Below are 463,754 nucleotides of genomic sequence, written 5' to 3'. Positions count from 1 at the left end.
ATTCACATTAGAAATAAGAAATTACTTACACAAATAATATGACACAGCAAACAGACAAAACCCAAGAGTGTAAAAAAAATGTCCCTAAAGTCCTAATTAGCAGTGGCCTACCATGATACCCAGTGCGTCTGCTCTTTATCTCAGAGAAAGCGCTGAGGTTATTGAAAGATAATGAAAAAGCGTCCACCAAGGTATTATCTCGGTGACCTTTTGTGGACACTGTATCCTGCTGCTTAATGCATTATGGCCAATTAAACAGCTCTATGCTTTTTCTTTGTTCCACACATCTCTATTGTGGATTGTGCATTTAAAGTTGATTTTAGTGTATAGAAGGCATTATGATTAAATTACTTTTTGATTTGTTTTAATTATTTAAATTGTTAAAAATAAAATAAGAAAAAAATAGTTCACCAAGACCACTGACTGGAATATTATTTTGTCTCCAAAGATAGTATTTAATGTTCTTGCTTTGGGAAATTAAGACATCTATCCCCAAGTATTTATTTATTTTTGATTTTTTTAATCATTCATTTAATCATGAGTTTTTTTTATTTTTGTAATTCTTCAGATGTACCAACCAGAATGTAAATCTGACAATTGCTTCTCATAGCTGGAAAAGAACAATTGAGAACAAATTGAACTGTAATCTCATGACTGAAAAGCATTAAACAGGTAGAAAATGGGTTTCAGGCAAAGTCCCATTCATCAATCCCTGTTTAAGTGGAAGCAGTAAATTTAACTTCAGGTTCTTTTTATGCTCTAATACCTCCTACTTCCCAGCACACTCACATCTCTGTGATTTATTGCGTAGGTCTAAATTACACAGCAGCCTAAGATTACAGGCCCCAGTTTAGTCATTTACCTTCAGTTTACAGGGTATGTATGGGAGGTTAGGTCAAAGTTTTACTCAAAAGTGGCTGAGGGTCTGATTGAATGAATCACATACCAGTGAGTCACACTTTCCAAGTCATGTAGCGATCAGCACTGCACATTTCCAAATTCATACATATGTAAATATGCGGTTTTAAGAAATGTCTGACCAAATAAAACAATTGTTGCTCACCAGGTACGACATTAAACTAAAATTAAATTACATTCACAATGCAGTGCTGACACACTTAATTTAAAATGAGTCTGTTACTGTTTGCTTCGATCACTTCACCAAGAATGTCAGGTCCTCCTGGACAATTCTCCATTTCATTTTCATCTCCTTATGGGAGTGCATAAATACTCCTGTTATTCTAATCTTCGAGCTGTGTGCCACTGTTTGATTGGCTGACGGCTGATGACTCATTTCAACAGGCTGGTGTGGGGCTGGCAAGAAGAGGGATGGGTAGGCGGTTGTGAAAAGGGGGAGCAGAAGGTGGGAGTGAAGCTCCCTCCACTCCCCCCAACATACGCCTGCATGAGCACTGGTGCGCAGTGTTGCTGATGGAGCACGCTGTTTCTCACATCACAATTCACAACATAAAAACCTGCAACTTAATATATAAAACCACTTCTAAAATCCCCCCATCCCTAATACTTTATTCCCTCAGCTATTGTTGTCTTTAGGCATACTTGGGGAGAGATACTGCCTACAGGAAAGGGAGGAAGAGAGACTGATCAGAGAATCTGCAGCCCCCCAACCTTTCCTTCTTTCCTTCCTTCACTCTGCTGCTGCTCCACAGTCTGTGTGAAAGGCAAAGGGAGGGAGAGGCAGCGGAGGAAGAGCTGCTGTTTGTCTCTGAGGCGCGGAGGGAAGAGGAGTGAACTGCGAGGTGCAGAGCAGAAACCAGTCAGTCTTCTGGTTCATGCCGGTGTGACCAACTCAGCCTAGTCTCTGCGCACTTCTGCCACTGTCTGAGCAGCCTCTGTCTCTCACACACACTCTCACACACCACCAGGAGTCTGACATCAGCATCACAAGCAGGTAAGTCGGGATGAAATCAGGTTTAAACAATGAGCTGCTTCAGGCAATGATTCATTATTATTGTTTATATATTTTCTGATGATTTAACTGTTTGCAACAAATTCCACGATTGATTGCTGACACTTGCTATGAGATGAGGTGTATCTACCTTTGTTGTGCGCGTTGATGTGAGAGGTGTGGGTGTTTTTTTCTTTCTTTCTTTTTATTTTATTTTTTTTACATGTGCATGATTGCTCAGACTTGAAGGGAAGTGTTGCACCTTCCTGAGTTGGAATTATCATATTTCAGCCCTATTTTTACTATGAGTGAATCCATGTGTGTGACTAGGTTTACAGGGAACATGTTCTGGCTCCCATACTGATCTCTCACCGGTTCTTAGAAGCAGACAAACACGAGAAAACACAATGTAAACAGTGGCGTCTCAGCTGCCGCGCTTAAGGCAGACTATAGTATCTGCTGGAATGCAGATTGAGCAGCCCGCAGTGGGTCTGCGTGGAGTTTAGCGACAACTGTCAGGAGGAGCCACAGGCTTTTGTGTTTTTCACTGTTTTTCCTGAGCTTAGTGAGAGCTTTTGGCACAAACTGCGCAAGAGATTTTCCGCAGTCATTCTTAACTGGTGTGTGGCTTTGACACAGTCAGAAGACAAGGTGGTACAAGACTAAAATCATTGCTGAGGCTATTATGTAATAACTATTAAATAACTAATTTAAACAAAAGATAGTTTTTGTACATATGTCAAAAAGTAAAATTTCTATGTGTCATAGTACTCGTTGTTTGCACGCATGATAAAAACCTGTGCTCTGATTTAGCACCTTTTCCTCCATGTTGTTTGCTGCGTAATCTCAGTGGGTTTAATGGCAGCTCTGTGTTTACTTCAGAATCCTGTGACCTACCACTTGTTGAGTCCACTTTTGTTAGAAATCTAAAAGTAAGTCCCATGCTGCCGTTATTTATAGCACTTCAAAATTTCTTCAAAATGAAGATTTTAAAAAGGAGTGAATTGCTGTTTGAGATTAAACAGAAAGACATTTAACCGCCTGAGCCATGGCCACGGCCTGAGCTGCCTTTGACAGGGAAAAATAAATCCCTGAGGTGTTTGTGTCTTTCACTGAATGCTGCTGTTGTTTGCCTTTGACTGTCAATCTGTCACAGATTGTGATGCTGAGGACTCGACCCTAGCTCCCCACTGGTCCCCCACCCTTCAATTTAACACCCCACCACCTCCACGCCATCAGTCCATCCACTCCTCCATGTTTCTCCCACCAGGTTTTCAAATGTTTGTCTTCTCGATCTCGCCGCGCGCCTCCCTCCACCTCTCTCCGCTTCGGTCGCCACAGAAACGGCTGATTCAGGAAGGGTGGGCGGGTGTCTCTGAGCTCTTGCTGCTTGCTCTGCCCCATGCGGTGCTTTCACAGTACATTTTTGCTCCTGAGCTGCTTTTATGGTCCTGATATGTTGACAGTTCAGGTGGCTCAGTCAGATGTTACACAACTCCCATCAACAACACAAAACCCGCTTGTTCAGTTACCTCAGAGTAAGTACGTCACACAGTTTTTTTTATTATTATTTTACATTTATGGAACTGTCCTCCAACAATTTCTGAAAAGTTTGGTTTATTTTTATGATTCTGACTAATTTGGAGTACTCATACATACTGTGCTGTGAAAAGTATTTGCTTCCTTTTGCTTTTGTCACTCAGATATTTCAGATCATTAAAGGTAACTGGGGTAAATACAAAATACATTATTCAAATTATGTTTTAATGTTTAAAAAAGCTGTCCAAAGAAACCTTTATACGTGCGAAAAAGTAACTTAACATAATAACTGGTTGTGCCAGTATTGGCAGCAATAAATACCATCAATCGTCTGTGATAATTAAAGACAATGAAGCTTTTAGATCCATGAGGAGGAATCCACCATTGGGAGGTTTCAAGTATTAGAAGTATCTTTATTGGATGTAGCTTGGAACTTTAACTAGACCACTCCAAAACCTCAATTTGGTTTTGTTAGAGCCTTCAAAAGTGCACCTGCACATGTACTTTGAATCAGTGAATAATGATGAAGGTGCTATTGAATTTATGGTCAAAAACCTAAGGTCAGATATTCCCTTTGCGGATTTGTTTATGAGATAGCAGAATGGCTTCATCAATCATGAGTTGTCTATGTCATCATCAGGCCATCACACTACCACCACTATGTTTGACTGTGACCTGTGTTAGTTTTACTGGGTACACCTTCCAAAAAGTTCCACTTTTTTTTTTTTCTTTGTCAACAGAATTATTTTCCTAAAAACAAGACATTAAGATCTTTTTTGTTTTGTTTTTTAGGAAATGTTAGAGAAGCTATTGTAGACAGTAGTGATTTTGGTCTCAAATCCACCTATTGCCAAGATTTTCTTTTTGTTGAAACTTGAACAACTAAGGCAATCAACTAACGCAAGTGCTGATCTGGACTCTTGTGATAAGTCATTAATGTTGTCTTAGATGTTGGTAAGCTTAAAAAGGTTCATTACTGCTCCATGTTTTCTCCGTTCATGGAAAATAGCTCACTAGCTGCATTTCCATTACAAATGTGCGCAAAACGTTGTCAATATTACACTGTCAAAAAAACCAACTTATTTTACAATTGCAAAATTAATTAAATAAGAAATTAAATCACACATGAATTAGTTTGTTCACATGGCATGTCATTAAAAACATGACATGCCATGATCCTTCAAGTACTTCCTGTTGTTTTGTTCTTTGTGGTTTGTGCCACTGGCAACATCTGGTTGCTGATCATGTGACTCGTGTAATGAGAAAAAAGTGTTTCCATCGCAATTTTGTGAGATAAACTGACTTTGGTATGGCCCAAAAAACATCTTATTGATAGGTGTCGATAGGGGTTTATCAAAAAACAGGTTTTTTTATAATTGTTGTTTCCATTAAGCAAATTTATTTTCAAAATGTCAAATTGCACAATTATATGATCAATAGAAACACAACTAGTGGAATTCGTTGAAGTGCAAAAGCCCCAGCAATAAGTTTATATCTCTCTCCAGACAGATGAACATTATTGATTTGTATCTGATCTGCTGTTGAGTTTCTTTTGATTGTGGCCAGTTCAGCATTTAGCTAAACTAGTCGTCCAGCTAAATGCTTTTAGAAATCTGTTGGCCTACTTCTTGTAGTCAGACAGATTTTGTTTCAGTGATTTCTTAATTTAACAGGAATCTGGCCTGTATGTGACAAGTGAGTTTGAACTAATCGTTCCATAAAAACTACTAATGACAGGTAATTCAAGATTGAACACATGGTGGAATACCTTTCACATAAAGCCTAGTTGGTTTGGATTACTTCTTTGTCTAAAACAAAGTATCTTTTGAAAACTGCTTGTTGTATTTACTTACATCGTTTTTGTTGGCTATTGCCATTTGTTTTACAATTGAAAACAAAATTTACAAAAATGGTAACAAAAGCAATAAACGAAAAAATATAAATTTTGGGTGGGGGTTCTACAATACTGTACATGACAGCTGGGTCAGTGACACAGAGGGTGTTTTCAGAAGCAGTTCTGAGCTGATCAATAATGTAATATACCCAGCCAAGTCATTTAATAATAGATATGCTGACCTTTCTTGTGGATGAGGTTGCTAAAACAGAGTAAATGTGATGGAGTGCCGTATTGCAGTAAAAAGATGGAAACTTTGTTAGTTCAAAAAATAACCATTTGCCTTTGTGATCACATATGAATTGATCAGAAGTGGCCTTCTTGTTTTGTGTCGTATTGTTGGTTTTGAGATATTTTTATGAAGCGCTCCGGTTGCCTTGGTGATAGTTTGTACAGTAGCTTCAAGCGCTGCCTTTTAGAGATGTTGGTGAGTGGGAAAATGAAACCTGTGTGGCACTGCAGTCAATTCCAAACAGGACGCCGAGAATTTGTCCTGCTGTGCCTTTTTAAAATTAAAATGGGAGACTTATGCTCTGGGGAGATAATAACAAGGACAGCCTTCATTTACTCAGTCGTGCTACATGGAAATTGAGCTTTTGATGTTTATATCTTCAATTTACAAGCAGTTTGTTGATCACGTAGTCACAGTCTTTCCAGTTCATTTCTATTGCAGGATTACTTAACATAAACACTTCCTTCAGATATTACACTCACAATGTTCTATTAAAGCCGTCACAAGAAGAGTATAATAACCATTATAAATCTGTGCATCTGAAAGTATTTCATTCAGTATTCCATCTGTGTAAGAATGTTCTTTGTAATTTTTGAGAACAAAAGGTACAAGTCGAATGCTGTAGTTTTTCCTCCCTGCAGTGTTCTGCCATTACAGTCAGCGGTGACGCAGCTCCAGACTCATCCAGCACACTGCAGACCCGTCACAAGACAGAGCTAGAACAAAGAACACACACTGTCATCTAAGAGAAGAACTCAACTCACAGGCCCCCTTCACATAACACATCAAATAGAAAGGCTGCCATCAAGTGTGATGCTGTACCTGATTTGCTCATAAGTAAGGAAGATCCTCTGAAAATCTCTGATGGAAGATGTTTTAGTCACTTCTGGCACGTTAAAATTATGCAGTGATTTAAACATATTAAATACATGTAATCCAAATAAAACTTAAAGAAGTACTGCGACTGTAGAGTGTGATTCAATACCCGTATCTGTCTACAAACTAGTCCAGCTAAATGTTATACAGAGGAAGGAGAAATATCTACCTTGGACAAAGTGGCTTCTTCTGGGGGTATTTTTAGTTTTTGGTTTAGTTCTGTATGTCTTCTGATGACTTTAAAGTAAAATCAAATTTTCTGTAAGTAAGGCTATTGGGAGCCTCTTTTGATTATTACAACATGCCTTAGGTTAGCGACATTTAATCTGGTGCCCTTAAATAAAATTCAAGTTGCTTTCTTATGTTATATATGAAGTTATATAACTCAAAGCTGTATTATGTCTTCCTTTTAAAAAAACATCTGTACTGTGAGCATTAGTAAATTTAAAACACAAAATAGAAATATTATTCTACATATCATTAATTGCTAAGAAGATTAGCAAATTAGAATCTTGGTTAAAGTATCCTGGTTAGTAGTAGATGGGTAATAATGATATTATAAAACTTCAGAAACTTTTGCGGGTGACCTATGTGTTAACCTTGGCAGATAAAAATGAGCCACATAACTCGTAGAAATAAACAGACTGCAAGGAAATTAGTTGAATCATGTTCTGTTAAATGTCAGAGGTTCAGACGACCTGATTTGATTCCCATGTGGAGTGAAAGGTGAAATACATTTATCCTGCAACCACTTGTTACCACAATCAAGCTCCCTTTGAAGTGGATGTAGGATTGCTCCCCATGGCTCTTTCCTGTCTGATGACTAATGTCCTCCCAAGTGCTAAACTAAAGCCTCCAAACTGGTAAGAATAAACCAATCATTAGCTTGCTCATTACCGCTTATTGTAGTGCTGAGATTTCAGCACTGTGATTTGATCTTACCAAACTCCTGTAATTGTCCCTAAAGCTACTCCTTGGCCTTGTTTGTGACATTATTCAGGACTTATTAACATCAACATCCTGACTTACTTTGGTTCTTTAAATACTGATTGACTATAAATATTCCATAGTTATTGTCATATAAATTTACTTTGCAGTCATCTAGATGCAGTTTTACTTTAATCTACTTTTTGGCTCTGTTATTCTAGGTATGAGCAACCTCACTGATTGATGCTGTTTCAACTTATTTGACAATTTATAATTTGAGACAATAATAATTTGAGTAGATGCAAGAGTAGTTTTCAACCCCTATGTGAAAATACCATTGTATTTTGACGTTTTGACTATGACGTTACCACCTGAATTTCAATCTATTGCCTTCTGCAACCAGTTTTAAAGCTTCTTTTCAGAGAAAATTCAAAAAATCAGAGGATTAATCCGCACATCCACCATAAAGTCAGTACCAATGCTGTGCCCAAACAAAACAAATACAGGAAAAATGACCTAATTTCAAATACTTAATTAAAAAGCCCTAGAGGAAATTATAAGTCAACTAAGCTCCAGTTCCTGCTGTCTGGATGTCCTACCCACACATTTTTTTAAGAAAGTCCTGCCTGTTATTGCTAATGATCTGATCCAAAAAGTAAACTCATCGCTCTCATCAGGCGTTTTCCCCTAGGCTTTGAAAACAGCAGTAATCAAACCACTTATAAAAAAGAACAATCTGGACAAATCACTAATGCAGAATTACAGGCCGATCTCCAACCTCCCATTCATCAGCAAAGTTATTGAAAAAGCTGTGTGTAAACAATTCAATAGCGTCCTAATGATAACCAACCACTTTGACTCCTTCCAGTCTGGTTTTCGTGCTCACCACAGCACAGAGACCACCCTCATAAAAGTGTTCAATGACATCCATATAAATACGGACTGTGGGAGAACCACAGTGCTGGTTCTGTGGGACCTCAGTGCAGCTTTTGACACTGTTGACCATGACATATTACTGAATCGATTGGAGAGTTGGGTCGGACCAGTTCCGGTCCAGTTAAGCACTGGACCGGAGATGCAGATGACAACTATGCAGATGACACACAGCTCTACATTGGAGGCCTTAGACCCGCGGACGTCGCGGGTTCGACTCCCGGTCCCGATGACCTCTGCCGCATGTCCTCCTTCCTGAAATAATTTCCCTGCTGGGATGAATAAAGTAAAAATTATTATTATTATTATTATTATTATTATTACTATTGGGCTGCACAGTGGCGCAGTTGGTAGCACTGTTGCCTTGCAGCAAGAAGGTCCTGGGTTCGATTCCCGGCCGGGGTCTTTCTGCATGGAGTTTGCATGTTCTCCCCGTGCATGCGTGGGTTCTCTCCGGGTTCTCCGGCTTCCTCCCACAGTCCAAAAACATGACTGTCAGGTCAATTGGTTTCTCTAAATTCTCCCTAGGTGTGAGTGTGTGTGTGAATGGTTGTTTGTCCTGTATGTCTCTGTGTTGCCCTGCGACAGACTGGCGACCTGTCCGGGGTGTACCCCGCCTCTCGCCCGGAACGTAGCTGGAGATAGGCACCAGCAACCCTCCCGACCCCATTAGGGACAAGGGTGACCAGAAAATGGATGGATGGATTATTACTATTATTACGATGTCACCAGGAGACTCAGAGCCCATCCAATCACTGAACAGATAAATGTGTGGATGTGCCAAAACTTTCTCCAGCTGAACAAAAACAAAACTGAAGTTATTATTTTTGGACCTAAAGAGGAACGATCTAGAGTCAATGCACAGCTTCAGTTATTACAACTGAAAACCAGCGATCAGGCCCAAGACCTGGGAGTAGTGATGGACTCTGACCTGAACCTCCAGAGCCACATAAAGACAGTTACAAAGTCGGCCTTCTATCACCTGAAGAACATTTCCAGGATTGAAGGACTAATGTCTCAGCCAGATCTAGAGAAACTCATCCATGCGTTCATCTTCAGTTGCATTGATTATTGCAACAGCGTCTTCACAGGTCTGTCCAACAAATCAATCAAACAGCTGCAGCTGATCCAGAATGCTGCTGCTCGCGTTCTCACTAAAACCAGGAAGATAGAGCACATAACACCAGTTTTAAAGTCCCTACACTGGCTCCCTGTAGCTCAAAGAATAGATTTTAAAATACTGTTGTTAGTTTACAAATCACTGAACGGCTTAGCATCACAATACATTAAAGATCTGCTTTTATTGTATCAACCTTCCAGACCTCTCAGGTCTTCCGGTTCTGGTCTGCTCTGCACCCCAGAACCAGAACCAGAATCAAATGAGGAGAAGCAGCTTTTAGCATCTATGCACCACAAATTTGGAACAAACTTCCAGAAAACTGTAAAACAGCTGAAACACTGACTTCCTTTAAATCTCGACTTAAAACCCACCTGGTTAGAATTGTATTTGAAACGTAATCAATTACAAATTTAATGATGGAGCTTTACTTAATGTCGTGTTTTGATTATTGATTCTATGTTGCATTGTGTTTCTGTGTTTGACATGATGTAAAGCACTTTGAAATGCCTTGCTGCTGAAATGTGCTATACAAATAAAATTTGATTTGATATTTTCATGGTAAATTATTAATTATGATTAACCCCAAATTTGGCTTAGTTTCATAAGTGTCATAAGAGCCTAATTACCCCCAGATTTGAAGAATGAAGAACCTAGAATCTGCTAGCCCATCTAACATTTTCCAAAAACACTTGATAATCGCAAAGAGTTTTGGAAGAATATTTTATGGACTGTCAAGACAAAATCAGAGCTCTCTGGAAGATGCCTGTCCCATTATATATGTTGTAAAACTAGAAAAGCATTTGAGGGAAAAAAACAAAACAAAACATCATACAGTTTAACATGGCAGTGGTAGTGTTATGTTAGCTACTATGCTATTAAGGAGACTGTCAAGCTAAAGAGGCTTTATGCAGTTTATGCTGCAGGATAATTATCCAAAGTCTTGTCAAAGTCTTATCTAATCCAACTGAATTACAGTGACATGACCTTTAACAGGTCATTCATACTTAAAGGGATCTTCTGCTGTTGCTGAATTGAAAATAATTCTACAAAATATATTGAGCCAATTTCCTTCACAGCGTGGTAAAAGACTCCTTGCCAGTTGTCACAAATGCTGAATGGCAGCGGCTGCCTGCAAAGGGTTTCACAACCAGTTATTAGGATTAGGGGGGCAATTACTTTATAACAAAGGGCTGGTTTGAGCAACTTTTTTTTTTCCTGTAAAATGAAATCATAATTTCAAAAATGACTTTCCCTTTAACCAGGTTATTGTCTTATTTTGAAATTTGCTTGATTTTCTGACCACAAAAACTGAAACAGAAGAAATCTGTCAAATGCTTATTCACAGTACTGTACATACATTGCTGAAAGAAAAATAAGAAACCGCGATTAAATCACGAGGACACAGGAATACCGATTTGTTCAGACTGGGGTTTTAGCTTGATTTACAGCAGCACGTCCCTTCAGTGCCATGGCAGCAGTTTCTAGCCAATCTTTCTGTCTCCCACAAAGTGCTGACTAGCTTACAACAGGGATCAGTGAGGGAAAATATCCTCAATTTACGCTTAGTCAGAGAAAGATTGTTTCGCTGAAATTACTGGCCTCAGAGAGATCCAGGTACAAATGGAGGCTGCCGTCATTTTGCAGGTGCATGGATTAATGCCAGGGGGACAGAGACAGCATGATGTAAATGCCATGCTGCTTCTGCTGGTGGCGTGGTTGGTGTTGGCTGTGGTGTTGGGTTGGCCTCTCTGGGTGATGGATATGAGGAAAGTGAACTCAAGGGGAATCATCTGCTGTGCGCCTGAGCCCCGAGGTTCAACACTCACTCCATCTTCACTCTAATGGCATGATTACGGGAGCCTCTGAGTAAAGGATTTTCAGACTCTCAAATGCTTGCAAAAAGCGGCATGCTTTACATTTAAAATCTCCAAGATGGATGTGAACATATTAGATCAGTCATGCATGAATGCATTTTTTATTATAAGAGCCTAGAGGAATTGAAAATAGAAGAAAATTGTGTTTTACTCCATTAGCATTACAATAGCTATAACAAATTAATATGGTAACTCTGTAAACTGTAAGAAATATGATCCCTGTTGTCCAGTAAGAGGGAATGTCAAAGGATAGAAATCTTTGATGATATTTTATTTACATTTCTGAACAGAAATAATCAAATTCTTAACGTGATTATTGAAATTCTTTTTTTTTTTCATTTTCTTAATTGCTATTGCAGATATAAACCTAAAAGAAACATTTATTTTGCATGTGAATCATTCATGGGATAACTCAAATTGGCAGTTTATTTTGTTGCTGTTCTTCCTTAGAAGCAAAACTAATTTGATGAGTTTATGATGCTGCACTTTATGCCTGGATATGAATGTAAAGTAAAATTCCTGAAGAATGGCTTAAAGAAGAAAAAATGAGCCATTTTTTTGTAACATTATGTGTTAGAGAACACCTCCCAAAAGTAAAAATACAATTGAACATTTTACATTTAGTCATGTTAAAACCACACATTTTCTTGTATTATAGACTCAAATTCATGTTGAGAAAACATTATAAAGGCTTGGCCAGGGTTTAGTGGACTCATTTTCATGGCATATTAACTTGTGGCCAGAACTTAATTAGCTTATGCTTTATCATGTGATCACAAACCAGCAATAATAGTGTGGTTCCATACCACAGAGATCATCATGAGCACAATAAAAATACATTGTTTCTCATCCAGACCCCCATTAGAGTAAAAAGCTATGAAACGGTTTTACAGTCATTGAGATTACAATAAAGAATACGAGCATACACCTACAATTTCTGATTTAATCTATTTTTTTAGATTTTTCCATGCTTTCCATGGAAGCAATGTGTTTGCCATCAAAAGAGGTCAACTTTGGCCACTTGACAACAATAGTATTAACATAGCTAAACTTTAATTTAAAAAAGTTTTTAAAACATTTTTAAAAAACGCTCTAAAAAACGTATATAATTTCGGGATTTAGCCAATTTAAATAATTTGAAGTCATTCAAACTTATTGTGACAATGTATGTTTATCTGTCTGGATCAGCTCTATGTATCTGAGATTGGTGATCAAAATATATTCAGGGTACAAAACAGATAACTTGGACATAGGTCTTACAAGTGTGATCATTAGAGGTTTGAATGCATGTAGTTTATGGATTTCAGCCTTGATTAGGTTGGTCAAACAATGTTTTTGTTAGGAAAACAGTAAAAGCCTCTTTATCAGGCAGGATTTATTAGCACTTATTAAGTGAGACAAAGTATATTTGTCTCACTACACAAGCTTCCTGCTGCAGGCCTCACTTTATTCATCTCTTTCTCACTCTCAAAATTCCTGCTTTGCTTATTGTTTCTACCCAGCCTGTGCATATTTGCTCTGCATTTGCACAGTATTCACTTTTTTTGCCTAAAAAAATCAGTCATTGGACAACTATTCAAATAAAACTAATTGGTTTGGCACATGAATTACTACTACTGAACTAGAAACTTATTTCTACTATATTCTGGTTTACTATAAAACATCTAATTTTAGAGTTAAAAAATAGATGTTTTATTCTAGTTTTTCTGCCTGTTTTTTGTTTTGATCTGTGATTGTTTACTTTGACCATTCCCTTCCAGGTTCCTTTTCTGAGGATTTGTTGTTTTGTTGCTGGCACCTTCAGTTTCTGTCACATTTTGGTCATAAAAGCGCCGGAGAATAAGGAATTAGACTGGTCATCAGTTTGGGAATGAGGGGAGAGCTATGAACGTAATTGAATTTAAGTTTAAAGATAATGGTTTTCTAACTGAAAAAGGTCTCTCCCATGCTAAGAATGTCCAGAGTCTCGCATGGCCTCAGCAGCGTGTCGCTCACACTAGATGTGTCATCCACTAATAGCTATAGAGACTCTACAGTAAGTACTTCCTACACTTTAACAGGCAGGATTTAATAGCACTTATTAATGCCACGGCATATACACAGCTTGCCATTTTATGTTGAATTACAGGCTTCGCTGAACAGATGTTAGACTAGATTTACTGCCTCTGGACAAGAACAACATGGTTAAAAAGCAATTAAGAGCTGCAGTGTGTCAGGTAAGGACTCTTAACATATTGTTAGATGAGTCAATTGGTAAAATTTAGTTTAAGAAAATACATAGATAAAAAACATGTCAGGTAGTGATATGTGCTGCAGTAGAAATCATTTTATCCTCACTGTTTTGCAATAAACCAAGCTAATCTTTTGCAGTTTTAATTCAGTTAGGATTACCCAAATTATTTGTTTTGGTTTTTTTGCAAAATACCAGACATTTTTGTTAATGATTACATTTAGTTGTACTTTATTGAAATTCAGAAGTTAACGTTCACTAAGATGGCTATGTGCAAACTATTTGGGAAAGAGCAGATGATGACATGGATTTGCAAGCGCGAAAAGATTTGAGTTAAATGGATGCACAGCCGTGAATATAGTGTATAGAATATAGACAACACCAGACTCAAACACGTCACTTCCTTTTGTTGTGACATCATGCAAAAGTAAAAACAAGTTCAGGCAAGGTATGTGGAAGAGGATTGTGGATGTTCACAACTCTGGTTTGCTAAAGGCATCACATTCATTTGTTCAAACAATTATACATTAACAGAAACAACATAGGAATGTTCATCCATCAAAGGGTTTAGGAAGGAGACAGCTTCTGTATCCCAGTGAGAACTTTTGTTTTGGTCAGACATTTTGACTCAACACTAGCACAAAAGCAAAACACCTTGTAAGGTTGACGCTGTAACAACCTGGCCTGAAAGGCCACTCAGGGAAGTAGACACCATTACACCAAAAGCAGCAAGAAGGCAAGATTATATTTTGCAAATTTATTCATGGACAAAGACAGTCATAATTTTGGTGACATTTGCTTTGATGACACTAAAATTGGAAAAATTGGTCATAATTACATTCTGAGGAAAATATGGAAGCTTGTGAAGTAGATGTTGTTTTGGACCGGTATACTTCACAAAATAAATCACACCATAGAGAAAGAACGTCCTGAACTCAGTTCTGCTGAAATTTTGTGAGCGCAGCTTAAAATGGGCCTGACTAAAAGACATCAGTTCTGTCAGGAAGAATTCCTGGAAGTAAAAAGCTTATGGAAGGATACCCAAACCATTTCAACAAGTCATATGCAATTCTACCAAATACAGAGGAAAGGTATGTAAACATTTGACAGAATGAAAAATAATAGAAACAAAATCAATCTCTTTTTGATTACTGCAGCTAATATAAATAAATTCGGTGAAGACAATTCAACTAAAACAGAAAAAGTGCCTGATGTTCAACATTAGTAATTATTCTTTTGTGTAAATATCTGATTTCATTATATTGTTTCATTATACACATATATGTGAAGATTTAAGCTTTTTTTTTTTATCTCTGGTACATCTTTTATCCTAGACAGACTGACAGCCGAGGAGCTGCTCTTACATTGCAGACCTTTGAGAGTGAAGGTTGATTAATGTTGACTTGTAGTGCAGGGAGGAAGTGGGACATCTTTCCTTAGACCCTTTCTCTCATCAACTTTTTTTTTTATCCTTTTATCTTTTGAGTGATTTTTTCCCTATAATCTCTTTCTTTATATCTTGTCTTTTACTAAGTCCTTCTCTGTTATCTACAATCTATTAAGCTGCCTGATGACTCCATTTTTCCTTCAAGCATGGAAGCGAACTGTATAGCAAAATAACTGGGTTTCGTCATTTTCTTTTCCTGATATTCAGCTGCATCTCAGACCACCCCTCCAACACCCCCCTCCCCCACGTGCTCACACACACACACACACACACACACACACCCACGCACTCAGCCCTGCTGTTCTGTAACCCATTTAGGTGCGACATCTTGTCGTTGCCCTTCAGCTGCAGAAGCTCAGCTCTAATGGCCTCCAAGTTTTTCTCATTAACTAATTATGTTTTGCGATAATGTCTACAGCTCGAGCTATTCACTATATTAGCTTTTAGGCTCATGGAAGCTAATATATTCTCTTTTCAACCTGAAAAGGGCATTTTTTTTCATGTTTTTGCACCTTTTATTGGGATTATTATGGCCTTGTACTGAGTTTATTATAGCGCTCAGTCTTTTGGAAAAGACAGTGTTTGTCTTGATGAACCCAAGTGAACTTTTCTTACATCACACTGCAGTTTTACTGAAGTCACAGAAGAATTTAAAAGATATAAATGTACTCGAAGTTACATCATCTGTACAGCAGAGTTCATGAAGAAATCTAACTTCTCGTGAAAAAGTATATGAAAATTGCCATGCAATGGCCAACAATCTGACATCCTTACCCATAAATTGCTGCAATTAACTGTTATAGTGACAGTTATATGAACACTTTTGCCTTGGACAAGAACTTTTAAACCACACATTTTTAACAGGGAAATAACTTGGGGAAAAACAAGAAAAATAAACATCTGTAAAAATAGCTATTTTCAAGTCTGCATCATCAATAATAAACAATTAGACATGTAACTATAAAATATCAGATCATGAAGTTCATTTTAACACACAACATGAATAAATTGTTATAATTAGGAATGGGCCAGTATCAGAGTGCCATGTTGTGATAACATTGATTAAAAATATCATGGCTTTAATGTATTTCCATCAAATTTATGATCTTAACACTGGCAAATTGCTTTCTACTAAAACTGATACTAAAAAGGCAATAATTGTTTATATTGCTGCTAAAATATTATTACAGTCATAATAATTTTGTGAATAGCATTTGTTTATTTTTATGTTGACATTGATAAATAGGCAGTCAAACATATAGCATAAACACAAGCTAAATTTGGCAGTAGTATTGAATATTTCACATTTTTCCTGTTTTGATCCTTGTAGGGTAGAAGTTCAACAAGCTGATATTAGCTCGTTAGCTAAGGGTTTGATTAGCTAGCCTGCAGTCGACTACTGAACAAACATGTCACATTTAGTTTGTCTTCCAATACCCAACCACATAGAAACACTTATCCAGCCAGAAATTGTTTGAGGAAGCTAAAGATTGGGGTTATTGCATAGCAGTTTTCTAACCTCAAGATTGATGACAGTGGAAACATTCATAAAGGAGGTGTTCACAACCAATACAGGTTTTTCCCTCCATTTCTGAAATGGGTGAAAATTATTTACTTTAAAAATTCAAACTACTTTTAGATTGTCTTATTATCTTCAGAGAGATACCAGTTTCATTTAATTAGAAAAAAACTTCTTGGTAGAATAAAAATAAATCTACCAGAAGTATGAATATTTTTGGGCCTACCTATATATGTAAGTATTTTAATAGAGGACTCAATATGTTTATTTATGATAAAGATTTGTGGGGGGTTTTATGTGTGGAATATTCAGATGCTTGAAATGTATCATAAAAGTCCAGTTTACCAGTTGCAGAGATGCAGTTAACCTGCTGCAGCGTCGTACTAAAACTGATTTGTTCCTTTTCAGAATCTTTAGCTTCGACTTGTCAAAGGAGATCTGATCGATACGTCCAATCTCATTGTCTGCTCACTTTGTACCGTCACTGTCAGTTGCTATGCCTTTGTTTGCTTCTGAAACAACTCTGTCATGAGTCATTACAGGTCTATTGTTGATTCTTGTCGCCTGCCTTCACAAAAGGACTGGTTTTTGATGACAGAGTGTGTCAAATGAATCATGTCTTCAGTGGCGACTCTCTTCACTTTTTTGAACGTGGGTTGTTCTATAAACCCCAGAGTTCAGTGCCAGACAGAGAGCTTATCCAGTTCACGCAAAAACACACATTCCTCCTCTTTTTCTTGTTTTAATCTCAGCGCATGTACAGAATATGAGGAATCAGCATTTCAAGCAACACAAGTTTCTTCATAAGCCCTCTTGTCCAATTCATCCCAGGCACACAGATAATCTTTTTTTTTTAAGTTTAGAAGGCTATTCTGTTGTCAGTAAGGAAAGATTATAAAAAATATTGTGAGATATTGAGATTTCTGTATAAGGGAGTGAATCTGTGAAATTCACACTGTGCTGCCAAGTAATCAGCAGTCAAATACGTCAGAGCAGAAAAATCCTCTCAAACTTGCCACAGAAATAAATGACCTCTTTTTTTTATTTCATCACATTAGCAGTGAATGGATGCTGCTCTTTGTATGTGAGCTTCTGTCAGAGCTAGATGAAACTTACAGACCTCCAAAAGCTTTTCTGGGCCACTTTAAACAGACTGACATATTAGCACCCTTTTCATATTATCTAGTACTTATTTTCAGAACGCCATATTATTATCCTAACTTTATACAAGTTATTACAATGCCTAAATAATTGAAGTACAAAAATAATGGTCCAAGAAGAGAGACAAACTTAAGTTTGACTTAAGCTGTGATTTTTTTTTTGCTTTCAGCCTTACTTTGAAGCTCTTTTGAGATTGCTTAAGTACATATTAACAAATTAACAGAGCAAATATTTTCCTTGAATTGTATTTTATTGAAGGTTCTCAGTTTCTAAAAGAATAAAACCTTTGAAAGTGACTATATTACAGTTTTAAATTAGAATATTTTCTTTCACTTCTGCCTTGCAACAATAGTAAAACCGTGTTTAGGAGTAGATAGCTTTAATGAAATGTTTGCCATATTAGAGAACACAGAACAAGAAAAAAGAAAATGAATGTGGCTACAACAAGTTTGCAAATGCAACATGACCCAATTAATTTTCGCAACAGCAATTTTATTTCTATATTTAAAAATACATTTGGTGATGATGTGAATCCATCTGAATTTTTTCAGGCTTTCATCTAGTTTTGTTCATTTTAAATTTGCACAGCAGTGGTTGAGTTAGATCTCTACATGAATACTAATATTAATAAAACAATTTAATAATTCCTTTTATATGTTATCAAATCACTACAAAAATTTAGATTGTGTTTTTTTGTAAAATGAATGTCTAAAATAGGAGGAGCAATGACAAAGAGCTCTGTAAAAAAAAATATAAAAAGATTCAGTTGTTTAACTTGACTTCTGAAATTGTATACATCCTTGAACTCAACCACAAAACATCACAATTGTTCGTTTATGATTAATGTCAGCCTTATAAAAAAGAGCTATGTGAATTATTAGAACTCCACTGTAAGAATGATAGAAACTATATAAAAAGATTATTTTTAATGATTTAAAAAAATATGATAAATACTTTTATGTTCCTGGTTGATCGTGTTTGGCAATAGATGTGGTCCAGTCTGGAATGGCTGTCAGTCCATCATTCATGTACATACCTACAGGGGATTTAATGTTAGCATGTTACCATTTAAACTAACATTCATATTTTTGAACTGAAGGAGGAAGCTAAATTGTTATTTCATGCAAATTAAAGCAGCAAAGATCTAGCTCTGAGGCAAAAGTGCTAATCAGTGCACCAACTTTGAGGTAGAGGACGGTAGGAATAAAATTTGCCTCTACTTTAGTGCTATTTTAGTAATACAACCTTTTACTTGCTTGTTTAAAATGTACAATCAGAATTAACTGAGAAGTTTGTTTGACTGCAGGGAAAAACAAATGTGCTTCCCCACATTTAAAATGGAGGAGCAGGTGTTTTGTTTGCTACATTGTTCAAGCACCTGTGGGTAGGAATATGCGACTTTGTGTGTTGCACAGAAACCTACAGAGGAAGTCTTCCAAGTAATTGCTACAACAATGACACATTTCTGTAAGAAGGTTTCTACAAAATATAAGAAATAAAACAATGAATTTTTGGTTAGGAGGAAGTTTTAGATCAGCTTCAGGAGGGTTGTTATTTTCCTAAATAATGACTTCAGGAAAATCAAAAGGATTATTAAAACTTAGACCACTCTAGACAGAAATATGATGTCACTGTGTGTGAATGTTTTTATTATTATTCTTGCTTTCTCCTAATTCAATAGGATTTTGGGCAGGGTTTTTATTTGAAGTATGTTGTCATGGAAACTCAAGATGCCAACATCTTGACCCTGTGTGGGTGCTCTTTTATGTTTGAGCAACAATAAAGTGCCCGGAAAACAATAGGGAACACATTCAGAGTAACGTTCCATACAGGGTAGTGGTGGCAATGCAGTCTATGCACCAAATTACCTTTCATTTATTTCTATGGCAGGCACTAATTAAATTAAATCAAACCAAGTCATAAAAGCACTCCCACAAACTTATAATGAATGCAAAGTGCCTGGACATGGACAAATTATGAATTCAGTCACTCTATTTCAAAACAGTCCCTAAAACCTGCTTGAACAGCAAAACATAAATGACACTTTTATAAAGACTCATACATCATTTTCACATAGTGAAAAAAAAAGGTTAAATACATTTCAGTCAAATCATTGCATAATTCACAAGTTACATAATAATCCATATAACATGACTCTTGAGCACAGGTGAAATTGGAAGACAACATACGGCTCTGATACAACAGTAAACCACACTGATGTCTTTCCGCAGCCCCGTATAGCCCTGCAATCCATCAAAGTAATTGAGCCGTATGCCAAAATAAGAAGCAATAAAGGGGTTCAAGCCCTTTTTTTCTCTCACTGAATCAAGGCAGCTCTGAAATGTGCCCGACCTCTTAATATTCTACTCAAGCTTCCACCGCATCAAAAATGAAATTAAAAAATAAAACAAAACAAATTTATGTGTTCAACTCTTCTCTGCCTCGATGTTTCATGTGACGAGACCAGTGGGAGGACGTCTAAAAATGCATAGCAACAGACTCTTTCTCTCCTGTTCCCTCTCTACCTCTCACATTCTCACACATGCACATTACCACAAACACACGTCTTCCGAAACAAATAAATACGCACAGAAATAGCACACATGTACCCTGCTCTCCAGCAGCCAGCTCTCCGGAATAATGAGAGCCCCAGTAGTGAAGAGTAAACTACCAGGCAAGTGTTAAAAATGGCCTCATGCAACAGGAATTGGCCTGAGTTTGTGGTTCAGGATAAGTAGAGGGAGAATGTAAAGTCCAGCTGGAAGGCACTGGTCCAGTCTGGGGACTGCTCCTCCATGTTAGCATTTAGTGTTGTATTACCTGATCTTGCACCAAGCAGAGCATTAGGTAAAATAACTGTTCTTACAAAACCAATCATCCACTTCCTTCCTCGAGCTTGCAGGATGGTGCCTGCATGTGCAGCAGAGTGGAGTGCGCTTTGCTTGTTGAAACCCTGCAATTCTATTTCAGGCCATCCCACACACAGTGGGAGAGGAGCAGAAATGTGTCACCCTTTAATTGTAGCTTTTCAGGTCCTTGTGAAAATTTGTGCATCTGTAGGTAAGAGAATCCCACTTTGGATTTCAGGAACACACCTCCAGCAATTAGCAGATCAGGGATATGAATAGTAGTGTATGTGCGCGTGCAGGCGTGCGTGAGAGAGAGAAGATGAGTTTGATGAGACTGTTTGTGGATTATTTGGTTTAAGATTTTCATTTGGTTGGATGTACATTCCAGATCAGCACATGGAAATTATGTCCTTGCAGCTTTTCGATGAGTAATGCAGACGACCAGTTCGACTGTTATGTTCTAACTCATATCACCAGCACTGCCACTTACTCCAAGCTTTTTCCTCAGTCTGTTCTGCCAGCTGAACTGCAGAGCTTTATTCCTATAGGGTCAAACCCTTTTCAATTAATTTCTTGTTAGTCCTGATCCAAATAAGCTGCGGTAAGAATTTAATCCTCATAACTGGATTATGAGCTGATTGGTGCTACAAGAGAGCTGTTTGTTACTGAAACGAAGAGTTGTGTAACTTGGGATTGATGGTGAAATTGACAGCCAATCAGTGCCGCTAAGTTAATGAGCAGTTGTGTTGTTAGAATCTCTAACTCGCCTTCAGCGCAGCGGCTGCTTTCATGAGTGTCCTTGATAATAATTTTTCCAAAGAGCCAACTGATCAACACCTCCTCTTCTCTGCATGTTTGGGTTAACAAACAAGATGGAGAGGAGCAGGAAGAGAATTTGCTTGAAAAGCCTCCTTTCATAAGGTTCATCCTGTGGAGTAATGGTTTCCAAACTGTGGTACAAGTACCACTGATCCTATGTAGGCTGTCTTTTCATGGCAAATGGGCTGAACTTATGTGGCAGTTTTTAGTCGTGCCAGCCACTTAAAGAGCTTTTATGTTAGCCGCACACATTCATACACAAATCATTAAGCAACTTGGCATTAAGCGCCAACGTGAGGTGGGGGAGGAAACTGGAAGACGAGTATTCCTCCCTGTGATCCACTGAAGCTTGTTGATGGAAGTGGATCGGACAAGCAGTCGGAAGATATTTGCACATTATTGTTTGCATTGTCATAGTGTACAGTAAGGAGATACTGTATATCTTCAGTCTACCAAGGAATCAGTCTACCTAGTACCACAAATGTTGGCAGAACAAAGTAAGATAGAGGAGGGAGAAGATTGTTACTAACCAGTCCAACAAACAGTTTGTGAAACAACTCCAAACACAACAAATTATACCACTGCTAAAAATGGGGCAGCATGGCACAGTATATCTAATGAAACATTAGTACTGTGTTGTATTGATTTAATGAGATACAAATCAGAAGTATGAGTAAACCGTTTTCTGTGCTTAGAGAGTCTCTGAGTTTAATATGTAAAGAAGCCGTTTTTGATTTTTGGGTTGGCTAAAAAAATCTCTTTATGGTATGTTTTCCTACTTTAACTGCTAGATAAAAACAGAACATATACAACAATTACAGTATAATCTTCAATTAATTGCAAAGGGTGAATGGATATGTTTTTTTGATGTATAGTTTTTTCTCACTATGACATAACATAATAAGCAGAAGAAGTCAAAACACTGCCGTACCACTGTTGTAAAAAGACCTTAGAGATGGAGATTGTTGGAAAAACGTGGTATTTACAGAGCTGGTGCTTGTTGGCTGGATGACAGCCAAACTGACAAATTTAAGCACATGTACAGTTCACTATATTGTGTTTAGTGTTGCTATATACATAGAACACACACACACTTTTTTGCCGCTTCCTCCTGCTGAAGTTATATTTGTTTACTCTGCTGTAAATAAGGATTCCTGTTTCAGTGCATGAATCTCAATGACTATTTGAAAGCTGTGGTATTTGCTCAACTAGGACGACTCCAATATATCCAACACTCGTGCCATTATGTGATGTAGAAGCTTAAGACACTCTGTCACAGTGGTTTCTTTCTGTGTGGAATAATGTCATCCATCTCTGGGAGAAACAGGGTAAAAAACAAAACAAAAAACTAAAAACAACTGAGTATGTGTTCAGGTAATGCTTGCATATTTGTATGTATCTATTTCTCTGTATAATTAATCAGGGATAACTGCGAGGTCAGCAGGGGAGGGGAAAGAGGCCAAGGGTTGACATTTCGGGCTGCTGTTGGTCCAGCAGTGAGGCTGGCACACCACCATCAGTGGAGCAGTGGGTTACTGTTTGGGTCCTGTCAACACTGCTTTATTCTGTCACCATCAGTAAGTGCAAATGCTGATAGTAAGCATTAGGTAAAGAACATGCCATTGTATTTCAACAGGAAAATTACAGACATGAAGGGTTGGAGGAATCAAGCTGGACATACCCTCCCCGCAGTCTACAGTCTTTTTATTGAAATGATGGAGAAAGTGCCTGAGGTTTCCTCTAGCCGTATGTAGCAAAGAGTAATGTAGCACTGCTGCTCCCCTGCCTGCTACTACAATTTTTCTTCATGTACAAAAAAGATAATTTAGGTTGTTTGAAAATATTTCTGGACAGGAAAACTTAAATGAGAATCACCCATCACTCTTGTTAGGCTACAGCTGGTTGAAAAAAAAACCCAACTGTTTTATAGTTTCATACATCCAACTGGTGCATGATGTAATGAAGATATTTATTACCCATATACTTAAAGTGTTGCATGTTGGTTTGCTTTCTTTGTATTCTTATAATTATTGAGATAAGAAATCATACAATGGCTTAAATCTCATGTATAAAACAGTATAACTGCACCCACCTTACTCCGAATGGTTCTGCTTTCTAAGAGTTCGGTAAAATTATTTTCATTTTTTGTCTGTCACAAAAATAACACACTTTCTAAGATGTCCTTTCAAAGCTTGACCATGAAAAAACATGCATATTTGTTATGCTGTTTGGGACTCCACTGCTAATCTCACAAAGATTAACCTGTGACTTCAGTTTATGAGCGCTAAAGATGGATTATTCCTGCAATCAGTGGATTATTTTCCACAGACGAGAAAACAAGATAAAAGTGGCTGAAGAATCTAAATTTAACATGACCACCAAGACCCCTGCAGGTGCGCTTTGAAAATCCTTGCATCACTGCTAGGAAAATGAAACAGATTAAAATGATTAATAGCAATGCTAAGAGAAGATATCAGGTTTGGTTTTAGGTTTCAGAAATAAGTAATACAGTATACTGTAGTTATGTCATTTTATAATTGGAAATAATTTATTAGTGATTTACATTGTGGTGTTTCACTCACTTACCACTTTCTCAACCCACAAATGAGAATGACTCCCTTAAAATAGACAAATGTACCACTAATGTTCTCTCTGTGATCTAAAGGCCTATAAATTACAATAAATGAGTAAATTAAGGAATTAATTAAGTTTCATCTTTAGCTCTGATCTTGTCTGTATTAGTGTAGTTAAAAGATAAATTATGCTGCCATGAATAAACAATCCTTCTAATCTTTGACAGATGAAGGGTGAATATTACCCATTTCAGATATTAAGGTTGTTGTTCTAACATGTTCTTTTTTAATATTGGCTTTTTGTTTATACATGTGGAAATTGCTGTCCTTTGAGCCAAATGAATTTGCTCACTGTATTATGTTATATAGGAATAAGTAATTTTGTGAAAATTTGATAAAAACCCCCTTTTTTTAATTTATTCTGCTTCTGGATCCTATTCGTCCCAATAAATCTTCTGAAAAATGACGGATCAAACCAATCTGAACTATCTCCTGCTTGAAAGTTATATTTATTGGAGTCATAAAATCACATTTCCTTAAAGAACATTAAGGGCAGATAACAGAAAATTACTTTACATAATCAGTCAGCAAAGTGGTTATAAACATACTGTGGTTAGTTACAAAATGATGTCTAACTTTTTGTTAAATAGCCCACAACAGTTAAGTTAATTTGTACCTTTGGGTACAACACAACCAAAACTGCAAGAGTAGGAAATTAGAATGAGGAAAAATAACTGGTATCCATCAAAATAACAATAAAGAGTGAATAGCAGTGATAGGAGTTTCATTTGTGGAATAAATAATATCAATTGGGACATTTTTTTTCATGTGGTACCATAAAACTGCTTTATTTTGATTGAACGTTATGCCATCAGAATCTCACACCAACCTATTTCTTGTTGTGTTTTGCTTGTTGCTGGGAGTGTTATCAAACGCTTGCCCCTGCAGAACACTAAGGCAAACTGTCCTCGCTGACTCAATTGCATCAGAAGACCGGCCGAGGTGAAAAAGGATGATACCAGATTTCATCCGTCTGCGGTCCTGTAAAATTGATTACATCAGTCGATTATGTAAGCGAGGGAATGAGATGATGAGCCATCAGATTAGTTCCAGTGTAGCTCCGGGTGCCAGCATGAAGGGTGCCAGTGTTGGCTGATGAAAGCAATATTTAAAAAAGGGTGGCAAAGCGAATTAGTTTAATTAGTAAAAGCAAAACTATAATCTAAATCCTGCCTCACTGCCACAGCTCCATTTTTCTAGACATGAAAGGGCACATGGCACAGATTAGAAGTGCTCTGAGGGTGAGTTGGATATGTATGAACGTTTTCTAAATCTTGCATGTTGAACGAGAAGAAAGAAGCATTTCTAAGCTAACAAAAAAACCTTAGCAATTAAAGAGCTGCTTCACTTGTATACTGCAGGCAAATTTGCTCAAGTTAAACAGATTTCCAAATGCAAAACATAGATTTGATGTTGGTTTTGTGTATTTTTTTTAATTTTTTTATCTCAGATTCATATTTTGACTCTGATTGTTTCATGATTGTGTTGGCAAAGCTTTATTTATACTCTCTTCTGGAGGCAAACATCTGTGCGCTGGGGTTTTACATGCTGGATATAAACTGCATGATTATGTCCCGAATATTTCACATATTATTGTCGTAAACGATTTTGGAAATGAAATTCACAAGTTTTGCTTTTTCATAAGAGTTAGACTTAGAGTTAGTATCATTTTAAACTATAGCAGATACACCTGTTCAACTACTTGTTGACATAAATAGTGTAATAACTAAGCACATTGCAGCAACACAATGGAGAAGAAAGGGGATTGAAGTGACTTCAACTTTGAATAATTGTTGCCAAATTTAACACAAGATCATCCCTCTCGTTTACAGAGAGTGGTCCAGAGAGGAGACAATTTTCAGTGAGCAGCTCTTGGTGGACAAAAAAAGCCTTGTTGATCTCAGAGATCAGAGTATAATAGACAAACTGGTGTGAGATGATAGAAAAGAAAAAAAATGAGTTGATTCTACACAGTCACCAGATTTCAGTCCAGTAGAGCACCTTTAGGATGTTGTAAAACAGGATATTGAAGTCATAGACACACATCTGACAAATATGCAGCAGCTGCATGATGCTTTGATGTCAATATTGACCCAGAAAATGTTTCTGGGACTTTGCTGAATCTGTAGCATGAAGGATAAAGGCAGTTCTGATGGCAAAAAAGAAGGGTCTATCTTGGTAACTAGCAAGATGTATCTAATAAAGTGGCCTTAGAGTAAATACTTGGCCAAAATTGGATTGACTAAAGCAGTACTTTTTTGAAGTGGCTTTTGTTAAAATGGGTAACCTAAACCATCCTGTGGCTCTTGGAAGATGTGTCAAACACTGACAGATATAGAAACTGTTTTAGCTGAAACCTTTAGACCTCCTACTGTACTACTGGACGTTCTGGTTCGTTGCGGGAGCGAGGCTGTCGAAATTTGTGAAGAGCTTCCATTATCTCCAGAGGAGTGAATGAGAGGAACACGTTGCATCTGCTCTCAGCTTCCTTGTGTGGAATGATAAATGATCCGACAGCCTTCACAATCGCAGGAAAAGCAAAGCTGGCGAAAAATCCTGCTGCTGAGTCTGTAAAAGGCGTTGGCTGATTAATGACTGTATGTTGGACTAATAACTTCACTCAGTGTTTGTTTACTGTTACATAATTGCCTACATACAGCATTGACAGTGGCTGACAACTCCGAACCTGCAGAGACAATTAGAGTTCTCCTTTTGTTTGGCATTTGTGTGTAAAGGGAGTTAATTTCAGACCTCCAGTGTCTTAGATTGCAGCTGTCTAATTACATAAATAATATTCCAGAGTAATCTCCATCTCCCTGTTGTTTTAAAGGGAGATTGTATGGGAAGGGACTTTTTCAGTGAGTAAAAAATTTAAAAACTAAAGACACACTCTATAGAGGAAACATACTGTGCCTCCAGAAAATATTCACACTCTTTTACATTTCCTTACATCATAATCTCATTCTAAAATAAATTTGAGGAGTTTCTTTTTCTCTCAGAGATCTACATAATGATAAAGCTAAAACATGCTTTAGACATACAATATATCCACATTTGTTAGTATCTTGTTTTCTAAATAGTCAAATCCCTGACTTCATATTTTGTTGAACCACTTTTGACAACAAATGCAACCTCTGGTATTCCTGCTTTTCTGTCTGTAGGCTTTATTTGGTATTTTCTCCATTTTCTTGTCTGTGGATCCCCTCAAACTCAGCCAGCTTGAATGAGCAGTGCTGCTTTCACCCATTTAGAGGACGTCTCAGAGATGTTCAAATGAATTTGAGTAATCTCTGACTGGACCACCAAAGGAAATTCACAGACTGCTTTGAAGTCACTCCTTTCTTATTTTGGCTCTGTTCATTGGGTCAACGTTAGGCTTAAAGATGTTGGACTGGCTAGATGGACGGACGGACTGACGGAAAGACAGACAGACAGACAGATAGATTGATTTTTTAAAATAAAAACCAGGGAACATTTCTTCTAATCATCTTATCTAAAATTTCTTTTGGTAAAATTCAAGAAAGGGACCATTAGAGTTCTGCCTGTACATACCCTGAAAAGACAAACTATACCCTATGGTTCTTCTTAAAGTAACAGAACACCACATTTTAACAACACATATTAACAAGTCTTTTACTTCTGCTTAAGTACTTTTTGATTAACTCATACCTATTTCACCTCCCACCATAAGACTTGGGAATTATCATATCTTACTTTAAGATATTGATTTACATACATTAAATTTGTTAACCTTGTCATTTTTAAAACAACAATAACACACATTTTTTGGAACCCAGAGGGTTACACCCTCCCCGGGTTAAATGTCTGGATGTCCCCATCAGACAACTCTCTATGTGTTAAAAGAGTTGACAAACTCTCCTAGCTGGGAACCCAACAGGTTACACCTGCCAGAAAGAATTATGTTCTTATTCTGGCAGCCATGGAGGAAAGAAAACATTTTAATGTTTTTGCTGAGAATATACAGTATATTGGCCTTAATGGACCATTCTGTTCTCACTTTACTCAGTTTGGTCAGATTCCAAAAGGATCCTTGTGGTTCCAAGCGTCAGTTTGTGAATAATGGTGACTGCAAACCCTTTCTAGATTTGTTTCTTTCCCAAACATAATTTGGCCTCAAAATTTCCTTTATTGCTATGAGACCTTATGTAGACTAATGTGCTTCATTTCAAATCAGTTCATTCAAATGAATTTACAACAGCTGCACGCCGGTCAAGATGCAGAAACATCTTACAGCTGATCAGTGGAGGTCAGATACACCTGGACTCTGTTTTGAGCGTCAAAACAAGAGGTCTGATCACATATGTATCTATTACATTTAAATCTTTGTATTGTTTAAAGACAAACAAAACCTGTGGTCATATTGTCATTATTGCCTGGTTATTGTAGAATTCTTAAAAAGATAACAAAACCCAACCATATTCAGAAGAAGAAAAGAAGTGTGAATACTAATTGTGCTGCACAAAGAGAATAAATATTAGTTTGGCATTACTTTTTCATAGCGTTTACTGGTTGCGTTCCGCATGTTAAGAGTTAATAAAGCCTCGGTCCAGCTCTGTGCTTCAGCTGAGCACCTTCTCTCATGTCAGCTTTTACATAAATAAGAGCTTTTCTCTCCATCATTCGCTCTCCTTCTCTTTCTCTTATGCACACCCACACAGAGCCTGTCAGAGGCACATGAGGATGGGTGGAGGAAGGAGAGAGGTGGGTGAAGCATGACACGTGAAAAAAGGAGCAGCGTTCCTCTTAACACTGAATCCGCAGCCCTTTATCTGTTGTTTCACAGTATTTCTTGTTCTGTCCCTCTCTCTCACAGAAACCATATGTTTCCAAGTGTATTCCCTCTCCAAGGAATTCTAGCTATTGTGAATTTTTCTCCTCTCTTTGCTCTGAAAATTACATTATACTTGTGAATATCTGCCCTCTCCTGGATTTTGAATAATCTCATTTAATTTGTGTGCAAATGAAGGCTCCGCTAATTGGTCTGAATGGAAGGAGATCAAAGTGATGGTAAAAAATATCAGGTTCAGTAACAATTTGGGCTCTTGAGCCATAAAAAAAGGTTACAGCAGGTTACATTATGCTTTGTTTAACCCTGTCCTTGTACATGCGAGGAGAAAAGCTCAGAAGAAAATTCCCCTCAGTAGAGATGATGGCTAGAAATAAGAGCTATTACTTTCAGGTTTGTTTCGTTGCTTGTACGTTTGTGTTACATCAATAAAGTCACACATTTCTGCAGATACTCGTGGATGACTGTTGTTCAAGACTTTGCACACCAATCATCGGTTGCCATGGTAGCTCACAGGGTATTTTTTTTTCTTCAACTGACCCACAGTTAGATGGTTAGATGGCTGCTGCCTCACTTAGATCACTTCAGATGAGCTGTCTCCTCTTCCATGTACAAGTCACTGCACCTGACTGAAATTGCTTTCATCAGTGTCAGATATAAGGAAACAAAATTGGATTTTTCTCAAATTGAATGCATCTTTAAAGGTATCAGGCACTTTTTGTAAAGTGGCCAAAAAGAGATTTCTTTTTAATTTCTAATTTTAACAATGAGAGGCTTTACTGAAACTGGTTCTTTCCTTTGTAATATAAGTACAAAGTAAATTTTAAGTCACATAATTATGATGCATAGTCAAGGAATCCAGGAACCTCAAGTCTAGATTATTACAAACATACTCACAGCCCTTCAACTTCTTCATATTTTATACAATCACAATTATAATATTTTTCATTAGATTTTATGATAGCCAACACCCAGTAGTGCATAATTATGAAATAAAAGGAACATGATAAAACATTTTTATGTACGATGTTCTTGCATAAATCTGTCAAGAATTGAGACACGCAAAATGACAAAGTAAACAAAAAAGTAAGATTGCATAAAAAGTGTAGTATATACTTTATAATATAAAGTATAATTGCTCTATGTGCAGTAGAGAAATTCAAAAACAGGGCTTATGCAATTTATAAATTATGAGGCATAAGAGTTAGTGTTTATATGTATATTTGAGTATGTTTCCTACACCTTTTAATGTAGCACCATTAATTTGTGAGAGATGGGCCCTTTAAAACATTGAGACTTGATCCCAACATACTATTCATTCTACAATAAAATGCATGTACTGTATAAAAGAAAGAGGTTCTAGTATTAGTTTTCTTGATTATTATGCTAATGTTAAACTAGACTGCTCAGGTAGGATATTTTAGTACCTTTAACAATCTATTTTTTCTGCTATCATCCTCTCTAATATGAGCCCTATAGGCAACATTTATTAAAAGATTATGTTTTTTAAGACCTCTAGTTTATGTTTTAATTTGCCTGACAAACCACTAAACCAGGACGAAGAGTCAAAATTACGCTATATTAGCGCAAACACAAACAGCTTTTTGATCTTGATATGATTAACAATGTTATAGTTTTGCAAGATAAAAGCTTTAATTTATCAGCAATCTTTACCTTCTGACTGCTTCAAGAATTGGTTAGGTTCTTCTGAGAAGAGCCTCCTTCTTCCAAATGTCAAGAACTTGTTTAACTGTTTATAGATTTTCCAAAGCTGAGCTGTGGTTCTCTACAACTAACCCAAAATTACCCCAGACTTTTATGCTAGACAGAATTCATCATACAGCATTTAACTAAAGGACAGCTTGTCCTGTTTTTGATCTTTCAAGAAGAGCAGTTATGGGAGGATACCCATATTTGCTATACAGGAGAGCAGAAGCATGTTGCCCCAACACTTCATCAATCGCAACACAAATGTCAAACATGAACACTTCAGGGTATTGAGATGTTTCTTTTTTTTCCTGGATCTTCCTTGCAGTGGTATGGCACCTGTCCTATGGCTGTTTACACTGCAGTATTTTCAAGGAAGCTCCTTATAAACAAAATAACTTTCAACATTTTCAATAATTATCCTCTGAGCTTAGAGGGAAACAAGTTTAGTTGTTTGCATTCTACAATTTGGCCACTAGATGTCACTTAATCCCACATGTTCCTCCTTTCACAAACAAGTGTCAGTTTTACATTTTTTCTTTTCCTGCTTCATTGTCTCTTCTGCTTTCTGTTTCGCCTGATACCTTGATTTTAATATGAGTGCAACACCTTAAAAATGGCTTAGTTAGAGAAGAGGAGAGGGGTGAATGAAGACCCACTGTGTTGAAATCTTCTTGGCAGCTGTAACATATAAAAAGGCCGTGACGCATCATTTCATGCTTTAAATGAAATTAAAAGTACATAAATAAGTTGTCACCATTAGCGTTACTGCACATCTGACAGATCATAAAATACGGCAGTAGGCTGGCAATGCAGCTGTGCCACTTGTCAGGTCTATTTGATGTTGTCTCATTTTGTTAAATGCCTGCTGTTGCTTTTTATGAGCTCTCTTCATGCATCTTCTTGCCTTCTTACACCCCTACTAAGGAGGATGACAGAAGAGGAGGTGACAGTAAAAGATCATTTCATGGTCAGCGTGCAAATCCAAATTAAACACGACTGATTTTGTGCACTAAGCCAATAAACATGAACAGAAACATAGAGCCTGACACTAACTTCTAAATTCTATCAAAGTTTACTTTAGTCCTTTGAGGGTGCATTGCTGTATCGATTTAGTCGCTCATCGTGTTCATAGAGGTTTGACGTTGAGTAAAATCTGTGGGGGATGGTGTGCTATAGTTGTAAGTTACAAGATGTGTGAAGCATTCAGGTTTTATGCACCACAAATCTGGAACAAACTTTGGCAAAGATCCTGAGGCACTAAGTTCCTTTAGATCAAAACTAAAACCTCATTGCTTTTGAGCTTCCTTTGATTAATAATGACTGGAACATTGATTCATTTTAGTCTTCAGTCAATGTTTGATAATCATTACTCTTGATATGATGATGGTATTTAACATCTGCCTTGTTGCTGAAATGTGTTATACAAACAACTTTGACTTGACCTAGCTATACACTTCGACAATGTAAAGTAAACTCTGTCCAGGGAAAAGTGGTAAAGTCTAGGTTCAGTCAGATAAATAAAGACAAGATCATCAACAATATAACTGTAGCTAATGACTCTGTTGCAACGATTACACTTTCTAACTTATGTAGTCACTCCAAATATGTACAGCAAGGTGTAAGTTTATTAAACTTTATTATGAACTTCACTGAGGCAGACTTTTGTCTTTACTTTTTTTAAATAGAGACAACAGGTCACAGTTTTCTACATTCTTGACTCTAAGCTGAAATGTATGCCTTACATGAAAAAATGCCTTTAATAACTGGTTCCACTTTGCAGATAAGTTAAAATTGCTTCAGACTGACCGGAAATTAGTATCATTCAGAGATATGTAAAAATTAAAGACTGAGATGTGTTTTAAGGAAACAACATTGTAACCATGCAGCTGCTTTACTAGTTTGTTTCATTCACACTGTAGATCTATTAAATGTGTTTTTAATCAATTGGAAAAAAACATTGCAAATATTATCAATAGTATATTATCAACTTACATCGTTAGACTTATTATCTCCCATTTTACAGATTTTGAAATCAGAAGTCCAAACTTCACACACATCATTTAATTAAAGTTTCTAGTATGGATAATTCATTTGATTTTTTTTTTTTTTTGAAAGAAAACACTGGAAACTGCTGATTTTGAACATGAGTGGCTGGATTTAAACATTTAGTGGGGGAAAAATGAGGAGTTTATGCACAGGGGTGGCTGAATCAAAATATTAGGAATATTCCATGAGGAAAAAAACCAATCAATACCTTTCCATCACAGGACTTCATCCTTGGTTCAGGATCCTCTCAGAAAGTACTCCTTCTCTAGTGGGGCAGCCTCTGGGGTAACTTTCAACCCTTGTTATCTGATTTGCCTTTGGTTCCTCCTGTGGAAGCAACAAAGGGAGAAAGTCCCAGAAAAAAAACAGAATCCTGCAAAAGGTTACTCAATTGAACAAAAAATCCTAAAGTCTAAAGCTTTTCATTTCATTAGATCTCATAAAGTGATTTTATTAACTTGTGTGAGCTAATGTAAAACTGTACTGATAAGTCATGAAATCACTGGATGCTGTCCAGCTTTGTCAGTTTCTGTATACGGCAATAAACCTTTAATTTCCTAAAATATAAAACCTGTAGTTACTTTCATACACTCAACTAAAGCAAACAAGAAACCAAACAACATCTCACTCCAGCTCCATGAACAACACCATAAATAAACCTTTACAAGTGCAATATTGTTCTTTTCCCCTCAGCGTTATAATCCATCTGTCAAAAAGAATTTCCCAAAATTAGCCCCCTCCAGGAAGTAGAAATTCACAACTTGCCTCCCTCTGCGTGAGTTGCTGGGTAAGAACAGAGGAGTGTGTTTGTGACAAACCGGTCGTGCTTGTGAGTGTGTATTACGTCAAAAAGTCACACTCATCAGTGGCCTTCTGTACAATGTGACTGTTCAGTCAAAAGTTTGAGTGTGAGGATGACACGTTGCTTTGGAGCTGCCGGGCACGGAAGCTGTCTCTGTTTAACAATGCACAGCGGAGACTTACAGTACATCTTAATAGGCGGAATGCAAGGGGACCATTAATTTGAGCACTGGTGCAAACAGTGATGCTGTCATCTCCTCAAAGTGTTTGCGGAGAACATGCCACAGCCTTCTCTGTGAATTTTCTATGGCTATGCAATAGAGAAAGAGGATGAACATTGCATTCATTTCAATCCATTAACCTCTCTACACTTGGATTGTGTTTGGAGTTTCATTAAATTCAGATTAATGGAAGCATTAAAGTGTTTTGCTGGTGGCACACATTGCTAGTGTAAACCATGTCACAAAGTATAACTCCTCTTTTTATTATTCCAGACTTTGGTTGGCTTGGGCAGTATGTGCTAAAGACAGTCTTTGTGATTTGAAGTTAGAGTGAGATGATCATTTCTGAAGTTCAAAGCACAATTGTGAGATCTTAATTGTAGCTCAATTGTAGCTTCGCAACCCAGCTGAGTTCCTCTGTAAACAAAATTTAAAATCTCACCCAAAATATTGAATAAACCTTGCTTCACAATTCCTTCAAGGCAACATATTTTTCTACCACCTTTTTTCCTTTCATTTAACATTCATTAATAGGTTTGGAGATGTATACTCCATCAACAACCAGTTTTTGCTAAGCCTGCAGTCACTGTCTGTTGAATGTCAGCATTTTCTCCATGATCATGTTGGCCATAACCAACCATTTCTCCAATAACGATTGTTTGTAGTTATGCAATGTTTCCAGAAACAGAACTGTGCGTATTTATTAGATGTAATTTATCAATCTACCCATCCATTCATTCATCCATTTCTACAAGCATATAATCAGATGAAATCAATACAACTCAGACAGATCTAAATTCTGTTATATTTAATTGAATTCAGTCCTACTTCAATGCAGTCAAAGTTATATTTAAATGTAGTTTTCTTAAAATTATAATAATAAAATAAGTCCAGCAGATTGAATGAGATAATTTACTTAGCAGTAATTTTCTTCCCTAGAAAGCATGTGGAGGCAGTGGAAAGAAACAACCTCTTCTTAACAGGAAGCAAGAATTTATAAAGGAAAATTAGTTTGAATATCCAATTTAATAATCCCATTTGTGCGATCAGTTTTTGTCAATTAGAGTTTGTTATTTTCCAATGATAGTTTTTTTTTTCTTCTGGTAGTGATAAGTAATACAATATATGTAGATAAATATCATTTCTAAGAGCTCAGATAATAAAATAGGTGAAAGACTGCTGTAGTGGCAAGTTACCTTCATGCTTCTTGTTTAACTAGATGAGCTTGTGATAAAGATAAAGAGAAAAGGGGCTGAGAATCTGTTGGCCTCAGAAGCACACCATAATGCAAAACAAATGGCATTTTCACCCTGATATTGTCAGTGCCAGAGTGTAGTTAGTACTTGCTTTCAGGCTTTCCAGTATTTTACCCCTGATCTCATTCCATGCCATCACAGTAAGTCATGCTTGAACTGATGTCTACTCACTCAGTCTCTGTGCACTAATGACAAAGAGCCTCAGGCCAGGCTAGACGCTCAAGGTTACTCTCCTGTGATCCATCTTCACAAAGAAATCAGCAACCCTCATCTTAGAGAAATAAAGAAAATCTAGATCTGCTGGGATAGAGGCTGACTCACTGACTCAGTCTGTTCAGATGTCTTCTGTTTCTTGGCCACAGCTTAAGCCGCTACCCCCTACAAGCCCCCACTCTGATTTCTAATCTTTAGGAAATAGTGTTATTGCCTGAAACTATAACAGAGAGGAGCTGTCTGCTAGTTTTGAGAGAAATCCTTTTGATTCGCGGATGTCAGGCCCTGTTCACAGTTTCTCACCTGCCATCATCTGCTGTTGTTTCAGTCAGTGAACTGCAAAGACCTCGATACGTGACCCGCAGACATAACAAAGGCCTCGTCTGCTGCTGGGTTTTCTGCACTGACATGTCTGATCGCGCTCTCCGATGACATTCAACAACCTGAAGTTAAACGATCTCTTTCAAATGTTAAGTCATGCATAATACTGATGATGCTACGTTTTCATTCCAATGATCTTCTAATATCTATTCACTCAGCGGCTATTAAATTAACAACCAACAAGAGGTAAACACGACTCAATCTCGTGTTCGATCTTGGTTCACTAAATATTCCTGTTGCCTGGAAAATGAGTTGCATGTCATTTTCATACTTTGGTGGTGGAGGCAATGCCTACTCCTGTTAATTATTCATAAGTCAGTAATGTGTGCATCTGTTCTCCTCAGACAGAAAGAAGGAGGAGGAGAAAAGCAAACTGATCATCTAAAGATAAATTAGATTGTGCTGCAAGCTTTAGGGTTATATTTCGGGGTGATATCACACGTCTTTTTTGTGGGAACTCAATGGAAACCAGGGAAATGTTACTCCTTATCTATGTTGGAAAGCTTAAAATATATTTCCAAATAAGAATCCAGATTGAATCATGCCCTTTTTGACTGGATGTGTTTATATCTGGGACCTGCCATTGTGATTCTGATGCCCAGGGTGCAGAGAGAAGCATTTTTAAGGTAATATTTTCAACCTAAAGAGCTTTGAGCTGAAAAGGTGTCTTTATTTGAATCTAGAGAAATCACTATGGTAACACATTGTGAACACCTAATCTGTTTCAGCTGAGAAAAAGAAATCTGCAACCTTTCCACTGATTCTTTTCGTGATGATATCCATGTATTCATTCTCGCTGAATATATTATGTCTGCAGGTTAATTATGGCACCAATTGAAGCCGACTTACAGGCTATAACACAATCAGAATGTCTCATGTTGCCACGGAATCACAAGTTGTGCACATTTAGTGAGGGAGGCAGAAATTGCGTAGTGAATGACAAGGCTTTTTTCATTTGATCCTCTTCAGCATAGAAGAGTATTTTTACCACAGTCTGCAACATCTTAACCAAAAATCAATATTCACAGCATTACAGTCCTCGAGTCTGGCGTTTATACAAGAGTGACAAGGAAAATTGCCATTGTTGAAAAAAGTCCTGTCAGCAAATTGCCAGAACCTTTATTTGTCGTACATGGAAAACCCTACATATGTTAGAAAATTAACCCTGCAACTCATCCTGAACACTCTATTTCATCCCTGAAATATGGAGGGGAAACATGATAATGTACTGATGCTTCGGCACAGACAGGAGGATCGGTCAGAGTTGATGGGTAGACAGAAGGAGCTAGACACAGCGTAATAACAGAAGAAAAACTAATAAATGTTAAACAAGACATGAGACTGGGATAAAGGTTCTCCTTCAAGCAGGAGAAAGACTCTAAACAAACAACCAGAGTTATGTGGTGGTTTAGATTACAGCATATTTATTTGTTCAAATAACTCAGTTAGAGTTGAGAGCTAAATACAACAATATGTGGCATGACTTATAAATTGCTGGTCAGAAATGCAAAGATGAATGGAATAATCTCTCAGTTTCTTGTATGCAAAGTTGGTAGAAATTTACTATAAACAACCAGGGGTCAGAATACAAATGCATTTCCAGATTTTGAATTGTAAATCCTTTTGAAAATCTTTCATTTCATAGTTACCAATTTTGCTTTTGTTTGTAGTATAAAACCCTTAAATAAGACTTAAACGTATGAAATTGTTACATTACAGGAAAGAATTAAAGGGGTCTAAATACTTTTGATGATAAACCAAAAAAAAAAGAAAACATCAGAATAAATATACCTATAGTAAACTAAGTTATTTTCTAAATTTAGATTTTCAACTTTACATTTCACAATTATGTCCCCACCACCACAGATACTAGCAGAAGAAATAAAGGCAGTCACAAAAGAAGAGAGAAGTCAAGTTAGGAGCCTTTTTCTGAAAGGAAACATTTTAGAGCCATCACTTTAAAACAGCTCATGTAAATTATTTATTTTCTTTTTAATAAGGTAAAATACCAGTTTTACATGATGAAAAGGGTTTCCCAAGGAGCTGTTGGGATCTTTGTGAGGAGGTGTCCTCTCCTCCTGATCCTCCTGCAGGAGTAATTTATGTTCTGAGATTAGACGGTGAAGGAGTTATGTGATCACTGACGGGAGAATAGATGAAACAATGAGGCACAAATAAGACCAGTCATCTGTCATCATAACATCAACAGAAAGATTTCTCAGTGAGGAGAGCAGAAACGCTTTAGATCCTCCACCTTATTTCTCACTCTGATGCATTTATTTTGTAATTTTTGAGTGACACGCTCCTGTCTATTGCCTCCACAGGAATACCTGTGTCCACTAAACGGTTGTGTGTGAAAGAGCATGTTGTGACAGCCATGTCTCTGGAGATGGAAAAGACCATCACCAAGCTGATGTATGACTTCCAGAGGAACTCCACCTCCGACGATGACTCCGGTTGTGCTCTGGAAGAGTACGCCTGGGTTCCCCCAGGCCTCAACCCTGAGCAGGTAGGAGCTCCATGATATTCAAGCTGCATTTTACGCTTAATGCTTCATTAGTTATTGCTGTTTTTCATTCTGAACACACAGACCATATGAATTAAGCCAAAGCAATGAAAATTATTTATTAATCTGGTTTATCTAATTTGCAACACTTTCCTCATAATCTGAAGCTGTAAACAGAATTGTTTGACCAAAAGAGAAAAAAACACATCCTGGTTGTTTTATTTCACCTTGTGTGTATTATATCTTCTTTAGGTTAGAATAGGAAGAAGAGAAAGGGCCGGGATGACATCCAGGACAATCACTGGGACTGAAATATCAGACATTTTATTGAAAAATAATTGAAGGGACATTTTTCAGCTAACAAGTTTAAAACCAAATTTATATGTAGGAAAATTTTGTGCCAGACAGAGTAATAGTCTGAAGGGGAAAATGTGGATAAAATGGGCCATTTCACACATTGTTAAGAACAGTGAACTATGATTAAAAAATTATTTAAGAGGGGGGAAATGATAGGCACCTCAGTGAAAATGATCTACAATGTTTTATAATGGAAACCAAACCAGAAAGAGGTGGAGGAAAATGGAAAAGCACTACAATGGATCAAAGGATAGCCTGAAATGGCAAAAACTCTGTAATGGTCAAAAAAGCTCCATTGCCAGTTTTGTAATATAGGCAACTCTTTGAGAAGCCAAGCGATCTGCAATAAGTGCCCACAAAGTTCCATTGTTGGAAAAATCACTTCCTCAAGATGTTCCAGATTGTCAAAGAACACACTCAGTGGCCAAGGGAGAAATAGCTAAACATAGAAATAACTATATTGTCATATGCTCAGAAAAAGAAAATATGGCAATGAAATTTGTACTCCACAGGCTCCCTTCAACATCAGTTTTAAAAGTTACTTAAACTAAGAATAAGAAATCACAAATAAGTAATTATTAAGAATAATAAGTCTAGGTTGAGGGACAGAAACTGAGTTGAAGCCACAGTTCAATGTAAAGCTGTACTGATCAGGCATCGTGCTTTGAGGACTTTTATCAACCTGTCCTTCCATCCATCCATTTATCCATTGTCCTCTGATTATGTGAGATCCAATCAACATTTTCCAGCTCTGATCAATTTTATTGTCTGAACACGGCTGTAGGAATGAAACAAGTATTAGTGATGTTTCATTAGTGGGTAAATTTTAATTATGCTTTTGCTAGCCAGAGCTCAGTCTGTCCTTTATTTTAGTGAAATGAAAGTAATTGGAGTCAGTGAATGTTGGTTTGAATCTTATTGGATTCAATTTGGTTTATCTGAGCTTGCACACTTTAAAGCTCCCTATTTGTATCTATTTGCATCTTAACAGTCTTTTAAAGCCATGCCTGACCAAGGTAATTGAATTAGTAGAAACTATCTCTACATCTTTAGTTTGTTTTTATTTTTGTCTGTAGTTTTTGTCTTTTTCCTTTGTGTGACATTAACATGCATACATGTCTTCAACAGTTTCAGCTATAAACCATGTTGTCTTTGTTCCGTAAGAGAAAGACACAAATACAACAGGCCACCTAGGGCTCTGTTAACAGTTGACAGGAAGCCTGATAACAGTGATTTTCTCTAGTCAGCCATCTTTTGACAGGATGCTGAAAGAGGCTGCAGCCTCTGTCATCCAGCAGGAGGTGGAGGCAATTGAAGCTGCCTGTTTCTCTTTTAATGCACTTGAATGTAATGATTTTTAAGCCTGTCACTTCTGGTGTCTCTCCATACAATGCCATTAAAAAAGGAAATAATCATGTGCTAAGGCTCATTGAGCTGTCAGGAATCAAAATCCCCAAATTTGTCTACACTGAATCTATCATTAGGATTCAGCTGTGTTCCGATTGTCTTTCTAAAAGATTTTGTTTCCTAAGTTTGGACTTTTGCTCAAGCATAACTTTTAGGTTAATAATAATTTGATTACTAAAAGACACAGTAGCTTGCATGAGATGACTTAGATTTATTAAGTTTCATAAAGCAATCTATCTCAGTCTGTCAAAAATCTATCATTTTTGGCATTCTCTAAAATCAATCCATCTTAAGATTGTTTCTTGACCTTTGCATTAAGTGATATTTATCAAACATTTAAGGAAGAACCAGGGGTTGTTTTATTTTTATAAAACACTTTGTGCAGTTTTCAGGCTTAAGATTTATTTATTAAGAATAATAATGATTCAACAAAAGTTATTAAAACAAATCTACATGAAGTAGTAAAGAATCCATCCATCCATCCACCCATCCATCCATTCATTTATCCATCATCCTACTAGAGCTGTAAGAAGCTGGTGCTTCTCTTCAGCAAACAATTTTATTATGATACTAAACCATACTAAAATCTGTTAAGGAGTGATTTCACTAAACAGAAGGCATAAAAACATTTTTTTCTGAGTTACTATTCTATTATTGATAAGTTCAGTTCAAGTTCCTCAAGATCTATGCTCCTATGATCCAAAGCTACAGTCTTTTATTCATTTCTTTCTGATTCTCCAGAAACCACTGCCACAGTTTAATTACTTCTTAGTTTAGTTTGCTATACATCCTTTTGTCCTGTCTGCTATGTTCTTGAGCCCTTATATTTCCACTGTGTGTAAGCGTCACCGCTTCATTTCAAGAAAGATTTTGAAACATGATTTTGCCTTTATCCTGCTTGTGTTTGGGTCTTTCATCACCAGCATTGTTTTTTCAGTCAAAGAACAGACCGGACTTGCTCTCAGGTCAGCTTTATAACAGCTGTTGATTCACTTTGTGACTCACAGATTAGTTCTTATCCAGGCCATTGGATGTCTTAGTGCTTCCTCATTTTAGCTTCAGGATTGCTCCTAAATAAAGGTACTGAGTGACGTGGCACACACGTCTGAGGTGGGTGGAGGGAATGTGGTTTCTTTAACAGCTTTGCACCAAAGTAGTCACATGCTGTACAGCATGAAATCCAAACAAAGGCTCCTTGGTGGATTGTTTTTTCTCTGACGGAATCAGAACTCATTTGCTTTTGGATGAGTAGACATCAGGAAGAGCTGATTAGCCAATCAGGAGTCAAGTTGGGGTAATGTAAGCCCAACATCTTGGTACAAAGTCAATAAATTGGAGAACTATGTTGTTCTAAACTACATTATTTTATTCTAAAACAAAAGTCAACAATTACTGTTGTCAAAAAAAAATCTCAAAATTGAGTCTGTATTCTCACATTTTAAATGTTAATATTTAATATTGTAACTGATGCAGTATTTCTAAATTTTTAAATAATATTTTAAAATATCACTCATATTCTGACCAACACTTTAAAGTCAGCCTTAAATGACCTGGACATTTAGTGACCTTTCACAGTTAGTGCATGTGAAAGGTCAACCTGAGATGTCCACTACAATTTTTTAATAAAAAAGGCATTCTTATTTTTCATGATTTTTAGCTCAAAAAACATCTACAAATCATATTCTGGGCTTGAAGATGATTTGATTCATATTCAAATCATTCAGCTAAGATTTGAAGATAAATCCAGAGAAAAAAAATAGCAGATCCTCTGAAAGTTTGTTCTAACACAAAAAGAATAAATTTTTCCTGATCCGTGTTTTAGTGCACTAAATCAAATTATTCTCTGTGCTCTGTGTCACAAGCAAACAGATCAGAACTGAAATGAACACGATTCATTATAACTATAGCATTATTTATAAACATTAAATTAGGGAGATCAAACATGCTCTGCTAGGAGAATAAATTAAGCTAATTTAGAATTGATTTTGCTAAGGAAAATACATGAGGCATTTTTACGATGATAAATTATTTATAAAATTAATCACTAATGATGCACAAGAGAAAGATTTAATTTAGTTATTTATGTGTATCACCTGTTCTCCAGCATGAGAACGGAGGTTATGCAGAAAAAAATTAACCATTACCTTTTAAACCTTACTTTTTCATTATAGTACAGTATAGTATAGTTTACTATAATATAGCATAGTAGGGTATAGTATAGCACAGCATAGTGTAGTACAGTATAGCATAGTTTAGTGTAGTACAGTATAGCACAGCATTGCATGGCGTAGTATAGTATAGTATAGTATAGTATAGTATAGTATAGTATAGTATTAGTGCCTTTTTGCTCCTTGCAGGGGAAAAAAGGCCCTTTCATTTTACAGTAATTTTCCACCAAATTGATTATGTAAACTTAATCTGAAAAACTTGACTGAGTACAAACAATTTTGATTCAGAGGCCAGTTTGCTTAAAATCAGACAAGCGCCAAGATTGCTTTCCATCCCAAAAGTGTTTACCTCTTTAGTACCAATCAGCGTTTTCTGTATTTCACCAACTAACATGCAAATACAAGGGGGGTTCAGGACAAGGACACCGAGTCCTGCTTGATGAATTCAAACTGCAACGGATATGCTGAGGGTATGGGTATGCTGAGATTTCCTTTAAGCAACGTGAATATTAGCTGTTAAAAGTTTAAAGAAGCTCATTATATTCTAGGTTGAGTCTGCAGCTGCAGGAGCACAGAGCTCATTGCGCAATCACATTTAACTCGAGACGCTGACCTCCGAGGAAAACAGTCATTGAGGGAGAAACATAAACGGGTGCTGTTGGCATGAAGGGCATACTAAATTCATTTAAATGTAATTTCAGATTAATGTAAATGAGTTTGTTGCATGAATTAATGAAATAAAGCAGAACATGTAAACTACTTTGCATTCAATTCAAAGCAATGGAACCGCACACAACATATTCAGAGCCCTTGAACTTCAATGTCCTTTATGGAGGGTTTGTATGATAGACCATTGATAAAAGGTAGATAATTGTGAAGTAGAAGGAAAAGGATTTCATTTTCTATAAATACAATTTTATTATTATACAATTTATTATTTTTAAGTTTTGCTATAGATTCTCAATTAGACTTCAGCCAGTACTTTGATGTATATATATGAACTATCCCATTGTTGCTCTGGCTGTGTGTTCTGCTGAAAGGTGAACTCTCATCCCAGCCTCAGAGTTTTTGCAGCAGCTAACAGATCTTCATCCAGGATTGTTTTGTCTTTACCTCCACTCATCTTCCCATCAAGTCTGACCAGCTTCCCTGTATCTGTTGAGGAAAATTATTGTAACTTGACAATATTGCCTACACTATGTTTCTAAAACTGTCTTAATGTTGAGACAATTCATCCTTCCCCTTCAAAATAATGTACCGCTGTGTTAGTCTGCCAGATAAAATCCCATTAAAATACATTAAAGTTCATGCTATTAATGTGGGAAAATGTAAAAAATTTCAAAATCCTTTTGCATACCATTGTATGCTAAGAATAGTTAGCATACATTAAGCTTCTTTTTCTGTGATACCTATTATGATTCGAAATACTTAAAATTTCCACTCTATTAGAAAATTATGTAAATTGGCCACTATGGAGTGTCCTTCAGTCACAGTTCTGTCTCTGTCCTGCAGCTCAGTTTTTCTCTTCTGTTATCCATGAGCCTCCTAGCTAATATATAACTTATGCTATGAGAGATACTCAAGCACAGAGGAAAGGAGGATAACTTGGACTCTGACTTCATTGGGAGTTCAAGGATAAAACTAAAAATTGTAGCAAATATTGCTTTGTATCAGTGGACAGACATCTTACAAAATGGTTAAACATAATAGGTATCAGTCTTGTCTTTCAGACAAGATTGAATTGGGAATTTAAATGGTTTTGCTTTGTCTGTTTTAGGTGCACCAGTATTATAATTCTTTACCAGAGGAGAAAGTGCCATACATAAACAGCCCAGGAGAGAAGTACCGCATCAAGCAGCTGCTTCACCAGTTGCCCCCACATGACAATGAGGTGAAATACACTTTCAGCCATCAAATGACAGATTTTCTGTTTTAATGTGTGTACGCTGAAGATGTCTGGTATTTGCAGTTTTTATGTTGCCTGATGATGATGAGCTGTGATGTTTCAGGTACGTTACTGCAACGCACTGGACGAGGAAGAGAAACGAGAGCTTAAGATCTTCAGCAACCAGCGGAAAAAAGACAACTTAGGCAGAGGGAACGTCCGTCCATTCCCCCTCACCGTGACCGGGATGGTCTGTGAGAAGGTAAACAGAAGAACTCGCCTTCATTTTGACTTTTAAATCAAAAAAGTCACGAGACTTTCATTATTTTTACCTACATATATATTTTTGAGACAACTTCATGATTTCTCTTTTCCTCCTCTTACCATCTCCCCCTTTTTTCTACCTGTTGCACTCTCTTCATCCTCTTCCTCGCCAACAGTGTGGAGGTCAGATAAATGGAGGGGAAATTGTAGTTTTTGCTGCCAGGGCGGGACATGGAAAATGTTGGCACCCTGCTTGCTTCGTCTGCTGCACATGTGAGGAGCTGCTGGTGGATCTCATCTACTTCCTTCAGGATGGGAAGATCTACTGCGGCCGACACCACTCTGAGAGGCTTAAACCCCGCTGCTGTGCCTGTGATGAGGTGCGCCTGTCTGGGCCTAAAGCCCTTTGGGGTTGGAAAGCCTAAACTACACAGAATCTAAAAGGTTTTGAACCAGTCTACAGAGAAAAGATGGCTCTGTTAAATATGCCAAATAGGGATGTAGTTTCCCCTAGCCAAAGTCTGTTGAAGTCCTCTTCTGTTAATTATCTGAACATATTGTGACCCAGATGATTTATTAAGAGGACAGCATTTGTAGTTTTCATAGCAAAGATTTGTTTTCAAATATGTTGTTTAAAAAAATCTGTAGGACAGAAAGCAGGCTACAGTTGAGTGGTGTTGCATTGCAGCAAGTAGGTCTCTTGTTAAATCCTGGCATGGGTTCTTTCTGAGTGGAGTTTGCATGTTGTACCCTGTGCAATAGTGGGTTCTCTCTTGATACTTCAGCTCCCTCCAGATCTCATATAGAATCTTACAACAAAGTGCTCTTTAGTACTTTTGGTGTTGTTTGTTTACTTAAGTTCTCTAACAATCTGAAGCCTATATAGAACAGCCGAGTTTATCATACTTATTAATTACAGACATATGAACTATTTATACTAAAAATATAATTGGTATTTGGTTTATTTTATTTAGGGGGACCCAAATAAAATATAATTTATTTCTAAATCTAAAGAAATTCTAAATCATCATTTGTGCTGTCCTGTGTTGGTCTACACCAGTGGTTCCCAACCCTGGTTCTCAAAACCCCTCACATTGAGGCTGCACAACTGACTGAATTAACTGGGTGATTAACAGGCTTTAGCAGCATTAAATGCCATGCAGAGGAGGTCATGCAGTCATGACCTCCTCTGCAGAAGCTGGAAAAGAGGCACATCTGCAACAAGTAGGGTTTAAAAACCAGGGTTGGGAGACACTGGTCAATAAAATACTTAAAAATTCAAGGGGTGTGAATACCTTTGCAAGGTAATATATCAAATCTAAGCATTTTAGATGAAGAGTAATACAAGTGCAGTCAATGTATATGGTTTCGCCTGTTATGTTTCTTATACATATATACATGAGCAGATGGGCATTCTCAGTCTTCAGATAGTAGACCATCTGGCCATTGATTCGGTTGCAGTGAGCACAAGACACAACACACAACAGTCCTTTATGCTTTTTAGCTCTTTAAACTTCTTGACCTTGTTAATTCTCTTTTTCACTCTGATTGAATGATATTAGTCATCATAATTTTTCAGAACAGACAGGATCCCTGTTTTTTAACAGTCCCACCCACAGATGGTATGTCATTTTTTTTCATTTAAAAGAAAAGCCTGTTAAAATACATCTGATCACCATGACTTATTTTTTTTACATAAGAAGTGTTCAAGTGTGTATGAGGTGTTTTTCTTAAACCCTCACAAAAGAAAAATGCAGATAAAAATGTAGACAAGAGATTATTGTACAACACAGTTTACAGGTACTTGTCCCTCACACATTATTTTTATCACACTGAAATGTTTCAGATAGTTTTCTTATCAAATAAAGAAAGCATAAGTAGTTTATGTCACAAACTTGAGACAGGCCATCATCTTCTTTTTGGTCAGCTGAGTTTTTAATTATTATTATTTACCTTAGAAGTCTCCCAAGAATGCAAATTTGCTAATTTCTTTCTAATTGTTTGATGCTGAAGGCTGACTCTGTCTACAGTGCTTTTTATTTTGTTTTGGGCTCTTAGTGACCTTCTGGATAAGTTGTTGATGTGCACAACCTATTTCCACAAATAGGCAGAGACTGCACACTTGAAGCTGCAGTCTACAGCCAAGTTTCCTCCTCACAGAGCATCCATCCCTTGTGCCTTCCCCGCTCAGCTCCTCCAGATTAACTACAAAAATTAAACTATGTGCCTGGAAAATACATAATACCACATCTTTAATAAAGACAATATTTATCTTAATTCAGCTTTTTGTAGCCTAGAGAGGTGTTCTTCTGGGTACCATAATTTAACCATGGAACAAGGAAATGTGTGACTTGTTAGCCTAAAACCTAATCCTGCGTTTTCTATTTCCACAAGTTACCTTTGTTTGTTTGATGGTCCGAACCATATTAGTGTGACAAAGAGTACAAAGAGTAAAAAGACTATTTAGAGATGCCTTCATAGATGAAGTACCGAACAAAAACAACAGCGTGTTGGTTAAATCCTAGATTACCCCAAACATGGGCCTAGCTCTCAATGGGATTTTAGGCAATATTAGCATCTGTTCTGACCAAGTTTTTTTTTTAGTGTTCTTACCGCATGTGTTTGCTGACTATTGTAATATCTGAACCACACAGTTAATCTTTGCTGATGAATGCACTGAGGCAGAGGGAAGGCACTGGCACATGAAGCACTTCTGCTGCTACGAATGCGAGACCACCCTCGGGGGCCAGCGCTACATCATGAAGGATGGACGGCCACACTGCTGCAACTGCTTCGAGTCTCTTTATGCAGAGTACTGCGATGCCTGTGGAGAACACATAGGTACAGCACAGCTACAATAACACATATGTACAGTTGACAAAACACACGGACATGTTTTACTTTCTACACTGTAACACAGCAGCTCAAACAGCCTCATAATGAATGTATGTGTGGCTGGTATCAGCTCCGAGCCTCTTGGGTCACAGCTGCAGAGAGGCGGATCCAGTGCGGTGAGATGTGGATGGTTATTATCATCCCCGGATAACAGTTAAGGAGTGGGTTTCAGAGAGTGCCCCCAAACTGTAACCAGATGGGAGCTGTGAAGGATGATTAGTTCCTCCAGTCTGAGAGCAACGCTTGTGAAATTTATTCGTGCTATCTTAGAAATCAAGCAATCATGTAAGGGCACAGAATCACAAATGTTTGACTCCAGGAAATAAAAATAAGAAATAAGAGATTAATCTGCTGGTGAAATTGGAATCGTTGAGCATACTCATTCACCAACATTGTAGTTCTGCTTATTTCTGGAATGTGGTCAAAAGGATTTTTTTCCCCTATGTGATTAAAGGAATTGACCAAGGCCAGATGACATATGATGGGCAGCACTGGCATGCCACTGAGGAATGTTTTTGCTGCGCTCGCTGTAAGCGTTCCCTGCTGGGACGCCCATTCCTCCCAAAGCAGGGGCAGATCTTCTGCTCACGGTCCTGCAGTGCTGGACAGGTATGAAAAACTGAAAGCAACTACAATTTGATTAAATACATTCCTTTAAGCATTTTTATAATCAAACAAATCTGGTTTCTTTCCATGTATCAGGATCCAGAGGAGTCTGACTCCTCTGACTCTGCTTTCCAAAGTGCTCGTTCTCGAGAATCCCGCCACAGCACCAAGATTGGCAAGAAGGAGCGCAGGAATGCTGAGCAGGATCGCCGGAGCACAGAGCCCCGCCAGTCAGCTCCTCCACCCATGCCCGACCGCCTGTCTGCTGAAATTGATCCCCTTTCTGTTCCAATGGACCGACTAAGCCTTTCATCCAGTCAGACTCCGAGCAGGACACCTAACCGTACACCGAGCCGCACTCCCAGCCGAGCCCCAAGCCTTAACCAAGTGTGGATGAGCAGGGACGAACCCTACATCCCAGCTTCATATGAGGGCCCTAAACGGGATCCCTCCCCAACCCCTGCATCTATACACCTGCTGGGTCAGTGTAATGCCAGGCAGGGATACAATCCCAACACAAACGCTCATCCACCTGCCCAGAGTCCTGCCAACCCAGGCAAGAGGCCTGATTCCTGGGGGAAGGAGCAGGGCAATGCCAAGAGGACCCCTATGGCTGCCCTTAGGGGCCACTCATTCAATGAGAACTGGATCCATCACAGCCAGGATGAGTTCAGACCCAACAAGCTCCGTACCCAGATGAGCTTCAATGAGATGTCCAGCCAGAATCAGGGTTTCTCTGACAAGAGGAGTACCAGTCTTCATGGATTCCAGAGAGATGGCAGACCCCCGCTGACAAGGAGAAACCACATCACTGCCATGAGCTTCAACGAGCCCCTCACTCCACTAGAACAGACGCCTCGTGGATCCATGGACTCAATTACTATGTCCAATACTGCAGGTAATGGATTATACAATGTGGCTTAGTCCTATGTAGCATCACAGTACAATAAAACATCGCTGACAATGCAATTTAATTAACAGCATTGAAAAGTGAACTCTTATCACATAGTTTTGTTGCATAGACAGAAAAGCACATTTCACGTGTTTATTGCTCAAAACTAATAATTACTTAGAATTTAGCTTCTCTGAAAAATTTAATATTACATAAGAATAATAAAAATGTATTTATCATTATCCATCTATAATAAGGGTAAGTAAAAACTGGTAAAGGAGAAGCTTGTAAATGTAGTGCTCTACACTTAAGCAAAATTATGGAAACGTTTGTGAAAGAAAAAGAAGTGGTGGAATATATTGCAGATAAGATAACTGCAGCTTTGGCAGGATTGTAAAATAAATCCTATTGAAGAGTTTGGATGAGATTCACAAGGCAATGACTGTGTCTGAAGTCATCTACATTCCTTTATTTTAAGCCATTGTCATTTGTCAGAAACAGCTTCCGGAGGTTTGGAGAAAGAGGACTGGACTGTCCCTCAGTAGTCCAAAGTTCTATTTGAAGTTTAAAGTAAATTTAGCATTGTATTTGGTCAGAGTCAGGAGGTCCAGTGGGGAGCCTCAGAATCCAGGTAATGCAGATTAGGGATAAGTTGTTGTTTAAACAACCTTTGCTTCCTTAATGCCTCAGCAGAGTTACAGGCTGATCACGTCCGTGCCATGCTACACCGACACTTCGATTCAATAGGAGCCTCAAACCAAGTACTGAAAATATATCCTGTAAAGAACAAGGGCAAATTTTTCAGTTGCCTGAAATCTTTTGTAATAGAAAATAGTCTTACATAAGACAAATTTATTAGTCTTATGTAATATAATAATTTTATAAGCAACTAAAAATATATAATCTGATCAAAATGACAGAAATAAATACTTGATCTTTGTCACTCTATGTAATGACACTATATGATATATGAATTTCACTTTTGCTCAAAAATGAATGAACCTTTTGATATTGCTCTTTGTTATTGAAATGTACTGTATCTTCCTATTGTGACTGAAAAATATGATGTTTGATGTCCTGTCCCAACAGGTAACTCTCTAGATGGGGCCACTAAGCGCCAGGAGCATCTGTCCAGGTTCTCCATGCCTGACCTGAGTAAGGATTCAGGCGTAAATGTGTCGGAGAAGAGCAACATGGGTACCCTCAGCTCCTCAGTCCAATTCCATAGTACAGAGTCGCTGTCCTCTTCTCGCCCTTATAACAACAACATGTACACTCCCCTGAGAGTCGGGTACCCACTTCAGTACTGGGAGGGCCCGCAAGACATTGGCTGTGATGGCAAAGGTCGTGTTGGATTGATGGGCAGCAGTGGGAACCTGCGGATGGCTCCCATGAGTGACAGGATGCCACGCCGCCGCATAAATGCCCAGGAGTCAATTTCACAGCAACAGCAGCCACAACCGAGACCCCACAAACACCATCGTGGGACTAATGGTCACCACCGCAGTGGTCGCCATCACAAACGCTCCCGCCGCTCGCGCTCTGACAATGCCTTGCACCTAGTGGCAGACCGCCCCACTCAAATGGTGGAGCTTCCCTATCGTCGCGTACAAGAGGATTACGACCGCTTCCCCTCCGGTCAAGCTGCTCGGGAGTTGTATGGTGTGGACTCAAGCGGGCACAGGCAGATGCCCCACCGGCCTTGCCCACGCACCACTTCTGACCTTACTCTGCAAAATGCTGGCTGGCAACCAGTGGGACTGGGTGGGCCATGCTGGAATGATGGCTACATGGAGGCTGCTGACCCCTGGTGCTCCAGCTGCTCCTCTTCTTCTGAATCTGAAGCTGATGAGGGGTATTACCTGAGCGATCCAATCCCTCGGCCTGTGCAGCTCTGCTACATCAACAATGAGGAGCTGCGCCACCGCTACAGCCCATCTGGGATCGGGGCCCATCACGGGCCTCTGCATGGACCGATTCATGGCCAGCTCCACAGCCGCCAGAGGAGGAAGAGCAAAAACTGTATAATTTCCTAGATGTAGAGCAAGGAAATGAGAAGGGAAGGGAAGAAGAGCGAAGGGAATTAGAAAGGTAAGAAGACAGAAGAAAGTGCTTGAGAGGAGGAACAGAATGAGTGGGAAGGTGAGAGTAAGACAGCTGAGAGTGTGTTCAGGGTGTGTGTGTGTTTCTGTGTTTGGCAGGGTTTGAGGGATAAAAAAGCCAATTTCTTTGGGCTTGTGAGCTTACACAACTCTACACTGGGTTATGGTTGTGTACACCTACACAGAATGATCTAATCATAAGAGGAAGCTCAGCTGGCTTACACAACAAGAATGTTTACAGTGACTGAGACCAACTCAACGATGGCACCAGGAAGCACTAATGAATTGGACTGCTTAATATGCCGTGGTCAAGGTATATAACATGGTGTACGTGCGTGTCTGTCTGTGAGTGTATTCATGTTACAGAGAATCTGAACAATTTCTTTAGTCTGAAACGGAAAGTAAAGCTGCAGCGATCTGCAAGCTCAGAGAACCGAGCCCTGAGCAGCCGACGTCTTCTACACGGACCGACAAGAAATTGTGCTGGGATAGTGAAAGCTATGTGCTAGATTCCAAGCTACGTCATTGTTTACCTCTGTGGAATCAAAATGCTGCTGGAATATAGTGTTGGCTTCCTAGCCCTGTTATCAGCTTGTACAAAAAAAAATAAAAGTCTATTGAAACTTGTGCTCTACATAGCCAGCTCTCCATGCTTTACCAAGGACAGAGCGCCGGGCAGCCTCTGCTCCTTGCCCATTCAGGCACAGTAACGTCAGGTATGGTCCTGTTTTCCTTTCTGCAACATGCTTTGTTTTACTTACAGATGGTTAAGAATAATTAAATAGTAGTATTAATAATAATGATATTAACAATAATAATACTAATGCAAACAATAATTATAATGATATTACAAAAAATACCTGCTAAATGTATATATAGTAATACACTTTAATAATAGATGAAGTACTGTAAATGTCTTGTACATATTGTCTTAAATATTTATATATTTTGTAACAAAAGAATCATTATTTGTATATCATAGAAATGGGGAGGCTTGCATGTGAATTTTGTTGTTGTTGTCTCATACTGAAAATAAACTGTACTTTAACCAGGAAACTCTTAACGTGAGTTGTACTGTACTATTTTGCTCAAAGCAAGGTTTCTGTTTGTGCTTCAGTGTGATGGGGTGACAAAAATCATCAGCACTTTGCATGGAAACAGATATTTTGACATGAAATGTCAAAGCAAGTGAAAGCAACTGCAATGTCTATGATTGTTCCAAACAGAGTACTGCAGGTCTACCAGCCTGAAGTGGTTTTGTTTTATTTAATTTTTTCCTAATGTTTAGCTACTCATCCCATAGAACTGAACTGCTCACAAGAAGGAAAGTCCCAATCAATGTCTTTGTCCTCGATACTGATCCAAGTCATTTAAGAGGTGTCTACCGAACACCAATATACTATTGAAATTTGAAAAAAAGATCATTGCCATGTATATACTTGAATACATAGTTTCTTCAGTATTATATGGTCTACCCACTCCTGATGAGTCTGTTTTTCTAAACTTTAGATTTAGCACCAACACAACATTAATTTGGTAACACAAAGATTGAACTCTTTGGTATGAATGCCAGACGTTATGTTAGGATGAAACCAGGCACAGCCCATCACCCGATCAATACCATCACTTCAGTGAAGCATGGTAGTGGCAGCATCATAGTATGGGGATATTCTGCAGCAACAAGAACTGATAAGCTAGTCAGGATAGAGGGAAAGATGTACAGGGACATTCTGAATAAAAACCTGCTGTGGTGTGTTCTTGATCTCAGGCTGGGGTAACATTTTTCAGCAGGACAATGACCATAAACACATGACCAAGATCTCAAAAAAGTGGCTTCAGAACCACTTTGTGAATGTTCTGCAGAGGCCAAGCCAGAGTCCAGACTTGTAGCTGATTAAACCTTTCTGGGAAGAAATGGAAATGGCTTCACCGACAGCTTCTATCCAAACTGATGGATGAAGTACTGAAGAGCATGGGCTAAACTGCCTAAAAATATGTGTACTAAACTTGTGGTATCATATTTTAAAAAAAACCTTGATGCTGTAATTGCTGCCAAATGTGGATGAACAAATCCTTAAGTAAAAGATGTGATTACTTATGTAAATGTGATTAATTGGTTTTCTATTTTTATAAAATTTAGATAAATCTGAAACTTTTTTCTACATTGTCATAATGGGGAATCTGTGTGAAATTTTGAGGAAAGAGAATAACTTAATGCAATTTGGAATAAGGCTGTAACATGGCAAAATGTGGTAAAGTGAAGCGTTGTGAATACTTCCCGGATGCACTGTACCTTATCTAAGAGCTGCATGTATGCTGGTCACCATTTGGCCCATTTGCCTTCTTTTACATATGACCTACAAAGTTTCTAAAAATATTTGACCCTATGCAACAGTTTAAATGCTGCACAGAAACTATGAAAGTATAATGAAAATAGAGAAGTGAGAATAAACTACATCAGATGTTAAAACACAGTTCTCTAGTTTTAATGAATTTCAAGCGAAATGACCAGTGTAGTTATTTTAAAATGGTCAGCATTAAATCTTAATTTTCCAATAGAATTAGACTATAAACAGTTTAAAATATATCAGGCAACATTTAAGAAACTGTCAGAACATTACTCATAAAAAAAAAAAATCAAAAATTAAAAGAGATGTACTCCGTCAGACAAAATGTCAAAAAACGTGAATCTCACTGAGAATCTCTGTTGCTAAAGGACACATAAATCTGGGTGTGTGATTAGTGCAAAAGTTTCCTGGAGTCATAGTCCTCAATAAATTTCTCCATGGCATCCACACAGCGTTTGCCAATGTCCCGAAGGTTCTCCTGCAGCGACGACTGGATGGGACGCTCCAGGGATGGATCCTTTGCAATTAGCATCTTTGCTACAAGGCCGAACATTTCACTCTCCTGGTAGTAAACCTGAAAGGCAAAAATATTCAATGCTTTAGGGCAAAGGAACCAGTGTTAGAGGACAAACAGAAACAGAGAGGAGAAAAAAAACTAATTAAATTATTTTGCCAAAAAAAACTTTCTTCTTCATGTATTATTACTGAAAGTATAATCCTGCAGACTGTTCACAAGAATAGTCTTTGCAGCAACTATTGTGGACATTTTTGCATCAGCATCCATCGCCAGCCTCACATTTTATCGCTGCAGTGCTTCTATATCCCTGCAACCATGGAGATATGAAAAAAAGGAGCCAAAGCATCTTCTCCATCAAGTGGGTGGAAACACAAGTACAGTCTCTGACATAAACAGAGAGCTGATGAGCACAGCCTCATGTGATGTCTGTCACATTGAAGGCAACATTAAAGCACGTGCGGAGTCTCTTGTGAGACAGGTGAGCCTGTCATGCTTCTATTTGATCGATTCGGAAACAAAGAGCATGAAAGAAAAACACTCTCAGTCATGTTAAACTGTGAACAAGGCCTTCGTTGCCAGGCTTGGCAAAGAAAAAAAAAAAAAAAGCCAGTAATGACACTTCTGTTGCCTCGGGCTCGGCACTACAAAATTAATGTTTATACTAATGCAAACAAATCTTTCGTTGCCTGTCTCATGTCTCCCAGCGCTTCCTAAGATCTGCACTCTGACATTCTTCCTCTAATCCCCGCTTCTCTTATCTTTGCTCTTTCTCGATCACTTTATAACCATTCCTCTCCCAAGACATGTGGGTGAATTGTTTGTGTAATTACACTCTCCCCCCACCTCATCTATTTCTCTCCTCTTCTGTTGGATGGCTCTGTCTCGTGCTGCCGTCTGGCTCGCAGTTAAAGGGAGCTCCCCATCTCTGCTTCGCTCTCTGTGATCTCTCTCTCTGCTTTGGTTTCGCTCGTTTTGAAAAACCTGCAAAGAAAGAGGCCAAACAGGACCAAAGCTTTAGGTATTTCACTGTTAGCCAAAATCGTGCTGTAAACACGGCTTATGATTGATGTACTAATGAGCATCCTGAAACGTTGCAGCAAAATAAAGTGCAGGTTTCACCTGACATAATGTAAATTACAAAGGTTTTCACACCCCTTAACGCATTTTGTCTCAGTACAAACATTTGTGTATTTTGTTGAGATTTTCATTACCCTCTGTACTTTGATACCTTAAAATTCAGTGCAGCCAGTTACCTTCAAAAGTCATCTGATTCCTAAATGCAGTCAATCTATGTGTAATTTAGTCTCAATATAAATCCAGGTCATCTGGGAAGGTTTCAGAGTATTGTTAGAAAACATTACTGAATAAACAATGTCACAGGACATAAAGGAACAATGCAGACATGTCTGAGGTAAAACTGTGGAGAAGTTTAGGGCAGGTTAGTCTTTAAGAGAATGCCCTAGGGTCAGAATATCTCATGGAGCATATTCAGTCCATCTTCTGAAAATAGAACAACTGCAAACCTACCAAGACCTGGCTAAAAACAGGGTACACTGGAAGAAGATTTGTTTAAGGTTTGAGACTGGCATGGTTCACTCAACTACCATGGAATATTTTAGATCTTAGTTTAGAGTCGTATATGAGAACCGTCCAGTCAAACTCCAGACCTAAAATCAACAGCAATCTGTTGCAAAATCAAATCATGTTCCCCTTTTCTTTCAATTCACCATTTTCAACAACTTTGTTTTGATGTTTATCTTAAAATCCTAACAAACGCAGATTTTTCTGGTTGTAATGCATCACAGGGAAACCAATATTTCTTCAAGGCTTAGACGCAACAAAGTGATACAGTATAGTGTAGTATTTATTGGGATTGTCAAGAAACGTACAGAGATAATTAGCCATTATGCTGGGGCGTATGGTTGTGGTTTTAGCAGCTGGAATTCTGATATTTTAACACAACCAGAACCTCAACTACACGCATTAATGCACATTTTGCCGCTCGCCTTTGCAAGGTGGTCTTAGATTGGTGTGAAGTTAGCTGGATGTTTCCATAACTTTCAAGTAAATCAAACAACCTGTTAATCCAGATGAGTGTAATCCAGTGTGCCAAATCCAGTGTGTAATGAGTCACACTGACTTTTTCAACTTCCAAATAAGCATCAGGTTGGTAGTTGTCTCCCCCAATTACAGAAAAAAACATATATAACAAACAATAATTAAACATTTATAGCTATAATAGTGTTGCAAAGATTGGCAACAAAGGAACAGAGCTTCATAACACACAAATGTATTTGTTGACTTGTTCTTTGAGGCAATAAAATAACTTTTAGGACAGTATTAAGACAGGGAGGTAATATTTTGCAATTATTTATGTAATTATGCTTTTGTGCACGAGAGCAATGGATTTTTAAATTAGGCAATCAGCTTAAGTGTAGTATCTGACAGAAATACTGAGGAAAACATATTTGCTTTACATAATGCCTCAATTTTTATGCATTCCAGACTAATTGGATAAACTAAAATAATTGTAAAAACTGTTTTGTTTTTTTTTATGATTTGGATACAAATCCTGTACAGTCACTAAAAGTTGATTGGCAGCTAACGGTGGTTCAACAATGAGACACTCTCCCCCAGCCTCCATCTTCCTCTTTTCCTAATTCCTCTAAACACTGCAGACATTCAGCCTCTTTGCTGTGCCTCTCATTCAAAATCGATGATTATTGTTTCTGTTTTGCATCTCGCCTCACTCTAAAAATCAAATTAAAACTGAGAACACAGGCCACCTCGACAGGATGCGCTAAAAGATCCACCTGCAGATTGATGTTCTAGCATCAATATCCACATATGATTCTGTTTTACATTTAAACCTGCACAATTATCCAAATTGGGCTTGATGGGAGATGTAAACCAACCTCTTAGTTTTGCACCACATTCCTGAATCTGAGCTGAAAATAAATTCTGATGCTTTTCCTAACAGATAAATCATCTGTAAATACAGATCATCTAACTCCACTGTCAGCTCTTTCAAGTCCCAAGCATTTCTCAGTCTTCACCAGGCTAAACAGATGATGTACTATATCCTTGGATCGGAATCTCTCGTTTCAGTCCTCCTTACTGTTCGTCTCAGATGGTTCTGGTCCAGGTTTCATCTTGGATCCATCTGTCCAGAGAATCTTGTTCCAGTACTGTACACCATATTCATAAAGGCCTGCTTTGATTGCAGACCTTTATAAAACGCCTCCTCATGAATGTTGAGATAGCATGATGCTTCAAAGCAGATTTCTTTTACCAAGAAAGTAGTTCATTTGTGTTCTTCATGCAAAAATTACAAGACTAATTTATCAACATATACTCATATTCACAAAGTTACAGACCATAAAAGGAAATGCAATATGCAAATTCAATATCCAGAATCTTGATCTTATTAATTTGTTGTGAATAGCAACAGAAAAGACTCAAGAGAACAAGATTATCTTGGGTGTACAAGAGAAAAGAGGAAAATGTGAAATGATGAAAAATAAACCAATAAATCACCCACTGATCAAAATGGGATGCTCTTGTCAGTGATCAGCATGTACATGTAGTAAATTATCCAATTTCTTAAATAATATTAATATTTAATTAAGTTAAAGTTAAGTAAATACACTAAATCCCATTCTTCCAGTGTGCAACTCTACCAACAAACTGCATGTTCTTTAATATATTTGCAGGGACACTATCTCAGTCTAAACCGAGATAGACTTGTGTTTACTTAGTCTCATGTTAGATTCTAAACTACTATAGCGTTGTGAAAAATGGGGTGCACCAATAAAGCAGTCAGCAAATATTCTTGCTACGTTTCATTGTCAGTCAAAATCTGACCCATTTTAGATGGGTAATCGGCGATCGACCAGAAAACCGTAATCAGCTGAGTTATATTTATTTAACTTAAATCTGCAAAAGCAATTAAAAGCCTAATCAGTGCATCACTGGATTTCTAAATGCAACTTTGATAAAGACCTTATTTTTAAACCAAAGCTCTATATTTTAACCACGTTTGAGAATGTAATTCAAAATGAACTGTGACAGCAGATTGAATCATCTGCATCAATAACAGGCAAAATGAATCCAGATGAACAGTAACAAATGTAGGAGCAAACATAAGCACAATGCAGTAAGTAAAAAAAAAAAGAAAAAGCTAGGCAATAAAAAAGAAAATCACAATAATAAATATAAAACTAGGAAACATATTCTCCAACTAGAAGTAGCATTTGTTACATCTAAATTTTAATTTCTCATTAAAATCTTCCTAGTAAGAATGTCACATCTTGATTGTGAAAACAGAAAAAAATCTAATTATTTGAGGACTTCTAACCACCACACCAATGAGCACTTGATTACAGATGCCTTTCAAGATCTGCATGTTTAATTGAATCAGTCAGATGTTATGTGTATAATTCCAATCCTGATTTGCCAGTAAAGCAATCTCATTGACTTCTTCGCCAGGGGACCGTTAGCCATCCCTGCTCGTGTGCATTTTCTCTAAAACGAGACATTTTAGAAAAAGAGAAACAATATCTTCAAAAATATACATTATCAAATATTTTCGTAGTTTAAAAAAAGCCTTGGCTCTCATCATTTCAGCCTCACTACAGCAGCAACCAGCTGCAGTTTATCACGTGCAGCTGCGCTCCACGCTGTGCTCACATCAGCAAAGATAACCATGCAATCCTTTGATTTCAGCCACCTGAGCCGCTTCAATTAAAGCTAAAAAAAAAAACCCTCTGTGATCTACACTCTTGTCTGGAGAACAAAAAATAAAAATCTGTTAATGCTGTATGGATGCATAAATTAACAACCATATCAAAGGATAAATATTTAACAATTACAAAATGTAAAGACATTTTAGCTTAAAGAAAAGGGAATTTCTCAGAGCAGGCTGATGATGATGACAACAATCAACAATCATATTTATCAGTTAATGACTGTTTCAAAATATTCAGTTTTAACATTTGCTGATCATGGTGTTTAACCTCCAATCAATTTTCTTGGTTAAAAAAGGAAGAATCTCTTTTATATTTCCGATCTGATAAAGTAAAATCAAAATAAAGATAAAACCCTTAACACGCATAAACCTAAGAATACTTTATAACCAAGAGTGAGTATATTTATGAAAATCATGTAATCAAACTGGCAAAATGTGCCACATTTAATGGCCAGCAGGAAACAGTAACATTACTTTTAAGGATGTTCACTGACAGTTTAATATCAATTTTAAGGATATGTTCTACTGGGAGATATCAGTGAATGTTCTCTGAAGGTGTAAAATCTTTAGAGAACATTCATTCAATACTTACAAGTCTTCTAATCTTTGGAGAACTTTCAGTGAATGTTGTTTCTAGGTGTTGTTCCAAATTACAAAGAAGAATCTTGTGGAAACTATTAGGCAGGGATGGCTGGTATAAGTGGGCTAGTAGGGCTAAGCCCTCCCTGACGTTTACAATAAAGTTGTTAAAATAAACTACTTAAAAATAACTACCTAAAAATAAATACATTTTATAAATAATGTATCACATTTTGTTAAATTTTCAACAAACCTGGTGTCAAACCGCTTGGGGAAAATCCAGGGGTCTTTCCAAAGGGCTAACTTCTGACAGCCCCATTCAGAGTCACTGTCTGTCACAGCTTAAAATGATTGAAAGGAGTCTAGCCACGCCCCCTCGGTTTGCAGCACATTGGGGCTAATTTTAGTCAGCCCAGGGCCAGCCCATGGCCACAGGATTCATCCAGTCAGGATGGCCTTTCCTCGAGCTCGAGTGTCTGTGGGCGTGGTTTGACGTAGACCGAGAAGGAGCGATGGTGAGTAATATTAGCATAAATGAGGTGGATTATTTCACCTTTTTGCATCCCATAAAAGCCGTTAGAGTGAGTTTCTCTTTAAATAAGGTAGGCCTCATTTAAAAACATATTGTATCTTGTTTCATTTTATCAGTGTGATTGTGTCCAGTGTTGGGGAATTAATGCAGGGGAATTAACTGCAGAGGCTCTATGCAATTGGTCTTTGGTATGTTTCCATGGTTGCTTTTTTATGGTTGTCTGTAGCAGGTTTTCTCCTTATTTTTCCAACTTGGATGGGTCTCTCATATATATGTATATATATTTATATATAAACACATTTTTGAATCTGCATTGTGGGGTGTAACACACAGACTTCATATTAGCCCACCCTTCAAATATCACCACCAGCCGCCTCTGCTTTTAGGGAATGTCCACCAAATACTTTTTAAAGGTTATGTTATAAAAAACTTTCACTAACCTTGACAGAAGCTTTATGGACTCGTCTCTAAATGTTTCTAAAGATGATCTGTAAGTTCCAAAATGAAACTCTTTGCGAAGCCTTACTTTTTAGTTCTGTGTAACTTTTAAGAAACTTTTTCTGCTGTAATTTTTAACTGTTTTTACCACAAAGACTTAATTTAGTGAACATAATAAAGGTTACGGTACTTAAAAGTTTACTGAACATCCTGTGAAGTGTTTTTTCATGATACTGTTCCAAGGACCAGAGGATAAAACTATCCATTACGAGAATGTTTGCTGAAAACATTCATAGTCACAGATCTTCTAATGTTCACTCTTTACGCTTCAGTTTTTATGCTTTTAATTTACCGTTTTTGTATCAGTATGAAATTAGTGGAAGTTCTAACAAATAAATCAACAACTGTGGTAAAAAAAAAAAAATTATTTAGATAAACATCTAGCAGAGAAAAAAAATGACAATAATTAAAGATAGGTCTCTAAAGGTTTTAATATCAATTTTTAAGTGAATGTGTAGAAATGGAGCATATTTTTTGCCTGTGAACTTACAGTGATCTGTATGTCCTTGTCTCTGCTGGAAGTGGACCTTGGTAAGACAGGCCTAGAAGCTGGAAGACATACAAACCACAAGGTCAGCTCAGCAGCACAGCGAGAGATTTCACCACACTAAACAAGATAAAACACCTTGCATATTTACAAGTATTTTTTTATTGAACCGATGTTCCACCTCTTGTTAATTTTTTCCACCGTTCAGATCTGAGATCAATACAGATTTTTACATGACCTGCCAGCCTTTGCAGTGCTGGAATGCAGTATTCCCATGTAAAGCCGTAGCTTTGTTATGGTTCATTATGTTCTGCGGGTAAATCTCTCCCTCTCTTCATCTTTCACACTCTCATATACACACAAATCAGCGATGAGTCACCATCATCGCACCATCACTCAGGAACACAAAAAAAACCTGCTCCACACTCACACATGCACAAACACACACCTCCACAGTGCTGCAGTATGCGCACAAATAAAATGGCTGTGTGCAAGGGAAGATAAAGATACTCAGCACCAGTTTATACTAGCAAAAATCTGATACGTGGATTTTCAGTGTTACAACCATAGAAACATACCACCTTTTTACTGATAAATTGTGAACTCCTACCACTAACAGACCACAAAGATATTGTTAAGAATCTAACAGATGTGTCTCGGAAAAAAAAGCAGCACCACACTGTTCAAAGGGGGGGAAACAAGCTGGCCTGCAAACAGCTCAGTGATGACATGATCCATACACTGAGAGCAGGATCAGCTTTATGTAACTCTGGTTTGCTGCTACTAGAGTTTCTACCTACCTATCAGCAGATACAACATGCAACTGCCTCCAAATGTTTGTTGCGCAAAGAGCTCAAGAAAACAAGATAAGTTCCTTAACTTGAATACACTTCCATCTAGTGGCATCCTATCATACTGCAATTAGTCACATTGGCCTGTTTTTGTGAACAATGTTTTTTCATCCAATGCAAGTCACCAAATAATGGTTTGTAAAACAGGCCAAGAGTACCACAATTTAATACATTGCAATTGCTATAATATGTCTTATTATAGCATTTGATGATAGGACATATATTTCAGCTATATTATAAATATATATGCATATGGTGCCTATCTCCAGCAAATGTTTCAGGTGAGAGGCGGAGTACACCCTGGACAGGTCGCCAGTCCATCACAGGGCAACACAGACACAGACAGGATAAACAACCATGCACACGCACACACTCACACTCACTCACTAAGGAGAATTTAGAGAAACCAATTAACCTGACAGTCATGTTTTTGGACTGTGGGAAGAAGATGGAGTACCCAGAGAGAGAACCCATGCATGCACAGGGAGAAATTCAAATTCAGACCCCATGCAGAAAGACCCCAGGCGGGGAATTGGACCCAGGACCTTCTTGGTGCAAGGCAACAGCAGTTGGCCTCTCTTTCTATCAACTGCGACACCAATTTTATTATTACTTTGTTATTTTTAGAATTAACGTGATTAACATAAATTATTAACCGTAAATGACAGCTTCTTCATGTATTTGCTGCAAAATAAGAAAACTTACAATAACTATGAAGTTTAAACATTTCTAAAATGTCTATGACAGTGGAAGATAAAACACAGAAGCCATTCTGCAACATATTCAGCCTTCCTGTTATTTGCTGACATCTTCTTTCTACTTTAGTTAGCTGGCAGCCTGAGTGAACAACTGAGATGTCTTTGTAGAAAACACAATTTCATTTCAGAAGAGCCTTGTCATGTATGGCGCACTCACTGATGCTAAAAAGGTAACGGTAAAATAAGATCATTAGAATCACTGGGAAATTTGTTTGTGAATCTCTTGTATGAACTAATGAATGGGCCTATTATGGGCTGTTTTATAAACAGATTCATACATTTGGTTTTGTAGTGATATATAATGTATGAGATGTGTGTGACTTTGGTTTTTTCTACTACAAACATAAACCTACTGTTTTGTTTTGAAGGTGAACTTCTCTCAGCGCTCTCTCTCTGCTCGTGATGCTGCTTTTCTCTCTCTTTCTCCTTCGGCCTCTCTTTCTCCCTCTGCTTCTGCTTCTCCTTTTCCTTTTCCTTCATTGCGAGCAACCAAGGTTTAGGTGGAGGGTAATCCTTGCGATGGACGTAAGCCTGATACTTCAGGTAGTAATGGTGTTGACTGTGGAAACCAGTTTTGTGAAATGAATGGTGGTCTCCTGGAAAACTGCATTATGGAAGACATTTAAATGAAATTAGGTTGAATTAGTTACAAATATATACTTTATAGATTATATAATAGTTTAATAAGTATATTTTGAGCCTCACCGAGGTTTGTAGACATGCCCTCCAAACTTTGGTTTGTAAGACCTGGATAGCCATGCTCTTGGTGCAGATGGACTTCTCACTCTTCTGATTGGCCTCTTTTTAATCTGTATTGAGACGTAAAATAATTCCTCACACATACTAAAATTACAGAATCGTTTAAAGTAAAAAGGTCATTTTGAGTCAACGGGCTGTACCTCGGTGGGAGAAGCAGAGCTGCCAGTCAGCTTCTTGTCAGCCTGCGGAGGTAGAAGATGATATCATTAGAACTGGTAGGAAACATTTTGATAGGAAATGGATTAAAATATTTTCACATTTAAACTTCTTTAACATTCAACTTTAAAGATTAAAAACTTTTCATTTTGTTTACTGACACTAAGATAACATTCGTAGTTCAATAAAAAAGTAACGAGGTACATAAATCATTCCATTTTTGTAGATGAAGAACTGGGTAAACAATCCTGTGAGAAAACACTGGATTAAAAAACATAAATAAATAGTTTAAAAATAAATCAATACATTTTCTGGGATCTCAAAATGATTTAATAAATAAATAAATAAATAAATAGATTAATATTATATAGTTTTTTTTTTTCTTTCAACTACGAAGCAAAAAATCCAACAATTGTGCAATGACACTAATTTAAAATAAATATCTCGTCCTATTATGTTATAAACTATATGTTAAAAGCAGTACCAAATAACAAAATACCTTTCATTTATGTGAATTCTGTCTGCGACTTCAAATGCAGTCTATTTCTACAAATGCGTTTAATCACGAAATCACCCTACCTTTATTAATTAATGTGTATGAAGCTCGTTGGCGCCCTCTGGTGATCCTTATTACACTAAACTTACTATCAATACTCCATTAGAGTTGTTGACGTCCTGGCCTGACAGAGCCATTAACCACCGTGTTTGATATTACTTTAAAGAGGAAAGGCAGGCCCACAACCTTAAACGCTTCATCACTGTGTACATCCAACAAAGCTAAGCGTTAAATGCGTGCCCGTCACTGTATTTATGTATTCATTTAGTTACCTTGCTTTCCTGTGTTTCCGGCGCTCGTGCATGGTCCATTTCTGCACCCTCGCGGCTCATTACTCTTAAGTCCAGCTTATTGATTTGTTTTTTCTCCTGGAGTCGAGCCGAGCAGGAAGAACGAGTGACCTGTCATATTAATCCATCGGCAAAGTGAAACTTATCTATCTCTGCCTTCCACTTGCCATAAAATAACCAAAGGAGGGCATTTCTTTCACCTGAACAATTTTAAAAATAAAAAAAAAAGTGCCCCTTCGTGTCCCGTACCTCGCTTTTTCTATGGTTTTATATGCAGGAAAATAACTCGACGCTCGTTACTTCCTTTTTCACCTCTTGCCCAATCAGAGCCAGGCTTCGGTGATACAAGCTTATCAAAAGCGAAACAAGAAGTGAGGAACTGTGCAGAGGGCACGCCACTATGTCCACTATGATCAGCATGTCGTTTGACTTGATTAATGTGTTTTTGTTCCGTTGTCACAGCGTGACCGTGAGGTTGAGAATGAGGGTTTTAAAAGCTGCGGGTGGTGTAGTTGGCTTCCTGAATGTTGTTGGACCTGCTTGTGTTTCTGGAAAGGAGCTCCCAACACCGCAGCTATTTTTCATGTACCACGAGCATTTCCAGGAAGCACGTGTCTACAGAATAATTAAAAGTGTATTTGATCGGCAGTAAAAACTTTAAAAACGTTTGCCAATACTACAGTATTGCGTAATGTACTCAAATCTTTTGGTTGATTTGCATAACGTCAAGACCAAACCTGTCGAACTCCTGTGAAGTGGGAGTGCCCAGGTGTCAGGTGTTGACTGGGAATTGTCGGGCTCAGTGTTCCGGGTATTTTTAAGCAGAACCCGTGACCTTAATGTAGGAAGTAGCCTTCAGATTTGGCTTAGGTCTATGCATTTTGTATTTTGGTTTATGCTATACAACAGTACCCCATTTCACAAACATCCACAAAGTACACCACTGGCTTACAAGTGTGCATATTTGTTGCTTAAGTTATTTTTGATGTAACTAAATTTTGTTTACTTGACTATTAAAACTGATGTATCCCTTCTTTTTTTTTTTTTTTTTTTTGTCATGACCTTACAGGTCAGGATGTGAAACTGAAAATTAGCTAACAACTCACTCTGCTGCATATTCTTGCCTTCATCAAGAAGAAAAGACAAGAATTTGTCTTCTTGATGAAGACAAATTCTCACTGATTTTTGCTTTTTAGGCTTCCCATACTGACCCTGATCCTTTGTCAAAAATCTGATAACCGGTTGTAGCATCCTTGGAGCAGAATTTGGAATCAAATTAAACTAAATACACCACCAAATTACAGAATATATATATATATATATATATATATAACGTCTCGAATTGCGTAGTCAGGCATGGTGATGGCAGCATCATGATGAGGATACCTTTTACTGTGAATTGTTCTAATATGGTGCAGGAAAATATTCTCTATATCTGCAATGATTCATTTTACTGCAACATGTTTCTTTTTTTAACATTGGTGATGTTTCTATTCTTAAATTCATCACACATCTTCCATACAAATTGTCCAGAACAAAGGCAGCTGATGTCTAGGGATTTCCTAGAACTGACGAGAACCCTTCATTAGACAGAAAGGATTGACTTTACCTGTGTAAATAAGAGCCAAAGCTTTTACAAACCTCCTTCCCTCCCCTGATGTTTTGTGCTCCTCTCTCCGCCCACCATCCCCACCCATGTTTCGTTTAGTCGTGCCTCAGACAGCATTACCACCACCTGGGAGCTTTGAGACAGCCTGGGAAGAGCGGCGGACTCAGATCGCGGTCCTCTCCTTGTGAATGACTGTTTTGGGGGCCCGTTGACTGACGCAAACCTGATGCAGGCACACCACACTCAAGCTGCTCAGCTGGTTGATGTCTGGGGTTAAGAACTTGATCAAGCAGGTTTTCTTTCTTGTCAGGTGAGTAGTCAGCTAATTGTTCTCTGTGAATGTTTGGTTTTGCTCCACCTGCACAAAAGCTTTTTATCAAAATGAAGCGGAGGAGAGGAGAGTATTACCTTGGACTAGATTATTCATTTTAACATAGAAAAATAATGTTTTATTATCTGGTGTACTTCTGATTAGTGGCTAAATGACTGATAATTGGAAATATAATCCGTTTTTACCCTTTTCATTTCAAATTTTGGGATTTTTCACAGCACTGACGACATATCCAGAGCTTTAAACTCTCCCCACTGAGTTTATACTTAAAGGACAGGACTGTGTTCAGGAAAAGACATGAGGTAAGCTTGACAACAATCTTACTAGGGTTCCGTTTTCTTAAAATGTTAGGTTTGGGGTATTTATTTTTGTATTACTAATAACAGTAAAGTGTAAAAATTCCATTTTAAACAAAATCATGTTAGCACTGTGGTTTAGTCATAAATATGGTGCAGATGTGGCAGCAGTAGGGAATTTAAGCAGGTTTAAGAACAGAAAAGAACAAAATAAAGCACTCAGGGGAAAAGATGTTCAGTATAATAAAAATAAATGATGTATGAATTTTATTTTTCATCCTTAAGTCTGATTGGAGGAAATATTGCCAGACTTAATTGAATTCAATAAAATTGTTTTTTGAAGGATGGAGACTTTCTCAAGATCACAGATTCTACAGGACTTTAATTTCCAATGCAGCAAACTGGCGTCCAATAACAACCGAGGCTTTAAACAGGCCTTTAGGGTAACTACTACAAAGATAACCGACACTTACATCAGAGTTATGTTTTATAAAGTGTGCATTAACTGCTTCTATGGTGCTGACTCTCAGCAGGAGCTGAATGATGTTGGGAAAGATCTCCCCAGTAGAGCCGGCAGCTCGGAGGCCAACAGAGAAAAAAACAGATACCATTGCATTTTGCCATGTGAGTGGACAGCATCTGACGTTACTTCGAATTACGATAAGCGTGTCTGTAAATATTTGACATGTTTTTTTTTTTGTTCCATCTTATTGCAGATGATCACTGTCGGGTGAGGCTTTCAGTTCAAAACCAGAACCCAAATTCTGATTACATCAATGCAAATTTTGTCCCTGTAAGAGCTCTCTCTCTCTCTTTCTCATTCTTTGTTTTAGTTTGTGTCACTTTTCCCACATCTTCATCTTCACTGGGGTCCCATCATCACTTTATGTATCTGTTTGTCTGCATTTAGGGTGGTGGATCAGAAAGGGATTTCATCTGCACCCAAGGTCCAATATCCAACACTTTAGCCGACTTCTGGAGGATGGTCTGGGAGCAAAACGTCAGGATAATCATCATGGTGACCGCTCTCAGAGAAAAGAACACAGTGAGATGCTTGTTTGCTTCTACCTCAGGGACATGTTAACTGGTTAACTTAGCCATGCCCAAATTCAAAAACATAAGCAAAACCCCAGTTTGTTTGTCAAAAACAAAAAAGAAATCAACAAAAACATGGTCTTAGTTATTTTAGCAGAAACTCAAACTTGAAACAGTCTGTTGGGGGAAGCAATTATGTATCAGGACAAACAAGGAGGGTCTGATAAGTTTCTTTTAGCAGCAGCATCACTTCAGGAAACACTCGCTTGTGTTTTCTGATTGCCTGCCTCTATCCTAACTCAATCCACCCATTCACATTAGGCTAACAAGTTGAATCATCATCATAATTGCAAATCCTGCATGTATGAAGGAGCAAAAGAAAGACCCAGACAAAAAAAATCTGTGATCCACATTATTTGTTTTAGGCTTTTTATAAATCTGAATAAATGTATTCAATTTTGACCATCCTAGGCAAAAAAAGGAACACTGTTTGCACCTTAAAAATATTACAAATCAGTTCATAACAACACTGTTTGTGCTCCTCAAATTACCTAAATCTCATTTAAACCAAACATGTACTGTACTCTGTTAATGACTAAATAAAGGCAAAATTCAAAGGCTGTGTTAAAAACTGTCCCTTAATGCAATAGCCTGTGCACCAATGACCTGAAATTGGTGTTTTATTTAAGACATATTAAGTCTCAGTCTTTCTCATCTTGATGCTGTACTATTTTAGTCATTCTGGTGTAGATTTGCTGCCGTCTTTGAAATGATTGTCAGTTTGAGGAAAGCTCTAGTTATCAGTTAGATTTGACTCTACCACATATTTGGCATACAGAGGAGATCATGGCCAACTCAAAGCACCCAGCCCACGCCTGTGGGTACAAAACAAGACCAAATCATCACCCCTCACGTGTGCGTTCCCGGTTTAAGCTGTACTTTTATACTAGGCTTAGTTTTAAACTTGAGCCAAATTCATTTTTACATGGAAGAGTTTTCCTCTTGGCAACTGTTCTAAGCAAGCCATACTTGTCTGTTTCCAATTTTATCTTTATTAACATTAACATGTAGCACGGAAACTGAAGCACTAGTCTGCAACCTGCAACTCTGAAGTTGTGTGTGGATCTTAATCAATAAGAATAAGAAATGTAATTAATAATTTTGGGCAAAAGAACTGAATGTTTTAAAATGTAAATGTAATTTTAAAAAAATGCTTCCCAGACATTTCATGCAATACATAACATTTCCATAAACAATGACACATAGTAAGGAATGTTTAAGTTTTTTTTGCTTTTTATTTTTTGCAAACTGTACTTTTCTAACTTAAGTTTCTTTAAAAACTGAATCTCTGAAGAAAAATGTTTTAAACCTAAAGACTAAAGTAAACTTGTTATTCTAAACTTGTTAACTGAATAATCTACTTGGTTCATTGAGTTATGTTCCTTTTTTTGGCTCTAAAATTTCCTTCCTGATGCAAAAGACCATTGAACCTTTAAAAGGGTGCACATAATTTTTGCTCCAACTGTGCTACATGATTGACTGCGCCTCCTGTGTGTGTACAGGTACTGTGTGAAAAGTACTGGTCTCTGGAAGAAGGGACAGTTTATCATGGGCTCTTCCAAATAACAACAGTGACTCGGAAACAGGGTCCAGATTATTTCGTTACTACCATTAACCTGCGACAGGTAAGAAAAAAATATCTGCTCTTCCTTTTCACACTTCTTTTTACTTTATAAGCAGAACAAATGTTTGTTTTTCAGAGGGACCTGCCAAATGACAGGATAATCACACATTACTACTACCCGTCCTGGCCGGACCAGAAAGTCCCAAACCCATTTTCTCTGTGTGTATTCACTGAGCATGTGCGGCAACATTTGGAGGCTCTACCCTGTCTGGGGCCAGCTGTGGTGCACTGCAGGTGTGATTTCTGGATTTAACATCTTCTACTTCAAAAAAATATAAGGTCCAGACCTTATATTTTTTTCAATTATGTACTCAATTATGTTTCACTCTGACAGTTTTGTTGCTCGGCTTCTGTGGTTTAGTGCAGGCATTGGCCGGTCAGGGACGTTTGTGACTTTGTTGTGGCTGATGCAGCTGAGCATGAGAGGGATCCCACCTGACATCAAAGGTGCTGTGAGGGACCTGCGACTGCATCGCATGTCGATGGTCCAGACACTTGTAAGTCTACATTGTACATCACTTAAATACACAGCTATAAGGATATTTTAAAGCGATAACAACTCAGTTTATCTATATGGCACCAATTCACAACAAATATCCTGCCTAGACACTTTAAAAGGCCAGCAGGTCTGATTTATATCCAGTTAAACAGATTCTAGTTAGGTCCAAACTCACAAAGATATCCAAGGAAACCAAGGCAATTGAGTCAAACTGGTGCCTTAGCAACAGACCCTAATCTTAGCAAGCAAGAGGCGACTGTCAAGAGAAACCTCTGGCTGAATAGTAAACATGTCAAAATCTTAAGTAATACCATAGAATACATTCTATAAATATTGGGAACAAACTTTTAATATAAGGTGTTCAGCAAATAGAAAGTATGATTCAGATTAGGCTTTGACCGAGCCCTGCAACACCTTTATTACTCACTTACCAGCTATTCCGCTGAAGATGTGCCTGATGTAGTAACTACAACCTTGAACAGACTGTGATGCAAATCCCATTAAAGAGTGAGCTTCACGAGGCATCACACAGATTATGTCCGAGACATAAATCGATACTTTTGCATTTCTTGTGTTAAATAAATCCTGAGCCAAAGACAATGAAAGATAGGTCTTACCTGGTCTTAGGAGATAAAGAATTGGACAGTTTAGAGGAAGAGCAGAGAGAGACAGAACCCAAGATGCTTTGGGTACATCGCAAAATTTCCAAAGTTGGTGAATATTTAGGGAGCTACGTGACATGAAATGCAATCACCTCCCACAAACCTTTAGAAGGAATGCCTCTCTGCAGACAAGTTTTATGGATATCGATTTTATTTTCCAGCAGGACTTCATATCTGCCCCCAACTGCCAAAGACCATGTGCTCAATTGGCCAGTTTTTCTTTTCTTACTTGAATCCCACAGTGAATCTGTCGAGTATTGTCAAGAAGAGAAACACTTGACCAAACAACGCAGACAGGCTGAAGGCTAGAACCTTGACTTATTTACGACCTCAGCAATGCCACAGGCTGAGTCCATGCCACACTTCACTGATCCAGCAATTTATGCAAACAGTGCCCCGATTAAGTACTATGCATAAACCTTGTTGTATGTAGATTTACTTTTTGGTAGGCAGACATCTATGCATCGAAAATGTGTTTTTATTGATTTATGTCCTATTCAAGTTGTTAGAGACCAACTATTTAATTAACTATAAGTTCTAATCATCAAAATTACTAAATAACCACCAGAAATATGGTTTATACTCTATAATCAATATAGAGTTTAAAACAAACATTTTGATGACTAACCTTACTGGGAGGTATAATTGAACTACTTATTATAGACTGAGTACTTAACTGACTCATGCCATCCAAACAAAACAAAGTCATTCCTTTGTGTGTATTCAGGACCAGTACATATTTATTCATCACTGTCTGCTACATTGGCTCAGTGGAGGAGCATCAGCAAGGTAGGGATGCAGAAATAAGTTCCCACTGCACGCAGATGACAGTATTATGAGGCAACCCATGAAGACAGAATGAAACATCTCCTCTTTCTCAGCAGGCAACAGATGCAGGTACCAGATTTGAATTCTAACCAACACAAGAAGGATCAACCTCCGAGCTCACGGAGGAGGAGGCAGCGACACAGCTCTCAACATAAACCTCCGGCAGACCAACCCCAGAACACACTGCAACAGATTTTTAAACCTGGGAACCTACTGAGGAGGTTAATACCCTCCTTATCGCAGATGAATCCGAACTCACAAAACGCCTGAAGATATTCTCTGAAAAAGGCATGGAAGAACTGATAACCATCTCATTGGATGTAAAAGGGGAAGGGGAGTGGGGGGGCTTCTAGATGCTGCTTTATACAAGTGTAGGAAATGACTAAAGCTGCAACGCTGTGCATGCAGCGCGAGGAGACGGCCCAGAGGCACAGAACTGCCCTGACAACATGCAGATAAATGCCTTTAACAAAGACACAGCAGTTTGTGCTGTAACCAGGAGGAAGAACTAAGGGAATAATTCATCAGGTTAAACCTGTTATTCTGCAAATCACTTCTGATTCCTGAGAAAAGGAGACTGCATGAAGTAAAAATACTGCAGGCAGAGGCTTTTTATCAGGTCACCAACAAAAAACCTTTTATGATGAGCAAAGATTCCAGGTGGGAGCAGCTAGAGAGCTAATTATTTACCTTAATTGGTGACAAAGACTGCTGAGATGTATTTTATTAACAACTGTTGGAAAAACATTTCCACTGTGCATTTCTTTCATGATACACAATCAAGTCTATCAATCAGGGTGCAGAGGTGACAACAGAAAGGCAGACACACGGTGTAGTGGCTGTACAAAAACGGTCATGTTTGAAAAACACACAGGCACTGGCATTCTCCTTAAATGACTGAATCCCATTACAGTTCATGGAGAAACTACTGGTACTATACATTATAGAACATGTAGGGCTGACCCACTTTAAGTCTTTTATGGAGTACAGTAGACATGATACATTAGATCCCTCTTTAGTCTTTGTGTTTAATGTCCTCAAGAGATAAAGGATTCAGCAGACGTCAGCGTCCAAGTCCTGCCTTTGCCACACCTTCACCCTGTGGCAAGTGCTATTAGCTGCAGATTAGGCGGTGCCAGCCTGTTGCAATCAAATCCATGGAGGATTTAAGTACTAATGTGATTTAATACCACCAAGATCCAACAGAGGGTGCTCTTAAGCAGGCAACCTCAAAAGCTCAGCATCTCCAAATAAGTAGGCTCAACACAAACAAAATGATATCAGAAAAGAAAATGTATATAACTTAAAAGACTTTTCCCATACCTAGTTTGTCTTTTTTTAATTCAGATATTCACTGTGAGACTCAACAGCGACCAAGGCAGACAAAGGAATAAAACAACAAATAGGAAAAGGAAAAGCAGCATAGTGTAGGCCAACCATGGTGACAATTGGAAATATATTACAGATTAAAACAGGTAAGAAAATTAACATTTATATCAGACTGTTGGTGAAGTGAACCAACAGATAAAATAACTTTTAAATTAGCGTTTAGGTCCACTAAAAGATTATTAGACTCTACATCCTTTGGCCATAACGAAGACAAAAAAGGGGACTGTCTCGATGAGACAAATCTCCCTATATATTGATTTTTTAAGTGTATTTACAGTTCATGTCCAAGGTAGGCCGGCATGTGATATAAACAGATACATGCCACCCCAAAAGAAAATAAAATGAGGAGAGTGAGAAGAGCAAACTACTCATGACGAGCTATCAAAGGCTGGCTGATGAAAACAGGAGGAGTCCCTTCTGTTTTTACTTCTCTTTCAAGTCCTAGTTCACGCTCTCCGACATGTTAAGCACTTCCTGGATTTCACGGACAACAAGGATTCGGGCGAGCATCTGCTCCAGGTGCTCCCGGGGGATTGGTTGTGTTGAGTACCAAATGGGGCTGTTTGGAGCCACCACCGGCTCCGGGGTCAGGTAGAAGGTGTCGTTACGGCCTTTAGCACTCTGAGGACTGTACAAACACACAACGGAAACAAGAGTGAGGATATTTTATGGGTGTACTTATTAGATTAAAGGTTATAGTTATTTATACTTTAGAGCATAAATAGAGATATCCTTGTAACCCATTCACTTTCTGTTGTTACAAAATCAGAACCTCATTACTGGCTATTACTCAAGCATAATTTCCATAAAATAAAAAACATGGTACTGGTCACGATCTGTAACAGCCAGGGAAAGTTTGATTGGTGGATCTCTTGTTAAGTCATTTAGGCCGAGGTTCTCCAACCCCGGCCCTGAGTTACTGTCAAAGTAAGTCTTTAAGTTACTGTAAGGTATGTAATTAGGTACATAACCATTATAGACAATGAGTCTTAGCCACCTACTAAAATCCATGATTTCAAATTACACAATTTGAACTGACGTTTGAAGACACTTTTGCATGATGGAGGTGCTGGAAATGAAAATAAAAAATGCGACATCATTTTAATTGACTACAATTAAGATGTATGCTAGTCAGGTTAAGGAGCAACATTTTCAGGAAATTTGAATGGACAGCTGATATCTAGGGATGCACTGAATTCCACTGAATGAAGAGCAACTGAGCTTATTCATATAAGCTCTCATTTATTGCTTTCATTCGTCTTGGTATATGTAGCTTTGGAACAACATAAAAAACCCAAATCATTCAGCAAGAGCAACAACTCAGAGATGAAGGTAAAATATGTTTCTCAAAACAACATGTTAGAAGTTGAAGGAAACAATTAATGATTGAACATAAAAGTGGACGGTGTATCGGCATGAACTGATGTTGACCACTTGACATATTGGAAATGTCAATTTTCCCAGTGTTTTAACATTAGTAAAAAGCATGTAATCTCAAATATCGATTATCCTCTAAAACAACTACATTACTATCAGATATCAACATTAGCCCCAATTTTTCCCATTGCTGCATTCCTGATAGAACATGCAAACTTAAGACATAAACTTGAGTTTGTATTTCAGACTTTTTACGACATAGAATTACCAAATAAGGTTCAGGTCTTTAGGGTTCAATAAATATTTATTTTTAAAAGATGGAGAAGCTAGATTATTCAGCATCAATGTTTTTTTTTTCCAGATTCTCAACAGCAATAATCTTGCAAATTAAGACACTTCAGCGCAGAGTGCAGCATCTTCACACCCTTTCAATTACACCAACCAGTAATTTTACTTAATCATAGCAGCTCCTCTAAGAGAAACTAAATCTTATTAAGAAGTCGCTTCCTATTTACCATTTGAAGAGGTAGAAATCATAGAGCTTGATAGGGCAGCGCAGTGGGTTCTCAGGGTCCTCCAGCTGTTCCGAGTACATGTCATCTGTCACTGAACGAGAAGTAAAGACAGTCATCGTTACTCTCAATGGAGAACTGCAACTCGTCATTTTGGATTTTGTCAGAAAGCAGCTTTTTGAGGTTCTACCGCAGCAAAAGAGACCATGTAAAAAAAAAAAAAAAACTGGTCATAAACAATCAACAGTTGTGGGCGATGATGTTTGTGTGAAAGCATAAAAAAAATCTAACAAAATTCACAAATAATAGATCTATCCTTTGGGTTTAGAGCTCACATGTGTTTGATTACACGTGTGAACTCTATACACATGTTTATCACAGAAGTTATTGCGATAAACGATAATATTGTTTTGAGACCATTTTCAAGTGATATAATGTTAAAGGTATTATAATGCATGAATACATTCTTAAAGATAAATACACTTTCATTTCTAATGAACATTTAACACTACAACTTGAAGATATTTCATATAACCAAAATAAACAAAACAGCAACAAAAAAATTTGAAATATGAAGTCTCTAAACAAAATTGTCCTTTAAAAAAAGTTGAGTCCAAAGCACCAAACTGAAGACTTTTTGGATTTAATCAGAAAGCACAAGTACAAGTTTTTCTACCAAAAACAACTTATACCAGAAAGAGAAAACGATAAATCATGCAAATGGAAATTATTGAGCTTGCTTTAATTTATCATGCATTTTATAATTGAGCTATTCCTTATTGTGACAGGCCTACTGATTACCTCATACATGAGTAAACATAATAAACAGGATTTTTACGCAGTCTACAAGAGAGTAGACTGTGTAAACTACTGCACTTTTAAAAAGAGTGAAAATCGCACTAACATTTTTTTTTAAGGCCACTGGTCAATAGTTTGAATTGAATCATATTATGCAATTATAAAAGGACTTTAACATCTGTTTATCCTCTTACCTTTCTGTCCTATGAACCTCTCCGCTGACTTTAGGTACCGTATGCTGGTGCTCTTGTCTTTGGGATTGTTGGGACTCTTCCTGGTGTGTCTCAACACCTTTGAAAAAGCCAATTTTAGATGCTGATCCACTGTTTTTAGGTGGAAATATCTGGAAAACAGAGCAACATCAAAAATGAGGCAGTACTACTAAAGATATACAGTAGATGAATGCAGACCGATCGACATTTGATTATACATCATTAAATGAATAAAACCCTTTTTGTTAATTAAATATCTGCAGAACCATCAGAATACTGGAGGGCTTTGAAACTCACTTTGTGTTGAAGAACATGAGAGTTGTGAGCAGTGTTGATGGAGAATGAGCTCCCAGCTGTTTACACTCCCACAGCATCTCCTCTGTTACATGACTGGGAATAACATACCCTGGGGAAAGAAGTAAAGAGCAGAATATCAAGAGCTGGTAGGTTTAGAAAACTGTTGCACATGCAGCTGGAACTTAGGGAATTTATGCAGAGCAAATTCAAAAAATAAAAAATAAATAAATATATGAGTGTACCTAGAGGATGAACTGACGGCCTCCAGGGGTCCAAGATTAGATGAAGACAATGAGCGAAACGTGTATAGTACTGATCTGAGAAAATGTCGTCAACTCGACCGTTATCAAACAGATACTGCAGGGAAGAAGAGAGAGAAGCAGATCATCAGTGGTGCCATTAACTTCTAGTCTATTGGATGCAGAGATGCTTAGCAGGACAAATAAAACAAGCCCTAGAGTTCTATCAAAATGTCAAAATCCACTTAAGAAACTTTCATTTAGTTCCTGTTTGGAAGGCAGTAAAATTTAGTTTTAAGATTATTGGAACAAAATAATTATTTTTCCAACTTCAATTGTAAACTATACAAATTAAAAGCCCTGAATTTCTTTTCTGTGTTAACTAAAATCTGCTACAGATCAACAGAGTTTTGGGGATGAATGAGTGTAACTAACCTTTTGTATGCAGAGAAATACATAATAAAGAACATCCGCCTCGTATGATTCTCCTTCAAGCCCCCGAGCCTCTGCTGTCATCAGAGACAGACCCATGCAGAGCTCAGCCACGGCACACGACACCAGATCCTCCTGGAAACGGAGCGCCTGGCGTCCTGAAGCACCACATAAGAAAAAATGCCAATTGAGAAATGAACAGAAAATCCTTTACCATCCCACAATGGGGAAAGTTGTTCATACCAATTATTGTTTGTCACTTTAACTCTAAGTAAAATGCATGGTCTCTCACGGCCTATTGGAGCAAGTTTGTTCTGATCCGATTTGTCCAGCTCTGCATTTTTCCTCTGAGCCCAGAGCCGCCACACGTCCAGCCCCTCCTCTGGCTTCAGGGTCGCGGGCAGCAGCAGCTCCTGCACCTGCACTTGCTGCTGACCTTGACCATCTACTTCTGCGACCACCGTCTGACCCTGACAACAACCAACCAAAACAAAAATTAAAAACCTTCACTGAGCTGAAATGAAACACCTGCAGGATGAAAGGATGCTGTGTTATTACCTGTAGCGGCTGTCCATCCTGCCCTGTCAGTCCCTGTGTGTGCAGCACTTGCTGCTGGGGGTCCCAGATAATGGATTGTGTGGCGTTGGAGTAGCCCTGCACAGCCACGGGAATGTGGATGTTTCCGTTCATCAGCTGGGCGGGAAAGAGCGTGTTTGCGGCCAGCGTGTGAACCACTTCCTCTTGGTTGCTCATCCCAGTGGAGCTCGTTATGCTGGAAACCGCCTGCACAGTCTGACTTTGACTAGTAGGGCTTTTTAGCTTATCGCTTTCGATGGTGACCTGGGTCGGCATTGTGGTCAATGTTGTAGTGTTTGTCCCTGCCACCTGCACCGTCCCGTAAGCTTCCTGGGGGATGGCAATGTGTGTGACCTGCTCACGGCCCCCAGACCCAGCAGGAGCCGAGTACACAGGAATGGTCCAGGTTTCACCTGTGGGACTGGTGATCGTACCAGTAGCGCTGTAAAGGTGGGAACTGTCTACAGTTAGGAGGTCTGGCCGCAGTGACACGTAGCTCTGCTGCTGCCCCTGACCCTGTGGGATTGCCAACACTGTGGCTACCTGCTGACCAGGCAGGGCATACGACACAGTGATGGGCATGTCCACCTTACGCTTTTTAGCTGGCTGCAGGACCCCTGGTGCTTGGGATGTAGTAACCGCGGTTCCCATCACCCTCCGCTCCACACCGTCCTGCTGCTGAGTGGGGGACAGGGCCCCCACCGTCTGGATCTGGATCTGCTGCCCACCTGCCACAGCTGCCACCAGCTGGGCTTGCAGCTGAAACACACAAGGTCAGAAGTAATAATGAGTAAAGTAAAGTAAAATAAAATAATTCTTGTACACTACTGTGTTTCACACAGATGTGCTATTACAATATCTCATTGCAATAGCTCCAGCCATTATGTAAAGAAAAAAACCCACTAATACTCAAATTTCATTAAAAAAAAAATTGTTTTTTTAAACTTCGAATTGAGAATCAAGACTTGCTGTGTGAATGAAGTCCCAACCTGTTTACTGCCTCATCTTGCTATAAACTCCAGTACCAATAGTATATGGACAAACCTGTTGCTGCTGTTCCTCTGTCAGTTCCCCAGGCTGAATCAGCTGTGCAGTGGTAATGCCCTGCAGCTGCTGATGGGAACCAGCGGGCACCTGGAGTACCTGGCCAAGCATCTGACCCTGTTGCTGGCCTTGAATTTGCACCTGTGCATTATTATAAGCAGGACATTAAGCGGAAACATGATATTGTCAAACTGGATAAGATGACAATATGTTTTTCTTAAAATTCTGATTCTGACCTGCACAATCTGTTGTTCTGCATTCTGTTGGACAGTCTGTTGTGATGCACAGTCCTGCATCTGCTGCTGCTGTGGCTGGACCTGCACCTGAACCTGCAACAGAGGATAAGGTTTTCATTTTTAAAAGAAGCACTCTCAAAACAAAATTACATATGTATATATTGCAGTCATTTTGGTTAAGGTTGTATTCCACATTAGAAATCAGAGTGAACATAAACTGAGCCAGGTGACTGCTTCAACACACCTGAATCAAATACAAATGTCATTAGCAGAAATCTGTATAAACTACATAGCATGAAATTGCAGAAGTTTTTCAGCTATTTAATTCAGGTGTGCTGGACTACAAAGGCATCTAAAAGTTTAAAATAACTTGTCCTTCATCTGAAAACCCTGAGCTAAACAAATAAAGTTGTAGAGAATTTCTGCACTGCAATAATTAAACAACAAACACCACTAAAATACTTCAAAGGAAGAAGCGATCAGGAATAACTAATTAAATTGCAAAGTCAGGAGCACACACACAAAACATAATTCACTAGTAGAGACGAAAATAAAATTCACATAAAACAGATACTGTATAAAACAATGCAGAAGCAACATCAAACTCCACCTGAGTCAAAAGGAGTTTTTTAATATTTCTGAACTGAAATGGAAAAAGCAACTGCACACACACAATTACCTCTACTTAGATTAGAGCTCCAAACATTTAAAAGCATCTTATTTTTCAAGGTGTATCCTTTCTTGATTAGACTTGGTAAAAGACCTCCAAGATCAGACAAGGTGAGACTTAAACACTTCAAAACCCCAAAATAAAATCTAACAATCAGTCCTTTAGTAGCTAGGAAGTCAGGTATCTTGCAGGGTATAATCTGTGTCAAGTGTGTGCATCTATTGCCATGAAGCCAAGCATGCAACCAAGCATGCTTGTGTACTCATAATGAATGCACTCTGAATTCACGACACTATATAACATGCAGCATATGCTGACCAGATTCTTGTTAAAATGCAATATATGTATATATTGTACACACAAATATCATAATGAAAATACATAGTTGATGCACTAACCTAAATAATCTGGTCTGAAGTTTAATCATGTGCATTCTTTATGTGCTTGCAATAAAGAATGCACAGACCAAAGGTTTGGACACACCTTCTAATTCAATGGGTTTTCTTTATTTTCATGACTATTTATAAGGCAAGAAATCCCACTTATTAACCTGACAGGGCACACCTATGAAGTGAAAACCATTTCAGGTGACTACCTCTTGAAGCTCATCAAGAAAATGCAGAGCAAAGCAGCAATCACAGCAAAAGGTTGCTACTTTGAAGAAACTAGAATATAAGGGGTATTTTCAGTTGTTTTACACTTTTTTGTTTAGTACGTATTTCCACATGTGTTATTCATAGTTTTGATGCATTCAGTGTGAATCTACAATGTCAATAGTCATGAAAATAAAGGAAACTCATTGAATTATATATATATATATAAACACATTTTTGAATCTGCATTGGGGGGTGTAACACACAAACTTCATTTACCGGACATGCCAGCTCCAACAGCGACCCAGCCACTTCTGTACTGTCTGTATAGATGCAGTTGGTCTCTTGTTGGTAAACCATAGTGGTAGTGGTGGTTGTAGTGTCTCCACTTTGTTGGCTGAACTCCTGCAAAGCATCAGGACCTTTACTGGCCAAGGACTCCAGGAATTCCTTCATACGATGTTGAGGAATGCTCCGAGCTTTCTGTCTCACTAGCTCCTCATATGAGCTGCTGCTATCCATGGCATTATTCATAGCTGCAGAGTGTTATCCCTTAGATGAGATGGAAACCTGGGGGAAAAGATATAAAGCGAAATTTTGAATTTCAATTAAAACTATAATAAATAAAATAATAATAAAAAAAGATGACTACATTAAAATCATCCAACACCGGCTTCAGTCGGACGCAGTCAGAGCTAAATGACTGGTGATAGCACAGAGAGAGATTGTAATAGGAAAGGGTTAATTCCGGCTGAGTGTAAACGAGCTGGGACAAAAGCGCGGTCACTTTCCAAATCGAATGCAGCAGACTTGGGTTGGTAACATATTCAGGATGAAACGGGCACGCTTGAAACTGGATTTATGTTACTGTAATGTTTACGGCTACATGTCTGAACAGACCCCAACCAAGCTGTTGATTACACAACGCGCTAGGTTAGCCAGGTGCATTGCTAACTAGCCGCGTGTTGTTTGCAAAATAAAGCCAATCACGGTGTCGTTGGAAACAAGCGTCAAATCCAACAATTCAGGTGGCAACTGTCGCTTCGCAATAGATTAAAGGTGTGTTCAAACCATCGGTTCCTGACAAACCATCATACGTCAGTTGCGCTTTACTGTTTTTTCTCTGATTACCTTAAAGCTAATAGGCTAGTATTAGCATGGATATTGGCTACCTGTCTCTAACAGCTCGAAGTTTAAGTCGTCCACAACGGTTTTCCTCCAATAAACTGGACAGCGCAATATTGTCGGTGTTTTTAGCAGCTACCTAATGGGTTGTTTTTTTTCCGTTAGCTGTAGTTTTTCCTTTTTTTCCCACCCGACTCATATTCCGCTGGGCGCCATCTTACAACAGCGTCCTCAAACCAATAGGCTACCGATTTGTAACTCTGGGGTGCTATCGCGATATTTCTGACAGGTAAAATCGCGAGGATCTTCAGTTGCTTTGTAATCTGTTAAAGGCGACTGGTACAATCAGAAAAGCAGAGCTGACGGCGCAGATATCGTTCCACCTTAAAACACAGTTCTTCCAGAGACACGCTCCTAGTGGCTCACTGGCATCTAAATCTTTTAAGGTGGTGCCAGAGAGATGCACCGAATATTTAGTAGGGACTTCCGAAGCTCTGGGCAGGTGGGAGTTAATTCCCATGCACTTCAGTCTGGCGTGGTGTTATCCCACGTTGTTTAATGTTTATGGTTTAAAGTGCTCTTATTGTGGTCAAAAGTATTCCTGTCCATACAACTGTTATTCTGATGCCATATGTGATGAATCAGTTTACATCAGTAGTAGTTATACTATAATGCGATTTTATGTACTGCTATAATGAGAATGAAGGTCGAAAAAGTGGTAAACTAGCTACATTTATCTATCCAAGAGTACAGAGTTTATGAGCTGCCTGAACAAGTCTTGAGTTAAAAGTATTATCCTGATTCAGATAAGCTTGGAAAAAGTGGTGATGTAAAGCAGGTGTCTTCATGCTTTACTTTAGCATTGATTTTTGTTGCCAATATACAGTAGACTACAGAGTTAAACATTGTAGCTGTATTGTATTGTTAAACTCAGAACATCACAGTTAAAACTTTAGGTGCACTTAAGAAAAAATGTCAAGCACACCGGTACAAGTTACTCTACAGCCCTAAATGACATAATCATCTGGGTTTTCCCTCATTGCTTATTCTAGTAATCACTTCTGATTTTGAAGACATGACTAAATTAATCACTGGCATAATAATGTCATTTGTGCTGCAGCAGCCAAAATTCTTACTCATTTACTGGAACTGTTCTTCATAATGTTTCTAGGTCTGACTCCACCCTCAAAAAGCTTTTTCTTTAAAGAATTTATAAGTTCACTGTCTGAAGTTTACTTTTATTGTGAAAAAAGGTTCAGCCTACCTTGGTATTAGTAAACAATCTCTCCCTTTGTACCTTGAGCAATAGTGTGAAAAGGTAGCCCACTTTTTCATGAACATTTGGTTTACAAACCATTGAGCAATCTTTTGGTAAGTATAAATATTCAAGAACCATCAGTGCATTACTGGCCGTTTACATGGATATGGAAACATGCTCACTATATCATAAACGCAGACAGTTTTATCATATTAATTTTATTTTTTGCTGTACAAAGGACCCATGTGAGTCTGAAAAACCACAAGATGGGATGGTACCACCTCAGTAAGAAAATCAAATATGGCATTTGAGAGCATCCCCTTAACGTAAAACATCAGTCATAATAAAATTTGCTCAGGAAGCCCCTTTTTTTTAATCAAAGTTGCTTACAGGTACCCACATAACAGATAGTCACTGCTGCAGCAAAAACACACACAAATCTTGAAGGGGCTCTTAACACTGACTGGTAAAGCCGTAAGACAAACCAAAGAGCAGCCTCAAAGTTTGCTGCTTCCCTTATGAACCAGTCAAACGAGACATACATGAGAAGAGCTGATTAGAAATGTTTCAGGCAACAAGAAAAGGCATATAATTTAAAGCAGTCTCAGTCAGATCTGTCTGTGTCCTTGCTGACATTCCAACATAAGTGATACAAACACAGTGGTCAAGTATCTGAAGGCTCTGGGGAATAAGCACAGCTTCTTTTTTTTTTAATCAATCAGATCTTTCCTGGGTCTTCTTTGAGTGTGACAGTTCTGTTAAAAACAAGCTGAAATGGAAAAAAAAAACCACATTACAGCATGTCTTACCATTAGAGTGTGTATGTATTTAATATAGATCTAAAAGACGTTTATAAATAGCTGCTAGCGATAAAAATGAAGCATTTCAATATTGATTTGAGTTTTATTGTACCTTATCAGCTGAGCTGTCAGGGTCCAGAGAGAAGTAACCAACTCTCTCAAACTGGAATTTATCCAAAACTTTTGCATCCTTCACTGAGGTATCCACTAAGGCACTGCTGACCACCTGCAGGGAGTTCTAGAGAAGACAATATGAGAAGATAAGACAGAAAACCCCCTGAAACTCGTAAAAGTATTCATATCCCTTGAACTACTACAAATATCATCTTGTCACATGCACAACATTTACTGAATTTCAGTAGGATTTTATGTGAAAGACCAACACAAAGTAGCATATTTGTGAAGCAGAAAGACAATTATACATGGTTTGGAATAAATCTAAAAAGTGCCCAGTGTATTTCCTAAATCAAAGCTTAACCACTGAATGATGAAGATACATTTTTAACTCTTGCCAAAGACTTACAGGGTTGATGTCATTCAGGAAGCCACCTGGCACTTCCGACGGATCCTCTGGGTGCTTGTGCAGGAAGCTACAAAGCGGGCGAGACTTCTCACTTAGTTGAGTTTTTAATCACAGGTTGTTAGTTGTGGATGGCAGTCGCTTTTGACTTACAGTCTTTCATAGAGACGCACTTCACACACCAGCGGCTGGCTGACCCAGTGGATGAAAGCCTTTGGTTTCTCTGCAGTCTCTGAGCTGCAGCAGGTCACTTCCAGCTCCGCCACGTTACCCTGAGAGTCCTGAGAAGCAGAAAGGAATCAGATGACTTATTGAGTAATAACTTGATTGCCATGTGGTGATTTAACAGTTTATCCAAAACTGTTCAGTGCAAAACTAATGTTTGCACTGAACATTGGAAGCTAAAAATACTTGTAAAAATCAGAAATACTGTACAGACCAAAAGTTTGGACACAACTGTACTGTATGTGTAGATATATTATATATATTTATTATATTTGCTTATTTCTACTTTTTAATTTTACACTTAATGATTTCATGTTAAACTTAATGCATACTTAATTGAGACAAATTGTGCCTTAAATCTAATTATTCCACATGATTTGTAACATAGGTAAAGATAGCTTATCTTAAAAAAATGCATTGAAAAACATGCACTAATGCAGTTTAAATATGTAGCTGAGGCACCACGGTCCAAGCAGCACCCGGTGGCTGGTTTATCATAAATGGATTCACCTCGTTCTTACAAATTTAACTCCCTAAAAATAGTTTTGACTCAATGGTTCTTGGATTTCTTGTATTACAGTTAAATGAAATAACTTAGACATTTACCTTGATGACTTTCTGGACAGAGATGACATACCCAGCATGTCTCAAGCCAACCGGCTGTTCTGGAGTCAGACGCTTGTAACCTTTCTCCATTACCTGCAAAAAAAAAAATTGAAATCAATAAGTCCACAATGAAAGGCTTCCACAAAAATATTGTTGGAGCGCTTTGTTTATCATCCTTCTAACCTCTCTGAAGTCGCTCTGTTCGATGAATATTGTGCATGTAAAAGGAACGGTGTGGGTGCCTTTGGCCTCATTGGCAGGAAAGTCTGGTACCCTTACATCCATCTGTGAGTGAAGACAACAGCAGTCTGATTACTTAATGAGGTTAAACTTCCACCCATCCATTTTCTGACACCCTTATCCCTAGAGGGATCAGGAGGGGTGCTGGTGCCTATCTCTAGCGAACGTTTTGGGCGAGAGGCGGGGTACACCCTGGACAGGTCGCCAGTCCATCGCAGTGAGGTTAAACTTAATAATATATAAATCTTTATCACATGTATTTTTTATTTGAAAGTAATTTAACAAACCTTTGTGTCCTTGGGGAGGTTTGTTATGGTGACCTTGAGGGGTTCCAGCACTGCCATGGCACGAGGAGCGGTGTCATTCAGGACGTCTCTCACACACGACTCCAGCAGATGAGGTTCTGTCGTCGTCTGGGAAACGGTTACACCAACCTGAAACAGAGGTAGTTACAATTACACAACAACATATTCCTTTACATTTAAATCATTGTTGATCTGTGCAGCAGATCAAAATCCCTCCACTCTACATACGCGTGCACAGAAGTTATTGATGGCCTCAGGGGGGAAACCTCTTCTCCTCAAAGCAGTCAGAGTGAAGAGTCTGGGGTCGTCCCAGTCTCTAGATAAGGAAAAAAAAATAAGATCAACAAGGTGTATGTGGGACAAAAATCAAACACAAGCCTATAAGTGTAATGCAAAGTTTGCTGCATTAGTCCAGAATATAATAGTTTGAAGTGATTTATACTCATAACTTTCAATAACGTAAGCCTCGAGTCTTAAATAATTCAACAAATTAAACACTCAGCAGATTTTTATTGAGAAGGATGCCTGTTGATATTTTGTTATGTACAGTTATTATAAATAATGAAGAGTAACTTTTTGTAACTTTCAGGAAAGACCAATGGATTTTCTAAAGGCAGGTGGTTTTAGAACCCATCTGCTATTTTGTCTTTTGTTCAAAGACAACTTGTGTAAAAGCTTCTCTTTTCTGCTAAATATTTTATTAAATGTCTGTAAGCCATGCAGTTTTTTTTCTATAAAAACCTGCCTTGCCTTCTTTCACAATAAGTTTGCAATTTTAACTGATATTGTTTTTATCCCTGTGACTATACACAAAAAAAACCCAAAGGTGTATGAGCAAATGTATTGTGAAAGGACACAAAGAAAAAAAATCCCTTTTTGTCCCCTAATGGGCTCGGTAAGAACCAGAGTGAAAAAAACCCATAAATTTAATCTCAACATAAATAAAGATTTGTTTTGTCACCTGACCACACCAGTCTCAACAAGTTTGATAATTTTCCTCTTCGACACAACGGTGTAGGTGAGGTTCAAGCGGCCATATTCCCACTGAACGGGGCAGTACAAATCCAGAGCGTTACACAGCCAGTAATACGAGGAACGCCTAAAAATGTTTGGCAAAAAGCAGAAAAACTTGGTCAAACCAATGCCTTCAAACCAAAGCCAAGAGCAGTTACATACAGATCAAACACTTTGATATACCTGGCTTGAAACTCTTTGGTACACAGAGAATGGGTGATGTTTTCAATAGAGTCACACAGACAGTGTGTGTAGTCATAGGTAGGGTAAATACACCTGAAAAGGAAGATAAACCAAAAAGTTAATTGATTGAAACTACAGTAAAGTAATGAAAACTAAAACGTGTTTCCTTACCATTCGTCTCCTGTTCGGTGATGAGGCGTGTACTTGATTCGATATGCCACAGGATCCATCTTCCCATCCTCCATGACCATCTTCATCCGCAGCGTGGCCTCTCCCTCGGCGAACATGCCCTTCTTCATCCTCTCAAACAGCACCAGAGACTCTTCGACAGGTCGGTCCCTCCATGGAGATGGGGGAACGTTGTGGCCTTTCAGCTCCTCACCCTTCTGATGGCACACATACGCATGGCCCCTGATGACAGACAGGATGATCAGAAATTCAGCCGTCCGTCAAAATAAACTCCTACGAACGTCCTCAACCCCCGCTTACCTGCGGATCAGATCAACGGCAAGGTCGTAGAGTTTCTGGAAGTTGTCAGACGCGTGCGTGACATCATACGGTGTGTAACCTGTGAGGCACAGCTGCACTGATTAGGAGCCGGTTTATAATACAAGGATCGCACATAATATTCATTTAAAAATCTCCTGCTTTTCCAGGTCTCAACTACACATGGTCTGAGTCACTTTTAGCAATTAAAAAATACAAAATATAAAGATGACTGTGGTCAGGGCTTTAAGTATGGAACATGGAAAAAACATGGAGTGATGAACAGGAGGAGGGGCAAAGAAGCAAGGCCTACAAACAAGGATGAAAGGAAGGGTTCACACAACACACAACAAAGAGTTGTGTGAACTCTAAGATAGGGAATAAAGGCTAGAAAGTCTAAAATTTTTCCATACACTGATTTTCTTTTATCATATTTATTTAGACCTGGAAAATACGTAAATCACATTTCAGACTTTTTAGGATGGTGGAGGAATCCTGATACATGCATCATTGCTTACTCTATAATCAGATAAAACATCAATTAAACCCACCCAGCCATTCCACCATGTCCTTGATGGCAGTGAAGTATTTCTCCTCCTCCTTCTCAGGATTGGTGTCATCATACCTTAGGAAACAAATCCCACTGTTTGCCTGCAGAAAGAGTTCAGATTCAGAGAAAACTTCTTCACAAAAAATAGCAAACTGATTTTAAATTAGGCAAATGTACCTTGGCGTAACCAAAGTTGAAATTAATGGCTTTAGCATGTCCAATATGAAGAATACCGTTGGGCTCAGGTGGAAAACGGGTACGGATCTAAAGCAGTAAAAGCAGGCAAAACTCAGTCACTCAGATCATTTAATATGAACACTTTTCATTTTATGTTGATATTTGAACTTTTTTAGCATCTGTACCTGTCCATCTGTGAACTCGATGTGTTTCTGAAGGAGATCCATTGTTTTTGGAGTCACAACATAACCCTCGGTTTTGTAGTTTTCTCCTGAAAACAACAAAAGTAAAAGTCAGACTATAAATAAATTACCCTGTGTTACATCGTCTAATGTTACCAATATGCAGAAAAAACCTTAATGCACCAGAGAGAGATTTAACTGGTTTCTAAGAAATATAATCTGTGAATGTGTAAGATGTGACTTTTCTTTGCAGATGATCAATTATTATCAATCAAAGAACATAAAATAGTTTATTCAATCTCAATCTGGTGCAGTTTGTTGTATTGCAGTGTGTCCAAGGCCTACAGTACTACAGTACAGTAATACAGTCATAGTCATACAGAGACATGCTAATGCTAATGTTGACAACAAGAACAACAATAGACAAAAAGATGCTACTTCATCTAAATGCTAAGAGTTTTCTTCTCACCCGGTTTATGAAACTTCAGTGCTTCTCCTCTCAGCTGCTCCATTAGAGATCTTCCTTCCACAAAATCTCCATCACCTTAATAAACAACCAAAAAAAAAAGACACACGCTCAATAAGAAACAGTTCAATGCACTTTTGTCTGCTTTGCTGCAGCTCACCATTCAATGTCACCTCCTCTTTCCTCGCCTTCACGTCATTCTCTGCCACCTTTGCTTTCTGTGCCTGCATAACAAAGCATGAAGGATGCAGCGGTTACACAGAGCCAGAAAACATAGCAGGAAGCAGCTCAGGTGAGAGCAGTATAAACTTTCCTTCACATATGTAATAGCTCTCTTACCTTGGGTTTCTTCTCTAGATCCGCCTCCGTCTTGGGTCCGAGCAGGTGCAGAACCTTTAAAACCAAAGGTAATGTGTAACGTCACCTGTTCGTATTTAATTAAAGCAAACCCACTCCTCCTCCATGTATACCTGCACATCCACCTCGTTTTTGATCACCTTCCCGTCGGCCCACTTTAGAGCTGAGCGTGCTTCTCCTACAACAAATAAAAAGACATTCTGTTTGTCTGTTCTGCTGTAATGGTTGTGATAATATTCAAAACAAATGTGAGATCATACCCATTAGCAATCCCATGTTGAAGCGATACCTCTCCATTAGCAGCTGCTCCTTGTGCTTCTTGATGACAGACTCAACCTGCACAACATTCCACTGTCACTCAACACACCACGGCTGGTGCACATAGTGAGAGGTTTATACCACTTTGCAATAGTAATGCATACATCTCTGTGTTTTTCACATTTTGTTACATTACAATCACAAATTATAGTGCATTTAGTGGGAGTTTATGTGATCAACCAACTCAAACTTCTGTGTTTGTAAATTGTTTACCATGTAAATCTAAAGTTCAAGTATTGAGACCGTTTTCAAATGTTTTTGCAAGTAAAAATATTAAGAGTGTTGCATGCATTTTTATTTAGTTCTCAGTCACAAAACTTTGTAAAAATCACTTTTGCTCAAGTTATAGCTTTGAGTTTTCCCAAGTTGTGTCTCTTCCAGCTTCACACAGCTAGAGATGAAAGTTTTAGACCTTTTCTCTTTGTGAATCAGCTCGGGCTCAGTGAGGCTGGATGGAAAGTATCTAAGCCAAGGGTGTCAAACTCCAGTCCTCAAGGGCCGGTGTCGTGCAACTTTTAGATTTGCCTCTGCTGCACCACACCTGAATAGAATAATTAGGTCATCAGCAAGGCTCTGGAGAATTTATCTACACAAGGAGGAGGTAATCAAGCCATTTCATTCCAGTGTTTTGTACCTGTGGCACATCTAAAAACTGCAGAAGAGCAGCAGTTTTTAGAGCTGACTGGAGTTTGACACCTGTGATCTAAGCATTACGTTTCCTACCACAGAGTATCAGTTGGACTTTAACTAGGACATTCTAATAAATGCAATAAAACTATTACAATAGTCTATTGAGGAACAGGAAATGACAACGGCAGGCTTAGGAAGTCAATAACACAATAAATGTGGCCTGTAAACAGCGTGTGTTGCCACTACGATTTAATCAATTTTACGAGACGGATCAGAGATTGCGATTATATTGCTAGGTAAGGATGTGCATTTTTTATTAGCTTACTTATAAGACATCATGTACAAACTATGCTTCTGAGAATTGTGTGTTTAATTTTAGTTTCTAAATGCTATCTTAGAAACTGGAATGGTAATTTCTAAACTATATTGTGATAATTAATTTAAATAATGTTTTTTGTTTTTCTTGTCCAGACAGTCAGGACTACTTGCTTTAAATCACTAAAATTCTTTTAGTGACTCTCTGGCTGTATGTTTAGGGTTTTTGTAATGCTGCAAGATTAAACTTCACCAATGTGTCACTTGATTAAAAAAACACATGGATGGACTATGTTTTCTAATTAAAATGACTCTGAGGTAATTGATCCTGTGAATGTATTTAGAAGTATTGGTAAATGAGGCTCAACGTCCACTTCTAGGCAATGGTTTGTGTTGGGTGTAATGTGATAATATGTCAAAAAAGCTAAGAGTGCGTGACTGTATTTGTTAGGCATTTTGCTTCAGAGTAGTGGGAGATTATACACTTACAGCATCCTCAATCTGCTCCGGTGTTATGACTACACCAACACCACATGTTTCATCAAACTCCTTCTGACTGATGGGATCCTCAGGATGACTTTTGACAAAGTCTAAAGCAGCTGCAAAATATATAGATAACATAAGTGAGAAAGCAGTCAACATCAACCTAAGGTTTATTATTCAGTTTTGCTTTCATTGTACATATCAAATGTTGTAAGAAATTACCTGCCAGCTGTAGTTCTGTACAGATTTTCCTCTGAGCGATGCAGTCTGACAGAAATACCAGGCGTTTGTTGTCTTTAAGACGGGAGGCCATACTGTACAGCAAAGTGCCCATGGCTTTGTCCACTCCAGATGCCCCATTGACACGCTGAGCCTGTCAAAAACAGTTTTTAAAAATTGATCAAATTTGTTGCCTTTTCTCCAGCTCTGTTACAGTTAAAAATAGCTGTCGACATAAGAGAAAGTACTCATACCAAATTAAATAATGTGAAAAATATAAGTTTAACATTTAAAGCAAAAGTGGTATTTAAGCTTGATGTTTATTGCTTAGTTAGTTTCAAAATGAGTTAAGTTAATATGCGGAGCAGCGACATATCCCAGCTGCACCAGTGAGCTACTACCTGAATAATCCCTTCCTTTAGTGCCAAACTCAAAGCTTCATTTTTCAGCGTCTCCTTCGCTTTCTGCTCGCTGAGCCCAATCGAGGTGAAAAGTGTCAAAGTATCAGCCATTAGTCCACTTTAGAAATCGGTACAACCACAGACACAACGCCGCCGCACACTTTCCGTCTCCTCAGAGGAAGAGCGAAAGAGAGACTTCCTGTCTAACGCAAACCAAAAATATTACGCTAGAAAATTATTAGCCAATAGGGCACAAACCCCACACATAGAATTGACCAATTACGAATGAGCTTTGATTACAGTGTAAGTCTATTAACCAATCAACTGTTTGTTGACATCAGCGAGGGAGGGACTTCCAGAATTAGAGTAACGTTGCATCAGATTGATAGTTCAGTCACTATTTAGCAAAAGTTTGTAACATAATCAAATTTTATTTACGTGAGAGATCATTTTAAAAACAGAAAAGCGCTCTTTTTTTATTTTATTTTTTACATGTGTGAATATTTCCATCGCAGTGTAACTTATTTTCTGTCCGTCATTTTCTGTGTTAACTCTGTGAAAGTTTTGATGGCTCCTTCAGCTGGCTCCGCTCCATTTATCAGCCGGCGAGGAAACCGGCGGCACTCAATCTAAGCAAACTCAGGGCTGTGAAAAATCTGGTCCAAACTGCATGCAAAATATCTGTGCACCACATGTGCCCAGAATTCATAATGTTCATCATATTCACTTTGTTCAATTACTGACTGTAGATAACCTTATAGTTTTGCTGCTAGCATTTTAGTGCCATATATCACATCCAACTTTGAAAGATCTAGGGGAGTACATGTCACAGCAGGGCAAAAGAGGAAACAAATAATTATTAAGTCAACTGGTGGTAATTGTGTGCCTTTTTATCTTCTTGCCTAATCGGTGTGTGGTCTTCAAATATTTAGGGTGAGCCCATCTTCCACCTGCTTCCACCTCTATCTACTATAGAAACTCCTCCCTCGCAACTAGTCACCCGGAGATTTTGCCGGTTGACGGGTAAAGAGTGAATCCACCATATAACTATCTGTACAGTCGCTTTTCATTTCTCTGCAGGTCGCATGCCGACAAATCAATGCGTTTTTACTACAGATCGTTTATCGGTCAGTAAAGGCATCTTTTAGCTCCAAACAAGTATGGCCAAACATGCGGTGTTGTCTTCAGGGGCCAAATTGTGGCGATCTTTGCCATGCGCAAAGTCGGAGCTGCGACTGGAGCTCACCCTTGCTTGTGGACAAACTTTCCGGTGAGTGTTTACAGATCAATCATAGTATTAAATGAACCGGAAGTTGCGCGTATTCCTGTGTTTTTCCATTTAATCATCATTTAAGTAATTCACAGCTGGAGAGAAACCGCAGAGGGGCACTGGACTGGAGTCATAGGGGGGCGTGTTTGGACCCTGACTCAAACAGAAGACACTCTTTGGTACTATGTGTACACACACCAGAGTGGAGCTGGTGGAGAAAACAGCTCAGAAGACTCTCTGAGGGCAGAGTCTGTCAGTGCCTCGCACCACTCTGAGGTGGAAGCAGAGATGCTGAGAGACTACTTCCAGTTGCATGTGAAGCTGGGGGATCTATACAAGGAGTGGGGTGCAGCAGACTCTCACTTCAAGAAGATTTCTGACATCTTTACAGGTTAGTGTGTTTGTTCATGTATGCATGTTACTGTTTCACAGTGAATTGAACCCGATCTAAAATGCACTGCTTGGTGTTTTTGCAGGTGTGCGGATGTTGCGTCAGGACCCCATAGAATGCCTTTTTTCCTTCATTTGCACTTCCAACAACCACATCTCGCGTATTCAGGGCATGGTGGAGAGATTGTGTCAGACTCTGGGGAGCCCTCTCTGTCAGCTGGATCAAACCTCCTACCATGACTTTCCCACACTGTCCGCACTGGCAGGTGCATGAAACTTTGCATTAGGATTTGCACGCCCTTTACAGGATTGACCAAGTCTCTCTACACCCGTACAAATAATATTATTTTCAAACACTTATCATTTTGCAGATAAAACAGAAAAAAGTCTATGTTTCATTAAAGTGGAACTTGTTCATGTTAATCACAAATTTCAAGGTATCAAATGAAAGGAAAATTGTATGATTTCAATTTTTTTTCTTCCCAAAAAGAAATTAGGGTTAGGTTTAGGTGTTGTGTAAAAGTAACTAATTTTTCAAGTCACTGTTGAACTACGGCATATTTTACTTTTCATGAGGGGCTATTGTTGGTTCTTTTATTGTGGTGCTTTTTGTCTGATGTACCCACATTTAGTACTTCATAATGTCCTTTTCAACAGCTTTTTCTTTTTCACAGAAAAATAAAAGTTTATTATTTCATATATGCTGCTCTTGTGATCTGCAGACAGCGGTGTAGAGGAGCGTCTCAGGGATCTGGGCTTTGGCTACAGAGCTCGGTTCCTTCAGCAGAGTGCTAAGCAGATCCTGGACACACACGGGCCCCAGTGGCTTGTTGGTTTACGAAACGTCCCATATCTGGAGGCCCGTGATTCTCTCCGAACCCTCCCTGGAGTTGGCACCAAAGTGAGACAGAACGCAAACATGTTAGATCCTTACATTTTATTGATATTAATTTTAGAGCGATATTAAGACATGAAGTAATAATTAGTATTTGTTGTAGGTGGCAGACTGTGTTTGTCTGATGTGTCTGGATAAGTGTGAGGCCGTTCCTGTGGACACACATGTTTGGCAGATCGCTAAGCGGGACTATAAGTATACTTCTGATAACGGACAAAAGACCCTCACAGAAAAAGTTCACAGAGATATAGGTTGGCTTTTCCACACATTGTTGAAGTTCTCCTCCTACAAAAACAAAATATCTAATGAACTTTTTCTCTGCAGGGGATTTTTTCAGAAAGCTGTGGGGGCCATATGCAGGTTGGGCCCATTCGGTACGTATCATCATCCACTATGTTTCCATCTCTTTCACTGTGGATCTGCTGCTACCACTTATTTGCCTCTTTTAGGTTTTATTCTGTGGTGACCTCAAGAAGTTTCAGAACCTCAAGGAAATGACAGGTTTAAAGCAGCCAAAAAACGAAGAAGAGCATGAACGAGAGTGCAAGGGACTAAAAATAAAGAGAGAGTTTGATTTGCATCAAAAAAAGAAGAAACCCAAGTCGGAACGTCAGAAGAAGGCAAAGATGTCCGTCAAGACAGAAGAGGTGTGAAACCATAGATCTTTGATCAGATCAGACAAACATGCACTGATATTATTGTTTACAAACGTCATGGAAATTGGTTCATGGTTATATAATCTCTTTTTTTAAAATCTGAGGATACTATAAAATAACTTTCATGATGCTCTTTTATGACTTTAGAACTATAAAACGGAGAGTACAGTGTGGATTGTTTTACAATATGGTTATTAAAAAAATTATGAGCCTGTAAATTTTAATATTGATTGTCTTTTTCATTTAAAGTAAGCAGAATAAAGGGATTTAAGACCTATTGGTTTAATATAATATTTGGACCACAAATGTTGGATTTTCATTAGCTTTATCATAATTAACTGGAATAAAGACTCGAGAACATCAGTCTGTGTGTAATTAAGCTACACAATGTGTTTCACTTATTGAATTGAGTTACTCAAAAAATTAACTTTTCAGTGATATTGGAGTTAATTGAATGGATCTGTATATATTGAACCACTTGTCTCTTCCACTGTAAATGTATTTGAACAGAAACGCTTGAAAATCATTGATCGAAAATAGATTTTTAGAAGTTTAAATTTCTAATATAGTTTGTGTTTCCAGCCTTTCTTACTGTGTAAAGTGCTGAATCAGTCTTGTCTGTTTTGTTGTTGTTTCTTTGTTTGTTCTCTGCGAGTTCTGCTTCGGCTGTTCTTAACGCCCAGTCAGTCATTGGACATAATTTCCTGTGAAGCAGGTTGTTTCTGTCCACTGTTACAATTTGCTTACTCAGTGAGGAGGAGTGGCTCTAAAGTCTTTCACAGTATTGTATTATAACTAGCATTGAAATGGAATGTATTCCACTATATTTGAATGTGTCTGTATGGTTGGGTTAAATTAAATTCATATTTCTATGCATTTAGACATGAACTGGATGCTTTGAGATGGAAAGTGCCTTAGATTATTATTATTTTCTATAAAGAGGATCTGTATAAATAAACAGAATTGAATTTAATGAAATGTTCTCAACTCAAATGTTCAAAAAGTTCTTGAAACATGCTTTAAAGAGAATTGAATCATTTCTAAATGTGGCCAATTTTAAATGTGCTAAAATTGGCCTCTAGATGGCAGCACAGATTGATCTCTATTACTACAGAGTCCATGTGGTTTATTCAGCTTTTTGACACTTTCATTGGATGAATTGTTTCTGCCAGCTTCCTTGACTAATCGCTTTAAGAACAATCTATGGTGTTTGAAGGGATGGTGGAGATGCCCACAGGATGCCACAGCAGTGGGTGTTTCTTCAGAACATTCCCTGGATCAGAATAGTATTTTCCTGGATCAAAGTAGTGTGTTAGCTCAAAAAAATTATCCTCGCTGAGTGTTTTGATGTCCATATGTTTATCTATAGGCACTTTCAGACTGTGTCAGCTGATCTTTTTATAGCAGAGGTTGCAGTTATCTGCTGTCAGTGCTCAGGGCTGCTGTGACTCTCTGGTGACAGCATGACCGTCTAGGAGGTTTGATGTCCATGTAAAGGAATGACAGAGCTACTTTTTAGTTTCCTTCTTCTAAGGTCTCTTTTTAGATCTGCACGGCCATCAGGCTCTAATGTGATAAATGTTTTTTGACGTGTCTATGAGCAAGCGGAGGCCTATGTGTGCGGCTGTTTCATCTGTGGATGTGCGTGTTGTACATGCATAGGACTGTTTTATTTTTGTGGAGCAGAGTGCAGCCATGCGAGTTAATGAGAATGTGACTCAGCTTTCATCCTCGCTCCACTTCAGCTGGGCAGAAGCTGCGTCTCTGCTTCAGGCAGAGTCACTGTGAAGATAAAAATAAAAAAAAGAGAAGGGGGATAGGTCAGTGTGTGCAGAAGGTAGGGACAGTGATGTTGGTGAGGGCACAAAGGACAGCAAAACAACAGTGGCCTGTGCATTATGTAAGACGTGTGTCTTGACTTTTGTTGTACCCTCAGGGGTGATTCAGTTAAAAAGACATCTTACTGTGCCTACTTTCTCTAGCTTGAGTGTATGGGACCTTTACCCACACACTGTTCAGAGGGAAGTTCTCTTGAAAGTGGGTCATCTGCAAAAATGGACCTTTCAAAATAATTATTTTTAGATTTATTTTGGTTAGCAGTATGCATAAAGGTTAGGCTTCCGTGAAAATATACTTTAGCTTGGTGAACAATAAAAGTGTTTAAGTTTTAAATAGATTTTTTTTTTTAAAAATCATTTTGTTGCATCTTTCCTAACACTAGAGATATTTTAGCATTAATATCAAATGTTTGTTTAGTGTTTATGTTTTAGTTATTCTAAATACATCAAAAAATTTCTGATATGACATTATTATTATTATTATTATTATTATTATTATTATTATTATAGCTAAAACAGTATTTTAAGTTAAATGTAAAATTGTGTGGGAAGAAGTTTAAACTTATTAAATTATGTTCTGCCTAATTTGTTTTTCGCTAAGGTTAATATTAAGACGTATTATCAGTCCTCAAGATGTTAAAATACTCTGTTCACAACATAAATGTTACATTCAAGTGCAAATGAAAGATTTTTTTTCTTTAAGGAAAGCTAATCTTTATTTTTTTTTAGCCTGACACAGTAGTTTTCAATAAGATGGGGAAAAAAAGTCACAATTAATGATTTGTGAGTAATCTAACTGTGATCTCACTCTACCAATAAAAGGACCAGTCTCTGTTTTCTGTCGTCTGTTTACACAGCAGTGCCAGATGTTTTCATATGACAGTAAGACAGACAAAAACCTTAAGAGTGATGTCAGTTCATCTTAGATGTGGTGAAATTTAACACTTCCACAGGCAGCTGTGATGAAGTCCAACAGAACAGGGAGGTGGTCCCCACATGGAGGTCTCATTGGGGCCCAAAGATGGGGTGCTTTGTTCCGTAGGATGAAGGGAAACCACAAAGTGAAAGACTGAGAGCACAGAGCTGCCAAGGATCTTTCAGATCTCATACTGTTCTGACTCTGAAGTGTGTAGATGGTCGCTAGCAAAGCTGTTCTTAATAAAAGCGGCTTATTTTGTCAAAAAATAAATAAAAAATACGCCACCTGAAGGGGCCCTCGCTTTTCAGCTAAGGATTAAGACTCAATAGCTCATATTTTTAAGGAGGACGGTTGCGTTTGAACCAGCTAAAATTCAGTTCAAATTGACTCTTTGAGCCCAAAAAATAAAGGGGCCTCAGGCCTACCCACAGCAGACAGAATGACTAAAGAGTTGTAACAAAAAAGGTGTAAAATGATTTGAAACAGGATAAACTGTGGGACAATAATATTACTGAGACCAAAATCTGAAATATAGTTGTTACAGACATCCTGCAGGCTCAATAATCTCACTGACTGTTAGATGAAGAAACATACAAATTTATAAACTTGAAATCAAAACTTGAACCCACAATAAAAGATTAGACAACAATTTTATTAGCATTTTATTAGTCATGATTAAAGGTTTGTGCCAAAGCAAATGGAGGCATTAAACAAAGCATGTCTTTAAATAAACCATTTTTTGGTATTTCATATATCTAGGACTTTATTTTTCTTAGAATATAACACCTGCTTTATTTTGTAACAGGGTGATTATTCCTCAAGTTATACATTTCAAAATGTAATTTTTAAAATAAATGTTTCTTAATGGCATTGAAAATCATTAAAAATCTCCTGCAAGTAAGCTCTTGTAAACAATTTCCTTCTTATTAGAACCAGCCCCCTCTTTAACACCCTACTACTCTAATCTTGTTACAGCTGTCAACACTCCTCTCATGTTACAGTCTCTCTTAAAGAAAAAGCGAAACATAAAGGTCTTTCGCATTTTTTCACTTAACAGTCATTTTTGGCATTAAATCTATTGCCAGCGTGTTGTTAATCAAGAGGCTATAATGTTAGTCATAATCTATGGACAATAATGTGATTACCATTCAAAAGTGCTCCTGTTCCACCTGTTCAAAGCCTCCGGTGACCCCTGCTGGCTCAGTAGTAATTTAATGGCCTTAAGACAATCCTCTGAGCCACCCAGGTTATTTTAGGAATCAGCTCGATGGTCCAGTCGGTTTGATGAAAGTGAAGAATACGAGAGAGAACTTTAGGAATCATTTGGGAATGATCCCTGTTTGTAGTCTGGTTCTGAATCTACGCCCACGGCCATTGTCAGATGGTGTCTATGTTTAGGCTTAATCAGAGCAAAGCTGCTGCCTTCAGCGTGTCCAGACAAGAAAATGTAGAAGTTATTGTAAAAACAGAAATGCTCAGACGAAGCATGACAGAGTGGCTCTGAGCCAAGGTGCAGCATGAGGAAACTCTATCAGTATTGGCTCAAGGTGGCTTGTTCTCGCTCTACACACCCAGAATGGGGTGTAGCACAGCAGAGTGAGAGTATTGTTTCATGCACAGCTCTGGACTCATCTTACTGTCCTTGTGGCTGTGGCACAAACAATTCCTCATTCAATGTACTTTCCAGACTTTTCAGTTAAATCAATCAAAATTTAACTATATGCCAATGTAAGTCTTTTTATTTGCTTTGATATTTCATAGTACATCTTCACAACAACAACAATTACAACAATAATAATAATAATAATAATAATAATCATCATCATCATCATCATCATCATCATCATTGTGATAGTGAAACATGTAATACAAATACATGGACTATAACAAAATTGGGTGCCTTTCCTAACAAACATTAATTCACACAACACCATCACACATCACCATGGCATTAGAATTAAGGCTAGGTCTACTGGATATAAATTGTTCTTATTTAGTCATGACAAAAGCTTCCAACCAAAAAATAAGCTGTCACATTTACACACCCCTGGTGACATTTACATGCCCCTGGTGACATTTACATGTGGCAAATGAATAGAGTTCATTTGAGTCCATTGTTTTCTCATCTTTAGTGGTAACAGCATGTTTGAGCTGAAAATACTGCATGGATTTCAAGTTAGTTTGGTAACAATAAAGTCCTTTTCGGTGGTTTGAGAAGGGAATTACGGCAGTCTGGAACTGTCATAATTTAATTTTCAAAGATCTTCAGTCATGTTGAGACAATTGTCTTGTTTCATTGAACTTTTAATTTGTATTTTGTTTTATTCTGTTTGTTCTATTTGTATTTTAGATTCTAAAGTTTGATGTTTGGTTATTTTCCTCTGTTCAGTTATTCTGCCCTGTAGGCCTTTTTCCTCAGCTCCTCTGACCACATAGCCACTACACATTTAACTATTTAGGCCTACTTGCTCTTTATCCACACTCGGCATGCTCTGTATTTATACTGCTACTTCTTTTCAGTCATTTGCTGGGATTTGTTTGTTCCCTTCTGACATCTTGCAAGTTTTCCATCAATGCTTCTTCCTCTTGATCACCCACAGTTCTCAATTTCTCTTTTTCCCAGTTATTCACATCAAATCATCTCGCCTGCCTCCTGCCTGCACTTGGATGCTCAACAATTTAATTTAATTAAATGCATATTTGGAATCCCAGAAATGGTGCAACTGGCCAATTAATATGTATCAGTTGTTGCCTTTGCCAAACTTTGGATAAGTCCTGATAAAGCATGAATATGCAGAGAAAACTTGACTCAAGCCATGCACAGTTTTGTCAGAAAATCCTCAATAAAGCATGTTCGAAAGGGATCATTGGGTGCTGCACCTTGGACTCTTGACTGCTTACCACTGGAGTGGGGTGCTTGATAAAAAATAAAGGCTGTATATTTTTTGACACACTACCATCACTCATGTGCATTGCATTTTTGAGTGACCAATATGCCAACATACACGTTTTTCTTTTTTATTTCTTTTTTTTTTTTTTGACAAAGTTGGATGCACAGGGAGAACCATGCAAACTCCATGCAAAAAAGCCCTGGGCAGGATTTGAACCCAAGACCTTTATGTTCCAGTGTCACAATTAGTGTAGCAGAAGTGATATATGACTAGATTATAGGGGTCTTGTGAGTGGGCTGCACAGTGGTGCAGTTGGTAGCACTGTTGCCTTGCAGCAAGAAGGTCCAGGGTTTTCTGCTTTGAGTTTGCATGTTCTCCCTGTGCATACATGGGTTCAGTCCAAAAACTTGACTCTTAGGTTAAATGGTCTGTATAAATTCTCCTTAGGTGTAAGTGTGGGTGTGCATGGTTGTTTGTCCTGTGTTGCCCTGTGATGGACTGTACTCCGCCTCTCGCCCGTTGACAGCTGGAGATAGGCAACAGCACCTCTCCTGACCCCAATGGGATAAGGGTGTAAGAAAATGGACGAATGAGAAATTTGAGCCTTTTATGATTATCCAACCATGTGAGTTGTTAAAATATCTAAATATCAAGAGAAATCAATTATAACACGACGGTTAATTGCATTGGCACAAAATTTCTTGTGCACTAACAGCATGAAATGGCAAGGTGTGGCCACAAAATGGGTACAAACTGGCAAGATTTAAAGTGAACTGCAGCAACTTTGTTGAACCTCTGATGATGTCAAGGACCCAATTACAAAGAGAGATGAATCTGCCCTTTTCTTTATTGTATTTTTTTTTTAATCACCATGTTCTTTTCTAAAGTGTTATTTTTTTTTAATTCGTTTGTTGTCAGAGCATATTTTTACTTGAGGAGCGGGGCAATATCTATATCTATAAAGTATCTCCATCTACTTAGGCAGGTTTAATACTCATAAAAGGAGTTTAATTTAGATTCCAAGAAACACAGCTAAGAATCTGGACTGTGGTTTCTATGCTCAGTTTGATGATGACAATCATATGTACCCTCGGTTCTACTGTATGCTGTATGAACAGGTAGATATGAAATGACAGTCAAATAGTATCCGCCCGCTGTTGCGTAAGAGCCGTGTCAGGCGACCGGTTGGTAGGTAAAGCAGTCGTGTTTATCCGCTTGTGAGGAAAAACAGTGAGAGGGAGGGAGCGATGTGGAGAGAGATTAAGAGGACGGAGGGGGCGTATATCCCTTCAGTTGCTCGTGGTTAGAGGAAGAGGCATCGATAGTAGAAGATAGCTGGACATAGAGGAAGCTCTGGTGGTTATATTCTTCGGATAAAACGAGGAAGACTACATTTTTCTGCCATTATCACAGAATGCCCTAGTCCCCCCAGCCTGCCGCAACAGACGCCATCTGAAAGGATCCGGACAGAGCTGCAGGTACGTCTTCCAGGCACCGACAGTTGCGTAGCAGCCGCTATGCGGGAATTCATTGCGCATTGATACTGTAGTGACGCTGCCTTTACCTGTGCCGGGCCGACTCACCGTTCAGGTTCAGGTTCCCACGCTACTAACCTGGGTTTCATTCAGTGGTGGTTGATAAAGACTTCAGCTTTTTATTGTTATTATGATTTCCTGATCAGTAGTCGCACAATCTCCATCCTAAAGGGCGCCAGGGAAAGGCTGGACAAGACACATTTCGTCCGGTGTTGTGCAGCAAAAAGCGCCCCCACCGATGTTAGGACAGTAACGGCGTTGCTACTCTCATTAATAGTTAACAACGGCACCCCGATAGTACTTTGTTACCCGCAGAGTGTAATAAAAGCTGCAAAGTCCCGAAGAACAAAGTTTGTTGGTCTCATTTATAGGTTACACGAAGTTAGTGTTTATTTTTAGCTACACTGGCTTGGAATTTATTGGCTAATAAAACTGAGCAGTGGAAGATTATGCAGGATCAAAAGTGTCACAATTCAATAAATGAATAAATCATTGCATATCTACTTATATATAGCATAAAGTACACACATCCGCCAATTAATAGAAAATCGGCAAATAGTTTCCTAATTAAATTATTTCAATGCAGAGTTTAGTCTGTCAATATCACCAAACAAAGTCAGTAGGACCAATATTAGTAATATTATGGTAGTTCAGATCAAATGAACTGATTTGAAGCACACTATTAGGTCAGATACATAGGGCCTATTTACCAGTTACTGTGGCCGAAAAGGTCTGAAACCTTTTTGGCCATTTCTGAATTTGACTTATTACAATAAAGGAATGAAATCACAAGCATGCTCAATAAACTTGAATTTGAAAAATGAATCAGATCACAGAAATATAGCCATATCAAAACACAATTGAAACACAGCAAAGCTATGGACAAATATTTCCCATTTGAAACATGTAATTTGAATGCTTTCCTTCATTAACAATAACCCAAAATAAACACAAGGAAAATGTATGTGCCCATCTCTTCTCAGATGAAAAGGGTATAAGTTCAAGGAACTCCCTTTCAGATGCGTGAAGGATTAAACTAAGTGATTGTGCATTGCCAAACAGAAACCATGAAATAAATAACTGAATTGTGCTTGTCATTTATCATTGCACTTGCAGATAAATAAAAAGAAATGTTGGCACATTTCTTAATTTTTTTATTTGATGAGTTTGTTTATAATTCTTTTCTTGGAATTGTGAAAAAAATAAATATTTTTTTAATATTCTTGTTGAATTGTGAGGCTATTAATATTTGATAGATGCCTACAGTAATTTTATTGTCAATTTAAATTTTACAGACTACCGGAATCTAGGAGAGTTCTGACAGATTACCTTAATTTTAAAGAAAACCACCACACCCCAAACTTGACAGTCAAATTTTTAGAAGAGCTTAAGTAAGATTTTACAGCTGTTTTGGTAAAGTCATAATGAGGAAATCAACTCAAGAAGTACCGAAAAGGGAGTAAAACAACAAAAGATGACTTATGTCTATGGCTCTGGCATCAAATAAATGATTAATTTCACTGTCTTCCAATGTTTATAAGGCTTTTATTCTGTCAAGATGAACAGAAAGTACTTTTCGTCGCAGGAACAAACTCTCTAAAAATGAAAACCTAAAGTTGATAGTGGAAAATAAAAGAATTGAATAGAAATATCCTTTATTTCAAGTTCTATTATGTCTGATATATTTTAAAGTTGCTCATCACTTCTCTTTATCAGCCAACAGTTCATTTACTGACAAGTTGTTTGGAACCTCAACATAATTTTATTGCATCCAGCTGCAACAACATGACAGTCTTGGGTTCAAGCAGAGCTGTGGTTAACTCTCTGTAGTCTGCAAGGTTTATGACTTGTGATGCCTGTAATTTATTTTCCTGAAAGTGTCTTTGTGGCTTAGTGGGATTCAAAAGCCGTCTCAAAAAGTCAGCAGACTTGCTATCTTTCAGGGTGTGTTTCTGGCAATGCTCAGGCGCTAATTAAAACATCAGAGTCCTAACAAGGTTGAAAAGATTGTAAAATTTCTGCTGAACTTTCTTTCCATGGTTCTCCAGTCACGTGATTTCACTGACAACTTTAATATATAAAACAGAAATAAATTTTCTGCAGGTCTCCTGTTTGAGGGAAGACAATTTGTTAAACAGAAAATTCATTGCAAGATTACCCCCTTTATGCATTGAAGCAGTTAACCGTCATTTAATTTTTATTAAAGTACAAATTAAGTACAAGTAAAGTACTATTAAAGTGAAGTGTTTGGATGATAACCTGATAATGGTGGAAGTCATATCCAATAATGGCAGGTCAAGGGAAAATTGGCTGATTCTGGTCTTTGGTTGATCAATGGGTGCATCTGTAATACCCTGGTTGCAGTCGCAGCCTTTGATCAGTGGCTCACTTCCCCGATAAGTTTTAGAGATATTCTGGGGTTCATCACCTTTAACTGGAACATCCTCTCCATCAATGATCAAAGACATCCGGAACTGTTTCTGGAGCCTCTTTTCAACATCTCCTGTGTGGTCGATTTCTGACGTTTTGATTCCCCCACCTTCACTACACACATACATGCACACTGGGAGGCCTTCTTAACAACCTTTCTTGTCTGGGGGTAGATGGATCAGTTTGGTCTGACACTTATATTCTGTGACCTCACCTGGAAAACTTTCTGGGAAATCAATTTTACGGGTTAGGAGCTCAAATATCTCGAGATCTAACAGTGAAACTTGAACAAAATAGTGAAGGGGGTGGTTTTTATTTTATTTTACTGGTAGTAAGGTGATACAGTGTGAGCTATTTGGAAACCGTGTGTTATTTCAAGGTGTGGAATTTTGTAACAGTTAATGGAAGGACCTCCCCCGTGGCTCACATTCCAACACAACCACACATGCTCCTTCTTTCCTTTTTCTTCCTGTCTCTCACATACTCACGTATTCACATACATTCACTTCCTAACACACCCACATTTCCACAGTCAGGATGAAGTACAAACAAGTTATACATCTGCACAGCTAGCTGATGGCTGAGCAGGAATGCTTTACGGTTATACACCACGGAGGACAGTGACCCTTTACATTTAGCTCCATATATGTTTATGTCTTTGTATTCCCAACATAGTTATTTACATCTTTTACAGCCCTTTCAACTTCTGCCTATCTGCCCCGTTTCTGCAGAAAGTCTTCTTTCTGTAGCCTGACTCTCACCGCTTCTTTTGTCATATTTATATATGCTCTTTGGACACTTTCTCCTTTAATTAACGTTGCAAATTTTCCTCCTTATTAAGGAGGAAAATTAATAAGCTCCTTATTACGCTTGTTAGAACCACCTTTACAACAAATAAGAAAACTAGTCCAAGTAATAATAGCTGTGCTTCAAGTTATTTAACTAAAAGGTTAGAATTCCTTAATTTTCTGTTTTATATAAAATCAAAATCTTCAAATCAAGAACCAGTAACTTTTATTTTACTCTTTATTTCTTTTTGGTGTATCCTGCTAAATCCCAGCTGGCACCTAAAAGAATACCAGAAATCAGCATCAGCCAAGACTAGCACATCTCTATTCTTCACTGATGAGTGAGACCATTAAACTAACAGAACTATTGGAAAATTACCTACTTATGAAAATTGCATATTTGGGCTTGCCTTTTTTAATGTTTATATTTGCATTTCTTTTGTACTTTCTTGCACTCCACATGTTTCTGACAGTTTAGATTAAAAAAATAAATTATATTTCAATAAACCCAAGACACATGTTTTTATTTTAAAAGGTTCCAATGTACCCAATTTCACTAGCAGAACCAAAACACTGCTGGTCTTTGACACATAAAATCAAGTCTGAACCTTTAATAGAAGGAGACAGAAAGTCGTATAGGTCTAAGTACCAGCAGCTGTGCAAGGCAATTACCAAATTTTGTCTGCAATTGGCAAAATTGTGATTTTAATCAGGAGCCATCCAATCAATTACTACGTAAACAAGATTCCAGCCATGACTTGGCTTTCTGTCTTTCGTGTTGGTACTTCATGCACTCTGTGCTAAGAAAGCTGTGTTGTCCTCAAACCTTCACTAAAAATCAAATTGTTGATGAGAAGCATTTGGATTGGTCTTAGTTAAGAGGGCTGATCCTAGACTGGCCACAGACAGAATCACTCAAGCCAATGGAAACTTCACACTCTGTCATCCTGTCTGAAATCTGGTAAAAAGAAAATGAATGTTTGCAAGTAGGAGGGAGTCTCTGCAGAAGCAAGACTGTGTGTGCCCCACCCACATCCACACACAGACACACGCCTCCCAGGTTTCTTATGGAAAGTTTGTGCATTCACTCGTCATATTATAACATGAGTGTGTAGACATGACATCAGTGCTGCGACGATTAACTGATTAGTAGCAGCTGCTGCAGCACTTACTCATGTGGTTGTATAACAGCCAGGATATACCGTGGGCTAGGAGTTTATAGTAATCTCCAGATTGCTGCTTGCTACTGTACAGTTGGATTTTATCCATGGGCATTTCCTGCATCAAACAAGGCATGCATTGTGCAAGTAAGAGGGACGACATGCTCACCATGTTGCATTTTAAATTCAGAGTGAAGTGTCTCAGAGAACCCCTTGGGCTTTGCAAAGATAAAAATACTCAGGCCGTTCACCCATCTGCTGTCCCCCCCTGTGAACAGTCTCAGAGGAACGTAATTTCTATTTGTGAGCCTGTGTGTGCATATTTTAGTCACTGTTTGAGGGATTCTGGCTGCAGTATGCACAGATGTGTCAGGGTCAAGAGAATGAATGACGTTTGCTCAACAGCGTACTGAAGCAGACAGCAGAAAGGCTGATTAGTTGTGTTTGACTGAAAAGATTTGTCTTTTTTTCCCCTAAATTCAAACTGTTTGGATGAGCTGAAGCTAAATTCACTCTTTTTTTGTATTGGTCCAGTGGACCAGAACATTCTGCTCTGTTTTTGGTTTCTGGAAAAGAGATTGATTAATTGTGACAACATTTCAAAAATAGCAACAAAGAGTTTTTCTGAATAATCTCTGCTTTGTTTCAGCATATTCTCGTATTTCTGACCATAGGCTTACACTCAAATCCTTTTTATCTAGGTAGAAATAGTGTAACATACTCCATTAACAAAGAAGTAAGTAAGAGAATGCACACCTGCATGTGGAACTGTGTCACAGTTTCTCTCTTTTTGCATAACTTCCTGGACTGATTGCCACATTTGATCAAACCAGTTCACCCTGCTGCATAGTTTTCATGTGTCCATGTCTTACTTTTATGAAATATAATCTGCCTTTGTTTCTGTCACTTTGTTTTAACGAGCTTCTCTGACTCCCCTATCATCTGTTCTATATTTGCATCCCTCCATACTTCTCTCAGTCTTAATTTTATTGCCGGTCTCCTCACTTTCATCAGCTTGCCTCATTGTGCTATCAGCCACATCAAGCCTCTTTCACCTTCTGTGCTTCTCTATCTGTATTTTCTCCTCTCTTTTCAAAATACCACTTCCACATGGAAGAATCAGCAGATTCTGGTATTGCATTCAAGTTACTTTGCTTCTGCCTCTATCATTTGGATATTATCTATCATACAAAGCTATGCAGCTGAAAAACGAGGTAGAAGAAGAGAGAGGAAGAGAGTGACATTATTTTTGAAAATGGAGAGACAGAAGATGAGGTAGCTGAAAGAGGAAAAAAATAAACATTGAGGGTACTGTGAGTGGGTGGAGAGTGAGATGTTCTAACAGTTGTATTCCTGTACACACTGGTGTTTACAGGGATACATACTGTATGCACCACTGTACAGACTCGCTAAACACAAGATTTAGATTTCCTGAGCATGTGTTGAGAATTTCAAACTGGATTTTTTTGCATGTATAACCTGCATGCTCACTTGCACATTCCCAGACATATTTTCCATATACTCACACAGATTACCTTAAGCATATTTGCAAGCCCAGAACACACGAGCAAACTCTTGTGTGTTACTACAATAACTTTTCTGAGGTCTAATCATCATGGATGTGAATGGATGCAGGGTGACTCATTCGCAGCAAAATAAAATCTCCCATAGCCACTGATTTCTATTTTCTGAGCTTCCCCTTCCCTTTCAGCTGAAGTTTTACTTTGTGGCAACACTGTTCCCAGAGGTTATCTCCCACTCTGAGTCATAGGTAGAAACTGATGTGAAAGAGAAAGATTTATGCAAGTTGGAGAACAAGAAGGGTGTTGCGGGATTTTACTGGCAGTTGTTTGGTTCGATCACTTGTAAGAATGCACAGTCCTCAAGGGCCTGGGGGAGTTGCATGTCACCTCTCTGAAATACGACAGTCAGCCTCACAACCTCTGGCATCATGACTCAGATAGCTTGTAAATAAGCCCTCCTACTTAGAAGCAACCACAGAGTAGACATGTGGAGGAAATAATCTTGATATTTTCCCGAAGAACCTTTTAAGGCACAGATAGGAGAAAAAGGTTATTGTACCCATCTGTCACTGACTGAAACCGTCTGTGACTCCCTTCATTTTGATTTGGTCTGTCATTTTGATTTACTACAGAAAGTTGAAACCAGATATCCACAAACACGAAAGATACATGACCTTATTTTTTGCTCCTGGTCTGACCAGTTTGGTCTTTTCCCGTTTTAAGTCAGAAAGAATTGGTGAAGATGGTAAGTAAGATTATCAACACTCCGGATCTACCTTCTCCATAGCACCTGAATGGAGGTGCTATGGACCTCCATTCAGGTCCATAGCACCTTCCATTCAGGTGAAGGTACATAGCACCTTCACCTGAATGGAGGTGCTATGGACCATAGGTTTACACTCAAATCCTTTTTATTTGAAAAATAAAAAGGCTACCGTCAGGCAAGCTCAGAACATCTTGTCTGATGGGTCACATGTGCTCGCATCAGAATATGTTCTTATGAACTCTGGGAGAAGGTTCAGGGTTCCCCTGTGCAAATATAACCATCTGAAACATTAATTTGTACCACTCTCCATTAACCTGATAAATGGCAGAGTAGCAGGGCCTGGACAGAATAACTGGAGGTCCAGACAATGACCAAGAGTAGTATGTAGAGGATGCATTGTATGTGAATAGAAATGGTTATAGGGATGTACTGCCTATCTGACATTTATGCTTTTATGTATTTTTTTATTTTTATGTATTTATTCATGGTTACTGTCCTTTTGGATGGGCTTTCATTGTTGTATTGCAGTTTTGCCCCTGCTTCCAAGATAAATTTATCCTATGGGAGACTAATAAAATTATCATATCTTATTATATCTTAATTACCAAGATTTTTTCCTGTCTTTTTAAATATCAGAATAACGAGAGAGAATTTTAAGAATTGCATTCAAACCTTGTGGATGTATTTTGAAGCAACACCCCAAACACTATGCTTTTTTTTTTTGGAAATAAGAGCAATCAGGAACAGATAAAGAAAAACGTTTTGGACCTTCACAAGACTGTTTCATTCTTGAGTACAAGTTTCAGTGGAGGTGCCACTTCACCTGTTCAAACAAACTTACACAAGTATAAAACCATGGAAATGTCTGGCCTTTACAGCTTTCAGTAAAGAGACGTGTTGTGTATCCCAACATGTTTTAGCGCAAAATGTTTGCGTCAGCCCAAGAACCAAAACCCCTTAGGAAGAGCTTGGCTGATGCTTTGTCGTTCATAATAAAATGAATTCTGTCCCAACATGGCCTGAAAGGAAACTCAGTAAGGAGGAACCTTCACTCCTAAAGCAACATAAAAAAACATGTTACAATTTGCAAATGCTCTCAGAAACAAAGAACAGAATTATGTTTGGCCAAAATGACCAGTCATATTTAAAGGAAGTTAAAGGAGAAACTGACAGGAACAAATAAGGAACATAGTTAGCACTGCAAAACGGGGCTGGCATCCTGCTTGTTTTTGTTCTCGCCCTGGTTTAGTTCGCAGCTGGATCCAATGATGGCTCATTAGAAGGCCTAAGAAGAATATTGACATGCTGAAAAGGTTGTTACTACCACCAGGGAGAGAACTAAAACATGCAGGATGCCGGCCCTTGAGGACCGACTTTGGACACCACTGCTCTAGAGAATGTACGTTTTTATCTTAACTCCAAAAGGCTACCAACATATCCAAATCCATTATGTACCATGAAAGAGTAAAAGCTCAAAAATATAAAACAGAGTGACATTACTGTCCTTTCTTCAGCCTTCCTGGCACCTACTGAAAATTATGCCCTCTCTCACATCAGAAAAAGTTCTGTTGTCTTTTAAACAACTGATCATCAATCGCGACTTATCGTACTGAATTCACCCAATTTTACTCGCAGGACAATTTCTTTGTGCGCATTTCCAAGGCTAAGATTACTCTAACAAATTAAAAATGGATCAGTTTTTTTATACCTAATTCTGTAATTATTTCTGTTTAGTTATTATGTATTTTCTCCTTTTCCCCAACAGTGGAAGAATGGTGTGACAAATAAGCCCCAGTTCCCTGAAGGTCCACTTCGCTTCCTTGCTGAATATGGCTCTCAAGCTGCTCCTGTTCCATACTTTGAACCTATTCTTCTTCCATTTATCCGGTGCACAGACCATCATTGGTTCCTCCTCTTCCTTCACCACCCTGAACTTGCCTAGCAACCCACCTTCACCTACCAAGCAGACAATTAGATTCTGGCCTTCTTTGCCTCCCAGAGGACGCACCGATCTTCCCATCAGAGTAACGATCCGGGAAAGGTATACAGCTTTGAATGCAGTGGAGCAGGGGCATCGGATGATTCATCCAACGACACAGCTCAACCCATCTTTAATTTTTACGCAATCGCCACAGAATTTTACCAGGAGGCAAATTGCAACCCAACCAACTGTCTCAGAACCCAGGACTGACACAGCTAGTTTAACATTCATCAAGGCTTTAAAAAGGGAAGAAGCTGCCAAAACTCCACTTTTTCCCTCTTTGGCATCCCATTTAAGTCTTGCAGAAGAGAGATCAATCGAAGGCTCAGAGGATGTTGAATCCCAAGGGTTGGGATCAGGCAGAGCTCTGGCAGAGGAGAAATCAACTGGTCATCAGCCAACAGTTGCTGAGGAGATGGCTCAGTATCGACCACAGGCGCAGACCATGACCTCCAAAGTTACGGACGAAGAAACATCATTGGATTATCAAAATGATGAGACTCACCTGTTTTGGTTGACAACAATCAGTGCAACATCTACAATAACACAACCAACGCCTAAGGCTGCGGAATTAACAGGTAAGTTATGAAGCATATCTTTATGATCACCTGTCTAATGATTGTCCCCCATTTGCTGCTAAAACATATCTGACCTGTTGAGGTATCAAATCCACAAAATCCTTTAAGGTCAGATGTGGCGCTTAGATGTTAGCAAGGGATCCTTTAGGTCCTTCAAGCTGCGAGGTGGGAGTTCCATCAATCAGACTTGTTTGCCCACCTCATGATGGATTGGATTAAATTGGGATTTGGGGAATTTCAACATATCAACACCTTACTGATTAGTAGCAGAGGTCTGAGTCATTATAGAAGACTAATTTCACCCCAACTGGTTTGTGGGGTGGAACTGCAATATCACATGAAACAAAATGTGATGCACAGTGTATTCTGACACTTTTCTCTACCAGAATTTGCATCTCAGCAATTTAAGCTATAGCAGTGCTGGCTAACATTAACTCAGCATAAGTGAGCTTTGGCTGCCCATACTGCAGACTAGGTAAACACCTGAAGATCTTCAATTAAAGACATAATTTTTTACTTCACCTTTCACTAGTCATAATGTTATGTGCTATCACCGTATGCATGTAACAGTTTCATAGCTTTTTGAAGTTGGTATTAAATATCGCTTGAATGTCTCAAAATATATTATCTTCCATTTTTAGGTACACGTGGAGCAAATCACCCTTCCAGTGACAGACTTCAGCCAACGCAGGGCTCCTCTGCTGTGACATCTCCCAAACCCACGTCAAGCTCCGCTGATAAACAGCCACAGACTGCAGGACAACCTGTCACAAACAGAAGCCCAGCTGGTCCGAATCCAAACAGTTCAACAGAACAAGAAACCCACACATCTACAACTGGTCTTAGGACAGTTACAACTCAAAGTGTCAAAACAGCAGAAATAGAAAGAAATACATCGAGAACTACTGTGCCACCGAGAGGTAAGAAACAAGAATCTATGTGTTCTGCAGTTACAACCACTTTCAGAGTTTCCTTTGTCCTCTGATCATTCAGAAAATAATTATTTATACAGCTGGAACCTTTTTTTACTGGAAAAGGCTTCAAAGGAAGGGAAAAAGGAGACAAGCTTTTCCATGGAAAGGGGGGCTGTAGTTGGGGTCAACAAAGTGAGAGACTAAAGTATGAGCAGGAGGTGAGAGGAAGTGGGTGGGTAGGACTGAAGGAAAAGGGCAAGAGGGAAGCAAATAAAGTCTGAGAGGAAGTAATGCAACAGAGAAAGTAGACAGAGAGGGGGAAGGTGTGGGAGAAGAAAGGTATATGGAGAACTGAGAATGGGGATGAAAGCCAAATGCAGAGAGAAAAAGATGAAGGCAGGCGAAACAGTGAAAAATAAATAAAGGAACATTACACATGGAGCTCAAGAGACAGTCACAGCACATTTAAAGGGAGGCATTACTGGTAACAGAACCAGGCTTTTCTTAGACGATAATTTTTACAGCTGGTTTTTTGCTTGAAGTTCAGTTCAGTCAAAGTCAGTGTCTCCCTTTCAAACCCATATTAGGAAGTAAGAGCAGCAGTGCTTAGAGTGAAAAGAACAACACACCGGTTAGTCCAAGGCACTCGGGGTTGTCTGATGTGCATGAAATGGCTAAAAAGTATACGAGATTTATTTATCTTTACTTGGTAACCACAATACACGGGTGATAAACAGTACAATGCAGTAACTCTGACGATCCACGTTTTTGATCCAAAAAGGAATTTCAAGTGTCTTTTATGAGTAATCAAAGGCAACAGAAGCCTACGCTATAACAGGCCGGCTTTTCAAACCTCGAAAAAGAGATGGACAGCTGAAGAGCATGCCCTCAGCTGTTTACTTCAGGGCAGTTTTTCCAAAACGTTTCAGCTTCCGACTCCCCAAGTACCAGTGAAAGGGCTTTGTGATCAAAACTAACCAGTTAAAGATGGTTATAATAGCAACACAAACAATATCAACTACCAGTGAATTTAATTTTGCTGCAAGAATTTTTAACAATACATTATTTTTAGATTGATAAATTTATAGCATTAAAAAATTCCAAAATTATTTATTTATCCGAAAGGAGAACTGAATGTTATTGGAACTCATGTATTTTCAAAAACTTGCTGTGATTATGAATCTCCAGAAGCAGTCAGTCTTGCAACAAATTTGAATAGGCCTCTGACTGAGGACTGTTACTGTAAAATGATTTCATCACTGTCATGACAGCGATAACTGTGTCTGGGCAGCAGAGACTGTATTCCACAGTAACATGTCCTGGATGACATAATCAGTTCTTGAGAGTCCAGATCATGTGTTTTTCTGCTTCTTAACAGGCATGCTTGCCAACTGGAAATTTTAAGGAGCTGTGATGGGTGACACTCCTTTAGTTTTCACACAATGAGTATCTGTGTTTTTTTCTGAATAAGAATGTGAAGTTGGGAGAGGGGCACTGCTGTGTTAGTTTTATTTCATTTAAAGGACTGTAAATGGGTGGAACAATTAAACTTCATCTCTAACTTTGTACATTCCTTACTTCTAATGTACATTCTCAACACCTGCATGCATAAAAATATATTTCTCCATTTAAAATATATCACACTTACCACCATAACAGTTTAATGCACATAATTGTATGTTGCTCAAAAATATATAACCACAAGCCAGTGTAATGTCTAGTTCCGTGTATTTGGATGCTTTACATGTGGTAGAATGTTTGCTTCTCATTGATTAGCACGGCAATTGCATAAAAAGTAAATATGATAATGTCTGCTACAGGATAAATAACTGATGTATACAGTCATATTAAGTCCTATATGATTTAACATACCAATAAATAATGTAAACTTAATTTCCACCCTACTGAAGGACTGTACTATTTTTCAGTGGAATATTTTAACCACTTCTGGAATTAACCCTTCTAACCTCTAACCTGGGATATGAGGTCAGAAGAGCTTACGCTAATGTGACTTATATCAATACCAATGCTTTATTATGCTTTGGTATGATAACATAGTATTGGTTTTTTAACAGGGTCATTTGATATTTTATTTCTTTCCTGACATATGATGAAGTGCCAGTTTTAAAGAGAAAACAAAAGGGTTGAGGTAAGCCTAAGTGTGCCCAGCTGTGCAATGCGATTGGCACATCTGGAATGTGTCTGGATTTCATCCCAGTTTGGGGAAAACATGTTGAAGGAAGTAAAACATACCTTTATGTAAATAAAGAAGCATGTCTGAGATGTGTATACAAAGCGCTTTTACTTTGTGAGGGCCAGGAGTGCGTCAATGGAAGGAGGGAGGGAACAAAAGGGTGAAACCTATGTGGGAAGGAGTCATTTATCACTCTGTCAGTTTTATGGAGGTCTTCTGGCGGGCAAAGAGTACTTCAAGTGACTAGATGTTTGAAAGTTTTACCATTGATCATCTTATCGTTAAAAATGGGTGAAGATGATTTACAATAAAGCCATCAAGACGGGTATCCTATTGCTTAAAGTTCAGAAGATCAACTTTCTCATGGCTACATTTTCTCATGGTGTTTTTCCTTAAAATGAAAACTAGAAGAAATCTTATCACTGAATGTGATCATAATACAACTGGGTGTTTCCAGGTTCTTCCAGTTGGATAAAGTTATGAGCTCTGTGCAAACAGAGCCTGAGTCATAATGAGCAAATTATAAACAGAGAGATGCAAATTTGTCCCATGTGGGATTCTGGTAATCTCTGAATGTGTGCAGAGCTTGCCTGATATAAATTTATTGTGACACTGTGCTGTGCTGCATAATAAAGATGTTCTTGTTAATTATATAATCTCAATTAAGCCACACAGTTACTCTGAATTTCAGATGTGTTTATTATTGCTATTCTTACTAGCAAGAATGACCAAATGAATTCTGAAAGAAATTTAATTCATCAGTGATTCCAGCTGCCCACCTTGGTGGTTGTTTTTAATGCATCGTACAAGCCCTAAAGATTATTTGCTCAGAATGACAACCTGTGGTCTAGGTTTGGAATTTTCTTATTTGACCAAATATAGTTTTCTGATATAAACACCATATTCACCAACAAGGACGAAAATATTAGCTGGTGCAAATTAATTTAAATTTATTTAGAAATGGTTTTTACAGTATAATGATGGTTTGTCTTTCTTTACAGACCTCTCAGAACATACTTCTTAAGCTTTTGTGGTATTACAACTCCAACCTATCAAAATAATGGTCAATTAAATTAGTAATCAATTAACCATTAAGTGGAGGATAGACTTTAAAAAGCCAATTAGCTGAAAGAACATACTGAGAGCAGTAATTAAGCCAAAACTGTACAAAACATTTATGCATTTCACTATTAATTTAAAAAAATAAAATCTTCATCTGTAAATATATACTACCCAAAACTCCAAAGTTTGTCCAAAGGGCCAAAGTTTTGCCTTCACCTTGTTCAATTTCTGTAAAAAAAAAAGTGCATTTCTAATATTGTATAAAAAAGGCTTAAAGAAAAATCAGCAAAATATGGCAATTTTTAAAATCCGATTAAGCAATTAACCATCTGAATAATCGATAAAATAATTACTTAAACAATCATTATTTACAGTCCTACTTCTATGCATTTAGTTCAACTTGTCCCACAGGATTAAATTTTTTTTTACCTGTTCAGTGTGTTTCTTGGTCTTCATAATACTGTTTGGTCATTAATGTTCTCTAAAGAAAAAACTCCAAGGCCTACATATAACAGCTGACTGGATTTATTCTACGATTAAATTACCCACATCTACAGTATTTACTAGATGGATTCTTCAGCTAGTAGCTTGCACTGGGGAGCATTTATGGATATTATAATAGCATGCATGTTTTAGCCCCATTCAGAGTTTTAACTAATTTAAAAAAAAAATCCTGTTGCTTTTGTTTTTTATTACTTTGGTCTTTCACATGAAAATTTTAAAACACACTGAAGTTTGTGGTTGGAATGAGACAAAATGTAAAAACTAATGGATATGAATACTTTCTGAAAGCACTGCATTGCAGACCTTTAGCAGTGCATCTAAGTTTCTATTCTCTAAAAAGCTCTTGCAGATGTACAGTATTATTCTATGATGGTGAGCTGCACCCCTCTAGTGGATCTCAGTGGTACTTCATGCTCTTTCACTGATTTCTTCTACTTTAAGATAGTTGAATATCTCTTTGTTGTGATTAAAAAAATACTAACCAAAGGCATGTTCTACCTTTTAGGGGACTCTTCACGTCTTACAACCAGTGTTGTTCCTGTGATCCGACCCAAATTTGGCCCCACGTATCAGGAGGAGAGGAACCGCTCTATTCTGTTGGGATATCCACAGCAAGCTCCACACTCTACTTTTAATCCAGCCCCATCTCCAAGTGCCATTCCCTCTACGAATGGCACACTTCTTTATTGGGGTGATTTGAGTCACAAGTTGGCTTTTGCCTGGGAACTGCATGTCTACGGCACAGCAAGCCTCTTCCTGCTCCTGTTTGCTGGAGCTGCCCTTGGCCTGACTCTGTCCCCCGGAGCGAACTGTCCTCATCGCGGGGCTCTTGGACTTGCCAACGCTCTGTTGTTTCTAGCTGGAGGCCTCAGGGCAGTTCTGTTTTTCATCGACCCTTATGGGACACGAGGTATCTTCCCTCGCACAGCAGTTACGGCCCTCTACAACCTACCTCTTCATCTCTTGGTGTGGGCCCAGGCGTCAGTAGTACTTCTTGCACTGAGGGTGGCAGGAGTCAGTGTGTTACCTCCAACCTTAGAGCACCCCCCTCTGGTGGCTGTGCTTACTGTGTTGCAGTGTACACTACTGTTAGCTGCTGATCTGTTGTCTCCAGCTCTGTCTCCTGTAGTACCAGTAACCCTCCAGGTCCTGTCCTTATGTTGGGGCCTGGGTATCTGTTTGGGCTATCTTTGCTATGTATTTCCACGTATACGCTGCCCTGCTCTTCCCCATCACAGTGTTCCTGTTGAGGCCAGGAGGAAGACTTGGACTAGGAGCCAAAAAACAGCAGTGATTCTGGGAAGAGTGCTGGCAGTCTGTGCAGTTCTTGGAGCATTATGCTGCGGCTTGCATGTCCACGCTACCTTGTGGCTCTATGGACTCTTAGGAGACTGGACGCGTTTTAACTGGGGATGGTGGTTGATGCATTTCTGGGCTCGGCTGCTGGAACTAACCTGGGGTTTTTTCCTACTACTAATGGGATCCTGGGTGTTCTGGAGGCCTGTCACATGCCGGGCAAGGGAGGAAGGAAGGCAAGATGGCAGCACAGTGGATCTCCCAACTCCTGGTCAGTCTGTTGGTTCCCCTCAAAGACATACATGCTGGTCTAAGATAGTCCAAAGTCTGAGAGGTAAACCCTGCAGGAAGTCTGAAAGTAATGGTGTGGGAGGCGGAACAGGAGGAGCAGGAGGACCAGGAGAGGTGCCGAACAACTGGGCTGGACAAGAGCGACCTGGAGCTGATATCAGCAAGAGTCTTATTAGGAACCAGAGCCATGAGCAGAATATGGCCCAGCCACGCTTGGTCAAAGACAGTAACTATGGACGTAACCACGGGGGCCACCCCGAGGACCGAGGCATATCTGAGGATTCCACTAGCTCCCTGCTGAGACTGCAGACTCTGGGTCAACCTCCTCATCGCTCAGTGAGTGGCAGCCTGGATCAGGACAGAGATACATCTCTGTCTTTCTATGAATTTGACCTGCGGCCACCCTCCCCTATTGACCTGACTCGCAGCATTGATGAGGCTCTGCACAGAGAACATTTGGTCACAGGAGGGAGTCTGTTTCATCCAGTAATCCAGACTCCTTCTCCGGGCTCTGGGATCAGCCAGGAGCATTGGCTTCGCAGGAACAGTGATCCTCAGCTGCTTTCTGAGAGCAGCGAAGCCCCAACAGAGTCCTCCATGCCTCTGGGGGGTAGCGTTCTCAGCAGCGTACCCAGCAGGCAGGTGACTGCTCCACCCACTCCATCCCACCAGGGTCACAGGTGGGCTGGGAATGGTATGGTCAACGTTCCCTCATCAGTTTCTTGCCCAGTGTCGCTTCGCCCCTCCAGAACATCTACAGGGAATTTGGGTGAGGATGGCGTGGATGACACTCGGCCGTTTATCACCCCAGATTCTGAAAGGGCTCGAGCAAGAGCTGGGAGACCCGTTGGTTCACGCAGTTACCTGGAAGTGAGTCGACATGATGATTCTGCCAGTGTCAGCAGTGAAATTATAGACCTTTGAACCACGCAATGGACCATAAAGACCAGTTACTGCACTTCAGATATTCACACATTTGTTTCAGATTAATGCAGGGGAGATCTGATCAGATGTCCTGAAGTTGGCTTAGAAATAGGAACCAATGTAAAAGAAACTTTAGGTGATTTATATTAAGCTCATCACCTTTATCTTTAAAGTCCTTTTGTTTCAAGGATTTACCAGGTGAATGGATTTTACTGTAACTGGGAGATACAACATTTTTAACACACCACCGACACAGCTTTTTCCATTTTTTTCACTCACATAATTTTATCATACGCTGTGTTTCCACTGTAAGAACCTTTTCCAGGAACCAGGACAGTTTGTTTTTTACCCCCATCATTTCCACTGCAAGAGCCAGAGCATTATCAGCAGCGTACAAAAGTAGAAATAAATCTTCTGGTAAATAAAAAAAAAAAAAGATAAATAATAACTCAGTGAGTATCTCAGTGTTTTGTAGTGCTTATATTGAAATACAATAATGGAATCACCCAATCTTAATGGAAAGATAAATTAGATGACTTCTACTAAATGCTGACTGCATTTGTTCATCTGTAAAGACAAAGCTGGTTTGAGACAAACACTTGAATCTGTGATGTGTGTTTTACAAATTAATTTTAAGTTACATAGAAATCAGGCATGCTATTGCTGTTAAGCATGTGTCATTCTTACTCCTTCAATGATTTAGGTTTTTGAAAATATGGACTGCAATCTTTAATTTTAAATTATTTTTCTTTGTCTTTTGTTAGTGTAGCCACTGTGAAATAACGACATAGAACCCCGGGCTGTATACCAGCGTTCCAGCTGACTCTGAAGCTGGAACTCGGAGCAGGAAATCATAGCTTTCTAGTTGCAAGTTGGACAACAAAAGTTAAGTATTTATTTTGGTGCCATCTACCACTATCAAAGCAAGCTGATAATATATTTCTATTTTATGCACTCAAACACAATACTAACATTTTAAAAAGTAGATAAGTTAAAGCACTTACTGTTCCACTGGTTTAATAAAATCTATACATCAAGAAGTGCTTAGTTCAAAGTTTATACCAGTAACTTTCTCTACAATGTGGATGCACACAGCAGGTTTGCTCTTTGCCTTACAACTTGCAGTGTTGGAATTCTGACTTTAGGAGACATTCTTGTTATTCTGTCTCACCTTGAAATTCCAATTTCCAAATACAGCTTGGTTTCCTCTCATGGTCGGATCCAAATATGGGTTAAATTTGAGTAGACGAAACTTGTTTAGTTTGACACCATTGCACTTTTTGACAAAGTTTAGAGCAGCTTTCATGAGTTATAAATTGTAGTGGCTGTGACAACATGTATTGCAGAAAATTCCAGCTTTTTGTTTGTGACCTAAGTCTCTCTCCCAAATACTGGATGAAAAAGATTTCAGTCAGTGTTATTTCATTGATCCTGTCAACATAATAAACAACAAGGTTTCACACGCTGCGGTAGAAACAGACGCAACACACATACTGAGTAAAACAGGAGGGTCTGTCAAAATAGGATCTGGGTTGCAAAGTGGAAACACACTTGCACATAATTCTGAGTTTAATTTTTGTGGGACCAGACGTATATTAGACGAGGAAACATTTTAGCAGCTATGCGATGTGCTCAAGATTAGTGATGAAGGTGGTAATTCTCCTTTTATTGTATGAAATTAATAAAATGATTTAAAATGATCACCTTCCTGTAATGTGACTAAGTGTTAAAGGTCCCATTTGTTTCCATGAAAGAATTCCTAAGCATATCATTGGTTGTAAATTTGTTTAAGAGGGTTTTTTTTCTATGTGCTTTTGTTATGTAAAGATGTGCCATACATAATCATTACTGGTTGCTGTGCTGTTCTCTCTCTAGGGTCTTAGCATTTGTATCATGGTGACTCAGCAGCAGATTATTTGTAAGCTCTTATTTTGCTGTCACTGTTGTACTTGTTTGTTTTGTCTTATAAGTTAAAGCTGGTTACATAAAGATACAGGCAGTCAACAACAACCAGAGAAACCTCCCATGCTGCTGAGGATAGTAGCTGTTTAAGATACCATATTGAATTCCCATGAGTTTGATGCATTTTATTATTTTAGGTCGCTGCAGAACAATGCTTGTGGGATAACACCCATTAATTACCAATGCCTTTTAGTGCATTTTTGCAAAATCTGAATCAGATTTTTAAACAGATCAGTATTGAATTAATTATATGCTGCACAGTTTTGCAGGGCTGCAACACACAGGACTGGCTTGGCTTGAACTTCAAAACACTTATTATACCTGAGTCAGTGACAAAGCACTTACCTGTTTAGACTGAAGTATTTTACTACTATCTTTTAGAGATAACATGTACAAGTCACAATGTAAATACTGTCCTTTCTAGTGTCCATGAATAAAGTTGTGTTTGAAACATAGTTGTTACTGTGAAGGACAATCTTAAGTGGTATTTCTAAAAGCTCAGGTTGGAGTTGATCAGATTTTTGGTTGTTAAATTTAGTTCGTAGGTATCGGCAAAATAAATTTTAGTCAAATAAATTTGCCTTAAAAATAATACTTTTTCAAGTTTAGAAAAAATTCTGGATAGATAGAAAGTATTTATGTTTCATAATTGTCAATTCTGAGCCTGTTTTAACCCCCAAACTGATTGTCGGAGTCGGAGATTTGGATTTGCCTTCAACTCTTCCTCATATGCAAGAATAATGTAAAAGAAAAACACACACACACACATTGACAATAAATGGTTATCTTTTTAATTATATTGAATTTCTAATTTATTTAAATTAGTAGAAGTTCACTCAAGTTAGGCAATAAACTTGTTAGTCATCAGTAATCTTTCTGCCTCATGTAAACCCAGGAATTTATTTATAGAGGACCATTTCCCATCAAAGGTCATAAAAAGGATTTCCAATTCCTATCCAAGTATATTAAGTCAAGTTTATTCCAGTTTATATTCAGATCAGTGCATTACCATATGTAAACAAGTTTTAAAAGTAGCTTCAGATGCAATTCCTTACAGACCAATTCAATCTGGATTACTATAAAACACAGCCAAGTTTAGTTGATTATATAATACCAGATAGCAAAGTTATCTATGGAGAATTTTGTCATTTATGCAAGTGAAGTGTACTAAAAACATGTTACACAGTCTAAACCTGAAAATGTGTGTTGCTTTTAATGCACCCCTGTTCTGTGATCGGGTTGCAAATGTCTAGTCACATTTGGGGTACAAATAACACCAGATTTAGAAATTAAAAGTTTAATTTTGGCTCACAATTGTACATTTATGGACTTAATGTTCTTAACTTTGTGAACAAAACATCTTTTGTATACAAATTATTTTCTTCAGCATCAATTTTAGTGTCTTGAACTAAACTTACAGGGTAAAAGAGTTTGATTTATACATTCAAGCTATGTGAACTTGAACTAACAAGACTCCAACCTGAGTGCAGATATTGCTCATGAGCTGTGCAGATGATTTTACCTGTTGAGATGAACGGGAAGTTGTGAAGTGATACTTAATATAGAAAGGACTATTATTGCAAGTTTTATAAAGTGTCTAGATAATCTAAATTTGTTGGATGTTGATTTTTGCTTTGTTTCTGTCCATACAAGACATGTTTATTGAGACATTTGGAGCCTGTTTATTCTTTTGAATCTGTTTTTTGCTCTCCTTGCAATTTGAGTATGTATTGTTAGACAAATAAGAATTTAGAGATATTGTCATTAAGTCTAGTTACTGATGCCTTTTTCCTCTTTGCAGATGGTCCATCACTCGTTTTCTGATTATTTTTGTCTGACCTGCAGTACCTCCTATTGATGTGAGATGCTTGTTGAGTTTTTTTTTTACAGTGCGGTGCGTCTTTTTTGTTGCTGTCGACATTCCAATGAGCCGGTATTATTTCACTGTATGAGGACTTGTTGTCTAAATGGCCACTGTGGTTCCTCCAGCTCCCTCAGGGTTGTTCCGTGAAGCAGTATGTGCCATAGAAAATGCATATAATGTTCCCTGTGCAGTCTGTTTACTTTGCTCATTGAACTCTTTGTTCATGTATTTCCTGCTGCTTTTCACATATGAACTTAAATAAAAACCTAAAACACTTAAGCTCTTATGATTGTTTTTATTTGTGCTCAGTGGTAATACTGTTACTGGGCGGTTACAGAACTGTTCGAAAGCTTAGATCAATATTTCTCATCTTCCTTTGATAGTCTTCATCAAACTGCTCATTCTGGTTAACAGTGAAATGATTCTTCCAGTCACCAACCTTTCCTAAAAAGAAAAATGGAGAAATAATGATTATCGTATTAATCTCTACGTCACTGATTACTTTTATACTGCAAGCAGTGGGCATCAAACGCCCCCGTTATGTCACGTTTAATATTAATTTACCAAATAAGGAGAACATGATAATTTCATAACACTTATCCTATACAAAAACTAAAAATGAGTTTACATAATTTGGTTTTATTTGGTGCAGGTCCTTAAATTATTTTTGCTGCAATACATTCTGGTTCAGCAGTAGCCCTCAGTTTTTTATCAGTTAAAACAAATCCGACTTACATGAAGCAAAGTTCAGGTAATAACATAACAGGTTCACATTTGGCAAAAACCATAATCTCATTATTTTCCTGTTCTTGCCATATTCCATTCTGCTCCCTTCCTTTGCCCTTCCCTCTCCTGCTGGCTGATGATATTTCCACCTTTTCATCAGCTTCTACAAACTCCTGCTTCGTACTCAGTGTGAGATCTTCTCTCATCAACCTTGTCACAGACATCAAGCGTCCTTTTCCCATGATTGGGCACCTGACCACATTCCTACCTGTTTAGAATTCTCTTCTCTATGCAGTCCTGTTGGCAAAATTATCCTTGGTAAAAGAACACACTGAAAATCCTGAACAGTTACAACCCCGAGGAGACAAGATTGAGTTTCAAAAGAGAACGTCTAGGGAAACCATCTCTGCCAGGATCTTTACCACTTCCTGTTTCTGCAAAACGTCCAGTTTGTTCTGCTGATCATTCACTTTAACCATCTTTTTGAGAGTCTGACCTAAAATCTGAACCTGCGAAAAAGTTACTGACCATCTTGCACATTTTCTTTTCTGCTAATAAAGCTCATTGAACTTTCACTTGGTGGGAGTCTGTGTTCTGGCTAAAGTTCTCAAAGACTTTGTTGAGGAACATGCAATAGTCTGAAAAATCCAAACAAAATGATTGGCTAAGAACATTTGAATCACCAAATGAACTGCCTAAAAATTACAAAGCGTTCCAAATACTCAGCAGTTCAACCCCATAGAATTAAAAAGGGTCAGGAGGAAAATACAGCTGACCTTTGCGCATGAAAGGTGAGATCTTGAAATCCAAGACTTCATCAGCTGAGCCGTTGGCCATCTTGTTGTGTTTCATGTTGTTGAAGAGAGATTTTTCTGTTACTTCTTTCTTTAGGTCCGTGCTGGGTGACAGTTCCAGAAAGGAGCAGATCCGGCTGACTTCTCGTTCAGTATCCTACCAGAGAAAGCCCCTCTTATGCTGTGATTGCATTTACAGAATGACAAAATGAAATATAGACACCACCCACCTCAATGAGATCCTCATAGAACAAGTACAGGATGTTAGATCTGGTCTTTGTCTTCTCCCACCAGCCTCCCACATGGTCATTCCAGGAACCAAAGACCACTGAAAGGAGTCAGAAAGTCATGTCACAAGCAGTAAAATTATCTTTGTGTTTTCAGTTATTCCTCCCATTAGTTTGTTACTCACTTTTTCCATCCACAAATCTCTGCAGAAAACTGTTCCAGTCTCCAGGCTCTGGCTGGGCCTTATTCATGCGGTCAAAATGAAAATAAGATACAACTGTGTCCTTTGCATTGCGGGCTACATAGATGATCTGCAATCAGACAAACATTATGGAGAATTTCTTTTAAAAAAGTTCAGACTTAAGAGAGATTATATGCAGGGGAATCTGGCAATACATTTAGATTGTAGTAGCATAATATCACTAAAAATCACTGAAGCTTTTTTTTGAAGGTACTTTAATGCGAGTACATTTAAGCAGGAAGCAGTATAAAACTCACTGCAGCATTGAGTAGCACCTGGGGTAACCAAATCTAAATAACATCATTAAATGCTGTGTGCATACCTACTGATTGTTTGGCAAGTGTGGAAGGAAAAACCCATTTTCAGTTCAGCTATCAAAATGTAAGATAATTTCTAATCTCTGCTGGGACTGTAGAATTGTTTGTTTTCGTTAGCTGAACTTTCTTTGAACTTTTAAGCAACAAGCAGTCCTTGCATGATAGTAAATATCATTAGGGAGAAGTACCAATTTGTTGGCAGCAGCAGAAGTACTAACATGTTGCCCTATGTGGGTCCTATCGCCTTCTGACCAGTTAAAATGAGAAAATGAGATTCTGTGTTATGTTAAAGTGCAGTTCTGCCCCTCAAAATTTTCGGCAACAAGCAGGGAGAGTCTATACTCAAAAAATAGGAACACTATCCCCTTAATTAACGGCAGAACATTTGTTCTGGCAAATCTAGCAAGTTTTATTTTTGATCTTCTTCTATTGGGTTTCCCCTTTATGATGCCACTTTGGGAAACTACCCATAAGCCCATTCTAACAAAAATGTGATTAGTTGGGGAACCTGTGATGTTTCTCTTCCAATAGCATTGTGAACCTTATTAGATGCATCAAGAATTATTTTAAATATCCAATATCATTTATTTTTATGAAAAATAAAACTATCACAAAGGCCAAATTAACTCAGAAAAGATACTCAGTACCCAAACAAGTCATAGAAAAAAAAAAGCTCTGGCTGTGATTAACAGAAGCTAGAATAGGAGAGGACTCAGGACTTTGGACGATATGAAAGAGATTGCGCAAAGCGAAATGGTCAAAGATCCTTCTTTCTGTTTGCTCCAATCTTGTGAAATGGTAAGTGAAAAGACTAAGTGCTCTTTTTTTTCCAGAAGATAATTATGAAGGGTTCTGTATTTGGAATAAACAAACCTTGGAATTTTGTTCCCAAAAGGACTGGGGAAGAAACTGGACTGGTAGGTGTGTCTTGATAATGCGTGGAAAGCTGTTTATTGAATTCAGTTCATCCACTCCTGGTAAAGGAATGCATTTTTTTTAAACCAAATAAGTTAGAATTTCATTTATCTATTAAGTCATTTTTTAGAGAAATATACCAGAGGGAAACCCTGGTATGCTGATCTCCAGAAATGGCACTCTTTTATGAAGTGGCACTGAGTTCTGTCTGTCAGGTGATGTTTGACTGAAGTACAAAAGGTCCAGGATGTAGGAGACCCATGTGTTCCCTTAGAGCCATAAAACACATAACATTAAGATAAATTGTTGCAAACTTAGGCACAAAAGCAAAGAGACTTTGAAACAAAGATAAACTATTTTTAAAACCTACCTGCTTTTGGATAGCTCACCAACACAATATCATCTGGCCTTCCTTTGAAACTCTGTATGTTAACCCAGTTGTCAGTGAAGTATTTGGTCATGGAGACTCCATTGAAGTCGAACAGCGTAGGTCGAAGAGGTAACTCCATCTGCTGGGTGTGTCTTAAACCTTTTAGGAACAAACAAACTTTGTTCTAGCACTGGAAAAGATCAGACCAAGCCCTGAAAACAGAAAAAAAAAATGCTATAAGACATTTGCTTCACCAGGTGAAGTAAGAGGCTGGAAAACTGCTTTTAATGAAATGCTTCACAACTTGTGAAATAAAGTATATTGGATTACAATATGACCAGTTTCAGTTTCATAAATTCACGATGAGTTTTAAAAGATGCAGTACATGTTCTATAATATAAATACAAATGAAGTCCATACAAATTGATTGTTTTGAACGAACATGAACCTGCAAAGCCGTTGTTGCTCCTACAGAAGACAAAAAGAGCCTAAGTAAAGCTTTTCGCAAGTTTTGAATATCTAAAAGTGTCCAGTCACATTCCTGCTTACATTTCTTCTAAGAAAATAAGATGTTGAAAGAAAATAGGCTAAGAAAAATTATACTAGAACATTATGCAAAAAACTAAATTATAAAAATGACAGTAGAAAAAAACCCTGTTTTGCTTCCTGCCCTGTCCTGCTTTAAGTGGAGGACTTTGGAAGAGATAAAGCAAAAGTATAATAAAGTAATAAAAATATTTTGACCAGAACGGTTCTGCATCAATAAGCAGTGCCAGAAACATGAGGTTTCATGGAAATTGATTTAGGTTATATACACAACACTTCTGACATTATGGCAGTTAAGACTATACATTAACACGTTCCAGCAGCAGCAAATTGTGACCATCAAATTACATATACATTACTAAAAAAAAGTGCAATAACCTGGTAGTGCTTACAAAGCATCTCAACTCCTTTAAAAATGCATTATAAATTTGTTAGCTCACCTGAATGTAAGCACTGCTAAGCAGAGCAAAGTTAGGTCCTTATCTAGAACCGGTCCTTTTGAGTTCAGGTGGTTGTAAAAGACTATTTTTATCAGTTTTCAACCAAGCTTTTGCAATAGGAGAAGACACAGCAAACCGCTTCTACAAGCTGCTCACCGGGCGTTCTGAAAAACTTCAGTTAGAGCTTGTCTTTTATTAGCAGGGAAGGGAGTGGGAGAAAAGGAAAAGCAAGTTTTTTCTTTGCAGCTTGTTCATCTAGTTCACAAGGGCGGGGGAAGATATAACATCCTGTTAGAGAGAGCCATTCTACAGAGACATTCTTGTAAGTGTGGAAGACACAAGTTTCAGCCTAGTATCAGCTCTCACACACACACACAGTAGAAAGCTAAAATCTAGAAATGAAAAACAAACTAGTAATGTAAGAATAATAACAACACATAATTCTAACAATCACTGTCCAAAGGTATCCTGCCTGCCTTCAATAATATTTTACCATAAAAATGTCAAAGATTTGACACAAGTATCTATTTTTCAGTGATTGACAAAGATTAACCTTTTACATTCCAAACTGTGTTAAATATGAACACACTTTTTTTTTTAAGTGTGACACTTTTTATTTCTCGGTGGTACAACTCATTTTACCCATAAGGAAGCATAATCTAAAAGGTAATCAGATATTCACAATAAGCAAATAAAGAGTTAATGTGCAAGTCTATTGTCAAAATGGTTAATTTTTTTATTATTAAAGTAATAAAAACAAATAGAGACTAAGAATCACGGGTAACTTTTGTGCTAAGAGTTGAAACTTAAATGTCAAATTAATGTGCAGCAATGTGGGTATTCACGTCAGACTGAGGGATTTTTGTAACATTAAATTCTGTGAGACATTGTATGAAAACGTCTCCAGTTTATCGGATATCTATTTGGCTCAAAGGCGAAATGGGGCAAGAATTTAAATTCTCTTCCACATTCATTTTACTCAGTTCTAAAGTGCAACAACAGACTCATCATGTGCAAAAAAAAAAACAAAGCATGTACATTAAGAAAAAGTGAAAACTTCACAGGATTTTCTTCCTGTGCTAACAATATGAGGCTTAAGACAAGGTCCTTAAATTTCATTGCGAAAGACAAGAGCAGAGTTCTTCATTTTGTTCTGATAGTCTTCTTCAAACTGTTCATTCTGGGAGACGGTGAAATGGTTCTTCCAGTCTCCTACTCTTCCTGGAAATAGAGAGTTAAGTCAATGATAAAACTAATGAAAATGTCTGATCTTCAACAAACCGCATACAGACCTTTCCTCATGAAAGGAGATATACTTTGATTCATCATTGGGACAGTGGAGAAGTTGGTTATTTTGTTTTGTTTCATATTGTCAAACGTCACTTTAGTTTGGACAAGTTCCCTTTGCTCAGCTGTTGGAGACAAGCCCAGAAAACAACAAAGTCTGCTGATTTCCTGTCCAGAGTCCTAAAAAGGATTAAAGATGACATGTTAAAAATAAGAAACTGAAGCCAAGATTACGCAGGAATTGTGTGTAGGACAATTCATGAATTACATTAGAAAAAAAAAAGTTACAAAAACATTTTTAATAATACGTTTTGCCCCTAGTCCAACACACCAGGATCAAAAGGCTGAGTTAACTCGTCAGCATGAAGTCCAGCTGTTCTTTCAAAAATGGAAAGGAGGGCATTTCAAACTGTAGGCCTAGTTGTCGTTTTAAGCACAACTCCCCTTACCTCAATCAAGTCTTCATAGAACATGTAGTGAAGATTAGAATAAGTCTGCTTCTGGTCCCACCAGGTATTCACATGCTCATACCACGATCCAAACACCACTGGAAGCACAGAATATGTTTGCTAAGAACATGGCGGATGGAAATTATGCATTCTACTGTGGCTCTCTAACATTGTACCTACTCTTTCCCTGCATGAAGTTCTGCAGAAAGCAGCTCCAGTCCCCTGGTTCTGGCTGAACACGGTTCATACGTCCAAAATGGAAATAGGAAACCGCACTGTCTTTTGCATTACGTGCCACATATACAACCTGTTAAGGCATGAACAACAATTTAGATTTGTTCTGTTGGTTTCCTGAATTGTGCATGTGTGTTGCATGCCGTTTTACCCTGCTGCGTTGCTCCCAGAAGGATTTGGGCACAAACTGAACTGGTAGATGGGTTTTAATGAGACGAGGAGCAGTAGGGAGCTGGTCTGCCAAATCTTTACCTTGGGAGACGGATACGATTGCAGTTGATAACATACACAACTTGATATGTTTAGATTCAGCAGCTTAGCCTGGCTCATTTATTCAATTGGATTATAATGCAAATAGATGTGCAAATGTGTGTGTCATCTAGGATTAAACCTTTAGGTCGAGAAGGTACACTGATCTCCAGGAAAGGCACTCTTTCTTGCAGAGGAACAGAAGAACGACAGTCTGTTTCCCCAAAGTAGAGAAGATCCAGGATGTAGGAAACCCATGTGGTTCCTGGAAACATTTTAAATTACAATACATAATAAATTGAAATCAAAGTAATTATTGTACATACTTGAGCTCACCTGCTTTAGGGTAAGTAGCTATTAGAATATCATCTGGTCTAGCCTTGAAGCTCTGAATATTCTCCCAGTTGTCAGTGAAGTATTTGGTCATGGAGACTCCATGGAAGTCAAACAAAGTTGGACGAGGCGGCAACTCCATCTATGAATATCAATAAAGCTGTATTTTATTCTCATTATGTCTTAAATAAATAGTGACTTTACAGTCCATAGTCAGTAGTGAAAGATCATCCTCAAAAAGTAGAACTTCAAAATTACTACACACAAGTAACAGTTTCAGATGATCACATATTAAGATTAGACAAAAAATAATCTGTTACCAAAATATACAGTTTGAAAATATGATTTTATTAACTATAAAAAACTTTTCGAACTAACATGATCCTTTGTGAAATAACAATTGTTCCCTAAACTTAACAACTGGTTGCGCCAATCATGGAAGCTGCAAGCATCTGCAATATCTGGCACGAGTGTGTGTTCAACATCATGTCATAACATTACAGCCTTATGTAAGTCCAGACTTAGTCTTAGTCAATCTGAAACCTCCGTTTTTTTTAATTTTGAGTCATTCAGATGTTGACTTGCTGTTGTGCTTTGGATTATTTCTCTTCTGCACAAACAGATGGAGGTGCATCATCCATAATGTAGAGAGCAGCACTCATAGTTATATGAGTTTTGCTCACCCTTTGTGGTCCTGCAGTAAAGCAGCCCCAGACCATCACACTGCCACTGCCATGTTTGTTGGTCAGTAACGGTATCCATCTTCCAAGAAGTTCCACTTCCACTGCTTTAGCATTTGTTATGTGACTTTGTTTCCTTTGTGGGTCTGTACAGATTTTGGCCTCAAAGCTGCAGTATGAATGCCATTTAGATGTTATTCAGGGATTTTTGTGACTTCCTGAATAAGTTGTAGATACACTTCTTGAGTAATTTTGGTAGGGCAGCCACTTCTGAGAACATCTGTTTGTACACAATTATTCTCATTAGTGGTCTCAGAAGTCCCAAAGTCTGTCTGTGTGTCTACTCTGGACTCAAGGCACTTTATAAACTTTATGTATATGATCACCTTGTCACCTGTATTGTGTCTTTAATCGCACTTTCTTTGTCTTTCAAGACTCAGTACTATGTTATGAAAACAAATGTCCTCCCAGAGATAAAGAAGCCTAAAATCTAAAGTCTAAATGTTCTCATTTAGACTATTTCTAAACCACACTCATTTAATTTAAACAGTTGAACGTGGATATTGAAACATAAAACCTAATTAAAATTTGCTCTGTCTTCTGAGCATTTTGCATTATGTTGCTGGCAATGTTTGGTTATTCTCATTCCCAAACAGTCTCCAGATGGTCAATTAAATGTGTGACCCAAGCTTTCGGATTTTTATCTCTGTGAGCACACAGGTGGTTTACAAAACTGTCAGTCGATGTTCCTGTTCATCAGTTCATTTACACCATGACATTAGATGTTCATCTTTAAGTAGAATAAAGCCAAACTTACCTTGTTAAAACGACATTTTCTCACTGTGTAGTCGTGTGAGGATCTTCTGAACTAAAATGATTAGTTTGTTGTGTAATATTCAGGGTGACATCTTGCACAACTTCCTCAGTTTCAATGGAGCATTTGTTGACTTGGTGACTCAAACAAGGTCTGATGTTCTTGCATAAGAAACACTTCTGCCATGAATCTTCAGACTTTTATTCATGTGGTGATTTTGTATTATTCCTTCATTAATTTATTTTGGTTTTTGCTTTTTGTTTCTTTGCAGATTACAGTTTATTTTGACAATTTGCCTTCCCCTTTCCTTGATTTGCTTCTCATTTTCCTGTCATTCTCTTTTCTGAGGTTCATTGTCATCTTTTTGTTCACTGTTTGACCCATTCTTCAACCCTGTCATGCTCTTTGTAGTTACTGTTCTCTCATATTTACTTGTTGGCATTTATCCACCTTTCTTTCATGTTTAGATTTCTAAATGTGGTCTCTCTAGCTTCTTGTTTCTCCCAAAGTAGCGGTATTTAAACCTTTCATCATCAGTTTCCTTACTTAGCATTCCATGAGGGGGGTTTTCTCTTTGTAAATGAACTCAATAAACAGTCACAGCACTTCCTACTGCAGCCAAGTTCATCCAATTACACTCACAGACCCTACACATCCATATGCCAAGACTCAGATCAGTAGTCAACTTAGGGTACTGTGATGAGAGGAAGAACTGACCATTGAGGATCCTGTTTTTGGTTGAATTCATACTGTTAATTTACTAAACCAATAATTGTCCGTATTGGTCCCAACTACTTCCTGAATGTGGGTAACTAAACATGATAACTTCATGTTGCACAAGTTGTTTTTCTTTAGAGGTTTTGATAAGTTCAATAAACAGCTACTTTGTCAGATTATAATACAGAACTGTTTCATCCAATTATTGTTTTATTAAAACTTTCATCCGATTATTGTTTTACTAAAACTGAATTTGAGTTTTGTTGTCTTTCAAACTTCACAAATCTCTCTTTATATAAAAACATGACACTTTTAACATTTTTAATTTCATATTCTAGATCAGAGGGTCTTCAACTTGTGGCTCCCAAGGCAGAAGTGGCTTTTAGGTAAAATGATCAAGAGCCGAGTAGTATTTTGAAAAACAGACATAATAAGAACTACAGGTTTTACTTTTTTTTTTTGATGGAATAATTGTACATAATTTCCAGAACAGCATGACAATCAGAGTCCCAGTGAAAGTTATAAGATCTGTTTGAAGTTAATTACAAATATTAACATCACATAGAAAAAAAATTTTGCCATCATCTCTTTGGAAAAGATCATATTTTTATTCATTATGAAATCTAAAAGATTAAATGTGACGGTTGTTATTTAAATATTACAAAAGAATTTGCATATTGTTTAAAATTAGTACAAAATAGACTTATGTCCATTTTTTCTTTACATTTTCAAGTTATAGTACTATTCCTCTTTGATAATAAAAGTCCCATTTTTCATTGCAGTCGTGTTTGTCATCTATTTTCTTCAGAGTTCACAGCGGAAATGCAGGGTAGGGTCCTTCATCTTTCTCTTGTAGTCTTCATCAAACTCTTCATTCTGTGCCACAGTGAAGTAATTCTTCCAGTCACCAACTTTTCCTGCAGAAATACAGGCATAAGTTGACTGCACTGGTGTTTGGAAGTTGATTTTGACATCTCTTGCAACATGAACTTATTCATCAAACCTTTTCTCATGAAGGGAGACACCTGGAAATCCATGACTGGCAGTGTGGAATAGTTGGTCATCTTGTTCTTTTTCATGTTGTCAAACTGCACTCCAGTTTTGATCATTTCCTTCTCCTCAGCAGAGGGAGACAAACCAATAAAGGAGCAAAGTTTCTCTATTTCCCGTCCAGTGTCCTGTAAACATGATCAGAAGTCATCTGTGCTTCATCACCACTTAGGCGTAAAATAAGGAGAAATCTGTGAAAGATTAAAACAAATTACCTCAATCATGTCTTCATAGAACATGTAGTGGATGTTTGAATGGGTTTGCTTCTTCTTCCACCAACCGTTCACATGGTCATACCAGGGGCCAAACACCACTGAACGGTAGATTAACAGAAGAAGAAATGTTAATGGTGAAGGAATTGTGTATATCATCCAGAAGAAAATGCACCTTCTTTAAATTAAAGTCTTTACAATCTTATAAAAATCATCTTAAAGTAAGAAAAATGTTAGTTATTTATTGAACACAAATAAGCCAAATACAGGCAAAACCTGTGGAAAGAATTTATAGAATAACAAGAAAATAGTCACCTGTATGCTGGATGCCAATTATCTTAGATTAATACCCAAACTTTTCAACCAACCCAAGATATTGATATTTTATTTTTAACAATGTTTGGTGTCTCTTTTGTAGGTACATAGAATACATGGACAGAAGGCTTGCAATATGGACGTCATTACTGTATGAACACATAGAAGCCGATGATTTCATACATACTGTCTCCCTCCATGAATCTCTGGAAATAGCTGTTCCAGTCTCCAGCTACAGGTTGGGCATTGTTCATGAGGTCGAAGTGGTAATAAGACACCATGTTGTCTTTTGCATTGCGGGCTACATAGATCATCTACCAAAGAAACAGACGTCAGTAAAAAGTTTACCGTTGGTACCGTTCAGTAGTTCAACTTGTTCTGATCATGTTAAGGAAATGCAAACAGAGAAGGGTCGTTACCCGACAGTTCTGCTCCCAAAATGACTTTGGCACAAATTGCACAGGAAAATGGGTTTTGATGAGTCGAGGGGTGGTAGGAAGCTTATCTGCCTGGTCTTTTCCTGTATAAGCATACAAACAAAAATGCATAAATGAAGATGTCATTTTCTGCTACTTTGCCTTTTACACTAATTTCTCAGTGTGTCCTGCTCAAACCCTTCTGCCAAGTTTATATTGTGAAGTACCAAATCAGGAGGGGGTAAAACAAAAACAAAAGCCTATTCAATAAGAACAAGAGTCCATGTATAAAAATATAATCTGATCAGGGGGGTAAAAGAATAAAATCTGTGCATACCAGATTGATCTGATAGTACTGGCAAAACCAGAAGGGCTACTTATAATGGGGAGAATATTACTCGTATTAGATCGTAGGTCAATGACCTAAAATAGGAAGACATTGCAAAGGAACACCTGGGAAACAACTAATGAACGCAGCAAAACATCGGTATAAATAAAAGCATCACTAAATAGGAAGGACAACTAAGCTAATAAAAAAGACATACAAAAATCATCAAACTGAAGTGACAAACAAACACAAGTCCTACCGATTACGATGTTTTATGATCTGCAGCTGGAAGTCTATTGAAATTTAAAGTGAGGCTATTATAAATGAAGAATGCATCTTTTCTTTGACCTGACACCAAGTTTGGGATGGTCATCTCCAAAAAAGGCACTCTCTCATAGATAGGAAGTGAAGTCAGACGCTCCGGAGACGTCTTGCCAAAATACAGCAAGTCAAGGATTTGGGAGACCCAGGTGGTCCCTGAGGAGATGAAGAGAGGCGGATATGATTAACGATCTCAGCTGTTAAATTCGTCTCACACACACATACATGAACACGCCTAAGCACACAGAGAGAGAGATCTGTGATCAATAAAACACATGCAAAGATTATGTAGAGTTACCTGCTTTTGGATATGTTGCTATTACTATGTCATCTGGTCTGGCCTGAAAATTTTGGACATTTTCCCAGTTCGCTGTGAAAATAGGAATCATTCCAACTCCATGGAAATCAAACAGCTGTGGCCGGGAAGACAGATCCAACTTTGATAAAGGAAAGAAAAAACTGATATCAAACCGTAAAAGTTAAAGATGAGGAAGAGTCAGATTTGCATTATCAGCTGGAAACTCATAGGCTAAAGATTTTATTAAAAAAAGAACAGACACACGCACTTTTAAGGAAGCAATTGGAACAAATGTTAATATTCAGTGAGAAAGCCTGAGGCTATATAATTTAGTGAAAGCTCTAGAGGCACTGAGAACACAATGGAGTGGGATTTGCAACTCTTTGCTGAAACCATTGAACCCACTCACATTCCTGTGTGCGTTTAAAGCAACATTCTCAAATAAGCATTCTTTTCACTTGAGCACCAAGAGCTTAAAAGAGTTGAACTCCATAAGATTGCAATGTTCAAAGAGGAAGTTGCAGAAGGAAAAACTAAGAAAACGAGCAAGAAATCACATACCTTGCTGAAATCGAGAGACATGCTGCAGCTGGAGTTAATCTGCCTTTCCTTCCTGGAGTTTCCTGTTTGCGCTGGAGAGCTGCTCTGTTCTCTGCTTTTCAAATTACATAACTCTTCACTGTTAACAAAGCCCCTCTTCCTGAGTAGGTTTCAACTTCCAGCCACTCCTTTAGGTTTTTGTTGTTTTTATTATTAAAGTCGTCAATTCACCATATTACTTTCAAGCTCTTACTTACATTTTGGGCCTTCTTCAACAACACAACCCGAATAATTTAAAAATCAAATAATTGGATTATATTATTCTATTAATATTGTTTTTACATATTTTAAATATTTTACATTTAAAATATTGATATTTTTCAGTGTAGAAGGTTTGTTGTTTACAACAACAAAAAACATTACGATAATCGTGAAATCTAAGCAGCATTAATTTATGAATAGTGAAGTGTAAGTAAAGCAGGGTGTACGTTTGGCAAAGATCTAATGTAAAAAAAAAATAAAGAAACGTAATTTATTTACAATGTTCTGCTTTTCTAATTCGAAGAATTATACATTACATTATTTGAGAAAATGTGCCAAATAGAAAAACAATTAACAAGAAATCCGGAAGTGATGAAGCAGAAGTGACGCAACAGGAACTTCAAAAACGTACACAACAAACATGGCGTCTCCCAGCGAGGCAGATGCGAATGTTTCACACGTGGAAAAAAAGAAAAAGGTATGAATTAATTTTATTATTTGAGGGGTTTTTTAAATTAAACCCCATAATAGCTGCAAATTACCCCCTGTCAGTCCTGTTTCAGTGTTGAAATTAATGATTTAAACTGTATGTCGTTTTAAGCTAATGCTGTTAAACTGCCGCTCTTTGGTCATTTCCATCAGCCTCCAGTTCGTTACTGGCAGGAGACACGAGGTAAAACGAAAGATGACAACAAAGCTGAAGGACAACTTGAGCAGCAGAAGGAGCAACAGACTCAGAGAGAAAAGAAAAGGAAGCGAGATGAACAGCCGGGCGGTGAAACGAAAGTCATATCGGGGGTAAGAGCATGAAAAACTGACTGAGATCCAGCCCATATAAGATCCTTTTATCATCAACGTGTGCAAAAATGCTTCAAATAAATAGTTTTTGTTGTTACAGAAGGTGACATTATTAATAGTTGATGAAGAAGGATAACATTGTAACCAGTAGGCCCAGAATTGTTTGTACCTCCTGTCCTGTGGTTTTTTTGTACTAAAATGTTGGCAACATATCCTGTAGACTGTGAAGTAAGTAAGTCAAAGCTTTTTGTCTAGTACATCCCAAAAATGCTGGACAAGATCGCGATCTGGGAAATTTGGTGGATAGGACAATTTCTCAAACCCAATGTTTCTCTCTTCCAAACTGTTACACTACAATGTTTGCACTGCTCAAGGAGTGCTGTCTCTCTGAGAGGATGTCTGGTCTGCAACAGCGCTCAAGTTGGTGGCATAACATTTACTGCAGGACTCAAGGTTTTCCATCACAACATTGTTCAAAGTATTACACTGCCTCTGGTAATCTGGTATTATTTTCGTTAAATTGAATGGATGCGTGAAGGTGTTGCTTTTATTTCGACAATCATTTTCAAACTTAACCCAACAAACGGATATTATTGAATTATTGAATTATTGAATAAGAAACTTTTTTTTCTTAGACTGAAGATCAAGTTAACCAGGCTTGAATAAAACTGCTAAATTATTTCTGTTACCTGGACATGGTTAGTTATTTTAGCCAAAAAGTCAACACTTAATTTTTGTTTGTGAGACACATTTGCTGCTTCAACGTTGGATCATTTGACCAGATGTTTACATGGTTTTGTGCCTTTTGTTGAAAATACAGTAAAGTTTATGCAAAGTGGTTTTATTAACAGTGTCTTCTTTTCTTAATCAATCCTGTCTTGTTCTATCCTGTCATAAAGGTGTCCTAGCTTCTGGGCTAAACTCTGTCTGTTGATAATCCCTTTTTACTTGATCAGTACTTTGAATTTGTCTGGTTTGTTTGATTTACTCTATTGGCTTTTTGAGTAGTTTCCTGACTGTTCTCTTATTACCTGAGCTGCTTCATTTTCATCCTTAACGTGTGACATGCAGCTCCATCGTGTTTGAGAAAAATTTTATACTAACTTGTTCCTGGATATTTGGCAAAATTTGTCTTAGAACATGTTCAAGATGGGCATTACACTGGACATCCGCCTTTGCTTCTCCAGACAAGCCTTTTCCTAGATGCCCCCAAACAATCTGAAGGGGATTCATTGGAGAAAAATGTCTCTTCGTGGTCTTCTGCATTTCAATTCTGGTTCTTCCTGCAGAATATAAGTTAGTATTTAATATTTTCCTAGAATGAAGTGGCTTCTTTATGTCACTGGAGAACGAGTAACATTTCCAAGCACCATTCCTTTCTGGAGGAAACATTCTGCTTTTCTAATCAAATCAGACTAACATGATAGATGGCTGAAATGATGACTGCAGATAATTTTTAACAGGGCTAAAATCTATTGCATATTAGGTTCATTTTTTTAAGTTAGCCTTCATTAACTTCACAACTAATTGCCTGTCATGTGATGTCTCTTTCTAGCAACTTAGAATAAATGCAAACCATAACAACCAAATCTCTAAAGTTTCCTTAAAAAAAAACAGTCAACAATCTCTGCTGGTCCTACTCTATATGTTGTTTATCCATATTTGTTATTTATTTATTGGTTTAATGGGCTTCCGTTGAAGGACAAAAACAGTTTAAAATGGTTTTTACAAATCTGCTTCTGGATTATTTAAGATGAGAGATTTAGTAACATTTCTATCTCAACAACAAGGTTTTATTAAGTTGCTTCTAGCCGATGTCTGCTGTAGTTTCTTAATGATTTGACCACTTTATCATCTCTTGTCTTTTATGTCACATTAAACAAGTGTATACTGCAGACATAGACTGTCTGAGTGTATGGAATTTAGGTAATTAGCTAATACTTACCCAGGCAATTTTTTTGCAATTTGCATAATGCATACAATAATATTACAGTAACAATTAATTTGCAATATACTGTGCAGCCGTAGTATGTGGAAAGTAGCTAAGTAATTTATTATAATCTTGTTACTGACTGGCTGTTGTTATCAGTTTATTACGCAACTGTCCCATAAATATCATGGGATATTTATGGCACTGGAAAAGCTACCAGTGATTTAAATTTACAATAAAGATTATGCCTAGCTGAACATCCTGAAACGTTGTTGTAGCAAAATGGCTCTTGCGTACAATATTTGTACCCCCCATTTTGACTTAATTTATAAAGACATAATTTTATAACTTTGTAATTTATTGTCTTTCAGAAATCTGACCCTTTCCCCGGGCCTGCTCCTATCCCGAAAGACAAGCTTGAGAAATTCAAGAGAAAAGGCAAAATTCAGAAGGTAAGCACCTTTGTGCACAAACTGATTCCTCTTTGTACAGCTGGCTGTCCTTGTACCTCATCTCTGTACTTCTCTGGTGTTGTTTCAGCCTCATCAGCACCATTACAAGCTGAAGGACATCATCACTCGCTCAGAGGAAGCTTCAGAAATGGCCCAGAAACAAGCTGCTCGATTTGACTTCCTGCTGCCAGAAGACGCAGGGTAACTTTCTCTGAAAAAAAATGCACTATTTTGGAAAGAACTGCTGTATGAAGCCATTTCACTTTAAACCACTTCTCTGTCTGATGTCAGCTTTTTAGAAGGAGATGAAGATGAGGATACGTGCATGATCTCACAGGAGGATATTGCTGATGCTGTGGACATTACATCTGGAGCAAAGGTACAAAGGCTTTACACGAGCTATTACTCTGATAAAAACTCAATGCAGAAGTAAAGTTCTTTTTTACATATAGAAGTTTGTAATAGATAACCATAATTAGTTTTTATACCATAACTCATCAAACCATTATGCTTGTTACTAAAAGACAATTTAACTTTATTCAATGAGAGGAAATGATTTAATAATTGTGTAAAATATAAGTAAAAATTTTAAATCATAAATAGCCATCATGCCAAAATATACTGTATAAATTTAATCTGAGGATCACTTGTATTAGAAGTCTAAAAATCTAAAAGAATAAATAATTTTTTTATTATAGATAGTTTGATTCTTTGTTTCTAACTGTTGTTTCGGTGTAAGAGTCACTAGGGGGCACTGGAGAGCTGGAAACTTTAATGGCAAAGAGACTTTTTGCACACAAACTAAACACCTACAAAACAATACACTGACTATCTGGTTTTAGTCACACAGTTAAAAACCAGATATTTGCATATTCTGCATAAAAAAGCACAACCTTTTTATCTCACAGTCTGATATTAAATTAGCCTAAATGTTTCCTGTTTTAGGTCAGTTCTGATTAACATTAATTCTGTTTGTTAAATGTCAAAAAGACAAGTGAGTAATTTCTACTTTCTTCACATCCAGAAATGAACATGATTTAAGATTGCAATGCATTTAAAGAATTAAATGTAGCCATATGAGAATATAATTACTTTTTATGTTTCTTCACAACTTTCATGCTAATTAGAGGTACACGTGTGGTTTCCAATATTCTTAAAGAAGCAAGTGTTCCTTGCACTTGTGGTTGAAAGAAACAGAAATTAAAGTAGTTGGTCCTAATGAGCATCATTAAATTTGGAGGAGAAAGTTAAAAGCTTGCAAGTCCAAAAAGCGTGTTCGCCACAAGAAGGGATGGTGAACTTCACAACATAAATGGCATCATGAGAGAAGGACATCAGTGGAAATGCTAATGCACCATCTCATGTTAACCAGTAAGTTGGACACCGACTCAAAGTGTAGTCCCAAAATGTGTTAAAAAGTAGCTTGTGGTTGACACAGTCAGTGTTCGGGAGCAGTCGACCAAAACCCCTGACTTCTGACTCGTAAAAATTCTGTCAAGAGAGCTGAAAAAGTGTGTGAGCAAGGTGACCTACAAATTTGTTTCACCAGTGCTGACATACAGCAGTGAGAAATACGTGGACGGACACCCAACATGTCTAGGTTGCTTTCTGGAGATCTACCTAAATATCTGAATTTGAAGAAAGATTGAAATAATGTGAGCAATCTTAACTGACCTAAAACTATGAGAAAGCAAGCCATTTTCAGTTTATTTTTTACATTTATTTCTTTTCTTTAGTTTAATCAAACTGTTTCAATGCCATTTGCATTGTACAATACATTTTATTGCACCAAACCACATTTGGATAAAGGATGGTTCTCATTACATTTTTCCCAGTCCTGCTAACTCTATTTTTTTTTAACTCTCTTTACAGTATTTTAATCTAAAACTGTGTCAGTTTGGTCCATATCGCCTGGATTACAGCAGAACAGGACGGTGAGTATCGACATGCATACTCGATGTTGGGCTTATGGTTTATGAGACATGATTTATGTTGCATGAACAGGGACAATAACAACAGAGCTGCTGGTAACATTTTAATTGTCAGCCTGGAGGTATTTATGATTCATATACACTTTTTTTCTTACAGTCACCACCATGATATTTTAAACTAAACAACTCGGCATCTTTTTAGGTCAGTGTTGACGCCTGCTTTAAAAGCTCAAGCATGTTCAACTTTGAAATTTTGTTTGTCGTATTTATCACCTCAAAGCTCTTACAAGAGTAACAAATGTAATTTATATTCGGGAAAATGCAATTTTTTGCATATAAAATTATGATTGGACTACCTGTCCAATGTTGTGGAAATTCTTTTATAAAGGCTAGAGAAAACTGTTCAGAAATGTCCTTTATTCGAAGACAGAAGCAGATGAGCTGCAAATGAGAAGCAGGGCCCTGAAAGGGAAGTTGGACACAACCTTTATATAGTACTTCACAGTTAACCACATCCTGTCTTTACACACACACACAGATGAGTAAAAACTTTCCCCAGGAACAGAAAAAACAACTTGATGCATAGAAACACTGTACAAACTGATGTCTGCTTGAACTCTTCTTGCTCTTTGTGGCTTTCACCCATGTTGTCTGTCCTTTCAGGTGCATGTGCTTCTTGCACTATGTGCCATCATTTGCCCATAGCACATTCTGCTATGTGCAAAAATTTACAAAGGAAATAAAACAGATATGTCTATATATACAGTATGTCTTATGTTACGGCCCGGCTTGGATGGCTGCAACAAAAAAAATTATTTAAAAAAAAAAAAAAAAAATCAAATTTAGGATCCGTTTTTTTTTTGTTTGTTTTCCAGAAAGCTTTTTGGGGATTTTGAAAGTCATAATGCTCCCTTCGTCCTGATCAATGTTCATGATGTCATGTTGTTTTTGCTTCAGCCATCTGCTGCTGGGTGGAAGGAGAGGCCATGTAGCTTGTGTAGACTGGCAGTCCAAACAGCTCATGTGTGAGCTAAACGTCATGGAGTCTGTCAATGATGTCAAGTAAGTTTAAAGAAAAAAACAAAAACATTTGCACTGTGCACAAATATTCACATTGTGTGTTGCCGAGTCTTACAGAGTTTGGTCTCTGTTTCTTTAGGTGGCTCCACACTGAACACATGTTTGCTGTCGCTCAGAAGAAGTGGCTCTACATCTACGACTCCAATGGGATAGAGCTGCACTGCATTCGTAAGTTTAACGACGTCTTACGAATGCAGTTCCTCCCGTACCACTTTCTCCTAGCTACAGCGGTGAGTTTAACCTCTTGCCCATCATTTATTCAAGCTTTATATATTGGTTCTTGTCTGGATCAGTGTAGATTTTTTTTTCCCTTTTTCTATTTTCTAAAGAAAAAATCTAATAAAGCTTAATAAATGTAGTGGATTTATGTTGGTTTATATTACATTCACCTACTTTATTTTTAATTTGCCAGAACAAACTTTTATCTTATAGGTGACCTATTTTCCTTCCTCCAACAGGTTATGAATTGTCTATAGGCTATACAAAACATGTATGTAAATTTTTTTGCACAAAATCATTCTTGGATAATGAGATTTTAGCCTGGTTAGTACTGCCTATTTTGAGCCCCATTCAGAATGAGCTGTTTTAGGGCCTCTTGTCACTTTAAATCCAACTGTGCTGCTGCTGGCCACGTCCCCCAACTCAACATTTAAACTTGCAAATGAAAATGGCTTCAAGCAGATGCACAATTAAACAAACTTACAATGTTTGAAAAGCAGAAGTTGAGCCTCCTATATAAACAACAAAAATGCAGCTAGTGGTTTGTGGATGATGGTCAACAACCCTCCTTCATCCATTGTACAGCACACACAGCGGTAAAATCGGCTGACCAAACCTACTGTGGTGGGGGGTTTTTTAAAGCACTTGGGCTGTGTCTAGAAGCAGTGGAGATCCAACTGGAAGTAAAAACAAACATGCAAAATGTGGATTTTGTATTATATCCACTCTAAATATTTACCTATTAGGATTCATTTTATCACTAAAATAAAGACACCAAAGTTAACCAAATGTGCTTTAAAGTGTAACTAACACTCCTCTGAAAGATAAGTCCTGACCCTGGCAAATTTTGGAAAATTCCAGCAAAGTGGGCAGAGCGAAGAAACATGGCTGAGTTGATGACTGAGCAGAGGATATGAGTGATAGGTATTTTTGTTTACCTAAATACCAAGAAAGAACCACAGACAACGTTTATGAGTTTTCAACCAAGCTTCTGCAGAAGGAGGAAGCATAGCAAACCACTTCTCCAAGGTGTTTACCATGCGTTCTGATTTCCTATAGCAGAGCCCATCTTTTTATTAAGAAAGGAGAAAGAAAGGGAGTCAGAATGGAATGTGGGAGAGTTATAAATCAAGGGGTGGCTATTCTGAAACAAGGAAGAACTACATTCTACACACAAGCAGTTCAAGGAATATCCCAAGATAAGAAGCAGCTGCAGCTTCAAGGTTTAGGGAAAAGCAAAGTTTTGTCTTTCACACGGTTTAACAAATTCCTCCTCTCTGGGGTGTGAATACTAAACCTTTAAATGAAAAACAAACTGGTAACTACTTATGTAAGAATGATAACAAAACATAATTATTCTAACAATGAGTGTAGCTGTGATCAGGACGAAAGAAGCACTGTTTTTTACTTATCCATGTTGTCGCTATATTTATGACTTTTTCAGTTTCCTCTTTCTCAAAAACATTTAGTGATAAGGCTATGCACACTAGAATGCTTAGAATAAAAAAAATCAGCCTGGAAATGTATGGAGTTTTGTTATAGAAAATGTGTAGGAACATCCACTTCATTCCATTAAGACAGTTTCCCAATCACGGTCTAAACAAAGCCAGAGTTCTGAATCGTAAAAACGTAATCAGAGTCCTCGAATATTGACCGAAGAGTTTCATTAACTCAAAGCAGCATTTGTGGTCAGAAGCCTCCTTCTGGCTTTTGAGTGTGTACTTCATATGTTCATCCACGTGTTCTTTATGGATTAAGCTGATTGGTTCTACCACTAAATGGTGTGGTTGAAGTTGAACCACCATTTTTACATCTTTTATCCATCTTGAGGGTAGTTACAGAGCCACATAAACCATGAAAGGACAGCAGAGAAATGGGATTACAGAACAAGTGTAGTGACGTAGTGATACAGTATAAAACAAAGACCTTATCAGTAAAATGACAGTAAAAGGATGAATGGTTGCCTTGAAATTTTCTATCTCTTTAGGAACATCCTACCGTTTTCTTACACTAGCCTTTCAGCACGTCATCACCACAATATTCCCCATAATGCTGTACATCCTTTAGGGGGATTATAGTTTGTATAGGCTCAACAAACACGCTGTTCCACCAGGTGCTTGCAAATTGCTGCTGACAGTAGTCTGGTGGCGCTATGTGGGGGAGGGCTGCTCTGTGGAGCTGGAGGTCTGATGAGGACTGAGAATAAGTGCTTCCTATCCATAAGCGTTTAGGCACACCCGAATGGCTGCCATGGGAGGTTCAAGGCTTTATCAAACATGCATGAATGATTCAAAGCAACACTCTTGGTATGTTTTTGATGATGCAATAACATTATGTAGCACTATTTGATGTTTATAATGTAGCAGTACTTAATGCACTGAAGGACTAGATAGCTTCTGACATCAGAAAACTAAATTCGTCTGCTGGAGCTGTCGTCAGAAATCAATAAAACAATACGAGAGTAACCGTTTTCAATACTATGTATTTTTTTAAAGAAGAAAATTAAATAAACAATACAAAACATACATGGAAACCAAAATACAATAAATATATACACAATACTGCAGTTGATGTTCTAATGTGCACAGAGTCCTTCACTTTTCCCCGCTTGGTCAACACAGTGTCTGACCGACACACATTTAAAAGTCCATAGTTTGTTTATCCAGAAACTTTAAGGGAAAATGTCCAAGCGCAATTCAGCTCTGATGAAAAGGGTGAATAATGGGTAGTGTGTCTGTGTAATGAGAAGGAGGGGAAAGTTCATGGACCATCAAACTCCTACCAGACCAGTATGGAGTGAAATTCGGTTCTCCTGGCTCCAGCCAGATCTTAGAAGCTCGCCATCCTTTAACCCCAAAAAGGGGAAATCACCTGGCCTGTATTAAAATAAACAGGACCAGTCAATTACCAGCCTGCTAGTTAACTAGACTCGTTTCCGTTGTACACATAAATAAATGCAATTATACATAAATAAATGCAATTATATCTACAATCAATTATTTAAGATAAAGATATTTAACATTTATCACATCATCTTAAACACATATGTTGCATTTAAAAGTTAGATTGTGTGTTTGATGATTACACAATTTGGCTATCACCATCAATATGTCAACCAAACAAAACATTCATGTTCACTACTCACCAATTCCTTTTAAAGATCAGTGCATGGCAGCTTCATGGCTCCAAGCTCACTGGATATTCAGATCTACATGGTTTATATTGTGAGTTTTTTAAACAAAGTGCATACATACAAACAAAGAAAGAACCAATTGTTTGACAGCACAAACCTGCAACTCCTTTGTCTCCAGCTCTCCCTCTCACAGCTGATTGGGAAAGCTGGAGCAGGCCTGAAAAACCTACTTCAGGTGCAGTGATTGGCTGATTGCACTGTGTGACTGACTGTCACTCTAACCAATGAAGTAGCAAGGGTGGGACTAAGGCAGTTTTTACCCTGGGTTACAATTACAACATGAAGCTTAAAAAAGTTGATTTTGCATAATACCCCTCCCCCTCCTTACAAGTGCAGTACGTAGTTTTTACAAAATATGGTTTTTTCATATTTAATAAAACTGCCACAATGTCATGACAGTATGGTATGAGACAGATAATCTGTGAAAAAAAATCTATCTCCTCCCACTGCTACTATTGTAGTCTACAAAAAAAAGCACCCGGTCAAAAACAATCAATCACAGCCAGGAGGAGTGTGTTAGTTTTGTCAATCAACTTCGTGTACCCGCTTCTAAATTTGCTAATGGTGGAGACACAACTTACCTTTACAGAAGAAAAACTTTTTTCCGCTGTCATCGGTGGCCTTGCTAGGTAGCCTTAGCTTTTGTGGCTGGCTAAATTGTGGTGAACCAGCTTTAGCATAAGCAAAGAGTAACTTTTATTAAAAATATGTTTTGACATATTTGCTAAAACTGTCATTATGTCGTGACAGTATCATATAAAACAGATAATCTGTGAAAAAATCTAGCTCTTCTGGCATCTCCCAGTGATAACTGCAGAAGTGCAACACTTGATCAGAAACAACCAATCAGCCAGGAGGAGGGTCTTAGCCTCTGTCAATCATGCTTGTCTATGCACTCTGATAGCCAGAGTTTGCAGCAGCTCAAAAATGTAATTGTGGCGTTGCTGTGTCCGGGGCTGTGTCTGACCAGATGTTTGGCCAGATGCTTTTCCAAATATCCTGTCCCAAGTGTAGGGAGAAATATTTTCTGTGAACATGCAGCATGTTTATTCATGCGCTGTGGAGCTTCCCTGCAGTAGATTACTCATACTTGACATTACTTATCGTCCCAAATGTGCAACATATTGTAAGCCTATTCATGTCCTCTTCAACTTTCTCACATTCAGCTTAGAAACGTGTTGTTGCGCTAAATCACAACAAACGTCATGCTTAGAACTTGTAAAGTGGCGTCAAATTACGAAGTCAAATTTCTTTTAAGTCATACTTGATCAATCAATCAATCACTTTTATAAAATTAACGTAGTTATTTGATTGTGCTGTAAAATGGCACAATATGTCTGGAAAATACATAATACCTTGCCTTTAAGGTGATTCTTCAGATTAATTTTCTCTTGTGTAGGGGATGCATGATGACACATTATGCATCCCCTATTATACCAGAATTGGTCTCTAATGGATGTTTTTATTGGTTAGAACCCATTTATCCCCAAATTATTCTAGTTTGCTCATTCTTGCCTGCAGAGTGCAACGGGCTTCCTCCAGTACTTGGATGTGTCCGTTGGAAAGGAGGTGGCAGCCATCTGTACCAAGACCGGCCGGCTTGATGTGATGTGCCAGAACCCTCACAACGCTGTCATCCACCTCGGCCACTCCAACGGCACAGTTACGCTTTGGTCACCCAATCAGAAAGAAGCCCTGGTCAAAATGCTCTGTCATCAGGGTGGCGTCCGTTCAGTTACTGTGGACAAAACTGGCACGTGAGTCACATGCAAGTTGCTAGATTTCTTATCGAAAAAATTTTGAATTAAAAGTTTGTAAATGCTTGTAACAATAGCTGCAGTAGAAATGGCATTTAGTGCCTTCTTTTTGTGTTTAATACTTGTCGTGTTTATTCCTTCGTCATTTATATTTGACAGCTCTCTTTACAGAAAAATAAGTATTTTGCTTTGCCTTTATTGCCTCCAACAATTTGATGTGAAAATTGTTCAGCAAAAACACAAAAAACTGAGATGACAGTCAACACACCATCAGCATGTTAATCTGCATTGTAATTTGGCAACTGTTCAGAAAGCAACCTTTCATGATGACTTTCAGGGCTTTTTTTTGTGTCTTCCGGCAGATACATGATTACATCTGGAATGGATAAAAAAATGAAAGTCTTTGACATCAGAGCTTTCAAGCCCCTCAGGTCTTACTTCCTTCCTACTGGAGCTTCATGTTTGTCTCTGAGCCAGAGAGGACTGCTGTCTGCAGCCACAGGGGACATTGTTCAGGTGACTGTTTGCAAATCACCTACCGCAGAGATAGCGATCTGATTGCAAGGAAATGGGCCTTCACTATCTTGATGTGGGTCGGAAACTGCGGCGTTTTAAGAAGTGGTCTGTGAAAGCTGCAGTGTGTAATTTTTATAAGAGATATGCTTTCAAATATTTGTCAAAACCGCCACCGTCACTGTGTTGTGACAGCATAGAATGAGACAGATGATCTGTGAATAAATGACGCTCCTTTGCCTCCTCCAAGTACTCCTACTGCCATCCGCAGAAATACATTGCAGATGGCAACCACACAACCAATAAAAGCCAAGAGGAGGGTTCTTTTTTTCTTTATTGATGCCTTGTAAATGTTTTTACAGAATTAAAATCTTTTTTTCTAAACTGCTACAATAATTTCTTAAAACAAGAATTTGGTGTACAAGTTTTAATTTTTGTATGGCTTTTCTTTCTGTTCCAGACCTGGTTAATATTATACATACCTCCTCTTGGTTTATTTATCTCTTTACATGTTGCAGGACAACTGCACTGTTATAGTAATCATTAATCTCCTGGGATAATTTTTGCTAGATATCTGAGGATTCCTCTTATCACAGTTGGTGGAGTTGATTTAAATATTTCTGTTTCCTGCTAGAGGAGCAGGATTATTTAGCAGGATGTTTTCAGAACTTGAATTTTCTTTTGTTTTAGAAAGTAATCTATAGATCCTTTCAGTGAATGTTGGTAACTTTTTTAGTCTCTCCCTCCAGGTTTACAGGGATGTGTGGAGCACACCAGTCACTAAACCCTACATGGCTCACCGGGTGCGAGGATCAGTTTGGGGACTTGGCTTTTGCCCCTTTGAGGATGTCCTTGGAGTTGGACATGGCGAGGGTTTCACCAGCATGCTCGTACCAGGTCAGCTCGTCTTTGTAGCTTTCAGTTAAACATAACCTCTGCGGTGTTTGAGCTTTTATGCACAAATGCTCTGAAGGCCTCAGGAAGCATTAAAACTTTTGAATCCTAAAATCTGTTTTTGGAAGGGTATTGGTAGCATTGCAATGGGGTTTTGCATAATCTCTGTGATCAAATGACAAAAACATTATTGCCCATGCTTCTACGTTCTTGTGAGCAAGGATGCATGTTTCATCCTAGAAAAATATATAGTTTTCTAGTATATCCTTCAGTTTTTTCTAGTATAAAGTTTCAATGTCAATAAGAAAATGTAAAGACCAAACTTTGCACTAGTTTCTTTGATTATTTGGTCTGTTGCAGCACAAAATTACTCTATAATGTTTTACCAATAGCATTGTAGTTAATTTACTTTGGATATAAATAGAAATATTGTTCTATTTTATTTTAAAAACTTTCCTAAAGTTGTTTGTTTACTGTGCTTTTGCCCTTCTTACGATCACAGGGGCTGGGGAGCCTAACTTTGACGGCCTGGATGCAAATCCATACCGCAGTGCAAAGCAGAGACAGGAGTGGGAGGTCAAGGCTCTGCTGGAGAAGATTCAGCCTGAACTCATTACGCTGGACCCCTCAGAGCTGGGTCATGTTGATCGTGCTACCTTTGAGCAGAGGCATCAAGACAGAGTCGAAGCTCTGGTCAGTTGGTAGACTTTTTTTTAGATGCAACTCTTGATATGATTTACTGCACTGAAGGTGTATAATGTGCAGTTTGTTAAAGCATAAGCCTTTTCTTTCAGGGCTTTGATCCTCTTGGCAAAGAGAAATTTGTTCCGAAACATAAGAAAAAAGGTCGCAGTTCTGCTGCTGGTATTGAAAGGCGGAAGAGGCAAGTTGGCCATGAGGACCAGAGGGTAAGCAGTTCCTTAAAGTTGACCCTGTAACATTTCCTCATTTTTCACAGTTATCAGTTGTTCATTATATTGTTCCATTGTTTGTTGTCTCTCTCCTCCCTTTACAGTTACTGATATTTTATACTTTTAACATCAACCTATGTACATAAATCGTCAAACAGTGGAAAACAGAGTCTGAAACAACGTGGAAAGTTTTTATTGAGACTTTCCCAGAATAGCTAGATTTAAATGACCTGCAAGTCAACTTCTAACTGCAGCTGGTTGCACCTACTTTTAATTGTGGGGTGTAGGAGTAAAGGGGGAGAATACAAATGCATGCCACATGTTTCAGATTTTTATATACCACTTCACAATTATGCACTACTTTGTGTTGATCACAGTGAAAGACATTAAAATTTGTGATTGTAATTCAACAAATGTAGAAAAACTTTAAGAGGTGGGTATATTTTTAAAGCTGCTGTATCTAGATGTGTCCCAAGTCCTTTTTTACTGTGTTACATTGTGTTAAAGAAAGGCCTCACATCTGTTTCTTTGTCAACAACCTTAGATATGGGAGCTGAGGTATGGGAATTTTAGTCTGATTAAAAGGTTTATTCCTCTTAATCTAACCAGACCCTTCAACAATATTACATTTCTGATTCATTATCAAAGGATAATTTTTGTGATCACCTTTTTTTGTAGATGTTGTTCATGTCATTAAAACCACCTCCAGAGTGTGTATAATCCTTTATGCTTGCTGGCTGTTGCAGGACGTTATCAGAAAAACTGTGGAGGACAGAATGAAACTGGAGGAAGATCGAAACAGGATGAAGGAGAAGAAAGCAGCACTGTCTGGAAAAAGATCTGCTCTGGACAGATTCAAAAAATAGAAAAGGACTCTTTGTGCAACTCAAACGCAGTGACGTTCAGTGGGCGGGATCTTTGACCTTCATGTTGAAACTTTTTTTTTAGGACTCAGTGGTCTGCTGGGACATCGAAAGCAGAAGTTCTTGTTGTGGACAGCTACAGGGTGGAACATCCTGCCTGGGTTCTGAGGGGAAACAGTTCATAAAATCAATGTTGAGAGCACCGGTTGGTCTGTTCCACTTATTGACTGTAGCCTGAAGCAGATCCTGTTTGTGATCATGTAGTGGATAACAGCAGTCACCCATATTCTTCTTTTAGTACTAATAAAAACTTTCCCTGCATGTTTGACCTTGTCAATTCTTTTGCTGAGATAATTTGTTTCATATTTTTATAGAAAAAAAATGAGCATACTGTTGTGCAGTGTTACGTCACAACAATTTAAAAGGATAAATGCAAGAAAATAACGACGTTCAAGGAAATGATACTGTAAATCCATTTAAATTCACAAATGTCTTTTGGATTCTGTTTAAATATTATAAAACAGGCACCTAAAACTACCTTTAGATTTTTGACAGAAAATTATCAAATTGTAAGCTTCTTCAGTTAAGTCCAACATGATTCAAACTTCTGGAAGATTTAGAAGAACTTTGTATCTGTTAGGAAATGAGACAGGCATGTTAAAAGACTTTAAACTTCTGAAGTAGGCAGTATCAAAATAGCATAGCTGTTTTTATTCAAATTGTGCTAAAAAAAAATAAATTTGCATGTCAAAAAAACATTTCTACCCTCATCAGTGACAAATTGAAAACGTTTTTTGTCTTTAGTAATCAAAACCTTATAACGGCTGACATGTTTTTTGCATGTCTATGTTGGTATGTTGAACTTCTGCCCATAGTGATGAATTCCAAGTCTTCTTAGTTTGGAAGGTCTCCCTTCCATAACGCTAATTTTAAGCTCCCTCCACAGATTCTCCATCAGATATGATTTCTATCTGGGCCACTCGAAAATGTTAATACTGCCAGTGAGAAGAATTAAATTATGAGGACTTTAACCTAAACCTGCCAGGGGTGTGAATAACCCTGGGCAAGTTACTTTGGTTGCTTTCATTACTGAAGCATCTCTGACAGGTAAATGAACATGTTTCACCACCTTGCTCAAATGCTTTGAAAGCAAAAGTTGTACAGTTGTCTGCTTGATCAGTGAAAATGAATAAATGTTTGTTGTCTGACTCAGTCATAAGTTTTGCATGTTGTATTTTCATGTACAGTTCTGAACCAGAACCACACCTGCCTGTTCATAGAAAGGAAACCTTTCAAACTTATGTTGTATAAATTGTAGTTTCTCATAATCTCTGCCCTTTTAGAGAGTTGCTGATTTTTTTTTATTTTTTTTTTTTATAAAATGCTTCCTCTCATTGAAACCTACAAGTATGTCCTGGTAAACCACATGACAGTTTCAACATAGTGGGGAATTGAAGGCGGAAGAAACTCTTAAAATAACATTGTCTGTCTGGCACTTGTGACACATTTAATCATTGACATATATATACTGTATATATATATATACAGTATCTCTCTCTCTCTCTCTCTCTCTCTCTCTCTCTCTCTATATATATATATATATATATATATATATATATATATATATATATATATATATATACAGTATAGACCAAAAGTTTGGACACACCTTCTAATTCAATGGGTTTTCTTTATTTTCATGACTATTTATAAGTCAAGAAATCCCACTTATTAACCTGACAGGGCACACCTATGAAGTGAAAACAATTTCAGGTGACTACCTCTTGAAGCTCATCAAGAAAATGCAGAGCAAAGCAGTAATCACAGCAAAAGGTTGCTACTTTGAAGAAACTAGAATATAAGGGGTATTTTCAGTTGTTTTACACTTTTTTGTTTAGTGCATATTTCCACATGTGTTATTCATAGTTTTGATGGCTTCAGTGTGAATCTACAATGTCAATAGTCATGAAAATAAAGGAAACTCATTGAATTAAAAGGTGTGTCCAAACTTTTGGTCTGTACTGTATATATATATATATATACTGTATATATGTGTGTGTTTAGTGTTTATCTGTCTCTTTTCATATTCCATGTACCCTACAGTGCAATAAGAGAAAGTGAATGATTATCACAGGGTAATGCTGTGATAGCATTACACCAGCATGCTTGGCAGTAGGCTCCATGTTAAGTTTTATAGCCCCGCTTTCTCTCAAAAACATGCCTGGAAATATACAGAGCTAAGAAAAGCTTTCTTCAGATTTTACATGTTTATTCTGTTTATTCTCTGAAGTGGTTTGAATGATAAAATAAACTTTGAAATCCGAGAGATATAACTTGTGTACATGCAAGGAAGAAAACTTTCTTTCTTTCTTTCATTTCAGTGGAGAAAAGCTATCCAAATCAACCTGGGTCTATGTGGAAAAAATAAGTAATCCAAGAAAAAGAAGCAGAGGAAATAGATCAGTAAAAGCCCAAACTGATATTTATCTATTTATATAACTTTTGACCAAAACTGCATGAAAGACGCGAAATGAATAAAAAGTTAGTAGAGCTAACTTCACCACAACAAAATGTTTGATAAAGAACTGTTTATTCTGAGCACAAAGAAGCATTTATAGCTAATTATTTACAAAAGGGTTAATGCCTTTGGTTAATCATGGGATTATGCAGCCTGAAGCAATATTTCTAAGCTTGACTGATGCCATCCATACTCTGGTCATGGTTAAGTTGTGTTAACTGGAGCTTGATTTTCAGAATCACTCAGGATTCTTTGATCTTGTTGATTTGTAGAAACTGAAAGGAAAATACGCAGACCAGTTTCATCTCACATGTGATCCTTTATTGGTGCCAGAATTTGATTCATACATTTCCTGAGTGAGAAAAAGAAGACAGAAAAACACTCAGGAATTGTATACATCCTGTTCATAATACAGTTCATAATAAACATTTATTTTTATTAACAAGGCACGCCAAAATTGTAGCACATCCTTAGTGAAATTATTTCACCGTTAACAGTATAGTGCTGCTCTTCATTTGTGAGACAGCTATCAGATGAATCACTTTCAGTCACAGAAACTGATCATTTAAACCTCACTTTTTATCAGTCTGCTAAGTGCCACCATTTAAGTGTCATACAGACAATAAGGGTTATAAATTAAACTTCTATTTTGCAGTATTTTTCCAGTGAACTTCATTTGTGTTGTTTGATGGAACTGAATCTAATGGTATTATTTTTGCAATACATGCATTTAGGCTTTTAGACTAAGTTCTAAATTAAAGCAGCTTGTAACAGACTGCTTGTCTTGGCGTTTTGATATCAGACTCAGATGTCGGAGTCTGAAAGCAGTTCTCCTATTGTTAGAGATTTTTTGGTATTATCATTTTATTCTTACTTTAGTTCACATTAAGTCTATAGATCTTTGTGATTTTCTGTTTAAAGTGTTCTCTTCTTTAAATGACCTGGAGGTCACTACTGTCTGTTCAACTTTACGAGAAATAGATAACACTAAGTTTCTCAGACCTTAAATCCTTTTACAAGAACACCTCCTAATTTAGTAACTACCTGTGAGCAGTCGTATTTTGTTTTCTTGACAGTACTGACCGAGATTTGAACCGGGCTCAGACCTTTGATCAGATATCACATCTGGAACTGGGTTGTTAGATGTTTGGGTTAGAAGCTTTACGACCTCTGTTGTTTTCCTGACTGCCCCCTTGCCAGTTCTTCTTTGACAATAAAAACAGAAGTTTTTGTCAGAGCAGATCAGAACGCTCTGTAGAACTGCTCGGAGGAGAAGTTCGATAGAGCCTTCTCCTTTTGCAAAAGCTCTACATAAAATTCATATACGTTGTCTGTGGTTCTTTCTTTTATTTAGGTTCGAAAAGAAAATACCTATCACCTATGTGCATTCATCATGAGCAGTTGTATATGCATGCAAAATGACAATAAAGTCAGTCTAAGTCTAAGTCTAAGCAGCATGCTTAAATTTGTTTCTCAGCTGCATGTTGTCAAAGCTAGATGCTGTGAGACAAAGACTTAGAAAACCTGAAATTATCCTGTTTTCTGAGGGGGGGGGAAAAATGAATAAATAAATTGACGTTCTTATAAAAATAAAGCTCTAATGATGACAATTAGCCTAAATGCTATCAGTGCAGGTAGATTCACAGCTTGTAGAACAGTTGTGCGAGGCAGAGCGCCAGTGAGTCCTATAACCTCCTAATAGCAGTCACGGTCATTTCTCCAGGCCCAGGGCTGAGCCCAGCATCGCCCTGACTTTGCACATCCCCAGAGAAGCTCGCTGATTCAGCCAAGAGCAGGTGGGGGATGAATGGACATCTTTCCAGTAGTCCAGCATCTCCTTGGGTGTGATTTGGTGGACGGACACCATAGCTTGATAGCAGCAGCGTCCGTATGGCACAGGTGGACCCCCGGCGAAGAGAGGGCAATGTGAGGGCCGCACCCCAGCAGCGTAGGCGCAGAGGCCGACAAACACATCCTCGGGGGGTAAAGGAGTGGACAGAGGCGATGCTGATGCTGCAAGGGCAACTTTGAGCAATGCAGAGCGAGAAAAGACGTAGGCTGTACCACTGCAATAGTCAGGGAACACAGACAACGGGTAGGCCCCTGATGGGAGGTAGTGCTTGCTGTCTGGGTCGCGGTTTGGGGCCACATGGAGATGGACTCTACCCAGGTACAAGTCCCCTTGCTCGTAAGGGTTCTGGCTTTTGTTTAGGAAATGCAGAAGAACGCTGGGATTGAAGAAGACGTCATCATCCACTTTGGCCATGAAGTGAGCTTGAGGGCAGAACCTACGGGCCCAGCCCAGCATGGCCAGGGTCTTCAGGGTAAGGTTGGTGTAGGAGTCCAAGAACCGGCCCTGAATCAGATCCCCTTTCTCCCTGGCTTCTTCTATCAGCAGCTTTCCCAGGCCGGGGTCAGAGGCCACGCCCACCATGAAGAGGGTCATGACCCGCAGGCCCCGTACCTCCATCTGTCCGCCCCAGGTGTCTCTGATGGCCTGACGAGCCCGCTGATTGGCAGGTGCTGAGGTCACTATGGTGATGAGGTAAGGCTTGGCGCGCTGGCACACAAGCGGGCTGGGCATGAGCAGAAACTCCTCAGGTCTGGAGGGGGGTAGGCTCTGGGGCGAGACGATGGCGACATGCGGCTCCACCGCCCTGCTCATGCCCATCGAGGTGACCCACGTCTCAATGATGTCCAGGAAGAGCAGCGCGAGCACCGCGGCGCACGCCAGGATCCCGCACAGGGACGGAAAGATCCCCGTCCTGTTTCCGCGCTTTCCTAACCTGGGCTTGCAACATCCCCTTCCGACCATGATCACCATCATCATCTCCTTGTCTGCTGCTTCTAGTGATGCAAGCAACAACAAAAGAAATATCCCTGTCTTCTCGCTGCTTCCCCCCCCCCTCTACTCCTATCGTTGCTTCACGTGAAGACGCATCCCTCTGGGTCCGCTGCACTCTTCTCCACCTTTCTATGCGGCAGCTCCGGCAGCTTTTCGTTTCTGCTGCAGCCTTCTGTCTTTGATTTGGAGGGATGTGCAGTTGCGCAAATGGAGCGGTCGATCTGACAGCGGCTCGCAGCAGGTTATACTGCTTTTTTTTTTTTTTTTTTATTGCTGCGAAGAGGTCAGGCCCCGGTCCTCTGATTTAACGGCTTCAGAAATCCACAAATTGATGGGACGTCCGATATCCTGCTGAGGCGTACCAACCCAGTTTTTGATATTTTTTTAATATCCATCCGATCATCTACTGAAGGTTCAGAAAACGTCCATTCAACGTTTACTGAATATCCGCAGCGAGCGTTTGCTGGTCGTTGTTGGAGTCCAGTAAAAACAACACTTAAAATTAAGCGGATCAAACAGCGACGATAAGATGAAAAAAAAATGGATTGATGAAAACGTATGCGGATATTATTCATAAAGAGTTAAGTGGCTGAAGCTCCGTACGCCTATTGTCATCCTTACACCTGAACTTTGTGCGACACCTACTGGCTATTTTTGAGTATGATAAATAGAGATTGGTTGTCTGTTTTTCTTGTTTCAAAACATCCTTCAAGGTCAACCTTGATTACACGTCCATTCCAATAAATTATTAAAGTTGATTTTTTTTAAAAACTCGTTAAGGATCCATTGCACACAGTGCGATACATCCCATGTGGTTATTTCTATTAATTAATGGCAGCCAAGCAGTTAAAAACCATAAACTAACCTTTGTGTGGTGTTTATATTTTGGGGACTCAGCCATTGTAGCTTTGTTGGACCCACTGCATTGTATTGTTTGAAATTCAACACAAACAAAATATTTTTACATTATAAGACAAAAAAGATGTTCACTTAAATTGCATTGGTAAAAACTGCATACACGGTTGATTTCTAACTCTGAAAGAAAACATTTTATGAAAAAAAAGTACTGAATCATGTTTGCTGTATGACACAAACATGTAAATTTAAATTTCTATTCAATAAGTAAGCATTTATGTTTATCTTTAAATCTGCCTGTAAGGCTTTATAGCTTACTTCTTATCTTTTCTTTTTAACTTTCACTACACACGTAAACAACACACGTTGAATGTTAATGTAACCATGTCACCCTAAAAATGGGTTGATGTCAGCTGTGTCACATCTGACACATAAAACAAATAAATACAGACTTTATACCTAACCTACACATTTTCCCAAACTTTAAGTCAAGTCCTAAATCTTAAACATTATGCACACCATACCTCTCTAAACCTTACTGGTAGAGCTAAGTACAATTGAAAAAAAGTAAATAAATAAAAAATGACGACCAGGAAATGTCCTCATTTTCCACAAATGACCTCCCCGTTGCTTGTGAAAATTGTTGTAGTGGTCCCCTACAAGAACATACAGTAACACACAGTCATATCCTGGACAGATGTGTGCAGGATATGGGCTGTCTCTGTTGCATTCTTTATTTTAAGCCAGTTAGATGATGATCAGCAGTGTTTCACTGGCGCCTTGGAGAAATGGGACTGAATCGGTGCTCAGTGGTCCAAACATTGCTTTGGCTGTAGCAAGAGTGGAGAGGTTCAGAATCCATGCTGGTTGAGGTCTATGAAGTTTCTGGTCTGTTAATTTGAGGAGTCATGTGATCTGCTGGTTTTAAGCCACTGTGTTTATGCAGTCCAAAGTTAGAACAGCCTAGTAAACTAGTTGACAATTTTGGTGTCTACTGAGAAGCTTTGTAGAAATGCAATTTTCATTTTCCAGCAGAACTTGACACCTGCCCAGACTTTATAAAGTACCGTTATTTCCAGCAACATCACCTGATCAAACTCCCATAGAAAATATATGGAGCATTGTTAAGAGGAAGATCAGAGACACCAGATTCAGCAATGCAGATGGGCTAAAAGCCATTAACAAAGTAACCTGAGCTTCCTTAACACTTCAGCAGAACCACAGAGTGTTTGCTTCCATTCTGTGATGCATTTCACAAAGCTATGCAAAAAGGAACCCCAAGTAAGTATGTACATACTTACTGATCTTACTGATGTATATACTTACTGAACTTCTTACTGATCTGGTGTAATATTTAAATCATTTGGGAAGCTGAAGTCAAAATTATAAGAAAAAAACCCCCTGAGTAGATTTGATCATGATGAATGCAGTTAAAATCCATATAAAGATACACATTTTGAAGTTAAATGAGAACAAATTCCTCTGGTTTTAGGTTGTTTAGAATTACCATTAATCATTTCTATTTGCTAAATGCCAGCTAGAAAACCTAGCAGGAACATTTTGTAGAGATTGTTTTGTAACCCTTCTTCAAATCTGGTTAGTACCAGTGATTGTCTTCTAAACTGGATGACTTGGGTCAAACCTTTCAGGTTTTCTTCCACAAACTTCTCACACTTTGCTGAAGTTCTGGCGCATTCCTCCTGACAGAGCTGGTGTAACTCAGTTACCTTTATAGGCCGCCTTAGTCCCACACACCTTTTTAGATCTACCAACAACATCTCCACTGGAATAACATCAGGGCTTTGTGATGGCCATTGTCCTTAAACCCTTAAGGGAACACGGATTGAGTTTTAAAGCGTGCAAAACAATACAGAAATTATAATTAGCTATAACTCAGGTAATCATAATTTATCAGAACCAGAAAACATGACAGGGTGAAATACACAAATTTTACAGAAAACAAATTAAGTGTCATTAGATTTATATGGCACTTATCAAGACACTCAGAGACACTTTACAATGAAATCAGTCATTACTATTCACGCACACAATGACACGCAGAAACCTATGAAGAAAGCTAAATAATACCTAAACTGAAATTGTTTTTATCTCGTTATTTTTTTAATACGCATAATTTGACAAGTCCCCAGACTTTATGACGTCAACGCTGTCTGGCTCGCGCAAGGCTTGGAGTGGGGGGGTTGAGGCACGCGGACAGAGAGGGAGGAGGAAGAAGAAGAAGGGGGAAAAAAACACCATCATCATCATCATCATCATCAATGCGCTGTTGGTGCGGGGGTCACGAACTATGACCTTTAACAGAAGAAAATAACAATTATTATTTTTTATGGAACAACCGAGCGCCTTAAAGCTGAGAGCGGCGTCCCTCTGAGGTGAGTGTCAGTCCTGGACTGGAAGCATTAAAGCCCTATGAAGAAGCAGCTCTGGGTCACAAAACAGCGGCTAGCTGCTTAGCTTCCTGTCCGGCTGCGGGTGCTTTACCTCCGGGGATGAACAGAAACAGACTGCGCGCAGTCTGGCAGTCGGCACAGACACATTGGCTGATTATTAACTACATGACAACGCTGTTGATTTGTTGTGCTCCCTGCATTGTGAATCTTAGAGGCAGACCCCGCTAGCTGTTGCTCCATAGCCTACCATAGGTTTATTTGCGTCTAGCTAGCAGCGACAGCTAACACCGGATGAACTCGACCCTTTTACCTTTGCCGTCCAGCTGACACGAGTGGATAGAAATGTCTGTGTCAGAGATTTATTTGGAAAAGCTTTTTTTTTTTTTGCATCTCCAGTCAGAATATTAGATGTCACCCACTCCACTGCCTATTAAGAAAATTGTTTCATTATACCAATTATCATAACCGTCTGCGGTTATGTTGGCCAAACGCCAGATTCTCCATTTTGTTCTGTTTTGTGTTTGGAGTGAAGTTACTGATAGACAAACTGTTCAGCCAATCTGTAAACAACATGAAGCCTCACGCTCCTCCCTGTGGACTACTGAAGGTACCTTAATCAGCTGCAGCTGGGGTCTTTGTTAAAGTAACACTGACTAATAAAGGTTATGTAAAGGTGTAAAAATGAAAATATGTGATTACAGAAAAGCGCAAATGAACATTTATTAAGATGTGCATTTCCAGATCTTGTTAAGATGTGAACCTTACATTGATTTTTGAGGATTAAGTAAAACTAGTCTTCAGTAAATATTTCCACCTCTATGGCTTTTCCTTTACTTGCACTCTGCTCTCTCTGCAGATCATGTCATCTGCAAACATTTGTAAGATGTTCTCTGTAATAATAACTATATGAGTATTTATTCTAGGTGACATGCATCCTATGCAGGTTTCCCCCCCAACTTTGAGGTTGTGATGTGACCAAATGAGGATAAATTAAAACGGGTATGAAAATGAATTACACAAAGATATTCTTTGAGTTTTTTTTCCATTGGCCCCTGATATTAAAAGGCAGTGTCAGGAATGCTTGCAAAGGCAGTAGTGGTTACTTTGTTACTCTGTATTTTCATCACTTTATACCAAGACCTATGAGGGTAAAAAAATAAAACAAAATGTCTGTCATCGGTCTCTTGATGCAGAGGGATATTGCTGTAGATTCATGATCCTATAGAATCAAACCTGGCCACCTTGAGCTTTAGTACTGAATGTGTTCAGAATAGCCACAAAGCAGGGCAGTATCTTTAAAAATACACCTGCAGTTTCACATTTGACCTTTTTTAGGGGAACTCATAGCTGGTGTAATTTAGTCTAAGTGATTTCTCAGAAACAAGTTCAAAACAAAACTATTATCAGTCATTATGAAAGAAAACACCCATATGTCACACCCCAGTTTAGTTTGGTATATATAAAATAAACCTGTTGATGAATAAAGTCTCTTGCATTCCTCCGCAGACCTCACTAATGACTCTACATGATCATGGCGACCAACCTGAACCTGCTCTCTCAGCAGAAATCAGACTCTGAGCATGATGCAGAGGTCAGTGTGCAGAGAAAGGCTTTCTTCCTGTTTTGTTTCACATCACACTGTCAAATTCTTTTAACGGATTCATAAAGTATTATGAATCCATAATACTTTTTATAATACTTCCATAGAAATAATGTTTCTATGGATTCCAGATTTAAGAGCTATTTTTGTGTTTGCTTGCTGACAAAAATTATTTGTGCTTAACTGGGTTAGGGGTCATGCTCTCCATCAGATCCATCAGGTCCAGTGATGGGTGAGTCTCCCCAGCGCTTTCGGGTCATCTCTGCAGAGCCTGCCACAACACCACAGCGAATACAGGTAATCGAATCAACAATCAACCAGGCAGATTCTGCATGTAACATATCTCTGTGCTTTTATTACTTATTTACATTAATAATCACACATGTTTTTTGTCTCCCTCTTTTCTAACTGGACTATTCAGATTGTAACCGACCAGCAGACAGGTCAGAAGATCCAGATTGTGACAGCGATGAACCCGTCCAGTGCTTCAAAGCAGCAGTTCATCCTGACAACGGCTGACAGCTCAGGGGCGAGCAAAGTTATCCTGGCCTCACCGGAGACTCGCAACTCGAAGCAGGTCATCTTCACAGCTGCAGACAGCCTGATGCCAGGAAGGATACAGGTACATTTGTCCCAATATATACCCTTCTGCTCCATAATGTTTAGAAATCTGCTTAATATTTTTTACTGTTTTTTAAATCTATCCTTGACGTTATGTAGACCATTTAAAGGGGAAACTTGTAAAATATGAGTTTGCTTTTGCCTTTTCCTTTCAGATCGTCACAGATCCAGTGTCAATGGAGCGTTTGTTGGGACAGTCAGGAGATCTAAGTCGATCTCAGCCAGTGGAATATTGCGTGGTGTGTGGCGACAAAGCTTCAGGTACTCTACCTTCACTCTACCAGCTTCACTCTATTGGCAAAAGGACTCAAACACTTTTGTGTGCTTTCAGGGCGTCACTATGGAGCTGTCACCTGTGAGGGATGCAAAGGTTTCTTCAAGAGGAGTGTGAGGAAAAATCTCACCTACAGTTGTCGCAGTAAGCAGGACTGTGTCATCAACAAACATCACCGCAACCGCTGCCAGTTCTGCCGGCTGAGAAAATGCCTTAACATGGGGATGAAAACTGATTGTGAGTTTGCATCCAAATTGATTCCTTAAATATCATTTCAGTTAAACAAATGTAATTAGTTGGATTAAGGAAGCCTGAACAACAATGTTTTCCTCTGACTTATACTTTCTTAGAGAGTGGTTCTGAAACTGTACAAGTATTGCCCTAATAAATGCCTTGTTGTGAAGGTACGGCCAGGACATTTTAAAGCAGGAGCCCATCAGGTCTTTTTGCCATTTTGCCAATAAAAGCACTAACTTTCTTTTTTGTTGGCACTAAATGACAAATTTTTTGTGCGTTTTATTTTGATCTAAAAATTGAAATTTCCAATTTCAAAGTTGGAAAAAAATGCTTGAAATGTTTTGTCTGCCCTTTTTTTGGAGACAGTTCTGGTTAAACAAGAGGCACTGATCTTTTCAAATTATTTATAATATATGTGCCACAATCATTTCTCAGTACTACTAAACATTAAGCCAGGTACCAGTAGTGATGCAGTGGCTGATACTGATGTTGATCTTAACATATTGTGAAACCATCAGTACCAACTTGAAGCTGGCCTTGTGTCTTGAAGCCTCTGGTATTTGGTTCTCTGGCTAAATATCTATACTACAACAACCAAAAGCTGTGAAACTGTTCCCTCATCTTTAATTGTCTTCACTTTATTTATGCCTTGAAAATACCAATTTCTTCTCGACTTTTTATGTGTTATTATTATTATTATTAGAAGTAGTAGTTGTTATATTACTCCAAAATAATAGTAACAACATTCTGCCTGTTGTAATTGTTTAGCTGTCCAGAGTGAGAGGAAACCCATCGACGTTGTTCCCCGAGAAAGACACTCCAACTGTGCTGCCTCCACCCAGAAGATCTACATCCGCAAGGATCTCAACAGCCCACTCATCGCTACACCAACCTTTATCTCTGATACAGATACAGATGGTTCCAGGTCAGTAGAAATGAGACCTGTTCATGTATAGCGCAGTAAACAAGTATTTTGTTAATTATCAATGTCTCTTTTTTATGTCTTGTTTGAACAATAAGTAATTCCAGGCAAGGATAACCTAAGAGATAATTCTATTTTTATGGAAACAAAAGCTATCCAAATCCTCCATGCAATTACTTTTTTACATAAAGCCACGTTGGTTTGGATATTCTTAGCGATTCTTTGTAATAAATGCAGTCATAATGTGAAAAATGCTTTTTGTATTTACTCAGTTTATTATTGTATTATTGTACAGATCCAGCCTGCTGGACCAGGGAATGCTGGTTAATATCCAGCAGCCGGTTATTCAGGCTGATGGGACGTTGCTGTTGGCAACAGACTCCAAGGTACATCTGATCATAAAGACACACCGTGCTCTGCTGCCTCACTCTGTTCTCTGCTTCTTTGAATAACTTCTAGCATCAATATCTTTGGCTGAAGTTGATGCCATAATGTGAGAATTATGTGTTTGCTTTAGATGGATTCTGAGCACGGAAACCTGGGGACGCTTGCCAATGTTGTGACATCACTTGCCAACCTGAGTGATTCCCTGAAAGAAAGCCTGAACAACGGTGATACCTCAGACAGCCAGCAGGAGGAGCAGTCTGCAAGCGAGATAACACGGTCAGTTGGTCATATTGAAAGTATTTCAGCTACACGTTCATCTCAGGTCCTTCAGGAAATATTTGTATGGTTTTGTTGTAATTAGATTTAGTAGTTTAAAAATGAGGGAAATCTTTTATTTTTTATTTGTTGCTATAGGTTATGCTTTTAATTGAGTTAAAAATGTGTGTGTGGGGGGTGCGTGGGGGTGTGTGTGCGGGCTGGCGGGCGTGCGTGTGTGTGTGTGTTTGTATGTACTTCAATGCAGTGCCTTTGACACTCTGGCCAAAGTCTTCAACCCACCTGAAGCAGGGGGAGAACAGAACCTGGCTGAGAAGTCGCATTGTGTCAGTGGGACTACCATCCAGCTGATTGGACGGGACCAAGAGACGCCCATCATTGAGGTGGAGGGACCGCTGCTCACCGACAGCCATGTTGGTTTCAAGGTGAGTGGAGGGAGTCTTCTAAAGCCACTGAGATAGAAAAGAGGATGGATGCAAATCTTTAATAAACTCTGAGATTATATCAAATGTGTTCTTCTGTGGGCTGGCAATGTTGTGTTTTTTTTTTTTTTGCTGATATAGACACCTGGCAAGAGTCAAACCATATACATGGTTTTTGAAGTGATTCTTATTGGTTAATTGTTCATATCAGAAAAAAACTGATTTTTTCGCTTTTTAGTAGGACTGAAGTGATCAGTCGCAATGAATTGATTACTGAGATAATCATTAACTAATTTAGTAATCAATTAAATGTTAACTGTAATGTAAAGACGTCGAAAAAATCTTTTGCTGAAAGAACAACATATTCAGTGCAGGATTTAAGTCAAAACTGTACAAAAAATATATAAATTTTGCCCTTATAATAATAGACCCTTCTTTGTCTGTAAATATTTTTACGATAATCTTTTAACATATTACAAATGTCATAAAAAAGGCTTAAGTGGTTAATGAAAAATCTGCAGAATGTGGCAATTTTTAAAAATATGATTAATCAATTGATCGTCAAAATAATCAACAGAATAACTGATTGCAAAAATAATCAAGCAGCCATACTTTTTATGTTATTTTAATATAACTCCGGTTGTAATGTTCTTGTTCCTGTTTCTGTTGGCTCCAGCTGACCATGCCCAGCCCCATGCCCGAGTATCTGAATGTACACTACATCTGTGAGTCGGCGTCCAGGCTCCTCTTCCTCTCCATGCACTGGGCACGCTCCATTCCTGCCTTCTCAGTACTTGGGTGGGGGAGAAAAAGAAATCGGCACAACAAAAGTTTCATGTTGCAATGCTGCCTTTTCCTGTTTGTTTGTGGTATGTCTTACATGTTTATGTATTTCCCAGTCAGGAGGCAAACACAAGCTTGGTGCGAGCTTGCTGGAACGAGCTGTTCATCCTGGGTCTTGCTCAGTGCGCTCACGTGATGAACCTGTCAACCATCCTGACTGCCATCATTAACCATCTGCAAAGCAGCGTCCCGGACGGTATGGACCAAAGACCCCGTCATCATCTCACAGTAGGACACAAACATGAAAACAGGAGCAAAGAAATGTCATTTTTATTAGCTTGTAGCTGTTGTTGCTTGCACTAAATGCTAACATATTGCATGTCTTAGCCTCTGAGTTGTGTGGTGTGCCCCATTCCCCAGGTATGAACATGACGGTGTGTGCCCCTGATTATCAGCCAGCTTAAAACATTAATATTTAGGGAAGTTTGTCTGTGATGACAAGCCTGAAAGATGCAATATTTTCTGTAATTGCTCTCCAACCCAGGTCCCGCTGTCCTGCATGTTATAGATGTTTCCCTGCTGCTGCACGCCTTATTTAAATGCATTTGTCAATAGCAGGGGTCTTTTTAAGTTGATACTATGCTGAAGAGATAATGCAATCATTTCTACCAGATGTGTGTGGACCAAAGGACTGTATAGGACATTCAGTCCACATTTTTTAGGTTCTTGTGAAGATGCATAAGTTTTGCATCTCTCTGTTTATTTTTTATTTTGGTGACCATTTCCAGATGAAAGCAGGAAGCCCCAGAAACCCATTTCTGTAAATATTTGACAGCTTGTTTATACTTGGGAAGTTTAAAAAAAAAAGTAAAATTTATCTGAATATTAAAGTATAAAATCAAGTCATTTAGACCTTCTATTTCTGTAAAATCTACATAATTGTCCAACTTAACATGGCTTCATACAAAAAGCTTAGCTGTGTATCTCATTTTTTGCTCATCAAAAGTCTTACATTATAAGATTAAATCTAGAAATCCTAGCCCAGGAGCCTGCTGAACTCCATGACTAAATTTGTTTCATGGGATCTATACAGAAATGTTAGCAGTTTCTTTTTTTTTTTTCAGACAAACTTTCTGGAGAGAGGGTGAAGCAGGTGATGGAGCACATCTGGAAGTTCCAGGAGTTTTGTAACAGCATGACACGGTTGGAGACTGACAGCTATGAGTACGCCTACCTAAAGGCTATTGTGTTGTTCAGTCCTGGTGAGAATTATCTTTAATGCAAGAAACTTATTCTAAATCATATTTTTACATTCAATATGAAAACCTACCCAATCAGGTTAGTTTTTATAAATTTCAGTTGGGTTTTTTTTGTGTTGTTTTTCCTGATGATCAGATCACCCAGGTGTGGAGAGCAGCGGCCAGGTTGAGAAGTTCCAAGAGAAAGCCCTCATGGAGCTGCAAGACTATGTGCAAAAAACATATCCTGAAGACACATACAGGTCAGTTAATGTTATTAATTCATGGCATGAATTCTTTCAAGGGTAAACAAACTAAAAGTGAATCTGGTCACTCAGAACAAACAAGAATCATTCATCAGAACCAGACCGGCTTCTTCATACCATAACTTTCAAATAAATAAATAAATAAAATATAGAACTATGACAAAAAAAGCCTCACTACAGTCATTGCTATTGCTCCCATTTTAAAATAAGAGAGTCAACATGAGGGAATAAATAATGTTACCTCAGACATGGTTTCAGGTGTAGTGTATGTATGCTTGTGTATGGTTCTGACCTAAACTTTCATGAATATAAGCAGAAATTGTTCAGGTATTTTTGACTGAAATAAATCATCAGGGATGATTTTGGACAAAATCTGACAAAAATAATCTTTTTCCCTCAGACTAACACGCATCCTGACACGTCTGCCTGCCCTTCGTCTAATGAACTCAAGTATCACAGAGGAACTTTTCTTCACTGGTTTGATAGGCAACGTCTCTATTGACAGCATCATTCCCTACATACTCAAGATGGAGACAGCGGAGTACAACAGTCAGGACTCGGACTCGACAGAATGACAACACACCAAGGACCTAAAAAGTGTCAGTTAAGTTTGTAAATCTCATTTTCAGGTACATGGTCTCTAGAGGGCTGTAGTTGAACTACAAATCTTTGTTTTCTAACATTACTTGCCGGATTTGGCGTAACATGGCATTGGAAAACCAGGATGACCAGGAATGTTTTCTGCACTTCATGCTGTGAGTCGCTCTTAAGTACATGGGGGAAAAATATTCAGTCAGCTGTAACTTCTCAACTATCTCTTTTAATATTTTCTTCACATTTCATTGCGCACTTTGACCCTCATTGTCAAATAGTCTGAAGTTTAAATAAGCCTTACGTTCTGTGATGTTAATCAAATACATGTAATTTTGAGTACTAGCCTTTGATCCAAAAATGTCAAATAAAATACCAAACACAGCCTGAATTGTAAACATCAGATTATGTAAACCTACAGGAGGATCATATTGTTTTGGTTTCTTCTGCTCCCAGCACTTCTGCAGTCGGTACGTTTCATGTTTGGGGCAAAAGTTTCAGACTCAAACACGGACGTCTCTAATAGCCAAGAAATTTAATATCACTTTCACATCAGAATATATATAAACTGGCTTTGTATGTTTTTTTTTTTTCCCTTTGATGTTTTTGTCCAAGTATTTTAACAAAAGCCAATTAACAAGCCTCACAATTATTACGTATAATCTAAATGGAGGCCTTTAACTTATTTTGTTTATTTTACGACACTTACAGCCAGATCATCCATGTCCATAACGTTGGCCTGAACTATGGTTTAACAAGGTAAATTTAGTTTCAGGTTCAGTTTACGATGAAGCTGATTCACTTCTTACCTTGATCTATCACCATGGGAACTCATAGAAGAAACTCGGGCAGCATAATATTAGAAAAACAGTAAACAAAGCAATATTATTGCTGAATACTGAGAAAATTACAATTATTTCTTTAATTGGTCTGATTCTTTTTCCATCATTGTTGTATAAGCAAAATTATGCTTTGATCATTTGAATATGAGATTGAAATGAACACTAATCTTCACATTCCCAGCAATTGTTTTGGGATTTTTTTAGGTACTATTATTGGTATGTGCCAACATTAGGAATTTGATCAGCATTGATCCGATTAAAAAAAAAAAAAAATGGCAGCAAGATGAAAATAAATCTTGTTGCCATTTATTTCTGGAGGAGGGGAGGAACTTTGTCATGTGACAGTGATGGCGATGCAGCGCAGGATTGTGATGAGTTTACCTGTAGCAGAGAAGCTATGGTGAAGTCAGCGGTGTGGTCATTTTTTTCAAGGTGTCGAAAGGATAGTGAAATATATTTATTTAATGTATGTAATATCTACAAATATATGAGTTATTAGCCATAACAGCTATATTAAGATGGGATTTCGATATTAGCTCAAATGTTCAAATCAGAACATCCCTAGTTGTTTTTTTTGCCAGCTTCTTTCCTTCCTTTCTCCATCTTCTTCTTCTTCTTCTTCTTCTTCTTCTTCTTTAATTACAGCTCCATCTGTTTTATATTAACACTCTTGTTTCCTGGGTCACTCAGGCTTGCTGAGTTGGTAATAAGCTTCCTAGTCACAGAGATGTAATCTTCAAATCTATTTTTAGTTAAACTGGTCCTCTAAAAGAAAATGTGTTTGAACCTGCTTCTTAGCAGAAGGCCTTCGTCTGAGCAGTACTGTTGTTTTTTATTACCATAAAGGACATTTCTTGGTGTATTTTAATGTGGATGCATTTATTGAGGTACACTTAGGCTTTTAAAATCTGTGCAATCACCTCCTCCACTTTTTTTCCTTATTGACAATCAGTTATGTTTTGTTCTTCTGTCCCATCAGTGTTACAGCTCTGTAGACCTACAGTCTTTCTTTGTCTTCAATCAATTTAGAATGTTGTAAAGACAATTATTTAAAAGCTTTGGGTTTAAAACTCGTTCTAATGTGTAGCTATGCTACACTTTATGTTTGCATTGGTATTTTGTTGCACATTAATCAGCTCCTGTGATGTTCCACTGCATTTAGGCTGACTAAAACTGTATATTTTGTATGTTTTTTGAAAACATTCGTTTGTTTTGAGCAAATTTGCTTGTTGCATACTAAGTGTACTTAAAGTACTTTTGGGCAGGTATCCCTGATTGAAAAACAATGAGATTCTGTGTAAAGCCAGCCTTGAATGCATTCATGTCTTGAGGACAGCATTGAGATATGCATTGGCTTTACCCTCTTGTATATATGTTTAAATAAACATCCACAGCAACATGAATGGTAACGGGGATGTACATAAGTCAGCTAGGTTTGTGTCTCATGAACATCAAATGTAATATTTTGGTTTTAAACCTGAAAAGACTCTTTCTAAAAAGGCACTGGTGATGAAATGGCATTTGTACATGTAACGGACATTAAAATGAGCGCATGTTGTTTTTAAACAGGGTTTTATAATCTTTCTGTGAGCCCTAATAAGGAGCATTGTTGTCATTTTTATAGTGCATTGCCATGCATGAAGAAATTGCTTAAGCACATTTTAATAAATGCAGTATGTGAAATATTGATTTAAATGTTGTAGCTTTAGCTGCTATTCCAGGCGCATACATCATCCTCTTTTGTGGTATCATTTGGGTAACATTTTTTGATACTATGTGAATCTACTCTGTTCTTTTTTCTGCCTTCGGAAGTTTGAATTATGAATTTTAAACATTTATTTCCCAAGATGGTTACAACCCTACATTTCTACCTCACTGATATAAATCAAATGTATTAACAACTGAACTCTTGTTTCTGCATTCCAGTAGGAGGCTAGCTTCTCTGAAGCAATGCGCCTTATTTCAACTAAAATAAACATCTATTCATTTAATGTAACAGGTCTGATGTTGTTCATGATCCAGATGAGAATTAGCTGAAATGTCTGAAAAGCTCGACTGAAACAAGGTAGGAAACAAAATTACTTATAAATTTTGTTGGGGAAAAAATAACATGACTCTTGCCACCTTTATTGTGGTATAATAGTTTGATAAGTTGCAAGCCTTTGTATGCGCACCCTCATATCTGCATGAGTTGCAGATTGCTGGTGTGTATTTCCAGCTGTCATTTGCTAAAGTCAGGGAACACCCTGGACAGGACATCACTGGACAGCACAAAGGCACACAGGACAAACAACTACACACACACGCACACACACAGACACAAATAAGAGCAATTTAGAGACCATTCAGCCTAACATAAATATTTTTGGGCTATGAGAGGAAGCTGGAGTACCACTGGGAAAATCCTTGCATGCAGAAAGAACCCAGGTTGGGATACAAAGACATACAACAAAGCAGTCTGTGTAAGCTTTCTGCATATTTTTAAGTTGGTATAAAGTTTGATATTCTAATGTGGTGCAAAATTAAAGTAATATTTTACATTTTAAGGACTAAGCATTTAATCAGGTCTAGTTGAAAATGTAAAACGTTTAAATGGTTAAACATGAACTAGATTTTTTTACTTTGAGAAAAGATTCTATGAAGAAGTTTGAGATTTATGGTATTTTTTTTATCTGTTTTTTTTTTTCATTCCGGATTTTCAAGATGCTTTTTTTTTGTCACAGTGACAAAAACATCTACACCTTCTATTTTAGATGGACAAAAGTATTAAAGCCACAATATATAAATTGAGCTAATCTAGACTGACTGGGTGTTTCCAATTTTTTTTTACATTTTTTCAAAAGGAGATTGTAGCTGTGGAAGTTATATGTAGTAAAAATAGCTATATATATATATATATATATATATATATATATATATATATTAAAAAAAGAGTAAGTATAAACAGTCTTACATCGGGTTTTATTTAGAGATATAAGAGTAAAGGGGTTTTTGTCAGGATTTTGTGTAAAAAAAAAAACAACCCTTAAATCCACACATTTATTTTGTGTTTGGCAGCCACAGAAAATGGCAGTTGCTATGTTGAAGTTTGCAGCAAAATATATTAATTGAAAGTTCCAGAAATATGAATAATTTGGCAAAAGTGTCCATAAGCCAGAAGTCTGCAACTTAAGTCATATGCCACCATCCTGCAACCTTTAGATTCTTGCCTTTTCAAATACACTTGTGCAAAACCTGCTGATATGCTAAGGAGGCAATTTAGCATTTTGATTCGAGTGCGTTGGAACAGTGATGCAAAATAGGTGACAATCAGGAGAAAGGGGAGAAAATAAGTGATGTAAATAACGTAACTGCGAATTTATTAAAACTACAAGTACCGTCAAGCTGGTGGTGTTTACCTGACGTAGCGAAACGTCATCAAATTGCGTCACGCACCGCGTATGTGCACTTGTGTGACTTCCAAGTAAGATTGATTTGTAAATAGGTAAACATGCCTATGAAAGGGAGGTATCCGATCAGAAGGACGCTGGAGTATCTCCAGAAGGGCGACATCATTTTTAAGACGAGGGTGAAGATCATGACGGTGAATTACAACACGCATGGAGAGCTGAGCGAAGGAGCAAGGTCAGAGCTAACGGCTTAGCAACACACAAGCACTAGGTTTACAGCCACGTTACACTGCAGCGGTCACGTATAGTTAAATCCATCAAGAGTATTACAGTTTATATCAGTTCCTGCATAGTTTTAAGATGTTTGTTTTTTTTAATTTTATATCTTCCAGGAAGTTTGTGTTCTTCAACATCCCGCAGATTCAGTACAAGAACCCTTGGGTCCAAATAATGATGTTCAAGAATATGACGCCATCGCCCTTCCTGAAGTTTTACCTGGGTGTGTGTGTGATTTCTCACACAATCCTCGGCGAAGGATTGCTTTAGATGCTGTCTTAACTTTGAGGTTGTCTCCGTCTCTGTTTAGATGATGGTGAACAAGTCCTGGTGGACGTGGAGGGAAAGGACTACAAGCTAATTTCACAGCATGTTAAGAAGATTCTGGGTAAATCAGAGTAAGTATGGATGGTGTTTTATGGCACTCAAAGGTGTTCATGCAATTGCTATGAGTTTGTATTTATTTACAGATGTGGACAAACGCTGAAGATGAGATGAAAGGCTTCATATAAATGTATATTTTATTATAGTAGCCTAATATTAAAGGGAAGATTTAAGATGGCTCACGTGAGAGCTTTGGAGAAGTGGGTGATAATCTTATGTTTGTCTTTACTTTTTAAGATGGGAAAGACAAGAGCACATGTCACTCAATTTATCAGCCTTGATAAAAGCTAATATTCAGCTGACATGACAAAAAAGCCAACTCATATTGAGGCAGGCTGTTAATGCAGCTGTTCTGCTCTCTTCTCTCTAGTGAAGTGCTGCATGCGGAAGCTCAAGCCAAGATGCAGGCGTCCCACCCTGCCAACTTCGGCCCAAAGAAGTACTGTCTGAGGGAGTGCATATGTGAGGTGGAGGGCCAAGTGCCGTGTCCCAGCACTACTCCGCTGCCAAAGGAGATGACAGGCAAATACAGAGCCAAGATGGCAGAGACACAGGACTGAGAGGCTGAGCAGCTCACTTTTCCATCTCCTCTTGACATTTATCTGGCTGTGATGGCTATATTAAAGGACATATGCTCCAGCCAGAAGCTGCAGGATCGCACTGACACATGATGGTCTGCTCCACCATTTTCACCCAGACTTTCAACATTCATCAATGCAGATGTTAACATCCAACTCTCAATGTCTCATCTATGTGAAATTCATGTATGCTTGAGTTACAGCTGGGATAAAGTTTTACACTCAAAAATTCTCAGTGTCGTGCATGTAAGTGATGGTGTAAAACATGCATAATCCATATTGACTTATCCTGCCAAAATGATACCATTCCTCGAAACAAAGAAACCCCCATTTGCTATTCTGTTGTACTAATTGATGTCAGTTATTTTTCCACTGCTCTAAGAGAACTCCTTCAATCTAATCTAATCTAGTCATAATGTGGGTGGCACAAGTGCATCTTTGTAAATTAGGATAATATAAGATAATTTATTTCGTTAATTCAAATAAGTTCGCTACACGCTGATATAGTTTGTGTCAAATTACAGTATTGGCCTTCAGCTGGTCTGCATTGTTGGTTCTGGTGTTTCTAAACGTTCCTGCAGAGTCTCCATAAAGCTCGTCAGCAGAGGGAAGCACGAAGCTTTGCAATATTTCCTGGTACCTTCTAGTTTTTGGACTAGAAAAAGCACAAAGGACCAACGTGATTCTGAAATCATCACCAAGTTTGGAAATTTCACACTGAACCTCAGGCCTCTCCATCTGTTCTCTAGACTTTGATTTTTAATTTAAGTTTAAAGAGGAGTTTGTACCACTCTCAGTCTTCTCAATTTCTCTGGTACAGATGTGACTTCACAAAGACAGATGTACCTCTGACTCTGACTCCAGCTGAACTTCACACCTTTCCAATCTCCCCAACTCTTGAATTTCCTTTACATCACAATTCTCTCAAGGCTTTAATTATTCCTGTGTAAGTTCTTCTGCTACACTTTTACCTTCCACCCAACTTTCCAGCAACGTGGAGGACGTCTATTTTCTGAATGCTCATTTCAACTGGAATCCCCATGGTTGGGTTAGCTTTAATATTTCTCTATTTTTATTGCTTGTAAGCAATTTATGTTTTAAGAGAATGAATCTTGTGTTATTGCAGGTCAAAATTGGCAGGAGTGTTTAAAACACACAGGTTGGGTTGTGTGTGTGGGTCTATTCCAGTTTCATGTTGAAACCTATTTTAAAACTAAAACTACATATGTAATTCCAATTAATTACATATGTAAATTTTTTTTAACCTGCCAGGAGATTAGAAACAAAGTTAGGAACAAAAAACATCACAAAATATTGTTACAGATGAATTTATTTGTGTTGAAGAAACTTCCTCTTATTAAAGTGATGGCTGTGAATCATTGTGCAGTTCCTTGTTTTAATGCAGGGATGTTGCAATTACCTCAAAACTAAAATCAACTGCTAACATACATGTAAGGAATTCACAACGTCACAAAAAATATCTCTGCCTCAGTTTCCTGACTATCTGCAGATGTTACAGATTAGCAGATAAACTCGAAGAAAATGGAAACAATGACGGAAAGCACAACAACAAATTCAAGTTGGAGCAAACATAGCAGCTCTGGATCATAATACTGCTGGCATTCATGTAGTGTTAGCATAACACTAACAAGTGTCTTTAAGTTTTCTATAATCATCATTTCTAGATGCACAGATTTGAGCATCCTACGCTTCATTAACGGCTGTCTACAGTGTTCCTTGCTAAACAGTGTTGTGTTAAGTTCACACAGGACGAGTGAGCTGTTCAGATAAACTCTGGATCGAAGATTGAAAGCGATAATAACATGCACCAGGAGAACGGGAAGACGAGTCCAGCCACGAGGTCAACATCAAAGAGCCACACGAGGCTCACCGTAAACAAAACAAAACAACACCTCACCCTGTCGGTCACAGTAGCACATGAATTTTTTTTGTCTGTTGGCTTTTGGTGGAATCACAAATGATTTTTTTTTTTTTTCTCAAAGTGAAGTGCATAAAAAACAGTTTATCTAATTCATTTGATCAAAACTTTCAGACAAAGTTGGAGTTTAGATTAACAGAAAAAAATCATTAGTGCATTAATGTCCAAGTATTTCTGTCACTGTTATTGTAGGGAAAAAAAAACAGTTCTAAGCTTAAATTTCTTAGCATGTACATGTAAAAATGACTTTATTATGTAATGCACCTTTAACTCTTTATACAAACCTATAGTTTTACATCAACAATTAGTTAATTTGCTGCTATAGAAGTTATTTTAATTTTAAGATGTTTACAGTTGCAGACCTAAAAGTTAACCCTCCACTCCCAGTGTTGTTCTTTGCCCTGATAGAAATGCACAGAGCAGAGTTAAAACTTTTGGACTTTGTTCACACCTTCAACTGAAGAACTAAACCACATCATCCAATTCATTCAAATAACATTCTCCTGTCTTCCTTTGTTCGTTTTTGCAATGTTACAACTTCGTAAGTGTGCCTGTACAAATTAATTTTTACTCTGTGCTTTAAGCTCATGCATGGGTTTGAGCTCAGCCCTATGCAACTTTAAATGATCTAAGAAGATGTTAGAAAATTAAGGACTGTAAATCTAGGTACACATTCAATTAATGTGTGATGGATCAGACTTCATCCAAACTGCAGTAACCTGGGTTGACCATACCTAAGGTGTGTGAGCCTAGCACAACTTGGTAAATAGCAGGTGATTGGAGCCAGAGTGTGTTAGTGCCTCTTCTTCTTCTGCTCCTGCAGAGTGTGCTGTAGCTCTTTGAGATTCTCCGACAAAAGCTCAACCTCGTCGAGCCGCCCGCTGAGTTTGGCATCGAAGATGTACGCCCTAATGTTGTCAATCTGCTGGAGCAGAAGCTCTTCCTCTATCATGTCCACATCGGGCAGAGCTTCGTTGTCGACGTCCCTGTCAAATGGGTTGGTGGAGACCTCGGGTGAGTTCCCAGCAGCGTCCATAAAGGGGTTACCTGCGTTGTCCCCCTCGAACGGGTTGCTTGATGCAGTTTCAGCCTGTTGGTCCTCTCTGTCTGCATCTTCATCAAAGGGGTTGTATTCCTTCTTCCCGTTGGAAACTTCCTTCTTGATGTCCTCGAAGAAGGGATTGGATGGATCCTCCTCAATGGGAGTGGAGTCCTCCTCTTCGAAAGGGTTAAGGGAGGTGCTGCTCTGTCCTTCACCACTAGGCGGGGTTATGTGCCCCCCTAAACTCCTTAGTCTTGGAGGAGAATCCTCTAGAGGTGTGAGCGAGGAGAGGGCTCTGACGGCTGATGGACTGGCCTCGACTTTCAGAGTCGGGATCTCTGCCGTAGTTTCCACCCCCGACTCCACCTGGTGATCTCCTGCTGGGTTGATATCCAGAGACGGCTCCCAGGTGATGGACGGCTGCGTAGAGACAAAAGTGGAGCCCCACTGCTCCCTTCCCTCCCTTTCCCGAGCCTCCAGGCGCTGCAGCTCCCCTTGCTGCAAGCTCTCCTCCTGCGCCAATTTTTGGGAGAGAGCGATGGCCATGCTGGTTTGCTGCTGGTCGTATTCATCCTGCAGCTGACGCAGGTTCTCCTCCAACATGGCGACCTCATCTGTCCGTTGAGCTTCATGCGCCTGACGGAGGAATGACTGAATGTTTTCAATCTGCTGCAAGAGGGGATCTTCCAGCTCGCTGCGAGCGAGGGCAGAGTCAGCAGAGGGCAGCCACCCGCCAGCCTTGGTCATGCGGGGGGCTCTGGAGGCCTGTGGCAGCTCTCCATTGGCCGGTGGGCGGTTTTTCTCATACTCCTGCCTCCTTTTCAGACTCTCCTGGGCCGCCTGTTGTCCAGGGAGATATTTAATATTTAGCGACTTGTTATCCCAGAGAAAGAAAATAAAGGTGTGGATGGACAATCTTACCTGTCTCTCTTGTTGGAGTCGTCTCTCTTGGTCCTGTTTCCTCTTCTCTTTCAGCTCTTCATATTTGTCCTTAGTGGGTAAAGACATCAGCCCCAAAAGCTTCTCCTGGAAAAATAACAACCAAAAAATAAAATGAAAATGAATGAATGTTTTCAATTCATAAAGAGTCTTCACTATGGCGATAGTCTGGTAGACTGTTTAATTAGGGACCAAAACAAACCAAAAGCTTTGAAAAATCTGTCCCCCCCTCTTGCCTTTGGTGGCTCTGCACCAAAAAACACTGAAGGAAACCTCTAAAGAAAGTGAAGCAAGAACTTCCTTCTTCACGAAATGTAAACAAAAATTGAGCTTTTAGGATTTCTCTTTTGTCATCGGTAAAACCACAAGCCAATTCTCCCGCTAAAGCAAGACACACAAGTTTATTTAGGTTACATTTACCCAGAATGCCCTGTACTGTACTTTGCTTCCTGCTTTTCCATTTGGAAAAGGTTCCATTTGGCATTCGCATATGCATCTGAACCGCACCAGAGTTCACTTCAACCGAAGAGAGACCTATGTTTGTAGGCGCATCAGAGTTCAACTGTGCATTCCCATGTTCTAGGTAAACATGTATGAATGCACATGTTTACTAAACAGCTGGTGTGAATCCACCCTAGATCACCTGGACAAACAGCGTGGCTGTGTAGCGTATCATCTTCTGTAGCTGGAGTGCCTTCGGGTGTGGCTGCGGCTCACTTTTCACCCCCAGTGTTAAAATCTTCTTACTGAGAAGAAAATAATTTCATTTGATCTCTCAGTTCCTTCACCTGTAAAACCTTCTGTCATAAACAGCACGGACCTTAGAGCATCAATGAGTTCGTAGTATTTCTGCACTTCCAGCCTCAGTCCTCCAGCAGTGTCCAGATTGTATGTGGTTTCTCCGGCGCTTTGAAATAAGGAAGTAGATCATCGTCATTTCAGAATGAAATTAAGCCACAAATGTATGGAAGAAAAAGTAAATGGTACAGAATGTTTATCCTGTGCCATAATTTGTGATTTTTTTGTACTTTAAACTTACCAGAAACAATTTAGTTTGCAGATATTCACCATCAAAAACTTGACTTCAAATGCTGTGGGTTTTAGTGACTCAAGCCAAAACAATCAGTCCAGCTGCTTTTATCCAATTAAATTACCGTATGCTACTTTGATTATGTGACAAACAGGCAGCTGGTTACTGTAGCTATTACGAGTTGCACCTCTGACTGAGACAAATTTGATAATTAATTTTAACAAATTTCCGCAGGCGACATTTTTGCCAGAAAATTTAAAGTAAAAGAAAAAATACACAAATAATTGCATAGGGTGAGAATTCAGTGAGACTACATTTCTTTCATATACATTTATTTTATTAATGCTTACTTGAGGGATTCAGCCATTCGAATATACTCCGGAGCCTTTTCCTCCACCTTCTCCATGCACATTCTCAGCCTCTGACGGGAAAACAAGGCTTGAGAGCAGGAAGCCTCGAAGGAAAACAATGAATGACAGGAAGGAACTCAAAAGAGAATCAGTCGTTCCACCTACCTCATAAAGTTTCACTATATCTGGAATGTGATCCTTCTCCTCTAACTTCTGCTGCCTCTTCAGCAGAGTGTCCATGCAGTGGTGACAGCAGCGGATCTTCTCATCATCCTTTTCTTCCAAAATGGACGCTACGCTGCTCAAGCTGGTGATGCTGCCCCTCCTGGAGCCCATCCCACTGCCTCCGCCCACTGCTGGTGGAGACTGGGACTGACTGGGGCTTCCAGGCACACACAGAGCTTCTCGAGTGCCATTAATGAGCTTCTCTGTTTAAATGTGTAAAGAAAATTAGCAAAATCAAAGAATCAAGACATGACTTCAGATTTTCAAAGTATTGCTACGTACGGGCCAAAGGTAGGGGAACGAACTCCATGCACCTCCTGCACATGATGGATCCACAGAGCCGACAATGGTGGCGTCTGTTTCGGATGTTGAACTTGTTTCCACAATCGGGACAGAAGGGGACATCGGAGTCACTCACCCAGGACACCACGGACTTCTCAATGGCTGCAGAAGGGGAGGAAAATCCTTTGTTTGCTATACAAGTTCAGACTGACAGAAAGCCCAAAGCATTTTGGAGGATTAAAAAAAACAAACCTCTAATTTTAGCAGCATCTGCGTTGGCTCGGTCAAACGCCGTCAACTGAAACATAATTTTGTATGGTTAATAGTTGCATTATTAAATTGAAAAGAGCAAAAAGAAAAATATGCAATTTGCAATATTAATTGGGTAAACCTTTTCCAGTCTAATGATGAGCTTATTGACTTCAATAACATAATGATCAATGCGCGCTGCCCGGTGTTTCTTAAACAGGTCCAGGTGACTTCTAGTTGCTCCTGTGTGGGAAAATATAAGCAGGAAAACTTGATAAATATAACAAATTGAAGCAATTGTGTATTGTTCCTTTATTTTTCGCTTTACTTGCACTTTTATATATTAAATATTACAGAAGTAGAGTATTACCCAGTTCCTGAGGTTCCCACATGTAAGGGTCGACCCCACCGTAGTAGAAGGACTCATAACTGCCTGTGTCTGGTCGGTCGTCTCCATCCCTCTTCAACAGTTTGTCTTTGGCTTTCTTTGCCTTCTGAACCAGATCTAAATAGATAACAATAAAAAAGGAGAAAAAATCTATCTGAATGGGACAGAAATGATCATATTTCAGCATTTTTACCTCCTCGTCGTATAGAAAACAGCAAAGAAAGAACAAAAATAAAGACAAAACAACTGAAATTATTCTAGACTCAAAAGCATCGCTGTCAGAGAAAAATAGAGCAAGATCAGTATAAATGAAATTCAAACTGACCCAAAACTATAATGAAATGACAGCGCAGGCTGATTATTATAGAAATCTTACTGTGAATAAAAACACGTGAATTGCTCTTTGTTTTCACAGATCTTTCTGTATAATTAGGATTAGATTAGCATTTCTAAAGTACTTAAGCTGTTACAAAAATAAATCTTTTCTACAGGTGTATTCTTCTAATGATATTACGCCAGTCTTTCCAGAGTGATTCCTTTTTCTGAAAAATCATATAGAACCAATAGCTGTGCTTTTATATAACAACTACTTTGCTTCAATAAATTACATTTTCATTCATATAGCCTGTCTGAAGGTAAACTGGTTCTGATAATTCACAATTATATGGAATCTAAATTGATCCAAATTCAACTTAAAACAATTCAAACCATTCACTGATACAATTCCACTAGGAGGATTTTCTGCTACTGTACATACTCTTGAGCTGTCCTCGAACATGCCGATCGTCTCCTGAATGCTCCTCCTCATAGTGGCCCTGGAGTTGGTAGAAAGACTGGAGGTCCTTCAGGCACAGAGGGCAGAGAAAGCCCTCCTTTACTTCACCTGTGCCCTCAAACGGCGGTGCAAAGCTGGAGGCCATGACGACAGTAGGAGCTTGTGACGTTTAGGAGGAGGTCCGAGGTGCCATGATCCTGCTTGGGCCAACATGTCACAGGGTGTGTACTCTACCTTCAGTTAGCTCCATAACACCTGAAGCAGGAGAACGACATTAGCGGAGAAAATCCAGAAGCTGCAGAGAAACAAAGCAAACTGAGGCGCCAAACAGAAATACCTACAGGTGAAAAATATTAGGTGTTGACTTCCTGAAAAGTTCAGTCTGAGATTTTGAGAAAATAGGCAGCGCTTTGCGAGGGCAAGTGTTTTTAGGCACCCCAAATGAGATTCAGGGATTCCTCAAACATGCATGAAAGAATCAAAGCAACACTCCAGGAATGTTTTTGATGAAGGAATAATATCATAGCATGTAAAAAGTCAATTTTACATAATATCCCCCCCCCCTTTAAAAGACCAGAATTTTATAATTCTTGTCTGTCTGATGACATAATGTTTAAATATGAAATCAGATGTTCTGATCAGATACTCAGTACTTACGTAACCTTTTTACAGAACACTTTTTTTACTCTTACTTGAGTAATTTCTTGAATAACTTTTTACTTTTACTTGAGTAAAAATATAATGAAGTAGTGCTATTCTTACATTTCTGTAAGTATTGGTACTCTGTTCTTCTCTGCTGTTTATGTTTGCTTGAGCTCAGCAGATATAAAAAATATACAGTATGTACTTTTGTATCTTATTGAACGTGTCAAGTTACAATTAAACTTCTTTTTCCAAAAAGTTTATCAAGTAAACGTAGCTAATTACCCACCTCTGCTAAATAAAAGTACAATAAAATGTCCAGATTTAAAACTGTCTCAAATGTAACATAATTAAAGTCTCCTGATAAGTATAACCGTAAAATCATGTAGTAGCAGCTTCATGAATGATGTTTAAGAGTTTAAATGAACTTCTATTCAAAATGACACCAATTTAAAAAGGCATACATGTATTTAAGACAGAAGTTTTTATTGTATTTTCATCTATCAGCTAGCTAAATGTAGCTCTATCTCCCCATCACTATTCATCCCTCACGATAACAGTATCTTTTAGCGTGTACTAATGCAACATAATACCTGGGTATCTCAGTCACTTTTAAAACAACCCATTTGTCCCTTTTCAATCTGGCGTTGCGTCTAACTTTAATGTTCATCATCATATAAAGACAGCAGTAAAATGTTAGCATAATAGGGCTAATATTCCTTTGCTTTGCTTTTGTTTCTTCCACAGCGCAGCTGGAGGCACGAAAGCGAACAACTTCAACTCGCACATAAACACGTACTAACCCGTTAGTCACCGGGGGAGATCATTGATGATCACAAATGTGTCCGAGAATGAACGTGTTGTTGACAGGTTGAATTTTTCTTCACAGCTCGACTCCAACAGCCTCGGCAGCCCCACCTGATCATGTGATTAGCCTTCCGTTGCTAAGGGAAGAGAAGAAGGACAAACGATCCGGAACGCGAAAATCGATTTCAGTAGTTGAGCTTAATCTAACGCAAAAGAAAAAAAAAGAGAAAAGTGTGTTTTAGTACTACTTTCGGATGGGGGCAACAAAGAGGGATTCATTTGAATAAACTGATATCATACTTCAACTTGTAGAAGAATCAGAATCAGCTTTATCAGCAGGAATTTGACTTGGCTCTGAATTAGGATAGTTAAAATATAAACACACACACATATATATTAAATCTCCTTTTGCTTAAATTTGTTTTGTGTATTTATTGTTTTGTTTGTTGAAGCATTTGTGATTTTTATTTTGAGAGGTGCTAAAGTTTTAGTAACTTACTGAAAAGTCTATAAATGCATTATGTTCAGGATGAGTGGAGTCTGCAGAAATTTAAGACCCAGAGGACGCTTTCAAGGGAAGTCCATTTTGGAGGGAATGCTTCTGATCTGCTTTAACCCTCTCATGCATGAATTATGACCCTTTGTGTCAGAATTTTTTTCCCATTTTTAAAAATTCTTTTCTTAAGGCATAAAAAAGGTAGGAATTTTTTTTTGTAAAAATAATTTTTTATTTTTTTTTTTATTTTTATGTGATCAATTGTAATTTTGTCCAAATACAAAGTTGTTATTTGAAAAATACATCAGTAGTATTTTTCCTTAGGGGTTATCTGATGTCACAATATTTTTTTTACTTGCAAGAGTCGTCTACAGTAGACAGAGGGACCGGGTCGGTTCTCATGCTTTTTTGTCTGTCGGCCATATTGTATTTAACAAAAATAATTCCTTGCATTTGCAGCTGATGGCCAGTAGTTGATGGTATATTTTATGATGCATTAGTGTCCACTTCAGTGGTCTGTGTGCATTTATAACATAAAAATCCACAGGAAGCACAAGAAAATGGCTTTTAGATAGCTGTCCACTGTAGTGACCACTATGCATGAAAGGGTTAATTCTATGCAGAATTTATAGTGTTGATTTGGTGATTTGATGTATTTCATTCAACAATAACATCTAAAAACTAAATATTTGAGTTGGTTTGCTTCATTTTCTTTTTGATGAACTGAGCAAATAAAATACAACAATTTACTCCAGACAGAAAAATGTTTTTAATTCATTTAATGTTTTCAACACACAGTAAGCATTGAAAAGGAAACAGTGGGAGTGGACCTCATCATGGGCAAGTTGTCACTAACTAATGAAATTATTATATTTATTAGGTTAGGGTAACCTTCAGATGTGCTGAAGATTAATCAACAAAACAGATTTACTTATGAAAACATTGAATATTCTTTTGTTATTGAAGACGGAAAATTCAGGGCGAACTATTTTCAAGGCTGTGAAGCTTGATCAGAGTTTCGACCCAAGATGAGACACAAACAAATACAGGCGACTCTTTCCACTGATTGTATTATCAGTGTGGATTATGAAGACTGGGGATCCAGGAGGCCTGTGTGCTTCAGTCTGTTCTGCTTTAGCTATATGAGATGTCCTGGGTCTCTACCACTTTGATGAGAATCGGCCCTGACCTCCGCCGCTGGTGATTAGCTGCCAGGAAAGAGGATGTTGAAACAGGTGAAACACACATAACTTACTGCTGCTGCTTTGAGGGACTTTGGGTTTATTTATTTATTTATTTTTTCAGAAAGTTTTCAGAGGTCAAAAATGGTCAAAAAGTACAGCAATATTATGATGCCCTCACACTCACTTTTAATGGGTTCTGAGCTCACATGTCTGATGGGTGCTGAGCGGACATTAATAACAGTCTTCTGTCCAAATCTGGTGATGAAAAAGCAGATAGGTATGCAATTGATGGGCATTAAAGATTAAATGCATTTTTACTCATCCTGTTCTAAATCAGCTGATATTTGCCAATATTCATGAATTCACCATACGTCAATCGGAACTGCAACCTTTAACTGGTTCAGAGGGAAATGACTTGCTCCAGCAAGTGCTTTTGTGCTACCCAGTTTTCTTACATTTGTTCACACATAAACATGTTTATGTGTATTGTGTAGGATTTTGTATTATTTTTAATTATGATAACGATTATTAAAAAAAAAAGATAATACATCATTGATGACATTTCCCAAATTTCCCCACGAAGTAACATAATTTGACATGCCAACGTGCTATGATCTTTGCCACAAGAGGGCAGCATTACATCACACTTTAATCTAAGGCAAAAACTGGAAGTACAGTATGTTGTTTCTGACATTCATGTTTTTATGAGAATAATTTCTTAAATAATAAGTTAAGCAAAAAAAATATATTTTTTTTTTCTGGCTTAACTATTATTTTGTGCAAAGAAAACCTACGTAAAAATAGTTCCAAAATTAAATGAAAGATAAATAACTGATGTGAATCATAAATGGATAGATTTTTAGCAGCTCTCACCTGTCCTCCTCTCCTTCCATCAATTTCATATAAGTGGAAATCTCGATATCCAGGGCCATCTTGATGTTCATAAGTTCCTGGTATTCCCTGATCTGTTTAGCCATGACATGTTTTGCGTCCATCAAAGATTTTTCCAAGTCCTTGATGCGGCCTTTAGCATTAAACACAGCTTGTTCCCCATTTGATTCCACCTCAGTAATGCTGTTCTGAATGCTGTCACACTGTACAAGATAGAAAAGTGGTGTAAACATGTGTTTTTCAGACTCTATTGTTAGTCATTTTAATAGTAGCAAACGACATGTTGTTCTTTTATATGTGCTTCCGAAGGATTAATATTAAACAAAGAAGTGTGATACTGTGATATATGGTGCTTAAAAGCTCTGACAGACAGCGTTTGGTTTTGCAGTCTTTTTAAATTAGTTAGATCCTTAAATTTAAGACAGAGAGCAATCCTCTCTTCCTCACCTGTGGTTTTATAACATCAATTTCATGCGTCAGGCGACTGATCACTCGGTTCATTTCTGCTATTTCCACCTTGGTGGAACGCAGGTCAGCACCATACTGGTTTGCTTGGGTTGTCATCAGGTCAAACTGGTATCCGTGGGTTGTAGATTGAAGAGAAGGAAACAGTAATTATCATATCAGATGAGTAGCACTAGTGGAAAAAGATCTATCTAATAAACTTTACCAAAGTTTGGGATTTTTAAGGACTAAAGAGAAAAATATTCATACAAACAAATAACATTTTTATAAAGTAATAAATTAAGGCAGTTTTCAAAATTATTTTATTTTTGATTAAAAAAAACATATTAATCTACTAAAGTAAGTAATGTGTATGTATGTTAGAACAGGGCAAAGTACTTTCAGAGAAAAATATATAGTGTTAACTGTGCCTATTTGACCTTCACATATCTCTGTAGGCTCAGCAGATAGAAACTAATGTCAGAGCACAAAACTTATGTGTGTTGAAACACACTTTAACAGACTGTCTGGTGCATTTTTGGCTACATCACATTTGTTCTTCATTTAGTGAAGCTGCTCACAGTGTGTGGAGTGCTGAAAATGCTGCAACCACAAGTTTATTTTAAAGAGCTTGCTAGGAGTGTGTGCGATGGACTGGTGACATGTCCAGGGTGTACCCCGCCTCTCGCCTGAAATGTCTCGCTGGAGATGGGCACCAGCACCCCTCATGACCCCACTGGGGACAAGGGTGTAAGAAATGAATGGATGTCAGGGGTGTCAATAATTGTGGTGGATTTTGTTAAAAGCAAATAGTTCCAAACTAATTTAGAAATTATGCCACACTGAATTTTTTTTAACTGAAGTTAAAGATAGTTTTTATTCCCCATACCCCCTTCTATTTTCAATGGTACAAATCCTGACATTTTTTATGGTACAAATTCTGAAATTATCCTAATTATTATTATTATTTTTTAATATTTACCAGTAAATCCTAGAAGAAAAAAAGTGTCTTTGTCACCTTTGTCCTGTACCAACGTTCTGTTTCTTCGCGGCTCTGGGCAGCAATTTCCTCATAGTGAGCCTTAACATCAGATACAATCTGATCCATGTTAAGACTGCGGGAGTTGTCCATCTCCACTACCACGGAGGTGTCCTTCAGGCTGCCCTGTAGCTCTCTCATCTCCTTTTATTTAAAAAAAGACAAACAAACAAATACAATAAAATCCCAGTAAAAATCACATCCCTATAAAATTCACTTGTTAAGAGGTGAGGTTACGCACAGCATCATGAACAGCTTTGAGGAAGTTGAATTTGTCAGTAAGACTGGACAACATGGTTTCTAGATCCACCTTAGCGTTGAATCCTGCATCCGTATCCTGGTGACCCAAGAAACATTGACTTTTTAGTCAGTAATATGTATTTTAAATGTTTTGTAATTTCCAAAAATGTTATAATTTTTACAAATATAAAAATGAAAAATGTCATATTTTTTTCACGTGCATGATTTTTACCTTTTTGAGTGCTACAAAGTAAATCTCTGACTCATTCTTCTTGCTGGTCTCTTCTTCATACCTGAAACAACCACAAATATCTTGTGAGTCGTGCTGATCTTACCTCTCTTCAAATGAAATCTGTTTCACAGACAAAAGTTTCCCACTTTGATTTGTAATTGTCCAGCAGACCATTCCAGGAACTTTTTTCCGCCTCAAGACGTTTGCCATCGTTGTGGATGCCTTCCAGCTGTTTTTGCAGGTTGGCGATGTAAGCTTTATACATGAGCTCAGTACTGGAGGAAGAGGCAGCCTGACTCTGCAAGAGCTGCCACTTGGTTTCCAGCATCTTGTTCTGTTGCTCCAACAGTTGGACCTGGAACAGAAGTACGAAGCAGATCCATCCAGTCAGGAAGATTGTTCTTGAACTCAGAAATATCCGCTATGAGGTTAATAATATAAATTTTTCACACATCCTTCACCCACAACAGTGTCTACTGGTGATTTTTGGAGAACTCATTCTTTCTTCCATCCTCCTCACTGCATAATTCCAAGTCAAATCTCCAGTTTTCATTGTTTCTATTAGATTTGCTTTAAACTTTTAGATAATGATCTGACTGTATGTTTGGAGACTATAAAATAATGCACACAACTGCATTACTTCAGCACATGCAGTGAAGTTTCTGAAAGGGAAATGTGACTCACCACTCATGGCCTCCTTCTCTCAGGCTATGAAACCTTTAAGCATTTTAATGGTTTTGGCATCAGGGGAACTTTATATTAAGAGCTGCATAAAAAAACACCATCAAAGACTAGTTACACTGGGGCTAAGTTATTCTTACAGATTTGTAAACATGAATAACAGGGCTACTTATTTTTATAATTAATTGCAACCATCACTGATGGCATGTTCTCTCATCTTTCCCATTTTGAAGAGTAGCTAAAAGAAATGAGCCTCATGGTCATACCCCCAAGGGAACAGTCATTGATTGCAGATTTGTTTTTTTAGGGTGAAACCGATTTTTTAAAATCTGTAAACAGGTTTTGATAGGAGACTTTTTTTTAGCAGAATTTCCCTCTTACCTTTTTGATGTGTGATGCAAAGCGGTTATTCAGACCTTTAATTTGCTCCTTCTCCTGAGTACGCAGAGCCTGGACTTCAGGATCGATGTGGGTCTTCAGAGGAGTAAGGAGGCTCTTGTTTATGGTGACAGGTTTAATGGGAACCACGTTGTTTGTGGTGCTGGATTTGCGAACTGGGTTGGATCCCATGGACTTGCTGGTGAAGCCTTCAGAGGGGAAACAAATTCCAGATCGCCTGTTCTTCTTTATCCTCACACTCATGATGGGGTTTGTGCAATGAGGTTTCTGCTAGAAGTTGTGCTGAGTTCAGGTGATACTGGAGCTCTCTTGTGAACATTTATCTGTTTTCACAAGTTTATACAGCAAAGACCTGGGTGTGGTGTGATTGTGAAGTTGTATGAATGCAGATTTACCAGTCAGACATCTGCCACTTGTTTTGCTCCCACCTACCCCAGCTGTAAAATTTTTTTTCCTTCTAATTGTTCCTCTGTAATCTAATCCTGCTTATCAGCTCTGGTTTTGAATCTTAAATGCATTCGAAGTGTATTTTGGATGCAAGAACTGGGTGTGTTAAGATTTATAAAGATAAGAAAAATATGAAAGCATCTGTTGGAAGAAAAAAAGATTAAGAAGGCTATGTTATTATATACATCAGGTGGTAAACAGAAAACTGCATAAACAGTGGAAGTATGATTAAATAATATTATTATGAATCATCTAACATCTTTCTTTTGAAAAAAAGGGAATTTGATAGCAGGTCGTGTTTCTTTTCTTGACGTATCCGTTTCAACAAATCCAGTTATGGTTCAAAGATAAAAGACACAGAGCCACGACATCTTTCAGACACACCTTTCAGTTTTGACGGCTTAAATGAGACAAAGCAAAGCCCTAACGCACGCCACCCAAAACCTGTTAGGAATTTTGGTATCTTAACATCTTCAAGCTTTTTCTCTTCACTGTGGATTTGTTTGTTGTTTTCTTTACAAAATACTTAGTTATAATATCGAATCTGAATATACGTCAGATACATTTTCTGTTGTTTATTTTGATACCCCTAAATAAAATCCACTGACTTAGAGAGTCCTGGAGGCAGAACTCTCCAAGTTCATAATTAGAATTACTTATCATTTTTACTTAGTGTGAATCTTAACGTCAGCATACATGCACCTGTGAATAAAGGCCTCAGAGGTTAGTTGGAGAACTTTGCTGAAAAACAGCTTCATGAGGACAAAAGTACACAGCAAATGGATGAAATTGTGGAGAAAACTAAAGCAGGGGTAAGTAATTAAAGATAATCTCAAATTTTGCAGAGGATTGGACAACAATTTCAGTTTCTAGATGAGGAAAGTTGATAGACTGACATGTCAAAAGACTTGCAGATACCCTACTAAAAGTGGTTCTACAAAGTATTGACAAAATGCAGGCACCACTTTAAGAATAATAGTATAAACAAGTTTTAAAACTATATTGTATTTTCCTTGCACTTCATATGCACTACTTTATGTTGATTTTGCACACAATTCTTCCCAAAATGTGGTGGCGTTTATGGTTTTGACCTGTTTTGTGAAACAGTTCATTGTAGATCTTTGTTCTTGTTACAGTTTGTGTTTGTTTTTCTCAGCAGGTTTTGCTTCCTGCTCTCCTCCCCCCTGCTCTCAGGTACTTATTATCGCACATCGTGTTATTATCTCCCTCACTATACATCCATATTTTTTGCTGCACTGTGTCGGATCCCCTTTGTTTATGTGTTCCTGCCATGGCAGTCGGGCAGCATTTTTTGTTTTTGCTCAGTTCTTATACTTCCACTTGTTTATCTTTCAAAATAAAAGTATTTAGCTCCACTATGTGGCTGTTGAGCGCAGGATTTAAATCTTTTTTTCACATGGATTATGGGTGAATAGAATGTGGCCTTGGGAGGATTTTCCACACCACCATAGTCTAGAATTTGAAGGCAAGGTGTTGTTTTAAGTAATTTGACTGGTTTATATGTAAGGTTCCAGTTTGTTTGTGCGTACTAGTACACACATATAAACTTGTATATTACATACATGTAAGGTGCAAGGAAAAACAGACGGCAAACTACCTCAAAAATATGGAAAGAATCATTGCAATTCAGAAACAAGGAGCAAATCATCAGTTGTCCGCAGCAGTAATTAGATGCATTCATGAGGTTGCAGATGTGACAGCTACTGTGATTTCTTTTGTCACAATCCATTGGTTGGTTGGCTGAATGTGCTCACCACTGTTTGGTGTTTCTCTATGGTTTGGCTCTCATTATGGTTCAATGAAACTCCAAAGCTTTAGAAGTAACTTTGTAATCCTCTCCAGACTGAAGGATCTCAACATCTTTACTTCTCATCTGTTTTTTGTTTTTTTTAATTCAGGACATAAAGTGGTTGGTTTTGAGATCTGGTTAGAGCTCTTCAAATAATGTCTTACTTCTCTTTAGTAAAAATCAATCAGACATGTGGTCAATCAAAGGAAATTTATTATTTAACAAACAGCTATTCGATTTTTACAAAGGTTGATCTAGATAGCTTTTTAAAAACAAAATAAATAAATAAAAACCATCACTCCAAAACCAACTTTTGTAGTTACTTGGGTTATCTACGTGTAATTTTAAAAATATATTTGATAATCTGAAACATTTAAGTGAAATGGAAAAGAAAAGAAAAACTAAATAAATATGTAAAGGGACAAAGGCTGTTTGACAGCACTGTATGTTGTCAAAAATAAAAAGCTGTAGTGCAACTTTACGTAGGAAGTCGTAACCAAGTAATATCAGTCAAATGCAGCTGATTAAATTAGCAAAAGGAAGGATGAGCACCTTTGTAAAAACTGAGGTTTTGTCAGTTTTCTATATGGCACACAGATTGGGTTAATGTCAGACCAGTGAGGAAGCATGGTGGTGAATGGGTGATGATTTGGTCAAAATACTCTAATGTCAATAGTGAAGTTGTGTGAACTGACATTTGCTGTCTTGTCTAGACTTAGTTTAATAGCACTGAGAAAATTTTAAGATGGAAGGTGAGGTTATTTTCTTTTTTAACATTTCTTCTTTGCACAGTAACTTTGAAGTTAACCAGCCTTAATCACCATCAGCTGAACAATAGAACCTGTCAGGCCACTTGCTGTCAAAATGTACTAGCTCTCTACAAATGATCCATCTTGTCCTCGTGATGGCGACAAACCAATCATCTGTCTACCTTTGAAAAAAAAAAAACCCCGGTAGAGACAAGTTTCTCATAGAACTGGATACAAATTAATGCTGAAGACCAGTACTGCCTGCTGCTGAGGAGAAGACATTTATACAGTGTGTGTACATTACCAGAGGTAATTCAAGTTAGGGATTCAAAAAGTATAATTTTAAATATATGTTTTAGGAAACTGTTTTCCCTTCTCTTGTCAGGCATGAAGATCGCTTCATTCAACGCAGAGAGGTTTGGAGAGACTAAAGTTTCAGACCCAGATGTCCTGTCAACTCTTGTTAAGGTAAAAAAATCAGACATGGCTGCTTTCAGAAGCCCCATGTGTTTTATCGGGCAGCAGAGACCCTGTGATCAACTCATCACGTCATCACAACTATATTTACAAAGGGCCTTTTAAATCTAGTCACTGCTGTATTTTTGGAGAGCAGCCAGGAGTAGTTTTAAATCTGAAAATGAAAATCCTTCAAACTAATTAAGTGATAACAGTTCAATGCTTTATGAAGACCTTCAAAGAAAGAAATAGAAACCATCAATGTCACGCATTAGTTAGAACCCGGGTAGGTTTTATTCCACAGTAGATCCTGTATTGTAACAGAAGCCTTTGCCTTTTATAGATTGTGTCTCAATATGACATTATAGTTGTTCTGGAGGTGGTGGGTGTGAGTGGGGCCTCCATCAAGCTGTTTCTGACAGAACAGATGACTGTATGTTTTTATTTTTGCACTTTAAGCCAAACTGAAAAAAATATCACTGCCTTTGTGAGTAGAAAAATAACATTGAGGGTGTTTCAGGGTGAACACGTCCCACCACTATGCCCTGCAGCTCAGCGCCCGTCTGGGAAGGACCAGATACAAGGAGCAGTTTATGTTTCTCTACAGGTAAATGCCATCGCTGTCTCGACTGTTTCAGCGCTGCAATACAGAGCTGTTTAAACAAAACATTTTCATTCAATTTTCAGGGATGACATGGTGGATCTGATTGACTCCTATCAATATGAAGACAATCAGGAGAACGACGTGGATGCATTTTTAAGGGAGCCTTACATTCTCTACTTCAAACCTCACAACACGGGTCAGCTTCTGCAGCTCATCTTTTAACACAAACAGGAGGCGCTGTGTGTCAGGGTTTCAAGATTTAATGCTCTTGGTGTGGTGTCTGCTGTTTGTCTGAGTCATGTCTGCATGACCGTGTCTGTTTCTCCTGTGTGAATAAAGGAGATTTATTTTGACATGTTAGTAGATGGAAGAAATAGCAGGTTCGTCAGGTTTGTGCGCTCTCCTGCCACACACATACAGTTTCGTGCATGTTACATATTTGTTGCAGTGCTGAAGGATTTGGTGCTGATCCAAGTTTGTGCCAGGACTCAGAGAAAGAACTGGATGAGCTGTATGATGTCTTCCTAATGGCCAGAGACAAATGGAAAACTGATGTAAGAATATGAGCTCATTTGACACAAACTCTGCCACATCAAGGTGTTATCAGTGCTAACTGATGTAAGATTTACCTCACATCAGTGAACCACAAACATTTTGGGAACTCTATGATGTAATAATACAAGACAAAGTAGCAAAAGCTCTGAAACTCAAGAAAAATGTAACTTAAAAAAAAAGAATAAATAAATTAGAAAAGTGTAGTGTGTATTTGAGCTACATTTCCTTTCATACCCTCCAATGAACCCAACTGCCATCAGGAATCACCTAATCAGAATCCACATGTAATTTAACCTCAGTACAAATTAGTTAACTAAGAGTATAATGAAGACAAAGTCATGCAGCAGACAAGTCAAAGATAAAGTAAAGTGAGGTTATAACATCATAACCCCTTCCACAAATTCTCTGAAGTCGTCAGAGCAGTGGTGGTTGATCACCATCGCAATCCACACTTTTCATCTTTGAGTTGCATGTCTCACTTTTCTTCCACTTCACAATGCACTACTTTGGATTGATCTATCTCGAAAAACAACCAATAAGCACACTGAAATTTGTGTTTGTAATATGATAAAATGTAAATTTCAGAGGGCATCAATAATTCATAGAGCTCTGCAATAAATGGTTTAATTTGCTTTTATTACCCTTTCTTTCTAGAATGTAATAATCCTGGGGGACTTCAGAGCAGATGGTGCCTCTGTCACCGACAAACAAATGCAAAACATTCGAATACGCAGTGATAGAAATTTCCACTGGCTAATTGGTGATGATGTGGATACAACTTCAGCGACAACAAATAATCACACCTACGACAGGCAAGGTTTATTTTTAGAGAGCTTACGACAGACATTGTGCCTTTAGTCCACAAGCTAAAAACCACAAGTTTAAATAAGAAACCTTGTTTCTTATGCAGAATTGTTGTGTATGGAGATGACCTGCTGGCAACCATCGTGCCAAACTCTGCCAAGGCCTTCAATTTCCAGAAAGAGTTTAACCTGACAAATAAAATGGTGAGATGTCATGCTAAGCTTAAGACTTTTCCTTTTAAATATTTCCCTGACTTAATGCAAACATGCTCCAATAGGAGCTCAAAGTCAGCGATCATTATCCAGTTGAGGACTAATTAATCAGTGCATCTCCTTTCTGGCTGGCAAGATGTGGAATCGCTACAGCATCAGTTAGCAGAGCTGCAACAGGTAATAATTCAATTGTAATTTATTCCATCTGCAAAGTGTTAAAAGGAAGTTAAATGAATATTTACTTAATAATTGCTTCCTCTGAACTTCTGCAGTTGTGCTTGAGGGTGAGGCTGCAGTTCAAATATGCATGGAATTTGGGAGCGTCTCTTACCTTGGAAAATGTTTATATTTGTGATGTGTTCAGTTAAAAGCTGCTGTTGCATTAATGAATTTGAGGATTGACATAGATCATTGTAAACCAAAAGTATTTATTAAAGGAAATGCTTTTGCCTTACTTAACTTAAAGACTACAGAGAAAATGAGAGGGCAATAAAAACACATTATGTGCTATAAACTCAAAGCTACAGCTTGAACTTCTTGAAGAAGACACCCTCAATGAAGCAGAGTATTGGAAGATAAAAAAATAGTTTCGATTGGGTCCATGTTTGAATGATTTCAGTCAAAGAAACATGATTTATCAAAAAATTGAAAGTCTTAGGGAATGACCTACTCAAAGCTCAGACCTTGTCTTGTTTGAAAACCTTTCATAAAAGAAACAGATTATTTTGGGTGCAAAATGTTGTAAAGAAAATAAAAGTTGAGCAGAACAGGACATTGCTCATAATAAGAACTATTGTTAGTCTGTCAAAAAACTTGTAATTTTTTGCACTGCAGTAAAAATCTGCATATTGTTTATTTCTGCTCTGTATGTTTTCTGTGCTGAAATGGGACCTTTCATACCAGGCTCTTATGTCTGCTGATTGATTCAGCTTGTTGTGAAAATGGTGTAGTTGTCAATCAAGTTGCTGCCGCAGGTTATTACATAGAAATGAAAAAAGAAAACGAATTGGAAATGTGATGTGTTTTTTTTTACATTCCTGGAAGACTGCCAGTCCTTCCACGCAGCCTTTCCACGAACTAAATGAACTGCCTAACAGGCTTCTATTTCTTTGTAGTGCTACAGCATGCCTTTGTGTTCAGTCAGATCTGGCAGAACTTCACTGTCTCTATACTGATCACATTTTTCATATTTTCTGATCATGACTAACCCAGAAGTTAAAATAAATAAAACTGATTATACAGTTGGTAACTTTGACTTATTAGTATAACTGATAATAAAAGCCAATAAAAAATAGTAAATGCATTTGAACTTAAAAGGGAAATTAAAAACACAATTTTCTAGTCGCAGATGTTTTACCCGTACAATGAATTTCCCTGTATTTTTGTTCTCAGGGAGTTAGAAGGATGAAGTGATGAGCTTGCAGAAAGAAATCTTGCTGCTGCAGCGAGAAAAGTTTCAGCTTCAGATCTCCTATTTGAAAAAGAAACTTGCCTCAGTTGAATGAATGAAGTGACTAGTAGATTTCAAATACCACTGTTTTATTTATTATGTAGTATTCATCCATCCATCCATCCATCCATCCATCCATGTATGTAGTATGTAGTAAAAAATATCCCTTAAAGCAAAAGTATTTATTAAAGGAAATACTTTTGCCTTACTTAAATTAAAAGCTGCAGTGTGGACTAATTTGATTATTTTAAAACCTTAAACTTTCCCACACACTCAAACTCTCCAATGTCCATGAATTATTTTAAACATGCTCCTTTACTGTAAGTAAAACATATAAATAATTTATTTTTTTGCTGGGACATCTATATTGAGCACATGAAACATGCTGAAGTTAACACTTTTGCTGTAAGTCACCAAGCAAAATGCTGAGCATAATGTTCTGATCACGTTCAGTTGTAATTGTTTACAAGACAGCAAGAAAAATAAAGATAAAAACGGAAAATACATTTAAACAATAAATAGCCAATATTTTATACCTATATCTTTTTGTCTTTGTACAATTGTGTTTTTAAATCTTGTTTTGAGGACGATTGAACGCATTGACATGTGCTGCATTCAAGCTACACAAGTTAGCTCGAATATTCCCAAATTATAGAGAAAAAAAAACTCGGTCAGTTAAATTAACTCTTGTAAAAAATATTCTTTTAGTATCTAAATAAAAAGATACAAAAATTTCGAAATCATTTGTAACATTACCGTAGAATTTACAACGTATCTCACATTTGTTCTTGTCTCGGCCTGTCGGGTTATGACATTTCCGTAAGTCAACTGAAGTAACCTTGGTAGTCACGTGACCGGCCCCTTTAACGAAAACACAGAGGCTTCGAAGAGGCTGCAGCGGCGATTTTCAACAAGGTGTGAGACAGTCAACTTTCTGTTCGTCCTTCGAGCTCCACCTGCAGCCACACCAAACCATCACCCACCTGTCCGGCAGACAGGCCGTCTCAATGCATTTCAGAGGACCGAGAACTCCGAGGCGGCCATGGATGTGTACGACTTGTTTAGTAGTTGCAGAAAGGGCGACATTTGTAGAGTCAGGTAACCAGCGGCTCTGTTAACGTCGTTTTGGTTTGCAGAAACACTGTTTCACAAGCATCTGCTTCATCAGGCTGACACCTGGCATAGATGTGCGATAAAGCAGACGAAAATAATAATTAGCCCTGTCCTGTCCCGTTAACTGCTGTTAAACGATGTTTTGCTCAGAAGCAGAAGCGGAAGATTGCTAACATTAGCGCCGATGACCCAGCTTGTCAGGCTAACGTTTGTAGGTCAGAGTTTGTGTGTGCAATATTTAACATTAAAGTCTTTAATATTGCTATTGCTGTATTTTCCAGCGATATATAGCATCAAGCCTTTTTCTATAAGATACATTTTCGGGTTTTGTCTTAAAACATTTATTTGCTGAAGCATTTTGCATGTTCTACTCTAATTTAACTATCTTAATTTGTCTATTTCAACTGTGTGTAACGTATCGATTTTTGATAGTGTGTATGTACAGCACTTTCTGGACCTTCGGTTATTTTAAGGTGCTTTATAAATAACTGGAAAGACATTTTCACCCATCAGATAAATACTAACAACGTGCACAGCTAAGTCGCTGTTAATGCATTTTTTTATGTAGACATTTTTATTAAAATACATTTTAAAATATTGCCATTTTATTCAGTATGTAATTTTACTTTATGGGTAAATTAAGTGTTAAATATGGACTTAGTACTACTTTACTGCCAAGTGTTGTTTGGAAAAGACTTTATTTTTGACCATGTTAAAAGAATCCAGACAAAATAAACAAAATGGCCTACAACTGAATAACGAACCCGTCTCCTGATAAAATTAGTCCATACTGTTAAACACATATCATTAAAAAATAATCGATGTGACCATTACCCGTAGTAGTAGTAATAATAATGATGATGATGGTGATGATAATAATAATAATTATACAGAAATTGCATTTATAGAAATGAATTTCAGAGTAGTGGTACAAATGAAAATAGACATTTCAAACAAAATACTTAGATTTTTTTGTCCTTGCAAAGAAACATTACTTTGTTGCATTTATTGTTTTGTTTTGTTTGTCTCAGATTCATTTTTTTCATAAATTCTTTTGTTTTATTGCCTGTAAATTAAACCTCCCTCCTTCCCTTTTAAGGTCATTATCCTCCTTAAAAGGGAAGGTAAGGACTGTTGGTAAACTGAATATGCTCACAGATCAGACCTTATGGTTCTCTTTAAGGTACCTTGTTGAACAAAGGGATGTGGACCTCAATGTGAGAGATAAATGGGACAGCACACCTTTGTAAGTATATTGTTTGCAGACCTGCAGTTATTCTAATGCTATTCACTACAAAGCATTATCATAAAAGTATCCTAAAAAAAAGAGCTGTTTTTCCCTACAGGTATTATGCGTGCCTCTGTGGCCATGAGGAGCTAGTCCAGTACCTGTTGGCTAGTGGTAAAATTGAATTTTCACTGGATAAAGTGAGATTTTCATAATAAAAGGATGTTTGCTGAAGGATTCTACATTTTGATTCTGTTTTTTTTTTTAATGTGGATTCACTTCCAGGGGCCAAGTGTGAAGCCAACACATTCGATGGTGAAAGATGTGTGTATGGCTCCCTGAATGACTCAATCCGACGCCTGCTCAAAGATTACAAGTGTGTCAGCGTCCGTGCCATGCAGCGCAATGATTTTAACTATTTCCTACACATGTAAGTGTGAAGATTTTCTTTTTTTAGGGTATTAACTTAGGAAAAAAAGCAGTAATATATTGTTAAAGCTTGCGAAGGTAAAACAGTTTAGTATAAAACATACCCCTGCTGTTTCCCTTCAGGTTGTTAGAGCAGGGTCAGCACAGTGATGTCAACTTCCTGGTTCATGGACAAATGTTTGCTGCTCACCGATGTGTTCTCAGCGCACGTTCAGAGTACTTCACCGAAATGTTTGAGACAAAATGGAAAGGAAAGAACCTTATAACCCTCAAACATCCTTTGGTAATTTAGAATTTTACTTAAATAAATAAATTTGTCTCATTCAAGTTTAGTGGAATAAATTTTATGTTATTGGAACAAAAACTATTTTGATTTTAGATCAATCCTGCTGCCTTTGGAGCAATTCTTCAATATTTTTATACTGGTGAGTATTTTTTTTTATGCTATATTTTGATGCAAAAGAAAATAGAAACTGAAATACATAAAAAAAACAACCTAATTAACTCTAATTAGACTAATTTAAAAAATTCGTAACAAAAAAGTGTGAACTTTATTAGTTTCATAATGTTACAGGACGAATGGATATTGATATAAGTCTGGTGGAAGACTGCAGGCGACTCGCTAAGCAGTGCAAGATGGCAGACCTTATGGAAGAACTGGAGAATAAATGTAAACAGGTCTATGAATTTGGTAAGACTGCTAGTTAATATATTGTGTAGTTCATAATTAATATTGCTAATTTATCTATTTTTCTCCTCTGGAGCTTTGATTCACCATGAATTATAATCTGAAATGATCTCTTTTTTTTCTCCTGTCATTTTGAAGTGTCCAACAAACCTGGAACTTGTGTCAAAGTTCTTAGCCTTGAGCCTCGCACCTGTCAGCTCCAAGAGGAGATGGCCCAGTTAGCAGACTGTGCACTTCCCACTGAACTAAGAGTGAGACGCTAAACCCAGTGAAATTCGGATGGTAAACACAGAACAACTGCTACTACATACTCGTTCTTTCTTTCCCCAGGTTGGATTTGGTGAACTTCCCTTTAACAGGGTTGATCTGTTCCCTACTTACCCTGATATCTGTTTCAGAGTAGAGGGTTTTGATTTCTTATGTCACAAGGTAGGAATTTCAAAGCCCACAAACATGAATCCAAACCCTACAATTATTATTCTGTTAATGTCAGATTTTAATAATGTGTGCTTTCAGGCTTTTTTCTGTGGGCGCAGTGATTATTTTAAGGCCTTACTGGAGGACCACTTCAGTGAGGGCGAGCAGCTGCAGTCGCAGCCCAGTACCCCGGTGATAACGTTGCACAACATCTCCCATGAAGTCTTTATTCACGTCATGTATTACATCTACACTGATGACACAGAGGTGTGTGTGAACACTGTCAAAAGCTTTTAAAGTGCTGTGAAAAAGTACGATCCTTTTATTCTGGTTTAAATGTTTTAAATCATCAACCCAATTTTGTTATCAGACAAATTTAAGTGTAAGTAATGCCATTTTCTACATAGGATTTTATTTTTCAGGAAATTTATTTCTTTGTTTTAGTACATTAATATAATATTAAAAAGTTTAAAAATCATTTATTAAATTACCACCAAAATAAATAATAAAACATTAGGAGCTTATTGAGTTTTTACTCAAAACAACAGTGATGTTTTGTATTCAGTGGGATTGTCAACACTTTTTTTTAATGCGCTCATCTTGAACGCTGATCGGTTCTTCTTCCCCATCCAGCTGACGATGGACAGCGTGTTTGATGTGCTCTGCGTGGCTGACATGTACCTGCTCTCAGGGCTGAAGCGTCTCTGTGGGAAGACGCTCGCCAAGGCGATTTGTGAGGACAACGTCCTGCACATGTGGAAGACGGCCAAGCTCTTCCGTCTTTCTCGGCTGGAGGATCAGTGCACAGAGTTCATGGCAAAGATCATTGAACGGGTAAGTGTGTGTGACCCTCATCTTGGCTCGATTACCTGTGATTTCAAACCTGGTTGTTACTGACTGTGGTTTTACTCCTCATTTAGCGACTCAAGTAGCTGACGGTCATTTTTTTCCCCCTCTCCATTTTGTACCTTTGTAGTTTTGGTTGTGTTGCATTCAACCTTTTTGGGTATGAAAGCTTTAGGAAGTTTCATGTCTGTTTTGAATGGAATGAACAGAGACAAATTCTCCAAAATATTCAGGAGTTTTACAATCAACAAACGTTCTATGCTAGCAACACACAACTATAGGAAATGAGAAAAACATAAAATGATGATGAATCTAAAATTACTTAAGGTAAAACAGTAAAATATAAAAATAGAACCACGATGCTGTTATGGTGCAGTTCTAGATGATCAGGTCAGACACATCCAGTTCCTCCTCCAGATGCATTCACACCTGTGTACCTGCCACCTCTGTCCACAGCTGGTGGAGCAGGACGAGTTTGCCGAGATGATAAAGGAGGACGCCGCGTCGCTGGAGGAGCGACAGGAGACGGACTCTGTCCCTCTGGTGGACGACATCCGCTTCCACATCGCCAGCAACGTGCAGACGTATAGCGCCATCGAGGAGGCCAATCAGAAGCTGGAGGCTCTGGAGGAGCTGCTCTCTAGCATCAATATTGACTGCTGAGCGGAGTCATCAGATTCCTCTATCTAGTGCAGAAATGTTAAGATCATGTTTGGAGGGAATCTTTAGTGAGGTGAGAAGAAAAACATATGCATCTTTATGTTTACAGGTTCTATTTTATTTACAGCGTATGGCACAGATTATACCATATGTGAACGGAGATGGTTGTTGGGGAGTTTAACTCATTTAATAGGAAGTCCATACCAAACAAGAGGAAAGTGATCTGGTTTGTACTGATATTAATCTCTGAGATTGGTTGTGAAGAAGAAGAAGGATGACATATTAATAACAGAATACTTTTGCATTATTCATGAATGAAATTAAAATGATCTACAGCAGCTAGATATAATTTAACGTTTTTCATGTGTATCATGTAAAACTTCAATAAATTTTATTTTAGTGCTTTAAAAAGGCAATATAGAGAGGATGTAATGCTCTAATTCTCACATTTCAGAACAATGTGATTAAAAAAATATCTTTCCTCCCTTTACTAGTTCAGATAACATCCTGTTAGTCTTCGGTTTTATTAAATTGTGTTTTGTGGTTACTTGAAAGTATTTTGTGGCTCTCCTTTACCTCACTGCTTGAACTGTGGGATTCTCTCTTCACACATATCACCCTCTAATCCACTCTTGCACTTTGCTTCAGCTGAACATGGAGCTTATTTATCCAGCAAACCCATTTTGCCTTATGTGTGTAGCAAATAAAAAAAATAAAAATTGTTAACAGTGCTGTCAATTTCTTTTATCTCCTGTTGTAAATATATTTTCTCAAGGTCTTGCATTAGAACTTGCGTTACACACATAAGTATTATTTGGCTTCATAAATGACTAAATCACATTTTTTAGTAGTCTCTTAGACATTCATCTTACTATACTGGTTAGAAGTTTATTTACAATTGTCAGCATGACTGTCATATTAAATTTAAGCTTTTAATTATTTTTACTGTTCTTTCAGGGAAGAATTATGCAATAAACCTAATCAGTTTTAAAAACAAGAACTAGATGCTAAAGTTGCAATTTATTTGCATTTGCATTTCTTTGCAGAGTCAAAATAATACATGTGGATCAAATATTTACATACAGCCCTACTTTAATTAATGACCTATACCCTTATTATGAGAAATAACAGTGCTCTTTTAAATTAGTTTTTAGAGCATATTTCCACAGTTGCTCTAGACATTTTGCCACATGAGCTAAAACCACCAGTTACAAAAAAAATTAAATAAATATGACAAAGAAAATGTATATTATAATGAACTAACTTAGTAGTTAGTAAATTCTTATGGGCACCATAGAAAAAAGCAATAAGAGATTTGGGCTACTGATGATTTAAAAATCACATAGCAGTTCCTTCTGTGCTAAGATTTGTAAAGCTGAACTTTATTCACACTGAAAGCCTGTCCCAAATTTGTTTGGTTGATTTGAGTTTTAAGACTAGATTTGTCTGATGGTGCATAAACAATTTAAGTTATTCTGATTCAAAGAAAACCAAAATGTTGAGTTCTGTGCATAATAATAAGAGATTTGATGCACCGTATTGCCTTATGTAACCTTCAGGGAAGAGTTCCATAGACAGCCTGAAGATGGCAGCATTTCTTATTTTATCTCCAAGCTCAGTCTTTCAAAGCTTGTAGGCTTCCTCTCAGTAGAGTGGCTGCATTATAGACTTCACCATGTTCTGTGAACCAGGGTTGTCTCCAGCCAGGACTCTGAACTCATAGGAATGTTGTCTGAAAGGAGTTGTTTCACAGTCATTCAATCTTCACAAGTTCCCTGCACATGAAGGATAGGATGTAAATAAGTCACACTGCATGCATGTCTTTGCATGTCGCTCAGATCTGTATGGATACTGGCCTGTGTATTTGCTCTAGATTTTGTCTCTTGCAGCCATGTAGTCTCCATCAGGCTCATTCCAAAGACTCTAGGAGGCAATAACAAAGCTGTACATCGGCTTAAGGGAGCCCCCTGTGTTATGAGCTCAAATCACAGCAGTGCAGCGGAGCAGCTGTTAGGACAAATTACGGTGAAGTTCAAAACTGTCGCCATCCTTTAGAAAACAAAACTGCTGGCTTCCAGCCTGGCCCGCTGAATGCTTACAAGAAATAAACAATCCAATTAGTTTTCACTCAGAGATTCCTCCCCAAATGTTTTACAAGTTGTTGCTAAGCCACTCGCTTTGTTTTTACTCTTGGATGGGAAAATCTGGACTGTTGCATCCTGCTTCAGACAAACAGACATTATGCTTTAGATGTTGTTCAGTTTCCCTTGGAGAATCTGTTTTTAAATCAATGTTGAAAGACTTAACAACTTCAAAAGAAACCACAAGGCTGAGAGAAACCAAGCGAGTTGTGAAAACTAATTGCGGACAGAATCATTTTAGTGGTTTTAGACATGAACTGTGACCTTTATCACTGTAAGTGATAAAAAAAAAAAATAGTAATACATTTGTTCTGCACATTATGTGTTTGATTCACACACATATAAAGGTGAATGACTTCCCATTCTTAATCCATGGGCTTTAAAACAATGTCACTTAAACCTTCGTAGCTATAACTGCTGCACCTCTTCTAAGAAGGCTTTCCACAAAGCTTAGGAGTGTTTATAGGAATATCTGAGCTTTCTTTCATAAATGCATTCGTGAGATCAGACACTGATCCTGGACAAGAGGAGCTGACTTACTGTCTCCAGTTCAACTCATCCCAGAGATGTTTTATAGAGTTGAAAGTAGGATAATGTGCAGGCCTGTTCTCCCACACCAAACTCTCTCATACTGGACATTGCTCTGTGCACTGGTTGAAAACTTCATACGGTTCACAGAAAATTACCCACTGTTCTTGAGCCAATGTGACAATGCATAGTGCTGGTTGGCCCTTGCATTCATTGACCACACTCTGTAATTTTACACAGAGACCAGAATTGTACCATTTGATGGCTGACCCAATACTTTTGGTATTTTCTTTTGGCATTTACTCATTTTGAATTTAGTTCTCTTATTTATTTGTCTTTTCCTCTCTGTATTAAGGCACTGCGAAGAAAGGTAAACTTGCGCTTCATACTGGTATCTCTCTGACCTAAGTTTTGTTTTGTATTTGCTTGCTGCAGATGTGGACATATTCCAGTGCATCTGGTATTGTTATCAACAATAACCCTGGTTTGAACTGTCTTTGCCTGGGATATTCACCACACACTTTCTACATCATGTACAGCATTCTCTGTACTCTTCCCAGATGTTCCAGTTTCCAGCTGTGAGACCACATTTTCAGCACCATATCACCTGCTGGTAAGTGCATGTGTGAACAGCAGCTGCAGAAATAGTACAGAACGAAGTGTCATATTCTGCTAAGGATCTGTAATGATCCTATGTAAAAATTATTTGAACAGGATGATGTTTTAAAGTTTATTTTGTGTGTGAATTTTTAACAACCATTAGCATCCAAAGTATGTCATAGAAGGTGTTATTTTCTCTCATAGGGACTAGTGCACCTTCAATGCAACAGCATTCAAACCTCAGCAAACGATGGTCTTATGTTCTGCTTCCCCAAGAACAATTTCACATTGAACATTTTTGCTGCAGTGCCATTATTATTCTTCTCAATCTACATGGTGGCAAAACAAACTTGATCTAAATGTATTCCTTCATAAATATTTGTAGTCAGAGCCTGTGTACCTGGATTTTATACACTCACAATTCATCTGGAAAGTTTTCACAACGCTTCACTTCACTTTGTCCACAGCCTTATTCCAAATTGTATTAATCTCTTTCCTTTAAGTTCTTCAAACAAATACCCAGTTAAATGATGTTTTTGCAAATTAATTAAAAGTAGAAAACAAAGAAACCACATTTATGTAATGACTCACAGAATTTGCCATGAAGCTTAAAATTGAGGTGTTTCCACTGATCATCGTCAAGATGTTCTACACCTTTAATGCAGCCAGAATGCACCTATATTCAATTACTGAATATTCATTATATACTTTACAGGTAAAACTATACACACCTGTCCAGTAAAATCAGGTGCTTCAACACATACGTAGTTAAATATTCTATAGTTTTCTAAGTAGCAGGCCAGGCATCAATTGTTCCAAAATGATAAAACTGATAGCGTAAGATGTAGTGATGAGACTATGTTTTTGTCATGATTTATGGATTTGATGTTAAATTCCTGGAGGTAATCACAGGATATTACCTTCAGAAATATCCTGTGATTACCTTCAGGAGTCACAAGTTATTTACCACTGCTTATTCACTCTAGAAGAAGCAGTGGCCCTAATGAAGAGCATTTGAGTGTTGGATGAACGGCGGACTCCTCTCAACCCTAATTAATATAATCCTTATGACTTTACTGGTATTTGAAGCTTAACCTCTAACCCTGTCATCAGCTCATCTTTACGTAAGGTCAAATGCCCTGCAGTAATATTTAGCTGGGTTGTCTTGATTAACATATAGCATTACTAATATGCTAAACTGAGACTGAGCTGAAGGCAGGGCTGTACATATGAGCCGTGCTCTGGGGTAGTCTGTTTTTTCTTTCTTTTACCAGCTCATTCAGATGACACTATGCTTTCCATTAACATGACTCTGATCCCATAGTCAGCACAGCACCAATACCGGTACTCTGACAGGCGTTTAGTCAAATTCTCCTTTTTGCCCTTTATAATTGTATTATCCACAACACAGTGATGTGTAAAGGTTTAACTTCACAGACAATTTAAAACAGTAATGATGGTATGTGTATCCTCTCACCATAGACAAAAGAAGATGTGTTCTTAATGGCCCGTTGTGATTGAAATACAATGTTAATCCAAGCATTAATTTTCCTTTTAAATACCCTTTCTTCATGGAGAACAATGGCCTGTATTTATCTCTCCTGTAATGCATCTAATGCATCACCTTAAGAAGAAAACAAGGGGAATGATCTCTTGGCTTTGAGTCATAACCCTGTGACTGACAACAGTAAACTTCAGAGGGAAGAGTACTAGAGTTAAAGATAGAAAAGGTCATATTCTTAATACGAAAAGTAAGGATTTAGGTTTGTATTTGTTCCATTATTTCTTTTTGTAACAATGTTTCAAGGCAATAAATCTTACACAATTGGAAATTCTGATTCCTCTGAAATAGGGCAGCAGTTGCAAGGAAAATACGTGTTTACTGTGGGTTATGCAGCAGAGTTGAGGATGTGGGTTTTATCTGTGGAAAACTTTCCAAATCCCCCTAATATCTCACTGGAAAAACAAGGCTTGTCATTACTGGAGGGAATGTCAATACAGAGTTGCACCAAGATGAGATGCTTCAACCTTTTAAGAATATAATGACTCCATACTTAAAAACTCCCAAAGAGGTGAACACTTGCTCCTCGCAGACAGAGGTCTTATCAGAGGCTACCTGCAGAATTCAGTGATGGAAACAATGAAATAACCTGCTTGTTGTCCTGACCTCAACCTTACTAATCACCTGAATGATCAGCTTGGGCATCCTGCTTGATGAAGAGTAAGCAGCACAACGATGTACCAACCAACGAGTTGTTAAACTGCCAATATGCTTTGTTTCTTTAATCATCCGGTCCACTAAACAAAACCAAACCAGAGCTAATAGCACAATTAATTATTTGGAATTGTCCGAGAATGGAGCAAACACATATTTTCTTACTTGCTAAGTTTATATGCTCTTTTCATTTTAGTTTCTATCTAGGAGAGGTTTTTCTTTCCATTGATTTTTTTTCTATAGGTTTCTTCCGTCTCACTTGATTTTAGTCTCCCTACCACATATAGTACCCTGATGACGTGCACACATCATGCAGAGTTGTGTCATTCACACCATCTGTTCTCCTGCACAACATGTTCATCTCAGTGACCCTCTACATGCAGCTCACATGTAGTGTTCATAAGACACCAGAGCAGATGGAAATGACTACATGAGGCCAGACAGAAAGTTGATAACATGAGCTCTGTTGCAACAGTACAGTGGATGTATGTACACATATATTGGATCCCAATTTTTTTTGTTCATCTTCAGGTGCTTCATGATATTTACTTTTCAGTTTTTCAAATGTAACTATTTTTGTTTTTCCCAATAGTTATTGGGGGCCATGAGTTAAGAAAATACTAATTTCTCAATAAAAAATAGTTCTAAAAATCTGAAAAGCGTGTTGATGTGTGAGAATTATTTGAGCTCTATAACCATAGGTGTAGCATTAATATTTGTTGATTTAATGTATGTAGAATTAAATTATAAATTTATGTTATTTGTGCCAAAAAATTGAATCCATGTAAGTATACTGTATTGTGCAAGAAAAATGTAATATAAATATAAAATATCACTTTTGGAGAGAATTGCTGCAAATAATGTCATCTTGGCATCATGACTATTGTTTAAATAAATATATATATTTAAAAATCCTGTTTAAAAATTGTGATTTTATTCGGGTGATGCACAACTTAGAAGAACATATTTTGTTTTGTAAACTATACTTTCATTTCATTTCACCTAATTTTTTAAGTTGAAGTTTAATAATAATCATAATCAATATCAATGATACAGCAACTCACAAATTCTACCTGATAAGATTAAATTCAATACTAACATCCACGGAAACGTTATAGTGTATGTTTTTCACCTCGTAAGGATATGTATTTTAAAAAGAGAGGGTTCCGTCATGTTACTGCCACATCGTTTAAGCACCAGAACCCTGTGAGATTTCTTTAACCATGACTCAAGCTCATGTTTATTAAGCTGGTATGCTGTTTATCTCTCTGCTTTCCTCTTGGTTCTGCTTTGGAAGTGTCACTGTCAGTGCCTTGCACTTAACATAGCCACAGTAATATGGGATTAAGCCTTACATGCTCTCTTGAGCATTAGCAGCCAGGGCAAAGACGAGCAAGCGAGCAGTGGTCGCATTAGTCAGCTTTGTCCAAGACAGTTGGTTCTGTGACAAAGCTTAGTAAATATAACCTACATTACGTCACAGAAACACGACATTCCGGGATCTTCCGGATGCTTTAAAAGTTGTGTCCATCAGATGCAGATCTGATACATTTTTACTTCATCAACCACCCCTTTTTTCCTCCTTCATTGTTTGTGGATGGTTTGATATCAGGCTTACCAGCATGTTTGGCATTGAACATTGTCAGCTCTGAAGAGATAACAACGGCGTCGGCATGTGAGACAGGATTACAGAGTCACCATGTGACTGTTCTGCCCTTAGACAGACCTCTAAGAACAGACTAGCTAAATCTGTCCAAGTCAACCTCTGGTCTCGAACTCTTCAGATGTAAACAAAAAGGTAGACTGCTGAAAAATCTACAGATACATCCTTTAACTTGATTTGCTGAGGATAAAAGGTACAATGTTAACTTTGGCCTGATTTTGGTGCACTAAAACTTTATACCATTGAACCAATGTCTATTTGCAAGACTTTTGGAAAAGATTTACATGAATTACATTTACACATCATATACTCACCACAAAGATTCATTTAAAGGAATAATTGAGTTGATGAAACTCAGTCAAAAGTTTCCAGTAAAAATCTTGTTGAGACACATACAGAGTGACTCAGAGTACATGGGATTCGGCGAGTTACACTAAGACCTTCTTTAATAGGCTCAGACTCTAAGTAGACTCCTAACACTTTCTTTAATTTTAGTTCATAAACTTCCATTCTAATGTTTGCCTAATAATCAAAGCCTTTGTATCTCTGAGACATTCTGTCTGGTTTCAGACATAATGGACTCGTTATAAGTGGACTGTTTGGATTTGGATTTTCTCTTTATAATATTGTTTAAACAAACAGAACTGGGGATAAACTTAAAGTAATCCCTTAGATTGTTTTGTTTATGTGAAGACATTAACATGAATCAGTGCTTTAGTCCCTATAGGGCAGGTGTCAGCTTTAGTAAATTGTAAATCTCTACTTTTTTGTTGCAATAAACATAAATAAAGTTTCTTGCTGTTGAACAATGTCCACAATGTTGTATATGTCTGCTTGATAACCGAAGACCTGGGTCCTGGTAAATCTACCATTGGTTGAGAAATAAGTTGAGAAATAAGGGTAAATAATATCCTTGTATATTTCTGTTTCTTTTACAATTTATTGTACAAAATTAAAGAAGGTCATCAAAACATCAGAATTCAGGAAGAAGGGTAACCCTGGATCCTTCCTGCATCAAGTGAAAAGTTTTGTCCTAGTCACACGACTTGAAGCATCAACAGTACTCGACTTTGCAGGAGCGTTCACTGTCCTTGGATCTTTGTTTATGTTAAAACCCACCAATGTTCAGGATGAAGTAGGATATTGGTTTTTAATCCTATTAAGGTTTTATTCAATTTTATTCCTGATCTGTCTGGTGTCGCACTGAAAGAAAAATCATACAGAGGTTGACTAACTAGTAATGAGGTGATTTAAGAAGTTAACTTACCCAAAGAGAAGCGATTTATGCCTACAATACTGCTGACATTACTGCAAACATTCACTCCCAAATGGATACAATAGATGTTTCTGTTAAGTTCAGAAAGAAATCTAACATAGTTGCTGAATTTAAAGTAGGTTTTAGAAAATGCGAAGTCAAAGTACTCTTAGCAGGCATCGATCCTAGGTCAAAGATTACTCAGTGTCTCCTATGTCCTAGAAGCTCTCAAGGTGGCATATGCAGGAAATACCATGTTGTTATGTTTCCACAACACAAAATCACCTGTAGTCATGAACCAGTGAGCCGTGTGAAAGTGATTCACAAACTTTGATGGCTTGATGAATGTCTGTTTTATGTCACAACATAAAACACTGAATCATTTTTATGATGCTTGAATGTTTCAATTGGGATTTGTGTCAAATTTTAGGGTGAGTAACAAAAACTTCCTTTTGTAAAAAAATAAATAAAATAAAATACTTTGCTGAAGTTATGTAGCTTTGTGAAGCAGAGGCTAAGTGGACCTCACATTTGTCTTTGGAAATTAATATAAATTTCCTCATCATGTAAGGTTTTTTGTTGATCTACCTGCTATTCTAACTTGTTGTAAGTTAAATACACTCTCATGCATTGCCCAGCTACTTTAGATTCAAGATTTGTTGCACAAACAAGCCCAGTGTGCTCGAACCTGCATTTTTTACCTCCCAGTCACTTTCCTGTTTCCCCCTAACGTCAGAAGGCAGTTGTCGTGCTGACAGGTCTTTTGTTCTCTGTGGGTGAAACCACTGAAACTCCAGGCCATTGGCTGGCCGCTTTATAAAAACACTGTTTACAGTGTTAAAATGCACAATGCAGGTTTACATTGTAAGAAAGGCAGAACATGATTGTGGATCTGAAGAGTGTGGGATGCCTTCACTTCAAAATTAATATGAAAGTTTATGTGTCACCTTGTGTGTCTGAATGATTTTAATTTGACTAATTTTAATAAATATTGCATGTATTTTCTCCTTATATTTGTGCTCTTTGATTCTTGTCCTGTCTCATATGCAAACTATGAAACATCATATGAACAGTGAGGTATAATTTAAATATGAAAAATAACTATAAAAATTGCTTAACGTTTTAAAATATCTTTGAACCATTGCTGTGTGACATTCCAACCGGATCTGTACATTGCTGTGGCTGCAGGCGGATATGCGTTTAGTACTTATATCAACAGTTGTGTTGACTTTTACTGGACCCTTATTTTCATTTCTGTCAGACTTCCGCTGAACAACTAACATGTTTTAACCTTTCAGTAAGCCCAGTTTAAGTAAACTTTTTGGCATTAAAAAAAAGAAAGCCAAAAAAACCCCGCCGGTTTGGCCTTTGAACCAGGCTTCTCTGTGTTTATACCTGATAAGATAGCAGTCCTTGAATTTGTTTGATCCTTTTGAAATATCTGCTGTGAGTGTGTTCAGACTTCAGACCATGATGTAGAGGAAATACACAAATAGTATGTATTTATGTACATACTATAAATACGTACATATTTATAGTTTCACATCTGGAAGTTGTGAAACTTCCAGATGTAGTTTCACAAGCAAAAGCGATAAATACAGAGATAAATGTTTGTTTTGTTCACTTTAGGGAAGTAGGTCTGATGAAGTAAGACATTTACCGGCTTATATGTGATGATGAGTGGTGGACGCTTAACCTACTTCTTTGGCCCCTGTTTGGTCTCATGTGTTCATTGTATGATTGACAGGCAGGTAACCCAAATCCGCTCCCCCAGCAGGTAAACCCCTCAAGGCTTGTTGGATTTTTTTCAGCTGGAGGTGTGTAACAAATAGTCCCCAGCATCCAGCCTATGAAGCTTGAGTCTTTGAGAAGAATTATAATTTTAATGTTTCGAAATTATTTAATTTGTTAAAGGAATAAATGTATTCAAACTAACCTGGTTCTGTATGGAGAAGCAATAGTCCCATAAACCTTGGTGGAAGCAGTTCTGTGCCAAGTTTACTTCGTTTGTAGATAATGTCTGTCGCTGTGGTTCACTGCCTTAAAAATGGCCTTGTAACCCTCTCCAGATTGATAAATGTCAAGGACTATTTTTTTTTTCCATCTGTTCTTGGATTTCATATAGCTCCTCATATGATGTGTTACATCTTAAGATCTTCATCCTCTTTCATGGTGTAAGACAAGTTCTGCTTAACAGGAATTTCACTGCTGCAAGTTTGAAAACATTCAGGCCTGGATTGACTTTTCCTGAGCTTTCCAAAACAATCTACTAAATCACAAAGAAATTTAAACAAGTGTTTTGTTCTTGTTGTTGCTAAATAGTCAAATCATAATTTGAAAACCACATCTTGTGTTTACTCGTGTTTTCTGATTTTAATCTTGCTTGATCATCTGAAACACTAAAGAGAAAAAAACGGAAAAGCTCAAAGGCGGTAAACACTTTTCCACTAAAATGTATCACAATGACTTGGGCACATACTGTTTTAGAGGTGTTTAAGCTTTAATTTCTGCTGATTTTTTGCCGCCTGCTTAACCTTGCCTGCAGAGGAATCTTTCAGTTGTTAACTGACTGCTACATGCCAGCAAACTGTAGCCAGTCATTGTGAACTCTCTGAGCAGTAACCACGGACAAACAGAGAGGACACATTACCGTATTAGGTTTTGTTATAAGCTGATACAGTCTTTGTTTATATTTCCTAGATAACACATGTTGCAAGAGCACGGATAAAGAAGAAAAAAAACTGGCATTGCTATAACTGTGCCTCGTAAAGGAAGGGTTTAATATGAAAGTTTAGTGTTTAGTGTTTCTGTTTCTGTTTGTTAGAATGTGCAGGAAAGATCCAAACTCTCAGGGCATCCTTTTTTTTTTTTTTTACAGCAGATCATAAATCAAAGCCCACCCACAGTAAAGGAGTAGCTCGACCCTTCTTTTCCTCTGAAATGTCCTCTGTCTTCAACATGAATAAGAAGTGTGTGTGTGTGTCTGTTTGTGAGACATTCACTCACCCAGCCTCCACACCACCACTCTGCACTGTGTGTATGGGTGTGTGTATATGTTTGAGGGTAGAGAGTAGTGGAAATTTACAGTCTCCTACGTTGGTACCTGGGTTGACTGTCACACTACGGCTGCATCCAATCTCTACTTTGGATTTAATTGTCTTTAGCCAAGGGGCGGGCTGTGCTGTCAGCTCCACTTCTTGTGACCCGTGTGTGCATAAAGGCATTCAGTACAGAGGAATGGTGACAGCTGAGAGAGAGGATCACTATACATAGTCGCAGCCATGAAGGAAATGTAAGTTTTTCATTTTTATTGAGTTTGCTTGTGCTCATTTTCCTATTTGTATAAGTTAAAAATAGCCTAAATTAAAAGCAGTTCAATTATATTTTTGATGCTGCTTTCTAAATGCTTAGTTTGTCTTTATAATGTTTTTCTGTTGGTACAGTCAAAAAAAAAAAAAAAAAATCAGCTTCTGAATCAAATCTGAGTTGAGTCACAGAGATGGCCTGTACCAAGTCTTCTCTGACAGCCTCCAAATGGCAAGCAGGCAGGTGGAGGCGTACACAGTGAGCAGGCGAGTGGAAATGGAGAGAAAGGGATAAGGAGGAAAGCAAACAGGATGAGAAACAGAGTCTGTGCAAGAACTGATCCAGTTACGCAAGCAGGTTTGAGAATGCAAAGCGGTTCGAGTTGACTTGTCATGTGCAACAAAAAGGGAGAAATCCCTGAAAATGACGGGACACGGAGCACATCGCAGTGCCAATTAACCAAGGAGGCACAGGGATCCCAGTGGGAATGTGAGAGCTGGCTTTCTGGTCAAAGTGTCCATTCATGAGAGGGGGATAATTGCTTTTTGACTGAATGATTATTTTTTGTGCTATTTGTAGAAATGCAGTTTCAAGTTATCATTAGTTTATGGTTGGATCATCTCCTTGTTTGCTTTTCTTTTCTGAATGTGCTCCTTTGTCTGAGTTTCCGGAGTTGACATTCATTTGGTGGTAAACATTGAGTTAAGAGGAAGCTCTTAGTGTTGCTCTGCTGACTTCTGTATTTGTGACAAAAGAGAAGGAAGTCTCCCTTGCTTTGTTTTTCTCTGAAGAAACCTCGAATATAACCTTTGCATCCCTTTTTTACTCCTTAATCAAGCTGAGAACTTTGGTTATTTTCAGTCTTGACTTTTCTTGTTGAGGTTTCTTTCCCTCGTCAGGATCATGTGGGGAAATCCGACACCCTAGTCAGGAATAACGAAGCTCTTCTTTCTTGGAAAGGCAGTATAAAGTGTAAACACTAAGGTGAACTTAAGCTGTAGTAGCTTCCTGAAAGCAATCACTGCTTTGGGGATGTGGGAGGAATATTTTACAGCTTAAAATTGGCCTAAGTCATTGCGAGCAGGAGATATTTTCCCCTCCTGTTCAGGCCAGGTACTAAAAGCTTATCTATTTCCCCCTCATTCACAGTGTCATGACTTGAATACCTTAAATAATGTTCTAGAAAATATTTTGGATCAGTTTCACTGTGAGATGGTGTTATTTGTGAGGGATGGCCAAATAATACTCTGCTGATTCACTTTTGTTCTTTCTCAAACATCCCAATGTTCCAAATGAATGACCTTCATACATTGGTTTCTCAGATTAGAGAGATTACCAGCATTGCTCTGCATCTCATGTGCTCACACAGCATGCTGCAAGGCATTCAGGGAACAGTATTATCTGTGTTAATGCAGCTTCCTGTCTGCTGTTATCCCTCTCACCTCTGAGTCTCCTTGTCTAGCATGTTCTCCTTTTGTTTTCCCCAGCATGGCATCAAAAGAGAAGCTCCAATGCCTAAAGGATTTCCATAAGGACACCCTCAAACCTTCACCCGGGAAGAGCCCAGGCACCCGACCTGAGGATGAGGCAGAAGGAAAGGTTCCTCAGAGGGAGAAGTGGGCCAGTAAGCTCGACTTTGTCCTGTCCGTGGCCGGAGGCTTTGTTGGATTAGGAAACGTGTGGCGATTTCCTTATCTTTGTTATAAAAATGGTGGAGGTAGGTTCAGATACAAATTGCACTTTATAGGGTTTCATCGGAAGTAGTGAAGTAGATGGCTTACTTTGACATTATTCCCCTGTTTTTTTCCAAGGTGCATTCCTCATCCCCTACTTCATCTTCCTTTTCGGAGGTGGGCTGCCTGTGTTTTTCTTGGAGGTGGCGCTCGGTCAGTACACCTCTGAGGGGGGGATAACCTGCTGGGCCAAGCTCTGCCCCATCTTTACTGGTTGGTCCAAATACACAAACAAACACATCCACACCTACAGAAAACTCAGTCATGTGCATATGTCCCTTTAGCTGGCTATCTGACGTGTATTCAAAAAATTGGTTCAGAACATCCATTATCCATATAGTTTCAACCTTTTACCTGACTTGAGGCCACAATATAACATGTGGATAATCTCATCTTGCGCTCATTCATCATCCTTTTTCTCATGCTGGTCCATATTAATGTTCAAAGCATAGCTTAAATTCAGTTCGTTGAACATGAAGCATCTTGTTTATAGTTACCTTAGAAATGAACTGTGAGCAAAATGAATCGCAACACTTCTTTGCGGTGCTGGGCTCAGTTTGCCTTGTTTCTCTTTGCATCCTTGAGCAATCCTTTGTGTTTGTGTTATACAGACACAAGACGACATTGTTTTCTGTCTGGTTGTGAAATTAAGGTGGAGAGATGGACAGTCAGGTTAGATAAGGACAAAGAGAGACTGATCAATCCTTAAATAACCAAAAGAACAAGAAGTCAATGGAGTTTCAGTGAGTAGAGACAGTTATGGGAAATCATAAATACTGCATGTTCTGAAACGCAGCTGAAATTGTTAATCAAATTATTCGTCAAGTAATGAATAGAATAATCAATTACTAAAAACAATAATATTAATATTAACAAAATAATAATTTGTTGCAGCCCTTTTCTGAAGTGGTTGTTAGTTGTGTCAAAGTAAATCAAATATTTTACAGGTAATGGTTTCACATTGCTTCTAAGGCTTAAACTTCTTTTAATGTCAGAAAAGGGCAATTTTATCCAGCAGCCCCTCTCCCACCTGCTGTTAAGTCAGCTGGCTGAAAGAAGACTTTGATTTCAAGGGGTGAAAATTGAAGGAACACTGTTTTAAAATGACTATTCACTAACTAACAGCAACCTGCCTGTTAAGCAGCTGAATGCAGGTCAGCTACATGAGAAGATAACCCAACTAATTAAGCAGTCACTGTCAGATTGTTTTACTTGAGTTTCACTACAAAGATCACAAACACAAAATGGTATATTGCAGTATTTTTAAAACGGATGTCACACTGTGAGAATTTCACACAGGCATGCGCCTTGTGCACACTGTTTGTCCTCTTGCTGCATTTATGGGGCCCCTTTTAACTTTGAGGGACAGCTGTAGAGAAGCAGTAGCACACCACGCCCCATTAGCTGGTGTGACACAGTTAGTCATGTCCACATGAGAGACATTGCATAAAAAGACAAAAAAAAAACTTCACAGCACTGTGTCTTACGGATGCAGAAAGACTGAAGCAAGCAATCAGATGTTTCCTGTTTTTATTGTTCATAGCACACAGGGAATCCAGGATTTTCCCCACAGCTCCTCTACACAAAGTCAAGTGCAGGCACACCTGCCAAGGCACAGACTTATTCATCAGTTTGAAATCGGTATGCGGGAATGACGAGGTGGGTGTGGGGGTGACGGAGAAGATAAGTTTAAAAATACTCCAGAGTGGTGGATGAGTACAGACAGGGTGGGGTGTTGGTTGGGGAGTTCAGTGTTCAGGTTTGAAGCAAAGTCATCTAAAAATAACAGAAATACACCAAGGACTCTACAGTTGAAAATCCATTCAAGCTGAGGACATTTACCTCTGTTTTTAGTCAGCTATTACAGCCAGCTGCTGGAGTTCAAACTCTTGATATCACAGATCGTTGTTTAGAGAAGTGTTCAGTCTTTGGATCAGCATTATAAATAAATGCTCTCCAGCAACATTCCAGAAGTTGTGAAGTTGGCTTTAGATTAAAAAAAAAGACATGCAGGTAACTTCTTGGAAAGGACAGCTCCTTCTTAGAGAATGATGCTCCTTTTTCTAAGTATTTGCTTTATTTTATGGCCAACAAAGCACGTGATAAATGACAGTCTGTCAATGGTTCATGGTGAGAAACCTGAAGTTGTTTATTTCATTGGAAGTTTGTGACCAAAGTTATTATTTCCTATCTTCGCTGAAATATGGTCTGAAGTAACTGTATCTATATTTATTTCACACTTTTCACATTTTCGATGCCAATGTCAACGTACTTAAAAAGCTGCTTTAAAACATAGATTTATCCTGTGACATTTTTTCCAGCAGATTTTTTTAATAAGGAAATGCTTCTTTGAAAATCCTGCAGGTATCGGCTACGCTTCTATCGTGATCGTCTCTCTTCTGAACATCTACTACATCGTGATCTTGGCCTGGGGACTCTACTACCTCTTTCAGTGCTTTCAGCCCGAGCTTCCTTGGGCGAAATGCAAGCAGCCGTGGAACACAGAACACTGTGTGGAGGACACGATCCGCAAGAACAAGACCCTTTGGCTGGCGGCCAATATTACTAACTTTACTTCCCCAGTCACCGAGTTCTGGGAGTGAGTATTCACTGACAGAGTGGCCAGCTTGCGCAGGCACACACACGCACGCACACATGCATATGCACGTGAATAAACTGAAGTAATACTGCCTCTGTATCTTTGTTGCGTAAACATGTTTGACCAGGCTCATTTCTTGCACAACATAGTTCTGCAATGTTGTCGGTTTTCAGCCATGTGTTGTCATAATGAAGCTACAAGCTGCAACAAGTTACACTAAATTCCCACCATGAAATATGATTTTGTATTTCCTTTCTCACACCTCTAAATATGATAGGAGCTTCAGCTTCAAAGGCTTTTACACTCCGTTGTTTCCTATGCTAGAGCTGCTGAACAACACAGGAAGGCCAGGGCATGCGCCTGTTTCAAATCCTTTCCTCTACTTTTAATTAGCTTCTCGTGATATCCCTCTAACTCTAACCTACATACTTGAGTGTTTATTAAAAATAACACCTGCTGTGTCACATCTCCTGCATTGCTGCTAACCTGTCCTGCACCCTTATTTCCTCTACAGACGCAACGTCCTCAGTCTCTCCACCGGCATTGAGGACATTGGGCCCCTTAAGTGGGACTTAGCCCTGTGTCTCCTGGCAGTGTGGGTTATCTGCTTCTTCTGTATCTGGAAAGGGGTCAAGTCCACTGGGAAAGTAAGTGCTGAAGCAAGTGGACGCACATCCTGTAGTTAGTGTGTTGCCTGGATGCTGTTTGGTCTTTGTTTTTTGTACCCTTTCCAGCAAGAAAACACTGTTGCTTAGAAAAAGGAAAAAGACCACATGCTGGGGAACAAGATCAATCAGATAATCAGACACCAAAGCTTAGGTGGTCCTGAAAGCTACTTCTTCATCAGTCAGGCTGCAGTGTAAACAGATGTGTGTTACTGATTTGTCCAGTTTTTTTATTGTCTGGATGAAAGAAATACATTTATGGTGGAAAGGAAGAAAATGATTAACTTAAGAGCTGTTTGCACCTCTAAATCCTCTAATAGATTGCACAGCCATAAAATTGTTTAACAAAACACCAGTTGAGGAAGTGTAGAGTTTCATATGAACTAATTACAGGGCACAGAGGCATAGGTAAAAGAAAAAAGAGGTAAAACAGTGGACCAGGGAACTTGAAATGAGATATGTGAATGGTCTATGCCCCTGTTTGCTAAAAATTGTTTACCAGACTGTCTTTTGGAGAGACTTTTCAGCAAAAAATGTCTCTGTCCTGTGCAGGTGGTGTACGTCACAGCAACTTTCCCGTTTGTGATGCTAATCATCCTGCTTGTGCGTGGAGTGACCCTACCTGGAGCAGCTGAGGGCATAAAGTTTTATCTTTACCCAGACCTGACTCGTCTCCAGGATCCAGAGGCAGGTTCCAAACACATCCCATTATAATCAGAGATGGATATTAATGCAACCTTTTTTACATTTGTACATCATTTTACACTTTTTTTCACAGTCCCTCTTACATCCTAGCAGAAAAACTGGAAACAAATAGAAATATATTGCAACAAAATTATCAGACATGTTCTACTCTGACTTGTCCTCAGAGGTACGCATATCTTTTCTTAGGGCTAATCTACCAATTCAGATTTGATCAGCAGCTTATTTTTCCATGGACAATGACAAATTAAGGAAAAAATAGAAAATAAAAAATATATATATTTATTGATCAAAACTCTAAGCTCCATTTGATTTTCATTAAACTCAAAAAGTGCATCACAGTGCATGTTGTAAGTCAGTGTTTATCAACCAATATGCAGGAAGTTTTCAGTTTTTTTGTATTTAAAAAATGAAAAATAATTATTCTGATAGCTAATCAAGGGAAGAGAGTTATTTAAGGGAAGATTCTGATTTCTGGACAATTTACTGGTGCATTTCTTGGTTTAATGCACCGTTTGATTCCTCTTTGAAGTTCTGATATTGGATGACATCATACCCGAGTAGAGTTGGTGCTGATTATGTAAACAGTTTACTCCTGCAGTGATCAGTGTTTTATGCACAGCAGCTGTATTCAATCTGAACTAGAGGTTGGCGAGGGCGCAACCACTTTCTATGTTGAAATTCTGTCTTTTTTTTTGTGGATTGGATCTCGGAAATTTAATATTCAGGGAAGTGCCAGTGCCCATGGCGGCATTAACAAGAGCAGCGCACATGCACCACTTAATTAGCTGTCAGCAGTCACAATAGACATAGACATAGGCACAGCTGACTACACTGCGATTATGAAACTTATGAAAAGAAACACACAAACAAGCAAAGACTTCAAACAAAGTCCAAATAAACCAATGTTCATAATGTGTTACAGGTTTTCAGCACCCATTTTTCTGACAAAACAGCATAGAAAAGAAACAATGCAGGGGCAAATTCTTTGTTGAACAAAAATTTTTGATAAGGCGTAAACAAGTATAAGAAAACCAGCTGGAAAAAAGCAGGAAGTGAAAGTAACAGAATAACAAACAGTACTGTGCTAAAATATTTTCTTTGGATTATCCATTAAAGGAGCCATAATCTCTTATAAGTTCCAAGGCTTTCTAAAGCTCATCAAGTTTTCTTTGATCTGTGCTATTTTATGTAAGCCTGGTACCTAATCACAACTGCCTATTTTGTGCCAAGCGTGTTTAAAAATGACCAAAGTGGAGGACAAAAAGTAAAAGTGTAAGGTTTGATAAACTTTATACTGTAGGAGAACAGTATCAGAAAGTTTGTTTTTTTTTAAGATGCAGAAAAAATAAATCTATTAAATACCGGACACAGGAGATGCATCATCATTTTGTTGATTATACTGGCTTGAAATATAACAACAATACTCCTAAAATCGCAATTCTGACTCTGAGGCATAGGTATCCAGTGTGCGATGGGCCATTTGAAATGATTTTGTGTGACCTCCAACTGCAATTCAAGAAGCACAAATGATTGATGCAGATTGACAATTGCACTAGACTAAGTTTATTATGGCTAAGATTTTCACCGACAAATTAAGATCTTCTCTGAATAGAAAATTTTACTCTGAAAAAGACAACAGATACTATGAAAGAGCATTTTAAAATCACCAAATTGGCTGCTTAGGAGCAGAGCGTGGCACACAAGTTTATATTAAAATCTTCTAGAGGAATCATATCTCGATAAACAAGAGAACTTCATTATACTCTCCCATCGCATTAATAACGTGCATCTCTTCTGTCCCATCAGGTGTGGATTGATGCGGGAACCCAGATCTTTTTCTCCTACGCCATATGCCTGGGTGCCATGACGTCCCTGGGAAGCTACAACAAGTACAGATACAACTGCTACAGGTGAGCTGGGTTTCTGCTAGGAGGAGCAGGACTGTAATAGTGACACCGACGCTCTGTCAGAGTCGGTTGCGTGAAAAGAAAATGGGAACTTCGGTTCCACCTGTGTTCATTAACAACCTCCATGACATATGTGTGACATAGGGACTGTTTGCTGCTGGGAGGCCTCAACAGCGGTACCAGTTTTGTGTCTGGCTTCGCAATATTTTCCGTCCTGGGCTTCATGGCACAAGAGCAAGGGGTGGACATTGCCGATGTGGCAGAGTCAGGTACGAGGGTCCAGTGTGATGGCAGCAGTGATGGTGGGCACTGCTGCCGAAAGCAAAACAATTAGACAATTGGAAATGTAAAATTCTTTGACGAATTTAAGAGAGAGAAAAAGAGAGAGTCATCCGTAGTGTTTTGTCACAGTTTCGGACACAATGACGCTAGAAAGTACAGGTATCGGCAATTGCACACTCCTTGAATAAAACGCTCAAAGATAAAATGGCTCGTCCCCCATTTACTGAGGACAAACAACATCGCATTGGTCAATTGCTGTGTTTAAGCTACACAATGAACTTCTGCAATAAGGAGCGCCATCATCAGCTTGTCCCACAATAATCCTGCTTGTGCAGTTTAGTAACTCCATATCCTTCTGACCAGTGGACACTGCTAAGAAGATTGGCTCTGTACTGAATGAATCTGGCTGTTCATGGGAACTTGCATCCTGAGGTTGATATTTTGGACCAGCAGCACTGCTACGTAAAGCTATTTCTTTCGTTGTGCTTTGGATCTACTGAGGTGGATGCCACTGGATCTGTTGCTGTCTTCCTGTATTTTCTACAGTGCCTCGCAAAACCGTCCAAACAGTTTGAACTTTTTCACAATTTGTGGCTTTACAACAATGAATGTTTACATGTTTTATTGGTATTTTATGTGACAGACCAACACAAAATAGAGCTTAACTGTGAAGTGGAAGGAAAAGGATACATGGTTTTTAAAATTTTTACAAACTTGAAGAGCGGCCTGCATCATTATTATGTACATTTTAGTGCGATACACCTAAATACAATCTGGTGGAATCAACGCAGTACAGTCTCAAATTGATACTCACTGATGCTCTTCCTGCAACCTGATTGATCTTGAGCTATTTCACAAAGTTTCAGTTTCAATACGTGCAAAACTTAAAGTTCCACAAAGTATTGACCCTTCTCACATTTTCATGACAAAACATGCATCCTTCCAATTTAATTTGTACATTAATTACCAATAAAATACTTTGAAGTTTGTGATGGTAATGAGACAAAATGTGAAGAATTCAAGTTGTCTACGTACTTTTGCAGGGCACAGTACATGAGATGTAAAGGTAATGTGCTAAAGTATGCTTGATGTTGTTTACGTACACTGGCTTTGAGATTCAACCAAATTTTGCCAGTGATATGATATAATAATTTTGTGATTTCACTGTAATCTACACATCAAAGCACATAAACAAAATTATTGATGAAAGCAAACATATGTGCTTTTTGCTTGTCTGTTCAAATGAGGTTCAATTGCTGACTCTGTATCTGATGGTTTAAATACAATATGCTGTGGAAGTGGTATATTTAAGTTGTGCCTTATCAGATTCTTCTCATTCCCATTGCTCACAGTAAGTACCAGCATGCAGCATAGAAAAGGACAAATGTCAAATGCAATAAAGGTGAACTAATGTTCAGACTGAATAGCAGTGAAGTCACCCTGAAGGAGAGACCATGACTCATAGAATGTTGCATAGAAAGTCATAAATGTCTTATGTGCTAGATAATGAGAAGAGGTTAAAAATAAGCATGCATTAGATACTTGTTGCATAATATCAGTGTTGAAAATTATGCAGAATGTAAGAAATAAAACACAAAACTGACTTGTGTTGCTAATGTACATTAACATGTCGGGGACACTTTAACATGAAGAGCCCCTGCAAGCACAGTCTTATTTTGCATATAATTTTTTCTTAATTATTGATTAATAATACTTCTAGAAGGAGGCCATATTTTTTATGCTTTTGGTCAAAGAAAATGCATATTTCCAGAGAGAAATATCATCATTTAATTAGTCCAGCCTGTAATCAGATAGAAGTGTTAATCCTGTCCTTTGCCCCCTTCTCCCCGTCCCCACTCTGTTCTCCTTCCAGGTCCTGGCTTGGCCTTCATTGCCTACCCTAAGGCTGTGTCCATGATGCCACTGCCAACCCTGTGGGCCATCCTGTTCTTCATCATGCTGCTGCTGCTGGGCCTCGATAGCCAGGTCAGAGTGTTTACAATCATTGAGACAGTAAGCAGGATAATGATGTTAACTGGTTTGATGCCCAGAGTTTAATGCCTGCCCCTCTGAGGTCCTGTAGTTTGTTTCATCCTGGACCGAAGTGTAAATCGCATACAGTGTTTCTCTGATTCATATCTAACATGCTAAGGTTTCAGATATCTGATCCTCCAACAAATGTACTTTACTGCCCTGCTTAACTTCACCATGGAAGGATTAAAACAGCTTTAATGCGCTGATGTGATCGCATAAAAACTGAATATATATGCCCAGTTGACAAACCTTTTCCACAGGCATATTGTTTGTAAAGCTTCTCCCAATGGCAAGCAGGCAAGCATCTGAATCTTCCACATTTGATGCAAAGGCAGAGCTTTGATTAGGACAAGATAATCCAAGTTGACAAAACACAAATGCATGCCCGAGGGCTTCTCAAACTGTATCACATTTCCTGCCTCCAAGTGCAATTCTACCCCTGTACTAAGTCAGTCCCACACATGGTCAGCCAAGAGCGAGATCAGACCGACGCTCTAAATTTGAGTACATGTAAATGCTCATGCAAGTGCAGCTATTTTCATAGGAGAATTGGAGCCAGTGTGTGTTTGTGTGTGACTGTCTGTGGGTGGATGTCATTCAGATTTGCAGTTCTGAATGCTACATATTGTGTTTTAATGCCACTGTTGCAAACAAGGTTTTGTTTGGTATTTTACACCGAAATAATGTTTTTCTGTGCATCAAGACCCTCTGGGAATTTTTGTTTAGATAATAAGTAGTTTGGAACTCATTGGAGCAGAAATGTCAGCAGTCAAGTGGTCTGAGACACTGATCCATTGTTCTTATCTGCTGACATGCTTGTAGCAAACCATGTTTGCAGGGGGGAGTTTGTTTAAACTGTCATTACAGCTCAACAACAACAGCTTTGTTTCTCTAATCTGTGTGTTTACTGAAAACTTCATAGCAGTCTTTGTCCCAACAGTTTGTTGAAGTGGAAGGACAGATCACATCCATCGTGGATCTCTATCCATCCGTTCTTAGAAAAGGTTACCGCAGAGAAATCTTCATCGCAGGGATGTGTCTCATAAGCTATCTCCTTGGACTCGCAATGGTAACGAAAGTAAGTGTCATCCCAAAGACTGTGACCCGAGTTTCAGACTTGGAGTTGAACGGCATTGTGGTCCTAAAATCCAAAACTTCAGACTTGACTTAAGCTTGTGGTGAACGGTCTCAAAACTCAGATTCATGCTGAGTTTTCAAGTCTTACTTAGACTCGCAGTGAGTCTTGTTCACAAATATTTTACTCTTGTAATCAGGAGTAGAGGAAAGTTGCAGTGTTTTTTTCAGTGACATAAGCAGACTGTGGTCTGTTATTGATTTCCTGAAAAATTCTGTTTAAGTTTGCTGTAGCATGATAATATTGACCACACAGAACACTGAACAAGGTAAAAAATGACTTGGGGTCATTTCAGAACAAAAACTGAATTTATACCTGACATCTTACTGCCTCACTGCTAAGATACTTGTGTTGCCGCAAAAAACTTATCTGTTTGTTTCAGCTTATCAGAATAAAAGCAGTTCCTGCTCTGTTCATTCAGACATGAAATTGTCTTTCACTTACGACCCTCGCTCACTGTGTTGTATTTTATGTAAAATAGAACATGTTTACTGGATAGACTTTACAAGAAAGATTTCACATTTATTATGAGAAGATTATTTTGTAAAGATTTTTAAAGTGAAGGAGTGTATAATAAATAAATCGTAGTTAAGTAATTAAGACAAAATAAAAGGCACACTTTTTGATTCATACAGAAATGTAACATTACAGCAAATTGTATTTCTACTGGCAGACCAGATGAGACGATCTTTATTTCAGCCTTATGATCGGACTTGAACTTTAGGTTCCTCATTTTAGTAACTTGTCATGTACAGAATATGTGTATCTCAATCGTTGCTTATTCACTGCATCGTTGCAGCCAAATATGGCCTCCCACTATGTTGATGATTCACAAACTTCATGGGTGAATGGAAAAATTTGGAGGGCAGTTTTCCCCTTACTGGTTTACGGGCTTCAATGACATCCCAGCACCTGTTGAACTCTCCCTCTATTGATTAGGTGCCAAAGTGCACATGTCCTACTTTCAACACCACCTCCTCCCTTCTCTCTCAATATGGTTTTACATCCCTTTTTATCTGTGTGACTTTTTGCCCCATTACATATATCAAAGAGGTAATTAAAGCTGCTTTTTGTCTGTTCCAGGGTGGCATGTATGTGTTTCAGCTCTTTGACTACTATGCAGCCAGTGGTGTGTGCCTTTTGTGGGTTGCATTTTTTGAATGCATTGCTGTAGCCTGGGTTTATGGTAAGTGGAAGTGACTGTATCAGCATCATTTAATGTAATGATTTACAGGAGCTGGATAAGAATCCCGGAAGGAGCTCCATAATGGCTAACAAAGGTTGAGGGAGTTTTACATGTCTGCAATAAATAAGATTAACTGCAGGACTAGGGAAATGAGAATAAAGAGGCTGGAGCTAGCACCTCAGAGTTTCCTCTCTGTTAACAAAAACAAAATTTCACAAACATTGTCACTAAGCTCTGCACTAGGTATAGAAAAATCATTAAATAAATCAAAGAACATGATAACAAAAAACGTTTGTATGATATCCAAAAAATGCATGAAATATCAAAATACAAAAATGTCCATTGGGATTTAAATATAAAGAATTTCTAATGCCAAATTAAACAAACAAATGCCAAACTAAATAAATTGCCAGTAACATTGGAGGAAAGATTATGGTTCTTTTTTTCAAAGTTATCTGCTTCCAACTTCCGAGGTTGAACACTCAAATTCCAACTTCACCAATCACATTTCAATTCACCTCTTAAAATGTCTACTATTCAAAGATAAGTTGCTTTAATCTTTACTTTTACAAACAAAAAAGACTATTTACATTGAACAAACATAGAGACAAACAAATAGTTATAAAGAAAGGAACGACTGATTAATTTATGGTTCAGATGCTCCTCAGTTATAAGAATCAGCCTAACTGGCAATGTGCTCTATGTTTTATTAACTTACAAAATATGCTATGTTTTATTAACCAAATGCTTTTGAAGTAATTGTTGTGTTTTGGTGTATTTGTTCACTTACTGGACATTATGATAATGTCAGCCTTTTTTGCTTTGTCTAACAAAATGGGTTCAATTATGAAATTTAGAGTTATTTATTTGATGATATTTAATAGTAAGTCTTATGCAAAGATACACAAATGTAATAAAATTAGCAAATGAAAAAAATAAAAATTTTACCAAACAAAATTTAAACACAACCAAGCACATTTAGCTCACTGGTAAATAACAGTAAGTTCATTCCAGGTGACTTCATCACTTCATTATAAGTTCACCCAGCGAAGATAACTGATAACCTCCTGAGACAAGCCTGTGACTGTTTGTAGCCTACATATTAAAACATGACCTAGTGGAAAACTTATGCTGCAGTGTATAGTAAACAGCAGAGATAAGGGTCCATAAATGTGCTAATCGCTGCATGTGGATATGAAGGTCACTTTGTGATCAGAAACAATGCACAGAAATGTCAGATGCTGTTTTGTTATTTAGCAGAAACATACAGCATGTTCATGGCTTATTACATTTTCTTTGCACCTTTTAGGAGCTGATAATTTCTACGATGCAGTCGAAGACATGATTGGCTACAGACCAAACCCGTGGATGAAATGGAGCTGGACCATCATCACTCCTGTCCTCTGCATGGTGAGACAGACAAATATTACTTTATTAGAACCATATGGATTCATCTACAGATGTTGACAGGCTACAGAGCTTCTGCTTAAGGCAGCATGTTTTTGTTTTTTTTTCTTTTAGGGTTGCTTTGTTTTCTCCCTTGTAAAGTACAAACCACTGACCTACAACAAGGTGTATGAGTATCCCGAGTGGGCCATTGGCCTGGGCTGGTGTTTGGCTTTGGCCTCTATGATCTGCATCCCAATGGTGATGGTCATCAAGATCTTGCAGTCAGAGGGACCTCTCATAGAGGTGAGCTGATTGAGTTTCTAAGCGACACTTTAAAGAAATAGGATAAAATCTGTCATTTTAAATTTCTCATAAGACAATCACTGTAGCTTCTGTTAAGTTTATTTTAAAATATTTTCAGTTTCTAAACATTGGCCCCAGCACATTTTATAGTAATAATTAGAATATAAAGCAATGTTTTGATTCCTAACTGGAAATTTCCATGACGAATTTTGAAATGTTTAACCTACATTATGAGTAGCCAGTCAGCATGAGTCAACAGGCGATAAACAGGCCTGAACAGGCAGTTTATATGCTATGTAGCAATTTGCCGTTATCCTTTCACAACATTACAGATGTTGCCGCTGAAAAAGCATTGGTCTGTTTAATTTTGGTCACTAGCAGACTTCAGGCTTTCCATGGAGATTCTTCTGCCCAATCATAGAATATTGATTCACCTTATTTTAAGATCCACTTATTGCAGGTCCTGACCTCAACATATGTTGTCTTGATATTTTTCTTCTGACGACATATTAAAGGAAATATATATATATATATATATATATATATATATATATATAAAATTTCTTTTCTTTTCAAGCAATACTTTGCGAAGTTATGAGCACTGAAATTTCTCTTAATTTATGCAGAAAGATGTCACCTAGAAGTAGAAAGTGGAAAATTCTCCAGGGTGGTGAAAGGCTAACAGCTAATCAGTTGGACACTCCACAGTTTAGCTGATTTCAATAATTTAAAACTGTTAATTACTGTTCACAGTGATATATTATCATCCATAGAATGCAACTCTATATTAACAGATATTAACCATTTGCTTTTTTGTAAGAGATATTATAGGACAAGAGTCTGTCAGATTAGCTGTCACTCATTAGTCTGCTTGAATAATTTCCAAACAACTCCTATACAGTATCTGCAAAAAACAGCAACATGTCATCTGTAGTGGTTTTGAACAGATTCCAAAATTCAAAAGTTTCCTCAACTCAATGGAAAACTAATAGAAAGCTTAGTGGAATGAAAGCCCATTTCAGAATCTGGGTATAAAATGTTTGAACTGGAATCCAAACAGACAACAAAAATGGTGGTCTAGTATTGACTTAAAAAATGTTAAATGGCAACAAAACAAATCCAAAATGTACTGGTACACAATTTAGACACAGAAGGAAAATAAAAGTCAGGCAACAAGGAATCATGGACAGCAAAGTTTTAAAAAAAAAGGCATGGAGAGGAAATGGAAGGATCTTGCAAAGAGAGGCACCAAAACTGACTGGCTTTTAACTGCTGGGAAGGTGACTGAGTGACAAGAGAATCAGGTTCAACTAATTAGTAGCATGTAGTGCAGTTGGGTACATGACCTGAACAAAGGAAGGTGGAGAAATGACTAATAATCAGATAAATTAACACAAAGAGTTTGAAACAAGACAGAAAAAAGTTCTAACACAGCTAAAAGCTAAACAGAGAGTCAAATATGGAAGGCTGTAAGTGGCAGAATCCCAAAGTAATCACAAACCCCAAAATGTTCAAAAAGCAAAATCAAACAAATAAAATAAAAAAGTAAAATACTAAGACTTCTTTTATATATTGTGATGACTGAAAGAAAGAGTTGAGAATCACTACCAACTAAAAACAGACCTATTTTCACACCCTTTTCAGAATTAAGTGACCAAATTGGAAGAAAAAAAATGTAGTCATATCTTAGGGAACAAATGATTGTGTTTTCTTTTTTTGAAACATTCTAAATAAACTTCTTATCAAAAATTAAAATATATTACATTCTAGACTGATTGATTGGCTTCAATAGTTAATCAATCATAGTTACGCATATCATTTTAAAGTGTTTTAACCAACATGTTTTGCATCTCTGGCTCTTTGGTTTTGGAAGAGAATCAATCAAATATTAATAGGCCTGAAGTCACATTCTGTTGTTAGATGTTCATCTCAAACAGACCTTTTTAGACATATCCATCGTTGTCTGGGTAAAATTAAAATGCCTTGATCAGTGTTGTACTAAGAAGTCTTTAATTTCCAAAAACATTTGACATCTCAAATTCAGTAGCTGTCTTTTTGTGCCTTGAAGGAGCCCTTGTTTCTGATGATCATTAGCCTAATGTCTCGTTTCCTTCCCTCTCCCAGAGGATCAAGGCAGTGGCGGCCCCGGCAAAGTCAGGCGTGAGCTCTCGCCCGAAAGAGTACAATTTGAAGAGCAGCGAGCTGACACAGCCTCTGGACCCAAATGGGAACAATGGCTTGATCAAGCCCACCCACACCATTGTAGAAACAATGATGTGAGCGCTCTCTGTGAGAGGAATAAGATTGATGTGCTTATTGTGTTATTATATTTTGCTAACTTTGATATGGGTAGGTTTACATTGTCCAATATATTCGTTTTAGAGATACCATGGTTTGATTTCTATTAAGAGATATATTTTATTGTTATAATTATTTTTCTCTTGTAATTTTTTTTTTACTCTACTGACATTGTTGATGTTACAAATGTTGTTGCTGTAGTTCGCACTGATCTCAGTTAAAGCAGTATTTTTAAATAGAACCTGTTCAATGTTTACTACTTTTCTGTTGATTCCGAGGAGATGAGGAATTCGAAGAAGGCACAGGAAATACTATAACTCACTACTCATGAATTCAAGTAACAAAGTGGGCAATTAGAGGAAAAATGACTGAAAATATCTAAATTATTCACGTGATTGTGATTTCTTATACGAAATGCTCTCAGACTTCATTTGTTCAGATCACAATAGAGACAATATGGGACATAAACTCCTTCAGTTACATGATAAACAAGGCCTTGGCTAGACCAAACAAAGATCCAGCCTAAAAAAAAAGTCAAATATTTTTTAAAAGAAAGAGAAAAAGAGTTGAGAAAGAAAAAGCGAAGAGAAAAGTGAAGAGGCGTTTTTAGAGTATGTGTATCCTGCCTCTGTGACTTCTTAGTCAGCCCCAGTGCATTTATTGAAACCTCTCTTTGCACTTTATGTCGTATCACCTTTAATGTAGAATTTGCTCTTATTTAAGAGGAAATGTTTTTAGCTTTTAACTTTTTGATATTAACTTTGACACAGAGCATCTAGTTTTCTGCCCGCTAAAAATAATGACAGGATGGAGTAGGACTATCTCAAATACTCAGATTTTTAAAATCATTAGCGGGCTCTGTGAAGACGTCGATTTGTCATGTTACTTTTATTCTGAAATACCTGACAGTTATCTCCATTTTGCTGATTTCAGTAGCAGGTTTGCTCTACAGGACATCTAGACTGTAGCCTGCAATGCTAAACTGTGTTTGTGTTTTAGAATTGAAACTGTTAAAAATTCACATATGCCTTTTTCTGACAATTTTTCACTGTGCATCACCTGAACATCATCACAGAATCTACTGAAATGTGTTTCTCCAGGATAGACTATCTAGAATCTTTACTGCACCTCTTCAGTGTGCGACAATGACATATAAATTGCATCCTTTGCCCATTGAAAATACATGATAATTATGACTGATTGGCTGATGCAACTGGATACAAAGTTTAAGAAAAATTGTTTTCCTCAAACGTGTGCAAGAGCCACTGGATTATCTTGCTGCTTTTGCTACTTGGAAACTCTGATGTACCAAAGCATTTCTTTTTGTCTCAAAGTTATCCCCTTCAAGATGCATATTGCATCATGTCTATATAAATAAAATAAACATATTTTCCTTGGATTGTTTGTGTGCAGTTTTCTTTACTCTGTATTACATATTGTTTGAAAAGTAGACATTGTTACCTTTAGAGCTATACAATCGATCATCTCAAGCAGACTACAGCGTCTAAAACTTCTGTGTTGGTATTTCTGGAGTTCAGAAATACAGTTGGCCATGATGTTCTGATTGACAGACTGGAAAAGGGGATGAGGTTGTTGATTATTCTCTTAAATTTGTTCTGATTCTACTTGATAAACCAAGACTGTTTTAAATCTGAGTAAACAAAGATCACATGTGGGGTTCTTCAAAGCTCCAGCTTTGGACCACTTTTATTCAACATCTATACATGCTCACCCTTGTTCTGATGATCAAATATTGCAACATTTCTTCCTATACACAAACTAACACAACTGTATTTTTTTAGTATTATTACAGCTACAGTCAATTACAGTAAAAATGTGTATCCATAATTTTAAGAAGCTGGTAAGTCAGACTTGTCCCTGTTTTAAAGCAGAAAAGGCAAGAGGTTTGCTTCTCCCTTTTCTACTTTAAAACAAGATCTCGATATCAGTACTTGAATGGCGTTAATGAGGGTGAACAAACAAGCAGCATTCGTTTCTGAATCCATCTCAGACAGTACATCAGTATACTAATATCAAAAACACCACCAGAGCACAGGTTTATGGTGTGTTCACCTTCATTATTATTAAATTATATTATTGTGTCTCAAATGGTTTCTGCAAATAAAAATAAAAAAATTCCTTCCAGAACCTGCTGCTCATCCAAATGCTGCTACCAGAGTCCTAACCACCACTAGATTAATGGGTCATGTTACAACAGTGTCACTGCATTTAGACATCTGTTCTCAACATAAACCTGCTTAGTGTTTCTATGACAAGAAAAAGCGATAAGACAGTCTTTAGTTTCTATACTCTTCGGGTCTGATTCAAATCCCCAAATACCTGAGCTGTGCAGAAACCTTTTTGTCTCATTTAACAGTTTACTAGTAGCAGTTTTACTATGAGGGTTAAAGATTTTCTTAGTTCACTTCCATTATGCCATAACTGTTTGTATGAAATTTGCATTTGTTTTGTGTGTGATTATTAAATCCTAAATTCCTTCAGTGTATTTGTTGTCTTTGTTTTTACTTTTTTTTCCCTTTAGTCTCCTGAAAGATACTTTGAAGAGTTGTGGTGCTAGGCAAATGAATCACTCCTGTTCATTCAAATTTACTGTGAACATTAATCTTAATGTATTGGAGTCATCCTGCATGCTTCATCTTGCCCCATAACACCAGTACAAGAACAAATTTAAAGCTTTTATATTTAAAGTTCACCACCTATACAACTAAATTCACAGTTGTAAAAACTATGAACGAGTCATTTTAGATTCAAGCGTATATTCATTACTTAATCTGAGATATGTGGCTGAAATATACAAGTGAAATAAGGATTTGGTAACTGGTATTAAATTAACAGACTTATGACTGGATGATTACAATTTCATCTGAATCCCAACAGTGGTTATGCTATATTATGCATTTGGTTTTAACTGGGTTACATTTGTTATAAAGCCAATACAGTTGTCTTGTAATTGGCCAACTGAAGGATATTTCTTGTAAAACTGTTTCCATATAGATAAACATAACTGAATCATGAACAAAGATCATTACATTCATTTTTGGCTAAAAAAGAAAAACTGATTTGTTTCAGCTCTGCAGAATAATTGGGCTACAGAGAACACTTTCTAAAAGTTGGACACTTATATTACAGTTTTACAACTTTATTACAATAAAAAAAGCTGGACTGCTTGCTAAATTAAAATCCAATAAATATTAGTGGTCATTTTGACCAAAACATACAAATTCACAGAAGATTTGGAATTAAAAAACTAAAAGTACAGAAACACATTCAGGTTAGCTTGCACAAAGATCCCGAAACATTACAGGCCTTCACTAGAAAGAAAAAAAAGAACACTGCACTCCGTAATGCATTTTACAGTTTACAAAAAAGTTGCAATAATAAGAGAAGACCTTTAAAACGGGCCTTGACATTGAATGAAATTTCATGAGAAGTCTGAAACAAGCTGACCCAACTATAAATTTGCCTCTGAGGCTGCTACAAATGGGACACTAACATCATATTCACACCAGCCACCACATGACTTAACGTAATCTTTCAGATCAGTGCGTTCGTTTTATTACGAAAAGAATGAATTACCACATCCTACTTCTAAACTAAAAAAGTGCACTCACAAAGTTCCCTGTAAGAACATAGAAAATGTTAAGGATTTGCATACAGCTTGCATCCTTAGAGTTTCGTGTTAGAAAGAGCAGATTGTGCAGAAAAGTTGTGAAAATTGAATTTGAACCCTTAAAAAAACACAAAAAAAACAAAAGTAAACATGAAGAAACAGTGTCTGGACATGTGCAAAATGAACATGACCCACATCTTTTTATATGTGACAGAAGCAAATATTGTAGGGAAAAAAAAAAGTGGACATTAAAAGAAATCATTTGTGCACACAAACATCTCTCTGGAACGATTCAGAGCATAATCATAATTCAAGTGTCATAAACAGGTTCGATTGACCTCAAGTGATTTTGTGGCATTAAAATATAAAGTCGTTGGCAGGTATCAGGGAGTGCTCAGGACTATTCGAGGGCTCATCCGCTTTTTAGGGCAGCCAGTGCTGGGCAGAGGCCAGAAACCAAGGCAGTGAGCCAACTCATGGCTGAAATAACTCAAATAAGTGCAATGTTCCTTGATCTCACCAACACCTGGTGTCTCTATGTTAGTGCTTTCCATGCACATAAACCAATGCATTCCTTGTGGAAAATAAAACCAGTGGCAACAGGAACATTAAAATATATTAGATCTTTAGCTGTGAGTGTGCACATTATGCGATCCTGCAGAGTGAAGACATGTGCGTTGACGTCCTGGCCCCCGTCAGAAGCAATGACTCTTCTGTTATATAACCCTCCATGTGGCTGCGCCTCTAGCGAGGAGGGAGGGTGCGGGGGGTGTAGGAGGGAGGGAGTGATAGGGGACTCTGTTCTGAAGCCTCAGTCTCCAAAGAACTAAATTATCTGAACACAGCAGTGACCAAAAGCAACAGTCGTGTAATGTTGAGTGAGAGAGAGATGCTCTGAGGCAGAGTGTGGTTGTTCCTGTGTGCAGAACACGAGCGTAAAGGTCCATCAGAGAGCTACAATGTGACAAACTGAACCACGTGTGTTGCATGTGTGAGGCCCCAGCGCTGCCGTGTTCCACTTTCATCCCCGTGTTCACAGGGCAATGCTGTTGGTCCTGTAGTTGGCGAAGCAGAGAAGCGAGCTTGAGGGGTCGTCACAGTTGTTGGGCAGCTCCGTGTAAACGCCTGCCAGTGGATTCCTGCTAATGACCAGATCCAGGCAGTCTCCGGCCTCCATAATTAGAGGCACAGTGAGACAACAGTCCAAGTCCCTGGTCCTGACACGGTTCACCTGGAAGACCACAACCACCAATTAACATTCAACTTTGCATTTGTTTAACCCATTAATTAAACCTGAGGTGAAGTTTTCTTGCTACTTGTTTCTTTGGGGTTAAAAGCTCAGAGCAGTCCTCAAATCTTTTTAAACTATAGTGGCACATTTTCAGAGTGCAAAAAACAGTTTCACATCAGGAGTTTGATTTTTTTCAGTTTGTTGTCAATTTGATTATGTATTTAAAGATATATATGTAAAACACTTAGGTTTGTGGCAGAAGCAAACTACATAAAACATGTGGGGCAATGATCCCTAAAGATCAGAATTGAGAACCTCTGCTTTCGGTTTGACAGGGCTTGTTGACGATGTGGATGGAAATACAAACAGTAAATGGTGCCGAGTTAATATGTGCCATGCATGCTGACAGGCATATTACTGAAGATGACAGAATGCTGAAAGAGAGTGTAACTGTATCTCAGTATAGTTTAAAATGCACCCACTCATGCAATCAGGTTGTAGCAGTTTTTGGTGTTTTTTTCCTTCTGTGTTTTTTTTTTGTGGTTTTTTTTTCCACTCAAGCTGTATGGACTCCATGAACGTTCATGAGGTAAAAGATGTGAAATTATCAAAATCTCAGGTCTTGCTAAAGCATGGTATTTTAAAAGGGCAGCGTTTACTTTTAAAAGTAACATGATTTAATGTCGCCAGAGCATGCCGATTATTCTAATGAGCTCTGCAACAAGTTATTTCAGCTTTAACCTGTTCAAAGAGAAACAGTACCTGAAGTATCCGGTCATAAGGTTTCAGACCAGCTTGTTCAGCTGGGCCGTCTGGCCTAATCATGTTGACATAAACTCCTTTTTCCAGGAGCCCATCTGATACACTGAAACCAAAGTCATGGCTCTCAGGATCCTTCCTTAGAGAAACCTGCAAACAAAAAACAATTGCAGTTGCACACATGCATATGAAGCAGTATGGAATATTTAAATTTAACAAACTTGACAGTGTACTCCCGGTCATCGGAAACTGGGCTAAATGGTAACTCCGCACTGACACTAACACTTTGTTTCCTTTAGCCTATGTGGAAACACTAAACAGTTGGAGCCTCCAAATTATATGTTTCGTTTTGGAAGAACAGCAGATTTATCCATAACCAAACAACAGCTTTAAGGTGGCGTTCAGATGACTTTCCATGACATGAGAAAAGTTGTATCAACTCCAAATACGATTATTACTCAGTGGAGGACAGTCATGCGTTTCTTTATTGCCAGTCAAACATAAACTGAGGCAGGGAACATCAGGTGTGTCAGAGAGAATTGCTGATACATCGCGTGTAGTTTCAGGTGAAGCTGCCAGATCTTTTTTTAACTGTATTAAAAGCAATTAGATTTTTAAAAAATAATAATAATAATAATAATGTGAACATTGTGTGTTTGAGCCGTTGCCTGGTGTAACATTCCCTGTTGTGTGTCTTGTGAATTTTGGCAGCGATGTTGAACACTGTTTTATATCATGAGGATGTGAAACTCTTCACATCCTCATGATATGAAGAGTTTCATATCTCTTCACATCCTCATGATGTATTAACATCATGAGGATGTGAAGAGAACGAATGTGTTCATGATGTGTTAATAAGAAAACAGGCTTTTTCTTTAATAATAAAGAAAAAGCCTGTTTTTCTTTATTATTATTAATTTGTACGATTGCTTCCCGTTTCACGTTTTTCCTTCCTAGCAACGTCTCAAACTAAATCATGGAACATGTTTTAATAATCATGACTCTTCTCTTGTGATACCAGTCTGTTTTCTTTGCTTCTATAATTTGTTGATTCTGATGATCCCTCCGTCCTGTCATTGGGAGGAGACAGGGCAGCAATTCACATAGTTCAGTTACTGTAAAAGAAGTAAAGGAGACAAGTCAATTCACCTTCTGCAGTGCCAGAGATGAAGGGGACAGAATGTCAGAGGGGTCCCCTTTGGCCCTGGATGAGCCATCTCTGGCTCCTGTCGACATGTTCAGGCTTTTGTTTTTAGACCCGCCGTGAATTCCTTCCATCTTTATTGGACTAATCTCAGAGAGCAACACCGAGTCTTCACTGGTCTTGGTCTCCTCCAGGTACAGACTGAGAGTGCTGCCTGTCATAGAGGCCTGGAAGAGTCGACATGGACAGGAATTATTTCAATATGATGTAGTAAACCAAAACAAACAAACAAAAAAAGTAAATAAAGGAAGCATGCATGTATTTTCTAATGTAGCCTAGTATGCAGATTAGCAGCTGAGGCGTTGTGCAAAACCATTCCTTAGTCAATCTGGCAGCAGGTGCCCGGCTTGTCTTGTCAGATTTAATAAGAGATTACTCACTGATGGTTATCATAATGCTTCATCAGGCATGTTCATTAAAGCTGGGATAAGCCCAAGGAATCAGAAGGACAAAGCAGAAGGAGGCCACCTACTTCTAGTTCCCTGAGAATCCCAGACTGGCCACAGGTCTCGAGGTCCTGTAGAGCCTGGGACCAGAAGGTGTCGTCCTTGTTCAATGTGCCATGGCAGCGAGGGGGGCTGACGAATCTATGACAGTGCAGGAACCATAACATAAGAGCAGCCCTGCAAAGTCTGGAGGGGACTGCTGCATAGAAAAGCAGCATGGGAAATGCAGTTTCTTTTGGCTGCTGCACTGGAGAGCCCCAAACATTAAAAGAAAAACAAAAAGTTTGATTTTTTTTTTTACTGTAAACCAGCTCAGGAAAGGACTGAAAGGAGTCCGACTAGATTTAGAAAAAAAAGCAGGAAAGAAACGTAACAAGTTCATAAGGGTCAAGCTTGAGGAGACATGAGGCAGATGTATCCTTAAGTCTTTTAGTTGCTTTCAGAGGGAAATGTTTTGCATTTTGTGTGGATAAGGGATGACAGGGCATCTGATTGTGACACCAGAGAGCTTGCGAACAGTTAATAAAGCAGATCAGAGATAGAATACCTAAGAAAGAAGAAAAAAAGGACAGATTGGAAAAGCACACAACGCGTATGCACACAACATGATAAAATAGGTGCAGAGAGCTTTCTCAACGAAAACAGCAACATGTTTAGACAAAAAATACAGCTCTGATCAGAGTTACCGTTCTCTGTTCCACATCAAAGCTGCCAGCAATTTAAAGTCATTATTTCAATTGGTGTATTTCATCTGATTGTAAAGATTTAGAGTGCATGTCAGTTAATGTTCACCCCTACAACCATTTAAAAATAGTTTTTTTCATGTCAAATTTAATTTGTGCAACTGGCTGTTTACTTTGGCTCATTTCAAACCTTTACTTTGAAATCAGAGAAAATTTCACTCGCCACTCAAGTCTTGAGTGACAGAAAATGCACTAATATGCAAATAAGTAGACAACTTGCAACCAAACGCCCCACCTCAATAAAGTGAGATAAATGAGACATGAGGTAGTAGTACTCAGACAACTTCACAACCACTACTCTACCAACTGAACCAACGTTAATTCAAAAGCTGAATTAACTAAAGACTACTCAAATCTGAAAGAAAGCATAAAGAGTTCAGTTGCACAAAAACAAATTTGAAAATGTTTTTAGATGGTTGTAGTAGTGAGCATCTTCGCAAATAGATGAAATAGTGTGTTTATTTCTGGAAGAACTGAAAACTTTGCATGAAATTTCTAGGTTTTTCTGATCTGACCAGAACTGTATCTTTTAAACAAAGGAAAATATATATATAAAATAATAATTTAAAAAAACAAAAAAAAACATGACTATCACCACCTAAAGATACAGTGACACAGATGTTGACAATGAGGGAACTTTAAAAGTCCTACAGACTGCCAGTGTAACATGCAGTACATTTATTCGATTTGATTCAACACAGCAATATCAGTGCATCTTATGATATTGCGATAACTCCAGCCTAAAGGTATAAACTTGCTCTCAGTTACTGCAGATGAAGCCAACATACTATTGCAGCTTAAATATCATACAACCCATTGCTAATGTCCACATTTTTCAAACTGTGATACAGAATTCAGAGCATTTTTTTTGTTTACAAATATTTATTCGTAGTTTGCAGTCCAGTTCTGAAAGCTTAGCAATATTTAGGATTTTCATTTCACTGCTACAATTCAGTGTTAGCAGTCACAACATCAACAAGAACAAACCTGAAATGCTTTTAGAAACAGCATATGAATGAATAAAAATAATTGGACCATTGTTGTTGAACAGGACATTTCTTCTCAGTTGCTTGGAAACATAACCTCAGCCCTCAGGACTCACCCAGGTATCTTGTCCCACTCATCCTCAGTGAATCCTCCATCGTACAGCCCTGCTTGCAGTCCCAAACCTCCAGAGCTGGAGGGTGTGTGGCTTCTGTGCTTCGGGCGCCTCCAGTCAAGTGGATTTAGGAGTAAATCGGACGTTTTATGCAGATATAGCCCTGAAAGGAAAATTGATTTTTTTTCCCCCTCCTTTTCCTTACAGATATTTTATATTTTTTCTCTTTTGTGCAAATAAATGTCTCAGATCAAACAAATGTTACTATCAAACAAACACAAAATCTTTTAGTCTGCTTCATGTTGCCAGACAGGTTCTGTTTAAGTAATTTGCTGATTCTACATGTCTAGAGGTGATCAGGCCTGGTTGCAACTGATGAAATTAATGTCTAAAATAAAATTAAAAAAATCACAGTTTATGACTCAATAATAAATTATTGAAGTCCTCTTTGTAAACTGTTGCTTTTTGTTTTTACTCAGATTATCTTTGACATTGAAATTCCTTTGATGACTTGAAATATGCGTGTGTGGCCTAGAATAATAAAAGCAGAAGAATTTAATATTGGGGTAAATATTTTTTCCACTGTCCTGTGCTCAAGCACCCACCTTGGCTAATGTAGCCTGCATCAAACGCTGCGCTGTCCCAGGAGCTCATGGCCGAGTCTATGCTGGGAACATTGGCTGAGTAGACCTCTGAGAGTTTGCTGGTTTTTTGGGAGTCTGTTAGTTCATCCTCTGGATCGCTTAGAAAGCCGCCTTCTCTGTCCGCCAACCGCCGACAGTCAGACTCTGGGAGTAAAAAGCAGAACAATTACTTAAAGATAATTTTCTTCTTTATAATTCTTTTGAACGTCCTAATTTTAAACAGTTTTGTTTGCTTTTGTTTCCATTCATGTTTGTTTGCTAACATCTTGGAGTGTTGGGTCATTTTTGAAAACCTGAGTTAACTTTGGAAATAAATTTTTGAAAAATAGAGACACGCAAGCAGAAATATAAGAGATGCCAAATAGGCCTCCATAAACACAGAATCAAAAGAATTTATATGCCAAGATACTGTATGTCTTAATTTTCCACAAAGCAAGTTATTTTTTGTTTTAAATCCTTTTAAATTACTTTTCAATTTAGTCATTTGAAAATTTTACAGTTTCCATCTAAGATCAATTGAAAAGCAAATAATTCAAAAGGGAGATATATACGGTCAGCTTGTTTTTTTATTTTGAGGGTGACGGACTCCCCAGCCATCTGCAGTAGATGGATGGCCTCGCTCAGAGGCTTCCCTTTAAGGCTGATCCCGTTGATGGCCAGAACTCGGTCTCCTATGTGGATGGCCCCGGTTCTGCAGGGACAGGAAGGCAGAGGAGAAAGAGTTACCAGATTATACCAGACAGCAACAACAGAGCCGGTTGGAGAATCCTGTCAGACTGCCAGCGATTGGACACAGATAGAAACAAAGAGGCTTCTTGTTGTTGAAAGAAACCAGCCAGCTATTGTTCAAGCATCTCATTTGTTTTCAAAAAGAGCAAAAAGAATCCATCAGTAACAGCAAACAAGCTTCACGTGTTCTTAAACCTGCTCTTTGCTCACCTTTCTGCCAGGCCTTTCTTGGTAAGGCCAGAAATGACGATGGGGTCGAAAGGTTCCTCTGTGCCAGATATTGTGATGCCCAGGGGTCCGTTAAACCTCTTCAGCTCGACTGTGTAGATTATGGAGCCTGACATCTCCAGCTCATCTACAGCAAAAAACACACAATACCTCAGGCGCATAAAATGTGTAATAAATTCCTTTAAGATGTATAATAAAACATAGACGCCCCTCAGTTAGAGCTTGAATGCTGGCTGAGGGATCCTTATCAAACGAGGCTTGTAAACCTTTATAGCCTGGCTATCATCCTTTACCAAATAGTTTAAAGTGTGTCAAGACCAAACGTGGGTGCTGAGAAAAGCTTGACATCTTGATTATACAGTATTTTGCTTAAGTATTCATTCCCCTTGAGCGGTTTCACATTTAGCTACATTGGGTCTTTAGTTGGGATTTTATGTGAGAGAGGACAAAGTAGATCATAGTTGATTTTTTTGGGGGAAAGACAAGGCTTAACGTTTATTACAAAATCAATCCACCTTTGCCACTATTTTCACATAAGCTCTGAACATCTTTCATCTAGGCAGATCATTCATACATTTCACAATCACACACTACGTTGCGTTGGTTATATAGTATCAACTAAATGATTGGTTTTAAACTATTGTTACATTATTCTTGCTCCACCAACATTTAGTCCAAATAGGGTTTTTTAAAGCCAGCAAGCTGCTCTACACTGTGTGTAGAAATATGAAGTCAAGACATTTTGCACAGCCATAGATCTTGTATCATGAACTGGAGGAATGCTCTTTTTGTTTATTTTGAACATTAATATTTTATGAGAGGGATCCTTGTACCAATGTTGTCCTCGTCCTTCTGGATCCGCAGTTTGACCATGTCTTCGGCCTGCTGCAGGACATGCATGGCGTCCTCCATAGTGTAGTTCTCCAGGCGTACAGTGTCGATGGCCAGCAACCGGTCCCCGGGCTCCAGAGTGCCTGTTCTAGCAGACACAACCAAGAGCAAGATGATCACAACCATTAACTTGGACCAGAGGAAGCATCTGCAGAATCCTCTTAGCCTCGGTGGGATCTGTGGGGGTGACCGTAACCTCACCCTCAACCTAATCGACCCCGACCCCGCCTGAAATGTAGCTGTCCTACTGATCTAGTTATGATGGCTCAATCCTATTAGGCCTCTGTTACACAGCAGACATATCTATCTGGTCCATGAGCGAGTCAGTGTAAACCTTGAGGAACATTGTCTCTGATGTGACCTGCAGTATCCAACTGTGGGAAATGTAAATATATGCATGATGGAACCCACCTGTGTGCTATGCTTCCTTTCCTGATGTCTGAGATGATGAGGGGCTTGCCAGGTTTCTTACTTGCTGGTAAAAATGGGGAAAAAATGTTTTATTTCATGTAGCAGCATAAAAGAACAGAGAAGATTCAGAAAAATCAATCATTTTGCATTTCTTTCTGTGGCACCTTTGCTTTCCCTTTTGTGTGTGTGTTTTTTGGGGGGTTTTCAGAGGTAATTGAAGCAGAAAAGCTAATGAAGGACACTGGTACACACCAGTATTATTCAGAGGTAATGAGCTATGTGCCTCAAAGTTTTAACAAGTGTCGGTTTTATGGATCAGGGAACTCAGACTCCACAACTTGAAAGTGATGTAGTGTGATTGACCAACACTGCCCCCTGCTGACAGTCCCTCAGACCTACCGCTGATGGTAATGCCCAGCTCCACTCCTCTCCGCTTCGGTAGTTTGACATGGAAAGTGCCACTGCTTGGAACAACAGACTCTAATTTGGATTCAAACAAAGAAAACAAACAAAAAAACAGAAAGGTGAAGCTTAACCAGACTTTAGGATTTGTAGTTAACATTTTTAAGTAGGTGATACCTGCGACATCAAACTCAACCTCCACTGTAACTTTGTTCGCCAGAGCAGAATCTCTGAGCAGCTGATGAGCTTCTTCCAGAGTGCCATCTTCAGTCGGGATCCCATTGATGGACAACACTCTGTCTCCAACTTGCAACAGTCCACACCTATGTACCAAAAAACATACAAATGAAATGTATGCATCTATTAAATCAAATGAAGGTTGTACAAGAAATGAAAAAAAATATGTTGAAGACAAAGCAGTAAAAAGCATATGTAGTAATAAAATAGAACATAATTAAATGAAAATATAAAGAGAAACTTCAATAAAAATAGATTAAACACAAAAATATTAAACTAAAACAATATAAATGGTAGTCAAGTAAACTATAAAATACATAGTAAATTTTGAGGAGAAATGAGGACAATGAGGAAATAAAAAAAACTACAAACAAACAATAAAAATACAGATAGGAAGATGGAAAATAAATTATTTAATAGCAGTATGTAAAAAGTGCAGTTATAAATATCAAAAACTGGTATATTTGTAAATAGGCAGAGATAATTTTCAATTCATAAAAAGATGAAATGCATAAATTATACATCATAGTGGCTTGAGGTCCACACTATTTAAAATCATTTAGTATGTTCTGAGATATCTAGTCAAATTAAACATGTTAGTTATATATGTCCCCTACCTAGATTTTGTCTTCCTCTTGTGGCAGCAAGAGTAACTACATGACCGCCTGTGCTTCTGGTGTTCTGCTGTTGACAAATAGACTCACTATTCTGAGTTTTTCCGATCAGTTTGTTAATCAAAAGGAATTGAATTTTTTTTTAAACTGCTAGGGTTTCGTTTACTCCGCCTAGAGCTCTGTAGTGGAGTCCTACCTTCCTCTTCTTCAGCTCTACCAACATAATCATGATCAAAGCAACAGGATAAGAATTTTACCAGCAGTAGCAGCAGATACAAAACTGTGGTGAAGATCAACTTATTGCAGACTAGATCTTGCAGCTCCAACTCTGCACATCAGAGCAGTTACTAAAAGCAGCATGCATGAAGTCAAATAGAGTCCCACAGAGTTAGCGTGAACGCCTTTCTGGTATCTTTACATCAGCTTCAAAGTGGTCTCACCAAGGAAGCACTGATGTCTGGAGGAGGTAGGAAGCATAAACAGAATGACACCATTAAAGAGACCACAAACTATGCAGGAAACGTTAAATGCTGTCAACTGAAATTAATTCACTGAAAACTGAAGCTCGTTGACCTTGCATTAGAGGCTGAGGCACTAAAATCACAGTGGGCTGCTGTACTTTAGTCACTCATGTCAAACTGCTTCTGGACTAATCATGTTACAGGACCCGGGGGACACGGCCCCGCGCTGCCGACACACACATCATTAGTCTTGTAGGACAGACTCTATAAACTGGCCTCATTTAAGATGTGTGCTAACTACACAGCACCGTGTACCGCTTCCTGAATTAATACACCTCATTCTGCCTTCGACCAGGAGGACGATGAAGACGAGACATCAGAACCCCTTTTGTGTTTAATGCATCACTGATTTATTCAGTGAACCATTTCTCCAGGCTTAAACAGTACCCAGTAAAGACGAGGGGAGTCAACCTGCATGACCACACTTCCTGACATTAACATGTACCACTGACCAACAGTGTTCACAGTGCGAAGCTGCTGGCAGCATAGCTGGAAAAATAAAACGTAGCAGATGTTTCCATGCCTTCAGCCATCTGTTGTCCTTTCAGATTTATTCTGTGACCCCTTCTCCCCTTTGGTGATCAGGAGATTTGAAATATATTCGATTTCTGGGATCACATATATTAAAAAATATATATATTAAAATTGTTGACAACGCAATTGTTTTTACCATAAATCATCCATTTAAAATAAATGCAACAAGCGCATTTCTAAACTTCATGTTTTTGGGGGGTTTTCTTTTCAATTTAAAATAGACAATAATGAATTAACTAATAATCTCTTAAAAACTGTTTAACAATATGTTGGCCTATATTAGAAAAGTGAACGCGAGTCACTATTAGGTTGATGAGAGTGATCCAAAACATTTGACTAAAGCCATGTAGAAAATGTCGAGGCAGACAATTAAACTTCTTCAATGGCCACCACTAATCCCAGAACGAAAATATTATCTTTAACTATAGTTTTTCAACTCATAACGATAAATATATTCAGTTTGTGTTTACACCGTCACTGTGACCAATGCTCCCTACAAGAAAAGACAAAAGCATAAACATTAGGATTTCAAATCCAAGCAAAGGTAATGAGATTACTGCATTCTTCAATACTCAGACAAGCTTAATGATTTTGCTTTCTGTAGGTCAATTTGAATATGAATTTGATACAGACACATTTTTCTTTAAAGATCTTTAAATGCAGATGTCCTCAGAGGAGCTCTGAAACACTTGAGGCACGCTGTGACATACAGGCATGAAGACAGCATGTTTGTTCAGTCACATAGAATACTTCTCTGCTTGATTTGGAAAACTTAAAGCTTGCTCTGGGCTTCAGTCTAACAGCAGGAGACACTTAGTGCTTACAAATGCCACAAAAGCCTTGAGAAAACACAATGAATCCAAAAACTAAAATGTCTTTTTGCTTCTAGTAACTTGACAAAAATAAATAAATAAAAAGAAATGTATGTCATTTAAATCACATTTTAGTTAGGACAAGAAACATCATGGGTTTTTTTTGTTGATAGAATCCGATTCTATTTCCCCAATTACACCTTTCTTATTCTACCAGTTTTCTCATATCACTGCATATAAAACCTCTGATAAAAGGAACCGCAAAATAAGAGTAAAGTGTTTATCAAGCTAATGACTCACATTGCAATTTTATTTTGCGCCAGAAAAACATTTCCAATTGCAGTATAATTGCGGCATACTTCAATGACTACAACTGGCTGTGACTAACCCAACTTTCCCTTGAGCTGCATTTACCATCAACATTCCCACCACTTTCCATGAGTTTAAGTGTTTTATTACAGGCAAGCCAAATCAGAGTTGGGCATCATGAATGGTGATGTTTAAGGCTGAGACAAAATTATTTGATGCAGTGCCTTTCATAAGTAATTATACCTCTTCAAGTTTTTCCAAACACTTTTTTGGAAGTGCTCGGAAAAACTTCAGAGATTTGTCAAGTACATTGAAAACCAGTGTTCAATTTTGACCTTTCCGCTGAATAAGTTTGCATAAACCATTATTAAAAGCCATTATTAAATGGTTTAATAAATAAAACATCTGCAAAATGCATGTAAGGTTGAGGTTTAAAACTGACAAAATGTGAACAAGTTGAATGAATATTTCCACAGGGAACTGTACATCAAAACTTTACATTTTGTTGGCAATAGTCACTGAATTATTTGAAATTTGTTACATTTATAAACATACTTGTGTTTGGGACAACTCCATCACTCCAGTTAGAGAGATTTCCTTTGAGCTGCATTCAATCAGTAATGATCGTCCACTAATGTACAATCTAAGGCAGGGATTCAATTTGTTGCATTTAAAATGACAGATCACTCTAGATACAAGACATCCAAGGTCCTAATTAAACGCCCGCAGCTGAACGTCTTTCAGTTACATAGTGAGTGAATTTCTTCCTTCATTAGGACTGAGACCCTTCAGATAAAGGTGACCGTGTTTGCTGCCTGATTTCTGGTTAGGTGTCTGATTGGGTTACCTCTCAGCGGGGCTGTCGGGCTCTATAAAGCGGATGACCGGGGGTGCAGACAGCGTTTCTGTGGCAAACACGCCGCCCTGCAGCTGGATCCCAAAACCAGTTAGTGGGTCCCCCCTCAGGAGGACTTCACTTGTTTCCACATGGAAAATCTGTCCCCCGGGACCAACAGAGCTGGAGGACAAGGACACTGAGGAAGAGGGGAGAAAGAGAGAGGACACGTCACACAGAGATACCACTGGAAATGTGGCAGAGAGATGGAGCAAAGGAAGGGACCTTTGGAGATGGTATGAGAGGGTGAGGAGAACATACTGGCTCAGTGGCATGGGAATAGGAAGTGAATGAGTCACAGTAACGCTTACGTCAACAATCAGTTGAGTCTATTCAAGTTGAGGCTCAGGTTACGCAGAAATCCATTTTCACACCTCGGTGTAAGCACTTCAAGGCTCTGAACTGCTAAATTTACTAATAAGACCTGACAGCAGACAGAATTTCACTCCATGCAGGACTATTTAATGAAACTACATCACTTTTAGCAGATGGTCTAAACTGACAGGGGAGTGTGTGCTGTAAAAGCAGGCCTGGATTTAAGCATGTTAGTCGATCTTTATGTGTTGAGAATGTTTAATACACAGAACACAAAGTGCTTCAAAAAAGATGAGAATGAATTCAAAGAGAGGGGAAAATTTAATTCATGAGAAAGAACAACTATCATTGACCCAAACAGATCACAAAGAGCCTTTTTTTACTATTTGCCAGAAGATCTAAGACTTTTGGAAAAACATTTTGCTCCACAAAAGTGGAACTTTTTGAACACAGACACAAAACTAACACAGAATTTTGGAAATAATATTATGCAGACAGTCAAACATTATGGTTGTGCTGTGGCAGTCAGAGACTGCTTTGCTACTTCAGGGCCAGTAGTAGTTTCCATAATTGATGGAATTAAGAATTCTGAACTTGACCAGAAAATTCTAAAGGAGAATATCTTGCCATCAGTTTTTAATCTTAACTTCAGCTGCATTTGATTTTTTTTTTGCAGGAAGATGATCGAAAGTTCAAGTTCACCAAGAAAAAATAAATGTGTTGAAAAAAGTTTTGGAGAGGCCTAGTTTATTTTCGATGTGGATGAACGAACAATTCTCTGAAAAAGACAGGGAAAAAATCCCTGTTATAGAAAAACACTTATTGGCCATTACTGCTGCTGAGGATGGCACAACCAGCTGATAGATTTAGAGAGATTACTTTTGACAAAGGACCAGGTTGGTTTAGTTTGGATACATTGAATCTTCATTGTATTTGGTTACCTTTGTCCAATATATAAAAAAAGAAGAAATCTGTAAAGAGGCATAAGTAGGGGGATGTTTTTTTCAAATCACTACATTTCATCAGGTTGAAAGCACAAAATCACAAGTTTTAAGTTCGCTTTAAAATAATTAGCAGTGTCTAATTGCAATACAAAAGGAGATAATTTATCATACATGAGCTCTTGTGGTCCTTCTTCCTGTTCCTTCTCCTCCCAGTGGCGCTGCGGGGGCTAGTGGGGGCAACGGGGGCAATGGGGCAGGGCAGAGTGTTGCTACCTTGGCTGCTGAAGCCGGAGGTGGCTGTGGATGAAGGGGAGAAGCCGGCGCTCACAGCTGCTAAAGCAAAACAGAGCAACACAAGGGCTGATACAGCAATAAGAAGAAAATAATACAAAAAAATCATCACAGCAGTAGAATGGAGCAAAAAAGTAAAAAGGTTGTGACTATTATTTGGGTAGTCATGGAGAGATGTTTTAATAATTGGGCTGTTAAAGAGCCAGAAAAACGGCCCTGCCAGCAGCAGAGCTGTCACAAGTGATAACTTACATTTGCAGTGGTCCTGCTGGTTGTGTGGGTGGCTCGGGCTGCTCCATGTCTTGCTGTGGCTGGCGTGTGGGGGATGGCAGTAGTTGCTGCTTTGGTCCCAGTGATGATGGTTGCTTTTCTGTACTTTAACTGCAGCAGCAAGAACAAAAATAAACACATGCATCATTAAAATAAGATGACTAATTTTAAAAATCAAGTCCACTGGAAACTGCCAGAATTTGCTTTTCATGTCTAAATTTAAATCTCCGCCTGGAGGATACGCCAGCAACAAGTAATGGATATTTAATGTGTTTTACCCAGCACTTTTGATTGAATCCTGGAGTTTAATGTATTTGCAGATCAATCAGACAGTTTTTTTTGGGAAAATTATAGAAATATTTTTAAACAAATCTTACTTCTACTGGCCAGGCTCCACAGAACCGATTTCAGACTGAAGATCATTTTGATCATTTCATTCTGTCAAAGGGAGCAAGACTGGTGAACACTGTCAGAAAGTCCTGCTGACTGACTGCTTAGAGGCATGCAATTGTCCTTGATTGAGTACAGCTGAAGGCCTGATTGGTATTACTGCAGAGTTTGTGTCTCTTCATCTGATTGGTGCTGCTAAAAGTGCTTTGTTTCAGTCTTTATTCCCCCGTGCAGATTAAATTCACATTTCTAGAGTCTGGTTCATGTTAAATGGTTTCATCTTACAAATGAAAACCTTAGCATTTAGTCAGGCTGCATTCATGAAGCGATCAAAGGAAAAACAGCTGACCAAGTGTCTGACACTCATCTCAATTATTACCGCCTCCTTCCAGATTCAGGCAGCTGTTATCAGTCATTCAGTTACAAATTTGACATTCATCCTTGCCGCCCCGTTTGGAAAAGACTAATCTCTGACAGCTTGCTTGCATGGATGAAGTATTTTATTGAGAGATTGCTGACTGGCGCCTGGCATGCATGCAATACTCGAGGACCCTGGTTAAATCCAATCATACGTATTCAGACTACATGCAGCACGACCTCTGGGCCTTTTCAAGAAACCAAGATCTACAGAGCTCAAATCAGCCTGAAAAGCCCTGACTCTGCCAGCTTAAATTAAGCTCACCTAGGGCCCTCTTTTCAAGATATTTTGCTTTCAGTCTTAGTGGGTGGAAAGATATGTCTTCTAATCTTTCAGTCAGCCTCATTAAATCCTCTGAGAAGATTAAACAAATTGCATTTTATAATCATGCCTCCTCCCAGAGAAAAGGAGTTGTGAAAATTGTTTCACGTCAAAAGCACACTTACTAAACGATGAGTTGTTACTGAAAGCGAATATCAGAAAACATGCCTAGATTGTTACAATACTGGTTATCAACAGAAGTACGTGAATCATTTATCTGATGTAATATCTACAGTGTTACATCCACCTAAACAAGTTCAAACTGACATTATCATCTCACATGGTCCAAGTGTTGTTAAGAGATCTTTTTAATCTGCATGCAATAATGAATGGGATGTTTCTCTCATTTAGTGACTCCTCTAGTAAAAATGTGTAAAACATAAAAAAAAAACAAAAAAACATTTTATTATAGAAAAATTTAACCTGTCATTTGACACAGAGGCCCAAAGCCTCACACACCCTCCACCATACCTAAAAGTGAGAATGAAGTACTTTTCTTTATGTGTGAGAATAGAATAGAAAGCCAGCATCAAAATTCATGTTTATGTTTGTGACGAAAGAACAGAAAAGGATATTCAAACGGGATATCTTCCAAACACATGTTTTCCATGTAAATAATGTGTAATAGTTTTTATTGAGACTTGGTGATCCCAAATACCCATTTTTACAGCGGTTTTCTAGCAACAAGTTGTGGTGATTCTTGTACCTCGTTGCTCATCCTAAACATGGAACTTTGTCTTGTTTGGTGGCCAGAAGTTAAGTCATCTTGTGTGTCATTATATAGAAAGTCGTGAGTCACTACTTAAAAGTTTGTGGAGACTTTGAACTTAATAATCAATACAGTCTGAATTTAAGAAGAAAAAAAAAAAAACTTTAGTTACATTTATTCTATAAAGTCTGTGTGACACTTTTGATTTGTTCCTATGTTTAGGAACAAATCAACATGGCAGCCTGATTCAATGAATATCTATGCCAGACTGCTGTTATTGTTGTCCTGTCGGATGTCCCTCTGCAGATAGGAATAATGAGCATTAAAAAATATAACAAACTGAACTGAGAAGGAAAAGTAATGTTGCTAGATGTCAAGTAAGAGAAAAGTTATTCTCCTAAGAATCTGTCACAGATTTTTTTAAACAAATTTGACCATATTTAAAACAAATTATTAAATTTCAGTTTTAATGTTTAAGCTGAAACATTGAAAGAAGTAGAATCTGGGAACATGTTCAACAGTTTTATTTCCTTCTTTTAGCTTTCTCCCCTAGTGTGATCCATCACATCGCAGGGCTATAAGTTCTTGTAGCTGCTGATTCAAATATAAAACTGCAGGAACATGATCTCTGACAGAGAAAGCTCATCTGTGTGTTGTTTGATAATATCCATGCAAGTGTGCAAGCAAAGCAAAGGGTCATAAGCATACCAAAGAAAAATGATGATTCAAAATTATTCAGAAAGCCTGAAAAAAGACAGCTAAACCCTTCATGGCTGCATGTTACGCTGCAAAGAACAGAGTGGTCACTATAAACATGGTGAGACAAGGGTTTGGGGGAAAACTTGCACATGACAAAACCAAAAAAATCATAAATCACTTAAAAGTAGGACAGATTTTACAAAACCGCCTTTTGTCTTTCTTAAATCTTTATACTTTAGAGCCAGAAGACATAAAACCCTTGAAAGTATGAAACATGTTTGGTTATTTCATTGATTTCCAAAGAGAATAGGTCGTTTTAAAATATGCTTTTCTACAAGAATGAAAAAAACTGTTACTGAAAACCTGACCACAGTAAAAAGGAAAAGTTGTAAAAGTAGCTGGAATACAGACATGAATTTGCTTATGTGAGTTTCACCTCGGGGTAGCCATACTCTTTTCAGAATGTTTTGACATTTTACACTCCAGATAAATTATTTATTAATACCATCAGTAAAAATAGAGGTAAAAAACAGAAGCTGCAGGCTCTTGCTTACATCTTATCTTTTTTCTTTTTTTTCTTCATTTTTTCTTTAAAAAACCCCAATAAACTAGAGTTTCTGTCACCCGCAGGGCATACCTGTGTCTTGTGGCCTGATGGGAAGTCTGCTCTGGTTGGCTGGAAGAATCTCAAGTTTGAGATTCTCTGAGGTGCTGGCCAGCAACTGCGTTGCCTCCATCAGGGAGCAGCGCTCAGTGTTTGTCCCATCTATGGACAGCAGGATGTCTCCCACATGAAGCGCTCCACATCTGAGAGTCAGACAAAGACAGAGGCTCCATTTTAATGTCTGCTTTGTCAAGAGACACTTTGCACTGAAGGAACATGCAGAAGATTTGCTTCACCTTTCTGCCACACTTGCTGGCTTTATCCTGTCGATAACGATGACTTGCTTGTTTCTGTATGTTGTGGTTGTGAGGCTGATCCCCAGGCTGGCAGAAGGACCTTTCACTATTTCCACCAGCAGAGGGCCCGAGGCCTGCTGCACTGCCTCTGGAACAGACAACACAAGCATGCAGAACATTACACAGATCTACTGAATCTAAATCAGCAAAAAAGAGAAAAAGTTGATTTAGATTCAGCGAAAAAAGGAAAATGGTTTACAATCTGAACTGTGATGTAAACAATGCTTGTGTTTTCATCACAGTTCAGAGCTTGTGTGGATTACAGTTATGGGTTATTAAGGCCCCTAACAATCCCAACCTGAACATAAGTTATCTGAGTAATATTTAGTGACTTCTAGGAAACTAGGGATCAAAATTTACTCAATTTTTGTCAATAGCTTTGACAAGCTTTTATTGACAAGCTTTGTCAATAAATGAAAACACATTATATCACAGAATAAAACATTAGGATGAATTTAAGATGTGTTACAGTTGTTGTTGGGTTTTTTAAATTTTTTTACAAAGACTGTGTTACAGTTGTTGTTGGGTTTTTTTAATTTTTTTACAAAGACTGTAATAAAGTGAACCAGAAAATGTGGGATCCCACATTTAACCTTCATGAAGAAGCATTCTCCAGCTTGTTGGAAAGCAGGTTCTGAAAGTTTGTTGAATCTAGGATTCAGGTGGAGCAATTCGGCTTTCATCCAAGCTATAAAACATTGGACCACTTCTTTACCCTGGAGTTGCTGAGGGGTCAAATACATGAGAAAATACTTTTCAACAAAATTCTCTTCTGCAGTTTTTTCTATTCTACTTCTTACAAATCAAAGGCATGTCCATCCATCCATCCATCCATTTTCTTACATCTTTGTCCCTTAGAGGGGTCGGGAGGGTTGCTGGTGCCTATCTCCAGCTAATGTTCCGGGCGAGAGGCCGGGTACACCCTGGACAGGTTGCCAGTCTGTCACAGGGCACAAAGGCATGTCATATTTTCTTTATAAGTAGTAATCTTTTGCAAGTAAATCACTGTTGTACTCAGTACAAAAAGGAATGATGATTGCTGGGAATTATTTCACGCTTTAATTAATCTGCCAGCAGAAGGTCTGAATTGTAAATTTTGTGCAAAGGGAGAATATATGTGCCAACTATCCTTAGTGACTTGTCCTAGTTTGCACAGACCAGAGCAAAGAGCGTGATCTTGAAAATTAGTCACCATGACCAAATGGAGGTTATAATTAGGCCTTTAGTCATGTTGTGAGCTCTAGTATTTGGTGGCACATTCTGCTGCTTAAGAGAATCGATTAAACTAGGGTCTCTCTTCGCTGATATACTGATTTAAACATATCTTTACTTACTTTCACAATAACAATTTTACCAAAACACATAGAAATAAAGAAACAAATTTAAGGTGTTACAAAGGCACATTACAGGTAAAATTATGTAGTACAGTAAAGCACACGCCATAAACTCTCCATATAATTTCTGCTTTTCAAACAGAACTCTGCTTTAGAAATATATAGTTCCTCCCACAAGCTTACTGGAAACAGCTAGCTCATCCATTTTTGTGTATGCTTACTTACAAACACATACAGACACAAACATCTTGCAGAAGATATCTTATCATGTTGCAAAATGATAATGATATGCAAAATGATATGCTTAAAAATTCTATTTTAAGCATACGGCATTGTCCAGAATAGCTGGAACTGGTAAGTAAAAACCTTTATAGTAAACTTTTCTTTATTTTTTCTGCAGCAATTCTCACACTAAAAGTATATTAGTATATCACCAAACGTAGAGAACTGCAGCAGAAAGTGAAGAGTTGGAATCACAAAGTCTCCATAGCAACCATGAGACACTGGACATGACAACCAGTTGTTTGGGGAGATTTGTGATGTCCTATCATCAGAAAAGTAAACATCAGGAGTTTGCTAAACACACCTGGGGCTTTAACTGGAACCATGTGATTTAGACAGATGAAACTGAGATTTATCTTTTCAGGAACAAACAGTCCAGGGTCAGTTATAAAATAAAGGACAATTATGTGCAAAAGCATATAATTATCCCATATTAAATAGGGTGGTGGATCTGTAATTCTGTGGGTCTGGTTCCTATCCAAATGCATTGAATAATGAATCGCCTGGGGTATTTTAACTAAGTATTAGTTGTTGTTGTTCTGTGGGTCATTGTGAATCTTGCAGCAGAATCAAAAACAAGTTGCCAACTCAATATAAGTCCCAGTGGGTTGACCTGAAGAGTAGAGAGCATGAGAGAAAACACAAGACTCTGGAAGATCAAACACAAATGATTTAAAGATCCTTCTCTCCATGTGCCCAAACCAGAATATACTAAACAAATAAAATAATTGTTAAAAAGAAGGAGTAACAATTTGCCTAAATCAGTCAAAAACACAAGAATAGAGAGCAGTGTGCTACAAGTCAGGGTCGCTCCAATCTGAGCTGCTGGGGCTGACCTTCTAAAACAACAATAGAGACTGGATGCTGTCTGAGTATTTATAAGGATAAAGTCGATGTTGAAACCTGACAGAAAAGGGCTACAGAATCAGCATTGGACATGTCAGAGGAAATCAAAGTTTCTGCGACAGATCAGAAACTAAACATTGCATAATATCAACCTCTGCAGACCATGTCCAAGACAAACCCTTCAAATATGAGGATATAACTGAAAGAGACGACTAGGAAAAATGGTTTCTGACTATACAGAGGTTATGCTATGGTCAAATAAAAACAACTTTAATTTGTTCAGCTCATATGTGGTTCAGCATTTTTGGAGTTCCAAGAAAATGGCTGAGGTAGTGTAACAATAAAGGGCTAAATAAGAGCAAGACATGCTGGAACAATGATTATTAGAGGCAGCCTAGTGAATGCCTGTACAAAAAATGTCAAGCTGAAACCCAGTCATCAGAAGTTTTGCAAAGGAAGAACATTTCAGCATAACTACCTTTTTTTATTTCAAAACTAAATACTTTTCCAGGCTCCAGTTACAATTAAAAAAAAAATGTTTTAGGCAATATAATTCAAAATATTTATTGAATTCTGTATCTTCCACAAATCATAAAATGACACATTTGTGGGTTTTCAATTTGACTATGTTAAAGGACTATATTACAACTTTTTGACATCTGGACCAACTTTATAAATTTCTGAATTTAAACTTGATTATTGTACAAAAAGTTGTAACATGTCTCTATTAAGTTTTCAAAGTTTTGAATAGTGGGCATTTATCTGTGAATTCTTACAAATGTTGTCCATATTGTTGAATTGTGAAAAGGCAAAAAAATTATTTATAAACGGCACACTCATAAAACTTATCATAAGAAACCCTTTAGTTCTCACAAATACACATTTTTTATGTTTTAAATAACATTGAAAAAAAATAAAGTTTGGAATTCAAATATTTTCAAATAAATGTTTTCATTCTTATCCAGACTTGAAAATTGACAGAATCAGATTCCATACATTTCCAAACCTTCAAGACTCATAGTAATGCAGAAAAATAGAAAACCTATTATGTGACCAATTATGTTTCCTGATTTTAAACAACAGAGCTTGCAGGTTTCATCCAATAAAAAGTTAAGTAATTTTATAGTATAATTAACAATAAAACAATAATTCAAGTGAAATAATAAACACTAATAAAACAAAAGATTAATTCTGACAGATTAATGACTTAATATACAAGAAACATGAAACAGAAATAAAATAGTATAAGATAACCATTTGTCATGTACATTTTACCCTTTTGCAAACATGGAATGAATCTATATCTCAATGTTTTGTGAGTCAGAAGATTTTCTTCTGATGGATAAGGAAATAAAACAGTCAAATAAAACCTGCAGTATAAAGAAGACAATTAGGAAAAAAAATCCACTTTGGAAAATCTTTAAAAGCTAAAATGATATATTTGCTTTCTAGGTCTGACGCGGTCCTTACCCTCCCCTCCCATTTCAGTGAGCTTTTATTTGGAAGTGTACCAACATCTGCATTCACAGATTTATACACTGCTTCCAGTGTTTCTCAAATTCCCTTTTGATTACTTTATCATCATCAAGAATTTATGATTATATTTAAAGTCCAACTGTGTCGTTAGTACCATTATGATCAATGTGCACTCAGGTTCATGTTGCTCCCCTGGTGCCGTCTCCAGCACCAACAATCATCCACGCACCCAAACGGCCCCATACCCTCAGAGAAACGCTGCCCTACCATGCCTCCACATGCTCTCCGCATTTGTGTATGTGTGTGCGCGTGTGTTGGCGGGTGTGTGTGTGTGTGTGGGTGTGTGTGTGTGTGTGTGATTACTCACCCATGACAGAAACGTCATACTCGATCAGGAACAGAGCTTCCTGGCCGCTCTGCATCAGCATGGTCAACGCATCAGCGTGCCTCTCTCTGTTCAAAGGCATCCCATCTATGCTTAAAACCCGGTCTCCGGCCTTTAGTGTGCCCTCTCTGGAAAAAAACCCAAAAAACAATAAAACCCTTCAAACATGAACAAGGAGAATAAAACCTACCAAACTGGGCCATGATCCTCACAGCAGAGTTTAAGCAGCAGTCACAGTGACTGACTTAGCAGTGAGGATCTCCTCGCAGGTGGGACAAAGGATAAACAAGATAAATGGCCATAAAGGCTTTGATGCAGCATTATGTTTGCTCCACTGTTTTGGTGCTCTCAGTTTTTCATAGAGAAAAGTGCAAGGCTACATTAGCCTCGGGATGAGCGCCGCCCTTTCTGTGTTAAAGATGCTCTTCATGTGTTGCAGCAACAATTTTGTGCAGCAAGAAAAACTGGGATTTTGCAACATAAATGCACAGCAGATTTTTAAACTCATGAAACAGAAATTATAATGATGATTATAATTAGCATTAATAATTAATGCTAGATTCCATGTGAAGAATATGGTGACGTTTGATTTAATGCATAAAAACAAGAAAATTAGTCAAATGGTCATTAGTTTGTATGCCTCTGTACACATGAATGCTTACATTCTTTAATTTTAATGGACTCATCCATGCAAACCTCCCAGATAATCTCACACACCAGAAACCAGGTGAAACACAACCAACCCCTATAAATAAACACATCAGGCACATCCTGACCTGTCGGCTGGACCCCCGGGCCGGACACCGGTAACCACCAAAGGACGAGACCTTCGCCAGTCTTCATGGAAACCTCCTTCAAAACAGATTTCAAGAAAGTATTATAATATGGAAGGAAAAATAAGTCTAAAAGTTATAAGTTGTATTGGACATTGTAAAGTTCCTAAAATAAGAAAAAGCAAACAACCACATCCAACTTACTTACCTCTCATGACAAAGCCAAAACTGTTTCCTTCCTTGTGTAAAAACACTTCTATGGTTTTAGTTATGACTCCCGACGGACTCTGGACTACAATAAAAGAGAAAATTAAGAATTACATAGAAGCGGAAAATGTCCACATCTGCAAACAGAATCGTGTGATTGGGTCTTGTTAGAGAGTGTGAATTATGTTATGCTTAGAAAATCATTTTATTTTGTTTGTGATAAATGTATCTATTCTTTTGTGGATACAAAAGAATAGATACAATGTACAATGTTCATGGTTTCTTAAAGGTTTTACCTGAGAAGAAGGAATTAAAAGCTGTCAATTTTATTCTGTGTGTTGGTTTGAAGAGTGTAATATTAACAACATGGCGTTGCTTCGGGAGAAAATAATTTATTTTATTTAAATGACTTCTCCATCTTCTTGTTCTTTTCTTTTTTTAAATTTCCAAGTTGAAATTAGGTTTTACAAAAGAAAAATATATATATTTGCTAATTATGATTATATATTTTTTACCTGCATTTTAACGGGGAAATAGTCGGATTTTTGTAGAATTGGGAAGTTATTGCAGACTCAAAACATTGAGAAGAATCTCTTTCTTTTAAACGAAAGGCATAGTTTCCTAGTTTGTTTAGTTTTCTTTTGTTGGTCTGAACAAAGATGGGACAAAGATGAGATGTTTATCTCATCTTTGCTCAGCAACAAAGATGGGATTTGGGTCACTCCTTTTGAAAGTGCTTGTCATATTTTGCTAAGTTTAATTAATACAGTACATACTGTAGGTTAATGTTTGTTTGTGCTCCTGCTTTCCATTTCAACAGATTTTACTTGTAAGTTCATAAAATTTTGGGAGAGGGATTTCATACTCCAGTTTTGCTTTTAAAAATAATATATAAACAAACTTTTTCCATTTCATTTATTTATTCATTCTGTTCTCACCATATGCAGGCAGCTCATACTCCACTTCCAGGACGACTCGCTCCCCAATGTTCTTCAGTAGGCTAATGATTTCATCGTGCCGGAGCTTTGACAGGTTGATGCCATTCACTGACTTGATGTAGTCGCCCACATTCAGCTGGTCGCTCCTGTTCAGAGCCACAACAGACTGTTAAGGCCATCTAGCTTTCCTTTACTCACTGGTGAAAGCAGAAAGCTGCACATCAAATTTACACAAACTCAAAAATGTCCACATCTGCACATTTGAACTGCATACCAGCAAATGTTTACCATCATTCCACCAAACCATCCCTCTGATTTAAAGACAATACAAAACACACCCAGCTTTTACTCCACAATGTAGGACATAAAGTAAGCCCTCCAAAGCTACTATTAACATATGTTTGGGTTTACCACCGACTTTAAAATCCCAAAGTGGCCAACAGCTGACCAAAACAGTCACATTAAATTAAAATTGGTTTGAATGTTTAGAAACAACTGGAAATCTTCAAGGAACCATTCTATCATTAACTCAAAGACGCTGAAACAACATCAGCCTTGGAGTCAATTTAAACCAGAATGGAATAAAAGGGTGCCAACCAAGAAAGAAGGCTCTGCTGCAATATCAGCATGGCTATGAGGCATTGAACCAAATCTTAAGCATGGTGCTGGCAGCATCATGCTTTGGATCTTGTTCTATTAGAATTGTGCGAGTGCATCACGCAAAGTAAGTGTAAGAATAAGGAAGGGCACTGGTTTCAAATTATTTAGGTTCAACTCAATAGAACAGTTGCATGGTTAAAACTTTGAGATGTTTTGGTATTTCAACAGGACAGTGATCCTAAATAAACACCTTAATTGGTTTTGGAACAGACTAATTAGACCAACATTAAGATTCTGGAATAGCCCCAATCTCAACCCGATTTAAAAACCAGCCAATTTAAATCAACTCTGTCATTTATAAGTATAAGAATCGGGACCAATCTAGCACAAATTATGCCAAAAATCAATAGATGCTTTTAAAATTAATATACTATTTGTGCTCATAGTGAGTCTATGTTAGCATATGACCAGAGTTGTAACTCTGTTATGTGATTTTTAACATCTCTGCAGGCAAACATAGAAGGACACCTGTGTAGAAAGCAAAACTGATTTGGAAGTAAGATGACTGACAGTCTCTCCCTCTTTGACACTGGCAGAGATGACTATATGGTGTCTCACATCTGACATTCTGAGTCAACGCGCCTCTCACTGGAGAGCTAATTAATCAAATAGATGTCCTGCCCTTCTTGCCCTTCTCACCCTTTGGGCTCCTGTCAATCAGCCGTGACAGCAGACAGAAGACTCCAAAGCTTAGCAGGGCTGAACGTCACGATGGTCCAGTCCCGTTACACACGTAGCCGTTCTGACCCAGCGTGTCTCCACCCATTAAATTAGCGGGTACTTTCACATAGGCATGAACTCAGCTGTGTGAAGACAAGCTGCTTGGCAGAATTAGCATAGTGTCCCTTAGACGTGACAAGAAATGACATATTTTGGCCAGGACATTTTCAAAGGATTGTGTCATTCTTGCTGAACTGAGGGTGTTTTTTTCACATCAGTGACATGCAGGATGACACACCATCCCTCACCCCACCCACAAACAAGGTAGAAGTAACAGGCTTTGAATAAAACATTTATTGTTTCCATGCTACTTAAGTGTATATACAGAAGGCTAGAACATTTTTGGATTAAGATTTCTGAGATAGATTTTAGTCGGTATTGTGGACTTACTAAAATTGAAAACTGTAAATGAGTAAATTTTATTTGTACAGCTAAAAATTACAACATCTTAAGTGCAAGATAAAATAGAAAAAGAAATCCAAAGTAAAAGGTAGTTTTAATGTGAATGTCTTCTCCACTTTCTAAATGAGCAACAATAATCAAATGAGTTTTCTATTGCTTTAAATTAAATGCTGTCAATGGAAAACGTGTGTTTAGTAGATGCCTCTGTGCAGGACTGCGCTCTGCATCACCTGTTTCTTAATACCAAATGCTTTTTGGTATTAACATCTGTCTCTTTTTCATGTTTCAGGTTTTTGGATGATGAAAGGTGTGCAGGTTTGCTCTACTGTGTGTTTAGGTTCTGTTAGGTTTGGTCCAGAATAGTTTGTTGGATGCGTCTGACTCCAAAGATTCATGTGTGATTTTTGCTGTAAGAAGAGCTAGTCTAAACATGACTTGTTGTAATCGATATAAATTTCAGGCATCAGGTCAAAACAAGAATATTTGTGAAAATACAAGACTTCAGTTCATGGAAGTACATGGCCGTATTGTTGGCCTTGATGACATTTGGAAAACATCAGATCTTAATATCTTTCTGTTTTGTGTTCACAGAAAACCAGTGGTTTATCTAGCTACTGGGGAAAAATATCTCATTACCATCTGAACAATAAGGTTTTATTTAAAAAGTTCCCTCTGGCTAACATCTGCTATTTTAGCATTGAAAGAACTTAGTTGTACTTTATTAATGATTTAACTACTTTGTAAAATGTCTTATGGTGTCATGGTACTTGACAAATGAATATCAGCTTTGTCTTAGTACATAACAAGGCGGCTAATAAAACATTCTGAATAACAACAATCTAGACACAACTATTAGCCTTTAAAACATTTGCGTGCAGAGCTGGATGCCTGACCAGTTTGCTGGCGTTGCCAGGCTCAGAGCACATCACAGAGCACAGATCTCACCTGGCAGCCAGCCCACCTGGCCGTAGGTTTGACACTCTGGGCTTGCCATCTTTATCAGAGCCTCCGGAGATGGTGAGGCCAAGGCTGCTGCCTTCCCTTTTCATCAGCTCCACCGTGGTCACTCCTCGATACTCCTCTGCTGACAGATATAGACGCAGGCACAAACCCACAGAAAGAATTAGCCTCTGCTTGACAGAGCTGCCCTGTCTGTGAGGCATGGAACGGCTTTTTTTTTTCTGAATCTTTCGGAAAATGTTTTCTAAGATACAACCACGGGGAACAGTTTCCAGCTACTTTCTCTTCTCTTTGTTTCTTCGCATCGCAAAGAGAATCTTTGTGTGGAAATCTGAAGGAAACTAGGGAGCTTAAGAAAATTTTAAAAGACACATAAATACAAAAGTAGGTGAACACTAACGTGACATGTATGTCCATAGTTCGTTAAGAAAAACACTTACTTGTAAAACTAATGTCTTGCTGATTTTGTTTGAATTTTGTTTGAATAATAATCACAAGGTGCTACTACCCAAGTACTCAGGATTGGTTTAACACACTGGGTGTGAGCAAAGCTGTAAAGCCAAAGGTTTTCATAGTTTGTTGATTTGGAGCAAACAGGATGTTTTAACACCACACCAAGAAAGGAAGAGCAATAATCTTACAGAAGTTATTGTGGTACCCATTTATGTAGAAAGTAGTGTGTCCATACATATCATATTCTCCATCCATCTATCTGTCAACTTTTACCAACTTCTTTGTCTACTGAAAAAACAGCAATCTCATAGCATGATGCTGCCACTATCATTTTCAGATGATGAATAAAACCACAGGTCGAGGTCGGTAACTCAAGAGCGGATGTCCTGCAATTTTTTAGATGTTTGCCTGCTTGGATGCACCTGGTCTAAATGACTGTATGATTGACAGTTCTGAAGAAACAATTCAATTACTAGAATCCATTACTGGACCAGGGGATCTTCTAAAACTGACAGGACACCAAGAGGTTTGAAGTTGCACTATGTTCTGTGAGTTGCAAAAAGCTCTGAATATTTTTTTTTTATTATCAGACTCTGTTACAAACATCATCACCATTTTATTTCAGTTCCAGACGTGTGTGAAGCATGTCACACTTTTCATATTTTTTCTTTGTGGAAAATATTTGAAACCAGGTATCATTTTTATTCCACTTCACAACTATGCTTTACTTTGCTTTGTTCTATTAAATAAAATCCCAATAAAATACATCATCAGTTATGGATTTAAAGTTAGAAAATGGTAAAATTTTAAACGGTATTAGTTCTTTTTTTTTGCAATCCACTATACAAGTAAAACTCCACATATAACATGTTAGATGTTAAGTTCATGTTAATACGAGTAGAGGATACTGAACAAGTATGACTTATTTGGAGAAGTTGCAGCAAAAACCCTTACTTTTTTACAAAACAGAATATAGCATAGTTTAATATGTAGTAGTATTTGAACAAACCAGATGATTTCATTGACAATGTTGTTTTCGTAAGAGAGACCGAGACAGATATTCCTGAACATAATGCTCTTTGTCACTTTGAGCTAAAAACAAAAGCCCTGCTATCAGGCTATGATGGAAAGATCAGGATTTGGTTTAGTTTTCAAGGAAAAGAAGAAAATTTCTTAAAGAGAAAGGATCCGAGGTATTGCAAAGTGTAAAATTCAGACACATTTAGACAAATCACCCATTATGGAACATACAGTATGTTACATCATAAATAAGAGACATACTTTAAATCATCGCATAAAACGTTTTCCTGAAAGCAGTACAATATTAAGCTCATTAGGATTTTACGTTCTGCTTCAATGTTTTGCCTTTAGTTTTTATGTATTGCAGCATGCTGTGTTTCAGCTTATGTTTTGGTTACCGTACTTAATTTTAGATCTCCAGGAGCTTGACAATTTATTTAACATTGACAGTTTATTAAGTAAACAGGGTTGACCTATTTTAGTAATGATTTAAAGTCAGTTTTAAAGCCCAATTTTATTATTACATTGATTTTAAAAAAAAGAAAGAAAAAGGAATACAATTGTAATTGATGTGTGTTTTCATTGTGTCACGAGAGAACTCATTCTGTCTTGAGGTCCACTTTGTGCTGTGCTGGTAAATCTCTGCTTTGTCCATCATGCCAACAGCAGTTTAGTACCATGACAGGTATGCCACAAGTGCATTTTTTTCAACTTATCTAAGCATTTATAGCATCAAAAGACAAAGCAAACCACTGGAGGCACATAATTCAAAATTCAACAAAGACTGCATGCAATTTTATCCTCTTGATAACCCAAGAGGGTTGTGACTCAGACAGCACATGAAACAAAGTAAGGTTTGACTGTAATGTACCTGAAAGGCTTCGCCCCCGGGAGGAATGCGATTGGTCAGTTGTCTCTTTGCTCCCCTTGGAGTATGGTCCTTCATCTGAGGAGACAGCAGAGAGGTGTATGAGGTTATGCAAAGACTGCAGCAGAAAGACAAATACGCATGACTGCCTATTCCTGACAGAAACCTACACCTTAGTGTTCTGAACTTTAACCTGAGTTAAAGTACTGCAGCAGTGATTCAGACCAAATAAAAGCCTTTAAAGGCATTCATTCAAAAAAAAGAATACATCTGCAGAAGAGCTGAAGTATGCAACCACTTGGGCATGGAAACAGCATGCAGTTAATGGACTGATTTTGGATGGGGAGAAAATGATCATTTGCATGTCATTTACAGCAGCTGCTACAGAAAGCAGCAAAATGTTCAATCTGTTCAGCAGAGAAACAGATTTTTGTTCACTTCTCACACATACTGGGGCCCATTTCTGACAAGGTTCACAAATTAGCAGAGTCAGTCCCCAGCCATCTGAGCCTGAACACAGAAATGAAACCATATTAGCAGTCACGCTGCTGAGGAAACTGACTTGGCGCTTTGTAATCCTGTCCACTATGGACGACATTTTCAGGTGTCCAGCATAGGGATTAAACATCACTCTGCACACCTGAAGAAAAGCCTAGACAGATTTTTATTTTAAAGAGGGAACAAATGACTGTAAGCACAAGTTACAATGCTGTCAAAGGTTTACAACACAACCTTTTTCATAACTTACAGTGTCTTGCTAAAGTCTTAATATCCCTATAAGCCTTTTCCAGATTTTGTCACATTTCATCCATTAACTGACACAAAGCTGTGCATAATTGTTCAATGAAAGGAAAAATATGTTGAAAATGGTATTCAACCTATTTTTACACTCAATTCAAGAATTTTGTGTTCATTTGTTTCTTATTCCCATTGATACCCCAGAAGAAAATCAAGAGGAAGCAACTAACATCAGAAATCCTCTAATTGTGTGTGATTTAATCTCAGTTTTTCTATGAAGTTCTCCTAGAAAAACCAAGGAACATAGAAGACAGGAATAAAGTTGTAGAAAAGGTTAAAGCAGGGTTAGGTTCTAATAGAAGAACCCGATCTTTAAACACTTCATCTGAAAATAGAAAGAGTATGGCACGATTGCAGACTGCATGTTACTCTAGAGAAGAAGCTATGAGGCTGACTGTAATTTTGGAGGAACTGCAGGGAACTACAGTTATTAGTATTGCACTCCACTAATCTGGCCCTTATAACTGCATGGCAAGAAAGTCATAAAAGGTCATTTTTTAAAGTTTGAACTATGTAGATGGCATGCCACAAACATGTGGAAAAATACTGCTCTTCTCAGAAGAGGCCAAAATTGATCAGTTGGCAAATGTGTAATATGGTTTATGTGGTAGAAAACTAACTGTGCACATAAACCCTTAACACACCATCTCCACTAAATAAAAAATTCAAAAACAAACAAAAAATAATAATAAAAACAGTGATGGCGCCAGTCTCACCCTGTGGGGGTGTTTTAATCCCGATGAGACAGGCATGATGCTCTGGGTTTATGTAAAGATGAGTTGAGCTAAATAGAAGAAAACCTGTTTGGCTGCAACAGACTGAGACCAGGGCAAAGGTTCACCTTCCAGCAGGATGACCAATTTTAACACATTGCCATAGATACAAAGGATGATTTAGCTCGGAGCGTGTGCTGGAGTCCCAACTAAAATCCAATTAAGAAACTGTGAAAAGATTTGAAATCTGATGGTCACGGACACTTTCCATTCAATCTGAACTTAAAACCTTTCTGATTTCTATCTTTCCTGCTTTTCGTACTTTACCTTTGACTTCAAAGCAATCGTTTTGCTTTGTTTTAGTTTTTAATGCAAAATTCTGTAAAAAAAGAAAAAAAAAAAAAAAAACATTCTGTCGTAGTTGTAATGTGATCCAGGGTGTGAATACCTTTGGAGGGCACTATTTCATGAGTAACATTCAAGGTTGAAGCACAGTCGCCTAACCAAGAGGTCAGAAACAACTCATTTTTTAAAGAATACACATTAAATCTGAGTTCATCAGTTTAAAAAGGTAAATGCCACATCAACTAAACTATGGGCGTTTCTAGCCCTTCTCTAGCTGTGGCTGTGTCCATCAGCCAAACCTGAATCCTAGGAAAGAGGGGCCAGAGGACATCAGGTCCACTCCTTTATCTCTGCCTAAAGTGACTGTCTGCATCTGTCCAGCTGAAGCTGAAACCTTCAGACAGCCGAGAGGTATGGATCCTTCATCATACCTTCAGTGATCTGAAGCCTTCGGGCAGCTGAGTGAGACTAGAAGTAGTGAAAAAAAAAAACGTTAGCCGCTGAAGCAGCTGCATGACTCAGCCCTCAATCACAAAAATATCTCCACTGCATTCACATTTCATGGTGATGTAGAGAACACACACATCCGTGATGGAATTTCACTTTTCCCACATCCTTTGTTCGAACAGTGCGCCCAGTTGATTTGAACACATGCACGCACAAAGTGAATGACACATCCCAAACACTTTAGGCAAGGCAAAAGCAGAGTAACCATGCAGGCTCCCTGGAGCCCTAACAGTCCAGCAGCTGTCCTCTCTGTCAAAAGGCAGCATTAGCTCTGGGTTGCACTGAGCCGATGGAGTTGCACGTGACCAAACGTTACTATACCATCAAGCTGTCGGCCAGCAATCCTCCTCCAGCTTAAAATAACCACCACTCACCCCAACAGCCAGGGTCGATTACACACAACCCCAACAACAATGCATAACGCACTGATCTGTCTGCCAGTCTGTAGCCGAACCGAGTTATGCTTATATAATTAGAGGCTGAGCAGAAGCATGACCCCTCCTTTATAAATAAATAGAGCTAATTAACTTCTCGTTTGAATAAGGGCACTGCGTGACATCCATCTCATATCTAACAGGAATGAGGCTTAAATATGAAGCCAGACATGACACCGAAATCATAATCCTTTTTTCAGATGTAAAACTTTATTTTTAAAAGTGGGCGGCCCCATATCTGGTTTATGTTGCTATTTCTGCCCTAATTACACATAGTAAGATGCTATGCCGAGCTGGTGGCCCCGTCCTCTCACATCTAAATCTGTTCCAGTCTATCAAAGTCACTGACCAGGCATTGTAGCGGGGCGGATGGACGCAGAGGAACACTCATTCACGAAACATAGATCAGTGACCTCCTACAGACCCTAAAGATCAAAGTGGGGTCCTCTTACCAATGCTGTTCTTGGTGTCCCTCCTCAGACCACACAGCATGGCTGCAGCTCCTCTGGAAGCTGATCTTCACCTTAGTGTGTAAACAGTCGAGGTTTCACCTGAGAGACCAGGTCTCAGGCGCTCACATGAGACACGGAATACATCTCTGCTTCTCCACTTCCAACATTTTCTTCAACCATGCTGCTTGTTAAAAGATAAGTTAATGCTGTCCCTCCAAACAGAGTCCCAGTCTCCTTCTTTTTAAACTTGCAGGATGAATCCTTTGCAGTCCTTACTAGTGGAACCTCTGAGATCAGCTGAGATCTTTGTGAAAAGCCATAGCAGGGAGAGGAATGACTTGTGCCCTATTCTTGGCATCTCGCTGTGGCCCCGTTTTTCCAGCTATTCTTACAAATGGTTCGTGGGTTTGGCAGAGATTTTTCTCATGCCCTGTTCACACACTCACATGAGCTCACACACATAACCCTTCTCTCTCTCTCCCTCTCTCTCTCTTGCTCAGCGGTTGCTCATCCTCTCTTCCTCTCTGCCAGAGGGGCTCAGTGAGGCAGCCACACACGATAGTCACTCCCCCCTTCCCCTTTCCTCCTCTGCACACAGGCACGCACAAACTCACACTTTATCCCACCAAGTCCTGAATTCCACCCTCTCACACATGCACAGTTCACACAATGAGATTAGACACGACACAGCGGCGCACACACCACAACACCGAACTGTCGGCACAATTAACACCACCTGCACATTCACAGTCAGACTCTGTGTCACGTTTTTCTCACATAGATCCTGTACCCACATTATAGAGCGTGCATCTTCACAGTCCTGGTGTGTGTCTCTCTCACCCTCTCTCTCTCACACACACATGCATATGCAAAATTCCTGTGCCGAACAGCTGCCTGCATGCCTTGCAGTAGAGACTGGTTTAAAGTACAGCGCAGCCGCCACACTGGTGATAGATTCACATTGCAGTCATGGGAAAATAAATAAATCATGTCTAACAGAGAAGAGATGCAACACTTGAACCTGAGCAACTTTGTAAAATTCAAAAGTATCCACATTGAAAGAAGGTTTAGATGACCTCTTCGTAAGTCTTGACCCAGTGATGCTTCTGAACCCAAACACAGATGGGATCGTTTGTCATGCACACATGTCCCAGCGCCTGCTGCTTCCTGACCCCCACAGGCGACCCCTCTGAATCTCCTCTGCCTCATTTTTTTGGTTCAGTGCAGATGAAGTGCTGTCCTTACCAAGATTTTAGATGAAAACACAAGATGCAACACCAACAAATTCAGATTGTGCGCTGAGGAAATACATCCTCACACTTTTTTCCCAGTTTTTTTTTTTCTTTAACAGATTTTGAAAGTGATCACAAAGAACTAGCAGCAGAATTCTCAGACGTTCCAGTGGACACAGAACACATCAGCGTAGACAATTTCCTTAGAGACTGTTGTCCTTAATACCCCATTTACAGTGGGTGTGAGTGTAGGCTTTTTGAGCAAAACTAATTAATTTTCTGCAGGATAATAAGAAATGTGAGATGAAACAGTGTTGGACAAAACAAAAGAAAAATCCTCCAGGAACAAAAAGCAATAATTCACAAAGAGGAAGATGATTAAACTTAATCATATAGTAGGAGAAAAACCTGACGTGAAAATATACTGTAGCATAATTTATCCCAAATTAGTCAACGTTTTTACTTTGAATTGATGCTCTAGTTAAGATTGATGCAATCTCTGGTTTCTCCTGATCAAACCAACCACACTGCCATCTTATGGTGGTCAGCTCCTGCTGCAGAAGGAAGCTGCAGGATAAAAAATGACCTGAAATTCAAAAACAACCTTCTAATATTTAAAGTTGTAAATTCCAGATTACAATCATGCAAAGAAATTTCACCCATTTTTGATTAATATCTATAAAGATACACACAATATCTAGTTAAATCTAAGTGGCAATTTAACAGCAATTTTCTACAGGTAAAGCTTTCCCATTTGTTTTACCTTTGGTTCTCCCTCTGATGATGCCCAGTCGACATCTGAGTGAAAAAGAAAACATCCTCCTCCTTCCTCCAGTACACCGGCTGCCTTTCCTCAGGGAATCTGTCTGAGGAAAGGCGAATAAAAGCTGTTTGGGGGTGAGGTGCCCTTTTCCAAACACTGCCCTTGCTGACATGTTCATTTTCTGACCCATCAAAACAAAAACAACAAAAACAGGATTTTGTCCTACTCCTCGGTTTGCAGCCTGTGCCTGCCCTGTTGCTCACGTGCTCTTCTTTCCTTTTCTGGAGAACATCCAGTCCAGTCAGGTGAGTCTTCCACAAACAGGTGCAGATTCTCAAACAGGGCAACGCTCTGTTTTTTTCCCCCCCTCCCAGCCTTTCCGAGTCTGTTTCTTCCTAACCTAAGCAGCTATAAGCCGACCTGCGGAATAAATGTTGTGTTTTTACATCTCTGGCAATGTCAGCTTTGCAGGAGCAGATGGCAGAGAGTTCACGGCTGTGGGGCACAGCTTGCCTGCCAGAATGCAATGGAAACCTTCTCTGCAGGGACTCGGCATTCTACCTTGTAAAACAATGCGCAGTCTGAGCGAGCAAATGCAGGGCAATGTCATCTAACGCTAAATTTCTGCAACACATCATCCAAGGACACACACAACCCTCAATCTTGGAGATATTCAGTGGACCTTTCCGGCCATTTGGCAATAACTTTTCTACCAAAGGACCTTCCGAGAGTCATACTGTTTATCCCTCTCTCCACCAAATGAGGAGTTTGAGATAGCGCAGAGAAAAAATACTTTGTTTTTAGGTTCCATTGTTTTGTATTGGGTAACATTTTCTTCTCCTAATAAAAGAAATTTGAAAAATGCCTTTTATATTTACCTGAGTTACATTTGGCTAAAATTGTATTTTCCTAGTCAAATGAGAGTAAAAGAATAAACAGATCAAAGTAGCAAACAGACATACATGGTGAATGGTTTTGATTTCCTCACCCTCCAAATGTACCGTCACTACTGCTTGTCTGACACTTTGGTGAACTAATGCTGACACAATGAAGCCTCTACTTCTAGCTTTAGGTTTGAAAATGAATCTTTAGATCAGCCTCTACTTCTAGCTTTAGGTTTGAAAATGAATCTTTGGATTATTTTGAAATTACTCGTCTCAGTCCCAGAAATTTCTCAGATCTGCTTTTATTTCACAAGCAATCCAAATCCCTCATGTCTTCTGATAAATAAGAGCTAAAATTCTCCTTGTTAGTATAGTGGTGCGTATCCCCGCCTATCACGCGGGAGACCGGAGTTCGATTCCCTGACGGGGAGTGAAGTTTGTTTCAGGTCCCTTTTGAAAATGAGATCTAGATCTCAACGGGATTTACCTGATTAAATAAAGAATTATTGTTATTAAAAACACCAGTGTATCTCTGAGATGAGACAACTAACCTTTTCTGAGACTATTGATGCTTTTAAAAGCAAAAATATCTTGGTTTTAATTGTAACACTTAACCAAATTTTACTTTTTTTAACCAGATTTTTCTTAAAAGAACATCACCCATGTATAATAATTACCCTTCCCGGCATGCTTCTTGTTTAGCTCAGTAGCTGTCATTTCTCACTGTTTTATTTGACTTAAAGCACTGTGTTGGCACTATTATGACAGTTGCCCTAAAAATAAAGATTGATACTAAAGGTTGTGTCAGGTGTCATTAGTGATTTCACACACTGCTAGGTTCAAAAAATTATATAAGGAAAAATATGTCCTACTATATAATTTTAAAAGGCATTGAGAGCACCAATTTATGATGGCCAATAATTGTAAAAAAATTAATATTAAGCTTCTTGACACTACACGGTACAGGGAAATCTATAAAAACTTAGTTAAAAAGTTGCAATGTTTGTCATACATTTCAGAAAGTATACCATCAAAATATTTAAAGTCTTTATTTCTTGTAATTTTGGTGACCATGCCTTTTAACAAAGAACATAAATGATTAAGAGACTTTCATTTTGATAAGCTAGAAGTCTTAAGCATGAAGTCCCTTTCTGTTTAAACCTGACTCACCCATTCACACTCTATGCCCCAAGTGTCAAAGCAAACCATTTTTAGCTTTAAAGCTTGTGCCACATACATATACAAAAAATACTTACTTTCTTACTATCTGCAAGAATAGTAAGAAAGTACTATTCTGTTTGCCATTATGTTCTTAGCTTTTACATTCACACAGAACTGGCTTGTGTTTGTCATCCAATGTTCAAAAATTCAGCGAGTCTGAGTGAGTTGAAAAAATTGCTTTTCAAAATGAATGTGTACAATTTAGTTTAAAACTTTGTTTGCCTTGCAAACCCACGAAACAGACCTGCAGTAGAAGAAATAAGGCAACAGATCCAGAAGCCAATTATTTTGATTTTAAAGAGTTTATTATGAACAACCAGTTTATTCGTTCTCCTCGCTCCTGAGCCTGGCATTGGGGTTGGTGATCTTGATTGCCAGCTGAGCTGCTCTCTCCACAATCAGCTTCCTGTTCTTGGAAGAGACGTTGTGGGCAATCTCAGCACAGTGAGTCCTACAGGAGCAAAAAACACACCACTGAGGATTACAGTGCAAGATAAGGACTAATATTTCAGCAAGATATACTGCTTTAGTACTAATGAGAAACTTTCAGCGAAGAACAAACTGGGGTAAAACTAAATGGCTAATATCAGGACAATATTTCAACACCGTGTTCTGATGTTGCTCCACAATAAGAGTTGCCATAAATTGAGACAAATCAGATATTTGTAGAACTTCCAAATAAACAGTGGTTATCAATGTTTTAATATCTGGCTTAGGGAACTACAACAATAAATAAGGAAATTATAAAAACAAAATTTTAAGAAGTACCTTATTACAGGACAATTATTAAATCATTTGCTTTCAACTAGTTTGGATACCTAGATGCAGCAATCATCAGTAGAAAGGTCAGCTATATGGTTTTTAATACTAGACTTATTTCTCAAATTGCGTATTACTTAAGTGAAATAAAGACAATGTGACTAAATTAGGGACTCAATCTTGAGCTGGACAATGCTTTCATTACAAACAATTAATAAACATTGCATTCGTATAGAATTAGGAACTCATGCTATATGAATGCAATGTATATAATCCAACATTGTCTATGCAGGTATGGGAACTAAATGAGGAAGTTGTACATCTGGATGAACCTTCTCAAGCAAACATCTGGATGAGTTCAGACACATGACTTGTTCTCGACTTTATCTTCTCATATATAAATGAAAATCTATTTTTACTCTCCCTGTTTCTCATAAGGAAACTGCTCAAAGTTTGTGGTCACTACAAACCTAACAGACAACTCCAATGTGAGAACACTTTAAAAAGTAAGACTTAAGCTAAGAATTTTTATTGTGTTTGAAGTAAACCTAGATTTGCTTATTTTTTTTGCTATTAATACAAGGTCTTGTTTCAATTAAGACAAACATTTCCAAAAATTTTATAGCACAAATACATTAGTACAGAACTGATTTAAACTTGTTGAAAAAAATATGAGACCATAAGAAAGAATAATAAAAGCACTGCAATAATAGAAATTACATTTCAGACATGATAATCTGAGTTTTGCTGTGACGGTGGGCCTTCCCTGCAATATATGCCTCTACCAAAATCATCACAACCATCTCATACCGCCTCAACTTACAAGAAATTCTTTAAAAAGCTGTCTCTTAGTAGAAAAGGCCCTAATAAAGTTTGTAAACAAACAGTAAAAACTTTAAGTTTATCTTAATATATTAGGAAACAAATTCCAGCACAACCTTTGCCATTTCTCAGCTAAGCTTGTAAACTGGATGAACTTACTTGTTATTCATCATCAGAACCTCCAGCTCCTTGACATTGTGCACCAGGAACTTCTTGAACCCAGATGGCAGCATGAACTTGGTTTTCTTGTTGCTACCATAACCAATGTTGGGCATCAGCATCTGACCCTTGAACCTCCTGCGAACCCTGTTGTCAATACCTCTGGGCTTGCGCCAGTTTTGCTGTTAACAGAAGTAAAATCAAATAACACATCTCACTAATTTGCCTTTACTAAGAGAGGTAATTGTAAATTGTGTAAAGATCTGCCTTCCACACTTACCGTAATCTTGACATATCTATCAGATTGATGGCGAATGAACTTCTTGGTTCTCTTCTTGACAATCTTGGGTTTTGTTAGGGGCCTGAGGGCTGCCATGATGACTGTGGACAAACAATTCAAAGCAAGGTTAGAATAAAACGTCAGATCAGGACAGGTGTTGGAGTATATTTATACAATCACCTATTAGCGTTAACTGTCCGGTGTGCTAACAACACACCGAAGAAGCACTAAGGATAAAATTATAATAAACGCAAAATGCTTTCAAACTACGAACCTACACGCGTTCACAATCACAGTGTGCGTTCCCAGCGGAGGGAAGAGTCAAATTAAACGTGTTGATTTACGTTAGCATGCTAGCTACTACGAAGGACTGCTCGGCTGTGTAGCAGGCCGCGCTGCTTTTCTTTAAAATTGGGTATACATGAGATGAACAGAAGAACAATAGTTAATCGACAGTGTTTAAATGTGGTGATATTGTTAGTGTTGTCTATAAACCATGCTACAAGTTGGCATTGGCTGGGTGCTAGCCGGACAGCCGCTTCAACGGAAACACTTCACTCCGTATGGGCAAATTCAACACAAAACCGATTATTCTACTGCTAATATGATACATCCTGTAAATTATGGAGGTCAATAACAAATTATCAACATCGAGTTAAAAAGATGATGGCAAATTTAATGAGGATTAAGTTAGATTCTCTCAACTCACCCGCCGGTCTAAATCCAAAAGGGACTTCGGCGACGGCGGAAAGAAAGAAAAGGACTTCCGCAAATCTGGCAATGCCTTATGGGTGATGTATTTTTCTGCGAGGAATAGTAAACTCTTTTCGGTACAAGTGAAATAGACGTTTCATTTTAAAATAATTTTTCAAACCATATGTAGGAAACTAAACTAAGGGTATGGCAGCAATTAGCAGCAAGGTATTTAGTAGTGCCTGTCATGTTTTTCTTCAGACATGACAATCAACATTCCGGTCAAACAGATATTGTGTGTTTCACCTCTGATAATTTTATATTTCTGGCTAATCTGCTAAAATCATCAGATTGTTCGGGTACATTATCATGGATTGGCTCATGTTTGATTGAGCCAGTCAGCACCTCAACTAGCTTTACATCACATTACTCTTTCTAGGAGAGGCAGTCCTCTGACGTGCTTTGATCCCGCTACCGTCAAACATCTGATCCAAAGCAGCTCACCAATACCTGGTAAAGTGATATCTGTGAGCCATCGGCGGTTAGACATTCAGCCAAGACTTTGAGATTGACAACAGTGACAATTGTCAATTTGTCAATTATAATTGTCAAATTATAAATTTCTCACTGATCATCATAATTAACACAATAATCTCAGTCTGGGTTGTGAAGGCAAACGTGTGAGTCATCCAGTGGACATTTTTTTAGTTCCTCTATAGCTCCTATCTGCAGGATGAACAACTGTAAGCCAGTGTTAGACCTGAAAGACTCAGAGGTGTTGATATAAAATCTGATTAGTTGTTTTTAAATAGATTCTTACTTTTATTTTTCGATTTATGTTTTTCTCTTTGACTTCTGTTTCATTCATTTTCATTTTGGCATTAACAGTCCATTAAAACTTCCCTGCAACACAATAAAAAATTCCCTTGTTCTTTCTCCACTTCTCTTTATTTGTGTCACCATAATGTCCAGCGTTTTGTATGTTCAATCCATTGCTCTTTTCTCAGGGGAACATAATGTCCTGTCTGGAGAACACTAATCAGAGCATTAAAATAAGAAATAGAAATCTCAATATTAAGTGAAATATTAATTGCAAATTAACATGCACACAACTGTCTATGTCAGTGCTATTTGCTTTGGTCAACAATGGCTGTAAGGTACGTAATTGGTGGGAACATTTGAGTATGTGAGGTATCAAGAAGGTTATATTTTGTAGATGCATGACTTTCAATTTTGCTAATTTTTATATTTTTATTTATTATTATTATTTTTAGCTTTGGAAGTGATGTTTCACTAGTGCACCACACAACTTAATGCAAAACCCAACCTCCTGACAAATCCTACAAAGTAAGAATATATGTATTTAATTTAGTGAAACTATGGATTTCAATAATATTTTTGACAACACTAAATATCAACTTTTCCACAGATCTCAAGGTATTATTTATAGTATTTGTTATTGAAAATGTTTTTTTGTGTCTGTTTTGACTAACAAAATTGTTTTAAACTGTGTGTTGTTTTTTTTAATCTCTGTTCAGTATACAATCCAGAATGTCTGAGCAGTCTAAACATGTAAGATTTTGAACCACAACTGGTCAAATGTTTTCCAGACTCCCTGAAGAATAACAAAACAAAAACTTTTAATTTAGGCAGAATCATAAATTTCAGATCAGATACCGATTTCGGCATCATAGGCAGACAACAGCCCCTTAGCATTCAGCAATATTACACAATGAATCATGCTAATGGGTCATGTAAAATTTGACTTGGTTGCAACTGACATACCTTTTCTAGTCTTCAGTTTACAGCTAAAAACTGATCGGTGGGTGAGCTCCAGCTCTTTCTGCTTCATTGTATGAAGATGTGGAGATTGCTTTGATTTTGTAACTTTTAATTTCCATGTGGTGTCCCACAGGCTAAACCACTGGACAAAAAAACCAAAAACCTCTGAGATACTACACTGAATTTAGCTGCTGCTGGAATTTCCTGTTGTCGAATTGTAAACCATATGTAGGAAACTAAACTAAGGGTAGGGCAGCAATTACCTACCTTTAGGTAGGTAATTGCCTACCTAATGTATGTATCCAATACATTTGGATATCAGGCCAAAGGTATTTGGCCTGATATCTTTTATCTACAAGAACAAACTGTTTGTTAATCATTGAGAGAAGGATTTCTTTAGGATGTATCTTTCTGTCTGCCACTTTCGTTAAACTGGTGCACACTTCCTGATCAGATGAGAAGGCTGGTAACTCTGTGTACCTTTTCACTTCACAGACTTCCTTAATAAAACTTCCACTTTTTGTATCAGACTTAAGGGGCGGTAGCTGTGGAAAACGGTCTTGTGGTGTGATTAAAGGTAAATCATTTTGTTGTCACATGACAATGAGTTGTCTGACATTTCCTCATCGGTAGTAGGTCACAGCTCTTAGGACGCGGTTTATTTTTTTCCTGTTTCAGCTGCGGGAAGAAGAACCGAAAGATGGAGTCTCAGCCTATAATGAGGCAAGTATTGTTTGTTTATTTTATTATTATTATTATTTTTACAGTACTCTGTTGCTTAAATTTTAGTTTCACTTTTCTCATTTCAGTGGTGGGCAGTACAAGAATTATGGCATCGCCAATCCCGGTTACGTGCCAGCCGCGGCAGGAGCAGCGGGTAGGCTATGAGCTACGAACTTAAATTTCAACTTCATTCGGTGTATTGTCTTTTTTAAATTAATTTCATAAGTCGCCGTAACTTTCGTTTCCGGTGACGTCACATCTGCTTTCGTCTGGCCAAGTTATTGCGTTGTTGAGAATTCAGCAATCTTCGGGCCGCTCACATAATGGTTCTGGCTGACAAAATTAACAGTTGCATCAAAATGTTTGTTTACAGCTCCGGCTCCGGGACGTATTACTGATAGATAAACCCGTGAAGCTTCATTTGGATCAAGTCAGTTAGATAAGGGCCAGTGTCCGTGTCGAACTGGTCGTGGCCCTCCCTGTACAGAATACATGGATGTAAGGGGTACGTGGGAGATGTCCCCCCCACACTTCCTCCATCTGTGCGCCTTACTTTTTTCAGTCGTTACAACTGTTTAATCTGTTGTTAACAAGCAGTATCATGTTTGTCTGAGACGTCTTCAAATACAGCATGAGCGTACATTTTTGCCACACCTGTTATTTTTGTGCACAACACCGGCTGGAAACGTGCAGCGCTGCACGGTGTGTCACAATCAAATGCAAAAAAGCTTTGTACACATTTTCTTTCAAACAAACGGTGCAAATCGAGTAATGCTATTACGTGCATAATGTTAGCTCATTAATGACTATAGTTAATTCATGCCAATATCATGTTAAGCTGGTAAATCGAGGGCTATGGGGGGCAATTCCCGCTCAAACGAATGTCTTGCCCCCCTCAAATCAAACCTCTCACAAATAATGGTACATCTCATTACCATTATTCGCAGCCTACAGGAGAAGGCTGCGATCTTCTCCTGTAGATCTGCAGCCGACGTACAGCTCTGACTCAGGCCCTCTACCGCTAGTAAACAGCCAATCAGCATTCAGTATGCAAATGAGCCTGCAAGTAGTAGCCTTGAAACGTAGCGATGCGCTCCGCAGCTCCCTGCTAGAGAGAGAAAAAACTGCTCGAGAACGACGACTACCACTGGTTTTATCTGACAAGTTGTCTAAATCTTAAATGTACGCTCATATATAAAAGAAAAAGGAACGCAGTGCTTTGAAGTGCTTTGTTAACACTACGACAACTAGAATACAAGGTCTAAAGGTTATCACATTTCACAGGTCAGTAAAAGGTTTTCATTTAAATATATATATATATATATATATATATATATATATATATATATATATATATATATATATATATATATATATATATATATAGCGAGGGAGAGGCCAGTAAGTCCGTTGTGTTAGCTTGACTTTAACATCCTTAACATATAGATGTTGTGGTGCAGTTGTGTTTGTTTCGGTTCAATTAAAATAACTTATTTTAAATAAAGCGACTCATACTAACTCTTCTCTTCTCACATAAAGAGACATTATAAATAGAAAAAGTCTGTTGGAGAAACCAGGGAGGCATCAAGACAGTTGTCACAGATATTTAAGAAATACTCTTATCATCTGCTATCAGGGATCTGCAAACTGCAGTTCTGGAGCCACAAGAGGCTCTTTGGCTCTGGTCTTCACTAAATTCGTTAAACAGCGTATTAAAGTATTACAGTACATTGATACAATGAAACAAACAATGTTTTGTTACTAAAAACACTAGCCAGAAAGGAGCCACGTGATTTCCAGAATCATTCTGGATGAATTCTGGATGATTCTGGAAATCATCCAGACAGATCCAACCATGTATTTCTATTTTGTAAAATAAATAACTTTTCCCCCCTCTGGACTCTGGTTAGAAAATGTATTAGAATATGAATTACATTGACTCGTCACAATACACAGAATGTACCGAATAATAAAAAGACCAGTTTTACTTTTTTTCTTCGCCTGTTATTTTGTATTTTATCACTTCAAACATGCGGATACGTACAAATATCCAACCTCTCATACGATTTTAACGATGCTTTTATTTTGAAATGAAACTCAATTTCTTTTTTATTCTCTGTCTCTTAAGAAAAAACCTAGTTGCCAAAGCATAAACAAACCCTTAAAAATAACTATATATTAGTAAAATAACTTTTTAAAAAAATCCCACCCAAAAATCTCCATCTCGCTTGAAGCTCCACTCAAAAAAAACAAACAAACTCCGGATCCTGGATTAAGGCGCTCGTTGCTAAACTTTCTCTGTATTGCGAAGCATCCGGACATCAGGTCCCGTCACTACCGCAGCAATAGTTAGAGGCGATTAAAGAAGGGGAACCAGCAAGCATACAGCGGCGTGAAACAGGAAAAGAAATCCAGAGAGAATAACGGTCAGAAATCCAGTTGTCACCGCGCTTTCGCAAAATGGATTATCAGCGTTTAACGAGGTGAGGGTCGCTTCATGCTTTCGATTTAGAGCAAAAGTTAAACCGTTGCTTAACTTGCCGTTTTACCGCTACGCGTTTCAGCCACGGCCAGCACCAAAATCACGGCATTGCCAACCCAGGTTACATACCAGCAGCAGCGTGGCCAGCAGGTATGACCTCCTACAAACCCGTATATCAACTACACCCTGAGCACAAGACGAGTTTTGAAGTTGTTGGGTTTTTTTTCTTTACGAGTGAGTTAACTTGGGTCTTTCGGTGACGTAACATCTGGAGATGGGCGGCGGCAACATGTTTTTGGAGTTGCTGAAATCTCAGAGCTTCGAGTTTCTCACTCATACTTACAGACATTTGACTGAAATATGGAGTCAGCAAATCCATATCTTTGGAGTTGCTGAAATTTCAGAGCTTGCAGTTTCTCACTCATATTTACAGACTGAGGGATTAAGATTAACCCGGAAGCTTCAAGTAAATCAGGCTTTGGGTTTCGGAAATCTGAATGAACAGCATGACGGAAGGGCACGGTAAGTCACAGCGTCTCAGTGCTGACATGAAGGAATATGTATTCATTTGAAAATCTCAAGTTCTATGACTCTTGCTGACTTGGGTTACATGGCCAGCAGACTCCCCTTTTGTTGTGTTGAATTGTATTACATTAAAAAATATATTGGAATAAACAACAACAATTTACATCGTATTTCAAAGTTTGCATCTGTTTCTGACTGGACTGGTTGTTGTTGTTTTTTTATTTAGCAATGTTTGCCCCACCTGTGGCGGAGCATGCAAGCCCCAGCGCTCCTCCGGCTGGTATGTTTGACAACATGCCTGGATATGAAGGGACGGTGGCCGGAGGAGGTACAGTAAGATATACAGACCCACTAAATCATTGTTCGTAATTCATAAACAAGCGTTTCAAAGTAAAAACAACAAGAGATGTACACAGTAACACAATATGTTTAATTACAGATGATTAAGATTTATGTTTTTTTAATTTGTGCCAGGTCAAAAGAAATTTAATGTCACTATACACTATGAGAACATCTACATCTGGTACAAATCTACCAATACCTTTCTTCAATTCCAAATTTTTCAGAGAGGAGTTCTGACATAAAAATACCTTATAATAATATAAGATAAAGACAGTAGCAACTGTTTGTAACTGTATGTACTCTGGAGGGAGCAGTCCAAACCTTTCTTGACGGATACCAGGGAGGAACTGAGGCTTATCCTGCCAATTTCACACATTAATAATTGCAACAAAAAAATATGTTACTGCTTTTTCTACTGTTTACCTTTTTGGTGGTGACTCATAAAAAATAAGCAATCTGCAGACAGTCTATGAAACTACAATGTGACCCGATTATTGAATTTACTGGCAATTAAATATATTCAGCAATAAAAGTCTTGGATATAACTTGGAGTGTTATATCCAACACTTGGAGTGTTGTTATACTCCAAGTGTATAACAAGTTATATCCAAGACAAAGAGTAATGGTTCCTGAGTTGCTTCACAATTATTTCACAATATTCATTTCTACTTCTTCACAAACGCTTTTGGAGATTTAGAAACAGTAATAGAATCTAGATAAAAACTGTTCCTTTAAAAGAGGTTTTGGACAATAACATCTGAGATCAAATATTCTTTTCCTGAATAAAGTAAGAAACCTCGCTGAAAGGACTTTTGACTTTTGTTACAGGTGGATTTCTTCCACCTCCCATGCCTGCTCAACCAGTCCCCCAGCCTTCACCTGGACCTGAACAACCACACTGGAAGTAATGCTGACCCCATGCCCCTTCTTTTAATACAATGGCTTAGGATATTTAAGACAGCTGTTAGTTAATTTGTAGATATTCCAGTATGTGTGACATGTTGCATATTATTGCTTCTTGCTTGCAGCATCCCATCTATAACTGAAGATAATGCCAGGGACGCCTTTAGCCTGTATGCTTCCAGCAAATGTTGCTACAGTTCTGCACCTGCAAAGGACGGTGTCATCATCAACATGGAGTCATTCAATACTTACAGGGTAAGAGGTTTTGTGATTTAGAAATGTTTTGCAAAAAGCTGTGAGAACTGAATAAAAGTGAACAGATGTGGCTCATTAGAGTTTTCCTTCCATTCACTACTTTTTTTTTTATTATTGCAGTATCGCCTAGAAACATTTACCGAGTCCAGGTCTACAGAGTGGAGCCATGAGCCGTACAACGGTGTGTTTCTGCTGCTAATGTCTTCAAAAAAATTAATAGGGTGACTGTGACAGTCGGACCAACGGCGTACACCTACACCACCACCACACAAACACAACACAAAAGTGGTTCATGTACACAGGAAACATGGAAAAAGCCTTTTTGCCAAACCACACTTGGTCAACCACAAGTTTCCATTTGAGCTGTGGTAAATGCATAGTGTAGATGCTTGTCATGGAGCAGTGAGAGATTATCACGGCATAATAACATGCAATAAAAACTAGATCTAGAATTTAAAAGCGTTAGTTTCAGTTAATTAGTCATAGAAAAAACATAACATGTTTCTCATGTCCAAAATGACCAACAATCTATTTTGACATAGTTTTTTTTTTTTTTGATAGCGATTGATGTTATAACATGTTTTTCAACTTGTAGTCAAATAGAAGTCTATCTCAGTGACTTTTTAGATCTTTAGGTAATCGTTTGGCCATTTGGCTTGATAGGAGGTTATTTGGACTGGAAGTGTAAAAAATATGGCAAACATTAAGTGCAATATGCTTCTTTATTTGTGGAATTGAAAGATTGCATGTGAAGTTATTATTTTTAAACATCAAAAAACAAGCGGCCACAATAACTGGTCTTCATAGCATGGCATATTTCTGCTATGGGTTCTTGCAGGTCACAATATGACATTCTCTCATGTTAGTTTAAAAAGTGCGAAAGTCTACAGATTATTAATTAAGTACTTAGTGCTGTTTATTATTATTATTTTTTTTTATTTTCTCACCCATATGACAATTTATATTGGTTAATATTGATCAGGCCAGCCAGTGGATGCGTATGTCCAGCACCCTCCAGGACCGTGGGACATTCCTGCCAAAGTACCCACTTTTTTTGTGGATAGCGAACAGAAAATGAAGGTTCCCTACACCTCGTCTATGAAGGTAAGCTATACAAATGATGCATGATGGGAAAAATAATTAGCTCTTGTGATTTTTGTTTTCTCTGTAAATGTCATTACACATGTATTTTTATGCAATTCTTTAAGTTTGGATTCTAGTCTTATGGCAACGAAGGTTTCAGGGAGGTTTTTTCTTCTTTAGCAAAACTTCTTTGAACTGGTTTTTGGCTCAGGGGAAAAACCCAGGCTTCTTTCTTTGTAAGAAGCCTGAGAAAAAGACTCGCTGAGATGTGGGAGCTGGATTGGAGGCGCTTTGTATGTGACTGAAGCAGATATTAAAGAGTATTGTATGTGTTAAGTTTAACTTCTTCCTCTCCTTCCTTCCCTACTTCTCTTTTTAGCCTGATCTCTGAGGATTTCGCCATTACTCTGATAGTCTAAATAAATATCTAAAAGACAAATGTGCATTTCTCTGATTGACTCAATGTTTCACTAATTATCAAAAGAATCAGGTGATTTTACTCTACCTGATGTATGTTTCTAAATGACAAATAAGTGTGTAATTTATTCTGTTGTTCTAGCCTTGCCATGATTGTTTAGGAAGCGGGAGGAAACCTTGCAAAGACTGTGCAGGCTGTGGTAATGTAAGTATTTTCTGCTCAGGAAATATTTGAAGTTCGTTGGTGTGATAAAATCAAGTGTCTTTCTTCCCTTTATTTTCGTCAACAGAAAGTATGTTGGGTGTGTAATGGATCTGGTTTTCGTCATGGAGGTGATCGTTGCCACCACTGCAACGGAAGAGGGAGGGAAAAGTATGTATTTTATTCCTAATGACAGTAAGACAATGAGAATATTTAAAAAACACTGCTGAATACTGTATTTGCATTTAGAAAGTTTATCTTTCGTTTCAGTTGTGCACACTGTCATGGGCAAGGATCAAAGCAATGCACCACATGTCATGGAAAACAGCAACTTTTGGTCTTCATCCTCCTCACTGTGAAATGGTAGAGTATTGTTAACCATGTGTGAAGGAAAAATTTAGTAACAATGTTTAAATAAATTTGAATGTACACTTTATAAAGTTTGGTCTTGAATTTTGTGCAACTTAACACATGTTTATCTACCAAAGCTCTTGATTTCCTGATCCATTTCTTTTCTAACCCTCACCTGTATTAAAGGAACAAGGATCAGAACCAAAAGCATGAGATTCTATGTAGAAGCATCTTTGTAAGGTGGCCAAGCTCAGCCATGGTGATGGGGCCCAACAGAAGGCTCCTCCATATTAAAAGGAGTTTTCTGAGGTGGTTCCAGTGTCTGAAGATGCTGTAAAATGATCAGTTGTGTTTTTGCTTGCAGGACAAACAACTCTGACAATTATGTCGTTGAACAATTGAGCGGTCTTCAGGTGTCAAACCTCAGTCAAGTGTCAGGCAAGGAGCTCTTCAGGGATTCTCAGTACTTGGTAAATTCTCCTTTTTATGTTGTTTTGGTAAAAAATATGGCTAAATTATATATTTAGGTCTTAGAAAGAGGTGAAATTGTTGCCTGGTTGTTATATAAATGAATCTTTTCATTGATGAATGTTGTTATAGTTCTATTAAAACGTATTAATAGTTAGTTTGTGCTTTCAAGATAAACTAACTTTCCCTCTATACCAGATTAGCTACCATTATTAGCATTTGTTTACTATCCATCCAGCCATCCATTTTCTGTTCACCCTTGTCCCTAATGGGGTCGGGAGGGTTGCTGGTGCCTATCTCCAGCTGCGTTCCGGGCGAGAGGCGGGGTACACCCTGGACAGGTTGCCAGTCTGTTGCAGGCATTTGTTTACTATAATTTTTTTAATTTATTTATTTATATATATATTTTATTTATTCCTGGAGGTCCCCTCTATTTCCCTTTTTATTTCTCTTTCCTCCTTACACGCATATGTACATAACTAACTCGATGGAAATGGCAATACTGACATGGTTAAGTTGAAAAGCATGTAGTGGTTAGTTTATCTTATATATATATATATATATATATATATATATATATATGCTTTTTTGATTTGATGTTACAGATCAACAAGTTAAATGGTATTTTTGAAAAAATATTAACTGACTAATTACAAAACATTACTTTTAAATTATTATCCATTTCATTGATGGAAAAAAATCTGTCAAAACCTACCTGACTATGTGAAATTACAACCAACCAACACAGGTTGTATTATGTTTAGACATAATACTTGGGGGTTACCTGGCTTCTTCTTCAGAACCTGGTCACTAGCAAAAAATCCTGAAGGAGAATGTTTTACTATCAGTTCATAATCTTAAGCTCAAGAGCATATTGGTAATAAAAGTGACCTAAACCATGCTGACAAATTTACCTCTGAATGGCTAAAAGAAAATTGATGTTTTAGAGTGGTCTAGTCAAAGTCCAGACTTATTTCCAATTGTTTCTGTGACATGACCTTACACAGACTGCTCATCCTCAAAAACCCTACAAACTGGCTAAATTAAAATTATTCTGCATTAATTGGTGCGTCAAAATGCCTTCACAGCAATGTAAAATAAACACAAATGCTTTGCAGCAGTTGTGCATTTTGTCTTTTTTTTTTTGGACTGATAACATTAGTTTGCTCTAAAACATGGAAGTCTGTTAACAGGCAAAAGCAGAAAAGACAGAGCAAATATGTTTTCACTATATACACCACAGTACACTATTTATTTTTATCGTAACCCTATGTCCATAGGGTAAGCTAACAAAATTTTAAATATTAGACGCATACTCTTTTAGAGATAAGGCCATGTAAGTCATGTATCTTTTGCATGCAGCAACTTGTCCCAAGACTGTGAAAAACAAGTTGTCAAACTGTTTCTCGCATCGAGATTGAGTGCGTCCTGTGTGACAGTGTTGGAAACCACTTGGTGGATAACGGAATGCATTTTCTTCACTTACATTGACAAATGTCTGTGTATGTCCCTTAAACAGTGACACCGCTTCAACAATATTTATTTAATACCTTCTACAGGTGTGTCCAGTCATGGGCTTCCCAGACCCTACGGTGGTGCAGGCTGCACAGCGACTTGTTGGGGATCATCAGGGCAAGTTCTTACGGACGTCACGTATTTTACAACAGGTATTTAAAGATGTTATCACATAATGGAGCTTTTGTTAGCATGCAAAATGTTCACAATTGTTTTTTGTTTTTTTTTTGTCTGCAGCGTCAAACCATTGAATTGATCCCCGTCACGAAGGTCACTTACACATGGAAAGGAAAAACATATGTTTACTTTGTGTACGGAAATGAGTTCAAAGTTCATACGAATGACTATCCTGCTACCTGCTGCTGCTCTGTAATGTAATTGAGATGAATGCACCATTCTGATTATATAAATAAATGTCAGAAATCAACTATTTGCAAAACCTTTTAAAACAAAGAAGAGACATTTTTGAAGGAGTTAAATTACTGTTGTCAACTAAATAATTTGGAAATTTGCATCAACAGAGGCAGCAGTTGTGAACCAGCTGCATCACCTCCTCAGAGTTTATCAAAGTTGAAATTAGGCAATCTGGAAAACTGTCTGGTAATTTACAAGTCCATAATTTTGTGTCTTTGTTAGAAATTGACAAAATATATTTGCTTCCAGTTTAAAGGGACCATTTTGTTATATGCACACCATGTAGAAGACAGTATTAATGTTGATTTCAGGCTAAGTTGATAGAAATGTGTGATGACACTATTACGCTTAATGATATCTACTAATTTAAAGGTTTTGAAACCACCTGCGCTGACATTACAAAGTAATTCAATTTAAGAAAAAGACCACTATGAAGTGCACTGGCACAATTTAAAAACTAAAGACTGGGAAAGCATCTGTCTTGTCTTTTTTTCCACCCCAGAAAAGTACAAATTCATGGGCATATTGCATGGTAATATTTATGTTGTCTGTGTTTTGTTGTTTGGATAGATTTAACAGATTATCTTCTAATTTTGTTTGTGGTGTTATTTGTTGTAAAATAAATAAAGGACACCACTTTATTGGAGATAAGATTTAATGTGCATTACTTTGCATTTATGAAATTTGATGGATCTTTATGAAATACTTCACATTTAATATCCATTTATATGTACTCTTAACAGTCACTGACACATGTATTCTGAATGCATTGATTTATTTCATTTAAACATTATGCAAATATATTTTACAACAATGTATTTCATGTAAAATGAAAATTCTATTTGTAAGAAAATGTTGTGACGCTTTATTAAAATTCTTGCATTAAAACAAAGGCTATTTTTGCAAAATTGTGTCGTCATTAGAGATGGGTCGGTCGCGAACGTTTCGGCTATGAGAGCCGGCTCCTCACTGAGAGCCCTTAGTCATTATAAATGGGGAGGGTCTACAAACACGGGAATGCAACGAGCAGCCCACCATATGAGAAGTGGAGAGAGAGAATGAAAAAGAAAGTAAGTTACTATTACGGGTCTGTTCGGTAGATATGTTTGCAATGCTTTGTTCATTTGTTTTTTGATTAAAATGTACAAAAGTAATGTGTACTTTTGTAGCAGAACAAATACATAATATTAAGAAAGTATAAGGCTTCATTGAATGTAAAAAGGATTTGCCATGCAAAACATCTCTATTTCCCAAGTTGTACTGAAATATGGGGCTGCAAATGATAATAAAGAGCCGTTTGGGAGCCGAATGACCCGGCTCTTCTTTGGGAGACGAGCCACAAGAGCCGGCTCTCTGCGAAGAGCAGAAATTCCCATCACTATTCGTCATTAACAGTGGACAGTCGCCAGTGATATGACGCGAAGAACGTGTTCGCTATAATGCTAACAAACCGTGCACTCAAAGCTACAATAAAAAGAAATAAAGCAGTACCTGAGAGACAGCTGTCGATGCGCTGAGACTCGGCAAACAATAACTAAGTTGGGGCTTGTGTCGGTGGATTTGCGTCTCGGTGTAACTTTGGCAAACCAAGCAAGAACTGAGAAGAAAAACGAGGTAAAGTTAGCATGCTGGCTAAATAGCCAGGTTTTTGCCAGTACCTTGTAATGCCGTGTATGTGCCATTGCAGGCAGATTTGACCGGTCCTCATATTCTCTAGATTCTGCGGAATAAGCTGTACGTTCCGAGGAGTCACAGAGTTGTGACGGAATACTAAAGTTGTGAAAGATAAAGTGTGGTTGTAACAATAATGAGGTTAGCTCTCTTGTTTAGCCACTTTTCAAGTAGCCAAACATCGCAGTAGTGAGCGGCGTTTCCAGCTGCCTGCTGCGTAGTAAAATAAACAATACCTCATTATGTATGAGGTATTGGCAAGTATTCGGACTGTTGTTTCATAATTATTGTATAGTATATTTCTTACTTAATTGATATTTTAAGAAAAGAGGCTAAATTTGACGGTTGTGTTCCCAAGAGAACAGCCGCACCTGCAGCAGAATAGCGGATCATCTGCGTCTGTTTTTGGTTTGCAAACATCAGCTGGTAGAACTTCCTGTGAGACCGTCAACATGCTCTGTTGTGTTTATATAACCTTTCTCGTTTTCAGCATCAAATTGAGTAGCGCTGAGTATAAACCTCCACCAAGATCACTGTTGGAGAACAGCAGAGGAACTTTAAGCAGGTTATGTCAAAACAGTAATGCCTCATAAGAAATATTCAGCTCTGGGACAACATGCATGACAAAAACAGGAAATGAGAGGAGATTTAAAAAAAAAAAAACATGCAAAAATGCAAGTGCAGAGACCTAGAGTGGAGAGTGTCTCAAGTGCTAAGTGGAAAAAGGGCATGTCCGTTGTTTATGGAAATTAAAGTAAGGGACAGTTTGCACGGGAGATGAGCTACTGTGAAAGAGTATTTCTTAAAAATGTGAAAAGTGCAGGAACCACAAGAAAGCTTGTCAAACATTTTCTGCTGGGTTACCTTTTCTGATTTTAATTTGCACGGATCATTGAGCTGGTTATCTTTGAACCTCCCAGCCACTCATTAACTAACCCATGTGTTTTCTTTATTTGTTCTATGTTAGATTTTTCCATTACAGTGGGAGTTATAAGTTAACTGGTTTTGAGGGCATCGGGTAGTAAGGAGAATCAACATTTTCATTGTAGCTCAAATTAGCTCAATATTTACATTTAACTATAGACTGAATTATCAGTTGTAGGGTAGATTGTTTCTAACAAGTTTCCATCAGTCCCTGGAATCTCAGTATGACCTGAAAACTTGGCCAAATGAACCAGCAAAGAGAATATAACATGGGAATAAAGTTCTTTCCTGTTCTCTGTTCTGCTGCAATGTACAATGAACTTTAATTTCTGGTATTTTACATGAACACATTTTATCCTTGCAGGTTGCGTCACCATGGCGTCAGCATCTGCCTCCGTGGACTCAAAGGCAGAGCTGACTGCTCTGCTGGAACAGTGGGAGAGGGAGCAGCAAGGCAACACACAGGAGCTGGTCAACATCCTCACAAAGTAAGTAGGAGGCTTGTGTCTGATGTATGTGATGAGCTGTAATACTGTTAGAGTGAATTAAAGGGTCTTTAAGAGTGTTTAATGTGGACTTCTATTGACTTTTAGAATCTCTGAGCTTGTTGAAAAGGAGACAGAAGAGTACCACAAAGCGGACCCTGACCCTTTTGATGATCGGCATCCTGGTATGAAAAAGAGAAAAACAGATTTTGTAACTGCAAGTCTTCCACGGATTTAAATATTCTGCATGTTTTTGACATACCTCTCTTGGCCACTAGGGAGAGCTGATCCAGAAGGCATGTTGGGGCATCTTCTGAAGATCTTGTTCAAAAATGATGAATTCATGAATACAGTAAGCCTTAATCAGTAGTTTTGAGTTGCCTTGGTGAGCCATATTTAACTGCATTTAATATCTTGGTTAGAAATTAATTTTAAACAAAGCAAATGTTTCCTTTAATAGTTGGTGAACAGCTATGTGATGACCAGCAGAGAATTCTCTCTAAATGCAGCAGCTTGTCGCCTGCTGCAGAACATCATGCCTGGGCTGGAGACAGCTGTGGTCTTTCAAGAAAAAGTAAAGTACATCTACCCTCATTGTGTCTGTCTGTGTGCGTGCGTGTTTTGTGGTGTATTTTCTTCATATTTTGTTGAACTTTCAAACATTTCAGATTTCTAAAACTAAAAATAAGTCTTTTTAATTGTGTTATTGCTCTATCAAACTGACAGTTGGAAACAGGAAGTAGCATAATAATGTGGCAGCTGTTATAATTAGTTCATGATTGCGTCACTGACACTTCTTATTTCAGCTATCCACAGAATGTAAAACTTCATGAAAAGCAATCCTGTAGTTAATTTTTATACTGTTTTCAGTATTTTTGAATGTTTTTTAGATGGTGAAGTTGGGAGGAATCAAAGTTAATAAATTTTATAAATAAGTTTTAGTATTGGCCCTTCTGAGCTCCACTACATGTTCCGGATCAGTTTGATTCTTTTAATTCATACTCCCATAGTTGAATTCCAGGATTGGCCAGACCCCAGGGTAATGTATTTTACTGCCTCTAATTTGCTTGAAAAGTAGCATTTTGTAAAATTGTGACTGTTAAACCATTGCATTTCATTTTCCTTTTAACTTATTACCTCAACGAGTTAGGAAAATAAATTGAAATAGAAGTCTTAAAAGCAGACATATAAAATAATTTTGCTGTATATTAGTTTCTGAAAACTTTGCATTACCTCTTATTCAATTTATTGTGATTGGATTATTGTCTAGATTTGTGAATTTCTATGATTATATTCTTTAGATCAAAGCAACCTCTTAATGCTAGTTCAGTTTATTAGAGACCTAGTCAGAGAAAGTTATCTTACTTTGCTGGTTATCAAAGTTGGTACAAAACTGATGCCAGACTTTGTTTTTTAGTTTTTGTATCAAATATAAAATAAACTAAAATATAATTTATTGTCCCCATATAAAATTATGTTGTGGATTGTAACCTGGACATCTTCATATGTTTACATCAACACAAACTTGCAAGATATGACATTATCTCACCTCACAGCAGTTTGCAATAAACATTGATAAAAAAAACAAACAAATAACTGCATAATCAGCACTCTGCTGTATTTCTAAGTTCTTTAATATGGGAACTTAAGAACATCATTGCATGTTGGTTATCCATATTTTGTTTTTTTGCCATTCTTCATAACTGTGCACCCATCTATCCCTCATGTTTTCACCTTGGAGTTGTACACACTGATCCCCCTTTCTGCAATAAACACAGAGGATCAGACATAACATGTATTAACAATGTAATAACATGTATTACTCACACCCAATACACAAACACTTTGAGCTATTGTTGTTTGAGCTTCATATCATCTACAAGATTGCTGCATTCTGTATAAAGAATATATGGAGGGTCATTCACCATCTGTCGGGAGAGTCTGATATGCCTCTGTCACCATTTAGTTATTTCACAAAAATGCTTCAAACATCACATATACAATCAAACATAGTGCTTTGTATTTTCTCTATGATTCATTCTGTTGATCTTCTTAGGTTTATGCATTATTCACCATCTTGTGTGCGTCGTTTTTTTTCAGGAGGGCATCGTTGAAAGACTTTTTAAGTGGGCTCAGGAGGCTGAACAGCCTCTACGAATCTATGCCACAGGCCTGTTGGCGGGCGCCATGGAGAATCAGGACATTGCTGCCAACTACAGAGAGGAGAACTCTGTTTTGGTCAGTAGGGGGTGTCCCCAGTCTCTTATGTCACTTTGTATTGATGAATAATTCAGAAGTTTATAGTGAAAGACAAATGATATTTTGCCCCACAGTTTGTTCATAAGGATTAGTAAGGGTCCATTTGCTTATTATTTGTGCTTTACTTTTACAGGTGCCTTTGATGCTGCACAGGTTGCGTGAGCTTCAGGATAAGGATGCTGAGAACAAACGGGAAATCAAACGACCTAGCCCCAGGAAGATTCTCAGTGAGCCTCTGCTGCCTTTAGATGAGGAGGCTGTTGATGGAGGCTTTGAAGACAAGCCCTTCTCTCCATGTAAAAATGCAGATGAAAAGGAAGCAGTGGGGCCGCAAGGAGACGCCGAAGTTCCCTTCTCAAGCGCCGAGCCTGAAAACGAATTGTCGTTCCGTTTCAGCTCGCCTCACAGGACGAGCAGCCGTGCCAGCTCAGCTGTTAAAACCATGATGAAGCCCATGTCTGCCCCGGGTTCACTGACACACCCAGGTATGTCTGATGGCAGCGGCTACCTGCGGAGGAGGATGGAGAGAGACAATGCCAGAACCTCAAAACAGAAGCTGAATTTCTCTCTGCCGGAACCAGAAAGGAACTTAAGCGAGCTTTCCAACAGCAGCTGGTCAGAGATGAGTCCCTGGGTTATTGGCAACAACTACCATCTGGACCCTTTGACCCCAGAGATTGAGCAGAGGCTCATCCTGCAGTATCTCACACCTCTGGGAGAGTATCAGGAGGTTGGTCTCATTCAAATATGAGCATAGGACTTTACAGCTCGTTCAAAACTATTTTGATCATGTTCTTCTTCACTTAACGTGTAAATGTCAGTGTTTGAAAGGTGAGGTCGTTGTATTTTGCATGCATGAATGGAAGCAAAATCACCTTTAATACATATACTCTTTATGGTGGAGCGCAATTATGTATTTTATATACATTTTGTAAAAATAATTTTGTATAGACGGAGAATGTATCTGCCGTCATGCTGCAAAGTCACCAGCAGGTGTCAGCCTTCCATCTTGATAATTCAGATGAAATAAATTATTTAAGCTACATAATTGTTTAGTTACGAGGAGTTAACTATATGTTTAAACATTTTTTTTGATATTTTTTAAAATGTGGTAAACTATTGCTGTTTATGCTTTTATGGTTTACAGCTTCTGGCAGTGTTTATGCAGATGGGAGCCCGTGAGCTCCTCATGCACTATATGGATCTAAAGCAGACCAATGATGTCCAGCTGACCTTTGAGGCTCTGAAGGTAAATCTTCCTTTCTTTCTTTGACTCTTCTTGTTACTCAAACAGCGTGATGTTCCTTAAGCTCATGCAGTTTCCCTTCTTACAGTATTTGGCTTCTCTGCTATTGCACAAGAAGTTCGCTGCAGAGTTTGTTGCTCATGGAGGTGTTCAGAAATTGCTGGAAATCCCAAGACCTTCGATGGCTGCTACAGGAGTGTCACTGTGCCTCTATTACCTCGCCTATAACCAGGATGCAATGGAAAGGGTATGAAGGAGATTACCACACAATGCAACTCAGAAGTGTTTCAAGTTGAAGTAGCTTAATTTTGAGGTATCTCTGTGTCAATGCAGCATTTTGGCAGAGCGAGTCAGTAGCTTTTGACAAGCTCAGTAATGTTTTCTTACTATGCAGCCATACTCTTGTGGCTGATATGAGCGAAAAACAAAGTAGTTATATTTTGGTTGCTGTTAAAATTTTTATTTTTGAATTGGTATTGTTTTCTTATATCGATCATACGTGTCAAAATCGCTGCCGAGATCCAAACAGCACAGCGTTACTCAGTATTGCAGCGTTCAGTGTATTATTTTTTTGTTGCTGTCCTTATTTGTATTCAGGACTCTGCTCTCTCCACTCAAGGTGTGCATGTTGCCCCACTCCGTCTTGTCAGATGTGGTTGGTTACACGCTGTGGTTGTTGGAGTGCTCGCATGCATCAGGCTGCTGCCACGCAACCATGTTCTTCTCCATCTCCTTTTCGTTCCGGGCTGTCCTCGAGCTTTTCGACAAGCAGGATGGACTTAGACGGCTCGTCAATCTGGTTAGAAAAAAAATCCCTCTGTCCTCATTGTAACTGTGTAAACCTACTCATCTGTGCCATTTGGCGAAAATATTGATATCCGAACAGCCAATACACTGTCAAATTGAATAGATTTAAAGTTTGGAATGGATGAACTGCTTTCAGATCAGCACACTGGAGATCCTGAATCCAGAGGACCAGGGAGCGCTGCTGAGCGATGATGAGATTTTCTCCAGCAGGCAGAGAGCCAAGCACACCTGCATGGCTCTGCGCAGGTACTTCGAGGCCCATCTGGCAATCAAGGTGGAGCAGGTGAAGCAGTCTCTGCAGCGCACAGAGGGAGGTGCCCTCATTCACTCACAACCATATTACAAGGTAAACAGAGGATATATTTGTGGATCAGAATAAAAATTTGCATCTCCTTTTATTTGCTTTAGTTGTGAAGATGGTTTCTGATTTGGCATTATGTGTGCTTGCCTCACTCGTCAGGCGGTCAGCTACAGCCGTGAACAGGTGGTGGAAATGATGGAGTTTCTGATCGAATACGGTCCACTCAGACTATACTGGGAACCAGCAGAGGTCTTTCACAAGCTGTCTTGTGTCCAGCTTCTCCTGCAGCTCATTTCTATTGCTTGTGACTGGAGGACCTACTACGGCAGGTATTGATAAGTCCCATTAAACGTTCATTAAACTTATTTGAAAGTAGGTCTTGAGTTTTACTCTCTGCTCTTGTAGGAGTGATACAGTACGATACGCCCTCGACATCCTGAGTATCCTCACCGTGGTTCCAAAGACGCAGCTGTTGTTGTCTGAACCTGTTGCAGTGCTGGATGAGGGAGGATCCACTGTTTCTACTGTTGGTGAGTTTTCCTAGAGGATGATTTAATCTAAGCCACTTAGTTATAACATTGTTGCCAAAAAGGGTAGCTTTACTTTTGTGTTGCCAGTAATCTTAGTTTTTTTTTTCTTTTTTTAGATTTTCCTTACTCTGTTGGTTGCTAAGCAACTGTGTTTTGTATTATAGTAAGAAAATCAACTCTAGCCCTTTAACAAAAAATCTCTTTATTAAAAAAAATAATAATGTGCATGAACATTTTTGTTTGTTTGGTTTTTTATTTTTATTTTTTTGTGTTAGGTATGAGTATAGTCCTGGCTGTGGCGGAGGGAGAGGTCTTTGTGAACGATGCAGAGATCCAGAAGTCGGCTCTCCAGGTTGTCATCAACTGTGTGTGTGCGCCAGACAAACGCATGTCCAGCATTGGCAAATTTATTGCGGGGACTCCCCGTCGCCGTCTGCCGCAGCAGACGAAGGCCAACGAGAGCGTGCTCACCAAGATGTGGAATGTTGTACAGTCCAACAACGGGATCAAGGTACACTTAAAGCTCACCTGACATCTATGTTGCATTTTGTTATGAATAAATGTTTTGTGAAAGTATTGACATATCTCTGATGTTTCCAGATTCTTATCACAAGAATTACAAAGTAATTACAAAATTACTTTAAAAAACGTTTTTAACCCTGTACCCCTTTACCCTGACACCCCTAAAGAAAAACCAGTGTAATCAGTTGCTTTAGGGGTCACTTAATTAGTAAATGAAATCTACCAGTGGGTCTCATTAGCAAAAAAAAAAAAAAAAGAAAGATTCGCTTAATTAAATAAATTATCTTTGAATTTCCCATATGGCAGAAGGTACAAATAAACACTTCAATGAAGCTGAAGTGTTTATTTGCTTTTAATTAGTATGTTTTCTGAGCTGTTAGATATAGAGCATGCTACCTTTCTAAGTGTTGATAAATCTTATCATTTTTGCTACTATCTAACTCCTTTAAACAGAATCTTTATGAGAAAGCCCTTTCAGGCATGTTGTTTGCTTTGAAAGCCTTTTTTTCTTTAAACTTACACTTTGTATCTGTCCTGTAGGTGCTCCTGTCCCTTCTGACTGTCAAGATGCCCATTACAGATGCTGATCAGATCCGAGCTCTTTCCTGCAAGGCTCTGGTGGGTTTGTCTCGCTCCAGCTCTGTCAGACAAATCATCAGCAAGTTGCCTTTGTTCAGCAGCGGACACATCCAGCAGCTCATGAAAGAGCCTGTTCTCCAGGACAAACGCAGCGAACACGTCAAGTTCTGTAAGTTTGCAGCAGAGCTGATGGAAAGGATCTCTGGGAAGCCATTGTTGATCGGTACGGACGTGTCTCTGGCGTGGCTGCAGAGGGCCAACGTGGTTGCTCAGTCCAAGATCACCTTCCCCGAGAAGGAGCTGCTGCTTCTCATACGAAACCACCTTGTGGCCAAAGGCCTACACGACACAGCAAACACACTCACCAAAGAGGCAGATCTGCCCATGACATGCCTTTCACATTCATCTCACTGTTCACATTCAGCCTCCTCTTTCCCCGCTGTTGCTCCTCCTCCTGCTGCCTCCCCCGTTACTACGCTCCCCCGCACCCCACGGTTGGCCAACGGTGTGGGCTCACGACACGGAAACCATATCTCACACTCATCCACCACGCCATCCAACCATCCACAAGCACGCCCCTCCACATCACAGTCGGCTGGACCGCCTTCTAGCGCCATACCGTCGACGTCTGCCCCACACTGTAGCAACGGCTCGCCGTTGATCGGCCGCATCGTTTTCTCTCGTGAACGACAGACGCCGTGCGGAGCCATAAACTGCAAAAAGAACCGAGTGCTTCGACAGAAGTCTGATCATGGGGCCTTCAGCCAGAGTCCAGCCATGAAGAAGCAGTTTGACAGACACTTACCTTCTCCTCCTGCCTTGGACAGTATTATCACAGAGTATCTGAGGGAACAGCACGCCCGCTGTAAAAACCCTGTCGCAACCTGCCCACCTTTCTCTCTTTTCACCCCCCACCAATGCCCTGAGCCCAAACAGAGACGGCAGGCGCCCGTCAATTTCACATCGCGGCATTCTCGTAGAGTTATATATCCAAAATATGGAGGCGTGGATGGAGGATGCTTTGACAGACATCTTATATTCAGCAGGTTGGTGTCATTCCTATTTCCTCTCTAACCCTGCTCCATGTCCGTTCTCGACATTCTCCGTTTCTGTGTTTGCCCAGGTTCCGTCCCATCTCCGTGTTCAGGGAGGCGGATGAGGATGAGAGCGGATTCACGTGTTGTGCCTTCTCAGCTCGTGAGCGGTTCCTGATGCTCGGAACCTGTACAGGCCAGCTCAAGCTCTACAACGTGTTTACAGGCCAGGAGGAAGCTAGCTACAGCTGTCACAGCTCCGCAATCACTCACCTGGAGCCGTCACGGGTCTGTAGAGAAATCTGATGTTACACAGCTGCAGCTCAAGAAAGTAAAATATAATTGAAAAATGTATTGACTATGAAAATTATGAATTATAGTCTGGAAATTATAATTTTTTTTTTTTTAAGAAATTGAATTTAGGATTTTAATTTGGTGTTAATGTTTAAAATTAATTTTGGTGTTAATTGAAAGTGTTACTGAAACACTCTTTGAATTGAATTCAGAAAGCGTTTAACTTTCTGAATTGAAATCAGAAAGCGTTTAACTTTCTAAATTGAATTACTGGGAAAAAACATTTTTGAAGATGTTCTTATTTATTGAGATGTACATCTCAATAAAGTAATCTCCTATAAAAGTAATCGGTGAAATCTGATCATATTTTGCCCTTTTAGGATGGTTCTCTGCTCTTAACATCAGCCTCGTGGAGTTACCCTCTTTCTGCACTGTGGGGCATGAAATCTGTGTTCATCATGAAGTAAGTCTAATTCCCAGCTCCATGTGTTGAATATGTTCCTCGAAAAAGAACTTGCACTTTCATGGAGTTTAAAATTGCCCAAATCATTACCATATAATTAATGTCAGTCAGCAGAGTTAACTTCCCTCTCTTTTATCCTGGTTCCTCTATTTTTGGATCCTCTCTACTCAATACAACAGCAGCTTTATTCTGTTAAAAGGAGCTAACAGACACACTACATGTTGTTTAATTATGCACACTGAGAGCCCGAGAGCTACCGTCTTCAGTCCCTGAAACTCTTTCGCTTGGATTCATTTATTCAAATGGTTGAACTCGGATAAACCACTCCTTGGAGTCTGCAGTGACTTTATGGCACTACATGATTTTTAAGTGCCCAGCCTTATTCTTTATGCTTTAGATTAAATGTTCAAATGTTGCTTTCATTGCATCCAGGCATTCCTTCCTGGGTGACCATTATGTGGAGTTCAGCAAGCTTTCACAAGACCGTGTCATAGGGACAAAAGAGCACGTAGCACGCGTATGTATATTTCACACATTATTAACATAACCTCACAACATTAAATTAAAGACGTACATTACAAAGTTAAAGCATAAATTTTCACTTTAAGCGTTCCTTTTTCCTAGATTTATGACGTACAAACAGGTCAGGTTACTCTGACTCTCAACAACCCAGACCTGGCCAACAATTACAAGAGGAACTGCGCCACCTTCAACCCAACAGACGACCTGGTCTTGAACGATGGCGTGCTGTGGGACATACGCATGGCTCAGGCCATCCACAAGTTTGACAAGTTCAACATGAACATCAGTGGGGTGTTTCATCCCAACGGCCAGGAGGTCATCATCAACACAGAAATTGTATCCTTCAGACACGGAATGACAAGCATGAGGTGGAACCACATTTAATTTCCCCCCCCATATCTATTATTTATGCACTTTTCAGATAATGGTAAATGCTGATCCTCTCAGATCCTTAAACCTATATGATCCTTCTTTAACAAATATTTCTGTGGGCAAAATACATCTATACTGATAAAAAGCTGTGGAAAAATCCTAAATTAAACAAATTTAGCTTCCGTTGCAGAAGCCTCGTCTCACATGGAGACTCACCGTTTAGAATATGTTTATTTGGTGAGAAAATAATCACGTAAGATAATTATAGTTTTTAACATAATCACCTGTGTCAAAAAAGCCTTCTGGTGACTATTAGAAATGATGATATGAATGCTAACTTGGCAGATTCCCATTCTGGCTTTCTGGGCTAGAAACCTCACAACAATGAATCTGGTTTTATTGTTTTTCCCATTTCGGCTGAGAGTCCTCTGCTCTGGGTGATTTGTGGATTTCAGTAAAGAGGAAAGTGCTGTCTTCTTGGCAAAATTGAATTGAATAACGTCAAGGATTCCAAAAATTTTGATACCCATGAATTATGGAAAATATGTACTTTTCGACATTAATCATTTCCCAGTGAATAAATGTACTCTGTTAGCTTCATAAAAAATTTTTCTTGTGACGATATGCTGCTGCAGTAAGATATATTTACACATTTTTGTTTTTTTAATAAAAATTACAGGATTTGCAGCATTATCAGATCTCAATAAGTGCCTGCTTTACACTAGAGACACTGGTATGACTGCAACATTAAATAATTCCATTGGTAATTGAATCTGAAGCTGTTCCAGTGATGAGTTGATGAATGAGGATTTATTTTATTGCTTAACATTAAATATTTATCCCTGTAAGAGTCTGTTATTTCCCAGTAGATGGTTGCATAAAGAGGCATGTGATCACTGTTCAGTGTAGCTGACCTTGTAGCGGACACAGTGGAAGGCAAACAGTATGTTTCTTAACCACACGTCTCAGTGGGACCTGCGGACCTTCCACCTCCTCCACACAGTTCCTGCTCTGGACCAGTGCAGGATAGTCTTCAACAATAGCGGCACCGTCATTTATGGAGGTAAATTCATAAGTTATTTAACGATTCATGCCAAACACGATTTTGTGTTTGGCATGAAGTCTACGACTCTGCTCCCAGTCCAAGTGTGAAATTGTTAAGGTTGTTTGAAAGTCTGGTAATTATCAAGCTAACCCAGACTGTGTGTATTTGTAGAAAGGTGTGAACAGAGTGTGTGTGCGCATTTGAAGCTCTTGTAAGTCTGACCCATGTAGGCAGACTACTCGATGTTGGCATCAAAAATAAGCACCTTTTCACAGGATAGCGGCCCCTCACTGGAAGAGGCGCAGGCATGCAGAGATGGAGCTGATTGCTGCCTGACCGTTTCAGGCACTCAGAAGCCAGAAATGTGGCTCACCAGCTTTCTCTGTTCATTTATTTACCGTCACTCTCTGTGGCTCTTTGTGTTTGTAGCAATGTTGCAAGCAGATGATGAAGATGATATGATGGAAATGCAAATGAAAAGTCCATTTGGTTCATCGTTTAGGACCTTCAACGCCACAGATTACAAACCAATCGGTAAGATCTCTCTCTCTTTTTTTTGTTTTAAACATCTGCTGATCTTTCCCAATTTTTAAAAATGTAAATGTTTTTTTTTTAATGATCAAGCAGTTTTTCTGGTGAAACTGGTTGGTTTTACTCAATCACTGCAGTACACTGTTTATATTTTGGCCCTCTTGTAACATTTGTGGAGCTTTACATGCTCTTTTTCTTTTTCAGCCACAATTGATGTCAAGAAGAATATATTTGACCTTTGCACAGATACAAAAGACTGCTACCTCGCTGTGATTGAGGTAAATAATTGATGATTAATACTTTATTCATAAAACAGCTCAAGAAGTTACCATTTAAATAAACCTTGTCTTTGTGTCCTACAGAATCAAGACTCTGTGAACACCGACACTGTGTGCCGACTTTACGAAGTCGGGCGGCAGCGACTTGCAGAGGAAGAGGAGGAGGATGAGGAAGATCAGGTTCTAACTGTGTTGTGATCTTGAAGCGGCACCTTTTCTTCATGCCCTGGAAAAATGACCTTTTGTTTTCCTGTGTTTTCAGGAGGATGATGATCAGGAGGAAGACGACGACGATGACGACGACTCTGACGACGACGTCGACACGGATCCTCTCATCGCCGAGCTGGAGAACGATAACGGAGGTGAGGACGAAGATGATGACGATGGGAACGATGAGTTTTCTCCTTCGGATGAAGAGGTTGCGCGTCTTCTCGAAGATGACGGCGACGGCGGAGATGACGACGATGAAGATGGTGATGACGACGACGATGACGACGACAATGATGATGATGATGACTCTGATAATGATGTCGATCTAGACGGTGACAACGGTAAGCCACCCTTAAAGTTAACTGTTTCTAATCTCTGGTTCTAATTTTCCATTTTGATTTGAAGTGTATGGCAGCGAGGAACGATCGATAGATACAGAAAGTCTGTTTGTCTTTGGATTTTGTCGTAGAATATTAGACAGGCAGCTTCTCTTGCTATTTGTAGTCTCTTTTAAAAACATTTCTTTTCCCAATGGCCTTAAGTGGGTATATTTCTTTTAATGTTCCATTTTTATTCTATTGTTTCTGTTTTGGTTTCTCTGACTTTGAAACGTTGGATAATTGTACATCCCCTTTTTAATTTGTTTCATGTATAAATTGGATTTGGATCTTGACAGAACAAAAAAGATGCAGAAATGCTGAACTCTGTTACTCTTCCCTTAATCTGAAAGAGTAGAAACTGCTTTATAATCCCTCTGCTACTGCTGTAATAGTTGACAGTTAATTTGGATTAATTTAGGCGTTTTCAGGAAAAGCCTTCTCTCTGGTTCTCCAGGGACCTCCATAAATTATGTTTTTTCAAGAAGTAAGAAGAAAATTACCAATCTTGCTAGACAAATTAGCCTTAGTTTGTAAACCTTCACTATTAAGATCTATTACAACCAACAAATGCGGCACAAACTTGAACAAGAGGCATTAATAAGCTTGGAGGATTCCCCCCATGTATTTCATGTTAATGAGGGGAAAAAGCTTGATTTTTGGAGAATTACACATATTAGCTATTTACTTTAGGATCCATAGTCCCGCATCACTAAGTTTTCATCTCAGAAGACTCACTTTAGGGTAACATAGTTGCAGAAATATTAAAATCACCTTACTATCTAGCTTCAAAAGGCTTTTCTGGCTATTTTATAATAATGTATACAAGGCTTTAATTGAGGAAAACTAAAGTGCTCATCGTTTTATTCCTCTCTGAAGACTCCTGTTTTAGTAAGAGTTTATTCCAAAACTCAACAAAATAAAGCAAAATTTGCAGAGGGAAAGACCAAGACCTCATCTCGCTAAGCTGGCGTGTTTTTGCTGTTTTGGCACTTTCTGCCCTCGCCCACTAACCTACTCAGCAGAAAATCTCTATTCCCAATTTCTGAATCTGTGTTTGTCTATCAAACAAACAGACAGCTCGGACAACTCTGACCTTGAAGATGACATCATCTTATCCCTGAACGAGTGAGGCTGTGGGCCATCAGCATCTTAAGAGCAGAGATCCAGAGGAGATGTCACGATTTCTTCCTCACAGACGTTTGATCTGCAGCGGATCAGTCCCAAAAAGAGAAAACCAGCGGGTATTCTAGTTGGAGCACTGCCAGCTTAAAACTGTACTGAACACAGTGATAGTGTGGAAGAACAGAAATGCTTGTAAATGATATAATTTCATATAGGAAAAAAAAACTTGAGCTGCAGGGTGAGCGATGAGATCCGAGTGAGGATGTGATGAAAAGAAACATAAGCTCTCACATTTATGGCCTTTTGATTTCGTAAAAACTTCAACACTTTGTAAACATCTGTTTGACCACAGGTAAGAGTTTATAGATGAAAGGGTTGAAATCCACAAGACGAGGAGTCTGAAGACTGAAGCTGTGCTGTTCTAGGCTGCTTGTTTGGTCAGGTCGACATAACTAATCACCAAAAAGTCCTGACGTTTCCTCAAACCTTCAGGATCCTTCAGCTTTTATTTCCAGCAAATCTGTACCATGCCACACACAGCAGTGCCATTTCATATGAACTCTTGATGGTGTGAACACTGTAGTAAAAGCATTTGTCAACTCAAAACACTTTTTCAATATATATTTTTTTGTTTGTTTCCGAACAGTATTTAGCACAGTGACTGATTTTATTAAAAGACTGGTCTGAACTTAAATGGTTCTCCTAATTTTCTGGAGCATTTAAGACAATGATAAATAGACCTGCCACACAATTTAGCAAAAACAAAAGAAATGAATGTTGCTTTTCCTTTTACAGTAAAAAATTCTGTTATTTTGTATATAAAAAAGAAAAAAGTCTGGCACATGCACACCTTTTGTGCAGTCGTCATATTTTCCTCATGTTTTTGCTTTTTGTTTGGTTTTTAATTTTATTTTCCATTAGGAGACTTTTTGAGGTTCTTGAAATTTCCTGTACAGATTGTATGTATCTAAAGTATTTTTACTATAAATAAAGTTGCAGAATTTTCTCTTTTGTGTACTTATGTGAATTATCTGGTATGTTTTAACTTGTCTTTAATAATCTAAGCTTGCAGCAGTTTTAATGAACAGGGAGTTTTAATGTTAGCTCAGCCAAATTTGGGCTATTAAAAGAGACGTGTCAGAGTTTAAGAAACTGAGTTTAGATATGTTTAGATATATAACATATGGCTCAAAACCTATTTTTAGCCATTCTCAGATGAACTTGAGGCTGTGTATTGTCCTGCTGCATATCAAAGTGCACATGATGAACTGAGATGATATTCTGGGCTCTCCTGAATACGTTGACGCTGCTAGAATGGTTCATCACTGTTTAATATTTTGGGTAACGGTTCTCACTGTGATTCTCTATTGTCCAACAGCCTTAGAAGTTGATTTATAACCCTTCTTGATGAACACTTTCTTTCGGTCGGAACATGATTTTTTGTATTTTGAGATCTTTTTGCGTACTTGTTATGCAGGTTCTATGGAACTTGTCTGTCAGTGATCAGGCCTGATTGGGTTTAGGGCAACTCTCAAAAAGTTAATTTATGATTTACTAGGAGGAGATCACATTTTCACCCTGGACCTGATTGGTTTGGATAACTTTTTACCCTTGATAAATTAAGTCCTAATTCAAAACCTTTTTCCATTTATTTTGATTACAGTCAAGACTTTATGATCTGAAGCTTTCAACTGAGACAAAGGTATATATTTTTGCTCTTCGTGCAAACTGTGTATTTATTCAGCTGCAATGATTTTCAATTCCTTTAATCAATAAACCTGATACAGACATTAGCGATCGAGATTCTAAACTTAGCACGAGATGTGAGGACATTGTGATTGAGGAAAAACTTTTAACTGCCACAAATATAATATTCACCAATATTTACAGAATTGCATGCCGTCATTGTAAGTGTTGGGAACAGATAATGGGTGAGGTGGGAAGACATGCTTTTTGGCACCTTTCATGTTTGCTGTCCACTTGATTTGGGAGTGCTGAAACTGTCGGGCAGACGGTGCTTTCAGTGAGCAGAGAAGGGACTAAATGTAGGAATGGCAAGTAAAAATATGCATTAATGTCTTTTGTGCCACATTTGTGCCATCTGCACGCAGCAGTTTCACTATAGTACATTCTCTGCACCCATGATGGAAGCTAGTAATTTGTTATGTAATTTTAAACAAATGCTTATTGTCTGGGATGCATATTTAGCTTATGAAACACCCCCTTCTCCCCCTGCTTTGTGTGTGTGATTGGGAAAACCGCCCACAATGTTCCACTTGAAGTAATAGACAGATGGGAGTCAGTCACAGCGTCTCTCTGATGGGGAGAAATTACCCAGCTGAATACTGCCCTCCCTCCCACACTGCATCACACTCACTGCACTACTCAGCGCTCGCCAGATCCCCTGTTTTCCCTGAGCCTTATCTATAGGGCGAGCGTGCAGGGGTTTGCAACTTTTACAAGTCACGACTCCATGGATTAATCAGGTTTCGGTTGTACTTCTCATCACAGGGAGCTGCCCACAAAAACACAAATTACAAACTGTTCCAGTACAACGTTTATCAGAAGAGCAAGGTGAAGTAACTTACAGAGAATTCCCCACTCTGAAAAAGGGCCAACTCTTGGCCTTTTGTATTATTATTTATTTTTTTATTAGTACAACCCGACACCTATCAAGTAATGAATGAGATTTAGGTCTAAAATGTTCCTTCTTGTGACTATCCTGTCCTGAAATTAGCCTAAATGCATATTTCTGTAGTGGATGAAGAACATCAAGTCTTGCTACTGATCCTCATTTGGATTTGTGTCTTGACTTTGAATGTGCCATTTTAACAAATAAATGTGGTTTGACCTAAACGGCACCATCGTAGCTCTTTAAGTTTCAGTTCAGTCCAGCTGGAAGATTCCCTAATATCAAATCTTTTGTAAACTTATAACAGGTTTTCTTCCAAAATTGCCCCCTGTTAGTGTTGAGTCATAAAAATTTCAATTGTGGTTTCATCTTTCTTTCACTTATTTGCTGTGTCATATACTTGGCTTGTGGCAAACTGCAAGCCATCCCTCACAGCTATCTCTCTCATCACTCTTAATACTAAAACGGCATTGGTCCATCCTTAGTGGATTTGACTATTACTCTTAATTTTTTTTTGATGAATACCAAATGTGAGATCAAACACTGATGTTGGATGAGAAAGTCCAGTTTGCACTCTGTGTTCTAATTTATCTTGGTAGTATTCTGTCAGTCAGAGGGCAGAACTTTGTGCAGACCTGTCCTTCTCCTGACTGATACCTTTGTACAGTGTGGACTGTCTGAAGTAGTGTAACCTCTACTGAAAACTATTAATTTGGTGGAAAGACAGAATCGAGAAATGTCAGAAAAATATTCAAAGGATTTTAAGTGTTTATGATGATGATGATTATTATTATTGTTGTTATTTATGAAAGTAACAACAACATTATTACATTTTTGATCTAACATTGTTTTTTTTCTCTTGGTTGAATTAAGGACTTGTCATGCCTTTTGTCACATTTTGGATTTTACATGTTGCACAAATTAAGACATTGAAAAAATATCTAATAATAAATGCTAATAGCTAATATAGATTATTTATTACAAGTGGCACCTTAAGGAGAATTGAAAATGATGTTGTGAATAGTTTCATGCGAAATTCATCCTCACAAATCATTAAATCGAACTTGTCCTTAGAAATGAGTTGCACCCCATCAGTGTGTGTGTGTGTGTGTGGAGGGGGGGTGACTGCACTATGACAAAGCATGGCTGCTATATAGTGGCTCTGCTTTTTGGAAATGACTCAACCAGGAGGTGTTTCCCCACATGGTGGTCTGGCCTGATGTTTAACACCGGGAGCTACTTTATGGCCAAGCAGCTGCCAAAGTAACAAGTCCAGTCAGTCACACAAAAGGCAGACTGCCAGCCAGTATCCCTCCCCGCTAGAAGAAAAAGCGGTTTGTGATGGACGGATAGAAGGGGCGCACAGGGAGGAAAAGAGGAGGCGCATACATTTGCAAAAGCTTGACACATCAGTGTTGACAAAACAAGTCATGTGACGACCATGAAGATGGCGCAGCTTATGGTATTTTTGCTGTTTTCTCAGTAATTTCCGGCCGCAGCTCTTCGCTACATCCAATATGTTATAATTACCGAGCGATTAGGCCAATTGTCGCTGCGCGGAAGCCCCAGCCGAGCAGCAGCCGAGGAGGAAGCGCGAAGGAACGACGCGAAGAGGCTGCGAGGAGAGCCGAAACCCCTTAAAACAGCGGCTGCAGTAACACCTTTTTGTGGCAAACAGAAAACCGATCACCGTGTGCGTACGTGCGTGTGCGTGCCTGCGTGTCTCTGTGTGTGTCTGTGCGCGTTGCATGAGGTGGACAGGGAGACTGCATCAGACTGGAGACACACGCCGGGACATAATAGAGCAGAGACACTGAGCCTTTCAGCCTTTTCCCCAGCGCATATTCCGCTCGAAACATGTAGTCTGGACAACCACAGGATTAGCCGAGTCTATTTCATTTGTAGCTTTTTTTCCCCCCCTCCAGCAGCATCATCTCACGATAACGACATAATGTGGCTTGCTCTACCAGAGGGGAAATAATCAAATATGTGGATACCAACAGAAGAGGAGAAAATCGGAGTTGGTGAGTTAATGGCACTTTTTCCTCATCGTTATAGCTCATTAAATAGCTTTGGTTTTCTATAAAGCTTCCCATATACGTCGCTCCGCCAGTTGTTGCAGAAAGAAGCGCATACTTTGCCTGTTCTTATCTTCAACTGACAATGGAGCGCGTTATTTTTCATATTAGTAAGCCAATTACATCCAGTAATAAAAATGATAATAATAATAATAAAAACACAGCCACTTATAATGGCTGATATACGCGGCAGTGACTGCATTGGAAGGGAAATTGCGTGGGATGATACAGATTACAGACCCCACCACCTTAAAGATGCCGTCGCAGGCTGAAGGCAGCTTCAGGTGGGGCTGAACTCCTGTTTATTAGATTTTGTGATTTTGCAGTAAAAGAAAAAAAAAAAAAAAAGGCGTGAGCTTGGCATCTCAACCCCCCCACCCCTCGTTCTTCTCTCAGACGAGTACAGTAGCGATGTAAACGAGAGACGCGATTCGTGTTGAAACCACAAGGGGGCATCGTGACTGCGTCCCTCCAACAGGTGTAGGCAGGAGTGATGCTGGAGTCTACCTGTAGACTGGGGGGGGGGGGGGGGAGCTGCTTTTCTGCTACTGCGGCTGCTGCGACACTGTTTTACAATCAACACGCACCAGGAAATGGATCTATAGGAGAACATTTATTCCCATAGATGAGCTGCGGGGCCTCACGTTTAAAAGGAAGATCTTAAATCCACCTATTTATAACTGACGATGCCTCCGTGTCTTTATAAATCGCCTGCGTGGCCTCGCTATCGCAGCAAAGCTGTGCAGAGTGTGTGATTAGACTATAGAGGGTTTTCATTAGGAGAATGAGTCATGTCCAGATGCTCCACAGCTTGTTAGGGCTACTCACGCTGGCTCACACATGATACTCCCCCTTACATGCACACGCCCACGTATGAGCACTTTTCTTTTTCTTCTGGAGGCATCGCATTCGTCATGAGCGCTTTATAAAGAGCCTCCAAACACCACGTAGAGCCGCCACTCCCGATCCTACGTGTCATTTTATGTGTTCGTCCATCTGTCACTGAGGCACTGCGGCTCATTTTCCGAGCAAAGATATATTTACGTGGGCTTTATTGAAGCAAAAGGCAGCAGCAGTGCGTGTTTGTGTTAACGTGTGGGGAGGGAAGCAACAGTTCGGCGCAGCCTCCGCATCAGTCTGCGCGGAGTGACCTGGCGCTCTCCGCGGTGCTGAAACCGTGGATGGAGATGACGCTGTCCGCGGTGCTGAAATGCGGGGAAGTGAAGTGAAGCCCGCCACGCAGAGAAGTACACACTGTACTTTGCAAAAGGCAGCACGAATCACCGCTGAATTCCCCTCCTCTGCTCGGGTAACATGTTTGACACAGGATCAATATTTTCCCAGTATCACTGCAGAAGACAGCCCACACAGGTGGATGGGTAGCATGCGCCGGCACTGTCACCGGCCTGTTATCAGTTCCCTCTCCTACCTCACCTCTGATATCATTGGCACCATTCTGCACACCTCCACAGCTTATTTGCTGATTTTGTCATTGCCTGTTTATTGCCTTTCACACAAAATGCCCAGCACAGACAACCAACAGAGCTGTGGTTCTGCCAGCGGCCTTGCTAAAAATTCCTTGTTCTCCTACTTTTCCGGTATAGTCCCGCTTCCGAGTAAAAAAATCTGTACTACGCTTTTGATTCTTCTCAGTTTATGGCGAAACATTTGACCAGGGGTCTGCAACCTGCTGCTCCAGACCCACATGTGGCTATTTGGCTCTTCTACTATGGTTCTTCCAAATCCAAAAAGGAAATGTTTTTGATTTTAGTGCAATTTTTACAGTAAAACATTTGATTCTGTACATAGCCTATTTAGGAAATAGTTTTTCGCAGCTCTTGGCAAGTTTTATTTAGTAAAAGTGGCTCTTTGAACGTAAAAGGCTGCTGACCCCTGAGACAGACTATCATAATCTTCAGTTTATCTCATGGTTTGTGTTTTTATCCCATCTATTTCACACTGATAAGACGTAACATTTTGACCACTGACAGGTGAAGTGAGCAACACATTTTATCTTTTCATCATGACACCTGTGAGTGGGTGAGATATTCCATGCAAACCTTAAGATTTTTTTCCCGCTTTTGCTTATTTGCTACATAAAGATAATAATAACCCGATGAATTACATAAAGTATCCGTGACAACCTGGAACATTAAAAAACAAAGAAACAAACAAAAAAAACAAAATTGCTGTCCTTAACTGTGCGGCACTCTTGATAGAATCGACCACAACAAGCACTTGAGAAAACAGGCAACGACTCTTTTATATCATAGTGGAGAAATTTTGACCCTCAGCCTTTCTTGAGCTTGAGGTTTCATAGCTGCTCACCAGTTGGAGTGGAAGTTGTATGCCCTAATAGCTGTGGCATCTTTCAAGAGAACAATGATGCAAAGCAAACTTGGTTGAGGAATGATTTGAGGAGCATGAAGTGAATTTTAGGCTTTGATTTGAGCTCCAAATTCCCCAGATCTCAATCCAATTGCACCTCTACAGGATTCCTGAACAGAAGATCTGATCTATATTGGACTACTTCACAATTTACAGGACTTAAAGGATCTTCTCCAAATATCTTGGTGCCAGACACCACAGCACACAGTTGCCAGAGACTCCAATGGAGCCCAGGCCTTGAGGGCTGCTTTGGCAGCTAAAACCAACACCCCATTAGTCGAGTGTTCATACTGTTATTCTTCATCCTAATGTTATTCATTTTAAAACTCAGATTCTTTACCTCAACTGGGGTGTGTTTTTGATTCTGAACCACCTATAAGCATCAACATTTCTTACAGCTTACATTAGATAAATATTTGTCTTTAATTCCCACATGAGAGACTGAAATGAATCAGATGACTTTGGCTTCTGCCACACAGATATCACTTGAGCAGCGTCATCACAATCGATGCAATCGATGTGGCATTTTATGAAATTAGCGAATCACAATAAAGCCATTCTTGCATAAACTATAACACTGAAATACAAACTGTAGGTACTGCTGAATATTGTTCTTCTGAGAATTTGAAAAGAAAAACAATCTTAAATTTTCTTCCACAACTTGTCAGTATTAATTGGCAGACTTCTTTAGCTCAAACCTCATATGTTGAAGCATGTTGCAAATGTCACAAAGATTGTATTACAGACATGCAGCTCTAAGGGGTCAGCAGTGTGACAAGCATATAAAGATTTGATAGATTATAATGTTGTGCTGGACATAATAAACTGACCAAGACTGAATCAAGGTTAATGGATACATTTCTGACAACTTTTAATTGTGAAATTTCAAGAAAATAGTACTCAGTACATTAACTGAGCAGTTTTTTAAATTTATTTTGGTTTATTCAAAGACAGCTGCAGGTCCAACTTAAATTTCAGACCTGACATTGTAGAAAACAAGGTAGTTGGAGTGCAGCCCTTTTTTTTGGGAATATTTTTGGAAAGGTTTTTTTGCAAATAAATTTATTGAGAACAAATATTAGTAATCAGTTATGCATGTCAGTAAATTTATGTACAGCATTGAAAAGATTGACAGGCCAAGATTTGGACTGATCAGCTTTTAAAGGTTGAATGAGGACATGAGATTTAAGAAGAAATAATGTTTATCTTCAAATAATATTAAAATATAAAATCAATTTTCTTGGTAAACAAAAATGAGTGTCTCTGTCATGCTTATGTCCTGGGACACCAGACAGTTGTGGATTTTTTAATAGTCTAATATTCAAAATGTTAATCAACTTAAAAAAATCAAATAGGAGTTAGTTACATAGATTTAAGAAAAGTTCCTAGAAATACAAACAGCTGAGCAAGTAATGATTTAGTTAAAAGAAAGCATCAAATATTGTTTCTCAAATTAAAGATTGGATTTTTGTCAAGATTTTGATGTGAGATTATATCTCTGAAAATAAAGATAAATGAGTTTAAAACCTTTTACACATCTTTGTCAAGAGTGCCAACGAATTTGTGTTCTTCGGGATGTTTGGTTGTAATTTCTACCAAGATTTTTTCAGGAGACTTTTTTAATATGCTAAATGCTAATTTTAAACTTGCAAAGCTGGGCTAAAAATGCTTATATCCTGTGACGACTTTCATTTAATATTTAAGAGAAAAATTGTTTCAAAATTAAATGATTCTTCCTGTTTTAGGTTCTTGTTTTGCTCTCGAAAACATCACATGTTATAATTATTAGATGCTTTCCAGCTTTTATGTTTATCAGAGAAGAAAAACTGGGATTGGCAGATATTTTCTGTCAACCCAATTTTTTTTCACGGCCACTGCTATTATTCAAAATTTACGGCCAATATTCAGCACTCTGTATTTGGCAGATCATTTTATTTATCTATTTATTTATTTTCTTTAAAAAAAACCAAAACATTTTAGATTTCTTTCCAACGGTGAAATCTGGGATCAGAATTTTGCCATCTTCTCCTGTTCAAACATTGCTTAGAGGCAGAAATAATCTGACTGAAGCAGCAGCTTCTTCCTCCTTCTCTGCCTCTACAGAGGTCTGGTAGTGGAGATATTTAAGGTGACATATGTGAATCACACTGGCACATCAGCCCTGTTTGCACACAGTCAAAAAACGTTTCTGCATGCTAAGCACTTTATTTTACTGTTTTGTTGTGCTAAACAGTTTTTTTCATCACCTATTTTTTTCCCCTCTAATATGCACCAGATGGATAAGCAGTGCTACAAATCTTATTCTAAGCTCCAGCTTCAGTGACAATAAAGACAGCAAATTTGGTACCACTTCCAACTGGAATTTGCATAAAAAATTGGTGCCTTGCACTTTTGCTTTCTCCTACATAGGAGCAGCAATAAAGTCATACTCATAGGTAGATGTTTTTGTTTAACAAATCAAAGTTTATTTATATATCACCTTCTAATGACGCCTCACATTGACTAAAGTGCTTTGCAAAGTAAAAACGATTAAAAAACAGTATAAAACAGAAATAGTGCTAAGTGAAAGTTAAAAAATGCCACTATGTTAAAAGAAAGGAAAGAAAATATAAATATACAAAAAGTTAAACAACAAAAACAATTTAAATAAATGGGCCTTAATGTTGGCTTTAATCCAAACAAGTCAGGGGTGGCGTGCAGCCTATTCCAGGCTGTTGGACCAGCAACAAGATAAGACCGCTCCCCCCTCTGATAACCTAGACTGAGGCACTTCCAGCAGATAGTGACTGGCAGACCATAAACCTTTGCTGCTGCTGGTGCGAGACCATTGATTGCTGTAAAATCAAACAGCAACAGCCTAAACTGTGTCCTAAACTGAACTGGTGCTGGTGCAGAGAGGGGGGAGCTTTATTAACTAATTACACTCAAATCGGTAATAAACAGGAGACCCGAGACATCCCTCTCCCTAGCAACATCCAGTTCATCCTGAGGCGTCCCAAGTGCTTCCTAGACCAGACATGATATATCAGCCCTTCAGCAAGTTCTGGGTCTTCCCCGGCGTCTGCACCCAGTGGGACCTAAGGGAAGCGGCTTTAAGAGGCTTCCTGATCAGATTTACATTTGGATGGTTACAGTAAATCAGTGCAGATGTTCACATACTTACCGCTGTTGATGGAGAGCCAGCCAGTGCCTTGCAAATGTTTTCATATTCCATAAGCCAAAAAACCTGAAACATTTAGAGTTCATTTGTATTCAGTTTTTCTTTATCTGGATTAATAAATATAAACTAAAGCTAGCAACTGCAAATTATATATTTGATAGAGTCTACCTATGAGTAAGTAGTGAACAAATAGCTTATAAAGAGCTAGAAACACCACAGACAGGTAGATAAGTTGAAAGCAGAGTTTAATTAGCACCGTTCAGTCCATCACCTGAAAATACGAATATATCTACAAACCTACCAGGAGTTCACCTAAGTACACCATACTGTCAGTGGAACATGGTGCTGGCAGCATCATGCTGTGGGGTTACTGATTCTCATCAGAGACAGAGAAGCTGGTCTGCAGTCAAAGTTACAATGGATTGGTTTAGATTAAATCATATTCATGTATTTGGATGGCCTAGTCAAAGTCCAGACCTACATCCACCTGAGAATCTGTGGAAATGCCCATACTCTTTCAAAATGCAATATGACAACGTTCTATTCCCATTCTGTCACCACAGTTTCTTTGTCCATCTCTCTGTCCATCTATTATCTTCTGCTTATAAAACAAAACAAAACATTAAACTCCATGGATATTAATATTTTGCATGACAACATTTTGTGATGGCCACAGAGGGAGCAGTTGAGCACAGGAGGTTCCTCTTTCTGTGCTCAGATCCCAAAGCTCACTTTAGTCAGTTGCCGGTTACACAACAGTAGCCATTGGATCCCATGTGACCGTCAAATTCAGCTAAATGCAGCGACAGTCTGGACTGGAACGCTGTTGCTCAGTAGAAATGTTTGCTTTTGCCAACATTTTTTTTTTTTAACTCCATGTCCCATCAGTCCTTCCAACATCCTACGTTCAACATGTTGAAGACTAATGAAGAAATTTGTTGGTTTTTGTAAATCTCCATAGGCAAAATTAGCTGTGTGTGTGGCTGTGTGCTCGTACACAAATTGTAGTGATAAAAGCACGAAGCCCATATGGTGTTTAAAAGCTCTCTTAAATGTCTCATCTTCTCCTGGTGTGACCTGTGTTGGAGAGTGTTCAGATGGTGTGCGTGAAGGTTTTCAGTTCTAATGAAATAAAGGTCACTGTAGAGCAGGGCTCTCAAATAGGAACTATTCAGTCATGGCTGGTAAAACGACTGGTGCAGAACGGAAAAGGTGACGAGATCCTTCGTAAGGACATTTTTACCTCTCTTCCTTTAACACATGCCCGTCTAAAGTCAAGGGACAGGCAACGTTCGTAAGCTTGCCGTCTTGATTTGTAAAATGCCCAGATCCCCGCAGCGGTTACAGTGAAGAAAGCCCTCCAGTTTGTGGACGATCTGTTCCCATAGTTACCCGAGCACAGGAACTGAACACTTGTTCCCCTCAAACAAGCAAACAGAGCCGAGGCAAGCCCCTCCTCCTTCTCCTCCCCCTCACTAAATCCTCTGGCTAGTTTGTTGCCATAATGATTCACACCAAACTCTCCTTTAAGGGCCTCCATTTGTAGTTTTTTTTTTTTTTTTTAAATCATCAGTGGCACAGCATCCTTGTCAAACACGCCTGTCTTTACTGAGGCTTCTGTGGCGTTTTGTTGCGTAGCTCATGTTTCCCGAGCCGCAGTGCTGCACAGATAAAGGCAGACTCCAGAGGCAGTGCAGTTGTCAAGGCCTTTACTGTAGCATCTATCCTCTGAAGAATAATCATGTCATCAGCATTTCAGTCACAGGATGCTTCTTTGTATGGTCAGAGGCTGCAGGATGCCACAAAACGAGGTGTCATGGAGGATTTATGCTAATACGGTCCTGTGAATAATCACCGTTAAGCCTGATAATCTAGCACTTTGTGTGGGCTCTATTTTGGGAGGTAGTTAATTTAACGTAACATGGCTCAAAATCAGGTTTCTTAACAATTAATTACCTTGTAAAGTGGCAGTTTGTTTACAGTTCACCGAGGACTGGCTTCAGTGTGGCACCGGGTGTGTTTATATTTTTGGATGGATCGGTTTAATAAAAAGCTGCACCGACTGCATTGCTGCAATTTAAAAAAGAAAAAACCAAACACTTAAAGACAAAGTTCTTTCTCAGTTAAGCTAAAAGCAAGATTTAGCCTATTACCAGTAGAGTTACTGGTATTGGCTGCACAAAGTTTTCTCACCAGTTTTGTCTGTCCTGTTTCTCCTGCCCCCCCACTCTGCACAGTGATCTGCAACTTCCGGTCACCAATATGTCAGGCTCTCGTCCTGGAGCTGGGAGAAACCGTCCAGATCCTGGAGAAGTTTGACGGTAAAAGCATTCAAATATTCAGTGAAAGCATTTGAGTTTATGAGATAATTTAACTCTGACTGTGTGCACTAATAAACAGCTGAGTGAATTACCTTATCCCCCTCGACATTTTTCACATTCTATCATAGTAAAAACACCACTTGTTGATAGAAAAGCACGAAGTGTAATCATGAAGAAAAAATATACAAGTTTGGCATTCATTTATATTCAGCCGCCTTGGTGCTGATGCCTCTAATTTAATGGCAATGCAACCAACTGTATTCAGACATTATCTGGTTAGTGAACAGAATCAATCTGTGTGTTGTTCTAAATATATCTATCCTGCGAAGTCCTCACATGTTCTGTGGAGAGCATTTGTAAACAAAACAGCATAGAAATCCCGTGTGCAGTTTGCTACATGCAAGCAAATATGGGGAAAAGAGTCCAAAGGTTAGGTGAGACCAAAACATTATTTATGGTAGAAAACCAAAATCTGAACGCCACCCTGAACGCACTTTCCCCGCAGTGGTGGCAACATTATGTTGTGTGGAGACAAATGAAAAAGCAGTGAGTCAGTCTTTACATTTTGAATTGCCAAAAACATTCAAAATGCATCATTTTCTTTCCTCTTCATAATTATTTGCTGCTTGATATTGGCCCGTCACATAAAATACCAGTTCAGAACATTGAAAAAAAAATGTATTCATTTATATGTTAAAGGTTTATGCCTCAATATTTATGAGTATTATTTTCATCAGTCTAAGGTCCAGCTTTAGAGCCTTTTTAAAGTCTGGACAGTTAGACACTGCTTATTTCATATGAATGGGATTATGTGTCAAAATATTGCACTTGTACCCAGATCAAGTTTACTCTGTGCATCCAACTCACCTTCCAGGGCCTATTCTCGGTATCTTTCAACCAAATTACTTATACATTTACTTTAGGGTCTATTTCCAAATAGGATTTTCTTTTCAAAGTTTATCATTTAGCAATAAAAAGATAATAACCTTCATTAAAAATATGTTGTTTTTTTTTCGCTTGTTTGGTGTGTATAGTACTCATCCAAATAAGCCAGTTCACTGCAGGTAGTGTCACACAAGTCACGATGACTAACCGAAAGTCATACTCTTTTTGTCCCAACTCTGCCAATGCTTCAAATGATGCGCAGAGTGTTGTTTTTTTTTTTTTTAACAGTGAACTGGAAACACTGCTCTCTAGTGATGAGTCACCTTTTGGCAGGAACAGCAATTACTTGGAAGAATCAGACACTACTGGGAAAACAGAATCACTTCTTTCAAGGAACAGGACAAAAGACATGCTGGCCCACATAGTGGCTACTCAGATTCATGCATATCAAACCCTTAAAGCCTTGTTTTATTAAGTCATTCCTCGTTCAAACGTGGACCAACACAGTCCAGTTCAACACAGCAGAGTCGGGTTATGAGTTTGACCCAGCTCAAAGAAAAAAAAAAAAAAACATTCTCAAAGAAAATTACAAAGAAATATAAAGACAATAAAAATAGTCTGTTTTTGTTGACGTTAGACCAATATTTTGGTCAAAGTAAATGTTTGACATAGCTAGCACTATGTTGTGCTTACTACTTAGCAGGTAAAATGCTAATGCTAATGAACAAACACATTCTCTATTGTCATCTAAAGTCATTCACACAACTGACTCACATTAACATTACGCAGCATTCTGTGGAAAAGATTCACTAAAGTTTCACCAGCTTGTTGTATCGTTTAGGATGACCACCTGAAAAGTCGAATGAAACCCCTTTAAATTTCACCTCTAACCCAGCAGACTGAATCACAGCTTTTGACCCAATGTTTCATTATAAATAATAGACCTTAAGTTCCAGCTGCATTTGGACTAAAGAAATAATATTAATTTTTTAGCGTATGAGCTAAGAGAATAAGTCTTTCCAAAATTTGACCACCTTATTTCCACTAGTTATAAACGTAACAAGTTGCAGCTGTTTCATGTAGAATCTGTTTAATTCCACACAAAACTGCAAACTCCAAATTTGCAAACTCCAAATATGATTGAATTATTTTCAAATGTGTAAATAATAGTGCAATGTTTGTGTAAAGTACAATACATGAGTCAAGTTAAAAAAAAAGTATTTCAAGAGATGTGGGACTTGGAGTCATGTTCTCTTTGTCAGTTTAGAAGAAAAATAAATCTACATTTGATGGCACAACTCAAAGCAGACAAATGTTGCAGTATTAAAAAGAACTAATGGAGCAGTCTTAAAAACCAGGGCTGTCAAGTCTCACACATTTCACACTTTTTACACTCTGTCACGTCGCACATCCATTTTCTCCCACAGTGAAGAACAAATTCACAACCAAAATCATTTTGTGGGATTTAAAAGAAGAGACTGACACTACTTTCTACCCAACAACTGTGAACCATCCGGCAAAGGCAACACATCAACTAAATAGCTCAAAAACAAAGAACGGAAGTCAAAACATTAATAGTACTACTTAATGCTGCTGAAACGCTACACAGCCAGAATATGAAGACATGCATGCTGTTAACGGCTGTGTTTTAGATACGACAGATTAAAGTGTGAAACTGCAAGAAGCATCAAGAAAGCTATTACACTTAATGAAGCTTTGCTAACAGATGACATAGCATATGTTAGGGATTTGTCTGTTCTGTCTATGTTTTAAGAAAACTTAGCCGCCTGTAGAAAAAAGTACAATAATATGACTTATATCTCCCAAGAAATAAGCTTTTTCTTTGACTGTGAAAAAAAAATCAGTAGAATATTTTCAGTTTCATTTTCCTCTCAACAAACTTGCTTCATGTTTGTCATGCTTCTCCCTTTTTCTTAGGTTGGTACAGAGGCTTTTCCACCAAGAAGCCATCCATCAAGGTAATTAAACCACAATCTGTTTTAAATTTCAATTTCAACTATATTTTGCAAATAATAATTGTTTAATCACTTCTAATTATAAAGGCTGGGTTTTTCTGCTTAGGCTGCTGCCCCTAGGACCCGATCCCAGATTAAGTGGAAGATAATGATTGGGTTGATGGAAATATTTCTCAGATACGACACTTATTGTGTTTAGATTGTCAGCAGCAACAACAGTCGTTGGACCAATGATTCTGTGGAAAGCATTTATTTCTTAAAGTAGGGTTTTGTTTTTCATGTCTGCTAAAATTTGAGTTCAAGTGTCGAATTTTCTAAAAATTTACAGTATGACATTATAGTTCTGCAATAATAGATGAATTTATTTAGTAAGAGTTTTTTTCTGCACTTTGAAGGGGGTTGCAAGTAAATGTGGAAGACTTTGTATCATAAATATATTAATAATGCTCACTTTCGTAGTAAAATGTAATTTTCTTCTGTGACACTGTGATGTAGGGACTTGAAGCACAGAAATAAATCTGTCTTTACCACAGAGACCTTGTGACCAGATAAATTACACTGTAAAAAAATCGCTTAATTTCCCGCAGCTGTGGTTGCCAGAGTTTTACTGTACGAATATGGTAAAATTTTACTGTATGTATGCGGTAAAATTCTGGCAGCCAGAGCTGTATTTTACTGAAAATTAGAAACATTTTTTACAGCGTAAAGAATGTAGCTTTCATTTGACAAAAATAGAAGTTTCCTAAACCACACTTCAAAAGTTGCATTTACAAAAGCATAATTTTAATCACCAGCCTTTGATGTTATATTTCAATGCAAAGAATAAATTTCTTTTTCATATTTGTGTAGATTAAGAAAAAAAATGCTTGCTTTAGGAAGAATAAGAAAAACACAGACATTTTAGCATATTTTTCTGGTGCTAACATGGGCTGTCGTGGGGAAAAATATTTACCTCTGAAATTTGAAATTCTACCACAGAATTGGTTTTATAGGGGGGCAAAAGAAAAAAGAATGAGCTTCTTTTCCTTAGTGACTGTTGCAATCCAGATGCAACAATATCTCTTGCATTGTCATGTCTTTGATCAAGCAAAAATAATGTTTGAAGACAAAGGAGCCCACATTCAATTCTTGTTGTTCTCTAATTGTGCATATAATAGTTTGACAGAGGCAGAACAGTTTGGTACTTTAATGTTCAATATGAAGACATTGATAAAGAGTTTAATGTGAAACCCAAATAGCAGGTTTTTTAAATCCATCGAAGGGCTACATACGTACATTTTTTTCTGTCTGTACGTACTTGGCTTGAGTCTAAAATGGTAGAGGCTGAGCTGTTCTGTTATGTGCTGGACTGTTTTAAAGACAGCATAAAAACTGTCAGGTCCTGGTAAATGTAGGTGTTAGCAGCCACATGCTGTCCTTCTTTACTCCCATCAGCTATTTACAGTTCTCACCAACACCCGTCCATTTTGTTATGTACTCTGCCCACATCCATTCGCCTGTGTGGTTTCACTGTTCTGAGAGAATTTTTCTCCTTTTTTTGTTCTCACTTTGGCCAACTCTTCACATCTGGCAGATTAGAATACAAAAAAATAAAAGCATGAACTTCAGCATCTGCAGCTGGGAACACTCAATCTCTGAGGCCTTTCCCCCGCTAAGCTGAACCACAATAGGAATCCTGCAGGCTGCTCTCCCTCCTGTTTCTGCGATTTGTAAAAGCAGTTTGAGCTTTTCATGTGTTTCCTTTTGTGCAGAAAATGTAAACAGGCAGGAGAAAATGTCAGAATATAGAAAAAAAAGAGCTGGAAATCCGAACTCTTCTCATATGTTTTGGGTCATTAGCTAAAATGAAAAAATCCATTATTGTTTCTTTTTACCAGTGCAGCACAAAGCACATTAAGCTATGACTCTAACATAATAAATGACTATTTTGGTTTTTATAAAGCAGGGGCATTAATGTAGGCCTGTCACTCTATAACAGCTCTGCTCTTTTATCCATCCACAGGGTATTTTTCCTGTCAGCTATGTCCACTTAAAGAAATCTACTGTGACAAATAGAGGGTAAGTCGCTTCATTCATATAAATCTTTAGAAGAGGGCATGCAAACGTCAAACCTCTTGGTTTGTGCTTTGTTTTCTCTTTTTGGTCAAAACTGCTTCTGAAAAGTTATAGAGCTTTTTCCTGCTAACCAAAAGAAAGAAAGGCCAGACTTCCAGGTTTTCAGGTTCTCAATTTATCAAGTGACTAAATCTGCACAATAAAACATGTCTCAAAAAATGTATCTGAAAACCACACAAGGCCAGTTTTGGACAGAAGATGAAAATTGAACTCTAACATCAAGAAGAACCAGACCAGCTGCTGATAATGAGTGTGGATAGATCATGTTTCTGGTTTGTTTTGCTTCTAAAGACACATGGGACATTTTATGAGTTCCACCAATCAGAGTTAAGCAAAAAGTAAATATAATGTGTTGTACGTCAAACTGAGATTAGTTATCCACTTTTAATCATAAGAAACCATATCTTTATTATATATTCTTGAATATCATTATGAGGAAAGTCACTGGTTTACAGATAATTTTAGTCATTCAACACTTCAGAGACCAATGCAATTAATTTTATTTATATAGCAACAAATTCACAATTGATGTAGTGTCAAGGCACTTTACAAAAAAAAAAATAAAAAATTCAATTCAATCACACAGACAATTGATTCCAGTTGAACAGAATATCAGCTGTCAGTTCCACCAGTGTCAGCTCATTTTCGACATATGTTACAGACAAGCTAGTATAATATAGATGCTTTTGTTTTTGCTGGTCACCTGCAGGAACTCTTACTGGCTCAGTATATGTGGGGTGAAATACAGTACAGACCAAAAGTTTGGACACACCTTTTAATTCAATGAGTTTCCTTTATTTTCATGACTATTGACATTGTAGATTCACACTGAATGCATCAAAACTATAAATAACACATGTGGAAATATGCACTAAACAAAAAAGTGTAAAACAACTGAAAATACCCCTTATATTCTAGTTTCTTCAAAGTAGCAACCTTTTGCTGTGATTACTGCTTTGCACACACTCTGCATTTTCTTGATGAGCTTCAAGAGGTAGTCACCTGAAATGGTTTTCACTTCATATGTGTTGCCCTGTCAGGTTAATAAGTGGGATTTCTTGCCTTATAAATAGTCATGAAAATAAAGAAAACCCATTGAATTAGAAGGTGTGTCCAAACTTTTGGTCTGTACTGTAGGTCCATCACATTGCATCTACTGTATATTCTCGCTTTGCTTTCTGATTTGTAGATAGTTACCACCTCATTGATGTTGGCATGACTATGGGCAGGCCTTTTCATTCTTTGACTTAATTTGACATCACTTAACAATCTGAGACTGGGTGTTCTCTGGGACGTTTGACTTTGTAGAAGGTTCACGTCACCTTGAAGGAGTATCCACACTTTGTGGTCAAGGGGTAGGAACACTTTACAAGGCACTGTAACTTTGTCCTCTAATTATGCTTCAACAAAGGAAGACTTCTCACTCAAACAAATAAAAGTGCAGACTTTTAGATACACATTATTATACTTCCTCGCTGCGGGAGCAGTTCTTTGGGAAATCTGCTCTTTGGGAAATTTGCTTCACTGTTTAATGAAGTTAATGAGGTGACGCACCTACTGCATCTGCGTAGTTTTCCCAAAGCATCCCTGCCAAAGACAATCAGCCACCCACACTGTGTTACAGATGGAGATGCTCGCCTGGTACCATAAACTTTATGCAGTGCTACATTTAATTCTCTGCAGCACACTCAAGAGTTTTGCGAGCAAAGTGCAAAGCACCACAAGAGATCTGACCTTTACTGATGTGTTTGCTGTTACCAAATTACTCATACTTTCTAGAAAATAAATGAACCAAACATTTGGAGAAGTCTCCTCTTTGTCACATCATCATATCAGAAAAGTGAAAGATGCAAGCTAAGGATGAATAATACTAAATGTTTGCTGTGGTCAGTATTCTGAGCGATCACGTGATAAATGTGGAAACACGGAAAGGACGCAATATATGTTTTTTTTTTTTTTTGTTTAGCGTATTGTTAAATATTCTGTCTGTAATCAGACTAATTAATATTTCTGTCTAGCGATATAAGGTTTTGCAGCATTTGTATTGGAATACTAGGTTTTATTGTTTGATAGGTTACACAGAAAGCCTTTTATAGATTTCATGAGACCACAGTGGTCTCATTGGTTCAGAAAGAAGAGCAGCTAGTGCTGTAATGAAAATGATTTAGACACCTCTTGCCTTCTTAATCTGCATTCCAGTTGAATATCATTATGATAATGTTAACATTTCAGGCAATGGTGAACTCCACAATTTCATGATCATTGTGTGTGCATATGTTAGAAATTATACCATACAATGAAGGTTGAGACTTAAGTTGCATTTTTATGCAGGGTCATGTTTTGATTTTTTTCTCTTTTAACAATAAACACCTTCATTTAGGAACTGCATTTTGTGTACTTATGTTGTCCTTTAGTTATATTTAAAGTGGTATGACGATGTGATGTGACCTTTTTACATCACTCTATGTTTTAGCTTATTGATTAGACTGTAGCTCTGGCTGTATGTTTAGCATAATTGTCCTTAAGGAAGGTAAACATTTTAATATGGCAGATGAAAAAAAAAGCTCTGTGAGTTGGTCAAAACCTCCATCCATCCATCCATCTTCTTCCGCTTATCCGAGGTCGGGTCGCGGGGGTAGCAGCTTCAGAAGGGAGGCCCAGACTTCCCTCTCCCCAACCACTTCTTCTAGCTCCTCCGGGGGAATCCCGAGGCGTTCCCAGGCCAGCCGAGAGACATAGTCCCTCCAGCGTGTCCTGGGTCTTCCCCGGGGCCTCCTCCCGGTGGGACGTGCCCGGAACACCTCACCAGGGAGGCGTCCAGGAGGCATCCTGACCAGATGCCCAAGCCACCTCAACTGGCTCCTCTCGATGTGAAGGAGCAGCGGCTCTACTCTGAGTCCCTCCCGGATGACTGAGCTTCTCACCCTATCTCTAAGGGAGAGCCCAGCCACCCTACGGAGAAAACCCATTTCGGCCGCTTGTATCCGCGATCTCTTTCTTTTGGTCATGACCGGTAAATCGAGAGCCTCGCTTTTTGGCTCAGCTCTCTCTTCACCACGACGGACCGGTACAGCGCCCGCTTGACAGCAGACGCTGCGCCAATCCGCCTGTCGATCTCCCGCTCCCTTCTTCCCCCATTCGTGAACAAGATCCCGAGATACTTAAACTCCTCCACTTGGGGCAGGACAAACCCCCCGTGACCCGGAGAAGGCACTCTACCCTTTTCCGGCTCAAGACCATGGCCTCGGATTTGGAGGCACTGATCCCCATCCCGGCCGCTTCACACTCGGCTGCGAACCGATCCAGCGAGAGCTGCAGATCACGATCTGATGAAGCCAAAAGGATCACATCGTCTGCGAAAAGCAGAGATGAGATCCTAAGGCCACCAAATCGGATCCCCTCAACACCTTGGCTGCGCCTAGAAATTCTGTCCATGAAAGTAATGAACAGAATCGGTGACAAAGGGCAGCCCTGGCGGAGTCCAACTCTCACCGGAAACGAGCCCGACTTACTGCTGGCAATGCGGACCAGACTCTGACTCCGGTCATACAGGGACCTGACAGCCCGTATCAAAGGGCTCGGTACCCCATACTCCCGGAGAACCCCCCACAGGGCTCCCCGAGGGACACGGTCGAACGCCTTCTCCAAGTCCACAAAACACATGTAGACTGGTTGGGCGAACTCCCATGCACCCTCCAGGACCCTGCTGAGGGTGTAGAGCTGGTCCAGTGTTCCACGACCAGGACGAAAACCACACTGCTCTTCCTGAATCCGAGGTTCGACTATCCGACGGACCCTCCTCTCCAGGACCCCTGAATAGACCTTGCCAGGGAGGCTTAAGAGTGTGACCCCTCTATAATTGGAGCACACCCTCCGGTCCCCCTTTTTGAACAGGGGGACCACCACCCCAGTCTGCCAATCCAGGGGAACTGCCCCCGATGTCCATGCGATATTGCAGAGTCGCGTCAACCAACACAACCCTACAACATCCAGAGCCTTAAGGAACTCCGGGCGGATCTCATCCACCCCCGGGGCCCTGCCACCGAGGAGCTTTTTAACCACCTCGGCGACCTCGCCCCCAGAGATTGGAGAGCCCAACCCAGAGCCCCCAGGCTCTGCTTCCTCAGTGGAAGGCATGTTGGTGGGATTGAGGAGGTCTTCGAAGTACTCTGCCCACCGGCCCACAACGTCCCGAGTAGTCAAAACCTATGATATTGTTGTTATGGATTTAATAAAAGTTGATATATTTTGCATTTGCACTGTATCAATTGTAGTCGTTCTGTCAGCGGATTCACTAAGTAGGGTAAGGAGGCATTAGCAGTGCATAGGTAGATAGCTTTTACAACAATGTTACCACCGGAGAGTAATCAGTGTTGATTAAAAAAATGTTTAAGCAAGATTGTGTCTATGTATTACAATAATACACCTTTAAATCAAATTGTCTTAAATGTACCTGAATGTAGGTAATGTAGCTGTGAGGAAAATCTCTTTTCCTCTAAGTTGCATTTTATGTAATGTTTGGACACTACAGGTAGAAAATCAGTCATCAGCTCATTTCTTTACTGTACCAGAGATGTTTGTTGATGTTGTTTAAGGTTTGTAATTCAGTTAAGTGTAAAGCAAACCATATGCCTTTAAGCTGAGACTCCTTCCTGTATTGTTATCACTTCATAAGGTTGTACTTCAGAGTGTTCCCCATATAAACAAATGTACTGAAGTTTGTATTGTAGCAAAAGTGGAGAAGCTTAAGGACTATAACTTGTAAGTTACTGTATCTCGACACACACACACACATGCACACACACCTAACGGCAATTAACAGTCTAAAACATTCATGGTTTTAGACTGTGGGAGGCAGCCGAAATCCTTGGAGAAAATCTAATCATGCATGGGGAGAACATGCAAACTCCATGCAGAAAGATCCCAGGGTCTCGGTCTCGGGGGTTTGAACCCAGGACATTCTTGCTGCAAAGCAACATTTCTACCAGTTTTTCCACTGTGCAGCCCTATTTCTTCACCAATTATTACCATTTATGCCTATTTTATTGGAATACTTGGAGTCATCAAACACAGCATGTGAAAAGCAATGTGTAATTTAACAGATTGTTTTTCTTCTCCATTTTCACTCCAGGCTGTGTGAGACAGTGGTGCCTCTGGAGGATCCCATCATCACAGAGACCACCGCTACGCTGCAGGAATGGGGCATTCTGTGGAAGCAGCTCTATGTGGTCAGTAGCTATGTGTTACAGCACATTTTGCTAAAGAAAACACATAAAACAATAACAGTGAGTTCGGTTTTAACTCTACTCAGATATCCAAGGGAGCTAAAACATCAAGGGCAAGGAAACTGCATAAATTGTTGTGTAATTTGCATTTCTAGGCAGGATAGGGGGTTCTGATGGAGGCGTTTTGCTTTACTTAAACTGCAGAATTAGGTATTTACATAAAATATGACAGTGGAAGTCCCTTAAGTTTCCATCTCACAGCATATTGATCTGACCAACGCGCTGAACTTTCTTTACAATAAATACCTGAAAAATATGTATCTATATTTATAACATGGGAGTAGAGATCATGTTTGGGCAGATAATGGCCGCCGTGTCCTATTTCATGCTGCGTCTTTCCGACATTGATTGATCCTGGGCTGCTTCGTGCAGCTACTGCATCCTCTAAAGATCCACTGACTCTAGTCAGGCTTTACTTGTTGGGGAAAAAGTGATTACTGGGAAACCAAAGCATCTTTAATCCCACTAAGTGTCGAGGGGGCAGGCAGATGTGGTTGGTGGGGTTTAGAGATTGGAGCTGAGTGGCTACGTTGCAGAGCTGGCTCTGGGTTTTTACATAACCTTTCACTGAGGACTGCTCATGCTTTGAGCAGCTAAGCAGCCGGAGGCATTGGTGTGATGATGTAACTTCCACTGAAGCCTGACTAATGTGAAGCCTTGATTTAACTGTGCTTGTTTTGTGCCCATCCCCTGAGTAGAATGGGTCATGTTGCTACAATTCCATCCATAATAATAGGATGTTGCACTGGGTAGATGTTTGTAGGTTTCACCTCACTGTTGCCTATTAGGTTTGATGGTATTACTTCAGGGAGCAATGACCTAAGCATAACTGTGTATTTCTTACAATGTGCGTAATTAGCCCTACAGAAACAAGGTCCAAAAGGACTCATCAACCCTGACAATTTTCTTTGTTTTCACCAGCTAGCAGCCTATGAGAACATGCAGTGTTTATCCTCATTAAACTTACATGGCCATTGTGGAGCACTTAATCTTTGCATTTATGTAAACAAACCTGGGTGGTAATGTGGCTTGACATACCATTAGGGAAAACAGAACATAGAGAAATTAAAAGTGTTGTCCTTGGTTTATGAGAAACGATGATGAAATTATGTTGAGGTCAGAGCAGACATGTAAGGGAAGTTTGTTCTGCTTAATTAGTTCATTAGCAAAACCTGTGGGCTCAAAACACAGTTATACGACTTATAGGACTTACATAGGCTGGCAGAGGAGTGGATGAGAGCATCTTAAATGAGGCTTTATTGTCTTGATTGTGGACACAGGCCTACTTAGATACAGACATGTATCTAAGTAGAAGCTATCACCTATAAGCTAAACAACAGAGACCTAACTATAAATATACAGTCTCTTTAAATATGGCATTCTATGGAACAACAAAAAACTTTAAATACCTGCATATTTTATTGCAGAATTATGATCACAGAAAACATTAACATGACAGAAGTTTGATTTTGTGTTTGTTGAGTTGTTGAGACTTTTGGTGTCGATTTGCACATGTGAATTAATATTCAGCAGCTTTAAATGTTTGCTGCTGCAAAATATCTACATGAGTCTCATTTGAACAAAACACATGGTTACAGTGTAAATCCCATTTTTAGCAAACTCCACAGGTTGCAGTTTGTGATATTTTGACAAAAAGTAATTTTTTCTAGTATGCCTTGGAAAATGCTGAAAAACTATCTGATGTGGCTGAAACAATTTGGCAAATGATTTACCCAATGGTGGGCTAAGTTCTTCCAAAGTGATGCGAAAAGGATTCCATTTTCGCAGGTTATCTTGGTCTAACACATTTGTTTGACGGTCTAGAGCACATATTTCAAACTCAAGGTTCGGGGTCCAAATCCAGCCTGCCATAAGTTTTTCTGTGGCCCTTTAGTCTCAAGACAGCCACATAAATAGAAATTTCAAGATTATAGTTTAGTGCCTAAACACTATCTGTATACTGCCAAATTACATCAATATTAAAATATTTTCAATACCATTCAATTTTAAGATGTACTCATCAGATGCAGAGTAGTCTATTAATATTTTAACAGTTTGCTTTTAACAATACATTCTGTCCATTGAGGACATTCGTGATCTTGACATGGACCAAAAATAAAATAAGTGACACCTCTGGTCGAAAGCATTTAAGTGTGGCAAAAAAGTAAAAACTTCTTTGGGTAAATTTACATTATATAGTGATCCTGTTGCTGTTACATAATTACAGTTTTCCTGCTACCATTCTTTAGCTTAGTTTAGCTTAGTTTATGTCTCAACTGAGCCGTCTTTGGCTTCTTTAATAGAAACACAAGGTGGATCTGTTTCATAAACTGCGCCATGTGATGAACGAGCTCATCGACCTGCGTCGGCAGCTCATCCAGGGCCACCTCGCTCAGGACCAGACTCGCGAGATCAAGAGGCACATCACCGTACGGCTGGACTGGGGAAACGAGTGAGTAATAATTTAACCACGGTGTTTAGTCAAGTGAGTGGCAAATTGACGGCATCCTCGACTGTAAACATTTGTTTCTAGTTGTTGGCTCCAGAAGAATCAGTTTTTCTATTTTGGCAGCAGGGTGATGTACAGCGCAGAATGTGGGTGTATGGCGGTACCTCACTGATGGAGTTTCATGGTCATTTAGAAGATCAGTGACTCTGAAGCTGCTTATAGTCAAAGCAAATCCGCCTGTAGGAACTTTACAGTCATCTTCTTCAAACTCCAACTGAGCTTTCTCAGGAATCTGTAAGAGAAAAAAAGATATGAGGGATTCAGCTCAGGAGCATTAGTTTGAATAAGATTGTACATTAATACACTCTTTTGTCCAACTGAAGTGCCTGGAAGAGCAGAAAAAGTCACAAAGTCTGTGATGTGTCATACTTTGCTTGTAGCATCGCTGTAGTATGCAATGAACAGGGATCAGAGAATAGTTATGATCTGATTTTATGGTTAAGAAAGGTAATGTCTATATAGATATTATTTAAGCCTTTGAAGCTACAGGAACTTGCTTACTTTAGGAAATTTATTATGCTGTATAAACTTAGACTGTATGTGAATGTTAATGCACCATTAAATTTACATACTGTTCCAGGTTTATTTTCATGAAGTCTTAAGTTGTTCACTTCACCAGACACTACAGCACACTTCTGGGATGTTAGTCTAGCTTTTACTGTAAAAGAGGGACTAACACACAATTAGCCTGGTGGTCACAATGTCATGCCTGATCAGTGAACATGTTCTCTAACACCTGTAATGGGCTTTTTTTTCTCTCGCTTGTTTTTTTTTTTCCATCAGGCACCTCGGCCTGGACCTCGTTCCCAGAAAAGAGTTTGAAATGGTGGATCCAGATCAGATCAGTGTGTCGGAGTTATACAAACTGGTAAAAATTACTGCTCATCTTTCACTTTTCAAATACGTGTCCTCTTCTTGGACTGTGAAATGGTGGTAAAGTGTCCCTGCAGCTTGCATTAAGTGTATTTATAGCAATGACTAAGTGACTAGCACACTATGAGCTCTTGTACCTACAGTGTACCTTTGTGCTATTGCACCACTGGGATTTTCAGACAGGAAAGTGTTGTTGGATGTGTATGGATGTGTGAATGTACTGATTATCAAATCATCCATAAGAAGATGACTCAAAAACAAACAAAAAAAAACAGAGAGTGAGAGAGCACGATTTTGCTGTCGGAACCATCTCATGTTCTGTCAGCTTGTCCCTTTATTGCATGCATGTGATTCTCGCAAGTTTGATGGTTTGCTATGAATGCAAACATAATGCAAAGTGACAGTTCCAAGTGGAGCTATAGGAAAGCCCACACAAACATTTTTAAACATACATTACATATTTTCCAAGCTAACAGCTGCTTGAGAAACACGCTTCTATAAATAAATAACGGCTCAAATGTAGTTTGGTTGTAGTGATGTGGGACTTCCAAACCTATACACAGACAGGGAGAGAAGACTTACTGAAGCAGATCCAATTTTAGAAACATTACAGCACAGATGTTATGAAATCTAATGTAATTCTGCTGGAGACTGTTATCTAGGAGGGAGATCCTTTCTGGTCAGTAGCTGCAGCTCCATATGCTGGTGAAAACATTGTCCAACTGCCCTGCAGCCTTCCATTATCCCATTGCCATGTTTCTCAGCTTTACACGCAGAATGTTTGTGCACTAAACGCTCTGTGCAGAAACAACAGTGTAGCTGCTCATTGCCAGAAAGCCTCCTGACTCTGGTGATGAAAGTGAGCTTGTCTTTGGCAGGGCACAAGGCCTTGGCGCCTCTTCGGATATGGGTGTTCTCTCAGGCTGCCGAGCAGAGAGCGCTTTGCCTGTGAGTGTATGTGTGGGGGCGATGCCGGCTTTGTCCTATTCCCCTGCCCACATGCTCACGTTTCGCCTCGTGTGGGCTTCTCTTTGCTCTGCAGGAACACTAGTGTAGCCGTTGTGCAGCATACGTAGGTGAAATCTTGTCAGATATGAAGAATCGAGAGAGGCATCATCAGGCCCTTATAGTGCTTCTGAGGCTGCTGTAATGTAAATAAGTTTAGGGCTGTGTGGGATGTGTAAAAACTGAATAGAGGGATCTAACACTTCTTCCCTTTGAAATGTACTCTTTTTAGCATGTATCCAGCAGACACTGTGGTCAACAAAGCACAAACCAGGTACAGTTGTTTTAAAGCTCTTTATCAAATTATCACACTTTTTATCCTCTTCATCTCTTCTCAACTTCCATTTTAAATCTGTTTTCCTAAAGAATATGTAACAAAAGAATATCCATATCACTTCTAGACTTCAGTTTTGGTTTTCCTGCAGTATATTACTAGTGGCCTCTGAGTTACTCAGACCAAAGGGTGAGGGCATGGATTCCCACTGGGATCACATATGCCCCAGTTCATGCCCCCAACTATGAATAGTTTGTCCACTAAATTTTTCTGGTGTGTCACCATTTTGTGGCAATATGCAGCATTGTGATCTCAGTTTTCTGTTTTTGCTACACGTTTTGTGTACGCAAATCAAACATGATGCAATAGTTTAACCTGTTATGTGTTTTTCCTTAAATCTACCTTATACTGTGAAATGAAAGTAAAATTAAGAAAACTTTATCATTTATGATTGTTATTGTTTATAAAATCAAAGTAATACAGAAAACAAAACTGGAGATGCACCAGTCAGCCTTGTCCATCAATTTACAACTTTAATCTGTTAAAATTTTCTTTTTATGTTCTGTATGCATGTAAAAATATGTTTAATTTTAATTATTAAATGTAACGAACACTGATGATAAAAAGTAAAAATAGATGCTCCAGGTTCTTAGTTCATTAGCACTAAGTACCAGTGCTAATGCTAATAAAAATGCCCCAAAGAATAAGCTATTTCTTCATATATTTTTTTTATATATATTTATACACTTTAATCATATGTGTAGGACATTAAAACTTCATGTCTATATCTTTCCAGTCTGGAAAATGGACAGATTATGATGTCGTTACTTACAGTATGTAATGACAAACTGTATATATGTATCTCAATGCATAAAAACTTAACAAAACAGTTTGCTTAACGAAAGCAATGCGTTCTTCAAAAACAGAACAGGGCTTAGTGTTGCACAAAATGTTATTTTTTCAATATTTAGACCCACATCTGTTGGTTGTGTTCTTTAAGAAGTACAAACTAACTTGTAAAATGAAAAAACTGCCTGATTATCACCACTTATTCATCAAAGCATGTTTTTCTAACCTTCATGTGGTTTTTACTGATCTCAAATCAAAGCGAACCAAAGAACAAGGAGTTTGATGATGCATTTACAAACCATATGAGGTTGAATTTTTCCGTTTTTCTGCATTCATTTAACAGGAAAAAGAGGCTGATTGTTCCATCAGGAATAGCTGATCAAGGGAAAACTTTCTGACTGATTGGTGCATCGCTGCTCAAACAAGTCCTTAATTAGAGCGTATCATGTTTCCATGAGTAGCTGCTTAATTAAATGACTAATTTGGGTAAAACTCAGTGTACAGTATGGCAGAAAAGAAAATACACATATATTTATTTATTTCATCATATAAAAAGGACAAATGTGTGACTGTCTTTGGCATAAACTTGACTTGTTAGCGGTCACTTTCTGCTTAATTACCAGGGTGACAGCATGAGGCAGCGTCATGGCGATGGTTGTCGCATCCCCGTGTCACACCACCTCTTCATTAATCTGAAGAGCTTCACCTACAACAGCATCAGTGAAGATGCAGACGTCTTCTTCTCTCTATATGACTCTCGTGAAGCCAAACAAATCAGGTACACATACCAATCCCAATGCTAATAGAGCAGCCTCCAATGGTCCCACAGTACATACTGTATGTGTGCATAAGCTGACAGACACAGTTAGACACACACACTGTCTCAGTCCAGCAGATTGACTTAGGCACTTCGTGGCTGACAGACTCTCTGAAACTGTGAACTGGCTTCTCTTGTAGTGAGAAGTTCATGGTGAAACTGAATAAAAATGGAGGACCAAAGAATCCAGAGAAGGTTGATCGCCTTTGTGCACTCTTTACGGTGAGAAACTTGATATTTTTACATTTGATGACTTTTGAAAAATGTTCACAGACTTTGAAATTGATCATATTTTGTCATGGCATATTTACATGCCATATTTTTTTTTTCATTCAAAAGGTGGCTGAGGAGATAAGTGAACATGTTTAGTTAGGGCCTCCGGACCAGTAGAGGGCCTCAGAGCTCTTAATATTTTAGACAATGTGTATCTCAGAATTTTGAGTTAAAGTTAGCACGAATGAGCACATTTTGACTTTAAATTAACATAAACTTGTACAGCATGTTGAAAACACGGTTCACTGGGTATGACTACAACATCAAATGAGTAAGTGGGAAATAACCCAATCCCTAAAATACATTTTCAACTTTTACCGTTGAAACATGTCACTATACAGTCTGTAGAGAATTCATTGTTCGTCTCCTTGTTAAATCTATAGATAATATTTGCAGGTGGGTCCTCCAAATCAAATTCTGCTGAGGATTCGTTAGTCACATAAAATGTATTGTTTTTGTAATGTGATTAAATGTGAAAAGTTCAAGGTATATTTTTTTCCCTTCCTTGTTCTAATAATCCAACATATTATATTATTTTTCTTCCATAGGACCTAAGCAGTAAAGACTTGAAGAGGGACCTATATATTGTTGCACATGTAATAAGAACTGGTAAATACAAAGAACAAAGTCAGTTTCTGAAGGATTAAGATCTTGTTGTATTCCTCTCAGGCACTGTCTCCTCGTTTGGTTTCCAGGTCGCATGCTGCTGAATGACTCAAAGAAAGGCCCGCCACACGTCCAGTATAGACGACCTTATGGATGTGCCGTGCTTGCCATGAGCGATGTTTTCCACACCATTACAGACCTCAAAGAGGAGAAGGACTTTGTACTCAAAGTTTACACGTGAGTATGCCGCTGAAGCTACTTGTCTGCTTTTATTTTTCTCTGATGTCCCTGATGAAAATGTTGTTCCTCTCAACTTTGCTTGGCTCACTTTGCAGTTTGTCTGTGTGTCCTTTTGGAAATAAAAGTTATAAACTCTCCACAGTAATTAATGCATAAATGTGGATTTGTTTTGTGCGTGAAGGCCTGTTTCTTCAGTGTTGGTGCTGGTGTGTTTTGACCGGAATGATAATGAAGTGTCTTTTGGAAAATCAATAGCTTCTCGCCCTGGGTTGGGTATAGGGCACCTGGCATGTTGTGAATCTGGCTTCTGCTGTTAGGCTACGCCACAGATAGCTGTTCCTTTCCACCGGCCAAGAAAGTGGAGGAGGGAGATAGAGAGGAAGAGGCAAAGAGATGGAATGGGATGACAGAATGATAATTGAGCAAAGTTGGAGGACAAAGCAACATAACACCAAGCTCAGCATATTTTCTCATGAGTCAACAGCTTAAATGTCTCCTTGTTGCCTCCTCTGTGGGTCAGAGGTCATTCATGCACTTATTCCATTTAGTTGCATTAGGACAACACCACAGCTCCGCATGAAAGAAAGATTTCTTGAACAGAGAGCTTATGTCTTTATTGGATTTCTCCGGCAACATGAAGAGCTCCTCCTTTTAAAAAAGTAAGCAGTGATTCAGTGCTGCTGCCTCCAAACTGTCGGCTCCTATAAGGCTCCAGTCTGTGCATTTCCTCGTGCCTTTCCCAGGGGCCTTTGGGCCCTCAGTAATGAAAAAGGCTGGTAGAGAGCTGGCTGTCAGGTTTGCTTAGTGAGCTGTGCATTTGGGCTAATGTGCTGCTTGATAGCAACTCCCCCTGCTGCTACCTTTTTTCCAAGAGGAAATCTGCTCTGGGACACATGCTGTTCATGTGGTCCCCATGCACCCAGTCCTAAAACCTCCATCTGGATTTAGAAGTGGGTGAGCTGTAAACAGCCCTGTCCGACTCTTTTTCTCCCCAGTTGCAACAACGAAAATGAGTGGTACCAGGTCCACGAGAACATCATCCGCAAGTCCAACACCAAGTACTCAGCTCCCAGCACCAATTATGGTAAATGTGTTTTCTGATCACAGACCTTCTAGGTTATTGTTAGGAAACACTTCTTGACTCATCACTTTTGTACTATGCACATTTTTCCATCTATAGGTTTAGTCTTAGATTATCACACTGTAAAAATACAGAAGAGATTAATATTGATTTAAATATGATTATCATATTTATAGAGAAAAAACTGAATTTATACATTTGTGAAACTGTAAATCTTTTATTTTATTACAACCACCCTGACAACTACCACTGTAGTAGTTACTTAGAAAAACAGCTGTCCTAATAAAAACAACTAGTTTGCTGACATAGCGGATATTTGATTAACAGCCAAGTATTGACATCTAAAACATGAAATAATAGAGTTTATGTTGGAGATGGACACAGTTGAGCGTTTTGAAGCCAGTGTAAGAGTTCGTTGACCCTACGCTCTTTCTAATTACTAGCAGGGGGTTATTCTGCTGGTAGCAAAAAGAAGTCAGAAAACATCTGCTGCATTGGCACGACTTTAAATCACAAACCAGCTTGATATTATAAATAGTTGTGCCTAGGTTTATTATTTGCTCTATATTACCATTTAAAAATTTTCTTTATAGGTGCAATTAGTTTTCCCATTTAGAGTAAAAGTGGTAATAAATAATTTGGTTTCCTTGTCTTTGACAAGAAGTTGCCATGTGTGCATCATGGAGACTATCTGGGATCAGTTGCAAATATTCAATGATTTCAAATTTTAATTAATATTTATAATTAAATTCCTTCTAAGTCAAATGAAAATTAGAAATTATATCCAAGAATAAATTCAAATTTACATGCCTGCTGATCCTTTTCACAACCTGAACAGGACCCCAGACTTTCACAGGACTCAACTTCAACTTTAAGCAAAGAAAAAAACACACACTCTTAATTCAAGGTCAAAAATCTAATTCTAATTTTAGATTTAGATTTCCAATTTTATTACTTATACATAAATTTAAACTTCAATTAACATTAAATGTCAAATTCCAGCGTTATTTCTGAATTCCAAAATTGCATTCAATTTGAAATTTAAGGTGCAGCTTGATGGTTTTGATTCTACATATCTTTTTTCAACTACAGCTTATATAATATCTCTCAACATATAATTCAATGTAACTGTACATTAAACCGATCAACCTATGTAAAATGCCAGTCTTAAGTGTCCTCGATGTAAAATAATGTTTCATTGATAAATATTAAAAATGGCGTTTCTAAAACAAGGGATTTTAAAATGTTTTATTAAAATTATGATTCAAACTAGAGTATTGTGAGTGATTCAAACTAAGAATATGGCAATAATTGATAATAACTTAGCATTTTCCCCTCTCTTTGTTCTGGCTCTGATCGTATCTCTATAGCCGTTTCTTCTCTACCCTGACTGATGTCCTTTAAAAATTCCACCTCTTTCTTCTTTTCTGTTCTTGTTTTATCTTCCTCAATTTTTTACTTTATCTTTATTTGTCCTCTTTCCTCAACCCTCCTATTCACCCTCCCACATCCACATGTGGCCACTAAAACCCCCTGCTGCCACTTTCTGCAGGCCTCATCATTTCGCTGCAGCTGCTGCGAGGTGAGCTGGAGCAGATCAGACGGGAGAACCAGGCTGTGTTCAACAGGGCGTTGGCACTCACACGCAAACTGGGTTTCCCAGATGTCATCTTGCCAGGTAAAGAGGCAAAGAGCAGTAGGGGTAGGGGGAGCAGACAGGAGGGGGAGCCGAAAGGCCAGATGGCTCAGAGGAAAGGAAGGAGGGGAAGGTCACAGATGCTGGTAAACAGGAAGCACTTGAATGTCGAAGTGGATAGAGCAGGAGAGATGTAAGACAGAATGGGGGAAAACAGCAGGAAACAGAGGTCCGCAGAGAGGAACGCATAATTGGAAACAGTAACTTAAATTGTTTGGTTTAGATTTATGGAGATTTTGTTCTAACAATGCATGAGATTAAAAGCTATAGCTCAGCTGCTAAGCGTATTTACAGAGCTGTGAAAAAGTATTTGATCCCCAAACTCAACAATTGCTTGTTGTAACAACTGTCTTCAGGTCTTTACAATAAATCTTTCATAAGGCCCAGACCACCATGCAATCACCACTATGTTAGACTGTAGATATGATATTCTAGTCTCTTTTTCCTGTTGTTGTCTCCCATACTCTCTCAATCCCTTGCTCTATCAGCTTCCTCCAATGATGTTCTTTTTCTGAAGTGCTGTGCCAGATGCAAAATTTTGAAAAAGGTTACACTTCCCTTGTTTTGTCAGTCAACGTAATAATATTTCCAAAGTTTTGAAAAGTCATCACAGTATTTTTTATTTTTTGGCAAATATTAGACAGAGACAAAGCCAAGGTTTTTGCTTTTGATATCTCTTATGGAGGCCATTTTTGTACAGTCTCCTCTTTAAAATTACAATGTAACTTGTCAATGTCATGAACATTGACCTTAAATAACTGGAGCAATTGCAGCCTCCAGTTCTTCAGATGTCCCCGGTTTTATTTTAATATCCTGGATTAGTTGTCAGTGCACTAATGTTGGTAGGTCAAGCACTCCTGGGGAAGGCTCACCTCTTTTCTATGATTTCTCTTCCTAGAATAATAGCCTTTTGTATCTTACAGCCTTCATAGCTTTGTAATCCTTTCCGGACTGATAGTTATTCATGACATTGTCATCTTTTCTTGACGTTCTTTAGATTGGGGCAAGATGTGCTGTTGTTTTTAGATATTTTAGCCTACTTCATGTTGTCAGACAGGTTCTATTTAGGTGAATAGTCATGCCTGAGTGTGGCTTGTGAAACTGGACCTAGCTTAAACAAATGTGGTTTATCACAATTAATTGATGATTTAACATGAGTAAACTAACACTGATATTTTCAACTACGTTACAGATTTACTAAGGTTATAAAATTATTTCGGTCATCCAAAATACGTGTGACCAATAAATAAAAACAAAGAAAATCTGTAAAGAGGCACAAAGGGAACCGGTCCTCAAGCTCAAAGACAGTGAGGCTTGAGTTTATTTAATACAACATTCGTTCACTATGTAGTTCTTTGTTTCTACTGACCATCTATAATTCGTTCCTTTCCTCTCCACTCCAGCTTCTCTCTGCTTCACTTGAAATACCTCCCCAATATCTCTCCTTGTGAGTCATCTGTCCCAAAGGAAATGACTTGGATATAAATAACAATAATCTGATTTTATAAATAACAGCAATATCTTTCTCCAGTGTTGCCTCTGATGTTTGTCTCAATAAACACTGACCTTACAAAAGGTGCTGAGACAGTCATGAGTCCGTGCGTGCTTCAACTCAGCAGGGTCATCTTGAATTAAGAAGAACAGTGGTGTAGAATGTAATTCACAAATATTATTTATTCATGTTGACCGCACGGAGTTCATGTGTGGAGCAGATGAAGGAGACATTTTCACGGTCTACTTTTTTTTAGGAAAGGTTCTACTTCCCTAATGTAGCTTTAATCCAGTTTACTTTTTAATTACATCATCTAAAAAAAGAACATCAGTTGTAGCTCCCTCTGGAGCTATAAGAGGCTCAACATTATGGGATAAATGTGTAAAATTAGTGCAGTTGCCTTTAAACAAAGCATGTCCAAACTTTAATTGCCTCAGGTGATACACGCAATGACCTGTATCTGACCCTGGAACGAGGAGAGTTTGAAAGGGGTGGCAAGAGTGTCCAGAAGAACATTGAAGTCACCCTGTATGTTCTCTACGCTGACGGGGACACGCTCAAAGTATGACACACACGTGCATCACTTCTCATGTCCCATATCATCAGTATATGAGTAAGAGTGAGCTTGACCTTCTTCTCATGCTTCTTTTTCTTCTACAGGACTGCATCAGCTTGGGCACTGGCGAGCCGAACACCTCAGAGTATCGCTCGTTCGTTCTTTACCACAACAACAGCCCTCGCTGGAGCGAGATGGTCAAGCTGCCCATCCCTATCGACCGTTTCAGGGGGTCTCACCTTCGCTTTGAGTTCAGACACTGTTCAAGTGAGCCACAACTGTAGCTCTGTCACAATCAAACCCTCTGAAAGAGCAAAATTGGCGCTATCCAAATATGTGCATGAGGCATGATATCATGTTCTACTTTTCAGCTAAAGACAAAGGAGAGAAAAAATTGTTTGGTTTTGCCTTCACTCCTCTGATGAGAGAGGATGGTACCACACTCTCAGATGAGGTCCATGAGCTGTATGTGTACAAGGTACGGTAATGCCATAACACTCACATTGGATGTATATTTAGCTTGAATGAACTTGTATCGTCTTCACATCTTATACTTTTTAAATCACGCTTTGTAATGGGAAATATGAACTTTTTAAAAAATCAACTTCAGATCCTTTCTGCTCTTCCGTGTGTGAACTCAACAGCCATGAATGACTGATCCAAAAATATCTCACAACAAGCTTGGCCTAGAGCTGTTGCCTGTCATTTTCTTGTGTTATCCGTCTTCCCTTGTGTAGTTTGATCTCTCTCAACTCTGGACACTTTGTTCTGATACTAAAGATTGCTAAGAATGCTCAGAGAGACGGGGAAGGTGCTAACATGCTACAGTGTATGTATTGTGGCTCTAAGAAGTGGTCTAAAAACATGTTGAAGCAATAAAATAAATAATTGTATATCTATAGTAGTTGCTGTGTAATTACTAACACTATGAGTATTCAAGTGATTAATATCTACGTTTTAGGTACCAAATACTTCCAATTTGTTTTGCTTGTTTTTTGGAATCCTAAATGATAAATATTTAAACGGTGTACTTACTTGAAAATGTGTGCATTGCTTTTTCTACAGTTAGTCTGTGGCATCCCACCAGTTTTCTGCTGAAATTATCTGGTTCATTGAATAAACTAAATGTTTTTGAACTCACATGCAACTCACAAAGGTTTATTGACTTTATGGCCAAAACCAGAGAACCTGTTACTTAATAACTGCTAGAACCAAATATGTCACGAACAATTACCTGCTTATTTTATTTTTGTGTATATAAATGAAAGTACATTGTTGCTTCTATTTCTGAATTAATAACAGATAACGTACAGGTTGTTGGTCTATTGAGTGTAAGTATTCTTTACACTCTTTCAATGTGTGCATATATTAGTATTTTAGATTAATATCTATTTCTTTTCTAAAAATGTTAATTCTTTATTCAATTCATGTTTAAAATATATTTCAATGTCACATTTCAAATTACTTTCAAATTAATCATTTATTTTTTTAGTTTTTCAGTGGCACACTACTAATACTACTACTTGTAGGGTACTACGAATTTGCCCTACAAGCAACTATGAAGCACAAAAATAAAAACATTCAGAGCTCTGATTCATGAAGTTCCTATAAAGGTCATTTTGCTGTGAAATTTCTCCCATTTTTCCAAACATGAGCAATCCTTTTCTGTGTCCGTCCTTCATTAGTGTGATGAAAATGCCACATTCAGTAACCAGGGGCTGTACCTGAGCCTCCCCTGCTGCAAGGAGGACTTCAACAGCTGCCCCAACATGCCAACCAACCTGCCTTTCCAGAGGAGCCCTAAAGAAACATTCTGGGTCTCCACCATCCTCTGCTCCACAAAACTCACTCAAAATGGTAATTTACCAGCTACCACACCAGTACTCTATATTTCATACTTGATTCAACTCAGCAAATGTTGGTTTACTTTAATTTTTAGTGGATCTCCTGGCTCTTCTGAACTGGAAGGCCCATCCGGACAGGGTGTTGGACATCCTCGGTCGACTGCGACAGATCAGCGGAGAGGAGATTGTGAAGGTCATCACACCATTATTTCTGACATAATGAGGAATGAATGGATTATTTACCTTCTTTCTTAATTTTGTACAGCGATTCTAGCCATCACTGGCATTCCTGGTAAACTTGTTACAACCTGAAGAAACACGTTTGTCGGTTTTACTGTCAAATAATCTTGAACAGAAAAAAAACAAAATCAAACTTTTGAGTACAGTGGGAAATTTTACATTAAATAAAATGTAGTACATAGAATTATTGACATTATTGCTATTTATGTCTTGAAATCTCCTTTTGTCAGTAGAAGAGAGCTTAGACCAATCTTTAACATTTCTCAAGAAAGTAATCACTCACCTTTTGTCTTTGCACAATCTCTCTCAATCATGCAGAGATTTTCTCTCATACTGCTTTCTCTTCAACTCCGCTCACAGGTTTTCTGTGATATTTATATCTGGGGGCTGTGAAGCCTATTGAAAAAGGTTAATTTTGTGCCCGGTGAACCATTCGTGATCTGAAGTGGCCATATGATTTAGATCGTGATCCACCTGAAAGACCCAGTGAAGACCCATTTCCAGTTTTCAAATACAGTAGAGTCGACCACATTTTTATGTAAAAAGTCGTCTTACCCTCCAGCAGCCTTAGCGTGACACTCAGGAAGAGAGCGGGAAATACAGCAGGGAAGCGGGGGGCTTGTCCCTGCGGACCGTCAATTTCCAAAACCACACAGAAAATTTTGTAAAAGCACACTCAGGGTCAGTACGACGAAGGGCTACGAGAAAATTAACATCAACATTCAATGACTACTGATTGGAAACGCACGGACACTGATGGGATTAAAAAAAGTGTTTTCTACATCTTTTATATTCTGAATACATGGGTTTCTAAAGGAAATGCATTTAAGACTGCTGTTAGGTCATATTATAATTTCAGAATAAATTAAAACATGTTACATTTTTAACCAAAGGGCCTATAATTTTTTTAGGTTCCTTTGATTCTGTTTTAGATCATGCCACAGTTGTTTTGACATTATTATTTTTCGTCCCATCGCAGTTCCTGAGAGATGTCCTGGATACACTTTTCTGTCTTTTAGACGACAACACGGATAAATACGGACCGCTCGTTTTCCAGTCTCTGGTAGGGGCATTCAAAGAATGCAGCTGCGCTCACATATTAAATCATGTCTTGCGACTTTTCTGCAGAGGAGATGGGATGTAACATGTGTATATATGTGCTCAGGTGTTCATCATTAACCTGCTCAGGGACAGCCGGTTCTACCACTTCAGACCAGTAATAGACTCCTACATCCAAAACCACTTTGCCGGCGCTTTGGCCTACAAGTAAAGCAAATCTGACTCTATTCTTCTCTGAATGTGCAGCTTGTTTAAAACTTTTTTTTTTTCATTTATGATGTCTGTGAAGTTTCTTAACTCCAGCTAATTTGTCTGCAGAGAATTGATTCGATGCCTGAAGTGGTACATGGACCGCTCGGCTGAGGTAGTCCGACAGGACCACATACAGGAAGCGATGAGGGTAAAGTATCACACTCACTTCCTCCTTCTGATATGGCTCCTTCACTGGGGATTAATTAGCTCCGAAAGAGGAAATGGTCAAACAGAAACAGAGCTGATAAGAAGTAATGCAACACCACAGGAGGAACTCGGGAGTAAATTCCCTGCACAAATTATTTGAAAGGAAGTCATTGGGTATTGATGGGAAGAGTATGGCCTTTTCATGTGGCCTTTGTGACAAGATAATGGTAAAAGATACTTCACTGCACAGCCTGATTGCAATCATTTCTTTCATATATTGACTTTTAACCTTAAACTGATTTGGTGGTCAGGCCTGCTTCCTCTGCTGGGGAACTAAAAGTATGAGATGACATGTAAGGTAGAATCTGATTGTTTGTTTCCATCTGTGTCCTGCACTTAATCACCTCAGGCACTGGAGTATCTGTTCAAGTTCATAGTCCAGTCTCGCATCCTGTACTCGAGGGCTACCTGTGGGATGGAGGAGGAGCAGTTCAGGGCCAGCATCCAGGAGCTTTTCCAGTCCATCCGCTTTGTCCTGAGTCTGGACAGCCGCAGCTCAGAGAATCTTGTCTTCACACAGGTTAGACAGATCCTGTCAAACATTTTTACTGTTTGGGGTTCAAAATACACACGGTACAAATGTATAACAGCTTCGGAGATGACAATATTATTACAAGCACAGTGGTACATTTCAAGTGTTTGCATTTCATGTTTCCGACTGATTTATCATTGAGTATTGCAAATAGAAACATATTCTTAGGAAGGTTACTTTATTTATAACAGCATCCAGTTTGTCCAGATTAATTGGTCTATCATTCCTCTTGACTGTGATGCTCATCTGAAAATATGATGTTAGATCTCTGAACAATAGTGTAGTCCTTTTTCTTCTTAGCTCAGGTACAATGTTTCTGACTTTGTCTCTAGTTCAGGAGTGGTTTGACATTAGGATGGTGACAATCGTGTCATACTTTTTCCTTCCAGTCAATTTTCCAACAAGACTTAGTAATCTTATTATCTTATTATTAACTTATTATCAATGACATGTTGTTGCTTAGCCTCCTTGTGAAGGATCTCAATGACTGTGAAGGAAGCACACTTCTCCATAATTATGTTGACCATAACATGACATTTATGTTTAAATGCTTTTGATTGATATTCTAGTAAACTTTTTTTAATTCGATCTAAACCCTAATCAGCACTTGAAGTATATCACTCTATGTGTAATAAGTCTTATAAAATGTATTTTTTTCCTTCTCTACCATAAATGATCTTTTCAGTGATGTTCTAATTTCACAAAAAGTCCTATTCCTCTTTTGCCAGTTGTCATTTTGTTGTATATTTCCTTTGGTTATGGTCTTGTTATTGAATGATCTTTGTTAATGTATGTTTTGTCATATATGTGTTGGTTTAATTTTTATTTTATGTATTATTTTAACTGAGGCTTCATTGCCTTACTGTCACTGTTGCTCCCTCCATGGCTTGATCCTGGACACTTTAGAGTTGTGACCAGCTGCATGCTTTTCTGTGGTCATAATTCTTGACTCTCCTCCTTTTCGGTAAGTTACAGCGCCCCCCTATGTTGGATTAACAATGCAGCAGTTGGTGAGAAGGCATCAGCCCTCTCCAACAGGATGTTTATTTTTCAGAAACTGGTTTTATTTGAAACAATATGGATAAACTACAATTTTGGCTTTTATTGAAGAAAAGTAATGTAGAATCGATCTGCTTGTTTTGCTTTTTTTAAGTATTATAATGTTGCTGTATATTTTATATCTTTTTAAATGTTAAGTGTCATTGTTAGAGTGTTCATACAGACACTTTTCGATATTTGTGTGCTGTAAATTATTTCTTTGTGTGTCCCCACCTCTTCCCCCATAGGCAGCATTGTTGAACAGTTTTCCAGACATCTTCGATGAGCTGCTGCAGATGTTCACCGTTCAGGAGGTAGCTGAATATGTCAGGGGCACACTAGGGAGCATGCCCAGCACAGTGGACATTGGTCAGTCCATGGACGTGGTCAAACTTCAGTCGATTGCTCGTACAGTTGAAAGCCGACTCTTCTTCTTTCCTGGTGAGACAAACATGAAGGATTTTGAATCTTTTTTTACCCCCCAATAATCTTGTTTTTCGCTTCATCTCTGCTTGCTTTCCCTCCCCTGCTTGTTGCCTCAGAGTCCCGGAGTATTCTGCTGCCAGTCGTCCTGCATCACATCCATCTACATCTGCGCCAGCAGAGGGAGCTGCTCATTTGTTCTGGGATCCTGAGCAGCATCTTTTCAATAATCAAGACCAGCTCCATGGTGCAGTACTCTTTACTAAGTTCATAATTACAGGGTTACTTAGTTCTACTAAGTTTAGTATTCCAGTGTGTGAAAGTACAGAAAACTATTGGACTTTATCTAAAGATTTTCCAGGTCCAAATAATTATGACACATTAAAATAGAGATCAGAAACCCTTTTTTATTTCCATACTCTATTTTTTATCCTACTGTCTTAATCTGCTATCCTTCCTTCCTTCACTTCCATTTGCGATACTAAATTAAATACGTAGTACATGCATACATGGTTTTCAAAGCATCTGCAGTCAGAACGATCAGGTTGCATTTATCTGACCTTTAAGTCATCTGACTACATTTCCAAATAGACTTCTCTACAGAAGTTGACACCAGGGCTCCACAAAAGGCCATTGTTATTAGTTATACTTTTATTTTCTATCAGTTTCTTCCTTCTTTTCATGATCTTGTGACAATACCGTTGGCTCCCGTTGCTCAACAGCTTTAAAATTGATCAAATTAATCGATCCATTATTACTTTTGTAAAATGTGCACTGCTGTATGACGTCTCTGTTCTTCTTTGGAGAATGCGGGTTGCTTTGGGGTCATAAATGGTTCACACAGAAGTGTGATTGCAGTCGCAATAACCTATTAGTCTGATTGCCCATCCAAAAAAAAAAGGATTTCAGCAAAAAATCGGAAAAAATCAGAACTGACACTAAAGACATGCTGTGTGAATGTAAGCCAAGTTCCATACTTAAATTTTTTTATCAATCACATACTTCATGGTGGTTTAAAGTTTTCCTTGTCGTCTTTTAATTTGTCTGTCTCTTCAGGAGTCCTCTGTTCAGGAAGAAGTGGAAATGATGGTGGAGAGCCTTCTGGATGTGCTGTTGCAGACTCTGCTGTCCATCATGAGCAAATCTCATTCTGTGGAGACATCCAGAGGACAACGCTGTCCCCAGTGCACCGCGGAGATAACGGTAAGCCTTCACTCGATCTGCCCCTTTGAAGGATGATAACAAAACTCTGCAAACTTTAGTCATTATTTTGAGCAGGTTTATTTATGTGTTTTCGTACTTGTTCTTCTCTCTGCAGGGGGAGTATGTTTCCTGCCTCCTTTCTCTCCTCAGACAGATGACAGAGATCCACTTCCACCATCTTCTCAACAGTTTCCATAGCAAGGAGGAACTAAAGGCGAGAGAGTCTAAAAGTCTGATAACGTCTTTGCTCAGTTCTCAGTTTCAGTCCTGAGCTGACATCAGGGAAAGTTTGTACAGCCGTCTGTTAGCTGTACACTTGGACTGAGCAGATTTTTGTTGCATCTTTTCCTGCAGGAGTTTCTGTTGAAGATTTTCTGTGTTTTTCGAAACTTGATGAAGCTGACTATCTTCCCCAGAGACTGGAGCGTCATGCGTCTTCTAACCAGCCAGTAAGTCTGCTTCTTTGCTTCTGTTATACGGTTTTTATCCCGCAGATGGTGAGTGAGCAAAGCCAGCTCTCTAATCCAGGGACTTATCCGAAGGTGATGCTTGTGTTGCAAGTTTTTAAGTAAAATGTTTGGCAGCCGGCTAGTTTTTACTTTACAATGTGTTGTATTTCTGCAGCATCATCGTAGTGACGACTCAGTTTCTGTCTCCGGCGCTGCACAAAAACTTCTCTGAGGGAGATTTTGATTTCAAGGTGTGTCTGTGCATTTGCAAACGATGAAAACCTACAACTCCATAAAACCACTAGATATTTTATGCTTTTTGTGTAATCATTTAAATGATATTACTAGCTAATTATGTGGATTTCTCTTTGTATTTTAGGTGTGGAACTCCTTCTTCAGCCTCACTGTCCTCTATATCAACCAACCCAGTCTGCAGCTGGAAGCACTCCCTCCTGCCAAGAGAAAGAAAACCCTGGACAAGTAAAAACCTCCCTCAAATTCTAAAAATAAACGTGCATTATTTTTTTTTTTATCAGATAAATGTATCTTATTACTCACTTCTAAATCTTCTCCTTTTGTAGGCATGGCGATTTGAGAGTAATAATGGCATACGAGCTCTTCAGCATGTGGCAGAAATTAGGTGGGTCAGCTGTCACTCCCTTCATCAATAATCATTTAAGTGAAGTATTTGCAGTACATTACAAATGTATTATGATTTATTTAAATATTTTGCTTCCAAAGTTAGCTTAATCACAAATTTGGAGCAAAATTTCTCTGTTTTTTAAATTTTTCATTACTTCATGTTGAAATAGGAGTCACTCAGTGGTTACAAAAGGCTAATAAATTGAAAGAGTGAAGCTGTTTCCTGTCAATACAGAAATATTAATGTGAGAGAAACTTTAAGCAGCATCTTTAGACATTTTGTTTGCAGCAGTCTTTGACAAAAGCACCATTCAAGACAAATTCTTTAGGAGCTTTCACGTTGCTTCACAACAATGGGAAGCAATGCAAAGTCTTAGGCTTGACGTTTCTTCTTTTCTTATTTGGTGCTTTTGTTCTCCACCTATTTACATATTTAATTAAGCGTACCCATGTTGTACTGAACTCTGAAATTATAACATTAAGGGATTTTCAAAACCCCTTAAAGATCTTAAGGATCAGTATCATTTTAAAAAGTCTTGAGGCCTCATAAGAACGGTTTAAAGAAATTCAATGTGGCTTAAAACACCATTTTGTGTGTATCCTGTATATATTTAACGGAGTTGTTCAACAAACACTTCTGTCTGTATCAATCAATTTCAACCAGGTGACAACAAGCCACACTTCATCCCAGGAATGATGGGACCCTTCCTTGGTGTCACCTTAGTTCCTCAGACTGAGGTCCGGAATATTATGATCCCAATTTTTCATGATATGATGGACTGGGAGCAAAGGAAAAATGGCAATTTCAAACAGGTTAGTATAAAATGTATTTGTTATAAAATCCAGAGTGTGTGCCTCATCCATATGGCCCACATAGCTCTTTGTCACAAAATGTGCCTGTTCCTGGACGTTCATACCTTCAGGTGGAGGCAGAGCTGATGGATAAGCTGGACAGCATGGTGTCGGATGGGAAAGGCGATGACAACCACAGAGAGCTCTTCAGCTTGTTGTGAGTGTCAAACAAATGCTTAGTGAGTCTATGAAGGAAATATTCTGTTTCTTTAAGATCTTGCAAATTGTTTCCCTGTTGTTTTTCCATCACAACAGAACACAGCTGTTTGGTCCTTATCCAAGGTGAAGAATAATCTTTGCATTTTCAAAAGCTGAAAAATTGTGGTATTTGCTTCCTGTACTTAATATCTGTGGTCAATGTGTGTTTTCCTCCAGCTTGCTGGAGAAGATTGAGCAGGAGACATGGAGGGAAACTGGAATCTCATTTGTGACATCAGTAACAAGACTTGTTGAGAGAATACTTGATTACAGGTATGCTAACGTAAAGCATACCTATATGCTATAATGATGTTGTTTTCAGGGCTTTAAAAAGTCAACTTGTACTTTTAGGGACTGCATGAAAGGGGACGAGATGGAGAACAAGAAGATCGGTGGTTCAGTTAACCTTATGGTGAGATATTCATTACACTTCCGGTCTTATGTGATCATTTTGTAACCTACTTTTTATTTCTTGTTCTATTGCAACATCAGAACTTCTATAAATCAGAGGTGAACAAGGAGGACATGTACATCCGCTACATCCACAAACTATGTGACCTGCATCTTCAGGCGGAGGATTTCACAGGTAACTTTCAGACTGCAAGTACATTTATATCACATAGTTTGGTACGACTCAAAGCTCACTTTGATACTGTAGAACCTTTTAGCAGCTGATTTTTAAAGTACAACTACGTTGTTTCATTTTGATTGAAGGTGATCTCTGTTTTATTGACCCTAAAAATATTGTGTCTGTTGATATCAAAAATAACTTAGCCAAAAACAAAAGCAAAACAAAGTAAAATAAAAACATTCTAAGACAGGTGTAACTTTTTTTACTCGAACTTGGGTATCGGATAGATTTCTTTCTTTTTTTTCTTCTTTCTTTGTCTTGTTTCTTTCTTTCTGTGTGTCTCTCTCTCTCGTTGTCTCTGTTTTTTTCTCTCTTCATGCAAAAGGAAGATGGAGCATCAAATTTTAAAACCTGGTTTAAAACCCCCATTTTATTATTTGCTCCCACGCAGATGAGCATGTTAATAGATAGGAGACTTCCAACCTTAAAAATCAAACAAGAGTACAGAGACTCCCTTGATTAAATTCATGGTCTAAATGTCAGGTAGATAATTATGTGCTTCTGGCATTTACTCTTTTATTCTTGGATTTATTATTTATTATTGCTTCTTAGAAAAAGATTTACTGTGCATTTTGTATTTTAAAGTTCCCCTTTCAGTCCTGTAAGCAGAAAATCAGGGGAACTTTGAAGATTATATCCAACAGGCTGAGTAAGTGGCATTAAAGAGTGTTACTCACAAACTAGCTGCTTCATTATGTATAAGTATCCATATGAGTCATTAAAAACACGTTGGTCTGTTACACAGCTCAAATATTATCAACACTGTATATACTCGTTGACAAATATAACATTATGACCGTGAATTTATTGATGCTTATTTTGTGAAATACAGTTATTACGGTGATAACACATGACATAATGAATTTTGTAATATTTTCCTGTTTATTTTCAGAGATTAGCATAATAATAATAAACAGTGTAGTTTATATTATTTTTCTCTACTACAATTAAATAAATTTGTGCTTCACAGTTGCAAAGGGTGCCGTTAAAAGGCGGACATCTCAAATGATAAAGATTAAAAAGAATCTGCTGGTAATCAGATTGACTGGCCCAGACCAGTGTCCAGCAATTTGGAAAATCCCACCTTTTTCCAATTATTGAATTCACCATACCCAAGCATTACAGATGTAATGCTTTAGACCTGAAAATTGCCATGTGAAATACCCTCAAAGTTACTTATTTTTAACATTATTGAGATATTTGAAAGTAAAATCATAGATTTATTAAAAAAATTAAATTTCCTTTATTTAATCAGGTAAACCCCGTTGAGATCTAGATCTCATTTTCAAGAGGGACCTGAAACAAACTTCACTCCCCGTCGGGGAATTTATAAAAGCTATTAAAAAAACAAATACTATCTCCTACGTGTTGAAAATTCAATAGGCTCATATCAAGAGAGAGCAAGACTTTCAGCAGATAACAGGGAGGACTGATCATAGTATATTCAATCAGGGAAATGATGACAGCCTGTTGGAAATGTCAGATTGAATGTAAAAATACAAATTCCTTGAAGAAATTAGATAAAGCTTTTCTGATCCCAGTTCACAAAATAACAGTGAATCAGATGTCAGACGTACAAGTAAGTTAAACATTTGCATATACCAGTATAGCAACCAATATATTTATTTTACCTGTTACTACCTTTTAATCTGTTGTAACATTTAGAGCACAAACATTGACTAACTGTTATAAGTTTTGTTATTTGGTTTGATTTTTTTGGACTGTAGGATATTGATTTTTAAAAAAATGACTAAACCCCTGTTTGTACGGCAAGCTCTCTCTCACACAAATGGCATAACAGCCTATTTGTTCTGATATAAAAACCCATGACTCCTCACCGGATAAGAAAGGCTAAGAAAGAAGTCGTGAATCCTTTTATCTTTAATCAGCTGAAATTCATGTTGGCAGGTCAATTCTTACCAGAACCAACCACAAAATTCTGATTGCTCCATTCCTACCAGAGATGTTGCTCTTCCTCCTCTCTTTTGCATGTGTTAGTTGTGGCTCTGCTGACTTGATTTTGCTGCAATCTGCACTTCTCAACTTCACTCTAATGGCGTGTGCTTTTACCTTGCTACTCTAAAGCTGTTCCAGGGTGCCTTACTTGATGTGTCAACACACTAAATGACACTCATGCAGTTTTCCTCATGACTGGGCCTGATTTTCTTTTTCCGTGTCACTGCTTGAAACACACATCAAGGGGTCCAGGGCACAAACACAGCCAGAAGTAAGCCACATGGCGAACAGTAAGAGACACAATGGTGGGGGATGGAAGCTATTCCCTTAAGTGAACAGTGTGTGTCATGGAGGGTGGCTAACAAAATACATTCCAGGCTTGTAACACAACAGCACTGGATTATTTATAGTAAGTTATATTTTTTATGACTGCGTATTTTATGCATTGAACCAATGACAAAGGCGGATCACAGTCTCTCACTGAACTAAAACAACATGAGGACTCTTAATCAACTTGACACCACGCGACCAATTTAAAGCTAATTCTAACACAAAACATTTTGAATGGAAACTCTTTCGAACAGATGGCATTTAATCATGTAATTCACCAGAATAGAAATGTTGGTGGACGTTTTTTTTTTTTTTTCTATGAGATGCTGATCTGCAGAGTAGGCACTCACGTTCTTAGATTAAAAATAGACCTTTGGTTCTAATTTAAGCACAAGCAGTTCTATTGTGTTGAAACAGCTGAACAGACCTCCTCCCACCCGGGCGACAGAAGGGAAAGCTTCAATTGTGTGCCTTGATTGGTTCATTCAGATATTTCCTACAAGTAAAGGGGGCAAATGTTTATTTTTAGAGACACCAAATTATGTCTAGTTTCATCTTTCAAGCCCTTGGTGTGTGCATAGAGGAAGGTTAACCAAAATCTGGCAGCACAGATGTACAGTGTTATGGTTATTTTTACTGTTGCTTTGTTTAAAGCATGAATGTTCTTGGTTCATATCAAAGCTTTTCAGGCTAAAGTTTGCATATTATCATTGAATCTTTCTGATTTCAATGTACTGGTTTCCTCATGTTAGGTGTTCATAGAAGCAAAAAGAAGCTTTTAAGACATAAATATTGTGCATTTAGTGCACTGCTATATGACACATAAAGAGATGTAACAAAGGTATGTAAAAATATAAATAAATGGTAAAATATTTTAATTGGACCTTTGGAACTCTACAGAAAATCTCCTGTCTTGGAAGAAGTGGTTATTGAGATCTTGTGTGCTGATGCAAGTTTAAATGACCATTTAAAAAAAAAAGGTCTGATTTTGTTTTGTGTTTTGAAACATATTGTAATTTTAACAACTTTCTGAGCCTGGAAATGAAGGATTTAAACATCCTTAATGTTCTTTCCACCTCTAGTTACCGTCTTGCCAGCATACAGTCACGATGCTCAGGCCATCTTGTGTATTTTTGCCACTGACTGTGTTTCATGTCATACGCCATCTGTTCCTGAAATAAATGCTAATTATACATTTCTGCTTCTCTTTAAGGCTTAGTCTCTAAAAAAGATCATCCCTTCATGTTACTTTGCTATATCAAGCATTGTTATGTATTTGTTCATTTGTTATTCGTTTACAGAGGCAGCGTTCACTCTGCTGCTGTACTGGGAGCTGCTGCAGTGGGAGGACCGGTCTCTGAGGGATTTTCTCCACTACCCCTGTCAGAGCGAGTGGCAACGCAAAGAAAACCTGAGTCGTAAAATCCTCCACTACTTCAACAAGGGAAAGGCAAGTGATTTTTGTTTTGTTTTTTACAGCTGTTTCTTTTATATTTTACATTTCCTATTGATTTAATTACTGTTCAGTCTGAGTCATTTTCCTGTCTCTTTTTGTGAGGAAAGGGAAAAATTGCGGTGAAATAAATTTGATCTTTTTCCAAATAAAACTTGATTTGTGTGGTTAAACAGAAAGGAGAAGGTTGAAACTCAGGGGTGCCTCAGTCCAATCTTTGAGAGTTATCATCCTGCAACTTCTCCAGCACCTGAATCAAATGAACTACTTGTTAGCAGAACTTTGCAGAGCTGAATTACTGCTGCTGAGGGAATTCAGCTATCTGACTCAGGTGTATTGGAGCAGGGATTGCAGGCTGGTAAGTCTCAAGGAATGGACTTGAGAACCCTTGTTCCTGGTACCATTTCTGTTTAAGATTCTTTGTCTCTGTTGTTGAAGGGTTGTTAAATTTTCATCATGAACGTGCAGCTGATTAATTAATCACTTATTAACTTTTTCATTCTTCTTCCTTAATCATTTGCAAAGGGTTTGCATGTTACTAAAACAACATTTCTTAGTGGATTATATGCTGCAGAATTGCATAGTTTACACAAGTTAAAGAATCTTTTAAAGTAAGTTAAATTTCTTAGTATGAAACTTACAAATATCTAATCATATAAACAACTACTTAATGTATGATTTTAATGTTTTAACAGGTCGATATGGAGCTAATTTCTGATGTATTTGTATATTTTGTAGGGAGCTATATAAATAACTCATGTAAAAGTTTTGCACAAATCCAGTGCTTCATACTGAGGAAGAGCAATCAGTTCAAATGTAATTTTCTTTCCAAATCTCTCCTCCCTGGCCGGTGTTCATCCGAAAAATTAAATTAGTTGACCGGCCCATATGCTCTGCAGAGGAAAATGCCCAGTGGACAAAGGTAGCAGCTGAAAAGAAATAAAACCGTCATCTTTCATTAATTTATTGCTTTCTCCTGCAGTTATTGCTATATATGAAGGGAAAAAATATAGAGCCTCCTCAAGCAGTGAGTGTTAAACTTTTTATCCGGATAAAAATAGCCCAATTGGTGGTTAAAAAGCACCTGGGAAGTTGGTACCAGAAGGAATGTAAAGATTTGGAAATTAACCCTGCTGCTTTCCCTTGGCACAAATTAGAAACTGCTATTTGATGAAATTATGGAGAATAAAGAGTTAAAACACCAAGATATCATTGGTTCTGGTATTTTTGTGAAAATACACCATCCACAGCCAACCCCAATGGAGGTTAATTTACAATTTTAGAATACAAAAGTCTAATTACTTCCCTCCTAATAAGATGACCTCTTTTGCCATGAACAAAGATGTTTCTTAGATTGCCAGTTAAAACATCTTTGTTCTTCATTCAGTCAAGCTCCTAAAAATGGGTGGAGTATCCAGAAATTTTACTCAAGTAAACGCTTCTGTACGATCAAAACCAACTTCCTCAATCCTTACACGCAATAGACAAATATAATAACAAAATTGATCATTTTAATGGTGGTTTTTGGCCAATGCAAACTAAAATTTTTGATTCATTTTTCATTCTTCCATTATCTCTTTTATATGTCTACAGTGCTGGGAATATGGGATCTCTCTCTGCCGGGAGCTGGCTTTCCAGTATGAGACTTTATATGATTATCAGAGTCTCAGCTGGATACGGGTAGGTAAAGTGCCGCACGCAACGCATTTCTGCTGCTGCCATCAAACAAGAATTCTCTGTGATGCTGTAAAGGAAAGATTTTCAGCTCCCTCTGTCACTGTGATGCTCTGTTGTGGGGTGTGAAGTGCAAACACAACGTCCCAATTACCTGAGCACGCCCACGCTCCTCTGGAAGCGCAGGGGATTCAGTAAAGTGTGTGATTAAATTATTATTCATCATGGCTCCGCTGCTTGTTTGTCTTTGTGTCACAGAAAATGGAGGCAGCATATTATGACAACATCATCGAACAGCAGAGGATCGAGCCGGAGTTCTTTAAGATGGGCTTCTATGGGAGGAAGTTTCCTTTCTTCCTCCGGGTAAGAGACTGCAGTGATCGGAAATCGGCAGGAGACCATGTCTGTTATTCCCACAAGTAACTATTGGGATAGCGGACATTTCTTGTGTAGAAAAGATGGACTGCAACTTGTTTAAATGTAATGTTAAACTTGTCTGCCGCTGGTACAAAATGCTGCTGTGCGTATTTTAGCAGAAACACATAAAAGAAAATCCTACTGTTTGTTTTTAAGGTCTTAAACAACCTCGCCCCGCCTTATTTCATAGAGTTTTTCCACTGCTATGCTCTCACTTGGTCACTTGGTTCTGCTGACTAGCTTCTTCTGGTCATTCCCAGTGGAAGCTTTGACAGATCAAGACCTTCGATATCGAGACCCCTAAGAAAAAGAATGCTTATAAATTTGACAGGTCCTTTCACTGTCCAGTTTTAAAACTCGTCTAAATATATTTTACTCATTTGCCTTCAACTCAAATGAGACTAGAGTTTACTTTATTTTGATAAAAATAAAGCTTTGTTTTACTATGTTTGGAACGTTTTTGTTTTTTTTAGTAATTTTTATTGTTGAGGGTTGAGCTTTGTCATTTTCTTTTAATGTTTTCTTTTATCTATCTCCCATGTTCAGCACTTTTTTTCAGCTGTGGCTGGTGTTTATGTGCTTTGTAAATAAAGTTGTTGTTGATGTTTATGGTTGGGGTTTGGCTGCAGCCAGTTTATTGGAGGATTGGAAAAAAGCAATTGTTTTAAATTTGATGCATACAGTCATTAATAGCTGCTTCTTAACTGCTCTAGAGAAAAGGATTTTCATTTTAAAACTACAACCTTAGTGTAAAATATATTATATTATGTTAATGTAATATTAATATTAAGCTTTAAAAATTAAATCATATCCAGATTCTTTCACACCCTGTGAATCACAGTGGAGTCTTTTGGCTGTTTTTCTTTTCATAGTAAAAAACTGGAATTGTGAGTATTACCATCACTGCAGCTTGTGCTGTTGGTGCTGAAACGGTAAAAAAAGATGAGGTTAAGTTATTTTCAGATCCAGCAGGCTTGTGCTACAGATTTTAAACTGACTGTACAGTGAGGTTTGAACACTTCCCTGCTTTTTTCTGCAGAATAAGGAGTTTGTCTGCCGTGGTTACGACTACGAACGGCTCGAGGATTTCCAGCAAAGGATGCTGGGAGAATTTCCACAAGCCATTGCAATGCAGCACACAAACCAGCCTGATGACACCATCCTGCAGAGCGACGCCCAGTGTATCCTTATAACATCCCTACTTCTGGTGCCGCCACTCAGAGATTAAGATGTTTTGTATTAATAGAACAAGTTAATGATGACTGAAAAATGTTGCATATTAAATAAAAAAAAAAACCCAACTAAACCTCAATCTGTCATTGTTCTTTCCAAGTCAGGCAGTAAAAGCATTTCCCCTCCATCTCCCTCCTTCTCTTCCCCCTCTGTGAACATGTACCAACATTTGACTCGTCTGTCTCTTCCTTGACATGTGGCTTCCCTAGACTTGCAGATCTACGCAGTGACTCCAGTTTCAGACATCTCTGATGTGCCTCAGCTGGAGCGTGTGCCTGAGAGGATCAAGAGTTTCTACCGCATAAACAATGTCAGCCGCTTCCACTATGACAGGCCTTTCCACAAGGGGCCTAAGGACCGGGAGAATGAGTTCAGGGTATGAACAGGATTGACACTCTCAGCTCAACTCAGCCTTTACTCAAAAGAGTAATAGTCCAGGTGTAGCCTTTTAACACTTGAAATGGATCCAAGTGTTGAAACAGCAGGTAATTAAAGCAGCAGTGATAAACGTCTCAATTGATTTAGGTTGGTGTAATGCCCCCTGGTGGCCACAGCGGAAGCCACCAGCTTTTTTTTTTTCTTCTTCACTTAGTTTATCCCTGTTTTTCAGTTAAGCCACTATATTAACAAACATTTAAGATATGCAGTTTTGGAGGTGAACTGTGTTGGATGGTTTTTTTATTCAGTGTTTAAAAAATAAAGACGTCTTCATTAAAATAGAGTTCAAATGCAAAATTGTTTTGATTATTCTGGACAAACCTAATTTCTGTAGCATCTAATTGGATTCAGTTTACTTAAGCAGTGTCAATTCACAACAAACATCATTTAACATTACAAGACAAACAGGCACAATTAATATCCAATCACAATCTAACATATAACCTAGCCAATCCAATTTTTGCCTTTAAAATTTAGTCATTTAATCACATTCCTCTATATGTTGTATAAATATAGAGTACAGTTGTAAAACTGTACCATCAATTGGCTTTGGACCATGATTCACAACAGGGCTGTAAGGGGTGCAGGACTTATAGATGTTCAATTAAAACTTCAATGAAACAATACTTCATCTAGCAAAGCCTAGTTTGAAGTTGTTACATTATCAAATAAATGAGTCAGTTTGCTTGTGAAATTAAAGACTAGAACTGAAAGCCAATGAGAAGTGGTTTGTCAAGCTATATCACAAACCAAAGAATTGTAGTCAACTATCATTTTACTTTAGTTATCAGGTATTTTGGTTTTCCTTGCTTAAACACTGGCTTTAAAAACATAATCAGACATTTATGAAATGCAAACCATATATGTGTATATTTTACCTCAGTATGTTTGAAAGTTTTTCTTTTACTATTAGCTGACATTTCTGATGTTTTTCCCAGAACTAACTGAGTTTTTATAGGAACATTCATACCTTTATAGTAATTGGACAGCCTGTGGACACTGATTTTGGTTCAGAGATGAAGAGTGGCATTAGCGGATTTCACAAACATCTGTAGAAACATTTAATCTGTAAAATATAGTTAGAATCTTAGTTCTTTCAAAACTGTAAATAGTGTTTACTACAGATGAAATGTAAAAAACAAAAACAGCCTGGGGCACTTCAGAGACTTGCTTATGCATAATATTGTAGTTTTGTGTGACACAGTAACCCAGATTTAAAATCAAACCACACAAAGTGTTAAGCATGTAGGTCACCAGTCTACAACTGTGTTTCTGCCTGCCAGGTTTTTTTTTTTATCTGCAAAACACAGTCAGATGCCCACTGGGTTTAACTAATATTAGACGATGCCGTTAGAATAACCGCAGCTTTTTATCTGCATTTTCAACAGAGTCTGTGGATTGAGAGAACAACCCTGATTCTGGCTCGTCCTCTCCCTGGGATCGCCCGCTGGGCAGAGGTGGAGAGGAGAGAACTGGTGGGCTCATATCAAACGTGTAACACATCGCTTCGTTCAGACATGTAAGCAGCTTTAACATCGGCTTTATCTGTGTTTTCAGGTGGAGGTGAGCCCACTCGAGAATGCCATTTATGTTGTGGAGAATAAGACCCAGGAGCTGCGGACTTTGATCAGCCAGTACCAACACAGGCAGCACCACGGCAACATCAACCCGCTCAGCATGTGTCTCAACGGCGTCATAGATGCTGCTGTGAACGGCGGCATCGCCAGATATCAGGAGGTAGAGCTTCAGGGCAGAGACGAAGGGGAAGCAAGTGAGGAAGTGGTGAGTGTTGAGTTGTTGCTGTGAGAAATCTTTATCTTTTGTTTGATTTTCTGCAAAAGGCCTTCTTCGATAAAGACTACATCAGCAGTCACCCCGAAGACACAGAGAGAATCACGCATCTGAAGGATCTCATGCAGGAGCAGGTCAGATTCAATTTAAATACTTTAGTAGATTTAAGAATGCTTTGGAAATAGAAACATCTTGTTTTCTTTTCTTTTCTTTTCTGATGTCAGGTGCATATTCTTGGAGTGGGGCTGGCAGTTCATGAGAAACTGGTGCATCCAGAAATGCGTCCTCTGCACAAAAAGCTTGTGGACCAGTTCCACATGATGAGGACAGGTTTACACCATGTGAGTTTTGATTTTTCTTTTTTAAATATACTTAACATACTTTGTAAAAAAAAAAAAAGAAAAAAGACTTTTAAACTTTTCCACATTTTGTTTTGTTACAATCACAAAATTCAATGTATTTATTAAAAATGGGAACAGGGAACAAAATGATATCTGGCTCTCAAAATTGTTTACCAAGAAAAACTGAAAAGTGTGGCATATGTATGTTTTCAGCCTTCTTGAGTAAATACTATCTATATAATATCTTTCTCTACATGTGAAGCCCCAAATCTTTTGAGGCATATTTCTATAAGCTTTGCACAGCAGGAGATCAAATTGTTTGTCTTGCAAAATAGGGTATGCTCAGTTAAAATAGATGGAGAAGATTTGTAGTTGTCAGGTTTTACTTGGGTTTAAGTTTAAACTTTGACTAGGCCATTCAAACATTCAGTTTTTTTCAGGATGTCATGTATTTAGTTCTATTAATTTTTCCATCAGCTCTTGCCAACTTCCCCATTCCTGCTGAAGTAAAACATTAACACATCACGATGCTGCCACCACCATGTTTCAATGCGAGGGTGATTTGTTGTGCACTTTTAGTTTTCTGCCACGCACTTTTGTATATACATCAAAAACTTCAAGGCATTGAAGTTTGTGGTTGAAGCATGAGAAAATGTAAAAGGACTTTCACTCTGTCAACATTCTGTGTTCAGTTGGGGGTTCCTGCTGGCACACAGACATCTTTTCATATAAATATTATGCTTTTCCCTCGATCCAGCATGTTTGTGCTCATTGCTTGTGTGAGCAGTGTAAATATTTAGAGTAGTATGTGATTGGCTCCCAGCAGTGTGTGCCCGGCATGGATCGATTCGGCCCTGCAGGCTGCCCAGGGGTCAATTCTCCCAGAGGTATCCTCTCCTCGCACAACCACATGAGCCCTGAGAGCGTCCGGCTGATGCACAGACACAGGTCAGTCACTCAAACTTTCATCCTTTCATTTGCGCCGCATCGCTAATTTTAATCTGGGATTGACACTTCTAGGTGTGGTCTGGCTTTTTAAATTGCTTCTATCTACCCATTTTCTAAGCTATTAATCTAAGAATTGATCCCAGAGCAAACAATGTTTACAAGTATTTTTCCACTTCAACTGGGTTACATGTTGAAGGGATTGGTTCAACTATAAATAATTATTAATACACGCCAAAGGCAAGTATCAGCTAAATTTGTAATATAGAAAAAAATACCAAGTTGGAGCACCATATCAGGGAATAATAGCCAAATAGATTTTAGTCTTGGTTATTGTTTGTAAATACCTGCCTATTAAGGCTAAGATTAAACACAATATAAGATTTCATTACCATAAATAATTCAACCTTCAAAAGGAGGCCAAATTAACATTGAACTAATTGTGAATGTGGGATTAATAGTTTAATGCCTAAATTTTTCAAACTTTTATAAACCAATGACTTCAATGAAGCTTAAAATGTTTGGGACCTCTGAAGAAAAGCAAAATTTACAGTAAATGTCATTTTTATATTCTCAAACAACATGTTGGTCCTGCAGCCCTCTGAATTTGCAAGGCTCGATCCGTCACTCATCCTCCTCCCTGTCCTCTCACACATCGAGTGAGGCAGGAAACCTGGTCATCATGACTGACGGCCTGATGGGGGAGCACCCAGAGGAGTCCATGCACATGCAGGCAAGACTTCTTAATCTCATTGAGATTGTGTGTGGAATTACCCATAATTTCTCATCTATCTGTGGTTTAGAAATGCACATAAACTGTCTATTGTTTTCTCACGTTACAGTTCAGTTTTTTAATCTTTAGAACATGACTTTTTTTCAGCCGAGCCCGTCGTCTTCTAGTTTGAGTTCAATCCGCTCCAACTCCTCCCAGATTATAAACTCCGCTCCATCAAGTGCCAGAGGTGAGAGGCATAAATCCAGAAGGTCATGCAAGAAAATTATTCACTCACAGATCTGTTCATCAAACTTCTAATATTTCTTTAAATTGGTGACGTTTGTGGCATGAGTAGGATCTTTTACACACACTCACCCCCTCGAGACACGTACCTCTCTACTAATAATTGCTGTAGGAATATCAATTAAAATTTCAATTTCATTAAAATCACATGTTGAAAATTATCTGTACCTTTATTAATCAATAGAAAAGTCTTTATTTACATCAAAGCTGTCTAGCGTTTTGCATGTTCCTATTGGAACAGCGAGGCATGTTGCCCATATAAAAAATGCCCACTGCTTTTAAATATACAAAATAACAATAGTTCAGCATAGATTTAATCCATATGTTTATAACTCATTAACAATGTGGGTCAATGAGTAATTAACAGGGTAATTTTCTCTGTTTTAGTAGAGAGATGTTGATTAACACTTTTTAAAAAATAATTTTCTGTGTAGGCTCTCCGTCTCTGCCCGATAAGTCCAAACACAACCGAGAAGTGATGATGCTTCTGCCGTCTCACCGTGAGAGGGCCAACAACTCGATGTATTACAACGTGGCAGAGAATGGACAGGTATGGACGATCAACGCTACCCTGAAAAACATAATGCGTTACAACACTGCCTGTGAGATCCTCTTGACTTTCTGATGCAACAGAAAAGAATATATATGTTTTTTTTTCTCTCTTTTAATTTCTCATCTTAGCAACAGAATAACCACATGCAGCGTGCCTTACTTCAGCAAGTTAGCCCCTGTAAGCCTTGTGCTGATCCTCACATGAATCTACCAGAGAAAGGTAAGTCAAACAAAGCGAAATCTTACAGCATAGCTGAGTTGCTGGTGGTGTGTGTTTTTTCTTTCATGCGAGGCCTTGATGTCGTTCTTCCTCCAGTGTTTTCCAATGCTTCCAGCAACTGGAGTCTGGATGGAGAGAACCGGGAGCAGATGAACTATGTCCCGGCTTCTACCGGAGGAGTGATCATGCCCCCTGTTCCTCCCAGATCCTTCCCATCAGGTACCGTCTCACTGCATCTCAGAATTTAGTTTTTAACATCTCGTTTTCAGTTGGGATTGAATATTCTGTGTGCTATGATGGCTGCCAGCAAATACAGACCTTATTGACTTTAGAAATGCTCATAAATTTCTTTTTTTTTCTTCACATCAGTGTAATTTCTTCCTAAATTCATATATTTGTTTTTATTTCCAGGACATTTCATGATGCACTGTGATGCATTTCACCACCAAAACACTGATCCTCCTCCGGCTTTGCCAGTTCGATCTCTCCGAAAGGTATCAGCGACTTTTGCTTCAGAATTTAAATACATCCAGTAATGTTGGTGGTTGAAGATTGCAGTAGATTCACAGTGACAGATTCTTTTTCTTATATTTTTTATTTGTACGTTTCACCTGCTCCATAGTGTGTCTGGCTCTTTTCACCCTCCAATGTGTTTGATTGAAAGAAGGATGTCTGGTGTATGATAGAGAGAAGGAAAAATTTATATATTTGTGTCTGGAAAAGTCTAGAAGTCAAAAATTGCTAATAATTTTTGCTATGCAGAACCTCACTCCTGACAGCTGCTGCTTTTTTGTCTCCCCAGTCTCCTCTCCACCCTATCCCCGGTTCCCCCACTAGCCCTCAGTCAGCTTTAGGTGGAAGTAACTCCACGCTGTCAGGCAGCGCCAGCAGCGGCGTTTCGTCTCTCAGCGAGAGTAACTTCGGCGGCCAGTATCCCGATCCTGGTCCCATCAGGAACGACGCCTTGGAGCCACTTCCCAGCCATCTGTGGTCCCCCCCTGATGAGTACATGCCTTCTCCCTACCTTCACATCCACTACGGTGGCACAGAAATTGACTCCATTGACCCCGTTCGACCTTTTCATTACCGCAACCCCGCTTCACACCCACACGGCCACCCTCACAGTCACCCTCACTCCCACCCTGGGCTTGAGAGCCACTCCCATGGCCCCTCCCAGCACCACCACGTTCCCACTCACGTTCCCCATCACATCCCCTACCGCAGGCCACAGCCTCCAGCCGTGCCGCCCAAACCCTACCTGAGAGAGGGCTGCATCCCCGAGGAGGAGCTAACTCCTCAGCCCATCCCACTGCCCCGCAGGATCTTCCACTCCCCCCACGGCCACAGGGAGGACCCAGGAAAACATCCTTGGGAGCAGTGCATCAGTGAGGAGCACGAGGAGAACCAATGAGGGGGAGGCTCCAATCAGGGCGATCTTGTCTTTATCTCTTCATCTGCACTGAGCCATGACAGCAGTACCAGAGCGTTTTGTGTGAAGCATGTGTGTGTACCGGGTTGATCCCTATCACCGTGTATTTTATCGCCAGTGCACATGAAGGGATGAGAAGGAGTGAAAATCCACCAAGCTGCAGTCCGAGGCACAAACTACCTTCGCCGCTCCACATGGCCTCCGAGGCAGGATTCAAAGAAGAATCTGCAGAACAATAACACAAAAGTACTCTGTTCAAAAATTGATATTGATTGTACACAGCTGTACAATTCGTCTGTGAGCATGTTTTTTCATTTGACAATTATATGATTCAACGGTTTTTGTGGAACATTGCAACCAACACGGTGCAGTATTAGCTTTGAGCGACCTTAATTTTGCTTTCCATGCCAGTTTTCACAGCAAATAAACTGTTACTCACAGTGGATTGACTTCTGTTGTTTAAACGCTTCATAAATATGAATAATTTTTTTGATAAATTTGCTACATTGTAGTGTTTTTGAAGGCTTAAACCCATTATGTTTTTTTCAGACAACACTGTTAAGTGCTCCTTAATAGTGAATCATATCAGATGGTGCGCCGCTATGTGTGTTGCTGCTGGACTCCCATAAATCTCAGCTCATTGAAACTGAGCCTGCAGCTCTCCGTTTGGACATGAGCTACCAATCTCCCATCCGTACCACGTGTATGGACAACTACGTGAATGTATTCAGATGAGATGTTCTTCTTGTAACCGCACAAGCTGCAAATCCCAGTTTTCTGTTCAAGTGCTTCAAGTCCAGTTCTTATCTTAAGTCTTCGTTAGTTCGTTAGTCCTATGTACGTGGCAAAGATATCTACAGATGAACGAGGGACTGCTGGGAAAACGGAGGACAGAGGCAAACTCGTCTCGCGCCTGTCGGCTTTCATGTTCATGGCGAATACAGGAGGAAGACTCCTCTTCACCCCCCCTCCCCCGACACTCGTCTCTGCTGGACTCCAGTCACTAACCTTCCTCTCCACTTTTTTCCTTCTGCGTTTGCCGTCAGGTCAGCGGTGAGGTTTGAACCCGCACAGCTGCTGTGGCACCATCTCTCCTGATGGTGTTGGAATCGCCTACCTGCCTTAAGTGCACTCTAATGCAGTCTGACCTCTCACCGTTTAGCGGCAGCCATGTTTTTTTTCACTCTGTCCTCTCGCTGAAGGAGAAAACAAAAACAGAGCAGATATCGACCTAGTGATGTTTTTCTATGGTTTCATTCTGCTTTGGTTTCAGATTGCTGTTTGTTTTGTTGTGCTGATACTTCTGCCCTGCCTGAAGCTCTTTCTCATTCACCTTCTGCTGTTTGACTCTGATGAGGGAGAAGGCTGAAGATCAACAAGGTGGAGAGCAATGCTCCTTTTTTATTTATTTTTTTGCTTTATTTTTGTGAAGTAGGAGAAACTGCGTTGTTTTTTGTTCCTTTGTTGGTTGGAAGGATATAGCTAATATTTTACTAATTCCTTGTTTTCCTGGCAGATTTTTGCAGGTGGATGCTTTGTGTTTGTGTACATCAAGTTGTCAGCTGACTAGACAAGATCTATTTTTGTATGTGAGATCATCAGTTGTGTGTGCATATCACAGGAACTGACAGAAGGTATCAGACAGGCTGCTGTAGTTTGTATGGATTTGAGGTTACTAGTTAAATGCGGCTTTGAGAATAACAGGCGACTGAAGTGATACTCAAATAGGATTTTTCAATGTACATTCTGTTATTGTACATACAGCAGTATTGTGAAATATTTTTTTGAGATTTATTGCAAAAGCCCTAAAAAAAAGATTTATTGTTGTTTTGTGTATATACATGTACTCAAGAGATCAATGTAATTGATAAATATCTATAATCGGTGTTTGGGAAAGGACAAATTCATTAGACTGTGGCCTGTCTCCACCATACTTCTCATATAAATACTTTATACACTTTTCAATGTGCTTTCCTGTACATATGGTGTTAGCATGATCAAAAAGTGTTTCGTTGTAAAAGTGGTTTTCCTACTCCAATAACTGCTGTGGTATGGAATTCATTAACAATGCCAAACATTAAAGACAATCTTTTATCAGCTCTACCTGCTTTCCGATACTCTTTCTTCTGTGCTGTGCTTGGAGGGCGCAGTGTGTGGCCAGCAGAGGGCGCTGCTTGTTGTTGGTTGGCTGGTACCATCCTGCCAGCCAAGCCCGGATTTGACATGCGTTTCTTATTCTGCATTTAAACTGTTATTTCACAGTCAGTAAACACACAGAAATGCTGAAAGGTGAAGTTCTTTTAGGTAAAAAGGTTCATTCAGTCTCACCCAGGTCTGATAAATGATACTAATTTTATCTAGAAAATAAAAATTTTAGTTAACAGGTAGTTTTCAGCATTAAGCCTTCATATTTTTTGCTCACACTTAACACACAATTTTTCTACCAGATAAAAATTTAGACATGTATGTGCTTTCTTCAGCGCTTTTTCAGGCAGAAATAAAAAAAGATTTGTGGCTGAGTTGTAAAGGGAGAGGAGCCAATTTTAGAGCAAATTTACATAATCTAAAACAACTGAAATCAAAATTTTTTTTTCTTTTTTTGGACTGCTGCAGGTGCTTTGTTGCCCAATTTTACACCACAGTGCTTTTCCATCAGATTTTTTTTACATTAAAATCTGTGTGCTACAGAAACACGGTTACAATTTAAAACATGACAAGTGCTTCTTGTGAAATGTCAAAAACACACCCCACAGTATTCATCTGACAAACCTCTGTTAGCATCACAATTATAGATCTTCATCATGTAAATGTGCTGTGTGACCAATGGAGACAATGAATGTAGAGCCTTAGAAAAGTATTCAAACCCGTTGAAATTCTGGCAATGTTTTTATACACTAAAACATAACTTCAATATACCTGATTTGTGTTCTAAATATACCAATGTAAGGTAAAGCATAATTGGGAAGTGGAATGAAAATTACAAATTGTTTTCAACATCTTCCAAAAAAATTTTTTATCTGAAAAGTGTGTTGTTTTGTTTTTAAAATTTGATTAAAATAATTTCATTGGATCTGTCTAATTTAGGATTGTTGTCCTTCTAGAACCTTCATTCCAATCTGAAAACTTTTTTAAAAACCTGTAACAGGATTTCTTAAAAGATTTTCCTGGACCTAGCTCCATCCATCTTCCATTAATGCTGATTAATGAGACAACCTCTGAAGGCAATGCACTCAATTTTATTCAAGGATTTCAGGTAGAAAAGGGGCTTTTTATTTGTAAAGAAATTATAAAGTTTGCATCAGTCAGTTTTGGATGAAGAATAAAAAAAATAGATTTTGGTCACATCTGACCCATGCAACTTCTTCCACATTGTTTGTGTCCCCTGGATTCTGACCAAAAAAAATCATTTGTTGAACAACGACTTTATTTTTGTATGTCTCTGACAAAAGTTGGCATTTGACTGACAGTTGCTATGTCAACAAATTCTCCCACCTGAGTTGTGCCTTGCTGTAGCTTGTCCAGAGTTGCCACGAGCCCCTCGGCTGCTTCTCTGATTAATTCTCTCTTTACCTGTCAGTTCAAGTGGACAACCATGTCTTGCTAGATTTGCAGTTGTGCCACACTGTTTCAATTTTTGGATCATTGATTTAATGTAGGCCCAATAAACAACCGAAAAACCCAAAAATAGTAGGAAACACAACAAAAGAAACCAAACAACACATAATTTCAGAAAGGAAAATCTTGTAGAAGTAGTTCCCTTTTAGTGTTTGAGTTAGTGTATCTCCTTATTAGCTATTGTATGGAGGGAACTGTTTTCTGAAAAACCTTAACATTTAGTAATAGAAACTTAATTTATTCACTGACGTTTTGAATTATGATGTACTGTTCTTTTTGTCCAACATTGTTGACACCCCATCAGTTTGACTTGTTATCTTCCAAGATGTGTGTGTTTTTTGGTCAAGCAAGGATTGTAACCCCAGTGTTTCATACATTTGTGATGCAGGCACAAGAAGAAAAAGAAGAAAGGGAGAGTTCGGATAAAAGGCAGCCAGTTCCTTCTCCTGAGGATTATGTTGCTGCAGCACATGCAGATACTTCATGTTTACAGCAGCAATGTTCCCCCCCTCCCTCATTTCTCTGTCTTGGATTGTGCTTTTTTTTTTTTTTTTTGCTTGAAAACTCCTCTGCCTTGGACTCTGACTATATTTTGTCCTAAGGGACCTGAAGAGCGAGTTGCACATAAAAGAGGATTCTGAGCATTCGTACATTAATATCAAGGCGGCTGAGATATTTTCTGTTTTGGTGTTTATTCTGCAGTCATTGTTAGGGGCATGCGAGCCCCATGATGAAAAGCCCCTCTCATGTGTTTGTCAGCAAAAACAACAAACTGAGCAACCTCAAATCTGATCTTGCATCCTCTGTTTCCTAAAATATACTCTATTGCATTTATTCTGAAATAGGATCGCCTACTTGAATGAATTTGGAGACAGATGCACCTGACGTATCAGAAAAAAAAGACTTTTAATAAATGAAACAATACTAATAAATAAAGATTAGCCAAGTTTTACGTTCAAAGTGAAATCCAACAAAACAGACATAACACCGAAGTAAAGTACAGTACCAGAGCAGAAATTATATATATAAAAAAAAGACACCCTGGGACATTTACAATTTTTTTTAAAAACCTCTGGAGGCAAACAGACATTGTATAAAAGCATCAAACAGTAGACAGTAATTTGATTCTGATTACAATTTACAAATTTATTGAAGGATAAATACTTTGCTGATATTTTTTACTTGAGGTGCACATGTAAACCTTTTAAACACGTGTCCTTGTGGTGAGTTTTTTTTTTTTCTTTTCTTTTCCCCAAAATGATCAATAACACTAATGAGGCAATGATGAAACCAGTCCATAAATTCACGAAAAAATGACAAATTATAATTGTAAATAAACCTTTAATGGCATCCTCCAATGCTCTCCATTGCTGCATCATGGAGTTAAAATCCGGAGGATCTCTTCAGGTGGATATGGCTACATCAGGCGTTTTTTCTGTGGAGGAGCACTGCAGCTGTCTTTCAGCCGACTCTTGTCAGTAAGGAGCAAACTTCTGTCTCTCTGGCTTTTTGATGCAGTTTGCTGAGGAGATCTTGGCGGTGTAGGCGGCAAGGGTGGTGTGAGTGGGTGCCGCGGTGGCGGCCACAGTGGGGGCGGGGCCAGACAGAGTCAGAAAGGGGACGGATTTCATCCCCAGGAGGCCAGAGAGCGGCACGGCACCGTATGGGGTGCCCAGCATGTGAGTGGGGGTCAGCGTGCTGACAGCGGCCAGAGTGGGTGCAGGAGAGGCGGTGGGGGAGGTGGGCTGGGTGAAGGCCATGTTGAGGTCAACTGGAGAGGCCATGGTGGCTGCTTGGGCCGTGGATTTCGCTGTCTCTAAACTGAGACGGTAAGAATAAAGAGACATAAAGATGGGGAAATGGATTATTGGATTGAGCTGTATCACTATTCTGCATTTAAAGGCAGAGCAGATGTGCGTTATGGTTCCAGCATAGATGGTATTCTCAGTCAGTATCTTAGCAGTAGATAGCATTCTGCTTCGTCTCAGTTTTTGTTAACAAAAATAAACTTAAACCAGCAAAAGCAAAAGTTTTGTCAGAGCAAAGTCATTTGTAAAAGCTAAGTTATGTCATATTTGTACTCATTCTAGTTGATAACGTTTACAGTATTGTCATGCAAAAACCTAGAAAATCTATGTGACCTTGTGAATATGATGAGAAAGATTAAAACATTCCTCCTTTCTCCATTATTCTGGCATTTAGCAAACAGAATTACATTTAATAATCTTAACTAAAACATTTAGTCTGATTTGATGTCTCACCACGAGAGAGTAACACTTTATTTGACGGGTTGTGAATAAGACAGTCATTACACCGTCATAAACATGATATAACACCTGTCACGAACATGAGTAAGTCTTCATGAACATTTATGACTGTTTGTTATAAAGTGTCATCCGGTAAATCATGACACATTTAATACAAAGTTGACATTATTCAAAATGTCTTTGTTATGACAACTTTAAAAATTATGTAGCTTTATGTTATTAAAACTAAAGTTTAATCAGTAATATTTTTACAACAAATTTACGTCAGATCATGATTTCTTGGTTAATGTCAAGTTGTCATAACAAAGACATTTTGAATAATGTCAACTTTGTATTAAAAGTGTCATGATTTACCGAATGACACTTTATGACAACAGTCATAAATATTCATGAAGACTTACTCATGTTCATGACAGGTGTTATATCATGTTTATGACGGTGTCATGACAGTTTTATTCACAACCCGTCAAATAAAGTGTTACTCTCTCGTGGTGAGACATCAAATCAGACTAAATGTTTTAGTTAAGATTATTAAATGTTACCAAAAAAAGTTTTAATTTGTAATTTTTTCTCATTTTTTCACTTTCCTTAAATGAACAAATCCTGTTTGCAAGTATTTTGTGTTGTGCGCAAAATTCAAAATGAGTGTGATTTGAAGCTATGTTCTAAAATATAATACTACATTACAAAAAATATGTCACCACAACCCAATTCAGGTTTTCTTCACTGCCTTTCGCAACATCACGAGCAGCAGAAGGCGGCACCTCATTAATACTTATGACTTCTGACCCTCTCAAGCCAGCCAGTGTGCTCGTCCTGTGGCAACTCATTAGATGACTTTTTCGTATCTCTGGGTCTTACCAGGAGGTAATGAGGTACTGGGCCAGGTTGATGCTGACTGGTGTTCCTGTGATGGTGACATGGCGGTCGCTTGTTCCATCCAGCTGGCTGCCAATTTTAATCTGAGCTCCTGACACCTGCCGGATCTCGTTGATCTTGGTTCCTTGACGGCCGATGATTGAGCCAATCAGCTGCAGAGGTCAAAGGTCAATCAGTTTGCAGGGTTAATAATAACCTTACACAGGGGCGCCGTATAAGGGGGGAAAGTTATGACAATTCCAAGGGGCTCTTGTTTCTGCTTTTTAAAAAAAATCAAATATGTTTTTACTTTAAGTTCAATGAATTTTTGGATGACTATTTACTTGAGTAAAATATGATGTATTGGATGCTCTATCCTTTTGGACTGTGTTTATCTTCAAATATCTTAAAAACCAAAATAGCCAAGAAGTTGGGCAAAAATTCAAATTATAAATAGATGAATTACTACAGCAACAAAACTTTCTGACTGAAACATGCTCATAGTTACTGTTAACAAAAACAGCGAGCCATGGAAAACCCAGAGTTCTGTTTGGCTGATCTGATGCTGACAAATTCAAATATTGCAGTTAGGTTGCTGCTCTATAGTTGTTTGGCCATCCATCATGAATGTCAAATGCACGTTTCTACCCTGCCGGGGTCTTGCTTAATTGCTACTGCGTAATAACGGTAAAGGAGACAGGATGAGGCACATTTGCCTCTCATTAATCTGAGCAGCTAAAAGGTTATTGATTCCTCAGAGTGGTGACGGCTTCCCAAACCAATCACTTCCCAAACAAACACTAGCTTGATGCATCTCTGCACTAATGGAAAAACATAATGGGAAAATAGCTCAAATGCATAACATACATTCCTGTTCCCGTCGGCCTGAGCGTTCTCTCTGCTGGAAGCAGAAGAGACAACGACCAGACCTTCTCTTGCGTCCCAAAAAACGTTATTACTTTTGTTCTGCTTTAGTCATCCCCACCTGGACCCCAGGCTGTTTAGTGACAATGGATATTTAGCGGGAGAGGAGTTAGCGGCTACGTATGAACTCAAGTGCAGGTGTCAGGTGCTCAAGCAGCAGAGTTTATGTAGCCAAATATACAGCAACTGAGGCAGACAGTGATGAAATGCTTGTAGGATGAGTGTGTGGCAAGTTTAACAGCTGCTGATGTTTACTGAAAATTGACTTTACCTTGACGTGTAACACACAAACTCTGGACTTCTTCTGTCTGTGTTTCTCATTTCTTTCCTGACAAGTACGCGCCGTGGTCCAAAATCTGTCAGAGCGACTTTGCCTGGCTATTATTGGCTCATTCAGATGGGGGGTGAATAGAGAGCAGCCAGCCCAAAGAGCCACACTACAGACAATGGTCGCCACAGACCATATATAGCTGATAAAGCCTCTTCCTAACTGAGAGCAACAATCTCTACTGGCTATCAATAGCATACAGCTGTCATCAGCTTGCCTGCTTCGGTGTTCATGACCTCATACTGTTATCATTTCTCTATGAACAACCTGAGAAAAAGAAAATCTAAATATACGCAGGTGTGATTTCACAGATGATTGCATTCGTTAAAAGCGACGCCGCACGGTGCCTCTGGACTACTTGTGGCCTATATATCGATGAGTTCCTGCTGAGACATTCATTTAAAAAGGACACAGAAAGAAGGATGGGGTGGCGACGGGTGCAACCATTTTTCTTCCTGCTAAATCTCCCCTCTTCCGCAGAGACACAGCAGCACAATGCTGACTGGGTGTAAGCAGTTTCTGAGAGCATCTGTGAGCCTGCTTGTATGTGTGTGTGTGTGCACACATGTAAGCCTCCTTCAGGGCTTCAGTGTGCGATCACAGAGTGGGTTTGTGCGGCCCTGAGGAGGATGGGGGAGCGGGGATTTTACGGCGGGCCGAGGAGGGTCAGTCACGGCTGTAAGTCCTCTCTTCTGGAACAATGGCTGGAGCTCACAGCTGTCCCTGTCACGTACCGCGCTGGACTCCCTCGGTCCTCTGGTACATTGTGTTGTTCGGCATGTGGGGGTTTCTTTGGGGAGGGGAGGCGGTAACGAGGGACCTGCTGGTTATTTAGAAATGATTAAGGCATCTAGCTATATCCTACACACTATCCAGAAATTGAAAACAATGGTTCTATTTTTATTTATGTTTTCTGTCTTTGGCGTAAATTATGTCCGTTGCTGATTTGTCATTGCTCCTGCTAAATAATGTCATAAACCTACACAATAGTGTAAACACAAGGCCATGCAAAAGTATTGATAGCCCATCATGAAACTTTGAAAGTGAGATTAATGTAAAAAAATTTTAACATTTTTTTACATTATCTCACAATCTTCAACAGGACTTTATTCAATAGGGCAAGACAAAGCTGCACACATACTCAGGCCCCTAATATGGTACCCATAAATAAAATCCAGTACAGATACCTACAGAAGTCAAATATTTAGTAGAAAGAGTCCAAGTGTTCCATGAAGGACAAGATTAGTAAACAAACAGTTTCATGAAGACAAAAGGATCACTGCAGACAAATCATGAATAATGTTCTAGAGAAGTTTAAAACAGGGTAAGGATATAAGCCAATATTCAATTTTTAAACATCTAACAGAGAATTGCTCAGTCGAGTAGCTAAAAGTGAAAGGAGTGCAGCATGACTGCATACCTAGCAACAAATAGATATATATCTAGATATCTATCTAGATAGATAGATAGATAGATAGATATCTTGCACAGACTGACAGGTTGTGCAAGAAGAGCCTTAATCAGTCACTCTACATGAGATGTACAAGGCCACAGCTCAGGTGGGAGAATCTGTCTAAAAGACCACTCTTGCCACTCTTTACGGAAGAGTGGCAAGAAGAACCTCATGGTTTAAAGAAAGCTGTCTTCATCTTAGTTTGCCACAAGCCAAAAGTGAAAGACAGAGCGAACAGAGCTCTGGTCAGACAAATGCTTTTATAATTTTCTTATTTTTTTGGAATACATGCAGCAAACAAATCCCTGCCCCCTCACTATCTACTCAAAACCCTCAAATAAGACAATGGCAGCATCAAGTTCTGGGGAGGCTTTTCTTCATGAAAGACAAGGAAGTGTCACAGTTGGTGGGAGGATGGATGGGGAAAACTGTAAGACAATCTTGGAAGAAAAATGTTTGGAGTTTAGAAAACACTTGAGACTGGAGTGGAGGTTTGCCTTTCAGCAGGACAACACCACCAAATGTACAGTCAGTGCTACAATGGGATAACTTAAATCAAAGCATATTCATATGTTAGATCCAAATCCAGTAGAGAATCAATGTTCACAGGCACTCGCCATGCAATCTGACCGAAACAGAGCAATTTTCCAAGGAAGAAAAATGGGCAAAACAAGCTGCTAGAGATATTCCCCAAAAGATTAATATCTGATTCCAGCATGCTGAATGAAATGCACTAGATATTTGATATTTGTTTGCAAAAAATAATGAAAGCCATGAATCCTTTCCTGTTCTATTCACAATTATCCACTACTGTGTTGGTCAACCACATAAAATCTCAATAGAATACATTTTGAGACTTTTGAGCTCAGTGTGATAAAATGTGAAAAAAGCTCAGTGGCTTGGAATACTTTTGCAAGACACTATAAACACAGACCATATTGTTTAACATACTCTGCAGCTTTTCAATTCAGCTGTTCTGAGGATATGAGTGATAAATATTCATAGAATTCATTGCAGTATTTACTTCTCTTATTGTTTGCAGGATGCAGCTATGTAACGGCAGAACTGACATCGAAGCAGCCACGCCTAACGCCCGACTGATTATTTCATTGTGATTTTTGCTCTGAGATCAGAGAGTCTGCTCATCAAACCCAAGCGGAGGCTGAGCAAGTGAAGAGGGAACGGATCTTTCTCTTTCTGTTTTCTTATTGGCTCTTTTGACAGCAGACAGCTTCTAAGTAGGTCAGGAAACATGAGAGGATTTTACTGATCACTCATGGGAGTGAGTCTAAGACACTGCAAGTGCAGCCCGCACAACAATGCAAAAATGGATCCATATCGGCTCAAAAATCCTTTTAACCTTGACGTAGTCCGAGGTTAGGATATGAGGGGATAATTAGTGAGTTGCCCACATTGCTTTTATCTCTTTTGAAGTCACACTGCAGCATCTTCGTGGTTGCATCTCATCACCTGCTGCAGAGCTGTGTGAATGTGAGATGAGGACTGGATGTGGAAATACAAACACTTAAAAAAACAAGTGGATTTCTCTTACATCATTGGGAATAAGAAGCTCCTGAGATGTTTGAGAGTTTGAGTCCAAACCTGAGAGAGAGAACATATAAGCATTCAGAGAATAAAACCAACATATCAGAGGTTTTACAGAAAAATTGAGCTCCCTTAATTTGCATAGCTGCACAATCCACCCCTGATGTGCTGCAAAAAACTTTATCAGTGGTAAACTTGCAGATACAGCCATTTCCATTGTAATGGTACCATGTTTAACACGGCGCCACTCCCCCCCCTCCCAGTTCTTTGACACTGCAGAACATATCATTACACGTAATACTTTCTCAGTCAGGCTGTCGGGTTCAAGATAGCTACGAAGCCTTGTCCCCTCCTGGCAAACTGACAAGGCTCCAAATCAGCTCGGCTAATAACAGCCGTCCTTTACCTCCCATAACTGTGGGCAGGTTAAAAAGCCACATATGGTTACAGTGGGGGACGTGTCAGAGCAATGGAGCACAATCAAGAGAAGTCCTGACTAATAACAGATACCAGGCATGATTGTCGAGGCAGGCTGGGCAATGGGACTCAGGCCTTGCTGCATGGACAGCTGGTGCAGCTTGGCCAGCTGGAAAACAAAGAAGAAGAACTTGTACCAGAGACATGTGAACCACAAACTCAACAGGTTGTATAAAATTTAGACATGGGCCATTGTGATACTCTCACAGTTAGATTCCTTGGCTAAAAGTATGTTTTCATTGTTCCTGTAAAACATGAATTACATGATCTAATTAGCTATAGATTCAAAAGGGAGTAGCAACAATTATTCCTACTGCTGCAGAGATTATATAACACACTGCTTATGAAGCAGCTGTCACATTCTTCCCCGCCCTCCTACGTTTGCTAGTACACTGAAAACAATTCAGGTCTAAATGTGATGAAATGGACAATTTGTGGAACATCAAGTTCTGTCACGTCTTTAATCTATAGGTGTTGCATTTGATGCACTCTGAATAGTGTGTATGCATTAGGATGAGGAGTGTGGAATTCAGTGGTCAGCTGTGACAGAACAGGATGGCAGGATGTGCTTTTTCACGTTTCATATTTAAACATCAACTGACCATCTGGAAATTAAATATGTGTAATCTAGAAGTGGCCTCTAGTGGTCAGATAATTATTAGAAGAATAGATATCACATTGCGGACAATGCAGTGTAGTATGAGATTAAGTTTCTTCAATTTGCTGACCACCAGCAGAGAATTGAGGGTCAGCATTGCAGTACTCTACAGCATGCCTTCCAGTACGTTCTCTAAAATCTTAGTCAAAGGACCTAAATATGCAGCAATGATAGGACAATAGGAGCAGTTTTGAAACTCAACATTTTAAAACCTCTGTATAACTTGTTACCATAACTGGCCCATGTCTAGTTAAATCACAATTCTCCTAGAAGCAGCCATACCTCTGAATGTGGAATGCCATATTGATTTTGCAAGGTGTAGGCCTGTAACAGAGCATTCTGCATCAGTCAAATTATAGCAGTAAAAACGTCACACAGGCAATAAATTTGCAGCTTCCTAATGAAAGTGCTTCTCTGTGCATACAAGCTGTTTTAGCTAAATAACATAGAGCAGAAAAAGAAACAGATGGCTGCATTTCCACTAAAAAGAAACAATCATCGGATAAATCTAAAGTATAAATTCATTTTTGTGTTCATTGATTGATTCAGACACAACTGTTAGCTTTGGTTTGACCCAGTGTGGAAATGTCCTTTCTGTGTATTTTTCAGAGCTGTTGCCACGATAGAGGTCAATAGTATCGGAGTTGTGTTGCCAGCAGCATTAAAAATAGCTTATTAAAGTTTTATTAAGAACTGCTCTGTCTGCAGTTTTCTGTTTTCCTGGACAATCTACACATATGAATAGAGACATTTCTATATTGGGTCTAGAGCTTATTCCAACAATGATGGGTTTATGGTTGCACTGAAAAAATATATTATTGGATCTTTTGATCCAGTTCTACTACAACTATGTTATAAAATAAATGCACCTTAAATGTCAAATATTACACACAATAATAATAATCCACTGTGGTGAATGATGTACCATCACTGCAAAGATGGGTCGAAAAAAACTATCCAAATGTATTTTTTTCACCATGCTTTAACTCCAATTACCTAATCTGAAGTAATAAATAAATTTTCCCCACCTCTTTTACTGAAATCCATATTAAAATAAAGGAAATGGTTATTTGTAATGAACTGTGTGCCTGATAACACAATGTCATGCAAATGGACAGAATATTGAGATTATTACATTTTTAAGAGCTTCGTGCTACACAAACATAACTGTCCTTATTGCTATAAAGAGTTTAGTATATTACTAAACATCCAAAAGCATAAATATTTCAAACCTGGTGAACCCGACAGTGTCTCATTGATTAATATGTGCATTTTCAATGTACTATAGAAGAAAGAAACCTTTGAAATTGATTCATGTTCAATATCCAAATCCCACTCTCCTGGAGTGAGACTCAAGCTTTTGCTTTATATTTTGCTCTTGGTTCTCCTATTGTAACTGGACCAAAATCATATGTGTACTGAATTGCAGTTAGTGTGTCCTAACACTAATAATGTTTAGTTATGCTATGCTAAACATGATTATCATTATGTGCTTTCCTGGTTTTGATAACTGGCAACACTAAATTGCCAGTTATCTGTTTGAAACAAGCATAACGTTACAAAAAGATTACAGTCAATATGTTTTTAAATATTTATTGAAAAATATATATTACGCAATATGCATAGCATATATTTTATCAATGCAGGTTCTAGCCTTATTAAACAAATGAACAAGAAATGGCTGAACACCGACTATTTATATCATAGCAACAAAACTATTGAAAAGGATCAGAAAAAATATCCTAAAAACTAACATTTTCAATGAACGTCAAGAAAATCACATAACTCTATGTTCTGATTCAGCTTGTCCTCAACATTATAAAATAAGTACTAAGGTCAGACGATTGCCTTGATAGCACAGTGAGACAATTTTGCTCAAAGTTTGCGGCAGATTATTATTAAAACTCCAAAAAAGAAATCCAAAGAACATCCAAAGTGCTTTCCCAAAGAGCAGAATAAATCTGGAGTCTGGAGTGGTTTTTGGCACATGATGCAGGTTGTTCACTGAATCAGATAAAGCTGCACAGCCGGATGAAATGGCAGAAAAGCAGCTGAAACAGTACTGTAGATTCACTGTGTGTTTGGCTTCATGTTGTACTGACTGAGAGTCATACAAAAACTCCTTCGAAACGTCTTTTTTTAGGGTCAGCAAAATGTTGCGCATTGCTGAGAAGATAATCTTTAGTTGATAAAAGCGAAATATTTCAAAATTCTTGCGGGAGAAAACAAAGATGTCAAGGGGGAAGAAATTTTATTAAAATAAAATTCATTGCTAGCAGTGAATTGAAGACAATGAATTCATCAGTCAAATAATATAATAATGTCAAATTTCTGGTCTTGTATTTGAGCCAGGTTAAACAGACCTCTCGAAAACGTGCACATTTATTGTAAGATGATTGATTATGTAATGGTGTTCCATTGTGAGTTCCTATTCCAGTCAAGCTCAGTCTTGATTTGTATGCCTTACAGCACCAATGCTAATTGTTAGCAGTGAATTGAATTTGTAATAAATAGCAATCTTGCTGATCAGCATTAGCAAGATTTCTTTAGCCATCTTACTCAAGTTGTGATATTTAAATAATAAAATACTGCAACATTTGTGCATAAAGTCATGTTTAATTTAAATCATCTTTGTTGTTCTTTTAGTGAATCGCCTTGAAACATTCAGGGAAGGCAGAATGACATCCTTAGTTGTCTGTGGTTATATGGTGATAATGTCTCAGGATCTACTTAATGAACTCTGCTTCTAAGGGCTACATTGCTACAGAAGCATTAAAGTTGCACTTGATCATTGACAAGTGATTACAGACAGATTTTATTGCTGAGAAAGCAAAATGATACCTTTAGGTAGAAATTTCTGAATAAAAGGTGAACTGCGGAAAACAATAGCTGAAGCCTCAAAACTCAAGAGACCACCCAACAGCTGAAAAGTAAAACATGGATCTATGGATGTATCTATCCATCTGAATAATTAAGGGGGTGTCTTTATAGCCCTCCCTCATTACAGTTATGGCCCTACCAGACAGCACTTAGCTTAACTCAATTTTGTCTGACGCCAGCAGTCTGGAATCTATTACCAGTCCATCCTATATGGTCATAAATGGGAGAGGAGAGCTCATCCTTGAACTGTATCAATGCATCAGAGCTGCGTCTAACTCCAGAAGATCAGAAACAGTGTAAATTTATGAAATATTGTTAGAATTTACAAACCCACTTAATGTGTTGAACGTTTAGATCTTACTATCCTCAGCTAGAGGCTGCCCTTTCCATGCTGATAATATAACAGCACCTTCCTCTGCTGTCATGGGACGAATATTCCTAAAGCCGAAATGTTTGTGGTGTACAGCTTGGCGGGACAAAAAAAGACATGGTGGATCTGCGGTGGTGGTGCGCAATGGCATCAGGTTTCAGCACTGCTTATAGCTCCTATGAAAGGCAAGAACAATAGCTGCAGCTTTACGCTCAGCTGTTGGTTTTAATGCCTCATACCGCATGTTGGACTGTGTTTCTGTGCACCTACAGCACAAGCCGTGCTCTCTATCATCACTCAGATCCTCACAGAGCTAACACTCATTCCTCCGCTCTACAGGGGAGTTTAAAGACTAGTGCTTGAAACAAGCTGACTCCCACAGCGACGGGTTTATTCAAGAGATTTTAAGGAGAATATTACATTTTACACAGACTGCACATCAGGGATCAGTCCACTTACCTGTTGGAGGTCCAGACCACCCTGGGTGACTGAATAGAGAGGGTGGGGGGCGAATTCTGATGCGTCAAAAACCTAAAAAGACACAGAAACAAATGAGGGAGGCAAAAAGAGATTTCAACTCCATGCTAAAGTATTCACACAAGTTGAATTTTGCTAATTTGTTTAATGTTCTATGTTGCTGGAATATTGTTTTTTTTGCAAAATGCAAACAGGTCTTGACATAGTTTTTTTTTCTTCTTGCTGCTCTTCCATTAAGGCCAGAATAGTTGAGTGCATGGCTGATGGTTGTTCTGTCAGTTTTCTTCCACCCGTGGTGTGAATTTCTGAAGCTCCTCTGCAGTTAACATGGTTGTTTTGGCTGCTTCTCTGGGTTAATCTCCTTTTTCTGTTTAGGTGGAAGACAGTTTGCCCTGTTAAGTTTGCAGTTGTGTCGTACATTTAATATTTTCTGATGATGGATTAAATAGTGTTCAGTGAAGAATGTAAAGCTTGTAATGTTCAACAAACTGACCCAGTTTTAGTCTGCTCCAAAGATTTCCCCTGATCTGCCTGCTATGTTTCTTGGTCTTCATTATGCTGTTTGTTCTCTAATATTGTGTAAAGCAGCTGTAATTCACTGAGATTTAATTTTGGACTCTGAAGGCCTTTGATCCTATTGGGGTGTCAGGGTGAAAGGGACTAAAACACAAATTCTCTGCACATTTATTTTTCTTCCACTTCACAGTTGTGTGCCACTTTGTTTTGGTCTATAACATTAAATCCCATTATAGCACATTAAGCTTTCTGGATCTAATTTCACAAAAAGTGAAGACGTTCAGGGGAATAAATACTTTTGCACTCCAATGTGTAGGTTACCATATTGTCATGCCTGCAACACTGCAAATATTTTAGCTTGGAGTGCAAGTGGGTGGAAGTAAATCTGTGCATACTAGCCACAAGTTTGAGAACGACATATGATGTGAGAATAATAAATAGAAGCTTAAAATGTTTAGTTTATTTTTAGCTGTTGCCACAGATCAAATTTGGTCCACGATAGCCTCTCAAGCCTGCATTTCTGACACTTTTACACACGTAACAGGCTTATGGACTATGACTCATTCCATAGACCCTTTCCCACCCTATTTCATTTCCCTCAGAGATTTATGCATCCTTATCACGGCACAGCTTTCATTAAAGCCTCCTCTCGGTGACCGGCCCCATGCCCCGGGTTTAATTTTATTGCCTATTATGAGGAATATCAAAAACACAGAGCCATTCTGTAAATTGACTCGAGTCTGAAGCAGCACAAACAGTGTCAGAACTGCTGACAGCTATGCAGAATATCTGGCTGCTGCTACAGCCAGAGGAGCCGGCAGGCCTCCAGCCTCACTTGCTAATCTTGTGATTCGCTCCACAGGGAGGGAGCGGGGGGAAGGTGGTCTGAGGGTATCTGCCCCTTCTCAAACAACAGCATCTTTAGAGCTCCAGTCATTTTACACATGAAAAATCCACTCAGGCCCCCACCAGTGACCTTCAATAGGATTCTTGTCTTTACAGCAGGGGTAGCAAAAAAACAGATGAAAAAGAAAAAAATGGACCATGCAAGTGCCACCTCCAAGGATTCTGTAGGAATTTTAGGAAAAACTCAGCCTGGTCATTGCCTTCCTACACAATTCCACTCGATTCTTATCTCCCTTCAGTGCTACATCTGGGATTTCGCCCATTGAATTCAATTTATCTGCTTGAATTTCAATGGGTCAAATCAGCAGGCGAATTGAACAAAGCAGTTTGCCATGACAGCAGGCGAATTGAACAAAGCCGTTCAGTCTATGTTGGCCACGCTTCCAAATATCACATTGACATTAACGACCGCTTCGTTCAACTCAGCACTTCTCTCTTCGCAGTGGGGGATGGTTGTTTGCAGTACACGCAATTTCCAGTAAGCTTCATAGCATCAAGCTGGCACATTACATACTGTATGTCACAGTCAAATGTTAGCGGCTAGGAACAATTTAAAACTTCTTCAGAGTCCACACCTCCAGCAAGTTATTGTTTCTCAATAGTCAAAGGTCCAGACCCTCAGTATTGGAAATGCTTTTCGTGTTTGCTATGTTTTACTGCCACAAACAACCCTGACCGTACCTTGATACATCACAACAATCCACCATGAGATTTATTGTATTTGTGTTTTTTTTTTCTGATATAATTAAATAAGAAAAATAATGTTGAAATGCAGATTTTTATTTCCAAGTAGTTATCATGGATTTCCACAGTAATAAGCAGATAATTTGCTAAACAATAAACAAATCCAAAGAAAGACAAAAAGATGCCATAACTTTTAAAAGTTAGTCTTTTAAAGTATTTCTTTCTTTCTTCCTTTGTTTGTTTGTTTCTTTCTCTCTTTCCTTCTTTCTTTCTTAAAAGCGTAGAGCACATAACTGCAAATGGAACTTAAAATAGAAATAACTTATGCCTCATAGATGAAAACACTTAAGCTGATTTATGGTGGCAGTTATTTTAGTTCCTTGTCCTCTGTAGTTTTTTTTTTTGTAGCAGACATTTGTTGGTGTGTTGGTGGACAACTTGAAAAGTCAACTAATAACTTACTGGTAATTTTCTAGTTTCCTCTGTCACGATGAGGAATTTTTCATTTTGGTGAAATACTTTGATAACAAGAAAGTCAACAAATTTTCATTAAATTAAAATACGTTAATTTAATTAACCTCATAAGAAGAAACAAATCTCCTTATAATTTATTTTAGCTATGACTCATAACCTCTTAATATGAAATGAAACAGAAGTAATCATTTAAAAGTCAAATTTATTTTACTGATAATTCTATTTCTTTCTGCATTATTTCCTCTATTCAGGAAGTATGCAGCTCACACGTTTTGTAAAACTACAGTCTGAAGCCATCCTAAAACCAGTTTTAATATTTCAATTTCTTACCTGGTTCCCTGCAATAAGGAGAGCAGCTGGTGAGGGACTCGGTCGGTAGGGGATGGTGGCACCTTTAGGTGGAGACTGAGGAGAGAAAACAAATAACCAGAGGCTGAAACCTTTACCAAAGGGAACATAAAGTTATACTCTAAACATGAACCTCATTAAATCATTGATTGATAAAAATAATCATTCTAAAAGAACAAAATAAAGACAAGCCTTAAAATATTAGCAATGTTTCCTGTATTTGTTTATATTCTTTTTTTTTGTTTAGTTTTGTTTTACATTGACTATGTACAAATACATCTAAAATTATATAATTTAGAGAAATGTATTTATTTCATTAACTCAATTCAGAAAGTTCATGATTATGGCTTACAGAAATTGAAACCTCAGAATGTAATTTATTTTTGAGCTCGTCATGCTTCCCTCTTGATTTAATTTTCCAACAGGCTTTCCCAACTAGAGTCTTTGTCTGAGTTTAACTTTTGTAATTAAATCAGCAAAAATAAATTTGCAATAAACTACAAGAATAAATGTCATATGTTGATAATAGTTGTATTTTATTATGTGACACACACCGAGGTTGTGGACGGGCTTGCCTTTTGCTTGGATTAAGCTTCCACTGACACAGAGTTATTTCAAGATAAAATTATTCAAACGCTGATAAGAAAAACAGATTACAAAGCATATATGATAGTCTGCATCTTATAAGGCCTCTTATCCTGCAGTGTTGATGATGCGCCTTTGAGTTGAAAATGTAGAACAGTCATAAAATCTTTGTATAACTTTGCATAATTTAAATCTTGGGAGCCAAAAGCAAGATGCCGCTGGTACAGAATCCTAATGAAAGTTACAAGCCTTTGAAGAAAACTGGTTCAAACTAGTAATTAGTCAGCCAGGTCCAGCTGCAGCGCTAAAACAAAAAGCCGCTTGTGCACTTCCATTAACACACATTGAGAAAACCGGGGTTGTTTTTTTTTTTTTTTTTTCTTTCTCTGCCCTGTCAATTTTCTCAAGAGAGATGTTGTCTGTAGAGGTGCACAAAATGTGCTGCTGGCCATTTTATTTTTTGTGAGCAAACTTCTGTCTTTAAGCTTTGACCTCAGAGCCAGACCTCCCCCCTCCATATGATGTCCTTTTTTTCAGTACAAGTCCTAACATTAAAGAAGCTTGCTCTTTTCTAACTGTGTGACCCCCACTACACAAGGACTCTCACTGTGGCTGCGCCAGCATCAATGCAACACACATATAGGAATATTGCATAACAAAGAGGTCATGCAACCAACGAGAAATATGTGAACTACTGCAGCAGTGGAGCTAGAAGCTGTGGAGTGAAATTCTAACCTGCATGTCAACAGCAGTCGTTACCTTCCCACTGCTGCAGCAGGAAGACTTTCACAAATGTCAGCAAAGAGAGGAACCGTGTGCCTCCTACCTCCAGGATTACTGTGCAGATGAGTTTGACGCACTGGATTACTGAGTCCTGATTCCCAGATATCGTAACCCCTCGCTCAGTAGAGTTGGGCAGCAAATCCCCTGCCACCTGTATCTGAGCGCCTGTGCTCTGTAAATGTTACAGGATACAAAGAACAATTTGATTGAGGAGATAAGGCCATTCATGATCACGCTGCCGTGACGCTTCACTTTGCTTCGACTGGATTCAATAACAATAAGTTTCTTAACCTACCTGGAAGGAGACCAACCGCAAAGGTTGTTAATAAACATTAGTTTTGTTGGCATTTACAGAATGGTCTTTCTACTTTTCAAGAATTCTTCATTTATACAAAATAAAAAACTTAAAAGCAACATTTAAAAGCTAAACACGTTGCTAAAAAAACAAACCCATTTGCAGTAATACAAAACTTATGTATGTTTAAAAGGAAAATACAAATACAGACACATTAAAAGTGCAACTTCATTATCTTTTATGTGTTTTTCTGACAAGTTTCTGTTTTAGAAAATGCTGTGATTTTAAGCAAGTTTATTCTATTCTATTTGCAAATACAACTCAGGCATAAACATTTTATGTGCATTGTCTAAAAATGTAAATGTAATCAATGCTAAAAATGGGTTCAATGACAAATACCACAGTAATTAAATAATCAATAAAGTATTAATACATACATGTGTGGGTATCTTCAAATGTAGATGATTTTAGAGTCCATTCCATTAGTAAGTGGCAGAATACTTAGATGCTTTTTCCCATCTCGCTATTAGCCTTTGACACAATAACTCAAAGTTGTTGTACTTGTTGAATTTAAGTTTGTAAATGCAAAGAGATAAAACCAAATTTAGCTTTATAAACGAGGACAAGATATTGATTTATAGATCATCCAACTTAGTCAGGGGTTTGAAGTTGGGGAAGAACCTCAGTGGTCTGGGGTAGATAACTCTCAGACAACAGGGCAAAAACTGCTATAACACAGCCCGTAACTGCATTCATTCATTTGCTTTTTACTATTTTTTATGGCAACCTGGGTAAAAGCTGGACTTTTTTTAATAGCTTACTGCTTCATTTGGATGGGACTCTAAGCTTGAAGGACTTTAGCCAGGAAACTACAAAATGAAAAGGAAGGCCGCTACACCCTTCATCTCTCATTTCCAGAAGCAGATTTGCTCTTTTTATATTTTATATATTCTTTGAAATAGATTCATTTCTCACCTCTCTGATCTCCTTTATCTTTGCGCCTCCCTTCCCAATGAGTGAGCCGCACTGGCTGGCAGGGATGACCAACCGAAGAGTGACTGGTGGCTTGGAGCTTATGGTGCCATTAGCCACCAGTGCATTCAGGTCCTACGGGGGGAGACGAAACAAGATAGGGAAAAATAATTATTGGAATGCCGAAAACAAGAAATGAGAGGAATATATTTCTTGCAGCAACCCTCAAACTATAGCTAAAGTCTGTTGTGTCCATGCTGGTTGAATCATAAACTGTCAGTCACAGGGGACATTCCCAGGAGGCTGGGAAGGAGTCTAGCTTCTCTTCTTCACTCCTGTCTGTTGTCTTTAATGACATTTCAAACGTTGAATAAAACCACAGGAATCTATACAAGAGAGAAAGCAGTAACCACATAGAAGATTGTGGGGAAAATGTGCTGCTCACTTCTGCAGCCTGATACTGAATCCAGGAGGATCAGTTTGAAAGAGCTGAATTAGAAATATATATGTAAACACTGTTTTATATGTTTTCAGAGCATTTTATGGTATGTTTAAAATCGTGATGTGTACATACTGCTACTTTGATTTTCTTATGCATTTAGTTCTGAGGCTTAGTTAAAAATCTAATTGAAACAAAGGGTAGAAAATCATTTGTTGTTTCCATTATTGTTCACCTGTTTATTGTGCGGAGACAGGCTGACTGACAGCTAATAGCTTATTTTAAAGGCTGAAAAAGCAGACCGCGAACCACCGACCGGCAACTCTAAATCCTATTGATCAATGGGCTCAATTGGTGAACTGACAGCAATTCTTTAGAACCAGCAGTTATCCTCCTGCTTTCAGTCATCTAGACCAACTGCCAGTAGACCTGAATGCTGCAATTACATGCAACTTACAGTAAAAATTTTATAAATCTCTTTATCAAAAATGTATAATTTTCATTGCTTGATAGAAAAAAAAAAATCTCTGGGCCAAATACCTTGTTAAAATTTGGAGTAAAAATGGAGAAGATACACCTGTCGGCTGTCTATTATTAAATGACAAACAGGATATAAAACTGTGAAGTCTGGGAGTGTTTGATCTTGTAGCTTTCAGCTAGTTGATGTGAATATTGTATTCGTAAAAAAAAAAAAAACTCTCAAAATTCCTTACTGTTTAATTCAGGTAGACAGAAATGAGTCTCTCATAAAGCACAGATTTATTTTTTACCTCTTATTTTCCAGCAGTATTGATTTGCTGGAAGGCGATGCTTTTATTTGTGTTGCTCCTTCATGCTACAAACATAACCTGTGCAAGTTGTCATGGTGATGCAGCAAGGTAAAAGATGAACCACATATAGGGCTCTAAAAATCCAGAGTTGAGCCAAAAGTTATTTCGGCGAGCAACAAATTCTGCATTATTTCATGTTTTCATTCAGCAAATGAAAACATTAATATTTGTAGTGTCTTGCAAATGCACTCATTGATCTTGGTAGAGTTGAGAGTGATACATAATATCATCACTTTACCTTAAAATAATGGCCGTTGTCATGTTTGTACCAAAGTTAAAAATGCAGCCTGAAACTGAATTTTTAGATATTTAGGTATGGAACCAATGCAAAATACATACAGGGCCAGTATAACAGATAATAACACCTTTAGTTTTCATTATTTAAGTTTGATATATCATTAACTTCTAACAGTTAGGTGTTTTTATGTTGAGAGAGAGACTTTCTATCAACACTGGCTTTTTTCTTGTCACTCTTCTATAAAGGCTAGATTAGACGTCTGCATGACTGCGCTGGGAATTTCTGCAGCTTCTCCAGAGTAATCATGGTCATCTTGGCTTGTTTTGGTGTGGGTCTTGTTAGTAGAGGTAGTTGTGCCTTTCTGTCTATTTTCAGATAACAGAACAGTTTTCTGTGAGATGTTCCAACAAGGGGAGATAGTTTTATCACCCATCTTGTTTTAAGATTTACCCATGTCTAACCTTGGTCTTCATGATGCTGTTTTTTTCATTAACAAACCTCTCATGCACTGACAAAATGACTTCATTTAGTTTTCTGGGGGCATCATTGTAAAGGGAACTGAATCCAAATGCACTATGACCTTTTTTGTGCCATATCATGATTACTTGTTACTTTGTATTGCTCTTTGTCTAACATATTAAAGGGAGTGGTTGTAACACACTGTAAACATTGCTTTATAGTTTTCTTTATGATACAAATATGAGCATATTTATTCAGTCTAATTATCTGAAGCTTGATTTATATTTTAAAATGCATAGTTGTGGTAAAAATGAAAGTTATAAAGCTTAAAGTGTCCCACCTTCTGAAGCTGCACAGTGTGAACAATTCAACTACATCTATAACCTGGTTCTCGACACAAAATATAAAACATTTATTTTTTGCTGACAGGAAGTTGTTAACATGTTAAAGGTTATCTGATGAAATAGCCATCTAAAGTTAATATTTAAAAGTTACAATGTACAGAATTGGAAGAATGTTAATGTATATGTGTTTTTGTTGCATTTATAGTTGAAAACAAAAACTTATTAGTCATGCTGTGTACTTACTATTTGAGTTAAATATTTTATTTAATGAAGAATTTTCCCTTTCAACATTTGAAATGTAAATGTTTGGTAACACTTTATTTGACAGGTTGTGAATAAGACTATCATGACACCATCATAAACATGACATAACACCTGTCACGAACAGGTGTTATTCAGCTAGTTAGACTTAAATATTCATAAGTCTTCATGAATATTTATGACTGTTGTCATAAAGTGTCAGAGTAAATCATGACACTTTTAATACACTTTTAATACTTTAATATTTTTATACTTTTAATACAAAGTTGACATTATTCAAAATGTCTTTGTTATGACAACTTGACATTAACCAAGAAATCATGATCTGACATACATTTGTTATAAAAGTATTACTGATTAAACTTTAAAAAATGTGTAGCTTTATGCTATTAAAGCTAAAGTTTAATCAGTAATACTTTCATAACAAATTTATGTCAGATCGTGATTTCTTGATTAATGTCAAGTTGTCATAACAAAGACATTTTGAATAATGTCAACTTTGTATTAAAAGTGTCATGATTTACCAAATGACACTTTATGACACCAAAAATATTCATAAATATTCATGAAGCCTTACACATTTTCATGACAGGTATTATATCATGTTTATGATGGTGTCATGACAGTCTTATTCACAACCCGTCAAATAAAGTGTTACCAAATGTCCCGCCTCACCTTCAAAATCCCAGCAAAAATGGATTTCTTCAGTGGTTGGTATTGGTGTCAGTTTGCTGTTAAAAGAGTTTAACTCATCAGGGGAACAGCTATGGATGTGCAGCTGTGGGGGATTTTACTCATGAAATAAATCACACAATAATTCTGATAACTGTGAACTTTAAGTGGAAAGGGATATTTTGATGAGCCTTTTGTGTCTCCATGCTTCATGGCTATATTTAGTGAGGCAGATCGAGCTCTCTTGACGTCTCATCTCATTAGAAGAGGAACACGCAGACTCTGGGCATCCTTTTCCTGATTTGATCTAAATATAATCACCACATCTAAATAGTCTCGAACATTCCTATACGTTTTTAATGTGATGTTGAAACAAGGCTCTAAAGCAAAGGCAGCAGTTCTCACAGCCTCTTCTGGAGTAAAGCTGGTCTCCACACATGCATTTCTTAAAGTGTAATTAGCAAATCATTCTTTATGTTAATAAACGGTCTAAGGAGGCTAATTAGGGTTCTCTCATTTTGTGCAAATTTTGACATTTTTGTGTAAATTTGTTTAGTTCTGCAATATTTAGTTTTCAGAGCGAAGTTACACTAAAAAGTGTTGTATTCCTGACCTGGCACATGTTGATTCTGATCACTGAGTATTAGTATTTGCAAAAATATGACTGAAACATTGTTAATTAACAGCAAACTAAGACATAAATTAACTTGCACTGATGTGATAGAGACAGAAAAAAAAAATCTAATAATCAGTTCAAAAACAATCTAATTATTCCCTTTGTTTTTAATGAAAGGTGTCAGCCATTCAATAACCCAACTATACGGTGGAAACCGCACACAGTGGGTAGGCCAGTGCATTGCCATGGAAACTCAGGAGTTTCAGGGATGAAACGAGGTGAATGTGAACGATCTTTAATGAAAACTGCACTGTGCTCCTGCAGTGTGTATTTTTACTGTGGGGTGTTGGCCTGAGCATCTGTTTTCTTGTCAGACTTTGCTGTGAGGCCTTAGCTGAGAGGAGATTCCACTAAATTAATTAACGTTGTGCTAGACAATCACCAGGGGATGTTACAGATTGTGAAGCCTAGATCAGATATGTGCAATCGCCTCGCATCAGCAGCTATACATTAGTTGCAGGTACTATTTTTTAGGCTGAAACCAAAATGTTTCACCTTAATGGGTTTGGTAGTCAAAAGTTATCTGTCATTATCTGTCAGCCATACATAAAATGTACAAACTTTTTCTACATTTTGTCATACGACGATCACAAACTTTAGTGTATTTTATATAGATTTTATGCTACAAAGTAGCATCTACACAGTTTACAATACAATCTCGTCTGCAAGCACATTAAATGCTTTGAAATATTGAAATAGTACTTTTTTCTTTTAATGTTTTACATTGGACTGTGATTGGTAGCTTTAAGAACACATTAAGGGAAGAACTTGAGGTGAAGCTCATGAGGTGATATCTTGTTATCATGTGGTTAAATTTGTCTTTGAACTTCATCCAGACTTCAAACACAAGCTTTATTTATTACTCCATTATGACTATGGCAACATCCTAACATCTCACTGCAAGTGTTTTCTGCTCTTATCTCAATTTGTTTCATAAATCTCCCTCAGAAGGTTGAAATTATGATTGATCTGCTGTTTTCATCTCTCTCAAATTAGCAGTAAATTGTGGAGATGTTGAGTGTGTCACACCAACCTCCTCCAGTTTGTACGTGATCATGGTGAAAGCTCTGAAAACGCTCTCCGTGGAGCCGGTGATGGTGATGATCCTCTCCGGACAGGAACCCTCTGAGATGTTGACACGTGCACAGCTCTGTGGGGCAGTAAGCAGACACCATTTCAACATTTCCAACATTATCTTTAAGACAACTGAGAAAGAAAGAAACAAGGAGACATCTTTACTTTTCTTTCTTGCTGAGAGTAAGACTACTGATTTCATAACAGAGGTTAAATAATATGTTGCAGCCAGAATATGGATTTGATCTTCATCTTACATCTCAGAATTTGATGCAATAACGTCATAATAATATTTCAGATAATAATTCAGATTTTCATAGAGTAAGCTTCTGCACAGTTCTGTGAAAATAGAGCAAGTAAGACAATTTTGAGTTTTTATTCTTGTCAGACAAAATAATCCAGTTCACCTGTTTCTGTTTTATTTTTTTTTAAATAAGTATTATTATTTTAATGAAAAGAAAAGGTTTTCTGAGGTTGTTTGATGTTTCTAAATTAGGTACAGATACACAAGCTTCATCCCACAGTCCAAAACTGTGCATGTTAGGTAAATTGGTCTCTCTAAATTCCCCTCAGAAGTGATTCTTTTGTGTCTGTCTGCTTGTCCTGTGTGCCTCTGCGTTGCCTTGTGATAAACTGCCAGCCTGTCCAGATTGTACTCCAATGACTACTTAAGATTGGCAACAGCTTATTAACCCTAATTTAGACTTTAAAGATTGTTTCATCCTTCATGAAAATTCAGGAAAAGCTGAATTAAGCTGATGCTTCTTTATGGTAGAGCTCAGGCTAGAACAGCTTTTCAAACGTAGATAAAGAATGAAAGTGGATAAGATATTTTACTAAGTACAACTCTGATCTCCATTAATTATGACTCCTGGGACATTTTGTCTGGGTTTTTGAAAGTTTTGTTTTTTTCTTTTGGCTTTAAGGTCATTCAAAGTTTCAAGACAGGGTTTAGAGGAAAATGTTCTTAGAGAAACAGAAGCAACGAAGGTCAACACTGCCTGAGTGGATGGCTGGAAGGCTACCATGGCTGACTGCTTCATCCTGCAGCTCTGCACAGCTGCATTATCCAATGGCCTCACTGTTCCTCTGTTTATCCTTCTGCCTCATAAAGCACAGCATTAAACCTTTTCAGTAGAGAAGGAATCAAATATGCCACCATGAGTGTCAGTCTAATTACTTCTTAATACTGAGAGCTAACCAAGCGGCATTAGTTTGGCTGCACTCTTGAGATTCATAAAGAGGGAAATCGGGGGACTAGTTGAGAGAAAAAGGGAGGCTACTTTAATTGGGAAACGGAAAGACGAAAGGGATTTGTTGAGCTTTGCTTTGGGAGAGTGGAGAGAAAAGGTTTAGATTGAAAATGTGTTTTCATTACCCAAAAGGAATTTCAAGGAATGTATTTGTTAGGAATGCTTTTCAGCTTGCTAAGTATGAAAATGTGATTAAAAGTGAAAGAGAAAATGTGTCTTCGTTGGTCAGAGCACGAATTATATAAAAAAAATGTCACTTAGAAGGTCTAAAGTCATGGATAGTTTACCTCCTCTCGTATTCGCTTCACGGTCTCTCCTTTCTGAAAAAGATAAGGGCATCTTTAAACCAAGATGAACATGATTCAGCATCAACATAACAGCATATTCAACCCCTTAGTAAACCTCAAGCTCTAAACCTTTAAATTCAGAAGAAAGAAAAAATCATTCTGCAGCGCATGATACCCTCTGCATAAAAATTATCAGAAATACACTGCTTCATAAAAGTAACTCTATCCTCTGAAACTTTTTCACATTTAGTTTTAATCACAAACTTGAATGTATTTTACTGGGATTTTATGTGATAGATATTTAGGGTATACCTAACTCCATTCCATTATAGCTAGGTATCTTGCTAGGTGTATCTATTTATTTATTTTTTGTTTTAAGTTGTGAAATGACATGAACAGATATTCCTTGATTACAAGAGATTAAGTTATGCAAAATTTTGCCAAAAGACTAAATTAGAATAAAATGAGATGTGAAAATTAAGATTTGTTCAGGATGTTATACTGTTTGACATGTAAGGGAAAATGTTACATTTTGATCTGATATGACCAGAGCATCTCTTTCCAGATGTGGCCCTAAAATGACTTCTGTAAAATGCAGAATATGACAACAAATCCGCCTTTTTCTTGCCAGTATTCCATAAATGTCCCATTAATGAAATGCATTACTAGTGTTCATCGTGTTAACAGACTCTGAGCTGTGAATCTCAAAGTTAACCTCTTGGCTGCTTGTCTGAGTAATGCTTTCCTTCCACAACATTTTCAGTTTCATGTCTCAGCTGTGCAAAACTCTTTTCTGTTTTCCATAAGACACGTACGTATATAAACTTTAATCCACATCTGGTTAAAGAACTGCCACTGTCTGAGCACCTGCAAGGGAAAACAGCATGTGACAGATTTGTGTCACACCCTCTGCAGGCTTTTTGAATTCTTCTTCTACTCCATCTCACTTTTTTTTTCTTTGGCTAATGTCCACCCAAACTATTCTCGCCCTTATCTTCAATCTGATACCGTTCAAAAAGAAGATCAACAGAGGCATCAACTCACAGTTCAACAAACCTGTCAGTTTTCGTGTTCCTGGAAAAAAATAAAATCTAGCATTTACAGTGTATTTGTTGGTAGTCTACAGATGGGGAAGAGATTAGATGTTCGTCCCAGAGATGGGAAGGGCGGAGACGTACGCTATCAGTTCAGCTGCTCCACATCAAGTGCTTCTCTCTGACAAGCTGCACTTTACAGACCAGACTCATCTCCATCTTTCTTCATATCTCCTCCTCTCTGTTGTTTCATCCTTTTTTTCCCCCCGACTTATTGTTTCCTGCCATACACTTCGCATCCATTGTGACATCTTTCTTTCCAATCAACTGCATTCACTTATTTTTTTTTCTTCTTCCTCCCACTGATGTCTTTTAAGGCTCAAACCCAGGGGGTAGCAAATGAAGCAACCCACCACCGACACACCTTTCATGGCAGATGCTAAAAGAGCTCACATGGGGCCAACGCTAATACGCCTTTGGAGCTCGATTTCAACAAGAGGCTTGCGGTCAATGGACTAATGGTTTTGTTTGATGGATTACTGTGGTGCTTTATGGGAGGAAGGGGGTTGGTGAGGAGGTCTAGAGAGGCTTGGATGGAGGCAATTATATTTCGGATGGGGATATTCAGAGCGAGAGCTGTTCATTAGAGGGTATTGGTATACTTTTGAAAATAAAAACAGAATCAGGATGCAGTGAAATGTTACACAAACACTTCAGTTGACATGCAGAGTTCCTATTTAGGCTTGGAAATGTGTGCAATTTGATTTCACTATTTTTCATATGTGAAAAAATGATAGAACAAGCATGTTTTCTATCTTCTTTTTTCCAACCTCTCCTGTACATGAGACTATACAGCAGGAAAAAAACACTTTAAAAACAGTATTAACCCTGTCAGAGTGATTTTAACTCTAATAATGTTCAAATAGAAGTAAATGAAAAATCCTCACCTTTCCTATGATGCTGCCTACTTCCTGTACACAGATAAAAAATAATAATTAAATAAAGCCATAAAAGAAGCAAAAACATAACCCAACATTGGGAGACAAATGTATTATTTATGAAGCTGTCGCAAATCTTGTGTTTGCAAACTGGCTTTCGGCATACATTTATTCATGACCAACCTTTCCGTGCATGAGCAGTCGTAGTGTGAGGGTCACTCCCAAGCCCCCGTCTCCGAAGTCCTGCTCACAGTTCATGACGATGTGGGAGTGGCACGCAGGGAGACGCATGAACAAGGCTCATTCGCTGGTCACGTGGGCGAGCGAAGGCCACGACTCGTTCTCTGGCTCGCCGATGTCTTTCAGTTCTGATCTAAGAGAGAAAATGAAAGTTGAAATGATGACGTTCCCAGCTTTCATTTATGTGCACGGGAGCTTTTCATTGCAATTGTTGCTTTTCAAGGACTCAGAAACATTCAACAGCCTCCTCACTTATTGGCACCCAAGACAAGCATGTGCAAAACCGCATCTATCTATTAAAAATAACCCCACGTTTCATTCAAGCATATTTATTCAGTTGGGGAGAAGGGCCGTGGCTCGCCAGGCTTCCAAAACTATCTTTTCAAAGGCACACTTAGAAATAAATAGGGAAGGTGCTCTTGCTTGCAATAGTCAAGTTTATTTTCTTATTTAAAATGTTTTTAAAGTCTCAATGACAATTGTTTAGTCTAGACCATTTGAATATGCTATGCTTGTTATAACTGGTAATTAACAAATAAGAACAAAAGTACAATAGGTAACGATAGTTATCATATTTTTATTGCACACTTAATGCAATAAAAGATCGATTAAAATGTGGCGGGTTGCTGTATAGATTTGATATGATTCATGCTCATCATTTATTGAACATTATATGGCCTCATTAAGACTACTGGCTGCATTGTTGTTTTTGGAAAAGGGATGTTTGTGCTGCTCCTCCCTGCATCAAATCAAAGATAAATTCTAGTACATTTATAGAATCAAAAGGCTCTAAGGCTCCATGCTGCAGTTTCATGTGTAGAACTTCTTCATTAGTCGAAGTTGATTTAATATTAATGGAGATATTTATAGCAAAGTCATAATGAACGATACTCTGTGTGCAGGATATTGACCAGAGGCACCAGCAGAGTCAGCAGTGTTCCTGTTTGGGGATCCAAACAGTCTGAGTATAACCGGGAACACCAGAGTTATCCGTATCTCTGCAACATGTTTCTCCCACAGTGAACATTGCTATTTTTGTCAACAGAGTAGCAACATATTATTTTCTTCTTCAGATGCGTGGATTAGATTCATGCAAAGTTAATCTGACTGATTTCGAATTGTGACGAAAGTGATAAGAGTGAACGTGTTTAGAGCTTCAGTCAAAAGTTGGATTTTATCTGCCCCATCTAAGTGACCTAGATCAAAACGAATTAAAACAAAACAAAGATACAGAAATTATAATCAGGCAGTAAAATGAGAAGCATCTGTTCTGATTCCAGTAGCAGGAGCTCTGTGCGCGTCAGCCATGTGCCACTGTGTGTGGAGATTAATGTGGGAGTCACCTGGCTGCTCACACTTTCAGCGTGATGTGTATAATTAGTTCGTGTTCTCACTGATTTATGTTTGTCAGTGGGAACATGGAAAGAGAACAGTAATCAGAACCTGCATTTAGCTATATTCTCCGACTTATTGTTGACTTTATGTAACCAATATCTATCTCAAAATGCAGTTTGAGTTTTAAATAACAGCTCTGTTTAACTCAGATGAGACTTTATTGGGCCCCAATAACTTCAAGGAAACCCATATCCCAAAATGAACAAAAACAGGTTGATATTAAAAGGTTGTTATTGAAAAACCAACAAACAACAACAACAACAACAAAAAATGTTTAAATCTTTCAGTTTATTAGTTTAAAACCACTGTAGTGGTCTTCACTGTTGACTCAAATATATTGCAGGATATGAAACAAACAAAGCTATTTAAACTTATTAAGAAGTTTAATACCTACTATCTTTCATCACCTTGACAGTATTCCTTACTTGCAAAAATGTTCACACAGATTCAGTTTCTATTGATTTTCTAGCAGATTTAAAACTAATTGAGTTGAATTCAAGATATAAGCAAATAAAAAGAGTAAAACACAGCAAAAAAAGAATTACCTTTAATGCATACTCTCACATTATAACACAGGGAAGGGCTTCCAGTGACAATATACAGTGTTCACTTGATTTCTAAAAGACACACCAGGCTCAGTAACGTTAGAACAACAAAACTGCACCCAGACCTCAGAATTAAACATATTTTTAAATAAATAGATTTATTGAGTATACAAGATCCTTGTTTGAGATTAATGAAGCCTGTATTTATGCCTGAAAACACAAGACTGTTGTGCGTTTTGTCAGCTTTGGACAAGATAACCTGGCACAGTGTCTGTATCTGTGAAAACAACAGGTGTTTCCCGCAGTTGATTATTGTGTATAATGCTATGAGCTGGATGTATCGTCACACTGCTTGTTTCTAGTTAGAGACTTAAAAACTTTCCATGCGCCATTATAAAACCAAGCGTTTGTTCAAAGCTGCATCTCTGACATAATGAAAACAATTTCTAGGTATTTGATTGACTAATTGAACAACAGACTAATACAATTCAGTTACACATAATTAGATGAAACGAGTCCACAGCCAACAGTGGAATCCTTCATTAACATGGATCATATGAACCACAAATAATTGTTTTCTCTCATAATCATTGAGTTGCTTGTTTGTCTGCCAAATGCATTCCAACCAGCCTACAGTTGAACTGTATTCCAGCCTACTGCTGCAGTCCTGCTGCCTGATGAATGTGAGCCTTTTTTTTTATTTTTTTATGAAGCTCTAAGCCATCTACTGAGCTATGTGAAAACATCACATTTAATAAATAGCTGTTATTTTAGATATGAGATTCAGTTCCCGAGAGACCTGTGCGTGGGCAGGTTCATTGTTTTCACTTAGTGCAGCAAGGCCACCGCTATGTAACTGATTTATTTAGTTTATGTGCAAGCATCTTTCTTAAGATGTCACCAAGCCTGACACTTCCTGTGAGTTTTATATTCCCGCCATGGTCGTGAAATAAAGCGACATGCCAGGCCATCACAATGCGGCTTTAAAGCACATATCTGTGGTGTTGCTTTGCCAGGGTGAATTCCAGCGAATAGACATTGCTCTGCTTTATGAAAGGCCTGCCTATTGGATTGTCTTACTCAAGTATCACTTTGAGACTCATCTTCTTTCACCTTCTCATAAATATCCAACAAAATCCGACTATTTGACTCAAGATAAGTGTTTTTTTTTTCTTGCTCTTAGCTACTAATGTATGTCCAAGTAATCAGAGCTTTACGCTTGATCGATGCTTCCTGAACACGTGTTATCGCAGAGCACATTTGAGCAGCCTGTGGGCTAACTCAATTCCATTAGGCACGGAAAGGCATGGCTAAAATGTTAGCACTTTATTGTATTAGGAGTTAATGGTTGGATGGATCATTATGTGCATCTCTGTGGGTTGATAACAAGGCATGTGCTTTGTGTCTCTGTGAGGGCGGTGAGCCTCTGAACTCCTCATTTCCAGAATCCCAAGCAGCAGCGTTCCACGATGAACAGAGGCCCTCTGTTCTAAATTAGACCTGGTAACGCAGAACAGAAAATTAGCGAAGTGCAGACCTTGGCGCAGGCTGCCAAAATGCAGACAGACCCGGAGAAGAAAGGCAGAGAGCTTATCCTCATCCTGCTCCTTATTCACAGACTTTATAACCCTTTTGTTGCTCTGACTGACTGAACACATTATACATGTGAGCTCCAGTTGTGAGTCACCATTTGTAGTCATCTGCTGCACTCCAAATTAAGCATGGCTGTGATGACACACACAAAACAAATGTCCAAAGGTGGAAATTATTCATCGTATTGCTGACTAAGTAAGTTACACTCAGAATTGCTACCGAATTATCTGTCAACACAACAGCAAAGCAACACAGTGCTACAATGGTGAAGGTTAGATAACCGTTATGTTAAATGCAGGACATATGAGGAACCAAGCAGGACTCAGCTTCACGGCTAAAATGGACTCCGAGGAAGTGATGAAATAAGAAGATCATTTTCCTTCCTGAAGACCAGAGAGCAGAAAGGACCTTTAGTGTTTTAAAGCAAACTTAGGTTTGGCCTAAGATTTATTGCTAATTTAACTTTGGCTTAACTGAAATATGCAACTGCTACCAGGTATTTACATACAATACACAAAAAACAATTTTTTTCTTTTACTGTTCCAGGTCAGTTAGGGTATTACCACAATTATTTTGTTTGCTTAATGCCAGGATAAAGACAACGATAGTGTTTGAGAAATGTTTAACTTCCTCTAAATTTACAAGTTCAATTTAAAGTTCTTAGTGTTTAGAAAGATTTCTATGATGGGTCAACCATTTTAGGCATTTTTTCTAAGAATCTCATTAATTTTGCATTCATTTTGACTCATTTCTTCTGACGGTGTAACTGAGTCAGGTTTGTAGGTTTTCAGCCCAGTTCTCCCAGCTGTCTGTGCGTCTGAGATCAGGGCCACTCCAAAATATTGAATTTTTGATTTTAAGTCAATTTGTAACTAATTTAGCTATATGCTTAGGAGTCATTATCTATTTGAAAATTATATTTTTACCCAAGCTTTAGTCTCCTGGTTGATATTTTGAGATGTTTCTTCAGTACTTTCACATGATGTTGATCTTTCACGATACCATCTATTCTGTGCATCCCTCCTGTTGCAAAACATCCCCATGAGAAGATGGTCCCTCCCAGTTAAGATGGTGTTTCTAGGCTTGCAAGCTTCCCTCATTTTCTTTCAACTATATCAATGCTCATTGTGGCAAAACACTTAAATGTAATTCCCATCAGACAACAGAACATGTTTCCAAAAATTAAGCTGTGTGCATTTGAAAACTGTTGTGGAATCCATGTGTGGTCAAGTCACAGGTCTTTTTAGGACTATTTCTAATAACAGATAAAACTAACAGAAACTCAGACTTTAAACATATTAAGACCAAAAACTTCCTTTCTGTATTAAATGTTTAGATGTGAACCCAGATTTATTACAGACAGTCTTCCCTGAAAGAGACCTCTAAGGTTTGGCATAATCAGGGTCTGAATAATCAATTTAAAGCCACACAAATAAGTTTTACAGATTTTACTTGTTGCTGTTGTTATACTGTTGATGTACGCATTTTTGTTTGAGTCATTTTTGATTAGTTTAGCAAATTTAACTATCAGTAACAGCTCTGGTCCCTGCGACAGACTGGCGACCTGTCCAGGGTGTACCCCGCCTCCCGCCTGGAACGTAGCTGGAGATAGGCACCAGCAACCCTCCCGACCCCTTTAGGGACAAGGGTGCACAGAAAATGGATGGATGGATGGATGGATAACAGCTCTGGTAATTAACTCTGGAATAAAACGATTGGTTAAAGAGGTCAAATCTTAAAAAATGTATAATTGTACCACAAATACCAGAACTAGAAAAGTTTTATATTATTATTTTTATTGTTGCAAGTTGAAAAAATAAACAACCCTGAACAAATAATAAATAAAACTCAGTTTTTTAAAAGTGTGTCCTCCCATTTGTTGTTTTGATGATGATAAATAAAAGAGTTATCATGCAAATAGCCAATTATCTGGAGCATCAGGAGCAGCTGCCAAGATTTTCTTTCAGTTTGGAGAAAAAAAAAAAAAGTTAAATCTGAAAAAACTTATTTTTATTTGAAAATTACTTTGAATTGAGGGAAATAAAAATCTTTTACATTTATTAAATTCAGCAAACACTTTATGTGATGAACTTTTTTCTGAGAAATAGTGTCAAAGTTTAATGACCTAAGTAATTGAAATGCAAACATTCAACATAACATTCAATCTAATATAATGACCTTGCTAGTAAATGAGAGTCAGAAACTAATGCTCTGTTTTTGTATCTGACTTACATCAAAGTTGTGATGGATAAAAGCAGCCAGCATACATCCCTTGACAACCACCAACAATATTTTCCTTCTTGTCATGTTTTCAGTATCTTGCACTCCAGAGAGACTGCTGAGATTAAAAGGATCTGAGCAACTGACTTGTGTGGAGATTCGGACACCTGTTCTGAGGCAACCACGTCCCTCAAAGAACTGGTAAACAGACGGCTACAGGCCGGATTAGGACACGAAGGAGGAATGAGGCCATGCCTTGTGAATGACAGAAACAAGCTCTGCTGTCTGCATGGAGGGGCAGAGAACCTGCGCAATGGACAGAAAGGTTGAGAGGACGAGACGGCCTCTTGGACACGTAAGGAGCAGTAGGTGAAAGGGTGTTGATGTGTGTACACACGCACAGCAAGACATCACAACCATTCACACACACCCCTACACGTCACACCACTCTATACACACCCAAGCATACCGCAATATTCGCAGCACCACCACCTCATGTGCAGCTGCTGGGATGAAAGGAGCCAGCCATTTTTACAGCACACACATGTATGGAGAAAACGCGAAGCTGAGACACAAGTGCAAACATACTTTGATCTGCTGAGCAGTTCCTCAGGAAGACTCAGCGCATCAATCTGTCATGAACCAATTCGAGCTACAGCAAAAGCTCGAGCACATGCAGTGGCACAATGACAGATGTCCTCAGAAGATGATGATGATGATGATGATGATGAAAAACATGACGCGAAGAATAAGCAGGCCTCCAGGATGGTCTTCAACCAGCTCTTTGCTAGTCTCCTCTAAATTTAAATGAGATGCTTAGGGATTACACACATTCATACAAAAGGTCCTAAAGTTGGAACTATGTATGTAAACATAATTTGTAACCTGACCACATAGTGAGGGCAAACATTGCTGGAGAATGATTGCATGTGGCATCGCAGTAACAGTATATTACAATGTACAAAAATGTTCACATTTTTTCAACCACAAATCACAATGTATTTTCTTGGGATTTTGTGTGATAGACGAACACATGGTGTAGCCTGTAATGTGGAAGTGAAAAGATTCACAGGAAGTGAGTCTTCCTGTAATGTGTCTTCCTTTTATTTATATTTTTATTTTTATACAAATAAAAAGGAAATAATTTGCATTACCCTGATACCCTTAAATAAAATACATAGCAACCATATGCCTTAGCAAGTAGAATCTATTTGGAGAACAAATTCTGATTCTGTTCTGTAAGTAATTGGCTCTCAGCGTAAACATTGTGGTTCTGCAAAGGTCTCTGGAGCTTGGTAGAAAACCTTAGTGAACAAAATGGAAAAAAAACCCACAAACTTAAACTTTTCTTTCAGGAAAACAAGCCAGAGGCTGCAAAAAGCTTGGTTAGCGGTTCCCCTTCTGTCAGGACAAAGTCTCCAAATACACAGCAACAACTGGATGGTTTAGATCGAAGCATATCCATGTGTTAAAATGGTCCAATCAAAGTTCAGACATAGATCCAATTTTTAATTCTTGGTTGTAATGAAAATGTTCTGGTCAAATATGCTGTCCATGCAATCTGAATGAGCCTAACATATTTTGCAAAGATTAAGCAAATGTTTCAGTCTTGCTATGGGAAGCTGGCAGAGACATACCCCCAAAGATTTACAGCTGTGATTCTAAAAAGGGGATGTTATATTAGTCATTGACTCAGGGAGGCTGAATGCATGTGCCACATTTTTCAGATTTTTATTTATAAAAGATTTGAAACTGACATCTATTTCTTTCACAACACAATCACGTGTCTATCACATAAACACCCAAAGAAAGACTTTAAGCTTGTGGTTGTAAAGTGGCAAAATGTGAAAAAGTCCAAGGGACAAGAATACTTTTGTAAGGCAAACCAAAGCAAATTTATTTGTACAACACATTTAAGCAACAGGGCAATGTAAAGAGCTTTGTATTATACAAATTAAGAACAAACAACAAAAAAGGCAGAGGATGGGCTTATACTGAAAAGAGCTGTTCATAAAATGTCCATGAACATAACTTCACAGACTGTGCTATTTGAAGTTGCACCAAAAATCATCTTCATGGAAAAGTCTGCTTGAAGAAAATGAAGCTAAATCTCTTCAGAACAGATTTTCAGTAGACTTTCAAAACCTTTCAAAAGACTGTTAAACAGAAACCAAAGACAGAACTTACTCAGAAAAGGCCCAACATACAAAAAAAATTATATTTCATCTGCTTTTTAACATAAAAGTTAGGATGCATGTATCTATTATGTGTCAAATATCATATATTTATAATTTACGAGCACTCGAATTGATCATAGAGAGGTTACAACAAAGCAGTTTCAATTTCTCAATCTCTACACTGACATGAGGGTTTTAGTTGTGAAACAGGAGAGGCTTGAAATTAAAAAGCACTGTTTCATCTCTCGGCATGTCTGTCTCAGCTCTGTCACATATAATGAGACGGGTCAGGCCTTGGCACAGAAGGGACCATGTGCTCCTATCTGCCCCCGGCTTCATCTGTTGTTAAAGCGTAACAGTGTCAGCCTGCAGTGCAAGTCGCCTGTCAACTGCAGGGACCTGGGAGAAGGCTATCAGACCCCCTGTGCCCGCTGCTCTTGGAGCTGCCCGGCAGAGAGGGGGCCCAACAGTTGTGTTTGCCACAGTCACGGTGCCTGAATGTGGGAGGAAGCTCGTGACTAACCTTCGGCAGTCAGATTTTGAGTCCACTATTTCCTTGTCTGTGGGACTAAATTAGCTTTGAAGGATTTTAGGTTTGTTGAAATCGGTCCCATATTTTTGAACGAGACTAAGATTTGCTTGCCTTTTAGATTTAGAGATAAATGTTGAGAAGATTAGATTTGAACAGTCATCTCAAACAACACTTGAAACCCAACAGTCATTGCAAGTGGAATTTATTTAGGCATTCATCACCCTCCAAAAAATGGCTTTTTAGATTGTGACGAGGGACCCAGTGAATATTAAACTGGTGTCTTAGACGCTTTAGATTATAATTTGCTACAAAAATAATATACATTTTCACAATGCTTAATGTTGGATTTTGTATGTGCTTTATTTGAAAATATTTGAATCTTTTTTTTCTTTCCTTTTTTGTACTTATCTCTAAGTTGCAGCATGGTCCAGACATTTTGGTCTTCTTTCCCTTCTCAACTCGATTTGCTTTTGCTGCTTATTAAATAAATTAAAACTAACAACTTTCCTCGTTGCATGTAGTTTGCAGTTTTTGAGTTTAGTTTGCAATTACTTCATTTCATGTTGGATGAAACAATACCTACGGCAAAATGTCAGCAGCACTTTTCTTCCTCTTTTATTTTACAGTCCTTAGAAATAACTAAATTAGATTTGGTCAAAAATCAGATTCAGAAATGGGTACTGGCAAGGGAACACCTGAATGTCCCATCTCTAATTATGCTCAAGCTATCAAGTTGTTGCTGTAAATTCACAAGTAATAGCCAGAGGTGATTTAAATGCAGGAGAAACACATGACATCACCTGTAAAACCTGTTGCAGAGCATGATGGCCTGAGCATACAGAACTGCCAGAGATCCCTGGTCACTAATGTTTATTGATTAAATGACAAAAAACAGGAGCAGCTGGTGGAAACCTGTCAGCTCACATTCAGCCATGTGCTGTGAAGCTGATTGGGTGGCGCTTCACAGAACAGATGTACAAAATTAAAAGCTGTCACAGCAACCCAGTATGTCCTAAAGGTGAAGAAGTGGACTATTTTAAGCGGGCTGAATCCTTGAGTCACTTGAACTGAACACAATCAAAGTAAAGTTTTCTACTCTCTGAAGGCAAGACTAAAGATTCAAAGATCCACAAACAACTGAGCAAGCAGCTGCAGCATAGGCCTGGTGAAACATCACAAATGAGAAAACCCATTGTTTGATGAAGTTTCTCCACATTTCATAAAGTCAGTGCCTGCACAACCTTATGGTAAAACAAAATGAAATATCTTTTCTTTGAATCAATGTTGACTTATATTTAAACCCCTCAAAGCTGTGATTCCAGATCTTCAATTCATATTTTCACAAATAAATGTGAAATCCATTAAGTTAAAGCTGAGAGTCTCGACTTTATGACTAATTGCCTTTTGTGCGAAATTATTTTATTTCTCTTATTTAATAGGGTCCTCCTCAGAAACACATATTAATTAAGATAACAATGTTTTTTGAATTCACGTTGTTCAGGACGAGGGTTTACTGTGAAGACAGTTACTTGAAATAGTCGGCTTGTAAATACAGGGGCGATAAATACATATAATTACACACACTGTATAAAAAAGTACACCACATTTTTTACTGTCTGGATGTAAATCTGACAAACAGTTCTTTGTTTTAACTCAGGTGTAATCATCAGATTGTTTTCCTACCCACTAACTGCCAGAAATGATGACAGAGAATCTCTGGGGTTGACTTTTTCATTACTTTTTCTAATTCCTAAGCTTGCATACAGTAGCATTATTATACCTTAAAGTAATTTCGGGAAGCCTAGATGATAATGTTATAACTTTGCAAGCTTCTGACAGGTTAATTTTTAAGGCAACTCCTCACACATGCAGCTTATTCTGTGACATGAGACAGATATCCTGTCTTTTCAGCATAGACAGGGCTGAAGAGGTTTGAGAGAGCATGCTCTACATTCAGTTACACCAGTTCTGTTAACAGGAAATTCCTACAACTATTATGAAAAACTTAAGCAGGAATGCCAAAAATGTTTGACCCAAGTCATAAAGTTTAAAAAGCACTGCTATTACATTTTCTACTATTTCATTTTTAGAAAACTTTTGAATTTAAAGTAAAAATAATCTATCTTCAGCAGTCATTGGACATTGGACCCCACTCCAGCATGGGACTGCGGGAGTGGGCAAGTTTGCCAAAGGTCCAGTTTTTGGACTGTAGGAGGAAGCCGGAGTACCCAGAGAAAGTCATTGCATACAGAGGCAGAACATGCAAACTCCAGGTTGAAAGACTCTTGACTAATATTCAAACCTTGAACTTGCTGCAAGGCAACAGTGCTACCAACTGCATCACTGTATATTCAAAACCAAAAATCATTTTAATAATTCCAACTGATGTTCAACAGGATAAGGTTAGTTTCGTTTATTGGAGACGATCTGGTCTTGCTTCAGACAGCAAGGAAAATTGATATCATACACTGTATCTTAATCAAAGTTGCAGAATGTAACTTTTATTAACATATTATGGACATATAATATGAGACAGATATCCTGAAATGCACTGCTCCTGAACAGAAACAACCAATCTGAAATAGGAGGAGGATTTTAGCACTGTCAAACATATATTTATATACTTTTATAAATTTTACCTACTGCAGCTTACTGTAACTTTTTTATGTATTGAATTAAAAAGAATAAATGAAAATTAACTTACGCTCATGCCAAAGGGTTTGTCATATGCAAGCAAAAGCAAGCTTCACTGGCCTTATCTGATGAGGAGTTAAGACACTTTCTCACTCTGTTATTAATGTCAGTTCTTCAAACGACATCAATCCTAACTCAAGGTTACTTTAAGCACATACCTATTACAGAGCATTGAGTCATGACGTTGTTTTTACAGAAGATGCCATCTTCTGATTAAATAAACAAAATGTTCTTCCTCCTTCTTCTTACAGCCTGCAGAGTAGCAACTACTGAAACACGTGGATAATGAACCTGGCAGAGCTCTGTTTCCAAGTTGTCAATTGTTATCTCCAAAAGGGCTGCTGGTTCCAGACACAGAGTGACAGAGTCTGAGCCTGAATTACAGCTGGTTTTAGTTTTAGTGTAGGTGGACTATACAACAGTTGTCAGATTGGTCTGAATTACCAATTTGTCTAAAAGTAGAGGCTGTTTTAAAAACCTTTGACAGATTTTGAGTAAAGTGTTTCCTTAGCTTCTCTGGAGTGTTTGTGCTTCCACGCAAAAATCTGGAATTTTCTGATCACTTGCTTTGCTTCACAAAAGCATCTCTCCTATTATCGGAGAGCCTCTATTAGCTTCATATATCATTTTCAATGGTTTTCCTCCCTTTCTCGTACTGCAGAGAATTCTCCATGGCAGGGTATTAACTCTAGCTTTTATCCCATCCCTCTTATTGGATGAAGGTCACTCCCTATATCTGCAAAATGACTTTTCTTTCTCCTCTTTCATCCTGCTTTCCTCCCATCCTCCACACCAGGGCATGAGTCAGAGAATCTGACACCTCAGGAGGAGAGAGGAGCGCAGAAGAGATGGACGGAAGTAAAAGGGGAGGCAAATAGAGAGGCAAAAAAGGAGGGACAGAGACATTTGGAGGGAGAAGAGATGAGCTGATCAATATCTTTTAGAAACAAGGAACTGGAGACGATCTGGTCTGGCTCTGCTTCCTTGACACATAAGATACTGTATCAAACACGGCAATTCAATTTGTCAGTGAACAGTTGGTGGTGGGACTCATTTTCTTCCCTCTAATTCCAACTCTTTGTGTTTTATTTGGCTTGAAATAGTACTATTTCAAGCATTTTTACACTCTCAAGTTTGCTGAACCAATGGCGTGGAACTTGTGATAAAACATTGCCATGCACGTTGAGCTAAAACTACATATTACATAAGCTTCAAAACAAACTGAGCACAAACCCAAAAATAGTGCCATCTCTGTTAAATATTTCATAGCCTTGCCAGCTGAAGGGGGATAAAAAGCTTCTTTCCCTCTTAGTCGAAACAGAAAACACACACACGCGCGCATACACAGAGATGCAGATGGCCAGCTGAAAAGAAAAACCTCCATTTAGCGTACTGCGGAGCAAAGCGGATTACTGTCGCGAAGGCAGTCTTTTAGCTTTCTTGCTTGATGTACAAGACTTATTTTAGAGAGCTGTACTTAGCATATACATATCGCTATTTCCTAACTGATTATCTGTGTGAGAGTCAGCCCAAGATTATGAGGCCCAAAAGAGAATTTAAATTGGGCACCCTACTACCATTTAATACTATTCCCAACCAACATTAATTCCTCTTTAAAAGTTTTCTCACCCTAAATGTTTGCATGTTTACCATTTAACACATCTACATTTTAAGGTTTAAAACGGCCATGTCACTACAGTGTCTAAAAATTTTATCCAGACTTAAAACCGGTTGCCGTGGACGATTTTGGACAACACTTCACCGCTACAGCTCCCACTCACCATGTGTAGTACACTTGCTTGTCCCTGCTACAAATCTTATGCAGCTGCTTAATTTATTATTAACTCACCTCTGTATGCCAGACGCTTGAAACTGTAACTGATGGCTTGACCGACTTTCTCATCAATTTGGCTAAAATTTAGCTGACCCCCCAGGGGGAACTAATAGAGCACTGAAATTACATTTACAGCAAATTATCTGGTTCTTAATTATGCAGTAAAACAAATACATAAAATCAGAAGGTGACATGGCAAAAGTGAAAAGCAAAAGTAAAAACTGGAGGAATGCTTTTAATCCAGGTTTTGCCTTTAATGGTGTGTAAATATTGGCAAAATGGTTAGAAAAATTTAAACATTAAACATTAAAGTCCTTAACAAGCCTTTCTGCCATGAATAATAAAACCATAGCTGTATATATGCCCATGAGACATGGAGACAAGTATGTTTAAACATCCCAATAAAAAAGAAGTTTCCTACTTTAGTTTAAAAAAAAAGACCATATGATGGTCACATTTTAAGCTTATTTTAACTAAATTTCATAGTTATTAGCATGTAAACATTGGGATTAATATTGATAGCAGTAAAAGCAGCCTTGGTATATAACTTATGGGTTATCTCTAAATATCCACATCCTGCAACAGTCCATCCATCCATCCATCCATCCATCCATTTTCTGGTCACCCTTGTCCCAAATGGGGTCGGGAGGGTTGCTGGTGCCCATCTCCAGCTACGTTCCGGGCGAGAGGCGGGGTACACCCTGGACAGGTCGCCAGTCTGTCGCAGGGCCCTGCAACAGTCTTAAAACAAATTCCCAATATTTCCAAATTATATGTTTCATAGTAAATAGAGTCAGAACGTTGTTGCTGTTTTGTAGAGTTCCAGAGTTTTGTGGTGAAAAATACATCTACCAATGCATTCAAAGCATTTTATGTACAGTTTATAGGATTGCTATATTAATTTTGTTTAGGTGTGCAGCAGTTTTGCTACTGACAGACAAAACTTTCAGAGTTAAATTGCTCAAAATATGATGTCCCGTTTCATAAGAGCAGGCTGTCTGCAACAATGGAGGAATTGGTGGCCTCGACAGTCGGTACCATCAACAAAACTGAAACCGATCATGCCCAACTCAAATGATTATAACATATACATTTGTTCCAAAATGTAAATTTGAAATTTAAAAAAAAATATTCTACTGTACATTTATAAACTTTTGATTTAAAATTTAAAGTAAGCTCATCAGTCATAAATATTACTAAGTTGTTGAGTTGTGAGGACTCTTGGGGGCCCCCTGCTGACTTCACAGCCAGAACCAGGCCATTGTTTGCTTATGACTTTGGCTGGCTCTGCTCGGTACAAAATGGACAGAATGAAGCAGCTCTATGGGGATGACTTCTGAACTAAATAAATCATGCTCATGAGACTCTTTGAAAGACACAACAGCAGGGTCACGCGGCCTGCGCGGTCAATCCATAGAGCTCAACACAGAGCTATCTTTTCATAGTTGGGACCGCCTAAAGCCCAGACGAGAGTCACATTGTGCCCCCGAAGAATGAATCTCCTGTTGTTTATCAGTATTCAAGCTATACAGCTACTAATCAACAAGTATTCATGTTAAAACAGTACCACAAATGGTACAGAAGGCTTATTTGAGCATCAATAGTCTGTAGTTATTAGAGTCCAACAAGCTCAGGATAATTGTTTGAATGCAGGTTAATGTCTATGGAGGGATTTTGTTGAAATCCTAAAGCGGAAATTAATTTGTATCACAAAAACACTCCTTTGACAGCAACATAGAATTTCACGTCTGGGTTTAAATGATTATCATAAATTGCCTCATAAAAGGTGCAACTCCATAACACAGCAAGATGTAATTGTGACCAATTTTACACAGTAGAATGACTCAATTCCAGAAATATGTTGGTGATTTGTCTAAATTATCCTGGATACTGGGTACATATCTATAATTTTTATTTCTCTCTACAAAATTGAGTAAAACATTCTACACGTGGTTACATTTACTTGATGAGTTCAAACTAAAATATCCCCCACCACACCACTCCACTTCCCTGCCCCCTCGTCTCCTTTCAGTCGGCCAGAACAGCAGCTTAGTAGATGAGAAGGATTATTGGCAGTTCCCAGATGCTGGAGCAGCACATGTCAGGATCTGGCCTCTGTTATTTATGAAGCCTCTCAGCCCCCAGCCTCTCTCTGCACCACGGATGCAGGTGGGCTTTCATTATTGAAGATGTTCTTCCACTTCTTATTAGATCTCAACCTCTCAGAGTGCATTAAGGAATTGAATCTGGACAGGGAGGCAGCAATATGTGATGGTCTGACATTGCACCCCCTGGAGTTCCTCTAAAATACAGTGCTGCCACACATCAGCTAAATTGTTTGTTCTATTCAGTTTCCAGGAATAGGCTAAGTATTGTGTTTGCACTCCAGCAGACGCCCTTTTAACCGCACACAACCACAGAATAAAATCGTGTTCTGTATTGATTTCTCCTCGGTGCTCAGGAGGACAAATCTAAAATGAGGTATCCAATTTTTTTTTGTAAAAAAAAGACCATGTTACGTGTTTCATCCAACTCCCAGAAACTGTTATGTGATGGCTTCACATTTGTCTCTTTCTGGTTAGACAAATGCCTTACCAACAACAACTCAGTCAATCAGAGTTTTAATCAGCTGTTTTTGCATTTAAGGTAAGCAGTAGCTTATTTTATTAACTATCAGATTCAAGTGTGGATAAAATACTCACTAATAAGAACTAGCAATCACACCATTGGGAATGTATTAAGAAATTGGCTGTTGACTGGAAATAGAAAATTTTGTCTTTCCTGGATATATCTATCTGTTGTGTTTTTGCTTTGGAACAGTGACAAAATCCTGTTTAACTGTAAGCTTTATTACACTCAGTGTGAAACTGCCTCTAGTCAAAATATTAAAAGTTACATATTTGATTGTATTGGATTAAATTGAGAACATGTGTTATTTCACTTGAAAGCATATTTTAGAAAAATAAAAAATATTTAGTGACATTGTACACTAAATGTTTTATTTTTACTTGTTAGCAGAGCTAAATCAGAGCTTTTCAAAATTAGTGATCATAAATTTGTATTGTAATTTGATCATTTTTGTAGACTATTTTAAATTTAACTAGGTAAAATATATCTACCAGTTTGCTACAGAAGGAACTGGAATAAAATATAATTATTCTGTATTGTGACAAAGAATCAAATGCTGTGTATATCAGAGTCTCTGAAACTCAATGCAGCGACAGATTTTTTTTCCCCCCCAGTCTGATAATAATAAAATTGAAGAGCAGCTGTCCAGCCAAATGCCATCAGCACTTAGTTTCTGCTTTAATTCTCGGCTCGTTATCATGAAGACAGTGCATCTATCCAGTGCGACATGGTGCAATTAGGCATCTTGGTGAATAATGGTGCTGTCACACACACTCGCTGCCTCAGCACCAAGCAGGCGCCCACTGTACTGTACTTGTTGAGAACAGTCTTTGTGGTCAGGACTGGCCTCGTCTTCAGCAGGGTCCGCTTTTATTACCATAAAACCGTCAACACACACACACACACTCACACACACACACACACACACACACACCCATACACGCACACACACTCAACAACAGACCAGTTGTCCCCTCATCTGGACACTTTTCACCATGTGCTGGATTTACCAGCGCAGGCAGTTAATGGAGATTATGACTTCAATAATTAAAATATGCACACAGAAGATTTATTATACAGGCTACAACTCAGATAAGTGCGACAAAATGTGACAGATGATTTAGTGGATGGGTAGAAAGATCTGATTAATTTCAGTAGTTTAAATTAACACAACTTCCCCTCTTGTCGTTTAAAAAGACATATTGCAAGAAATAACAGGAGATCAGACCTAACATTTCACTTTTCACAAGCGCGACCTCAGTTGTAAATTAGACACCAAAGCGTCCACTTACCCGTTTTCATGAAAGAGGTCTCGGGCTGCTGTTCTCACTGAACTATTCCCCTGGATCTGCGTTTATCGGCCTTTGTATCCACATATAGTCCGGTGACTCGGAGGTGCAGAGCGGACTGTCCTCTCGGTGTGTCAGCAGACTGGAGTACAGGGCGCCTGTGCGCTGAGGAGGGGAATCACACGCACACACAGACACCAGCACACGCTCTTTCTTGCACACGCACGCACCCCAACACACGCACACATGCAGACATATGCGATTAACGCGTTTTCTCCAACACCAACAATCTCGGGAAGAAAAATAAAAATCTCTGGGCTCAGCTGCTTTCAGCGGCCATGCTCTGTTTGAATCCCCGCCTCTGCCGGCGAGTTGGTGGGGTGTGTGATCCCTTCTATCCCCGCAGGACCACGATCTGGGAGTGCTGCGCACTTCTACTGTGCGTCGCAGCGCAGCTCCCCACGTTCAGTATTAATGTGTTGGAAGTTTATCAGCAGTATATCAGCATAAGCGTGTATTTGATTCAGAAAAGTTGCAGCGCTTGGAGCTTTTGTTCACCGTCCAATTTTGCTTCTTCCTCCCCTTTTATATTCTTATTATACAAAATAAATTTTAAGTGTAAATCTCATAGCTATTAAACTGCAGCCGAATACAGACTTAAAAGTACAAATACGTGATACAAGATCCTCTCGACAGCTTTTGAAGTTTTAGATGTATCAGATCAGTAGCTTTCTTTCACTTGGCGCCATCTAGTGTAGCTGTCGGTGTACTGCTAACACTGCGATGCATTACGTTTAAATTTATTTAAAGGGTCTTTAGCCATGGTGGCTTTAACATCATTCTTCGGCGAGTCCAAATTGTTGGATCCGGTGTCTCTTATCTTAAATTTCCATATATTTTCTATAGGGTTTAGGTGAGGAGAGGAAGCAAATTCCATTAATACTGGTACTGATGGAAGTGTCCTACTGGAAAATGAAATCTACATCTTTGTAAAACTTGTCAGCAAATGGAAGGATGAAGTGCTCTAAAAATTTTAAAAACACACAGTCAAACACAGTTCAACTGAAATGCATTACTTTCACCCCACAAAAAGGTTAAAACACTGAGACAGACTTCTGGCATTGTCTCCTGTTCAGAACAGACCTACGGTCAGGATTGTGACCTGGATACGTTAGAGTTTTATGACGTTTTTGGCTTTTAGTCCAGCTGGACTTCACATCTTGTGAATCTCCCACCACCCCTTGGATAGGTGTTTCTCCACAAACTTCCCAAGGTTGTGCATTATCCCTTTTCTTCTGCATTTTTTTCCTACCACACTTTTTCCTTCCATTCATCTCTCTATCTCTAGGCTTCATGCAGCACTGAAAACAGACAGCATTTTAGCAACGATCTTTAGAAGCTCACCCACATTGTAGTTGGAGTCAATGGTAGCTGGACAAGTATCAAGTCAACAGTCTTCAACAACAATAGAACAATTAAACCACAGCAGTAAAAACAGACGAATAGCTTTGTTTGCAACAGAAACTCTCCTACAGGGATTAAAAAAATTTTTTATTTATTTTTGCAATTTTGAACCTTTCCATTCACAATCAAAAGTACAGAACGCTAACAAAACAATATTAAGTCAGACTAAACAATATTTGAATTCTTGTCACTGACAAGAACAGAAAGTAAAAAGGATAAAAAGGGTAGTTTTTTATACTTCCTCTTTTTCTACACACAACATTATCAAAATCAAAACAGCAGCATCTTTCCCTTACATTTTTCTGAGAAATATCTCTAAGGTGAGTCTGTAGACAAATTCATAAAAGAAAATAAACAACCATAAACAAGCCTTCCTTCATTTGTTTAGCAAATTATTTTAAACGTTTTTTTTCAGTTTAGATTGAAAAACACAATTTTTACTACTCACAACAATTATTCCGCATATGAATCTCTAACAGAAGTTCTCTCCCAACAAAGTGAATCAATAATTTAAAGACTGAGCTAGACTTCTTGACAGCTCCCACTGCTCTCATGTGAAGAAGGAGCCATCTGTGTAATGGGAGCTTCACACTGCCATCGATTTCACAAATGATCCCAGGTGCCTCTCATTTACACAAAGCAATGAAAAATGGGGAGAACACAAAGTTTAGTTTTCTCCTCATATTGTTAGAGATCTTAATAATTTCCTTTTTAAATTGTCATCTCTGCAAGCTGTTGCAGTGTGTATCATTTGTGCATTTGATGGTGACATTTCATTTTGATTTGAAAGACTGAGGCACAGCAGTAAAGACTTGATGGCTGAAATGATTGCAGAAAAAAAAATCACACAGTTGGTTAAAGTTATTAAGTGCTTATTTCCCAAAAGCACAAAAGAGCTGCTGGTTTTCAGTCACTTGCTGAGATGAAAGAGCTGCAGATATTGCTGCAGTGAGCGGATCAACGCAGGTGTGAGGACACAGTGGCAGAGACAAACCAGACAAACAAGAACGTGTTTTTATTAAAACGCAGGTTTATAGGTGCAGGTGACATATAAGGTATTAAACTTTTTTTTTCTTTTTTTGCAATGCTGTACAACATCGGCACATAAGAAACAAGAGAAATACAATCTGTGCAACTCCAGGTAAAAGGCAGTTTTCATTAGAATCCATACATGACAAATCTTACGAAATACGAAATTTAAAATTATAAGCATCTCTTATATCGCTGGTTCGATCCCCTACCTGCCTCCCCTCATCATTTGTGTCCTTGGCCAAGACACTTCACCCATCTTGCCTGCTGATGGCAGCTAGTGGCACATGGTGCTGCTTGCCATCAGCACCGTGTGAATGTGCACTTTGAGTTTTCAATTTGATATTTAAAGGGCATTATAAATTAAATGTATTATTATTATTATTATTAATAACATAAATAAGCTCAGATATTGACATACTCGTAGGTCATGTGTGTAAGATTGAAAATGCAAGGCTTGATTAGCTGTAAGAGTAGAATTTAAAATATAAAAATTGTTGCACAAGAACATTACCTTTCAATTTTACCATATTTACTGATGCCTCACTCCTTAGATCTATATTAGGATCAAAGAAAAAACAAGCATGCTGTATTGGTTAAATTATTACTTCATTTAACTAGGAAAATAAACAAAAACCTTTAAATATTATTTAAAGCAACAATCGTCAAATTGTAAGTGAAAAACAAAACTATTACTCTGCAGTGATCCAAAATGTTACATATGATAGTCAAGGGAGCACTCGTTTGTTTTTAATGTGGGGCCCACATGAATATTGCGGGATGGTATTAGTGCTGATTAGCACAGAAAAGACAAAGATGGAGATTTAATTTGAAGGGACCCACATAGTGTGGGTCTGTTCCTTTCTTATTTAGGTTCAAGACTCAGGATGTTCTATTGTTGTATTTCAGTTCCTTGGAGATGATTTTTTTTATTGTTGTTCATTATGTTCTTCATTTTATGAAGCATCTGTTTTTTTTGGGGGTTTTTTTTGCACAATCATCTCTAGAGGCTCGAGAGCAGTCCCCAGAGGAGAGCCAGCTCTCCTTATCTCTCTGCTCAGCTTTTTAGGCCCCTGGCTCCTTTAACTTAAAAAGGCAGAGCAAGCTGATAAAGAGGGAGAGTACAACCCCCAACCAATCATTGAATTATTTGCTTTTCTAACTTAAGTCAGTTGATTATGATTATGACAAAATACAGGACAACAATTTTAAGCAAACACGTGTTTTATTTTACTAACCAACTACAATACAACACAATGTAGCAGAAAATAATTAAAATAATTTAATTTCTACCACACAGTCATTTATTAGGATGACTGTAATCTGAATAGAAATAATTTTCCCTACAGTAGTTAGCAGAAAAGCATAATAATACACAGCCATAAAAATATTTCACACCTGAGGTATATATCTTTACATAAGTGTATATTTTTTTGTTTCAGGAAGATTTTTTCAGCTGCTTGAGGAGAAAATCACAATTTAAACAAAGAAATTGCAACTCCAATCACAGTTTACACTGTGAAAGCAGAGAGAGAGAGGTGTGGTGTTTGCATAGACAGTGTTGGAGCGAAACTCTGCTTACAGGGGAATTAAACAGATTGTATTTGAAAGAAATCAGACGTCTTGAATGCAAACATTACAAACTGAAATTATAAGCTCTTGATATTTGTCATTTTAATTCCTGCATATGTGTTGGCGTAAACTCTAAATTCTGGGCAATTTGCTAGACATAAAAGAGAAACTGCAAATAAAAGTACTGATCTCATCATGTTAGAATCCATCCGATACTAATGCTCATCTTGGAATCAATAATATCAATATGTAGATCAATATGCCCAGCATTGTGAAGAATCCTAATCTCCATTTCTGTCTCCTTCATCAAACACGTCTTTCACTGGATCTTCCTTTTTTTTTTGTCAAAATTATGATTTTGTTCCTTGTGTGTGTTACCCTGTTCTCTGCTGCTCACCATCTGCAGCACCAAATGATTCAAACTTTCCCACAAGACAGACTCACTCACCTGCCGAGAGCTGACAAGACTATTTCTCTGACTTCAAATGTGTTCATTTTAAAAAGAAAAACACTTCTATCTCACTTTAGCTGGAAAGTTTTGTCTACGTTAGCTCACTATTAGCCACAGAAATTGTAAGGAAATGCATCTAAACAACGTGAAATAAATGTTATAAAGTGCAATTTTGAAATTATTTCAAAATTTTTTAAATAATAAAAAAACATTAATACGGAATGATAGATTTATGAATAAAATAGAGGAAAACAGATATGTAAATAAATATCATGATTCTGGGGCTTTACAATCAAAAATCTTTACTCTTAATACCAATCCAAGTCATTTAAGACATCTCAGACTATTGCCACTGAAGTTTTGTCAAGATGTCAAATAGTATGCTCATTTTATATAAATCTAGACTAAAGAGAAAAAACAAAACTTATCTGGAGAAAAAACAAGTAGGGCACTTCACCAAGGACAAAAACAGAAACTCCAACTCTGCATGAATGTGATATTTCTCCTTTTTTTTTTTTTTTTGCTCTTAGCCATAAACAAGCCACCTGAAGAGAATGGATTTCTTCAGCTTCATGCTCTCTACCTTCTGGGACAAACTCTCTGCATGTGAGACGTCCAGACAGTTTAGTCCGCTTTCAAAACAGCAGTTTGAGGATGAACCAAACCATACAATGCATGAAATTTTACAATAAGGTAAATTACTTACTTACAGAAGTATGCCACAATGTTTTCACACAGTCACGATAAATAGAAAGAGCGCGTCATTTGGAATCTATGGGTCCCGTCATTCCACAATATTTGCACCTCTTTGTGTAACTCACTGTTGGATCTCCTCACTGAAAGATCAACTTTAGTTGGTCAACTGCCTATCCACATAATTTATTTCTTTTATTTATTCCTCTTTACAGGATGGACTCCCCTCATCCTGTAGAGAGTGTAGACAGAACGTCTCCAGTGTTATCACCCTTGCAACCCTTACCAGGGTTTTGTTTCAAGCTTCCGGCTCTTTACCCTGATTAAAAGGCTCTATCCTATGGGTTGCCACTGGTGAGATTAGATGTTTGCTGACAAGAGAGCAGTGGTGGTGGAGCTCACTGGGGACAACAACAGGAAGCGAAAAAGCTGGTTGGAAGACCATGTCGCTGATAAAGAGGGAGGCGTAGCATCTACACTCCCTGCACAGCATGAGGAGAGTCTACCTTCTCCTGCCAATCCTCAATATGTCATACAGAAGTACCATAGAGAACGTTTTGACCAGATTTGTCTTTGTATTTTTTGGGAGGCTGTAATTTTTCTTGCTAGAAAGTGATGAGGCGTCAGATGTCCCTCTGTTCAGGACATTGCACCTAAATACTGCGTGTGTCGAGCTAGAAACCTCATTAATGACCTCCAACACTTGAACTATGGATTTTGTCTCCTGCTGGCCGCTGGGAATAGACGTTGCTTTATTAAGTGCAGGACCAGCAGATTTTGCAGAAGCTCTTTACCAAAAGGTCACTGGATTACTGAGCTGTATATCACAATATACCACCTATACTGGGACCTATTTACAGTTTGTTTATGCTATGTTTTTGTGATGTTAGAGCAGAATTAATGCTTTCAGAACATGTTCCACGGTGATACACACCGTTATGAATTCAACTGAAAAATAAAAAAAAAAAACAAAGGAAAAAGGAGAAAAAGAAAATACTGTTCAACCAGTGATTGAACCTTCCACACACGTGTCTTTTTGATAAAATCACTTGATGCACACTCACTGCATGCAAATGATCTCCATTCTACCAGCGCCATTTGGCTGGACCTCTGTTGTACAAAGTCAGTCACTGTAAGGGAATAAATATCCACATTATTATCCCTGCAATTGATCATTTTATGTAAAATATCATTTTTGGCCTCAATCCTCACATCGACATTAACATTTGTAATGACATTTGTAATATTTATTACTATGCACACACACACACACACACACACACACCCACACACACAAACATATATATATATATATATTTATATATATATATATATATATATATAAACTACAAATCTCCCCCAAAGGAGTTAAGCATGAAAACTCTTAATGTCTCTCAAAGAAATGCTAGAAAGATTTTACAGAAATATAATTTTATAGACACCAAGAACTATAAAAGCTTCACCTGGACTCTGCTCAGATCAATCTGTTACACTAGTGCTTGTTCCTTGAACAGTAGGAGGTGCTGTGTGATTGAAATCCTTCATTCTGAGAGAGAGAGAGAGGCAGAGAGAGGCAGAGAGAGAAAGCAAACTGCTTGCGTGGGTCGGACCAGGTACTAGCTATCAGTCAATGTGATATACTAAGACCCATTTTAGCATATGACACCTCAATCACCTGGGTGAAGGGACTCAGACTGCTTTAAAACAAGTGTCACAAACAATGGAGCAACATGAACACAGTCAGCTGCCCAGAAAGTCATCAAAAGGCCTCCCTCTGTGTGTGTAGGTGCATTTCTGCCTGCCTGCACAGTGGGAGGGGAAGAAAAAAATTTGGTTTAATTGTATTATTTGGATTTATTTTTAGAGATTTATCCCAACAAACTGTGAATATGTGTCTTAGTTTGGATGGTTTCTAATTAGTATTGTTAACTCTGAAAGGCTCACGTGTGTATTCTCTGTTACATCATAATTTCTATAATCAAGTAGAGCTGAAAATTAGATGGTAATCAAAATTCACAAAAGCCCCGCGTGCGCTGTAATCAGCCATAGTATGTAGGAACCCACTTGCTTTCCCCTGCACAATGCACATCATTCCTGCTTGTCTGGGAGCATTCAGGCTGAACAAATGCTCCTGCTAGTAAGCAAGAGTGAAACAACGAGAGATGGCACCACGACAGCAAGTACGATCCCACAGCTGTGGAGCATCTTCCTTCTTCTTTCCTCTCCTCCGGGGCAAAAAACTACGACTATGACTGAACCATCCCCACGCCGATTTTCTCAGCATTCTTCAGTCTTTGTGTCATCTGGGGGGAGACACATGTGAAGAATGGCTGAACTCCTGCTTTAGCCGGAGGCTCAGAGTAGGTTCAACTTTCATTAAAGTGCCCTCTGCGGCAGCTTGATCTTCATGAAAGCTGAAATCATCTTTGATTCTCTTTCAATCGTGGAGTGATGTTTTGATTTTTTTCCCCTTTATTTTTATTTAAGAAACATCAAAGAGATTTCTAGCACATAAGTAAAAAGTAAATTCCTTTATAATTTACATGAAGAGACCGCCAAAGCTACAGGTGCTCCCATCCCCAGTAAATAATAACTTCTACAGACTATTAAAAATGAACCAGACTTACACACCTGTGTATACATTCTCTATAGCATCTGAACGTGTTTACAACTGTGTCAGTGATTTGCATTCTGATGCATAAATGTATTTTAGAAGGCACATTTCCACGCTGGATTCCTTTGAAGATTCATGGCTTTACTTTGAAGTGAGTGTACTGATTCAGACAATGCAGTCAAAGCAGGCAATGGACAGAACAGATGGACGGGGGTGAATACTGATGGGAGATTTAGTGTTTCTTGATCTGCAAGTGGTTGCTTTGTTGAGCACTCCATGAACAGAAATCAAAATAAATATGTAAAGAAAAGTCACAAATGACATGGTGATATGTGTTTCCATGTTTTTATCTATTTTCTATAAACATGAAAAATCTGTGTGTGAATGTGTGTGAATTTGTGAATGCAATTGGGAAATTTGAGTGCAGTGTAAAGCATTCTCAGTGGTTAGAATGACTAGTAAAATGCAGTAAAAAAAGTTGTTGCCAGGAAAAATAATTCTAATAAATCCCTAAAACAAACAGTGTGGCATTTATATATTCCCATCTTCTCCTGTCTGTACATAAAAATTTGTCAAAGCAACTACATTTTAAAGTATCTCCAGCTCATTATATACCTCAATGCTCCAAACAAAAATAAAAAAACCCCAGAGTATCCATCCTTGAATATTTAATCTCTTGCTTGTGAAATTATTTTCTCGTTCTGTGCTAGTTACAACCTTCGATATTTAGATTGAATTAAACTCTAACTAGTAATGAAACTCAGAGAGCTAAATGTGCTGCTCCCATATCTGAGAAAAATTCAAGATAATTCTTTCCATGGTTTTCAAATTGTGGTGCATATAGCTGCTGTCATTGCTTGAGCTGCCTATTAGTGGTACTAAATTTTAGCGTCAGTTATTTATAAAGTAAATATCAACACAGAGCCGTTAAGCACTAACATCGTCATATTGATCGGAAACTCCCTGAAGAGAAGGGCGGTGGTGTTTATTTTTGTACAAACTGAAATGGATAACATTGAGGCAGGAACAAGTGCTACTATTTGGGTTGTTTTGAAAACATTGGGGTAAATGAGGGCAGGACCCAGATTTCGTATTTGAAGCCCCTATGTAAGATTTTGAAGTGAGGTGTGAGGGAGAAACCGACTTTCCTATTTCAAAGAAACCTTTGATTAATTCTACCAAATGGATCTGGGAAGTTTCACCTCTTTGGAAAAATACAGCAGACCATTACACAGTATTTTAGATCAAAGCATATTCATATTAGAAAGGCAGAGCCAAAGAGCAATTTAGACAATCATGCAGGCGGGAATGATTGAAATTAATTTAGTGGTATAAGGTTTAGTATATAGTATTTGATTTAACAAATACTATATCAATTATGTCATAACATTTGCAATATGTCTTACATCCATTTTAGTCTATAATGCTATTCTTTTTGCTAACATAAACTGTTTGTACATTTAAAGTGACTCTAAATACACACTAATCAACTTGAAAGCCACAAAGATGCATATGGTATTAATATCTAGTCCTCACAAAGACTGTGAAGAATGGGTGGAAAAGGTACGCACATATTTGTTGCTATAAACACAGTACGGATTTTTACTTCAGGCCTGAACAGAGCATTGTTTTATTATGTCAAGGTGAGCTATGTTCACTCAAAGATAGTCATGTAAACAGCGGCATCGGTCTGATTAAAGTTCTCTAAAAAATTATTTTCACTCGTGAACAGCAAGCCTGTATAACGCCGTGGAATTGAAAATGTTTAAGTCTTATTTCAGCCAGGGTTATAAAATGGACCACTAAACCACTGGTTTAGTTGCTGGAAAAATATTTTAGCTTACAAGAAAGGTGAATGAGTTGCTGTAGTGCCAGGAGAGAACATTTATCAGAAATTGACAAAGCCATTTCCTTCTGGAGATGGCTGAGACTGAGGAATTTTGACTTTCACCACTTAAGCAAGTATGTATCCCACTTCCACAGCATGAAAAGCAGCTGTTACAGATGAGATAAAAACACAGTGCAGCTAAATAATCATTATGGGTTTAAATCCTACTTGTTAGCATCTTTTTTTAAACCAGATACAGTTTTATCCATCTTTTGATGAAAACATAATGATATTCCTTGTATTTTGTACTAATATAACATTTGTTCTCCAAAGCTGTGTGTCTCCACTTGCAGGGCACTTAAAGAATGTGACAGTACTTGCTCATGAACATAAAAAAAATAATTAAATGACTCAAACATGACAAATTAAGTTCCCTCAGTCCTAACATAATCTGATTTTAAAGCTGCATTATGCAGTTTTTAATACAGAGACAACTAGGTCACAAGTCACATCTCACAATTTGCAGAAGAAAATGTGGGATTGAGAGTGAGTTATGGATCTCTACTCAGCTCACCATGTGTGTCGTTGAAGTAAGTCTGTTAGTGCATGAATGCTCAACGGCAGCATACAGATGTGTTTACTGCCTCTGCAGCCTTGTAATTTACTTTAAATATAAGGCAAACGACAGCCAGAAAGATGTGACTTGTCAAGCCAAAGTAATGTATTCCTATAATAAAAAATACATAATGTATGTCAAGGTAAATGTATGTTCAGCATAACATAATACAATATATTTCTTAAATATCTTTTATACAAACTCAAAAGACGTTAATAGACCCATTTTTGTGATTTGTGACAGATCCCTACTTAGTTTTATTGAATCACATCTCCCTCTAAATTAAAGTGTTCTCCTGCTGTGAAAGAAATTAAGTTTTCTCTAAAACCATGTTCCAATTTCAATAAAACCATTTTTTTTTAAAAGGGGCATTTTATGCAGGTAATTATCTCCATTTTAATCTTGGAGACAGAGAGCCAAAGCCTAGGGTCACATGCTCCCTTAATTTGGTGTCTGCAAAGAAACTTTAAAAAATTGACGATGACATCATGGCAGATGTAAGAAGAAATGTCTCTCCAGGCTATGTCTCAACCAGTCCACAAGATAATCTGTCATCCACAGGTGCACAAATGTGCAATGCAGGCAACATTATGGCAGCACAGTTTTCTGTGTTGTGGTTGGAAACTGCCTGTAGGCAGGAACTTTATCTGATAAGTATGTGGGAGGTTCTGGCTTTTATTTCAAGGAGAGGTAAAGGAAATTTCAAGGGTGCAAAAGAAGCAGAGCATGTAAAGAATTCCAGCATTCCTTTTTTATCAGGATACTGAGTTACTTTGTGACTCTTGCACTTTTACCAGAAGTAGGCAAAAAATAGAGAAATATTCCTTTAATACAACTTTCAATGCCATCAGGCCTCCAGACAGCAACTTCACAGAGAAAGCTATCTGCGCTGGCTGTCTCATGTGTCACATATGAAATGCTTTCTTCAAACAGCTTTTGATCTAGAAATTGTAAGAAGGTGAAGACAAAGGTAATGAGACACAAAGCCACGACAATGTGGCAACGCCAGCTATGTTGAAATTCAACTTTTGAAGCCAAGAAATTTCTCTCTCATACTTATTGTAGGAAATATGAAAAAAATAATACAAAGTATCCCATAAAAGCCATACTACTTGAACCTTTTCTCTCTTTGTCATTTAACAAGCAGAAATACTTAGGTGTATTTTATCAGGATTTGATGTTAAAGTAGAGTACATTGGTGAGTAAATAACATCCCACTGAACCAGAAGGCTGGACAAGGAAAGCATTAATAACGTAAATTGGCTTAACTCTGCTTTTTATGAACATGAGTGGCCAAGAAGAAAGCCATCATTAAAATAAAGTTCGTGAAAAGATTTTATATCAATGTAACAATGGAACGGCACATCATTAGTATATTATGATTGTTATTTTACTATCATTATTATCATCATTTGTTTTTCAATTTAATTTGCTTGTTATATAACTTATGTGTATTATTATATGGTTAAATATGGTGTAGATTGGCAAGGAGTATGTCTGGTTGCTATTTACAATTGTCATTATTATTATCACGGGTCAGTAAATTTTCTTGTCCTTTTATGAGAGTCAGTTTGAAATCATTTTGTTTTTATGTAATGTAATTTATTTGTTGGTTCTTTTTGTAGGGTAAATGGAACAGCCGTATCAATACCACAACATGTTTTTAATTGCAAATTTCTGATAATGACTGAGTCATTTTAATGTTACACTAAAATGAGATAGGGTATCATTTTAAAATTTTATTTCATTTATCTAATCAGGTAAAAGACCATCTCATTTCTAAGCATGACCTGGGCAGAAAATATGCAACACACAACCACCATTAAATATGTGTTCACTTCTTTCAATTCCTTTTCAAACAGAAAAGGAATTAGTGGTAAGCTAATTATTTTGTTCTTGGTAATGCATACACATGCTTTCTCTTGTCCTACTGGTTACTTATTTTCTTTTAAAAAAAAACTGTACCAAATGAATAAATAATTGAATAAATAAAGGTGATGAGATATCATATCTACAGTTTACTATAAGTCATAGCAAACTGTAGTCATAGCAAATATGTGGCTCAATGTGACCAAACTATTTGTTCACCATGCAAAATGGTGACGGAAAACATAGTTATCATGCTGCTACTCTTCCACTGCAACAGGAAAATTGGTCAGGTTGTATTGCTGTCAGGTTGGAGATGGAGCTAAATACTGGACAACATTTGAGGAACTATTAGAAAAATGCCAAAATGTCAGTGAATTTCAGTCTAGTTTTGTGAAGCTGGTAGAGACAGAATCACCCCCCCCCCCCCAAAAAAAATTCAGGAGTGGCAAAAAGACTCCCCTGTCCTTTTCCTTTTCTACAAAGTATTCCTTTGAGGTGAATGGTGTGTGTACTTTTTATATACTGTTGTTGCGCAACACCCCCCCCCTCCTTTCTGTCTCTACTCTCTCACTCTCGTACTTCCTCTTCTGAGAGGGGAGATGTGCTACCAGCTCTCCGTCTAACGGGTCCGTTGAGTTTCCTAAATCTGCTGGGATTTACCCTGTCCAGAACTGAAGTAAACTCTGTTTAAGCTGGTTTCGAGAAACGATTCGCCTGGTTATCTGACGGCCTACATCCAGGTGTCCCACCCTTCTTCCCCCTGTGAATTAGCCAGACTGAGCAGCCTACAGCCAACTAGTTTCACAGAGCACACCTGTTAACGGTCGCTCGTTCTCTATTTTACAACTTGCATTTGTTATTGAACCAGGTAGGTTTTAGTGACTCGGTCGAGTCCCAAGGATGAGGTTTTAAATATGGGCTACCAGCAACCTAAAAACATTTTCCACCTCTTCCTCTCCAGAATCAAACATCACAGCTATTTTACAACCATCAAAGAACTTTAAGGCGACTCATTAACTGAATGTCCACAACATCTTTTAGATTTTCTTTATGCTAAATATTTTATTAGTAAGGCATTTTTGCAAGGGTCAGTACAGCTTAATTCAGTAGCAGAAATAATCAAATAAGTAAAATCAATCATCTAGTCTATCTTTCCCTACTGCTGATACTGAGAACTAAAAAAGGGAACCTTAGAGAGAGACGGACGGAGTTTGGCGTTTCGAACCCCAGACCTGGCACGATGATGAAGAAGGTGTTGCAACAGGAGGAAGATGTTGATCGATGAAGGCCAGGATCTCCGCAGGTCTGATGAGCCTCCTCTCCGCATGGATGCTGAGGTCACACAGGACTTGGTGCTGGCAGGAAAAAAGGCACCAGTTCTTCTTCCTTGTCTTTGTCTTCATCTTTGTCTTTGGGGTCAGAACCCAGCCGATGAGAGAAGTGCGATTCGAAGCCACAGATTGTGGGCCAGACGGGTTGGTCTCCATGTGCAGGACAGTCTCCGGCTCCGTGGCCCCGGCTCTTCTTCAGCTGCAGAGTTCTTTGTCCATCTCGATCTTGGCTCGAAGCTGCCCGGAGGATCCAACGAACGGTTCCTCTTTTGCACCCACCTTATATAGGGTTCATCTGTCTGCTTAGACAGATGATCTCATATCCGTCACTGTCTTAAGAGACATCATGTCATGATGTCTGTGCTAATGTCTCAGGGCTGCTCAACCTCCTGTTTCCATATAAGGTGCTGATCATCTCTGCTCTCCTGTTAGTTCCCCTTTTTCCCTTCCTGTCACCTTTCACCTACCATCTACCTCCAACATATCAGTGATGTTTAATTGCAGTTTTACAACCTTTTACACCATTTCAAGTTCAATGTCAAAATCACATTTATATCACATTTATTTTCTTTAGCTTCTCTGATTTAGCATTCATTTATAATTTTATAACTATAACTTATTAATTATATTTATTATGATCTTAATGTGAGTTATTACAGATGTTTTTCTGAAAAGAAACCAAGAATAAGCCATGATTCTAATTATATAATACCAAAGTTACAGTTACTTGTTTTTCTTGTAAGTGTTCTCACAAATGTAAGTGTAAGTATTATTACAATTAAACCAATATTAATATAAGTATTTTACTTTGAATCTTATCCAATTACTAATAATGTTTAGATTTCATTCTTTAAAACTTTCATGCTTTAAACTAAGAAATAGTCTCAGCTATTTTTATAAATCTGCAGGCTGGAAACTTCCTCTTTTTCCAGGAAACCTGCTTTTCCTGTTTAATGACTCTCTCTGACTGACTATGATTTCTTATGATTAGATAGAAAAAAGTAGAATTAAAGCAAAGTTTGCATGAGACAAAAACAACACACACAACTAGATTTATTTTATTGACACTTAAGTCTAATGTTGGGCCTTGATGTCACTTGAGTGATTCATTTTAAAGATAACTTTATTTATTATTACTGTTAAACTAACTTTATTGACACTTAAGTCTACTGCTGGGCCTTGATGTCACTTGAGTGATTAATTTTAAAGATAACTTTATTTATTATTACTGTTAAACTAAAATCTCCAGCATGGGGAAGTGGGATGAGCTCGGATTTTCTTGACAATACTTTTTCCATTATATACCACTTTGTGTTGGTCTATCACATAAGATCCAAATGAAATGCCCACAATTTTGTGGTTGTAGCTTGAGAAAATGTGCAAAAGATCAAGGGGTGGGAACACCTTTGCAAGGTAGTCTAATTATTTTTGTTTGCTGGCTCAAATAACACAAGATCCCATAAAACAACCACCCTGTAGTTTATGTGTAATTTACAGAGAGCCAAAAGCATTTTTCTCTAATCCAGGTAATACAAGTAGCATGGTGTGAGAAACACATCATATCAAAGATTTGAGTTATATTATGTGCAATAAGCAAAGAAACAAAACAATTTAGAAGAACTGCAGTGTTTCACAAGCTTTTTGCCTTTTTTCATTCCGTTCACGATTAAGATACTCAGTCATTTGCATGCTCCCATGCTGGGAATCAACAAGAACAGTAGTTATTTTGTGCTGTTTGGACTTGAAAGGTTTAGCTGTGGGTTATACGTCTCATTTTACACTTTCAGGTAACTGTAGTAGTACTGGCAAGTTCATCCCTGCTTTCATTCAGAGTTTGAATCCAAGCTTTAGGACTTTGCTGCAAACCTCAACCCTATATTTTCCTGTGTGATTATTACAAAAGGCCAGAAGTGCCACAAAATCCTAAAAATAACTAAATACAAGTATTAAAACAATAAGTTTATTTTGAACAAAAGCATGAAGAATATCACGCTCTTATCTTGTGAGGATTATCCAAAGAGTATGGTGTGTAAGTACAGCAGCTGCTTAGCAACTAGAGCATGATCTATTACACATACTGATTTCCAATAAGTTCAGCAACCTATACATATAATTACATAACATTAAATGTAACCCTACCACCAGCACAATATAAAAAAGGAGCACATACAATCAGCTATAAATGACATTCAAATAAGTAAAAGCAATCCAGCCAGCCTAATCAAACATACTGGGGTGTCTAATGTATAAAGGGCATTTCTGAGCCTCAAGGGGATAAACCAAAAGATCCTAGAGAAAGGTTTTGTTTTGTCTGCACATGTCTATACACATTTCAAGAATGTGGAGAATGGTAAGCAAGCAACAAGAGGGGCTTTGTGTTTCTCTATCCACTGCCCACCCAGTAGATTAGCCTCTTATCTGTTAAATGAGACTGTGCCGACAGATTTGGATAGCAGGCCCCTGGCATCAGCAGCGTGCTCTGTGCACTGAGAGCTCTGCTGTATCACAGATAGTCCCTTCGCAACAGCTAGGCAGCACAGACAGCCTTGGACCAGGCAGTGGGTGGATATGTGGAGACACATAATAGGCAGCTTCAGATACTGCCATCCCTCCCTCTTCAACACTGCAGGTATTTTTTTCCCCTTTCAAGCTGTTTCTTGTCACAGATACAAAATTATAGCCATTTTTGTGTAAATTACATATTGTTCTGAAATCACAGTGTTAAGTAATCCAACAAGAAGACAAAAAACACAAGCCTTTTTCAAATGTCACTGTCACTTGAACATAAAAAACACAAAGGTAAAGACACAAAGAATGTGCTATGTTTATTCTTGTAAAGTACTGCTTAAGTGTTTTTTTTTTCAGGCTTGCCCATCTTTTCCATTGTATATTTATGCAAATGATTGGTAGGTGCAAAACTTTTTTCATGCCAGTCAGTATTAAGGACAGTAGACACAATCCAATAATTCATATTTCTTGTATTTCTGTAAAATCTGATAAAATCTTGCTCTCCTCTGCCTGTTGGAGAGGAGAGCAATTTAAATGAAAACCAAATACAATTACAAGTGCTTTAAAGAAAACCTCCCCTCTCCTGGAACATTATTTACCAGGGAAATGAGTGGCAGTTTCTCAGTAATTAGGAAGCCCTAGGTTGGTTTATTTTGAGTAAAAAATGGGAAACCTAACCAAAATGAGGCCTGGTTGTTCCAGCCTTGAGAGTCCAGCCAACGGCAGAGAAGAGAACGTCTTTATGCTGTCTGCTATCAGGTAGTCCTAAAAGATGACTTATTTTCACGTTTCTCTCATAATATGTACCAGAACATAAAGTTTCTTGCATACCCCTAGAACGTTTTTGTAACTTTTTATTACTTTACCACCAGAAATCTTATTGGGATTTTATGTGAAAGAGTAATACAAAGTAAAGCCAACTTGTGAAGGTAAAGAAACGAATAAATGAATTTTTAGATGTTTTTGCAATTAAGGAATAAATGTGGAATTGATTTGTCTTGAACTAATTGTACTCTGAAATTCCAAGTGAACTAAAACAATCTTTTACCACAATCCATGTGTGTAATTTAATCCCTGTATAAATGAAGCTCTTTTATAAGGAATCAGACATTTGTTAGAAAACATTAATGAAAAGCAGCTCCACAAACAGACCAAGAACCAAGAAACACAGCAGACAGGTCAGTAGGTTAGTGATAAAGTTATGGTAAAGTTTACAGCTCATAAATCAATATTCCAAGCTGTGAACATTTTAAAGAACACTGTTGAAGCCGTCATCTAACAATGAAAAGCAAACTTACCAAAACATATCCATTCAGTTAAACTTGTAATTTTGTAAGGCTCTGCATGTTTTCTAATAGGTTTGTTAGGCACTTTTGTTTCATTCATTGCCTCAAGTGAATTTAAAACAAATGCTGAATTAAATAGAAGATACAAGTATTATCTGCATGAAGAAAAATACAATTCTTTTATTATATTTTTACAAATTACTCGGATATTTTTCCACATGTACAATAATCTAAACTTTTTTGTATATTTGTCGGCCGTGTTGTTGTTTCATCCCTTATTCCAGAAAAACACAAGTATTTATTTCATTCAGTTCTGTCCACAAGGTTGAGATGAGAAGCTGGTAATAAATCATATCATTTAATTTTTGAAACCACAGATATGATTTGAAAAGATTAATACTTTTTCTTTCATTAATGTGGACTCCATCTTGCTATAAATGTACAAAAACAATTTGTGCCTTCATGTTGTCACATCACCACATATTTTATAAGTTACTTCATGTTTGCCAGCAAATACATTCATTACTCAACATTATCAGACAGGATTTTCTTCTCTTGAACAAATCACACTCAAATACAAAAAAAGATCAATAAGACTTCAGGCGCTCAATAAATTGTCTGGGTCTTTACTGTTCATGGTAGCACTAAGCAAAAGTCAGGTATGTTCACAAATGTATTTTTTGTTGCTAAATGTTGTCAAACCTGAGTTTGCATGTTTTAATTCTGCAAGAACTGCTCTTAAGATAAAGTCTCGTTGCACTGATGCAGTTGTCCATATTTAAATTATGTATTTCTTGGAAAGTTCACTCATATTTTTTTCTCATTTATGCAAATTACAGGCAGAGTAAACAGCTTCTTGAGGTTCAGAGTTGTTTGTATTACATATGCTCCCTTTATGTCTATAAATATGACCCACTCGCTTTTAAAGCTGTCATGGATCACTAGCCTCCCTCTTTTAACATGTTTATTAAGCTGCCATCGTAGTGAGGTAATTTGGCCGTTCTATGGCAGTATTCAGTCATCTTCTGAATGCAGAAGAAGATAACAAACATGTCAACGGTGGAGAAAATCTTGATTATAGACAAAGACATAAAAAAGGCGCCCTGCAGTAGAATGATGTTGTCTGTACTACTAATAAATAAAGACATGGTAAGTGAATGGAGAAGTTCCATCATTTTTGTCATCATCTTCCTCTTTTTCTGTTCCTTTTGATGATCGCACCACATTTCACTTTCATTTCAGTTTTTTTGTTTGTTTTTTATTTCAATATATAATACTGCATTTGTATAGAATGCATGTATTTCTTACATGGGACCTGTCACTTCAGGAGAGCTAATTCTAGATGAGAAGAAAACTGGATCTCATGGTCCAATATACAGAAGTGTTCCAATATAAAGAAAGGCTGATTCAAATCACCCTCCCACATTGTCTATTAGACCTGAACATTAGCTTTTCTGTATTGCTGTCAGCTAAAAAATTGTGCAATGTCACATTTTGGAAACAAATGTTCTTGGCAAGGTATAGTTGAAATTAAGACCTTTATCCACATTCATCAAGATTGGAAAAACAACAAGGAAGAAATCAATTGGATCTTGTTTAAGAATTAGTCATGCCTTTAAGTGAGTGTTGCTTCCATGCACTCCTGGAATATTCCTTGAAGAGAAAGAAGAAGGCACTTTATTTGAAAAAAAAAAAAAAAAAAAATCAAATTGTTACTACAAATCCCGTTCAGTCAGTCAAGGAAATGCAACTAGAAAGAGACATGCAGCTAGCTGACTTGATCATCACAGAAAAATCTGTGGGCAGATCAAACATGCACTGCCTCCAAGACAGCCTGAAAATATTTGTTCAAACGATCTGTAAGAAGGAGTGGGTGAAAATTCAAAAACCGAGAGCAGAAAGTAAACAAAAAAACTCTTAGAAGTTGTAAAGTTTGTCAAACACCTGAAGTTTTGACTTTATGAGGTAATTTTAGTTTTTAACATTTCATACATTAAATACTGTAGAAAAAGTCAAAGCTAACAGACATTAGTTGTATTATGAGTTTTCTGCAAAGACTGTTTGATTCTTTCCTTTTAAAAGAAAAGATACAGAATTCCTTCAAGGTATCAGCAACGTTTTTGGACACTTGTATGACGAAATCTTGGGATTAAAAACAGTGCTACAGAGTCTATATAAAATTTATTCTCTCCCACATATCACTTGGCTGGATTTGAGGCTTTGTTTCCTACAGCCTTTGACTCATGCCATCTCAGTCTGAGTTGTTTCTACAGGACTAGGAGCCAAATAAGGCAGGTTGAAATGCCCCCACCCGGTCTGACTCATGATTTGATCTGGTGTGTTGTCTCTTACACCAAAGGCCGGAGTTGATTGGTAGTATTAAGTGCACACCTGGGACCCAAATCCTTACTTTTTCCCCCACTTCCATCCTCCCTAAGCCCAGGGTCTGAGATGCATGCAAGGGAGGAGAGCTCTACTGAACACTTGGCAGCTCGTGTTGATTTACTGAGACAGAACTGCCTGCCATGTTAGGCATGAGTGCCAGTCACCGTCAGGTCCAATGGACAAAACTGGAGCACATTCCTGAAGCCTTACATGTTCTTGCTGGTTAATAAATCTCTTACCCTGCAAAGGACAGGAAAAGCAAGGGGTTGATCATTATCCAGACCATAGAAGTAACTGGAGAGGACATAGAGTCAGTTTACATTGGGGGTGGCCTGTCACACTCACTGTGGCTTATTTCTCCCCAATATATAAACAAGAACCCCATGTATATGTTTTAAGTTTTAGGTAGGTGAAATCCCTACACTCCAAATGTTGTTGAGTTCTTTAGTATCATAGCTTTTGTCTGAAAATATATCTCAGTTAGACGTATGATCAAGCTTTCATTAAAATGGGGTGTAAAAAATATGCCAAATATGCTGTCACACTTTAAACTTATCGACCAAAACTACAGCAAGTGATAATCACTGCTGTTGTTTTATTTTACACATTTTACTCAGGTCAATATTGATTAGACATGCTCACAATGTGTTTTCTTATTATAGCTCTTTTTAAGTTGAACGTTTGCTATCTTGATGATATTTTCTGGATAATAAATGAATAATTAAAAATTACATTAACAATAATAACAATATTAAGACTATTACTACCACCACTAATAATTTTTTTCCCAATATTTTCAAATATTTATAATAGGGTAATATTAAAATAACAATTGGCTTGCTTTCTGTCTGCTGAGTATTGCTCATAATGTACCTAGCATTAGGGTGTGCTTTTATTCATGACAATGAACAGAGGTATAAAATCTGACAGCTTTAGCCTACCTTCTACAACCTAAACATATTAGCCATTCACAATTTAGATTGTCCTTTTCAGTAAAAGATAAGCTATAATATTCAATTACCTTATAAATCATGTTACTTGAAGTCATGTATATGTACTTATAATTTTTATGGTGAGGGTTTCAAGGAAGTTGCTTATTAGTTCAGTTATTATATTTACGTTATTAATAAGGTAATAGATGGTCAGCAACCTGCTTACTCATTAAGTCTCCTCATATTATTATGTTATACAAACTTGTTTGGGAAAACTTGTCTACACCACTTTGAAGAAACCTTCCTGGGTGGCATGTGCTGGAGGTAGACTGCTACTCATGCCATTTGCTCGTAATAAAGAAGTACATCATGTGGTGAGGAAGAAAAAATACTTAGCCTTTCCTGTTCAGTTGTCATTCGATGCCTTCTGACAAGAAAGTGTTTGACATGCTTTGACATAGTTTGACATAGTTTTTAATGATGTATGGTTTCATTGAAAATTAATGACAGTAACTGTCTGAATAAAGCCAGCAAGCACTTTCATTGTAAGTAAATTTCTCCATAGTGGCAATAATTTACCAAACTGTTTCTTTTGAAAGCAGTCAAGCATTTTGAAAATCTGTGAAAATCTGTGAAAATCTTCATTTGATCACAGTATTTTGAAAACAGAAGCAGAAAGAAAATGTGCAATACCCTTTCAGAAAAGGTCTAATAAAGACTAAGCATCAGGTGGTTCAAGGCAACAGTACAAAGCACAGCATTATCATTTACCTCAAACTCTCTATCTTGAGGTTAACTCATCTGTCTTTCCCTTAAATGTACAGCTTAGACTTTTTGAAGTGGACTTCTTTTCAAAGGTTATGACTTGTCAATATCTGACCTGCAGATTGCTCTCTTAGTGTCTTCACGTAGATGGAAGAGAAATTCGTTCTACCATCAAGAGCTACTTTAAGTGGGGCCAAGACACATCTTAAGTCTCAGAAATGTCAAAGCCTACTTTATACCTTTTCAGCTGTAAAATGCTTGCATTGGATGGTAGTTGACATGGAAGTCAATGGTTAGTTGCAGTAATATTAGTCTGCAGTATTTAACAGCATTCCCTTTTAAAACCACACATCAGATGCCATAAACTACTGTACATCTCATCAGACAGTTTTTTCACTTAGATATGGTTTTGTTGTACTCTAACACATCATATCACACATTTTTGTATTTATTTGTGCTAAGCCATCCACTTGCTGTTTATCCCCAAGTGTTCCTGGAGAGTCAAGGAGCTAGTGCCCAACTATAGCAGTCATGGATGGAACACACTATGAAGAGGTCACCAGTCCAACACAGGTTAACACATAGCCAAATGACCAGGAACACACACACTCCCTCCTAACAGCAATGTAGAGAAACCAAACAGCATAACATCCTTGTTTTTGGACTGTGCATTTACCATATTAGGATGCTTAAGACTGGAGTTGTTTATCTGCTTCTTCTGGATAACTAATTTTAGTTTTAATTAAGACAAAGATGTGGAAAGACTTGTCTCCTGCAGGTAAGATATTGACAGGTCATAATCTCTCAATTAGTTACTAGCAGCGGTAGAATAAATGCTTGAATAAGGGAACTCGGTGTACCTAATAGCTCTTTGACTATTTAATTACAGGTAAATACGAAATTCAGACTTTGTGGGTGTTTGCCATTATAATTATAATCCACTCAATGTGCCTGTAATGTTCTCACTGTTAATTGGACTGTATAGGAATCTTGTTAAAGTAATGCTGGATTGCACTTAGGTCACTTTGGGTAAATGCTAAAGTTGCAGTACTCACTTAAAGCCCATTGAGGACCTATTCAGTTGTTGAGTTCTGATTTGACTTCAACTTTTTATGGGGGTCATTTTGTGGTCACTCCATTTGATGACTTCAGTATTTGCTAATGTGCCTCTGATGTGTTTCAGAGCCAAATTAGCCCCGTTTGTCGCCGATAACAAAACTATTACCTCACTCACAATGATCATTAGGGGCTTTTTGTCAGACTTCCATAGAGCATGCAGTCTCTTTAACAGCTGTGTGTACAGGCTCTTATGAAGTAGCCTGTTCTTTCACGGCTTGTATGTAGAGAAGTGTCCAATGCCTTGTAATTGCCTTCGAGGTCTCCTCAGGTGGATTAATTATGCAGTGAAAATTGGACATTATCAGCTAACTTGCCTCAGCACGAAAGCGATGGGATTAATTAGCACTGAGATAAGTGCAAATATGACAAGTTGAAACTACAAGTCCCAATGTGCTTTTGAACAAAACAAACTATTTGTTAAATAAAAAACTGTTTCTTGTTTTACATTAAAACATGTTTTACAGACCACTGACTTGCTAATAACCCATTTTAATGCAATGATTCGGCAAGGTTAGTGATTTTTTTTGAAAATAGGTATTTGTTCTATTCTTCCTCCAGTTCTAATATCGAATTACAGTGGTGCAGAGAAAACCCACCCATCACATTCCAATTAAAGCTTCTTATAGACAAAAGACCAATTCCTTATCACCGTTGTGTATCTTTTATGATGTCATATCTCTTTTAAGACATTCATATTCGTGCAGCTGTTTTATGCTGAACATAATTTTGTATAATGTTACTAATAATGCTATGATATGCAATAACACTCATTTGAATACATTTTGATCAATATCGTCCTAAAAGCATTCATTAAAGTATCTGAATTTTGATCTGGTTAAAAAAACCCCATAAATTACAAGATAAGTGTTGATATGGCCCAAAGTATTAGATCAGAGTTCTGATTAAGTTTAGTTTTAACAGTTGGAAATTCTGGATTAAACATCTAATCTCTATTATTTATATTCCACAAGGGATTTTTATCTGCTGTACCAGTGAGTGTGACAACAAGGGACTTGTGTGGCCATGTTTTTTCTTTTGCAGCAAATGTATGTATTTGCTTGTTCAACAAATTGTTTTTTCTCAAAAACAGCTTCTTCACAATTTACAGTGATAGCAAAGGGTGTCAGTCAGTACAGAGAGACTGTACTGGCTGCTGCAGCTATTTGTCAGTCTGTGTGCTGTTACCTGCTCCAAAGCTGTTTATAAGGAGCTGTCCATGTGGAGAAGAGCTGCAAAGAAGAGCAGATAAAATATTAGTCAGTACATTACTATGATTCTAAAAAGCAAAATATATTAAGCGACTTTTGAATACACATTATTAGCTTGAACTACAGTAAAATAGGCATTTTAGCTAACATGAGTAAGACATGAGCATATCAAAACTTGCCCTTGTGTGTTGAATCAGAAATATCTTTATGATAAAGTAATGTGTGATTCAGGTGACGTGCAGCCATAATGTTACACTAGCTTCCTTAACCTAACTAATTATATGCTAAACTTCCATATTCTGGCTGACCAGAAAGTCTGGTTGAGGAAAAACTGTATTTAAAAACACATATACAAGAGACTGCAGAGTTAGATCGGGGCTTGACGTGAGCAAATTCTTACTCTTTAATGACTCGGATCAAGATAGGGGACACCAATTGTGATCCAGACTTTGCAAAAATTTCTAATATGAGAGCCACCTACACACTCTAAGTTCCCACTGACAAAAATTGTTCAGGAAAAAAAAGATATGTGAAGCGTTTCACTACTCATTGCAACTCCCTCTGCAGTTCAGTAAACAGCTCAAAATAACCCTCCCAATAAGTCACTTGGAAGAAAATTTGAGGAGTCAGCTGATTCCTAATCCTCTCTCTTTTCCTGGGCTCTCACATCAAGTGTCAGACTGATATGTGCAATCACATGAAAGCCCCTATGCAGTGGGGCTATCATGGTCTAGTAAACCTCCAAGCTCTATTGTGTGTTTTGGCAAAATGAGAATTGAGTGATGCATGTGTAATGAAATTCCTTCATCTGCCTTCAATCCAAACAATAGGATGATAGCACAGCAAACACAGATAGTCTTCATAACATGTTTGTGCAGATGACTTATTCATTTGAGTTAGATACAATCAAGCAAACAAAACAAGAGACGTTTTTAATTTTGTACGACCATTTCAGTGATGAATAAAAAAAGTCAAAACCTAATTTAGAGGAAATCTCTTTTGACGTTCACTTAGGCAAAACACTTGTTTAGATAGTTTCCATCTGATCTATTTAACATGCAGATGTGACATGCTTGCCCTTTTTTCCACACTTTTTGCCCTGGAGTAGTGAACAGAGAGTCAGAAGGATTTTGTGATTGACAGCCCTGTGAACTATTACAGACAGGCCCTATATCTCTGTTTTAAAATCCCACTCAGGCCTGCCAAGAGTGGTATTAAAATATGGAAGCCCTTTACTTGGCTGTTCTGAACCTTGAGCCATTTTTTCTTTTATTTTTTGCTGCAACATAATTTAAAATTCTTTGTTGATATTTATGCATGACGATGTAAATGGCAACACATACTTCACACAAAAATTTACAGTGTTGTAAAACACAAAATCAGATATCATTTGCTGGCAAACCCGATGAGAAGAATGCCCATTTGCAGTCTTTTATTAAGAAGTTTTATTTGTCAGTATAACGACATCTGTGATCGTTGCATTTTTATGAGATTTATACTCAGCCCCACGCTGTTGCTTTAACACTCGCTGCCTGTCACTTGCTGTCAGTCTGAGAGACGTTTCTCTTAAACTTTCTCTTCGTCTTTCAAGTAAATTTCCCAGTAGAGCTCCTGCCCTATTTAAAACCATAACACTGCAGTCAAATGTAACCAGTTGTTCGTATTGGATCCATAAAATGCCACCTTCTGTTTGCATCTGTTCTGGAAATGTAGAGGAAATGCTGAGAGTCATCACAGGGAGGGTAATTAATCTCAAGGAAATCTTTAGTAATTCCATGAGAAAATCACCTGAATATCTGCTTTAAATTCATAATCCAGAAACCAAAAATGGTTCTAACAGGACTGTCATAACACTGTCAGCAAAAGCAAATAAAAGACTTAGCAGTAACTACTGTATGTTACAATTACATAATTCCTCTAAGAACTAATAATCTAATGCACCAGTACGAATGACTTTTGCTACAAACTGCAATTTGTTAATAAGATGTGTCGGTAGTAAGGATTTTGTAATGTAAAGATACAAAAATAGTAAGTAATAAAATATTGTTGATCTTATCAGGACCCATCCCTGGCCACATGTAACCTTTAGCCCATGAGTGACCCGCAGCTGCTCTGAGAAAAGATTCTTGGCCTTTGTTAACAAGTCTGTTCAAACAAGAACTCCGCAACTTGTGACTAATAACTCACTTGGAGATGGTAAAAAGAACAACCAAGAATTAATAAATACCCTTGGGTGTCCTCAAGACTAATAAGAGAATATCCAACAGTAACCAAAGTACAACTTTGGCATTTTTATTTGTTATTAGGAATATATTTTTAAATAATAATCATAAAAAAAAACATTATAGGAAAACCTGCTTTCAATAAAGTTTTCAAAGCAACCTGGAGAATTAAACAATAACTTTCAAACTATTTATATAGTTTTTCACAGTGAAAAACTGCCAGTCAGTTAGACTATAGGTAGAATAGGCTTTTAGTGAAATTGCCCATTTTTTCAAAATAGGTAAATTTACAGTTGACTCAGAAAAAGACAGACCACAAGACTTCATTTCAAATGGACTTTAAAGGAACAATTATTTTTAAAACATAGTTTGCACAAAATGTGAGCAATAATGGAGTATACTGACATTAACTTTAATCTTCAAATATTTCAAAACATTCAGACTAAATAAAGTTTACCAGAACTTGCTTACAGTAGCAAATGAATACATTAATCTACATTAGTAAGTCGGTATGTTGTGAACCAGCCTGCGCAGTTCCTATTTTTGATCATCTCAAAGCAGAATAGTGACTTACAGGGTAGATTCATGGTTCATGTTTTAACAAAACAAAAAATGTTCACAATAATTCACTATAGACAACAGTGTTTTTCTGTTTTGTTAAAACAAGAACAGAAAATGTAATTTTTCAAAACAAAAACCATTATGCTAATGTTTTCAAATGAAACTTTATAGTTAAATCCTCAACTTATATATATATATATAAGATATAATTTCTAATTTCCCAAAGAAAACGTCAGGCTAATTAGGTATTGTTTTGCATTTTCATTTGGTCGATTGAAATAAATAAGTAAATAAAGCAAAACACAAGGGCTTTATAAAAAAAAAAAAGCAATTTAATTATTTGGTTGACATATCTATGTATATCATTAGGTAAATCATCTAAAACTAGAAAATAAGCCATATGATACTGGTACGTTTACTTTCTGCTGTCATCTGAAATTATTTAAACTTTAAAAAAATATAAAATAAAATGTCCACTTTAGGCAGCATTCATGTGATTGAAGCCAGAGAGCAGTTGCAGTTGCAGAGCTCACCCACAACAACCATTAACTGTTTATTCTTTCTTTAATATTGAATGTACTCATGGATCAGTGCTTCTGTGTTTCTTTTTTATGTATGTCTTTATGCTTTGTCTACTCAAACCCCGAGTCATGGCAGATGGATACTCACACTGAGCCAGATTCTGCTGGAGGTTTCTTCCTGTTAAAGGACGGTTTTTCTTTTTGCTGTCGCTACATGCATCCTAAGCATGAGAGGGGTCGCAGCAAAGTTAATGATTCATCGCAATCAACTGTCCTCTGTTGCCACATGCTCATCCAGGAGGACTAAAGGCTGCGAGTCAGTAACTTGATGCAATTGCCTGGGTTAACAATACACTGAAGTAATAAACTGTGGCTCAGTGGTAGAGTTTTGCAATTAGAACGTTTGATTCCAGCTTCCTCCTGTCACACGTCAATGTATCCCTGGGTAAAATATTCAAATTCAATTCAATTCAAAAATATTTTATTGATCCCAAAGGGATCAAGAAAAGTTGTTACAACTCATTTAATTAAAGGGTTATTGTAGATGGTGATGGCTGTGGGCAGGAAGTTCTCAAGTAGCGACCTGTATTACAACAAATTTGAAGAGGCCTCTGACTGATTCTGTTTTTCTGTAACAGTTTCATAAAGAGGAAGATGAGGGTTGTTCATAATTTTCTTGATTTTGTATAAAATTCTACTTGCACCATAATCTCCAGAGGTTCCACGGTAGTCCCCAGAAGAAAATTATCCTTCTTTATCAGGTTGTGGAGTGTTTTTAGGCCTGGTTCTGATGCTGCTACCCCAACAGATGATGGCAGAAGAGATGACACTCAGCAGACTTACAGAAGATCTCCAATATCTTGGTGCATCTTGGTTGCAAACTGTAAAACAAACGGTGGTCAGAACATGTACAAAACAGAAAACAGAAGGCCAAATAAGCAGGATTGGTTTGGCTCTAGAAGCTGGTTGACAAGAAGTTAATCTAGGTGAGTCACAAAATCAAATTGTGTCAAGGCCCCCATAAAATCTTGGGCTGGCTCTGACTGATTTGAATATAAATATGCAGCAAGTATAAAGGAGGAGGAAAAAGGTTGCAAATAGACTGCATGTACACAGCCTTTCTATAGTTTACCTGCCTAGATTTGTCAAAGTTTCCTGGGAGGAGCTCTGCAGACAAAGGAGCATACTTGGATTAGGTTTTTAGGTCACTCAAGGTGGGAATATAAAAACACACACACACACACACACACACACACACACACACACACACACACACACACACACACACACACACACACAATGATGCTCTAGCACCATAATTAAGCATAGTACAGTATAATTACGAGGTGAGTGCTTACAGTTGTGATGTTTTCACCTGCTCCTGTTCGGATAAAAAGAAGGCGGAGTCAGGCTGCTAACAGGACTGGCCTCAACCTGTAGACCTGTATGTGAAGCGGACAGAGAGAAGGAACGCGGCGGCGGCGGTGGAGGGAGGGGAAGCTACCGTCACCACCACTATATACAGCTGAAAATTATCTGTAGGCTTAACCTAATCAGATGGACGTATTTTTCTTCCTGAACGGGTTTCTCTACGAGCTTAATAACAACTGCCTGCGTCGCTGAGGGGAACAGCCCGTGTTTAATGGCATTTGGGAAGACTTCGCGGCTCTCTCCGGGTAGAAGAGGAGACATTACGCCGCGAGTTAGCTAACGTTAGCTCGCTAACAAGGTCAGTTTGAAATATGGACTCTGTTGCTCTTGTGTTATACTTTTGAATAGGATTTCGTCTTCCTTCTGTGTGCACACCGGACTCATGTGCAAGATTAGCAGGGACTCCAGGTCGCTGACAAGACGTGCAAAAAGCTCGGTTTGTATTGATATATTATATTTGCGTTAGCCTGTTAGTTAGCCCCCCCCCCCTCGGTAGTTAAATCTCTGCCCAGTCCGCTCCTTATCCCACTTTGGTGTTTGAAAGTGAGCTGACTCACAATAACTCTGCCTTGTTCAGGTTGCTGCTTTCAGTGAAGCTTTTGTTAAAGCCTGATTCAGCAATGCAGCCTGACCTGGATAAAGGGAGCTGCAGTGTTTTTGACACAGCTTTGTGTTTCTGAGGCGAATGCCCCAGCAGCAAGTCGCTGCTATTTTCCGCCTAGAATAAAACAGGTGCATCTCTGCGCCTCGGACGGAAGGACGTGGGATAACTCATCTAGCCGCGTACTAAATTAGCCAATTTAAATCTTTCCGCAGTTTTAGAGAGAAGTTGGCCCGACTTATCGAGAGTTTCCCTGGTATATATTGAGAAATGTATTTATCAAGGTTGAACGTCGTAGGCGGCGTTGCGATTTCCAAAGGCCTCCTCCACTGAGTCCACTTGAAGCGGGGCCCAGGAGCTAATGCCTAGTTACTGAGCTAACGCTAGCTTTACCTGCAGTTTGCAACACAAAACCGCTATTCTGCAACACTTAATCATGTTGATAATGACAGTGTTTGCCTTTTCGCATGCCTACTAAACGAGATTTTTTCCCCTCCTCCGTCTAATCGCAGGAACAGTGTCGCTGCTGATGTTGGAAGGATTGATTAGTTGGATTTATAATTGACACGAAAGGATTATGAGCCAGCGGCCACACAGATTTGTAAAAAGGCCTCCCACTCAGTCCCTATAATACACGCAAGAAATCTAATGTAACATCTGTTTTTGTTGAGATGGTTTGAATCAGCCTGTTGTGTGTAAATCTGTTAATCGGTTTTGCTGTAACTTTTTGTACATCATCTATATTAGAGTCTTTACCTAATTATCTCCGTTAATCTGTTTATTCTTTTTGAGTAAATAGAGAGTTTTGAAAGTTGTTTGGAGACTCTTTGAGGTCGTCTTGTGCCTCTTTTGTGCTGCTTTTTGTCATGTATGAGTAACAACATTTTGAAAAGGGCTTTTTGTTAAAGCAGTTGTTAAAAGAAGTTGTAAATCATCCCTAGATCTAGTGTCTAGTTACTGATTAAGTTGACTAGCTACTTTTGAATAGATATTCAAAGGATCTTTGATGCATTTTATAGTGGTTAGTATAAGTCTTAATTTGACTACTTGTAACTAGGGTTGTCAAACAATTTTTTAAAGATGATCTACATTAGTAAAATTACCTATTCAAAGATTTCAAATGTCAAAATCAATATAAACTTACCCATTCACATTTGCCCAAATTGTAGCATTTCTTCCAGCAACCTTTTCTCGATGCAGTTGCTCACCTGACCAAAACAAAATGAGCTGCTGCAGAAAGTCTTGAACTCTGCTAGCATGACGAGTAGATTGAGATCATCCCCCCGCAAAACTTATTGAGGTCTTTCTGCATGAGATTCTAATGCTGAACATGCTAGTTGCACTAATACTGCAAAGCTGATCTTTGACGACATCTAAAAGCTCCAGTATCTGCAACAGAAAGATAATCCTATCTGTTAGAATATCAGCGAGAAGGACACGGTGACTGTGTTTTGTCGGTGTAAACTTTCCTGTCAAGATGTGCTTCCCAGGTGGGAAGATGTTCACCATACAGGGCTCTGTTGTACAAATCAAATCAACGCAGGGAAATGTTCATCAGTTGTTGGCTACTAAACAGTGAAGCAACGAAACAAACCAGTGCATACACATTTACTCCTCCTTAGTTACAAAGGCAATGGAGGCTAATGAGACAAACAATAATACAGGTTATGATGGAGCCAGACTGAATCTGACAAAGCAGGAAAAGGTAGGCACCCGCTGTTGATCACTAAAGGAAATACTATTATGCAAAATTGGCAGTAACGTCAAAACAGCATAGGGTTGTTGTTAAATACATCCACATGGAGCAGAGCTGTGTTTTACAGTAATAAGTGCTTTGCAAGTACCTGATCCATTTTTCTTTTGAAGCAGAGTTTTTAGTAAAGAACAAGCCTTTTAGTTCCTTTTGTATCAACAGCAAATTTACATAGAAATGGAAGAAGAGAGTGGCACACTGAAGATGAAGAATTGTAATAAAAGGCAATAATTGTGTAAGTTAACCAGTTACATTCAGGGGTGGAAATTAAACATTTTCTCCACCAGCCACAGTGGCTGGTAGAGAAAATGTTTTACTGGCCACTCAGACATTTCACCAGCTGCTGTTTTTTTTTCTTTTTCTTTTGATTACAAACCCCATCAGTACAAGCAAATTATAGAAAATGTATGATTTACTGTGGCTCTATGGTAGAGTAGGCGTCTTGCGATCGGAAGGTTGTAGGTTCGATTCCAGCTTCCTCCTGCCACATGTCGATGTGCCTCTGGGCAAGGCACTTAACCCCAATTTGCCTACCAATCTGCGTATCGGTGTATAAATGTGTTTGTGAGTGCGACTGGGTGAATGTGACTCTAGTGTAAAGCGCTTTGAGTGGTTAAAATGACTGGAAAAGCGCTATATAAGTTCAGTCCATTTACCATTTATTCTTAACTCTATGAAAACCAATTTACTGACAATAAGTTTACCATACATATGTACATACAGAATAATTTAACATAAAGCATGGACACCTTAACAGGGTTGTAGTGCAATAAATTAATTTGAAGTAATTACTAACGGCAAACTTTAACTACACAACCCTAATATTCTTGCAATCATATGTTGAACATTTCCAAATTTTGGCAACAACTCTCCTGGATAATATTTATTAAAGATGTGGCTAGTTATTTTTAAATTGTATCAATAGCTGTTTTCTAACTCTTTTGTTTTCCCTTACTTATTGCATTTTCTGTTGAAATGAACAATTATTACTAAAATATCTCAGAACGTGTTCATTATTAATTCCACGGGCCAACGTCATTCTTGTGTTACTCCAGAGTTTTTCTGACTACCTGGAGCTTAGTGTTAGCTTCTCCCTCACACACACCTGCCTTCCTGCCTGCATGAAACTTTTTCTTCATAAACATTTTCACTCCTTCTTACCGTGCAGCAGCAGCTAATCTGAACTCTTCCTCAGTCTGTCCCTGGTCACGTCTTTCTCATCATCATCCTCCGACGATAATAAAGAAGATGTCAGAAGTTCAAACTGAATGCAGCTTTTTTTTTTCTGTTCAAATTGTCAACCCGCCAAAGTGGCAGGTGCGTTTCTCCAATTTACACGCCACTTCATACTTTTACCCGCATTTGGCCAATGGGTGCTAATTTTCTGCCCTGATTACATTCTTACTAGGATATTAAAACTTGTAGAGTGAGCTATTGTTTTACCAGGCTGGGAAGTGGCACTTCTAATCAAGAACTCAGTTGTCCCCTACTTTTTGGTTTTACTCTAATTAAAGAAGTTAAATGCTTACTTGTTGTATTTGAAATGTTTTTTTTTCCTCTTAACTAGAAAGAACTCTGTGCCTTCAAAAAGTTATTGCCGTGTGTCCAAGACAATATGGAGTGTTTTTCTTAGTATCAAGTTTGTCAAATTTTATTATCCTGACTAACTTAGTTGTAGTTGTCCCTTTTTTAATATCATCCAAAATGTTATGTTGTAGAATATATGAATGGAACCCACAATACCGAATGGATTCTGCTTTTCGGGGCTATGGCTGAGTCGATGGTGAAATCACCTGTCAAGTGATTGATTTGCAAATGGCATCTGCAGTGTAGCTGACGAATTGCATCTATTATCAATCCCCTGTACTAATAAGGATCAATATTAGATATGAACCATGGTCCTAAAATGTCATTCACTAAATTTACTACACCTGCAACCAGGAAAACATGTAACTGCAATATTATTGCTGAATATTGTAATTAATTATATTGATTAGAATTAACATCACTCTTTTTTTCACTTCACTACAGTGATTTGAGCTTTGCCGCTCTTACCAAAAATGTACATCATGTGGGTGTCAAGGGTGATTGTAGTCAATCCAATCGATCTAATGTATGTTGGTATAGAGCTGACTACAGTGTGTCTCCGATATACTCCACCAAACAAAACACAAAAGCAACAATTGTTTTTGCCCCACTTATTGGTTGTTGCTATTATAGCAATTCAGTTTATGATTGTTTTTTTAAAATTAGTTTGCTTGTCTACTAGCAAAAATTCAGAATAAGCAATTGTATGCTGCTTGTCAAATATAAAACCTGCATCATCTTTAAAGGTCCTATTAATGCCCACACTTTGACTATTTTTATTTTTTTGGTGTTGTCAGAATTAAAAATATTTCCATATTTCAAAATACTCTAATCTACCTTTACTGGAGGAGAAAAGTTTAGTAACATTTCTTAATTCAGTAACCTGCAGCGGACAGCGATTTGTTGGGAAGGACAAAGGCAGCATTTAACTTTAAACTCAACACAAATGGAGATTTTGACATCCCATTTAATGTATAATGGCATATTTTAGCTGTTTCAAATACATTTTTGTCTTTGAATTCACTTTTGCTTACTGGCATAAATGTATGGTTAGTTACTGTTTTGGTTAAACATTTGTGGCTTGTAACATGAAAAAGATTATAATTTGTGCATGTCAGAGAAGATGCAGCAAACTCCACTAAACATATGGTGCCCTACAGTAATGGCTAATTTTCTGATAATGGATTTAGAGTGGTGTCTGAACTCCTGTAAATATCCAACAGAATTTGTTGACATGGAGCTGAGATTTATAAGTGTACTGTTGTCAGTGTAAAGGGAGTTGCTCTGGAATCGCCATGCCAAGTTCTGTTTTCAGTCAGCAAAGACATTTTTTGTTGTTGTGTTTTCTCCCCACATATTTCATTACTTTGTTGAACAGAGTAGAGGGCAACACAAGGGAAACATCCAACTGCAAAGCAACCTTGTCTTGTGGATATGTTTGTTATTCAGCTCATGCTCTATCTAGAGGCTGCTGCATGTGCTACGTCAATTCAATTGGCCCTGAGTGCCACTGTGCATCGGAGGCCTAATTATTTTTGATGGTTTTCGAGTTTTAACTACTGTTGAACCACAGAGTGCATGGATGGTTGTAAAACGTTTTTGTGCCCTCAGTAGTAAAGGCCTCCAGGTGCAAATCACCCACACTAAAGTCTATATCTTTGCACAGTTTACCAAACATACAGTATAAAGGCTTCACTTAAAAAAAAAAAACCATAAGTTTGAGATAACACAGTTCTAAAATTAACAACCAGTGTTGTGCCTTAGCATAGACTCAACAAACTTGTTGCTTGTAGAGTAGCAATCTCATTAAATGAGTAATTTACTAAAAGTATTGTAAAAACTTGCATGAAGCCATTTCCTCACTGCAGTGGTTTGTACTTGTAGTCATTTAACCTGAGGCAGAAATTTTTGTATAATTGTTTACTAGGCATGGCTGCTATGAGAATCTCACTGTTTGACAACCATGTGTTTAAAAGTAAAAAAAAAAAAGCTATTTTACCGTATTGTAATATTATCACAAAAATTTAAAACAAGAATGTAAACATGTTTTTTTTATGATGAAAAACAATTTTGCTAATAAAATAATATATTGACTATTGGAATTTAAGTCATTTATTATAATACTGTTTTTTTTAATAATTGATATTGACTCCTCTACCTATAAATAATGACTACCTGGTGTTTCCTGGGCTGGAAATATGTCCAAATAGAATAATTTGGCATTCATTTAAGTGAGGAAAAACATTTGGGTCTTTCTTCAGCCAGCTAACTGGCACTGAACAGCAACAGTTCAGCTACTTGGGAATGCGACTACTTTCTACTCCAGACAGCTGTGGAAAACACCAGACAGCCTGTAGCTTTTTCTATGGTAAAGAGAAAGTTACATGTTCTTGCCTAGTACCAGAAAACTAGCCAATGCCTAATGATTACATTCTTCCATTACTCTTTAACGAAACAGTTGGATGGAATCAGAAATGTAATTTTATCACAATAATTCATTTTAATCTTAAGATGAAATTGCTGCAATAAATAAACTTTAGCTACTCAAACTCGCAGCCAACTAAGCGAGGTTGGTGGCATCAACCAACTCACTCACTCTTTGGTTATCTAGCAACACCCAGTTGAGTAACTTGCGCAGCAGTTTCATGTTTTGTCACCATGCCTCATAACTGCTTAAAAATAAAAAATAACAACAACAACAGCTCGGCAGGTTTTCAGATATTTAAAACAAAAAAAACAAACTAATCAATAATTATCACCATTGACTGAAATGAAACATTTATATAGTGATACGTTTTTCAGCCACATCGTCCAGCCCTAAGCTACCTTAAATACAGAGAAAACACTACACATGACCCCAGGTTGTTGCCACACATGTCGAGGAAGGAAGTGGAGGGGCAAATACTGTACATCTGAGCATTGAACTATACTCATTTTAACATAAATCTAAACAGTATTTAACAAAAAAACAAACGTAAAAGTTAGGTGTTTATGTGGATTAAAGCTGAAAATGGTTACTGGACTTATAGGTGAGGTTGCAAATTAGTGTTGTTGGTGCTGGCTGCCACTGTTTGGTATTAAACAATGCTACCTATAAACCCTTAAGAGTCACATTTGACATTCAGCTTGATCTATTCAGACTACCTTAAAACTTAAGAGTTCTTGGGAAACTTGAATCTGTTCACTGAAGCCACATTAAGTTAAGCTTCCAGAAACAACAAAGCATCCGAGTGAAACCTTGTCATTACATGAGCTTAGGCACATGGCCCATTTTCAGGTTAATGCTTGTGTTTTACATTTAGACCACAAACCACTACATGATTCATGCATCGTGTAATGGTCGTTTTTTGGGGGGGGTTCAGCCTAAATGTTCTGCACTGTTAAAGAATCAGTCACTTAAATTTCGTTCACAATCTTTCAATAAAGTGAATACTGTTTTCTTTTTTGGACTGAGTTGAAATGCTGGGGAAGTAGAAGGGGTGAGAGGGAGAGGATGAACTGTCTGAGATGAAAGGGGGAAAAAAAATCTCAGATGAGGTGCATGTCTCAGCTTGGTTAATGGGCTGGAAGAGTTGTGACTCATTGTTCTTTTTGTTTTAGTGAATAGATGGCAAATGGCAGAAAATAGCTTCCTCTGAATTGTTTTGTTTTTTTAGTATGCCTTCCATGTATGGAAAGTTTGTAAGTCTGTTAGATGCACTTTGATGAGCTGCTAGGTTTATGTATTGCTTGAACTTGATAACATTGCTTACAAAGTTTTCTATTAACAGCCAGAGATGTTGACTGTCAACAATTGGAATAACAATTAAAGTGTTAATAGCAGTTAGGGTTGAGAATAATTGAGGGATAATTATGTTTTGGAAACATGCATAATAAAATTACAAAAAGGTAAGTAAAACAGCAAAATCAATCTGGATTTTGCCTTCTCATTGGATTTGTGTCCTTTTTTATTTGGAGGTATATTTTTTTTGTTCCTAGTTTTTTAATTTAAGGTAATTTTAAGCTATAATAGTTTACAATTGTGCATGTCTTTTGTGGTTTTAATGTACAAACAAATGGTTTTTAAAACCACATTTTATGTAATGCTTTATTCTTGTGGTTTAAACTTATTGACCAATCTGAGAGGGTTTTGTTTGGCTTCTGTTGAAGAATCATAACAGTGCAAAGTCTTTGAGTCAAAAACTGAATGAAGTTCAAAGTTGCACAGAATTTTCATGAGGATCAGCTGATTTATTTTTATTATTCACAAATTTGCCTAAAGTTTGGTTTGTACTTTAAGGAATTTTAGAGCAGGTGAAGACATTAATTGCATCACTTGATGTCACACTGTTGTGCCAAGGCAGACATTGTGATTCTGGGCAAATGGCTGACCCTCCTCTGCCCATTTGAGTGCTACAGGATTAAAGCTGGCAAGGTCAGAGCAACAAGACTTTAATTCCAGGCCTGAGGTTTGCCTAATTAAAACTTTAACTGAGTAGGGGGAAGAGGAGGAAGAAAAAAACATTGACTGTAGCTAAGAAGAATTGATGTAAGTGTAACAAGAACTACAAAATAAAGTTGTAAAGTATATTAGTTTTAAATGGCCATCTCTGCGTGTTTGGAACATAGGAGGGCCTTGATCGTCCAACTTTTACATGTCTGTACTTTACCACAGCTGACTCAAATAATTTGGTCTGAATTAAAGGCAGTTTATGTGCATGGCCTGTTTTTTAATGTTTATTCTTGTGTTTAACATTTAGAGCACAAATAACTGCGTGATTCATGTGTCGTTTTCTCAGCCTACATGTTCTGCACTGTTGCAAAATCTTTTCAGTAAAATTAATATTGTTTTCTCTTTTGGACTGTGTTGAAGAAATGATGGGGAAAGGGATTGAGAGACGGTGAAACTGAGATGAAAGAAAAAAATCCCAGACGTGGTGTACTTCTCAGCTAATGGACTCAAAGGGTTTTGACCCATTGTTTTTGTTTTAGTGAATAGATGGCAAGTTTTAACATTTCTATAAAATTTATTTTACATTTGCTCCAAATAATTCCTCTGAGGTGTTATTGGGGTGCATTTGCAAAAATAATCCTTTGACCTAGATTCTGGTTCTCAGCTTTAATCAATGCAACAATACAGTGCTTTATGCTGGAACAAAAACACTTATCGTCTAAGGTCATTGCTGCCAAACTTTTGTTAAAATGTGAAATCTGAAACAGTTGTGAATAGCTTTCCCTGAGAAATGTATTTGTTTAATAACTGTTGTCTCTAGCTGTTTGAAACAAAGTACATTTTCTCAAAAGAAGTTCGTAGTTTCCTTGAACCAACTCTCCTTGACAAAAACATAATTGCCACAAAATTGTAGATGCTGATACGGTATCAGGTGTCAAAAAGGAGATCATGACACTACATCATGTCCTGCTGTATCATCATGTGATGCAGTCTAAATGTTGCCATTTTAAATAAAGAGATTGCCATGTAAGCAATGAATTTCATGCATTTTTGCACTGATGGCTTTATGTGCCTATGCAGCTTCCTCCTTATGTTTACTCTTCAGTTTTTCTGTGTGTATCTCTTGCAGCGGGCTGACATGGACGTCTGACAGGCTGTCAAAGATATCTTCATGGATCACAGAGGACAGCGAAGAGAAACTGCTGCATTTGTGAGCATAGCCAATCACTAGAGATTCTGACCCATAAGCATATCATTGAAGAGACTTCAGTGCATGTGGCCTTCTTGGTGGTTCACAGACATCTGCTGTGCAGCCCAAAGGCCTCTTGATATGCACTATATACGATATAGAGACATGAGCTGCAGGGATGCGGGGAGGAGCAGGTTTCCTTCATGCAGGACTCTCCCTGTTGTGATATGGCTTCTGGCTACTCTGGCCCATGGCGCCATGCCAGATCAGCAAGAAACACTAGTGGACATGATATCTGTGGAACTAGAGGCCTCTATGCAGTCCTCTGTGATGTCTGAGCTCCAGGCTGCAGCATCCTCTGTTGGTGAAGGACCCCCTACAGCTATACCAGATTCTTCTGTAGGGAATGGAGTCCACACAAACATCCCAGATTCCTCAGCAATCGTAGGCCAGGTGTTCCAATTGAAGGTACCTCCTGGACCTGACCATGCAAGCTGCAACGTCCTGGTACGTAAAGCTAAATCTTGGTGTCTCTAAAGCCCATGATCTCAAAAATTCTAGTGTTCAGTCAAGATGTCTAACATGTTAGCAAATTATCACGTGACTTAATACAGCAGTGGGCATCTTTGTTTTTAAGTCATCTTCAAGAACTGTTATTCAAGTGTAGCTCAATAAATTTGAACATTATGAAAAAGGGTGACATTCAATTAAAAACATTTGACTGAATTTATTATATTTATTCTTTTGATGATCATAACTTACGGGTAATAAAAATCCAAACTTTAAAAAAAACATTAAACCAATAAAAAACAGAAGTGTCAGCCAGCCAGCTAGGAAGCGGGAAGCATCACATGCTCTGACAAATGACATAAGTCTACAAATCATTACTGACTGAAAATTTTCATTGAACCTGAAGTCACTTGGATTTCAGTGCCTCTGCATTCTTCCTCCAGATTTTGAAACTTTGTTTCTGGATCTGGAGTGGCTTAATCAAGGAATGCAACCTTTCTTGTACACGTGTTGTGGCTCTTAAAGTACTGGTTGCTGCCACAGTTGTGCCCACACTATTTATTAACATTTTCTTTACCTGTCAAGACTGCAGGTATCCCTGTTTGTGCAGTTTTTCCTTTCACTCAAATTTCCATTAAGTTGCCTAAACGCAACACAATAAGTAGCCATCATCTCTAGCTGTGACCTTAGTGACTTAGCTTCCACACCTCTTGTGTGTAACTGTTGCTTACATAGATAGTTGACCATTATATGGGCAAAACATGTTGCTGTATGGGCAAACAATTACTTTATTGGTCAAATAAAGTAATTAGTGAAGCCAAAATGATCAAAATTAACAAAACTTAATGTGAAATGTAGCACTGTTGGTGATTAATCTGTGTATATATTTAAACTTAAGATGCAACTGTATCCCTAAAGATCGACCAGATATGAATTTAGATGTAGCTAAAATAGTTTTTTAGTTCTTAGGTGGAAATGAAATCATTATAAAACTTTACAGAAGGCTGAACTGATAGTTCAATTGAATTATAGCTCAAGGAAGTAATAAAATGTGTCTTTGAAAATGTGTGCTTGTCTAAAATGTTTCCTTGTACTCTTCTATCTCCTGTGTCTTATAGTTGTCATTTTGCCTAGTTTCCTGTCATTATAAAAAACATTTAATGCACTATATAGCATTTATCCCATCATTTTTGATCACTGTATCACTGCTCATTGAGGCAGACTCTATTGCAATTTGTTCCAGTCAGACATATGAGTGACATGAGATTATTATTGGCCTGAGTGGTGATACAGAATGATATCCTGTCACAGCGTAATAACTCAAAATGATGAGTGATGACTCACACAGTTATTATGAATAGAGGCTCACTCTGCTTCTTGTTCATCTTTGGCAAGATTTGATAAACTTAAAGGAATGAAAGGAGTGCGATTGTGGCAGATGATGGGGTTCCTTTTGCCCTACATATTTCAATTTTATATTCATTTTAATTCAGTGTGGTTTATCAGAGTTCCCCATCGTTGGCTGATGGCTCGGCATGAAACGGCAGACAGAATTAAATGGTTAATTTATGATAATTTATTCCATACATTTCATATGAAACCATTAATCTCAGTTATTAAAACATTTGTTCCATTTTTTGTTTGGAAAATGAACTGGTAATTGTCTTTTTTGTTTGTATGTTTTTGTAATGTAGAAAAATCATCTGAATCTCTGACTTTTGTCAGAAATCCATTACATTGGTATAGACAGATGTTGGTCATTTTGAACATCTACTGGGGCAAATAAAGATGCACTCTAACATATTGACATATAAGTCCTTCTGAGCCACTATTGACAAATAATGTCAATTATTGTAACAATAGGCAATATGGATATAAGCCTAGATAATATATGTGCAACATATTATTTACACATGGACAGATGTTTTCAAGCCTGTATTTATATTAGCTGTGATGAATTTCTGCTTGCATTACTTTCCCCTCCGTATAACAATGGATAAACATATCGATTCAGAAAACTGGTGTAGTTTTGTGCACAAACATCAGAGAAGTCCCACATATCTTCCATAAAACACTTAACACTCCAAGTGTGTAAGCAAATCGTGGTTGATGATTGTTGCAGCTGGAAAGAATGGGAAAAAATATATAAATTGATAACCATGGCCCTGGTTAATCATAGTTTCAGTAACTTCTGCCATAGCATTTGCTACACAAATTAACAAAAGACAGTAAAGTGATAACTCCACAACAGAGAATTAATGATGAGCGACATGACACAAACAAAACCTGATAATATATTCCCATTCTCTGCTATATTTTTTTTTTTCAAATGCTGTACTTGCACCAAAAACTAGTAAAGCACATTTTATACCTACTGGATGAGATCCTATCTGTCTTGAGATGCTACATGCAAAGTTAAGGTGTTGTGAATCTGGAAGTTTTGCCTCACTTTCAAAAATAATTAGATTTTGGTCAGATTTTCTCTCCTTTGACCATCCCTAATATAAGACTTCTCCAAATTCTTAAAATGTGACACTCATCTTGAATTCTTGAACAAAACCTCTGTGAAGATTTTAAGAAAAGTACATGTATACCTGTGTTAACATATATACACGTTAAGACAGGAAAGGGGTCTGAATATTAATATAAAAGATACATTTGCAGTACGAGGGGTACTTTTTTTTTTTTTTTTTGTATAAAACTGCAACTGTTACTACGTTAAATGTGAGGTGACGGTTATTAGATACTTTTATATTTCAGACCTGGCTTATATCAGATTTCCTCATGCTGTACAAAATTCTAATAGTCTTTCTCTTTTTTTCTAAGCTCACTGAGATGGGAAGAGAGACCTTGCCCTCCTGGCTCTACTGGGACAAAGAGAGATGCACTCTAAGAGGATTGGCTCTGGAGCAAGATAAAGGTGTATATCATATTTTGGTGTCAGGGGAGCAGATAACTGAAGGGACAAGTAGCCAAGTGTATCCCAGTACAGTCTTCACAGTTGAAGTGTACCCAGAAGAACGGGCTGACACTGAGCCGGCTCTGCTCACTCTGCAGTCTGATATCAGTGGCCTGCAGCCTTTCACCTGTGGTTCAGAGGAGCCTGTCACGGTCCTTACTGTCATCTTGGATGCAGATTTGACAAAGATGGTTGCTGAACAGAGGGTCAACTTATTAGGACTAATGAGGAAATTCTCTCATGTGCCTCTGGAGCACATGAGAGTTGTACCTGTTGTAAACAATCGCTTATTTGACATGTCTGCTTTCATGGCTGGACCAGGAAATGCAAAGAAAGTTGTGGAGAATGGAGCCCTGCTGTCATGGAAAGTTGGATGTGCGCTTGATGAGCCCAACATTCCTGACATCAGCAGTGTGCAGTCCTCAGCAAAAGATGGGACAATGTCAGCCAGGTTGGGTTACCCAGTGGTCGGTTGGCATATTGTCAACAAAAAGCCCCATGTAGTGAAACGTATCAGGCGTCAGTTGTACAACACTCCTACTCCAGTGCCATCCCTACTTCCCCCCACTGTCAACCAAGAGCCTCTTTCTCGTGTTGTTCCTACCCCAACTTCACCCTCTATTGCCCCAGCAACAGACAACTCTATTCCCCCTGTCCGAGGGCCTTTACCTTTACCAGTGAAGCCCACATTGAGGGTCAAAGATCAAATAGCTCATACACCTGTCTTTGGACCTCCTCAACCTACCAGAGTGTTGGGAACTACGAGTACCATTCCAATCATGCCTACCATGACTCGACCGACAATTTTAGGGCCCACTGCTTCGCCAACGCCACCAGGTGCCAGCAAAAAACCAAAAACTTCAAAGAAGCCCAAGAAACCCAGAATGTCCACCCCTGCTCCCCGTGAACCAAAGTCCACCACTCCTAAAACAACCATACGTACAACTACTCTTACTCTGACCACAGACTTGAATCAAAACCCAGAAATCCGTAATCCGATTGATCAAGTTACAGCATGGGTTGGCACGTACTTTGAGGTCAAAATTGCTTCGGATGCGTTTTATGACCGAGAAGATGGTACCACTGACAAGTTGCGTTTGACTCTGAAGAAGACCCCAAAAGAAGCCGTGAGTGAAACCTCCTGGATCCAGTTCAACAGCAGCATCCAGCTTTTGTATGGCCTTCCTGATGAGGAACATGCAGGGGATCATGAATACTTCATGCTGGCCACCGATAAGGGTGGGAAGAGCATCATGGATGCATTTGAGGTTCGAGTCAACCGCTGGACTAGCAATGACAAACCATCAGTGGTGTTTGCTGCTCGTTTTCACGGTGACCCCAAAACTTTAAGTGAAAATGTTCACAATAAGATTCTTTTGACTAAAAAACTGGCCTATGCCCTGGGGGACCGAAATACCAGCACAGTGACCCTCAGGAGCATCACTAAAGGATCCATTGTGGTTGAATGGACCAACAATAGTATTCAGCAGAATTTCTGTCCAAAAGAACAGATAACTGCTCTCACCAAAAGAATCTCAGATTCCCAAGGAACACCTTCGCCAGCCTTCATCAAGGCCATGGAGCCTGAATTTAAACCCATAAGCATCTCAGTCCGTGGTACCAATAAATGTCAGAGCTACACATTCATTCCACCAGGAGAGGTGCCAATGCCTGCCCTTCCTACAGCCACACCGTCTCCTGGTACAAGTCAAAGAAGTAGTGATGATGTTTACCTCCACACAGTGATCCCTGCCGTTGTGGTGGCAGCCTTGTTGCTTATAGCTGGGATCATTGCAATGGTCTGCTATCGCAAGAAGCGCAAAGGGAAAATGACAATAGAAGAACAGGCCACCTTCATAAAGAAGGGCGTTCCCATAATATTTGCTGATGAACTGGATGATTCCAAGTCTCCACCATCCTCCAGCATCCCTCTAATCCTGCAGGAGGAAAAACCGCCTCTTCCTCCTCCTGAGTACCCCAACATGGCTGGCCCCCACAGTACCCTGCTCAACCAAGATCTGCTGGAGGAGTATTCAGTCTACCAGGATGACGATCCCAATGCTCCACCTTATCAGCCCCCACCCCCTTTCACCGTTCCGATTGAGGGAAAAGGCTCACGCCCCAAGAACATGACATCCTACAGGTCACCACCTCCCTATGTACCTCCCTAACACACACATCTGAGCTTTCAGTTTGAAAAGCTGGTCCGATTTAGGGATGCTTCTCAGAAACTACAGCAGGAGTACATTTACTTGTGTTCAATGAACTGGCTTTGACTTTATAGAAGAGGAAGCAACAACATATATCTGACCATCATGAATAAAACATTCTGCTACTGTCCCTGGACAAACGGATAGAGGACAATTTGTATTTCTTTTTCCTTCCTGTAATTCAGATCTGCTTTTGACTTCTTGCATCTTATTTTTTTGTCTGTTTTTTGCCGAGAAGAGCCAGTTTTATCTTCAATGATCTTCTATTTCTATTGTATAGAAAATAATAAAGCAGCAGGAAAGACTGAGGTCCTTTGGGCCTTTTGTGGCGATGTCACCATGACAGCAGACTCGAGGCTCTCCCTCCCGATGTTAATCTATATGAGTTCTAAATCATTCTTATCTGCCCTTCAGCTAGGTTTAGTAAGATTTTGCACTTGTTATTTCTTGAGGGGATGAAAAGCAAAATGGCAAATTGAACGCATGATGCATTTTATTCACACATAAATTGATTTGTTTATCAGATATTGATCTTCCCTGTTCTTTTACTTAGCTCCCTCTGGATAATAACATGCAGCCCTTGCACTTATGCAAATTCTTGTTAAACCTTGCACTATGTGTCTTTAGCATAATTGAAATGGTTGAGTGTTTGACTGATAAGAACGTACAAGAATTTTAGATCCTTGAACTTGCCATATGACTGAGATTCCTCTGGTACTTGACCACAAAGGACACAACTGTAATCATGCCTGTTGTAGATGTAGCTTAAACATGATTTATTTTCCCTCTCTTTAATGTGTGCCACTAAAGCTGCCTGTGAAATAACTGGGCTCGCTGTTGCCAAGGTGATGTCTGTGGACACAGTGCAATTCTTATGGAGTTGCTACAACAATAACAAAGGGGCCTGTGGAATGCTGGGATTCACAGCAGGCAGAATATATGTCAATAAGGTGGATCCATTGTCTTTTATTCAGTTTTGTTTTTTTTTATCTGTGAGGGGCGGGTGGGTGTAGAGTACTGTAATACTACTGCTCTGACACAAGGGTTTGCACTACTAGTGCGGTGCCTGTTGTCAGTTCAGGTGAGGCATGGGGTAGAAGGGGATGTACATATCTGTGTGCCTGTGAAATAAAACGACTCCATAATGTTGATGTTTTATCAGTAAACCTGGTTGGGAACTGGCGGCGCCCCCCCCGAGTGGGAAATTTTTATTTTTTAATTGTATGTCTAGATTTATGATCATAGTCATTAAAAAAAATATATAACTTTATAGTTTGTGAGGATAGAAAAGATTGTTTACGTGCCCATCACATTAAAACAAATAAAAATAAAGCATTATCTCAATGTGATGGGGAACAAAGGAACCACAACAATATGTGAATTATGTACAGTTCATATCACCATTAGAACAATGGTTAAAAAAAATCTAATGTTTTTACTGAGTTTTTGATACAGTCTTAAACTTGTTTTATGAAAATATATTAATAAAATGTAATACTATTTGTAAAACCTCCTACGTTGTATGGACTCCTTTATTTAAGAAACTTGTATGAAGTAAAAACATTTATTTTTATTGTTGAGGTCTGTCAAATCAAATACAGCTACAGTACAATAGAATGTTAAACTTATTTCAATAATTTAAAAGTAATCCCCACATAATTTAAGTATTTATTCCTGCTCATTTTGATATTTTACTTCTAATGCAAATCCAACAACCGGAGCTTTGCAGTGAAGCATATTATTAAATCAGGTACTCTTGCTTTTTGTTGAGTGTGGAAGTCCTATGTCCTGTTGGAAAAATGAAAAAGCATCCTCATCAAGCCTAAAAACAAGAAAACTAAAGGTTATCTTAAAATTTTCTGGTGGACTGGAAAAGTGTTTTCCTGGACCTTTAAAAACTTGTATTCTGTGCACCTACACTCTGCCTCCCAGATAGAAACCTTGATTTCCAAAATGTGTTCTGACAAGAGGATTTTGAACAACTAATGCCTTTTCTCCTCAGCCCAGGTAAGATACTTCTGTCGTTATCTTTGGTTAACAAGTAGCTTTTCACAAGACAAGTCTCACAGATGTGTCTTTTGTGTTAGCTCTTTAATCTCTAACTCCATCCACAGTCCAGGCCTTGCCAACCTCTTCTTAAACTCCTGAATGGGTTTTGCTTTATGATCCTCTAAAGTCTCAGATTTTCTCTCTTCTGTGTGTACTACATTTCATTCTTCCACACAGCATTCTCTTTGTGAGCTTTTGTGGCTGACCTTGCATTTATAGGATGTCAGTGTGCTGGACAATAGTCAATCTGTATTGAAAAAACATTTTATTTAACTTCCAGAAGGTATTCGTTTGCTAGTAGGTAAAATATATTAGAACATGTTTGTAGTATTTCAATATATTCCTGCTACATTGAGCTTTAAAGGTTGGTGATGTTTGATATGGTTGAAATTTTAGTGTTGCCTGCTCTCATTGTGGTGATAAAATCCACAATAGGCAGCTTTTCTATACAGTATTTCAGGAGAAATGGTCCCTTACTGGGCCATGTTTCTCTTTTTGGCTCTCTCCTCCTGCATTTCTGGAGTAATCTCGATACCAAATGCATATTCTTGTTAATATAGGACGCAGTAATAACTGAGATTCAAAGTGCTTAACATAAAACTTGTATACTAACAAAACGCATCGGTGCATAAAGTTGAAAAATGCAAACATCTTGACCTGGATCTTTTCAGGACCACGTGGCTGAATTGTCAATGTGATCTTGGATTAATTTTGGTAGGCCAGCTAGTCCTTGAAAAGGTCACCACTTTCCCATGGTTTATCCTTTGTGAATAAGGGCAATTACTGGGGTTTGTTGGAGCCCCAATGGCTTAGAAAAGGATTTGTTACAATGAATGGCCTTCTTGTGTCTTGTTGAATTTCTTTAGATCAAAACATGGTATGTTTCTTTTTTACATCTTTTAACCCATGTCATATTGTCAGGTTTTGTGTTTGTTTTTGGTTTTTGTCTTGTTTTTGATTGTATAGATCAGGCAATGGCTTGTAAAAATTAACTTACCTTTCTAAAAAAAAAAAAAAAAAAAAGTATTAAAAAAACAATTTAACAATGAGGCAATTTATTTTTCCTCATACATTGGTATGAATATTTTTTTTTCTTAAAAGAATTAAGTCATCTTTTGAAAACTGCAAAAATTTGTAAGGGGGCAAATACTTTTTCACACCACTGTACATTTTTGTGTTTTGGAATTTATTTCATTTCCATAATAATAATTGCATTAATTGAATTGAATTTCAAAATTGCCAACTACTGAAAGCCAGGGAGTTGTTTGTGTTGTTGATATTGTGAATTCTTAGAGATATAAAAAACTTCATATTCAAAGTTGTAGGAATGTATTTCATTGTGCTGGATTGTGTGCTAGGAGCCCAGAAAACACCCAACATTAATCATGGACAAGCACAAAAACTAAATGAGAGCGGTGGAAGTATCTGAGACTGGGAGAAAATCGGAAACTTAATGGCATCACATGGGACCCGAGAACAATGAATGAGGATATTATAACAGAAAGAAAAGAATTTCCCCTTCTGATTTTCTTTTTTTCTTCTTTTTCCTCTGCATATTGTCTGTGTAATATAACAGAACTTTATGCATCCAACCAGAGATGCACACGTGGGATTTTTTCTGACTATATCTCAAAACCTACATTCATGCTCCCTGTCAGTGCTGCAGTAATGCTGGCTGGCCTTCTCTCATTTCCTTGCTGTTGGTCGTTACAGCACATAATTGATAACTAGAAGGTGGATGATATTGCAAAGTGAAGGGAATAATCATCTATCAGCTGGCCAACAACCATCTAACAGTGGGTGGCTGATTCGTTTACAGGAGTCAGTCGCCCACTGACAGGGTAATTAGATCCAGCATGTTTTGCTAATGAACAGACAAGCTACTGTTGTGACATTTCACCCCTAGTTGCAGATGTTTCATAAGTCTCACTGAACGTGTTAAGCAAGTACATATTCCAAGTTAAAGATTGAGCCCTTTGGTCTTGCAGACCTCTCTCAACATTGGCTTAAAAAGCCTTATTTCCAGAAATATTGAGATATGGCAGACACATGTGAAATTATTAACACCCACATAAGATGATATCAGGTGTGTTTGTTCAGCACTGCCACAGTCTCTATAGGATGTCGTAGGAAGAAATATTCAGGAAAAACAAATACGCTTCCATTTACTGGAAGAGTTATGCCTGCTTATGTTGCTGTTCAGTTGACAGCAGCTCTGTGGAAGAAAGACAACACATTATAATAAACAGCAGCTGTGTGCTGTTATCTTGCTGTTTAAAGAGCACAAATGTGCCAACATCTTACAAGTCCATTTATTGTTGAAAAGGTGGATACAATCTGCAATAAAGACACTGCTTTCTGTAAAAAAAAAAAAAAAATCTATTACTTTATTGGAATAAATGCAATGTGCCATGTTTGAGTCTCCAAATAAGGGTAAGCTGATCAGGCCTCTGACATGAGGAGAGTGCGTAAAACTCTCACGACTGTCCAGTCGGTCTCTTGATTCATCTCCAGACTCATTAATAATGAACAGGGAATTGAACATCACATATGTAATGAAAAATATATAACCTGATGAAAACCTATAAGGTGTGCTGACCTCTACTCAGCTGTGGATGCTTGAAGCTCCAGAAAAGGTACTGCACTGGTTTCTTTGCATCTGCAGGCTTAAAGCACTACTAGCTTCACCAGCTCACGACTCGTGACATGGGCCATAAGATCATAGAAGAAAATAGTGATGATTTTAGTCAGATGTACCCACACAAACCAGAGCTTTGATTCAAACACGTTAGGTCAGTGTGTTAGGAATTTTTATAGTTAAAAGAAATAATCGTCTGACCAAGTTCTTAGTGTAGACAGGTGTTTAATTAGTTCTCATCAATAGCATTAATGATGGAACTTTTTCTCTTTATTAAAAATGTATCAGTCATTTACCATGTACCTCAAGGGATCAGGAGGTGGTTAGACAAGCTGCTTTTTATCGATGGAATTATAACTGAAGAGACCTTAATAAAGGTGGGCAGCTGCATATTATATGGGCATCCCCAGTTATATGACTCACTGCTCTATAGAAATATAGCACTTTGTCTCCCATTAAGCCTGAAGCACAATAATAAATAACATAATAATGAGGATGTCTGTCAGGGTAGTGAGCATGTACTTCAGATAATATTACATGAACTCTTACAAAATACTTTCCATGGCATCAAAGAGTCTCTTTTGACTATAAATTATGAGTACATTGGCTTGTTAAAATATTAACTTAAACATTTCTCCTCTGTTTTATTGCTGTTCAACCTTGAATTGATTTGGACGCCTCTCCACGAACCCCATGAAATTTCAGACTGGTTTCAATTGTTTGTTTCTTCTTGAAACTTTGTAGCAGCAAATACAGTTTCTAATTTGATGGTGACTCTGTTCAAGTCCCATTATATGGTAATAGTCATAAATAGAGAGTGCTCTGTTTAATGGTAGACTTAAATATTATTTCCAGACTTGTCAGAGTGAAATGAAGACATCACTTGCTGCTTCATTAATAATGAAGAGTATGATATTGTCAAACACCACCACAGCCTAACGTGGTTTCCACAGAACTGTATTTTGGTTCTTGATACACTAAGATGTTCATTTCAGTTTCATACTTTTGGGATTTTTCTTGAGTGCAAAGTTGTACATTTACTTATTTATTTTTTGTATCACCACCTGGCTCGTTAGGTCATGATGACAAAAGAGAGACACTATTTCAGCAGCTAATTTTCTTTTGCTAATAAGCTTAATTTAAGACAAAAGAAACAAACAACCAATAAGATTTAAAGTAAATACTAAGATATAGTTAACATAAATCATTTTTGTTTGACTTTTCAAAAACATCTATACCAATGTGTAAGTGTCAAAATAGTGTGAAACAAAACCAAAGTAAACCAACACTGAGACAGACCAATACTGGACTGCCTGCAGTGGTGTCAACAAGGACAGCTGCTGGTATAAGATGCAGGCAGGTTTAAATAGACTGGGAACTCTGGCGACACTGGCCCCAGGTGTGCCCTGTCAGGACCCTGGAAATTATTCAAATATTCTCCTGTCATTATTAAGTAATTAACAATTTTTTTTTACCTAATTGTGTGCTTTGTAGATAAATTGTAGTCAGTTTCACTTTGATTCTTTTATGATAAAGCATAGCAAAGACAGCAGTATGTCAACAAAGCAATACATCCAAAGAATAATGTCAACCGATGAACCAAATTACTACCATGTGTTCACAAAAAACCTAAAATCATACAGACATCAAACTGCATCTTTCGATCTAAAATGCCAGCAGCGCCACCTGGCGAAAGAATAAAATAAATCAATTTGAACGCTGCAACACGGTGAAGAAACTTGCCCTCCGTGATGAGGAGGTCTATTCAAAATAACGTTTTCTTATCTCTAAGTACTGATCGTTCAATCTGATACAAGATATTAAGCGGAAAAGCTCTGATGTAGGAAGAAAACAGGCATTACTACAGTATCAGTAGATGGCAGTAGAGTTACACAAAGAGGCATCCTGATTACTGCCTGATTAATGAGATCCTCATCTTCTTTCTACAGCTAATAAATAACCTTTGGTCACACGACAGAAGATGTAAAAACACAATTATCGTTTGTCAGACTGGGCCTGTGTGGGTAACAATGTCCTATTAAAAGATGTTGTTTTTATTTCACTTCATTACCCTCCCAGAAGGGAGGCTATTCATTAATCTAGTTATTTATTTGCATAAAAATGTGTTAAGTTCCTTGACTCATTCTCAAAAAATCAGAGAAAATAGCAATGAAAGTCTCATTCAGTCACAGATTTAGAAAAGCAAAGTAATAGCATTTTGCACCTTATTCTGATATACCCAGTAGAATCCAGGTCTGCAATGGAAATGTGAGAAATGTTTATGCTAAAATCATGTGTATACAGAAGCATGACAACCCTAGGAAATATTGAATTTATAAATGAGCAAGTGTTGTTTCACAGCAGCAATAACAGTGTTAGCAGTGTTTTAAGGTGAGGCTGACTGCAGACACCTGACAAGTGATAGGTCATTAAAACATTTACTGTGTATCTGTGGAGCAAACGCTACAGCACTGAGGTCAGGTGGAAAGAGGAATCTGCCCACACACATTTTATAGCTCAAGGTGTTTCTGCACAGATACATAACTTAGGAGAGAAAACTGTTGGTTTATGCACTAAACAGTACATTGCTTTTGTTTTAGACATTTAGCTGGAAGGTTTCTGCTCCTGGTCTTAATGCCTTGCTTATTTTGCAGAGTATGTCATAAAAACACAGAATTTAGACATGCAGAACATAACTAGACATAGATAGAACATTAGCTATGTACATCAAGTTTACAAAACAGGTGTGGAAAAACTCCTACAAAGCTGCTGGTTTTTCAGATGTGTGCTTCAAACAATGATGTTTATTGGAAAAATGGAGACAGAACATTCCTTCCTACTTTTTACAGCCAACATTCATTGCACCAAAAGTTTTCATCTATGTCACTATAAAAGCTAAGGCAACAAATAGTAAACTCATTTTATGACACCACATGAACAGGCACAATATGTCATTGCATAAAAAGCTCTCAAGTCTGAAAAAAAAGGATTTTCTTAAATTACAAAACAAAAGTCGAATTTTTTCAATCATGTTGGACAACAATTCATTCCCTTTAAATGTATAAAATAATGTTATAGCATAAATAACAACAGTCGAATCTGCCACATCAGGGGATTATTAAGGAGGTGGCATGGATTGTAAATGATCAAGGGCAGGTTGGTGAGTGACCTCCTGTCTGTCACTGTCTCAAACATCTCCAGGTTCTGATTGTTGCCTGCTTTCTTATTGGGTTCATTAAACCCGCACATCTGTCGCAGTACGCTGCTACCCCTGCAAGCCACAGCACAGTGCGACTGCAACCAGAGTGGTAAAAGATCCCCAGCGCATTATTGCATACACTGAGGAATCTGAGTCTTCTCAGAAACTAGTCTGCTCATCCACTCTAGAAACTGCAGGACTTATAACAATCAATTTATCTTTGCTGCAAGCCCATCACAACCCAGCATAGACACAGAGAACAAACAACTATGCACTCACACCTAAAGACAATTTGGAGAGACAAGTTAATCTAGAACGTATAATTTTTCAAAATGCAGAAGCAATCTTCTAAGGATAATTTAGAATGATCAATTACAACAATATTTACACTCATATTCAATAAAGTAGACTATTATTGCTATTATGCTTATTATTATTTACAGTCTGATGCTTTCAAGCCTTTACTTCTATTAATTATGAGGATTTTTCACTGATGCAAACACGACATTTAAGATTAGAATATCACACCAGACCAAAAAAAAACATTTTAGTACAGAAATGTGGGCATGATAAAATATTTGTTTTATACCTGCTTGAATAGTACATTCCTGACTACAACAAACAAACCTCATCAAAAAGGATTTTCAAATGTACTAGATATGACTGTATGTTTCAATAGTGCACAGAAACGGAGGAGATTGGTTCTGTTACTGATCACCCCAACACACAAGGTGCTCCCCAGCTTCATACCAGTACAATGCATCACATTAATCAGCTTATTTATTTACTTTAAATCTAATATCCATGTTATTCTCTCGTCATTTATTATTATAACACAATAAATTATTTAGTATAAAAGTGAAGTTAGATTCATGAAAGTAAAATTGCAGGTACCCTGCAAGGTATCAAACATGCAAAGGCTATGTTTAGACTGCGTTCTCAAACTAATGCGTAGTCTCATCCATCAAAGAGAGCGCCATGAAAAATTAAGGGTACATGAAATATGCACAAAGCCAAACCTGTGACTGTTTAAAGAAACACGAAGCACCCTGCTCTGTCTGCAAATTAGCTCAGCCACTACTCAGTTGTAGTGTGTGTAAAACAAGAGAGCCCCTCTTAATGTTCTAATGAGTGTTTGGCCGAAATACAGAAACTGCACTTTGAGACTCCCATTGAGCAATAGACTGCATACAAGTTACTGAAAGACTTTTCTTGGCTGAGATGAATAGAAATGTCTGGTCAAAAGTAGTCTAAGCTAACACATAAATTAAAAAAATACTTAAGGTCCACATGTTGTGAATGGAAATGCCCTATATCAAACACTGGAATTTATTTCAAATGTTTCTGCAATTTTCGCTAATACTATGATGCTTACGAGTTCAGGATCAGTTATTGGATTTTTTCCTTATCTCCTTTCACAAAAGACTGAAGACAAAATATTTGCGTCCCTTCCTGGTATCTCCATTTTTCTTTGTTAAAGGACCAATGCAGCAAGGGAGCGTTGAAGTCAGTCCCTTTATCTGTTATGCCCGACTTGCCAAGCAAACACAGCCCTGTGTCAGCTGACTGGTATGGGGCAAACAGGAGGGAGTGATGTAATGATGAAGTATGTCTGTGTGACCAACCAGCAGCAGGATTTAAGAGAAAGCAAGAGTCAGAAATAATTTTAGATGGGAAGAGTAAGACAGTGACAAATGTCATTTAAATGTAAAGTATTTGCTCTGTCAATAAAAGGAAGGTTAAACTATGTTTGTCTCCTAATACTGTTTTGAAAAAATCATATATGGAGACTTCTATACATATTGCTAATGTCAGTGATGCCTAACACCCCCTGTTGTCCCAAACCTCAGAAAATGCCTTTGTGATTAATGAATGGCAGGAGTAGCTCAGAGGTGTGGGTTTTTGATAGAAATGTTTTAAAGAGGTTGTTGACATTTCTCTGTAAAATACAAGAGCACAGAGCCAATGAACAAAATTCAAATGGTAATCCTAGTTCTTTTGCATACATGAATGTAATGTTGTTCCACTGCACCTTTTTACATTGAGGTAAACAGCCTGCACTGTTAGACCTTTTATTGTAATTTTACAGTAACTTGCTGGCAACACTGTTGCCAGCAAGTTACTGTAATTACCATTCTACAGTAAGGGTACTGTAATACTATGTACTATACCCATAATGCAATGCAAATTACAGTAACTACTTGTAAAGATGTCTTATGGTAGTTTTACTGGGCATTTTGTGGTATTTAACTGTAAAAAATACAGCAAAGGCTAACAGTGTGTCTTAGCCATTGAAATTGTAAAAAATTACAATAGATAGGAAATGATCAAAATCTATGTTGTAACATGTTTGGCTACATCACTGCTGGTCCTTTGACTTTTCCCAGAGGAAGATGTGGCGGCAGGAAGGACAGGTATTGACATCTCCCCTGGTGGAATGACTGAGTAACTCTGACATTTATTGGTGCCTCGAACAGAGACAGTAATGGATTTAAATCTAGGCTCCATGGCTTTGATGATGGTCTGGTCAGGGCTTCCTCGGGGAGTCTGAGATCCTGCTGGAGAATCTGTTATAGACTTTGATCGGCCTGTCAAATAGAAATTGATCTCCCTATTGATGTGCCTTAGGGCCACTGTGTTGCTGTTTTGATCACTGAGAGCAACAGGCACTTGTCAGAGAAAAAAAATACCTTCCTAGGAACCTTTATTATTTAAAGTTTTGGACTGTTAATGAACCCTTTTTAAAGCCAATGCTAAGGATTCTCTACAAACCATCCAAAAGCCAGATGCCCCTGTTATACAGATCTGTAGCATTTCCCTCACAGCTTCTGGAAGAGTTATTTTTAAAGCTGAACTTTTCATCTATGGCACTGATTCACACACTTTGTGTTTATTGACTCACCAAGCCACACTTCTTATGAGGACAGACAATTTCAGTACACCTACTAGTTTGAAATGATCCCAGATTATTTCTATGTTGGAGTTTTATGTTTTCCTGTGTTCTAACTAGAAACCACTTACCTTCCACTCACCTGTGGTTGTACCAGAGCTTCAAGTAAGTTCTCTCACACATTTCTGGAATGGCCCTAAAAGTAAAATTTAGTGGGATTACAAAAATACTTAATAATTCCAGAGTGAAAATAGATGCATAACTTGTACTATCCAAGATTTTTTTAAAGTGTCATAATGAGTTGTTAAAGCTATGAACCTTAAAGATCTCCTGTAGCAGTCTGATGCTTTCCATTTCATAAGCCTCCTTCTTTGCACAGTGACTTTTTTTAACTCTTCCAAATTGGTCTTTGTGATGATGCAACCCAGACAGACGATTACAGATGAGAATGCACTCTTAATACACTAGAAGGAAATCTGTAATATCTAACAACTGTTCAATAAAGGCCACTAGAGCTGAAAAAAATCTTTAAAAAAGAAAATTCTCTGCAAGAGTTCAGATCATTTTGTAAAATGATCTGAACTCTTGCAGGAAAGGTGCAAGGACATATTTAGAAATTTGTTCAGACAACCCCTTAGTCTGGAACAGTCAAAGGATCCTCTGCACCATAATAATGAACATCATCATGCTTTAGGTTAGAGTGTAAAGAGCAATAGGAGAGTGAAAAAGGCAAAAGATGTCATTCATAATCTTATGTAACTATAGTTACATAATAAATGCAAATATATTGTTCAGAATCATTTCTTTAGCCAGATTAGAGTAAATAACTGAACAAGCCTCAAATAAACCTTCAAATCTTATATATAGCCTAGGCACAAGCTAAACTGTAACAACGCAATTTAGAGCAGTAGTTGAAATATCCTTTTGTTTTTTGACCTACTGTGTAAATGACAACTGTGTGTTTGATAATGTGTGAAACAGCACAAGCTGACTGAAACTGAATAAATCAAACTATAAATTACTGCCAATCTGGTGTTTCTTCTGCCTCCCAAACACAAGCTCAGTCCATACCATTCAGTTTATGAAATATCACCAAGTATAACCAAAGTGAGTTTCTATTCATAATAACAGCTGGGTAATTCATCACTTATTTTACTCCATGACAACATAATATACTCTGTCATTGTTGAAGTCAAGAATAATAACAGAGCAATCAAATCTGCAAAAATAACTGCTTTGTTTTTTTTATTTCTGCAGTGACATAACAATATTTTGATCTATGTCAGCAGCACACGGTTTAACGGTTATAAAACAAAACACAAGCAGATACAAAACTAATTACATGGGAAAAATAAAGAAGTAGTAATTATGACAGGTTTTTCTTAGCATGTTAACCTAAAAAAATAATATTCATTATTTTGCAAGCACTAAGAAATTCTCAGTTTCTTAAAATCCTTTTCCGCAAAGCATAAACCTTCCAAGGAAATGAAGTGACAAATTTTAAAAAATTGCTACCTTCCAAAACTTAGAGAATGCAAACCACTGGTTATTTACTACCACTGGAACATTGTAACCTAATTAATCAATTGGCAGATATCTGAAAATATAGAATTTAACCAACTATAGGTTTGATAGAAAGCCTGTGTAGTTCTTTGAAATATTTTATATCAGTGCTGGTAGCTTTAAATTTGGATCATAGTGGCAACAATTTGATGGAATTAGGCTCAGGCCTGCTTGACATTTTAAAGTTAATGTAAGAATAGAGTAAAATATGAACAACAAGCGAGAAATAGGTTTCTTTATCTTTATGATGTACTCTTTTATAGCCTTATTATAATGCCACATTGAAGAATTTTGCTGCAGGTATATTACCATTTACATGCTGCTTGTTGGTGGCTGAATAGATAAGTTTTATTTTTGTTGATTCCCATAGTTTTATTTATGTGAACATAGTAAATCACCTTTGTGAAGCAATTAATATAAATGCCTTAGTGTAAAAAATCTTTAGATTTCCTTTTGCGGTTACTTTAATGCAAAGTTTTCATGCATAACCAAGGATGAGTGTGGAAACCTGTGTAGAAAGAGTATATTTAATGTATGCGGGTCAAAAAGGCAAAATAATCATGATACAGAGACCTTATCTCACCTCAGCAACAACATCTGCAGCGCCATCTTGTGAAAGTCCCAGTGATTCACTTTGATCCGACATTAAGGCCACACAGGGAGCTTGCTCACCCAGAACGGGAAGTCAATTCAGAAGAACATTTTGTCATCTGCCACTTCTGATTGTGCTTTTCCTACAGTCTGAGGCAGGACAGTGAGACTACAAGGCTCTAAGGTATGAATAAAACACAAAATGGATATTTATGCGCTATCAATAGATGGCAGTAGTATCACACCACAGCAGAACAAGCAATCAATAGATATATATATTGTACCAAATCTTCATATTTTTCTGTGAACAAATAATAACTAGCCTTTAGCCACAGTAAGAAAAGATAAAACTGCAATTATCATTCATCAGGTCCTTCATGTTCAGGTAATAAGATCATATTATAAGATATTTGAGTTTATTTCAATTCATTACCTTTCAGACGGGTTACCAAAACAATGACACACAATTCAATCAAGGTGTCATTGATGCATATGATGTTATTTGCTAAACAGTGCATCATCAGAGAGGTGATCCTCATTCAATTACCTGTCATGAAAAAAAAAAAATGGGCTCTCTTAAGTTGCACTGTAAATCAGAGACAAGCCAGAACCACATTGAGACTCTCCTTCTGTCACAGATTTAGAGAGTAATTGCATTTTGCGTCCTATGTCATAAATTAGATCCACTCTGGGGCTTCTGGAAGAAGCCTGATCAAGAGAAAACTGTAGGGGGGGTTTTAAGGCATGACAAAGCCAAGAGGTTTATATATTTTCACAGCTAACCAGCAGAGGAAAAACATGACACATTTTGCCTCTTGCTGACATTAATGGGGTGAGCAGCGTTTTCAGCAGAGCCTTACCGCAGCAGACACTTGTTATGGGAGAGGTCATTAGCAGCATCTACATGGATGTGCATGTTATAGGACAGAAGACACGGCAGCATAGGGGTCAGGTTACAACCCACTGTCTTATTATGTCACATTGAACAAACCTCCCATTCATTCTGAAAGCTCATCGTCGAATTGACATGTTGTTTATGTTGTAAATTATGTACAGCAGAGCAGCAGGGAAACTGCCACTCATGTCCCTCTCTCTGTGTGCATGTAGCTAGAGAGTCTCTGCTCTCTATCATTACAGTCAGTCTGGACCATATCCCAAAATAAAGCAATCATGGTTGCTCTGTATGTTGTTTGTGGCTTTAAAAGACACCGTGTGAGCCGTCAGGCTAATACTAGAGCTGGATGTCCGTAAAGAGCTTTGGTCTCTGCATCCTTTGCACTCCCTGCCGGCCTGATGAGCAGATGGGTCAGTGATTGTGTAGTTGAGGCTTGGTTGGCCCCTTCTGTTCTCTGTGAGGGTCCACTCATGGGATCAAAACCCAGGAGACTTGAATTGGAGTCGCTGGGTCACAAGGTTCACAGTCTACAAGCTGAAGAGAGACATTACTTCAAATCCAGAATGTACAAACAAACCCAGCACAGGTGCAGCACTATGCAACAATCCTTTCCTCATATTTTGCTTCAAAGGACTAGGGCTTCCTGATCTGAAATATTAGTTATATATGATTCTGAAAGTCTTTCACTGTTTTCCTTTCAGATTGATCGCTTGTGCCAAAAGAAATGTTTTTTTTTTAAATCATAACTTATCTTTATTTGAATCTTAGCTTATATTTTTATTTTCTCATATTACAACCACCCTAATACTTTATTGGGATTTGATGTGATAGGCCCACACGAAGGAAAGCAAAAACATGGCCAGTCAAGAGGATATGTCAAATGCTTTTAAATGTTTTACCAATAGAAATCTAAAAGCATTTATTTATTTATTTTTGGTATTTGTTGAATGTTTTTACAAACTTATTACATCTACAGATACAATTTTTTGTCCTTTTCTTGTGCAAAATGTCCCTCAAACTCAGGGAGGCTACATGTGATTGTTGGTAATTTTCTTGATTATTTAACGAATCCTTTTTTGCACAATGCTGTCCAGATGTTCCAGGGTGGTCAACATTTAGGCTGTTTAGTCTTCTTAACTGTCTGACCTCTGATGCTGCTACCCCAACAGATGATGGCCAAAGATGTTTCACTCTCCACAACAGCCTTATAGAATATATGCAGCATCTTGTTGCAAACGTTTAAGGACTTAAGCTTAATCAAGAAGCAAAATCAGCTCTGTCCCTTCTTGTGGATGGCGTCAATGTTGCATAGTTCATTTTGTTGTCCAGGTGAGTGCTCATGTATATGAGATTCTCCACCATATCCACTTCTTCTCCCATGATGGAAATATAGTTCACTCAAAACCTGTTCCCCTTGAAATCTACAGTCATATTCAGTAAATTAGAATGTATGTCTTGATGAGTTTTGTTTGTCAGATTAAATGCTTTTTTTTAAAGATAACCTTTAAACAAGTATTAAACATAAGACCACATTTCTGCTTTCAAAAATATTTTTTATTGGTCTAACGTAATATTCTAATTTGAAATATAATAATTAGTTGTCATGATAAACAAGAGAAATAAAGGTGTTAAAACATCAATCTTTAAGTAATTAATCTATATAATATGTCTCACTTGGTGACGGAGTGACTGAAATAATCTCACTTGTTTTGTTCACATTCAGGATGAAAATATTTCCACACCATGACACACAGTGATCCACCCTGGGAAATCACCAATCAGGTGTTGCACAATAATACTACATTGACTGGATCATGCATGGCAACAGTGGACTGAATGTGTTGGATTCTGCAATTTCCTCGAGGGCGTACATCAGGCAGCATGATGTGTCCCTCATTAACAGGAAAATTAACAAAAGAGTTTCCACTCATCTTTAATAAGCTGGAAGCAGACCTGATCTTTTATCATTCCAGACAAGCTGTTCTGGAGGGTTACATTATTGAAGTGATATTTTTCTTGCCACGTCATGTGGAAATTTAGTCAAATCATCTTCAGCTGCTATTGCAGTCCATTAACTCCATTGTGAAGATACATAATTGATGCAGCCTTTGGCTAGAGCTTAATCAAATGGAGGGTGCTCCACACTCCACCACCACCACCTGAAAAATGAGAGACACGATGCCCCACAATGTAGTTTGCATGGCGAGACTATAATTTACACTTTGAATTGATTTATCACCTTTGACTTTACCGCATAGTGTCCAGAGAAGGACTTACAGTATTTGAGTACTTGAGGGTGGAGTTGTGAGACAGAGTTGTAGAATGGACCTGAATTGGAATCAATTCTCAGAAAGAAAAGACACATGAATCATACAAGTATTTCTGAGACATCTCCATCCTTAACAAATGTAATACTTTCCTTAAAAACTGGCTCTACTGAAAAAGTACTGTTGAAACCAGATATTTACATAGTAGGTACAGAAGACTGGGATGCACAGTGGCACAGTTGCTAGCCATGTGCCGTGCAGCAAGAGGGCCCAGCGTCCAAATTCAATGTTTGTCCTACATGTCTTTGTGGTGCCCCGTCATGGACTGGTTGTACATCTAATATTCACTAACATTACTATGCCTTTAAATAATTTGGGAAAGACCAATGTCTCAGCTTAATAAACGTCTGATATCATATTTGTGTTAACTGCAGGGACACCCATGGATGTTTTTTCAAGGCACCATGCAATCCAACTTATACAGCTTGCTTTTGTGGTATTAAGGAAAAATCAAAAGAAATCAATCAAGATAGCAGGAAAAAAATAGGAATAACTTCCACATGCACAGTACTTCCAATTATATATATACATACTGTATATGCACAGCATTTGGGATGGAGAAAGGAGGAAGGAGGTTTATAGTTGCAAAAATAAACCATTTTGGTGCAAATCACCCCCATAAAAAAGGAAAAAGACTTTGTGAAAGGTGTCAATATCCACAGTCCAACAAGTGTCATTGCAGAAGGCATCCCTCCAAACGCAACACAAAAATCAAGATATCAGTTTACAGATGTATTTTAGAACAAAGACATGTCCTCTGATCCGAAAACAGATGAAACAAAAAACGTGTTTTGCCATAACAACCATCATTACAGGGGTGGCAGCATCATGTTGTTTGGCTGGAGGGACAAAATAGAATACATAATCAGAAAACAATGTTATTTGAAGCAGCATGTCATGATGTCAGCCACGAAGATGCTTGGGCACAAATGAACAACAACTCAAATCACACAGCCAAATTGGTTACAGAGTGGCTTAGGGAAAACAAAGTCAATGTTTTGGAGTGGCCATCAAACAGTTCTAATCTTAGTCATAAAGAAAATAAGTAGGCTAAAATGGCAACCTTCAGTAACAGGAGTTCTGTTAGGAAGAATGACACATTTCTGTAAAGTATTATGAGAAATTTATATCTAATACTGTACCTAGCTCCAATTATGTGTTGCTAAATCTAATTTACATTATTTCTAAAAATGCAACACACATGCGGAAAATGTACGTCTTTGGTAAAATAAGAACAGTATATGACCCTTAAAGCCCAATGTAAAACAGAAAATACTATACGAATAGTTTAATTTCTAAAAATCATAATGTTTTCAAATTACTTTTGGTATCCTACTTAAAAGAGTTAAAGTACAAACACAAGCACATAATACAGCTGCTGGTTCTACCTACCAATTTAAAGCTTTTCTCTCTCTGAATTCTTTTGAGAATACATTTCTTTCCCTTTGCCCCTGCCTGATGTGCAAATTTGTGATTGTAAGTCAATCATTTATTCATCTCTGTGTACTTTGCTTTTCTTTTGCTTTAGGAATTTGCTTTGTTGGGAAATAACAGTGAAAGGGATGTGGGATGTGTGTGATTGCAATTGCTGTGCCGCTTGAAATAAAAGACTCGGCTCTCAGGTTACATTTCAAAGCCAGACACCACTTAGACATCTCTCCCCGCTCGGGTTAAAGCCAATGGTGAGATGCCGCGGTTTAAATGCTCTTGGCTTTTGTTTGTGCTCTCAACCTGAGCTTTGATTCACCTGAAAAAAAAAAAAGAAAAAGAAATGTGCTGCTTATTTCTCCTACAAGTACAGGTTTTTGATCCTCTGTGCAGCCAAGGCAGAACAGATTTGCAACATATTTACAAGGTGTACACCAGTTCTCGTGCATATTTTCTTCATGGAGGCATTTCGGTGACGGGTGAAGTTGGGGGAAAATGTAAAAAAGATTAGAGCAACTCCTCGGCTGAAAATACTTCATACCCCAGCAGTCGATTAAACCCACAAATTCAGACTTGCACTTTTCGGATAATTATTGACTGGTACTCGAATTTTGCACACGGCAGAGAAAATGGATGGTGAAAACGGGGTGGGAGAAGAGTTGAAAATCCCTCAGCCAGTTATGTCTCAGATGAGTGAAGATAAAGGAGGTGACTGAGCTAATTGTGAACTGTCAGAATTCATCTCTCTAATGACTGTCAAATGAGCAAATTTTCAAATGTATTCTCTCCTCCCACCCAACTCCCTCGTCACAGGGGTGAACATGCACAGATAGGAATAAATACCAGGAGACACTAATGTGATGAGAATGATGCCTGGTCTCCTCCGCTGATTAAAAATGCAGTAACACACACACACACACACACACATAGGCAGAGAGGGATCAGCCTATAAACAGGGCAAGGTGCAGCTCTGAGTAGCAACAGATAAGAATTCAAACCCAGTGATCTCAGACTAATTTAGAACAGCGGATAAGATTATTGAAGACGTCAACATTTTCCTGGGGAAATATAATTCTGATGAACTAATTGTTATGGAATCAGCTCATAAATTAAGCTGTGTGTAATAAATTGGAGTTAAAATAAGAAGTATTGAACACATGCAGGATAAACAACCATAAAAGTGCATAGCAAGCCCAGAAAATAATTGAACTCTCAGTAGTTAGAAAGCCTACCTGCATCTTCAAATATATAGAAAAAAAGGTTTCTCATTTGTAAGGTACCACATAAGAAGCAATCCATGATTGCTAAGAGCAAAGACATTTGCAATCTTATTGCAAAACACTCCAGATGGTCCTGTGAAGATTTCTTACAGTGTAGTCAAAAAGACAATCAAAAGTTGTTCAAGAGCCATGGGTCACTCACACTGCGCTTCAAAGAGCCTTTATGATTTGTCACAACACAGGACTCCACTTTAGAAGGAAAAATCAGGTTGTAGTGCATTTAAAGTTTGATGCTGAACAACCTACAAAACCTACAACCTACAAAAATTAGGTTGTAGTGCATTTAAAGTTTGATGCTAAGACTATGTACTCTCAGCATTAATAAAATGCTGAGAGTACATAGTCTGGTCAGATGAAGCCAAAAGTGATTTCTGCATATCACCACAAAACCACCACCCAACAGATAAGTTTGTGGATGGGAAGATAGTGATTTGGGTCTGTGTTTCAATATACTGTATGTTACATGAAATAAAAAAATAAAAAAAGGTTGACTGGGAAATGGAACAGAAAATCTTCAAAAGAATCTAAAAAAGAAACAAGGCTATCAAACAGTCAAGGAGCAGGAGGCAAATAAAGATGCTATGGTTGGCTAGGCAACCATCTGTCCTGAAGTGAAAATCTATAGAAAGGACTGTAGAGTGCATACAATGTGCCACCAGGACATTTAGGATTGAAGAATGGTAAAGGAATGGCCTGAAATCCCACCTGAGCAATAGAAGCGAGGAGACGTGTTGAAGTTGCCATGACCACCATAAGCCTTTTCTAAGTACTGAATACATCTGAAATGTGTTTGTCAAAATGGTCTGGTAAAACTAACTGGCCTGTTTTCTTGAGATCAGAAAAGGAGAAAAATGCTGCAAATTATAAAAGCCTCACGGCGAGCTTTAGAGTACAAGATACAGCAGAGAAGAAAAATAAGAGCACTGAAGAGTGCCTTTATGCACCCCATGTTATATCAGGCTTCAGCTGGTCACTGACGGGAAGCAGATAAGGTTTCACTCAGGCTGCACTTGGATAATTGGACATTTATGGAGAGATAGGAGAGCCTGAGGCCCAGGAGCCATGAAACAGGGCTAATCTAGACTCAGCATCAGTAAATTGTCTGTGAAAGAGCGCATCAGGAGCTCTGACAAGATAAAGAAGGCCTTCCTCAAAGGCGGAGCCGGACCAAAGTGACATGAAACTCAGGCAGAAGAAAGCCTGAGCCTTTGGAGCTGGGACTTTTACATGTCA

At 38.2% G+C, this 463,754-nt stretch overlaps 25 protein-coding genes, 4 long non-coding RNA genes and 1 pseudogene across 53 annotated transcripts; 16 read left to right on the top strand and 14 right to left on the bottom strand.

The window, feature by feature from the left end:
- Positions 1-1,420: 1,420 nt before the first annotated feature.
- Positions 1,421-51,542, top strand: prickle2a (prickle homolog 2a). The gene is made up of 9 exons (XM_028025181.1): positions 1,421-1,912; positions 37,722-37,906; positions 43,613-43,726; positions 43,845-43,982; positions 44,161-44,364; positions 46,639-46,825; positions 47,334-47,488; positions 47,582-48,383; positions 49,467-51,542. The coding sequence occupies exons 2-9, from the start codon at positions 37,775-37,777 to the stop codon at positions 50,411-50,413; spliced, it is 2,679 nt and encodes an 892-aa protein (XP_027880982.1). The 5' UTR covers positions 1,421-1,912; positions 37,722-37,774; the 3' UTR covers positions 50,414-51,542.
- A 1,401-nt stretch (positions 51,543-52,943) lies between these two features.
- LOC114149423 (RNA-binding protein 25) lies at positions 52,944-64,201 on the bottom strand. The gene is made up of 7 exons (XM_028025271.1): positions 63,540-64,201; positions 62,696-62,737; positions 62,502-62,605; positions 62,150-62,400; positions 60,191-60,249; positions 54,188-54,325; positions 52,944-53,401 (listed from the first exon to the last, which is right to left on the bottom strand). The coding sequence occupies exons 1-7, from the start codon at positions 63,597-63,599 to the stop codon at positions 53,219-53,221; spliced, it is 837 nt and encodes a 278-aa protein (XP_027881072.1). The 5' UTR covers positions 63,600-64,201; the 3' UTR covers positions 52,944-53,218.
- A 712-nt stretch (positions 64,202-64,913) lies between these two features.
- Positions 64,914-71,259, top strand: LOC114149399 (receptor-type tyrosine-protein phosphatase V-like). 4 transcript variants are annotated; one of them, XM_028025259.1, is made up of 11 exons: positions 64,914-65,476; positions 65,716-65,799; positions 66,137-66,236; positions 66,324-66,417; positions 66,510-66,586; positions 66,704-66,838; positions 68,391-68,513; positions 68,589-68,746; positions 68,874-69,009; positions 70,401-70,462; positions 70,558-71,259. In XM_028025259.1, exons 2-11 carry the CDS (start codon positions 65,795-65,797, stop codon positions 70,769-70,771), a joined length of 1,104 nt encoding a protein of 367 aa, XP_027881060.1. In that variant the 5' UTR covers positions 64,914-65,476; positions 65,716-65,794; the 3' UTR covers positions 70,772-71,259. The 4 variants fall into 4 exon arrangements, with proteins under 4 accessions (XP_027881060.1, XP_027881037.1, XP_027881054.1 ...); XM_028025236.1 differs by having other exon boundaries at positions 64,915-65,476; positions 70,555-71,259; XM_028025253.1 differs by having other exon boundaries at positions 64,916-65,476; positions 66,327-66,417; positions 70,555-71,259.
- Positions 71,260-71,337: 78 nt separating this feature from the next.
- LOC114149385 (glutamine-rich protein 1) lies at positions 71,338-80,285 on the bottom strand. 3 transcript variants are annotated; one of them, XM_028025215.1, is made up of 12 exons: positions 80,141-80,285; positions 79,156-79,446; positions 77,614-77,706; positions 77,378-77,518; positions 76,316-77,092; positions 76,050-76,227; positions 75,761-75,915; positions 75,329-75,443; positions 75,087-75,195; positions 74,772-74,920; positions 73,783-73,873; positions 71,338-72,518 (listed from the first exon to the last, which is right to left on the bottom strand). In XM_028025215.1, exons 2-12 carry the CDS (start codon positions 79,408-79,410, stop codon positions 72,332-72,334), a joined length of 2,250 nt encoding a protein of 749 aa, XP_027881016.1. In that variant the 5' UTR covers positions 79,411-79,446; positions 80,141-80,285; the 3' UTR covers positions 71,338-72,331. The 3 variants fall into 3 exon arrangements, with proteins under 3 accessions (XP_027881016.1, XP_027881007.1, XP_027881025.1); XM_028025206.1 differs by having other exon boundaries at positions 80,049-80,261; XM_028025224.1 differs by lacking the exon at positions 80,141-80,285 and adding an exon at positions 79,529-79,984.
- On the top strand, positions 72,493-85,145 carry LOC114149431 (uncharacterized). The gene is made up of 3 exons (XR_003596501.1): positions 72,493-72,844; positions 78,441-78,447; positions 85,134-85,145. It is a non-coding gene; the product is annotated as an uncharacterized LOC114149431 (long non-coding RNA).
- On the bottom strand, positions 81,457-89,931 carry qars1 (glutaminyl-tRNA synthetase 1). Its single transcript, XM_028025194.1, has 23 exons — positions 89,737-89,931; positions 89,339-89,489; positions 89,123-89,232; positions 87,631-87,706; positions 87,484-87,548; positions 87,353-87,406; positions 87,174-87,237; positions 87,017-87,091; positions 86,551-86,636; positions 86,366-86,452; positions 86,190-86,289; positions 85,642-85,720; positions 85,324-85,563; positions 85,153-85,245; positions 84,917-85,054; positions 84,184-84,271; positions 83,938-84,084; positions 83,594-83,695; positions 83,411-83,503; positions 82,733-82,860; positions 82,583-82,649; positions 82,172-82,297; positions 81,457-82,028 (listed from the first exon to the last, which is right to left on the bottom strand). Exons 1-23 carry the CDS (start codon positions 89,845-89,847, stop codon positions 81,978-81,980), a joined length of 2,331 nt encoding a protein of 776 aa, XP_027880995.1. The 5' UTR covers positions 89,848-89,931; the 3' UTR covers positions 81,457-81,977.
- An 819-nt stretch (positions 89,932-90,750) lies between these two features.
- ogg1 (8-oxoguanine DNA glycosylase) lies at positions 90,751-95,128 on the top strand. The gene is made up of 7 exons (XM_028025458.1): positions 90,751-91,006; positions 91,102-91,397; positions 91,483-91,662; positions 92,119-92,297; positions 92,395-92,542; positions 92,616-92,665; positions 92,741-95,128. The coding sequence occupies exons 1-7, from the start codon at positions 90,897-90,899 to the stop codon at positions 92,942-92,944; spliced, it is 1,167 nt and encodes a 388-aa protein (XP_027881259.1). The 5' UTR covers positions 90,751-90,896; the 3' UTR covers positions 92,945-95,128.
- A 4,525-nt stretch (positions 95,129-99,653) lies between these two features.
- On the top strand, positions 99,654-120,646 carry LOC114153193 (proline-rich transmembrane protein 3). Of its 2 annotated transcripts, XM_028032679.1 has the most exons (5): positions 99,654-100,073; positions 108,563-109,356; positions 109,998-110,276; positions 114,536-116,487; positions 117,306-120,646. In XM_028032679.1, the coding sequence occupies exons 2-5, from the start codon at positions 108,627-108,629 to the stop codon at positions 117,330-117,332; spliced, it is 2,988 nt and encodes a 995-aa protein (XP_027888480.1). In that variant the 5' UTR covers positions 99,654-100,073; positions 108,563-108,626; the 3' UTR covers positions 117,333-120,646. The 2 variants fall into 2 exon arrangements, with proteins under 2 accessions (XP_027888480.1, XP_027887772.1); XM_028031971.1 differs by having other exon boundaries at positions 99,655-100,073; positions 114,536-120,646.
- Positions 120,647-120,648: 2 nt separating this feature from the next.
- On the bottom strand, positions 120,649-125,308 carry LOC114155797 (cytosolic sulfotransferase 2-like). Its single transcript, XM_028036239.1, has 8 exons — positions 124,945-125,308; positions 123,959-124,170; positions 123,729-123,857; positions 123,547-123,647; positions 122,300-122,426; positions 122,118-122,215; positions 121,870-122,044; positions 120,649-120,811 (listed from the first exon to the last, which is right to left on the bottom strand). Exons 2-8 carry the CDS (start codon positions 124,095-124,097, stop codon positions 120,699-120,701), a joined length of 882 nt encoding a protein of 293 aa, XP_027892040.1. The 5' UTR covers positions 124,098-124,170; positions 124,945-125,308; the 3' UTR covers positions 120,649-120,698.
- A 204-nt stretch (positions 125,309-125,512) lies between these two features.
- LOC114156528 (cytosolic sulfotransferase 2-like) lies at positions 125,513-129,911 on the bottom strand. The gene is made up of 8 exons (XM_028037344.1): positions 128,994-129,911; positions 127,500-127,638; positions 127,306-127,428; positions 127,066-127,166; positions 126,861-126,987; positions 126,681-126,778; positions 126,237-126,411; positions 125,513-126,165 (listed from the first exon to the last, which is right to left on the bottom strand). Exons 2-8 carry the CDS (start codon positions 127,636-127,638, stop codon positions 126,053-126,055), a joined length of 876 nt encoding a protein of 291 aa, XP_027893145.1. The 5' UTR covers positions 128,994-129,911; the 3' UTR covers positions 125,513-126,052.
- A 382-nt stretch (positions 129,912-130,293) lies between these two features.
- Positions 130,294-133,372, bottom strand: LOC114155059 (cytosolic sulfotransferase 3-like). Its single transcript, XM_028035120.1, has 8 exons — positions 133,209-133,372; positions 132,648-132,786; positions 132,377-132,505; positions 131,704-131,804; positions 131,472-131,598; positions 130,973-131,070; positions 130,711-130,885; positions 130,294-130,624 (listed from the first exon to the last, which is right to left on the bottom strand). The coding sequence occupies exons 1-8, from the start codon at positions 133,227-133,229 to the stop codon at positions 130,512-130,514; spliced, it is 903 nt and encodes a 300-aa protein (XP_027890921.1). The 5' UTR covers positions 133,230-133,372; the 3' UTR covers positions 130,294-130,511.
- A 210-nt stretch (positions 133,373-133,582) lies between these two features.
- Positions 133,583-148,314, top strand: wdr46 (WD repeat domain 46). The gene is made up of 14 exons (XM_028033894.1): positions 133,583-133,926; positions 134,091-134,246; positions 136,548-136,628; positions 136,717-136,829; positions 136,920-137,007; positions 138,501-138,562; positions 139,517-139,621; positions 139,719-139,869; positions 144,573-144,808; positions 145,171-145,324; positions 146,071-146,218; positions 146,718-146,908; positions 147,010-147,123; positions 147,873-148,314. Exons 1-14 carry the CDS (start codon positions 133,870-133,872, stop codon positions 147,990-147,992), a joined length of 1,776 nt encoding a protein of 591 aa, XP_027889695.1. The 5' UTR covers positions 133,583-133,869; the 3' UTR covers positions 147,993-148,314.
- Positions 148,315-150,806: 2,492 nt separating this feature from the next.
- Positions 150,807-151,919, bottom strand: LOC114144874 (uncharacterized). Its single transcript, XR_003595573.1, has 2 exons — positions 151,886-151,919; positions 150,807-151,340 (listed from the first exon to the last, which is right to left on the bottom strand). It is a non-coding gene; the product is annotated as an uncharacterized LOC114144874 (long non-coding RNA).
- A 38-nt stretch (positions 151,920-151,957) lies between these two features.
- Positions 151,958-154,789, bottom strand: b3galt4 (UDP-Gal:betaGlcNAc beta 1,3-galactosyltransferase, polypeptide 4). Its single transcript, XM_028018089.1, has one exon. The coding sequence runs from the start codon at positions 153,335-153,337 to the stop codon at positions 152,219-152,221; it is 1,119 nt and encodes a 372-aa protein (XP_027873890.1). The 5' UTR covers positions 153,338-154,789; the 3' UTR covers positions 151,958-152,218.
- Positions 154,790-156,171: 1,382 nt separating this feature from the next.
- LOC114144879 (uncharacterized) lies at positions 156,172-158,115 on the bottom strand. Of its 2 annotated transcripts, none has more exons than XR_003595575.1 (2): positions 156,929-158,115; positions 156,172-156,520 (listed from the first exon to the last, which is right to left on the bottom strand). It is a non-coding gene; the product is annotated as an uncharacterized LOC114144879 (long non-coding RNA). The 2 variants fall into 2 exon arrangements; XR_003595574.1 differs by lacking the exon at positions 156,929-158,115 and adding an exon at positions 156,710-156,920.
- nr2c2 (nuclear receptor subfamily 2, group C, member 2) lies at positions 156,482-167,073 on the top strand. Of its 4 annotated transcripts, none has more exons than XM_028018061.1 (15): positions 156,482-156,600; positions 158,125-158,209; positions 158,411-158,515; positions 158,640-158,840; positions 158,995-159,100; positions 159,171-159,350; positions 160,119-160,275; positions 160,568-160,658; positions 160,790-160,935; positions 161,183-161,360; positions 162,034-162,155; positions 162,257-162,396; positions 163,265-163,402; positions 163,536-163,641; positions 164,045-167,073. In XM_028018061.1, the coding sequence occupies exons 2-15, from the start codon at positions 158,144-158,146 to the stop codon at positions 164,217-164,219; spliced, it is 1,911 nt and encodes a 636-aa protein (XP_027873862.1). In that variant the 5' UTR covers positions 156,482-156,600; positions 158,125-158,143; the 3' UTR covers positions 164,220-167,073. The 4 variants fall into 4 exon arrangements, 2 of the variants coding, with proteins under 2 accessions (XP_027873862.1, XP_027873871.1); XM_028018070.1 differs by having other exon boundaries at positions 156,514-156,600; positions 158,430-158,515; XR_003595568.1 differs by lacking the exon at positions 164,045-167,073 and having other exon boundaries at positions 162,257-162,428.
- Positions 162,435-162,996, top strand: LOC114144888 (uncharacterized). The gene is made up of 2 exons (XR_003595577.1): positions 162,435-162,818; positions 162,884-162,996. It is a non-coding gene; the product is annotated as an uncharacterized LOC114144888 (long non-coding RNA).
- A 1,400-nt stretch (positions 167,074-168,473) lies between the features above and the next one.
- On the top strand, positions 168,474-170,044 carry mrps25 (mitochondrial ribosomal protein S25). The gene is made up of 4 exons (XM_028015894.1): positions 168,474-168,701; positions 168,859-168,965; positions 169,053-169,140; positions 169,497-170,044. Exons 1-4 carry the CDS (start codon positions 168,568-168,570, stop codon positions 169,684-169,686), a joined length of 519 nt encoding a protein of 172 aa, XP_027871695.1. The 5' UTR covers positions 168,474-168,567; the 3' UTR covers positions 169,687-170,044.
- Positions 170,045-171,016: 972 nt separating this feature from the next.
- rbsn (rabenosyn, RAB effector) lies at positions 171,017-178,503 on the bottom strand. Of its 2 annotated transcripts, none has more exons than XM_028015881.1 (12): positions 178,369-178,503; positions 176,906-177,218; positions 176,131-176,265; positions 175,903-176,003; positions 175,764-175,809; positions 175,512-175,673; positions 175,170-175,432; positions 175,005-175,075; positions 174,445-174,531; positions 174,268-174,370; positions 173,607-173,711; positions 171,017-173,525 (listed from the first exon to the last, which is right to left on the bottom strand). In XM_028015881.1, the coding sequence occupies exons 2-12, from the start codon at positions 177,066-177,068 to the stop codon at positions 172,437-172,439; spliced, it is 2,325 nt and encodes a 774-aa protein (XP_027871682.1). In that variant the 5' UTR covers positions 177,069-177,218; positions 178,369-178,503; the 3' UTR covers positions 171,017-172,436. The 2 variants fall into 2 exon arrangements, with proteins under 2 accessions (XP_027871682.1, XP_027871674.1); XM_028015873.1 differs by having other exon boundaries at positions 176,906-177,178.
- A 1,119-nt stretch (positions 178,504-179,622) lies between these two features.
- Positions 179,623-184,320, bottom strand: LOC114147189 (keratin, type II cytoskeletal 8-like). The gene is made up of 9 exons (XM_028022026.1): positions 183,961-184,320; positions 183,045-183,253; positions 182,899-182,959; positions 182,668-182,763; positions 182,406-182,570; positions 181,391-181,516; positions 180,926-181,146; positions 180,237-180,307; positions 179,623-180,076 (listed from the first exon to the last, which is right to left on the bottom strand). The coding sequence occupies exons 1-9, from the start codon at positions 184,219-184,221 to the stop codon at positions 180,003-180,005; spliced, it is 1,284 nt and encodes a 427-aa protein (XP_027877827.1). The 5' UTR covers positions 184,222-184,320; the 3' UTR covers positions 179,623-180,002.
- Positions 184,321-187,176: 2,856 nt separating this feature from the next.
- Positions 187,177-191,604, top strand: LOC114147012 (deoxyribonuclease gamma-like; annotated as a pseudogene).
- Positions 189,775-197,177, top strand: abtb1 (ankyrin repeat and BTB (POZ) domain containing 1). 2 transcript variants are annotated; one of them, XM_028021520.1, is made up of 12 exons: positions 189,775-189,792; positions 193,362-193,424; positions 193,525-193,606; positions 193,692-193,836; positions 193,959-194,118; positions 194,215-194,260; positions 194,410-194,526; positions 194,662-194,774; positions 194,854-194,952; positions 195,040-195,207; positions 195,574-195,774; positions 196,243-197,177. In XM_028021520.1, exons 4-12 carry the CDS (start codon positions 193,802-193,804, stop codon positions 196,447-196,449), a joined length of 1,146 nt encoding a protein of 381 aa, XP_027877321.1. In that variant the 5' UTR covers positions 189,775-189,792; positions 193,362-193,424; positions 193,525-193,606; positions 193,692-193,801; the 3' UTR covers positions 196,450-197,177. The 2 variants fall into 2 exon arrangements, with proteins under 2 accessions (XP_027877321.1, XP_027877314.1); XM_028021513.1 differs by lacking the exon at positions 189,775-189,792 and adding an exon at positions 191,797-192,163 and having other exon boundaries at positions 193,525-193,580.
- A 10,748-nt stretch (positions 197,178-207,925) lies between these two features.
- Positions 207,926-225,789, top strand: slc6a6b (solute carrier family 6 member 6b). Of its 3 annotated transcripts, none has more exons than XM_028016668.1 (14): positions 207,926-208,140; positions 209,642-209,871; positions 209,966-210,100; positions 212,252-212,486; positions 213,001-213,133; positions 213,704-213,838; positions 215,663-215,766; positions 215,908-216,032; positions 217,919-218,031; positions 219,020-219,157; positions 220,298-220,400; positions 221,710-221,810; positions 221,922-222,092; positions 224,217-225,789. In XM_028016668.1, exons 1-14 carry the CDS (start codon positions 208,130-208,132, stop codon positions 224,370-224,372), a joined length of 1,890 nt encoding a protein of 629 aa, XP_027872469.1. In that variant the 5' UTR covers positions 207,926-208,129; the 3' UTR covers positions 224,373-225,789. The 3 variants fall into 3 exon arrangements, with proteins under 3 accessions (XP_027872469.1, XP_027872480.1, XP_027872472.1); XM_028016671.1 differs by lacking the exon at positions 207,926-208,140 and adding an exon at positions 208,516-208,643; XM_028016679.1 differs by lacking the exon at positions 213,704-213,838 and having other exon boundaries at positions 207,927-208,140.
- On the bottom strand, positions 225,079-262,983 carry LOC114144115 (glutamate receptor-interacting protein 2-like). Of its 6 annotated transcripts, none has more exons than XM_028016619.1 (24): positions 262,616-262,983; positions 257,375-257,449; positions 255,016-255,154; positions 252,289-252,434; positions 251,352-251,435; positions 251,147-251,222; positions 250,353-250,498; positions 245,988-246,135; positions 245,725-245,894; positions 242,533-242,661; positions 242,161-242,322; positions 240,683-240,869; positions 236,986-237,131; positions 236,806-236,886; positions 236,407-236,470; positions 235,938-236,083; positions 235,087-235,231; positions 234,699-234,838; positions 234,109-234,291; positions 233,507-233,666; positions 231,688-231,802; positions 231,161-231,382; positions 230,015-230,161; positions 225,079-229,252 (listed from the first exon to the last, which is right to left on the bottom strand). In XM_028016619.1, the coding sequence occupies exons 1-24, from the start codon at positions 262,803-262,805 to the stop codon at positions 229,055-229,057; spliced, it is 3,399 nt and encodes a 1,132-aa protein (XP_027872420.1). In that variant the 5' UTR covers positions 262,806-262,983; the 3' UTR covers positions 225,079-229,054. The 6 variants fall into 6 exon arrangements, with proteins under 6 accessions (XP_027872420.1, XP_027872434.1, XP_027872426.1 ...); XM_028016633.1 differs by having other exon boundaries at positions 242,161-242,319; XM_028016625.1 differs by having other exon boundaries at positions 255,016-255,151.
- A 2,022-nt stretch (positions 262,984-265,005) lies between these two features.
- rpl32 (ribosomal protein L32) lies at positions 265,006-267,605 on the bottom strand. The gene is made up of 4 exons (XM_028016728.1): positions 267,450-267,605; positions 266,741-266,841; positions 266,461-266,642; positions 265,006-265,171 (listed from the first exon to the last, which is right to left on the bottom strand). Exons 2-4 carry the CDS (start codon positions 266,834-266,836, stop codon positions 265,042-265,044), a joined length of 408 nt encoding a protein of 135 aa, XP_027872529.1. The 5' UTR covers positions 266,837-266,841; positions 267,450-267,605; the 3' UTR covers positions 265,006-265,041.
- A 2,071-nt stretch (positions 267,606-269,676) lies between these two features.
- On the top strand, positions 269,677-279,792 carry ssuh2rs1 (ssu-2 homolog, related sequence 1). 4 transcript variants are annotated; one of them, XM_028016709.1, is made up of 14 exons: positions 269,677-269,792; positions 269,894-269,938; positions 270,025-270,092; positions 273,172-273,273; positions 274,116-274,191; positions 274,316-274,445; positions 274,566-274,626; positions 275,428-275,549; positions 276,088-276,150; positions 276,236-276,318; positions 276,418-276,510; positions 276,863-276,968; positions 278,526-278,633; positions 278,719-279,792. In XM_028016709.1, exons 2-14 carry the CDS (start codon positions 269,916-269,918, stop codon positions 278,857-278,859), a joined length of 1,176 nt encoding a protein of 391 aa, XP_027872510.1. In that variant the 5' UTR covers positions 269,677-269,792; positions 269,894-269,915; the 3' UTR covers positions 278,860-279,792. The 4 variants fall into 4 exon arrangements, with proteins under 4 accessions (XP_027872510.1, XP_027872501.1, XP_027872492.1 ...); XM_028016700.1 differs by lacking the exon at positions 269,677-269,792 and having other exon boundaries at positions 269,811-269,938; XM_028016691.1 differs by lacking the exons at positions 269,677-269,792; positions 269,894-269,938; positions 270,025-270,092 and adding exons at positions 272,069-272,421; positions 272,503-272,570.
- A 494-nt stretch (positions 279,793-280,286) lies between these two features.
- Positions 280,287-295,476, top strand: dcaf1 (ddb1 and cul4 associated factor 1). Its single transcript, XM_028016612.1, has 25 exons — positions 280,287-280,509; positions 281,855-281,978; positions 282,084-282,160; positions 282,254-282,327; positions 282,436-282,549; positions 284,076-284,213; positions 284,368-284,964; positions 285,382-285,483; positions 285,569-285,727; positions 286,100-286,279; positions 286,424-286,633; positions 286,748-286,917; positions 286,994-287,118; positions 287,394-287,629; positions 288,181-289,265; positions 289,343-289,541; positions 289,928-290,010; positions 290,443-290,527; positions 290,635-290,868; positions 291,874-291,967; positions 292,379-292,483; positions 292,685-292,758; positions 292,843-292,938; positions 293,021-293,309; positions 294,422-295,476. The coding sequence occupies exons 2-25, from the start codon at positions 281,866-281,868 to the stop codon at positions 294,475-294,477; spliced, it is 4,695 nt and encodes a 1,564-aa protein (XP_027872413.1). The 5' UTR covers positions 280,287-280,509; positions 281,855-281,865; the 3' UTR covers positions 294,478-295,476.
- A 2,991-nt stretch (positions 295,477-298,467) lies between these two features.
- LOC114145417 (dedicator of cytokinesis protein 3-like) lies at positions 298,468-355,051 on the top strand. Of its 3 annotated transcripts, none has more exons than XM_028018989.1 (54): positions 298,468-299,126; positions 306,966-307,049; positions 309,873-309,913; positions 311,913-311,968; positions 317,157-317,253; positions 319,614-319,762; positions 320,603-320,687; positions 321,930-321,971; positions 323,444-323,598; positions 323,778-323,859; positions 324,459-324,519; positions 324,606-324,753; positions 325,752-325,840; positions 327,390-327,515; positions 329,463-329,587; positions 329,686-329,848; positions 329,953-330,059; positions 331,267-331,438; positions 331,521-331,618; positions 332,645-332,728; positions 332,831-332,931; positions 333,043-333,124; positions 333,533-333,703; positions 335,002-335,194; positions 335,296-335,423; positions 336,233-336,379; positions 336,495-336,593; positions 336,734-336,828; positions 337,004-337,079; positions 337,208-337,308; positions 337,410-337,468; positions 338,135-338,283; positions 338,394-338,479; positions 338,578-338,604; positions 338,698-338,793; positions 338,872-338,932; positions 339,013-339,106; positions 342,739-342,887; positions 344,484-344,570; positions 344,823-344,927; positions 346,021-346,162; positions 346,424-346,590; positions 348,041-348,127; positions 348,210-348,389; positions 348,494-348,577; positions 348,668-348,784; positions 349,611-349,732; positions 350,327-350,462; positions 350,610-350,691; positions 351,182-351,297; positions 351,429-351,519; positions 351,616-351,738; positions 351,931-352,013; positions 352,322-355,051. In XM_028018989.1, the coding sequence occupies exons 1-54, from the start codon at positions 299,090-299,092 to the stop codon at positions 352,928-352,930; spliced, it is 6,246 nt and encodes a 2,081-aa protein (XP_027874790.1). In that variant the 5' UTR covers positions 298,468-299,089; the 3' UTR covers positions 352,931-355,051. The 3 variants fall into 3 exon arrangements, with proteins under 3 accessions (XP_027874790.1, XP_027874784.1, XP_027874778.1); XM_028018983.1 differs by having other exon boundaries at positions 349,608-349,732; XM_028018977.1 differs by having other exon boundaries at positions 299,090-299,126; positions 349,590-349,732.
- Positions 355,052-357,450: 2,399 nt separating this feature from the next.
- On the bottom strand, positions 357,451-400,430 carry LOC114145307 (poly(rC)-binding protein 4-like). Its single transcript, XM_028018811.1, has 14 exons — positions 400,019-400,430; positions 383,052-383,241; positions 382,878-382,901; positions 380,897-380,929; positions 379,316-379,432; positions 374,367-374,498; positions 373,140-373,268; positions 371,711-371,785; positions 368,783-368,854; positions 365,356-365,397; positions 364,449-364,524; positions 363,946-363,995; positions 359,692-359,861; positions 357,451-358,384 (listed from the first exon to the last, which is right to left on the bottom strand). The coding sequence occupies exons 2-14, from the start codon at positions 383,157-383,159 to the stop codon at positions 358,039-358,041; spliced, it is 1,374 nt and encodes a 457-aa protein (XP_027874612.1). The 5' UTR covers positions 383,160-383,241; positions 400,019-400,430; the 3' UTR covers positions 357,451-358,038.
- Positions 400,431-428,427: 27,997 nt separating this feature from the next.
- Positions 428,428-445,174, top strand: LOC114145334 (dystroglycan-like). The gene is made up of 3 exons (XM_028018841.1): positions 428,428-428,718; positions 437,923-438,489; positions 441,319-445,174. Exons 2-3 carry the CDS (start codon positions 438,067-438,069, stop codon positions 443,620-443,622), a joined length of 2,727 nt encoding a protein of 908 aa, XP_027874642.1. The 5' UTR covers positions 428,428-428,718; positions 437,923-438,066; the 3' UTR covers positions 443,623-445,174.
- Positions 445,175-463,754: the final 18,580 nt, after the last annotated feature.

Source organism: Xiphophorus couchianus, chromosome 1 (genome assembly GCF_001444195.1).
Source record: "Xiphophorus couchianus chromosome 1, X_couchianus-1.0, whole genome shotgun sequence".
In the NCBI taxonomy this organism is placed as follows: domain Eukaryota; kingdom Metazoa; phylum Chordata; class Actinopteri; order Cyprinodontiformes; family Poeciliidae; genus Xiphophorus; species Xiphophorus couchianus.
This window is presented reverse-complemented; position numbering and strand designations above follow the sequence as displayed.

What these genes read in the sequence shown, in the direction of transcription:
- nr2c2 (XM_028018061.1), top strand. Translation starts at nt 158,144, where the DNA reads ATGATCATGGCGACCAACCTGAACCTGCTCTCTCAGCAGAAATCAGAC. An exon ending in ACTCTGAGCATGATGCAGAG is followed by an intron (nt 158,210 to 158,410) that starts GTCAGTGTGCAG and finishes TAACTGGGTTAG; the next exon opens with GGGTCATGCTCTCCATCAGA. An exon ending in ACAGATACAGATGGTTCCAG is followed by an intron (nt 160,276 to 160,567) that starts GTCAGTAGAAAT and finishes ATTATTGTACAG; the next exon opens with ATCCAGCCTGCTGGACCAGG.
- qars1 (XM_028025194.1), bottom strand. Translation starts at nt 89,847, where the DNA reads ATGGCTGATACTTTGACACTTTTCACCTCGATTGGGCTCAGCGAGCAG. An exon ending in TAAAGGAAGGGATTATTCAG is followed by an intron (nt 89,490 to 89,736) that starts GTAGTAGCTCAC and finishes TGTTTTTGACAG; the next exon opens with GCTCAGCGTGTCAATGGGGC. An exon ending in ATCTAGAGAAGAAACCCAAG is followed by an intron (nt 87,238 to 87,352) that starts GTAAGAGAGCTA and finishes TTTGTTATGCAG; the next exon opens with GCACAGAAAGCAAAGGTGGC.
- LOC114147189 (XM_028022026.1), bottom strand. Translation starts at nt 184,221, where the DNA reads ATGAGTGTGAGGATAAAGAAGAACAGGCGATCTGGAATTTGTTTCCCC. An exon ending in ACTTTGTAGCACTCAAAAAG is followed by an intron (nt 182,764 to 182,898) that starts GTAAAAATCATG and finishes TTGGGTCACCAG; the next exon opens with GATACGGATGCAGGATTCAA. An exon ending in TCAAAGCTGTTCATGATGCT is followed by an intron (nt 182,571 to 182,667) that starts GTGCGTAACCTC and finishes TTTAAATAAAAG; the next exon opens with GAGATGAGAGAGCTACAGGG.
- LOC114149423 (XM_028025271.1), bottom strand. Translation starts at nt 63,599, where the DNA reads ATGAGCCGCGAGGGTGCAGAAATGGACCATGCACGAGCGCCGGAAACA. An exon ending in CGGAAACACAGGAAAGCAAG is followed by an intron (nt 62,738 to 63,539) that starts GTAACTAAATGA and finishes CTACCTCCGCAG; the next exon opens with GCTGACAAGAAGCTGACTGG. An exon ending in AGAGGAGAGAAATAGATGAG is followed by an intron (nt 53,402 to 54,187) that starts GTGGGGGGAGAG and finishes TTTGCCTTTCAG; the next exon opens with GTTTACTACCAGGAGAGTGA.
- LOC114149385 (XM_028025215.1), bottom strand. Translation starts at nt 79,410, where the DNA reads ATGAATAATGCCATGGATAGCAGCAGCTCATATGAGGAGCTAGTGAGA. An exon ending in CAGAGGAACAGCAGCAACAG is followed by an intron (nt 77,093 to 77,377) that starts GTTTGTCCATAT and finishes TGTGTGTTTCAG; the next exon opens with CTGCAAGCCCAGCTGGTGGC. An exon ending in AGGATGGACAGCCGCTACAG is followed by an intron (nt 76,228 to 76,315) that starts GTAATAACACAG and finishes GGTTGTTGTCAG; the next exon opens with GGTCAGACGGTGGTCGCAGA.
- LOC114156528 (XM_028037344.1), bottom strand. Translation starts at nt 127,638, where the DNA reads ATGGAGTTGCCGCCTCGTCCAACTTTGTTTGACTTCCATGGAGTCTCC. An exon ending in AGCTACTTACCCTAAAGCAG is followed by an intron (nt 127,429 to 127,499) that starts GTGAGCTCAAGT and finishes AAATGTTTCCAG; the next exon opens with GAACCACATGGGTTTCCTAC. An exon ending in ATCTCCTTTCATGAGGAAAG is followed by an intron (nt 126,166 to 126,236) that starts GTCTGTATGCGG and finishes CTCTATTTCCAG; the next exon opens with GAAGAGTAGGAGACTGGAAG.
- ogg1 (XM_028025458.1), top strand. Translation starts at nt 90,897, where the DNA reads ATGGCCAAACATGCGGTGTTGTCTTCAGGGGCCAAATTGTGGCGATCT. An exon ending in CACACTGTCCGCACTGGCAG is followed by an intron (nt 91,663 to 92,118) that starts GTGCATGAAACT and finishes TGTGATCTGCAG; the next exon opens with ACAGCGGTGTAGAGGAGCGT. An exon ending in AAAAGTTCACAGAGATATAG is followed by an intron (nt 92,543 to 92,615) that starts GTTGGCTTTTCC and finishes TTTTCTCTGCAG; the next exon opens with GGGATTTTTTCAGAAAGCTG.
- LOC114153193 (XM_028031971.1), top strand. Translation starts at nt 108,627, where the DNA reads ATGGCTCTCAAGCTGCTCCTGTTCCATACTTTGAACCTATTCTTCTTC. An exon ending in TAAGGCTGCGGAATTAACAG is followed by an intron (nt 109,357 to 109,997) that starts GTAAGTTATGAA and finishes TTCCATTTTTAG; the next exon opens with GTACACGTGGAGCAAATCAC. An exon ending in AACTACTGTGCCACCGAGAG is followed by an intron (nt 110,277 to 114,535) that starts GTAAGAAACAAG and finishes TCTACCTTTTAG; the next exon opens with GGGACTCTTCACGTCTTACA.
- LOC114145334 (XM_028018841.1), top strand. Translation starts at nt 438,067, where the DNA reads ATGTGGCCTTCTTGGTGGTTCACAGACATCTGCTGTGCAGCCCAAAGG. An exon ending in ATGCAAGCTGCAACGTCCTG is followed by an intron (nt 438,490 to 441,318) that starts GTACGTAAAGCT and finishes TTTTTTTCTAAG; the next exon opens with CTCACTGAGATGGGAAGAGA.
- rpl32 (XM_028016728.1), bottom strand. Translation starts at nt 266,836, where the DNA reads ATGGCAGCCCTCAGGCCCCTAACAAAACCCAAGATTGTCAAGAAGAGA. An exon ending in ATAGATATGTCAAGATTACG is followed by an intron (nt 266,643 to 266,740) that starts GTAAGTGTGGAA and finishes TTCTGTTAACAG; the next exon opens with CAAAACTGGCGCAAGCCCAG. An exon ending in GTTCTGATGATGAATAACAA is followed by an intron (nt 265,172 to 266,460) that starts GTAAGTTCATCC and finishes TTGCTCCTGTAG; the next exon opens with GACTCACTGTGCTGAGATTG.
- dcaf1 (XM_028016612.1), top strand. Translation starts at nt 281,866, where the DNA reads ATGGCGTCAGCATCTGCCTCCGTGGACTCAAAGGCAGAGCTGACTGCT. An exon ending in TTAGACGGCTCGTCAATCTG is followed by an intron (nt 286,280 to 286,423) that starts GTTAGAAAAAAA and finishes AACTGCTTTCAG; the next exon opens with ATCAGCACACTGGAGATCCT. An exon ending in CAAAAGAGCACGTAGCACGC is followed by an intron (nt 290,528 to 290,634) that starts GTATGTATATTT and finishes CCTTTTTCCTAG; the next exon opens with ATTTATGACGTACAAACAGG.
- LOC114155797 (XM_028036239.1), bottom strand. Translation starts at nt 124,097, where the DNA reads ATGGAGTTACCTCTTCGACCTACGCTGTTCGACTTCAATGGAGTCTCC. An exon ending in CATACCAGGGTTTCCCTCTG is followed by an intron (nt 123,648 to 123,728) that starts GTATATTTCTCT and finishes TTCCTTTACCAG; the next exon opens with GAGTGGATGAACTGAATTCA. An exon ending in GAGATTTGTGGATGGAAAAA is followed by an intron (nt 122,216 to 122,299) that starts GTGAGTAACAAA and finishes GACTCCTTTCAG; the next exon opens with TGGTCTTTGGTTCCTGGAAT.
- abtb1 (XM_028021513.1), top strand. Translation starts at nt 192,108, where the DNA reads ATGGATGTGTACGACTTGTTTAGTAGTTGCAGAAAGGGCGACATTTGT. An exon ending in TAAACAGGTCTATGAATTTG is followed by an intron (nt 194,527 to 194,661) that starts GTAAGACTGCTA and finishes GTCATTTTGAAG; the next exon opens with TGTCCAACAAACCTGGAACT. An exon ending in TCTACACTGATGACACAGAG is followed by an intron (nt 195,208 to 195,573) that starts GTGTGTGTGAAC and finishes TTCCCCATCCAG; the next exon opens with CTGACGATGGACAGCGTGTT.
- wdr46 (XM_028033894.1), top strand. Translation starts at nt 133,870, where the DNA reads ATGGCGTCTCCCAGCGAGGCAGATGCGAATGTTTCACACGTGGAAAAA. An exon ending in ACGTGGAAAAAAAGAAAAAG is followed by an intron (nt 133,927 to 134,090) that starts GTATGAATTAAT and finishes CATTTCCATCAG; the next exon opens with CCTCCAGTTCGTTACTGGCA. An exon ending in GAAAAGGCAAAATTCAGAAG is followed by an intron (nt 136,629 to 136,716) that starts GTAAGCACCTTT and finishes GTGTTGTTTCAG; the next exon opens with CCTCATCAGCACCATTACAA.
- mrps25 (XM_028015894.1), top strand. Translation starts at nt 168,568, where the DNA reads ATGCCTATGAAAGGGAGGTATCCGATCAGAAGGACGCTGGAGTATCTC. An exon ending in GAGCTGAGCGAAGGAGCAAG is followed by an intron (nt 168,702 to 168,858) that starts GTCAGAGCTAAC and finishes TATATCTTCCAG; the next exon opens with GAAGTTTGTGTTCTTCAACA. An exon ending in CTTCCTGAAGTTTTACCTGG is followed by an intron (nt 168,966 to 169,052) that starts GTGTGTGTGTGA and finishes GTCTCTGTTTAG; the next exon opens with ATGATGGTGAACAAGTCCTG.
- prickle2a (XM_028025181.1), top strand. Translation starts at nt 37,775, where the DNA reads ATGTCTCTGGAGATGGAAAAGACCATCACCAAGCTGATGTATGACTTC. An exon ending in CAGGCCTCAACCCTGAGCAG is followed by an intron (nt 37,907 to 43,612) that starts GTAGGAGCTCCA and finishes TGTCTGTTTTAG; the next exon opens with GTGCACCAGTATTATAATTC. An exon ending in GGTCCTGCAGTGCTGGACAG is followed by an intron (nt 47,489 to 47,581) that starts GTATGAAAAACT and finishes TCCATGTATCAG; the next exon opens with GATCCAGAGGAGTCTGACTC.
- LOC114144115 (XM_028016619.1), bottom strand. Translation starts at nt 262,805, where the DNA reads ATGGGTCAGAAAATGAACATGTCAGCAAGGGCAGTGTTTGGAAAAGGG. An exon ending in GTATGAGCTGCCTGCATATG is followed by an intron (nt 251,436 to 252,288) that starts GTGAGAACAGAA and finishes CTTTTATTGTAG; the next exon opens with TCCAGAGTCCGTCGGGAGTC. An exon ending in GGTTGAGTTTGATGTCGCAG is followed by an intron (nt 236,887 to 236,985) that starts GTATCACCTACT and finishes AATCCAAATTAG; the next exon opens with AGTCTGTTGTTCCAAGCAGT.
- LOC114145417 (XM_028018977.1), top strand. Translation starts at nt 299,090, where the DNA reads ATGTGGATACCAACAGAAGAGGAGAAAATCGGAGTTG. An exon ending in TGTCGGAGTTATACAAACTG is followed by an intron (nt 320,688 to 321,929) that starts GTAAAAATTACT and finishes TACTCTTTTTAG; the next exon opens with CATGTATCCAGCAGACACTG. An exon ending in ATAGCAAGGAGGAACTAAAG is followed by an intron (nt 336,594 to 336,733) that starts GCGAGAGAGTCT and finishes CTTTTCCTGCAG; the next exon opens with GAGTTTCTGTTGAAGATTTT.
- LOC114155059 (XM_028035120.1), bottom strand. Translation starts at nt 133,229, where the DNA reads ATGTCTCTCGATTTCAGCAAG. An exon ending in AGCAACATATCCAAAAGCAG is followed by an intron (nt 132,506 to 132,647) that starts GTAACTCTACAT and finishes TCATCTCCTCAG; the next exon opens with GGACCACCTGGGTCTCCCAA. An exon ending in GAGATTCATGGAGGGAGACA is followed by an intron (nt 131,071 to 131,471) that starts GTATGTATGAAA and finishes TCTACCGTTCAG; the next exon opens with TGGTGTTTGGCCCCTGGTAT.
- ssuh2rs1 (XM_028016709.1), top strand. Translation starts at nt 269,916, where the DNA reads ATGGAGTCTCAGCCTATAATGAG. An exon ending in AACGGAAGAGGGAGGGAAAA is followed by an intron (nt 276,319 to 276,417) that starts GTATGTATTTTA and finishes CTTTCGTTTCAG; the next exon opens with TTGTGCACACTGTCATGGGC. An exon ending in CGTCACGTATTTTACAACAG is followed by an intron (nt 278,634 to 278,718) that starts GTATTTAAAGAT and finishes TTTTGTCTGCAG; the next exon opens with CGTCAAACCATTGAATTGAT.
- rbsn (XM_028015881.1), bottom strand. Translation starts at nt 177,068, where the DNA reads ATGGCCTCCAGCTTTGCACCGCCGTTTGAGGGCACAGGTGAAGTAAAG. An exon ending in GAACTCATTGATGCTCTAAG is followed by an intron (nt 174,371 to 174,444) that starts GTCCGTGCTGTT and finishes TTTTCTTCTCAG; the next exon opens with TAAGAAGATTTTAACACTGG. An exon ending in CAGCCACGCTGTTTGTCCAG is followed by an intron (nt 173,712 to 174,267) that starts GTGATCTAGGGT and finishes TTATTTTTCCAG; the next exon opens with GAGAAGCTTTTGGGGCTGAT.
- LOC114145307 (XM_028018811.1), bottom strand. Translation starts at nt 383,159, where the DNA reads ATGCGTCTCCCTGCGTGCCACTCCCACATCGTCATGAACTGTGAGCAG. An exon ending in TCCTTATTGCAGGGAACCAG is followed by an intron (nt 368,855 to 371,710) that starts GTAAGAAATTGA and finishes GTGTCTTTTTAG; the next exon opens with GTTTTTGACGCATCAGAATT. An exon ending in TGCCTCGACAATCATGCCTG is followed by an intron (nt 363,996 to 364,448) that starts GTATCTGTTATT and finishes TCTCTCTCTCAG; the next exon opens with GTTTGGACTCAAACTCTCAA.
- LOC114149399 (XM_028025236.1), top strand. An exon ending in CTCTCAGAGAAAAGAACACA is followed by an intron (nt 66,839 to 68,390) that starts GTGAGATGCTTG and finishes GTGTGTGTACAG; the next exon opens with GTACTGTGTGAAAAGTACTG. An exon ending in CCAGCTGTGGTGCACTGCAG is followed by an intron (nt 68,747 to 68,873) that starts GTGTGATTTCTG and finishes TCTGTGGTTTAG; the next exon opens with TGCAGGCATTGGCCGGTCAG.
- b3galt4 (XM_028018089.1), bottom strand. Translation starts at nt 153,337, where the DNA reads ATGATGATGGTGATCATGGTCGGAAGGGGATGTTGCAAGCCCAGGTTA.
- slc6a6b (XM_028016668.1), top strand. An exon ending in GGGTCAAGTCCACTGGGAAA is followed by an intron (nt 213,134 to 213,703) that starts GTAAGTGCTGAA and finishes TGTCCTGTGCAG; the next exon opens with GTGGTGTACGTCACAGCAAC. An exon ending in TACAGATACAACTGCTACAG is followed by an intron (nt 215,767 to 215,907) that starts GTGAGCTGGGTT and finishes TGTGTGACATAG; the next exon opens with GGACTGTTTGCTGCTGGGAG.